Source organism: Dendrobates tinctorius, unplaced genomic scaffold, assembly GCF_039654945.1.
Source record: "Dendrobates tinctorius isolate UK_male_01 unplaced genomic scaffold, ASM3965494v1 ptg000167l, whole genome shotgun sequence".
Taxonomy (NCBI): Eukaryota; Metazoa; Chordata; class Amphibia; order Anura; family Dendrobatidae; genus Dendrobates; species Dendrobates tinctorius.
The window spans coordinates 1958449-2467491 of NW_027361834.1; the positions used below are offsets into that span (position 1 = coordinate 1958449).

The window sequence follows — 509043 nt, forward strand, 5'->3', positions numbered from 1 at the left end:
TCAATATAGACTAGATTTATCCTCTTCCGAGGATTTGGCCTTTGGTAGATCTGTCCTTAACACGGTGGGCCCTCCCAAGTGATTATCTCTGAAATTCTCTCAATGGGTGCTGTCTTGGTGAAGAGAAAAAAACGGATTACTTACTGGTAATACTCTTTTATAGAGTCCACGACAGCACCCGCTCCCTTCCCTCCCTTAATCTCTGGTGGTGGAGAGTAGAGTTATAAGTTATTATGTAAATATGTGTAGCAAGCTTATAAGATGTGTAGATTTGAGTCACTTGCTATTGACTAAAGCCTGCATGGCGGTTCCTCTTGTTCTCAGCAATCCAACTGAGGGAGCGAGGGGGACCGCCCCTTTTATCTCTCTGTAGGTTTCCTGTTCCTAGGGGCGGATCCCCTCTTTCAGTGGGTGCTGTCGTGGACTCTATAAAAGAGTATTACCGGTAAGTAATTCGTTTTTATTTTTACAGGAAAACCCCTGTAAGTGCATCTCTACCGCTGTGTACAAAGTATTTAATCTCTAATGGAAATAAAGAATCTTCTCCTAATTAGCATGAGAGAGAACAAATGATCGCCACACACAACACAATCCCCTGTACCAAGACCAATACCACCACATTCAGAAAGAAATACCAAAACACCATGACCAGACCACAGTGACCGAATAATACTACATACAAGGGACAAATACTGCCACACCATAGCCAGACCACATATTACCACCACATAGTGACCAAATAATATTACATATTACCAGCATATAGGGACCAAATAATGCCACACACAAGGAGAAGCACTGCCACACCGTGACCAGACCACAAATTACCACCACATAGTGACTGAATACTACAATACTGATCATGAATACAAACCACAATACTAACAACACTGTTATTACCACCAATGACATTATACACAGTACCTCTGTATATAGTGTCAGGATACAGGTGATACAATGATCACCAGTGACATTATACACAGGAGGTCTGTATATAGTGTCAGTGTACCAGTAATAGAGTTCACTGGTGACATTATAAACAGGAGCTCTGTATATAGTGTCAATGTACAGGTAATACAGTGATTACCGGTGGCATTATACACAGGGAGCACTGTACACAGTATATAGTGTGTGTGTACATGTAATACACTGACTCACCAGTGGCATCTGTAGTTGAAGTCCATCATCTTCGCTTTACTTCTTCAATAATCACAGACTGCCATAACTTCTTCCAGCCAGGACTTGTTTATAATAACTGATTGCTTCCAGAGCACTTTCCCCACTTTTTCCCTGACTTCTACACTAAGTCATATGAAGAAAAAAAGCGACGTAGTGCCACCCTGCACAATAACAGGACCTCCCTTTTGTTCCCTCCATGGAAAACAATTTTTTAAAAAGTAAATTATTTTACAGTAGTAATAATGCCCGAAATTGGACCCTAAAGAAATTATGTTCCCCACTTGTCACCATAATCTAATATAGCATGTTCCTCATTCTGGCCCCCAAATAGTAATTAATTCCCTCATCCTGGTCCCCTTTATTTAATCTCACCCAGCCTGGCACCCTTTATTTGATATGTCCCCAAATATCCCTCCTGCCCCTCCAGCTATACATACTGGCCCACATATGTCCCTTGTCCTGCCTCCCCATATATCTCTCCAGGACCACCATATATCCTTCATGGTCACATTTCCTGGCTCCCCCATATACAGTTGTGGCCAAAAGTATTGACACCCCTGCAATTTTGTCAGATAATGCTCAGTTTCTTCCTGAAAATGATTGCAAACAAATTCTTTGTTATTATTATCTTCATTTAATTTGTCTTAAATGAAAAAACACAAAAAGAATAGTCCTAAAGCCAAATTGGATATAATTCCACACCAAACATAAAAAAGAGGGTGGACAAAAGTATTGGCACTGTTCGCAAAATCATGTGATGCTTCTCTAATTTGTGTAATTAACAGCACCTGTAACTTACCTGTGCCACCTAACAGGTGTTGGCAATAACTAAATCACACTTGCAGCCAGTTGACATGGATTAACGTTGACTCAACCTCTGTCCTCTGTCCTTGTCTGTACCACATTGAGCATGGAGAAAAGAAAGAAGACCAAAGAACTGTCTGAGGACTTGAGAAACCAAATTGTGAGGAAGCATGAGCAATCTCAAGGCTACAAGTCCATCTCCAAAGACCTGAATGTTCCTGTGTCTACCGTGCGCAGTGTCATCAAGGAGTTTAAAGCCCATGGCACTGTAGCTAACCTCCCTAGATGTGGACGGAAAAGAAAAATTGACAAGAGATTTCAACGCAAGATTGTGCGGATATTGGATAAAGAACCTCGACTAACATCCAAACAAGTTCAAGCTGCCCTGCAGTCCGAGGGTACAACAGTGTCAACCCGTACTATCTGTCGGCATCTGAATAAAACGGGACTGTATGGTAGGAGACCCAGGAAGACCCCACTTCTTACCCCGAGACATAAAAAAGCCAGGCTGGAGTTTGCCAAAACTTACCTGAAAAAGTCTAAAACATTTTGGAAGAATGTTCTCTGGTCAGATGAGACAAAAGTAGAGCTTTTTGGGCAAAGGCATCAACATAGAGTTTACAGGAGAAAAAAAGAAGCATTAAAAGAAAAGAACACGGTACCTACAGTCAAACATGGCGGAGGTTCCCTGATGTTTTGGGGTTGCTTTGCTGCCTCTGGCACTGGACTGCTTGACCGTGTGCATGGCATTATGAAGTCTGAAGACTACCAACAAATTTTGCAGCATAATGTAGGGCCCAGTGTGAGAAAGCTGGGTCTCCCTCAGAGGCCATGGGTCTTCCAGCAGGACAATGACCCAAAACACACTTCAAAAAGCACTAGAAAATGGTTTGAGAGAAAGCACTGGAGACTTCTAAGGTGGTCAGCAATGAGTCCAGACCTGAATCCCATAGAACACCTGTGGAGAGATCTAAAAATGGCAGTTTGGAGAAGGCACCCTTCAAATATCAGGGACCTGGAGCAGTTTTCCATAGAAGAATGGTCTAAAATTACAGCAGAGCATTGTAAGTAACTCATTGATGGCTACCGGAAGCGGTTGGTCGCAGTTATTTTGGCTAAAGGTTGTGCAACCAAGTATTAGGCTGAGGGTGCCAATACTTTTGTCTGACCCATTTTTGGAGTTTTGTGTGAAATGATCAATGTTTTGCTTTTTGCTTCATTCTCTTTTGTGTTTTTTCATTTAAGACAAATTAAATGAAGATAATAATACCAAAGAATTTGTGATTGCAATCATTTTCAGGAAGAAACTGAGTATTATCTGACAAAATTGCAGGGGTGTCAATACTTTTGGCCACAACTGTATCCATCCTGCTGAGATATATATATATATATATATATATATATATATATATATATATATATATATATAAAATGTGTATGTATACTTCCTGGTCTCTTGTCCTGCCCCCCCCACATATCCATCCTGGCCCCCCATATATGTATCCTGGATCCCCCATATATGCATACTGGTCCCTTGTCCTGATCTACCCCACCTAATAAATCCATCCTGGTCCCTGGTCCTGGATCCCCCATATATATGCTTCCTGGTCCCTTGTCCTGCCCCCCACCGTAAATCCATCCTGGCCCCCCATATATATGCATCTTGGCTCCCCCATATTATATATATATATATATATATATATATATGCGCATCGTGGACCGTCATTTATCCATCCTGGCCCGCTTAATGCACACAGAGAGAGAGAAAAAAAAAAAAAAAAGATTCCTCTTACCTTCCGGCGCTCCCAGCGCTGGGCAGCGTTCTTCTCTGCATGTCCGTCGTGCTCATAGTAAGATGGCCGCTGACATAGCAGAGGCCGGTGGTGAATGTGTGCACCCGTCGCATGACATTGACATCATATGCCGGTGACAACGGGCTCACACTTTTCAAGGTATGTATGTATAGGTGGGCACCACAACATGTAGCATATAAATGATAGCTGGGTGCAGCACAGTGCTGAAAGTACCAAGAAAGACACAAGAAAAAGCACAGAATGGAGCGCACTCACAGCTGAATATCACTATGCAAAAAGACTTTTATTGTTCATACAATGCCAAGAAAACCAAGTGCATAATAAAAACAGTTAAAAAACACCAAGAAAAACAATGTAGGCAAGTGGATGTGAGCATACATATACATGCAAAGTATACATGATGAACACCCTTTAGTGGAAACCTGAACTCTTTATGCCATAAGAAGGTTCCACACAATGGTACATTTAAAAAAATCTTTATTTATAAACAATACAGTTTAACAATCATAAAAAAGAAGGTGCTAGACCAGTATGAGAGACAAAAAAATCCATAGGAGCTCCACACCACAAAACATTAGTTTATAAGAAAATAAGGTCTCATATGTTAAGTATCACTAGAAGGGGTTAACAGGGTTTGCTTCTTCCATGCTCATAAACTGACTATCCTCAGACATATCCAGCAACATGGGGACATATATATCCTCCAATATTCCCCCAGTTAAATCCCCATACTTAGCCCTACATAAACCTAGTGACGCATAATAAACACATGTGTGAGCACTATAACATACCATGAACTGGTGGCGCTTCCTGGAAGGTCCCTCATGCCCCGACGTGCGTTTCGCTATGCTTCATCAAGGAGGAATATTGGAGGATATATATGTCCCCATGTTGCTGGATATGGGGACTCCTATGGATTTTTTTGTCTCTCATACTGGTCTAGCACCTTTTTAATGATTGTTAAACTGTATTGTTTATAAAGATTTTTTTAAATGTACCATTGTGTGGAACCTTCTTATGGCATAAAGAGTTCAGGTTTCCACTAAAGGGTGTTCATTGTTGTTTTGTGGTACATTTCCCAGTAAGGGGATGCTGTAAATTTATTGGGCAATTTGGTGAATAAAGTATACATGATATAGCAATCACATATATTCAAATAGCATAAATTTGCAGCAATGCTCTTTTTCTCCCAATAGATAATAACAATAAATGTATATTAAATTTCTATATGTGATTTATTGGGTATCTCTTGTCTCTTGCACTATAAATAATGAATTTGTATCAATTGTGCATACATCCTCAAAAAAGGCTTGTGCCTCATGCAAATGAACAGGTAAAAAGAGCAATGCTATTTCACATAATGGTAAAATACCCCTGACGAAGCTGTAGGCAGCAGCGACACGCGTTGGGTGTCTGTGAGCTGAGTGGTCTCCCTTGGTAATTATTATGTGATTTAACCTTTCTCCCTTTTTTTTCCCCATATGCATGGGATGGTATCTGAGATCTGCATGGCTTTCCTTGGGTATTTTACCATTATGTGAACTAGCATTGCTTTTTTCACTTGTTCATCTGCATGAGGAACAAGCCTTTTTGAGGATGCATGCACAATCAGGGGCTGGCTGGCATTTTTCAGCCTGGGGGGCAATCACAAGGCAGTGGCCCTCCAGTCGTGGTGCTTTTGCCCTGCTTATCTCTGGCCGCTGCATTAAAGAAGCAGCGATAACAGGCTTTAAAAAAAAGGATGGTACATAGATATGGGAACAGAACAAAGCTAGTTGCATATATATGGAAGCAGAACCAAGTTTGCTGCCTACATAGATACTGTAACAGAAGCAAGCTGACTACATAGACACGAGACTGGAACCAAGATTGCTACGTAGATAAGGAAACTAACTGGAGCTTACTACAGAGATATGGGAGCCGAACCAAGCTTACTACAGATATATGGGGGCAGAACCGAGCTTACTACAGAGATATAGGAGCTGAACCAAGCTTACTACAGAGATATGGGGGCAGAACTGAGCTTACTACAGAAATATGGGAGCAGAACCGAGCTTACTAGAGATATGGGAGCAGAACCAAGATTACTATAGAGATATGGGAGCAGAACCGAGCTTCCTACAGAGATATGGGAGCAGAACCGAGCTTACTACAAAGATATGGAAGCAGAACTGAGCTTACTACAGAGATATGGGAGCAGAACACAGCTTACTACAAAGATATGGCAGCAGAAAAGAGCTTACTACAGAGATATAGGAGCAGAACCGAGCTTACTACAAAGATATGGGAGTAGAACCAAGCTTACTACAGAAGTATAAGAGCAGAACGGAGCTTGCTACAGAGATATGGGAATAGAACGGAGCTTACTATAGAGCTATGGGAGCAGAACGGAGCTTACTACAGATATATGGGTGCAAAACAGAGCTTACTACAGATATATGGGTGCAAAACAGAGCTTACTACTGAGATATAAGAGCAGAACCGAGCTTACTGCAGCAGTATGGGAGCAGAACCGAGCTTACTACAAAGATAAGGGAGCAGAACCGAGCTTCCTACAGAGATTTGGAGCAGAACCAAGCTTACTACAGACATATGGGAGCAGAACCAAGCTTACTACAGAGATATGGGAGAACCAAGCTTACTACAGAGATATGGGAGCAGAACCTAGTTTACTACAGAGGTATGGGAGCAGAACCAAGATTACTGGAGAAATATGGGAGCAGAACCGAGCTTACTACAGAAATATAGGAGCAAAATGGAGCTTACTACAGAGATATGGGAGCAGAATGAAGCTTATTATAGAGATATGGGAGCAGAACAGAGCTTACTACAGAAATATAGGAGCAAAACGGAGCTTACTACAAAAGTATAGGAGCAGAGCGGAGCTTACTACAAAGATATGGGAACAGAACGGAGCTTACTACAGAGATATCGGAGCAGATCCAAGCTTACTACAGAAGTATAGGAGCAGAATGGAGCTTACTACAGAGATATGGGAGGAGAGCCAAGCTTACTAGAGATATGGGAGCAGAACCAAGCCCTAAGAAAAAAATAATGGAACCTGAGTGCCCCTATCAAAACTACTGTGCCCATTTATAACAAATTATGTCCTCTGAGTGCCCACCTAGCTCTGAATATACATAATAATGGCCCTACATACCACAAAACACAATATGATGGTCCCCCTTTATTATACATTGAGGACTCCAGAACTCCTTATATATAGTAAAATGGCTACTTAGCCCCTATATAAAATAAGATGCTCCCATTGCCCCTAAATATAGTATGATGGTCCCCAATGACCCTATATACAACATGAAGGTCCCCCTGCCCCCTATATATAGTATGAAGGTCCCCACTGCTCCCTTTATATAGTATGAAATCCCCACTGCCCCCTATGTGTATACAGTTGAAACCAAAAGTTTAAATCCACTATATACTGTATAAAAACACAAATCTGCATGTTTTTCTCTATCTGACATGAAATTAGAATAAACATTTCCTGTTTTAGGTCACATATGTCTTTTTATATAGGGTATGGAAACTTCTGGTTTCAACTGTATAGTATGATGCCCCACTGCCCTGTATATATAGTTTAAAGGTCCCCACTGCACCAAATAAATAGTTTGGTGGCCGCAGTTGCCCCCATGTATATAGTAGGATGGTCCCAGTTCCCCCCCATATATATATACATACATATATATATATATATATATATATATATATATATATATATATATATATATATATATATATATATATATAGTATGATTACCCCAGTTCCCTCTTATATAGAGTATGATGGTCCCACAGTCTATATATATATATATATATATATATATATATATATATATATATATATATATATATATAGTAGAATGGCTCCAGTTCCCCCATGTATATAAAAGGTGCCCCTAGTTCTCCCATATATATAGTATGATGACTCCAGTTCCCCCCATATATACAGTAGGATGGCCCCAATCCCATATATACAGTATGATGGCACAACCTTTAGGTTGTTTGGTTCTCAGTTCTGTTTGGTTGCCATTTGGCGCTTTTTAAATGTTTCATTTTTTTTAATATGTTGTCTATCATGTTCCAATAAAACATTCTATCTTGGTGATCCCTGCTTTTACATACTTCTTTTCTGTTGGTTTACTGCATTGCGTCAGGTTGATCCCTTTTATCTGGGTGGTGTCCACTATACCAATTTCTCCTAAAAATAAGGTTGTGGCACAATGTAACACAAGTAATATTTATACTTGGAGACATTCACAACTCAGGACAAAAACAAAATGCTCAAATAACCTGCAGTCGGTAAATAGTAATAGTTCATGTAAACAACACAGGGTACTTAGTTGTCACTGTTACTGTGCAACATTGAAAACTGCCTTAATCCTCAGGTGGGAAACAGCAGTCTTTCACTCCAAAGAGGATAGGTAAACTGAAAGATTTAGGCAACTTGGAGGAACCTGAGGAAATGTGATTATGGTAACCAATCTAATGTTAAATAGGTACACTACCACATTTCAGAAAGCCATTGGATGCATGTGGGTTGAGTTTTGCTCCTGGATAGCAGTTTAAGGGTACGTACCCATTTGCGAGAAAAACAGAAGAATGCAATCCGATGAAAAATCGGATTGCACTCGGACCAATGTTATTCAATGGATTACATCTCATCTGCGATTTTTTTTCTTAGCTCAAATCGGACTGAAAAAAAAAATTGCAACATGCTGCGATTTGCAGTGTGTCTCGGACGAAACTTGCCAATAAAAATCAATGGATGAGAGAAAGAGAGAAGGGGGGGGGGGGGGGGAGAAATAATAAAAAAAAAAAAAAAAAAAAAAAAAAAAAAAATCGCACAGCACTTGCACCAGGAGAGTGCTGTCAGATTTTTACACACCGGTGACCTTAGAAAAGCCGGCAATTCATGTGTGTTGTACGGTAAAATCACACTGACAGGTTAGAATAGATAGAATAGATATACAGCTCTGGCAAAAATTAAGAGACCACTTCCAAATGTTCAGTTAGTCTGATTTTTCTCTTTGTAGGTATATTTTTGAGTAATATGTAAATTGTTCTTTTAGTCTATAAACTTGACTTAATTTTTTTTTTTTTGAAAGAGAAATGGTCAAAAATAAAAAAACAAACAAACAAGAAAACACGTTCATAATCATTTAGATACAACAATACTAACGTTTTAACTCAGGAAGAGTTCTGAAATCAATATTTTGTGGAATAACCATGACTTTTAATCACAGCTTTCATGCGTCTTGTCATGTTTGCCACCAATCTTTCACACTGCTTCTGGTGCAAAAATGTAAGCAGTTCTTCTATGTTTGATGGCTTGTGACTATCCATCATCCTCTTGATTACATTCCAGAGGTTTTCAATGGGGTTCAGGTCTGGAAAATGGGCTGTACATGACAGGGTTTTGATGTGGTGGTCTCTTAATTTTTGCCAGAGCTGTATATGTGTGTGTGTATATATATATATATATATATATATATATATATATATATATATACACACACACATACACACACAGTGGTCCAAAAGTAGGTGGACAGAAAATAACATTTATTTTGATTTATATATAAAATTATAATTACTAACACAAGCATAACATTGAGAATTACATTTTATTCTGAACAAGAATACAAAAGCCCATAAATTTTATCAAAGCAGGTGCTCAAACTGTTTTCCATCACAATTTGCACAGCTTTGAAGTCTACCTCTTACGCTTCGACAAACATTTTTGCACAGGTCTCTTTGTGTCTCAACTTCTCTTATTTAATCTTTCTTATCACAGACACCTTTTGGTTTTGACTTTAAACTTTGTCCTTGGGGTCAAGTCTGATGAACGTGTCGGCCAATCAAGTGGGCCTCTTCGGCCAACGAATTTATTAGGAAATGTTTCATCAAGAAACTCGCGGACTACTCTTGAATAATGTGGAGGGGCCCCAGCTTGTTGGAAATAAAGGTCATTTGAACTAGGCTGTTGCTGTAACTGGGGAACAACTTGATTAATCTGAGTTTCGAGATAATTATCTCCTGGGACGGTTCCATAAAAAAAAAAAAAAAAATGGTCCAAAAACACCAAAACTTGAAATACCACCCCAAACATTGACACCAGGCTCATTTATTTGTTGCTCTAATGTTAAATGCATGCTCTCATTATACCAGAAAATACAATTATGTCTGTTAATATGGCAAGATAATTTGAAAGGAGCTTCATCACTCCACTTAATGTTATCTAAAATTACTGGATTTTCGTTAAGCATAATCTCACTAAATTGCAGCCGCCTGTCTGGATCATCCTCCAATAAACCATACTGTCCACCTACTTTTGGACCACCCAGTGTGTATATATCTCACACACACATATATATAAATAATCTATTTTTTATATAGTGCTAACATATTCCGCCGCGCTTTACAGTTTTGCACACATTATCATTGCTGTCTCCAATGGGGCTCACAATCTAGATTCCCTATCAGTATGTCTTTGTAATGTGGGGGGAAACCGGAGTACCCGGAGGAAACCCACGCAAACGTGGGGAGAACATACAAACTCCTTGCAGATATCCATCATCCTCTTGATTACATTCCAGAGGTTTTCAGTTGATACTACCTTTGAGGTCTTTCCTTAAGGGAATTGATAAGCAGGATTTCACACACCAAACTATTTATACACATATGTAGCTCTTTGAAAGACAAGTCCAGCAATATCTTTACATGACCAGTCCGTTCTTCCATTGCTGAGAAATCAGCATTTGAGTTGATATGGAAAAGGCTAGTGTAGGTCTAAAGGCTCTGTCACTCCAGCTCTATTACCCACACAGTGCCGCTTTCTCCTACCGGATTGGCAGCCACTAAGGTGGGTGACTTCATCCAAAAGAGCAGTCAGCCAAGCAAGAGGAGGCTGTGCTGGACGGGGATTAGAGCTGGAGTGGCAAAGGTTTCAGACCTACCATAGTTCTTTAGCCTTATTTGCATATTAATTCAAACACTGATTTTTCAGTAATGGAGAAACACACTGGCCATGTAAAGAGCTACAAGTGCACATAAGTAGTTTGTGGTGTGAATGCCTGCTCAGATTTTAAGCTTATGGCCTAAATCCCTGATATCCATTTTAAGGACCCTTCCACCTACTGCCACTGGTGCAAAGGGAAACCATGACCACTGGGTCATCACCATCGACTCCCAATAATCTATCAACACAAAGCTTTTGTGTGTTTCTAATGTAGTGTTTTATTGTGATTTTTTTATACTTGAAGTGAAATTATCATTTTGGTGAGCACCCATTATTTAGTATATGTCTGGTATGTATAGTTACAGTAAGTCACGATTTCGTATACAAGTGTAGAACCTACTGTAATTTCTATACTGTTGCCGGTTCCCCTTTTTCATTTGTTGTCCGTGCTTTCAGAGATGTTTTGGATTTATTTGGAGTTACCTAGGTTCAATAAGGCTCCTAGATTTTGGAAACCTTTAGTCACTGTGGGTAAAGTTTATTTGCAATTTACTATCATTAGTATTCTGTTTGGAAATTCTGCTTCGTGCAACTGATGAGCCTACATTGATGAGTACATTAGGATTTGATCAATTAAAAAGTTAAATGGGTGGATGGCATTTTGGATCATGAAACTTCCTAGAACATAGGGTAATTGCGCATGATGCTTTCTCGGTGGGGTGTGCACGAACTGTGGGATTTGGCAGTCATTTTCCATGTGGAGGTGTTCTTACGAGGGCTGACTTTCTGTTTAGATTATGAGATCCACACAGGGTAGATCTGTTTGCCAAATACCATTTAGATAATCATGATGTGTGCACGAAGCCACTGAGTCATTCTTTTTATATGTGGATCAGATGTTAGTCAAATAACACAAGTTACTTTTTTTTTTATTTTGCCTTAATAGCAGAATTACTTAAAAAACAAACTTGTGAAGTTTTGTTAACCTCTTAAAGACAAGCCCACTTCATTAATATTATTACAGTGACAGTTACTATGCCTCAGCTAAAGAATGATGCAACAAAGAAAGTGGTCAGGAAGTCCTGGAACCCTTCAGTGGAACTTTAGCTGTTTGCCCATGCAAGATAACAGGATTTTGGTTGCTTGCCATAAAATCTGTTTCTCAGTCTTCTTTGGGGGACACAGGAACCTTGGGTGTGTGCTGCTGTCACTAAGAGGTTGACACTATGCATGAAAAAAATGTTAACTCCGCATCCGCAGTATACACCCCTCCGACTGGCTGTAGGACAATCAGTTAGTGAAAAAGCAGTAGGAGGAGACATTATCATGTTAGTCATCATATATTCATTACACGTAATAAAATCATGGGAGGGCGCTGTGTCCCCAATGAAGACTGAGAAACAGATTTTTACGGTAAGCAACCAAAATCCTGTTTTCTCCTTCATCTCATTGGGGGACACAGGAACCGTGGGACATCCAAAAGCAGTCCCTGGGGTGGGAAGAGACATAAACTTCCTTCAGGTCGGAGAACTCACCACTGCCGCCTGCAAGATTCTTCTGCCTAGGCTGGCATCCGCTGAAGCATAGGTATGGACCTTATAGAACCTTGAAAAGGTATGCATGGACAACCATGTGGCAGCCTTGCACAACTGCATGGCTGATGCCCTGTTGTGTACCGGCCAGGAGGCGCCCACCGCCCGGGTTGAATGGGCCTTGACCCCAGCAGGGGACACCCTGTCCTTTACCCGGTAGGCTTCCAGAACTGCCATTCGGATCCAGCGGGCAATTGTTGCCTTAGAGGCCAGCAAGCCTCTTCTCACCCCATTGGGGATAACAAAGAGCGAGTCCGCCTTCCTGAAAGGAGCGGTCCTGGTCAGATAGATCCTTATCGCCCTGACCAGGTCTAGCTTATTCAAAGAACGCTCCAGAGGATGGGTTGGAGTGAGACAAAATGACGGAAGGATTATATCCTCGTTCAGGTGGAAGGCCGATACCACCTTGGGAAGAAAGTTAGGAGGAGGCCGCAAAACAACCTTGTCCTGGTGCATAATTAGGAATGGAGGACGACAGGACAATGCCGCTAATTTTGAAACCCGCCTAATAAAGGTGATGGCTACGAGAAATACCACCTTCCAGGACAACAAAGACATGGGAGCTTCCTGTAGGGGTTCAAAGGGTGAACCTGTCAAGGCTTCCAACACCAAGTTAAGATCCCATGGAGCCACAGGGGATCTGTAAGGAGTGGCCGCATGTGCCACTCCTTGCAGAAAGGTCTTATCTTGTAAGCGGGAGGCCAAATTCTTTTGAAAAAGAATAGATACCTGGCCCTTCAAGGAACTTAGGGCCAGACCGCCATCTAACCCTGCCTGGAGAAAAGCTAGGACAGATGGCAGGGAGCAGGGCATAGGTGTGACGTGATTAGACTCACACCAGCCAAAATAGGCCTTCCAGGCTCGTTAATAGACCCTGGAAGAGGAAGGCTTCCTAGCCTGGATCCTTTTATTAATAGCTCGGTCCGAAAAACCCGCTGCTCTTAGTATTGTGGTTTCAACGGCCATGCCGTCAAACTGAGCAACCGAGAATTCGGGTGGTAAAAAGGCCCCTGAGCCAGGAGATCTGGTCTGTCGGGGATTCTCCAGGGGGTGCCTGTGAGAAGATGGATAATTTCTGCGAACCGGGCCCTCCTGTGCCAGTACGGGGCGATCAATATGACCAGCACCCCTTCCGCCTTGATCTTCTTTAGCAGCATGAGCAGGAGAGGAAGGGGAGGGAACAGATAAGGGAGTCTGAACTGTGTCCAGGGAATAACCAGCGCGTCGACCCCTATTGCTAGAGGATCGCGGTATCTTGAGACAAACTGTTGGACCCTTCTGTTCTGTCGCGACGCCAGGAGGTCCACATCTGGAGTCCCCCACACCTGGCATATCTTACGGAACACTTCTTGGTGTAAGGACCATTCTCCTGCCGCGAGCCCCTCCCGACTGAGGAAGTCGGCGGCCGTGTTGTCTGTGCCGGGAATGTAAACTGCCGAAATTGCCGGAATTGCGGTTTCTGCCCAGTTGAAGATTCTGGATACCTCGGCCAGTGCCCGGGGACTTCTGGTTCCCCCTTGGTGATTGATGTGTGCCACCGACGTGGCGTTGTCCGTTTGAATCCGGACTGGCTGGTTGTTGAGGTATCTTTCCCAATGTAGAAGTGCTAGAAAGACCGCCCTCAGTTCTAGAATGTTGATTAATAGTGAGGATTCTTGCCTCGACCATCATCTCTGGACAGTCAGGTGGCGGAATACCGCTCCCCAGCCCAGGAGACTGGCATCTGTAGTTACTACCTGCCAGTGGACAGGGGGAAAAGGCCATCCTAGATGAACAAGGGGGAGGTCAGCCACCACTTGAGGGACTCCCTGGTCTGAATGGGAGGAAGGGGCGATCCAGCGAAGAGATGGACCTGTCCCACTGAAGGAGGATGTTCCTCTGCAGTATCCTGGAACGGAACAGGGCAAAGAGTATTGCCTCTGAAGCTGCCACCATTCTTCCCAGGACTCTCACAGCAGCAAGAAAGGATAGATGCCGGAATTTCAACAGAGCGAATTCCCTGCTGGAGGGTAATCCACTTTCTTTCTGGGAGAAAGACCCTTGAGCGGCGGGTGTCGATTACCATTCCTAAGAATTCTAGGCCTTGTGTTGGCGTTAGGTGGGATTTCTCCCTGTTTATGATCCAACCAAACCGGGAGAGGGTGTTTAAAACTACCGCTAGATTTTCCTGGGCCTGAGCGAAGGAGGGCGCCTTGACGAGAATATCATCGAGATATGGTACCAATATTATGCCTCTGACCCTTAATATAGCTACCATCGCTGCCATATTTGTAAAAATTCTGGGGGCTGTTGCCAGCCCAAATGGCAGGGCCACAAACTGGAAATGCTGCTTTTGGACAGTAAAACGCAGAAACCTCTGATGTCCCTGAAAAATGGGGACGTGTAGGTAGGCGTCCCGGATATCTATGGAACATAGGAATTCCTGATCCTCCATAGACGTAATTACCGACCAAATCGATTCCATCCTGAAATGGCGTAAGCGCACCCATCTGTTTAGCCTTTTGAGGTCTAGAATGGGACAAACTGAGCCATCCTTTTTTGGTATCACAAACAGGTTTGAGTAAAAGCCGGTAAAACGTTCCTGCTCGGGAACGGGGACGATTACTCCTGTGTTGAGGAGAGAGTCGATTGCCGCAAAAAAACCTAGAGTCATAGCAGCGTCTTTAGGTGGCTGCGATAGAAAGAAGCTATCTCGCGGAAGTGCGTTGAAGTCTATCTTGCATCCTGTTGATACTGCCTCCTTTACCCAGATATCCTCTACTGAATTCTGCCAGACATCTCTGAAGAGGAGAAGACTGGCTCCTAGTCTGGGAGAGGTACTGGGAAGGGAGTTGGACTCCCTGCTGGCATCAGGCTAAAGTGGCTCTGCTCGGCCCTGACCTGGTAGCTCTGCTGTTGGAACTGCGGGAATGCCATGACGGGGTGGCCCGAAATACCTTCCTCCTATCTCTCAGTGCTTGCGACCTCTGCTGGCCCCTATGCATAAGTGCCTGTCATTGGGGTACGGCGAAAGGGCTGAGCCCTACGTTTGAAAACATATCGACGAGGTTTGGCCTGAGGGAGAAGGGGGCTTGTACCCCCCCGTTGCATCCTTAATTATTTGATCTAACATTGACCCAAAGAGCCGGGTGCCCTGAAACGGCAGATTGGTCAGTGATTTCTTTGAGGACAAATCAGCCTACCAAGCCTTTAGCCAGACCGTCCGCCGGACGGCTACCATGTTACTGGATGCTTGAGCTGCGCAAGACGCAGCATCCAGGGCTGCTGATACCATATACCTCCCAGCATGAGATTTGATCTGCAAACTCCGCCAGTTCCGCTGGTGGTGCCCCGGCCAATATACCCTGTCTAAGCTGTTTGTTACAGAATGGGCCAGACTTCGCTACCCAGGCTGAGGCGAAGGCTGGACACAATGTAGCAGCTGCTGCCTCAAAGGCGGATTTTGCCAGGGATTCTATCCTCCTATCATTGGGATCTTTTAGGGCTGCCTCACTGGTGAGTGGGAGGACTGTATTGATAGCGAGTCTGGACACTGGTGGGTCCACCAAAGGGGAGGCGGTCCAGTTGGCGGTGAGATCTGGAGGGAAGGGATATAGAATCCCAAAACGATTCCCTCTCAAACCGCCTGGTTGGGTTTTCCCTTTCCCTGGCCAACACTTCCTCAAAGTCCTTGTGGGAGGCAAAGACCCTAGAGGGAGACTTATGACGCTTAAATGAAAAAACCTGATCATTAGGTTTTGATGTGTCCCCGATGTTAAAAGTCATTGACTGCGGCAATGAGGCCCTGAACCATATCCTTGACCTGGGACTGTTCTGGCCCGTACTCAGAACCATCCTCTGAGTGTCTCTGATAATGCCTCGCCTGATTTCGGGGATGAGGACCGGGAGGAGGCAGACGGCCAGAGGAATTCTGGTGGTGAGATGGAGAGAGAAGGGGACCTGGGTTGGTGGTCCTGTCTAAACCTTTTACGGCCTCTAGAAGGCCCAAAAGGAGGCTCTTTTGGTGCTCCTGTGTCCACTGGTCTGAAGTGGCAATCTGTTAAGCACCGTTACCAAGGTCTGTGATACCTTGGTAAGGTCGGCCATGGACTTAAGATAAGGAAGAGTCCCATCCTGGACACTCGCTGTCTCCCGTGGCGATGGATGGCCCCTGGGCGGTAGGCAAGGTGGCTTCCTCTTGCTCCAGGGGTAATGTGGGAGCTTTGACAGGCAAAGCGGGGGGGCTACACCTGCTCTCTAGCGTAGGTAACACCGTAGGTCTGCTGCAATCTGAGCAGAATGGTGAGGGCTGACCTGAAGGAAGCCGGACATTGCATTTGGTACATACAAAATATTTGACCAAGGTCACTGAAGCAGATGAGCGGGACTGCTCTCTTGGGCATACCGACAGGTTTTACCTGGTGCCGACCGTCGGGTGCAGAGCGGAGTGAGGGAGCAACCTGTAGTGCAGTACTCACATACCCACTAACTGTGTCCCCGCCGCAGCTGCCGCCCGAAGGCTGAGAGCGAGGTGAACAGCCCTACGGCTGCCTAGAAGCCTTATGAAATCCTCGCTCGGAAGTGGTGGGCGGGGCCCTGCTCTGTCCTCCTGGAGCACCAAGATGGCGCTGGTACAGGAAGAGGAAGCCGGGGGCGAAGCCTGCCGGGAGCCGGAATCTGGCGTCGGCTTAGCTGGGCTCCTCCTGGAGCCCAGGGCCATAACGCTGCCACGGGAGGAGGCTGGAACCGCGCTGCACCGCATGCTTGAAAGTGTTGACTCTTAAACTAAGTATAGAGCCATGGGTTGTAAGCCCGAGTGCTGATTACAGCGGTTACATTCAGCCAGAGCGGCTGGTGAGCAGATCATACAACGCTGCAGCCTCTTACCTCCAGTTCATCCCGTAACAGGGGTCTGTTTACCTGCATGAAAAGATTCCTGTCCCAAACCTTTTCTGCAGGGCATCTCTCTCAATCATCAGGCTCTGGTGGGCGAGTGATGGGAGACGAAGGTCAGGACCAGGAGCTGCCACCTGAACACGAGTGCTGTTTTAGGGGATAGGTTCCTGCCCGTGGGATTCATGAGGATACGGGGTGGCAGTACACGCCGTACTTATAATCCCGGTGTGGGAATACAGATGTAGCATATCTACTCTGTATCCCTCCATGGTTACCTGAAAAGGAACGACACACATTGATGTAGGCATGGGTCTGCGAGAGACCTCTGTCCCCCTCCTGCTGACACTAAGCAAAACTGATTGTCCTACAGCCTGTCGGAGGGATGTATACTGCGGAGGTGGAGTTAACATTTTTTTTCATGCATAGTGTCAACCTCCTAGTGACAGCAGCACACACCCACAGTTCCTGTGTGCCCCCATGAGACGAAGGAGAAATAGCCTCAGACTGTCACAGGGTAACCAAATTAAAGGAGCCCCCTTATCTAAGAAAAGATTTGGCAGTAGATCTAATTTCCTATGCCATCTATTTCCATTCAAATCCTTTACTACAGTAAGTACAATACTATTGTCAGAGAACAAGTCTACCTCTAGACCAAAGTGCCTAGTGCATATGATGCTACCTGTAAGAAAAAGAATCTTTCTGCTTTTGGTGGTACTTTTTTATTCTCCATAAATGCAAAATTATGGTTCTGCTGAAAATACAGGATCGAGCTGCAATACCACAAATAACTGGGGACAAGACAGGAAAAAAGCAATGCTTTTCGACTCCTTTAATGCCCATAGGCATCACCTCATAGGGTGGTCTATCCTGGCTGACAGATGCAAAGTTTCTTTCAAAAATCCAACAAATCTAAAAAACAAAAACCCTTCTATACCAATAGGGAATGAACGCTATGTCCATAGTTGACCTGAGGACTCTCTGTATATGAAGAGGAATGATTGTCTACATTAGACTTTTCCAGGGTGGCAAGAAATCATTTAAAAGCTTAAAGGGCATCTGCCATGTAGAGCAAGAACTTTTGAGCTTCTCATTATTCCTGATGAATGTGAGCTCGCCTGCAAAGAATGTCTGTCGAATAGGTTTTCGGACAGGTTATTCGCGGCCATTATGTAGACTGTAGACCTGTCCACAAAATTCTTCATGGCCCAGTCCAAAACTAGTTCTGGCAGAGTAGAGAGAAAAATTCCATCACGTAGGGCCAAACTCATTGTTCTCAAGACCCTCAGGCTGGAGGACAGGCTTTTTCCTTACACCAATTTTCCCTGAATCCACCTCATCCGAAGAAAGATATTCCTCTGGAATAATGGTCTTCTCAGCCACCACTTCACCACTAATTAGGAACTAAAACTTGACAGCCTAGATGGAGAAGATATCTTCTATCCACAGGTGGAAAGCTTGGAGTGGCCAAGGATCGACTTTGACCTATATACGCACATCTATAAGAGGAAGTTAGGCAACCCACAATCATCATCAGAAACCTGCATAAAAGCAACATGGTTTTAGAAAAGTGGAGTAATAGCTGATACTATAGCCAAGTCTTCTTTAGTAGATTTTTCTCTAACTTTAGGTTAACGAAGATAGTAGACTATCACACAAAACAAAGCAACACACTAAGGTTAGATTCATTAAGTCTCACTTTCGCCACTGTTAATGATGGGTGTGAAAGAATAAGAAGTGCTGAATTCTTTAAGGGGTGCACACCACTTAATGAATTCTGTGAATCTTATCATTGGTGTGTGATTGTTAGAAATGTTACTCCAGGCAAAAACTGGAGTAACATTTCTGGTGTAAGAAACTCCGCCATCATCCATGAAATTGTTGGGCAGGTGCAACCAATGCCCTGTCCCCCCCTCCACAGCTCCACCCATTTTCATAGGCCAAAAACTAGCATGAAAAACACCCAAAAGTTGTTAAATTTGTTACTTTTCAAAGTGTTTTATACCAGTTATTTGGCATAATAACCTTACTGTTGGACCATAAAATATTGACTCAGATTTCACACTCTGGGTTTAAAAACGCTTTCAAATAAAATTTAAATCCATAAAAATAGAAAACAGATCACCATGGAATCAAACTTTAATTAAACATAACTCACATTTTATTATACTCCATAAAATATACAGGAATTTCAATGTACTGAAAGAGTGCAGGTAAATACAGTATCCAAGCAGTCACTATTTCTATGTACATGCCGATGTCTTCAAGTGGGGGGAGTTTGGGGACCAAGGAGAAAAGAAAAAAAACCCTTCACTAAATTTTCAAAAGGTCAAAATACTATCACATTCTGTTCATAAAACCAGCAGATAATTTACAATGTAAAAGTGTTCCAGTTTAAGATCACAGAAAAAGAAAAAAAATATTTTTTTTTTTGCTTATAGAGGGATTGGAAAAAACTTTACAAGAAATTGAAAAACTAAAATGCATTTAGTTCACAAAGGCATTAAATCTACTTTCAGTAACGTGATTTCAATTTGTAGGTAATAAATTCTGTGTTAAAATTTTGCAATAAATGGCAAAATCAAACGCTTTGCATATTTACAATTTTTATTTAAATTCAATTTTAGTTTAGAAATACAAATAAATACACAATAAATAAAGTAATAATGATTGTGATGAAGTGAACTACTTTTGTTGCCTTTACTCCACATTTTTGTATCCAGTTCCAGATGTCCTACAAAATATCACTATATAATGCTGGAGATTAAAAAGACAAAACAAAAAAACCCCAAACTCACCCATTTTAGATCTAAGTATTGTTCTTAGAAATGTATTCCTAAGCAACTAATCAATGCTGGTTTAAGTATGTGGCCTAAATTAATGTCATAGTTAGCTTTGATGTGGCAGATACGCCTATAACACCAAAAAGCATCTCTCCCCACGGAACAAAATAGCTTCACACAAGGTCAAGGATGCCGAGATATGAGGATAACAAGGTTCTGTTGGTGAGCCGCCAATTACCAATGATCCCTCATCTCTATAAAATAAATCTTGAGCTGCAGGCCTACACGGTAAGGCGCCACTTTACTGTTGACCCTGCAGTTGGTCAATTTTGCTAGTCACATAGAAAGTGACCCTGAGAAATCGTTCCTTTGCAAATCTCAGCTTCCTACCTTTATGTAAGTGCGACACGGGGAATAAAGTGCTTGCTCAAAAACAGTATTTTAGAACAGAGAGTACAGGGAGGCCATAGAAGTCTGGTTGGTGTGGGAGTATGTGGTGATCACGGAGACTCCTGAAGATTAGCTAAACTTTGTTCATTGTTTCATAGCTAGCAGGCCCATGACTTGCCTGCAGATCGATAGGAGTCCAGGTCCCGATTGCTCCTCTCCGGGCCCGCACATTGCCTTGAGTATGGTTACAACAGAAAGTATTGGCTTTGCCATCTGTTGAACCCATACTCCAGGCTGTGTTACACGTCGAGGCAGGAGATGTTCACTTCGGGCTGCTGAGCAGCGTACTTTCCCGGGGCCTCCAGGACTCAGATCCCCATCGATCTGCAGGTAATTCAAGTTCCTGTTAGCTATAGAAAAAGTAATCATGAACAAAGTTTAGCTATTCTGTAACAATTCTTGTAAATGAGGTAATTTTCTGGCTTTTTTCTGTACCACCCTTGGGCTCGTCTTGGGCACAATCTAGATTTAAGGGGCATTAGGTCACTCAGAGTTGTCCAGAAATTAGCAGCTATGGTTACTGGCCTACAAGATACGAAATTTCAGCTTGTGTCTTAAATCTGTCCACAAATTTTCTTCCACGTTTAACGAATATTCACCATCAATGGTCTGAGTGTATTATTCATTTCATCCCACCTTAGCTAAATCTATACATTTCCTCCACTTTGTTATAGTAATCCAGTCCAGTCCGTGTATTCATGTGTATGTAAACAGGTCGCCAGCCAGTGACTTCCTGTGAATTTATAGGATGACATCACATAACAAATCTCTTGGGGCTGCTCTCACATATCTTGGTGTAAAGGAAATATGACTGGATATCGTTAAAGGGAATCTCTCAGCAGGTTTGTGCTATGGAATCTGACAGCAGCATAATGTAGAGGCAGAGCCCCAGATTCCAGTCATGTGTCACTTGCGCAGCCGCTTGTGGTAATGTTAATAAAATCACTGTTTTAATCAGCAGATTATCACTAGAGGACTCGTTGTCTCTTACCATGTAGTAGTCCTCCTGCTCTGTGTATCCCCGCCCCCTCCTATGATCGACAGCTTCCTGTGTATGCTGTACGTTGGTAGATAGCTGCCAATCAGTGATGTGGGCGGGGTTATACACAGCTCAGGATTTAGAGAACTGCTGGATCTACAGCAGACAAAATGGTTATTTTATCAAAACTGCAGCAAGCTGCCCTGTAAGTAAAAAATTGCTGGAACATGTCAGATTGATTTTGAAACACGCTGACAACAAAGCACTTTATCCCTCATATCTCGATTCTTATATCGTTTTTGAAAAATCAGCGCAGGGGAAATTCACCTCCCTCGGTACTCCTTACACATTATGCTGATGTTAGATCATATAGCAAGAAAACCTAGTGACCGCTTCCCTTTATAAACACCAGTTTGTGACTGTCATGGTCTGGAATGCTATGCACCAATAGTCTGCACAGGTCAGCTTTCACAGCACCTATATAATGCTGAAATAAATCCAAACTCATTCCTGCAATGGTGATTACTAAACAGAACATGACACATGTTGTAGACAATTTCAAATGTAGAAGACAGTCACAGAAATGTCTGCAAAAAACCTCCCATGTATGAACATATCTCACAGATGGACCTCAGTCCGACTCAGACAGTATTCCAGGTGGCACACAAGAGGTTTGCAAGTCATATTTCACATATCCCTGATGAAAAGCAACGAGGCCTCAAAATATACATAAGTTCTTAAAGTCCCTGAAAAAGTTAAGCAAGTGCAATTTTGACCTATTGTTTAGTATTGATAGTTCTACTGAAAAGAAAAACCATGTACAAGAATGTACTATGCCTGGAAGTCTGCAAGGTCTACCAGGATACCTTGGATCTAAGGTCACTTTCACAAGCCAGTCATTTTTTCAGTATTTTGTATCAGTATTTGTAAGCCAAAACCAGGAGAGAATGGATACAGAACATGCAAATCTTTCCACTATACTTTGGTTCATTCTCTGGGTTTAGACTGGCAAATACTGATGCAAAATAACGACCAAAATACTGTTGTGTGAAATGGATTACCACCACCATAAGAAGGTCACACTTTATTACCGCTATTGCATCTGCAAGGCCTAAACCGAGATCGGACCTTGTGGCAGGGGAGGTTAGAATATAGTGACAAAGTAAAGAGTATTAGAAAATCATAAAAACCTAAACCATTTATAATATAAAAAAAAACAAAAAAAACAGACCATTAACATTGTCTGACAATGTAATCTAGACCAAGTGAGCCATCCAATGCACACGGCATTATGCTGGTTTGCAGTGGTTACTGACCATCAAAAATAACTTCACATTGCAATAAAATCAAAGCCCGGTTGTCTGAGCAATGACATATCTATTTTACATAGCCAAGTCATCATTTATTTATTTTTTTTGTAGATTTTATTTTAACTTAAGACCAAATGAACATGAGGAATCCAGCCACATATGTTCATTTATGGGTACGTACTACTAGTTCCACTTAAAAGCAATAGCAGAAAAACATGACAACTATTGATTCCCCAGACAACATTGCCCAATGCCAGAAAAGTGAACATAAGCAAAGAGCTAACAAATCATCCTGTATGCTACAAAAAAAAAAAAAAAAAAAAAAAAAAAAAAGAAAAATCAATCCATTGCTGGACATTTTCTCGGCATGGACAAAAAGAAACATGACCTAGAAGTAAAGATTAGATGTACAGTTTTAGATTAACGGATTTCCAGTCATTACACATCCAAAAACCATTTGTAGAAAGGAAAAAAAAAAAGAAAAAAAAAAAAAAAAGTTATTTGGTCCTTTGGCAAACCGATGTACACACAATGCCAGATGTACCAAATTAATTTATTGCCATCAAAATTGTTTCATTTTATTTATACATTGTTTATTATAATGTTTCCTGTACAATAATAATAATAATAATAGGAGTCTGCTGACTGGACTGCTATGCCCCGCATTATAAAAGATTCTCTCGACACAGACAATAAAAGTTTAAATAAAACAGTAGCAACTGCTTGAAAGTCCTCAGATCCTCTGTTCCCACTTCCCCCTGGTTCTAATGACCGGTTCCAAACTTTGTTATTTATTCAGATGTAGAAAGAATTCTTAACCAACAAAATGGGTCAGATTAAAACATTTCCAAAGTTATTCATCAAATCAGTGTATATTTTTTAAAAAGGGAAAAAAAAAAAAAAAAAAGAATTTAGCCCCTAAATTTCTGGCCATTGTGGCAGAACAAGGAAGAAAACTCTTTCAGGTTGCACAAATGAAAGAACTTAAAAAAAAAAAAAAATCTGGGCTCCTGCAGCACCTCAGTAGGTCTCAGAGTCAGAGTCATTGAGCTCGTCTTCTTCTGTGTATGGATATCCATCCTCCCTGCCGATATTGTTGAAACTGCAGTAAGAGCTGTGCTCACTTCTCACGATAGGCAAAGAGTCAAATGTGACAGTCTTTGAGGGATTGGTATAGTGGTTTAAAGTTAGAGATGGCATTGTGCTGCATGATGAGACCGGCATCATGGTGGCCAAGATGAGAGCCAGACAGTCAGCAACATCCTTATTTGGAGCACAAGCCAATGCTGGTGTGTAGCCTGTATTATCAGAGACATAGAAATTAATGAGGCATAAAACAAAGATACATACAGTGGCATGTAAATGTTTGGGCATCCCCTGGTCAAAATTATGTGCACCCTTGGAGATTTCTATGCTCAGATAACTTTGACCAAGGTTTCAAACCTTAATTAGCCTGTTAGGGTAATGACTTGTTCACCATCATCGTTAGGAAAGGCCAAGGGATGCAAATTTCACAACTTTATAAAAACCAGACTCCTCTAACCTTCTGCCAAAAACCGTCAGCCATGGGTTCTTCTAAGAATCTGACTAGCACTCTGAAAATGAAAATGGTGGATGCCTCCAAAGCAGGAGAAGGCTATAAGATAGAAAAACGTTTATAAGTTGCCCTTTCTTCAGTTCGAAATGTAATTAAGAAATGGTAGTTAACAGGAACACTGGAGGTCAAGATAAGGTCTGGAAGACCAAGCAAAATTTCAGTGAGAGCTGCTCGTAGGATTGTAGCGAGGCAACTCAGAACCCCGCTTGACTGCAAAAGACCTTCAGAAAGATTTAGCAGACTATGAAGTTGTGGTACATTGTTTTACTCTTTAAAGACACCTGCATAAATATGGCCTTCAAGAAAGTCATCAGAAGAAAACTTTTCCTGTGTCCTCACCATAAAATTCAGCAGCAGAAGTATGCAAAAGAACGTCCAAACAAGCCTGATGCATTTTAGAAACAAGCCCTGTGAACTGATGACTTTAAATTAAAACTCTTTGGTCATAATGATCATAGGTATGTGTGAAGAAAAAATGGGCACAATTTCCAGAAAAGAAAATCTCGCCAACTATTATGCATGGGGGTGGATCAACCATGCTTTGGTTGTGTTGCAGCCAATGGCACGGGGGACATTTCACAGGTACAGGGAAGAATGGATTCAATGAAATTTCAACATTTTTGATGCAAACATAACACCTTATGTAAAAAAGCTGAAGTTGAAAAGAGGATGGCTTCTACAAATAGTTAATGATCCTAAACACAAAATCCACAATAGACTACCACAGAAGTGGCAAGCTGAAGGTTTATATATTTGGCTAAAATACAAAAGAAATGGGTCATCTTTAACTTAAAGATTACATGATCTCTAAAAAGCCTATCTTAATTTTTCATAACAGTAATTTTGACCAGAGGTGCCCAAACTTTTACAAGCCACTGTATATACACATATGTATGAATATATTATGTAAACAGGCATAATATATATATATACACACACACACACAAACATACAGAAAGTGAAATAAGTGTTGACTGTTACTAATTTTCTAAGTAAAACTATTTCTAAAGGTGCTATTGACATAAAATTCTCACCAGATGTCCATAACAACCCATCCAATCCACACATACAAAGAAACCAAACCAAACTTTTTCTCTGTGTCATTTCTCATTATTACACTTAATATAATTTGTGGACAGCTAGTCCACAAATTAAATTAAGTGCATTAATGAGAAATGACACAGAGAAAAAGTATTCAACACCCTTACTGAAGCTTAATACTTTGTACACACAAGCCTTTGTTGGTGATAACAGTGGTATCATGCCTCCTGTATGGAGAAACTAGTCGCATGCATTGCGCAGATGCAATTTTGGCCCATTCTTCCACACAAACACTATTCAAATCCTGAGCTTCAGTTTCTTTCATAATTTTTCTATTGGATGCAGGTCAGGTTATAGGCTGGGCCATTCTAGCAACTTTCCAATTTCAGAATATGGCCCCAACAGTGCTCGCTGGACCCTTCAGTGGTTTAGACATTTTTCTGTAACCAGTAACATCAGGTGGCGAAGGTCTTGAGACAGCTCAGTGGTTTTACCCATCATAAGATGTTTCGTGTATGACATATTGGTAATGAGACACCTTTTGATAGGCCATCAGTTGAATCAGCTGAAAATTTTCACTATGTGGCAAGATTGCTTTCTAATTACTGATAGATTTCAGCTGGTGTCACGAATTTCCACGGCTTCTTGCACCTCTCTTTCTTCATGTGTTTAATACATCTATGGTTTATTTTCCTGTGTGGATTGGATGTTTTGTTACAGACATCTGGTGAGAACTTCATGCTAATCGCACCTTTAGAGATATTTTTTCTTAGAAAACTGGTGACATGTTGCATACTTATTTCATCCGTGTGTGTCTAATATATATACTAGCATGCGGTATTGTGCAAAGATTTTAGGCAGGTGTGGAAAACAAAAACGCTGAAATATGAGAACTCTTTTAGAAATAGAAGTATCCATTGATAAAAAATTAACTTAAGATGCAAAGTGAATGAACAAAAGAGAAATCTAAATCACATCACTATTTTGTGTGACAACTAGGGATGAGTGGACTCATGGAAGTTCGGGTTGAGCCTAACTTTAGTTTAAAGTTTGGTTCAGGTAGCAGAACTTGACCCCGAACCTGAATCCCATATACAGTGGGGCAAAAAAGTATTTAGTCAGTCAGCAATAGTGCAAGTTCCACCACTTAAAAAGATGAGAGGCGTCTGTAATTTACATCATAGGTAGACCTCAACTATGGGAGACAAACTGAGAAAAAAAAATCCAGAAAATCACATTGTCTGTTTTTTTTTTCATTTTATTTGCATATTATGGTGGAAAATAAGTATTTGGTCAGAAACAAGCAATCAAGATTTCTGGCTCTCACAGACCTGTAACTTCTTCTTTAAGAGTCTCCTCTTTCCTCCACTCATTACCTGTAGTAATGGCACCTGTTTAAACTTGTTATCAATATAAAAAGACACCTGTGCACACCCTCAAACAGTCTGACTCCAAACTCCACTATGGTGAAGACCAAAGAGCTGTCAAAGGACACCAGAAACAAAATTGTAGCCCTGCACCAGGCTGGGAAGACTGAATCTGCAATAGCCAACCAGCTTGGAGTGAAGAAATCAACTGTGGGAGCAATAATTAGAAAATGGAAGACATACAAGACCACTGATAATCTCCCTCGATCTGGTGCTCCACGCAAAATCCCACCCCGTGGGGTCAGAATGATCACAAGAACGGTGAGCAAAAATCCCAGAACCACGCGGGGAGACCTAGTGAATGAACTGCAGAGAGCTGGGACCAATGTAACAAGGCCTACCATAAGTAACACACTACGCCACCATGGACTCAGATCCTGCAGTGCCAGACGTGTCCCACTGCTTAAGCCTGTACATGTCCGGGCCCGTCTGAAGTTTGCTAGAGAGCATTTGGATGATCCAGGGGAGTTTTGGGAGAATGTCCTATGGTCTGATGAAACCAAACTGGAACTGTTTGGTAGAAACACAACTTGTCGTGTTTGGAGGAAAAAGAATACTGAGTTGCATCCATCAAACACCATACCTACTGTAAAGCATGGTGGTGGAAACATCATGCTTTGGGGCTGTTTCTCTGCAAAGGGGCCAGGACGACTGATCCGGGTACATGAAAGAATGAATGGGGCCATGTATCGTGAGATTTTGAGTGCAAACCTCCTTCCATCAGCAAGGGCATTGATGATGAAACGTGGCTGGGTCTTTCAACATGACAATGATCCAAAGCACACCGCCAGGGCAACGAAGGAGTGGCTTCGTAAGAAGCATTTCAAGGTCCTGGAGTGGCCTAGCCAGTCTCCAGATCTCAACCCTATAGAAAACCTTTGGAGGGAGTTGAGAGTCCGTGTTGCCAAGCGAAAAGCCAAAAACATCACTGCTCTAGAGGAGATCTGCATGGAGGAATGGGCCAACATACCAACAACAGTGTGTGGCAACCTTGTGAAGACTTACAGAAAACGTTTGACCTCTGTCATTGCCAACAAAGGATATATCACAAAGTATTGAGATGAAATTTAGTTTCTGACCAAATACTTATTTTCCACCATAATATGCAAATAAAATGAAAAAAAAAAACCAGACAATGTGATTTTCTGGATTTTTTTTTCTCAGTTTGTCTCCCATAGTTGAGGTCTACCTATGATGTAAATTACAGACGCCTCTCATCTTTTTAAGTGGTGGAACTTGCACTATTGCTGACTGACTAAATACTTTTTTGCCCCACTGTAAATCCCATATAAGTCAATGGGGACCCGAACTTTGGTGCTGTAAAATGGTCGCAGTAAGGGCTACGGTGCTGCAAAAGGAAGCAAAATGGGGGCAAGGGCAGGACAATTGTCCTGCAAACAAATGTGGATTGGGAAATTTTAAATAAGATAGAATTAAAAATAATAATAATCTTTATTCAGGAGGTGGAAGTCCAAGTGGAGGAGTGGAGCAGTGCCTTAAGTGTAAGTTTACTGTACTTGTTAATAAATGAAAACAACAACTGCAGCCTTTCAATAAACTTTACTTGGCACCCAACCCAAACAGTAAAAAATCCGTGTTCGGAGCTTGGTACTGGTGACTGTTTCATCCCTGGTGACAACCCTTTGCCTTTAAAACAGCATCACTTCTTCTAGGTACATTTGCACACAGCTTTTCAATTAACTCAGCAGTGAGATTGTGACCAAACATCTTGGAGAACTAACTACAGATCTTCTGTGGATCTAGGCTTACACAAATCATCTCTTCATGTAATTTTCTGCACCCCAGTTCCTATGTTTTTGTGCACAATTGAGTCCCTTCACCTTGTTTCCATGTCAAAAGGTATAGGCTTTTTGGCAGCAATTGTTCCAAGATGACCACTTCTGGGCAGACTTCTCCGAACAGTAGATAGGTGTATCTGGGTCACTGACTGCTGCAACTTCTGAGCTGATGCAATGCTAGATATCTTGCTAATTCAAAGGGAAGTATGACGTGTCTATCAAGTGATGCACTAAGCTTCCTTGGCCAATCACTGTGTCTACAGTCCTCAAAATTGCCTATTTCTTGGTACTTCAAAAAAGCTTTAACGGCACATCTTGAAATCCCAGTCTGCTCTGAAATCTATTCCTCTGAGTGACCTTAGTGATGTAGTATAACTACCTCGCTTCTGTGTTCAGTTTTGCTGTGGTGTATGACCTATGCAATGAAACAAAGTCTTCCACAACCTCAATTGTATAGCAGAGCTTGGCTGTTCCTCACCCAGTTTTAAGCCCCTAAGGCTAGTTTCACAATAGCGCTTTTGAGCGCAGCGACGGCCTGCGCACGGCCGCCGCTAAGCCCCGCCCCCTGCCGCGGCTCCGCCTACCGGCGCATGACGCTGCATGCGTCCCCTATCTTTATCACTGGGAGCGCAAGCCGTGCGCACTATGCGTTTGGCGGCGCATGCGCCCTTTTGACGGTGCGCCGACCTGCGCCAAACGCAACCTGCTGCAGTTTGGTTGCGCTCGGCGCACCGTCAAAAAGGCGCATGCGCCGCCAAACGCATACTGTGCGCGGCCTGCGCCCCCAGTGATAAAGATAAGGGACGCAGGACGCATGCAGCGTCATGCGCCGGTAGGCGGAGCAACCGGCAGAGGCGCGGCAGGTGCGGGGCTTAGCGGCGGCCGTGCGCAGGCCGTCGCTGCGCTCAAAAGCGCTAGTGTGAAACTAGCCTTACACAGCAGTTTGTTTTGGTTAATGACTGTTTCAACCTACATATGAAAATGATCATTATCACCTGTTCAGTATAATACACCTAGCTACACTGCTACAAACCCCCCAGCTTTGTTCAAGTGTATCTAGAAGAATTGGTGTAATTTAGAAAACAATAGCTGGTCACACCACATACTGATTTTTGATTTAGACTTCTCTTGAGCCATTCTTACTTGGCAGCACTTTTTTCCCTCCAAACCTAGACAAAATTTAGCACAGTATGTACACAAACACAGACGATCGACCAGACTGTATAATACAGACATGCACACACATAAGTGAAGGAAGGCCGCCACCAGAGATCATGACCATGCTCAAGACAGATTGCATGTGAGAGCAAGGCAACCCAAAATACAGGGGGCGAATTTACAAATTCTGATATTTCGATAATGTAACTTAGAATATATGGTCTAATCAAACTCCGCCATGCCCACATGTTGAGTGAGGCACAAGATGTTTTTTTTTTTGTTTTCAATGGGTTTTTTTTTTGCGCATGTCATCATGTACCATTTTCATCGACTGCCAAAACGCTTGCACCTTTCCCCAGAAGCTCCTGGACAACAACTGTTAAACCATTCCGGGCAGCTACGTGCAGAGGTCTGCAAAACAGAATACACAAAATATAGATCTGCATCTCCAGACTACATTGTATCCACAAAACCATAAAGATTTACATATATAAAAATCAAGGATTGTTTAGGTTTGAATTTCATAGAATCCTTATTTTTGCGCACACTAATAATATATACTTATGTAGTATCAAAAATTACTTACGTTTGCAAAGCTGCATTTGTTGCATTGATGAGGTTTCGGTCAGTAATTTGCTCCAATATTAACAAGGCACTAGTTTCATGACCCTACAAGTGGAGACAAAATAAAAAGCTCTGTAATATCCCATCAAACTAAAGAAAATTGCAAAGTTCTGGACGCGAAAAGCTCTGAATGTACTTCATTACTGTGGTACCCAAGAAGTATCATTTTTCCTTGCGGAGAATGACATGCTAAGCATGTCGAGATGAGGAGACAAAGCCGCAATGCTCCTCTGTGAAATATGCAAATTATGCAAATTGTCTCCTCAGAGAGGAAGAGGACTAGAACTCTAGCACTAGAGTTCTAGTCCTCTTCCTCTCTGAAGAGACAATTTGCATAATTTGCATATTTCACAGAGGAGCATTGCGGCTTTAAGTCTCCTCATCTCGACATGCTTAGCATGTCATTCTCCGCAAAGAGAAATTATACTTCTTGGATATCGGTCAGACGCCTCTCACAGCCAAACCCGATCTCACACTTTGCACTGACGAGGGGCAGTACCCCGAAACACAGTGTCTGCAAATTGAGATTCTGGTTTGGCTTTTAACCTAAGTCATGTAACAAGGCTCGTTAAAGGGTCGACATTGACTTTTAGGATTGCTACTTCCAATAGGTGGCACTAGAGTTCTAGTCCTCTTCCTCTCTGAAGAGACAATTTGCATCATTACTGCGGTGTAATAGTATTACCAATTTCAAATGATTAAACATACATTTCAAGCAATTAGAGCAAGAGTTACAAATGTTTTTCAGTATAGTCTATCCAGGTTAAAAATAATCTGTTAGCAGGATTTCACATTGCAAAACAATTTATATGGGCATGTAGCCTTACAAAGACAAGTCCAGCAATACCATTTCATTACTGAGAAATCAGCGTTTGAATTGATATGAAAATGAGGCTGAAGGACTATTGCAGATCTGAAACCTCTGCGACGCCAGCTCTATTCCCCGCCCAGTATTGTCAGCTTCTGCTTGATTGATGGCTCATTTGCCTGAAATCGCACAGCGTAGAAGCTGTCAAATAATGCAGAAGGTGGTGATGTGCAGGGAATAGAGCTGGAGAGATGGAGGCTTCAGAAGTACCATAGCTCTTTAGCTTCATTTGCATATAAATTCAAATGCTGATTTCTCAGTAATGGAGAAACGGATTGGCCATGCAAAGATATTGCTGGACTTGTCTTTGAAAGAACTACATGCAAATATAAGTTTGGGGAGGAAAATCCTGACAAGACTCCAAACTCTAAAAAAGGCTTACATGTAAAAATCTTGAGAGTTTGAACCATATACACTCAGAGGAGCCATTGACAGGTGACCTGGCAAAATGGGGATTGGTACTCTGTATTCGGCCCCCTTGAACGTTTCAACCTTTTCCCACATATCATGCCCCAAACATAAAAAGATACCAAATATAAATTTTTGGTGAAGAATCAACAACAAGTGGGACACAATAGTGAAATTGAACGAAATTTAAAGGTTATTTTACATTTTTGTGGAAATTTAAAAACTGAAAAGTGGGGCCTGCATTATTATTCTGCCGCTTTAACTTAATACTTTGTTGCGCCACCTTTTGCTGCGATTACAGCTGCAAGTCACTTGGGGTATGTCTCTATCAGTGTTGTACATCAAGAGACTGAAATTCTTGCCCATTCTTCCTCGGCAAACAGCTCGAGCTCAGTGAAGTTTGATGGAGATCGTTTGTGAACAGCAGTTTTCAACTCTTTCCACAGATTCTCGATAGGATTCAGGTCTGGACTTTGACTTGGCCATTCTAACACCTGGATAAGTTTATTTGTGAACCATTCCATTGTAGATTTTGCTTTATGTTTGGGATCATTGTCTTGTTGGAAGACAAATCTCCGTCCCAGTCTCAGGTCTTTTGCAGACTCCAACAGGTTTTCTTCAAGAATGGTCCTGTATTTGGTTCCCTCCATCTTCCCTGTCCCTGCTGAAGAAAAGCAGGCCCAAACCATGATGCTGCCACCACCATGTTTGACAGTGGGGATGGTGTGTTCAGGGTGATGAGCTGTGTTGCCTTTACGCCAAACATATCGTTTGGCATTGTTGACAAAAAGTTCGATTTTGGTTTCATCTGACCAGAGCACCTTCTTCCACATGTTTGGTGTGTCTCCCAGGTGGCTTGTTGCAAACTTTAAACACTTTTTATGGATATCTTTGAGAAATGGCTTTCTGCTTGCCACTCTTCCATAAAGGCCAGATTTGTGCAGTGTACGACTGATTGTTGTCCTATGGACAGACTGTCCCACCTCAGCTGTAGGTCTATGCAGTTCATCCAGAGTGATCATGGGCCTCTTGGCTGCATCTCTGATCAGTCTTCTCCTTGTCTGAGATGAAAATTTAGAGGGACGGTCGGGTCTTGGTAGATCTGCAGTAGTATCATACTCCTTCCATTTCAATATGATCGCTTGCATAGTTCTCCTTGGGATGCTTAAAGTTTTGGAAATCATTTTGTATCCAAATCCAGCTTTAAACTTCTCCACAACAGTATCACAAACCTGCCTGTTGTGTTCCTTGGTCTTCATGATGCTCTCTCTGCATCAAACAGAACCCTGAGACTATCACGAGCAGGTGCATTTATACGGAGACTTGATTACACACAGGTGGATTATATTTATCATCATTAGTGATTTAGGACAACACTGGATCATTCAGAGATCCACAATGAACTTCTGGAGTGCGTTTGCTGCACTGAGTGTAAAGGGGTCGAATAATATTGCACGCCACACTTTTCAGTTTTTGACATTCCACAAAAATTTAAAATAACCAATAAATTTCGTTCAACTTCACAATTGTGTGCGACTTGTTGTTGATTCTTCACCAACAATTTACATTTGGTATCTTTATGTTTGAAGCATGATATGTAGGAAAAGGTTGAAAAGTTCCAGGGGGCCGAATACTTTCGCAAGGCACTGTATATATTAAAGATAATACAAGAAAGAAGAGCGCTGCAAACATGTGGGAATGGCTGCTCAGGCAATTCAAGGGTTGAGAATGATTGGGTTGAGACCAGCCTGTGCAGCTCCAGCGTGGCCAAACTCTGTTCACTCGGTTTGGCCAATGGCGGCACGATTTTGTGTTGTAATCAGCCATTGGCCACTATGGGCGAGTCGCATTTTGGCAAAACAGCCAGCTGCACAGTCTGGTTTTATTTTAAGATTTATCCCCTTTATAATTACGTTTTTCCCATTGTACCTTACTACATGCCAAATGTAACGCAGTATTCTTATTGTTATCTTGCAGCGTTAGATCCGCTTTTGCACTGCTGACCAACACTTCTGAAAGAGAAAATAAAAAACATACGCTAAAAAAAATAAAACAAAAAAATTACAGCATTCATCATGTCTGAAATTTTCACCCAATATCTGCACGCTCCAATGTTCCCACAATCTAAACCTCAGCTCAGCGGCTTACAACACTAAAATAAATGAAGCCCCATGTCTCCTCCGATCAGCTCTGCCCCGGGGGCAATTACGGAGCCTGGAGAAGCAGGGGGTTGTGGGAAATGTAGTTTACAATGCTAAGCCAAGAACAGAGACAATGGTGGAGGGGTTGGAGTGTGAAAATGATGTAACCAATCAGCCTACATGAAAGGGGACATCACTAGAGCGTCTGGGATAGCCCTTTAAAGGCCACATTCACAGAAACGTTTGTTGCGCTTTCAGGAGTGTTTTTTCACTTTCTCATTGCTTTCTATGGGTGAAAAAAAACCATTACAAGGACACAAAGACCTGACGCTGAAGATTTCAAAGACGCTGCAGCTCGCAAATTCAGTCAGGACAAAAAAAAATAAAAAAATAAAACAGGTGTGTACCCGAGATTTCTGAAATCTCAGCTTTTTTTGTTACTGTAAAAACCAGCTTTCAATTAAAAAAAAAAAAAGACTGCAAAAAATGCAGCAAAAATGTAACGTGTGCACAAAGCCCACCAGTGTAATGGGAACTTACACCTGGTCTCAGAAATCTCCACATTACTGGGACAGAGCTGCAGATACACTAGCGACACCTAGTGACGGAATATGGTGCTACAATGCAGGGTTTTGTATGCATTTAACCTCTTAACGACCAAGCCATTTTGTAGGTTAAAGACCATGCCTTAATTTTGAAATCGGACCACTGTCACTTTATGAGGTTATAACTCTGGAACGCTTCAACGGATACCGACGATTCTGACAATGTTTTTTCATGACATATTGTACTTCATGTTAGTGGTAAAATTTCTTCGATATGACTTGCGCTTATTTATGAAAAAAATGAAGATATGGCAAAAATTTTTAAAATTTTGCAATTTTCAAACTTTTTATTTTTATGCCCTTAAACCAGAGAGACATGTCACAAAAAATAGTTAATAAATAACATTTCCCACATGTCTACTTTACATCAGCACAATTTTGGAACCAAATTTTTTTTTCTTAGGAAGTTATAAGGGTTAGAAGTTGACCAGCAATTTCTGATTTTTCCAACAAAATTTACAAAACCATTTTTTTTAGGGACCACCTCACATTTGAAGTGAGTTTGGGGGTCAATATAACAGAAAATACTCAAAAGTGACACCATTCTAAAAACTGCACCCCTCAAGGTGTTCAAAACCACATTCATGAAGTTTATTAACCGTTTAGGTACTTCACAAGAATTGAAGCAATGCGGAAGGAAAAAATGAACATTTAACTTTTTTTCCCCAAAATTTTTGTTTGGACACAATTTTTTTTTATTTTGTCAAGGGTTTCAGGAGAAAATGAACCACAAAATTTGTTGTGCAATTTCTCCTGAGTACACGGATACCCCATGTGTGGAGGAAGACCAATCTTTAGGCACACGGCAGTGCTCAGAAGGGAAGGAGCATCATTTGAGATTTTGAATGTCAAATTGGCTGGAATCGACAGCGGACGCCATGTCGTGTTTGGAGAGCCCCTGATGTACCTAAACAATGGAAACCCCCCATAAATGAAAACTAGACCCCCCAAGGAACTTATCTAAATGTGTGTTGAGCACTTTGAACCCCCAAGGGCTTCACAGACGGTTATACCGTAGAGCCGTAAAATTAAAAAATCATATTTTTTCCACAAAAATGATCTTTTCACCCCCAATTTTTATTTTCCCCAAGGATAACAGGACCCCTAAAGTTATTGTGCAATTTGTCCTGAGTACGCTGATACCCCATATGTGGGTGTAAATTACTATTTGGGTGCATGGCAGAGCTCGGAAGGGAACGATCGCCATTTGACTTGGACTCCATGTCGCATTTGGAGAGCCCCTGATGTGCCTAAACAGTGGAAACCCCCCACAAGTGACACCATTTTGGAAACTAGACCCCCCCCCCCCCCCCAAGGAGTTTATTTAGATGTGTGGTGGGCACTTTGAACTCCCAAGTGCGTTACAGAAGTTTATAACGAAGAGCCGTGAAAATAAAAAAAATCGTTTTTTTCCACAAAAATGATTTTTCCCTAAAATTTTTATTTTCACAAGGGTAACAGGAGAAATAGGACCCCAACAGTTGTGGTGCAATTTATCCTGAGTACGTTGATACCCCATATGTGGGGTGAATCCACTGTTTGGGCGCATGGCAGAGCTCAAAAGGGCAGGAGCACCGTTTTGGAATGCAGAATTTGACGGAATGTTCTGCGGGTGTCATGTTGCGTTTGCAGAGCCCCTGATGTGCCAAAACAGTAGAAACCCCCCACAAGTGACCACATTTTGGAAACCAGACCCCCTAAGGAACTTATCTAGATGTGTGGTGAGCACTTTGAACCCCCAAGTGCTTCACAGAAGATTATAACGCCCGGGCGTGAAAATAAAAAATCATTTTTTTCCACAAAAATGATGTTTCATGAGGTATAATTTTTCCAATATTTCGGCCGACAGAGTCATGTGCATGCTTGATTTTTGCAGGAAGAGCTGACGGCTTTATTGGTACCATTTTCGGGCACATAACGTTTTTTGATCGCTTTCTATTCAGATTTTTCTGTTCATTTTTTGAATGAACAAAAACCAGCAATTTAGCAATGCTTTTTTTCCCCCTTTTTTCCGCGTGTGGTAAAATTAGTATGGCAGCTTTATTCTTCGGGTCACTACGATTACAGCGATACCTCATTTATATCTTTTTTTTATGTTTTAGTGTTTTTTACACAATAAAAACTTTTATAGAAAAAATAATTATTTTTGCATCACTTTATTCTGTGAACTATAACTTTTTTATTTTTTCGCTGATGATGCTGTATGGCAGCTCGTTTTTTGCGGGACAAGATGACGGTTTCAGCGGTACCATGTTTATTTATATCCGTCTTTTTGATTGCGTTATTGCACTTTTTCCAAGCGGTATGATGATACCGCTTAAAAAAGAATAATTTACCACTTTTTTGTGTTTTTTTTTTACGGCGTTCACTGAAGGGGTTAACTAGGGTGACACTTATTGATGGGATGTTTACGGATGTGGTGATACCAAACGTGTATTTTTTTTGTTTATTTTATTTTTTTTACATAAAAATGTGTAATTTTGAGGGGATTTTTTAAAGGGAATTTTATTATATTTGAATACTTTTTATTTTACATATTTTTAAAAAAAAGGTTTTGTTTTTTTACCTTGTCCCTTCATGGGACTTTGACTTTCACATTAGGTATAATACATTGCAATGCTCCATCATTGTAATGCATTATACCAATGCTGAAAGCTGGTGTCACCATGCTATGAGCATGTTCTCACCAGCTCTCCATAGGTAAATGACCCGGAGGTTGTCATGACACCTCCGGGTCATCATGGCACAGGTCGGGTCCCGCGATTACATCAACCTAACATCTTTTAGCAAAATATTAATATATGACCAGAACACAAAGCTATACAAAAGATGCAACAAGGGTTGAAAAAAAAACAACAAAAAAAACAACAACCCCAAACTAAAATAAAAAAAAATAAAAAAACATAGGTTTTTAATCAATCCTCCCCAGTCAGATTGTGTGTGTGGGGGGGGGGGGGGGGGAGGGGGAGTATACCAATATCCCATATAAGGTTGAAAACTGCTGCTTTTGAGGCATAGTGGAAAGCTCAGAAGGTAAGGAGCACCATATTGGAGTTCATATTTAGCTGGAATAGGGGGCAATTGGTGAGATTAAATTTACCATCTCCCTTTTACAAGACATCTAAGCTCAAAAGCTGTACTTAAAGGGGTTGTCTGGCCTTAAAGTGACTGCAGACATGTGAATCCTCACACTACGCTCTGTGAACATTCTGTGTCGGGAGGTCACGTGACCATAAGTATGTGGTTTTCATACTTACGGCCACATTCCAACTAGACTGTGTCCGACCTCGCTCAATACACATGTATGGAGTGACACTGCGCTCATCTAGATGGCACGTGACCGTATGTACGCAAATCACACACCTGCAGTCACCGCCGGCACCGGAGAGCCTTCAGAGTGCTCGCGATGTGAGGTTTCACAAGTCTGCAGTGAGAGAGACTAACCGCAGACTTGTACTCTAAAGCTGGACGTTGTAGAGCACAGAACATGGAATAGTGCTGTACCAATATGGGGGAGAGTTATGGAACGGTCTAAGAAAACCGGGCTTAAGTGCGCGGAGCGAGCAATCAAAGGATTTCTTATAGTGCTGAAAAAAAAAAGTGAAAGCTGCGGGGAGGCATGGTTGCTTAAGAGAGCAAGTTTTTGTAATTACTTCCAATTATGTGGTCTTTTCACTTGCAAAAAAAAATTCCATTTTTTAAGATGCACAAATGTAACCCACCATAGCATGTCCGGAGCAAGACAATGATGACTGATGTGGTCAAGCGCGCACTTACCTACTGCATTTGTTTGCCCATTTTCGGCAGCCATCATTAGTGGAGTCTTTCCAGAAGAATCCACAGCGTTTACTTGAGCATTATGGCTGAGCAAAAGCTGCAAACATTCAACGTGGTCTGTAAAGGCTGCAGCATGAAGGGGCGTCCTGCAGAGAAATAATAGAAAAAAAAAATCTATGAGGAGAGACGTGGGAAGCAGGAGCTGGAGGGGAACAGGCTAGCACTCTACTTGGCTGCCTCAGACTTTCAAAGGAGCTATGTGATGTACGTGCGACCAGCGCCGCATCCAAACTGCACCTTCACTGCAGTTATGAAGGAGTAGAAACAGGGGGCTTGGCACCTCCATTCCAATAACCTAAGGTGCCCCCTGAGATTCTCATGTTTAGGTGATAAATATCTATTATAGAAAACGCTTCACAGTACCTAGCCTAGACAGACACTATACCACTATGAGTGGTTGTAACCATGGATCCCTAAGCGACTACATCACTAATCAGAAGAACTATACAACATTTCTAATTGGAGGTATTTGCTAATAGTACTACACCCTAAACTACATATTGGGCTAGGAACTTGGAGATGGGAATACCCCATAAACGAAAACTTAATTTAACCGTGATGGAATTATCAATACATTTAAGAGCCCAAGAACTGGCCTACATGTATCGGCAGGTTCTGCCTAATTCGTGGCCTACCATTATTTTTTACCAAAATGCAATAAATGTTAAATTATATGTGATTGTCTTTACATTGCTGGACTCTTTCTGGGTTTTGGAACTGAAACGTATGTGGACCCAAGCAGTTGTCAGTGCAAGCGGTGATTCCTCACCAGACTGACAGGGAGCTGCTTTTTGGTACATGTTCATTTAAACAATAGGTCATTTTCTAATGACACATTCCCTATAAGGGTTTATTCACACGTGGTTTTCTAACAGCTATTGCACTTAATGTAACTCGCAGCAAAAAATCGTAACAAGACTTTGCCGTGTGAATAAACCCCATTATGGAGACCATCTATTTTGCGCTTCTTGTACGCACCTTCCTTTGGAGTCCACTGCGTTCACAATGCTTGTACCTAATGTGTCTATTAACATTTCTGCAGCACTTTCATTGTCATTGATCCTGAAAGCAAGAGGAAAATAAAATGTTAGAAAGGCAATGTGAGCGGCCAGCTAGTCGGGTCCTTACTACTTGTGGATCCTCTTACACTGCACAATGCAGGGGACTAAATGAATTTCCTTCCATTCTCTGAAATACTTCTTGTTCCAGCAGTAGTTCTACACACGAATCATGGCCTGTAGGGAGACAGAAGACAGAATTCACTTCAATTTTACATTTGTAATTCAACATTTTAGGGGAAAATGACAATTAAGTTCTAACAAGACCAATAGTAAAAATGGCAAAGATATTTACGTTGATTTATGACAAAAATATTCTGAAAATTCAAAAGTTTTTCTACTCACTAAAATTGTAATGTTTTACTATAGTAACCATTTGCACTTTCAACCCTTTTTCCCTTTATGATATGACACAGTTTTCTGATCCCCGCTTTCTAAAAACCTTAACATTTTCTCATTGCATTGACGTAACTTAATGAACGATTGTTGCATCAAGAGTCATATTAAAATTTAAAGCAAAAACATTCTGCAATATTTATTTTTTGCTCATTCACTGTGCCGTACAAAGTACACATTTTTCTGCGTTAGCTTTCTGTAAAGCACTTACTTCGTTAATAGAAAAAAAAAAGGGGAAGAATTGCTAAATAATTTTACTAAAGTTGTGTAAAATAGGGATTTTTGTGTACTCACTGTAAAATCCTTTTCTCCGAGCCAATCATTCGGGGACACAGACAGTGGGGTGTTATGCGGCTTGCCACTAGGAGGACACTAAGTAAACCAGAAAAAAAGTTAAACTCCTCCCCTGCAGTATACACCCTCTCGCTGGATGAGACTTCTCCAGTTCTTGTTTAGTATACTGCAGGGGAGTTGTTAACATTTTTCTGGTTTACTTACTCCTTGTGGCAAGCAGCATAACACCTCACTGTCTGTGTCCCCCAATGAGGAGTAGGAGAAAGTGGATTTGTAACCCTAGCCAAACCCTCATAGTGACACCATTCAATTTGCAACTTTATAAAAATATGCCAGTAGCCCAAACCCTAGGAGGTTTCCCAATATTTATTGTAAATATAAACTAGTGCCCAGGGGATAGGGAGAAAGAAAATCAAAGAGCTGCGGCCAAAGTCATAGGTCCTGTGTGGTGGCCCGAAATTGGAAAGGAGTATAAAAGAAACTGTGCAGCAGTTAACAGTGCGCTCAGCGGAATCAATACTCCGCACGCCTTACCAGGATCCCATGGTTTGAATCAAGAACTACTTGTACTAAACTGTATGTTTCTAATAAGCATCACACTTTGATCTTTCCTGATTATGAACTAACTGGTAATGCATCTAACATCCCCCTGACAGGAATAGTCCAGCTAATGGGCCTCTGATGAACATCGAGGAATATTCCTTTGCACTCTAGTCATTAAGCATGCCTATTACAAACCACTTGTCTCTATAGGAAGTATTGCATTATTTATTGAATCCACATTTTTATGAAAGCCATTCCATGCAGATCAACACTACAGTTATATCTATTTTCAATAATGTGTGCCTTCTTGTCTTGCCTTCTTTGCCCCCTCCAATCTGTAAGTGCGACAGCAACATTTGTTTATTCATTATACTTGTTTTCCAGTATTGTCACAGTGCACAGCCACATGAATCTACACAAGTGTCTATAAAGCCATGAGTTTCTTAAAGGGGTCATCCAGTTTTTTAGTTATTTATTTTTTACTATGAACCTAAAAACTAACAGGCAACTACCTGGCGTTGGCTCAGGGATGTCACTAACTGCTCGTGCCAGCGATTCAGCTGCTCCTCGTCAACAAAGCAGCTCTTCCTCTTCCGGGCTTATCTGTTGACAGGGCATGACTGCTGACATCATAGTGGACTGATAGTCGATTGCCTGCAGTTAGACATGACGTTGGCAGTGAAGCCCCATCAACAGCTCAGTGAAAGACAAGCCACTGCCTAGTAGATGTGATGCTATCAGTAGCCACAGATTTGCCAGCAGGATCGATCTGTGACTGCTCTATGCCAGCACAGATATGTGCCAAGCTAACAGGCAGGTAGTTGCTAATTACCTGCCTGTTGTGCCCTAGCAACTACCTGCCTGTTAGCGCTTAGGCTTGTAGTAAGAAAAATAGTCCCAGATAACCCCTTTAACAACCTCACCTCCCGCTTCAACGGATCCCAGCAATTCCACATTTTTTTTGCAACAGATTGTACTTCATGTTAGTGATACATTTAGGAAGATATTTTCACAAGTAAATGCAGAATTTTGAAGAAAATTTAGCAATTTTCAAACTTAATTTTTATGCCCTTAAAGTGAACATGTCACCAGGTTTGGCCGACAAGTTACAGCCACTGCCTTTCAGGGCTTATCTACAGCATTCTATAATAAGCCCCCGATCCGACTTGCAAAAGAAGAAAAATAACTTATTGTACTCACCCGGGGGCGGTCTGGTCCGATGGGTGTCGCAGGTCCTGGTCCGGTGCCTCCCATCTTCTTGCGATGCTGCCCTCCTGCTTGCATCACAGGCTCCACGGAATTGCGCGCCTGCACAGGCGTACTTATCTGCCCTGTTGAGGGCAAAGCAATTTCCTACAGTGTGCAGGAGCTGGGCCTCTCTGATCTTTCCCAGCACCTGCGCACTGGGCATTTAAGTACACCTGTGCAGGAGAGTGGCATCGCAATAAGATGGGACCAGGACCTGCAACACCCATCGGACCGGACAGACCAGCAGGTGAGTATAAGGCTGAGTTCACATGTCGCGTTTTTTTTGCGGCGGTTTTAAACGCGCGATTTTGCTGTGAAAGCGCGAATAAGCATCCCATGCAATCTTATGGGATTCCGCAATGCTGTGCTAATACTGCAATTTTTTTTTGCTGCAGATTTGGTGCAGTGTATGTGCGAAGCTCCACCAAACTCCCAGCAAGTTCCAGTGACCAGCACCACCCACTGCCCACTCATTGGCTGGCAGTAAACTGCACCAGCACTCATCTTTATTATTCCAGCATTGGAAAGAACACAGCAGTGATCCTGTATTTGTGAAAGCAGCACAATACATACATACACCCCCCCAACACTTCACACTGTTACAGCTGCTGATTGGACAGGCTGCTCCCATCAGTATTTGTGTTATTAGAGACACAGTGCTCACACATACACTGCACCAAATCTGCTGCTGTGTGAAGGCCTCAGTGACACAGAGCTGTCTCATTCACACAGCAGAGGCTTTGTCACAGAACAGATTACATCAGTGACTGCCATACCCTGTGCAGATTAGAAGCTGCAGACCCCCATCACTGGCCATCACACAGTCTATTCTCACTGCTGCCAGCAGCCTGGGACAGTGAGGGAAGGAATTACTGATAATGAGTTATGTATTGTAATCATGGAGTGGCCCAGAATACTGGACGATTTTCACTCCTCACTAGTTTCACTTTGCATAGATCACTGTTCAGTGTGTGTCTCGGGGAGGAGCAGCTCTCTGCAGTGAGGCTGCTGGAGGGGAAGAATTAATTACTGTGTGATGAGGGCTGCTTCATGTGGACGGGGAGGGCCTGTAGCTATGGAGGGTGGGGTTGTTGCTATAGAGGGCATGTTTGGAGTAGAGTAGGAGGTTACGACCAGTTCTCATCTCAATGCCATAACACCCCCTCCCTTGGACGTTCTGTTCAGAATATCTAGAAAACCGTGCAAACTAGTGACAGAAAGTAAATTATTTATTGTCATAATTCTGCAGCCCAGATATGTACTCAGATTATGTGAAAAGCCCGGACAACCCCTTTAACGTTGGAACCCCCTATATTTCTGTTAACAGATGACAGACCTGAGTGGGGACTTGTTTTTTTGTGGATTGAGTTGAAGTTTTTGTTGGGAACATTTTACATTTTGGACATTGGGAACACATTTATCCGGCACTCTACACTGAGCACTTACATCGGGATTTCCATGTAAATCTCAGAATGACGTGATTCAGATGAAACCCTCAAGGGTTCCATTCACTATAAAAAGGCAGCAGAGTTACTCTGGACTCCATCTGACCTCTGTTCAGTGGTGTCTTTCTTTTCAGACCTGCACAAAACTGTGGCTGATCGTGCTTTTATGCACGCCTGAAAAGGCAGGCACCGCTGGATCACAGGCTAGGCAACGTCACACAGCGCCTCCATCTGCCTCATTTTAGGGAATAATCCGTCGGGTTCCGTCTGAATCACGTTTTTCAGAGATCTACATGGAAATCGTGGTTTAAGCACTCAGCGCAGCATAAATGTGAGCCGAGTCTTACTGCGATTTTTGGGAGACAGAACGAAAAAAAATCAACAGCAGATGATAGATTGGTTTTATTTTTTACGCCATTCCTCATGCGGTATAAGTAATTAGGCGACTTTATTCTTTGGGTCGGTGCGATTACAGCCATACCAGATTTACATCGGATTTTTATATATATATTTTTTTGAGGGACGAGTTGACTTTTGTTTAAAATTAGTAAACTTATCGGGCACAATTTTTTTTTTTTTTTGTCACTTTCTATTCCGAATTTTGGGAGGTGCAATGAAGAACCAGCAATTCATGATTTTATTTAAAGCTGTTTCACGTGGTAATATTGATAAGGCAGCTTAGGGCTATGTTCACATGCTGCATTTTTGCTGCGTTTTCCTCTGCAGACAAAACCTGCTCTCTTGGCAGCAAAGAAGTTGCTTAGAAAAAACAGGTTTTGCTGCGTTTTTCAGGATCCCGAAGTTCAGCTTTGCTTCCACCACAGAAGCATGAACAAAGCAAGGTGTTAGGTCACCAATGCCAGAAATAAGTGAAAACCTAAAACCATTTTGGAAAAAAGGGCAATTTGAGCAAATTTAGGGGAAAAATATTTTATGCCTGTAAAAACAGTGACTGTGCTGAACAAAAAAGTTCACATATGAGTTCATGAAAAAATACACAACTGCAAATGTAACAGCAGAGGGTGTTGAATTGGTCAGGAATAGTTTACCTAAGACATTGGCAGAGCATTGAGTTTGTAGGACACTTTACCTTTTACACTTTGGTCGGCCCTTGATTTTATCAGGTATTGCTCAATTTCACACCTTGGTCAGCCAATGGTTACTTTATATATACCACTAATTTAATTAAATTGAACTAATCCTAACTGCCATTCTTAGGTGAGGAGACATTAAGGTTTAGCTTGGGAAAAATCACAACAATAAGGCTAAGTTCACACGTAGCGGAATTCCCGCGGAAGCTACCGCGAGAATTCCGGAATTCTATTCCGCGGGAAAAATAGCATTTTAAATTCCTGCGGAAAAACTAGCGTTTTGCAAGCGTAATTAGCTTGCAGAATGCTAGCGTTTTCCAAGCGATCTGTAGCATCGCTTGGAGAACTGAATGACAGGTTGGTCACACTCGTCACACAGTGTTTGACGAGTGTGACCAACTTTTTACTATTGAGGCTGCCTATGCAGCCTCAATAGTAAAAGATAGAAAGTTAAAAATAATAATAATAATAATAAAAAAAAAAAAAATAAAAAAAAAAAAAATAAATCGGGTTATATTCCCCCTCCGACATCCTGCGCAGCATCCCCAGGCCTCCGCGATGCTGCGGCAGGTCCCGTTCCCAGTAATGCATTGCGATAACCTTTGATGACGTCGCGGTCTCGCGAGACCACTACAGCATCGCGAGACGAGACGTCAGCAAAGGTCATCGCAATGCATTACTGGGAACGAGACCTGCCGCGTGTATCGCTGAAGCCTGGTGACGCTGCGCGGGACGTCGGAAGGTGAATATAACCCGATTTTTTAATTTTAACCCCTTTCTGCCATGAGACGTACTATCCCGTCCATGTGCCCTGGGACTTAATTCCCAGGGACGGGATAGTACGTCATAGCTGATTATCACAGCTGACACCTGGCACAATGTGTCAGGGGCGGTCACGGACCGCCCCCGACACGTTAACCCCTTGCACACCGCAATCAAACACGATTGCGGTGTACCGGGGGGCTAAAGGGAAGCATCGGCAGGGAGGGGGCTCCCTCCGTGCTTTTCTGAGCCCCCCATGGCAGCGCAATGTGCAGCGCTGCTGCGGGGGGCTCCTTCCCTGCAGGCCCCCGAATCCAAGATGGCGACGGGGACCTGCAGGGAGCCGGCTTCCTCAGTGCCTGCAAAGCGCAGGCATGAGGAAGTCTGCAGCAGTGCCTGTGACAGATCGCTGATCTGTCAAAGTGATCTGTGAAGTGACAGATCAGCGATCCGTCACAGGACAGTGATGTCCCACCTGGGACTATGTAATAAAGTAAAAAAAAAAATAAATAAATAAAATAATTAAAAAAAAAAAAAAAAACGCCAAAAAAAATTAGAAAAAAAAATTCCCCCCAAAAATCCATTTCTTGGAAATAAAAAAATAAAAGTACACATATTAGGTATCGCCGCGTCCGTAACGACCTGCCCTATAAAACGGTCCCATTAGTTAACCCCTTTAGCGAACCCCTTAAAAAATAAAAAACGAAGCAAAAAATAATTATTTATTATCATACCGCCAAACAAAAAGTGCAATAACGCGTGATCAAAGAGGCGCATATAAATATCCATGGTACCGCTGTAAACGTCATCTTGTCCCGCAAAAACCGAGCTGCCACACAGCATCATCAGCGAAAAAATTAAAAAGTTATAGCTCGCAAAATAAAGCGATGCAAAAATAATTATTTTTTATATAAAATAGTTTTCATTGCATAAAACCGACAAAACATAAAAAAACGACCTAAATGAGGTATCGCTGTAACCGTACTGACCCGAAGAATAAAGCCGCTTTATCAATTTTATCGCACGCGGAACGGTGTAAACGCACCCCCCCAAAATAAATTCATGAAACGCTGGTTTTTGTTCATTCTGTGTCCCAAAAATCGGAATAAAAAGCGATCAAAAAAAGGTCACGTGCCCGAAAATGGTACCAATAAAAAAGTCAACTCGTCCCGCAAAAAATAAGACCTCACATGACTCGGTGGGTCAAAATACGGAAAAATTATAGCTCTCAATATGTGGTGATGCAAAAACTATTTTTACAATTAAAAGCGTCTTTTAGCGTGCGACAGCTGCCAAACATAAAAACCGCCATAAATAGTAAATCAAACCCCCCGTTATCACCCCCTTAGTTAGGGAAAAATAATAAAATTAAAAGAAAATGTATTTATTTCCATTTTCCCATTAGGGTTAGGGCTGAGATTAGGGTTAGGGGTGTGTTGGGGTTAGGGTTGGAGTTAGAATTGGGGGTTTCCACTGTTTGGGCACATCAGATGCTCTCCAAGTGCAACATGGCGTCTGATCTCAATTCCAGCCAATTCTGAGTTGAAAAAGTCAAATGGTGGTCCTTCCCTTCCAAGCTCTGCCATGCGCCCAAACAGTGTTATACCCCCACATATGGGGCATCAGCTTACTCAGGACAAATTGCAAAACAACTTTTGGGGTCCAATTTCTCCTGTTACCCTTGGGAAAATAAAAAAAAATGGGGACTAAAAGATAATGCTTGTGGAAAAAATACGATTTTTTTATTTTCACGCCCGGTCGTTATAAACTTCTGTGAAGCATTGGGGGGTTCAAAGTGCTCACCACACAACTAGATAAGTTCCTTAGGGGGTCTAGTTTCCAAAATGGGGTCACTTGTGGGGGGTTTCCACTGTTTAGGTACATCAGGGGCTCTCCAAACATGACATGGCGTCCAATCAGAATTCCAGCCAATTTTGCATTGAAAAAGTTAAACGGCGCTCCTTCCCTTCTGAGCTCAGCCATGCGCCGAAACAGTGGTTCCCCCCACATATCAGGTATCAGCGTACTCAGGACAAATTGCACAATAAATTTTGCAGTCCAATTTCTCCTGTTACCCTTGGTAAAGTACAAAAAATTGAACCTGAAGTATTTTTTTTGTGAAAAAAAGTTTAATGTTCATTTTTTTTTAAATATTCAAAAAATTCCTGTGACGCACCTAAAGGGTTAATAAACTTTTTGAATGTGGTTTTGAACACCTTAAGGGGTGCAGTTTTTAGAATGGTGTCACTTTTGGGTATTTTCTATCATATAGATCCCTCAAAGTGGCTTCAAATGTGATGTGATCCGTAAAAATAAAATGGTGTTGCAAAAATGAGAAATCGCTGGTCAATTTTTAACCCTTATAACTTCCTAACAAAAAAAAAAAATTTTGGTTCCAAAATTGTGCCGATGTAAAGAAAACATGTGGGAAATGTTACTTATCAAGTTTTTTTATGTGCCGTAGCTCTGTGATTTAAGGGCATAAAAATTCAAGGTTGGAAAATTGCGAAATTTTCAAAATTTTCGCCAAATTTCCGTTTTTTTCACAAATAAACGCAAGTTATTTGAATGAAATGTTACCACTATCATGAAGTACAATATGTCACGAGAAAAGAATGTCAGAATCACCGGGATCCATGGAAGCGTTTCAGAGTTATTACCTCATAAAGGGACAGTGGTCAGAAGTGTAAAAAATGGCCAGGTCATTAACGTGCAAACCACCCTTGAGGCTTAAGGGGTTTATTCTATTTTTTACAGGGATATAGTACCAAGAGCCCGGAGACCAGTCTCCTCCTCTCTGGACCGTGGGTACCATCCGCAAATATTCTACTTACTTTTCGCATGGTGGGCACAGCCACATGTGGAAAGTAAGCAGAACAATGCATTCCTATGTGGGTGGAATCGCCGCGATTTGGCAAATAAGGCTACTTTCACACATCAGTTTTTTGCCGTCAGGCAGGATCCGGCTATTTTTAGAAAAAACGGATCCGGCATAAATTTTGGAGAACTGTAGAAACAGATCCTTTTTTTGCTGGATCCGTCTAGCAGGTTATATCTGTTCCTGGGGGCTGGCCAATTGGATCTGAGCATGCGCAGACTTAAAAAAAACGGATCCGGTGGCTGGATCCGTCTTTTTCTGGATCCGGCGCCCATAGACTTTCATTGTAGCAAAAAGCTGGAAGCGCCGGATCCGGCGCTTCCGGCTTTTTCGCCGGAGACAAAAAACGTTACAGTAGCCGTTTTTTCCAGACGCCGGAATGAGACAAGTTGCCGGATCCGGCAAAAAACGGATGAAACGCAATGCCATCCGGCACGATCCGGCGCTAATGCAAGTCAATGGGGAAAAACTGGATCCGGCATTGCATTTTGCCGGATCCGGTTTTACAAAAAAAAGCCGGATCGCGCCTGAAGGCAAAAAACTGATGTGTTTAAGAGGCCTTAGTGAGCATGCTGCGGATTTTTCCGCGATGTGATTCCGCCGCGGGAAAATCCGCAACATTAGCACAGCATTGCGGAATCCCATAGCATTGCATGGGATGCTGGTTTTTTTTTTGCATTTTCGCGGCAAAATCGCAGCGAAAATGCGAAAAAACACGCTACGTGTGAACGCAGCCTAAATGTGTTTCACATTCTGCTGTACATGCTCTCACTAAAAACACAGCAAAAAGCAATACCTTTTGCACTTATTCATTGCTTTCTGTGGGTGAAAAACGCTACTAAAAGGCTAAAAGAAGTGACATGCTACAGTTTTTAAATAAGGAGCAGTTTTCCAGTTCAGTCAGGAAAAAAAAAGTGGGAATGAGATTTCTGAAATCTGGTCCCTTTTGATGGTACTGTAAAATGCAGCCTTAGAATTTGCATAAATAAACAGACAACACCAAGGTTACTTACCGGTAGCTGGTTTTTCCGGAGCCCATGACGGCACACGAGGGGATCCGCCCAGCCAGGACAGGAACCCTACTGAAGATAAAAGGGGCGGTACCTCTCCCTCGCTTCAGTTGGTTTACAGAGCATGAGAGGGCCCCCGGGTTAGTACACATGGTAAAACTACCACCACATTATATCTAACTAAAAAAACACCCAAACTATAGTGCACACCAAAAAGAGTGATAAGGGGGGGAATATACAGGTGCCGTCATGGGCTCCGGAAAAAACGGCTGCCGGTAAGTAACCTTGGTGTTTTCCAGTCTCCCATGACGGCACACATGAGAGACTTTTGTAGAATAAGACACCGAATAAGACACCTTAGGGAGGGACCACCGCTTGCAGCACCCTTCTACCAAAGGTTAGGTCAGTAGAGGAAGATAGATCAAGTCGGTAGTGCTTAAAAAAAAAAAAAAAAATAATTAAAAAAGAAAAAAAAAATTCGAAGGTGAGGACCAAGTAGCGGCTTTACAAATCTGTTCAATCAATTCCTCAGCCTTCTCTGCCCAGGAGGTAGCCACGGCTCTGGTGGAGTGAGCCTTGATGCCTTCTGGAACCGGAGCGCCACTTGCAGAGTAGGATAACATAATGGCCTCCCTGATTCATCTGGCAAAGGTACTCTTAGATACCCCGTGCCCTTTTCTACTACCCTGAAAGGCTACAAAAAGGGACTGATCTTTCCTCCACTGACTAGTTATTGACATATACTGTAATATGGCTCTCCTTACATCCAATGTATGTAACTTTTGCTCCCCAGGGTTTCTAGGATTATTACAGAAAGATGGCAAGGAGATCTCCTGAGTCCTATGAAACTTTTGGACCACCCTGGGGAGGTACGCCGGGTCTGGTCTTAGAACCACTCGGTCATCCAAGATCTGCGTATACGGAGGGCATATAGATAGAGCTTGTTGGTCGTTCACCCTACAGGCCGATGTTAAGGCTACCAGTAATAGAGTTTTAAGTGTGAGTAGTTTTGGTGACAGCTCTTGTAATGGTTCAAAGGGATCTTTGGTTAAAGCTTCTAAGACTAGATTCAGGTCACAGGGTGGTATCTTTGGGATAATGACCAGCCTCGATCTGCCACAGGACTTTATGAACCGGGACAACCACCTATTGGCTGCTAGGTTGCAGTTATATAGGGCCCCCAGAGCTGAGACTTGGACTTTGAGGGCTTTAGTGGCTAACCCAAGTTGCAGCCCCAACTGTAGGAATTCTAGGATAGGTCCCACTGGAGCTACATCCCCTAAAGGTTCCCCCATGAAGTCTGGGAACTTTTTCCACGTTCTACCGTAGATTTGGGATGTTATAGGTTTCCTACTCTTCAACAGGGTGGAGACTAACCCTGAAGAGATTCACTGGCGACTCAGTAGCGCCCTCTCAAATTCCAGGCTGCGAGATGGAAGCCCTTCACCTGAGAGTGGACCACTGGTCCCTGGGAAAGCAGGTCTGGAACCTCCGGTAAGATCCATGGATCGGTCACTGACATGAGTCTCAGAAGGGAGAACCATGGCCTCCTCGGCCAAAACGGAGATATAAGAATTATTCTCGCTCAATCCTCCCTGATTTTCCGGACCACTACTGGGATCATTGTTATCGGGGGGAATACATAGGCCAGGATGAACATCCAGGGTATTTGTAGGGCATCTACTGCGAAGGGGTTTTCTCTTGGATTCAGTGAGCAGAACTTCCTGACCTTTCTGTTGCGTGCGGTGGTGAACAGGTCTATTTCCGGTTTGCCCCAGGCTTGCACTATTTGTTGGAAAACTTGGGGGTTTAGGGACCATTCCCTCTGTCCTAGGTGCCTGCGACTCAGGAAGTCTGCTTGTGTATTTTCTACCCCCTTTATATGCAGTGCTATGATGGATAACAGATGTTGTTCTGCTAAATGGAAAAGTAGATCTGATATTTCCATGAGGCCCCGAGATCTCGTTCCCCCCTGGTGGTTGATGTAGGCTACCACTGCCCGATTGTCCGTCATGACTCGAGTGTGGCGGCCCAAAGCAAGGGGAGAAAATGTTTCACGGCTTTTTCTACTGCCTATAGTTCTTTTACATTTGAACCGTGATCCTTTTCTAGCGAGGACCAGGTTCCCTGTATTGAGTGGGGTCTCATGTGTGCTCCCCATCCTGTGGCACTCGCGTCGGTTGTAATGTCCTCGACTGGTTTTTGCCACGGGACACCGGCTGTTAGATGCTTTTCTACAGTCCACCAGAGTAGGGAATCTCTTACAGCCATGGAGAGACATAGTATGCCCTCTAAATGCCCTTTCAATTGCTTTTGTGCTGACAGAACTTCCCACTGTAGTTGTTTTAAGTGGTACTGTGCCCACGCTACCGCAGGTATGCATAATGTCAACGAGCCTAAAAGGGACATTGCGTTCCTCAGTGTCATAGCTGGCCTTTGTATTGCTGTGCGAGCTAGGCCCCTTATCTTGGTCACTTCGTTCTCTGGAAGGAGGCAGCGTTGTCGCTCGGAGTCCAGTATTAACCCTAGGAAGGATTGCACTTTTACTGGTGTTAATCTTGACTTGGGGATGTTTACTATCTATCCTAGTCCTATTAAAGTTGATATCACTTCCTTCACTTGGTGTGTGCAGTGGGTCTCCGACCTCCCTACGACAAGAAAGTCGTCCAGGTATGGGACGATCACTATGTCTCGGGAACGAAGAAAAGACATTACTTCGGCCATCACTTTGGTGAAAACTCTGGGGGCTGTAGACAGGCCGAACGGAAGGGCTGCGTATTGGTAGTGTTTTACCTGACCTTGGACGTAGAGCGCTACTCTCAAGTCTTTTTGATACTCCCGATGGATTGGGATGTGATAGTAGGCATCTTAAGTCTATCACTGCCATGAGGCAGTGCTGGAACAGGATTTTTGTGGCTGTATTGATTGATTCCATTTTAAAGGAGCAATTGTCTACCCACTGATTGAGTCTCCTCAGGTTGACTATGGTTCTCCAAGAGCCGTCTGATTTTTGTATTAAAAAGAGGGGGGAGTAAAACCCCCTTCCTTCTTCTTGCACTGGGACTTCTTGTAGGACTTGTTTTTGCACTATGTAAGAACAAAACCGTTGGCACAACCCTGAGAATTGTGGGTGGTGCCCAAGTAGGATCCCAATCCGTAAACTAAATATATATAAACTTGGCACACACCAAAGGTTTCTGATGCAGAAAGGTGATTTTTAATTATACAACAGTACATACATACACAGACGTTTCGGTCTAGGACCTTCATCAATGTACGATATATTGTACTGTGAGATTCTTAGTGACTGGGCTTTGTGAGATAGACCAATCCTGTGAGGAGGCACATGAAGCCGTCCCACTGCGTAGTGGTTTGTGGAGTGTGGACGCAGTATCCACCGCGAATCCCAAGTGCACTTGGGATTCGCGGTGGATACTGCGTCCACACTCCACAAACCACTACGCAGTGGGACGGCTTCATGTGCCTCCTCACAGGATTGGTCTATCTCACAAAGCCCAGTCACTAAGAATCTCACAGTACAATATATCGTACATTGATGAAGGTCCTAGACCGAAACGTCTGTGTATGTATGTACTGTTGTATAATTAAAAATCACCTTTCTGCATCAGAAACCTTTGGTGTGTGCCAAGTTTATATATATTTTGTTTTTGCACTAGTCCCAAGACTTCCGTCTCCAGGGCCAGCTGTTGCTCTTGGGCTCTCCTTCGGGGTGCCATTATAAAGGTATGCCTGGGCAGACGGTTGAATTTTATTTTTAAACCGTCCTTGATTATGTTTAGGACCCATGGAGATTTTTTGGAGGAAGTAGAGGGCCCTTTAAACATATAGCCCGATCCTTTCCTTTCTTTAAAGTCCCAATTTTTCCTATCTCCCGGGGGACGACCCCTGTTAAGTCTACTCCTCCGAAAGGGCTGCTTTTTGGGTTCTCCCAGAAATCGGGGAAAGCCTTTCTTCCTATCCCCGCATGTTCCAAAATTTCATCTAGTTTTTTCCCGAAGAGGAATTGGCCATCACATGGAATGGAACATAATCATGTTTCGATGGCAAATCTCCTGGACACCCTTTAAGCCACAGGGTTCGTCTTGCCGCATTTGACAGGCTTGCTGCTCTAGCTGTCAACCTTGCGGAATCTGCAGAGGAATCTGATAGGAAAGTCGCTGCTCCGTGTACCAGTGTCAGATTAGACAGTATTTCGTCCCTAGGAACTCTATCCTTGTTCTGGTCCTCTATTTGTTGTAGCCAGACCACGAGGGCACGAGCGGTACTAGTACCAGCAATCGCTGGTTTTAATCCACCTGCCGAAGCTTCTCAGATATGCTTCAGGAAACCATCTGCTTTTTTTATCAAGCGGATCTTTCAGCACGCCAGAGTCCCCTAATGGTAGAGATACCTTTTTTGAGGATTTAGCTACGGCACCATCAATTTTTGGGACTTTTTCCCAGGTTTCTGAATCCTTTTGCTCAAATGGGTACCTCCTTTTTGATGTAGAAGGTAAGCCCCCTGACCTCTCAGGTTTTTTCCATTGCCCGTCAATTAAGGTCTTTATCTTATCGTTTACAGGGAAGGTGCATTTTTTCCTTTCCTCCAGCCCTCCAATCATAACATCCTCCAATGATTTAGGAGTCTTTTCCTCCTAAAGGCCCATTGTAGACCTGACAGCTTTGACCAGCTTTTCCACGTCCTCTGTTGGGAAAACACGGACGGCCCCCTATATCGCTGTCCGAGGAGGTTTCTGAGGACTGAGTACAGGAAGAGGAGGTGGACAGGGATCTTTCCCGACCTTTCTGCACTAGCGAGGCCTCGGAATCAGAATCCCTTCTACTTCTTTTATCCTTCTTTTTAAGGGCTGCCTTTAGGGTGCCTTTCAACTCCTCTTGTATTATAGCCCTAAGGCTAGTCACCAAATCAGGGGTTTCATCCTGTATGGTTTTGTTTATACAGTCAGCGCAGAGATCTTTCTGCCACTGATCTGCCAGCGGGTGTCTGCATAGGGTGCATTCTCTATTCTTTGTTTTGCCGCTAGACTTCCTCGACCCCTAGTGATCAAACAGAAAAAATGGAAGGGTGACATTCACGTAGATCACTCACGACCGCTGTCAATCAGGGGTACCGATCTTGGAGGCTCCTCAGATGCACTCGTGACGTTTCTTCTGGACGTCTCAGTCATGCCGTTCGACGTTTACGACTGCCGCTCCCACCACTCTAGTGGCTGCTCCTGGTATGCTGGCGGCTCGGCCTGGCATCTGGCGAGAGCTCTTGCTGCTGCTGTCACTGCTGCTCTTCTTGCCCCACTTCCATTGTGAAGTTTTAGGCATGAGTGCGTCTTCTGTGGTCATCCCCCTTATAAGGGATCCACTGCACTCTCCGCCTCCTCCGGTTACCCCCACAGCCCCTCCCCCGTCACGCGGCCGGGATCTTCTTTTGCCGGCCGGTGTTTTTCCGATGGGAGCCATCTTGGATTCCGGCGCCGCCTCACAACGTCACGCCCCTTTCCCAGCGTGCCCTGCGTGTGACGTCAGAGGGGTGCGACCCGGAATCGGCCGCCCCTTCCTGACCTGGATAGATGCGGCACAGGGGGGAGGACGGCGCGGCAGCCACGGCAGAGCCCCACGCCGTGCTGCATCTACGCCCGCTCAGACGCTGAGCCCCCAAGGGACCCGCGGACGGCGCTTCCCCCTCCCGAAGCACAGTGCCCAGGACCCCGCCTGTTCTTCCACGCCGACACGGGAGAGGGGCAGGTACGTGGGACGCCGTCTTCAGCACACGGGTCCCTGTCAGGACAGGAAACCCAACTGAAGCGAGGGAGAGGTACCGCCCCTTTTATCTTCAGTAGGGTTCCTGTCCTGGCTGGGCAGATCCCCTCTCTCGTGTGCAGTCATGGGAGACGGGAAAATAAAAAAGCATCACAAAACGCAACTTGTGAACATGGCCTTATTCTTTGGGTCTGTACAATTACAGTGATACCACCTTTATATCTTTTTTTATGTTTTGCCACTTTTACACAATAAAAAAACCAAAATAATAGTTTTTTCTGTATTTTGAGAGCTATAACTTATTTTTCCACTGATGGAGATGGCAGCTTCATTTTTGAGAGTCAAAATGATTTCAGAGATACCATTTTTATTTACATTCGTCTTCTCCACGTTTGTTTGTCGGTATGATGAAAAAGTATAGTTTTTTGCTTCCTGTTTAATTTATTTTTTAACGGTCTTCACTGAAGGGGTTAACTATAATTGGTTACGGCAGTTCTATAGATCACGCCGTTCCAGACAGGGCAATACCCAATGTACATTTTTTTTTGTTTATTTTTACATAAAAATATGTATATATGGGTATAACTATATTTTTAAAAAACTATTTTTACACTGACAGAACGCCTTTTACACCATGCTCTTGGCAAGGTCTAAACCGTAGCTGGCAGCCACGTTGTCATGATGACAACACTCGACAGCCAGTGACGTTGGGGGTGTTGATCACGTGGGAGGGGGAGCCTCCCCTAGACTAACAAATGCTGCCATAGATATTGATAGCGACATTTAGGGTTTAAACAGCTGGAGTGGTGCCTGCACCGCTTCTGGCTGTGACAGCCGGGGCTCACCCATTATATGTAAGCCAAGCTGCCGGCGGTAATCCGGTGGGCCCAGCTCCTGTGCCGCTCACAATCGCCAACTGAACTGTATGTCATGGGTTAGGAACCCCTTTCCAACTATGACGTGTAGGTACGTCAAAGGTCGTGAAGGGATTTAAAGGTGTTGTCTGACAAAACAGGATTTTTGGGTTGCTTACCGTAAAATCTGTTTCTCGGAGCCTTCATTGGGGGACACAGAGACCATGGGTGTACGCTGCTGCCACTAGGAGGCTGACACTATGCACAAAAAAAGGGTTAGCTCCTCCACCGCAGTGTACACCCCACCGACCGGCAGGAAATTCCTCAGTTAGTGAGAAAGCAGTAGGAGAAGTAACAGAATAGATTGAAAAACAGGACAACTCAACTGTAAATAACCAACAAACATAAGAACAGGAGTTGCAGAACATGGGAGGGTGCTGTGTCCCCCAATGAAGGCTCCGAGAAACAGATTTTACGGTAAGCAACCCAAAAATCCTGTTTTCTCGTTCGCCTTATTGGGGGACACAGAGACCATGGGACGTCCCAAAGCAGTCCCTGGGGCGGGAAAGCATACTTCCATCAGGCCTGCGGACTCACCACCGCTGCCTGCAGAATCCTTCCACCTAGGCTGGCATCCACCGAAGCGTAGGTGTGGACCTTGTAGAATTTCACAAATGTGTGAACCGATGACCAGGTTGCAGCTTTACAAGCTGCAGCGCGGAAGCTCTGTGGCGCACCGTCCAGGAGGTACCCACTGCCCGGGTAGAGTGAGCTCTAATTCCCGGAGGGGTCAATCGATGTATGACCCGGTAGGCCTCCAAAATTGCCGATCTGATCCAGCGAGCAATAGTAGCTTTGGAGGCCGGCTGACCTCTCTGCACCCCATCTGGAAGGATGAAGAGAGAGTCTGTCTTCCGCAAAGAAGTCGTCCTAGCTAGGTAGACCTTCATCGCCCTGACCAAGTCCAGCTTGTTCAAGGAGCGGTCCCGAGGACGAGCTGGACCCGGACAAAAGGACGGGAGAACAGTATCCTCATTCAGGTGGAAAGTGGACAGCACTTTAAGAAGGAAAGCGGGCGGAGGCCGCAGAACTACCTTGTCCTAGAGGAGTACCAAGAAAGGAGAGCGGCAAGAGAGGGCCGCCAATTCCGACACGCGCCGGATGGAGGCGATGGCCACTAGGAAGGCTACTTTCCATGAAAGGAGGGATAGGGGAAAGTTCCCTGAGAGGTTCAAAGGGAGGACCTTGCAGAGCCTCAAGAACCAGATTAAGATCCCAAGGATCTACGGGCGCTCGGTATGGAGGAGTCGTATGAGCCACTCCTTGAAGGAAGGTTTTGACCTGAGGACGGGAGGCCAACGTCTTCTGAAATAAAATGGACAGCGCCGAAACTTGACCTTTTAAAGAGCTGAGGGCAAGGCCTGCATCACGCCCTGCCTGAAGAAACGCCAGGACAGAAGGGAGCGAAAAATGTATGGGCAGAATGTCGGTGGACTCGCACCAAGTGAAATAGGCCTTCCAGGTACGGTAATAAACTTTGGAAGACGATGGCTTTCTGGCCCGGATCATAGTATGAATAACTGGATCCGAAAAGCCTGATCGTTTCAAAACCTCGGTTTCAACAGCCACGCCGTTAAATTGAGTGGCCGAGAATTGGAGTGGCAAATCGGACCTTGAGACAGCAGATCTGCCCTGTCTGGAAGCTTCCAGGGGGCGTCCGCGAGAAGGTTGACGATGTCCGTGAACCAAGCCCTTCTGGGCCAATTCGGGGCGATGAGTGACTGGAATTCCTTCCGCCTTGATTTTCTTCAACAGCCTGGGAAGAAGAGGCAGAGGAGGGAATAGGTAGGGGAGCTTGAACTGCGACCAAGGAATGGCCAGAGCGCTGGCGCCCACTGCTAGAGGATCTCGAGCCCTGGATACAAACTTTCCTGTTGAGGCGAGAATCTAGCAGGTCTACGTCCGGGGTTCCCCAACGACTGCATAGCTGAAGAAATACCTCCGGACGTAGGGACCACTCTCCCGCCACTAGACCCTCGCGGCTGAGAAAATCGGCGGCCCAGTTGTCCACGCCAGGAATGTGCACCGCGGATATTGCCGGGACTGAAAGCTCTGCCCAATGAAGAATCTTGGACACTTCTGCCAGGGCTGAGACACTCCGTGTCCCCCCTGGCGGTTGACATATGCCACCGCTGTGGTATTGTCTGTCTGAATCCGGATAGGCAGGCCCTTGAGAAGCCTCTCCCAGTGAACAAGAGACAGATAAACCGCTCGTATCTCGAGGACGTTGATCGGCAGAGCTGACTCCTGAATCGACCATCGACCCTGAACAGTGTGACTGCGGAACACTGCCCCCGGCCGAGGAGGCTGGCATCCGTTGTCACAATCTGCCAGTGAATGGGAAGGAATGGCCGTCCTAGGGAGATGAGAGGAGACATCAGCCACCAATTGAGGGACTGCTTGACCCGGTATGAAAGACGAAATGGGCGGTCCAGGGAAAGAACAGACCTGTTCCACCGAGACAGTATGGCGTGTTGGAGGGGTCTGGAGTGAAATTGGGCAAAGGGAACCGCCTCTGTCGCTGCCACCATCTTTCCCAGGACTTTCATGGTTGTCTGGAGAGATGGAAGTCGTAAGATATGCAGCACTCGCACATCCCGCTGCAGGGAGCAAGTCTTTTCTTGTGGGAGAAAACCTTCGATAGACGATTGCCGAACAATAGACCCAGAAACACAAGACGTTGTGTCGGAAAAAGGCAGGACTTCCTTTTGATGATGAGCCACCCGAAATTGGACAGGGTGTCGGGGACGATGGTAAGACTTTGGCGAGCTTGATGAAAGGATGGAGCTTCGATCAGAATGTCGTCGAGGTACGGAAAAAGAACGAGACCTTTGATTCTCAACAAGGCCATCAACGCTGCCATGATCTTCGTAAATACTCTGGGTGCGGTGGCGAGATCGAACGGCAGTGCAACGAATTGGTAATGTTCCTGGCGAATCGCAGGAATTTCTGATGGCCGGAGAATATGGGAACATGTAGATAGGCATCTTGAATGTCTATTTAACACATGAACTCCTGCGTCTCTATGGAAGCGATTACCGACCAGAGACTCCATTCGGAAATGACGCAGTCGGACTGTCTTGTTGAGTAACTTGAGGTCCAAGATGGGGCGAACTGTACCGCCTTTTTTCGGTACCACAAACAGGTTTGAGTAAAACCCTGTGAACCGTTCTGACTCGGGGATGGGCACGATCACTCCAGAAGTGAGGAGAGAGGCGATGGACGCAAAGAACCCCGGAACTAAGGCAGGATCTTTTGGAGGTTGGGACTCGAAGAAACGATCCCGGGGACGAGAAATGAACTCTATCTTGTATCCTGATGATACCACCTCCCTGACCCAAGCGTCCTCTACTGAGGCAAGCCAGCCGTCTCTGAAGAAAAGACGTCGACCTCCCAATTGGGAAGGACTCTCGGGGGTTCGTTGATAGTCATGCTGATGTGGACTGTCCAGATCTGGATCCGGAGGTTCTGCCCTGGGAGGAGTGAGATCGCCTGGAGGGAGTGGGTCTGAAAGACGCCTTTTTTCTATCGTGGCGTACCTGCGTTTTCTGTTGGTTAGAGAAGTTGTCTGCCGTATTGAAACGGTGGAATGTCCGAAACTGACGTTTTAGCGGAGGTCTGCGAGGCTTGGACTGAGGGAGGAGGGAACTCGTGTCTCCAGTGGCGTCCTTAATAATCTGATCCATCTGGGATCCGAAGAGACGCGCTCCCTGAAAAGGCAGATTGGTAAGAGACTTATCTGAATTCAAATCCGCCTGCCAAGCCTTGAGCCAAATTGTACGTCGGATTGCCACAACGCTGCTTGACGCCTGAACTGCGCAAGACGCGACATCCAAGGAGGCAGAGAGCAGATAATCCCCTGCATGGGAGATCTGGTTGGCCAGTTCGGACAATTGCTCTGGTTGGGCCTTACCTAGGATGCCCTTGCAGAGATCCTCTGCCCAAGTGGCTATGGCCTTCGCTACCCAAGAGGAAGCGAAGGCTGGGCTTAGCACCGCTGCAGCCGCATCGTATGCTTTGCTAAGGATTCTATAATCCTATCATTCGAATCCTTTAGTGACGCCACACCTGAAATCGGGAGGACCGTGCTGTTAGACAGTCTGGACACGGGTGCGTCTACCGAGGGGGAAGCAGACCAGTTGTTGGTGAGCTCCTTGGCAAACGGGTACAGCACGCCGAGGCGCTTCCCTCTTTGAAGGCGCCTGGTCGTATTTTCTCTTTCCCTGGTAAGGATCTTGCCAAACTCAGAGTGGGAGGCGAAGACCCTGGAAGGTGTTTCTGCCCGTCTGAACGAAACCTCCTGTTCTGAGGATTTCGCAGGGGAGTCTGAGATTTCGAAGGTGTGGTTAATCGCAGCAATGAGGTTCTGTACCGTAACCTTCATGTCCGCGTCCAGCTCTAAGATCCCTTCGGATGACACATCCGAGAACGCTTCACCTGACTCGGGTCAGGAGGCACGGGAGGGCGACTGCTGGGAAGGACTATGTGGGGATGTGAGGCCAGGAGGGGATCCCGGCCGGTGATCCTGTCTGGGCCTTTGCGGCTTCTGCTGGCTGGCTCAGATGGAGCTTCATGTGACCTGCTGGACCCTGCAGAAGTGTCCAGGGGCAACTTATCAAGGACGGCTACTATGGACTGAGACACCCTGGTGAGGCCGGCCACAGATTGTGAAAGAGACGAGGCCCAACCAGGAATGGGGGGTTCGCTTTCACGTGGCGCAATAGGTGGCTCCTGGACAGAGTCATGCTGAATGGGATTGCTGCAGTCCAGGCAGAGGGGTGGGGGCAGGCGGACGGCCACGCTCAGCCTTAGAGATAGGATAATGAAGGAGAAAAGAAGAAACCTGCGGAAATGCTGGAAGGTTGGGGGACAGAAGGCAGAGAAGGGTGTCAGTCTGCAGTTGCGAGCTACTCACGATGCGGTGTCCCCAAAGGTGCTGATACACGGCTCGTCTGAAGATGCAGGGCCCCAGCAGAGGAGAACGTGGAATCCCTCTGTGTCCGGCTGACATGGTGATAAAATGGCGGCAGCCTGAGGGAACCAGGATAAACGCGCGCCTTCAAACGAAGAAGATGGGCGGAGCTAGCTGCTGAGGCAAAGAGGGTACCGCCCGCTGCCCACCGCAGGCTCTGAGAGGCGGTGGGTGGTCCTAGAACGGGCGGGAGAGAAGCCCGCCTATGAGAGAGAGAGCGGGGGGGCGTGGCCGCGATGTCAGAGAAGGCCCGAAATGAAGCCGGGTACTAAATTAATGGCGACGGCCGCCTGTCAGCGCGGGGCGGCGCGGAGGTCTCGCAGCGTCGCCGCGGCCACCTCCCTACCTATCACCTGGATCCCCTGCCGAACGCCGAAGAAAGAAGGAGGTGGAGAAGCATAGAACAAGGCCCGCGCAACAGCCGGGGCCCGTACGAATGCGGCGGCCGCCGGGAGGCGCGGGCGGCGCAGAGACTCCACAGTACTCCCTCGGCGACCGCTCCCAAGAATCCTGAAACCGCCAGGGGGCTGCGTCTTGGACTGCATACTCACCTCCGTTTGCAATAAAGGTACCTGATATATCCCACGCTGTCTGCGTCTTTGTGGTATCCGCGTCTCATCCGACCGACAGGCTCTGGTAGGCGAGTGGGTGGGAGGCGGGGGGCGAGGACTCTCCTGATCGCTGGCACGCACCCGTGCTAAGCTGTGGTCCCGCCACTGAGAGCTATGAGGATACGGGGTGGCAGTACACGCCGTACTCATAGTCTCTTGTGGGAGTACAGTAGTGACCATTCACACTGTATCCCTCCGGAAACCTGAAAAGGAACGACGCACATCGAGGTAGATATGGGTCTAATGAAAGACCCGTGTCCACCTCCTACTGACACCAAGCTAAACTGAGGAATTTCCTTCCGGTCGGTGGGGTGTACACTGCGGAGGAGGAGCTAACCCTTTTTTTGTGCATAGTGTCAGCCTCCTAGTGGCAGCAGCGTACACCCATGGTCTCTGTGTCCCCCAATAAGGCGAACGAGAAATTTTTTTTCATTATCACGGATTTATTCAAAACAAAAAACTCAGGCCTACGCCCCTTGCCGGGCACCAGCTGATGCCGTGCAGGCCCCTCCGGAGGTCTTTGTTGCCGGTTGTCCTGTTTGGAAGTCCCAGCAGCGCTGCAGCCTATAATTGGCTGCAACAGTCAAATGACTAGAAAAGAGGGTCAACAGATGTTAGGACTTCCGAAAGCGGAAAACACAGCTTCTCAAGATGGCGGAGACAACTAGAGCACATTGTGCTGGATCACCAGGAGCACTAGAAGAGGAATATACCTCCATATATTATTTTTAATCAATCTTCACAAACATTTTTTTTTTTTTAACAGTCGGATAACCCCTTTACTGTAGTGTAATGGGACTGTCAGCATATAAAAACCTGCACTGTTAATTACATATTAGGTATAGGATAACGCGAATGCATTTCAGTGTCTGAACCCCATATTAACACCTCCATATGATAGGAATGAAGCATACCATTATAACAGGCCCAGTGAAGGGATGTGTATCCGTGATTGTCTGCTATTGCTGGAACCACATCAACAGATACGGCGGTCTGGAGGAGAGCCCCCAGGACACCTATATGACCGCATGCTGCTGCCAGATGAATAGGGGTGCGACCTCTGCAGTCCCGCAACAAGAAATTAGCGCTGTGCTGGAGCAACGCCTCCACACACTCCTCGTGTCCGGTCACTGCCTAGAAGAGGGCAAACAGCTGAAGTCACATTTCACAGAACACAATATTCTATGATAAACTACAGATATATCACATTCACAATACACTACAGTTTTCTGGTCAGCCATATTCTGTATGTGTTGGGCCTAAGAAGCAAAGCAGAAACTATAATTCTTCTATAGGAATGATACAGATCTGTGTTTGGGTAGGAGTAAAGTCTATAAGGAAACCAAGGTCAATTCTGTGTTATTATAATGAATGCTGCATGATTATAAATGTACACCTATAAATTAGACAGGGAAGATCTACTACAGAAATCACTAAAAAGCTGTAGGAACATGTTGGTGTTTTGCCTCCTAAAATTACTATGTCATTTTATGAAGCAAGTGTCACAAATACAATAAAAGATTACTATTTTTAATAAACTCTAAAATAATTAAAACGTCAGAGATGGGAATATTCCCAATACTGCAGCTATTAGCAGCCCGGCACAAAGCCCATACTCCGCTGCTGCAGCAGAGGCACTCCCTTTACAACATGCATCCAGAACAGGAACACATACCCCTCGGTGCAGCGCTGTCCGCCCCCATTTGTCTTTGGCATCCACATTGGCTCCTTTGTTCAGCAATGAATACACACACTCCGTATGTCCGTTCAGTACAGACAGCATCAATGGAGTCCTAAGTAATACAAGGAACAAATCCGAAAGAAAGCAAGCTTTACCGGAAAATGCATCAGTCGGTAGAACTATCCCCCTGTGGCGGACATCCAGATATGCACTTAACCAGGGAACAGAGGTATAAAGCAAACTCCAGCAGAATATAAAGCCAGATAGGTCAAGGAAGTGGGAGGAAAAGTGCCGGAGATGAAAGGCTGATGACTACTGAGGACAATTGTTATTGCATATCTGCAAACGTATAGAAGACTTTATATAGGTAGACAACATCAGCAAGCAGGGGGCTTGGCAGTACTGGCTTGCTGCTAGCAACCGATGCATTTTTTTAAATTTTATTTTAGCTGAATTTGTTTTTAGCTTGTCCATCTAGACTTTGCACATCAACATGGCAGCGTTTCTGTTTTTGTGACATTTAGGCCAGGACTATACAGTGTCCTGTGACAAGATATCCTCAACAAGTTGTGCAAGCAACTTCCGTGCAGTGTGACTGCAAATTACAATTGTGCAGCTATTTTAGAGCTGTAAATTATTGCCCTCCCTCCGAAAATAAACAAAAAGCCCCCCGCAAAGTTGCAGTCAAATGCGAGTTACATTAAGGTCTAGGGTAACGTGGGGGCTCACCCTGTATACAGGAGGCTACGTGGGGGCTCACCCTGTATACAGGAGGCTACGTGGGGGCTCACCCTGTATTCAGGAGGCTACGTGCGGGCTCACACTGTATTCAGGAGGCTACGTGCGGGCTCACACTGTATTCAGGAGGCTACGTGGGGGCTCACACTGTATTCAGGAGGCTACGTGGGAGCTCACACTGTATTCAGGAGGCTACGTGGGGGCTCACACTGTATACAGGAGGCTACGTGGGAGCTCACACTGTATACAGGAGGCTACGTGGGAGCTCACACTGTATACAGGAGGCTACGTGGGAGCTCACACTGTATACAGGAGGCTACGTGGGGGCTCACACTGTATTCAGGAGGCTACGTGGGGGCTCACACTGTATTCAGGAGGCTACGTGGGGGCTCACACTGTATACAGGAGGCTACGTGGGAGCTCACACTGTATACAGGAGGCTACGTGGGAGCTCACACTGTATACAGGAGGCTACGTGGGAGCTCACACTGTATACAGGAGGCTACGTGGGAGCTCACACTGTATACAGGAGGCTACGTGGGAGCTCACACTGTATACAGGAGGCTACGTGGGAGCTCACACTGTATACAGGAGGCTACGTGGGAGCTCACACTGTATACAGGAGGCTACGTGGGAGCTCACACTGTATACAGGAGGCTACGTGGGAGCTCACACTGTATACAGGAGGCTACGTGGGAGCTCACACTGTATACAGGAGGCTACGTGGGAGCTCACTCTGTATACAGGAGGCTACGTGGGAGCTCACACTGTATACAGGAGGCTACGTGGGAGCTCACACTGTATACAGGAGGCTACGTGGGAGCTCACACTGTATACAGGAGGCTACGTGGGAGCTCACACTGTATACAGGAGGCTACGTGGGAGCTCACACTGTATACAGGAGGCTACGTGGGAGCTCACACTGTATACAGGAGGCTACGTGGGAGCTCACACTGTATGCAGGAGGCTACGTGGGAGCTCACACTGTATGCAGGAGGCTACGTGGGAGCTCACACTGTATGCAGGAGGCTACGTGGGAGCTCACACTGTATGCAGGAGGCTACGTGGGAGCTCACACTGTATGCAGGAGGCTACGTGGGAGCTCACACTGTATGCAGGAGGCTACGTGGGAGCTCACACTGTATGCAGGAGGCTACGTGGGAGCTCACACTGTATGCAGGAGGCTACGTGGGAGCTCACACTGTATACAGGAGGCTACGTGGGAGCTCACACTGTATACAGGAGGCTACGTGGGAGCTCACACTGTATACAGGAGGCTACGTGGGAGCTCACACTGTATACAGGAGGCTACGTGGGAGCTCACACTGTATACAGGAGGCTACGTGGGAGCTCACACTGTATACAGGAGGCTACGTGGGAGCTCACACTGTATACAGGAGGCTACGTGGGAGCTCACACTGTATACAGGAGGCTACGTGGGAGCTCACACTGTATACAGGAGGCTACGTGGGAGCTCACACTGTATACAGGAGGCTACGTGGGAGCTCACACTGTATACAGGAGGCTACGTGGGAGCTCACTGTATACAGGAGGCTACGTGGGAGCTCACACTGTATACAGGAGGCTACGTGGGAGCTCACACTGTATACAGGAGGCTACGTGGGAGCTCACACTGTATACAGGAGGCTACGTGGGAGCTCACACTGTATACAGGAGGCTACGTGGGAGCTCACACTGTATACAGGAGGCTACGTGGGAGCTCACACTGTATACAGGAGGCTACGTGGGAGCTCACACTGTATACAGGAGGCTACGTGGGAGCTCACACTGTATACAGGAGGCTACGTGGGAGCTCACACTGTATACAGGAGGCTACGTGGGAGCTCACACTGTATACAGGAGGCTACGTGGGAGCTCACACTGTATACAGGAGGCTACGTGGGAGCTCACACTGTATACAGGAGGCTACGTGGGAGCTCACACTGTATACAGGAGGCTACGTGGGAGGGAGCTCACACTGTATACAGGAGGCTACGTGGGAGGGAGCTCACACTGTATACAGGAGGCTACGTGGGAGGGAGCTCACACTGTATACAGGAGGCTACGTGGGAGGGAGCTCACACTGTATACAGGAGGCTACGTGGGAGGGAGCTCACACTGTATACAGGAGGCTACGTGGGGGCTCACTACATATAAGTGGATGTGTGCAGGCTCAAATGGTATATAGGGGGGGTGTCACCATATTTAATTTTGCTCAATATTGATATTGAGCAGAATTAATTTTAGTGTATTGGTTCGTCCCTCCAAAACAGTCACAGTCGCTCATGTGGTCCCTTGAGAAAATTAATTGCACACCCTGTGCTACACAATTATTGCCATCAAAAGTGACAGAAACTTTAACAAAACCCATGACAGATGCTTACAATGCAGATGTGACCATAGCCTGAGATTTTTAGTTCTATGGCACTATCACCTTAATAGGCTGGGTGCGTTACGGGCATAGCAAAGTGTCACACATGCAAACAAAATGAGAACAGCTGAGCTATGGGAATAGCACAAAGTGCCAACGTATATACGACACAATCAATATAGTGCTGCAGCCTATATGTTGGCAGCTGCTACAAATGTAATTGACTTAAAGGTTTGTACTTACTGTCCATTCCCATCATGAATATCCACTGCCGTCTGAATGTCAGCATTTCCTATGAGGAGTCTCAAACACTCTGAATGTCCGTTAATAGCTAATAAAAATAATTAAAATTGTTCATTAAGTCAACCAAAATAACATGAGAAATAAAATCTAGCCCATTATTTTTTTGTATGCCATACCTGCTGAATGAATGGGGGTCCTTTTGACAACATAGTCTTTAACTAATATTGATGCCCCTTGATTGATGAGAACATCTACACATTCAACGTGTCCTTTGAAAGCAGCAAGATCCAGAGGAGTCCTGCCGGTGCCGTTTCGTACATCAAGGTCAAGTAAAGACTGCACTAAAACCTCCAGGGCTTGGTGGTGCCCATGGAAGGCCTAGAAAAAAAATGCACAAGATTTTTTTTCTTTTTGCAAGGTAAGCAGATGCTATGGTGCATGCTTTATATTTCTTATTATTCTTATACATTTATATAGTGCCATTTATTCCATGACGCTTTACATGTGAAAAGGGGCAAATATAGACAAGTACAATAAACATGAGCAATACAAGACACACACAAGTACGGAAGGAGAGAGGACCATGCCCGCAAGGGCTCACAGTGGTGAGGTGTGATCTTGATAGGAGGGTGGAGAAGTTGGCTTTGGAGGAACAGGGCTAAGCAGCTAGGAGGGGCATTGGGGGCTGTGGGCCAAAGCTTTCTCTGATCGTAGCTATCTTCTGCTTAAAGAAGGAGGCAAAGTCTTCAGCGGTAATGAGAGGAGGAGGAGATGATGCTGGGGAACAGAGTAGAGAATTGAAAGTGTTGAAAAGCTGTTTAGGGTTGTGAGACAGGGAGGATATGGGAAATAAGTTTGTTTTGCAGCAGTGAGCGTGGACTCGAAGCTGGTGAGGGACTGCTTGTATGCAGTTAAGTGCTCGGCACAGCGGGATTTCTTCCATCCCCGCTCAGCAACCCTGGAAGCCCGTCTTAGTTCTTTGGTGAGGTTGGTCAGCCAGGGCTGCCTGTTGATTGTACGAGTTTTGCTATGTGCTAGATGTTTGTACTTCCGCACTTCATAAACGCTGGATATCTTTTGGAAGGTTTTGGTACTTTTTGGGTCTTTTTTGGGCAGATAACCTGTCTTATTTGTAAAGCTATAGTAAGCAATAACGCATGTCTTCCTACAGGAGAGCTTGGCATTTGGCTGTGTACTTGCCTATGGGATGTATCATATGTAAGGATGATATTGAAAAGGAGCATGTTAGCCAATTACACCTGATGCTTTGCGCCATAAAGATGCCAACGCAGTGGCCAATCACAGTGAGGGCAATGAGCAGCTCAGTATTTTATGCTGTCTCAAAAAACTGTATGTGACTGAAATCCCCTTTACATCTGATTATTTGACCAAAACAAGCAAAGCAAGTTTTGTGAGATGTTTATTTTGCCTCAGAAGCCAGTTTCCAACATGTAAAATCTAGATCTGAAATGATCATTTTTTCTGGGTACAGAAACAGTGATTGAAGAGACGCAGATCTTTAGGTTAGAAACATTATAGTAGATCCTTAAAGAGGTTGTCCACTACTTTTCCATTGATGACCTATCCTAAGGATAGATCATCAATGTCTAATCAGCCGGGGTCCGACACCCATGCCGATCAACTGTTAACGGTGTCGGCGACCCCCAGTACTCACTTGCTGAGCAGCTTTGAATAGGAGGCTGATGCGTAGTACACTGAGGCGAGCCATACAAGTAGATGGAGCAGCTCGGCAAGTGAGTACTTCCGGCTAGCGGCCGCCGACACCGATAAGAGATCAGTTAGGACTCTGAATCCCGGCCGATCAGACATTGATGACCTATCCAAAGGATAGGTCATCAATGTAAAAGTAGTGGACAACCTCTTTAATCTCTCCTGAGATTGTACAGAGCATTACTATAGAATTGGAATTTTACTATTATACATAAATATTAGCTGCATTAAACATGGTAATCTATCATACATGGAACATTAATATGAAATTGAAAATATTTCACTTTTTTGCTAATTTAAAAAATAACTAATTTAGCGCTATCATGGATATTTAAGGTAAAACTCTGCTCATATTACACGAAATTTTAATGGTACTGTCAGCACAAAATTACTGTTTAAACCAAGTACAGACGCTCTGTGACCCCTTGGTGTGGTCAAACATTTATATACACCTTCCCACCTGCTCGTTTTCTATCCATCTCCGCCCTTCTCTGGCTCTATAAAGTCAGAGCTGTCAAAGAAGAGGAGGGTGGAGATAGAGGGAAACAAGGAGGTGGGAAGGTGATTATAAATGCTTGGCCACGACAATGGTGCACCGTGCGCCTGTACATGGTTATCACACTCATTCTGTACTGACGGAGGCCCCTTAAGACAAACCATCGATGGATGTGTGTGGCATATTTAATACACTTTAATGTTTTGGCCACTTTTTCAATCTTTCTGAAGAGATCCTCCATGGTCATAGTCCCTTTTAGTAAGGGAAATCTTGTACAGAATGTCTGTAGGTATATTTCGGGGGTTGAGGAACCTCCTGTACTCTCTATTAGGACATGTTGGGGGTTGTAGTTGGCATTCCCTGGAGAGCCCCAGGTTGCTGAACCCTGATCTAGATGTTGCATATTGCAGTTTCTGCTATTTATAAGTAATACACATAGCTAGTTTACTCCCTATTTTTCAGGACTACCAAGGCATCTAGACGCTCAACATACCCATCACCGGTCTGGGGCTGCATTCTTATTTTTGAACAGTGGGTTGCCCCAGACTGGCGATTTTTCTAAATATAATCTAGTAACCATAAACCTTTCAAATGTATCCCTAATGTCCTCTGAAAGAAAATGACTTTGGAGCAAAACACTGTTACGAATGTCTGGGATTTGGTTCCCAGAAATGCAAATGGTATCCCACAACCACTTCCGATGTGAAAGTGTGAGATCTTGCCATTACGACTAGTCTAATATGTGTACTATGCCATTACCGATCAGTAATATCTTTTACAAGCTGTTATTGAGTGATACCCGCTGTAAAGCATCGGCAGCTTCGGCTAGATGGAAAGAGCGAGATTTTGCAATATCTCACTCTTTCAAAGCAAGACCGACTGAGATCCGGCTTTGAATGCTGTGATCTCACATCCCAGATCTTTTGTGGGACATTAGGGATACTTCTCAAAAGTTTTGTTGCTAGACAATATTTAGATAAATCACCAGTCTGGGGACGCACACCACTGTTTTATGAAATATAAAGGGCAGCTCCAGCTTGGGGATAGGAACACCTTAAAGTGATCTGGTCTCCATTAAAACATTTTAACATGCAATCCAAATTGACCTTTAAGAACTTACAGCTAAGTGCAAAGGACTGATTGGTGCACGGGTATCTGCCTCATTCAGCATGTCCGTACCTGACGTTTCCATAAGCTGAAAGAAAATGGTAAAGTACATTAACAATCTGTACATTTACAGTATGAAAACAAGAAGCACTCAGATACTCAACACATAGTAAATTATTGCATCATACAAGAAAACTTCTAAAGTGAAGGGCAGAACATTAAACTGCTGAAGATTAGAGATGAGCAAATTTGCTTGGGTCTCTGCTTATTCGGCAAGCTCTAGCACTTACCGAATAAGCTGCAGTGGGAACCCGGCTTCCTGGATCGTGCAGTCTCATCAGCTGATCGGCACCACAGCTGCATGTGTCGCAGCTGTGTCACAGCAAATGCATGGAGAGCCCTACAAATAGGCTCTCCATACGTGTGTGGTGACTGTCACACAGCCGCGACACATGCAGCTGATCAGCCGGAGCGATCCAGGTATCCGGGTTCCCTCTGCAGCTTATTTGGTAAGTGCTATAGCTTGCCGAATAAGCAGGGACCCGAGCAAATCCGCTCAATTCTACTGAATATTTAGTTTATTGCATATTATCTCAGCAATTTCTAAGGTGCGGTTTCACAAAGAAAACCCCTTATAGAAGGTGGGGGGTCCATGTATTAGCCAATTATACTGAAAGGGGAAAAATGCCATAAAACAACAAAATAATCATTTCTTACATGGCATACTACTCTGCTCTGATAATCCAAGTTTGTCTTTGATTACTGTGCCACAGTGATGCCAGTCTACTCACGTGACCGCTGCAGTCAGTCAATGGCCTCAGTGGTCTTGTGCCATACACTGCAAAGGCCAATGAATGGTGGCAGCTGTCAAATGGGTAGATGGGCACATCATCACTGGGCTGTAAGCACAGAGTAGAAGAAAGCACTGTAATGTGGAACTGGATTTATCAGGCAAATTAGTTTGTACTCTGATGTAATGTCGTCTTTTGTGAAATTTTTCACATCTCAGAAAACCTCCAAATCATTTCAAAGTTTATTAAGAAAAAGGATTTACTTACAACATCTAGGGGAGTTTCTCGGGCAATCTGCAAAAATTAATAAGATGAGGTAACGCTCACAACAACTTTTGTAGAACTGCCTGTCTACCTTATACGTGAACTTATTTGATCTTATTACAAAGCTTTGAGCCAAAATACAGACATTTTTTAATTATTGCACTTTTTTTTAATTTATTTAAAGACCCTCACTGCATAGCTATAGATCAAAAAGTCACGAGAAAGATATTTCGGTTTTACATATCAGGGCATAATAAAATATCTGGTCCATGGAAGGTCCTAAAATTAGGAAAATACAAACTCAACTCCACATGACAAACCACAGGGTGTCATTCATTTACCTAAAAACTAGGCCAAATGTTGAAGGTGTGTGAAAAAGTAATTACACCCCAGGAGTCAGCAGATTGTAAAACTTCCTTTAGCTGCAATAACGAAGTAATAATTTTCTGTCTGATTTTATTAGTCTCTCACGTTATTCTGGAGGAATTTTGTGCGACTTTTTATAACATTACTTAAGTTCATTTAGATTTGCGGGCATTCATTTATGCACAGCTCTTTTAAATGGGTTGTGTCATCGCTCATCTTCAGGACACACCTCTCCCCTGACTCCTGGCTTCTTACAGGCTGGGGCGTTACACGCTCCTTAAGGTTGACAGGTCGGACCAGGTAGCACGACTGCAGCACTGGTCCCAACGGTGCACTCTCACCATGCTGATATCAGAGGGAGTATTGCATCTGCACCTGAGGAGAGAAAGGGACTGAAGGCACTAGATCCAGACCAGCTTCAGAGAAAAGTATGCAAGCCCTAAAAAGTAAGTGCTTGTAAAAGTGTGCTGTGTGCCAAGGAAACCAGCCACCTCTGAAAGACTGTAGCGGTCACTGGTGTGCTAATAAACAAGCAATAAACTAGAACTCTTTGATGTATAGCGCAGTTCATGGTCAACTCAACCACTGCAAGGAGCCCAGATCCTGTTGCTGCAAAACAAGCTCAAATTATTATAACTCCCCCACTGTCCTTAGTAGTTCATTTGAGGTGTTTGTGCCGATACGCTGTATTTGGTTTCTACCAGTTATGGTGCAGACTATTATGGCCAAAGGCAATTGTTCCAGGGATCTTGTGGTTTGTTAATATGCAACTGTGCAAACTTTAGCAGTGCTGCCATGTTCTCTTTGGAAAGAAGAGGCTTTTTCCTGGCAACCTTTTCAAATGAAGGCATACTTGTTCAGTCTTTCTAATTGTACTGTCAGGACCTTGAAGATTTAACAAGCTGAGGCCTTTAGTGTCTGAGCTGCATGCTTTGGCGTTTTTGTAAAATGCATGAGCATTGCATGATCTGACTTTGGGGCGAGTTTTCTCGGAAGCCCATTCATTGGGAGATTGTCATCAGTCTTGAATATTTTCCACTGGTTTCTAATCTTCCTGGCTATAGAAAGATGGACTCCAAGTTGTTTGGAAATGGTCGTCTTCTAACCCTTCTCAGACTGCTTCTCTAAAGGCCCTGTTACATTTAGCGATGCACCAGCGATCCCGACCACGATATGACCCGGTCAGGATCGCTGGTGCATCGCTAAATGGTCGCTACTGAGCTGCCAAACAGGCAGATCTCACCAGCGACATCGCAGCGATGCTCGGCAGTCGTTACTCACCTGTCAGACGCAGCGATGATGACAGTCTTCCGCCCGCGTCCATGGCTCGCTCGTCGGCGCCAGCAGGAAGCCGACGAGAAATGGACCAGGACAATCTCGCGCGATCAGCGATAGCCAGCAGGGGACCAGTCGGAGTGTAAAAGGCCCTTAAGATCATTGCTGATGTCTGTCCTAGTTGGCATAGTTTTAACACGTCTAAAGGCTCCAGACCAGCAAAATTACATAACTTCTTCATTTATAGGAGTGGTCACGCTTGCTAAAGAGCAATTACTCAAGGATCATTTGATTAGCAGCACATGACTGCTACTTACCATCTTAATTCCTAAGAAAGCAATGAGGGTGTGCATATTTTTTTGCACACAACTTCTGCATTTTGGATTAGCTTTTCTTGACTATTAAACGGTGTCATTTGTCAGGTTTTGTTGCTAATCTGAAGTTCTATTCACTAAATTTTAGGATCAGAATTTTTTTTTTAATTTGGTCCTGATAAGCAAAACCATGAAATTCAAAAGAGGGTGTACTTAGTTATTCTCATGACTGTATGTCCCCATGTCAAACGATTACCACTATCAAGTCCAGCTTTCTGACTATACACATGAAATAGATCTGAATTAGGGTTAAGGATAAAGGTGGGATGAGAAAGGGATGATTAATGTCCAACATTAAATATAACCCCCACCCTAACAGTCTGGCAAGCCATGTCCTCACACCAAACACTTACCAATTCTAGACATAAACGATGGCCATAGGCAGCTGCGTAATGAACTGCATTGTACCCATGCTTGTCCCTGATTCCTGGGTTTGCATCGTTTCGCAATAAGTATTCCAGGCACCTAAATTAATGGAAAGTAACCTTGTAGGAATTACAAATTATTTGCTTGATCCATTCTCTTACTATTATGCACCAATCCATAACATTCATGTAAAATAAAATGCAACGCAAAAAGAGTCACCAAAAATTCCAAAAAATACTGTCACGTGAGAAGTCAGATTAGCAGACTCTTCAGCTTTAGCTCACTGTATGAGTGCATTCACATCTTTGCCACTAGGTGGCAGAAACGAGCTGATAGAATTCATAAAGAATAAATTGCTATTGGTGTCACGTTCCTGCACCTGCAGGTCTTTTACAAGGTTAATAAAGTGCAGATCACATCATCCATGTGCATGCTGGATTTTACGGTTTACTAGGCTCACAGAATTAACAGCAAATAATAAAACCGTACCAATATCCTTGTTGCGCAAAATATCCCTAATCCGTGTTTCGTTTTCAAGGATCAATTAGAAAAGACAATAGAATAGTGGGAATGAACAACAATAAGTTACTTTACAATATAAGCAAACCATTTCAGAAGAAATCCATCAAATGAATATCGATATCCATACGGTCTGAGCCTGAAACCCAGCCTGGCCCTACGGGCAAGTGCTTCTTCACTGTAGTGCTAACGCTACAAGGCGGAAAAAACCCCACACAAAAGGCAAATTGTAGAAATGTACCACTTTTTTATGAAATACGAAAATCAAAGAATTTCCTTCATATTGCTGAGATTTCTTCTGAACAAAAAGGGCTAAGAAGCTAAACAAGTGGGTCTTTGTGAATGTGGCAAGCTGCATGACCGTCAGATTTAACCTAGAGAAGAAGCCAAGAACACCCCCTGTCTTACAAGGCTACATTCTCTGCGATCAACAGAAAGGCACAAATGTGATGAAGTTCCCATACTCTTGGCGTCCTGATCAGTTCGCTTACTACGATGACGCGGAAGGCAAAAATCATATAGCGACATGAACACGACTTACTTGCCGTCTGTGTCGGATGTGGCTGCATAGTGCAGGGGGGAACAGCCCCGCTCGTCGAGATCATTCACACTGGCTCCGGATCCCACAAGTGCAAACAGGCACTGATAATTACAATTGGCAGCGGCGTAGTGAAGTGGAGTCCTTCATTCAATGAGAAGTGAACACAATTATTTCTATAGACAACAGTAAACATCTGGCACCTCCGCTCCAGACCTCCTGCAGCAGCATTTACCGCAGAGAATATCCTTACAAATAAAGGCACGAGAGCTGCACATACATTGACGTCCACAGGATAAATTGACAAGCATTGGATTTCATATCCATCCAATTGGTCCAATGATAACATTGATATTTCTCATAGCGTCATGTGATTTCTTAAAAACTCATACAAAAAGCTGGTATTGGAAAATGCTGTGGATTTTCCAGAAGAGTAGAAATGGAAATAACTCGTGCTTTTTCAAGCGTGAACGAACCCTTAAAGGACTCCTCCGTCCATCAAAATTTTTATTCTCATAATATATTTCAACCATATTATACGACACTGAGTCCTTACAATTGCTCATTTTGCCTACCAGATAATTCTTCTCTTTTCCATTAGGTCTAAGACTTCACATGATTTCAAACTGACTAACTGAATCCTTTTAAGCTCTATGTAGAAACAGGAGGTCAATTTTCTCTGCACAAGTCATGATTCACTGCAAAAGTCCCTGGCAAGGGGAGGAGGGAACAGCTGGGTCAGGAGTTTAAGAGGGAATGATAAAATGCAGGGACAAGACACTTCCTGTTTTCACATAGAGCAAAGAAAAGAGAAGAATTAGCTGGGTAGAAATGCAAATTGCTTAGTTACTCACCGATAACGGTGTTTCTCGGAACCCATGACAGCACCACGGAGAGAGGGGATCCGCCCTTCAGGGACAGGAACCTACAGATAAAAAGGGCGGTACCTCTCCTCCGCCTTCAGTTGGTTACAGAGCATCAGAGGGTCTCCAGGTTAGTTAAACAGAAATATATACACAGCATTATAATATTGATTATTTATCAGAAACACCGTGCCTAAACAGAAACACTCTGCAAACAGTAAAACGTGCTCACCACACTCGTGAAGGGGAGGGGAATAAGCGGGTGCTGTCATGGGTTCCGAGAAACACAGTTATCGGTGAGTAACTAAGCTATTCTCACTCACCCATGACAGCACCACGGAGAGAATTACAGAGATTGGTAGCTTAGGGAGGGACCATCGCCTGAAGGACCCTTCTCCCGAAGGTCAGGTCAGACGTAGAGGCTAGATCTAATCTATAGTGCCTGAAAAAGGTCGAAGGTGATGACCGGTTGGCCACCTTACAGATTTGTTCTATTGATACCTCCAATCTTTCAGCCCATGAGGTCGCCATTGCTCTTGTGGAATGGGCTTTCAACCCTTCTGGGATGGTATTTCCACTGGATGAATATGCCAGGGCAATCACATCCCTTATCCACCTTGCCAGGGTACTCTTAGATGCTTTGAGTCCTTTCCGAGGTCCCTGGAAACATACAAAGAGATAGCCTTCCTTCCTATATTTTTTGGTGGTCTCTAGATATTGTACTAAGCATCTTCTCACATCTAAGGTGTGAAATTTTTCTTCCCCTTTATTTTTAGGATTTGGGCAGAAGGTAGGAAGGACTACCTCTTGGGACCTATGAAAACGTGATGACACTTTTGGTAGATAGAGTCATTTTAAAACCTGACCCGGCCTATCTTCTAGAATTTTTGTGAAAGGTGGCCCTGCTGATAACGCCCGAATATCGCTTACCCTGCGAGTTGATGTTAGTGCAACCAGAAGTACCGTTTTAAATGAGAGGGTTCTAAGGGATGCCGAGTGAATGGGTTCGAACGGAGGGCCTGTCAGTGTGGACAGTACAAGATTCAGATCCCATGACGGAATCCTTTGGCTAGCTATTGGCCTGGATCTGGTTGCGGCCTTAATAAACCGTGTCACCCAGGGGTTACCCGCCACATTGTGGTTATAAAGAGCACCTAAAGCCTATACTTGAACCATTAATGTATTGACCGCCAGACCCTGTTCTAGGCCCCTCTGTAGAAATTCTAGGATCTTATCGATCTGAACCCCGTCCTGAACCTTTACCCCAGAAGTGGATAAGAATTTTTTCCATGTTCTTCCGTATGCTCTCATCGTAACCGGTTTTCTACTTTTTTGTTATGTAGTTATCAGGTTCTCTGAAAATCCTCTGTCCCTCATCAGCACCCTCTCAAATTCCATGCCGTTAAATGGAGGTTCGTTGCTTGAGGGTGCAACACTGGGCCCTGCGATAGCAGGTCCGGAAGATCCGGTAGGATCCATGGGTCGGTTACCGAGAGCATTCTTAGCCAGGAGAACCAGGTTCTTTTGGGACAGAAGGGGGCTATTAATATCATTCTTGCCCTGACCTCCCTGACTTTTCTCAGCACCGCCGGGATAAGCATGATCGGGGGAAAAGCGTATGTTAGACTCTGGTTCCATGGGATCATAAATGCATCCAGAGCTATAGGATTCCCCCTGGGGTCTAAGGAGCAGAACGTTTCCACTTTTTTGTTTCCGAAGTCGGCAAACAGATTATGTCCGGGGCCCCCCCACCTTTTTACAATCTGCCGAAAGACGGACCGCTTTAGAACCCATTCCCCCTGCCGTAGTTGGGTGCGGCTCAGGAAGTCTGCCCTTTGATTCTCCGTGCCTCGGATGTGTAGTGCTGACTGGGATAGCATGTTTGTCTCTGCTAGTTTGAGGACTCTGGAGGATGTGTCCATTAGGGCACGTGACCTGGTTCCCCCCTGATGATTTATATAGGCCACCGTGACTTGATTGTCCGAAAATATGCGAACATGGTGATTCTGGAGCAGGGGTAGGAAGTGTGTTAACGCGTAACCCACTGCTAAGAGTTCTTTCTGGTTTGAGGAGGCTTCTAGTTCTTGGCCTCCCCACACCCCCCGAGCCACCTCGTTGTTCATGTGTGCTCCCCATCCCGTGGGATTGGCGTCCGTGGTAACTATGTGTGTTATTTTTGTTAACCAGGGGATCCCTTTGGAAAGATTGTCTTGGTTTCTCCACCAGGCTAGGGAATGAATAGTTTTTGAAAGTAGGGTAATACGACCCTCTAGGTGTCCCCCTACAGCTGATTGGTTGGCTAATATGTCCCACTGAAGTTCTCTTGTGTGTAACTGAGCCCATTGGACTGCTGGCAGGCAGGCGGATAAGGAACCAAGTAGTGACATAGCTTTCCTTAATGTCATGGAGGGATTTTGGGTTGCTCTTATCATTTGAGCGATTTTCTCTTTCTTTCGGTCTGGGAGGCGACAGTCTTGAATATTTGAGTCCAGTGTCAGACCCAAGAATTCCTGTACTCTGCTGGGCTCCAATCTTGATTTTTTCAGATTTAAGAGCCAGCCTAGGCCTTGTAGAGTGTCCATCACCCTGTCCCTCTGTTCCCTGCATTTTCGGGCCGAGCTGCTTGCTATTAAAAAATCATCCAGATACAGAACTATTATGTCTTGCTCTCTTATATGGGCCATCATTTCCGCTACTATTTTGGTAAACACCCATGGGGCTACCGATATTCCGAACGGCAAGGCTCTGTACTGGAATTCTTTTACCTTGCCCTTTATTGAGATGGCTAACCTGAGATATTTTCTGGAGTTTTTGTGGATGGGGACGTGATAATAGGCATCGCTAAAGTCTAATACCGTCATGAAGCAGTTCGGGAACAGGATTTTGGTGGTGGACCTGATCGACTCCATTTTGAAGCTTTGATTCCTGACGTATCTGTTTAATTTTTTCAAATTTATGATCGTCCGAAAAGTGCCGTCTGGTTTGGTCACCAGGAAAAGAGGGGAGTAGAACCCTCTGCCCATTTCCTGCAGGGGAACCTCCTGGAGGACTCCTTTTTTTTTTACCAGGTTTAGGACCTCGTTTTCTAGGGCTTCCTGCTCCTGCGTACTGGATCTTAGCGGAGTTATTAAGTACTTTTGAGGTGGGAGAGAGAGGAAGTCTATTTTTAGGCCGTCCTGGATTAGGTTTATTATACACGGGTTGTTTGAAATTTTCTTCCAGGCTGGAAGGAAACGGTTTAGCCTTCCCCCCACCCTGTCTGAACTGTCACTTAGAGGGCTTTTTGTCTCGGGACGAGTTACCAAAGAACCCCCCTCTATCTTTCCTTCTGTCGTCCCATTTTGTTCTCTCAGTGGTCTCCTCTGAAAAAACTTTCTATTCCGAAAGGGCCTCTTAAATGCTGCAGGCCCCTAATTCGGGAACCCTTTCTTCTTGTCCCCTGCTTTCTGTAGGATGCCATCTAATGTCTCTCCAAAAAGGAATTTCCCTTCACAGGGGATTGCACACAATTTCATTTTTGAAAGGAAAGAGACCGCACTCCATGAGCAGGTGTGAATAAAGCTTGATTTATTGGCGCATGCGGTACATGTCGGCCGGGGGAGTGATATCAGGAGAGGAAAAACAGCTGACAACGGCCGTTTCGCGCTATCAAAGCGCTTCGACGGGTCATTTTGTGGAAGGAAGTGACGGATTTATGAAGCAATCACGTCATTCAAAACCTCCTACTTCCACAGCTGTTGTTTAAACAGTGTGAATACATGTATCAATTAAAAACAATTGTCATTACATCAAAATACACAGACAAGCACAAATCCAAGAAAAACAAATGAACATCTAACGAAAATAGATAAAGAGACCTGCAGAAAAATATTACAATCATTTGGTCATCATAACAATTTTAGATCATCATAGCATAATTTTTTAACTGTCATATGGACTATAACAGTGAATGACAAATACGATCAATAAATGGATCTCGTTGCTATCATCATCTCTGATCCTTTGAGCAGAAACGAATCAAATATTGCACAATACACCTGCTAAAATATGTGACAACCAGCTACTAATGTCTCATTAAATTATGTACCTACACTAGAATATTAGATAACTGGAAAATAACAATGACTGCAATTCATATAGGTAATTTAGAGAAAATGAGGAAATATTTTTTGCATAATAATTTGGAACACAGTGTATTGCACAATACACCTGCTAAAATGTGACAACCAGCTACTAACGTCTCATTAAATTATGTACCTACACTGGTAACATTTACCCATGTGATCAAATATTGTGGTAAATTAATTCTGTGTTCCTACGTCACCATCAAAAGCAGGTGTAAATATGTACTATGAAAAACCTCAAGGGGACATCAGACAAAAGGGATAGTGAATGGCGTATATAGTAACAAAACCTGAAACACAGGAAATGATGAAAGAGAAGGATACATACATTAAAAATCCCTATACAGCCTGATATAAAATACAATTCAAAGACAGACACATCATGTTACTATTCACGTGGTCTGGCGCTCGGGCTTCTGGTCCTCCTGACTGCGCATGCGCCGCAACCACACCGGAATTGCTGATATCGGCGCCATTATTTTGAATATAAACCTTCATACTTGTAATGTAGCCAACCCCTGATGAAGGATTAATTCCGAAACGTGCGTCGGGGAGCACAATTGTGGGACGTGCTGGACCTTAAAGGTATATTAATTTTTGGCATTCTTATTCAAGCATTCATTTATTCCTAGCGGTTTATTTGCACAGCAATGTAGTGAAGTCTTTTTTGCACACTGCACTTCAGCAAGCAGTGGTCTTATCTAAACTCCATATTGGTGCATGGCACTTCACATATTATACCACGTTTAGTTTTGAACAGCAATTTGTTGCAAACCTCCCCCCCTTTTTTTGCACAGGCACACTGCACTTTAGTAAGCAGTGTTTCTAGAAGCTGATTCACGTTGCACTATTTCACTGTTTATGAGATTATTATTTGTTACACATTTCCACTGTATTATTTTATTTTTAAACACAAAACTTTTTCACAGTATTATACATTTTTTATTAAAAGGAATTTATTATTTATTTTTTTTTAATTTTATTATTTATTATATAAAAAATTTTTTTAGGAATATTAAAATATATATTTTTGTATGAATGCATATGTAAATACCATATAATTGGTCCAAGCAATATAATAATTTTTTACTATTGTGTAAAATTGTCCCACTTGTGCTTAGTGTTTTTTATATTAATTTTATGGTATTTTATACCAACACTGATTTATTATTAATAAAGGTATCTATTGAAGATTATATCTTGTCTGGTTTTCTCTTGTTCATGGGTCCTCTTCGGTATTTTCTTGTTTGGCTCTTCTAGGGGAAAACAGTGACGCCCCCCCCCTTTTCCTCGTCTGAGGATGAGGAGCCGGATTCCAAAGTTTTAGAAGTGATTTCTCCCGACGTCGAAGAGTCCGACTGGGAGGTCACTATCGTATCTCTTTTTTTTTGGTTTTGTCCCTGTGCATAAGGGATATAAGGGCGCTCTGCACCTCCAATGTGATCGCAGCTCTTAGGTCAGAGGCGAAATCCGGGGTTTCCTGACATAGAACTTCTTTCGTACAAGATTCACAGAGTTTTTTCTCCCAAGATATAGGTAGGGGTCTAGAACAAGTGGGACATTCCCTGTTCTTTTTCCCCTTCTTCTTTCCCTAATAAGGGAAAGGGAATCCTATTAAAATGGTGAACATTCACGGAGATCACTCACCCAGAAGTATGCGGCTGCAGGTACCGATTCGGGAGACGGAGTAAGGTCTTGTACAGGCTGATCTCCCCGTGGCGTTTTGCTCCTTGCAGCTGACGTGCTGCACTGCGTGGAGTGACTGCTGGAACGGCCATTGCTCCTCCGTTCCTTTTGGTGATGATGATGGTGGTGCTGCTGTTTAGCCTGGCTTGCTGCTCCTGTTGCTGGTCGCTATCCTCCATTGCCTCAGGATGCTTCCAGGCAGGAGTGTATGCAGCCCCACCTTTTTAAAATTTCCCCGCGCTATGAGGTCACCGCTCCCATCCTGCACCGCGTCTGCCGGGAAGCGCGCTCCTGCGCATGCGCCGGTTCGCAGGAGCCGGTTTCTGTTTCTGGGGCAGCGGTCATTTTGGTACACCTCTGTACCATTGCACCGCCTGCAAGATTTCCGGGTCCCCCGATCTCCTTTTCGGAGTGGCGGCTCCGACTTCTCCCCCCCGCTCACCTGGCAGCCCGCATCGGCCCCATCGGTGGCGGCTTCGGCCACCGCACCCGCCGTGACAGGGGCCTCCCCGCTGCCATCCCTCGGACAGGTCGGCCCCGGATCCGGACTCCTTCCAAGAACGCGCAGGTACTGCCGTCCTGCGGGTCCCCTGTCAGGGACAGGAACCCAACTGGAGGCGGAAGAGAGGTACCGCCCATTTAATCTGTAGGTTCCTGTCCTTGAAGGGCGGATCCCATCTCTCCATGGTGCTGTCATGGGTGAGAGAGAATTTAGCAATTGTAAGTACACAGTTCAATATGATGAGTCCAATATATTAAGAGGATAAAAACCTGATGGGAGGAGTGGTTAGGTCCAGAATATGCACAATACACATGGATGGAGTTTTCTAAATCCCATCTTAGTGCAGTGGAAAATCTGTGTCGAATTGACTGCATAATAAACATTTCAAAATCCTTCCCAATAGGTTCTAAAAATGTGAGGCTATTCATCTCAGACGTCATATGTGGTAATGCAAAATGAATTAATTTAAAAACATTCACATTTTGCTGCAGATTCTTTTATATAGCATTAGCCCCAATGTAACAACAGTTCCAATTCCCAGCTGGATGGTGCACCCGCTCATCAAAAGGACAAAGATATATTGCATATATATGAACAGGGGTTGTACAATAAGACACCACCACTACCTCCCAGGAGTCTCTGCAACTGAGTAATATGAGCGTTGAGCCCCAAATCAGTCATTGGTGGGTGAAGGATGGAGTTTGTCAGGACGCCTCTTCTAATTATTAGGTGAATATAAATGACTGCTGCTACGTAAGCTCTACAGTGCATGGTAACTCACTGACTGGACAAAGGAACAGCATCAAGTCTGGCTAGGAGTATGAAAAAAAAAAAAAAAAAAAAAAAATCATAAAAAGTTGCCAAAAAGGTAACAAAAACCCCCAGAACCCAAGGAGTTTGGAAGAAAAACACTTACCTCCCAAACTTGTCTTTTTTGTTGAAATCTGCACCTGTGTTTAACAACAAGTTCAGACACTCCAGGTTCCTGAAAAGGAATTATACATTCTTAATTCTGAAGGAATCAATTCCATACTTTTACCTGTCAATCTGTAGCCTGCAAGTTTTTCAGAAAAAAAAGTGGTGTGGCAGAATACATAAAGGCCAATAATCAGATGTATATCTACGTGTAATAAAGTATTCTTCCAAAAAAAAAAAAAAAAATCATCAAAACTGATGAATACATACAAGTAGCACAAGTTCAGTTTGTATGCCCAAAACATGGTGCTGTTTTTGGAGGTGGGCAGCAGTGTCTTTCTGCTACTTTACACTTTCTCATTGTGGACACATTTTTTTCTTGCACTTTAGTTTTTTCCAGTTCTGTCCTCCAAGAGCTATAACTGAGGCTTATAAAAGGGAACCTGCTGAATGTGTTACTCTATCTCTACATGTCCCCTCTGAATTGTTAAGTGCTGTGGAATAGGTCGGTGCGATACAAGTCAAAAAATTTATTATAAAAGGTTTGTTCCTGTGGGATAAGTTGTACATTTTTCATTGGCACCATATTAGGATTCATTAAACTCTGACTGCATTTATTCTTTTAGGAAAATGGAGCAGGCGTGCGGCACCACTCCAGAATATCTGACCACGGGGGAGAACAAGTTTGTAGGGACACTTTATAGACATAAAAGGAAGCACAACATACCCTCCAGCCGCTGCAGCATGCAGACAGGTCCTGCCAAAGTCATCTGCAGTATCTATATCAAAACCTAGAACACAAAATGCAAAGCTAACTGCAAACTCCACATACCAACACACCTTCTATTCCAAACCTCGTCATGTTATATTTTGGTTTTCCTCTAGTGATCTGTATTTTCAAGGAGGTTGTATGTGGTTTACTTACAGAACCCATTAGCTTTTATTGTAATTATTTTATTTATATGTAAAACTGCCAGTAAAAACACACTGAGCTGCGACGGGAAAAAAAAGGGGATATCATCGCTAGAAGATGGGAGGTGCCGGACCCGGACCACGACACCCATCGGACCTGGACCGGACCGCCCCTTTGTGAGTATAATATAACTCGTTTTTCTTATCGTTCAGGTTATATCGGGGGCTTATTTACAACATTACAGAATGCTGTAGATAAGCCCCTGATGGCGGTGGCTGCATCTTATATGCAAAAAAATAGGTGACAGATTCCCTTTAAGTGTCGTCTTTGGCATCTTATCTTGTCGTTCTAATGAATTTAACCTGTAAATTGCAAGTGGCTTACAGATGTAGGAATGGACAGGTTACCTCTATTAGCTATTTTTCAGCTTTCAAAGCCTGAAACAGATAGGCTGTGTTCACACACAGCGTTTTCTTAGCGTTTTTTACCGCAGTTTTCACTATAAAACCGCTAAAAATAAGCTTCCCAGTCATTTCTATGCATTTTGCACTTTTTGTGCACATTGATGAGGTTTTTTACCGCGAAAAAACCGCATCGCGGTAAAAACTGCAGCATGCTCATTAATTTTACAGATTTTTCCGCAGTTTTGGCTTCTTCCATGCGGTTTGAAACCGCTGCGGAAAAAAACGCATCAAAACCGCTGCGGAAAAATAGGTGCGGTTTCTGGGAAGGGATTCAGGTTTTTGAGCAGAAATTTTCTGCAACGTGTGCACTTAGCCTTAAAGGGAATCTGTCAGTAAGTTTTTGCTATGTAATCTGACAGCAGCAAGATGTAGAGATAGAGACCCTGATTCCAACTATGAATCACTTAGTTTACTTGTTGCATAGAAAACTACTGTCCTGTAGTGATAATCCCCTGCTGATGAAACACTGACTGTATTAAAAACAAAAACCACAGCCCAGTTAGTGACATCACTGGAATTTGTCTCTCTGCCCTTAATTCATGGTACTCTCAGATTACATAGCTAAAACCTGCTGACAGATTAAATTTAAAAGAAGCTCCAAAAGACTGCACACATGCACAAGCAAGTCGATTTGACATTGCTGTGCTCATATGCACATGTTCATTCTTTGTAATGTATTTCAGCACTTTTTCAAGCAGGTTCCAGACAGAATTCGCCTGATGAAGACATTGTGTGCACATACTCAGAGCGTAAATTTATGAGAAAACCACATTCCATCCAAGTACATTTCTAAGTGTCAGAAATATTGGGTTCCAAGCCAGAAAACCAACCTGAAGAAAGGAGCTTCCTGCAGCAATCCGAGAAACCACTCAGTGCAGCCAGATGGAGAGGAAACATTCCATGGATGCCTCGCCTAGAGGAGTCAGGGGTTCACATAAATATCAGAGTACCAAGCAAGATGCCAACATTTTACCAGGTTTTGATAAGGGTTCTTCCAATAAGGGCTCTCAGTGATGTTTTCTATTAACTAAGGCTAGTTTCACATTTGTGTTTGGAGGCGCAGCGGACGCTCGCTGTGAAGCTCCGCCCCCCTCCAGTCAGCTCCGCCTATGGGTGCATGCCGCTGCAATCGCACCAAAATGCAACACCATCAAAAGGACTAGATACAAAAAGAAGCCCAATACTTGACACAAAAATGAAGGCGGCAACCCAAACAAATAAACCGCCATAATAGTAAATGGTTCCACTCCATAAGCATATAGAGACAGGAGAAAAAAGGGGGAGTAATTGGATCCAAACGATGTATTATAAAAAAAATTACAATTAGTATATCATGCACAGACAATATATAAATATATAGCAAAATTGTAATGACAATTCAACGCCAAACATAGACAGGGAAAGGGATATAAAATGAACCAAAGGCACCGATAATCACAGCCAGGATGGTATGTAACATGCACTGACGTCACCATCAGCCAATATAAATGCCCATATTGATTTCAGAATAATGCCTAAATTGGCTTAAAAATACTCCCTAAGGGCAAATAGGCCGATATAAAGTGAGGCAATAGTGGCTGGAGTGGTAAGCTATACCCATGAAAGGTTCAGATAGCGTCATATAAGACGCAAAGTTGTGAAGGGGAGACACTTGCCGAGGTGGTGCACAGGTACCCAGGACCGTGGAGAGACCCCCGACGCGCGTTTCGCGCTCAAAACCGGGCGCTTTCTCAAGGGGATGAAGGCTGAATTGGGCTGAAGGACCTTTTGTATCCATAGTAACGGTCACGTGTTAGATCATGTGACGTGTGTGAACCAATCACAGCGGCCGTAGCGGTACACGCGTCGCTTCACCGCCAGGTCCTCAAACATGAAGACAGGTGTCAGGCAATAGAGCGCACGCGCGGGGAAAGAGCCCCGTGCCTGCGTCCAAGGCAGCAAAGACACCAGCTCCATGGAGAGGGCAACTGGGGGGACGCAGACCGCATGCGCACAGCCAAGGGATAACATCATACGGCCGTTTAGCTTAAAGCATTGTTTTACAGATGACAGAATTTAAAAGATCTCCTTGTCAGGAGCCATTATGTTTCAACATCTTCCAACTCTTTCGGTTCTAGGGGCCCAATAGTGGGATGTTTCCCTTGCAGCCACTGTCTTGCCTGCTCGAATGTCCTGCGGTGCTCTAAGTTCCACACCTCGGATGGATCCAAAGAGTTCCAGATTACCCAGCATATATCATTTGGCAGCACCAATGTCATATTATGCTACATGTGGATGCCCAATGATATACGTTGGTTTAACATCAAGAGAATTACGGGTTAGGGTGCGTGAGCATGTGCGGGACATTCGTGCGGCCAAGACGGTGGCCGATCACTCTACCATCAAAACTATCCCCCGCCATTTTAGGATGTCCCACAATTGTGACCCACAGACTTTTATGGTGAGGGGAATCGATTGCATTCATTTGGGGGTTAGAGCAGGGAATTACAAGAAAATCCTGGCCCAAAGAGAAACGAAGTGGATTGTCACTCTGGACACGGCGACCCCTAAGGGTCTTGATGAGTCCCTGAGCTTTGCCTCCTTTTTATAAGCTGTTTTGCCTCTCTTGCATCCATTGCTGTATATATCTTTCCCACTTCCGTGGTTATTTTATTTGTTTTTAACTTTGTGTCTGTTTTTCATTATTTGTAGTTTATCCTCTTGTTCATTTGTTGGCTGTCCTGGATAAAAGGGACCCTTCGGGACCTTTGCTGTCACCATTTGTTCCAGTGATCCACCTGTGCCTCTATGTGTCGTCTCTAATGTATCATCTGGAATTAAGACTAACCATCATGCCTTTTGTTCGACTCATGGAAATTTTCTGACGAATTGGAATAAGATATATACAATGTTTTTTTAACAAGTGATTATTATCTTTATTGGCTCTATATGTCTATTATCATATTCTATGGTCTCAGCTCTGTGCCCGATATGTATCTGATGTATCTATTATTATTATTATTATTATTCTGCTTTGCAATATTATGTCCTTGTATTTTGTCATCTGTAAAACAATGCTTTAAGCTAAACGGCCGTATGATGTTATCCCATGGCTGTGCGCATGCGGTCTGCGTCCCCCAGTTGCCCTCTCCATGGAGCTGGTGTCTTTGCTCCCTTGGACGCAGGCGCGGGGCTCTTCCCCGCGTGTGCACTCTAATGCCTGACGCCTGTCTTCATGTTTGAGGACCTGCCGGTGACGCAGCGCATGCGCCGCTACGGCCGCTGTGGTTGTTTCACACACGTCACATGATCTAACACGTGACCGTTACTATGGATACAAAAGGTCCTTCAGCCCAATTCAGCCTTCATCCCCTTGAGAAAGCGCCCGGTTTTGAGCGCGAAACGCGCATCGGGGATCTCTCCACGGTCCTGGGTACCTGTGCACCACCTTGTTAAGCGTCTCCCCTTCACAACTTTGCGTCTTATATGACGCTATCTGCACGTTTCATGGGTATAGCGTACCGCTCCAGCCACTATTGCCTCACTTTATATCGGCCTATTTGCCCTTAGGAAGTATTTTTAAGCCAATTTAGGCATTATTCTGAAATCAATATGGGCTTTTATATTGGCCGATAGGGACGTCAGTGCATGTTACATACCATCCTGGCTGTGATTATCGGTGCCTTTGGTTTATTTTATATCCCTTTCCCTGTCTTATCTATGTTTGCCGTTGAATTGTCATTGCAATTTTGCTATATATTTATATATCGTCTGTGCATGATATACTAATAAAGATTGTTATTTTTTTTTACAATACATCGTTTGGATCCAATTACTCCTTTTTTCTCCTGTTTCTATACCGTTAAAAGGACTCATGTGGCGGCAAAAGCATACCTGCGCACGGCCTGCGTACCCAATGCTAAACATGGGGTACGTAGGCCGCATGCAGCAGCATGCGACCTGAGGAGGTGCGGCAGGGGGCGGAGCTTCACGGCAGGCGTCCGCTGCGCCTCAAACGCAAATGTGAAACCAGCCTTAGTGGTGAGTATGTTTTGGTTTTTTTTTTAGATTATATTATTAAACCGACAAAACTGCCAAACCATATAGTTACTGGTCACTTTGATCTTAGTAGAATACCTTCTCTCACAATTTAGTAAAATTAGTAATAAAGAAAAAAAATTATACAAGGCAAAAGAGGTAACTTATTTACTAACCATATAAGATAGTAGAAATGGGAGTGTTGAGCAACCACTCAAATGCACATGTTAGCATGCAGGCTACAATAGCTAAATGAAAGGACAAAAATCATATCTGCCCTGTAATACCCTCTGCAGTGGCCACTTACTTTGAGGTATCTGCACCATTGGTGATTAAAGTGTTAATGAGGAGCTCATGGCCATATCTGGCTGCTATGTGCAGTGGAGTGTTTCCATTCTTGTCTTCGCAGTCTATCTCCGCTCCTATAACATAGCACAGTGGACAGTACTTGGTTTTAGTAAAATTTATTAAGCCTTAAGGTTTTTTTTATCAACATTAAAAATGATCTTTCCAAAGAATAAGTGATAATTTGTCAAGCACTGCCCCCCCAAATCCCAAAAAAGGGGTGCTGAAATTCCCCATCATAATGGAGCTGGTGCCATTCATTCTCTAAGTGACCGTCGGAGATTGACAGCCAAACACTGTACCTGTTTAAAAGTCCAGAAGAGAAGAAATTGAGACCAGACTTAGTTCTAAAGTGCATTTCAGAACCCCGTTCTAGGGATTGCAGGGGAGCCATCGGATGGGTGATAGTTATTTACTAGAAGTAAAAGTTAAGTCAGAAAATGCTGCAAATTTTGACACAAATCTATCCCTGGTTATAGAAATATTTGATGACTACACCAATGTCCAAAACGTGCCAAACTTATTCAGAGACATGGATGGGTCTTTTAACAAATTTGGTGCAGTCACTCCAATAATCTTATTTTAGATTGGATTTCACAAGCCAGTCTTTATAAACCTGCCCCACTGTCTCTTTAATACATGCGTCAAAATCAGTCAAAAGAAAAAAAAAAAAGTAGGGACATGCCCATGCTGTCATTTATTTTTCTGATAAGCCTTATCAATTATTTCCAGGAGGTCAGTAGTGAAAGGCAAAGCGGAGTTATTTATGTCATACCCAGAGCACAGACTGAAGGAGGAACAGAAGCTGGTAAAGAAGAGAAGGCCAAAGCAATAAATAAGGCAAGATCTGAGCTTGTGCGCTCATAAAACCTACAATCACAGGCAGCTAACATAACGGGCAATTTTGTTAAAGAAATGCCAAAGAAAAAAAACTACAAACTTAAGCCAGCAGGAATTGCTCTTTAAAGACGTTTTCCCAGAATAGCATTTGTCTTCACATGAGCCAGTGCTTGATTAGAATAATATAAAGAGCTGTTGCTCATCATCCCCGGCTCTAGCACTGCCTCGCCGCCGCTGCAGTGATTTTTTACAGGCTGCAGGATTGATCACATGGATACAGCACACATCAACGCTGCAGCAAATCATTGAGCTCTGCCGATGAACAGTCTCACAAGCTGCTGAGCTGTTTGATTGCGCCTGAAGCCATTATGTGACCTGCAGCCATGTCAAGGCTACAGCTTGTAAATAATGACCAGCGCAGCAGCTGGGATCACCATGATCATTACAAACAGGAGCTCTGAACATAGAAGGTCCACCAGCAATAAAACATTATCAATCCTCTAGCAAAAATATCAGTCCAATAAACGTTAAACATTTTACAAGGTCACACTTCACATGACTTCGCTCAACACAGGCACTAGAATGGAATCAAATATATTGAGGATTACCAACCTATAAATAGTACTGGATAGTCACCAAATAAACTGATCATACAGGGTTAAATCCGTATAGTAAAGCATATGAGCAAAAAAAAATTACAACTAAAATGCTTAGCGCTGTATGTCAAGAATATTTAAGTATTATAGGCAGATATTGGTGCAAAATAGATGTTGTATACAAGTAATAGCCGCATATATGGCCAAGGTTTTACCTAAATGAAGGCACTGGAGACAAAGTGTCAGCTGGGTCCCTCACCCCGACGCGCTTTTCACCCATGTTCTTCCCGGGGCGTATTATCTATCCTCTGAATCAAAGTTTCTTATGGGATAGCTTTTTTTTGGTTTGCAACCCAGCAGTGTGTACAATATGTATCAATATATATATATTTGTGAACTTGAGTCCCTGACATCAGGGGGTCTTCAAATCTCATGCTAAGGGGAAGCAACATCTCTCTTCAAGTGTAGGCAAAAAGTTAAGACCGCTAACTAGCTGCAGAGGTGATGGGAAATTACTTGATGGATGTTGATGGCAGGAAAGTGGTGGGGAACACAGTACAGAGTGTGGAGAAACACTGCAGGTCTGGGAGGAGAGTACGGGTTTTTTACTATTTTGTGCACCTCCCTAGACCCATGAAGTTTAACTTTTAACGTAGGGCACAACCCTTTCACCACTAGCAGCCAAGTGTGTCTATTCCATGTACAAAATGTATGGAAGTAACAAAGCATTATAATCCTTTTCAATTGAATTTTTTTATTTACATAATTTTGAAAATTGGAAAACAGCAATATATGTGTTATTCACTACTACTTTCCCTTCAAGTTTTATATATTTTAGCCATTTGTGATTTATCTGGTGTGGAAAATGTTCATTTAAAAAAAATTGCCAAATTACTTTGGCCCTAGTGGCGCCTTAGTTTAGCCTGAAAGCTTTTTTTTTTTTTTTTAATTATTATTATTATTATTTACAATATCAAACGAACAGCAAAAAAACAAAAACGGGAGAACCAATAAATAAAAGTTATTTAGCCAATTTAAAAAAACATAAGTGTTTACAGAAGGACTTTGCACATGAGTAAAGAATGTTTGCATATAATAAGTGAAATTTAAGGGTCATTTACACTACAGGACCATCGTGAATGAGCGATGTTAACCACTTAATGACCACCGATACGCCTTTTAACGGCAGCAGTTAATGGTACTTATGCCTCAGCACCGCTTTTTAACGGCGCAGTGAAGCGTATAGCGCCCTCCAGATTCAGAATTTCTCTGGGGTTTTGGCTACTTGGGGTAGCTGAGAACCAAGAGAACATGACTGGGGTTGGTTTTTACCGACCCCAGCGTTGCGATCGCCGTTAACGGAATAACAGGGACTGCAAAAAAAAAAAAAGTCCGATTTCCCATTTAATTTCTCACTCCTCTGATGTGATCGCACATCAGAGGAGAGAGAAATGGGGTCCCCACAATTTCCCCCTGGTACCTCCAGCATCCCTCCGGCCGCCGGCGTCTTCTTCTGGGAAGAAAATGGCATGTGCATGCGCAGTGCGCCCGCCAAGATCTACCGGCAACAAAAGGAATTTTTTCCTGTGGGTTCATTTTGATCACTGTGATAGACCACAGTGTTCAAAATAAAAAAGGGGTGTGTTGGGGTTAGGGATAGAGTAAGGCTGGTTTCACGTTTGCGTTAAAACAACGCTGCGCCCTGCGTCGTTAAGCCCCGCCCTGAGCCGGCTCCCTGCCCGCCCCATCCGGGATCACCGCCTACTTTCGCATTTGCACGCATGCGATCGGCGCACCCTATCTTTAGCATAGGGTGCGCAGATCATGCGCTGCCAGTGTGAAAGTAGCGTGCTGCGCACTTTTGACGGTGCACCGTGCGCGCCGAAATGCAACATGCTGCATTTCGGCACGCACGGCGCACCGTCAAAAGTGCGCAGCACGCTACTTTCACACTGGCAGAGCATGATCTGCGCACCCTATGCTAAAGATAGGGTGCGCCGATCGTATGCGTGCAAGTGCGAAAGTAGGCGGTGATCCCGGATGGGGCGGGCAGGGAGCCGGCTCAGGGCGGGGCTTAACGACGCAGGGCGCAGCGTTGTTTTAACGCAAATGTGAAACCAGCCTTAGAATTGGGAGGTTCCACTGTTTATGTACATCAGGGGGTCTACAAAACACGACATGGCACCACCATTGACTCCAGCCAATTTTGAGGGTCAATAAGTCAAATGGTTCTTCCTCCCTTCTGCCATGCACCCAAACAGTGGCTTTCCCCCACATACGGGGTATTGGCGTACTCAGGAGAAATTGCACAACATATTTTGAGGTCGATTTTCTCCTGATACCCTTGTGAAAATAAGAAATTTAGTTCCAAAGTAAACTTTTTGTAAAAAAGTATAACATTCATTTTTCCTTCCACATTGCTTTAGTTCTCGTGAAGCACCCGAAGGGTTAATAAACCTCTTGAATGTGGTTTTGCGCACCTTGAGGGGTGCAGTTTTTAGAATAGTGTCACTTTTGAGTATTTTCTGTTATACTGACCCCTCAAATTCACTGCAAATGTGAGGTGGTCCCTAAAAAAAATGGTTTAGTAAATTTGGTTGGAAAAATGATAAATTGCTGGTCAACTTTTAACCCTTATAACTTCCTGACAAAAAAAATGTTTCCAAAATTGTGCTGATATTAAATTGACAAGTGGGAAATGTTATTTATTAACCATTGTGTGACAAATTTAAAGTTTTAAAATTGCTAAATTTTTGCCAAATTTTCATTTTTTTTTCATAAATAAACACAACTTATATTTAAGAAATTTTACCACCAACATGAAGTACAATATGTCACGAAAAAAATCTCAGAATCAGTGTGATCCACTGAAGTGTTCCAGAGCTATGACCTCCAAGTGACAGTGATCAGAATTTTAAAAATTGGCTTGGTCACTGAGTGCCAATTTGGCTCTGTCACCAAGGGGTTAAAAACGTTTGATCATTATTTTGTTGTGTAAATAGGCTGCCAAACACCTGATTAACGAACAAAACGCTAGTTCACCAGGTGCAGCAGCACAAAAGATCATCACTCTCAGGCTATGTGCACACGTAGTTGGAAGTGCTGTGGATTTTTCCGTGCGGATTTTGAAAAATCCGCAGGGCAAAATACCTGCGGTTTACCTGTGGATTAGCCTGCGGTTTCACACCTCACATCCGCAGCAGAATCCGCACCGTGTGCACATAGCCTTAGCGGTGCATTGTCCAGTGTAAAACGAGACTCACACTGCCAAGGACCATGGCAGCCTATGAGCACTGAAGGATCTCAACTAGATGGCTCACTGTTTGCTGTGGTCTGCATGAGTAAGTAGGCATTGAAAGGTTTACCACTCGGAGGTTGTATTGTGTGCGTAAAGTAGAGATGGGTGGACACCTGGATGTTTGGGTCCGGCTGAACAGTTACAAGAAGTTCGGGTTCAGGTATCAGAACAGTACCCGTACCTGAACTTCAGTCACTTGAATGGGAGGGCCCGAGCATCCAGTGTTTTCCACACCGATACGTGCATAACAGCGCAGCAAACATCGCTTCTGATCGGCAGTAAAATCACCACTGCCGGTCAGACAGCCGCGGTTCTGACACGGTCAGCCCGCAGCTATGATCGGTCACTGGTGTCCCATCAGCTGACACCAGTGACCAGAGGTAAACTTTAAATCTCATATCACAGCTGCGGGCTCACGCTGTCTTTTGACAGTGTGGGAACCTCGGCTATCTGTCCGGTGGTGATAATTTTACCGCCAATCAGAAGCGGTGTTTACTGCATTATCATGCAAAGGACAGCGTGACAAACACCCGATGTTCAAACAGTAACGCAGACTTCCTGGAAAAGGTGTCCGGATATGGATGCCGAACTGTTCGGGTTTGCCCATCCCTAAGTAAAAGGAACTTCAGAGCCAACTCTTTTACACACTGAAAGGAATAACAAAACAGCATGCAGAATGCTCCCCATAATGGAGGCTGCCAGAATTTGATAATTTTAGGTCTATGGAGAGGGTCAAGTGGGTTGTAAAAAAACAAAAACAAAACACATTACCATTTTGGATTATTGTTTGTGACCTGGAAAAGCGACCGTGAATAGCCGTCATATGTAGAGGTGTTTTCCCATCTTTACTCTGAAAAACAGAAGCAACAAAAAAACTGTAGCCAACACATGAAATATCAGGGGCTATTGGTATGAATACCCCCTTTCCCTCAAACATTCCCTTAGCTGTTGTATTGTAAGGCTGTGTGCACACGATGCAGATTTGCAGCGTTTCCGCAGCGGATTTTACCGCGCAGAAACGTTGCATATCCGCATTGTGATGTACAGTACCTTTAAAATGAATGGAAAAAAAAAAACGCTGTGCAGACGCTGCGGATTTTTCCACGCGGTTTTCCTGCGGTACAAAATCCGCAGCATGTTACTTCTTTTGTGCGGTTTTCTATCTCCCCTGTCACCAAATCCGCAGGGGGAAACCCGCAATGGAAAACCGCACAAAAACCGTGTGAAAAATGGAAGAAATCCGCAGGAAAAATGCAGGTCATTTGACCTGCCGTTTTCTTCCATTCTGCACGGAAAAATCCGCAGGGCTCAAAACTCCGTCTGCACTCAGCCTAAAAGTGAATTTTACTTACAAATACTACCTATTTTACTACATAACCATGTAACATCTCCCGTGCGGACCTCCTACAGTGATATCAGCAACATTTATAAGCTGTGGACATGCCTGTGAAGAAGAGGGGAGGCCGTACAATCCACCCCTCTAGTTGCAAAAGGTGAAAATCGCACCTACATCCACAGCGTAAATCTTAAACCTGCAACACTCCTGTCAGTTTATGCGTTGGAAATATTTTGCATCATGTGTATGAGATTAACCTCTTCCTGACAGAAGCAACTTTCCATTTTTTTCCTACTCTTCTTTCAAGAGTCATACCTTTTATTTTTGCATCAACATATGAGGGTTTGCCTTTTGCGAGACAAGTTTTTTTTTTTATGGGGGTTCATAGTTCGGTAAAAATTTACTGGAAACATGATTCTTCAGGTCAGTATGATTGCAACAGTACCAAACTTTATAGTTTTTTTTCAATATAGTTTGCTCTATATTAGACACAAATAAGGAACCCCCTGTACAAATGACAGAAGTGGTGTCATTCTAGAAGGAGCGCCAGCCCATACCTGACAGAATTAGTGGCAGGGGCTGAGAACAGAGCCTACAACGTGAATAAAGCCAATTATACGAAGCATACGACTCCTTCAACGCACCTTCTCATAATATTTCACTGAAGGCACATTGCCTTACTGAATGTGGTATTTGATGCTCAGTCATATTTTATACCCGACTAACAATTTATTCAGGGAAAACAAATCTGTTCTTTTAAATGGTAATTCTCTTCATTTTATCATTTGACGAGTCATTCTGTGGTGATCAAACGTTAAACTTTTAGACTTGTTTTCCAAGACAAAATGTGTTCAGTGAAGGATTCCTCAGATGTGGAGCGGCTCCTTTGATGTTGTATGAAGAGAGAACCTCATAAGCGTTTCCAGACTATCAAGGCAGCTTGTTCAACCATAATAGATGTGCTGTATGCTTAACAGTCTCCAAATGCATGCTCAAGTCGGTCAGCCATGCAGCGTGTCAAGAAACTAGGTCAACTTTGGCCTAATCAGCTTCCTCGGAAAAGCACTTAAGACTGAAACCTGCGCCGTTAGCCAAGAACACACTCCATTCAACGGAGTCCATTCAATTTCAGGTTCATAGACCAACAATACCGCAACGCAGCTGATAAATACCCCAGGATGACAAAAGAGGATGGCATTATATAATTCTTTTATAGCGGGAAAAGTTTAGGACTAAAATAAAACAAAGTGGTGCACCTAGTGTGAAGTAAGGTACAATAAGTGCATCATATTAACACACAAAATACTAAAATCCAAACAGACAATTAAAGAGTCCAACTTGATTAAAGTTGCTAACAGGACAAAGATATTCCAGAAAACTATACATGATGAGATAACATCTGCTTGGTTTCCCTCTAGCGAATATAATGGCTGTGAAGGAATGTTAAAACATTTTGGTATTGCTGATAAATGCAATTAGCTACATGTAAAAGAACTCGAAGAGTCGAAGTTGTAACTAAGTATAGTAAAAACCAAATTCCATAGGGAAAACATTAGTTTCCACATAACCACTTTCCCAGAGTATAAGAAAAAAAACAAATCTGCTTTATTCTATCAACAATTAGAAAACAGATTCTCATTAAAATGAAATTGATTAAAGTGAGTTTTCCAGTTTCAGCAAATTTGCCCCTATATACAGTATAGGCTCCCACTCATCCCCCTATATACACACTATAAGCCCCCACACAGCCCCCCTATATACATTATGTGCCCCCACACAGCCCCCCTATATACAGTATGAGCCCCCACACGCCCCCCTATATACATTATGAGCCCCCACACAGCCCCCTCTATACAGTATGAGCCCCCACACAGCCCCCCATATACAGTATGAGTCCCCACACGCCCCCTATATACAGTATGAGCCCCCACACGCCCCCCTATATACAGTATGAGCCCCCACACGCCCCCCTATATACAGTATGAGCGCCCACACAGCCACCTATATACAGTATGAGCCCCCACACGCCCCCCCTATATACAGTATGAGCCCCCACACGCCCCCCCTATATACAGTATGAGCCCCCACACGCCCCCCCTATATACAGTATGAGCCCCCACACGCCCCCCTATATACAGTATGAGCCCCCACACGCCCCCCCTATATACAGTATGAGCCCCCACACGCCCCCTATATACAGTATGAGCCCCCACACGCCCCCTATATACAGTTTGAGCCCCCACACAGCCACATGTATAGTATGAGCCCCCACACAGCCCCCCTATATACAGTATGAGCCCCCACACAGCCCCCTTCATACAGTATGAGCCAAAACACATAGCCCCTATATACAGTATGAGGTCCCAGAAAGCCCCCTTACAGTATGATGCACACACAGCCCCCTTATATACAGTATGATGCACACACAGCCCCCTTATATACAGTATGATGCACACACAGCCCCCTTATATACAGTATGATGCACACACAGCCCCTTATATACAGTATGGTGCACACACAGCCCCTTATATACAGTATGATGCACACACAGCCCCCTTATATACAGTATGATGCACACACAGCCCCCTTATATACAGTATGATGCACACACAGCCCCCTTATATACAGTATGATGCACACACAGCCCCCTTATATACAGTATGATGCACACACAGCCCCCTTATATACAGTATGATGCACACAGCCCCTTATATACAGTATGATGCACACACAGCCCCCTTATATACAGTATGATGCACACACAGCCCCCTTATATACAGTATGATGCACACACAGCCCCCTTATATACAGTATGATGCACACACAGCCCCCTTATATACAGTATGATGCACACACAGCCCCCTTATATACAGTATGATGCACACACAGCCCCCTTATATACAGTATGATGCACACACAGCCCCCTTATATACAGTATGATGCACACACAGCCCCCTTATATACAGTATGATGCACACACAGCCCCCTTATATACAGTATGATGCACACACAGCCCCCTTATATAGAGTATGAGCCCACATATGTAAAACTAAACACTCCTCTTGCTCCTGTTTCCCTGATGCGCTGCTCTATTCTTTGCTGTGAGCACTGAGGCTCTGCAGAGCAGACGTGATGTAGTGATGCCATCGCATCTGCTGTCTCAGTCCCACATCCTCCTCCACCATCAGCATTATTATTCTCCACTATCTGCATTTTAAGAATCTACATTTTGAGCAAAATCGGCACCGTCCATCAGAGCGGACCGTGCTGTATGAGGGGATTCTATAAGGTATTTTTTGGCAGGGCAGAGGTGGTTGGGCGTTGATATGCAAGTTGGGAGACTACTGTAAAAGAGGAGTTAAAGTTGGTGGGTTTATATTGGGAAAACATGGTGACAGGTTTGCTTAAACTATAATTACATAGAAATTTGAAAAAAATGTATAAGAATATTCACAGTGATACAATGTCTACTATAGGGGATTCCCTAGAATTTGCCTAGTTGGAGGCAAAGTGATGGCACTAAGTAACCATAGCTCACTTTTCTAATCCCCCGATTTCTGTCGCTTTAGGGCTTGCAGCCGGTCACATCCTAAACAGCCTTCGTGTGACCACTGCAGTCAGTGGAAACTGAAGTCACGAGGATTATGGGGATGTTAGATGGACGGACGTAAAGGAGGCCAGGTAGTGAAGTGGCCAATAAAGGTGGTGGTATGGCCTGGTGGCCAGCATGGGACAGGCATGTGAAGTTATAGGGAGGATAGATGCAAGCAGAGTGCAACAATATAGAGGTGCCACAAGGAAGGCTGTGAGTGTCAGCAATGTTTGGTAGGTCTAGTAAAGATAGACTGCAAGAAATTAACCAGTTATATGTAGGAAATTTTGTTGGGAGACAAAAATTGTATTCACTATTGAAAAAGGGTCTGGGAAACCAAGAATTAGGGAAAATAGATTATATTTAAAAGGATTACAAGAATTTGTGGTATTTAATTGGTGATGGAAAAATTTCTAGTAAGTTTGTGAATTAGAGTGTAAGTAACTGGGTCCTTTCTGGTACAATGTAGACTAATATTAATGAATCATATAGAAGACTATATTCAAAGTAGAGATGAAAACAAATTCCAGCCGTGCCACATGGCTCATTAGTTATGTCAAACTCTATGAAAAAACAAACAAAACTTGACCGTTACAAACAGGCAATTGGTGAGAAGCAGGGATCAGCGATGAATAATAAAGGCTTTTTTTTTTTCTCGCTTTAATGAAACTCGGACTTGGAAAATACACTCGCATATATTTTTGTGTCCTCTATTCAGCAAAATGCTTTAAATGGTCAAAGTGAATGTAACCCATAGATAGATACCGTGTAAGCCTACCCTAAAGGGGAGCAAAGTGAAAAATGGCATCCATTCATCAGAACACAAGAGCAGCTGTCAGTGTTCTCAGCCACCAGACTTCTACGTCTAGAGGCCTATTAATACTTGCCATCATACAGATAAAAATGTGAAATGCAAATATAATGTGATTAATGCTCCTCACCTTAATATTTACATCTGCACCATTGCAAACCAAGAGTTCCAGGCACAGGGCTCCATGGGTCGATGCAGCAGCAAAATGTAAAGGAGAAAATCCGCGCTCATTTACTTGGTTCACATTAGCACCACAATCTAGAAGTTCGTTCACCACCACGTCTTGCCCGTTGTAGCAGGCCACATGAAGAGGGGTGTTACCATAAGCATTCGATTCATTCATCTAATTAGGGTGAGAAAATGAGAGGGTGTGAAACGTCTGTTTTTCTACAAGCAGATACAACAACAACAAAAAAAAAAAAAGGAGTGCCGCACTGCAGCCTACACGTTGCTTTACACAAGCCAAGGAGAGTACACAACCGCACACTTTTTACCATCTTCTCTTTTATTACATGTGTTACATTCCCCATCTTTACATATGAAAAAAAAAAAAATGTACTAAAAAACTAGGGATAAAAAAGGGAAACATGCAGATGTCAAGTCCAGACAAGTGACGGCTGGCAGGCCTGTAGGCTGGGGAAATAAAAGGAGAGTTCAAAGAAGAGCTTGAACTTACATCCACTCCTAAGTCTAACAGATACTTGACTACACTGATCATCCCGCTGGAGGCTGCGGCATGCAGCGGTGTGTAGGATTTCTTGTCTTTACACATTACTTCTGCTCCATGAGTCACAAGCAATTTGACAACTTCAATGTGACCTAGGATAAAAAAATAAATAAAATGACGGCATGACTGACAAGTATGTGATTTAAATGGGATTGACAAAATACAGAGATGATCAGGTTAAAAAGGAGTGTCATCACGAAACGACTGTCCAAACCAAGTACAGGAGGCCAAGTGCATCCTTGGTGTGGCCAAACACTTCTGTCCAATTTCCCACTTATTTGTTTTCCCATCTAGTACCATCCTCCTCTTGCCGGATTGACAGCTCTGGCTTTACAGAAGGGCAATGATCGATGAGAAACAATTAGGTGTTAAACTGAAGTGTTTGACCACACCAAGGATGCACGGAGCACCTGGGCTTGGTTTGAACACTCATTTTGTGCTGACAGACACCCATTAACGTACATTGTTTGTTATTGGGCACTAAGGTCCGTTTGAAACATGCTCAGGAGTTTAGCCTGCTTCCCAACAAGCACATACTGACTGTGTTACAGCCGGCATCTGCAGCAACCAGATGATGCTCTGATTGCTGCCGTTTGACAATTTAGATACTGAACCAGATGAGATTGCGGGGTCATGATAGGTCACCACAGCAGCCAGGACTCATTGCAGGCCCCCATAATTGCCATCTTAGCCCTCCTGTAAAGCTCAGCCACAGGCTGGGCTTCACAGCAAAACTAAAATTTCAATATATACTCTAGAATAGCAACATATAGTATAAGCAATCAAACCACTGCAGGTTTAGGGAGTCTAAAAAAACGCAGTAGACATTTGTAAAAAATGTTTACATCACCATACACATATAAAAATACTGACTGCTCTCCTGCTCAGTACACTACCATTGCCTGATGGGGTCAGGTGAGGGAGCTCACAAGAGGTGAGAAGGTTGTTCCAGGTCCACACTGGCCAATTCGAAGGCTCGGTGCGGAGTGGGCGAGAGCAATGAATAAAGAGAATTCTTACAGGAATGCCAAGATGCAGAGGCGCAAGGAACGGATCGTTAGGATCCTAAATAGGAAGGACAAAGTGCTGGCAACAATTTAATAACTGGAAAACTGATGACTCTTTAGGCTAGGGCAACCTGGCGACATGTGACACAAAGCAACACTGGATATAATGATCTCCTATGGTCCTATGGTGTCGTGTTGCAACCTGCGATATACTGCGACACAGAGTGGCGTATGTTTCCAAAAGTGTAGAATTTTCGGTCATTGGTCAAGAGTCTCAAAGGACACATTTGCCATAGACTTCAATGCAAGTAGGTGAAATGTGACTATTGTGACGTTTTATTTACAGTAAAATTACAGCTCAGTCGCAGGACAGTAAGTCACAGAGAAGTTGCACAAATATTTCTGACTGCGCAACTTATAAGAGAATTGATGTTGTGTAGCCCCCGCCGTAATATGATGAGCTGCAAACTCCAACTTCACTAACTGAAATTTCAGCTTTTCTTTAACTCTAGCTATGATCTACCATAGAGCCATATGTCTGACACAGTGTGATGAGATATAACACCCAGAAGATAATAAACGTACCCATATAGGCCGCCCAATGTATGGCCCGCCTGTCTTTCTTGTCAAATGCGTTAATATTGGCACCTCGTGATAAAAGTAAACTGACCATCTGCAACACAGAAAGGCTGATCAGGAGGAGAAAAACATTATGAAAAGCTGACACACATTGTTTAGCAACTTGTTACTCAAAGCAAATTATCTCAATCGAGTGTCTGCAGAATAAGTGACTAGTGCATAAGAAAAAACATGGCTAACACTAGTTGTGATAAAAGTAATATAAACAAAATAATCATAATATATTGTCACGTGTCCAGACAAAACTATGAAACCTACAAATAAGACATGAAACGAAGATTATCAAAGGCAATAATAAGCTTATTAAATACGAAATATTTAAAAATTAAAAAGGGGATAAAACACAACAGTAGGTTAAAAAAAAAACATACATCCATATGGGGAGAGGAAAAAAGTCAGTATAGTGGGTAAAGAGACCCTATCTCAATATCATGCACTGACTTAATGTAAATACAACTAATGTAAAAAAAAAAAAAAAAAGTTAATTTCAATTTAAGTAACTATGCCACAAATACAAAAAAAAAAAAAAAAATCAAAAACATGCAAAAATGCCAAATACATAAGCAAATATCAAAAGGGTATCAAAAGGTGTCAGGAGGACTACTACACAAGAAAATTAGTAAATACGTATACGTGACAAAACGGGTGAAGCTAGAAGATTATTATGTTCATGTCAGAGGAAAAAGGCGGCAGTATAATATCGATCCTCAAAGCGCTATACAGTAAACACACCCAGAAGTGGTACATATATACATATAGACAGCACAAAGAGGACACTATATACAGCATATGCAATAGTACAGACTAGTGAGGAGCGAATATCCTCAGATAACATCTTATCCAAGCACACTCGGGTGTTATCAGAGCATCTGGGAGCGCTCCTATATTATGACCGAGTCCCTGCCGCTGCATGATCTGCGGCTGTTAGACAGCCTCAACACATGTGGGGATTGCCTGTTTGTTAGGGCAGGGTTCCCCAACTCCAGTCCTCAAGGCCCACCAACAGATCATGTTTTCAGGATTTCCTTACTATTGGCTCAGGTAATAATTGCATCACCTGTGCAATACAAAGGAAATCCTGAAAACATGAGCTGTTGGTGGGCCTTGAGGACTGGAGTTGGGGAACCCTGTGTTAGGGAATCCTCACATGTTCAGGCTGTTTAACAGCCACAAAGACTAGAACATAATATACAAGCACGCTCAGATGCTCTGAAAACTGGCGCGTGCTCGGATACGACGTTATCCAAGCACGTTCGCTCATCCCTGGTGCTGACGTCACACCACAGGCACAGTCACGACGTGCGTTTCGCCGGTGCCTTTCTCAAGGAGATTTCTCTCTCTACAGAAACCCCTGATAACCAGCTATTACTCTGTAGCAAACAGTGGACAGACGTTGGCTTAACTGGTAGAGGGGGACCCTAGTCTTAAATTTCTGCTACTGCTGTCTATTCTCTCCAAAAAGGTAAATGGAAAGTACTGGTCTCCACAACTTTATTAGTCTCCTTTAAACATGTTTGAACCTTTCAAAAACAAAGCTCTAAATAAACCTGTTTACACAGTAGCAGTTAAGGGCCTGTCACACTAAGATATCGCTAGCAATATCGCTATAACTAGTGACGTGCTAGCGATATCGCTGTGTGTGATACTTACCTACAACCCGCTCCCCCGCTGGTTATCGCTGATCGCGCAAGAACGTCCTGGACTGTTTCTCGTCGTCAGCTTCCTGCTGTGACGACGAGCGACGCGTGGAGCCGGGCGGGAGGACGCAGGATCGCCTGGTGTGACAGGTAAGTAGCGACCCCCATCCCCAGCGATGTCGCTAGTGAGATCTGCCTGTGTGGCAGATCACTAGCAACCACTTAGCGATGCACCAGCAATCCTGACCGCGTCATATCGCTGGTCGGGATCGCTGGTACATCGCTAAGTGTGACAGTACCTTAATACTGAAAAGACTGATGCTAATTTGAATAATATGTGCAAAAAAATCACAAACTTTAGAAACACAAGCGGTTAAGACAAATTAAGAGCAAGTCTCTCAATGCGAGTTATTTCTATAATTTCATAGGAAATATAGGCTTAAAATATCTTTAGCGACGCACACAGGGCAGGATGCAGACCTTGGAAAGAAGGCACAAAAGCAGAATTCTTGAATTCAATTCAGTACCATGGGGAACTTGCCACTTACAGCAAACCTAGACGACAAGGCGGGGGGGAACTGAATAGACCGGGTACATTCAAGCAGCGCTTCTAAAATTGGACAGCAGATGTCTCTAAAGAATATTGCTGTGCCGGAATATGATTGCCGCGTCGAGGTATCGGCCTCCCAGCAGCCTGACAAAATAATTGCTCAAAGCCCAAGTCCTACAGCTAAAGCACGAGCACTGAACACCGCATATAAGGTGACACTTGTACAGAGGACAAAAGACATAAGCTTCGGTACCGTACCTCCACATGACCGCTGAAGGCTGCATGGTGTAATGCTGTTCTTCCTGCCCTGTCTGATACATTGACATTGCTAAGGAGAGGCACCAGTGCTTCCGCACACGACACAGCCTTGTTTGCTGCGGCTATGTGTAGAGGGGTCTGCCAATTCTTGTCGCGAGCGTTGACATCAGCTGAATGTTTTAACAGCACCTTAACGGCATCCTGGGGATAAAAAAATAGGATGATTTGCATGATTACACAGTGAGCCACGCCACCTGGTAAAGACCATAAGAATTTACACTAAATAAAAAGGCCCATATATAGTCAGAAATGTATGGCGGATTTTAAACCTTAACACACACACACAAAAAAAAAAAACAACGAATACTCAGGGTAGCGGCAGGAATAAAATCAGAGCAAAAAACAGCCACTTTTCATCTGGTGACAGATTTTAATTAAAAAGGTTCAGTGCAGTGTTTTATAGGATAGGTCACCGATATAAGATCAGTGGGGGTGCGATCCACACCTATTCATTTATAGGCCAACGGGTCTGTGGAGCTCCGCAACTGATCACGTGCAGCCGCAGCTGACACCGAGAACAGCTGATCGGTGAGAGTGCCCGATACCAATCTGATATTGATGACCAATCCATAGGGTGCAGTCAGACGGCCTCATAAATCAGACCAAGATCGGAATGCAGTGCACGGACCGGCCAGCGGCTCACTGCGTGAACTGCATTCCGATCTTGATCCGACATGGGTTGTCTGACTGCACCTTATGGATAGGGTGTTGAAATAAAGTACTGGACAACCTGTTAAATCTGGTTTATATATGCTCAAATTTAGGTTTTGTTTTTTTTTTAAATTTACTAAACAAGTAAAAAGATAAGTTACAATGCTAACAATCCCCTGTGCCTCAGGCCTCATGTTGGCTTACTGACATGAAGATTTATAGCATTTGGATAGCAGACATTTCTAGCCACCCAAGTTCTTGAAAGGATATGCATGTAGACAGAAGTGACATGTATGAACTCAGCACATCTTGTGCTTCTATTTTAAGGTGGTGGGGTTACTCTCAGGCTCTGCTAGGGTCAGTGTGAAGAATATTGGAAATATAATTTCATGACAATTATTTTTATCCTATTTGGCATGGGATTATAAATCCCCCTTTCTTTTGCACAGCAGAGTCTGACTGATTAATTGAGTCTGTGGACAGCAGTCTTTTATAAAGGTGACTATGTAAGACAGCTGTCTATAATGCAGGTAACGAGTTGATTAGGAGCGCCTAACTGGTAGGTAGGAGCCAGATCTCTTAATGGTTGGTAGGGGATCAAATACTTATTTCTCACTGCAAAATGCAATTACATTTATACAATGCGATTTTCTGGATTTTTGATATTCTATCTCTTAACGTTAAAGTTAACCTACCATTAAAATTATAGACTGTTCATGTCTTTGTCAGTGGGCAAACTTACAAAATCAGCAAGGGATCAAATTATTTTCTTCACTGTATATACATATACACACCTATATAAATATGGCTAGATATACATACATATATATTTTGCACATACACACCTCGAGATTGTGAGGAGTTTTGTATGCAAAGTTCGGCATCTACCGTATTTTTTGGACTATAAGACACTTTATTCCCTCCAAAAATGTGGAGCAAAATGGGGGGTGCCTCTTCAAGTCCGATGCACCAGCTTTGGTGGGGAGGTGGGGGAGCGGCATCGGCGGAGCAGCGGGTCACAGAGGCAGGAGCCGGATGCTGCCGTCAACTCCTGTGCCCGCTGCAAAAGAAAAATGAATATTCACTGCATTCCATTCCCATTGGCGTGGAGGGCAATGAATATTCATTTCTCTTTCATTGCATCTCGGTATGATTGGCCCCCACCCCGGTCCTGGTATGCATGGCCCCATCAGAAAACATAACCCCCCCCACAAAACATTACACTTACATGCTAGGGCAAGTTAGGATAGGATATGGGTTGAATGTGGAGCAAAATGGGGGGTGCCTCTTCTTTAAGTCTTCCTTCAACCTTAATTACTATGCTACCTTCCCGGCGCTCCCTCGCAGCATCTTCTTCCACTGCCAGCAGCTGCTTTATGCTTGTAAGCAGCGCATGGCAGGGCCGTCATGCGCTGCATGCAAGCCGAAGGGCAGCTGCCAGAATACTCACTGCTCTGCACGCCAGGACTGTATGTGGGGAGAGCTGTGAGTATTCATTACTCTTCAGCAGCGCACAGTGTCATCCGGAGCCTGTGGTCAAGTACAGAATTGACCACATTTTTTGCTTAAATTTTTTTTCCTAACTTCCTCCTCTAAAACCTAGGTGTGTCTTACAGTCCGGTGTGTCTTATAGTCCGAAAACGAACTCTTCACACTTACCTCACTACAGGGTGCAACAGCTCTATGTAGAGGCGTTAACCATTTGCTGTCTTTGGCATTAACTCTGGCTCCTGTAAAACAGTAGCACAAGTTACACTTATTAACAATTACATCAAACAATTACAGAATTGCAGCAGATTGTTAGAAAAAAACTGCAAAAGGCATAACTCAAACTACCGTACTTCAATTTCAAGTATTTTCCTCTTTTTTTTCCCCTCATAAAATTACCATTTTTGCAATAATTTGATTATCTCTGCTCAGACATCATTCATTTAAAGAAAAGCAAAAACAGCAAAGTGATACAGGCAACCTGAAATAATCACACATCTACATTAAAAAGGGGCGCTGTCTATCCTCAAAGAAATGCACCAGATGGCAGAGGTGGCTAAAATATAACAAAATCGGAAATATGTCCTTGGATCCAGAGCAGTTCACTCTGCTGGCCTGTGCAGAGACCGTAAGCAATGATGTCCCCATTCATTAGTTATCTGACTGCTCAGGAAGTGGTTTGCTTTTGCTACAGCGGTTAGGCGATGGGAACAGAGAGTCATCAAACATGGATCTTTAATGCACCTGACTGCTGCAGACAATCACAGGCCAGGATGTGTGATGGGTATATGGGCATGGGACTATGGGATGGAGGATGTGGGATGGGTATATGGGCACTCGACTATGGGATGGAGGATGTGTGATGGGTATATGGGCATGGGACTATGGGATGGAGGATGTGTGATGGGTATATGGGCACTCGACTATGGGATGGCGAATATGTATGATGGGTATATGGGCACAGGACTATGGGATGGACGATATGTATGACGGGTATATGGGCACGGGACTATGGGATGGCAGATATGTATGATGGGTATATGGGCACGGGACTATGGGATGGACGATGTGTATGATGGGTATATGGGCACGGGACTATGAGATGAAGGATGTGTGAAGGGTATATGGGCACGGGACTATGGGATGTCGGATATGTATATGGGCACGGGACTATGGGATGGCGAATATGTATGATGGGTATATGGGCACGGGACTATGGGATGGAGAATATGTATGATGGGTATATGGGCACGGGACTATGGGATGGAGGATATGTATGATGGGTATATGGGCACGGGCCTATGGGATGGTGGATATGTATGATGGGTATATGGGCACGGGCCTATGGGATGGTGGATATGTATGATGGGTATATGGGCATGGGACTATGGGTTGAAGAATATGTATGATGGGTATATGGGCACGGGCCTATGGGATGGTGGATATGTATGATGGGTATATGGGCACGGGACTATGGGATGGAGGATAATTATAATTTGTTATAACTAACCACAGTTAGTTGCTATGCCCGGGCAGCGCCGGGCTCTTCAGTTAGTTTTTATATATAGCGCTAACATATTCCGCAGAGCTTTACAGTTTGCACACATTTTCACATCACTGCTTTTATTCCCAGAGCAGGCCACAACAGCAACTTGCAATGGATCCACAGGGGTGACAGCAAGCGAGTAGACCCAATTTTGTTATCTTTATGACATCCATGCAGACTGGTAAGTTTTTCTTGAGGATAGACTACTCCATTAAGTACCAAAATCTGGTTTGTTAAAATAATTGATAATTCGGGCAAGAAAAATAAGAAATTGGGTTACAAACAATAAGGATTTAGTAATACCTAGGAAGTATTAGCTTATAATAATAATAATAATAATAATAATAATGATTATCAAAAGCAATGAATAATTTTAAAAAGCAAAGTTAAAGGCTTTAGTATTTATGAAAGGTCGCATTGATAGACAGCGAGCTGTATAGGAATCTGCTACAGAAAGGTCACAGCGTAGAGCTGTGCGCCAGTACAGGGTCTCAATGCTCGGCAGCTTTCTGGAATTTCATCTGCATAAAAAGTCACTGGAATAGGAGGCAAATAATGACTCACGGCAGAAACTGTAAGAACATGTAACCACAGCAACAGGCGCTGACATTAAACAGACCGAATTAGAAAAAAAGACCACAACGCTAAGGAAAGCAAATCAGGAAGTTGTGACAATCTTCCGCCAGGTTACTCAGCGTGGTCGGGTCTGGCTCGCCAACACTTCCTTTCTCACCATGAGCGTAGTTCGTTTTCTTAATGACCAGGAACTTGTAGAACTAGTTAATGTGGCTATATAAAAGCAGGGAATCATTCTTTCCGTGTCTTCTAGTAGTGAGATCGACCTAACAGAGCAGAGGACATAGCTGCACCAGGCTTATACTATGGCGAGATTGCCATCAGACATTTCCTTCTGTGAGATCATACTTATCCAATACATGAAAGTCATGAGACCATGTGCCATCATTAAGAACAACTTGAACATAATAAAGGATGGCACTTTATAAAAATGAAAACGCCAAACTGCATCTCTCTGAAGAGGTCGTTACCAGCCTTCTCAAACTTCACATCTCTAAGCCTGAAGAGTTTTTTTCTTTTTTCAAAAGGGTACAACAAAATAAAAAAAAACAAAACACAATTCTGACAGTTTTCAGGGTTTTGTGGCTACAGAGTTCATTATCTGTTAAATATTACCTGGCAACATGATTCCCCAGGTCAGTACTATTATGGTCATACTATTTTTTTTTTTCTTAAGTGGGGAAAGCAAATTTGGAAATTTTGCTTTTGTCGCCTTTTTTATTTAGGCCCATAATGTTTTCCACTTTTGGTAGATGTGGCTGTATGAGCGCTCGCTTTTTTATGTTTTTATTGATAGCCTTTCGGTTTAAATGCAATGTTTTGATTGCCTCTTACAGGATATTTTGTAGGGCATTGCGACTGCCAAGAAACCACAATTCTGGTGCCTAAATTTTTCTCTTATCAAATTCTTGAGAACACTGGTGGTTTGGCAATTTAAAATGTGGGGTGATTAAAGTCTATGTCACATATGCTTTCAGCCTGACAGATTTAATGTGGAACTTGCGAGTAATAGTGCGCTATGGTTAAGGACTAGTGATGAGAATGTGCTTGGATGAGGTGTTGTCCGAGCATGCTTGGGTGCTTACAGAGTGTCTTCAGCATGCTCAAATAATATGTTCGAGTGCCCGTGGCAGCGTGTCTTGTGGCTGTTCGACAGCAGCAACACATGCATGGATTGCCTAACAAACAGGAAATCCCTGCATGTGTTGATGTCGAACAGCCGCGAAACATGCAGGCGCGGGAACACCAACATATTATTTGAGCACACCAAAGACACTTGGTTAGCATCCGAGCAGGTTCGCTTATCATTATTAATGGCGCATCTATGCAAGTTTTATGGTTTATCTTTAGTGCGGTGGGTTCTATGTAGGAGACAACTGATACAGAATATTTTATTTCTGGTATTTTGTTTTTATTGTGAAGCATGCACCGAATGGTTGAGGGCGGCTTTTGGCCCCCATCACTTACTAGTAAGGGTAGGTTCATACTGTTTAAAGGAGGGAAGGGGGGTGCTTAGTATCTGGGGTGTGAGAGCCTATCTGCTGCTCAAACATGCTGAAGTCTGGATTATATGGAGGGTACAACATCTGGAATGGGTGACATGGACTACGATAGTTGCATTTATTCACTTAGTAAATGGATGTAACAGTTAATTTTATATCTTGGAATATTAGAAGTAATTTGAGGGACAATTCCAAAAAACCAACAATATTTTGGCAATAATAGGGCTACAGGAGACTCATGTGACAAAAGATCTTATTAATTTAATGCGCAGGTTCTGGATGGGGTTTCGCCTGCACTCTTCTATTCAAAGTAATCTCGGGGAGTCACTGTTACAATGCATAAGTGTTCCTGTTAAATGCATAAGCACCTTCAAAGATGATGAAGGGAGACTTGTAGTTGTTCGTAGCTTAGTGTCTCATTATGAACGTGACATTTTGGTTGTTTTTATGTTCCCCCTTCTTACCTCTAACATTTCACTCAAAATAATTCTTAAGTAACTGGCAGACTGGCCAGATATCCCTTTAATAATTATGGGAGACTAACATTTTTAATCCATCTAGAAAAATTTCCTGCAGGAGGCAATTCTCTGTCCCCCTTATTAAGGAGGTGTGCCTGGTCAATATCTGGAGAAAGAGGTTTTCTAACTCAAAGGTCCACTCTTGTGCCTCATTGACATATCAATCCTTTTCAAGAATTGATTTGGTACTATGCAATTCTTCTATGATTCCAGGGCTCGTTAACATAGAATATTCTCCTAGGTCGTTATCAGATCACTCTCCCCTACGGTTACAGGTGGATCCGATGAGGTCTAGGTTCTCTCAGGGGTGGTGGCTTAATCTATTTTGTCGTAAAATTATTGACTATAACAATGTGGACAACTACCGGAATTCTTTTCCACTAATTTGAGGTCGAAACACATAAGCATGGCATGGGATGAAATTAAGGCCTTCCTGTGGGGCATGATAAGAGATATAAAGTCTTAAGGATAACACACAATAGCGGGGTAGACCTGGGAAAACCGTCCGGAATACCGAATTGCGGCTTATTAAAAATAATAGCCCTGAAAATCTATCACAGTGGAAGGAATCACAAAAACAGATGTGGACATTCCTACTAGAACAGGCTGATAATAAATGTATGTTTTTAAATCAGCAATTCTATGAGGAGGGAGAGACCATGGGTCGGTTACTTGTAAAGATGGCTCAACACCAATAGGGAAATGCTTTTACATATCAAATTGAGGGATGCAGAGGGAAATATGGCCATCAGGACCCCGGATATACTAAAGGTCTTATATTGTTTCTCTTCTAATCTTTATTCACCTAAACTCAAACTCGCAAGATGATTTGTCAGATTATCTCTCAAGAATACAGTGCCTTGCGAAAGTATTTGGCCCCCTGGAACTTTTCAACCTTTTCCCACATATCATGCTTCAAACATAAAGATACCAAATGTAAATTTTTAGTGAAGAATCAACAAGTAGGACAATTGTGAAGTTGAATGAAATGTAATGGTTATTTTAAATTTTTGTGGAAATTCAAAAACTGAAAAGTGGGGAGTGCAATATTATTCGGCGGCTTTACTTTCAGTGCAGCAAACTCACTCCAGTAGTTCATTGTGGATCTCTGAATGATCCAATGTTGTCCTAAATGACTAATGATGACAAATATAATCCACCTGTGTGTAATCAAGTCTCCGTATAAATGTACCTGCTCTGTGATAGTCTCAGGGTTCTGTTTGAAGCACAGAGAGCATCATGAAAACCAAAGAACACAACAGGCAGGTCCGTGATACTGTTGTGGTGAAGTTTAAAGCCGGATTTTGATACAAAATTATTTCCAAAACTTTAAACATCCCAAGGAGCACTGTGCAAGCAATCATATTGAAATGGAAGGAGTATCATACCACTGCAAATCTACCAAGACCCGGCCATCCCTCTAAACTTTGATCTCGGACAAGGAGAAGAATGATCAGAGATGCAGCCAAGAGGTCCATGATCACTCTGGATGAATTCCAGAGATCTACAGCTGAGGTGGTACAGTCTGTCCATAGGACAAAAATCAATCGTATACTGTACAAATCTGGCCTTTAAGGAAGAGTGGCAAGAAGAATGCCATTTCTCAAAGATATCCATAAAAAGTGTCGTTTAAAGTTTGCAACAAGCCACCTGGGAGACACACCAAACATGTAGAAGAAGGTGCTCTGGTCAGACGAAACCAAAATCGAACTTTTTGGCAATAATGCCAAATGATATGTTTGGAGTAAAGGCAACACAGCTCATCACCCTGAACATACCATCCCAACTGTCAAACATGGTGGTGGCAGCATCATGGTTTGGGCCTGGTTTTCTTCAGCAGGGACAGGGAATATGGATAAAATTGATGGGAAGATGGATGGAGCCAAATACAGGACCATTCTGAAGAAAACCTGTTGGAGTCTGCAAAAGACCTGAGACTGGGACGGAGATTTGTCTTCCAACAAGACAATGATCCCAAACAAAGCAAAATCTACAATGGAATGGTTGACAAATAAACGTATCCAGGTGTTAGAATGACCAAGTCAAAGTCCAGATCTGATTCCAATTGAGAATCTGTGGAAACAAGAGCTGAAAACTGCTGTTCACAAACAATCTCCATCAAACCTCACTGACCTCAAGCTGTTTGCCAAGGAAGAATGGGCAAGAATTTCAGTCTCTCGATGTACAACACTGATAGAGACATACCCCAAGCGACTTGCAGCTGCAATCGCAGCAAAAGGTGGCGCAACAAAGTATTAGGTTAAAGGGGCAGAATAATATTGCACGCTCCACTTTTCAGTTTTTGAATTTCAACAAAAATTTCAAATAACCAATAAATTTCGTTCAACTTCACAATTGTGTCCCACTTGTTGATTCTTCACCAAAAATTTACATTTGGTATCTTTATGTTTGAAGCATGATATGTGGGAAAAGGTTGAAAAGTTCCAGGGGGCCCAAATACTTTCGCAAGGCACTGTAACTCTGCCATGCCTGGAGGATAAAGATAGGGGTTTTTGTTTAGCTCAACAAATTTCCTTGTAAGAAGTTAGTCAGGTTGTTGGGAATATGGCTAATGATAAGGCCCCTGGATTGGATGTCCTTCAGAAAGAAATCTATAAACATTTTGAGGAAGAGATATTACAGAGCTACCTGGAAATGATTAATAATGCAGTTTTATCAGGGGTGTTACTCGTTATATGAGGTAGTAATAGTAGTTCTGCACAAAGATGGAAAAGATAAAGAAACACAACTTACAGGCCTCTCTCGTTGCTCAGAACGGATGTTAAGATATTGGCTAAAATCCTGGGCTTCGGGGTCAGTAAGGATACGGAATCAGTAATTCATCCAGATCAGGTTGGCTTTATGCCATAAACCTACGTAGGTTTTTTTTTTAAATTTGCAAGCGGCACAGGTGGATGGATCCTAGTTGGAAGGGAGTCTTATGCTTAGATGCCACCAAAGCATTCGATAGGGTTATATTTGGGCTGTGTTTAAAAAAAAAAAAAAAGAAAGACGGATCTTATCAAAATGTACCTAATACCTTGCATTCTTTATGTACTGCATGATTATTCAGTTTGGATTCCAAAATATTGATTTAGGAAGATGTATAACAATTTTAGGGGCTTTGTTAGAAAAATAAAAAAAGGGGAACACCCAGAATAAATTTTGAAAACTACAGCTGCCAAAAAATAGGGAGATTTTGGCCCCGCTGCATACTTGGTGTTATTTTCTAGCCTCTCACCTTAACATTTTGGAGGATGGGCTTTGGAACAGGTGCAGGGGTCAGGCTCCCCAGTGCTCCGGTTTGCGAAGTCCCCTTTCCCTGCGGTGGTCTCCCGATTTCTCAACCTGCGCATGTGCTGCCGGAGGCGGTCATTTTTCCAAAAGCCCATCACAGGGAAATCTATTGTAAAGGAGACTCCGCTGACGAGTGCCGACATCTTCTGAAAGCCCAGGGTCCACAGCATTGCACCACTCCTGCTGCAGCTAGCCTATTGAAGCAACGACCCTGCCTCCTCTGACCCCTCTCCACCGCAGCTGCGCCCCCTGGTAAGATAGCTTCGGATGATAAGACCCACAACCCCGTTTTTCCTCCCACATTTGGGGAGAAAAAGTGAGAGTCTTAGAGTCAGAAAGAGACAGTAAGTTAGTAGAACTCCTAGAGTCATGCAGAATTAGGTCCAAGCCCAGATATAGATGCCTCTCCATTAGTAATCCATGGGCCTGATGTCACTGGATAATACAAAGATGACATCAACCCCACAAATATGAGCAGTAGTCCCATCAGCTGACAGCAGTGACCGGAGGTAAAACTTTATACTTCCGATCACAGCTGCGGGCTCACCCTATCATTTGACATCGTGAGAACCGCAGCTGTGACTGGCGGTGATGATTTTACTGTCGATCAGAAGCAGTGTTTGCCACACTTTCATGTGTATGGCAGCACAACAAACTCCCGGTGTTGGGGGGCTGAAACTGAACAGTAACACGGACTTCATGGTGAAGTCTGTGTTCAGTGTCCGTGCTCAAACAGTAGATGTGTGGTACGGACGCCAAGCTTTAATGTTCGGGTTCGCCAATCTCTATTCTCGAGGTCTTCAAAATGTAAGTACCGGTATCTCTCAGCCCTAAAGTGTCTGTTCGGATATGTGGTAGATGCTGAAAATTCATCTACACTACAACTGACTATAATCAAAATACTGTATCAAACCAGAACGACTATAGCTGAACACTGGTTGGCATGAATTGCTCTGTCAGTGGAAGAGGTTGGGAGCTGCTTAAATACAACCATTCTGATGGGAAAAAAGGGTTACAACAAAAAGGGGACCATTGCAAAATTTTGTAAACAGTGGGGTGTATGGATTAAATGTCCAGTGGTGGTGTTGGAGGTAATGGCAAGACATGTCATTCAACTTTACCTGTAAAGAGAGACCTAATATTTCGGATATGAAAACACCTTACTGTATGGTTCTCATGTTTAAATTGTAGTCTAGATATTGTACTCGGTATAATCTTAAAATGTGAGTTCAGATAGGTGAGAGGGAAGGTTGGGAGGGAGGGGAAGATTGTTAATGACTATAATACCATGCCCAATGAATTAAACAAAATTGTACTCTATTTTTGGGATTGTATAATATAATTATTTTTATCAACCATTTTGTAAGATGTAAAAGTTGGCTCAATTAAAATGATTTTGATTAAAAGAAAAACAAACAAAACAAAAAAAGGGTAGAGGATAGGGAATAACGTTCCAACCACTAGACAACAGACCGCAGTTGCTACGGCCTATCCCAAGAATAGTGGCTCAGCCCCAGCTCAATGGAGAAGAGGTCAATCACAAGTACTACCGCTCCAATCATTTTTAATGGGAGCTCTGTGCTTGTAAAGCAAAGAATTTCTTGTAAAAAAATTGACATACAAAAGATTCACCAAAAAAAAAAAAAAAAAAAAAATCAGAATACAGCAATAGGTGAAATTAAAACGTAACTTTTACTCTGTTAGATAAAAAGCCTGAAAAGTGTGTGTCACCCAAAAATACGTTAAAATTGTCGATTAAGTGAAGGGTCCCTAATGAAATAGGAGAAAACCCAACCTCGACACACCAAAAAGGATATAAATTGTCACCTAAATGGAAATAGATAACAATATAACACCAGGCTACAGCAATTGGAAATTCAACTTCAACTTTGTGGTGAGACTGTTCCAATTTTCTTTGTCTCATCTTTTTATACATGTGTGCAGCCGTTATATTGGCTTTCATCATTTGTATATATCATATATGTGCAATTTGGGCTATGGCATATACATGCTGGACTGTGAATTTCCAATTGCTGTATCCTGGTGTTATACTGTTATCTATTTCCATTTAGGTGACAATTTATATCCTTTTTGGTGTGTCGAGGTTGGGTTTTCTCCTATTTCATTAGGGACCCTTCACTTAATCGACAATTTTAATGTATTTTTGGGCGACACACACTTTTCAGGCTTTTTATCTAACGGAGTAAAAGTTACGTTTTAATTTCACCTATTGCTCTATTCTGAGCTCTGTGCTTGGTTGATCTTTGGTGCTCCGATATAAAATGAATGGAGAGGCAGTGTGCATGATCAACCTCCGCTCCAATCAGCTTGGGCTCTTCAGAGCCCTTGGGATCGGTGGGGCCACACGGACGGAGACTCAGTGATCAGAAAGTGATCACCTATCCATTGGATAAGAGCCAACTTTCAAACTTGAGAACACCTAAGGGGACTAGTCTTAATATGGACCATAATGTCCACACATCGATTTTTTTCATCTTTGAATATCAAGCAACATTTTTTTTTTTTTTTTTTTTTTTTTTACTTGTTTTGTCGACGCAGATATATAAGGGCTTGTTTCTCGTGGACTCAGTAATATATGTCAGTGACAGCACTTTGGGGCATAATCTAATAAATATAATACAGTAAGTAAACCATGATTAAAAATGTATGTAGAGTTCCAAAAGTCTAAGTGGATAGTTTTTTCCACATCAAAATTGATTTTAACGATTTGTTAATAAAGAAGTGAATTATTTTTAACTATAGATCGATTTGGACAGATACTTGCCTTTACCATTATACAACCGAATACCTAACCTATTAACTCTTTAGGGAACAAAATAGAAAAAAAAAACAGTAATCCTTCTGTTTAACAATTGATGATTTTTTTCCCCATCCAAAGAGCTGTACGAGGGCTTATTTATGACTGACGAGATGTAGTCTTAATTCAATCCATTTTGGGATATTTAGGACTTTGTTGATTACACTTTTTCGTTGGTTTAATAAACAAAAAAATACCCTGTAGTTATGAACTGATTTTTTTAACACTATTTGCTATTCCCAATAGTTTAACTGCTATTTTTTTTATCAGCAGGTTCACAAGAATGACAATACCAAATGTACGTAATGTACTTTTTTAGGGTTTTCAGGAAAACTAGTAAAATACAAAGATACTTTTTAAAAATTGAATTTTTTTAATCATTTTCTGAGACTCAGACTTTTTATTTCAATTATTTGCAGAATGGATAAACAAACAATAGCAAACACTGGGGCAGTTCATGGTATGTATATATATATATATATATATTTTTTTTTTTTTCCTTGCAACATTCACTGTGTGTAATAAATCCTCCCATAGTATAGGTGGTCCTGGACGTGTTACAGATGCGGAGATTGATAAAGGATGTCTTTTTTGGGGGTTAAAATAAGATTTTATTAAAAAAAAAATGAATGTATATTTCTCAATTTTCACAATTGGCAACTAACCGCTGCAACAATTTTTTCATGTTTATTTTAGCCTTGTATTGGCGACATTTGAATAAAAATCGGACAGGTCTCAGTGAATTTTTGCAGACCACTCAGTGTGCAAAACTATCCAGACAAAGGACTTGCCCCATAGACTATACTAGGTACAAGTTCTATCCATGAACAACATGGATAAACTTGCATGCGAAAAATGGATGTCTGAATGAGTTTTTCAACAGCAGAAGCATCGGGATCATAACCCCAGGGTGAACATGGACTGCCTTTTCCGGACCTTATGTAAACTGTCATTTTCCATAATACGTAAAAATACAGTGTTGGCACAGGAATGCCGGGACCAATCCTGCGGAGTCTGTACTGTCTCTCACAGCGATTGCGCAGCAGTGTGATGAACCCTGCAGCCAATCAGCGGCCACTTCACTCTACCCGCCATCACACAAATCGCTATCATCCGATGGAAGAGATCACTGCTGTTCTCTTTCTTCCTCTGAAAGTATGTGATTCATCCGAAGGCGAGGAGAGTGAAGCGCCACTGACTGGCCGCGGGGATCGCCTGACATCATACTAGTACACGACTGCTGTGAGACAGTGCCGGCACCTGAGGAGAGCATAAGAGTTAGGGGGAAATATATACGGATTGTGAAGGGGTTGTACCGAGTAGTGGACAACCCCTTTAACTAGAAATCATCACTTTAAACCTACAAATATTGGCAGCAAGAGAGAAGGCTGTGTAAACAATAGGCCCGGTTGCAGTCACAAGAAACATTCAAATAGAGAACCTAAAGATATGACAGAACGTGTGTTTTAAAATAAAAAATATCCTTTATTAGTCACAATATAATGTATACAAGATAAAAACGTCAGAAGAACTCGGAAATTAATGTCCAAATAGATAAGGCAATGAATATAGTGACATTGAATTGGAAGGTTTAGCCATAACTCCCAAGCGGCACGCTCGCTGTCTTGGGGTCATATTTGACACACAACTGTTGTTAATTCCATATTTCGAATCACTCGCTCAAGCTACCTGCATCCTAAAAATAACTACAGAATCTGACCTTTTCTCGCCTTTTCAACTGCAAAAAAACTGTCACTCTCATTCATTCTCATCTGGACTACTGCAACTCTCAACTGATCGGTCTCCTTCTAACTAAACTTTCTCCTCTACAATAATTTGTGAATGAGACAGCCAGGGTTGCGTTTCTGTCCAGCCGTTTCAATGATGCCTCCACCTTGTTCCAGTCATAGCACTGGTTGTCCATTTGCTAGCGAATACAAATTTCTCTCTCACCCACAAAGCTCTCCACAGTTCTGGACCACCCTATATTTCCTCTCATCTCTGTCCATCACCCATCCTGTGCTCTCTGCTCCACAACCGATCTAAGACCAACATCCTCCATAATGCAAACCTCCCAATTCTATCTCAAAGACTTCTCTCACGCTGCGCCAGTTTTCAGGAATGTACCATCACAGATGATTCAACTAATACCTAGCCAGTACGATTTTAAGCATGCTTTAAAAACACATCTCTTTAGACAGAGCGATCAGCTCAATTCATTAATCTAATTCTTCTCTGTTCCTTCTTTCTAAAAACTTTACTCAGAATCTGGTCCCTCCTAGTCATCCATCTCCATATCCTCCTTGCGCCCGATAGGATTTGGCAACTGTGCTTAGACAGATCCTGGCTGATGACCGGATCATACAGCTTATTTGAAATGCCGTATCTCTATATATAAAAGTGAATGTGTGTGTGTGTGTGTGTATCACCAATCACAAAGCATCTTTCATTTCACCAGAGCTATTCAAAAGAAGCTGAGCTGTGATTGGTTGCTATGAGCAACAGTTTTCCTTGCAACCAATCACTAAGCATCTCATTTTACCAGAGCTGGTTAAAAGTAGCTGAGCTGTGATTGGTTGCTATGAGCAAGTTTTCCCACTTGACAACACCTCAGCAGACACTGACATGGAGAAATCTAGCATCCCCAGGGAACATAAGCTCCCAGCCATTGTCTGCCCCCAGAAAGGAGCAGAGAGCACATAATTAATATTATTTATTTTTATAAAGCGCTAACATATTCCGCAGCACTTTACAGTTTGCACACATTATCATCGCTGTCCATGATGGGGCTCACAATCTAAATTCCCTATCAGTATGTCTTTGGAACATGACAGAAATGAATCCCCCCCTCTCGTGCCTATATCCCCATCACACATCCTCCATCCCTTAGGCACATCGTCCCTCTTAAAGGGATCATTGATATGGAAGTCAGCACAAATCCATCCAGGGCTTTGGTTCTGACCCCAGGGTCTGTTAAAGGGATCCCCGGTATGGAAGTTAGGGCAAATCCACTCTGCGCTTTGGTACTGACCCCAGGCCTTTCTTAAAGGGATCTCCGGTATGAAGTCAGAGCAAATCCATCCAGTGCTTTGGTTCTGACCCCAGGCTCTCTTAAAGGGATCTCCTATATGGAAGTTAGGGCAAATCCCTTAACGCTCTGATTCTGACCCCAGGGTTCTATTAAAGGGATCATTGGTATGCAAGTCACGGCAAATCCACTCAGCGCTTTGGTTCTGATCCCAGTCTCTCTTAAAGGGATCCCCGGTATGGAAGTGAGGGCAAATCCACTCAGCGCTTTGTAACTAACCCCAGGCCTCTCTTAAAGGGATCTCCGGTATGGAAGTTGGGGTAAATCCATCAGCACTCTGAATCTCACCTCAGGCTTCTATTTAAGGGATCATTGGTTTGGAAGTCCGGACAAATCCACTCAGCGCTCTGGTTCTGACACCAGGCCTTTCCTAAAGGGATCCCCGGTATGGAAATTAGGACCGTTCTACTCAGCGCTATGGTACTGACCCCAAGCTGACGGGATAATGTGGGATATTAGGGGTAGTAGTCCGGTGGCTGTGACTGACGGGATGATGTGGGATATTAGGGGTAGTAGTCCGGTAGCTCTGGCTGACGGGATGATGTGGGATATTATAGTGAATGTAGCTATGCGGAATGGGCGGGGCCCTACACTCAGAGAGATAATATATATATATATATATATATATATATATATATATATATATATATATATATATATATATATATATATATATATATATATTTTCATTATAATTTGTTATAACTAACCGTAGTTAGTTACTATGCCCGGGCAGCACCGGGCTCTTCAGCTAGTTCATTATAATGCTGGCTGAACCATATATAACAAGCACATTGTACATATTGTACCCCCCTATTTCCTTATTGATTGTACGCTCACAAGCGGGACCCTCACTCCTCCTGTAACTGGTGAATGTGTTTACTTTGTGATGTCTAGTGTTTGTTCATGTCTCCGTTTAATTGTAAAGTGCTGTGGAATATGTTGGCACTAAATAAATAAAATTACTACCTACAGTAATACACCAGCTTTTATGTATTACTGTAGGTAATCTCACTATATATTGCCTCACCTATTCATTAAAGGGGTTGTCCCAAAAACAAAGTTGCTTTTAAGCAATAAATCTTGGAATAATAACTTCTACAAATCAATTTGTTTAAAGAAAAATGTTCCTGTGCTGAGATAATCTGATAAATGTGCCCCTGCTGTGTACTGTGTTATGGCTGTGTGTGATCATGCAGGGATATGGTCTGATCATACCACAGCTCCTGGGTAGGAGAGGACGCAGAAGAGAGTATACAGACATGACAGCATGGGATCACTGATGATTCTTTTTGTGAGATTAATCATTTCCCTGCCTGTTATTATTTGTGATCTCAGCTGTAGTGTCTGTATATTCCTCTCCTCATAGCAACGGGGGAAAATGTGCATTACCGAAAAGGCCTGCAAGATCACAATCATCCTGCTCTTTCATGTACAGGAAGTGAAAGACACGAAAGGGGATGTCCACTTTTTTTGGAACAAATGTGTTGGGGGGACACTATTTTGTGGCCCTTCTTGAAATATAGGCATTACAGGTTCTCCTCCTGCACTGGTTAGTGCAGCCTTCCTCATAGCTCTGCTCGAGAGAAAATGACTGCTGAAATAAAGCGTTCAACCCTTTTAGAAGGGCTGTCCAAGACTAGAAAAATATGGCAGCTTTATTCCAGAAAGAGCACCATCTCTGACCACGTACACGACCCATGGTCAGGGTTCCACTGTCCATAAAAGACTGAAGCCATGTTTGTCTAATCATGAACAACCCCCGTTAACCCTAACCTTCACACTTTGTGGGATAACAATTTTAACCCCTTCACAACTTTCGCCATACATGTACAGCACTGCGAAAGGTGCGTTACTACAAACCGTCATACATGACCATCACGCAAGCTCACTCCGAGTGCAGATGAGATTGAAAGTGGGTGTCAGTGCTATAGGACAGCTGAAACCCTGCAGCAACACCCATGATTGGCGCTAGCGCCGATCTCGGGTGTTTAACCCTTCTGAAGCTGATGTCAATAGTGACAGACATCAAAGTGCATGGCAAAGGGAGGGAGAGATCCCTCGCTGCTCCAACCAGCGCAAAGCCATTGTGATCACGTTGTTCTGATGGTCTCCATGATGACCCCGGGCCAAAAGAAGGCCACAGGGTCACCCAGGTACGGTGGCCTGCAAGCTTCAGCTCAAAGCAGGAGCTGACACGCCTCCTCCCTGTGAGAGATGCTGATCTAATGCCCTGCAATGCAAACGCATCAGGACATTGAAAGTTGATGTCCCATTGACACAGTTAAAAAATAAATAAATTGCAAAAATATATATATTTATCAAATAAATACATATATTTATGTAAAAACAAAAATAAAAAAACATTGTGACACCAAAAATGGTACCAATAAAAAAGCCAACTCATCCCTCAAAAAACAAGCCCTAACATGACTGTTGGCACAAATAAAGAAGAATTATAGCTCTTAAAAATATGGTGATGCAAAAACTTTGCAAACAAAAAAACAAACAAAAAAAAAAAAAAACATCTTTTAGTGTGTGACAGCAGCCAAACAGAACAAACAATATAAATCTGGTATTGCTGTAATCGCACCGACCCGAAGAATAAAGTGGTTTTATCACTTGTACCACATGAGGAACAAATTTTGGTGCCATTTTTACCCATTATCCCGTGTGGGGCTAAAACAAACTTTTTGTGGCAAAAATGTATTTATTCTGTCTTCAACACATTATTGGTATAAATATCTGTGAGGCACATGTGATGTCAACATGCTCACTGCACCCCTAGATGAATTTGTTGGGGGGTATAGTTTGTAAAATGAGGTGTCACACACATATACACTCACTGGCCACTTTATTAGGTACACCATGCTAGTAAGGGGTTGGACCCCCTTTTGCCTTCAGAACTGCCTCAATTCTTCGTGGCAGAGATTCAACAAGGTGCTGGAAGCATTCCTCAGAGATTTTGGACCATATTGACATGATGGCATCACACAGTTGGCGCAGATTTGTCGGCTGCACATCCCTGATGCGAATCTCCCGTTCCACCACATCCCAAAGATGCTCTATTGGATTGAGATCTGGTGACTGAGGAGGCCATTTGAGTACAGTAAACTCATTGTCATGTTCAAGAAACCAATCTGAGATGATTCGAGCTTTATGACATGGCGCATTATCCTGCGGAAAGTAGCCATCAGATGTTGGGTACATTGTGGTCATAAAGGGATGGACATGGTCAGCAACAATACTCAGGTAGGCTGTGGCGTTGCAACGATGCTCAATTGGTACCAAGGGGCCCAAAGAGTGCCCAGAAAAAATTCCCCACACCATGACACCACCACCACCAGCCTGAACCGTTGATACAAGGCAGGATGGATCCATGCTTTCATGTTGTTTACGCCAAATTCTGACCCTACCATCCGAATGTCGCAGCAGAAATCGAGACTCATCAGACCAGGCAACGTTTTTCCAATCTTCTACTGTCCAATTTCGATGAGCTTGTGCAAATTGTAGCCTCAGTTTCCTGTTCTTAGCTGAGAGGAGTGGTACCCAGTGTGGTCTTCTGCTGCTGTAGCCCATCTGCCTCAAAGTTCGACGCACTGTGCGTTCACAGATGCTCTTCTGCCTACCTTGGTTGTAACGGGTGGCAATTTGAGTCACTGTTGCCTTTCTATCAGCTCGAACCAGTCTGCCCATTCTCCTCTGACCTCTGGCATCAACATGGCATTTCCGGCCACAGAACTGCCGCTCACTGGATTTTTTTTCTTTTTCGGACCATTCTCTTTAAACCCTACAGATGGTTGTGCTTGAAAATTCCCAGTAGATCAGCAGTTTCTGAAATTCTCAGACCAGCCCTTCTGGCACCAACAATCATGCCACGTTCAAAGGCACTCAAATCACCTTTCTTCCCCATACTGATGCTCGGTTTGAACTGCAGGAGATTGTCTTGACCATGTCTACACGCCTAAATGCACTGAGTTGCCGCCATGTGATTGGCTGATTAGAAATTAAGTCTTAACACACAGTTGGACAGGTGTACCTAATAAAGTGGCCAGTGAGTGTATATATATATATATATATATATATATATATATATATATATATATATATATATATATATATATATATATATATTTTTTTTTTTTTTTTTTTTCTTCCAAAAATGCTGATGTAAAGTAGACATATGGAAAAAGTAATTTCTAAATTATTATTTTTTTTTTACAGCATTATGAAATGGTTTAGGGATATAAAAATTGAAAGTTTGAAAATTGCAAAATTCTGATATTTTTAAAAACGCAACAAAATGTACCACTAACAAGGTACAATGTGTAGAATTTCAGCAGCTACAATCCATCATTAAATCCCAAAGACAACAGAGGCAATGCACAAGCAGCCGTAATTTTGCAAGCTATCACTTTCTATGGCATCAGAACATGAGACTGTCTGGGCGAGATATGGGAATGCTACATGCTAGGTCTCTCTCTCGGGATACAGGCGTTGGACAAATGCACAATCCAGCGTGTCTAGTTCAAGCATCAACTGGCTAGATACAAATGGTATATAGGGGACTGTACAATATGTACTCTCGTGCAGAAACTACAGCACATACCAGATAAAATAAGGAGCTCTATTATTTCAGCATCTCCTAGGTAGGCAGCTGCGTGGAGAGGTGTTCTTTTTTCATTATCCTAAAGGAAAAAAAGTGAGACATAATTAACATAAAATGCAAAAAAAAAAAAAATATGTTATTAAACTGTATATACATAAAAGCTTGTGCAAATTCACTCTGGAATATTTCATTCATTTGGGGAACGTTTTAGGAAGTACAATCATGACACTAGTAGGAGATGAAAAATAAGCAAACAAGTAGTCTTGATAAAATAAGATTTATGGAAGGGGGATTGTCGCTTCTGCTGCAAATTGAGACATGAGTGTCTCAGGATCTGGCATCCATCCTGGTGGTGACTATAGAGCCTGCATAATGACCACGGACAAGCTAAAGATCCCCAACTCACATCAGGACTACAAGATCCCAGGTACTTTCAGCTGCATCACATCTAATGTGGTGTACTTAATTATTTGTACTAAATGTACTACTGGGGGTCTGTATGTGGGGGAGACCGGGCAAAAACTGAGAACAAGGATGAATTCTCATCATCAAACAATAGGAGAAAAAAGAATGGATCTACCTGTGGCAAAACATTTTTGTATCCCTGCCATAGCATGATGGACATTAAATTACTTGTATTAAAAGGTAACTTCAAGTCTCAGAGAGACAGAAGAATCTCTGAGTACAAATTTATGAAAACTTTCAATACATTCAGTGCAAGTATAAATGTGTCGCATGGATTTATGCCTTTTTACATCAATTAAGGAATTTGCTCCTCAGACCTTTTGGGGTCATCACAACACAGAACCAGACCAGCAGTCAGTCAGAGGGCAAAAAAACCTTCACACTGCTTATCTATGAACTGCTCCAATATTTATGCTTATCCCTCTCCCATAATGACTATTCCGCTTCACATCACTTGTCTTATCTATTGAGTTATTTCTGTGCTGTCTTGTGTATAAATATGTGATTCTTCAGATTTTGTATTGGTCTAGCCTGATGAAGAGACCTGCGTAGCCTCGAAAGCTTGCAATATGTTACCATCTTTTCAGTTAGCCATTAAAAAGTTATCAACCACTGAGGACTCTCGATTCTGAATATTCTTCTATAGAGCCTGCTGCATATTTAAGAGGCACTGTTTGGGATCGGTCAAGATGTGCAAGGAACCCTCCCCTCTTAGGTCATAAATGTCAGATTGGTTGTGGTGGGACCCCCGGCACCTGCACCGATGCCAGCAGGATGTGATCAGTCGCGGAGCTCTGTCAATTGTATAGTGGCTGCGGCCAGGTACTGCACACCAGCCACCTATCTGAATGACTTGCAGTGGTCTTCCGTACTTATACAGTTGTTGGCGTTGTGCTGTTCTGCTCCACAACTGATAAGTTTTGTCTACCACCCTGATCTGGTAACAGTTGACCCATGTGAGTGCCAGGAGTTGCATCCCCACAATCTGTTATTGATGAGTTATATTAACAATTCACCATAACTACAGGGCAGCACGGTGGCTCAGTGGCTAGCATTGCAGCACTGGCGTCCTGGGTACAAATCCCACCAAGGAGAACATCTGCAAGGAGTTTGTATGTTCTCCCCATGTTTGCGTGGGTTTCCTCCAGGTTCTCCGATTTCCTCACACATTCCAAAGACATACTGATAGGGATTCAAGATTGTGAGCCCCGATGGGGACAGTGACGATAATGTCCAAAGGACTGTGGAATTAATGGCGCTATATAAGCGAGGAAAATGAATAAACAAAAATAAATAAATATAAAGAGTAGTGGACAACTTCTTTAAAGACTGTTTCTGATATATTATGTGTAGTTAAGGCCTCTTTCACACATGAGTTTTTTGCCTTCAGGCGCGATCCGGCTTTTTTTGGAAAAAACGGATCCGGCAAAATGCAATGCCGGATCCGGTTTTTCCCCATTGACTTGCATTAGCGCCGGATCGCGCCGGATGGCATTGCGTTTCATCCGTTTTTTGACGGATCCGGCAACTTGTCTCATTCCGGCGTCTTGAAAAAACGTCTACTGTAACGTTTTTTGTCTCCGGCGAAAAAGCCGGAAGTGCCGGATCCGGCGCTTCCAGCTTTTTGCTACAATGAAAGTCTATGGGCGCCGGAATGCGCCGGATCCAGAAAAAGACGGATCCAGCAACCGGATCCGTTTTTTTTAAGTCTGCGCATGCTCAGATCCAATTGGCCAGCCGCCAGGAACAGAGACGGATCCAGCAAAAAAACGGATCCGTTTCTACAGTTCTCCAAAATTTATGCCGGATCCGTTTTTTCTAAAAAAAAGCCGGATCCTGCCTGACGGCAAAAAACTGATGTGTGAAAGTAGCCTAATACTCGTTGTCAGGTATAAATGGTAAATAGTGACTCTAGGGAGGAATGTAACTCAATATGCTTAGAATTGTTTTACCAATTGTCAGTGGTTTGCTACTAGATATCTAACCTTTCATCTAGCATTTCATCTTTTTCTTGATAAACCGTTCCCTTAAAACAAAGTATAGCCACATAGCAGTGCGCGGTGAGGATTTGGGCACAAACGTACTAAATACAAATATATCAGACTTATTCACACTCCTGCATGAAAACGTGAATCAGGTACAGACAAAACAGAATTTTCTGCTCCATCTTAATCCATTTTAGCAACTTTTGGAATGTCAAATATCTCACTGACTCTCAGGGTCAATTTTATTGCAAATCTATGTCAGTTTATGCTGCAGATATTGTGGCACTGGATAAGTTTTTGGATGCAAAGTTTTTTCAACCACAAACCATCATGTAGAAACGTAATTGTATTTTGCTAAATTTTTCAACAAAAATAAATAATGATTCAAAGTCCTTAGGCAGAATTTACGCAATGCTGATATGTTGTGAAAAAAAAACACAAAAAAAAAACAAAAAAAACCCAGAAAACATCTGCAGTACGATCACGGTATGTGAGTTCAGCCATTGTGCCTTAGGCCACTTTAGCGTAATATGTGATATGATGTTCTGTGTTTGGGTTATTAGACAAGTGGTGAGGTCGGGCCCTGAGGCTGCAATACAGGATCACAAGCTGCACTACGCCTGTGCAAAACTGGCTCCAAGTTAGGAGTGCAATAATGAAAGACAGATGAGTCAAGAAGACGGAGTCAGCAGCTGATGCTTATCTGGATCAGCTATAAGGACGTGTTCACACAGACTGCCTGTGCACGCAGTGTGGAGGACTACCCAAACATCCAGCCGGGGCAGACCAGCCAGCCACACACACCTCATACGGGACACAATGAGATTCACCACTTGATGTTATGGATGGTCTGGGCCTGACAATGACAACAGGACATGGTTGGTGCTTCTTGGAGTAAGAAAAGACATGAGCTCGGAGTACGAGTAAACTGATCGCTGTATTAATAGGACGCAGAGGGCCGAGCTCGCTGTATTAATAGGACGCAGAGGGCCGAGCTCGCTGTATTAATAGGACGCAGAGGGCCGAGCTCGCTGTATTAATAGGACGCAGAGGGCCGAGCTCGCTGTATTAATAGGACGCAGAGGGCCGAGCTCGCTGTATTAATAGGACGCAGAGGGCCGAGCTCGCTGTATTAATAGGACGCAGAGGGCCGAGCTCGCTGTATTAATAGGACGCAGAGGGCCGAGCTCGCTGTATTAATAGGATGCAGAGGGCCGAGCTCGCTGTATTAATAGGATGCAGAGGGCCGAGCTCGCTGTATTAATAGGAGGCAGAGGGCTGAGCTCGCTGTATTAATAGGATGCACGGGCCGAGCGCGCTATATTAATAGTATTAGCCTGGCGTAAAGCGCAGATATGTCCGATCCATCCGGATGCACGTTTATCAGTAATGAAGGAGGATGTCCAACAACCCCTTACTAAGCAGGGCAAACATAAGCAATAAAAAAAAAAAAAAAAAAAAAAAAAAAGGTTACACAGTTACACACTAAGGAATAACATTTTCTCTTACTACTAGCAGGATCCCAAAGACAACAACAAACATTAAAATCTACTATAGACACAATTCCCAAATAATGGCGGAGGTGAGGGTATTTTAAAGTGAATCAATGTTCAGCAATGTCCACAGAGAGTAAAGGCCTGCTTATACTGACTGATCGGGGGCACTAAATGACCACCGACTGAAAATATACCAGTCAGTAGATATTTAGTAGCCGATTTAAACAGGTGGACTTGCTCTTCGGATGAGCGCTGAATGATCTGTAATAGATCTTGCTGCACAAAAGTCCATCATTCTCGGCAGCACATTGTGCTTTGTAAACATGACTCGCACTGCCGAGAACCTGACAAACAAGAATTTTCTTGCTTGACTAATCGGCGCCATATTTACGGTACATTGAAAGTTTATGGTAACATGATTGCTCTTCACTACACTTGTGCATGATAAGTCGGCACCAAGGACGTCCATTACAGATCCACCTCCTCACCTTGAGGGCTGTGCGCTGAATACCAGCGGCACTGACGTATGGTGTGATGCCGCAGGGGAAGCCCAAGCTGAATTGTTAATAGACTGTACACAGTCATAGGCCATGTTCACACATGCCAAAATAGTGGGGGTATTTTGCGCAGGTCAAAATGTACAATAATGCATTCACAATTTTATATGCATTTTTTAAAGCCACCCCTACAAAAGTTTATGAAAAAAAAATGCTCAAAAAAAAACTGCAAAAGGTTGCCCAGCATCTTTTAATTACAGTGAGGCCTGAGTTTTCATGAAATCACATACACTTTTTTCTCAAACTGTTAAAGGCAGTAGAGTTTCACATGAAAAAAATGCAGCAGGAAAAACATGCATTATGTTATGCTACGTGAGAACAAGGCCAAATACTTCCTCAAACTGTGCCAAGCAGCTTCCCAATTAAGGTATTAGCGTCACCTGTTGGAAGCAGGTACCCCCTCGATAAAGCAGGTATGCGAAATGCGCATCAGGGACCGCAAGGGGGGCTACTAGCAGTCCAGACTTATTATAGGTAAGCAGAAGTGATCTCTTATGGCAGCTTGTACTGCTGGTGCACATGGTGCATGCTATAACTAGGTGTACTTCTAGTTACTTGGTGCTGTCTATATATAGGTCTTAGGCTACTTTCACACATCAGTTTTTTGCCGTCAGGCAGGATCCGGCTTTTTTTAGAAAAAACGGATCCGGCATAAATTTTGGAAAACTGTAGAAACGGATCCGTTTTTTTGCTGGATCCGTCTCTGTTCCTGGCGGCTGGCCAATTGGATCTGAGCATGCGCAGACTTAAAAAAACCGGATCCGGTTGCTGGATCCGTCTTTTTCTGGATCCGGCGCATTCCGGCGCCCATAGACTTTCATTGTAGCAAAAAGCTGGAAGCGCCGGATCCGGCGCTTCCGGCTTTTTCGCCGGAGACAAAAAACGTTACAGTAGACGTTTTTTCAAGACGCCGGAATGAGACAAGTTGCCGGATCCGGCAAAAAACGGATGAAACGCAATGCCATCCGGCGCGATCCGGCGCTAATGCAAGTCAATGGGGAAAAACCGGATCCGGCATTGCATTTTGCCGGATCCGTTTTTTCCAAAAAAAAAGCCGGATCGCGCCTGAAGGCAAAAAACTGATGTGTGAAAGAGGCCTTAGTGACTTTTTGGTTCTGCCTTCCCATGTCTTATTGGACCTCTACCCTCTCCTTGCCTAACCTCCATGTCTCCTCCACAGTTTTTTAATTGTTGTCATGCACTTTTTGTTTAGTATGGTTTTAATGTAACATTCTAATTAAACTTGTCTTATTTATACTACTTTTTGGTGGTTTATGGCTTACTCCATCCCCTTTACAGTATCAGAATAGTACAGGTGTTAAGTTTTTCTTGGATAAAATGCATCTAGTAGTAACAAAATATATATATATATATATATATATATATATATATATATATATATATATATATATATATATATATATATAGTGTTGCTCTTTTGATTTGTATGGGTGGCATACGGTAAACATGCCACTATCTGTAGGAAAACAAGCAAACGTACTCTATGGGTCCCATAAGTGAGCTCATGGCATCAAGGTTAACAGTAAAACAATTACCTCACTACTTTGAGGTTAGAGATCTTTTAAGACTGATTGCCATTCTTTATTTTAGTTCCCGCATTTCTAAGTGTGAAGATTCTGCCTCATCCAGAGCGCCTCTAGTGAAAAATACAGCTGGGCGAACAAAGGTGCTCATCCACGGGATAAACCTCTGCCGGGATGATAAATGGGAACCAACTCAATGACTTCATTAAAACCATGGCTAGAATCAGTTCATGAATCGTGACTACATCAACAAGTGAAACAAATATTTACCGGCGCCCCCGTGGGCCTTTGTTCAGTACGATACAGAGAAACCAAGTCTTTATTTAGAAAGCACTTGTGCGCTGCTGAAACAAAAAAGCTGAAGCAGCAGGTAGATTATTATTTCCAGCACAATCTGCTTTAGCTCAGAAATACAGTCCCGCAACAAAGGCGGCTTGTGTTCCAGAACTTTTCAGGATTTTGTTTTCTCTTTAATGACAAGAATCATAGCGATTGCAAAGAGCAAGAACTCCGCAGAACTCCCTCACACTTCAGTGTTCTATGTAAAACGGTAGTGCTAACGTTTTGTGTAGAATGCCAGTACATCTGCATCACAGTTTATTAGTATTAATTTTTTTATTTTACTTTATTTTTTTAATTTTCCCATTAAATATTTCTGATACGCTTTCTTTATTTTCCCCTGCTTTGAAAGGAGCAAATAAAAGAGCAGACCTCATCCCAACCTGGTGGACCTTGCCTGAAATAAAATAAGCACAAGCCAGCAAAGATATTTGTTCGACTTTCCCTAGAGATGTGCTGATTATAAAGGGATTGTCTCAGGTATAATCTTCAAGAGCACACCGCTCCTCAGCCTCATGGCTCACTGCTTGCTGGCAGTGCAGGGGTCAATGTGAACTGTGCACCCTCCACAATGCTGCAAGCTAAGGACGCTGTGGTTCTGCAGCATTGGGGGGGGGGGGGGGGAGCACAGGGGCACTAAGATCAAGCAATCCAGGCAGATTAAGAGAAGAACTTATATGTTTTCTCCTAAAGAGCTTGCAAGTTCTTAACTCCTTTTGTCTACAATACCGGCCACTAACGACAAGACTGCAGCAGTGGCTGGTAACCTAGGCAAGTAGTAAACTATAAGGCCACCTTCACACAATCAGTATTTGTAAACCCAAACCAGAAGTGGTGACTTGTTTCTATTATACTTTTCCCACCGATTGTTTCTCTCCCCCCCCCCCCCCCCCCCCATGTAGCCTGAAAGAAAGGAAAAAGGAGTTAGACTATACTCCCAGCGGGCGGTCTTGGTCCGATGGGTGTTGCGGTCCGGCTCCTCCCTTCTTCTATTGGTGACAGCCTCTTCTTTGCTGCCTGTTGTGGCTACTGCGCAGGCGCACTGCTCTGCTCTGTTGAGGGCAGAGCAGAATACTGCAGTGCGCTGGCGCCGGACCTCTCCCGACGCCTGAGCACTGCAGGACTCTGCTCTGCCCTCAACATGGCAGAGCAATGCGCCTGCGCAGGAGCCACGACAGGCAGCAAAGAAGAGGCCGTCACTGTTAGAAGATGGGAGGCGCCGGACCGCAACACCCATCGGACCAAGACCGGATGCCAGGGTGAGTATAATCTAACTTTTTTCTTATCTTTCAGGTTACACTGGGGGCTTATCTACAGCATTACAGAAAGCTGTAGATAAGCCCCTGATGGCGGTGCCGGCAGCTGATAGGCAAAAAAAAAGGGGTTACAGATTCCCTTTAAGGGGGTAAAAGCTGCAGACAGGGTCCCTTTAAGTTTTACCTGTAAATGCTTTTTCAGGTTACAGTAATTACAATTCATGTTGACTGAATTGCTGCAGAAGAATAGGCTTTCAAGTGTGGAAAACAGAACACACCGAGCTGCAAAAATACATTTTCACACCAACAGATTTGTTCTACAATTGCACCCAGAGAGTGTTGAGACAAGTATGGAAAGCACAGAAGCTGCAAAAACGCCTTGACGGGAAGACCACCCTCAGATGTCTGACCTTTAAGCCACAGTTCAGGCAACTGGATATTGAAACAACTTGAACACATTAGAGATTGCAAAGCATTATTCCAGAAACCGCAGTGAATTCCTTCCTGACATTGTTGTAGTTTGTATTCCTCAAACATTACTAGCAGAGCGCGGCGCGTTCAATGAAATCTCTACCAAGCTTATGTCTAGCAGAGACAGGAAAAGACTATGGCCCCGATTCATCACAGCAATGTTGCCACAGTTCTGTCGAAAAAATTTTAAGCAACTTGTAAGTTGAGCCAAAATGTTGTGACTTTCGGAGTTTTTACACCAGTTTCTCCAAGCTCCGTCAAAATGGGTGAAGATGTACGGGGAGTGCGACGTCACAGCTCCTCTAATGCTTGATGAGTTGTAGTGTTCCTTAACGCCAGAAATCTTACTACAGTCCCTGACTGGAGTAAGTTTTCTGGAATGACGCACGGTGGTGCATATCACTTGTCAGATACTCCTAACAGGCATATCTTAATGAATCAGGAGCATCTGACTCCAAGACGCCCACTCATCAACACCGGCAATTATCTTGTCGGTGTTGATGAATCGGGGCCCATGACATGAGCTGATGAACGCTAAAATGGAGTGTCATTTTAATGAAATGTCAACCTTTCTAATTGCGTTTGTCCAATGTGCTTTGTTTTCTACTGGGGAAATGACTGTTCTCATTACCCATTGTCAATGGTGGATTAGGCATAATTTGCATCCAGCTTTATTACACGATTACAGATAACACCTTTTACTGTGACAATTACATGACTACTGAAAAGTGATCTCTACAGAACAGGAAGTCAGGTCCGTCTCATTGGTCATGTAAAAAACGGCAACATCTGAGGAACATGTTTGAAAGTTGGTCCTTGGTGCAATGATTTATGCAGAGACCACAAATGGTCACTCATGTTTTGTTGACCAGCGCAGCTCTCCTTTGCCTCCGCACTTCCTGGGTGTCGCGAGGGGGAAGTTCGCTCCTGAGGATTGACAGTATGAAGCAGCGACATGATCGTGTCGCTGGCCTCATTGCCTCTGCAACATTGGGAGAGTGTAGGGGGACTGATGCGGCTGGATCCAGGTTTAGTGCAGCGCTTGGAGTGCACATTCCTTACCTAGGAGACCGGCCATCTCGGATGCATCGGAAAGCTGCAAAACTATAAAACTGAAGTGAATTATGATAAGAATTAGGCAGTAAATTGCAAATTTGCCTATTATTTAGAGCCACAATGCAATTTACACATTTAACAAGATAAGACCCAACACCTTTAAGGGTTATTCCAATCTCAGTCTTTCATGATGGAGACTGGGATAATGTCGCCCAGACTACGACAACTAGAGACTGAGCGGCTCGGCCGTTCACCTTTCATTCCAATGTAAGTTACAGAAACCGCATACTCCACTTTCCATAGCTTTACATCTAATGGTGGAGAATGGACAGAGTGAACCCCGTCTCAGCCAGGAAATGCTGAAATGGCAATAATTCTATGCGCATCCCTGGTGTACAGATATTATCATTTTGTTGTATGGGTTGTTAACGCACTTTGAACCTCCAGATATTATTGGGCTGCCTGTACCCTATAGGGAGCGTTCATTACATTGCTTTACCCCCTTGTTTACTTATTTCTTTACCATCATTGTTTATCACGGGGGGGGGGGACCCCCTCTGTCTTAGTATTTTTATGGGGCCAAATCGGTTGGATTTGGTCTATACATGGTCTCCTCAGGTGGGGTATTAGACATCAACATGTACAATTGATTGTCTACACTATCAATGGTCTGGATTATGTGGGCTTGAAGCTTTTTTTTGCCTTGTTTTACTGCGTTTATTTCAAACATAATTTACTCAATTGGTTGCGGTGACTTGGATGTACACTACACCAGGGATAGAAGGAGTTGGACAGGGTTGATTGCCCCATTATGGGCCTATTTTTGCGTGGGTTTCTGGTTTTAATATTATATTATGTAGGTCAATAAAGAGTAACAATTTTATATATCCTTTTGAGTGATCATTATGACATTTTATGCCTTTTCTCTGTGGGTTTCTGAATTAAAATTGGGCATAACACAGGCGATCCTCCTCAATTGCGGTGGTGCCCTCCTTTTTCAACATTTCTTTAATTTCTGCACAATGTCCAAAAAGAACATCAGATTAATAACTACGGTAATGGACAACTGAAAAAGTTGATTTTTCGTCAGGCCCTACTTACAATAATTCAATTACATGACAGACAGGGATTTCTGTTGAGAGAGCAGCCTGTTTGTACATCATGTCCATTCAACACATACAGTGCTGAGATGCTAATCATCCAAAATTAGAACTGCATGCTTTCACCCCACCCAGCAAAACAACACATGATCAATGGCAGAGTCAGAGCTGTCCAGCTACAGGGGCATCACAATACAGAGGATTCAACACCACATCCACCAATAGCTACAGGGGGAATCTCAATACAGAGGATTCATCCACACATCCACCCAGAGCTACAGGGGGCACCACAATACAGAGGATTCATCCACACATCCACCAATAGCTACAGGGGGCATCACAATACAGAGGATTCAACAGCACATCCATCAAGAGCTACAGGGGGCATCACAATACAGAGGATTCATCCACATATCCACCAAGAGCTACAGGGGGCATCACAATACAGAGGATTCATCCACACATCCACCAAGAGCTACAGGGGGCATCACAATACAGAGGATTCATCCACACATCCACCAAGAGCTACAGGGGGCATCACAATACAGAGGATTCATCCACACATCCAATAAGAGCTACAGGGGGCATCACAATACAGAGGATTCATCCACACATCCACCAATAGCTACAGGGGGCATCACAACACAGAGGATTCATCCACACATCCACCAAGAGCTACAGGGGGGCATCACAATACAGAGAATTCACCAACACATTCACCAAGAGCTACAGGGGGCATCACAATACAGAGGATTCATCCACACATCCAAAAAGAGCTACAGGGGGGGCATCACAATACAGAGAATTAATCCACACATCCACCAAGAGCTACAGGGGGCATCACAATACAGAGGATTCATGCACACATCCATCAAGAGCTACAGGGGGCATCACAATACAGAGAATTCACCAACACATTCACCAAGAGCTACAGGGGGCATCACAATACAGAGGATTCATCCACACATCCAAAAAGAGCTACAGGGGGCATCACAATACAGAGAATTAATCCACACATCCACCAAGAGCTACAGGGGGCATCACAATACAGAGGATTCATGCACACATCCATCAAGAGCTACAGGGGGCATCACAATACAGAGAATTCATCCACACATCCAACAAGAGCTACAGGGGTCATCACAATACAGAGGATTCATCCACACATCCAATAAGAGCTACAGGGGGCATCACAATACAGAGGATTCATCCACACATCCACCAATAGCTACAGGGGGCATCACAACACAGAGGATTCATCCACACATCCACCAAGAGCTACAGGGGGGCATCACAATACAGAGAATTCACCAACACATTCACCAAGAGCTACAGGGGGCATCACAATACAGAGGATTCATCCACACATCCAAAAAGAGCTACAGGGGGGGCATCACAATACAGAGAATTAATCCACACATCCACCAAGAGCTACAGGGGGCATCACAATACAGAGGATTCATGCACACATCCATCAAGAGCTACAGGGGGCATCACAATACAGAGAATTCACCAACACATTCACCAAGAGCTACAGGGGGCATCACAATACAGAGGATTCATCCACACATCCAAAAAGAGCTACAGGGGGCATCACAATACAGAGAATTAATCCACACATCCACCAAGAGCTACAGGGGGCATCACAATACAGAGGATTCATGCACACATCCATCAAGAGCTACAGGGGGCATCACAATACAGAGAATTCATCCACACATCCAACAAGAGCTACAGGGGTCATCACAATACAGAGGATTCATCCACACATCCACCAAGAGCTACAGGGGTCATCACAATACAGAGAATTCATCCACACATCCACCAAGAGCTACAGGGGTCATCACAATACAGAGAATTCATCCACACATCCAAGAGCTACAGGGGGCATCACAATACAGAGAATTCATCCACACATCCACCAAGAGCTACAGGGGGCATCACAACACAGAGAATTCATCCACACATCCAGCAAGAGCTACAGGGGGCATCACAATACAGAGGATTCATCCACACATCCACCAAGAGCTACAGGGGGCATCACAATACAAAGGATTAATCCACACATCCACCAAGAGCTACAGGGGGCATCACAATACAGAAAATTCATCCACACATCCACCAAGAGCTACAGGGGGCATCACAATAGAGAGAATTCATCCACACATCCAGCAAGAGCTACAGGGGACATCACAATACAGAGGATTCATCCACACATCCAAAAAGAACTACAGGGGGCATCAGAATAGAGAGAATTCATCCACACATCCAGCAAGAGCTACAGGGGACATCACAATACAGAGGATTCAACAGCACATGCACCAAGAGCTACAGGGGGCATCACAATACAGAGGATTCATCCACACATTCACCAAGTGCTACAGGGGGCATCACAATACAGAGGATTCAACCACACATCCACCAAGAGCTATAGGGGGCATCACAATACAGAAAATTCATCCACACATCCACCAAGAGCTACAGGGGGCATCACAATACAGAGGATTCAACAGCACATCCACCAAGAGCTACAGGGGGCATCACAATAGAGGATTCAACAGCACATCCACCAAGAGCTACAGGGGCATCACAATACAGAGGATTCATCCACACATCCACCAAGAGCTACAGGGGGCATCACAATACAGAGGATTCAACAGCACATCCACCAAGAGCTACAGGGGGCATCCCAATACAGAGAATTCATCCACACATCCAGCAAGAGCTACAGGGGGCATCCCAATACAGAGAATTCATCCACACATCCAGCAAGAGCTACAGGGGGCATCACAATACAGAGAATTCATCCACACATCCATCAAGAGCTACAGGGGGCATCACAATACAGAGGATTCATCCACACATCCAACAAGAGCTACAGGGGGCATCACAATACAGAGGATTCATCCACACATCCATCAAGAGCTACAGGGGGCATCACAATACAGAGAATTCATCCACACTTCCACCAAGAGCTACAGGGGCCATCACAAAGTGGATTCAACAGCACATCCACCAAGAGCTACAGAGGGCATCACAATACAGAGGACTCAACAGCACATCCACGAAGAGCTACAGGGGGCATCACAATACAGAGAATTTAACAGCACATCCACGAAGAGCTTTAGGGGGGCATCACAATACAGAGGATTCAACAGCACATCCACCAAGAGCTACAGGGGGCATCACAATACAGAGGATTCAACAGCACATCCACCAAGAGCTACAGGGGGCATCACAATACAGAGAATTCATCCACACTTCCACCAAGAGCTACAGGGGGCATCACAAAGTGGATTCAACAGCACATCCACCAAGAGCTACAGGGGGCATCACAATACAGAGGATTCAACAGCACATCCATCAAGAGCTACAGGGGGCATCACAATACAGAGGATTCATCCACACATCCACCAAGAGCTACAGGGGGGCATCAAAATACAGAGAATTCAACACATTCACCAAGAGCTACAGGGGGAATCACAATACAGAGGATTCATCCAAACATCCAAAAAGAGCTACAGGGGACATCACAATACAGAGAATTCATCCACACATCCAAAAAGAGCTACAGGGGGCATCACAATAGAGAGAATTCATCCTCACATCCAGCAAGAGCTACAGGGGGCATCACAATACAGAGAATTCATCCACACATCCAGCAAGAGCTACAGGGGACATCAAAATACAGAAGATTCAACAGCACATCCACCAAGAGCTACAGGGGGCATCACAATACAGAGGATTCATCCACACATCCATCAAGAGCTACAGGGGGCATCACAATACAGAGAATTCATCCACACATCCATCAAGAGCTACAGGGGTCATCACAATACAGAGAATTCATCCACACATCCAAGAGCTACAGGGGGCATCACAATACAGAGAATTCATCCACACATCCACTAAGAGCTACAGGGGGCATCACAATACAGAGAATTCAACAACACATCCACCAAGATCTACAGGGGGCATCACAATACAGAGGATTCATCCACACATCCACCAAGATCTACAGGGGGGGCATCACAATACAGAGAATTCATCCACACATCCACCAAGGGCTACAGGGGGGGCATCACAATACAGAGGATTCATCCACCAAGAGCTACAGGGGGCATCACAATACAGAGGATTCATCCACACATCCAACAAGAGCTACAGGGGGGCATCACAATACAGAGAATTCATCCACACATCCACCAAGAGCTACAGGGGGCATCACAATACAGAGAATTCATCCACACTTCCACCAAGAGCTACAGGGGCCATCACAAAGTGGATTCAACAGCACATCCACCAAGAGCTACAGAGGGCATCACAATACAGAGGACTCAACAGCACATACACCAAGAGCTACAGGGGACATCACAATACAGAGAATTTAACAGCACATCCACGAAGAGCTTTAGGGGGGCATCACAATACAGAGGATTCAACAGCACATCCACCAAGAGCTACAGGGGGCATCACAATACAGAGAATTCATCCACACATCCATCAAGAGCTAAAGGGGTCATCACAATACAGAGAATTCATCCACACATCCACCAAGAGCTACAGGGGGCATCACAATACAGAGAATTCAACAACACATCCACCAAGATCTACAGGGGGCATCACAATACAGAGGATTCATCCACCAAGAGCTACAGGGGGCATCACAATACAGAGGATTCATCCACACATCCACCAAGGGCTACAGGGGGGGCATCACAATACAGAGGATTCATCCACCAAGAGCTACAGGGGGCATCACAATACAGAGGATTCATCCACACATCCAACAAGAGCTACAGGGGGGAATCACAATACAGAGAATTCATCCACACATCCACCAAGAGCTACAGGGGGCATCACAAAGTGGATTCAACAGCACATCCACCAAGAGCTACAGAGGGCATCACAATACAGAGGACTCAACAGCACATACACCAAGAGCTACAGGGGACATCACAATACAGAGAATTTAACAGCACATCCACGAAGAGCTTTAGGGGGGCATCACAATACAGAGGATTCAACAGCACATCCACCAAGAGCTACAGGGGGCATCACAATACAGAGGATTCAACAGCACATCCACCAAGAGCTACAGGGGGCATCACAATACAGAGGATTCAACAGCACATCCACCAAGAGCTACAGAGGGCATCACAAAGTGGATTCAACAGCAAATCCACCAAGAGCTACAGGGGGCATCACAATACAGAGAATTCATCCACACATCCACCAAGAGCTACAGGGGGGCATCACAATACAGAGAATTCAACAACACATAACACATTCACCAAGAGCTACAGGGGGCATCACAATACAGAGGATTCATCCACACATCCAAAAAGAGCTACAGGGGGCATCACAATAGAGAGAATTCATCCACACATCCAGCAAGAGCTACATGGGGCATCACAATACAGAGAATTCATCCACACATCCAGCAAGAGCTACAGGGGACATCACAATACAGAGGATTCATCCACACATCCAAAAAGAGCTACAGGGGGCATCACAATAGAGAGAATTCATCCACACATCCAGCAAGAGCTACAGTGGACATCACAATACAGAGGATTCAAAAGCACATCCACCAAGAGCTACAGGGGGCATCACAATACAGAGGATTCATCCACACATCCACCAAGAGCTACAGGGGGCATCACAATACAGAGGATTCATCTACACATCCAGCAAGAGCTACAGGGGGCATCACAATACAGAAAATTCATCCACACATCCACCAAGAGCTACAGGGGGCATCACAATACAGAGGATTCAACAGCACATCCACCAAGAGCTACAGGGGGCATCACAATACAGAGGATTCATCCACACATCCATCAAGAGCTACAGGGGGCATCACAATACAGAGGATTCATCCACACATCCACCAAGAGCTACAGGGGGCATCACAATACAGAGAATTCATCCACACATCCAAGAGCTACAGGGGCATCACAAAGAGGATTCAACAGCACATCCACCAAGAGCTACAGGGGGCATCACAATAAAGAGAATTCAACAGCACATCCACCAAGAGCTACAGGGGGCATCACAATACAGAGAATTCATCCACACATCCAGCAAGAGCTACAGGGGGCATCACAATACAGAGGATTCATCCACACATCCACCAAGAGCTACAGGGGGCATCACAATACAGAGGATTCATCCACACATCCACCAAGGGCTACAGGGGGGCATCACAATACAGAGGATTCATCCAGACATCCATCAAGAGCTACAGGGGGCATCACAATACAGAGAATTCATCCACACATCCATCAAGAGCTACAGGGGGCATCACAATACAGAGAATTCATCCACACATCCATCAAGAGCTACAGGGGGCATCACAATACAGAGGATTCATCCACACATCCATCAAGAGCTACAGGGGGCATCACAATACAGAGAATTCATCCACACATCCATCAAGAGCTACAGGGGGCATCACAATACAGAGGATTCATCCACACATCCAACAAGAGCTACAGGGGGCATCACAATACAGAGGATTCATCCACACATCCATCAAGAGCTACAGGGGGCATCACAATACAGAGAATTCATCCACACTTCCACCAAGAGCTACAGGGGCCATCACAAAGTGGATTCAACAGCACATCCACCAAGAGCTACAGAGGGCATCACAATACAGAGGACTCAACAGCACATCCACGAAGAGCTACAGGGGGCATCACAATACAGAGAATTTAACAGCACATCCACGAAGAGCTTTAGGGGGGCATCACAATACAGAGGATTCAACAGCACATCCACCAAGAGCTACAGGGGGCATCACAATACAGAGGATTCAACAGCACATCCACCAAGAGCTACAGGGGGCATCACAATACAGAGAATTCATCCACACTTCCACCAAGAGCTACAGGGGGCATCACAAAGTGGATTCAACAGCACATCCACCAAGAGCTACAGGGGGCATCACAATACAGAGGATTCAACAGCACATCCATCAAGAGCTACAGGGGGCATCACAATACAGAGGATTCATCCACACATCCACCAAGAGCTACAGGGGGGCATCAAAATACAGAGAATTCAACACATTCACCAAGAGCTACAGGGGGCATCACAATACAGAGGATTCATCCAAACATCCAAAAAGAGCTACAGGGGACATCACAATACAGAGAATTCATCCACACATCCAAAAAGAGCTACAGGGGGCATCACAATAGAGAGAATTCATCCTCACATCCAGCAAGAGCTACAGGGGGCATCACAATAGAGAGAATTCATCCACACATCCAGCAAGAGCTACAGGGGACATCACAATACAGAGGATTCATCCACACATCCAAAAAGAGCTACAGGGGGCATCACAATAGAGAGAATTCATCCACACATCCAGCAAGAGCTACAGGGGGCATCACAATACAGAGGATTCAACAGCACATCCACCAAGAGATACAGGGGGCATCACAATACAGAGAATTCATCCACACTTCCACCAAGAGCTACAGGGGGCATCACAAAGTGGATTCAACAGCACATCCACCAAGAGCTACAGGGGGCATCACAATACAGAGGATTCAACAGCACATCCACCAAGAGCTACAGAGGGCATCACAAAGTGGATTCAACAGCAAATCCACCAAGAGCTACAGGGGGCATCACAATACAGAGAATTCATCCACACATCCACCAATAGCTACAGGGGGCATCACAACACAGAGGATTCATCCACACATCCACCAAGAGCTACAGGGGGGCATCAAAATACAGAGAATTCAACACATTCACCAAGAGCTACAGGGGGCATCACAATACAGAGGATTCATCCACACACCCAAAAAGAGCTACAGGGGACATCACAATACAGAGAATTCATCCACACATCCAAAAAGAGCTACAGGGGGCATCACAATAGAGAGAATTCATCCTCACATCCAGCAAGAGCTACAGGGGGCATCACAATAGAGAGAATTCATCCACACATCCAGCAAGAGCCACAGGGGACATCACAATACAGAGGATTCATCCACACATCCAAAAAGAGCTACAGGGGGCATCACAATAGAGAGAATTCATCCACACATTCAGCAAGAGCTACAGGGGGCATCACAATACAGAGGATTCATCCACACATCCACCAAGAGCTACAGGGGGCATCACAATACAGAGGATTCATCCACACATCCACCAAGAGCTACAGGGGGCATCACAATACAGAAAATTCATCCACACATCCACCAAGAGCTACAGGGGGCATCACAATACAGAAAATTCATCCACACATCCACCAAGAGCTACAGGGGGCATCACAATACAGAGGATTCAACAGCACATCCACCAAGAGCTACAGGGGGCATCACAATACAGAGGATTCATCCACACATCCATCAAGAGCTACAGGGGGCATCACAATACAGAGGATTCATCCACACATCCACCAAGAGCTACAGGGGGCATCACAACACAGAGAATTCATCCACACATCCAAGAGCTACAGGGGCATCACAAAGAGGATTCAACAGCACATCCACCAAGAGCTACAGGGGACATCACAATACAGAGAATTCAACAGCACATCCACCAAGAGCTACAGGGGGCATCACAATACAGAGAATTCATCCACACATCCAGCAAGAGCTACAGGGGGCATCACAATACAGAGGATTCATCCACACATCCATCAAGAGCTACAGGGGGCATCACAATACAGAGAATTCATCCACACATCCACCAAGAGCTACAGGGGTCATGACAATACAGAGAATTCATCCACACATCCACCAAGAGCTACAGGGGGCATCACAATACAGAGAATTCATCCACACATCCACCAAGAGCTACAGGGGGCATCACAATACAGAGAATTCAACAACACATCCACCAAGATCTACAGGGGGCATCACAATACAGAGGATTCATCCACACATCCACCCAGAGCTACAGGGGGCATCACAATACAGAGAATTCATCCACACATCCACCAAGAGCTACAGGGGACATCACAATACAGAGAATTCATCCACACATCCACCAAGGGCTACAGGGGGGCATCACAATACAGAGGATTCATCCACACATCCACCAAGAGCTACAGGGGGCATCACAATACAGAGGATTCATCCACACATCCAACAAGAGCTACAGGGGGGCATCACAATACAGAGAATTCATCCACCAAGAGCTACAGGGGGCATCACATTACAGAGGATTCAACAGCACATCCACCAAGAGCTACAGGGGGCATCACAATACAGAGAATTCATCCACACTTCCACCAAGAGCTACAGGGGGCATCACAAAGTGGATTCAACAGCACATCCACCAAGAGCTACAGGGGGCATCACAATACAGAGAATTCAACAGTACATCCATCAAGAGCTACAGGGGGCATCACATTACAGAGGATTCAACAGCACATCCACCAAGAGCTACAGGGGGCATCACAATACAGAGAATTCATCCACACTTCCACCAAGAGCTACAGGGGGCATCACAAAGTGGATTCAACAGCACATCCACCAAGAGCTACAGGGGGCATCACAATACAGAGGATTCAACAGTACATCCATCAAGAGCTACAGTGGGCATCACAATACAGAGGATTCAACAGCACATCCAAAAAGAGCTACAGAGGGCATTACAAAGTGGATTCAACAGCAAATCCACCAAGAGCTACAGGGGGCATCACAATACAGAGAATTCATCCACACATCCACCAATAGCTACAGGGGGCATCACAACACAGAGGATTCATCCACACATCCACCAAGAGCTACAGGGGGGCATCAAAATACAGAGAATTCAACACATTCACCAAGAGCTACAGGGGGCATCACAATACAGAGGATTCATCCACACAACCAAAAAGAGCTACAGGGGGCATCACAATAGAGAGAATTCATCCACACATCCAGCAAGAGCTACAGGGGGCATCACAATAGAGAGAATTCATCGGGACATCACAATACAGAGGATTCATCCACACATCCAAAAAGAGCTACAGGGGGCATCACAATAGAGAGAATTCATCCACACATCCAGCAAGAGCTACAGGGGACATCACAATACAGAGGATTCAACAGCAGATCCATCAAGAGCTACAGGGGGCATCACAATACAGAGGATTCATCCACACATCCACCAAGAGCTACAGGGGGCATCACAATACAGAGGATTCATCCACACATCCACCAAGAGCTACAGGGGGCATCACAATACAGAAAATTCATCCACACATCCACCAAGAGCTACAGGGGGCATCACAATACAGAGGATTCAACAGCACATCCACCAAGAGCTACAGGGGGCATCACAACACAGAGAATTCATCCACACATCCACCAAGAGCTACAGGGGGCATCACAATACAGAGGATTCATCCACACATCCATCAAGAGCTACAGGGGGCATCACAATACAGAGGATTCATCCACACATCCATCAAGAGCTACAGGGGGCATCACAATACAGAGGATTCATCCACACATCCACCAAGAGCTACAGGGGGCATCACAACACAGAGAATTCATCCACACATCCAAGAGCTACAGGGGCATCACAAAGAGGATTCAACAGCACGTCCACCAAGAGCTACAGGGGACATCACAATACAGAGAATTCAACAGCACATCCACCAAGAGCTACAGGGGGCATCACAATACAGAGAATTCATCCACACATCCAGCAAGAGCTACAGGGGGCATCACAATACAGAGGATTCATCCACACATCCATCAAGAGCTACAGGGGGCATCACAATACAGAGGATTCATCCACACATCCAACAAGAGCTACAGGGGGCATCACAATACAGAGGATTCATCCACACATCCAACAAGAGCTACAGGGGGCATCACAATACAGAGGATTCATCCACACATCCATCAAGAGCTACAGGGGGCATCACAATACAGAGAATTCATCCACACATCCACCAAGAGCTACAGGGGTCATCACAATACAGAGAATTCATCCACACATCCAAGAGCTACAGGGGGCATCACAATACAGAGAATTCATCCACACATCCACCAAGAGCTACAGGGGACATCACAATACAGAGGATTCATCCACACATCCACCCAGAGCTACAGGGGGCATCACAATACAGAGAATTCATCCACACATCCACCAAGAGCTACAGGGGACATCACAATACAGAGAATTCATCCACACATCCACCAAGGGCTACAGGGGGGCATCACAATACAGATGATTCATCCACACATCCACCAAGAGCTACAGGGGGCATCACAATACAGAGGATTCATCCACACATCCAACAAGAGCTACAGGGGGGCATCACAATACAGAGAATTCATCCACACATCCACCAAGAGCTACAGGGGGCATCACATTACAGAGGATTCATCCACACTTCCACCAAGAGCTACAGGGGCCATCACAAAGTGGATTCAACAGCACATCCACCAAGAGCTACAGAGGGCATCACAATACAGAGGACTCAACAGCACATACACCAAGAGCTACAGGGGACATCACAATACAGAGAATTTAACAGCACATCCACGAAGAGCTTTAGGGGGGCATCACAATACAGAGGATTCAACAGCACATCCACCAAGAGCTACAAGGGGCATCACAATACAGAGAATTCATCCACACTTCCACCAAGAGCTACAGAGGGCATCACAAAGTGGATTCAACAGCACATCCACCAAGAGCTAAAGGGGGCATCACAATTCAGAGGATTGAACAGCACATCCATCAAGAGCTACAGGGGGCATCACAATACAGAGGATTCAACAGCACATCCACCAAGAGCTACAGAGGGCATCACAAAGTGGATTCAACAGCAAATCCACCAAGAGCTACAGGGGGCATCACAATACAGAGGATTCAACAGCACATCCACCAAGAGCTACAGGGGGCATCACAATACAGAGAATTCATCCACACTTCCACCAAGAGCTACAGAGGGCATCACAAAGTGGATTCAACAGCAAATCCACCAAGAGCTACAGGGGGCATCACAATACAGAGGATTCATCCACACATCCACCAAGAGCTACAGGGGGCATCACAATACAGAGAATTCATCCACACATCCACCAAGAGCTACAGGGGCATCACAATACAGAGAATTCTTCATTCAAGATCATGACCAAAAAATGTGTTCCCTGATGAATAGAAATCAGTTATTGGTAAAGGCACATTTTGCACACAAATATGCAGCAAGAGAGCCTCCAAGTATGAGCCGCAATTGACAATTTCTAAGGCCAAGTCATAGTCTTTACACTGTACGATGAATATATGTGTCATTTAGTTTTTGTACGGGGCCCACAGTACAGCTTCACATCAGTAGATAAGTTAAACACTGGCTTGAATAGATCTATATAATCTCATGTATGGAATAATATGAGGTTTACTTGTATAGATGTTTTTCAGATCATACAGTTTGAGCTTTATCTTGGTCAAAAGTTGGGTTATAGTTTAGTTTTTGTCAGTATACAGCAACCCAAGTTTATATACAAAGTAAAAGGACAAACAAATATACAACTGCTGCTCAAAAACTTAAGTGGACACTAGTACAGTACAATATAACCCCAAGATAATTAAATGTAAGGGATATCAATCTGACAAGTAGTGTCACATCAGCAACTGAATTCATCTTCTCTGCTTTGGAGCATATGAAAGTGACGCTACAGAGGCAACAAGACCACCCACAAAAATAGCAATGATTCTGCAGTTGGTGACCACAATTATGTTGTCCTTTTTCTTATTCACGGATTCTTCAAGTTTTACATTTTGCTAATATACTGATCAATAGCAACTACCTGTCAGTTCTTTGCACCATAAAAAAGCCCTGGATAACCCTTTAACTTGACTACTTCATTCACAGAGATCCAATGTGTGATTTACATGTTCCCTTCATTATGCTGAGCAGTACATATATAGTGTGAGGGGTTTTATAATTACAGGGTTTTGTAGCTCACAGGATAATGCATTGAGAATGCCTAAAACCTGCATTTACAATTCACAGCTATATTTAGGCCTGAGCGCTCCTGGAATACCCCTACTAATTAAATTATTTTTAACTCAATTTGTCATTATGCCTGTGTGTCCTGGGAGAAAAGCCACAATAATTCTATTTCTGATCCAAGATTACAGACAGCGCATTTCCAGGTAAGAGTAAACCTAGCTACATGCAGAATAAGCTTTGACGCTGGACATTCCAGTACATAGGCTGGAACATCCAACTTATGTATGACTTGTACTTACGAAAAGAGGCACTTACTGTACAGTTGGGGTTCCGAGGCCGCAGCATATGAAGTGAGCCAGTAGTTGTAAGCCTACCGTGCTTGTGTTGAATAGGGGTGCAATATTTTTGGGGTCTGGTACTGTACAGTACAGGAAGATGGCTCTTGTTTGGCTGTAGTCAGACTTACAAATATGCACCCGGTCTACCTTACACACACATATGTGCCTGGTCTACCCAACATACACATATGTACCAGTTCTACCTTACATACACATATGTACCAGTTCTACCTTACATACACATATGTACCAGTTCTACCTTACATACACATATGTACCAGTTCTACCTTACATACACATATGTACCAGTTCTACCTTACATACACATATGTACCAGTTCTACCTTACATACACATATGTACCAGTTCTACCTTACATACACATATGTACCAGTTCTACCTTACATACACATATGTACCAGTTCTACCTTACATACACATATGTACCAGTTCTACCTTACATACACATATGTACCAGTTCTACCTTACATACACATATGTACCAGTTCTACCTTACATACACATATGTACCAAGTCTACCTTACATACAAATCTGGACCCGTTATACTTTACACATAAATTCAACTACAGAACAGTTCTTTTTCTTAACCTGGTGACTACCTGTATTAGAAACTGCAACTGAATGCTGAAGGTGAGCACTCATTCTGTCTCAGCCAATACATTATACAGTGTGTAAAGTCATGGTGCACTTTAGACTTTTACTTTTGGGGTTATGTGAAGCAACATGTGTACATTGAACTTATCAACGACATTAATTACTTAAAACAGAGAATCACAGACATTATTCACTCTGTTACACCAGACGTCCTTACCCGTGTGTGGCAAGAGCTTCACTATCGTTTGGATGTGTGTAGGGCAACAAACGGAGCCCACATCAAACTGCACTGAATAGGTATAAAACTGGGAGAGTTTTTCTTTCATTTGGAGCAGATTTCACATTTCTACTGTTTTTTATTGCTTTCCAGTGCCTGGTCAAAAGTGTACCATGACTTTACGGACGCACTGTATTTTGACAGTACCTGCCTAAAACGATTATTTTGTTACTTACTGTTACACCCGGTCCCTGTCCTGGCGCGGCGCCCAGGTCTGCCACTGTTACACCTGGTCTCCATCCTGGCGCTGCGTCCAGGCCTGCCGCTGCTCTCAGTTCTGGGCACTCACCTCGAGCCTCACATAGGCAGCAGCCGGCCTCCTCTGGAACTCATGCTGCTGCTCAGCATTCTGGCCTCCCTCCTGCCTCCACCTCCTGGCATCCTGTGCGGAGATCTGTAGCTAAGGCTAATAGGGCACGCACGCCTGCTCTCTTGCCTTCTTAAAGGGGCGGCGTGCATTATTCAAAAAGTGATAATTAACCAATGGCAGCGCACTGGCTGCAATTTCTGGCCTCTCCTCCATAGGGAGAGCGCCGGAGCAACGAGTATCTATCATTGCTACATCCGGTTTTCATGCTAACCTATCTGCGCTGCGTCTGCAGTCTCTGTGCATTGTCTAATGCTCTCTGTCTCCACAGCATATCAGTATCCTGTGCTTCCTGGTTATATCTGCAACCATCTGTGCCTAAGCCATCCCGTTCCGCTAACAGCTATCCGTATCTGAGGACTGTGTGAAGGTCACTGGAACCGACTCCTTACCATCTACCCGGATCCAGGACCCAGCTCATTACGGACTCTGCTGTAACTACTGTTATCCCTTTTGGTTCCACTGGGACAGATGCCACGTGTTCGGGGTCTAACTGGAGGTTGCACCTGTGTCCTCCGGGTATTCCATTCTGGCCCTGTCTGAGGGGCTTTACTACGGGTACCGGGGGCTCACTAGTCACACCCCCTTCGGAGCCCCCCCGGACCGTGGTCCCGAGGTTCCACTTAAAAAAATAAAAACAAATGTGAACTTCACCATCTCTGCCTCCGCTTCCATTCGTTACACTTACTAAACAGATCACATAGCTGTAATAGAGACAGGCCTCCATACCAGCACAGACCACGAGCACACATTTCAGGGCAGGTTTTGAACCCTTCATTTGCGATGCAGTTGCACTTTTTTACCGCCCCTTCTGTGAAGTCCATGTGATAAATACCAATACATTACTATAATCAATAATAATCCCATACAGGACAACATTCACTTTCATACTGACAAAGTTGCCAAGAAGCAAAATGCCAGAAGAGATTAGCATCGCTGAAACGTCTTCTCACACCAACAGCCAATTTAGAGAACGCTTCAGGCATTGGCGACATAGAACAGAATTACAAGATCTCAATCTTAAGAATGGTATGTGACTATGCATCTGTACATTACAATTATACGACTCAGCGCAAAAATGACAGAAGAGACAAAATAGATTTTTTTGGGGTGCGGGGAGGGTTAGAAAAATAATGCATGTATAACTTAAAAAATACATCATCATTTTAGCTCTAGGGTTATAACAGATGCAGCAAGAGCAATTTGGTTAATTCATTTTTTTTTTACATAATAAAGCTTTTTTAAAGTGAAAATGTGCCAGGGAATCACAGTGACAGAGGGAGTCACCGTCTAGCCAGCAGAAAGCACAGCCAGCTTTGGCCAACAAACAGGCTCTCCATGCATGTGTTGTGACTGACACAGCCGCGACACATGCAGCTGCGGAGCCCAACAGCTGATCAGTCGGCGCCGATCCAGGAAGCCGGGTTCCGTCTGCAGCTTATTCGGCAAGTGCTATAGCTTGCCGAATAAGCCCTGACCAGATCAAATTCGCTTATCTCTAGCCAAAAGCCACAAATGATGTCATTGGCAAAAGCTCATGAGCCCAGAGCATCATTAAGAACTGATATGTCACTTTGCTTGAACGGTCTAATCCCCATCATGCAATGATGTGATAGGAAGGTGCTACACAACGCACACTCCTCCACACCAGGATGGACATTGTGGCCATCATTTATAACAGATGTGAACGTAGCCTTAACACTACGCCAGGTAAACTCAGCTCATTTGTTAACAATAATGGCACATCCCATTTATAAAAGTCAATGTGTGATCATTGGTGGTCTTACCACTGGAACCTCCAGCTGTAATGTCCAGCTCAAAGAAAGGGAGGTTTTGTGTAATGGTCAGTGTGAACATGCTCCTATTTTGCATACTTACCATCTGATACGCACTCATTTTTTTCGGTTAAGTTTCAGGTTTCTCTTTTAGTGCAAGTAAGTGTGCTGCCTTCCATCCTTTGTGATGGACATTATATTTATATAGCTTCCCATTTGCTGTGTGTCCATGTTCGGGATCAGGTCCTCCTGCTCAGCCCTTAGTCAGTGATGTCACTATGACATAGTATGCTTTTAATACTAGAGGTTAGGACCATCCCAAATTTGGGTACACCTTAGCGCTGGTGGGATGGCTTGTACAAAATGGTGTTTACCAAGTACCCTACTTTATATGCACTATTGCTTTTATTTATTTACTTACAGCAGGGTAAATGTTCACTTTGTTTCTGTGTTAGGTTTTGTCTGTTTCATGGCCAATGTAAACATGCTTCTATTTTGCATGCATACCAACTTATACTCCAGTTCATTTTTTTCAGTTCAATTTCAAGAGGACCTGAAAACAGAGATAAACCTACCGGTAATGTTATTTCCAGGAGTCCATCCTGACAGCACCATGGGGTTGTCCTTCCTTCATCACAGGGACAGGAAATGCACAAGAGGTTAGAAGGTCCCCTCCCACTCTCAGACTCCAGTGATTTTCCAAGTACCACACCAATATGGATGCAATTATTATTTATTTAGATTTAGTACAAGCATAGTATTACCAATACAAATCATCGGGAGGGACCTACCAGTGCTGTCAGGATGGACTCCTTGAAATAACATTACCGGTAGGTCTAATCTCTGTTTTCCAAGACGTCCTATCCTGACAGCACCATGGGGAATACCAAAGTAGGAATTCGCTTAGGGTGGGACTACTGCTTTTAGCATCTTACGACCGACCAAAGGTCGTCTGGCTAGCTGCTAGCGTGTCCAATTTGTAGTGTCTACAGAAAGTGTCTAGTGTAGACTAAGTGGCGGCCCAGTATATTTGCTCTACTGAGGCTTCCGCCTTCTCTGCCCATGACGTTGCTATCACCCTAGTGGAATGAGCTCTAAGCTCCCTGGTAGGTAATCCCTCAGTGTCGTATGCTGAGGAGATAATTGACTTATCCACCCTGCCAGGGTGTGCGTAGATGCGCCTTTATTTTATTCTTCCATTGTATTGGATAAACAATTCTGCGTCCTGTCGCCACTCCTGAGTGGCCTCCAAGTAGCATGTGACCGCTTGTCTGACGACAAATGAGTGAAAGAATCTTACTCCGTTTTCCGTGGATGGCAGAATGAGGGTAGGACTATCTCCTGGTTTAAATTCTGGGGAGATACTACCTTAGGGAGGAATTCTGGGTTCAGTTTTAGCATTATGCAATCATTGAATAGTTGAATGTAGGAGTTCTGGACTGACAGGGCCTGGCTTTTACCCAGCCGCTTGGCTGAGGAGATCTCTACCAAAAGGTTTTTTTTTGTGTGTAAGTCTTGTGACATTTATCTCTGATATTGGCTCATATGAGGGTCTGCGTAGAGCGGTAAGTAACAGATTTAGGTCCTCCAGAGCACTGTGGGTCTTAATCTCTGTATGGCCTTTGTAAAACGAGCCATCCCTGGATGAGAGGCCAAGGTGAATTAAAGTACTCCAAGCTGCTCTCTGAACTTCCAATGTGCTTTGAACTCAGACCTTTATTAAAATCCTACCTGGGGATAGTCAAGGATTTGAGAGATATCTGGGCGAGACCGATCTATGAGGATACTACCACCTTCTGAGCAGAACTTCTCCCAGATTTATGATAGATTGTCCTCATAACGGGCTTACAGCTGGTCTGCACCGTTGAAATCACTTTGTCGGAGAGACCTCTGGATCTTAAGATCCCTCTCTCAGGATCCATGCTGCCGACTGTAGGTTCCCCAGATTTGGGTGCCGAACTGGGCCTTGGGAAAGTAGATCTTCTGGCGTTGGTAGATGGAGCGGTCCTTCCTGAGCCGTCTTCTTCCGGAGGTGGAACCAACTTCGCCTGGGCCCGAAGAGTATTACTAGCGTCACTCGCCTTTTCCCTAGATCTTTCTGAGGCCTCTCGGTATTATAGGAATAGGGGGAAACTATATAGCAGTCCCCCTCTCCATCGCCGATTCAAGGAGTCGACCCCTTTTTAGGATAGTCTGCTGGACCGAGGGAGAAGAATCTCTGTAGCTTGGTTTTCTTCCTTGTCGCCAAGAAGTTTAGCTGAGGGTTTCCCCACCGATGGCGTAAGCCTATGAATGTCTCCTCATTCACTTCCCACTCGGTGGCTCAGACTTCTTGTCTGTTCAAATAGACGGCTATGTTGTTCCTGGGCCCTGCAGGTGTATCACTGATATGGAGCGAACCCTGTTCTCTGCCCAGGTGAAGATGTGGGCTGCCAGGTCCTGAAGCTTTCCCCCTGGTGGCGTAGGAAAGATACTGTGGTTACAATGTTTGACCTGGCTTTCCTAAGTTGGCCCTGTGGACTCGACCGGCTTCGGTTTAGAGTCTCCCAACTGCTCGTATCTCTCTGTAGTTTGAGGACTGTGAACTGGTGCTTCCCGGCCATGTCCTTGAAAGTATCTTCCAAATGGGCCCCCCTTTTCTGCTGGCGTCCGTGATGATAGTCTTGTATGGTGATAGGATCAGAGGTCCCCCTGGGCTGATGGATCTTGTGACCGCTTCCCTGTCTCGGAGATGATTTTAGGGCTGGGGACGGTCGAGTCTCTTTGTTCAGAGCTGTCTGCTGTCTGTCCTACTTGACTGAATTTCCATGTAGACTCCTGTGTGAGCCTGGTTCCACTTTACGCAGAGTATGCCTGCTGTCAGGGTCTCTAGCACCTTTAGTGTAGTCTTTTGGATATTTGATCTAGCCATGGCTGTCGAACCCTGTTCCTGATGGCCTCCTTTCCTTCTTCCGATAAACGAGATTCTTGTTTTGAGATCTAACGAGACTCTCAGGAATTTTTCCCGGGTACCGGGCTGCATCGTTCAGGATCCAATCCTAGGTTTCCGGGTGTGGAGATTACACCGTCGAGTTGTTTTCTTAGCTCTGATGCTGAGAAAGTCCTACAGGTGTGGCACGTTGGTTATGCTGCCTCTTAAGTGTGCCCTGATCTTGGCGATCGGCTTCGTAAACCCCGGGTGCTGAAGCTAGGTCAAAAGGCAGAGCCTGAAACTAAAATGGTAGTATCCGCTTCCCATTTCCAGTGCGAACTGCAGGAACCTCTGAGGGTGAGGGTGGATGGGAACGTGATAGTATGCGCTTCTGGATCTATTGTACCTGTTGTGGCGATCTAATCTATTCGGGAAATGGTGGTTTTCGGGACTCCATTCGAAACTTTGTATCGGATCCCTTGGTTTAGTGGTTCTAAATTTATAATGGTCCGACTCTCCACCGGAGGTGTTCCTAGAACCGGGACCATTACTTCGGATCTTAGTAGATATATTACGCCTGCCCATATAGGGTCTATAAGGGTTCTGGGCCAGGATTCGTAACTACAAACCGTGCTGGGGGGTTATAAATTCACGGGTATAGCACTGGGAACCTGTATTCAGGATCCGCTGGTTCTGGGGAATGAGCCCTTGGTTCCGGGAAGTGTTTTAAAGGCACCCCCCAACCAGTATGGTGTCACTGCCTGCTGAGTTACTTTGTCCTGAGCGAGAAGGGGGATCCTACTCTTCCCCCCTTCTGGTGATACCAGCAAGTCGATTTACCCTCTTTTTATATTCCTGCCTTTGGAAAGGACGGGACCTCTGAAGGGAAAACCTTTGCTTTCCCACGGGACAGTTTTTTAATGTCAGTGGCATTCTTCCGTGTTGTATCCAAGACCGGTCCAACTACCTTCCTGTCTGAAAAGGTATGGCACCTAACTTATTTTTCAGCTGGTAAACCCCTGACCAGATCGTCATCCATAAGGCCTGGCGAGCAGTTTTGGGTAAAGAATCATTCCTAGCCGCAAAACACACCGGTACTGCCGAAGCGTCCAACAGGAATCTAGCTGCAACTCTCCCAGGGAAAGGTCCTCTTAAGAAATTACTTCTAGGGGTTTCCCCTGTAACTTGGTGCTCCAACTGGTTGATCCTAGATACAGTGGGGCAAAAAAGTATTTAGTCAGTCAGCAATAGTGCAAGTTCCACCACTTAAAAAGATGAGAGGCGTCTGTAATTTGCATCATAGGTAGACCTCAACTATGGGAGACAAACTGAGAAAAAAAAATCCAGAAAATCACAGTCTGTTTTTTTTTTCATTTTATTTGCATATTATGGTGGAAAATAAGTATTTGGTCAGAAACAAAATTTCATCTCAATACTTTGTGAAATATCATTTGCTGGCAATGACAGAGGTCAAACGTTTTCTGTAAGTCTTCACAAGGTTGCCACACACTGTTGTTGGTATGTTGGCCCATTCCTCCATGCAGATCTCCTCTAGAGCAGTGATGTTTTTGGCTTTTCGCTTGGCAACACGGACTTTCAACTCCCTCCAAAGGTTTTCTATAGGGTTGAGATCTGGAGACTGGCTAGGCCACTCCAGGACCTTGAAATGCTTCTTACGAAGCCACTCCTTCGTTGCCCTGGCGGTGTGCTTTGGATCATTGTCATGTTGAAAGACCCAGCCACGTTTCATATTCAATGCCCTTGCTGATGGAAGGAGGTTTGCACTCAAAATCTCACGATACATGGCCCCATTCATACTTTCATGTACCCGGATCAGTCGTCCTGGCCCCTTTGCAGAGAAACAGCCCCAAAGCATGTTTCCACCACCATGCTTTACAGTAGGTATGGTGTTTGATGGATGCAACTCAGTATTCTTTTTCCTCCAAACACGACAAGTTGTGTTTCTACCAAACAGTTCCAGTTTGGTTTCATCAGACCATAGGACATTCTCCCAAAACTCCTCTGGATCATCCAAATGCTCTCTAGCAAACTTCAGACGGGCCCGGACATGTACAGGCTTAAGCAGTGGGACACGTCTGGCACTGCAGGATCTGAGTCCATGGTGGCGTAGTGTGTTACTTATGGTAGGCCTTGTTACATTGGTCCCAGCTCTCTGCAGTTCATTCACTAGGTCCCCCCGCGTGGTTCTGGGATTTTTGCTCACCGTTCTTGTGATCATTCTGACCCCACGGGGTGGGATTTTGCGTGGAGCACCAGATCGAGGGAGATTATCAGTGGTCTTATATGTCTTCTATTTTCTAATTATTGCTCCCACAGTTGATTTATTCACTCCAAGCTGGTTGGCTATTGCAGATTCAGTCTTCCCAGCCTGGTGCAGGGCTACAATTTTGTTTCTGGTGTCCTTTGACAGCTCTTTGGTCTTCACCATAGTGGAGTTTGGAGTCAGACTGTTTGAGGGTGTGCACAGGTGTCTTTTTATACTGATAACAAGTTTAAACAGGTGCCATTACTACAGGTAATGAGTGGAGGAAAGAGGAGACTCTTAAAGAAGAAGTTACAGGTCTGTGAGAGCCAGAAATCTTGATTGCTTGTTTCTGACCAAATACTTATTTTCCACCATAATATGCAAATAAAATGAAAAAAAAACAGACAATGTGATTTTCTGGATTTTTTTTTCTCAGTTTGTCTCCCATAGTTGAGGTCTACCTATGATGTAAATTACAGACGCCTCTCATCTTTTTAAGTGGTGGAACTTGCACTATTGCTGACTGACTAAATACTTTTTTGCCCCACTGTACGTGGATCTGGCGACAGATGTGCCCTATCTGCTACTGCAGACCCAAGCCCTCTTTAGGAGCCTGTTGGTCTCTTGTCCCTGGGTCTTTTGGGGCTAGAGGAATCTTCGAAGGGAATTGAAGTGTTCCTTGACACCCCCTGGGTTGTTGATCCTAGGAACTCCATCCCAAGTGTTAACCTGGTTGACGGTAGGAGAGCCTGAAGTCTCAGGAGACAACGAGCCGCTTCTCAGCGTCCTCCCATTCCTCTAGAATGATTTATACTCGTCCGATGATCGACCGGACTCTCATCCTGGCCGCCTAACGGCTGACACCTGACTAGCGCTGGCTGTTCAGCCTAACACCTCTTAGTGTGGGGTGGAAGACTGAGAAGGTAGCCGTCCTGGGACGGAAGTGTGGACCTCCTATCTGACCTCTATGCGCATCTCAGCTCCGTGCGACCTGCGATTGCGGACTTGTCTGCACGAGGGATAGATGTATTAGGCGTCGTTTCCCCCACTGCACAGGGGGAATCTCAAGCTCTGTCCTCTGCGGTCTTCCATCCTTTGCAGCCGCAGAGGTTCCTACCCAGCAGAGACGTCAGTCCAGGTGATTTGCCCAGCTAACGCTAGGCGTCTTGACAAATGCAGTCATGCTGGCACGGACGGGTATTAGATCTGCCTGGTTTCCTGGAGGTTGAAGCTGCAGGAGTCGGTGCTGTCTTTTGCTATCATAAAGTACAGGAGCTTTTTGGTTAAAGCTCCTGTCTTAAGTATGTCCATCCTGTCCGCTACAGACAGACATTGGTGGTTCAGGGTGATCGCTGGGTTTCCACAGCGCCTTCCATGGCGGTGTCCCGTGCAGCTGACCCACCCCATCGTCCTACCTTGTCTTGAGTGGGTTGATTGATCCTCACGCCGTCTGCCACTTCAGTCGTCGCTGCCCCAATCGCGTCGCTGCTTCAGCCGCGTCGCTGCTCTGTTCCCACGCTGGGACGCCACCGGAAGCTGTCATCTGGGGCCCGGAAGTGATGTGGCCCTGGGGATGATGCAGCATGTGACGGCAGGAGCCGAGAGTCCCGATGAGGGGAAGTGGCTCCGAGTCCCGGAGCAGTGCTCCACGGGATGCCTGGTGGAGAACCCCCCTTAGGGGGGTGCCGCCTCGGACCATCTGGCGGGGAGAGCTGGTGTCTGGACCCCAAACCCCCTGGCCCGTCGGTAAGCTTGTCTTGGATGCCGCGGCTATCTTCCTCCGCGGCGCTCTCGTGTCTGTGCCTACAGGGACAGGAAAAACACTGGAGTCTGAGAGTGGGAGGGGACCTTTTAACATCTCGTGCATTTCCTGTCCCTGTGATGAAGGAAGGACAACCCCATGGTGCTGTCAGGATAGGACGTCCTGGAAAACCATTACGCTAAAGTGAAGTCTTTTGAGGACCAGACAACCCTGATATCCGTGTTCTGTCCTCCATTCACCTGCTTGATTTCTACTTACTAGTCGCTGTGCAAGGTATTGCAGTGTATTGATGTTGATGGCTCATCCGTGTTATGATTTTGGAAAACCCCTTTAAACGTACATGATAATGCTTAAAGGAAATCTGTCACCCACTGGGACGTATATGACCTATTAATGTGGGCATGCAGTTAATAGACATGTGACACTAGTCCTACCTGTAGGATTCATATTAATGGTCTTGTTGCTAAGAAATGTTATATTCTTTATGTTAATTATTTCTTCCAGGCTCCAGGGTGTGCCTGTACCTGGAAGAAATCCCTGCCTCCTGTCTTCATTGTAATATTTACCTCCTCATCAGCGTAATTTACGACCTCCAAATCCTGCACCTGCACTCCCTCAGAAATACATACCTCATCCTCTCTTCTATGGGCGCTGCACCGGCAAGTCACTGTGACCGCCGGTGTGCGCCCCGATAATATGTTCTCCCCTCTTCCTCCCTGCACAGTCATCGCTAGGAACCATGTGTATATGGCGAAGACTATGCAGGGAGGAAGTGGGGAGAGCATCTTAGCGCGCACACCAGAAGTCACTGGAGCAGAAGTCGCCGGCGCAGAAGATCCCTGTATGCAGCGCCCACAGAAGGGAGGATGAGGTATGTATTTCTGAGGAGGTGCAGGGCGCAGGCGTGGGATTGCAGGGTCGTAACTGATGATTGTAATACCCCCTCCCATCAGCAAGACAGGAGGCCGGCATCTCTTCCAGTGACTGAGCGCCCCGGAGCCTGGAAGAAATCATTAACAAAGAGAATATAACATTTCTCAGCACCACGACCATTAATATGAGGCATACAGATAGGACTAGGGTAACATTTCTATTACCTGTATGCCCATATTAATAGGTCATATACAGCCCAAGGGAGAGGGTGTGTGACAGAATCCCTTTAAGCTATATACACATAAGGTTTCTACTCCACATCCTAGTTATCTGCGCTATTGGGACCGGCTAAAAAGATGAACACCATCAAAAGAAGAAAAAGGAAAAAAAAAAGTCCAAATGGAGTCCAAGATTGAAGACTCTGGATTCCATTTTTCTCATTCTTACTGACTTTGCCAGAGGTTCCAGCAGGATTATGGTTTTCGGGGAATCAGACACACTCCTGCAAGAGTCATGGATGTTAGGGTACCGTTACACCTAGCGACTCACCAGCGATCCCGACCAGCGATATGACGCGGTCAGGATCGCTGGTGCATCGCTAGGTGGTCGCTAGTGAGCTGCCACACAGGCAGATCTCACCAGCGACATCGCTGGGGACAGGGATCGCTACTTACCTGTCAGACGCGGCGATCCTGCGTCCTCCCGCCCGCGTCCACGCGTCGCTCATTGTCACAGCAGGAAGCACCGCAGGAAGTGACCGACGAGGAATGATCCAGGAGCTTCTCGCGCGATCAGCGATAACCAGCAGGGGAGCCGGTCGGAGGCAAGTATCACATGCAGCGATATCGCTAGCAATATCGCTGCAACGTCACAAAATCGGTGACTTTACAACGATATTGCTAGCGATATCGCAGTGTATAACGGGGGCTTTAAGTAGAAACCTCATTTGAGCATAGCATAAAACTCAGAGACCCCCCCCTGGGGTTAGGCTGTGGTCACTAAAGAAATCCCCTTTTAAAAGAAATGACCTTTCACAGAAGCTTTGGGCCAATCTCATACTTGTCTCCTGTATTCGTGAAACAATCCAGCACCAAGTTATGAGCCAGAAGTGTCAGCAGTGATGTACTCACAGACATCTCATAACACAATGCTCTGTAATAACCTAGAAATCACAGATCCTCTCAAGAAACTTTTAATTTGTGCAGACTACAGTTACAGAAGTTTTCCAGTGAAATAAAATATCCATCACGAATCCCACTCTCTGCCTACTACTTACTGTCAGTCTCATACAGAAACATTTCGTTTTACAAATGACTTTTTTTCTGCTCTGTTCAGTTATAAAATGAATCATACTCCACGATTCGTCACCGGTCGTCTGCTGAGTACACGGTTTCCTTCTGCTTCCCAACTTTCCTTCATGGCCCACCCAGATTTTGCCCAAAAAAGTATATAGTCTCCGATGACCAAGCAAGGTTAAACCAGGAGAAAATAAGTTGGTAGATACTTTACTAACGGGATAGAGGTACATTTGCCAAGCAGCAATATCTCACATCATGACTTTGTTGTCTCACTCTGGAAGATGTGGAATTCAGTGGGAAGTGAAACCATGCCAATACCAAGCTTTAACAATACCCCCACAGGACATGCTTCAACAGGATGGTGAGCATGCAGAACAGGTGACACTGGTGACCTTATAGGAGTTATAGTGCAGTTCCCTCACACTCTCTTTCTAAAATAGCAGAAATTCTACCAAGGTTACACAAGCCTGCAAGGGAAAATCTCACTGTGCAAAACAAACCTTTGTATGGGCTTACCGTCACTACATTTACTTCTCAGGTGTCAAAAATCGGAATTGGCGCTACATTGAACTTTCAATGTAGCCCTGTGATGCCTCTTCTCTGCCCTATGCAGAGGTTTGCAGTTTGGGGCATTTTGGGGATTACATTCATTCTTGGCTCTGAAATGCCCCACTAGAACTTCCCAGGCGCAGTCCCCGCTCAGTCAATTCTCTGTGGAACCACCAGTGGTAGTAGACTACAGCTCTCTGCCTCTTCCCTTTCCTGGCAGCACCATAAACTATCAATGGAAATGGTGCAGCACATGCACATCCCCATGGGAGTATTTCAGAGCCCTATTCTCCAGATCGATGGAGGCATTAGTGGTCAAACCGCCATTGATTTGCAAGTTATCCTGTGGATATGTGATTTTATAAGTTGAAATAACGACTGGAAGAGGACCTGTCGCCAGGTCAAAAGTGGACAGTTTTTCTGTTACTTTATTCCTACTGCTCCTGCAAATACTCAGCTTTTCTCCTTTATATAATCGGTCATACCATTCCAGAGATATGGGCCTCTTAAATTAGGGCTAAATTTCAAAGTCTTTACCAATGGGGGGGGGGGGGGGGGGGGGGGGGGGGAGTTTATATGACACACTGGTAGTGAGACTTTAGGCTTCTTTGCTTGAGTACCCAATGGGGAGCGCCCTCTTGGGAATGACCGTACATATTTGCATATTGTACTTACTAAATATCCCTGCACTCTGGAGCTGTACAGGGGAATTTAAAGAGAAAATAGTATTCAGGAAAGCAGCGGGAATAAAAGAGCAAAAACTGGCTACTTTCTACCTGGTCCTCTTCAAGTAGAAAATATTCTTAAGTTCTCTAGAAGAAATATACTAACACCTACAGAAACCACTTACCTGAAAGTTAACATCTTCCTTTTTAAATATTAGCGCCTGGACTTCATTCGGATCTCCATTAAAAATTGCTTGAACCAGGGGAGGCTGTAAGACATTAAAAAAAACAAAGAAAATATAACAAATGGTTGTAAAATACATAACTTATTAATTATTGGGAACTTCAGAGGTATTTTATCAGGTCGTTAAGACTGAGACCAGTTCCTCGAGACTGTGCTACCATGGAAAGAAGTGAGTAAAATAGATGCTGCAAATACCAGTTACCAGGGTCAATTCTACCTTTCTAATTATGACGGAAAGGGAATTTTACAAGCTGGTCACCAAGGATATGGGTTTGGCAAATATTCGCGCTGCCACTGAAAATGCTCATATTTAGATGCAAACTGGGAAAGCAAACCAATTTTGGAAAAGGGGTTTTTAACATGATCACTTGTTACAATCCAGAGGAGAGAATTGGCTGCTAGAGGAGTTATCCAATGTTACAGAAAGAAGTGGTTTACTGCTATGCTCCCATTTCTTCTGCAGGAGAAAATGGGCAAAATATCCCGTCATGTTGAATGGCTCATTTTAAGAGTCAGACACTGACTTAGAGTAGAGTAGGTGAGATTAGGCCGTCCATAATCTGCGGCCATAGGAAGGGAGCCTTGGGAACAGTCTCCTACCTCACGGCATCAGTGGCTGTTGCTTCAATTGGCTGGCCTGGTGCGAATACGACGAGTTATGCCACAATGATTACATCCATCTAGGTTGGCTACTCAATAGACGTGCCACGGATGTGAAATAAGGAGGAGGCTGTTCGCAGGGCTCCTGTCCAACAGCCACAGACTACTGACCTTGTCAGTGGACTGGGTCCTGCTAATCGACTCACACCAACTCAACTTATGGGGCAACTTCCACCAATTTAGGTAGTATTCGCCAGATAGATTTTTTTTTCTGGAGGCAAGAGCCAATTTGCATGCTCATCTCCACGTGGAAAACACCAGCACTCTTGACAAAGCGAGAATCATCTATGGGAATGTAGGGAAAGATAGCCAACAACTAAACAAGTGTTCAAACAACCCTCTAAGGTGTATGGTCACCAATTAACATAGGAGAATGCAAATACTAGTGCCATAAATCTCATGCTATAAATCTCATACCTTCCTACAGGGAATGTACCTTACCACCTGACATCAGAGCTAAAAAAAAATAAATAAATAGTAATTTGCTATGAAAAAAGTTCAGAATGTCTTCTGCAGGGGAGTGGAGTAAGATGCCAAAGGTTGTGGGTGGAAAGGCTCCAATAATAATAATCTTTATTTTTATATAGCGCTAACATATTCCGCAGCGCTTTACAATTTGCACATATTGTCATCACTGTCCCCGATGGGGTACACAATCTAAATTCCATATCAGTATGTCTTTAGAATAATATAATAACACCAGCACTAATCTTGATGGGTGTCATTGGTGAACATGAAAGCTCTACAACCTCAATATCAACTACAACCTCTCTCATTACAAACTTTGTGGCCACAGGAAAAATTCCAATAAAGTATAGGTTTGAAATATATGAGAATGCAAGCAACAATGTATCTATAGAAACCAAGTAACAACATGCAAATATTTACTATAGAAGAGTCAATATAGAGTTAAGATAAACAATGTATAACTATAAGTAAACAAAACTTTTCATAAGCAAGAAAACCCCCCCCACTTATTTTGTGGTTTGCCATGAAGCTCAAAAGCCTCATGGAAAAATTCTTTCCACCCCAGAACACAGGATTTAGCAGAAAAAAATCAGAAGTGTGACAAGGTTTCCATGGCTATAAATGTCAAACAGGCTTCTATCCAGATTTCTTCTTAGAAAAGTATGGTAAAAGCATCAATTAGTGGTAGGCAGTACAGTAAAATAAAATAGACATCTACACACACTATATATACATACACAATATATATATATATATATATATATATATATATATATATATATATATATATATATACACACACATACACACACACATTATAATTCTCTCTCTCTATAAATATATACATACACAATGAGACAGGAAAAAAAAAATCAGCGCAAAAGGTATTAAAACAAGTTGATGTTTTATACAACTTTTGCACCTTGCATTTTTTTGACTAGTAGATACAGGGTGAGTTACCCAGCTTTTCTAGGGTCCTTAATGGTAAACTGATCTAGTTGTGAATGCAAGGACGTGACGTCACCACCTATGTGAGCTGACATACTGATTATACACAGCATCAAGATTTCCTGGAAACTGGTAACACTAAGAAGTTTCAGAATAACGATTTCACCAATTAAGTACGGTACTTTACAGGTGATTTCCTCTCAATTTTTAAAGAAAAGTTATTTTGCATGATTGGCACATAAAGATTCAGAATCTTAGCCTGAAAGTAATCTGGAACACAGCCACACAGTAACAAGAGATGAAAGTCTTACCGACACAGCTTTCGGAGCTGGATGACGATAGGGATTTCCATAATTTGCTAACTTGGAGGGAAAATGAGGGGACTCGTCCTCCCCCTCCTCAAGTACCACAATACAAACGCGGCTCATTCGATCTTGCTTGGAGCCAAGGCTCTTTATCATGTGCTACTGGAACTGTAAAATAATGGCACAATGCCCACTCATGTCTTCACTCTATTCTACCACTGATCTAAGCCTCATATCATCTTAGAAAAAACAAAAAAACTCAGAAATCTCGTGTGACATTTCAGAAGGTATAGAAAAATCAATGCAGGCAAAAAACAGCAGCTCCACTAACAAAAACAGGTAACATCCACTGTATCATCTTGTAGACCGCTGCAATGCCACAAATCCGTAAAGCGAATCGCAGGGAGATTTGAGATTCTCTCTTGCCCTGTTTACTAGAGATAATTATCTAAGAACCAATTCAATGAGCAGCTATAAAAGTCCTCTTTACTTATTTACCAGGAGAAGGTAAAAAGAGCCAGTGCTCCATGCAAGGTCAGTGGCTAAAACTCACTAGTCAGCTGTTTCATGGCCGTACACAATTGCATCCTGCTAAATCAATGCTGGTTTTCTCAGATCATCCAAAAAGGATTTTCATTCATTGCACGGCTTTCCCGAGTTCTAATCCAGCAATGACATTCAACGTAAAATCTAGAGGAAAAACAAACAAAAAACCCAAAATCTACAAAACTAGAACCAATGAAGCTTAAAGTAAAACGCTCATTCACTCACAATGACTCAGACCACAAGGGAGCTGGGTACTCGGAGAAATGCTGCCGGCTAAATCCCAAAAGTCCCACATGACAAAGATAGAGGATGTGATTACTCCATTATGCCAGCTACAAGCGATTAATATCCAGGAGCAAAAAGACCAAAAGCTCTGCCACCATCTTATAAACACACGGCTTCTTGTGGAACTTAGATTCAGGAAAGGTGATTGCAGCACTTCATCCACAAGTTAGCAAAGTAGCACCCAAAAGGCAATGGCATCCTTTGTAATCCTCAGCCAGAGCGGGCATCCCTTAACCTTGCAAATATCTTAATTCCTAATGTGCCAGGCTTGACATTCCCCATGAGCATCGCACGCTATTTAATAGGCTTCCTTTTCACCATCTCAGAATAACTCCTTTGTTGAAGAGATGCTTCTCAGATCTGCAGAGCCCCAGGCTGAGAGGTGCGTTGTAAGAGAGCAGACCGCGCGCACTCCCCCAGCAGAAGCAGCAATTCTCCCCAGCTGTGGTGGAACGAGGCGCACACTGCAGAGCTGCAGAATGAAATGCTCACACGGTACCTAGCGCTGGAGCTACTGCACTGGGTAAACCAGAAACTTCCTGTGACGAGGAGGAGCTCCAGGCCCCAGTCCTGGCTTACAACATTGGTGGTTTTGGGACTGATCTGCAGAAGGAGGGGGCACAATTTGCAATTGAAATTTCCAGGAGAATAATGACACATTTGGTCTTATAACCAGGACCAGCTTCAGCTAGAATTCTTTTACTGCCACATATGAAAGCAGATACACAAGCCGGGCATGCCGTTCACAGAGGATACACTAGACTATTATCTCCTCAACAACAAGCCAAAATTCGCCCAAGAACAGAAAACTAAGTCCAAGCAGGGATTAAATGTTGCTGAACGGGACGGCGGTCACATATGCTCAACAAAAGACCCAGTCCTCGTGGTATTACCAGCGGAGGGGGCTACAGGGGGCTCCATTCAGGAGGGGCCCCCACCGCCTGTAATACATTTTCTGTCTGGATTTAAACAGATGCTGGAATTTATCCCCTTCTTTTTACTTCAGAATGGCACATGGCCCCGTCATGCAGGGATACAATCTATGAAGCACCGCTGAAAAGCTGGCCGAATTAGCTAGTACTCGCTCATTCTCCCCAGGTCCAGCACTGCACCTCGGCTCCGCTGATTTTGTACAGGCCGCAGCAATGACGTCACAACAACAGCGCTGCAGCCAATCACTGGGCTCAATGGAAGAGAGCACGTATCGCTGAGTCCAGTGACTGGCTGCAGTGCTGATATGTCACCGCTGCGGCAAGAACACAATCAGCGGAGAAGCGCTGATAAAAAGAAAGATGGACTAGCAGCTGATTTTATTATTTATCACTGCCATGATAAATTTGGAGAAAAGTTGAAAGGAGAAACCACCTAACCACCTTTAAATGGAATCAGTCACCAATATTTTGCTACCATATCTGAGAGCAATGGATTGCAATAGATCATAGAGCAGTATGATGCAGGAAAAGAGACCCTGATTCCAACAATGTATCACTTCATTTACTAGGTGCAGAAGTTGCAACACAGAATTATTAAATGAAGCAGAGTGGAGAAAGCTGCCCCGCCAACAGCACAGCTGTCTCTGTACACGGTCTATTCACAGTTAGCTGCTTATCACAGAAAGGGGCGAAGTCTGACTAACAGGCCTGTGAGCACCAGACAATGCAGTGTTCATGTCCTGGTGTTAAACAGCACACAGCTTAATAAATGACAATTACAATTTAGGGTTCCAGCCTCTACCTCCTGCTGTCTTGACATTACATAGCGAAATCCTGATGGACTGATGGAGATACCCTTTATTTTAATGGTTTTCCCACAAAGTCAATTTTAAAGTTGATTTTAATCAATAGATTCTGGAATAATTTCCATAATTTGATGTGTTTAAAAAATAAAATGTTCCTGTGCTGAGATAATCTTATAAATGTGCCCCTGCTGTGTAATGGCTGTGTCTGACTGTACAGGGACATGGTCTGATCACACCACAGCTACTGGGAGGAAGCAAAAGGGAGTATACAGACAGGACAGACAGGGAGCGCAGATTATTCTTTTTCTGAGGCAAAACATTTTACTGCCCGTTTTTAAAAAAATGTTTTACCTCAAAGAAGGAATCAGCTGTGATCCCGTGTTGTCTTGTCTGTACACTCTTGCTTCCCCCACAGCCCAGGGGCTGTGCTATGATCAGACCATGTCCCTGTACGGTCAGACACAGCCATTACACAGAAGGAGCACATTTATCAGATTCTCTCAAAACAGGAATAGGTTTTTTTTAACCCATTCACGACATATGGCACATGTCATGTCTCCCCCTTTGATGCGGCTCTGACTCTTTCTCATGCTTGCGATGACATCAGTGAGGTGAAAGGAGCTCAATGGATATGAACCCAGCTCAACTTTACCACATCACCGCGAGGCACTGAGCTGATGAAGTACACGCAGTTCAGTGTCTCTGCTGGTTGGCAGGCTGGATAGTCACATTATGCAACAATGCAGCCTGCAATCTAGATGTAGCAGAGCTAGACGTGTCACGGTACAATTGGATTATCTTCTCATAGGACATGTAAGGAATATGGTTATTATGTTAATTCTTTTACAGGGGACATTGGCTTCAGCGGATTGGGCGCTGAAATGAGTATAGTTGGTTTGTTTTAATTTAAATTCATTAAATTCATTAAAAGGAGTCTGTGTCATTATTTCAATTAAAGGACTTAATTCTGGGTGTGTGCTCTCTCATACAATATCTCTATGGGGTTAGTAATGGGGGCGCCTTATAAACACCTCTCCATTACTAACTTCTCGGCTTGAGGTCACCTGACAATACAAAGGCGACATCAACCCTCAACTATCACCACACCAGAGCAAGTTGGAAGAGTGAAGACAAGTGTAAAAATTGAGGCATCTTCTAGACTGAGGTTTTTAGTCTGGGACAAGGCCAATATCCATGGCCCCATCCTAGGCTAATTAGTACGTCATTTTTTGGGTGGTCCCCCATTTTGATGACCAGAAAAGGCCAAGTATGCAGCTGTGAGCGGATATTAATAGCCTGGGAAGCTCCATGGATATTACCCCCTTTCCAGGCTATTAACATCATTTCCCAGAGCTCTGTCACTTTCCCTCTGCTGGTTAATAAAATGTCAGGGGATCCCACTCCATTACTTATGTAAAAAAATAATTTAGCAAGTAAAAAAATACATGTACAGTAAGCTATACAAGCACTGCACTAATTATATTAGGTAAATGACATCTTTATCTATTGTATGTGCATATATCTATTTTATCAGGTCATGCTGTGATTTTACTGTACACAGCAGATGAGCTGCTGGCTTTTAAAAGGGTATGGGTGTGTAAAAAAAAAATTAAAAAAAAAAAAAAAAATTGCACAGCACTCGCATGGTCCAAGTGCTGTGCGATTATTTTTTTATAACATCCATTGACTTGCATTGGCAAGTCTCCTCCGAGATACTACGATTTTTTTTTCTCATCCCGATCTGAGCAGAGAAAAAAAGAAAAATCACATGTTAATATTGGTGCAATTCTATTTTTCATTGGATTGCACTCAGCCATTTTTCTCGCAGATGAGTATGAGCCCTAAAGGTTGTAAAGCGCTGTGGAATATATTGGCGCTATATAAAGACTATTATTAAAGGTTTAGGTCTGACATCAGCAATTAGTCAAGTAGATAGTAGACTCGTGGTGTGAGCCTGAGATCAGAAACCGGGAACCTTTTATCAGTGCCAAACAGTAAAATAATCGGGATAAAGGGATAAGTTTAGTAGACAAAAAAGTACTCAATACACGACATAACTTTCCTATTGCTACCTTTCCCAGAAACAAAAAAACATTGATTAGTATTGTCTACACCAGACCTGGACAAAGTGTGGACCTATGTCTGAGGCAACCGAGAAGCTGAAAACAGTGGCCCTGGCCCACACCACTCCCTTCCCCAGCCTGTCTACAGCCACCCGTGGGATGCAGGCAGTGGTGAATTCATTGGTGGAGAAGAGGCCGCCGGTTCCTTATTCCACCAATCAGCATGTAAGGCCGGTTTCGCATTGGCGTTTCACAGACCTGCGTTGGTCTGCGCACGGCCGCCACTAAGCTCCGCCCCTGCTGTGCCTCCTCTGCTTAGCTCCACCTATGGGCGCAGGACGCTGCATGCGACCTGCGTCCCCTATCTTTAGCATTGGGGACGCAGGCCGTGCGCGGGTATGCGTTTGGCGGCGCATGCGTCCTTTTGACGGTGCGCCGAGCGCACCAAAATGCAACAGGTTGCATTTGGCGCACTGTCAAAAGGAAGCATGCACCGCCAAACGCATACCTGCGCATGGCCTGTGTCCCCAATGCTAAAGATAGGGGACGGAGCATAGGCGGAGCTAACCGGAGGAAGCGCGGCAGGGGAAGGAGCTTAGCGGCGGCCTTGGGCAGACCGACGCAGGTCTGTGAAACCAGCCTAACACAGCTTAGGGGATTATGTAATTTTATCGCATCAGCTGTGCACTGCGGTGAGTCGGTGCATCGGAGAGGGCAGAGGCAAAATGGGAGCAAGGCGAGCATGTTGGTTTTTTTCATGTGTATGGGATGTTTGGCTGATCATGGGGAAGCCACGTGGGGTCTTCATGCTGATCATGGGGAGGCCACGTGGGGTCTTCATGCTGATCATGGGGAGGCCATGTGGGGTCTCTTAATGGTATAGGGAGCTGTGTGGGGGCTCTTACGGCATTATAAGAGCTGTGTGTGCTCATATGATGTATAGAAGGGGTTGTGAGAGGGCTCAAATGGTAAATAGGAGGATGTGAGCATTCTTAATTCTGCTCAGTATTAAGTGATATGTTAATATTAATAATGATCAGAATTAATTTCAGCCTATTGGTTGGGCCCTCCACAACAGTCATTGTGTCTCATGTGGCCCCTCAGGAAAATTAATTGCCCACCCCTGGTCTACACCTGTAAATATAGGTCACAATGAAACAGCAGCCCAAAAGTGTTGCTTTAGTTACATAAAGTAAAACTGTTGGGGAAAAAAGGCATATGTCCATAAAGTGTCCATTACTCAGGGATTGCAGGGTATGGGCACAGGACGTTCCGCTCCAAAAATTCATCCGAAGCCCTAAATGTTCATTCTACTGATTATTTCTGAGCTGTTAGGGTGTGTGCACATGTTTCGGATTCTGCTGCAGAATTTTCCGCACGGATTTGTCTAAATCCTATCTGCGGATTTGTCTGCGGTTTGACACCGGTCATGGAGCAGGTGCCAAACCGCTGCGGAATCCGCACAAAGAAGTGACATGCTGCGGATTTAAAACCGCAGCAAATCCGTGCTGAAAAATCCGCACTGCGGTTTTCATTTTCCATTGCTTTTAATGGTACTGTACACCGCAGCAGAAACTGCTGCAGATGCGCAGGACCAAATCCCTTAGAGTATCTTTTTACAGCTTCTAATTTCAAAATACGCCAAGTGGATAAAAGACGTGAGTGACCATTCTTCAGTAGTCCTCCACTCTGGACAATACTAGACTTTATAATAGAAGTCAATTAAGACAGAAAAGATGCCAGGAATAGATTGGGCACTTTTTGGCACTCTGATAGCATTTTTGCTTGAAAAAGATATTAGTTTCTTCGCTGTAGACAAAAAAAATCTGGAAACATGACACAACCGCTGGAAAAGTGGTCAAGAAACTGTGTAATGTAAAAAAAAAAAAAGGCAAGAATCACGCATTCAGCTTTTTTGACCCCGAATAAGGGCCATGAACCCCACAAGTGAAGGATAGGGAATCAAGTCCTGATAACACTTTCTAAAATTAAGCTATTCAGCCTTCTTCCAGGGACTCCCTGTGTACAGAAATACGCTGCGCTGGAAGAAATGTTTCTAGAGAATAGAGCTGGGAAAGCACAATTTGTTTTTGTTGGCTATGTATGAAACCCAACAGAGAAGCCCTCTGTATCAAATCAGGGGCACTTGTAGGTTCACTAGAGGGCTCATGCACTTCACTGAAAGCTGTACTACAGCACAGGACCATGATACTGCCTGTGTCCATAAGGCCTAACATGGCTCAGTGCTCACAGTGTCACATTCTGCCTGCATCCATAAGTCCCAACGTGGCTCAGTGCTCACAGTGTCATATTCTGCCTGCATCCATAAGGCCCAATGTGGCTCAGTGCTCACAGTGTCACTTTCTGCCTGCATCCATAAGGCCCAACGTGGCTCAGTGCTCACATTCTACCTGCATCCATAAGGCCCAACATGGCTCAGTGCTCAGTGTCATATTCTGCCTGCATCCATAAGGCCCAACGTGGCTCAGTGCTCACGGTGTCACAGTCTACCTGCATCCATAAGACCTAACGTGGCTCAGTGTCACATTCTGCCTGCATCCATAAGGCCCAACGTGGCTCAGTGCTCACAGTGTTACATTCTGCCTGCATCCATAAGACCTAAAGTGGCTCAATGCTCATGGTCACATTCTACCTGCATCCATAAGGCCCAACATGGCTCAGTGCTCAGTGTCATATTCTGCATGCATCCATAAGGCCCAATGTGGCTCAGTGCTCACGGTGTCACATTCTACCTGCATCCATAAGACCTAACGTGGCTCAGTGCTCACGGTCACATTCTACCTGCATCCATAAGGCCCAACGTGGCTCAGTGCTCACAGTGTCACATTCTGCCTGCATCCATAAGGCCCAACGTGGCTCAGTGTCACATTCTGCCTGCATCCATAAGGCCCAACGTGAGTCAGTGCTCACAGTGTCACATTCTGCCTGCATCTATAAGGCCCAACTTGGCTCAGTGCTCACAGTGTCACATTCTACCTGCATCCATAAGACCTAACGTGGCTCAGTGCTCACAGTGTCACATTCTACCTGCATCCATAAGGCCCAACATGGCTCAGTGCTCAGTGTCACATGTCAATGGCAAATAGAAAGGTAACATCAAGCTGCCAATTTATTCATACATTTCCAAGGGGAACGTCAAAGAAATAAATCAAAGAAAAACCGACGCATTGTTATTTTGTGGTAAATTTAAGTATGGTAGTTAGTATAACAAATATGTCAGGAGAGCTAAAGAATGACTGTTCAAACCAAGTACAGGCGCTCATTGATCCCTTGGCGTGGCCATTCAGTTCAGTGCACCTTCCCACCTATCTCTGGTTCTATAAGGCCCAAACTGTCAAGGAAGAGGAAAGATGGAGATAGAGGGAAAACACATTTGGTGATATTAATGGTGCACCAAATGCTTGTCCTTGGTTTGACTAGTCATTATGTACTGACAGACTCGCCCACACACATTTAATGACTGCTGGCCATATGCTGGTTCAGTCTACAGCCATCTTGGCCTGACTCTCCTATACAGTGGAGCGTTCATTCAGCCAAGTGCTGCTGCATGCTCTATGAGAGAGCAGTCACCAGAGAGGTCTGGCTACAGTTTTTTCCAGGAGAAAATACAAATCGGCAGACCGAAATCAGACATGTCGGATCAATATTATCCCTGAGGCTCCCCATACACATTAGACTGTAGGTCAAACTCATTGATATTGGCTGCTTAGGCTAAAATTAGTCTAAAGTTTGCTAATAAAAAGAGAGCTCTTGTTAGGGAACAACACACACTGCATCAACCATCGGTATAAAATGACTGTTCAAACTAAGCACAGGTGTTTCGTGCACCCTTGTCATAGAAAAGCAGTTCAGTGCATGTTCCTCCACCTATTTGTTTTACATCTATCTCCGGCTATTGTAAGGCTGTGTTCACACACAGCGTTTTTTTAGCGGTTTTTACCGCGGTTTTCACTATAAAACCGCTAAAAATAAGGTGCACAGTCATTTCTATGCATTTTGCACTTTTTGTGCACATTGATGCGTTTACCGCGAAAAAACCGCATCGCGGTAAAAACCGCAGCATGCTCATTAATTTTGCGTTATTTTCCGCGGTTTAGGCTTCTCCCATGCTTTTAGAAACCGCTGCGGTAAAAAACGCATCAAAAACGCATCAAAACCGCGCAAAAAACGCACAAAAACCGCCGCGGAAAAATAGGTGCGGTTTCTGGGAAGGGATTCAGGTTTTTGTGCAGAAATTTTCTGCAACGTGTGCACTTAGCCTAAACTCACAGCTGTCAACAAGTAGGTGGGAAGGTGGCCACACCAAGGGTGCACCAAGTGCCTGTGCTTGGTGTGAACAATCGTTTTATGCTGGTGGGCTCCCTTTAAACTCAGCGCACTCCTTTCTACTACCAATGTGCATGTTCACTTAGAATATGTACCTGATGACATTCAGATTACGGCAGTTTCTCCGGGTTAGTTACAACATAACTGACAGATCATTTTAACACCACTAGTTCAGTCTTTATCCGCTTATCCTTTACAACCAGTCGCAAAGCAACAGTATTTATGGAGTAAAAGACATGGGCAGGAAGGGTTTTATAGCTGCACTGAGGCTCTACGCGGGGAAACATTTCTCGGCATTCCCTTTATGTGTTTGACGTCTAGATCTAGACCATGTGCGAGCTCCTGACGTAACAGGACAACACAGATGCCTCGCTTCCCTCCATCACATTCTTGGGCTTCAGCTGTCACACGGGATTAGCCACAATCCCGCTGCAGAAGGCTCGGGCTGCAGCCGCCACTCTGGGAGGACATCCGAGTTAGGAGATTAGCACAGCAGAAGATTAAAAACTTTTGCCCAAAGAGATTTCAACAGCTGCTCACATGAAGAATTTACATAACAGATTATAGGAAAATCTGAATCTAAATTCCGCTCCCTGATCTCAACAAATGAGCAAAATGAGGACTAAAAGGGGATCTTGTACTTTGTACAAAGGAGTAAAATAAAGCACATGGAGCGTTCTCATTTATAGGACAGAAAAGCACATTACAAAAGGGAAAGATTTTACTTTAACTGCATAAAAACTGTAAAACGGAGCAAGACTTATTTGGCCACGTATTCCACATGGGCAGTGTAGTGCTGTCATTGTCTCATGCAGATTTGACAGAAGAAAATCACTGCATGCAGCAAGTGGCTACAATATTCTGATCATGCACAACCATGTAAGCCGGGCAGCAAGTCGAGGGGGCGCCCGAGCCGGGCAGCGATCTAGGCCTATTTGTTTTTTTTTTAGTTTTTTTTAGAAAGCTGCTGCACCAGTAAAGCCGGCTACATTTACCTGCAGGTAAATAGAGTTTCTAGCGGCAACAGAATTTCCTTGCAAACAGCACTGCAATATGAATTCATCCTGCAGCCGCCTTTCACCACTACCTGAAGATTGCTCTAAGTATGTAACACAGCTGTATGTAATGCAGAACACAAACCTGAATTTGTGTAATGTCAAACTGGATAAAGTAGAGAACACCATGGGATTTGCAGATGCACAAATAGAGAAGTGGCGGCATATTCTAGGTTGCTGTATGAATCAGTGTAATATAATCTACGACCATGAGCAACACTACTCCACCCAATGCTCAAATCTAGACTCCACCCAATAGCATCTAAAATGTAGAAAGAAACGGTCTATTGTAACAGAAGCATCCGACCAAATTAAGGAATGGAAATTTGTGTAGTTTCCAAGGATTCCCATGTGAGCGGCTCAGCGCAGAAGGCTCACTTTGAAAATGGAGGGGGAAGAGGGGAAAGGTTTACACAAGACTCCGTCTGGGAAACCCCATAGCAATATGATTCACATTTTGGGTCTGCAGAAGGGTGGTGACAGACAGTGGAGGCCGCTAGAAGAGTCCAGAGTGATGACTCACAAGAACACAGGGCTTCCTGACCACATCACATGCAGTTATTCACAGCAGGAATGGAAAAATTATTCATCTTATGCTTCCATGTGACTGGAGGAGAAGGAAAAAAACGAAATAAAAATTGGAGGGAACAGAGAAAACCGTTGATGACGCAGGCAAAACTAAACGATCATATCTGTCCATCTACTCAAAGACAAACGAGATCAGTAAGCCTGCAGAGGTTTGCAGACCCTTCATAACTATACTTATGAGGCTGACCTTACAAATAAACTGACCCATAAAAAAAAAAAAAAAAAAAAAAAAAAAAAAAGGGAAATGTTATAACAGAAATAAAAATACAAAAACAGTTCTTGCCTTTAAAAAACTAGTACCTGATGTAGGGGCGCACCAGGTGATAGCTGGAGTGGATTCATTTTAAAGGGGGAACAACTTTATTCTAACAAATGTGTTGGGGAGCTGATTTTGTGGCACTGCTATATACAGTAAGTATTACAGGTCCCTGCTCCTGGCGTCTTCCTCACAGACTGCACAGCGCTCCGGTTCTCATAATAGCCGCTGATGGAGGAGCAATGACCGTGCTGCTTTTCAAGATGCCACCAAGATAAAACAATGCACATGACAAAGATGCTCTTCCACTGGAGGAGGCTGATGGACAGGACACAAATCCAGGCCCTCAACACATTTACTGTACTAAAATAACAATGAAAGAGTAACTGACTGTATATTAAACTGTGTCTTATTCTAGAGAAATCCACATTTACTAAGTAAACAAGCTGTTAAGATCTACGGGCCGGACATAGCTCTCCCAGAGAATCTGCCTCCAGAGCTCATTTTAAATATAAGGGGGCATTACTAGTGTGAGACATGTAATGACTGACAGTCTGTTTCCTGATCCACATGTCTCACACTGGTTACTCCTCCTTTCATATAAAATAAGCTTTGGCGGCAGATTCTCAAGATCCATGTCCGGCCCATAAATCTTAACAGCTCATTTACAAATTAATATTAAAGTGGATTTCTCTGGAGTAAGACATTGGATCACAGATATCAAGATATCATTTTATTCAGCTTTCTATGACCTACATGCCCATATAGACAGCATAGGAGGGTTGATTCTAATGAGAGATTCCTTAAAGGGAAATGCCAGCAACACCCACCTAAGCTATCATTATGTCTCTAGTTCATCCAATTTCTACATTCAAACATGCTCTTTCTTATGCCTTAGTGCAGAGGTTCCCCAAACTTTCTGACCTTGAGAGTCACATTCAGAGCCTGCCCCACTCACAGTTATAACATCCAGAGCCCCCACTACCAGTGCAATGACAGCGAAAGCTTTTCCACTGAAATCACACTAAGGCAGTATGCCGAGCGCCAGTGTTTCCTAACTTACCCCCATTCAGGTCTGCTCTTCTGTGCACGGCTACACACAAGAGTCACCATCTAGAGGATCTACTCAATAGTGATTTGCTACACCTGGTGCTAGTCCATCACGCTGGCAGACATTCGCGAGCCACAGACTGGAGACCACTGCCTTAGTGATTGCTATATAAGTGAAAAATCAAGTCTATGCACATCTGTGAGGACTAGTCCAGTGGGGCATTGACGACCATAGAGTAAAATAGTCCATCCCATCTTGTGAGGAAGTCCCCGAGGAGTAACCAGCATGATTTGCAAGTCACCTTCAGCTAGAGTCTTGCTAAAAGACACAGTCAGCACTTTGCAAATCTTGCGCATGTGCGCAACATTCTGCCTCCCTGGGCAGTGCGCAGATGAAGCCAGGAAGCATATTGAACATCCCCTGGAAGATAGAACGCTGTGCATGAGCAAAACCTGCCAAGTTCCGCCAGAGATGACGCTCTTGCAAAAAAAAAAAAAAAAAAATAATAATAATGGTAAATCATGCTCTTGGAAGGGAAAGTTATGGGTGATTGAGGTAAAGCAGCTAATAGGTTCCCTTTGAAAAACAGATTTGTCCAGGCGAGAACGCGTGATGTTTTGCTGCAGAAAATCTAATGTTAAACAAGAACTTTCTTATAATCTGATTCTGACATACAGGAAATGAAGGCATGACTCAGATTTGATTTCTGTGTACTAGCAATGCTTTTAGATTGTGCTACAAGAAACAAACGTCCACTTCAGCAGAGTCCTGGCACACTTAAAACATTCCATTTTAGCTAAAAAGCAAGGTATTTAGCCACAAGACATGCTACATTTTCCATTTATTTTGAATTCAAATGATAAATTCCCAATATCCACAGAAGTGCATAAACATGCAAACTATTAGCAAAATGTGGAGCTAATCGGGGCGTAAGAACTAACCATAGCAAAACTTGTAATGTGCCGTACTCCACCATGACGCACGTCAGCAGCACGTTCAGGACATGAAAAGATTATGGTTATTGACGGCGTCAGGACGATGTGTACAGCGGCATCTGTTTATTTTTATTAATTTAAAATGGGAGTAAGGGTATGTGCCCACCAGGGCTGTGGAGTGGGTAAGCCACAACCTCCGACGTCTCAATTTCCCTGACTCCCGTTCCCACAGCACTGGTCACTACTGAGCATGTGCATAAAGTGCAGCACAGATTCATCTCATCTATGACCCCATAGCACTGGTCACTACTGAGCATGCACATAAAGTGCAGCACAGATTCATCTCATCTACGACTCCATAGCACTGGTCACTACTGAGCATGCACATAAAGTGCAGCACAGATTCATCTCAGCTCTGACCCCACATCACTGATCACTACTGAGCATGCACATAAAGTGCAGCACAGATTCATCTCATCTACGACTCCATAGCACTGGTCACTACTGAGCATGCACATAAAGTGCAGCAGAGATTCATCTCAGCTCTGACCCCACATCACTGATCACTACTGAGCATGTACATAAAGTGCAGCACAGATTCATCTCATCTCTGACCCCACAGCATTGGTCACTACTGAGTATGTACATAAAGTGCAGCACAGATTCATCTCATCTCTTACCCCACAGCACTGGTCACTACTGAGCATGTACATAAAGTGCAACACAGATTCATCTCATCTAGGACTCCCCAGCACTGGTCACTACTGAGCATGTACATAAAGCGCAGCACAGATTTATCTCATCTATGACTCCACAGCATCGGTCACTACTGAGCATGTGCATAAAGTGCAGCACAGATTCATCTCAACTAAGAGCCTAGATCCATAGATCAGGAGCAGAACAGACATTTATGGGCCATTTCGTAACCTTCCCAAATTCTTATGAAAACATTTACAGCACATCCTGCATTGTACTATTGATCCCAATATATTATAGGACTCAAGTCTATTTTATACCAACTCCGACTTCACCAAAATCGACACAGACTGATTCCACGGGCCTTTTACCTACGATCCGGAACAGCAGCATTTTGGAAGCAGCTCATCTGCGCTGCGTCCAAAACGCTGCGTTCTAGGTTACAGACACCGTGAATATTATTTACCGGTATAGAAATCCCGCGCCCACTGTGCTTTTGACACTGTGTAAACTCCCACGTGCTGCGTGTTAACGATCCGCAGCACGTCAATTATCTGCAGCGGAGACTCTAGTCTCCGCTGCTTATCTCACCCATAGCCATTCACTAGATGTGATAAATGCGCACAGTGCAATGAATACATGCAGATTTAACCTGCGTGATGAGAACGAAGATACGCTGCACCCAAAACACTGCGATATCCTTATTTTGAGCACATAGCTTAAGAGCAAGAGCTTAATCCACTGGCGCTCCAGTACCAGACCGTCCTGCAGCAATGACATCAGGTAGCATCATGCACATGACCGCAGCAGTCAATCACTGGCCTCAAGTCCCAGAAAGATCTAGGAGCCAGGGATTTCTTGCAGCGGACCCAATATTAACGGCCAGGACGTTATCGCTGCAGCCAGCATACTGGTGGTGCTGGAATACCAACTTGGATTGAATTTATTTTACACCATTTAAAACCCTTAGCCAGTAGGGCAGCCCATGGAGGACAAGAATGACTAATGCAAGGGATAAGAAATTATAAAAATAAATGTACATTCTTACGTAGACGTCAGCTTTAAGCTGGAAAAAGAACGAAAGCTGCTGACAGAGGGGGTTAATCTCCAGAAGGAAAAATGGATCATCTATGTTAACCATATGAACTTTTTATTTGCTCAACTTCTGCTACAAGAGGTCCAGCTGTATGAAATACGTACCACCAGGAAAAACAGAATGTGCGTCCATGAACACTAGGTTGATTTCTGAAGTGTAAATAGGTCGGTCGATTTCCTAATATCTTTATGTATGAAAGTGGCACAGCGCCAAACATTGTGTGGTGGCCGTAAATGGTACTGCAAGCACTCTGCCACACATCTGAATAGAGCGTTTTCAGCACCATTCATAGCAGCTACACATTGTACAGAGCTGTGCCACTTGACAGGCCACAGTGCCTTTAATGGACTGATCTACAAGGTTGCTAGGAATCAGAGTCCCACTCTATTCTTATAGTGAGGGTCCGCGGATGGGTCTGGAAAGGCCATAGGATAGAGGTGGGTATATTTTCACATCCAATAGCACAACTAAGGGAGAGGTTGGCCAACCGGGCACCACATGCTGCAGAGCGTTATAAGCAGGGCTGTGGGGTCGGAGCTCATTTTGGTGGAGTCGGTATAAAATGGAAAGACTCCGACTCCTAAAATATACAATAAATTGGGTACAGTAGTTCAATGCAGAATGTGCTGAATATTTTTTCATAGGAATTTGGGAAAGAAATGTCCTATAAATGGCTGTTCTATTCCTGATCTAAGGCTGCATTCAGACACAGCGTTTTTGCTGCGTTTTTTGAGGATACGGTTTTCAGCTGCAAAAGCAGATCAGCTTTTTAAAAAACCGCATCACCTGAAAGGTTTTGAGCTCATAGAAAATGTTTTCAATAGCAAAAGCAGATTAGAAATCTGCTGTATCTATCCATTGGTGTTTCTCTGGAAAGGAAAAGTATTAGAAAATTAGTGATTGAAGAAGCCCTTAAACAAAAGGAAGATCTTAAAAAGACTCAAAAGACGCTTCATGTTTCTTAAAACGGATGCCTGCACATGTCAGAGTGAACTATTTTGCCATCAATGTTCGATATGTTTGTGACAACAAAGAAATGGTTACCAACACGCTGGCAGTAAAAGATACTAAAGCTCATCACAGCAGCCAGTTTCTCCAGGCCTTAGTGGAAAAAGTCCTGCAAGATTACGAACTCAAGAAAGAACAGGTTCTTGCTATTGTAACGGACAATGCTTCAAACATAAGTACAATTACACTGATGAATGAGAGTAATGAACAACAGCTAGAAGAACATTTAGGATTCAGTGTGTTTGAGATGGAAGGCCACAGTGCTGTTCATGTAACTGAGGAACAACAGATATTACAACAGAACAGCAAAATTATACTGTAGAAATAGATCTTGTTGAAGCTTCTTCAAAACACTTTCATATTCATCACATGCGCTGTGTTGTGCACACGCTGCAGCTGACAATAAGATAGTCTGCAAGAGGGACATGCTGGAAATCTGATTGGAAAAGTGAGGAAATTGGTTATTGCCGCCAGAACCCCTAAAATTGATTTAATCTTGAAGAGACGTGCTCGGAAAGGGGCAATTGTTGATCAAGCCACTCGGTGGGGCAGCACTTATTTAACAATCAAGCGTTTGCTTGAAGTAAAACCGTTTCTTATAGATATGGCGAACCCTCAGGTAACCCTAAATGAAGGTCAATGGACACAGGTGGCTGAATTGAAGGAATTGCTTCATCACCCATTTACCGTGACTAAAAAATTACAAGCTGAGGATTTAACTCCTGGCATTTTCATAAGGGAGTGGAAGAACTTGCTATTTTGCCTGTCCCAAAGAGAAGGTTTAATCGCAGATGGCATTTCTGCTTCAATGAAACGGAGAGAGACACAGCTATTGGAAAATAAAATTTTTCTGGCAGCTGTTTATGTGGACCCAAGTCATTGTATACTGCATGATGATCAACAGCTTACTAAAGGAAAAGAAGCTCTGACTGAGGTAGCAGTTAGGATGAGTGGCCTAGAGGACTTGGGTCCTGACAGTGCTACTGCTGTCATATCTTCATCCTCTTCAGATGAGGAGTTTGACTTTGACAAGTATTTGGATGACATGGAGCAGGCAAAGCGTTGCCGCAAGGAAAAAGATTTCACTCCGTCTCCTATAGCAAGCACATTGACCATATTTCAGCAAAATGTTTCACTTGCTCTCAAAGAAATAGAAAAATTAAACCGTTCATCAAAACTGACTGCATGAGGCAATTCCTTTATACCTGGAAATTGTTAGAGATGTTGCCCATGTTGTTACAGCTTTGCCTCCAACCCAAGTTAGTGTAGAGGGGTTGTTCTCCGGCCTTAAAATTATTAGGTCAGATTAGAGGTCATCTATGAAGGAGGATCTGATGGAGGCAATTCTATTTCTTAGAACAAATTCATAGACTGCACAAATGTTATTTAGTATGTTTTTGTTGAAAACTGTTTTTTGTCACTTACATAGTTTATTACATTGTGTGTGTGTGTATATATATATATATATATAAAATCGATATTACATAGTGTATTACATATTTACAATTTATTACAGTTTTTTGTGTTCTAAAGTTGTATTCCAATAAATATATATTATGTTCTATCTAAATATCTTGATTATTGTATCATAAAAATGATTATATGTCTGATGTTCACATTGTACTACAATAAATTTTTCACTTAAATATAAGCAATATATGTGGGAGTCGTGGAGTCGGTGTAAGGAAAATTGAGGAGTCGGAGTCGCAGGTTTGGCTTACTGACTCAACAGCCCTGGTTATAAGGCTGCGAAGCCCAGGAACTCCTGCAAGTTTCATGTGGATAAATTCAGCCTATGCTTCTATATTAGACCTTTACAGTTCCCACTAATTTATGGTTTTCTGCCTGTGGACACACTTCACATGGGGAAATGAACTTACAGGATGAGATTTCCAGTGCATTCCTCTAAGCTGCATTCCCCAGGATTCAGAAGACCCCACTGCGATCAACACTGTACCCGGCAGCAGCTCTTCATTATGCCACAGACGCTACATGGGCGAGAGGCAAACCAGACTCTCGAATGGAAACACCTCTAGAGCCAAAGATTATAAGCAAGAGGAACCCAAATAATGAGGGGGCTGCCGTTGCTTTAGTAACATCACAAAACCCTGCAAGGCTGTAATGCTGCTAGAGAGAGCAACTCTAACCCTACAAGGTATATCTAACTCAATGCCACAGAGTGGATGGGTCCTATTCAGACTGTATACACAGCATATCCTACATGTGACGTGTATGCAGCACGCTCAATATGACCACAGAGGTGGTATGGCTACAGAAGTCACCCCAGCAATGGCGAAAAATACGCCAACAGCAGCCTCAACTAAAACTTTCAGTTTTTATTTAATGCCCATCATTCACATTCTTAAATGACCCATTGCATTCACTTGTAGCTGAAGTTTAGGGAGAAGTCGGAGTTTTCCCATCACCGGACTAGAACACATAGGAAAGCACCATTCAGTTTTTCAGGTTTTGCTGCCACCTTGTGGAAGAAAGGTATAGTGCTAATCATTGCGGGGATAAGGACAATGGGATAAACCTGCCCATAATTACTACACAAAAAGTGTGCAAAAATGTCCATTTATTCCACAGGATTAATGCGATATTGGGCTGATCCTCCTTACTCATGCTGTGGAGCAGGGGTGATGTTTTGCTATTACAGCAGAGCCCAATAAATACCATCATGAGAAAATGTCCGTCACAGTCAAGCCCCTTATTCAGCGGCTCCGGATGCGGTGCATTATTTCTTCACAATGTACACGTGTTGCCAAAATGTTACACAAGAGAGAAATACAACAGAGGAGCAGGAAGGTTTATTGCCTAAACAAAGTGCCAGTCCAAGGAGAGTTCACAGCCCCTTTGCTACACTTTATTTACTATGTATACAAGGTATTAGAAGATGGACACAAAAGAACCCAAAATACCCTGCTTTCATGGAATGGAACCAGCTACCTTCCAGGAGGAAGACTTTGCCAGGCAATCACTTAATGGGTTACGGTGACATCTGGTCATTGTCCTTTCCTGTTGAAAATCTATATGTTTACTTCTATTTATTGCCCAGGAGCTGAGCCGCAGTACCCAGGAGCTGGCACCGGGGAGTATACAGACGCTGGAGGGTGCTGCTCTATACACAGTTTACAGCCCACTACTTTCAGACCTGGTGAACGCTGCTCACTGGGGATGTGGAGGGTTAAATCCGCACAAATATAAAATTCATGACCTATTATCAAAAGTAGTGGACAACCCCTGTGGATTGTGTTGCTGAAATGTTGTGGATTTGATAAGCAGTGAAAAAGTGTAATTTTGTGCTTGCATTTCATAAAATGTGGAAAACCTATAAAAAATGCACATATGACAGGTGAAAAAGTAAAACCTGGGCCTTTACAACAATTGTAAACCTACAATTCCCAGGACTGCAAATACTGGGGTATAAGAGGAGTTAGAGCAGTTGTCCCCAACCTTTCTGACCTTGAGAGCAACATTCAGCTTAGAGAGAGGGTCACAAGCCACATCCAGCTCCCACCCCCTTCAAAGTAGTGTCAACCAAAGCCCCATTACAGGTATAATCATAACCAATGGTTTTCCACAGAAATCACTCCAAAAGCAGTACACTGAGATCCAGGGGTTCCCACAATACCTACATTCACTATTCTCCCATCAAGGACTCCCAACACACTGTCACATCCAGCTTTGAGCACCTCCTCTAACAGGTAGTATCATCCTCCAGCGTACCGTACCTAAAACATCTCTAAACTCCTAAGACCAGTATATGTCCATCCAGATCTGCTCTTCTGTGCAGGGCTACTCACAAAATTCACCATTTTGAGATGAGCTCTTCATAGCCGTTTGCTAGACCTGGACCTAATGCACCAAGCTAGCAGGCAGTCGCGAGCCACAGGTTGAGGATCCCTGAGTTAGAGTATCACAACATGTGAAAGGCAGAGGATGAAGACTTTCTATTCCCTAAGGACTTATCAAATCGTCAATGCCCAGTGCCCACAGGAAAAGCTGAGCACTTTACTTAGCTTCCTTCGTAGTCCCATGGACTCTGAATAGAGAGGCTTTGTCTCTGTACAACCACGACACCAAACAGGGGGCACGGGCCCAAGTTCCCCGATCGACTGGAGCCCCAGCAGCAGGAGCGTCCTTGGTCAGACACTAATCGCTATACTGTAGATCACGATGGTTCTGGGATCACACTTGTAATCGGCTACAGCTGCAGATGAGGTCAGTGCTTATCACGTGTCCGGACAGGAGCTAAATATGGTCAGGAAATCATTATCTTCTCCGAGAAGCAATAAAATTAAAGAAAACCCATCACCAGTTGAAAAGTCCTGCCACAGCTTCTGGAAAAGGGAGAAAGCAAAAGAGAGCATGCAATCATCCAGAAAGAGAGTCTCCCAAGTACATCCTTAATGATAGAGAGGCACTTCTTGCTAATTGAATGTCTCATTACCAAAATCTGGTATTTTTCAATATTCAAAAGCTGATAAACTAAGCTTCTCTACCCCCTCTTCCCTACCAGCTACTGATTGACTGTTTTCTATGCACAGTAATGGCAAAACTGAAGAAATGTACACTTACTATAACTATTTACTGCAGGTAGTGATGAGCAAACGTGCTCGGATAAGGTTATCTGAGCATGCTCGAGTGCTAATGGAGTTTCTTCGGCGTGCTCAAATACTATGTTCGAGTCCCCATGGCTGAATGTCTCGTGGCTGTTAAACAGGGGATCCCTGCATGTGCTGCGGTTGTTGGTTAGGCAATCTCTGCATGTATTGCGACTGTCAAACAGCAGCGAGATATGCAGCTACGGCGACTCGAACACAGTATTGGAGCACGCCGTAGACACTCCATTCGCACTCGAGCATGCTCAAATAACACCTTATCCAAGCATGCTCGCTCATCAATAACCATGGTATTTGCTCATTGTTTTTATCTTAGATTTTATGCACAATAGGTAAAAGTTCTGGCAATCAGCAGGGGCAGGGCTCAGATACCAAGGACTCCTCCATCACAGTGTAGTGAGTACAAATCCCACACCGCACACATAAGTAAAGCTGACAACAGTATCTTCCACTACTTTATTCCGTCCTCAGAGGGGCCACCATAAAAGGTGGTCACATTCCCTTTAATTTTGTAATGACCTGGCGTGTCCTGACCCTGTCACACTGAGAATTATTTAATTGAATCCACAAATAAATCAGGATGTCACTGCAACGATGACTATAGACAACGACTCCTCGTGTCACCAGCTTAGCTTTATTATATATATAACTGAGGGAAAGCTAAGAATATGGATGAGTCAGGGCCCATAAAAAGAAAACCTTGAAACTCCCTCTTGTGACTAAATTACTGAGAGAACTTTGCATGTCATTATAGAATCACTGGAATGGCTGCTACAGCTCTACTTCACGAGAAAGTAAACGCTCTTCGTGATTAACGGTGTTACAGATAAAATACTGGACCAAATGTACGTATGTAATGGTCCCTCCAGACTGGCCGACGATATACGAAGAAGGCGCTTGTTCATACAGGTCACCGAGCAGTGATGGGACAAACACTGCTAATATGACTATGCAGTCCAAATATACAGCTCATGTATAAAGCACATGATCCGCACGCAAGAGCGATGTGCTGCCAAGAAGGAGCTGAAATCGGCACAAACGACCCGACTCCATGACAGATGAGAATTTTGCTCATTCGCCGGCATATTGCTGGCATCCTTACACCAGCTGATATTTGGCAACAAGCACTCCTATGAGCGATTATCTACAGTACTTATTAACAAGCTCGCGTAAAAAGATGATCAATTAAAAGGGTCTGCCAAGTCTGTCACTATGTTGGGATTCCATTACAGAACCCAGAAAGACCAAAGCAAGTGAGAAACTGGAAAGCAGAGCAGTAAGGAACTGGTCAGATGTTAATTATTAAACTCTTAATCAAATTAAAAAAAATAAATAGAAAACATTACCTATAGGCAGGACAAGCCATTTATGATATTGGGTTATGGATCTACAAGCAATAAAGATCTGATATCAGCATTGATTCCTACGAACCATTTTTACTTTCTCTGCTGAATGGAGGCACAATGTGAATAGTCACAAAGCTCGATATAAGAGAAAGGCAAACGCCATAGATCAATGTACAAATTATTACAATCTTCTGAAAAAACAGTGCCCACAAAACGTGCCAATAGACAAACAATGGCAAGTACGCTGCTAACAAACTCTCACTCGGTGGGAAATGTCAGAGGAAAAGAAGATTGGGCGTGACTCATTTCGACAGGCCCAATCCTTGGCTCCCACTGGAAATAAACCAGGGGTTTTGTCAGAGCCGTACATGTCAAAGAGACTAGAGAATGGTTATTTAGTAGACAGCTATAGAAAGGGCATTGGAAACTTAATGGCATTTTCCATACAAACTCAAAACAATGTTTATCTGGTATGCTACATGACTGACCAATAACTCCTTTTACCCCCGATGCACAGATCTGCTTGCCACTCACGGCTCCTCTCATCCGATACGTTTCTTGCCCTGTTCTGGACAGTTTCCTTCATCAGCCAGTTACCAGAGCAATATGTGAAGGGTGGAGAGAGGGGAATAAGCCGATTTCTCATTTAGAAGCTCAGCCACTTCCTCTTCTCTGCCTTTCTCATGGTGAGACCCTAAGTTGTGCGGAGCCCGAACATGGTTGCTCCTGCCTCTTCAGCCAGCAGATACATAGAACTGAGGCTACTATTTGTGTGATGTTCCTGCAGCTTTATGCGATAGCAACACCATATCCTCACAAACCAGAGAGCAGCTTTGGGATTCCTTTTATATTTGTAGAAGCGGGTACACAAAAAATGGAGATTTTCTGTAGGCAAATGGGTTGGCAACTCTGTCCTCTCCTGCTAGGTATGGTTACTAGATACTCTCCCTGCTCAGTTGGCCAATTGGTATTTATGAGAATCCATCACATCAGACACTGATTGTTTGCTTAAGCCTCTCCCAAAGCTGTGACCATTTTGTAACAGCAAACTTTGAGAAATGCACCAATATCGAATTCTGCTTCCTGTTAAATGACCAGATGGAGAACCATCAGAACGTGTCAGATACTGAAAGAACAGGCACCAACTGACCTTGGTTTTTTGTCAAAAGTCATCATGGGGAGTGGTAGAACCTTGGTGTTAAGCCTATGATCCTGAAACAAAACAGCGGGCCAGCTAGAGGAAGGCAGCTTCATAACCCAGACCAAAAAAAGCACAGCAAGTGAAATCAAATATGAAGTCCATAATGGTTTTTCAACATCAGTGGAGTTGTTCATGTTGAATTTGTTCTTCAGGCCACCACAGCGAACCAACATTACTACCTGCGATTGCGTGGGGCAGAGAGAAGGGGGAAAGAAAAGAAAAAAAAAAAAACACCTGAATTGTGATGATCGGAGGACCGGCTGCTGCTTCACCATGACAATGCGCATGTCCACACAGCGCTGAAAATAAACCTGTTTTTGGTGAAAAACGGCATGAGAACGGTTTCTCACCCCCTTTACTTGCCCAACCTAGCACCCTGCTACTTATTATTAGTCCCAAGAATTAAGAAAAACCTAAAGCAAAGAGTTTTCAGGATGTAGACGAGGTTAAGAATAAATAGCTGGAGGCACTTATCAGCAATAGTTCAGAAGAATATAAAGAATCTTTCTAACAGTGGAAAAACTGTTGGGACAAGTGCAGATCATTTAATGGACAGGGTTTTGAAGGTGATCAATGTTTTCAAAATGTTACTCTTGAATAAAAAATGTAAATAATTCTCATTTTTTTTGGGATACCCCCTCATATGAAGCCGAAATGTTAAAAGCACTTAAAAGAGAACTTGTCGGCACGATTATGCAATGTAAGGACATGGCAGTAATGCTGATTACATTGATACCTTCGATGGAGAAATCCGATTCATGGTTCTTAGGGACCTTTGGAGCTCAGATGTCAATCTGCACATATGTCGCTTCAGGTACACATGCCAACAATATGGAGCAGATTTCTCAAAAAAAAGTATCGATGTGATCAGTATTACAGCGCCATTATGACCAGGTCTTCATTTTACATTGCCAAATTGTGCTGTCTGGTTCTCTAATCCATCGTACACACTCGTTTCACTTCATTATTTCACAAGTCCAGCAGTTTGCTTTCCACCATTAAATAGGAAATAAAATGCACCATTGTATTTAAGAGGTTCGAGACATGATCAAAAGCCAGGTACTGATTCTGAAAATCAAGTGTTTTTGTAACAGTTTCAGATAAAGACTAAATATTGATGTAAACGGCCCCACAGAATGACATTTTTAAAAAGGATCGTACTGTACTCATCACTTGTATTGAAGGGGATGAAATAAATAACTAAGAGAAGATCTTGGAAATGAAGGAGGGGAAACAAGCTTAACATATGAAACGGCTTACAACAGAACGAACTGGGAGCGCAGGTGGTCTTCTCTTCCATCCTCCCAGTGGATGGCCATGGAACAAGGAGGTGGAATAAGATTCTGCAGGTGAACAACTGGCTACGTCGATGGTGCCGTCAGCAACGATTTGGATTTATGGATCACGGAATGAATTACCTTTACGATGGACTACTTCCTAGAGATGGGGTGCACCTTACGAAGACTGGAAAGCATGTATTTGGAAGTCGCCTTGCTACACTTGTAAGGAGAGCTTTAAACTAGAACAACATGGGAAGGGAAGCAAAAGACCAGAAAAAGCCATACACCTGACAAATGCTATTGAGAACTCTGCTATTAAAAGTGGAAAGGAAGAACAAAGACAAAAGAATCTAATTAATAAAAAAATTGGAGAAAGAGAAACCAAACTAAAATGTTTCTATACTAATGCACAAAGCATGGGCAACAAACAAGGAGAATTGGAACTACTAACACAGGAAAAGAAATATGATGTCATTGGAATCACTGAAACTTGGTGGGACGATACATATGATTGAAATACAAGACTAGAAGGATACAACTTATTTGCAAGAAACAGACTTGATAAACGAGGAGGAGGTGTTGCATTGTATGTTAGAAACGCGTATATCTGCACAGAGATTGAAGCTTCAGAGACTGGGAGTTCTGTGGAAACTGTTTGGGTAAGAATACAAGGACAGAACAATGGAAAGGACACCATTGTAGGCATTTACTACAGGCCGCCTGTGCAAGCTGAAGATATGGATGAACTCTTTATGCATCAAATGGCCAAGTTCTCCAAAACATATGACATAGTTGTCATGGGAGATTTCAACTATCCAGACATTTGTTGGGAATCTCTCTCAGGCAACACTAACAGGTCAAGGAAATTCTTATCCTCTCTTGCTGACAACTTTATCTTCCAAAAGGTAGGGGAGAAAACAAGGGGAACTGCTACCTTGGATCTAATCCTTATAAACAGGGAGGAAATGGTTGAGGAGGTAAAAGTGGCTGGGACCCTAGGAGGTAGCGACCATGCTATTTTAGAATTTTGGATAACTAGAGGAGGAAGACCTGTGAAGACTCAGACGTCAAGGTTAGATTTCAGAAAGGCAGATTTTAAGGGATTCAGAAAGAGAATTGGAGGGATCCAATGGCTGGATATCCTTAAAGACAAAAATGTCCAGGAAGGATGGGAAATCTTGAAAAGTGAAATTCTCAAAGCACAATTGTTAACAATTCCGAAAAGAGGGAAGAATAGCAAGCATTTAAGGAAACCAGGATGGATGAACACAGAACTTAAGCACATGCTAAAAAGGAAGAAAAAAATGTTTATAAAATGGAAAGAGGGAGTCATATCTAAAGAAGAATATAATGCTGTCTGCAGAACCTGCAGGGCACAAATCAGATTATCTAAAGCTGAAAATGAATTGAGGCTTGCAAGAGATGTCAAAAGCAATAATAAAGGATTTTGGGGATATGTCAAAAGTAAAAGAAAAGTCAAAGATGCTATAGGATTTTTACAGGATGAAAATGATGAAACGGTAAGACAGGATGTTGAGAAGGCCGAACTTTTAAATTCCTATTTTGCATCTGTTTTCTCTCAGAAAGGAAATGTAACATCAACTGTTCTTCACTGTCCTATTAAGGGAATAGAAGAATCCAGGATATCTATAAACAGAAAGATAGTGAGGAAACACTTAGCTAACCTAAATGAATTCAAGTCTCCAGGTCCAGATGAATTACACCCCAGAGTACTGAAGGAGATAACAGAAGAAATTTTTGAACCCCTCTCCATAATCTTTGAAAATTCTTGGAGAACAGGAGAAGTCCCAGAAGACTGGAGAAGAGCAAATGTTGTTCCTATCTTCAAAAAGGGGAAGAAGGTGGACCCAGGCAACTATAGGCCGGTGAGTCTGACTTCTATACCAGGAAAGATCTTTGAACAAATTATTAAACAACATGTATGTCAGTACCTGGATAAGAATGAAGTGATTAAACAGAGTCAGCATGGGTTTGTAACTAATAAGTCATGTCAAACTAACTTAATTTCCTTCTATGACAGAATCACTGATTGGGTGGATCAAGGAAATGCTGTAGATATAGTATATCTTGACTTCAGCAAAGCATTTGACAAAGTATCTCATACAATCCTTATTGAAAAAATGACTAAGTATGGAATGGACAAGGCAACTGTTAGGTGGATTCATAACTGGCTTAGTGATCGGACCCAAAGAGTGGTCGTAAATGGCTGCACATCCAGTTGGAAGAATGTGTCAAGTGGGGTACCACAGGGCTCTGTCCTGGGCCCTGTATTGTTCAACATCTTTATCAATGATTTAGATGAAGGAATTGAGGGTAAACTGATTAAATTTGCTGATGACACAAAGCTAGGAGGGATAGCTAATACTAGAGAAGAGAGAGAGAGGATTCAAAAAGATATAAATAAACTGGAGAAGTGGGCAGCAACTAACAGAATGGTTTTTAACAGGGAAAAATGCAAAGTACTACATCTGGGCAATAAAAATGAAAAAAGCATATACAGAATGAGAGGAATAGGGCTAAGCAACAGCACATGTGAAAAAGACTTGGGTATACTAATAGATCACAGACTGAATATGAGTCAACAGTGTGATGCAGCAGCAAAAAAGGCAAATGCAATTCTAGGATGTATTAACAGAAGCATACAGTCTAGATCACGTGAAGTCATTATTTCCCTCTACTCCTCTTTGGTCAGACCTCATCTGGAATATTGTGTCCAGTTTTGGGCACCACATTTTAAAAAAAGACATCAACAAACTGGAGCAAGTTCAGAAAAGAGCGACCAGAATGGTGACCGGTCTGCAAACCCTGTCTTATGAGGAAAGGTTGCAGGATTTGGGAATGTTTAGTTTGAAAAAGAGAAGACTGAGAGGAGACTTAATAGCTGTCTACAAATATCTAAAGGGCTGTCACATTGTAGAAGGATCAACTTTATTCTCATTTGCACAAGGAAAGACTAGAAGCAATGGGATGAAACTGAATGGGAGGAGACACAGATTAGATATTAGAAAAAGCTTTTTGACAGTTAGAGTGATCAATGAGTGGAACAAGCTGCCACAAGAAGTGGTGAGTTCTCCTTCAATGGAAGTCTTCAAACAGAGGCTGGACAGACATCGGACTGGGATGATTTAGCGAATCCTGCTTTGAGCAGGGGGTTGGACCAGATGGCCCAGGAGGTCCTTTCCAACTCTACGATTCTATGAGAACGTCAGCAAAATATCAAAAATACAATAAGAGTCAAAGACCATGAGGAAAAGGATATGTCACAGCTACAAGCCGAACAGGAAGTATTTCTTAAGTGGACTTCAAGACATCATACAGAAAAGATCAGCAAGGAAGACCACCCGTCACCAGCATTACTACAAAACACACCATTATCATTTCTGCTTAACCAAACATCCCTTGCAAATACATCCTCTGCACAAACACTAAGCTGTCACGTATCAACGGCAACTAAGCAAAACTAATACGAAATGATACATACCTATTACAGAGCTACAGAAGAAAAAAAAATCCTGGAACAAAAAGATGACATTTCCTTTGTGCTTTATTTATAAAATTTATTTATTTTAATAGATTACAAAAAGGAAAATGGGCCGATGCAAAAGTTCAGGTACCATTTGAGAATTGTGTGCTCCGATAACTGACCAAGGTTTCAGACCCTAATTATCCTGTTAGGGTTATGGATTTTTCACCATCATCGCTAGGAAAGGACAGGTGATGCAAATTTCCCAGCTCTATAAAAACCTGAATCCTCTAACCTTGTACCAAAAAGCAACATCCATGGGTTCTTCGAAGCAGCTGCCTTGGGACTCTTTAAATAATGGAGGCTCACAAATCAGGAGAAGACTATAAGAACATAGTAAAGCATTTTCAAGTGGCCTTTCCACAATTTGAAATGTAATTAAAGAAATGACAGTTAACAAGAACAGTGGAGGTGAAGATAATGTCTGAAAGACCAAGCAAAATTTCAGTGAGAGCTGCTCGTAGAAAGGCAAATCAGAATCCCCGCTTTACTGCAAAGACCTTCAGAAAGATTTAGCAGACTCTGCAGTTCTGGTACATTGTCCTACTCTTCAGAGGCACCTGCACAAAAATGGACTTCATGGAAGAGTCATCAGAAAAAACCTCTCCTGTATCCTCTCCATAAAATTCAGCATCAGAAGTATGCAAAAAAAAAAAAAAAAAAATCATCTAAACAAGCCTGATGCCTTTTGGAAAACAGTCCTCTGGACCGATGAGGTTGTAATAGAATTCTTTGGCCACACACCCACCCAATGTGGGTGGGTGTGTGAGTGTGGGTGGTTGTATAAGTGAGTGTGTGCATGCAGGTGTATGTGTACGTGCTTGTGGATGCATGAATATATGTTGCATGACGATCTCTGTGGGTGAGCCGCGTGCATCTGTGTCCACATAGTGGACATGAGATTTCTTGATTTCGCATCCACTATGCTGTAACATCTGGACGCTGCGTCCAACCCGCAGCATTTACTGACCGTGCAAACCTACCCTTAAAGAGGGCCTTTAATAAAATTTTACATGTTGAACAGCCCACAGGCTATAATATTGGTAACACAGGCTGCAGAGCAGAATTTATTGATTTTAATTTTGCATCTCTCTACTCAGCACATAATTAGTTAAATTTAAAAAAAGAAGTTAAGTGGGTATTAGACAGTTTTGACTGGGGGCCTGTACTTCTCCCTGTATGATGGCGACGAAATCATAAGCAGGCCGCAAGGCTCAAAGGACAGAAGGAGAGAAGGAGCATTCTGCCTTCCTTAAAAGTTACAAAGCATTTTGTTTCACGTTAGAAATCTCTTTAAGAATCAATTGTTGTGGGGTTGAATTGCAAATCGAAACCATTCACCCAGAATTTTTTTTCACTTATTATTGGTCTGACATGGATACTTCCTATTGTTCTGAACAAGGGAAATTTGAATGACTGCCATAATAGTTGCTAAAGGAAAATTAAACAATAGCACATGCCTAAAATGTTGGTCTTGGCAGGCGAAGTCAGAAAGGCTGACTTCTAACAGTAAATCACCACTACTGTATTACAAAACTATACAACAGACCGTACATACTGGTAGAGTATAATGAGTCTGGCATTCTAATACTGAAATACTAGCTTGGCCCATGCAAAATTTTCACATAATGGTCGTCGGGGGTGCAGGCATTTTCAGCAAAAGCAAGCTGGTCAAACGTAAATGTATTTCATGAGCGGATGAACACAAACAGGTATTTAAATATGTAGATTGGTCATACAGTAAATTGTTTTGTTAAGTAGAGGCCAAAAAATGTTTCCCGGTTGAGGTGCCACCTGCAGGTCATTGTGTCTTTCTGCAGGTTTATGAAAATGAATGTTTAAACTGTATTTAGTGATAAAATTGTGAATGTGTGGTTTGACTGTGTTCTTGCTGAAGGGAGCAAGTTTACCTTTCAAATGGTGTATCATGTGTGTGTGTGTGTGTGTGTGTGTGTGTGTGTGTGTGTGTGTGTGTGTGTGTGTGGTGAAGTAATGAGCAAAAAAGCAGTACATGTTTACAAATGTGCTGGTAGTGTGCTTTGGGGTACTGTGGTGCCACCTGCAGGTCATTTTTCCTTACTGCAGGTTTATGAAAATTAATGTTTAAACTGTATTTTGAGATCAAATCATGTGGATGTGTGGTTTGTTTGGCTATTTTCTTGCTGAAGGGGGCAAGTTTACCTTTCAAATGGTGTATCATTTGTGTGTGTGGGTGCAGTATGAACGGGGATACAAAAGGAATCAACGAAAAACTGTTTAGAAATAATAGAATAGATGCTCAACTTAATCAATGTGACTGTAGACTTGTGAATCCTCCCAGTGGAGTATCGCGAGTATTCACTGTAGTCACTTATATTGATCGAGGCTAGACCCACTAGATGGGTTCTTCCTGGGAGTATGCATTTCATATACGCGACCACCGTTCCGGGCAGACAATAGCGAATGCTCACAGCAGGTGCATTGGCAGGAGTCACAAGTCTGCAGTCACACAGTTACTGCTGACTATTCATTTTAGACCAGCAGCCCCTTTAATGTTCTCAGAGAAAAAAAAAATACAATAGCAGGAACAAACAAAATATTTTATAAGAAAATGTTTGCAGTGGCAATGGTCTGCACCCAACACCCTTTACAAAATGTGGTCAAGATCCAAAGATTACCCACTGGATTTACAGTTCCAATCAAAATTATTCAACTTGGGTTTAGTAGTAAAATTTTCAAAAATGTATAAAACATCATGTAATTTTGAATAAACCAAAAAAAACCATGAACAATTAAAATAGTTCAAGATAACTAAGGGTACGTGCCCACGATCAGGAATAGAAGCGTTTTGGATGCAGCTCACCTGCGCTACGTCCAATGACGTTACGTTCGACAATACAAGCACAGTAGATGGGACTTCTAGAAATCAGATGTCCACGGTGCTTCAAATTTGACCCTACATAAACTCACATGCGGTGCGGGTTTACGAGCCACAGCCTGTCACAATAGAATTTACTGGAAGCGGTAAATCCATAGCGTCCAAAGTGCTATTCCCTGATCGTGGTCACGTACCTCAACAAATGGTTTCTCCAGATTGCTACTTTTAATTATTACTGCAGTTTCAGAAGTATTCAATCTTCTTTAGTTCTTAGTTGAGCCCCTTTGGCTGTATGACCTGCTGCAAACCTGATTCATAGCCATTCACCAGCTTCTGGCAGCATTCCTGAGAATTTGAGTGCATTCCTCCCAGGCAATGGCTTCCAGTTCACAAATACTGCTGGGTTCACGAGCTGCAGCCTCCTTCCTCAGAACCTCACAAATTCTATGGGTCTCAAGTCAGGTGAGTGATGGCCAACCCACAATCTTCCAAGACTACTTCATAAATCAACCCTTGGTAGACTTTGACGTATACACTTGGGATCATTGACCTGTTTGACGGCCAATGGTGCAAAGTTTCAGCTTCCACAAAGAAAGATTTCTCATAGTATTCTTGATATTTGATTAAATCTATCTTGTCCTCCACACGCTGCAGGTTTCCAGAGCCAAAGGGAGCAAAGTAACCACAGATTATCACTGAAAACCACCATGCTCCACCGTATTCAGGTTCTCTTCAGCATGTACATAATTTTTCCTACTCCAAAAATATTGCTGATCCATAAACCTGCAACATTTCAATTTTATTTCGTTGCTCCACAGAATATGGAATCCATGTTCTCCTGCTTTTGGGTCAGTAGAGGTGTTTGTCTCAGAGCTTGGGCACAGAGAACTTCAGCCTTTAGCATTCACCAAATCTTGCCGCAGGTCTTTTGCCTGTCTATCGAGGGTCTTTTGCTTAGTTAGGAATCTGGTGGCAGCTGGTGATGGCTTGCCGTTTCTGCTATGTCCAGGTAGGGTAGTCAGCGTGCCTTTTTTATCTTGCAAATTATTTTCCAACTGTATCTCTAGGCACATTCAATGCCTTTGCCATATTTTTGTAACATGTTACTTGTTAGCACAAGACAATCATCTCATCTTTTTGAACCACTCACTTAACCCAAGAATATTAGTGAACTGGAGGCCATTGCCCAAGAAGAATTCTCTCAGCAGGATTAAACTTATTGTAATATATAATGTCAGGACTATAAGCATTCATCCTTGCAACCACTCGTTTAAAACCTGCTTTTTTCCTGCCAACATGTTTGTAACCCATTCATCTATATACCTTGGCTCTTTCACGTTTCGGCTGTGTGCACACGCTGCGTAATCTGCTGCGGATTGATCCAAGCGGATTTTGAAAAAAATCAGCAGGTCAAAAGACCTGCGGTTTATCTGCGGATTAGCCTGCGGTTTTGCATCTCCACACTGGAGGAGATGGTAAACCGCTGCGGAATCTGCAGAAAGAATTGACATGCAATTCTTTCTGCGGATTAGAAACCGCAGGCAAAACCGCGCGGAAAAATCCGCAGCATCTGCACTGCGGTTTCCATTTCCCATAGGGAATAATGGTACTGTACAACGCAGCAGAAACTGCTGCGGATCCGCAGCAGAATCCGCGTGTGCACACACCCTTAGTCTTGCCCCAATGTGCCATTACAGAATAATACTCTGGCAATGGTTTTACGTCTGCCTGAACTGTTCTCAACATTGAAATTGAGACACCAAGAAGGAAAAGATAATCACAGGATTAACAAACATGTTAATGATATACAAACAAGAAAAAAAAAAAATCCTCTAACTTGGCTGCTATTATTGAGTTTATTAATAGTTGTCTGAGGAACGTTCAGCCATGCTGAATGAACTTGGACAAATCATAAAGATCCGATGCTGGCAGCTCCTTTGTAATTGCCGACCAATGACATCCAATAGATGTGCTCAAAATGTTCAAGTCCTGAAAGCCTGCAGGCCTTGGTAGCACGTTTAGGCCAAGCAGGCTGTGCACAGTAGCATCATCAATATGCAGCTTGGCACTGTGATGAAAAATGGCTCCTGGGAAACTTTTACAATCCATTGAGAAGGCAACTTCAATGAGCTGTCCACATATTCTACTTCCATATCTCTGGCCATCAGTGTCCAAGATAAAAAACAAGACTCATCGATTATGAAAAGAATCCTTCATTGCTGTCTGGCTCTGCAACATGAAAGAGGTGGCGTGAGGTCAATGGAACAGCTGTACCCGGATGTCTGGCTCATGGCCCAATGTTCTACAAAAACCTTCTGATGGTTTCTGTAGACACTGTTTGATGACTGAGGTTTGGTATGAAAGGTCAATTTCACTTGCAATACAGAATGGATCATTCACTACATGTCATTCTGCTAAACTGATGAGACCAGCGAGGAAACTGATGAAAAGGCCTTTAACGAGCTAATGTCACACTGGCGCTACTCCTAATAATAAATTTTATTTCTATAGCGTCGACATATTCCGCAGCACTTTACATTTCGGAGGGGATTTGTACAGACAATAGACATTACAGCATAACAATAATCACATAGATTTTAACAAATACCAAGAGGAATGAGGGCCCTACTCGCAAGCTTACAATCTATGAGGAAAGAGGTAGACACGAAAGGTGGATGGTAACAGTTGCCCTGATTGTATGGACCAGCCATAATGTTAAGTGTGTAACAGTACAGACAGAGGGCTAATGGATGCATAAAGCATGTGGGAACATAATGCGGGGAACCTGGTTATGGTAAAACTTTTGGCTGTGCCACACAGGGATAGATTAGGTTAATGTGTTGAGGCGGTAGGCCAGTCTGAATAAATGCGTTTTCAGGGCACACTTTAAATTGTGGGGATTGAGGACTAATCGTATTGACCTGGGAAGTGCATTCCAAAGAATTGGCACAGCACGTGTGAAGTCTTGGAGACGGGAGTGGGAGGTTCTGATTATTGAGGATACTAACCTCAGGTCATCAGCAGAACAGAGGGCGCGGGTAGGGTGGTATACTGAAACAAAGGAGGAGATGTAAGGTGGTGCTGAGCCATGGAGGGCTTTGTGGGTGAGGGTAATAAGTTTATACTGAATTCTGGAGTGGATGGTTAGCCAGTGTAATGACTGGCACAAGGTAGAGACATCGGTGTAACGATTGGTGAGGAATATGATCCTGGCTGCAGCATTCAAGACAGATTGGAGAGGGGAGAGTTTGGTAAGAGGGAGACCAATTAGAAGAGAGTTACAAATAGTCGAGACGAGATTAAGAGAAACAGTAAGAGTTTTTGCAGAGTCAAAAGTAAGAAAAGGTCGAATTCTAGAAATGTTTTTGAAGGTGCAGATGACAAGAGCGAGCCAGTGATCGAATGTGGGGGGCAAAGGAAAGCTCGGAATCAAGTATGACCCCAAGACAGCGGGCATGTTGCTGGGGAGTAATAGTGGAGCCACACACAAAAATGGCAATGTCGGGTATAGGTACATTAGTAGAGGGAGGAAACACAAGGAGTTCAGTCTTTGACAGGTTCAGTTTCAGATATAGTGAGGACATGATGTTAGACAGCGTTTAGACAATCGCCGGTGTTTTCTAGAAAGGCTGGTGTGATGTCAGGAGGAGAAGCGTATAATTGGGTGTCATCAGTATAGAGATGGTACTGGAAACTAAATCTACTGATTGTTTGACCAATAGGGGCAGTGTACAAGGAGAAGAGGAGGGGGCCTAGAACCGATCCTTGAGGAACCCCAACAGTAAGGGGAAGGTGAGAGGAGGAACCGGCAAAAGATACAGTAAAGGAGCGGTCAGAAAGATAGGAGGAGAACCAGGAGAGAACGGTGTCCTTGAGGCCAATGGAACGGAGCATAGTGAGGAGGAGCTGATGATCCACAGTGTCGAATGCTGCAGAGAGATCCAAGAGAATTAGCATGGAGTAAAGACCATTTGATTTAGCTGTTAGTAGATCATTAGAGTCTTTAGTGAGGGCAGTTTCAGTAGAGTGTAAGGAGCCGAAACCGGAATGGAGAGGGTCGAGAAGAGAGTTATCATAGAGATAGCGGATAACAGGTGTGGACCTGGCATTCCAGGAGTTTAGAGATGAAGGGAAGATTAGAGACAGGTCTATAGTTAGCAGCACAGTTTTGGTCGAGGGATGTTTTTTTAAGTAGTGGATGTATGTTGGCATGCTTAAATGAGAAGGGAAAGATACCAGAAAAGAGAGGTTAAATATTTTAGTTAGGTGAGGGGTGACAGCAGGGGGAAAGGGACTGGAGATGTGACGGAAATGGGTCACTGATGCAAGTGGTTGGACGAGAAGATGCAAGGAGCCTGCTTACTTCTTCTGTGACTGGTTCAAAATCAGAGAGTGAGCTAGATGCAGTGGGGGAGGGAGGACAGTGCATGGTATGAGGTGAGGTGATTGGGAGATAATTTCCTGTCGAATCTGGTCAAATTTTTCTTTGAAGTAATTGGCCAGATAGTCAGCTCTGAGCTCCGTGGTTGGGGCCTGTACTCTTGGGTTGAGTAGAGAATGAAAAGTGTCAAAGAGACGTTTCGGGTTATTGGACAGTGAGGTGATGAGGGTGTTGAAATAGGTTTGTTTGGAGAGGTGAAGGGCAGTGTTGTATGTTCTAAGCATAAACTTATAATGGATGAAATCTTTGTGTAGATTGGATTTTCTCCACAGACGTTCGGCGCACCTGGAGCACCGCTGCAGGAAACGTGTTTGCAGGGTGTGCCAGGGTTGTCGCCGTCTGTGTTGTGGTGTTCTATTTATAGCGGGTGCAAATTCGTCCAGGGCACTTTGTAGTGTTTCATTGTAATGCTTCAGTGCAAAATCAGGACATGAGAGGGAGGACATAGGGGCCAATGAAGACTGCAAGTTCTTCATAAGTTTCCGGGTGTTAATGGCCTGTATGTTTCTATAAGTATGGACAGTGGGGGTGACCTGAGCAGCCTGGCAGTTCTTAATAGAGAATGAAAAAAAGATTGTGGTCAGAGAGCGGGAGAGGGGAGTTTTCAAAATCATCCACTGCACAAAGCCGAAAGAAGACCAAGTCGAGGGAATTTCCGTCTTCATGCGTTGGAGAATTAGTAAGCTGCAAAAGGCCAAACGAGGAGGTTAGAGATAAAAGGTGAGTAGCAGATGGGGAGAGGGGAAGAGCAATGGGGATGTTGAAATCTCCCATGAGGAGGGTAGGGATGTCACAGGAGAGAAAATGTGGAAGCCAAGTGGCAAAATGATCCAGGAAATGATGGGTGGGGCCGGGAGGACGATATACCACCGCCACTCGCATGGAGAAGGGGGTGAAGAGTCTGACGGCATGGACCTCAAAAAGAAGGGAAGACTAGTGAGGGTAGTTGAGGGATAACCTGAAAGGTACATTTTGGTGATAGGAGCAGACCAACGCCTCCACCTGCTCTATTGTCTGATCTTGGGGTATGAGAGAAGTGTAGTCCCTCGTATGAAAGAGCAGCAGCAGCGGTAGTGTCTGACTGCTGGATCCAGGTTTCAGTAAGAGCCAGGAGGTAAGAGAATTAGAAAGGAAAAAGTCATGAATGAAGGAGAGTTTGTTACACACTGAGCGAGAATTCCAAAGGGCACAATTGAGACAGATGGCATTACTAAGATTAGAGGGGTTTCTGAGTGTAGCAGTTGGGGTTTTTTGACTTTCTATAACATGTGGGACCAGGGTTGGGAGCAATGTCTCCTGCGACTAGGAGGAGGATAGAAAGAGTGAGCAGATGGTTAAGTGATTTGTGAGAGCGTCTCTGATGTTGAATGGTGGGACTGACTGGATCTGTGCAATTTAACAATGTGAAAAGAGCGTGAGTGCTATACATAGGAGAGGAAAGAAGCGAGGGGCCGATATGGATGGAGTGTAGAGAGTTAATGCCAGGGCGGTAGATGTGTGTGAATGCAGCAGCCAGAATATAAATTACACAAATGCATATGGTATATATTTGTTGTATTCCAAATGTACAGGGAGTAGATGTATATAAATGTCTTACCTGTCTCCTGCCCTGTCTAACTGCCATGTTATAAAGGCCAGTACTATGATACATGTACTTTGATTACATGTGCATAAATACCCCTGCATAAATGCCTTCCCCAAGCTATGTCTGAATATATAGGAGGCTAAGGATTGGTTTGTTTATTATTTTTTGTGCTGTCTCTCTTCTCGTTAATCTATCAAACTAAATTGAGACAGCAGGACCCAATAAAATGTTGTAGTCAGATAAACAGATGTCCAGCACTACATGGATCATAAAGCACTTTGAAAAGTTTCTTGACCTCACAAAATAAGGAGACAAGCAGAGCAAGTTGAAATAACTATATACCAGATATAAGCTTGCATAGTTGAAAACACATATATAGCATTCAGGATTAACTGCTTGCTGACACTGAATGGAGTGGAGAAACAGGAGTTGATTCAGAGCAGAGATTGAAAGAGCTGGTTACCAGATATAAGCTTGCATAGTTGAAAACACATAGATAGCATTCAGAATTAACTGCTTGCTGACATTGAATGGAGTAGTAGGATTATGGTGGCGAGTGGTATAATTTATGGTAGCTGGACACATTTAGTCTTCATTCCAGGTATATTAACAGCTCAGCATTACATTAATTTGATCGTGGAACCAGTGCTACTGCCATTTGTTCAGTTTACTAGAAGCCATTTTTCCACTTGACAGCATGAGGCCACATGTTGCTCGTACTACTGTGGCCTAAATGTACTACCATGACCTGCAGCGTCTCCAAAACGGTCTCTCATCAAGCATATCTGGGACATCATTGGTGGGCAATTGCTATAGGAGCGGCCAAGAGTGGATGTTTAAGATTTACATCCCTAGGTGTTTTCAGCATGGCAGAACATTCCTCAGAGAACCATTAGTAGCCTCATCGATAGAAGGCCAAGGTGCGCAAGTTCTGAGATTTCTGCACATGGTATTCATACGCAAAGCTGAAAAAACTGATGTTTTGAAAATGTTCTTCCATCATTTTCAGATTAACTTTCTTAACTCAATGTTTCTTTCTAGACTCACCCCCTATAATTTGGTCTCTCCAAAGTTTATACATGTAGGTACTGGCCAGCAATACATCAAGAAAAACAGGATTAGGCCTATTTCACACCTCTGTTTTTTGACGTCAGTCAAAATCGAATTTTCGAAAAAAACCCCGACCCGCTAAAAAAGGGGCGGATCCGTTTTCCCCCCCATAGACTTACATTAGCGGCAGATCTTGACTGACGGTCGTCCGTCCCACCAGTTTGCTAATTTCTATTGCGCATGCCTGACAGATTTGCTGGAGCAGGGCCTCTGCATGGCGTTCCAGAACAGAAAAAAAATTTCTCTGTCTCTCTCTCTTCCAAGCCGCGGTTCCTTTAAATTTCCCCTCCAGCGGATCCGTACACAACACGGATCCTGTAGCTTCCGTTTAGCCCATGACGGAGGCGGATCCATTTTTAACCGCTCTGGCGGATTTGCCTCCCGTCAAAATAACGGAAATGTGAAACAGGCCTAAGTCAACTTGGCACTTCTAAAATAAGTTAAAACTTGGTTTTCTTTATTGCAACTCCATTAAAATGTTACATGCCTTGCGACCTTAGAACCTCTGATTAATTTTTCATCTATACCATAAAGGGTGTGGAACAAAGTCGGAACCGCGTCATAGGTTCTAAGTGAGCAATGCGTGTAACATTTTAATGGAGTTGCAATAAAGAAAACCAAGTTTCAACTTATTTCGGAAGTGCTATATTTCCTTATCCCATTTTTCATTAACATTTCTATTTTTCCTGATTTTTAAAATTCGATTGTGACTTTCAGTTTTATGACTTCTTGGTTTTGCAACTGAAATGTTGAGAAGGTATGCGAGCTGTAAATTAGCAAAAGCTGTTACTGTCCCGAGCTTACAGAGGTGATTCTCCACACTTAAGTAGGTCGAAAGTCTAGGGTTTTGGTTTTTTTTTTATAATGCACACACACTGATAAGAATGGGCGGTGTAAAACTTACCAATAAGCCTGGTATGGCACTTGCATTTCTCTTCATATTGCTTTGACACTTCAGGGCTGAGCAATCACCCCACGCCAGTCAGGTCACCATGGAGACTGGAGAATGTGTCCCGATGACCGGATTTCGCTCTCTTACCGTCATGTACTCTGGAGCTGGGTACTTCCACTCGATGCTCATCATGTGAAGTTGGATGCGGTTACATCTGATCTCTACGCAGAGTAAAGCCCAAACACCCAATGACAAATGATGCCATGCAATGTACGCTCAGCCAGTGTGGATCAGGGTGTGAACCTCGCCAAATAAAGTGGAAATGAAGTTGCTCATCAGGATCTACACAGCCTAAATAACAAGGCCAACAGGTTACAAAGAACAACTCCTCCAACAATTATTGTAACCTGCTGGTGGAAGGATAAAGACTTGACAAGTTAAGACGATAAGTCCACGCTGACTGGGTTTACACTAAATGTCATTTATGTATTTACCTTTGGGCTATAAATTCTGCATCCAACAAAAACACAATAGACCCGACCAGGAAACAAGACATTTGGCTAAGTAATAATAAGGAAACACGGACCCCGAGGACAGGGAAGATGCACTACTCTGACACCGCAGAGGAGATTCAATGTTCTCCCAGAACAAACAGCTGTTTGCCAGGGGCAGCTCGTATTAAAGGGAAATTAGTTAAAAAAAAAAAAAAATATAGAAAGCAAGATTTACCTGCAGACACACTGGTAAACTGCAGGTAAATTAGATGTCAGACATTTGGCAGCATAACTGGAAGGGAGGAAATTATGTCATCACTGCACTGCTCTCTGACAGAAGCCTGCTCCCTGCGCCGCCCCGATGACCGAAAGACAGTGGCTGCAGGGAGAATATAACTTTATTTTCCTCCTATACCTGCTCTTCCAGTTAACCTGCTGAGCAATATTACAGCAGTATTTACCTGCAGATTTCCACTGTGTCTGTAGGTATACGTTTTTTGTAGAGGACAGGTTCCTGCATAAAAGAGACTGTGTCTTAAAACAAGAGGAAAAAACAAAAAGTGTTTATGGCAGTCATGAAAGTTATCTTTCTACTAGAAGGTGGGTGGGGTGTGAGAGTCCAACAGTCCTTCTCAGCATATGTTTCTTCAAATCAGCTTGTATGGGTTTAAAAATGCAAATTAAAAGCTGTTTTTACAGTAGCAGAAGCAGCCAGGAGACTCCAGAAATCTCATGCACACTGTTTTCCTAACAGAATTGGAAAATTGTTTTTTTTTTTGTTTTTTTTTTAAATCTACAGGATGTCAACTCTTTCAGCGTTTTTGCAGCATTTTTTTCATCCATAAAAAGCAATGAGAAAGTGAAAAAAAGGTGCAAAAAATTCACTGCTTTTTCGCTGCATTTCTAGAGCATTTCTGGTGACTAAAACTGACTTTATTAAAACATGTACTGTATACGAAGCACACAACATGTAATGCAGACCCTCAAAAAACAAGTCAAAAACACTGAAAAATTAGCATTTTGAATAGTTCTTGTTACTGCTAAGAGGGAGGGTTTTAGCTGCAGAAAAAAAAGCAGCAAACACAAGAGTGTGAACACAGCCTTAAAGGTGGTGGTGGTAAAATCCTTAGTTTTTCTCTTAATTCTTTATTTAGGAGTACACTGCTCCCCTGCTTTGAGCTTTCTATGGATGGGGGCGGTGCGCTCCTGATGTTTAATAGTTCAAACAAGCGGCATGACTGACCCACTAAGACAATCTGTGCACTCTCCCTTGCTGCAAGCTTTGTCTTGTTTTTGCAAGTTCTACAGCACGCATGGCAAACTCTGGCCCGTGGGCCAAATGTGGAGCAAATTTCCTGAGCTTCTGGATTCCCGGACACAGCACTTAATTGGCCGCCCTGGTGTGACGTCACCCCTGCTCATTGTGCAGCGCACATGTGACATCTTGCCAATCATGAAATGAAACTCCTGTTGACCAAACTACTGGCACATGAATCATTTAAATGCAAATTAAAGCATATGTTCACATTCAGCAAAAACCTCTCTTTTTGCAGTCAAAACCTGCCCTCTCAGCGATAAAGAAAAACATCCTCAACTGTAGACGTTTATAATAAATATCAAGGTTGGCCAGCGACATTGTCCAAGTTTTTAGCCCTCTGTGTATTTGAGCTTGACACCCCTGCTCTATAGCACAAGAGCTTGAAAACGCTGAGCTACTTTGCCTGGGAGACTGGCTAGTGGCTACTGCTGACAGACTGCAGAGCAGGGCTGTGGAGTCGGTAAGCCAAACCTGCGACTCCGACTCCTCAATTTCCCTTACACCGACTCCGACTCCACGACTCCGACTCCACGACTCCGACTCCCACACATATTGCTTATATTTAAGTGAAAAATTTATTGTAGTACAATGTGAACCTCAGACATTTAATCATTTTTATGATCCCATAATCAAGATATTTAGACAGAACAGAATATATCTTGGTGTACTACCCGGTTTTCATTCTTTTTGGTACAGATACGATATGGATAGACAGATATGGATAAATGGATAGATAGAGCAGATTTCTAATCTGCTTTTGCTATTGAAAACATTATCTATGAGCTCAAAAACCTTTCAGGTGATGCGGTTTTTTCAAAAGATGATCAGCTTTTGCAGCTGAAAAAAGTATCCTCAAAAAACACAGGAAAAACGCTGTGTGTGAATGTAGCCTTAGATCAGGAATAGAACAGCCATTTATAGGACATTTCATAACTTTCCCAAATTCCTATGAAAAAATATTCAGCACATTCTGCATTGAATTACTGTACCCAATTTATTATATATTTTAGGAGTCGGAGTCGGTCCATTTTATACCGACTCCAACTCCGACTCCACCAAAATGAGCACCGACTCCGACTCCACGACTCCGACTCCACAGCCCTGCTGCAGAGGTAGCCGATAACCTACGAAACTAGCTAGAAATTATGAAGGTAAAAATTACTATTTAAAAAAAAAACAAAACTAAGAATTTTTAATAACTGATTGCAAAGTTACTTGCTTTTACAAGCAATTTGCAATTTTTCCCAATTATGCAGATGAAAAACCTCTTTACCTATCTGACATAATATTGCTGTGATCATAAAGTTCTGAATTGAAGGAAATCATAACACTCGGATTTAAAGGAATTCAGGACCAAACAAAACAAAAAAAAATAAACAAAAACATACATTTAATGGACTATACTCCCATAATACACCGTCATTCGTCTATGTTGTGTCTACCACCCAATGTCACAGGTATTCCTCAAAACAAAACTAAAAAATCTAGAATTATTCATTAGTAGATCGGTCAATTCTTTAAAAAGAATGGAGTGTCGTCGTCTGTTATAATATCCTGATATTTCTGAAATAACTTTTTTGTACAGTAACTGGATATAAAAAACGAGTACACAGCTTTCCACCATCTACATGACTTTAGACATTAAAAATGTGCAGATATGAAAAACATTGCTATTTTAAGGACAGATCGCACTCCAAATCTTAAAAAGTAAGTGAAGTTCATGCATAGGCCACAACTGTCTTCCAAATATAACAAGTAAAGATTTGCAGTGCAAGAAAGTCTATTCCCAAATGGCGTAAACGGTTAACGAAACCACTTCAGCAATACTTTCTCCAGAGAGGCAGTTACCTCTTGTGCCAAATTTTTTCCATGAATCCCATGTTACCCATTAACTATCCTAGCTTACAAAAATGTAAGGTTGTTCAATAAAAAAAAACAAAAAAAAACAGTTTGTAAAAAAGTCAGAATATAAGCAAACATAGCAATGTTAAAAAAAAACAAAAAAAAACAAAAAACTTATAACAAGTCCACTGCAAGTAAGGTGGTTACCTTTGTAATTGATCCCATGTTTAGCAGTCTTTTTTAAAGACAAATTTAAGTCTGGGAGGAAAAAAAAAAAAAAAAAAAAAAAGAAAAAGAAAAAAAAAAGACCCCTTTAAACAGTTTATAGGGGTATGCTTTTCAGGCAAACCACAGTTCGATCTGAGGTATGTTCAACCAAAAGTAATTGTATTGAATCACAAAATTAAGATGGTCACAGTTCCAACAATTTAACAATTTTGCATAAATCAATAGTCAAAGCAAATCAAAGAAACTTTGCAATATCTTAAGAGAAGTATTATTCTTTTACCTCCCAGCAGCCTCCTAAATTAATGATTAAGTAATTGTCCACGACTTCTCTACTGATGGCTATCCTTAGGAGAGGTCATCAATATCTGATTGGTGGGACAGCAGGCGGCCTTCGCCGATCAGCAATTCCTGGTGCCAGCGGCAGGTGAATAAGCCCCGCCCATCCAACCAGACCGTGGCAGTTTACATACATCTGAACCGACATAAATAAGGTATTTATGCATGAAAGGGGCGGGGTCAGGGGGAAGCAGAAGTACTAAGAGAAACCTTATGTGACACACAATTGAATGATATCACTATATGATATCTCAAAAAAGGGGTGACAGATTCCCTTTAACTATAAAGCAATCACAGCAGATCTGGCAGTGGGCATATCTCAGCTTTATTACAGAGATAGAGTTGGTGCAAATCAATATGAACGACCCATTACATCGGTCACGGTAGTTGTCTGTGGTCACTGCAGGGGATCAGGAGTACCGCATTTTATCCAACAAAATAGGAGAGAGGAGGGGGCGCTCCTGGTGGGATACTCGGCGGTCAAATAGAGTAGGTTAGGAACAGAGTACACTAACCTGCTGTGGTTACGCTGCCAGCATAACCACGTTTGCTGAGCCTGCAGTGCTTATCGTGCACCATTCATCATCATGGCTTCCAGGTTTCAAGGTTAGCCAGTCACAAGGAGCGTCACGTGATGCTGATGTCAACACAGGTCCTCCGTCTTCCAGGTCTTGCAGGATGGTTGGAAGCCTGCTGGGTCCGTGCTGCACCAAGCCGCTCACCCAAGAAGGGTGTAAAATACAAGGAAAGAGAAGTACGGCTGACTAGGGTGCTCAGACCAAGACAGATACTTGTTTTGGATGGAAAAGAAACTTCTTTACTTGCTCATTTGGGAAGGGGTTAAATGTCCAAATGAGATCATTGATTAGCTCCCTTTAAATACCCCTTGTTTGTTACACTGGTCATACCTGATGAAGGCGCATTCACCGCCGAAAAGCTTTGTGAGGACATAATGACCAAGTAAAGAAGTTTCTTTTCCATCCAAAACAAGTGTCTGTCTTGGTCTGAGCGCCCTAGTAAGCCGTACTTCTCTTTACTTGCATTTTACCCAACGGCATCTGTGGCTGCTCTGATTGAGCCAGCCTGGTACAACGTCACATCATTGTTGCAGTGTGACGCAAGTCAGGGCAGGCTGACTAACCAAAAGCAGAGTTGTGGATGTAGGAAGGTAAGAGGCGGTACTCCCACTCCCGTGCAGGAAACACAGACCACTGTCGAGTCCAACTAAGCGGGACGCGAGAATAAATTCACACCAAGCCTAGTCATTACCATGTAACTAATATTTAGACCTGTTAGACAGTAACCTAGTTTATACGACACAAATACCTAGAGTGCTTTCCAATTTTTACATTCCTTTATCTGACTCTTATTTTCAGTACTAACAATAAAGCCAGTATTGCAAAAGTTCAGTGTTTGTATTGTGATAAGGAAAATGTGAAGTATTATTTCTTGGGTTTGAAGGTGGCCATTGTCAAATAACGGGGGTGGGAACATGTTATATTGAAGAAGCCTTATGTGGCAAAGAGTAACTTCTCACCGATACATGCCATCAGTTACCATACTGGTTTCACAGGAACAGAGATCCAGCAGTGACCGCAGGGATTGCATCAAAACTGCACCAAGCAGTCCAGCAAGAACCAGGGTCTTTACACCTACATCACACTACTAGCAGATTTTACATAGCAAAAACCTGCTGACATATCGCCTTTAACGTTGCCGGGAAAACAATTGTTAACTTTTTGAATTACAAAAATCAAAATACATTAAAAAGTCAAGTATGGCATTGTCTTATACATCATATATAGCGGCTACAACACAAATATTTAAAGCATCAATATTCATACTACTGTAATTTAAAGAAAACATATGCAAAGTGTAAAGATAACATTTCACATACACTAATGTCTAGATAATGTGCCAAGTGGGCGATTCACAAGTTACAAGGTCTTACCCACGAAAAACCAATACAAAGCTCTGGCCATTAGATGTCCCCCTACTGTACGACCTGCCCGCGGCTGCCTGAAAAGTGTAAAGCCACATTCACACTTGAGCTTTAGACAGGACTTGCTTGGGGCAGCGTGATTGCATCCCTGCATGTTTTTCAAACATTCTAAATGAAGCAGGCAACTCCTTTAATACAAAGTTCTGAGGAAATATCAAAGGCAGACGTTAAACTGATGCTGGCACAATAATACAGAACTATGACTAACAGTACAAGCCCAGAACTTCCTCAGCATAATACTGTATGAACTGTAGGAGTCTTCAGCCATGAGGATTCCCAAAACCCTTTACACTGCATATATGGCGGTGCTTGAAAGTTCGTGAACCTTTCAGAACTTTTTATATTTTTGCATAAACTTGATCAAAAAGGACAGACTTACGTAAACACAAGTCTTAAAAGTAAATAAAAGAAACCAAATAAAAACAAGAATTCCAAAATATAAGAGTCTTTTTTTAACCCCTTTCTCACCTTAGACTTGATAGTACGTCCAAGGTCAGATCCCCCGCTTGATGAGGGCTCCAGCGGTGAGCCCGCATCAAAGCCGGGGCATGCCAGCAATATGTGCCGGCAATAGGCGCAGGTGGAATTGCGATCCGCCCGCGCCAATTAACTAGTTAAATCCCACTGTCAAACGCCGACAGCGGGATTTAACCTGCGCTTCCGGCCACCGGGCACGTGATCGGGGGTCAGCAATGCGTTGCCATAACAACCCGAGGTGTCAGAGACCTCTATGGTTGTTGACGAGGCAGTGCTATGAGCGCCACCCGGTGGTCGGCGCTCACAGCAATGCTGTAATTCTGCTACATATAGGCGAACTGCTCATGGAGGCTATTGAAGCAAGCCAAAATGTAAAAAAAAAATAAATAAAAGTTTAAATCACCCCCCTTTCGCCCCATTCAAAATAAAACAATTAAAAAAAAAAATTTAAAAAAAATCACATACACACATTAGGTATCGCCGTGTTCAGAATCGCCCGATCAATAAAAAAAGAAAGGATTAACCCGATCGCTAAACGGCTTAGCGGGGAAAAAAAAAAAAAATCTAAAAGCTAGAATTACAGTTTTTTGGTTGCCGCGACATTGCATTAAAATGCAGTAACAGGCGATCAAAAGATTGTATCTGCACATAAGTGGTACCCTTAAAAACATCAGCTCGGCGCGCAAAAAATAAGCCCTCACCCAACCCCAGGTCACGAGAAATGGAGACGCTACAGGTATAGGAAAATGGCCCAACATTTTTGGGGGGGAATTTTGTTTTCACCACTTAGATAAAAAGGAACCTATACATGTTTGGTGTTTATGAACTCATAATGACCTAAAGAATCATAATGGCAGGTCATTTTTAGCATTTAGTGAACCTAGCAAAAAAAGCCAAACAAAAAACAAGTGTGGGATTGCACTCTTTTCGCAATTTCACCGCACTTGGAATTTTTTTCCCCATTTTCGAAGACACGACATAGTAAAACCAATGGTGTCATTGAAAAGTACAACTCGTTCCGCAAAAAATAAGCCCTCACATGGCCATATTGACGGAAAAATAAAAAATTTATGGCTCTGGGAACAAGGGGAGCGAAAACGGAAAAAAGCTGGGGTCATTAAGGGGTTAAATGAGGAAAATAATCACAAGTCTGAGTGGCAGAAGTATGTGAACCTTTAGAACCAGCAGATAATTGGAAGAGGAGTAACATCATAGTTTGGGCATGATTTGCTGCATCTGAGCCAGGACAGTTTTTCAACATTGTTGCAATAATATATTCTGAATTATACCAGTAAGTTGTAAGGAAATGTCAGGATATTTGTCCATAAGCTGAATTTCAAGAAAACGTGGGACATTAAGCAAGACAACGAACCCAAGCACACAAGTCATGCTACAAAAAAAAAGTTTGAAAATGTTAACATTTTGGAATGTCAAAAGTGAAAATACTGACCCCTTAAGAACAGGTGAAGACGAGCGTATAGTCTCTCAACAGAAAGAATCGGATCAGTAAAGCTAAACAGTGTGATCAGAGTCTCTCAGATGAGAAGATGGGAGAAAAAAAAACAATTCTCCGTCTTCTCCATTGTGCCAGTATGTGGAAATCAGACTGCACTCAGATGTGATCAGTGACTTGCATTGGTGAGGGCAATCCAAATATCAGATCAAACTCAGGCATGCTGTGATTTTTTTTTTCCTTGGACAGACTCTGCACTATACCCCAACATAGGTCTGAGTGCGATTCCATGTTTTGTCGGATTGCACCTGGACTGAAAGTACTCTCGTCTGAACCTGCACTAATGAGGACCTATCACCAGGTCAAAAGCATCCAGTTTGTGTTCTTGTTTTATTCCTATTTTTTTTTTTTTTTTTTTTTATAGTCTTTACAAGGGGGCATGGCTAACAGGATTATTTGGGGGAGGCAGGGTTGTCTTTAGACTCATCTGCATTATTATTTGCCTCCAAGCCAGATTCTCTGCACCTATTAGCTAAACTAGGTTACTTTCATTTTTTCCAAGTTGGTGACCTCAGTTTTAGTGTATGGTTAAAAATGTCAAATAAAATTTACACCAGATTTACATCATATTACTCTATTCTCAATGCAGATATTTTTGTAGAAGGATGATGAAGCCTTCAATGAAAATAAAATGCATAGTTTGTAACAGTCTGGACAGTCTGGAATACAGATGGCCACAATGTGTATTCAGGAAGTAAGTTTAGTAATATTTGCCCTCACTCCCACAGTGAATTTTTATAAACTTAAGATAAGAAGATTTGAGTTGCATTCATTTTGATAGGCTTCTCCATTTTACCTTCATGTTTTGAAAACAAAAAGAGAAGACACTTAAAACGAGTTATCAAAGAATAGTCTTTTGTTTTTTTTCTGGCAATATGGCTAGGAACTTACAGGCTGGTAATTGCTAACTACCTGACTGATCTGACCGATCTCTCCATGCCCAAAGAGGTCATGTATGGCTCCTGCCATCCATTCGCCCATTTCTGGTAACGTCACGTCTACAGAACAGCTTCTTCTCTTTGACCCTGCTGGTGAAGAGTCACTGCTGGTGAAGAGTCACTGCCGATAGCATGCCAACTGATAGCAGGCAAACTGCTGGGTTACACTGAGCCGACTGTTGATCAAAAAGACGTCAGTAGTGATACGCTGTCCACAGAGCAGACTAGAAGTGAAATAGCTGCTCTGTTGACACAAGATTAAATTAAGCTGGAGAAGCTCTGCCAGAGCTGGAAGAGATCGTCAAAGGCTAGAAGAGGTAGGCAACTGGCAACCACCTGCTGGTAATTTCTTGGGCTGGTCGTTAGAAACAAAAGTCATAGATAACCCCTTTAATACATTATTTCCCACAAAAAAAAAAAAAAAAAAAAAAAAAAGTCAAGTCTTCCACTATCCACAGGATAAATCCAAGTGATCCGAAGAACAGGGCGCTGCAGCCCCATCCTGATTAGAGCAGGGGTGCACATGCTCGACCACCACTTCATTCTTGGTCTATGGGACCGACTGAAATAGCCAAGTACTCTGCGTGACAATCCCGTAGACATGGAGTAGAAGGCCAGCATGCAAACAACCCCCTATTCAAGATGGGGCAGCAAAGCTTTATTCTTCAGGATTAAGAGCCCCATTCTCAGGATCAATTGGGATCCCAGCAGTCGGACCCCCTCTAGGGGGATAATTTTTCAGGAATATCAATTTAATGATTGCAGTTAGAATGAACCTGAGGAAAATGTCAGGATTCGAACCCAACAGCTCTTGTGCACCAGGCAGCAGCTCTTCCCTGTGCTATTCAGCTCGCTGAACAGTTCCTTGCTAAATCAGATACGTCTCCACCCCAAGTTCCTGATTGGCTCACCCTGTGATCTCCTGACTCAACACCCTACTTAAACCTGGTACTGCACTTCCTTCATTGTGAGATTATTGAGCTCCTAGCCTTAGTCTTGCTTCTTCCCACCTGCTGCTTATCTTCAAGATCCTACTGCTGCTCCGTGTACAGACTTTTGGCAATATTCTGACGATTCCTGCTTATCCTTCAACACCGCTACCTACCAGTGCTGCACCTAGTGGTTGCAATATCACTACTCAAACTCAGGTTAGTCCTTAGCAGAAAGCTTTAAAAAGGTAACACCAAAGATTATTACATGACGGCGACAACCCTGGCATACACTGCAAACACGTTTCCTGCAGCGGTGCTCCAGGTGTGCCGAACATCTGTGGAGAAAATCCCATCTGGCTGAAGCTTTCAACCATTATAAGTTTATGCTTAAAACATATAACACTGCTCTTCACCTCTCCAAACATACTTCAACACCGTCATCACCTCACTATCCAACAATCCTAAATGTCTCTGACATGTTTCATTCCCTCCTCAATCCAACACTGCAGGCCTCAAGCACAGATCTCCGTGCTGACGATCTGGCCAATTTTTTCAAAGAAAAAATTGACCAGAGCCAACAGGAAATTTTCTCCCAATCTCCTCATACCATGCACTGTCCTCCCTTCCCCACTGCATCTAGCTCACACTGTCTTTGAGCCAGTCATGGAAGAACTGATCAGGCTCCCTGAATCTTCTCACCCTACTACTTTCACCAGTGACCTTATTCCCTCACATTTCCTCCAGTCCATCTCCCCAGCTGTCACCACTCAACTAAAAAAATATTTAAACTCTCTTCCAATATCTTTCCCTCCTCATTTAAACATTACTTAAAAAAACATCCCCCAAACAAAACAGTTCAAGACTTCAGGCAGTCATTGCCAACAAAGGGTTTTCAACCAAGTACTAGAAATGAACATTTTATTTACAATTATTTAATCTGTCCAATTACTTTTGGTCCCTTTAAAAACAGGGTGGCACATGTTAAGGAGCTGAAAATCCTATACCCTTCATCCAATTTTAATGTGGATACCTGTTGTGAATTCGCTTTCTGGCCTCCCTGGTTATTACTGAAGGTAGTGGAGCTGGTCAGATTGACAGAAGGGTTGCGAGTTCTCTTTCTGGGCCCCCTCTGGTGGTTACTGGAGGTAATGGAGCTGATCTGATTAACAGAAGCTTGCCACCTGATAATGAGGACGACGAATGGAGATCTGGGGTTTCAGATTGGGATTTAAGACAGCCGACTCCCTCTATCCCTGCTGGTGATTTTCTTCTTGCCTCCTGAGGTCTGATGTTTCCAGCTCAGCTCCTGCATGTTCAGCTAAGTGCTCATTTGCTAGTCTGTTTGCATTTGATCTGGTTTTATCTATCTCAGTTTTGTGTGGGCCAGCCAGCTCCGGCTGGGGCTGTGCTGAATCACCGTCCATATGTTACTGCTTGTGCCAGTTTGTTTTTGTCCCTTATTAGGCTACTTTCACACATCAGTTTTTTGCCGTCAGGCAGGATCCGGCTATTTTTAGAAAAAACGGATCCGGCATAAATTTTGGAGAACTGTAGAAACGGATTCGTTTTTTTGCTGGATCCGTCTAGCAGGTTATATCTGTTTCCTGGGGGCTGGCCGATTGGATCTGAGCATGCGCAGACTTAAAAAAACGGATCCGGTGGCTGGATCCGTCTTTTTCTGGATCCGGCGCATTCCGGCGCCCATAGACTTTCATTGTAGCAAAAAGCTGGAAGCGCCGGATCCGGCGCTTCCGGCTTTTTCGCCGGAGACAAAAAACGTTACAGTAGCCGTTTTTTCCAGATGCCGGAATGAGACAAGTAGCCGGATCCGGCAAAAAACGGATGAAACGCAGTGCGATCCGGCGCTAATGCAAGTCAATGGGGAAAAACTAGATCCGGCATTGCATTTTGCCGGATCCGGTTTTACAAAAAAAAGCCGGATCGCGCCTGACGGCAAAAAACTGATGTGTGAAAGAGGCCTTAGATTGGCCTCTTTTTGCTCTGCTTTCAGAATATACCAGAGTGCTGATATAGTGGGCGAAGTCGTGCAACTTCAGTGTTTTTTTTGCATCAGACGTGTTGGACTTTTTGCAGGGTTTTTTGCGTGATTGCAGACAGCGTCTTTTGTTATGAATGGGTCACCAAGGAGAAAAAAGCAAAATAAGCTAAGTCACAGAAAACCAGAGAGGTTGGTAACTATGCAGATTCCTGATCCTACCACACAACTAGCAGCAGCCGTGGAGCGCACCTATGATGTTCCTAGATGCTTCGTCATAGCCGGAGGACTAAATAAGCCTGAAGCATGAAAAGGGGAAAACTAACTGCCCCAGAGCAGACCCCAAAGGAATAGATAGCCCCCACACATGTATTGACGGTGAAACAAGATGAAAGCACAAACACAGGCAGGAAAATAGGCTGAGCAAACGATGGGGCCCAAACTAACTAGAAAGGAAAGGGAAAGACACTGTCTGCAATCTGCCAAAAACCCTACAAAAATAATATCAAACACTTCTGATAGCAAAATTAACCCTGAAGTCACTAGACTTCTCCCACTATATCAGCACTCTGAAATATTCTGAGACAGAGCAAAAAGAGGCCAAACTAGTAAGGGACAAAAAGCAAATTGGCAAAATACTGATAAATAAGAGTGAAAATTCAGCACAGCCCCCAGCCGGGGCTGGCTGACCACACAAAAAACTGAATAGACCAACAAAATCAAATATGAACATTAGCAGAAAAACTTAGCTTTAGATGACTGGAACAGAGCTGAAAACCAAGAGCAGACAAGCCAGAAGGAATCACCAGCAACTGAATAGGGCATCGGCTGTCTTAAATCCAATCTGAGACTCCTGAGGTCCAATCGTCATCCACATTCTCAGGTGGCAGATCTCCACCGATGAAATTAGCCTCACTACCTCCTGTTACCACCAGAGGGAGTCTAGAAGGTGAACTCACAACTGGTGAACCAGAGAATGAACTCACAACAGTCTTTCCTGTCTAATCAGTGTGGGCCCCATCATTTGCTCAGTCTATTTTCCTGCCTGCGTTTGTGTTTTCATCTTGTCTCACCGACAATATATGTTTGGGGGCTATCTATTCCTTTGGGGTCTGCTCTGGGGCAGTTTAGATTTCACCTTTCTTGCTTTAGGCTTAGTTAGCTCTCCGGCTGTGCTGAGGCGTCTAGGATCATCGTAGGTACGCTCCACGGCTACTGCTAGTTGTGTGGATAGGATCAAGGGTCTGCAATCCGCTTAGTTACCAACCTCTCTGGTTTTCTGTGGCTTAGTTTGGGTCACAGAGGAGGAGAGCAAGCCCAATCATAACAGATACCCTCAAATGAAAGCTGAAAGTCTGAACTACAACTGTATCTGAATTGTTTTGTTTAAAATTCATTGTGGTAATGTCTAGAACCAAAATTAGAAAAATGTCTGTCCAAATATACATGGACCTAACTGTATAAACTGTGTTCAAATTATGCAAAAAGAGTTTAGGAGTGATAAGGTTAGAATTTTTTTGTTTGTCATTTAAACTCATTGATGGTGATGTGTATCAGGGCTCTTTATATCACTGAAAGCAATTGCAGATACCTGTGCAAATTAGTTTGGCAGGTGTGTCCAAATAAAGGCAAGACTACTTAAGAAGGCTGTTCCACATTATTAAGCAGCCTACATTTATTGCCAAAATGGGAAAGAAAAAGGATGTGTCGGCTGCTGAGAAGCAACAAATTGTGGAGTATTTAGGTCAAGGCATGACTACAATCAACATTGCCAAGACACTTCATCGTGATCATCGCACAATCAAGAAGTATGTAGCTGATTCCCAGCACACACATGTGCGTGCTGATAAGGAAAAATTGAGGACTCGCGTCAGGTTAAAAGAGCAGCTGCAAAAATGCCTTGTCATAGCAGCAGACAAGTTTTTGAAGCTGTTGGTGCCTCCAACGTTCCCCGAACAACAAGATGTAGGGTCCTTCTGAGGTTTGCAGCTGTGCTTAAGCCATCCTGTCGACCACCTCTATCCACTGCACACAAGTAGAAACGGCTCCAGTGGGCCAAACGATACATGAAGACTGACTTCCAAACCGTTTTGTTCACCGATGAGTGCCGTGCAACGCTCGATGGTCCAGATGGATGGAGTGGAAGATGGCTGGTTGATGGACACCCCATGAAAACACGGCTAAGGCGCCAACAAGGAGGAGGTGGAGTAATGTTTTGGGCTGGAATCATGGGGAGAGAGATTGTGGGCCCCTTTAGGATCCCTGAAGGGGTTAAGATGAACTCCATAATCTATGTGGAGTTTCTAAAACAGGACTTCCTGCCATGGTTCAAGAGGAAGAACCGTGCTTTCCGCAGCAAGATCATTTTCATGCATGATAACGTCTCATGCTGCAAATGACACATCTGCATCTCTGGCTGCTATGGGCATAAAAGAGGACAAACTTATTGTGTGGCCACCATCTTCCCCTGACCTCAACCCCATTGAGAACCTCTGGAGCATCATCAAAAGGAGTGTCTATGATGGCGGGAGGCAGTTCACATCTAAGCAACAGCTCTGGGAGGGTATTCTGTCCACATGCAAAACAATTGAAGCACAAACCATCCAAAAACTGACAAATTCAATGGACGAGAGAGTTCAGAAGCTTCTTTCGAACAAGGGGTCCTATGTGCAAATGTAACATCACCTAGAATAAAGTTTTGACTTGAAAACGGTTTGATTTCATTTTGTAATAAGCTGATAATGCTTATTTCACAATTGACCATTTTTTTGTTCAAAATAAAAAGGTTGAAAACTCTGCTGTGCATAATAATTTGGAACATGCATTTTGAGTGTTTCTTACTTTTAAAAATATACTGTTTTCATAGGCAGTTTGTTCAAAAACATTGCAATTATACTAGAATATTAGATGACTGGAAAATAATGACTGCAATTCATATAGGTAATTTAGAGAAAATATGAGGAAATATTTTTTGCATAATAATTTGGAACACAGTGTACACCTCTACTCCTGACATCATGCCTGCATTATTACACCAGTGATCATCTTACCGCTGTCTCCAACATTACATCCTCCCTCTATCTGAAACTGAACCTGTGAAAAACTGAACTTGTGTAGATTGTAAGCTTGCTAGCAGGGCCCTCACTCCTCTTGGTATCCGTTGATTTTTGTGATTGTTATTCTGTAATGTCTTTATTGTCTGTACAAGACCCCTCTAAAATGTAAAATGCTGCGGAATATGTTGGCGCTATAGAAATAAAACTACACTACTACTACCACCACCACATGCCTGGGTAGAGTAGAAATTGCCCAGGTTCACACAACTTTCCAGGTCATTAACAGATATTCGATTGCTGGGACCGCGGGCGGGCACACCGCCAGCGGACAGAGGGCGGGTACACCGCCCATGCACCAATCATCTGTATTATTACGCACTCAGCGCTATCTCTCTGTTCTTGATTGACATCAGATCAGTGTTGTTGATAGTGGTGAAATAATGGCACGAAGGAAAAATGAATCTAGAATGAGTGGTGCTAGGCATGGTGTAATGCCACTGGCAGATGCACTAGCAGAGAACTGGCCTCCCCTGGGTGCACTTCTAACCTCATATGCCTAAGATTCAAACGTATTTTTGTTCGTGATTTTACATGACCGTTTCACCTTCATATGCAGTTGAACAGTGCGAGTCATGTAAATTAGGGAAGGTAGCTAGGCAGGAAACGTCGATTGCAAAATGAACGGAAACGAACATTCAGGTCTACAGAAAAAAAAAAACGAAAGACTGGGGTCACGAGACTTCAAATCTGAGAAATTGGGACTACAAAAAAGGGGTAAACTACAGAGTATAAGAAAATAGGAAAAAAATGTCCCATTTATGCTAATTTTACATTCATTTTTTGAAATAACAGGTGTTTTCTACAAGAGTTTAGTTTGACCCAGGGACCAGCTAAGCAACTGGTAAGAGCCTCAGAATATACAGCACTTTTGCAGGAACATACTTGTATTTGGAAACAATCTTTTCACACTTGATTGTAGTTGAGGATTCACTTTAAGCAAAAAGTTAGCGGATAGCTATTTTATAATCAACAACAGTGAAATCATTTCCATTCATCGCCCTCCCATTTTAATTATAGAATCTTAGGATTGTAATTTAATTGTGGTTGTGTGTCATTTCAGTGAAGTGATCACAGTGTGGCGGCCATGTGTCACATATGGCCTCCATTACCAGTGGAACGCCACTGAGACATCCCAGTTAAAGGGAAAGCACTAAACCATGTCCGGAAAACATGGAATTTTCATTCATGCACCAGGTTGTACAGTCATATGTTAAAGTTTGGGCACCCCTATTAATGTTAGCCTTTTTCTTTATAACAATTTTTGTTTTTTGCAACAGCTATTTCAGTTTCATATATCTAATAACTGATGGACTCAGTTATATTTCTGGATTCAAATGAGGTTTATTGCACTAACTGAAAATGTGCAATCAGCATTTTAACAAAATTTGACCGATGCAAAAGTATGGGCACCGCAACATAAAAGTGACATTAATATTTTGTAGATCCTCCTTTTGCAAAAATAACAGCCTCTAGTCGCTTCCTGTAGCTATTAATGAGTTCCTGGATGAAGCCATTTGTGACCATTCCTGTTTACAAAACAATTCCAGTTCAGTTAAGTTTGATGTTCGCCGAGCATGGACAGTCGGCTTCAAATCATCCCACAGATGTTCAATGATATTCAGGTCTGGGGACTGGGGATGGCCATTCCAGAACATTGTAATTGTTCCTCTGCATGAATGCCTGAGTAGATTTGGAGCGGTGTTTTGGATCATTGTCTTGCTGAAATATCCATCCCCTGCGTAACTTCAACTTCGTCACTGATTCTTGCACATTATTGTCAAGAATCTGCCGATACTGAGTTGAATCCATGCGACCCTCAACTTTAACAAGATTCCCGGTGCCGGCATTGGCCACACAGTCCCAAAAGCATGATGGAACCTCCACCAAATTTTACTGTGGGTAGCAAGTGTTTTTCTTGGAATGCTGTGTTTTTTAGCCTCCATGCATAACGCCTTTTTGTATGACCAAACAACTCAATCTTTGTTTCATCAGTCCACAGGACCTTCTTCCAAAATTTAACTGGCTTGTCCAAATGGGCTTTTGCATACCTCAGGCGACTGTTTGTGGCGTGCTTGCAGAAACGGCTTCTTTCGCATCACTCTCTCATACAGCTTCTCCTTGTGCAAAGTGCGCTGTATTGTTGACCGATGCACAGTGACACCATCTGCAGCAAGATGATGCTGCAGGTCTTTGGAGGTGGTCTGTGGATTGTCCTTGACTGTTCTCACCATTCTTCTTCTCTGCCTTTCTGATATTTTTCTTGGCCTGCCACTTCTGGGCTTAACAAGAACTGTACCTGTGTTCTTCCATTTCCTATGTTCCTCACAGTGGAAACTGACAGGTTAAATCTCTGAGACAACTTTTTGTATCCTTCCCCTGAAAAGCTATGTTGAATAATCTTTGTTTTCAGATCATTTGAGAGTTGTTTTGAGGAGCCCATGATGCCACTCTTCATAGGAGAATCAAATAGGAGAACTACTTGCAAGTGGCCACCTTAAATACCTTTTTTCATGATTTGATACACCTGGCTATAAAGTTCAAAGCACAATGAGGTTACAAAACCAATTTAGTGCTTCAGGAAGTCAGTAAAAAGTAGTTTGGAGTGTTCAAATCAAAAAAATGATAAGGGTGCCCATACTTTTGCACCGGTCAAATTTTGTTTAAATGTAGATTGCACATTTTCTGTTAATACAATAAACCTCATTTGAATCCAGAAATATAACGGAGTCCATCAGTTTTTAGATATATGAAACTGAAATAGCTGTTGCAAAAACCAAAATTGTTATAAAGAAAAAAGGTTAACATTAATAGGGGTGCCCAAACTTTAACATATGACTGTACTTGTCACAGGAATGCACAGAAAGGACATGGCTTGGCATGGCTTTCATACAGAAAACTGAACAGTATACGTTTCAGCATAAGTTTCGATTAACACCATAAACTTCCATCAAATACACATAAAGCATCCAATACATTCACATGCGGCAGACCTGTTTGCAGAATTTTCTATACAGCTGCTAAAGAATACATTCCCCTAAATGCAAAAGATGCCGCATGCAAATATTTCTTAAAAGGGAATATAAACTAAAGCCATCACCTTTAACTGGTCTATTTCCATAGTCCCTTAACATCCCCCTGCATACCCCAAGTCTTTCCAAGCTACGTAAAAGAGAATTTGGCTCATGCTTTAAAGGGGTTTCCACCAACATACTTCTGACGTCCGGTACTAAAACCAGAGAGTACTCGCCGTGCCTGGGCCCAGCTATCCATTGCTGCTCCAGTCTCTGCGCACTGGCTGCAGCCATGATGTCACAGCTGCAGCCAATAGAGCATAGTGGTGCCAGGGTGTCGGGCCCCCACTGATCTAATACTGATGAGCTATCAAGTGGATAGATCATGCATTGAAGAATGGCTTATAAGTATCTGTGGGCCCCGACTCATCTGACAAGAGATCAAAAGTGTGATTTTATTTTTTTAAAACATGGGAACGTATGGATTGAGGCAACACTGTACATTGGCATCCTCAGACGGACACTGCAAATCCAATGCGAAAGTGGCAGTGCTTGGCTGGCAAAAATATTGGACTAATATGTGAAAAAAATTCTGAAAATTCACAGCAGGCAATAAACCTCCTAATTTGACAACTATTTTAATGCAAGATCCCTTTAAATAATCCCAGCCTTAAAGCCATTGGACAATGCCCCTTCAAAAAAAGATGACATGGCACTTCCATGTCAATGACAGGGCTGAAGGACTGATGGGTGTAGATGAGAACACAAAAAGATCGAAGTCCCTTAGGCTACTTTCACACATCAGGTTTTTTCCAACAGGCAGGATCCGGCTATTTGTTAAAAAACGGATCTGGCGAAAGCTGCCGCCGGATTCTGTTTTCTCTCATTGAATTGTATTAGCGCCGGATCTTGCCGCATGGCCTTCCGTTTCTTCTGGTTTTTGCCGGATCCGGCTAAATGTTTCATTCCGGCGTCTGGAAAAAACGTCTCTAGTAACGTTTTTTTGTCTGCGTAGAAAAACTGGACAGCGTCAGATCTGGCGCTTCCAGCTTTTTGCTACAATGCAAGTCTATGGGAGCCGGAACGTGCAGGATCCAGAAAAAGACGGATCCAGTTTTTTAAGTCTGAGCATGCTCAGATCGAGTTGGCCAGCCCCCAAGAAACAGATATAAACAATGCCAGTGAGGCTAGACGGATCCAGCATAAAAACGGATCCGTTTCATCAGTTTTCCACAATCTACGCCGGATCCGGTTTTTCTAAAAATAGCAGGATTCTGCCTGTCGGAAAAAACCTGATGTGTGAAAGTAGCCTTAGGCTGTGTTCATACACAGTGTTTTTTTAGCTGTATTTTTTTTTAGCAGTTTTGCCTATAAAACCGCTAAAAGAAAGCTTCCCATTAATTTCTATGCATTTTGCACTTTGTGCATATTGATGCATTTTTTTACCGCGAAAAAAACGTATCACGGTAAAAAACACAGCATGCTCATTAATTTCGGATTTTTCCGCATTTCTGGCTAGTTCAATGCGTTTTGAAAACGCGCCGGAAAAGACGCATCAAAACGCACAAAAACCGTGACAAAAACGCGCGGAAAACGCGAAGACAAAAAAGGCGCGGTTTCTGGGAAGGGAGTTAGGTTTTTGAGCAGAAATTTTCTGCTACGTGTGCACTTAGCCTTAGGGTACCGTTACAATTAGCGATGCACCAGCGATCCCGACAAAGATATGACCTGGTCAGAATCGCTGGTGCATCGCTAAGTGGTCGCTAGTGAGCTGCCAAACAGGCAGATCTCACCAGCGATATAGCAGCAGTCGGGGGTCGCTACTTACCTGTCAGACGAGGCGATGAAGACGTCCTCCCGCCAGCATCCACGCATCACTCGTCGCCACAGCAGGAAGCTGACGACGAGAAACAGTCCAGGACGTTCTCGTGCAATCAGCGATAACCAGCGGGGGAACCGGTCGGAGGTAAGGATCAGACATAGCGATATCGCTAGCAATATCGCTGCTACGTCACAAAAACAGTGACGATATAGCGATATTGCTAGCGATCTCACTTAGTGTAACGGGCCCTTTAGGCCAGGGCTACACAACTTCTGCCGCACATCTATGCTTGGCAGAAACTATATGGCATACATGGAGATGAATATAGAATAGAATAAGCTTACTGTCCATACAGCCGGGCTGCAATTATACTCCAGTGGGGTCTGAAGCTGTCACAACAGAGCGGAGACCTTGTCACTGACGTGAACAAATTGCATTACGGCTGGACCATCCTAATGTCCTATATCAGTGGGCACTGCTCAGAGCAAGTCAAATACTCAGGTCTGGGATTTCAGGACAGAGAAAACTGTATTGCAAACGCAAGAAAAACAAAAAATAAAACCACCATATGAATTACATAAAAAGGGTGTACAGAAAACACTCCACCGAATGCCCCCACTACAGAAACACTAGATGGCAGGAAGCTCAACATAACCCAGTGCAATGTACAGAGGGCAGGATGGTAAATAATGGAGGAGAATGCGGCCAGGCAGGTGAGGGATTGGCATGGCACTCATGCGTACATCCAGGGGATTAGTCTCAGAGGAAATGCACCTGTCACCCTGCAGGCATCAACCCAAATAAAAACTATCGCAGTCATTTCAGAAAATCCAAGAACCAGACGATCTGGATAACCACATAGAGCATGTACAGGTTACGACACACGACTGCTGTACAGAGAAGCAGTGACGTCACAGCAGCGTGCTCCTGGATATACAGCAGCAGTCTTGGCTAATTCTGTCCTCTCACTTTGGCCTAAAATAAACGTGAGATTGTTTCACTTGTCATATGAGGCTGCGTCAAGACTGAGAGTGGATACACTATATATAATCAGCGACACCCTCACTGTCAGCAGGTAGAGGCCTAAAAGTAGCAGGGCACCCCATTATGGTGGTTCCCAAGCATAAAAAAAACAACAAATAGTCAAGGTGCCAGAATCCTCTGGTAGATTCACTCTTGATTGACGGTGTTAGTGAAGGAGGCTGGTGGATTGCCCATTAAAATAGCTAAACCAGTCCCTTTCCTTGTCTGTACAGAGAAGGAGGATGGCCTAAACTACTGGCTGCAGCCAGGCCCCTTCACACGCTGCTTTAGGCACGGTCTTGTGTGGAGCACAGGACCCAAATCCAAAGAGCAGGGACCCGGGATGGAGTGGCTATTGGCCGACAGGGCAGGAAACCCCCATTTAAATCTTAGGATTAGGTCCAATCGGTGTCAGACTGGGCTGCCAAGGGTCCACCGGTAACCAACTCCAGGGCTCCACTTTTCAGCTAAATGCAAATGTGACATGATCCTCAATCACAAATTCATATAACAATGAACGGGGTAGATTGTTAAAAGAATACGATGCCCTTTTGTCTATATATAGTGATTCAAGTATATAGTGCCATGCACTGCTCATATAAGAGGGTGGTGGCCCACCGGAGGGTTCGCCTGTTGGCCAGTCCAAGCCTGGGTCCAGCAATAACACTGAGGTCCTGCTTTCTAATCCCACCACATCTGCCGGGAGTTTGTGTGGGTTCCTCCTACGGATGGGGTCTAGACTGTGGGGACTGCAATGATGGCGCCATATAATAAACCCTGGCGTCATGCACCTTGATGGAGGCGCGATTATGGCGCAATGTTTACTACCTATGTAATGACAGGACTTGTTACCTTGTCACATGTCAGGTAGATGCCGTTCCCCGTGCACAGGAGGCCTGATGGGCAGCGGGCACATTCTGGGACCAGCACTGATGACATTTCCTATATGCAGAACTTTTCTTATGGAAGAGCTGATGACAAGGAGCCCACTCCTGACTGGTGACCCCGGGCACACACCTGTGGGGCCCGGGGACAGGTCACTGGAGCCCCGCATGCCCCTGCCCACCTCACACGCACGGGATGCAGCGAGTGACAGCTCCGCACACAGCGGCGGGGCCCGGCCGCCTCTCACCTGCTCCCGCAGCTTCAGGAACACCATGGTGCGCAGCGCGGTGCTGGGTGTCAGGCGTCCTCCTCCTCCCCCCGCATACAGCGCCTCCAATCTAGGGGGAGGTGACCGTGTCCGGCCTGCACCCTCGGGTCACGCTCCACACCGGGAGGGTGGGCAGCGGCGGCTGGAAGGAGCGGGCGTACACTCCTCCTCCTCCTGCTGCTCGTTGTGCCGTGCGGGCTCCTTCCTTGAAATTCAGCCACACAGCGCAGCGCCCCGGACACCTCCTCTCTCAGCGTAACCGCCAAACCTCGTGTGAGCGCTGCGCTGATTGGCTGCGGCTAGGGGGCGTGGCTAATGACAGTCACACGTCGTTGCGACAAGACATTTTCAGAGGAAGCTGTTAGGCGCGCCGGTTCCCGCCTGGGGGCGCCCGCTATGTCGTGTGCACTTGCACGGACAGTCTGGCGCTGGCTGCGGTCTCTTTCGTGTGTTGTTCGCGTTGTCGCAGGGAATGAAATGAAAACAACGGTCCCTATCACGTAACAGTTAGGCGACAGTGGGCGGAGCGTGAGGGGCAACGATAAATGACGTGTGATGACCCGTTAGTGGGCGGGGCTGTGCAGGTGCGCGCGCTCTCTCAGGTAACATGGCTGTGTGGTGACAGCGCAGCCATTAACTCTTTGTTCTATCTGCGTCTGGAGTGCTACTGGAAACTATCCCCTCCCATACAGGGCAGTGTCATGCCGCTGGCATATCTCCCGCCAGCGACGTAGATCGTGGACAATGTCTCTGGCTCTGTTATGGAGGAAATAATAATATTTTTTTTATTTAACACAGCACTTGACAGTTTTGCACACATTATCATCACTGTCCCCAATGGGGCTCACACAGCTAAAATAACAAAGGTGTGGCTGCGGAACAACCACTTAGCTCAAAACATCAAGATTAGTGTGGGGTCCGTGGAACAAATCCAAGACCATCTTCACATGCATAAGGTATCCTTTTGCTGGGTTCCCTAGCTGCTCACACCTTTGCAGAAGCAGGTACGAGTTGAATGCTCTCAGGCTCTATTGACGTTGTGCTATGGAAGCTAGGAGGACTTTTTCAACTGATTGATCACACAGGATGAAAGCTGGGTCCATCACTATGATCCTGAGACTAAAGTCCAGTTGACGTAATGGAAGCATCAAGACTCACCGCCTCCAAAGAAGGCACGCACCCAAACCTCAGCAGGCAAGGTCATGCACACAATATTTTGGGACCAGCAAGGAGTAGTATTGATGGATTTCCTAGCAAAGGGTACCATGATCACTGGGGCATACTATGCCTCAATACTGTGGAAATTTTGGGAGACCATCAAAGCCAAGAGACATGGCAAGCGCACTAAAGGTGCACCAGTTCACAACTCACGTGTTGCCCAAATGGAAGCATGCTCTTGTGGCTTTCAAATTCTACCGCATCCCCTTATTCACATGACCTCGCACCATCAGACTTCCACCTCTTTCCAACAATGAAGTTACTTTTGATGGTCAAGCATTTTCCAGATGATGAGACTCAGATTTCCAAAGTCACAACGTGGCTTTTGGAGCAACCTGTCGACTTCTACAAGCGAGGTGTTTACAGTTGCTTAAAGAGATGGGAGAAGTGTGTGTCCGTAGCTGGCACCTATGTAGAGAAGGAATAACTAACAAGTTTCATTGCTCTCCATCCACAGGAAGTGAGTCAGGGGAACTCTTTAATGAACGCCCCTTGTATAAACAACTTAGCAGGGTTGGTCCTGACAGATTCCGTTTTAAGCATGCAAATAAACGAAATTCTCACTGCAAAATCAGTAACAATCCCGAAAAAAGGAAGCATTTAAAGAGACCAGGATGGATGAATTTGGAACTTAATTGCTAAAAAAGAAAAAAGAAACGTATCAAATGGAAAGGGGGGGTCATATCTAAAGAAGAATATAACGTTGTCTGCAGGGTAAGCAGTAGAATCGCTAAAGCCAGTAATGAAATGAGGCTCGCAATGGAGACCAAAATCAATAAAGAATTTTAGGGGGTTTGTCAAAAGCAAAAGAAAAGTCAAAGATGCTATAGGATATAGGATTGTTACAGGATGAAAAGAGTGAAGTGGTAAAAAATGTTGAAGGTCAAACTTTTAAATTCCTATTCTGCATCTGCGTTCTCTAAGAAAGCAAATGGTAACATCTACTGATCTTCACATTACTATTGAAGGAATTAAATAATTCACGTTATCTATAAATAGATGATGAGGGAACACTTGGCTAATAAAAAAAATCTTCTGGTCCAGCTGACTTACATCCTAGAGTACTGAAAGAGATGGCAGAGGAAATTACAGAACCGCTAGCCAGAATCTATGAAAATTCATGGAGAACGGAAGTCCCAGAAGATAGGGAAAACATTTGTCCCTCTCCAATCTTAGTAAAAATGAAAGAAGACGGAGCCAGGAAATTAAAGGCCAGTGAGCCTTAAGGCCCCGTCACACACAGCGATCTCGCTAGCAAGATCGCTGATTTTGTGACGCCACAGCGAGATCGCTGTGTGTGTGACGGGGATCAGCGAGAGCCGCCCAAAGCCGGGTATCGCTGATTATGCAGCATCGTCCTGGGCCATTTTTTCATCGTTGCTCTCCCGCTGGCCAGCACGCATCGCTGCGTGTGGCAGCGGGAGCCAACGATCAGCGAGGCGCTGGGAGCTGGTCTCTAAGGTAAATATCAGGTTACTAAGCGGCGCGCGTCACTTAGTTACCCAACGTGTACCTGGGAAACCTGCGTGCTGACAGCTCCCGACGCGAGAATGCAGGTTTCTCAGGTACACGTCTGGTAACTAAGTGACGCGCGCCGCTTAGTAACCCGATATTTACCTTTAGAGACCAGCGTCCTCGCTGGGGCTGATCGCTGGTGAAGTTGCCTGTTTGGCAGCTCACCAGCGATCCTGACAAGATCGTATCGTTGTCGGGATCGCTGGTGCATCTTTGTGTGACGGGGCCTTTACTTCTATACTAGGAAAGAAATTTGAAGAAACCATTAAACAGCATGTATGTAAGTACTTGGATAAGAATACAGTAACCAAGTAAACTAATCAAATTGGCAGATAATTCAAAGTTAAGGGGGTTTTACACATAGCGATATCGCTAAAGCATCACCGATTTGTTGACGCAGCAGCGATATCGCTATGTGTGATACCTCCGACCGGCTCCCTCACTGTCCATCGCTGATCGCGCAGCTCCATTTTTCGTCGGGCGCTTCCTGCTGGCGCCGACGCGCGGACGGAGAACGTCAGGATCGCCGCGTCTGAAAGGTAAGTATCGTCCGCTGTATCGCTGCTTCATCGCTGTGAGATCATCCTGTGTGGCAGCTCTCTAGCGATCACTTAGCGATGCACCAGCGATCCTGACCAGGTCATATCGCTGGTCGGGATCGCTGGTGCATCGCTAAATGTAAAGGAGCCTTTAGGAGGGATAGCTAACACTAGAGAAGACAAAGGATTCAAAGTGATCTAGATAAGATTGTACAATGGGCAGTGACTAATAGAATGGTATTTAACAGAGAAATACAAGATTCTACATCAGGGCAAGAAAAACAAAAATGGCATCTACAGAATGGGATGAATAGAACTAAGCAACAGCGCGTGTCAAAAACCTGAGTATACTAATAGATCACAAGCTGCACATGAGACAACAGTGTGATGCAGCAGCAAAAAAAAGCAAACAGTTCTAGGATGTATTAAGAGATGCATATAGTCTAGATCATGTGAAGTAATTATCCCCCTCTACTCCTCCTTGGTCAGGCCTCATCTGGAATACTGTGTCCAGTCCTGGGCACCACATTTAAAAAAAACAAAAAACTGGAGCAAGTTCAGAGAAGAACTACCAGTATGGTGAGCAGACTTCAAAGTATGCCCTACGAAGAGGAGGTACTATGTAAGGATACAGAAATGTTTAGCTTGCAAAAAAGAAGGCTAAGAGGAGTCTTAATAGCTGTCTACAAATATCTGAAGGGATGTTACAGTGTAGAGGGATCATCAATATTCTCATTTGCACATGGAAATACGAGCAGCAATGGAATGAAACTGATAGGGAGAAGATTAGATATTATAAAAACTTTTTGACAGGGTGAGCAATGAGGGGAACAGGCTGCCACGAGAAGTGGTGAGTTTTCCTTCAATGGAAGTCTTCAACCAAAAACTGGATAGACATCTGTCTGAGATGGTTTAGTTCACTATCCTGCATTGGGCATGATGTCCCTGGAGGTCCTTTCCACCTCCTAGCAATCTATGAACCCTATATCGAAAACACTTAACCATTAGGCCACGTGCACTCTGAGTATTTGTTATTTTTTGCACTCCTGGTTTTGACTTACAATCAGGAAAAGTATAATAGAAACACGTCACCACTTTTGTATTTTTTTTACTGCGCCTGGTTTTAGGTTAAAAATACTGATATAAAAACTCACTAAATACTCAGTGTGAACCTGGCCTTGGTGTATGTAGGGCTGTTAAGATGTGCGCTATTTGCATAAGGGTTCGAAAAATAAAAAATGGAGACCTGTTTGATTATGATCCTATACCATCAAAAAAATGTCCGTAAGAAAGATCAATAAAAAAGCTAATGGCACTTCAACTCAGATATTAAACACAATTCCTTTCTTATAATAGAGAAAAAAAACCTGAAGAGATCCATAAAATCATGTTATTTATTTAAATCTCATATTAAAACCACAAAATATATAAATAAGCAGAATGCCTCAAAGCAAGGACTGGGCAACTCATACAACAATCAATGATACATAGTAATATAGTGCAGAGATACATGCTGCATTTATATTCCAAAACCTCAAATGCTAACATGAAATAAGCGTATCACAATATACCGTGAATAATGCACATTTAGTAACAAAGAGGAATGTAAAGCACAGTCTCTACTAATTATACCAAACCATAATGAATCAACGATAAAGATCAGCCACTATGGCTAGAAAGTGTGTGAACACCATAAAGGGCTGAATAAGTGAATGCTAAATGATCCCAGAATATGATAAAGCGTCAATAAAGGAAGGTTTAGACCATAAATAAGAGAGCGATTCACCTGGTGCAGAGTTGTAATCCCCGTCCTGATGCCCCCGCGTTTCACCGCTCCGCTTCTTCCTGGGGGCATGGCTAAGTGAGGGGCAGTAAGCTATTTATACGAAGTGCGGCCAATGAAAGAGTGGAAATGCGAGTCATGTCCCGGGTAAGTGACGCGTGCAGCTGATGCCACGCCCATGGCACAACGTAACTTACCAGGAAGCGCTCGGTGGCATCAGGACGGGGATTACAACTCTGCACCAAGTGAATCGCTCTCATTTATGGTCTAAACCTTCCTTCATTGACTCTTTATCATATGCTGGGATCATTTAGCGTTCACTTATTCAGCCCTTTATGGTGTTCATATCAGATTTAAATAAATATCATGATTTTATGGATCTCTTCAGTTTTTTTTCTTTATTATAAGAAAGGAATTGTATGTAATATCGATTATGATCCTAGTCTCAGATCAAAACCAGACGTGCAAGTCTATGAGTCAGAGAGACTCGGAGACAGCATCCCAATTGCATCTTCGTGTTTTCTTGGCGGGGGGGGGGGGTTACTGACTGATTCTTTAGAAAGCTCCATCAGTGGTTTTATTTCGAAACTAGAAAAACTGCTGAAAGTGATCGTAAAAACTGAAATACTGATTAACCCCTTCATGACAGCCAATACGTATATTTACTGACCTGACATATAAGGGAATATCATCCCCATACAGGTGATAATCCAGCAGCTGTCGGCTGTACACTATATCTGACAACTTGCTGTATCACAAATGATCGGTGTTGGAAACTCCATGTCTGTTTAACCCCTTAGTTGCTGCTGTCAAAAGTGACTACATCAAATAAATGATTAATAGATTGTGGGGGCTTGCACTTTAATCTAATTGGCACACTGAGATCATGATTGTGTGGTCCTGATGTTTGCCATAGCAGTTCATGGCCAAATAGCGGCCTTAAGGGGGTTTTACACATAGCGATATCGCTAGAACGTCACCAATTTTGTGACGTTATAGCGATATCGCTATGTGTGATACTTACCTCCGACCGGCTCCCCCGCTGTCCATCGCTGATCGCGAGAGAATGTCCGGCTCCATTTCTTGTCGGGCGCTTCCTGCTGGGGCTTCCTGCTGGCGCCAACAAGCGACGCGTGGAGGCGGGCGGGAGGACGTCAGGATCGCTGTGTGTGAAAGGTGAGTATCGTGCGCTGCGTCGCTGCTGCGTCGCTGTAAGGTCTGCCTGTGTGACAGCTCACTAGCGATCATTTAGCGATGCACCAGCGATCCTGACCGGGTCAGATCGCTGGTGCATCGCTAAATGTAAAGGGGCCTTTACAGTCTCCCGGCTCTAGCGGTCAGTTCAGAAGTTAGTGACATTTAGGTGGTAAACAAACACTTTTTCATTCCGACTATACCACTTTGCATTAATTCCTGAAAATCACCTGAAGGGTTAATAAACTACCTGACAGCAGTTTTCAATATGTCAGGGGGTGCAGTTTTTAAAATGGTGTAACGTTTTGGAATTTCCAATATATAGCACCCCTAAAGTCACTTCAAACTAGGATAGGTCCCTCAAAAAAATTTTTTTTGTAAATTTCCTTGAAAAAATGAAAAATTATTGCTACATTTTTAAACCTCCTAAAAGGCTAACAAAATAAATTAGCATTTTACAAATGGTGCTGATGTAAAGCAGACATGTGGGAAATGTTATTTATTCAAGTTTTTCTGTGGTATGACTATCTGGATTAAAGTGATAATCATTCAAAGTTTGAAAATTGCAATTTTTATTTTTTTTTTTTTTTACATTTTTGTCAAGTTTCTGATATATTTTTTATAAATACAAAATATATCAATCTAAATTTACCACTATCATAAATTATAATGTGCCACGAAAAAAGTCTCAATCACTGGGATTTGTTGAAGCATTCCAGAGTTATGACCACATAAAGTAAGATTTGGTCAGAATTTAAAAAATTGGCCCGGTTATGAAGGGGTTAAATCTGTTTTTCACGTGCATGAAAAAATTGTACATAGCCAGGCATTACTAACAGTAGTGTCTGATTTCTACCAAGCTCAAAAGGTTGTTTGACTTAATCTTGATTCTACTGGAGAAAGCTAAGATTTCACTGTGTAGATGACATCTCTCTGAAGTAAGACTTGAGGAAGTGCCTTATCCGTTACTTAGCTGCTTCCTCAGAATGAAGTAAGGATGAAAACTTATCAGCAATGTTGTAAGCGATACGAAGCAACCTAAGGCATTGCCAGTTTGATTAAACCTGCTATTTATTTGGTTGTATCATTCATTAGATCTTTTTATGAATTCTGGTGTCCATTATAGCAAGTCTACAGCCACTTCCTGGACTAAGAGATCAGATGCTTCTCACGCCAAGTTTGTAATGCAGCTACATGGAGCTCTTCCTAAACCTTTTCCAAATAGTGTTGATTGTAGCCCCACTTTTATTCTGATCTTGCTTTGCAGAGAAGTGTACTGTAGGCTTTAGTATGGGTGCTGTCATGGCCTTTGGGAATATCAGAAATATTCTTACCAGTTATTGTTTTTCTGGATCTCCTGACAACCCAAAAATGCAACTTTAGTCCAGCGACATGGATAAAGCATAAAATCTTTAGTGAATGTTCGGTAAAAACATGTAACAGAGTTACCTCCTAAAATGAGGCATGCCGTGATAAAGAGCAGGTTAACTGCTTGACCTATTCTTTGCTGGTGTGGCAGGGGTGGTGGCTTTATCTGCTAGTGGATCTATGCCCCAGAAGTGTGTCCTGCATGTGAAGACTTCCGGGGCATAGACCGCGCTGAAAAATACCGATTATATGCTTTGCCCACAGTTGGGCAAAGCATACTGCGCAAGCGTCGGAGGCCTTTTCAATGCGCAAGCGCGGAAAACTACGGCATCTGTGATATTCACAGATGAAGATTGCGTTCAGCAAGCCAAGGAGGGGGGGGGAGACTAATAAGCCCTGCCCATGGGACTGTGGCAATTTCCATACATCTCCACCAAGATAAAAAGGGTATTTATGCATCAAAGGTGCGGGGTCAGGGGGAATCAAAAGTCCTAATAGAATCCTTATCGGACGCACAATTGGGTGATATCATGTAAAGATATCACTAAAAATGGGTGACAAATTCCCTTTAACCCCTTTACCCCCAAGGGTGGTTTGCACGTTCATGACCGGGCCAATTTTTACAATTCTGACCACTGTCCTTTTATGAGGTAATAACTCTGAAACGCTTCCATGGATCCCGGTGATTCTGACATCTTCTCGTGACATATTGTACTTCATGTTAGTGGTAAAATTTAATTGATATAACTTGCGTTTATTTGTGAAAAAAACGGAAATTTGGCGAAAATTTTGAAAATTTCGCAATTTTCCAACTTTGAATTTTTAGGCCCTTAAATCACAGATATATGGCACACAAAAAAACTTAAGTAACATTTCACATATGTTTACTTTACATCAACACAATTTTGGAACCAACATTTTTTTTTTGTTAGGAAGTTATAAGGGTTAAAAGTTGACCAGCAATTTCTCATTTTTACAAAACCATTTTATTTTTACGGACCACATCACATTTGAAGTCACTTTGAGGAGTCTATATGATAGAAAATACCCAAAAGTGACAGCATTCTAAAAACTGCACCCCTCAAGGTGCTCAAAACCACAATCAAGAAGTTTATTAACCCTTCAGGAGCTTCAAAGGAATTTTTTGAATGTTTAAAAAAAATTGAACATTTAACTTTTTTCACAAAAATATTACTTCAGGTCCAATTTTTTTTTTTAATTTTACCAAGGGTAACAGGACAAATTGGACTGCAAAAGTTATTGTGCAATTTGTCCTGAGTACGCTGATACCTGATATGTGGGGGGAACCACTGTTTCAGCGCATGGCAGAGCTCAGAAGGGAAGGAGCGCCTTTTGACTTTTTCAATGCAAAATTGGCTGGAATGCAGATTGGACGCCATGTCACGTTTGGAGAGCCCCTGATGTGCCTAAACAGTGGAAACCCCCCACAAGTGACCCCATTTTGGAAACTAGACCCCCCAAGGAACTTATCTAGATATGTGGTGAGCACTTTGAACCCCCAAGGGCTTCACAGAAGTTTATAACGCCCAGGCGTGAAAATAAAAAATTTTTTTTTCCACAAACATGATCATTTAGTCCCCAATTTTTTTATTTTCCCAAGGGTAACAGGAGAAATTGGACCCTAAAAGTTTGTCCAATTTGTCCTGAGTACGTTGATACCCTATATATGGGAGAAAACTACTGAAGGGGCACACGTCGGGGCTCGGAAGGGAAGTAGAGACGTTTTGGAATGCAGACTTTCATGGAACCGTCTGCGGATGTCATGTTGCCTTTGGAGAGCCCCTGATGTACCTAAACTGTGGAAACCCCCCACAAGTGACCCCATTTTGGAAACTAGACCCCCCCAAGGAACTTATCTAGATGTGTGGTGAGCACTTTGAACCCCCCAGTGCTTCACAGAAGTTTATAATGCCCGGGCGTGAAAATAAAAAAAATCATATTTTTTTTCCACAAAAATGATATTTTTGCCCCAATTTTTTATTTTCCTAAGGGTAACAGGAGAAATTGGACCCCAAAAGTTGTTTTGCAATTTGTCCTGAGTAGGCTGATACCCGATATATGGGGGTAAAACACTGTTTGGGCGCATGGCAGAGCTTGGAAGGAAAGGAGCACCATTTGACTTTTTCAACGCAGAATTGGCTGGAATTGAGATCAGATGCCATGTTGCGTTTGGAGAGCACCTGATGTGCCCAAACAGTGGAAACCCCCAATTCTAACTCCAACCCTAACCCTAATCTCAGCCCTAGCCCTAATGGGAAAATGGAAATACTTTTTTTTTTTTTAATTATTATTTTTCCCTAACTGAGGGTGTGATAAAGGGGGGTTTGATTTACTATTTATGGCGGGTTTTTATGTTTGGCAGCTGTCGCACGCTGAGGCTAATTTGCCCACGTAGCGTTTAAAACTGGACACTAAAACCAGCTCCTTCCCAGAAAACGCGCATTTTTTTTGGTGGTTATTTTCGCGTTTTTGCTGCGATTTTCGCCTGCGGAATTCAAGCGCTTTCCAAGCGATTTGAAGCATCGCTTGGAAAGTGATCGACAGGTTGGTCACGCTCGTCAAACATAGTGTTTGACAAGTGTGACCAACTTTTTACTATTGAGGCTGCCTATGCGGCTTCAATAGTAAAAGAGAGAATGTTAAAAATAATTAAAAAAAATAAATAAAAAATCGGGTTATATTCACCTTCCGGCGTCCCGCGCAGCCTTCTCGGGCCTCAGCGATGCTTCTGTTCCCAGTAATGCCTTGCGGTAGCGGCAAGGACCTGTGATGACGTGATGCCCACCATGCGCAAAGTGAGCGTCTCATGTGCGGATGGTACCCACGGTGTGGAGGAGAGGAGACTGTCCTCCAGGCCCTGTGTACCATATCCCTGTAAAAAAAGAATAAAAATTAAAAAAAAAAAAAATCGGGTTATATTCACCTTCCGGCGTCCCGCGCAGTCTTCCCGGGCCACAGCTATTCTTCCGTTCCCAGTAATGCCTTGCGGCAGCGGCAAAGGCCTGTGATGACGTGAAGTAAGCGAAACCGCTACAGTATCGCGAGACCTTTGATGACGAGGTCTCGCAATACTGTAGCGGTCTCGCGTGACTCACGTCGTCACAGGCCTTTGCCGCTACCGCAAGGCATTACTGGGAACGGAAGCATCGCTGAGGCCCGGGAAGGCTGCGCAGGATGCCGGAAGGTGAATATAACCCAATTTTTTTGTGTTTTTACAGGGATATAGTACCCACGGCCTGGAGGACAGTCTCCTCTCCTCCACACCGTGGGTACCATCCGCACATGAGACGCTCACTTTGCGCATGGTGGGCATAGCCACATGTGAGAAGTAAGCCGATCTCATGCATTCCTATGGGTGCAGAATCGTGGCGATTCTTTGTAGAATCGCGGCGATTCCGCAAAAAGAATGAGCATGCTGCGTTTTTTTCGCGTTTCCACCGCTGAAAAAAACGCAGCATTAGCACAGCATGTGTGGAATGCATGGGGTGCGTTCAGTATGAGTTTAAGCGTTTTTGCGCCGAAAATCGCAGCAAAAACGCTTAAACTCAATGTGGGCATACAGCCTAAAAGACGCTTTTTATTGTAAGGCTATGTGCTCACGTTAGCGTTTAAAACATGTCAAAAAACCGGACTCCTTCCCAGAAAACGCGAGTTTTATTTCTGCGCGTTTTGGCTTAAAAACTGCGCATCTTCTGGACTAATAGGAAATAGCTAAAAACGCGGACTTATGCAGAAAATGATGAACATGCTGCGTTTTTAGCCGCTAAGCGTTTCCTATGTGGGAAAAAAATGCATCAATTGGCACAAAAAGGCCAACATGCATTAAAATGAATAGGATGCTTATTTTAAGCGTTTCTGAAGCGTCTGATCCGGCACAAACGCTTCAAAAACAAAACGCTTAAAAAAACGCAACGTGGGCACACAGCCTAAAAATAGTTTTTGCATCACCACATTTTGAGAGCTATAATTTTTCCATATTTTGACCCACCGAGGCATGTGAGGTTTTATTTTTTGCGGGACGAGTTGACGTTTTTATTGGTACCATTTATGGGTACGTGACTTTTTTTTATCACTTTTTATTCCGATTTTTGGGACGTAGAATGAACAAAAACCAGCATTTCAAGAATTTTTTTTGGGGGGGGTGCGTTTGCACCGTTCCGCCTGCGGTAAAATTGATAAAGCGGTCTTATTCTTCGGGTCAGTACGATTACAGCGATGCCTCATTTGTGTCTTTTTTTTTTTTTTTTTAATGTTTTGGCGCTTTTATGCAATGAAAACCATTTTATTTAAAAAAAATTATTTTTGCATCACTTTATTCTGCGAGCTATAACTTTTTTTTTTTATTTTTTCGCTGATGACGCTGTATGGCGGCTCGTTTTTTGCGGGACAAGATGACGGTTTCAGCGGTACCATGGATTTTTATATGCGTCTTTTTGATCGTGCGTTGTTGCACTTTTTGTTCAGCAGTATGATAATCATTATTTTTTGCTTTGTTTTTTTATTTTTTAAGGGGTTTGCTAAAGGGGTTAACTAATGGGACAGTTTTATAGGGCGGGTCGTTACGGACGCGGCAATACTAAATATGTGTACTTAAATTCATTTTTTGGAAATAAAAAATAATATATTAGGGAATATTTTTTTTTTTTTTTATTTAGTGATCTTTTTATAAATTATTTTTGTACTTGTTTTTAACTTTATTACATTGTCTCAGGGGGGGACATCACTGTTGTGTCAGATCGCTGATCTGACACATCACACAGCGCTGTGACAGATCAGCGATCTGACACAGGCACTGCAGCAGGCTTCCTCATGCCTGCGCTCTGCAGGCAGTGAGGAAGCCGCCTCCCTTCTGGCCCCTGAAGGTCCCCACTGCCATATTGGATCCGGGGACCTGCAGGGAAGGAGGCCTCCGCAGCAGCGCAGCACATCGCGCTGCTGCGGGGGTCTCAGGGAAGCACGGAGGGAGCCCCCTAAACCCCGGGTACACTGCGATCGTGTTTGATCGCTGTGTGTCAGGGGTTAACATGCCGGGGGCGGTCCGTGTCCGTGTGATAATCAGCTGACACCTGGCCGCGATCAGTGGCGCTCCCCCCCCCTCCCCCTGTGAGCGCCGCTGATCGCTATGACGTACTATCCCGTCCATGGGCATAGGGGCCCGGGTCCCATGAACGGGATAGTACGTCAGATATCAGGAAGGGGGTTAATATTTGGTACACAGGCCTTTGTTTACAGATGTCAGACATTTCCTATAGTTCTTGACCAGGTTTGTACACACTGCAGCAGAGATTTTGGCCCACTCCTCCATACAGATCTACTCCAGATCTTTCAGTTTTCAGGGCTGTCACTGAGTTTCAGCTCCCACCAAACATTTTCTATTGGGTTCAGGGCTGGAGACTAGCTAGGCCACTCTAGGACCTTGAAATACTTCTTACGAAACCACTCCTTAGTTGCCCTGGCTGTGTGTTTCAGCTCCTTGTCATGCTAGAAGACTCAGCCACAACCCATCTTCAAGGCTCTTAATGAGGGAAGGAGGTTGTTGGCCATCTCACGATGCATGACTCCATCCATCCTCCCATCAATACGATGCAGTCGTCCTGTCCCCTTTGCAGAAAAGCACTCCTAAAGTATGATGTTTTCCCCGCCATGCTTTATGGTTGGGACGGTATTCTTGGGGTTGTACTCATCCTTCTTTTTCCTCCAAACATGGCGAGTGAAGTTGATACCAAAAAGTTCTATTTTGGTCTCATCTGACCACATTACCTTCTCCCATACCTCCTCTGGATCATTGAGATGGTCATTGGCAAAATACAAACAGGCCTGGACATGTGCTGGCATGAGAAGGGGGACCTTAATTGTGAAAAATGTAAAGGGGTCTGAATACTTTCCGTACCCACTGCAATCTGAACTGTGAGGTTTAGGCCACACTCAGTGTTCGGTATCAGTACTCGTAAGCCAAAACCAGGAGTGGGTGAAAAATACAGAAGTGGTGACGTGTTTCTATTGTACTTTTCGGCTGATTGTTTCATTCCTGATTTTGACTTGCAAATACTGATGTAAGTAAAATACTGACCAAATACTCAATGTGTGAACATGGCCATATGAGGATACCGGCTGCTCTGCTACAGATGTTCTACTGAACAGACTATTCAGAAGTTAAAAACCCTTTTCACCTTATCTCTCATTTTTCTAGGTGGTGAGCCTTCTTTTAATCATTCTCTACCCAATGTTGTAGCGCAGTGTTTGTGCTTTTTCACATGTCTATTATCTAAGGTTGAAGGACTGATCATTAATAACATTAACTTCCCCTAAAAAAGCTTTGTTTATTAAATATGTATTTAAAAAAAACACATATTACACACACAACAAATAATCAACTGAGATTAAAACACATTAAGTATGATTCCCCAAAGTAGGGATTAAATCAGAAGGATGGTCATAAGTATCAAAGAGATGAGTATAAAAAAAAAAAAGAGTGAGTAAATGAAATTTACTCATATGAAGTGTAACTATATACAGTAACTAAATAGTAAGAAATGTGAATCTGAATACGTTGGGGCAACCCCATATATCCAGAGTATATGTAAAAGGAAAGAAAAGTGAATTATATAATAAAGAAAGAAGAACCGAGAAAATGTAATAATGGAAGAAAAAGTAATGATGGTAAAATTTGAAAAATATATACAAAAAAACAAACACCTGGGAAGACAAATGAGCATTTGCATAACATGTATGCACGCAGATACCTATATTAACATACAGATCAGTACATACACCTTGTGTTGCTATAAAATACATTTTTCATTAATGAGTTGGATAATTGTTGTTGTTAATATGCAATAAACCCATATCATTTACAAGACCGACACAATGGTTATAGGTCAGTGTCATTATCTCTGTGGAAAGTTGGCAACTCCCTGCATAATGGGGGCCTACAAAAAATGGAGCATTGAGCCGTAAGAAAAAAAATAGTACTGTAGTACTCTGCATACTGATATAAAAGTATACATTTTATTGGTTCATAATTAGAAAGTAGACAAATATTCAGAAAGTATGTGGTAAGGACATAAAAAATAACTTGAATGTCACCATCCAAAATGCAATATCAAATATGCACCCTTATTGCAAAAAAACACGACAAGTCACAAATAGCCTGATATAACAAAATATAGAACTGCTGCTCATACACAGGAAAAATTTATTATAGTAATATCATGTGCCCTAAAAAATTTTTCTATGCAACTTGATAGAGCAGAGTTAGCATGAAAGAGAACCAAATATATGCACTCAAAATATAGGGCAAAAAGACCGGCTAAAGGAGAGAGAAGGTATGGACAAAGACACAAAGTGTACAGATAGTGCTTACCCATGTGTGCTAGGTAAGCATTCAGGAATCGCCCCAACGCACGTTTTGCTTATTGGGCTTCTTCGGGTATCTGTGTGGGGTTGTGTGTACAGTCTCTGTATTTATATCTCTTGCCCAGGTGTATGTAATGGCCCACCGCAGTCTGTTGAGCATATGGGGGGTGGGTCCCCGGCCGCATGCGCGTCTCTTCTGATCATAGATGACTGTGTGGGTAAAGGAAAAATTTCCTGTAACGTCTGTGACCCACACCAAATCATCTTAATGCCTTCAGCGGAGCGGGGATCTGACGCACATGCGCACACCATAGCGGCCATTTTGGAGAAGGGGATATAATGTGGGCAACAGTTCACAAATACTGGATGTGTGTTAGAGCCGGAAGTTTCTACTGTGAAGGTAGGGAGACAACAAAAGGGGAGAGGAGGGAGGGAAGAAAAGAAAAAACCTAAGGGGGGAAAAACGATGAAAAATTCTAATGGAAAGTAAGGATTCTACCCTAAAGATTGGCGCAATAAACAATAATGTATAGATACAGAGAATAATCATATATAAGGCCATAATGGTAGATAGTAGTCTCTTCATGAGGGTCTCACTGGTACAGTCTCCCAACAATGATACAGGCAATGCTCCTTCCTTTTTTCAAGTGGGAAAAGATATGTTTCTCACTTTTATATATCCCTTCATAATCAAGCAGGGGAGGTAAAAAGTATTAAATGTGGATCCAGATGGCTACTAGAATAAAAAATAAAAAATCAATAAAAAAAATACACAAAGGGAATCTGTCACCTATTTTTTGGTATATAAGATGCGGCCACCGCCATCAGGGGCTTATCTACAGCATTACAGAATGTTGTAGATAAACCCCGATGTAACCTGAAAGATAAGAAAAACGAATTATATTATACTCACCCAGGGGCGGTTCGGGTTCTGTTCTGGTCCGGAGGGTGTCACGGTCTGGTACAGCACCTCCCATCTTCTAGCGATGACGTCTTCTTTGCTTCCCATCGTGGCTCCAGTGCAGGCGCACTGCTCTGCCTTGTTGAGAGCAGAGTACTGCAGTGTGCAGGCGCTAGACCTCTTCCGGCGCCTGCGCAGGAGCCGCGACGGGAAGCAAAGAAGAGGACGTCATCACTAGAAGATGGGAGAGACCGGACCGCGACACCCTCTGGACCCGGACCGCCCCTGGGTGAGTATAATATAACTTGTTTTTCTTCTCTTTCAGGTTACATCAGGGGGCTTATCTACAGCATTCTGTAATGCTGTCGATAAGCCCCTGGTGGCGGTGGCTGCATGTTATATACCAAAAAATAGGTGACATTCCTTTTAAAATCCAGAGAGAAGGCAAGTAATTATACAAAACCCTTACAAGAAGCAAGTGGAGGAAGGTTTCTCATTCAATCCATAGGGAGAAATGGTTCCAAAGGTGACGATCCACCGACATTCAAGCTGGCCAAGGCTCGTTTTTGGTCGCCACCCCTGATGCCGCAGCGTACTCTATCAATTCCCTTGAATTTCAGATCAGCAAAGGTTGTAATTGTGGTACAGCTTGAAAAGTCCAGGGATAGTTTTTAGAGTTTGGAATCCTTGATCTCCCTCCCTTGTTCCCTAACCATGATGCAGAATTCACGTGACGTCAAGCCCACATAACTCAAATTACGGGAACAAATGGTATAATAAATTATATCGCTGGTACTGCAAGAGATGTAATTAGTAATTTGGTAGTCCCCGCTTCCATCTGCTGAGATGAATGTTGTGGCCCGTATTATATTTCTGCATGCCATACATGATCCACAAGGATAGTATCTCCCTATCTGCACACCAGTCCGACCGTGAGGTATGAAAAAGAATCCTTCAGACTATTGAGAGATTGGGGAGCTTATATCCCTCTCTCATAAAATCCAATGAATACCTTTTCCTGTGCCCTCCTCGAAATTCTTGAGAAAGCCCTGACCCAGGGCATTATACCTAAAAGGTTTATGACAGCTTAATGGTTAAGAATCCGGTAGTCACTACTTTCTACCTCTTGCCCAAGGTCCACAAGGATCCCTTGGGACCCCCTTGAATTGGTTTGTCCATTCTCAGTTAATTTTTTCTTCGGTTATAAAAGTTATTACCATTCGAAGATTCACTATCTTCATCTCTTGATGAAAAACATTTTAGATCTTGTAGCTAAATACTCTCTATTTTGATTAGACTGTGCTACTGATAAAATCTTGAAGGTCCTTTTGAGAGTTTTTTGTCTGTGTCCTTAAGCTCCTTTTCCTATATCTGGAACTGGGTGTCTACATCTTTATTTAATACCTCCATCTCTGGAGCAGATAACACCTCTAGTTGTCTCCATGTCCATATCAAGTTTGCCCAAACTTTTTTTCGTTATTGCCTATTAACAATTCAATGAGAGCCCTAGAGCATATGTTGTATGTTTCTTCCCACCTAGTTCTGAAGGTAATGTCCTCCACCGGGAAGGATGGCATGATCTTTACTCTCAGGCCTCTCGGAATTAAACCTTTCCCTAGGTAACTCTGTAGAGAAGCCTTGTTCCACCATGTCCTCGTTCGCTTTTTTGAGCATATATTTCATTGAATTTTACAATTCAAATCGTTACAATTTCTGCCTACTATCAGTAGATCCACTTAGCATTGTTTCCCCATTAAAAACAGTATCAGCACATGATAGCCAGGTAAGATCCCTGACTTTAATATCCATTTTGGCCAAAAAAGTGTAAATACAGAGAAATTCAATAAACCAAAAGATAAAGGCCTAATAAAGAATTAATAAAGTATTACAGGCACTTCCAAACAATACAAACAACCTATGAAGAAGAGAAGCTTAAGTCCAATCATATTATTCAAAAATATTCTTTATTAATCTCAAAAAGGCGTGAAGTATAAAAACACATACAAGAATAGGGAAACTACATATGCAAAGACTGCTACAGAACTCGGAGAAGTAAAAAAACAGCCCTTCCAACAGGCCTAACCACAATGGGGAAGTGCCTGAGGAAACCAAATATGGTCTATTTATCAAAAATAGAGGAGGACAGGGTCCTAAAAAATATGCATATACAGTACATACATTGGCTTATAATATAGGACCAAGTATGAACCTTTAATGGGAAAACTGGGCTGTTAGAATCATGAAGTACTAAGTAGACAATGCTCCCATGTTGAGTAAAGTACAGGAAATAAGAAGAAAATAATTCTTTCAGAACAATTGTTACAGGTAAATATTAAGGTGCTATAGTACAAATCCAAATATAAAGTGCAGTGCAAAGAAAGGTGCCATTACACAATGCAAATAAGCAGTGTATACTAAGGTACTGTCACACTAAGCGATATCGCTAGCAATATCGCTATAACTTGTGACGTTATAGCGATATTGCTAGCGATATCGCTGTGTCTGATACTTACCTACAACCCGCTCCCCCGCTGGTTATCGCTGATCGCGCAAGAACGTCCTCGACTGTTTCTCGTCGTCAGCTTCCTGCGGCGCTTCCTGTGGAGAGACGAGCGTGGAGCCGGGCGGGAGGACGCAGGATCTCCTAGTGTGACAGGTAAGTAGTGATCCCCGTCCCCAGTGATGTCGCTGGTGAGATCTGCCTGTGTGACAGCTCACTAGCGACCACTTAGCGATGTACCAGCGATCCTGACCGCGTCATATCGTTGTCAGGATCGCTGGTACATCGCTAAGTGTGACAGTATCTTAACAATGGCATGATAGTCAAGCTCAATTTTGCTAGAGTAAAGTATAACCATGCTGCATGTAGGAAAGTTTGACTACGACCTGAGTAGTAGCACAGGCCCCAACACGCGTTTGCGTCTAGCTTCTTGGGTGATTAGTTTAGTGGAGGGACAGGGATATGGTCTTTTTATACTTACAATATAACAGTAGTGGCAGCGGTTTGAAAGCATTCCCACCGGCCATACCGGAAGTCAGAAACGCTCAGGTCAGCATCACACACTGCAAGTCCATGTATGCCAGCGAGCCATGCCTGAGACAGACAGAAAGATACACAGATGGAGAAAGAGACACTCTGCTGCTGTGGCGGGGGTCGCTGACACACTGCTGCTGTGGCGGGGGTCGCTGACACACTGTGCTGCTGTGGCGGGGGTCGCTGACACACTGTGCTGCTGTGGCGGGGGTCGCTGACACACTGTGCTGCTGTGGCGGGGGTCGCTGACACTCTGTGCTGCTGTGGCAAGGGTCGCTGACACACTCTGTGCTGCTGTGGCAAGGGTCGCTGACACACTCTGTGCTGCTGTGGCAAGGGTCGCTGACACACTCTGTGCTGCTGTGGCAAGGGTCGCTGACACACTCTGTGCTGCTGTGGCAAGGGTCGCTGACACACTCTGTGCTGCTGTGGCAAGGGTCGCTGACACACTCTGTGCTGCTGTGGCAAGGGTCGCTGACACACTCTGTGCTGCTGTGGCAAGGGTCGCTGACACACTCTGTGCTGCTGTGGCAAGGGTCGCTGACACACTCTGTGCTGCTGTGGCAAGGGTCGCTGACACACTCTGTGCTGCTGTGGCAAGGGTCGCTGACACACTCTGTGCTGCTGTGGCAAGGGTCGCTGACACACTCTGTGCTGCTGTGGCAAGGGTCGCTGACACACTCTGTGCTGCTGTGGCAAGGGTCGCTGACACACTCTGTGCTGCTGTGGCAAGGGTCGCTGACACACTCTGTGCTGCTGTGGCAAGGGTCGCTGACACACTCTGTGCTGCTGTGGCAAGGGTCGCTGACACACTCTGTGCTGCTGTGGCAAGGGTCGCTGACACACTCTGTGCTGCTGTGGCAAGGGTCGCTGACACACTCTGTGCTGCTGTGGCAAGGGTCGCTGACACACTCTGTGCTGCTGTGGCAAGGGTCGCTGACACACTCTGTGCTGCTGTGGCAAGGGTCGCTGACACACTCTGTGCTGCTGTGGCAAGGGTCGCTGACACACTCTGTGCTGCTGTGGCAAGGGTCGCTGACACACTCTGTGCTGCTGTGGCAAGGGTCGCTGACACACTCTGTGCTGCTGTGGCAAGGGTCGCTGACACACTCTGTGCTGCTGTGGCAAGGGTCGCTGACACACTCTGTGCTGCTGTGGCAAGGGTCGCTGACACACTCTGTGCTGCTGTGGCAAGGGTCGCTGACACACTCTGTGCTGCTGTGGCAAGGGTCGCTGACACACTCTGTGCTGCTGTGGCAAGGGTCGCTGACACACTCTGTGCTGCTGTGGCAAGGGTCGCTGACACACTCTGTGCTGCTGTGGCAAGGGTCGCTGACACACTCTGTGCTGCTGTGGCAAGGGTCGCTGACACACTCTGTGCTGCTGTGGCAAGGGTCGCTGACACACTCTGTGCTGCTGTGGCAAGGGTCGCTGACACACTCTGTGCTGCTGTGGCAAGGGTCGCTGACACACTCTGTGCTGCTGTGGCAAGGGTCGCTGACACACTCTGTGCTGCTGTGGCAAGGGTCGCTGACACACTCTGTGCTGCTGTGGCAAGGGTCGCTGACACACTCTGTGCTGTTGTGGCAAGGGTCGCTGACACACTGTGCTGCTGTGGCGGGGTCGCTGACACACTGCTGCAGTAGTGGAGATCGCTGACATACTCTGTGCTGCTGTGACAGGGTCTCTGGAGGGGGCTGTGTAAGTATGAGTGGATGATGTATAAGAGAGAGAGACAATCTGTGTCTATGATGATGAACATGTTTGTGCTTCGGGGCAGCCTTGGTTTCTCTGACTCAGAGCAGGAAGACTCTGCCTACAGTCCCGCCCCGGTTAACGGGCAGATCATTAACTGATAACTTCTAACACGGATTATGATAGAACCACAAGATGGATTTCTTCACCCAGGAATCATTTTAATCAGTATAACAGCGTCAACATGACAGTGTCTGTAGTTTACTTAGCAAAATCCTGGTGACAGGTTTGCTTTAATAAAGAAAGCTTTTTTATGGGAATTTATATTATTAGTCTCTGATGTCCTCTTTATAGACCAATACTGTTAGATATTTACTGAAGGACTGATCCCCGAATCACAGCAGCTCCATTGGCAGCTCTGTCAGGATTGATGCAATAGCACAATTTCCCTGTTTGTATGATTATCTGGGTCCTCGTCCTGATGGCTTGTACGAATGTTCACCTCTTATTCCGTTCTCTTATTATCGTGACAATTTTGCCTACAGGACTGACGAGATTTTAGGTCAGTTTGAACACTATCCTTCGTAAACGCTAGAGGACATGTATGAAATCTTTCGAAAGTTAGTTACAAAGGTCCCACTTCTTGAATTGTTCTTAAACAGTGCGTTTCTGCAGTATTTCTAAGGCTGGGGTCACAGTGACGTATAACACGGCCACGTACCATCCAATGTTTTATCGGTTAGCAATTGGCCCAATGTTCTACTATGGGAAGAGAAGATCAGCAATTATTTTCTCATGCCGATTCAGCATGAGCAAACAATGGCAGAATGCTGCGACTGGCAGCGAGACTCAGCTCACTCGCACCCGTACAAATCTAAGGGAGAGTGTGAAACATCGGACTGCACTCGGATGTTATCCCAGTACGCCGAGATATACGCCGAGACAGGCAATGGAGGAGATGGAGAAATTACCAACACTCGGATCACACTCGCAGCAGAGCAGGAGCCGAGAGTCATTACCGAATCATAACCCATGCTCTCACGTCGGATGCCATACGCCGCTGTGATTGAAGCCTAACAGTTGCAATAGCAAGCAGATTTACCTATTAAATTAACCACCAAGATTAAAGCGGTTATGGAGCATATTAAGAATTCCAGCAATCCCAATACTCTTAGCCTAACTGTAATTAAAATGCAGCAGTGAAAGCAAAATCATAGAATCAAGAAATCTATTCCGTAAGGCAAAATACTCCATAAATCACTTTGTCAGATACAATGTATTCACTCCTTTACACACTCTGCCATCTCAGGGCTTCTAATGTGTTATACTTTCTCTAGCAGACATTTTCTTCTGTAAAACCAAGGGTGTTGCTTTGTACTGACCCATGTAGCTGCCACCGTCCAGCCAAGGTGTTTCCTACAATAGGTGGTAAAATTTTCTATATTACCACCACTGGTTCGTGGCAGATCCGCTTAAAAATCCACATTAAACAGTGTTTGAATGCGCTTCCATGTCAATTTTGTAGCAGATCCACTGCAAAATCAACTAAACAATAATATAAATAATAATAATAAAATAAAAATTCTGTGTGTATCTAGTCTAAAGCTGATTGGCACAGTTTATTAATTTGTCCAAGCACTGTGATCAGAAAAAAAGTTTTTGTTTTTTTTCTTCTTAAATGCATTTTTATGGGATATAAATGACTTTTTTCAGCTTGGGTTCATTAAAAGTTTTGCAGCGTTTTCTTTCTATAGTCTTTGTGTTGCACTGGGTATTGCTGGCTGCTGAACGAGTTCGCCGAGAATCTATCAGAGTTCGTGTAGAAGGTCAGACCATCGGGATCTCTTTTATCCCTCATTTTCTCAGCTCCTCCAAGTTGTTTTATAACCACAGACCACATCAAAGTGGAATGCGCAGGGAATCAAATAGCTTGTTCTAGCCAAACAGATTAAACTTTTTAATGAAGCTCAGTTGCAAAAATTATAGTTACTGTGGCTCAAAATCATAACAAATTGCTTTCTTTTATGATTGGTTCAGCTTTAGAGAACTGACAGGACCATAATTCAAGGAAACTTAAGAGCTGATACATTTGTAAAGGAGATGGACATATTGCCCATGGTCCCCCTTAAAGGACAAGTGTAATGTTATACAGTGTAATGTGAAATGTTTTAATAGCGTTGGTATTGTGTGTTGCCCAACGGTAGGGAGACAGAGTTAATGTTTGGGACTAGGCCAGAGTGGGAGAGGCTAAGCTGAAGGGACAGAAACTGTTCTGCCCTCTTAATAGGGCAAAGTGTTTTTTTATTGCTGGGTTAATTATAGCACCATCTAGTGGTGGCTGAATTTATAGCAGTGTCTTCAATAGCATTATAAAGCCTGTGACTTTAACAGAAGCAATGCACTATGGGATTAAAGCAGTGCTTTGTGGGAAGGAAGCAATGTATTCTGGGATGAAGAAGGGCCATTTTGCTTCTGTGGATCTCATAGGATGCACATGTTATTTTGTCCTCCTGTGTAACCTTTGTTTTTCCTGCAACTTCTCTACTGGAGTCACTACCCGGCTTAAAGCATATCTGGTAAGCTCAATCTTTCTTGCAATGCAGTGATTCAGAGACGAGTTATTTACTGTCTAGCAGCCAGGAGATGTCATTAACCCTTTAGTTGCCAGTTCTCAGTAAATGTAATCATAAACTAATGTATTCCTATGTAATGTTTGCATCTCAATGTACACTTCTGTGATTGTGTTAGCTATGATCATCTGCCCAATGCTTATGCATGTTATTTGTATTCCTTGTACTGCGCATGTTCTATACTCTTCACAAATAAACAAGTTAGACTACAGAGAACAATCTGCTTATTTTGGAAGACAGAGCTGTGGTTTATACTGTATGCTGGATTGCACATCGTGTCAGCGTGCCTGAAGGCAGAATAGAAACAGTTTTGCGTCAGAATGCCAGACTAAAAAGTGGACCTTAGGTCTGATGTGAACAGTCCTGCATGATGTGGGTGTCCATAGCATGAGAGGAGACCAAGACAGGATAGGGAGATCCTAGCGGAAAGTAGGAGAGATGTGACTGATGGGCAGAGTGGTTGATTGGAGATGAATCCAGGGAGAGGACGCCCAGCAGTATGACCCAGAGTTTATAACTCTAAGAGGTAATGGACCAAGACCAAATAGAGTTCGTGAGCTGAAGAGAGTACCCCGGGCAGATGTTCCAAAGTGTCAGCGCCCCCCCCCCCAAACACACACTGACTGACTGCAGGATCAGCATTAGGGACGGCTGTCAGTCAGTGCCAGGGGAGCGGTTACAGCCACTTCAATGTATGCATAGGGTGGTGACTGAACCCACGCTGGCACTGCCCCTGTGATTGAAACTTTAACACTAATGGGACGAATAAAGTTAACTTTCTCCCAGCAGCGCAGCTCTAAGTGCTGGCACTGGGCAGGTTCATAATGTTATTATCCTGCAGATTAACCCTGTATCTTAAGGTATAGTGTTTTTTTAATATGACAAGTTCCCTTTAAAGTATGTTTTTCTCTGAAACGTCACTGCCTTTCAGAGTCAAAGCTAGCTGCTGAAATCATACAGCCAGTGCACGGTACAAACTTCTCATAGATCAGGTACCATGTATCAGCTGTCGGTTCCCTTTAATTTCAGACAGGTTTTGCTATTGTTTTTCGGTTGGAATATAAAGGCCCAGTCACACATAGCGAGATCGCTGCTGAGTCACAAGTTTTGTGACACAACAGCGATCTCACCCGCGAGATCGCTGTGTGTGACAGCGATCAGCGACCGGCCCCCCTGCCGGTATCGCTGATCGCTGCAGGAAAGCCCAGGACATTTCTTTGGTCGCTGGGCTCCCGCTGGCCAGCACGCATCACTGCGTGTGACCGGCGGGAGCCCAGCGATCAGCTGGTAACTAATGTATGCATCGGGTATCCAAGGGACGTGCGTCCCTTGGATACCCGATGTGTACATTAGTTACCAAGCGCGCTGATGCAGGCCTGGCGGGCAGGCTGTGACTTCTGCTCCCTCGGGTGTATAGCACCAGCCTGTGCTATACACCCCCACCCCCGGGAATGGACGCCTGCACCGCGCCACGCGGCTGGCCCCTGGGGGCCCCGGTTGTGCTGGTAGTTGCCATGGTACCAGGCGCAGCGACGCAAACGGGCCTCTTAATTTCCCCGGGATCTTCTGGTTACTCCCCCTTCAGTGCGCGGAGGATTGTGGGAGGATCGTTCCGTTAGTTACCAAGCGCGCTGATGCAGGTACCTGGTAACTAACATACACATCGGGTATCCAAGGGACGCACGTCCCTTGGATACCCGATGTTTAAGTTAGTTACCAGGCACCTGCATCAGCGCGCTTGGTAACTAACAGAACACAGCGATGCCGCGCGCTCGTCGTCGCTGTGCTGATTGCTGGTGAAGCTGTCTGTTTGACAGCTCACCATGGATCACATAGCGACTTACCAGCGATCCTGACGTTGATATCGTTGTCGGGATCACTGGTAAATCGTCATGTGTGACGGGGCCTTAAGTCCTGGTTGGATTGGGATGTCAGAGTTAGTTGAGGTAAACCAGACCAGACACAGAACTGATAACTGTGGGATCTCAGCAGTGTAAAATCCATAGCTAGTCAGCTGCAAAAACTGCAGCAAACCTGGAGGTACAAATTTGTAATACAGTGCTCAGTATTTGGCATACAAAGCTTTTTTTTCTTAGGAGTTCCTCAAGAATCTATTAGAAAAAAATTGTACTACGCTGTCACATTTTTCCATAATCAGCACATGATCAATAGAAGACACAACGTTTTGTACGTCTTTGTCATCTTTATTTCGAACAGAATAATATTTCAAGTCTTGCGGATACCAAGAAAAAGCTGCAAATCAAGATGTTTGTCTGACATCACAGGCCTCATTAGTAAGCACATGTAAAGGAAACGGGAAGAAGAAAAAAAGTAAACTGATAGAATCCACAAAAGCATCTTCACGCAGTATGTCCGCCAGGCCAAACATAGGGAACAATACAACTAGCATTCTTTGTATGTGTCCTTCCCTTGCGGCATAATTGTTGAAGATGTTCAATGTGGAATTCACAGTACATTGCAGTGCAAAAAAAACAATACTGACGTGTTTTTTTTGGGAATGATTTTTACAGTGTGCATTTTGTGGTAAAAATCACCCTACATTATGATTCTGCTCATCAGTACGATTACGGCAATACCAAACTTGTCCAATTTTTTTTATTTTTTTTTTTTGTGAAAAAAAGTTTGTAAATATAAATTTGGAGTTGTGTTGCCATTTTCCGAGAACCATAACGTTTTTATTTTTCAGTTGATGGAGCTCTGTGATGTTTTATTTTTTCGGGAAGAGACAAAGTTGTTATTGAAACCATTTGGGGAAAAATGTGACATTTTGATAGCTTCTTACAACAATTTTTGTGGAATTTCAGCGACCAAAAAGACCTAATTTTTGCTTTTCTGTGGTTTTTTTTTTTTTTTTTTTTTTTCGTTTATTGTGTTTACCGATCGGATTAATTTTATATTTTGATAAATTGGACTATTCTGAAAACGGCGATGTCACTGATGAGATTCTGTGCAGACGTAGACGGGAGTAGGCAAGAGCTAGAGACAAAGATCAATTTTGCCAGAGAAAGAAGCAGATCTCTCTGATAAGATATATTACAAAGTTGCTTATTTTCATTTGTACTATTAATTTATGTACCATATATACTCATGTATAAGCAGAGATTTTCAGCACATTTTGTTTGTGCTGACAACGCCCCCTCGGCTTATACAAGAGTCATTATCCAGAAAACCGGCAGGGGAGGGGGAGCGGCGGAGCCGGCGGCTTTGGCACAGTGACAGCTGCAGCCGCCGGCATCCAGAAGACATCATTCTCGCCCTCGCTGCATCTATGTCCCGGCATCGGCAGCTATTCCTGTGCTGAGCGGTCACGTGGTACCATTCATTAAGGTAATGAATATTCACACGTCTCCACTCCTATAGGCATGGACTGCATATTTATTACCTTGATGAGCAGTACCACGTGACCGATCAGCACAGGAGCGCTGCCACGTGGGACAACGGAGATGTAACGAGGATATTTGACACTCCAGCCATGCCAGCACCTGCAATCAAGCAGAAAAAGGCGCAGCAAAAAAAAAAAAAAATGTTCAGCCTACTCGGCTATATCTGGCCAACTTGACCACAAGGGTGTAGATCAGGAACAGTCACTCCTCCAAAGTTTTTCTTGGCAAAAACTCACACAGGACCTCTGGCCACAAGGCAAAAAACACAAACAGTCCCTCTAACAAAGGCACTTCATCCTTCAACTATACTCCATCTTCTTTCCTGAGACACTACTGGTCTATAGCCATTTTGTAAGAGGGTACTCCGGAACTTGATCGCACCCTTTTTTCTTTAAACGTGACCTAACGGCCAACACAGGAACCAGTTTGTGTGGAAGAGCACTTCTGCCAAAGCACTTACACTGCTTACAGCCTTCCAGAGGGTTTTTTTATTAGCTACATACAGATTCTCATATCTGGTGGGGGGGAGGTGGTCTTATCCACTTCCAGGGCTGGTCTGAATACCTCATCTGCGCTGTGTCTTGAGTTGGACCAAAGAGGTTTACCATGGAAGGCCCACTCTGGTTTTGATGACCAGCCCACTCTGTGTCAAAATTGGTTTACTTCCCATAGCTCCTTTTGACCATCCAGATGGGGTGTTTGCCACATCCAGGGTACATTGACGCTGCTGTGGAGGGTCACTGTTTTTCTCCTCCGGAGTTACTTCGTCCCTGCCAGGGGACCCCTACTGATCTCGACAATACCTTAGCTCTTATGGCTAAACATGCCCATACCTCCACATCGGCTGCTGTAGCTGGTCGGGTTACTCCAGCTGCGCACCAACGCTTCTGGCACTACATCTGCAAGAAGGATACCATTTCTCCCATGCAGGTTATGGAGACGAGGAGGTAGGTACTTCTTCACTACACTTCAGCTGATATATACCTCATCTTCGGTCCCAAACTCCTCAAGGAAGCCGAACCCCCAGGCCACATAAAACTAAGCCATGCGGTCCCTGAAGCATTGCTCCTCTTAAACCTTTGGTCTTACACCATATTCTGCTGCCAATACTCTGCCCATCCTTCAAAGATATGCAAGTACTTCCCATGCAGCAGCTGGGGCGAGGACATTCTGTACAGGTTGACTTCTTCCTCTGACGGACGCTGTTTAGGAGGGTTCATCTTCCTTGTCGCTCCACTTACACCCTTTTTTTGGACATGTTTCCCTTCTCTTGTAGTTCCAGGAGGTCGGCCTCAGAGGTTTGTGGGGTGGTGGTGGTCTTTGCAGCTAAATAAGGGTAACACATACAGTAAAACTACAGGTTACATTAACTTTACAGTGAGAGGTCTTCAGAGAGGGTGTTCTGACTTCATCTCCACCTTTACACATCCACTAGCCAAGCATGCTCCACACCGCATTATTACTTTCCCATGAAACTGCCAAATATAGATGTTTTCGCCAGTTCCCTAAAGAATGAATGGAGGGATGGTGCCATGACCAACCACCACTTCACCACTTTGAGCAGGGGGTCCTGCTTTGAGCAGGGGGTTGGACCAGATGGCCCAGGAGGTCCCTTCCAACTCTACGATTCTATGATTCATCAAGTTCAGTCATTATCTTAAGCTAGTGATTCTGAAGGAAAAAAAAAGTTTGGGAAGCCCTGGTTAAGGGAGTACAAAAAATGAATTAGGAATGTGTTTACTGGAGTTTTCCAGATGGAATTTGTAAAGGTGACTTTTATAAATAGATAAAAAATACAAGTGCATTATGTCTGTACGGTTTTATTTTTTTTGGTTGCTTTAATATTTTGTCATCTTGACGAAGAGAGAATAGTTCAGCCAGCACTGGATGTGAAATATTCACATTTTATTTGGTGAGTGATTGGGAGAAGGTGCTGTGGTCAGATGAGACAAAAATTGATCTCTTTGGCATTAATTCAACTCGCCGTGTTTGGAGAAAGAGAAATGTTGCCTATGACCTAAAGAACTCCGTCCCCACTGTCAAGCATGGAGGTGGAAACATTATGTTTTGGGGGTGTTTCTCTGCTAAAGGCACAGGACTACTTCACCGCATCAAGGGGAGAATGGATGGAGCCATGTACCTTAAAATCCTGAGTGACAACATCCTTCCCTCCGACAGGACATTAAAAATGGGCCGTGGTGGTCTTCCAGCAAGACAATGACCCAAAACATACAACCAAAGCAACAAAGGAGTGGCTCAAAAAGAAGCGCATTGAGGTCATGGAGTGTCCTAGCTAGTTTCCAGACCTTAATCCCATAGAAAACTTATGAAGGGAGTTGAAGACCCGAGTTGCCAAGCGACAGCCTCAAAATCTTAATGATTTAGAGATGATCTGCAAAGAGGAGTGGACCAAAATCCTCCTGACATGTGCGCAAGCCTCATTATCAACTACAAAAAACGTCTGCTGTGCTTGCCAACAACAGTTTTGCCACGAAACATTAAGTCTTGTTTGCCAGAGGGATCAAATACTTATTTCTCACTGCAAAATGCAAATAAATTTATATAATTTATACAATGTGATTTTCTAGATTTTACTTTTGATATTCTATCGCTCAATGTTAAAATTAATCTACCCATAAAATTATAAGACCGTTCATGCTTTTGTCAGTGGGCAAACTTACAAAATCAGCAAGGGATCAAATAATTATTTCCTTCACTGTATATATTAATAAGTATACACAATAAAATCAGGAAGAGCACCACTAACACATTTCAAATGTGGAATCATTTTTTATTCAAAAGACAAAATACGATGTTTTTCATCCATGTGACAATTCTATTATTTCCCTTGCATTTTGAGTTCATATTTTTACTGTCTAATGTCATCTTTTTTTTTCCTTCTGTGAAAAATAACTTGCATAAAGGTTTACACAGCCTCAACTGGTCTCTCAAAAACAGACAACTCATGGATGCCATCTGCATGCTGTTCATCAGAGTTCTGTCTGCAAAATGGGCCAGAGTAGGACACGTCTCAATTTTTTATGTAATCATGTGAATGTCACCATAGAGAATAAAACGTACAAGCAAAAAAAAAAAAAAAAAAACGGTCAATAGATGACATATACTGCTGTCTGAAAAAGCCTTTACAGAAAGATGAGCACATTGCAGAAAATAACTTGGGCTAGTTTCACACTAGCGTTTTTTTTCGCGCTGCGCCTCATGCGCATACCAAACGCATGCAAAAAACCGCATCATGCGTTTTGCATGCATTTGCTGTTTTTTGCACATGCGATTTAACCAGTTTGTCACCATCTTAACTCAAAAACCGCATGCGATTTAGACTGTAATGCTGTTTTTTTGCGCATTCCGTGCTCTAACGTGTGCATGCGTGTTTTTTTTTTTTTTTTAGACAGGTCAGACGGCCCAAAAATGCAACAGGCTGCGTCCGGCGCACCTAGGCGCACACTACAAAAAACGCATGTGCACGAAAACGCATACGAACGCGTGCATGCGCTAGACCATGCACACCCATGTTAAAGATAGGGGAGCAATGCGCATGCGCACGAGGGCGCTGCGCTAAAAAACGCAAGTGTGAAACCAGCCTTATCTGGGCAAAAGTGGCACTAGCGTGAATAGCAATGTGTTGCTTTTCTGTGAACTGCTGGTGGAAATTTCAACTAAATAAACAATATTTTGCCAGCATTATATTTTAAGATAATGAAAATAAAAATTACCCTGTTCTCTACATTGAAAGAAGACCACAGTAATTTGGAAATCACATGTTCTAAGAATGGCTGTAAAGAATTACACATCTGTCAATGCTAAGGATTTCATAATTTTTTTTTTTTTTTCTAAAGTTTTCACAAAATTGCTGCAACAAAACTGGGAGATGTGGGACACTGTTAGGGTATGTCTCCACGGTCAGTATTTGCAAATCTTTGGACACAGCTCCGTCCAAAGCTCTGCCGGTGTTTGTACTCCCGGTGATTCCGCGTGTGTTAATTGAACCATGCGGAATCGCATCGTTTTATTCATAGACTGTGATATTTATCTTGCGGAGACTGAGCGTCTCCGCAAGAAAAATAGAGATCCTGCGGTCTGAAAAGATGCGCCGCATGTGCGTGTATGCAGGGATGCCGGAGGCGTCCCTGCACGCATAGTGGAGATGGGATTTCATAAAATCCCCTCCACTATGCTGTAACATCTGGCCACTGCGGGTTGGACGCTGCGGCTGTACACAGCGTCCAATCCGCAGCAAATACCATGGAAACATACCCTTATGCTTTAAAATAATATATACAGTCATATGTTAAAGTTTGGGCACCTCTATTAATTTTAACCTTTTTTCTTTATAACAATTTTGGTTTTTGCAACAGCTATTTCAGTTTCATATATCTAATAACTGATGGACTCAGTTATATTTCTGGATACAAATGAGGTTTATTGTACTAACAGAAATTGTGCAATCTGCATTTAAACAAAATTTGACTGGTGCAAAAGTATGGGCACCCTTATCATTTTCTTGATTTGTACACTCCTAACCACTTTTTACTGACTTCCTGAAGCACTAAATTGGTTTCGTAACCTCACTTAGCTTTGAACTTCATAGCCAGGTGTATCAAATCGTGAGAAAAGGTATTTAAGGTGGCCACTTGCAAGTAGCTCTCCTATTTGATTCTCCTATGAAGAGTGGCATCATGGGCTCCTCAAAACAACTCTCAAATGATCTGAAAACAAAGATTATTCAACATAGCTTTTCAGGGGAAGGATACAAAAAGTTGTCTCAGAGCTTTAACCTGTCAGTTTTCACTGTGAGGAACATAGTAAGGCAATGGAAGAACACAGGTACAGTTCTTGTTAAGCCCAGAAGTGGCAGGCCAAGAAAAATATCAGAAAGGCAGAGAAGAAGAATGGTGAGAACAGTCAAGGACAATCCACAGACCACCTCCAAAGACCTGCAGCATCATCCTGCTGCAGATGGGGTCACTGTGCATCGGTCAACAATACAGCGCACTTTGCACAAGGAGAAGCTGTATGGGAGAGTGATGCGAAAGAAGCTGTTTCTGCAAGCACGCCACAAACAGAGTCGCCTGAGGTCTGCAAAAGCACATAGGGACAAGCCAGTTACATTGTGGAAGAAGGTCCTGTGGACTGATGAAACAAAGATTGAGTTGTTCGGTCATACAAAAAGGCGTTATGCATGGAGGCTAAAAAACACAGCATTCCAAGAATAACACTTGCTACCCACAGTAAAATTTGGTGGAGGTTCCATCATGCTTTGGGGCTGTGTGGCCAATGCCGGCATCGGGAATCTTATTAAAGTTGAGGGTCGCATGGATTCAACTCAGTATCAGCAGATTCTTGACAATAATGTGCAAGAATCAGTGACGAAGTTGAAGTTACGCAGGGGATGGATATTTCAGCAAGACAATGATCCAAAACACCGCTCCAAATCTACTCCGGCATTCATGCAAAGGAACAATTACAATGTTCTGGAATGGCCATCCCAGTCCCCAGACCTGAATATCATTGAACATCTGTGGGATGATTTGAAGCGGGCTGTCCATGCTCGGCGACCATCAAACTTAACTGAACTGGAATTGTTTTGTAAACAGGAATGGTCACAAATACCTTCATCCAGGAACTTATTAATAGCTACAGGAAGCGACTAGAGGCTGTTATTTTTGCAAAAGGAGGATCTACGAAATATTAATGTCACTTTTATGTTGAGGTGCCCATACTTTTGCACTGGTCAAATTTTGTTTAAATGCAGATTGCACATTTTCTGTTAGTACAATAAACCTCATTTGAATCCAGAAATATAACTGAGACCATCAGTTATTAGATATATGAAACTGAAATAGCTGTTGCAAAAACCAAAATTGTTATAAAGAAAAAAGGTTAACATTAATAGGGGTGCCCAAACTTTAACATATGACTGTAAATGTATAAAAATACATAATACTATACATTTGAGTGCTATACAAATGTATTTCTGCTTACAATCTCTGACTTAAACCATAAAACCACTAATTACACATTTCTCAAATGGTGCTATACAGTCCGAGACTCAGTTATTTACTTGTTCTAGGCACAAATAATGAAAGATTAATTTTAATTAGAGATTTCGCAGAATTTTCAATAGTGAAACAATAGAAACATTAATCACTGTTATTAATTATACTAATCATGTGCTCTGATATATTCCATTTTATTCATTTTTTCTTTCAAATTCTCTTTGGAAAGTTTTTAGTTTAGGCATAAAACTGGGTCATGTGCACATTACCAGATCCATCACAGAATAACGTCACTACTGCCGTTACTTATAATGCTCCTGGCAAAGACACTCAGATCATCTGAAGGTGGAGAAATAATGAAGATGTTCTGTGAAAGTTTGTGAATAAACTGCTCCAGTGTAATCACGTTTAAAATTAATTATGGTACCACAAAGCCATCTTATGCTGTTTAGTGGCTCTCCATATTCCCTGACAGTTGTGCGCTTTCAGAACATGGGTAGTCATAGACACTGCAAATATATAGTTTAAAAAAGAATTATTCAACCCCAGTTGTAAATTTGGTTTATTAGCAAAATTGACTTTTTTTGCTGTTTTCAGTTTCAGCTTATTCTTCGCAATCAACGGCTTCCATTTTACAAGTTTTCTTTGGCTTGCGAGTTGCATCCGTTTTCTTCAAATCCCACAAAAAATTCTCTATATCATTCAGGGCAGTCAACTGTGATGGCACTCCAGAATCTTTCAGGACTACTTATGATAGCAAAACTTGGTAGACTTTGAGATATGTCATTGTTCTGTTGGCACTGAAGATTTATCATCCACAAAGAAGACATGATGTTTTCTCTTAGGTTTTCCAGATACTTGATTGAATCCATCTTGCCTTCCACATGCTGCAAGCCTTTGGTACAGGAGCAAACAAAGCAGTCAAAGAGCATGACTTAGCTATTGCCATGCTTGTTTTCAGCTTATGCTTCTTATTTTCTTCTTAGAGACAAACTGCTCATCCATAAACCCCAAAAGTTCCAGTTTCATTTCATTTCATTGGTTAAAATAACAGGATTCCAAAACTTATGTTGCTGATTTATATGGTTTTGAGCATATTCCTTGTTTTTGGGTATCAATAGAGGTATACGCTTTGACTGTGGGCATGGAGATCTTCAGCGGTTTCCAAGAAGGGACTGTCACGGTTCCACCCCTCAGTGTGTCTGGGATGCAGTTACTGACAGCTTGGCCATTCAGTCTGGTACAGGGGTGTGCTGAGCTGTCAGTGTGTTGATTGACATCTCAACTCTCCAATCTGAGACTGAGGCGTCAGCTATCTCCAAGTGTTCATTATTCCAAGTAAATGCCATGTTTCTTAGCTGCTGATTTCGGAATAAATTCTTGGACTTCTGTGCGCTAACAGATAAAATCACTAATCCAGTATTTTGAGGAAAGATTAATCCATTTATTTCCCAACGCGTTTCGAAATGTATACCATTTCTTCTTCAGGGGATGACATATATCAGATATAGATATGTCATCCCCTGAAGAAGAAATGGTATACATTTCGAAACGCGTTGGGAAATAAATGGATTAATCTTTCCTCAAAATACTGGATTAGTGATTTTATCTGTTAGCGCACAGAAGTCCAAGAATTTATTCCGAAATCAGATGTTGAAGCGGCCACAGAGTTGACCTTTGGACGTGCAGCAAGCAGATTACTGATCCTACATGCCTTAATCTCTCCTAAAAAGGGTGAGTAAAATTTAATTTACTTTTTCTACAATAACCCGGATAAGACCCTATTGCGCTTTTTCTGTTCCTTCAGCTATATCACATGTTTCTTAGCTGAGCAGTGTCTCCCAGAACTCTGCCAGGCGTGCATTCAGCTTGTGAGGTTTGTTCTCCTGTGCATTGAGCTCTGCATGCTTGATCTGTTGCCTGACCTTGGACTTCATTCTGACCATCCGTTTGTGTAACCCCTTCAGCTCGGATCCATTATCCTCCTGGTACTCTGAGCCCGGAACGTTACCTGACTGCTTTTGTTTCTTCCTTGTGTTTATGACGTACCCTCCTTTCTTCTGACTGTCAGGAACACCGCACTGCACTTGCTCACTGAGCCAGTGCGCGAGTCCTGAGTAAGGCCGGTTTCACATTTGTGCTTTATAGCGCAGCGACGGCCTGCGCACGGCCGCTGCTATGCCCCGCTCCCTGCCCGCCTCTTCCGGTCATCGCCGCCTTCTAGCGCACATGAGCGCTTGCGATCTGCGCACCCTATCTTTAGCATAGGGTGCGCTGGCCGTGCGCTAGTCGGATTTTGAAGGTGTGCCCGTGTGCGCCGAATGCAGCATGTTGCATTTCGGCGCGCACGGCGCACCTTCAAAAGTGCGCAGCGCACAGCAAAATCCTGCTAGCGCACGGCCAGCACACGATCTGCGCACCCTATGCTAAAGATAGGGTGCGCAGATTGCAAGCACCCATGTGCGCTAGAAGGCGGCGATGACCGGAAGGGGCGGGCGGGGCTTAGCAGCGGCCGTGCGCAGGCCGTCGCTGCGCTATAAAGCGCAAATGTGAAACCGGCCTAAGACAAACTGTGCTCTAAGATACATGTGGAGCGGGCAGCAACAGTGAAGATGCGTGCTTCAGACTCACAGGACCTGAAGCACGTGACTGCTATGGGCGTGGCCTAAACTCCAGAGAGCTAGGAGCTGCAGGGAAACTAGAACGGTAGCTACGGGACAAAGTTACCAAGGGGCATAGACAGGGACGTAAACCAGATCAGGCCGGGGTCAAAGCATGAGATAGCATGACAATACCAAAGGATTTAGACAGAACGGATAGTCAGGACGTAGCCAAGAAGTCAGAAACCAGAGAAACAGATATACAGTACAGAATCAACAGGCAAACTCACAACGGGGGCCAGAACCTGGTCAGAACCATAAAAGCAAGCTCCAAGACCACGAACAAGCACAGGCACACAGGGGTCAACACACTCTGCCAAAGGCAAAAGTATAACTGACGGATTGGAGTTTCCCAGGGCTATAAGAAGCTCTCCCTGAATCAAAGAGAGGCCACAATGATTAACCCCAGGCGTGCAGGGCAAAGCCTGCACTGAGCTCAAGACATTAACCCCTGACGTGCAGGTCAAAACCTGCACTGGGATCATGACACTGACCTTGGACTCCTTGACCACTTGGCTGTGAGAAATGACTAGCATCATAGGGAACTTTAACTTAATGTTCCTCGACGACAACCACGCCAAATCACCAACACACACCAAACGTCTCTGATGAGCCACACTTTTATATTTGAACCCCATCTTCTTCATATTATTAAGAAGCCCATGCCAAACAGACGTAATAGATGAAGAAAAACATTCCTCTTCAGGTATTCCCAAGGAACTATTCCTTAAAAGAGCTGAATTAAGGATGAAAAACGTAGGCCCAAAAGAATGAGTGACTTACCAGTAAACTCATGACAACAGATGTTCACTGTGAATTCAGGTAGAGGTGAGTAACCCAATCCTCCTGATTCTCAGACACAAAACACCCAAGATAAAGCTCAAGATTCTAGTTAACACATTCAGTTTGCCCATTACGCTGTGGATGAAGGGCTGAGGAAAAACTAGAGATGGATCCCCAATCGAGCGCAAAATACTTTCCAAAATTTGTAAATAAATTGCACCACTTCCCCGGTCAGAAAGATTATAATTAGAAATCCCATGTAATTTTATGATTTTTTTTTTTTTTTTTTTTTTTATGAAAATTTGTGCCGAGGTCTTGGCGTTGGGTAAGGCGGATAGTACAATGAAATGAGATATCTTGCTGAACCTGTCAACTAGCAATAACTACCCCTTTCTCTATAGTATAGATATATAGTATATACTATAGATATATAGTATAGGATCCTGTTCACAATTATCTCCACCCCCCCATGAAGACAACGGGATAAGGCATCCGCCTTACCATTCTTATTCCCCGGAATATAAGTCACAAAAAAGTTGAATCTGGTGAAGAACAAAGACCATCTTTCCTGTCTTAGCGTTAGACGCTTAGCAGATTCTCAGCACCTGACGCTTATATACAGTGCCTACAAGTAGTATTCAACCCCCTGTAGATTTAGCAGGTGTACACATTCGGAATTAACTTGGCATTGTGACATTTGGACTGTAGATCAGCCTGGAAGTGTGAAATGCACTGCAGCAAAAAAGAATGTTATTTCTTTGTTTAATTTTTTTTTAAATTGTGAAAAGTTTATTCAGAGGGTCATTTATTATTCAACCCCTCAAACCACCAGAATTCTGTTTGGTTCCCCTAAAGAATTAAGAAGTATTTCAGGCACAAAGAACAATGAGCTTCACATGTTTGGATTAATTATCTTTTTCATGCCTTTTCTGACTATTTAAGACCCTCCCCAAACTTGTGAACAGCACTCATACATGGTCAACATGGGAAAGAAAAGGAGCATTCCAAGGCCATTAGAGACAAGATCGTGGAGGGTCACAAGGCTGGCAAGGGGTACAAAACCCTTTCCAAGGAGTTGGGCCTACCTGTCTCCACTGTTGGGAGCATCATCCGGAAGTGGAAGGCTTATGGAACTACTGTTAGCCTTCCACGGCCTGGACAGCCTTTGAAAGTTTCCTCCCGTGCCGAGGCCAGGCTTGTCCGAAGAGTCAAGGCTAACCCAAGGACAACAAGGAAGGAGCTCCGGGAAGATCTCATGGCAGCGGGGACATTGGTTTCAGTCAATACCATAAGTAACGTACTCCACCGCAATGGTCTCTGTTCCAGACGAGCCCGTAAGGTACCTTTACTTTCAAAGCGTCATGTCAAGGCTCGTCTACAGTTTGCTCATGATCACTTGGAGGACTCTGAGACAGACTGGTTCAAGGTTCTCTGGTCTGATGAGACCAAGATCGAGATCTTTGGTGCCAACCACACACGTGACATTTGGAGACTGGATGGCACTGCATACGACCCCAAGAATACCATCCCTACAGTCAAGCAGGGTGGTGGCAGCATCATGCTGTGGGGCTGTTTCTCAGCCAAGGGGCCTGGCCATCTGGTCCGCATCCATGGGAAGATGGATAGCACGGCCTACCTGGAGATTTTGGCCAAGAACCTCCGCTCCTCCATCAAGGATCTTAAGATGGGTCGTCATTTCATCTTCCAACAAGACAACGACCCAAAGCACACAGCCAAGGAAACCAAGGCCTGGTTCAAGAGGCAAAAAATCAAGGTGTTGGAGTGGCCTAGTCAGTCTCCTGACCTTAACCCAATTGAAAACTTGTGGAAGGAGCTCAAGATTAAAGTCCACATGAGACACCCAAAGAACCTAGATAACTTGGAGAAGATCTGCAAGGAGGAGTGGGCCAAGATAACTCCAGAGACCTGTGCCGGCCTGATCAGGTCTTATAAAAGACGATTATTAGCTGTAATTGCAAACAAGGGTTATTCCACAAAATATTAAACCTAGGGGTTGAATAATAATTGACCCACACTTGTATGTTTAAAATTTATTAAAATTTAACTGAGCAACATAACTTTTTGGTTTGTAAGATTTATGCATCTGTTAATAAATCCTGCTCTTGTGTGAAGTTTGAAGGCTCTAACTTATTTGCATCTTATCAAACCTGCTAAATCTGCAGGGGGTTGAATACTACTTGTAGGCACTGTATATCTTATAGAAGAGTTTTATGGTCAGTGATTACCATGACCGGATGAACTGCCCCTTCTAGAAAATGATGTCACTCTTCAAAAGCCTACTTAATTGTCAAGAGTTCCCTGTTACCAATGTCATAGTTTTTCTCAGCGGACGATAGTTTCTTAGAAAAATAAGCACACGGATGCCATTTGCTAGGAGATGCACCCTGCGATAATACAGCCCCCACTTCACATTAGTTGTATCAACTTCTACTATAAATGGCTGAGAGACATCATGTTGTATAAGGATTGGCACAGTTGCAAAACATCTTTTCAAGGTGTCAAAAGCCTCTGAAGCCGGACTGAACCATTGGGAAAAGACTGTCATGGTCACGCGTGGCTGGACACAGCGCCTCCAGCAGGGTGGATTTAGATGACACGTGTGACCCTGGATACACCGCCTCCAGTTGGGTGAATTTAAATAATAAGACGTGGAGCTAGATATGCCACCTCCAACAGGCGAATTTTGGAAATGCACGTATGTCTGGAAACCCCGTCTCCAGTAAGGCGAATTTAAACAATAAAAGGGAAAACCTGGGTAACAATAACAATGGTGGCCCTGCGATGGGGAACGGGGAAGTGGAGACCTCCTGCACTCCCCTGAGTCAGTGTCTCTACACTCCTAACGTTCCCTAGGCCGCTTCCGCACCAGCGCCGATCAGGAACCTGAAAAGCCTGACTCGCCCTGCACCTAAACCCTCACTAGTGAAGTGGACGGTGCAGAAACTAATCCCACCACTGCACTAAAACACACATAAGGAAGAGACACAATTCAGGGAAACACCACTTAGCTTTGCTCTGTTGCTTACGCTCCCTGCAACAGAGCCCACCACCTGCGTGCATCTTTTCCTCCGACCGGATCCAACACCATAGTGCAGCCTTGGAGCAAACAGAGTCCACCACCTGCGTGCAGCTTTCCAGCAAAAGAGTCCAGCATCTTGAGTCTAGCTTTCCAGCATCATGAGTGCAGCTCTGTTATGAATGGGTCACCGAGGAGGAAAAAACACAGCAAGCTAAGTCCCAGAAAAAACAGAGAGGTTGGTAACTATGCAGATTGCAGATCCCTGATCCTAACCACACAACTAGCAGCAGCCGTGGAGCGTACCTACGATGATCCTAGATGCCTCATCACCGCCGGAGGACTAAATAAGCCTAAAGCAAGAAAGGGGAAAACTAACTGCAGCAGAGCAGACCCCCAAGGAAAGACAGTCCCCACACATGTATTGACGGTGAAACAAGATGAAAACACAAGCAGGAAAATAGGCTGAGCAAACGATGGGGCCCAAATTAACTAGAAAGGACAGGAAAGGAAAGAACCTGTCTGCAATCTGTCAAAAATCCTACAAAAATAATGTCCCAACACTTCTGATAACAAAACCCTGAAGTCACTAGACTTCTCCTACTATATCAGCACTCTGAAATATTCTGAGAGAGCAAAAAGAGGCCAATCTAATAGTGTTGCGAGTTCATTTTCCCCTTCACCATTGAGGTCTGATGAACTCCCTCTTCTGGTGAAGGAAGGTAGTGAGGCTGATTACCAAGCACCTGGGCAGGATGATGATGACTGGGTGACGGCAATTGCTGACTGGATATAAGGCAGCCGACGCCCTTCTGCCTTGCTGGTGATCTCTCTGCGGGATTCTAGGAGACCAGTCTGATTCCTGCTCCTCAAAAGCTAAGTTCTCTGCTCTACTTTTAGCATTTGTGTTTTGGTTTTGTTTTGCCTTGTTTTTTTTGGATTTCTGCCATTCCCTGCTGAGGTGAGCTGAATTCCTTTTTGCTCTGTCTTCAGAAAATACCTGAGTACTGATATAGTCTTTTTGAAGCCTAGCGTCTTCAGGGCTTTTTTCCTTATCAGCTGTTGGCTCTTGTTTTGATAGGGTTTTTGGCGGATTGCAGACAGCAGCTTTTCTATCCTGTCCTATTTAGTTAGCTTGGGCCCCATCATTTGCTCAGCCTATCTTTCTATCTGTGTGAGTGTTTTTTCATCTTGCTTCACCGTCGTTATATGTTGGGGGCTGCCTATTGCTTTGGGGTCTGCTCTGGGGCAGTTTAGATTTCCCTTTCTGTCTTTAGGCTATGTAGTTCTCCGGCTGTGATCGAGGGGTCTAGGGCACCGTAGGAACCCCCCACGGCTACTGCTAGTTGTTGTTGAAAGGTTCAGAGGTCTGCAATCCGATAGCTGCCAGGTTTTCTGGACTTAGCTAGTATTTCTGTTTTTGCCTCCTACGGTGACTCATTCATAATAGAGGACAAAAAGCAAATTGGCAAATACAGATAAATAAGAGTGGAAATTCAGCACAGCCCCAGCCGTGGCTGGCTGACCACACAAAAAACTGAATAGCCCAACAAAATCAAGTGTGAATAATAGCAGAAAAACTTATCTTGCGCCGACTGGAACAGAGCTGAGAACTAAGACCTGACAAGCCAGAAGGAATCACCAGCACCAGAATAGGGCGTCGGCTGACTTAAATCCAGTCTGAAATTCCTGAGGTCCCATCGTCATCCTCATTATCAGGTGGCAGATCTCTACTGATTAAATCAGCCTCCCTACCTCCTGTTACCACCAGAGGGAGCCTGGAAGGAGAACTTACAACTGGTAGACCAGAAAATGAACTCACAACAGTACCCCCCCCTTGAGGAGGGGTCACTGAACCCTCAACCACGCCGATCAGGATGGGCCCGGTGAAAAGCACGATCCAATCTATTGGCATGAATATCAGAGGCAGAGACCCAAGAATTATCCTCCTGGCCATAACCCTTCCATTTGACTAAATACTGGAGTCTCCGTCTAACCAAACGAGAATCCAATATTTTCTCTACCTCATATTCCACATTGCCTTCAACCAACACAGGGTCAGGAGGTGCTGCCATAGGAACCACTGCCTCAACAAACCTCTTCAACAGAGATTTGTGAAATACATTATGGATCTTGAATGTAACTGGAAGAGCCAATCGAAAAGAAACAGGATTAAGAATCTCCAAAATCTTATAAGGTCCAATAAATCTTGGCTTAAATTTTGGAGATGCAACCTTCATAGGAATATTCTTAGATGACAACCAAACCATATCACCCACTTTAAACCGGGGACCAATGGTCCTATGCCAGTTGGAAAATCGCTGGGCCTTTTCCTGGGAGAGTGACAACTTATCCACCACTTGGTCCTATATCTGCTGCATTCCCTCAACCACAGTATCCACACATGGGCAGGACGAAGACTCCACTTGCCCTGAAGAGAATCGAGGATGAAACCCAAAATTACAGAAAAAGGGTGACATCAAAGTGGCAGAACTAGCTCTATTGTTCAACGCGAATTCAGCCAAGGGCAAAAATGAGACCCAATCATCCTGATCAGCAGATATAAAACATCTTAAATAAGACTCCAAGGTCTGGTTTGTTCTCTCAGTCTGTCCATTGGTCTGTGGATGAAACGCGGAGGAGAAGGATAACTGAATTCCCAGATTGGAACAAAAGGCTTTCCAGTATCTGGAAACAAACTGGACTCCTCTGTCGGACACAATGTTCTCAGGAATCCCATGTAACCGAACCACCTGTTGTAAAAACAAGGGCACCAACTCAGCGGAAGATGGCAATTTTGGGAGTGGTACAAAATGGACCTTCTTCGAAAATCTATCACAAATCACCCAGATAAGTCATTCTCTGAGAGACAGGAAGATCAGAAATAAAATCCATTGAGATATGGGTCCATGGCCTCTTGGGCACCGGCAGGGGCATCAGCAACCCACTAGAACAAGAACAGGGTTTAGACCGAGAACAAGTCCCACAGGACAGTACAAAATTCCTGACATCACGAGATAAGGCAGGCCACCAAAAAGACCGACTCACCAAATCTCTGGTACCAAAAATACCTGGATGACCAGCCAATGCGGAGCAATGAATTTCAGACATCACTCTCTTTCTCCACTGGTCAGGAACATACAATTTTCCCATAGGGCAACGCTCAGGTTTATGCTCCTGAAATTCCTCCAGGGGGCGTCTCAAATCGGGCGAAATGGCAGAAAGAACTACCCCCTCACCTAGGATGGTAGTAGGCTCGGTCACACTAAGAGAATGGGCAAAGAAACTCCTAGAAAGGGCGTCTGCCTTAACATTCTTAGTGCCCGGAAGAAAAGAGACCACAAAATTAAAACACGTGAAAAACAAGGCCCATCTAGCCTATCTAGGATTCAAGCATTTGGCCAACTCCAGATAAATCAAATTTTTGTGATCGGTGAGGACCACAACATGATGTCTAGCTCCCTCCAACCAATGTCTCCACTCCTCAAATGCCAACAATTCCCGATTCCCCACGTTATAGTTGCGTTCAGATGTGGAGAACTTTCGAGAAAAGAAGGCACAGGGATTCATCTTAGAAGTCACGGGGTCCTTTTGGGACAAAACAGCTCCTGCACCAATCTCAGAAGCTTCTACCTCCACCTGAAATGGAAGTGAGACATCAGGGTGCCGTAAAACTGGAGCTGAAGTAAATCTCCGCTTAAGCTCCTGAAATGCTGATACAGCCTCAGGAGACCAATTCAGCACATCAGCGCCCTTCTTGGTCAGATCAGTCAGTGGTTTTACAATACCAGAAAAATTCCCTATAAATTTACGATAGAAATTAGCAAAACCCAAAAACTTCTTGAGGGCCTTCAAAGAAGTAGGCTGAACCCAATCATAGAGGGCCTGTACCTTGGCCGGGTCCATTTCAATAGTCGACGGAGACAAGATAAATCCCAAAAATGAAATCCTCTGTACACCAAAGAGGCATTTCGATCCCTTAACAAACAGGGAATTCTCCCTCAAAATCCTTAACACAGTCCGGACGTGTTCCACATGAGAATCCCAATCACTAGAAAAGATCAAAATATCATCCAGATAGATGATGAAAAACTTATCCACAAAATCACGGAAAATATCATTCATCAAGGACTGGAAGACAGAAGGGGCATTAGTGAGCCCAAAAGGCATCACCAGGTACTCAAAATGTCCCTCCGGAGTATTAAACGCCATCTTCCATTCATCCCCGTGCTTAATGCGAATAAGATTATACGCCCCCCTGAGGTCAAGCTTAGTAAACCAGCAGGCACTCAACTCTGGACAATAAATTAGACATCAGAGGTAACAGGTACTGATATTTAACCGTCATCTTGTTAAGGTAACGATAATCAATACACGATCTTAACCATCTTTCTTGGCCACAAAAAAAACCCAGCACCTAAAGGTGATGAGGATGGTCTAATATGACCCTTCTCCAATGACTCCTTAATATAGGATCGCATAGCATCATGTTCGGGTACTGATAAGTTGAAAAGCCGACCCTTGGGAAATTTACACCCAGGCATCAACTCAATTGCACAGTCATAACTCCTATGAGGAGGCAAAGATGCAGACTTACTCTCACTAAATACATCAGAAAAATCGGCCAGATAATCAGGAATATCATGAGACTGAGGAGAGGTGGAGAAAACAGGAGTGTCCGTAAGAACACACTGACAACCCCAACTCACCACAGACCCAGATTTCCAATCCAAAACTGGATTTTGAGTTTGCAACCAGGGAAAACCCAGAATAGTATCATGCAAATTATGCAGCACCAAAAATTTACAATTTTCTTGGTGGTCTGGGGTAAATCGCATAATCACCTGGGTCCAAAACTGGGGTTTATTCTCCGCCAAAGGAGTAGCATCAATACCCCTCAAAGGAATAGGCGTCCGCAGAGGCGTCATCAAAAAACCACAACGTTTAGCAAAGTCTAAATCCATCAGATTCAACGCTGTTCCTGAATTCACAAAAGCCTTAGTGGAAAATGTGGATAAGGAGCAGATCAGAGTAATTGCCAAAAGGAACTTGGGTTGTACACTGCCCACAGCAAATGTGTGTGCAAAACATTTCTCTCATTTAGGGCAGACAGAAATAGTATGAGAGGCGTCTCCACAGAAAAGACACAGCTTATTACGCCTTTTAAACTCATGACGTTGCGCCCTAGACAAAACCCCATCACATTGCATAGGTTCAGACGTTTGTTCAAAAGGTGGCAGTGCCTCCCGTGTAGTTTTACGTTCACGTAAGTGCCGATCAACTTGAATGGCTAATGGCATAGAGTCATCCAGACCAGAGGGAACAGGAAATCCATAACATTTTTTTACGGTCTCTGATAAACCCTTCCGAAAGAGAGCTGGCAATGCACTATCATTCCATGTAGTAAGGACCGCCCACTTCCGGAATTTTTGACAGTATAACGCTGCAGAATCCTGACCCTGGTTTAATGCCAACAGTGTTTTCTCAGCTTGATCAACAGCATTAGGTTCATCATACAACAATCTCAAGGCTTGAAAAAATGCATCCACATTAGTCAGAATAGGATTTTCAGGTGTCAGAGAAGAAGCCCAATCCTGGGGATCGCCGCACAGCAAGGAGATGACAATTTTAACCTACTGTGCAGAGCTCCCCGATAAGTTAGGCTTCAAGGCAAGAAATAATTTACAATTCTTAAAATTCAGAAATTTAGACCGGTCCCCAGAAAACACATCAGGAGTAGGGATCTTAGGTCCATCAGTATGTGACTGAATGAGGTAGGTGGAAATTCCCTGCACTTCAGCAGCAAGCTGCTCCACATGATCAGACAATTGCTTAACCCCTTCACCCCCAAGGGTGGTTTGCACGTTCATGACCGGGCCAATTTTTACAATTCTGACCACTATACCTTTATGAGGTCATAACTCTGGAACGCTTCCATGGATCCCGGTGATTCTGACAGTGTTTTCTCGTGACATATTGTACTTCATGATAGTGGTAAAATTTCATTCAAATAACTTGCGTTTATTTGTGAGAAAAACGGAAAATTTTGAAAATTTTCCAACTTTGAATTTTTATGCCCTTAAATCACAGAGATATGGCACACAAAAAACTTGATGACTAACATTTCCCACATGTTTACTTTACATCAGCACAATTTTGGAACCAATATTTTTTTTTGCTAGGAAGTTATAAGGGTTAAAAGTTGCCCAGCGATCTCATTTTTACAACACCATTTTATTTTTACGGACCACATCACATTTGAAGCCACTTTGAGGGGCCTATATGATAGAAAATACCCAAAAGTGACACCATTCTAAAAACTGCACCCCTTAAGGTGCTCAAAACCACATTCAAGAAGTTTATTAACCCTTTAGGTGCATCACAGGAATTTTTTTGAATATTTAAAAAAAAAAAAATGAACATCTAACTTTTTTTCACAAAAAAAATACTTCAGGTTCAATTTTTTTAATTTTACCAAGGGTAACAGGAGAAATTGGACTGCAAAAGTTATTGTGCAATTTGTCCTTAGTAGCCGATACCTGATATGTGGGGGGGGGGGGACGACTGTTTCGGCGCATGGCAGAGCTCAGAATGGAAGGAGCGCCGTTTGGCTTTTTCAATGCAAAATTGGCTGGAATTCAGATCGGACGCCATGTCTCGTTTGGAGAGTCCCTGATGTACCTAAACAGTGGAAACCCCCACAAGTGACCCCATTTTGGAAACTAGACCCCCCAAGGAACTTATCTAGATATGTGGTGAGAACTTTGAACCCACAAGGGCTTTACAGAAGTTTATAACGTACAGCGGTACAATTAAAAAATCATATTTTTTCCACAAAAATGATCTTTTCACCCCCAATTTTTATTTTCCCAAGGGTAACAGGACCCTAAAAGTTATTGTGCATATTTGTCCTGAGTACGCTGATACCCCACATGTGGGGGTAAACCACTATTTGGGCGCATGGCAGAGCTCGGAAGGGAAGCAGCGGCATTTGACGTTTTTGGCTGGAATTGAGATCGGACATCATGTCGCGATTGGAAAACCCCTGATGTACCAAAACAGTGGAAACCCCCCACAAATGACACCATTTTGGAAACTAGACCCCCTAAGGAACTTATCTAGATGTGTGGTGAGCACTTTACACCCCCCAGTGCTTCTCAGAAGTTTATAACGCCCGGGCGTGAAAATAAAAAATTCGTATTTTTTCCACAAACATGATCTTTTAGTCACCAATTTTTTTATTTTCCCAAGGGTAACAGGAGAAATTGAACCCCAAAAGTTGTTGTCCAATTTGTCATGAGTACGCTGACACCCCATATGTGGGAGAAAACTACTGTATGGACACACGTCGGGGCTCGGAAGGGAAGTAGTGACGTTTTGGAATGCAGACTTTGATGGAATGGTCTGCGGGTGTCATGTGCATTTGGAGAGCCCCTGATGTTCCTAAACTATTGAAACTCCCCACAAGTGACCCCATTTTGGACACTAGACCCCCCATGGAACTTATCTAGATGTGTGGTGAGCACTTTGAACCCCCAAGTGCTTCACAGAAGTTTATAACGCTCGGACGTGAAAATAAAAAAATCATTTTCCACAAAAATGATATTTTTGCCCTCAATTTTTTATTTTCCTAAGGGTAACAGGAGAAATTGGACCCCAAAAATTGTTTTGCAATTTGTCCTGAGTAGGCTGATACCCTACATGTGGGGGTAAAACAATGTTTGGGCGCATGGCAGAGCTTGGAAGGGAAGGAGCACCATTTGACTTTTTCAACTCCGAATTGGCTGGAATTTAGATCAGACGCCATGTTGCATTTGGAGAGCCCCTGATGTGCCCAAACAGTGGAAACCCCCAATTCTAACTCCAACCCGAACCCCAACACACCCCTAACCCTAATCTCAGCCCTAACCCTAGCCCTAACCCTGGACCTAACCCTAATGGGAAAATGGAAATAAATACATTTTTTTTAATTATTTTTCCCTAACTAAGGGGGTGATAACGGGGGGTTTGATTTACTATTTATGGCTTTTTTTATGTTTGGCAGCTGTCGCACGCTAAAAGACGCTTTTTATTGTAAAAATAGTTTTTGCATCACAACATATTGAGAGCTATAATTTTTCCGTATTTTGACCCACCGAGTCATGTGAGGTCTTATTTTTTGCAGGACGAGTTGACGTTTTTATTGGTACGATTTTCGGGCATGTGACATTTTTTGATCGCTTTTTATTCTGATTTTTGGGACACAATGAACAAAAACCAGCGTTTCATGAATTTCTTTTGGGGGGGGTGCGTTTACACCGTTCCGCGTGCGGTAAAATTGATAAAGCGGTTTTATTCTTCGGGTCAGTACGGTTACAGCGATACCTCATTTAGGTCTTTTTTTATGTTTTGTCGGTTTTATGCAATGAAAACTATTTTATATAAAAAATAATTATTTTTGCATCGCTTTATTCTGCGAGCTATAACTTTTTAATTTTTTCGCTGATGATGCTGTATGGCGGCTCGTTTTTTGCGGGGCAAGATGACGTTTTCAGCGGTACCATGGATATTCATATGCGTCTTTTTGATCGCGCGTTATTACACTTTTTGTTTGGCGGTATGATAAATCATTATTTTTTGCTTCGTTTTTTATTTTTTAAGGGGTTCGCTAAAGGGGTTAACTAATGGGACAGTTTTATAGGGCGGGTCATTACGGACGCGGCGATACCTAGTATATGTACTTTTATTGTTTGTTTTTTTTTTATTTACAAAAAATGGATTTATTGGGGTAATTTTTTTTTTTTTTCTAATTTGGCTTTTTTTTTTTTTAAATTATTTTAACACTTTTAACTTTATTACGTAGTCCCAGGTGGGACATCACTGTCCTGTGACAGATCGCTGATCTGTCACATCACAGATCACTGTGACAAATCAGCGATCTGTCACAGGCAGTGCAGAAGGATTCCTCATGCCTGCGCTTTGCAGGCACTGAGGAAGCCAGCTTCCTGCAGGCCCCCGAAGGCCCCCGTCGCCATCTTGGATTCGGGGGCCTGCAGGAAAGGAGCCCCCCGCAGCAGCGCTGCACATCGCGCTGCTGTGGGGGGCTCAGGGAAGCACGGAGGGAGCCCCCTGCCTCCCTGCCGATGCTTCCCTTTAACCCCCGGTACACCGCGATCATGTTTGATCACGGTGTGCAAGGGGTTAGCGTGTCGGGGGCGGTCCGTGACCGCCCCTGACACATTGTGCCGGGTGTCAGCTGTGATAATCAGCTGACACCCGGCTGCTATCAGCGGCGCTCACCACGTGGGCGCCGCTGATCGTGGTAGACGTACTATCCCGTCCATGGGCATAGGGGCCCGGGTCCCATGGACGGGATAGTACGTCGGATGTCAGGAAGGGGTTAATCTCCATTAGGGAAAAAAAATCCTCCTACGGCCCCAGAGAAAAAGAGGAAAAAATACATTAAAAAAAAAAATTCTGACCTTTTCCTGCTTTTGAGTACCCTAGAATCTGCGGTATGGCTGGTGATTCTGTTATGAATGGGTCACCGAGGAGGAAAAAACAAAGCAAGCTAAGTCCCAGAAAAAACAGAGAGGTTGGTAACTATGCAGATTGCAGATCCCTGATCCTAACCACACAACTAGCAGCAGCCGTGGAGCGTACCTACGATGATCCTAGACGCCTCGCCACCGCCAGAGGGCTAAATAAGCCTAAAGCAAGAAAGGGGAAAACTAACAGCCCCAGAGCAGACCCCAAAGGAAAGACAGCCCCCACACATGTATTGACGGTGAAACAAGATGAAAACACAAACACAGGCAGGAAAATAGGCTGAGCAAACGATGGGGCCCAAATTAACTAGAAAGGACAGGAAAGGAAAGACACTGTCTGCAATCTGCCAAAAACCCTACAAAAATAATGTCCAACACTTCTGATAACAAAATTAACCCTGAAGTCACTAGACTTCTCCCACTATATTAGCACTCTGAAATATTCTGAGACAGAGCAAAAAGAGGCAAAGCTAATAGGGGACAAAAAGCAAATTGGCAAATAGATAAATAAGAGTGGAAATTCAGCACAGCCCCAGCCGGGGCTGGCTGACCACACAAAAAACTGAATAGCCCAACAAAATCAAGTGTGAACAATAGCAGAAAAACTTAGCTTGAGCTGACTGGAACAGAGCTGAGAACCAAGCCCTGACAAGCCAGAAGGAATCACCAGACCAGAATAGGGCGTCGGCTGACTTAAATCCAGTCTGAAATTCCTGAGGTCCAGTCGGCATCCTCATTATCAGGTGGCAGATATCTACTGATTAAATCAGCCTCACTACCTCCTGTTACCACCAGAGGGAGCCTGGAAGGAGAACTCACAACTGGTAGACCAGAAAATGAACTCGCAACACAGCTCTACACCATAGCTGCCACTCCACCAAGCCATGCAAGAACTCCTTGCTGACACCATAGCTGCAACTCACCAAGCCATGCCAGCCCTCCTCGCAGACACCATAGCTGCCACTCCAGGACTCTCACTGAGCTGCCCGGGACTCTCCTTCAGCTCCATCCTTCACCCAGGCTTGCTTGTAACTGAGGACTATCACCAACTGTGATTACCACACCTGACACTCTATTATAGAGCAATCACACCTGTTTTATAATCATGTGCACTAAACTAAAGAAACAGAGTGCAATGACACTCACCACCACTGGGGGGCAAATTTAGAACAAAAGACACCACAGTGCAATAATCCTAATGGCCACCGGTGGCAAAAACAAAACCTAAGCACAGAGAAAAAAAGGTTACCTGTGCTTTATCTCTGTCATATCCAACCTGGATCATGACAAAGACTATCCCTTTCCTGTCATATCTGTCAGGGATTTGGCCACTAGCGAAAAGTTTTTGATGAACTTTCGGTGGTAGTTGGCAAAACCACCAAACCTTTGTAAGGCCTTTAGGTCCTCAGGACGACACCAATCCAGTACAGCCTGGACTTTCACCAGATCAATGCGAAAACCTGTGGACAATAAAAAATAATCCAGAAAAGGGATCTCCTGAACCGAAAACATGCTTTTCTCTGGTTTAACAAATAATTTATTGTCCCTGAATATCTAAAGGAGTTGCCTTACATGTACCTGATGTGACTCGAGGTCACGCGAATAAATTAAAATGTCATCAAGGTAGATCACAACAAACCTACCTTTCAGGTGACTAAAAATGTAATTAAATAAGTTTTAAAAGACAGTGGGAACTTTAGTCAACCCAAATGGCATCACAAGGTTTTCATGGTGTCCCTCAGGCGAATTGTAGGCTATCTCCACCCTGGAGGCAAATAAGATTATAAGCCCCCCTGAGGTCAAGGTTACAGAACCATTTGGCTCCTACAATCTGATTAAAGTGGTCCGGGATAAGGGGGAGAGGGTATGGATCCTGGACTGTGATCCGATTGAGTTTGTGAAAGTCTAGGAAAGGGCAACCCCACCTGTCTTTTTTTCTTGACAGAGAAAAACCCTAAGGCAACAGGAGATGGCCTTTTGCTAGACTTTCAGCGATATAGTTCTTCATGGCCTGCCTCTACGAACATACGAACAGCTTGAATAAAATACCCCTGGCTCAAGGATGCCAAGTCAATAGCGATAATGGATATTGATCTAGACAATATTTGTGGTCTGAAGCCATGAGCCTAGACAGACCTAGTGTTGATCAAATTAAACCCCGCCCCACTGCCCTGAAAGGCAAAAAATGTCCACCTTACTTTTGCCAAGATAGATTTTAGTCGGTAGAAAAAATTGAGATCTAACAATGGAGGAAAAAAAGTACATCTGGGTTGCCAACCTACCTGCAACTGCTGTTTATGGTGGGATATGGAAGGACAAGCACAGAAAAAATTACCCTTTCCACCACAGAAGAAACAAACCCCTTTATGCCAAACTACAGATGGTCCAACAGAACGTGCTGCCCCATCCTACTGCATGGGCTTCTTGGTTGATTTAGGCCAAGGTTCCCTTGACACCAGCCCCCCGCAAATTGAAGTGCCTCCTTATGTTTCTAACGAAGACAGTCGTCTACACGGATGACCAGAGATATGACTGCCTCAAGGGAAACCGAAATCTCATACAAGGCAAGGGCATCTTTCACCCCTACAGATAACCCTTGATAGAACTGACTACGGAGTGAGCAGTCATTCCATTTAGAATAGGTGGACCACCTCCTCCGCCAGCCGGTCTCCCTGCCAAAGCTGATGTAGCATAGACTCGACATAGGAGACGTGGTCGAGGTCATCGTATGTGACCCAGCACCTGAAAAAATTCCTCAACCGATAAAAGTGACAGAGTCTGCCGGGAGATAGAATGCCCAGGCTTGAGGGTCACCCTGAAGGAGCGAAATTATGATCCCCACTCGTTGCTTCTCAGTTCCTAAGGAGTGAGGATGTAACTTAAAGTATAGCTTACAGGCCTCCCTAAAAACAATATGCAAAACACAAGCCGCGGAGACGCCATCACATGTTTCTCAACCCAAGCAATGACTAGCCAGGTCTTTCCCCGGGAAGGAACAACCACGGGAAGGGCAGTCTCCAATGAAGGAAACCACCTATGGCAAAACATGGTATCCATCCACAGATAGCTGTTTTGGGGTATTGCCCCTCATCAGTGTGGAGTAGGAAACTGGCCAGTAGGAGCAATGCCTAGTAGAAGACTGTGAAAAATGAGGATGAATTAACTCATGGAGATCAACATCCAACACTGCGGAGACACCATCACATGTTTCTCAACGTAGTGATTCCAGAACAATGCCCCCATCCCTTATGGGAAATATGTAAAAATATGCAAAACACAAGCCGCGGAGACACCATCACATGTTTCTCAACGCAAGCAATGACTAGCCAGGTCTTTCCCCGGGAAGGAACAACCACGGGAAGGGCAGTCTCCAATGAAGGAAACCACCTATGCCAAAACATGGTATCCATCCACAGACAGCTGTTTCGGGGTATTGCCCCTCTTCAGTGTGGAGTAGGAAACTGGCCAGTAGGACCAATGCTTAGTAGAAGACTGTGAAAAATAAGGATGAATGAACTCATGGAGATCAACATCGAACACTGCGGAGACACCGTCACATTTCTCAACGCTGAGGATGGATACCATGTTTTGGCATAGGTGGTTTCCTTCATTGGAGACTGCCCTTCCCATGGTTATTCCTTCCCGGGGAAAGACCTGGCTAGTCATTGCTTGCGTTGAGAAACATGTGATGGTGTCTCCGCGGCTTGTGTTTTGCATATTTTTACATATTTCCCATAAGGGATGGGGGCATTGTTCTAGAATCTCTGCATTGAGAAACATGTGATGGTGTCTCCGCAGTTTTGGATTTTGATCTCCATGAGTTCATTGATCCTCATTTTTCCCTAAAATCAACAAACTTGACGCACTCCCCAGACAGCCTTTCAGGCAAAGCGATTTGGACTCCACCTGGGGTTGCCAGGAGGAAGCGGCCCCCAGACCAACCATGCTTGAGTGCTGTGTAACGACAGAGCACAGATCTTCCACCTACAGGCTGAGCTGCTGCAGTTGCCCAGCCAGAACAGTATTAGGATCCATAATGGACCAAAGAATAGTTTGAGCCAGTGTTAACATCACAACTCTGTTATCGGATATCTTTCCTATCCCTAGTGCTAGGGGTGCCCTAGCTATCCCTGCTCCCCAGATTACTTCTAATGGTGTAAATGCTGGGGCCATGTACCATGCTGAGCTCCTGAATCCACCCTTAATCTGTTCCCTCCCCAGTCAGAAAAATTGGTAGCAGTAGTGTATGAAAATACACAAACAAGACTAACAAGGGAATGCGTACAGGGATAAAGGAAAATGGCAATCATGCTAATATGCATTTAGAAACACTGAGACATAAGAAAGTTAGACTGCAGTTTGCCAAAATGTACGTTAGTAAGCTATAATCGTTCTGGTAAAGCATCTTGTGGACAGATGAGACCAAGATAGAGCTGTTTGGAAAAGCACATCATTCTACTGTTTACCAAAATAGAATGAGACCTACAAAGAAAAGAGCACAGGACCTACAATCAAATGTGGTGGAGGTTTTGGGGTTTGGGGTTGCTGCCTTTGGCACTGGGTGCCTTGGCTGTGTGCAATGCATCATGAAATCTGAAAATTATCAAGGGATTTTGGGTTGTAATGTACTGCCCAGTATCAAAAAGCTGGGTTTGCGTCCTAGGTCATGGGTCTTCCAGCAGGACAATGACCCAGAACATATTTCAACAACCATCCAAAAATGGATGGAAAAAATATTGTTGGAAAGTTCTGAAGCGGCCATCAATCAGTCCAGATCTAAATCCCATTCAACACCTGTGGAGAGATCTTAAAATAGCTGTTGGCAGAAGGCAGCCTTCAAATATGAAAGACCTGGAGCAGTTTGCAAAAGAAGAGTGGTGCAAAATTCTAGTTGAGAAGCTTGTTGATGTTTATAGGAATGTGATTCATTGCGGTTTTTCATTCCAAATGGTGTGCAACCAAATATTAAGATGAGGGTGCCAAAAAATTTGATCAGCCCTTTCTTGGGGTTTGTATGAAATTGTGTTCAGTTTGCTTTTTTTTTTTTTTTCTCTTTTTCGTGTTGTTCACAAAGGAAATAAACGTGTATAACAAAACGTGTAATTGCAACAATTTTCTTGGAGAAATACTTACTGTAATTTTCTGGAACAATTTCAAGGGTGCCAAGATTTTTGTCAATGGCTGTAGGTGCATAGGTGCATTATGGGTTTGTAAGCAAGCATTCTTTCATATGTGTTACTTATATTAATGTAATAATTTCTTCCCTGGAAGGGATGTTGGAGTACTGTCATCACTTTGTCTCGGGGTGGGATTTTGTTAATGTTCAAGAAGAGTAACTCTAGAGATGGGGAAAGGTGGAATTGAAGTCTGGAGGACTCATTAGACCAAAAAATAAAAGAATCTCCACAAGTCTTTCAACTTTGAACAGGACCAGAGAATATACTGTATATGAATCTTCCATTAATTTCACAAACCCTCCAGAATAAGGATGATGTGCCAGGATAGATAATGCTAAGTTTTTCAGGTGTGTGGTACTATCTGGGAATAGTGTTTATTGCTGATTGCTATATATAGAGCAGTGGAAGGTTTTGTGGATGAATTATACAGAAGTGACCCAAGTACTGTCAAGGAAGAGGTGCCTGGATTCTTCTACCAGGACAAGAAAGGTATACATTTAGTAAACCACTCCTCTTTTTCAATACAGCACAGGAATTGGCATTTGCTTGCTTCCGATCTCCTTCCCTCTATCACGGGTATATTCCATCAACTGACCCATACCAGCCCATGGCGACCAGTTGATGCCCTTTTATCATCTTTGACATTGACTGACTCCTTAATAGTGTAGGGTCATTTTTCCATGCTTTGTGCTGGGGCACACACATAATAATGATTTTTATAGATAGAGGCCCAACAAATTCCTCAGCACTTTACAATTCAGTGGGGTACGCGTACAAACAAGATAAGACATTACAGAGTAACACATAGTTCAACACATACCAAGAGGTGTGAGGGCCCTGCTCGCAAGTCTACAATCTAAGGCCGGTTTCACATTAGCGCTTTTTAAGCGCACGCACGGCCGGGGGTAGCTCCGCCCCCGAGCCGGCTCTCTGCCCGGCGTGCCCGCCCCTTGCTTGTATCGCCGCCTACTAGCGGACAGCGGCGCCTGCGATCGGCGCACCCTATCTTTAGCATAGGGTGCGCAGATCGTGCGCAGGCCGTGCACTAGTTGCGCTTTGACCTGCGCTGCGCACTTTTGACGGTGCGCCGTGCGCGCCAAAATCAAACTTTTCGGATTTTGGCGCGCACGGCGCACCGTCAAAAGTGCGCAGCGCAGGTCAAAGCGCAACTAGCGCACGGCCTGCGCACGATCTGCGCACCCTATGCTAAAGATAGGGTGCGCCGATCGCAGGCGCCGCTGTCCGCTAGTAGGCGGCGATACAAGCAAGGGGCGGGCACGCCGGGCAGAGAGCCGGCTCGGGGGCGGAGCTACCCCCGGCCGTGCGTGCGCTTAAAAAGCGCTAATGTGAAACCGGCCTTAGAGGACACGGGGAAGCAAAAGATAGAAAAAAAAGTGCTTAACTTGTACGATCCAGACACCAATATAATAAATATGGGCATTCAAGTAAAGCTGCATGATTTTGACTGTTATTTAATGCACTTGCTTTTTTACTTATTTATTTTCATTAGGGTATATACACACATTGTTTTTTCCTTGGGTTTTGCTTGCTTTTATGGCCAGTGTGAACATGCTTTTACATCATGCTTGTCATTCAAGTCTACTCCAGTTTAGTTTTTTTTTGGCTTTTCTTCAGCATTTTTGTATTGCGTACAAATAGGGCGTGGCCTCCTTTCTACTGAGCTGTGTAGTTCACTTATAGTTCCTCTGAAGCTGGGTGTCCGTTTGGGCCCCTGAGACTCTTCCACTATTCACACTAGGTAGGTTTTAACCGTTAGTGTAGTTACTGTCTCAAATGGGTAGAAATTGCCGTGGTGGGACAGCTTTATACTTTTTTGATCAAAACAGTGTTTACCAAGTATCCTATGTTATTTAATGCACTTGCTTTTTTAGTTATTTATTTTCATTAGGGTATATACACACATTGTTTTTTCCTTTGGTTCTGCTTGCATTGATCAGCTGAATATGGCTGTAGTTCTCATTGACAGGGTTGTGCAGCCATTTAAAATGTACAGCCAAGTGTAGTTATTGATATTTTAACATTAGATGACATACAGTATTTGGTTAGTTTTGTAGAACAGTTTAATCTTGTTTGTAAAGTTCTTTGCCGATGGCGACTGAACTGATTTAGAAATCTAGATTAAATTAAAAGTGTTAGCAAATAGCTTCAAGGTTTTAAATTATTTTAGCACAGAGAACCAGTGTGTACAAATTTGTTACAAGTCATAAGGTGTCATGTGCATTAGCATCAGGAAAGCACAAGAAGCCACTGTTATGAATACAGAAGTAGTAGGCTACCGAGTTACTAGAACATAGGAGCAAATTTTGGGAGTGGGCTTTCATCATCTGTGTTTTTTTTTTTTTTTTTTTAATCATTTTTAGATTATTGCTTGAGTGTAACACTAACGCCTTTGAGCCTAATTTATAAATTCAGAAAGGATTTCTGATACAATTTCCACAAGGAATAACATGAACTTGGTTTCTATAGCATTGAGTCAGAGTATGCTAATTCTCTTAGATCATCTCATCCCTGGAGAACAGTTGCAAAAAAACCCTGACTTTTTCATATATGCCGTATGTGTTTAAATTGGGGTCCATTAATAAGAAATGCCCATTTTTCTCTCCAGTTCTACAAACTGATGTGAATAGTGCAAATGGTAATAAATATTAGACATTAATTTGATTTGTGCAAATAGTGAAGACCAGAAGAACTCCCCCCCCCCCCCCGATACAAAAATACAAAAATTATGATTTTTGTTACGTTCTAGCCATTTTACCATTACACTAGTCATTGTGACCCCTTTAAGTTATCTCTTGTTCACTTTAATTGGAATGACTTTGGTATCTATGCAGAGCTTCATTTTCAGAATTTACTAGGTTTCCAGTATTAATGTATAAATCCATTGAGCCTGAATTGCCTGGACAACAGTTCTTTGTAATTCATTCTTATGGGTCAAAGCTACTGTCTGGTTAATTGGATGTCCTAGTTCTGAATCAGTCTTATGTTCTGATGATCCTTTTATGCCTGTAGCTCTGATCTCATACTGTTCACTTTTGACCTTCACTTGTTCTAACTATGGACCTATCTTTGCCTTTTTTCTTTGAACGGAGTTGTCAATCTCTTTAGTTCCTCAAAGTGCAGTCGAGCAAAATTATGCTGTTTTCTCCATGATCTCCAATCCAGGTTGTTCTCGGTCTAAATCTGCTTCCACATGGTTGTGACTAGTATGATACAAATTATATTATCATTGTTGTCATTATTATGATGAGATTTTATAATAGGTGCAAATGTGATAGAATTAGAGACCGTATATAAGAATTGTTCACACGAGTGTATAAAAAATTGTTAGGCATCCAATTTTTTGTAACGTATTGTACTACTCACTTTGGATTGATGTGAGGTATTACGGGAACAATTTCTATTTAAAGTCCTGCTGTTTTATTGTAGTCCTCATAAATGATATCACAGGAAACTAAAATAAAGCTCTTTTCCTGCTCAACGTACAGCCAAAAGCACAAATACTTCTGGTAAGCCCACCTGGCTCAGAGTCCAGCTTCATAAGGCCCCGTCACACACAGCGAGATCACCAGCGAGATTGCTGATTTTGTGACGCCACAGCGATCTCGCCAGCGATCTCGCTGTGTGTGACGGGGATCAGTGACTGGCCCCCCTGCCGGGTATCGCTGATCGTGCAGGATCGTCCTGGGCCGTTTTTTAATTGTTGGTCTCCCGCTGGCCAGCATGCATCGCTGCATGTGGCAGCGGTAGAGCAATGATCAGCGACACTGCACGCTGGTTTCCAATGTAAACAGCGGGTACCTAGGAGCCGTGCGGCTCTTAGATACCCGCTGTTTACATTGGAAACCAGCTTGCTTGCTGGTCCTGATCACTGGTGCGGCTGTCTAACTATGTCCCAGCAATCCCACCCACGTCGGATCGTTGGTGGGATCGCTGGGACATTGCTACGTGTAACAGGGCCCTATGTCCTTTAGCAAAGGTGTTCAATCCAGGAGATCTGCACACCTCCATACACACAGGCATGTGTGAGACAAATAGCTCTCAATTTACAAAGTGAACCACACCCAGGGGTTGAGATATGGTGCGCAGCAGTCTCTCCCATCTCATCAGCTGCTCACAATCAATCTGTTATGGCCGATTAACTCCCTTTAGTTTCATATGTACTAAAGCATTACTTCAAGTTTATCGCCCAACCACTAGGTATCCGACAGCCACCTTACAGTACCCATAGACTTGAATGGGTGAGTCTCATCCAATATATGGTTGAAACTAGTGCCATTTTTTTCAGACCAAATATACAGCCTTGTGAACAAGCCCTAAAGCTGGGCTCACAATGCTTTTTTGCTGACTTAAAGGGTTCGTTTATACGACCGTATTTTTGGTCTGAGTGCTGTCTATGAAAAAATTGAACTGGTCTCAGACCAGTGTTGTTCTATGTGCATGGAAAACATCTGACTCCGATTTCCGCGGAATCACAGAAGGGAGAAAATGGAGAAATTTTGCTCTCACTCTTCTCACAGTGTGCTACGATTCTATCATCTGAGAGAATCGGCTCACACTTTGCTGAAACTTGGATCAAACTCTGAGTTTGAGCCGAGTGTCATTAGCAAATGCGGATGAGAGAATCGATGGCTGCCTGACCATAGCCTAAACATTAGTTACTTACAATAGTTAGCACAACACTCCCTAATGTCCACAATTTTTTAGCAAAAGTCGGGCCTGAAATTCCGGTTGTTGGATCTCGACATGCAGAAGTGTGTCTTATTACCCTTCACAGCCCATCACACAATGGAAGCTCGAGATCTCGCTCTATACACTAACCCATTCCTCTGCATCGTTTTCTAAACAGTGACCGAACATCCTTAGAGCAGTTACCAATCGGTCACCTTTTGGGGGACATTTCTGAGTACTCTGCGCACTTTTTGCAAGTACACTGTAACTTATACTTTGAATAATCAAAGTCTGAGGCTTCCCACTCCTTTTTTAAATAAAAAGGGCAGCCCCAGGCTGGGGCCAGGTATTCTTTTAAAGAAATCTGTCACTAGCTTAATATTGTCCTACCTAACGGAGTCAGACACCTTTAATAAAGTCATGTGGAGTAGATATAATTGCCCCAAATTTGCAGCATGCAAACATATTCTTACATCACTCAGATCTAAATACTAACTTACCTGTGGTTTATACACCAACTCCCACTCCACTCTTTGTAAGGCTGGTTTCACATTTGCGTTTTTTAGCGCTGGAAAAAAACGCTAACCTGCGCATGCGTTTTTTCCCCTATCTTTAACATGGGTGCGCATACTTGCGCGCTTGTAAGCGCATGTATGCGATTTTCATGCGCTGCGTTTTTTTGGGGTGTGCGATTGGATTTTCCAGATGCATCATGTTGCATTTTTTGGCCCTGCAAAAAAGCGCATGCGCACATATGCGCACGTTTTGCGCTAAAAAGGGCCATTATAGCCTATGGATGCGCATATGTGCGCACTGGCATGCTCATGTAAGCGTTTTTTTGCATATGCGTTTTTTTTTTTTAACCATGGAATTTAGGGGTTTGAGTTAGAGTTAGGGTTAGTTAAGGGGGTTTAGGGTTAGGGTTAGGGTCAGGGTCAGGGTTAGGGTTGGGTTTTGGGTCAGGGTTAGGGTTTAGTATGGTTTGGTTAAGGGTTAGGGTCAGGGTTAGGGTCAGGATTAGGGTTAAGTATGGTTTTGTTAAGGGTTAGGGTCAGGGTTAGGGTTAGGGTCAGGGTTAGGGTTAGGGTCAGGGTTAGGGTTAAGTATGGTTTTGTTAAGGATTAGGGTCAGGGTTAGGGTCAGGATTAGGGTTAAGTATGGTTTTGTTAAGGGTCAGGGTTAGGGTTAGGGTCAGGGTTAGGGTTAGGGTCAGGGTTAGGGTTAGGGTCAGGGTTAGGGTTAAGTATGGTTTTGTTAAGGATTAGGGTCAGGGTTAGGGTCAGGATTAGGGTTAAGTATGGTTTTGTTAAGGGTTAGGGTTAGGGTTAGGGTTAGGGTTAGGGTCAGGGTTAGGGTTAGGGTTAGGGTCAGGGTTAGGGTTAAGTATGGTTTTGTTAAGGGTTAGGGTCAGGGTTAGGGTTAGGGTTAGGGTTAGGGTCAGGGTTAGGGTTAGGGTCAGGGTTAGGGTTAGGGTTAGTTAGGGTTTAGGGTTTGGGTTAGGGTTAAGTATGATTTGGTTAAGGGTTAGGGTCAGGGTTAGGGTTAGGGTCAGGGTTAGGGTTAGTAAAGTCATGGTTTGGGTAGTGTGAGGGGCCACCTAAAAATGTTGGAAAAAAACGCAAACGCGGTAAAAACGCGCTAAAAACGCATACAAACGCATAAAAACGCTGCGTTTTTTTCATGCATGCTCATAAAAATGCTTGAAAAAAACGCAGCAGTTGTATGCTTATGTATGCGTTTTTTTGCGGGAAAAACGCGCTGCAAAAAAAAGCAAGTGTGAAACTAGCCTTAGTAACATAAGCAAAGATTTATGCTTCTCTTTGTAAACCCTTGTGAAAAGGACAGGTGTATTGCATATTACATATATTTTTGTACTTAAAAGGGAATCTGTCACCCATATTTAGTGATAGCATGTAAAGATATCACTAAATTGTGCATCCCATAAGGATTCTAGTCGGGCTTTTGACTCCCCCCGACCCCGCACCTTTGAGGCATAAATACCTTTTTTAGTTTGTTGGGGATGCATGCAAATCGCCGCGGTCCGGTCTGATGGGCGTGGCTTAGTCCCCCCCCCTCCTCGGCTTGCTTCACGTAATCTTCGTCTGCGAATACCACAGACGCCGTTGGTTTCAGTGCTTGCGCAATGTAAAGGCCTCCGGCGCCTGCGCAGTATGCTTTGTCCAACTGTGGGCGAAGCATAAAATCGCTACTGCGCAAGCGCCGGTATTTTCCAGCGCGGTCTATGCCCCGGAAGTCTTCACATGCAGGACACACTTCCAGGGCATAGACCGCGCCGGAAAATACAGGCGCTTGCGCAGTAGCCATTATATGCTTCGCCCACAGTTGGGCAAAGCATACTGCGCAGGCGCCGGGGGCCTTTACATTGCGCAAGCGCGGAAGCCAACGGCGTCTGTGGTATTCACAGACAAAGATTACGTGAAGCAAGCCGAGGAGGTGGGAGAAGACCACTAAGCCGCGACCATCAGACCGGACCGCGGCGATTTGCATGCATCCCCAACAAGCTAAAAAGGTATTTATGCCTCAAAGGTGCGGGGTCAGGGGGGGGGGGGGGGAGTCAAAAGCCCGACTAGAATCCTTATGGGATGCACAATTTAGTGATATCTTTACATGATATCACTAAAATATTGGTGACAGATTCCCTTTAAAAGTAATATATTTTACATTACCAACCTTTGACCTTTATCTAGTAACAAGTCCAGACTATAGACATATTTGACCATAACCATATAAGCTCTAAAAACAGTGATAAACTGAATCCCCCATCCAATAAACAGTGCCATATCCATAATGCATAGTACACTGTGAATTGTAGTGCAGAGAGCCAGGGTAGGAATATATGAGCAGCCTGTTCTGCTGTCCCACACATGCATTTAGACTTCTGATTACTTATGGTGAATCTTCCTTTATAGGGTTATTCCCATCTCTAATATCCTATCCCAATATGTAGTATGTATAATAATAATAATAATATTAGCAAATACCTCTAATTAGAAATTTAGTGTATTTCTTCTGATTAGCTATGTTACCTAATCCATGTGCAGGGCATTGCAGTAGCGTAGGTATCCATGGTTATGACCACTATACTAACTCTATATGAGTGGTCGTAACCATGGATATCTAAGTTACTGCAATGCCCTGCACTTGGAGTAAATAACATAGCTAATCAGAAGAACTATACTACATTTCTAATTGGAGGTATGCTAATATTATTTATTATTATTACACCTGCTACATATTGGAATATGATATTGGAAATGGGAATACCCCTTTAAATTTTAGAGCACTGCATTTATAGAAAATACCACAGATTGTGGGGTATTCTTATTATTTTAAACCAGCACCATACTATGTGTTTTAGAAACCTCCCACAGGACTGCTGTAGATTTCAACCAAATTTATTACAATAGGTAAAATCACTCTATTCATAAGACTGACCCTAAAAAGGCCCTATTTTGCGACACTGATCGGCGGGGGTGCCAGGTGTTGCACGCCCACCAGACATTGATGATCTGTCTTAATGATAGGCGATCAATGTTAAAGTCCCGAACAACCCTTTTAAAGAAGTGACCTCCGACTGGCCCAGAAAATACTGGAGTAATCCAGCAGGTCACAAACTGCAGAAGATGCCCGGAGCGGCGCCGAGAACAGAAGAAGTCTACAGCTGGTGAGTATAATACTGGGGGGCAGGGGAACGCACATTAATGAAACCACTCCAGCATGGAAATGAAATAAAACGCCAGAGTGGTGCTTTATGTATCAAATCAGTGTCTGCCTCGCGCGTGTTATATAGTGGTTTCTTTGCCCGGATATGACCGCGCTCCGCTTCTGAACGCTTCCTATTGCCTATCCCATTTAGATTTGCCTGCTGTAGCGTGTCTATCGGATACCAACCCTAGAACCTACAGTTCTTCTCTAGTAGCTCCATCTGACCATGTACTGTAGGTGTCCTACTCCTGCAATGTCTGCCACCAACCGGCCACTAATCTGGGTACTGAACCTGTTTAGTCTATGTCGGACTGCTTGCAGACAAAAAGAATCATCTCAAAGTCGTGTCCTCTGTGGCATTTCGGGAAAAAAAAACATTTTTTTCATTTCACATTAAAGACAGACACATAAGGAGATAGAAACAGACCATACAATATTTAGCAATATTCATAGCACAGTCTTCATGTGTTTGGATACACTATCAGCGCAGTTTGGATCCTGCCAAAATGCAGCATGGGACGTCAGGAGATTTTTGGTCTCCATACCTCAAATGATTTAGTACACGCTTGACATAAACCCAGTCTGACAGCGTAAAGTAAATTATTGATACACTTTCTTCTCATCTGTGTTCATTGATTGAGATGGAGCATTTTTTGCTCCCCTTGTTCTAATAAATTCTGTTTCATGGATGTTATACTGTGCACTATACAAAAGGAATTGAAAATGCTCTGAATAACAAGGATCCTTTTAGAGGATCAAGTCACTTTTTCTAGCCTATGCCTAACCACAACATGAAAAAATGGCCCAATTTATACAAAACGCTATCAAGAAAATGTGCATAAATAAGTCATGAAGTTGCCTGCAGCAGCTAATTAGACTACATCTATCATTATCCCTAATTAAAATTAGAAAATCATCCCTGCGATCTACTATAGGTAATGCCTCGGCTTTGAACCTATAATTATTACTATTGTTATTACTATGTGTCACCGGTTAGGCTTTGAATTAGGGTGACCAGATAAATACTGTTTTTCCAGAATGTCTAGTCTTCTGTTTTGATCTGCGTGCTATAGTCATATTTGTTTTTTTTGTTTTGTTTTTTTTTAAATCTTCTTGTTTTCTTTCATTTTAACTCTTTCATGAATAGTAGTCAGTACAATAAATTAGCTTTTTTTCATTTAGTTGTAGAGTTTAAGATTTTGTTGGTCAGGGAGTAGTCATAGCATAGGTGTACTATGTATACAGCATTTATATGCTATATACTGTAGTATACAATGTATATATATCTTACTGTGCAAAAGTGTTAGGCGGGTGTGGAGAAAATGTTGCAAAGTAAGAAAGTCTTCAAAAATAGAAGTGTTAGGCTAAGTTCACACGTAGCGGAACTCTCGCGGAAATTACCGAGAGTGTTTCGGAATTCCGTTCCGCGGGAAAATCGCATTTTAAATTCCCGCAATTTTCCTGCGGAAAAACTAGCATTTTGCAAGCGTAATTAGCTTGCAAAATGCTAGCGTTTTCCAAGCGATCTGTAGCATCGCTTGGAGAACCGATTGACAGGTTGGTCACACTTGTCAAACATAGTGTTTGACAAGTGTGACCAACTTTTTACTACTGAGGCCGCCTATGCAGCATCAGTAGTAAAAGATAAAATGTAAAAAATAAAAAATGGTGTTATTCTTACCTTCCGACGTCCCGCGCTGCCTTCCCGCCTCTCTCCACACTCTCGTTCCCAGTAATCCTTTGCGAAAATGCCCACGATGACATACGTTCTCGCGGGATCGCGACGTCTCGCGGTAATTCGCGTTGACCGCGAGACTTCACGATCCCGCGAGAACGGACGTCATCGCGGGCATTTTTGCAAAGGATTACTGGGAACGGGAGCGTGGAGAGAGGCGGGAAGGCTGCGCGGGACGTCGGAAGGTGAGAATAACAATATTTTTTATTTTAAATTCTATTTTTTACAGGGATATGGTACCCAAAGCCCGGAGGACAGTCTCCTCTCCTCCGGACCATGTACCATCCGCAATTGTTCTGCTTACTTTTCGCATGGTGTGCACAGCCACATGCGGAAAGTAAGCAGAACAATACATTCCTATGGGTGCGGGATCGCCGCGATTCCGCAAAATTAATGAGCATGCTGTGTTTTTTACCGCAAAGCGATTCCGCCGCGGTAAAAACCGTAGCATTAGCACAGCATTGCGGAATCCCATAGGAATGCATGGGATGCTTATCTTTCGCGGTTAAAACCGCCGCGGAAACGTGAAAAAAACGCCACGTGTGAACTCAGCCTTAACGGAAATCTGACAGCTGATACATGATGTGTGATGCATTGGCAGAATGAATCAGGCACCGGTTGTATGATTTCAGCCAAGTGTGGTAAACTATGGAATGCTGCAGCATTTAAAAAAAACAAAAAAAAAAAAAACTTTAAAATCCACTGAGAACCAAGTCACAGAGATGGACACACAGCAGGTCACCGGCGGCTTCTCACTACCCACTGCCCTAGATTAACAGGTCTAGCACTGCATGCATATATAAGAGAGAGTCCTGTCACTCCAGTTGAGTAGGCGGGGACCAAGCCGCATGGGAGACTAGTCGGACAGCATCATTGTCTGTTGTTCTGCTAACAGAGGTGTATCTAGGCTTTCTGGCACCCGTGGCAAGAATTCGGTTCGGTGCCTCCCACAGCACACATGCAATTTGCACACTTAGTCATGTACCAACGAGCTGCTCTCCCTAATACGCTCAATGTTCAGTGAAAAACTGAGAGAAGCAGGAAGAGAAGCTCGTTGTCACAGGACCATAAGTATGAAAATCGCATATGAGTGAAGTGTCCATGTGATGACTACTGGAACCTGCAGAGCTGAATCCTGACATTGCAGGCTTCTGAATTCTCACAACGAATGCACTGCACACTTTTAGGATTCTTCCTTACCAGTGGCAAGAGTACACTGTCATGTAAGCACAAGCATGTGATTTATATACTTCTGGCCACATTCCAACTAGACGTGCCCGACCTCGCTCCATTCATTTTCATTGAGTGAGGCCACACGTCTAGTCAGCATGTGACCACATGTATGAAAATTATCGGCATGAGAGAATTCTAACAGCGTGCATTGAGCACTGTGAGAATTCAGAAGTCTGCAGTCACATACAGTAGAATGACTGCAGACTCATCACAAACCTAGACAACCCCTTTAATGCTCCTAACAAATAAAAACATGAGAATTAGTCAGTATCACAAATAATATTTACATCCAAGTACCTTATAGATGACGTCGTCTCTGGAGTCGTTCTCCTTCTTTTCTTGTTGTCCAGACCACATGATGAGTTTTCTCATCCACATCTCGTCTCTGCAGACTTCTATCTTCTCCGGTCTTCTGCAGCAAATCTCCACACAATGCCGTTAAAGATAGAAGTGTCATTACAATGCTCCTCCTGAATAAAAATATCTCCAATATACTGTCGACTCACACGATTCCCCTCGCTCCTCATACTGTCTCCTATAACATCCCACCTGTTCACCATAGTGTCTCCTCATATATTTACCCCCTCACTCTCTCTACTGTCTGCTCGCACATACCCCTGACTCCTCATACTCTGACTGCATACATCCCATCACTCTTACTCCCCATACTGTGTCCACATACGTTTTTCCCATCGCTACTCATACTGTGTCCACATACATTTACCCGTTCGCTCCTCATACAGTCTGCACCCATCCCCCACTCACCATACTGTGTCTGCACCCATCCCCATACTGTTTCCTCATACATGCCCTCATACATACTCTTCATTTTGTGTCCTCAAATCTCCCCACACACATTAAATCCCCCCATCCCCACGCCAAATCTCCCCACATACATTAAATAACCCCCATCCGCACTCCAAATCCCTCCACACTCATTAAATAACCCCCCATCCCCACTCCAAATTCCTCCACACACATTAAATAACCCCCCATCCGCACTCCAAATCCCCCCACACATAAAGTAATCCCCCCACACATTATGCTTCCCTCCTTAATCTTCGGTGGTTTCTTCAGCTCCACAGTGGAGCACACTTACCAACAGTGTTCCCCCTTCTTGGTGCCGGCGAGTTACGTCCGCAGCGTGATCACATGACATGATCATACTGCTGGCGTCGCTCTGACTCGGCGGTCAGAGCTTCAATTGTACTGGTGTCTGTATAGACGCCAGTACAATTGTTCCCTGGGAGCCGGCGCACGGCAGCTTCTCTGAGCCGGCTGTCAGCTTGACAGCCGACACAGAATGGCCGACTCCCAGTCCAGGGGCGGCAGAATGCAGCCGCCAGGGGAGACACTGCGGACCACTGCATTAGGCGGCCCGACTGCGCCCCCCTGCCGTTTGTGCCCGGGGAACATGCCCCGGCTTCCCTGCCCAGATATGCCTCTGACTGCTAACATATATGCCTGCCCTGAGGAAGGCATCAGTCAGATGTTGAAACGTGTGGCCCTATATTCCGTTATTTAATTCTTATGTAGATATTGCCTACATGTCTGTCATACCAAGCAGCGCCTATATCACCCCCTTTTTATTTTAATTTGTAAACTATTTTGGTAAAACTGGTTGCACAGACCTGACTGGAATCCTACAAAATCCATTTCTTTGTTCACTTGTACCTTGAAGAGTTGATGCTTTGATACTGTTTTGAAGGCAAAAATAGGTCACACCAAATATTGATTTGAAATAATTTGTCATGCCAGTAACTCGCATGCCTCCTCAGCGCCATCCTACTGATTGCATGGACCACTCTGCTCCTCCCAGTATAGGACCATGTTGCCGACCTGCCATTGCAAGCTCTTCCAGTACTGCTACATCTCCTGTTGCAGGAGAGCCTCCACCTGGCTATAGGGAGGCATGGCCAGACTCTGCAAGAATTTATGACAACTGTGTTCTGCAGATTTTGGCCTCCCTGGCCTATTCCCTACTAGCAGTGCATGTGTCAGGCAGCTCCTCCCTCCATTCCTTGCCTGAGCTTTGGTTCTAGTTAGGCCTGTTTCACACTTCTGTTTTTGACCGTCAAAATCCGCCATTTTTGCAGAAAAACGGATCCGCCATTTTTTTTTTGGCAGATCTGTTTTTTCCCCCCATTGACTTGCATTACCGGCGGATCTTGACGGATGGCCATCCGTTGGATCCTTTTTTTGCGGATCCGTCAATTTGCCTCTAGTTCTGTTTTACTCTCCTGTTAACGACCTTGCTTGTCTACCCTTCTGTCTTATCTCTCTGCTCCTGACCCCAACTATGTCTTCTGAACCTGTGCTGCCTGCCCTGACCTTGGACTGTCTCACCATGGCTCTGCCTTCACCCTCTGTGCCTCATATTTCTGGTTTGACCCATTGGTCACCTGATGCAGGTCCGGGTACTGTCCTAGAGTGGCACCTAGTGACTACCTTACGGTCCAAGCCTATTCTTACCATCATAGGCTCTAGTGAAGACCAGGTAATCACTTAGTCACACCCCTCCAGGCAGGGCTGGACTGGCAATCTGGCATTTCTGACAAATGAACAACAAGTCCTTACTTATAATAAAGGGGACCAAAATGAATAGATCCATAAAAAAAATCAATTTTATTTAAACTCAAATAATAAAACCAGACATAAAAAAACAAGCATAATGTCATATAAACAGGACAGCACTAAAATATAAGTCCTCATAATACAAGTATATAACTATTGCTTAAAAAAGATAATGCCTTCTAAGAAAAATCATTGCCATATCATCAGAATTTATACATATCCAAATAATAAATTATAAAGTGCATAGTGCAAAAATAACCTTAAAGGATATACCTATAGGCAGATGAACAAAGTAGGCGCAATAGAGCTCAGTTAATGGGGCACTTCAGTAAGTGGAGTGCAAAAAGCTGCAACAGACTGAAATAGTGATTACAGGCCACGAACATAATAATGCATGCCCCAAGGAAGAAGCCTAGCGTCAGGATACCAGGACGGGAATCTCTGCTGCACTTAAGGTGAATCGCCCTCCTATTTTTTAGGTTTATTTTCAGGTTTATGTCTGGTTTTATTATTTAAGTTTAACCCCTTAACGACCGGGGTTATTTTCGTTTTTGTATTTGTGTTTTTCGCTCCCTTTCTTCCCAGAGCCATAACTTTTTTATTTTTCTGTCAATATGGCCATGTGATGACTTATTTTTTGCGGGACGAGTTTTACTTTTGAACAACACCATTGATTTTACCATGTCATGTACTACAAAACGGGAAAATAATTCCAAGTGCGGTGAAATTGCAAAAAAAGTGCAATCCCACACTTGCTTTTTGCTTGGCTTTTTTGCTAGGTTCACTAAATGCTAAAACTGACCCACCGTTATGATTTTCCAGGTCATTACGAGTTCATAGACACCAAAAATGTCTAGGTTCTTTTTTATCTAAGTGGTGAAAAAAAATTCCAAAGTTTGCTAAAAAAAAACCCCAAAAAAACCCAACACCATTTTCCGAGACCCATAGCGTCTCCATTTCTCGTGACCTGGGGTTGGGTGAGGGCTTATTTTTTGCGTGCCGAGCTGATGTTTTTAATGATACCACTTTTATGCAGACATGTTCTTTTGATAGCCAGTTATTGCATTTTAATGCATTGTCACAGAGATCAAAAAAAGTAATTCTGGGGTTTTGACTTTTTTTTTCTCGCTACGCCGTTTAGCAATCGGTTTAATGCTTTTTTTTATTGATCGGGTGATTCTGAACGCGGCGATATCTAATGTGTATGTGGGATTTTTTTTTTACTGTTTTATTTTGATTGGGGCGAAAGGGGGGTGATTTGAACTTTTAGGTTTTTTTTTTATTTTTAAACTTTTTTTTTTTTTTTACTTTTGGCATGCTTCAATAGCCTCCATAGGAGGCTTGAAGCATGCACAACTCGATTGGCTCTGCTACATATGGGCGATGTGCAGATCGCCCATATGTAGCAGATTTACTCCTGTGCTTTCATCAGACTGGAACAACCATAGAGGTCTCTATGAGACCTCTGGTTGTCCAGGCAACATGACGCTGACCCCCGATCATGTGACGGGGTCGGCAACGAGCTCACTTCCGGCCCGGCGGCCGGAAGTGCTATTTAAATGCCCGCTGTCAGCTTTGACAGTGGGATTTAACTAGTTAATAGGCGCGGGTGGATGGCGATTCCGCTCGCGCCTATTGCGGGCACATGTCAGCTGTTCAAAACAGCTGACATGTCCCGGCTTTGATGAAGGCTCAGCGCCGGAGCCCTCATCAAAGCAGGGGAGATGTCTGATGACGGACTGTGTCAGTCATTGGACATTAGGGGGTTAAATAAAATTGATTTTTTTTTTTTTTTTTTTTAATGGATCTCTTCATTTTGGTCCCCTTTATTAAAAGTAAGGAATTGTTGTTTATTCTGAGTTGAAGTGCCATTTGAATATACTGATTTTTGGACACTTGATTGATGGTATTTCTGACAAATGCCCCTGTAGTGGCAGAGATGAGGATAGATCGTGCCTCTATATCAGGCTCACGGAGATGTACGGGAGACACCGCTCCCTCCTTCCTATAATCAAATGTATTTGCGTCTTTCAGGACTGGCGCAGAGAAGCACTAGTCAGCCCCACCCCGATGTGCAGCAGCCTGATGAGATCAGCATGCTGTTGACACCATCACCCTGCTCTTGGTGCCACAGAGACTCTTTTGGCATCAGTAAGCGCTCCATTAAGGAGACGAAGATTAAATGTTTTATCAATGTGGATGAGTGGGAGATGGTGTTAGGGCACATAATGGGAGAACAAATGTGAAAAGGGGTACAGTTTTGCGCATGTGTATGTGTGTGTGAGGGGGATATTTTGCAGACGGGCAGTGTGGGGGGGATTTTGGAGAGGGGCAGCTTAGTGTAGCTTGCACTTTGAAAAAGAGCAGCGAAACGCGCATCAGTGGCGGGGGGCTTTGGTCCAGTGTATACATATTATGGGTAAGCACTTAGCGCATATTTTGAGTATTATTTGATTTATGCCAGCCTATAGTTGGGCGCACGTGCATATGAGTAAGCAGACATATTTATTACTATATTCCCATAATTGTATATATAATGTTGGCACTTTAGCACTTTATATGATTTCTGACTAGTGACCATAGCCATCACTATCTGATCCTTCATTTATTTATATGTGGTGTAGGGATTTGCTCTGGTAGGCAATGGCATGGACGCAGTAATGAGGCAACACACAGGTTTAGCTTCCAACTTCAGTGGTTTAATGTCACTTTAAGACAGCAGGTTAACAGAAAGTAATAGAAAAACACAAATATACTCCAGCTTGGAGAACCACTGGTCCCAGACTCGCCCTTGCATGGGACAGGCTTAACTAAGCGGCTGCCAGGTCAGCGACATCCGCCACGTGCCATTCCCAGGGTTGTTTGGGGTCTTGCTGCTATCGGTTAAATCTCTTTTGCTCTGTCTTCAGAATATATCGGAGTGCTGATATAGGGATTTTGAAGTCTAGTGACTTCAGGGCCGTTTTTCTTATCAGACGTGTCAGGTGCCATTCCCAGAGTTGTTTGGAGTCTTGCTGTTATAGCTCTGCAGCACGTGCAGTCCAGCAAACAGATTCAGGCTAACTCCAGCTAAGTTCCTGTATCTTCCACACACACTCACCATGTGCCAAATACCAACCTCCATTACATAGCCCATAACCCCTCCCACAAGAGAGGTAGACATCACATGGGCTGATCACGTAACCCTGACATCATCGCAGGTCCTTGTCTTTAGGGAAAATCCCGGCCAAACATTAACTTGCTGGGATAAACATATCTCCCATCCAGTAAAACACCCTTTGCTGTACCACATACCTCCCTCCTATGTTCAACCCTAGGGGGGTGGACACATGACATACAGTGAACTCTGGACAGGGCATCTGCATTCCCCTGCAGTCTGCCTGCCCGAGGTTCTACTGAAAATTTAAAATTTTGCAGGGACAGGAACCAACTGGTGACTCATGCATTCCTCTCTTTAGCTTGACTCATCCACGTAAGAGGGGATTGATCAGTTACCAAACGAAACGTTCTCCACAGCAAAGAATAGCGCAATGACTCAAGTGGCCACTTAATGGCCAGGCACTCTCTCTCCACAATACTGTACCTGGTTTCAGCTGGGGTAAGCTTCCGGCTTAGGAAACTAACGGGATGCTCTTCCCCGTTAACCTCCTGAGACAACATGGCACCGAGCCCTATCTCAGAGGCATCAGTCTGCACAATGAACTCTCTTTTGAAATCGGGTGTGATCAGAACTGGTGTACCACACAGTACCAATTTTAACTTTACATAGGCCTCCTGTTAGGCGTCGGGTTCCTGCAGCAGTTCAACAGGAATCCAGAGCGTCACATTCTGCAGCCTCCCATTGTCTTTCGACCGAAGAGGCGATTGCTCACCAATCCCGGCTTCCCAGACGCTCTGCCCAGACCTGCTCTGTGGGGCTCGCTATTGCTGCCACCTTTGGGTCAGCAATGGCAATGCAGGCTGCTCAGCAGCAAATTGCTCCAGAGGCTAAGTCCTTCTGTCGCTCCACTGAGCATGCTCACGAGACGATCTCCCATTGGAGATCAGGAGCCACATGTCCAGGTCCTTCTCCAGATCTGATTGGTCCATCTCATGGATCTGGAAGCTTCCGGAAGGTCCTGGCTTTAAAAGGTTCGCATGGCCGCTCGGCCATGCGCTAGTATAGTTTCTAGTTGCTACTGTGTGAATGGTGATGGATGCATGAACCTGCGAATGACTCATTAAGATCCCCTCCCTCCGATATTATGAGTGTGTATAGGGACTTAGCTATAGAGTCAGCGCCAGCCAGTGGCAAGCTACAAGCCACTACAGCATCCTCCACAGTGCTAGCGTCCGACAGTGCGCCTGCTTCCGGGCATTGTCGACTAGCGGCAGTGTCTGTCACCGCGCTGCAGTCTGCAGCTCCTCTTGGCACCCGCAGTTGCGACGCCGCACGAAAGGTAGGTCTAGATGGACGCAGACCCTCTGCCTAGGGCCCAGCTCCTGTGACCATATACCATGCGTGCACTTCTCTGAGACCTGCGATGCTAACAGGCTCAGCCTTTTTGTGTTTTTCACTTAAGGCATCTCTGTGAGTAAACAGAGATCGCTCAGCGCACCAGGGTGACGTTCAGCCCACGTGCATAATACCGCCATATTGTACGTCCGCCATTAGCTAGCAGCAGTGTTAACACCTTCTGCACGGTGGACCCCGGGCGGCGAATGCACTTTACGTTATTTTATATTTAGTGCATTCCGCCGTCCCTAAAATTATACTAGCGCCAGAGTCTGGTGACTCTCGAGAGTTCCGCCTCAGCGTTACTGAGGCTGCTGCGCAGGCAGTCGCAGAGGCTCTCTCGCGTGTGTCCACGCCTTTTCTGACAGTATCCCGCCTCCCGTTTCCCGATAGATTTTCTGGTGACGTTTCCTGTAGGGGTTTCATGACCCATTGCTCTATCTAGCTTGAGTTACTGGCCACGCGATTCCCACTTTACGTTATTTTATATTTAGTGCATTCCGCCGTCCCTAACACCTCCTATCTGATCTTTTCAGCGGACCATCACAGACTTCCTCCCCTTTAAGCAGTCTGTTAAAGGCGAGGACAGGGTTGCAAAGTTGGAAATAAACCACCTGTAATATCCCACTAAACCTTTAAAAGGCTTTTACCTGTTTGGCTGTGAGGGGACGGGGCCAGTTTTGGATTGCCTCCACTTTGTTTACTTGGGGTTTGAGGACTCCTCTCCCAATGACGTAACCCATGTACCGAGCTTCCTCTAATCCTATGAAACACTTCTTTGGGTTGGCAGTTAGCCCTGCTTGTCGCAGAGAATCTATCACTGCCTGTACTTTTGGTAAGAGACTTTCTCAGTCCGTACTGTACACCACAATATCATCTAGATAGGCTGAGGCATAGCGGCGATGGGGACGGAGAACAATATCCATTAACCGCTGGAATGTCGCTGGCGCGCCATGCAACCCAAAGGGTAACACCTTATACTGGAACAGACCCTCGGGTGTTAGAAAAGTCATTTTTTCCCCTCGCCTCCTCTGTTAGGGGCACCTGCCAATATCCTTTTGTGAGGTCCAGAGTTGGAAAATACCGCTCCATCAACCTGGGGCATGGGGTAGGCGTCAAATTTTGAAATTTCATTGTTTTCTAAAATCATTACAGAACCTTAGAGTCCCATCAGGCTTGGGTATTAGGACTACTGGGTTGGCCCACTCACTTTGGGACTCTTCAATGACCCCTAACTGTAGCATAGTTTTTACCTCTTCCGAGATGGCTTGTCGCCAGGCCTCAGGCACCCGATATGGCTTTAGTCGGACTTTGGCCTGTGGCTCCGTGACAATGTCATGTTGGATTAGGGAGGTGCATCCAGGGAGCTCCGAAAAAACATCTGTATTTCGGCTAACAAACTCCCGGACCTCCTGAACCTGTCTAGGAGGCAAAGTATCTGCTATTTTGACTACGGAGTGGGTTTCTCCTGACTCGCCCAGAGGTAATGGAGCCTTCTCCATCTGAAATGCTGGCAGCGGACTATCCCCTCCAAGGTGGTCTCTATCTTTCCATGGTTTAAGCAAATTAACATGGTAAACCTGTTTTGGCTTACTCCGTCCTGGTTGGTGTACCTTGTAATCTACTGGTCCCACCTTCTCCATGATCTCGTAGGGTCCCTGCCACCTTGCAAGAAATTTGCTATCTACGGGAGGCAGAAGTACCAACACCCGATCCCCAGGGCTAAAGGTTCTTAACAGAGCCTCCCGGTTATAGACCTACTCTGTGACTGTTGTGCTGCCTCCATATGTTCCCGGACTAATGGTAGAACTGTCTCCATTCTTTCTTACATTTTTGCAACATGTTCTATCACACTTTTGTGGGGGGTAGGTAGGTTCTCACAGGCCTCTTTGGCTATATCGAGTCTGTCGTACAATAGTTCAAAGGGCGAGAACCCAGTAGATGCCTGGGGCACCTCCCGCACTGCAAACAACAAATATGGCAATAAGAGATCCCAGTCCTTCCCATCTTTGGAAACTGATTTTTTTTTTTAACATGCTCTTCAGCGTCTTATTGAACATTTCTACAAGACCATCTGTTTGGGGATGTTAGACCGATGTGCGCAATTGTTTAACATTTAACAAGCGGCAGAGTTCAGTCATAATTTTTGACATAAAGAGGGTTCCCTGGTCAGTTAAAATCTCCTGAGGAATTCCCACTCGCGAAAACAAACCCACGAGTTCCTTTGCTATAAGCTTAGCTGATGTGTGGCGCTGTGGAATGGCCTCAGGATACCAGGTAGCATAATCTAGAACTACGAGGATGTGTTGGTCTCCCCTTGCTGACTTATTGACAGGCCCAACCAGATCCATTGCCACTCTTTCGAAAGGTACCTCTATAATTGGTAAAGGCACCAAAGGACTCCGAAAGTGAGGCTGATGACTTGTTACCTTGCACACTGGACAGGAATTATAGTACCGTTTAACTTCTTCATGGACGCCTAGCCAGTAAAACCGCTGCAGAATTCAGTCTAGGGTTTTCTTTTGGCCCAAATGCCCACCAAGTACATGTGCATGCGCTAAGTCCATTACCAGCCTACGATATGCCTGAGGTACCAGCAATTGTGCTACCAGTTCCCCCCGTATTTTCTCGACTCGATACAACAAATCTTGGTTTAGCTCAAAGCGTGGCAACACTGTAGCTGCCCCAGGTTGTTGGGTTTCCCCATTGACAAATAGTACATCTTCCCTGGCTCGTGCCAAAGTAGCGTCTCAGAATTTCGCCGTACCAAAATTGTCCCCTGATACATTTAAGTCAGACAATTCAGGTCCCAGCGGCAAGTCTTCCACCTCTCCAGCCAATACTTCTATGGGAGAATTCTTCCCCTCCTCCACCAAAGGGAAGGTTACCTGTTGTGAGCTCGTTTTCTCATTCACCTTTGATGTCCGATGAACTCCCTCTGCTGGTGAAAGGAGGTGGTGAAACTGATTTGGATGGGAGAAACCTGTCATCTGATCAGGTGGATTGCGATTGGACATCCGGAATCTCTGCGTGGATATAAGGCTGCCGACGCCCTGTAAGGTTGCTGGTGACTTCTCTGCTCTGAGCTCTGGCCTCCAGTTCAGTTCCTGTCTTCTGAAAGCTAAGTTTTGCTCTGTTATTGTTCCATGAGATTTTGTCTGATTTGCTTAGTTTTGTGTTCAGCCAGCCTCGGCTGGGGCTTTGCTGAATTTCGGTTAAATTTCGGTTAAATCTCTTTTGCTCTGTCTTCAGAATATATCGGAGTGCTGATATAGGGATTTTGAAGTCTAGTGACTTCAGGGCCGTTTTTCTTATCAGACGTGTCAGGTGCCATTCCCAGAGTTGTTTGGAGTCTTGCTGTTATAGCTCTGCAGTCCAGCAAACAGATTCAGGCTAACTCCAGCTAAGTTCCTGTATCTTCCACACACACTCACCATGTGCCAAATACCAACCTCCATTACATAGCCCATAACCTCTCCCACAAGTGAGGTAGACATCACATGGGCTGATCACGTGACCCTGACATCACAGGTCCTTGTCTTTAGGGAAAATCCCAGCCAAACATTAACCTGCTGGGAGAAATGTATCTCCCATCCAGTAAAACACCCTTTGCTATACCACAGTGTACTGTTACTTGTTTTGGTATAAATGTTCAATAAATTTATATTTTTATAGTATTATGGACTGTAAATACTTTGTGATTCTCTTGGTCCTCAGGTAATGAGCTAAAATGATCTCCAATGCTTTAAAATGGAAAGCCAAACCAGAGAGACGTGGAAGAAATGGAAGACTACCATTCAAAATGGATGAAAGAATAGCCAAAATGGTAAAGGCTCAGCCAATGATGATCAAAGACAGTCTCCAGTTACCAGTGAGTACTGTGACGGTTAGATGACACCTACGTGAAACTAATCTCTTAGCAAGAAGTCCCTGCAAAGTCCCACTGTTAAAAAAGATGTATTGATGCAATTTGCCAAAGAACACATCAACTGGTTTAAAGAGAAATGGAGAAACATTTTGTGGACTGATGAAAGTAACATTTTTCGTTTTGGGTCCTAGGGCCGGAGACAATTCATCAGACGACCCCCAAACTCTGCATTCAAGCCACAGTATACGCTGACAGTGAAGCATGGTGGTGCAAGCATCATGATATGGGCATGTTTCTCTTACTATGGTGCCGGACCTGATTACCGCATACCAGGGATCATGGACCAGTTTTCAGATATTAATATACTTGAAGAGGTCATGTTGCCTTACGCTAAAGAGGTTATGGCCTTGAAATAGGTGTTTCAAGACAATGACTTTAAAGACACCAGTAAGCGAGCAAAATCTTGGTTCCAGTCAAACAAAATTGAGGTTATGGAGTGGCCAGCCCAATCCCCAGACCTTAATCCGATAGAATATTTGTGGGATGACATCAAAAGTTCAGTTTCTGTGGCAAAGCCAACAAATGCCAAAAGATTGTGGGATGTAGTCAAAGCATCCGGGTGCACACGGTCAGTAATTGTCAGTGCTTTGAATACAGCACATGTCCGCTGCGTCCAAAGCGCTGCCGGCTTTTGAACGCAGGTGATTCCGCATGTGGTCTTTGAACCGTGTGGATTCACTGCGTCCAAAACATTGTATGGGTGAGATTTATCTTGTGGAAATGTGCGTCTCCGCAAGATAAATTTCATGTTGTGGTCTGGAAAGATGTGCGGCATGTCCGTCTCTACGAGTGATCTGCGGGCGTTGGTACACGCATAGTGGACATGGGAGTTGTTGAAATCTCATCCACTATGCTGTAACATCTGAACGCTGCGAGTTGGACGCTGTGGATGTACGGAGCATTCAACCCGCAGCGTTTACTGACCGTGTGAACATATCCTTACAGTTGACAGGTGTCAGAAGTTGGTTGACCCTATATAACAGATGTGAAGCAGTTCTAGAAAACTGTGGTTGTACAACTAAATATTACATTAGTGATTCACAGAATGCTAAATCCTCAAAAATAAAGTATATATTGTGAGTTTGTAAAAACAAATATAGGCACTGTTATTTTTTTGAACATCCCAATGTTCATTTTTTGTTATTTTCTGTAAAGTAGTTAAACAAACATTCTATACATTTCTCTTCATGTTTCGAATTAAAAAACAATGTGCAATGTTCCCAATGCTGGAAATAAAAACTAGTATAAAGATTTTGTGATTAGCCGGTTTTGAACACACTGCTAGTATTTTGAACACTAATGTATAAGAAGACGTGCAGCTCTATGGAGAGCGCAGCATCCTCTTCATTATCTACGAGAGCCAGCTATGTACGTGAGATAGCAGCTTTGCCCGGTCCTGCAACTAAGAGCAATAAATAAGACTGAACTGTAATCCTGGACGCAGCTCTCTGTGTTATATAGTCGAGTTACTCTCACCTCACGTCTTGTAACATACAAGTGCACAAAGATATTACACATTCACCAAGCGACAAGTCGGCCTCTGTACCCTCAAATGCCAGGGTTTACTATAAAGTGACTCAAAAAGGATGGTGAAAAGTATATTAACAAAAAAAGACACTATCCAAATTTTAAAGGGATCCCATCAAGCAAAAAAAACGCTATTAATCTTCAAATATCCGCAGTTTAATACCATTCTGAACCTGCCTGATGCCGGCACTTAAACCCCTGCTGCTGGGAGGAAATGAATGTTATTCCTACCTGTAGTGTTCTGGTTTCAGTCATGGTGGCGGAGCCAGCATGGGTTCAGTCACCGCTCTATGTACAGAGAGCTGCGGCTGTAACTGCGTCCCTGGCACTGACTGACATCCGGCCCTAATGATAAGCTGTACTGACGAAGTCTAGTTCTGTCCAGACGCAGAGATGGACTCCATTATTTCAGTGATGTGTTGCCTCAGATTATTCAGATCCTGTGATTGGGGGGCAGCACATACACTTGGTCCGTTATGAAGCCCCACAGAAAGGAGTTGCTCAGTGTTAGATCTGGTGATCTTGGAAACCAGCGCAACAAATGTGAATTGACCCGAGACAGTGCATCACCGAAACAATGGCTTCGTTATCCGAGGGTGTGGTGGCATGGGTCTAGACAGAACTGAACTACCGCCTAGATATCTGCCGTGTTACCAATGGAGATCACTTTGAACCTTTGTAGTATGTAGATAAAACTTGTATAGATAGTGTGTCTTTTCATGGTAACACATGAGTGTTATGTCCTGTCTGTTATACTGTAAATACCGAGGTTATATTTTTTTAAATAATTTTGTGCTATTCTTTTTGAATGACTCTGTATATATGGACACACAATTGGAATACTCAATCAAGTCAAGAGTAAAGGGATCGCTGATTTTGTGACGCCACAGCTATCTCGCCAGCGAGATTGGTGTGTGTGATGGGGATCAGTGACCGTCGCCCCCGCCGGGTATCGCTGATCGCGCTCCATCGTCCTGGGCTGTTTTTTGATCGTTTGTCTCCCGCTGGCCAGCGCGCATCGCTGCATGTGGCAGCGAGAGACCAGCGATCAGCGACGCTGGATGCTGGTTTCCAATGTAAACAGTGGGTATTCAAGAGCCACGCAGCTCTTAGTTACCCGCTGTTTACCTTGGAAACCAGCTTTCTCACTGGTCCTGATCGCTGGAGGGGCTGTCTATGTGGCAGCTCACCAGCGATCAGCCTAGCAATGTCTCAGCGATCCCATCCATGTCGGATCATTGGTGGGATCACTGGGACATCGTTGTGTGTAATGGGGCCTTAAAGGTGAATGTCAATCTGCAATTTACATAGACTATGCTGCCAAACTGTACATATAACTTATGCCATCACATACTTATGTAAGGTCAGCCAGGGTGGCCCAATTAAAATCACCAAAACAGTGTCACAGTTAGTACTAGTTAGAATTAGTTGTAAGGAAAGAGTTAATGATGGCTGCTTGGGGCTTGATCTATGGTAGTGTAGGCATCTAATCTCTTAGTGTGTAATGAGAGGTTCTCATGGTTATACCACTAATAATTAGTAACGTATTCCATCCTCTGCTGGCGTATAGTGTATTAACTTGGTACAAAACTTTTAATTGAATGTGCAATGCAGAATGTATTAGTGCTATAATAATAAATGTTAGTCTTCAACAGTTCTGAAATGCTATTATTTAGGTGATAAAATATAGCTAGATGTGTATTTCCTGAAGGAAGTACAGGTAGTGCTTTGAAATGGTGCCCGGGCTGCCCCTTTAATAATAATAATAATAATAATAATAATAATAATCTTTATATAGCGCCAACATATTCCGCAGCGCTTTACAGTTTAACAGTTTCAAAACACAAGTCATAAGTAACAACGCTAACAATACAATAATTAAAGCAAAATAAGACGACCCTGCTCGTGAGAGCGTACAATCTACAATGAGGTGAGGGAGATACAGAGTACAGGTGTGTATTTACAATGGTGTATTTACAATGAAGGTCCAGCCATCTTGCAGGAGTGAAGGATGGATGGAGATAGTGAATGGGCTACGCACGCACACTTACACAGAGAATGACTTTGATTAGTGAATGTGATAGGCCGCTCTGAACAGGTGTGTTTTGAGGGAGCGCCTAAAACTATGAAAATTGTGGATAGTCCTGATTTCTTGGGGTAGAGCATTCCAGAGGATAGGAGCAGCACGGGAGAAGTCTTGGAGTCGGGAGTGGGAGGTACGGATTAGTGCAGAGGTTAGTCGAAAGTCGTTTGCAGAGCGCAGCGATCGGCTAGGCCGATAGACAGAAATGAGAGAAGAGATGTAAGGGGGTGCCGCACTGTGGAGAGCTTTGTGGGTGAGAACAAGTACTTTGAATTGGATCCTATAATGAATGGGCAGCCAATGTAAGGACTGGCGAAGAGCGGACGCGTCCGAGTACCGATTACCCAGATGGACGATCCTGGCTGCTGCATTGAGTATGGACTGGAGAGGGGATAGTCGAGTGACGGGGAGGCCAATTAATAGAGCGTTGCAGTAATCCAGGCGAGAGTGGATCAATGCAACAGTGAGGGTTTTTGTTGTTTCCATAGTGAGAAAAGGGCGGATTCTAGAGATGTTCTTTAGGTGTAAGCGGCAAGAGCGGGCAAGGGATTGTATATGGGATGTAAAGGAGAGATTGGTGTCAAACATAACACCCAGACAGCGCACCTGCTGCCGGGGTGTTATTGTGGTACCACCCACGGAGAAGGAAATGTCAGATTTAGGGAGGTTAGTAGATGGCGGGAGCAGAAGAAGTTCAGTTTTGGAGAGGTTGAGTTTCAAATAGAGAGCAGACATGATATTGGAGACTGCGGACAGACAGTCACTGGCGTTCTGTAGTACAGCGGGGGTAAGGTCGGGGGAAGACGTGTATAGTTGTGTGTCATCAGCATAAAGATGGTACTGAAAGCCAAATCTGCTGATGGTCTGTCCAATTGGGGCCGTGTAGAGAGAGAAAAGAAGGGGGCCAAGGACTGAGCCCTGAGGTACCCCGACAGCAAGAGGAAGAGATGACGTGGAGCCAGAGAACAAAACACTGAAGGAGCGGTCAGAGAGATAGGAAGAGAACCAGGAGAGTGCAGTGTCCTTAATGCCTAGTGACTGAAGCCTAGAGAGTAGGAGATGGTGGTCAACAGTATCGAAAGCTGCAGATAGGTCAAGAAGAATGAGCAGAGAGTGGTCACCGTTACGTTTTGCTGTCAGAAGGTCATTGGTCACTTTGATGAGTGCAGTTTCAGTCGAATGTAGGGGGCGGAAGCCGGACTGTGAAGGGTCTAGAAGGGAGTGAGTGGAGAGGTAACGGGTAAGGCGGGAGTAAACTAGGCGTTCCAAAAGTTTAGAGATGAAGGGGAGATTGGAGACTGGTCTGTAGTTGTTTGTGCAGGATGGGTCGAGAGCAGGTTTCTTTAGTAGTGGAGTAACGATGGCGTGTTTGAAGGAGGATGGGAAAATGCCCGAGGAGAGGGAGAGATTAAAGATTGTAGTTAGGTGGGTTGTGACGACTGGAGAGAGAGACTGGAGGAGATGTGAGGGAATGGGGTCGGTAGTGCATGTAGTCGGACGAGAAGAATAGAGGAGTCTGGAGACTTCTTCTTCTGTTATGGGATCAAATGTGGAGAGTGAGCCAGGGGAGATGTAGGAAGGGATGGGAGTCACAGCACTTGGTGGTTGGGAGCAGATTTCTTGACGGATATTATCTATTTTTTCTGTAAAGTGGGAGGCCAGGTCATCAGCACAAATGTCTGTGATAGGGGCTTGTGCTTTTGGCCTGAGGAGGGAGTGAAAAGTGTCAAAAAGTTTCTTGGGGTTGTTGGCTAGTGAGGAGATCAGGGTGGTGAAGTAGGTCTGTTTGGCAAGGTGAAGGGCAGCGTTATAGGTTCTTAACATAAATTTGAAGTGGATGAAGTCTTCTGGTGTGCGGGTTTTTCTCCATAGGCGTTCAGCACTCCTGGAGCATCGCTGGAGAAGTTGAGTTTGCGATGTGAGCCAGGGCTCTTTTACTCTGTGTTTGGAGGTTCTGAGGGTGAGGGGAGCTACTTGGTCAAGGGTGCTTCTAAGAGTGTCATTGTAGTGATGAACAGCCAGATTAGGACAGGAAAGAGAGGAGATTGGGGACAGAGATGAGTGTAGGGAATCTGAAAGTGTCTGAGGGTTAATAGCTTGTAGATTTCTGACTGTGTGGTAGGTAGGAATGAGCTGGGGTGGGCGAGGATTTGTGAGGGTGAAGGAGAGAATGTTGTGGTCAGAGAGTGGAAGCGGTGAGTTGTTTAGGTGGGAGATTGAACAGAGCCGGCAGAAGACCAGATCAAGGGTGTTACCGTCCTTATGTGTCTCAGAGGTTGAAAGCTGTGAGAGGCCTAGAGAGGTGGTTAGTGATAGAAGCTGGGATGCAGATGTGGAATTAGGGCTGTTAATGGGGATGTTGAAGTCTCCCAGGATGAGGGTTGGTAGTTCGGAGGACATGAAGTGTGGCAGCCAGGCTGAAAAGTGGTCAAGGAAGAGGGTGGGTGAGCCTGGGGGCCGGTATATGACCGCTACCCTGAGGGAGAGGGGACGGAAGAGCCTGATGGTGTGGACCTCAAAAGAAGGGAATAAGAGTGATGGGACTGGGGGGATGACCTGGAAAGTGCATTGTGGGGACAGGAGTATGCCAACTCCACCACCAGGTCTGTTTGTGGGTCTCGGGGAGTGAGAGAATTGTAAGCCACCGTAGGAAATGGCAGCAGGAGAGACAGTGTCAGAATCCTGAATCCAGGTTTCAGTGAGGGCCAACAGATTAAGAGAGTTGTTCAGAAAGTAGTTGTGTAGGAAAGGAAGCTTGTTACAAGCAGACCGTGGGATTCCAGAGGGCACAATTAAAAGATTGAGATGAGGGAGTGCAAGTAATGTTAATCAGATTATTGTGGTTTCGATATGAGGTAGGGTAGGGGTCGAGGTTGGGGGATGGTGGACCAGGGTTGGGGGAGATGTCCCCTGAAATCAGTAGGAGAAGGAAGATAAAGAGCCAATAGTTGTTGGAATTGTAAGTAGTTTTTTTTCTGCGATGTGTTTGGGCAAGATGGGCTGAGGTTTCTCAGGAAGGTGAGGAGTGTGTGGGAGCTGTACATGGGAGAGGGAAGTATAGAGGGGCTGATGTGTATGAGTCGTGATGGAGGGGGGATAGGGTGATGAATGTGGATGGCAAGGGAACACAGGAGGATAAAAATAAAGCACATGGTTAAAGGGGAAGGCAAGGTGTGGGTTACCTGACTCCTGCCCTGACTAACTGCCATGTATAACTGCCGTTTTGCTGGATGCTTATCTTCTGTGATGCTTTGCTTATGGGATGCTTGCGTGCTGTACCCCACACTGCGTGCTTCCCCTTAGCAACTACTACATATATAGGCCACACTACAGGGTCAGGAGAGAGGGATTGTGGGAGATAGTTGGGTATAATTTGGCAGCTGGGGCCAGCACACCAGGGGATGGTTAGATGATCAAAGGCACTAGACCAAGATGTGGCAAAATGCTATAGCACCTTCCACCTGATAAGATCTAGAAAGGCCCCAGTCACAGATCTAAAGCAGTAAGTATTACATACAGTGCAACAAATGAATTATACCAAAGCTTTAGCAAGCACATTTAAATATGCAGCAAAATGGTCAAGCAGCAGAAGTATGGAGTTGTACCATTTGGATATATTACAGCAGAGAAATAGAGGCAGCAGAGGTGGGAAGTTGTATCATTCAGGCTGCTTGCTGGCAGTGAATGGAGTAAATACATGCAGGGTGGCTCAGTTGATTACCATTTGGATATATTACAGCAGAGAAATAGAGGCAGCAGAGGTGGGAAGTTGTATCATTCAGGCTGCTTGCTGGCAGTGAATGGAGTAAATACATGCAGGGTGGCTCAGTTGATTACCATTTGGATATATTACAGCAGAGAAATAGAGGCAGCAGAGGTGGGAAGTTGTATCATTCAGGCTGCTTGCTGGCAGTGAATGGAGTAAATACATGCAGGGTGGCTCAGTTGATTACCATTTGGATATATTACAGCAGAGAAATAGAGGCAGCAGAGGTGGGAAGTTGTATCATTCAGGCTGCTTGCTGGCAGTGAATGGAGTAAATACATGCAGGGTGGCTCAGTTGATTACCATTTGGATATATTACAGCAGAGAAATAGAGGCAGCAGAGGTGGGAAGTTGTATCATTCAGGCTGCTTGCTGGCAGTGAATGGAGTAAATACATGCAGGGTGGCTCAGTTGATTACCATTTGGATATATTACAGCAGAGAAATAGAGGCAGCAGAGGTGGGAAGTTGTATCATTCAGGCTGCTTGCTGGCAGTGAATGGAGTAAATACATGCAGGGTGGCTCAGTTGATTACCATTTGGATATATTACAGCAGAGAAATAGAGGCAGCAGAGGTGGGAAGTTGTATCATTCAGGCTGCTTGCTGGCAGTGAATGGAGTAAATACATGCAGGGTGGCTCAGTTGATTACCATTTGGATATATTACAGCAGAGAAATAGAGGCAGCAGAGGTGGGAAGTTGTATCATTCAGGCTGCTTGCTGGCAGTGAATGGAGTAAATACATGCAGGGTGGCTCAGTTGATTACCTGTGTGAAGAGAGAAGATGAATGTTAATTCCATGCCATGTATAACTGCCGTTTTGCTGGATGCTTATCTTCTGTGATGCTTTGCTTATGGGATGCTTGCGTGCTGTACCCCACACTGCGTGAAGAGAGACTTGCCTGCTGCCCCAGCAAGACTTTCAACTCCGGATCCGTTTTAACTGTAGTTGCCTCTCAGGGGTCACTTTGGCCTGTGGGGCCCCTTAGGGCCCGAATTTGTGGCCGGGACCCCTCAGGGTCCGATTTGGTGGGCGGGGCCCCTCAGAGTCCGATTTTGTGGGAGGGGCCCCTCAGGGTCAGATTTGGTGGGCGGGGCCCCTCAGGGTCAGATTCGGTGGACAAGGCCCATCTGGCTTAGATTCGGTGGGCAGGGCCACTCGGCCCAATTTGGTGGGCAGGGCCACTCTGGGCCCAATTTGGTGGGCGGGGCCACTCTGGGCCCAATTTGGTGGGTGGGGTCAATCAGCCTCCGATTTGGAGCCTGGGGTCACTCTGCTTTCGATTTGGTGCGCCGGCCCTTTAAGACTCATTTTGGTGCGTCGGCCCTTTAAGAATCACTTTGGCGCGTCGGCCCTTTAAGAGCCAGTTTGGCACACTGGGCTTCTAAATCCACTTTGGCGCACATTCTCTCTCAGGGGCATGCGTCATGTGATGAAGCTACATTTGCATTTGTGCTGTGGATTTCGCTTTAAGAGCTGAAATTATCTGCCAGAATCTGTGTCCTGGGGGGGTCATGTGAAGTTCTTTGGCGTTGGCATTGTAACTGGGTCTGCCTGCGCATATCAATGAGCTTAACTGCCATTTGAATCGCCTCAGGGCATGTTTTGTCTGTGGCAACATTTCCCCATTGAAAAGCATTGAGACAATGCATTCCAATGACGGGAATTTTTTTTTTTCTAACGCAAATTGCGCAAAAACTACAAATCCGATCGACACAAAAAATTCTTAGCACACCACTCGTGGACGCTGGCTTCGAAACGACACCTCAACGGAGTCTGTACGTGTAGCAGTTCGGGCCGCATTATATGCGGAAATCAACTGAATAATAAAAATAAGTTAGCAGCGTTCGGATTACAATATAGTGGTTTTTCAAGCACTATAATAAGCCATTTAGTTGCTGATATTACATCTACCACTAGAGGGTGCTAGAACTCCATCTTTGCAAATTACATAAAAAGTGTGTTGCAAATAGGTGATTTTTTTAAGAAGCCACTTTCTCCAGCAAGGAATTAAAGTATGAGCAATTTTATCTTTTACATTTTTAATCTAATTTTTAAGTAGCGAATCTGTCAATGTAGCACAATAACTTCCTACAGACATCATTTATACACCTATGGTTTTATGGGAGAGGTGTTAAATGGCAATACACGGCAATACAGAAGTTATGGCATGTATTGTACAATTTATCAAATGATCACAGGTTCAAGATTTTCAATGTAAAGAAAATAGTTACATTTTTTAAAGAAATATTAAAAAACAAAAAAATTAAATCTGCATGTTTATTTTTTTTAAAAATCTAAACAATAGAAAAAAAAGTATTATGTTGAGTATTGCTGTATTCAAAAATGACAAAACTAATAAAATATTATTATTTGTCCAGTAAGGTGAATAACGCAAAGAAAAAAACTCAAAATGCCAGAATTGCTGTTTTTGTGTCCAGATATATAAAGCAACCATACGGGGGGGGGGGGGGGGGGTCAGTCAGCGGAGGGCACAACACACCAACAACGGGATGGAAAAAGGGGGAAGGAAGGCCCTACCCAATAGGGAAATGAAGGAAGGGACACCAACCTTAGCCTACACTCCCCTAATGTCCTAAATGGGTCCTTCCCCCCCCCACCGGTATCAGGAAACCTCGTCCCTCGCTGTCACCTAACACTGCCCTGACTAGTGCACTGGCCGGCGAGGGGAACTAGCCTCACCACTGCAGATATTACCACAAAGGGGACAGTGACAAACGCTAAACGGACAGGGAAATAACAAATTAGTTAGGTCCATATATATTTGGACAGAGCCAACATTTTTCTAATTTTGGTTCTAGACATTACCACAATGAATTTTAAACAAAACAATTCAGATGCAGTTGAAGTTCAGACTTTCAGCTTTCATTTGAGTTTCAGCTCGTTAACACGTCCCACCCTGTTTTTAAGGGACCAAAAGTAATTGGACAATTGACTCCATGGCTATTTCATGGACAGGTGTGGGCAATCCCTTCGTTATGTCATTCTCAATTAAGCAGATAAAAGGCCTGGAGTTGATTTGAGGTGTGGTGCTTGCATTTGGAAGGTTTTGCTGTGAAGGAAACATGCGGTCAAAGGAGGTCTCCATGCAGGTGAAACAAGCCATCCTTAAGCTGCAAAAACAGAAAAAACCCATCCGAGAAATTGCTACAATATTAGGAGTGGCAAAATCTACAGTTTGGTACATCCTGAGAAAGAAAGAAAGCACTGGTGAACTCAATGCAAAAAGACCTGGGCGACCACGGAAGACAACAGTGGGGGATGATCGCAGAATAATCTCCGTGGTGAAGAGAAACCCCTTCACAACAGCCAACCAAGTGAATAACATTCTCCAGGAGGTAGGCGTATCAATATCCAAATCTACCATAAAGTGAAGACTGCATGAAAGTAAATACAGAGAGTTCACTGCACGGTGCAAGCCACTCATAAGCATCAAGAATCAAAAGACTAGACTGGACTTTGCTAAAAAAACGATCTAAAAAAGCCAGCACAGTTCTGAAAGAACATTCTTTGGACAGATGAAACCAAGATCAACCTCTACCAGAATGATGGAAAGAGAAAAGTATGGCGAAGGCGTGGTACAGCTCATGATCCAAAGCATACCACATCATCGGTAAAACACGGCGGAGGCAGTGTGATGGCTTGGGCATGCATGGCTGCCAGTGGCACCGGGTCACTAGTGTTTATTGATGATGTGACACAGCACAGAAGCAGCCAAATGAATTCTGAGGTATTCAGAGCCATACTGTGTGCTCAGATCCAGCCAAATGCAGCCAAACTGATTGGTCGTCGTTTCATACTACAGATGGACAATGACCCAAAACATAAAGCCAAAGCAACCCAGGAGTTTATTAAAGCAAAGAAGTGGAATATTCTTGAATGGCCAAGTCAGTCACCTGATCTCAACCCAATTGAGCATGCATTTCACTTGTTAAAGACTAAACTTCAGACAGAAAGGCCCACAAACAAACAGCAACTGAAAACCACCGCAGTGAAGGCCTGGCAGAGCATCAAAAAGGAGGAAACACAGCGTCTGGTGATGTCCATGAGTTCAAGACTTCAGGCAGTCAATGCCAACAAAGGTTTTTCAACCAAGCACTAGAAATGAACATTTTATTTGCAATTATTTAATTTGTCCAATTACTTTTGGTCCCTTTAAAAACAGGGTGGCACATGTTAAGGAGCTGAAACTCCTAAACCCTTTTAACCCCTTCATGACCCAGCCTATTTTGACCTTAATGACCTGGCCATTTTTGGCAATATTGACCAGTGTCCCTTTATGAGGTAATAACTCAGGAACGCTTCAACGGATCCTAGCGATTCTGAGATTGTTTTATCGTGACATATTTGGCTTCATGTTAGTGGTAAACTTAGGTCAATAATGTTTGCATTTATTTGTGAAAAAAATGGAAATTTGGCGAAAAATTTGAAAATTTCGCAATTTTCACATTTTGAATTTTTATTCCGTTAAACCAGAGAGTTATGTAACACAAAATAGTTAATAAATAACATTTCCCACATGTCTACTTTACATCAGCACAATTTTGGAAACAAAATTTTTTTTTGTTGGGAAGTTATAGGGGTTAAAAGTTGACAAGCGATTTCTCATTTTTACAACAAAATTTACAAAACCATTTTTTTTAGGGACCACCTCACATTTGAAGTCACTTTGAGGGGTCTATATGGCAGAAAATACCCAAAAGTGACACCATTCTAAAAACTGCACCCCTCAAGCTACTCAAAACTACATTCAAGAAGATTATTAACCCTTCAGGTGCTTCACAGCAACTAAAGCAATGTGGAAGGAAAAAATGAACATTTAAATTTTTCCAATAAAAATTTTCTTTTAGCATCAATTTTTTCATTTTCACATGGGCAACAGGATAAAATGGATCCTAAAATTTGTTGGGCAATTTCTCCTGAGTACACCGATACCTCATATGTGGTCATAAACCACTGTTTGGGCGCACGGCAGGGCTCAGAAGGGAAGGAGCGCCATTTGACTTTTTGAATGGAAAATATGCTGGAATATTTAGCGGTTGCCATGTCGCGTTTGGAGAGTCCCTGTGCGCCTAAACATTGGAGCTCCCCCACAAGTGACCCCGTTTTGGAAACTAGACCCTCCAAGGAACTTATCTAGATGCATAATGAGCACTTTGAACCCCCAGGTGCTTCACAAATTGATCCGTAGAAAAAAAAGTACTTTTTTTTTTCACAAAAATTTTCTTTTAGCCTCAGTTTTTTCATTTTCACATGGGTAATGGGATAAAATGGATCCTAAAATTTGTTGGGCAATTTCTCCTGAGTGCACCGATACCTCATATGTGGTCATAAACCACTGTTTGGCCACATGGCAGGTTCCCGAAGGGAAGGAGCACCATTTGACTTTTTGAATGGAAAATTAGCTCCAATCGTTAGTGGACACCATGTCGTGTTTGGAGAGCCCCTGTGTGCCTAAACATTGGAGCTCCCCCACAAGTGACCCCATTTTGGAAACTAGACCACCCAAGGAACTTATCTAGATGTGTGGTGAGGACTTTGAACCCCCAAGTGCTTCACAGAAGTTTATGACGCAGAGCAGTGAAAATAAAAAAAAAAAAAAATTTTATTTTCACAAGGCTAACATGAGAAATTAGACCATAAAAGTTGTTGTGTAATTTGTCCTGAGTACACCGATACCCCATATGTCAGGGGAAACCACTGTTTGGGCGCATGGGAGAGCTCAGAAGGGAAGGAGCGCGATTTTGGAATGCAGACTGATGGGATGTTCTGCGTGCATCATGTTGCGTTTGCAGAGCCCCTGATGTGCCTAAACAGTAGAAACCCCCGACAAGTGACCCCATTTTGGAAACTAGACCCCTCAAGGAGCTTATCTAGATGTGTAGTGAGCACTTTGAACCCCCAAGTGCTTCACAGAAGTTTATAAACGCAGAGCCATGAAAATAAAAAATCATTTTTTTCCTCAAAAATGATTTTTTAGCCCGCTATTTTTTATTTTCACAAGGGTAACAGGATAAATTGGACCCCTAAAGTTGCTGTTCAGTTTGTCCTGAGTACGCTGGCACCCCATATGTGGGGGGAACCACTGTTTGGGCGCACGGCAGGGCTCAGAAGGGAAGGAGCGCCATTTGACTTTTTGAATGGAAAATTAGCTCCAATCGTTAGCGGACACCATGTCGTGTTTGGAGAGGCCCTGTCTGCCTACACTTTGGAGCTCCCCCACATATCACCCCATTTTGGAAACTAGACCCCCTAAGGAAGTTATCTAGATGCATAGTGAGCACTTTGAACCCCCAGGTGCTTTACAGAAGTGTATAACGCAGAGCTGTGAAAATAAAAATATTTTTTTTCCTCAAAAAATGATTTTTTTAGCCCGCTATTTTTTATTTTCACAATAGTAACAGGAGAAATTGGACCCCAAAAGTTGTTGTCCAGTTTGTCCTGAGTACGCTGGTACACAATATGTGGGGAGGGACCACTGTTTGGGCACACGTCGGGGCTCGGAAGGGAAGTAGTGACGTTTTGAAATACCGACTTAATGGAATGGTCTGCGGGCGTCATGTTACGTTTGCAGAGCCTCTGATGTGCCTAAACAGTGGAAACCCCCCACAAGTGACCCCATTTTGGAAACTAGACCACCCAAGGAACTTATATAGATGTGTGGTGAGCACTTTGAACCCCCAAGTGCTTCACAGAAGTTTATAATGCAGAACCGTGAAAATAAAAAATCTTTCCTCAAAAAATGATTTTTTAGCCCACAATTTTTTATTTTCACAAGGTTAACAGGATAAATTCGACCCCAAAAGTTGTTGTCCAGTTTGTCCTGAGTACGCTGGTACCCCATATGTGGGGGGGGACCACTGTTTGGGCACACATCGAGGCTCGGAAGGGAAGTAGTGACGTTTTGAAATACCGACTTGATGGATTGGTCTGCGGGCGTCATGTTACGTTTGCAGAGCCCCTGATGTGCCTAAACAGTGGAAACCCCCCACAAGTGACCCCATTTTGGAAACTAGACCCCCCAAGGAACTTATCTAGATGTGTGATGAGCACTTTGAACCCCCAAGTGCTTCACCGAAGTTTATAACTCAGAGCCGTGAAAACAAAAAAAATCTTTTTTTTTTCACAAAAATCATTTTTTTAGCCCCCAATTTTTTTTTCCCAAGGGTAACAGGAGAAATTAGACTCCCAAAGTTGTTGTGCAATTTTTCCTGAGTACGCTGATACCCCATATGTGGGGGTAAACCACTGTTTGGGCACACGTCTGGGCTCGGAATGGAGAGAGTGCTGTTTGACATTTTGAACGCAAAATTAGCTGGAATAAATCGTGGCGCCATGTCGCGTTCGGAGACCCCGTGATGTGCCTAAACAGTGGAAACCCCTCAATTCTAACTCCAACTCTAACCCCAACACACCCCTAACCCTAACCCAACCCTAATAATAACCCTAACCACAACCCTAACGCCAACACACCCCTAACCCTAATCCCAACTCTAACCCTAACTAACAAGCCTAACCCTAATCCCAACCCACCCCTAACCCTAATTCCAGCCCTAACCCTAATTCCAGCCCTAACCCTAATTCCAACCCTAACCCTAATTCTAGCCCTAACCCTAATTCCAACCCTAACCTTAGCCCTAACCCTAATTTTAACCCTAACCCTAATTCCAACCCTAACCCTAATTCTAGCCTTAACCCTATTTCTAACCCTATCTGTAACCCTAATTCCAACCCTAACCCTAGTTCGAACCCTAAATGGAAAAAAAAATATTTTTTTTATTTTATTATTTGCGCATGGCTATGGGGTAATAAAAGGGGGGTGTATTTACTTTTTTTTTTTTTCATTTTAATCACTGTGAGAGTGTATCACAGTGATCAAAATGAAAAATGAACGGGCAACCGGCAAATTCATGGGCACCGCCATCTTGGACAATGGCAGGCGCACTGCGCATGCGCCCGCCATTTTGCAAGATGGCAGCGCCCATTATCCTGACGCCGGGAGCCACGGCGGGACACCGGGAGCACGATCGGAGGTCCCGGGGGGATCGGAAGGGGGGAGGGAGCGATAGGAAGGGGAGGGGGAGCAGATGATGACGGCGGCGACCGATCGCCGCCGTCCATCGGTGGCGGCGGCCGATCGGCCCCCACCAGTCGGTGTGGGGGGGGGTCGGGTGTCGGGTGTCGGTGTCCAGCCATGTCCGATGCTATTGCAGCATCGGCCATGGCTGGATTGTAATATTTCACCAAATTTCATTGGTGAAATATTACAAATCGCTCTGATTGGCTGTTTCACTTTTAACAGCCAATCAGAGGGATCATAGGCACGTGGGGGCTAAGCCACGACCCCAGGGATTAACTGTAGAGTGTCCTCTATGTGCGGATCAGGTGACCTTTCAGTGACCCCGGTCACCCGACCCGCAGGGGGGCTATTTATAGCATGACGCCTACGTAGGCGTCATAGGTCATTTGGGCACGACTTTTCATGACGCCTATGTAGGCGTCATGGGTCGTGAAGGGGTTAATGTGGATACCCTCAAATGAAAGCTGAAAGTCCGAACTTCAACTGCATCTGATTTGTTTTGATTAAAATTCATCGTGGTAATGTCTAGAACCAAAATTAGAAAAATGTTGTTTCTGTCCAAATATATATGGACCTAACTGTAGCTTTTTAGCTTCCTCTGCTGCAAAGCACCGCACAGCAGAATAAAGGCACCAGGATAATGAACCCAGCAGAAGCAACACTGCACCCAGAGAGCTCCTTACTCAGGCTTGGTCACTGCAGATTGCGCTATCACCCACAGTCAGCTGATGCATCAGGAGACCATTTAAAGGATGTTGGGAGTGGCCACCACCTACATCAGCTGACCTAGCCCCACTGCAGTCAGTTACAGCTCATTGCCAGCAGAGGGAAAACTGACATTAACCCCCGCTGGTCCTGAAAAGAAAAAAAAGTTATATTAGGCCGGGGTCACACTTGTGAGAAACTCGCACAAGTCTCACGTCTCAATACCCGGCACTGGCGCCCGCACTCGGGACCGGAGTGTGTGTGGCTGCAGGTATTTCTATGCAGCTGAGCGCTCTGGTCCGAGTGCCGGCGGCAGTGCCGGGTATTGACCCCGGCCTTAAAGACAGAGTGGAACCAGAGCTGCCACGAATCCAAACATGGATCGTGGCATTTTGGTTACATTGTCTCTCTCCAAAAAATGGAATAAACGAAAAAGCAATCAGAAAGCCATATATTCCCCAGACTGGTGGCAATACAAATTACTGTTCAGTCTGGAAAAAAAAACACTTAACGGTAAAATAATAATACTTTTCTTTCAATGATAAAACATAATGAAAATGTGATTTGCAATTGCCATATCTGTGCCACATCGATTCTTTGGATTTTCAATGTGTGCTATAAATAAATAACATTCATCATTTCCATGTTATTCTCTATTTACAACGAACACAGTGGTTCAGAAAAACAAATTTGACATTTTGTCTGAAAAGTTAAGAAAATACACCAGCATTACTTTTGCGGTCAGAGTATAATTCCCAGAAATCCTTGGATGTGATGCTCACGGATCTCTGCCTACAGCATGGGCTTTACTGTCTGCTTCCCTTCCCGAAACCCCAAATTATAACGCTAATGTGTTTTAATAGTTCTGAGCCCAAGATTAAAAACATTGTTATCGGATGTGTCTGAAACTCCAGCATTTCCTGCCATTAATCTATTTTTTAACTATGAAATGTTTTTGGGGAAGAAATTGTGATGCTGATTTATAAAACTAGTGCAAATATTTACATGGAAACATGTCAGAAGCATTTTTTTATTATTACTATTATCTTTATTTTGAATGGGGAGAAGTGCTAAGATTTTAACTTATAATTTTTTTTGTATTATTTTTTTCATTTTTTTAACTTGTGACTATATTTTTTAGTCCCCTTAGGTGACTTGTATCTGCAGTCATCTGTTTGCTTTTGCTATATACAGAAATAGCACAGTTTTGCTGCATATAGTAAAAATCATGGACTCCTTTGAAACCTTTGCCAAGTGCGTTTGTGACCCTTCCTCCTGCACCGTGCACAGTCCTGTGGCTTCTCAGCAGTTTACTCGACCTCTGCATCAAATGATGATCAAGTGATGATCGATCAAGTATGCTGTTTCCGCTGTAGGAGGCAGTGAGGGGAACAACGGAGGACCCAAGCAGCTGTAAAAAGGGGTGTCAGGGAATTTGGGCAGTAGCCAGGTGCAGCAAAAGGGTATTGGTCGGTAAAAACAGTGGCACAGTGGTCAGCACTGTCCCTTGCAGCGCTGGAGTCCTGGGTTCGAATCCCACCAAGGACAACATCTGAAGGAGTTTGTATGTTCTCCCTGTGTTTGCGTGGGTTTCCTTCCACACTCCAAAGACATTCTGATAGGGAATGTAGATTATGAGCCCCATTGGAGACAGAGATGATAATGTCTGTAAAGGGCTGCAGAATGATGGTGCTATGTAAGCAAAACATAATAAATGAATTATATAATGCCTGGGGGGGGGACTGATGCCGTTCGTAGCTTGCCCCAGAAGCACTGATAGCAACAGCACCAAGTGGGGGCACAAGGAAGCAGAAATAATTAACATGGCTTGCTTTTATTATAGATATGTATTTTTATGGACAATGACAAATAAAGCTACAAAGTTGGAATTAAAGTCGGTCTGTAAAGTAATGTGTCTGCATTTGTTCTACTTTCCCAAAACAAAACCAGCCATTATGTGACAATAATTGATGAATGTCTAAACCTGATACCGCCATAATATATCAATTCTGTATAGTTGTTACAGGGAAACAAGATACACCTCCACTTGTCTTCCTAGTTGAACGTCTACTTCTGGGATGTGTTAAAAGTGTAAAAAGATATATCCTGATTTATGGCTTGGTCTAACATTTCTCCAGTGAAATGATATGTTTTCTTCTGGCTTTCTGAGACCTGTAAAAATACTGATCTGCAGGATTTGGCGACAACAAGTGGAAAATTCGCAAAGTCCAGTTTTCATGAATACAAGAAAATTTGTAATAAAACCTTACAAAATGCTACAGTATTCTTTCGCTTACCCTTCTGATAATATTAGTCATACTGGACACTTGCAGTTCATGCAAACCAAAATATCAGATACAATGCAACATAATTAAAACCACTAGACTCAACAGTATATCATACTGAATTTTATTTAGAAGTGGCATTCCTGAAAACAGAAATCATATCTAAATAGTCCATGTTTAAAAGGATCCTGTCAGCAGGATTGTGCTCAGTAACCTACAGACAGTGTCAGGTCGGTGCTTCTTCCCAATAGTTTATTATTATTATTTATTTATATAGCACCATTGATTCCATGGTGCTGTACATGAGAAGGGGTTACATACAAATTACAGATATCACTTACAGTAAACAAACTGATGACAGACTGATACAGAGTGGAGAGAGGACCCTGCCCTTTCGGACTTACGTTCTACAGGATGGTGGGGAAGGAGACAGTAGGTTGGGGGCTTGCAGCTGCTCCGGTGTTGGTGAAGTGGTAGCTCCAGTAGTGGTGGGGAGGCAGCGGGGATCATTGCAGGCTGTAGGCTTTCCTGAAGAGATGGGTTTTCAGGTTCTGCCTGAAGGATCCGAATGTGGTGGCTAGTCGGACATGTTGGGGCAAAGAATTCCAGAGGATGGGGGATAGTCAGGAGAAGTCTTGGAGGCAGTTGGGTGATGAGCGAATTAGTGTGGAGGAGAGAAGGAGATCTTGGGAAGTATCGGAGATTACGTGAGGGAAGATATCGGGAGATTAGTTCAGAGACATATAGAGCAGACAGGTTATAGATGGTCTTGTAGGTCAGTATTAGTAATTTGAGCTGGATACGCTGAGGGAATGGGAGTCAGTGAAGAGATTTGCAAAGGGGAGAAGCGGAGGAGTAGCGAGAAGAGATGAATTAGTCAGGCAACAGAGTTAAGGATGGACTGGAGAGGTGTGAGGGTGTTAGCAGGGAGGCCACAGAAAAGGATGTTGCAGTTGTCGAGGTGGGAGATGAGGGCATGCACAAGCATTTTAGTAGATTGAGAGTTCAGGAAAGAACGGATTCTGGAAATATTTTTGAGCTGGAGGCGACAGGAGATGAAAAGAGCTTGGATGTACGGTTCGAAGGACAGGGCAGAATCAAGCGTTACTCCGAGGCAGCGGACTTCTGGTATCATTAATTATAATAGATAGGTCAGGTAGGGAAGATCTGTGAGATGGGGGAAAGATGATGAGTTCAGATTTGTCCACATTGAGGCTGAGGAAGCGAGAGGAGAAGGAGGATATGGCTGATAGACACTCCGGGATTCTGGACAGCAGAGAGGTGATGTCTGGGCCACAAAGGTAGATCTGAGTGTCATTAGCATAAAGGTGGTACTGGAATCCATGGGACTTTATGATTTGCCCCAGGCCAAGTGTATAGATTGAGAAGAGTAGGGGTCCTAGAACAGAGCCTTGGGGGTCTCCAACAGAGAGAGGGTGGGATAATAATCTTTATTTTTATATAGCACTAACATATTCCGCAGCGCTTTACAGTTTGCACACATTATCATCTCTGTCCCCGATGGGGCTCACAATCTAGATTCCCTATCAGTATGTTTTTGGAGTGTGGGAGGAAACCGGAGTACCCGGAGGAAACCCACACAAACACGGGGAGAACATACAAACTCCTTCAGTTGTTGTCCTTGGTGGGATTTGAACCCAGGACCCCAGCACCGCAAGGCTGTAGTGCTATCCACCGAGCTGCCGTGCTGGATGAGGAGGCAGGGTTGGAAAAGTATGAGGAGATCCAGGATAGGGCGAGGTCTTTGATGTCAAAGGAGGAGAGGATCTGTAGTAGGAAACTGGTCAACTGTCAAAAGCAGAGGACAGGTCTAGAAGGAGGAGTATAGAGTATTGTCCATTAGCTTTGGCTGTAAGTAGGTCGTTAGTAATTTTGGTCAGGGCCGTCTCAGTGGAGTGATGGGGGCGGAAACCAGATTGTAGATTGTCAAAGAGCAAGTTAGATGAGAGGTGGGAGGAAAGTTCAGTGTGGACGTGCTGCTCCAGGAGTTTGGAAGCGAATAGGAGCAGATATTGGGCGATGGCTGGACATAGCGGTTGGGTCGAGGGTTGGCTTTTTAAGGATAGATGTGATTGTGGCATGTTTGAAAGCAGAAGGGAAGGTACCAGAAGTTAGTGATAAGTTGAAGAGGGCGGTTAGGAATGGGATAAGAGTGGTGGTGAGGTTGGGGAGGAGGTTGGATGGGATGGGGTTGAGTGCACAGGTTGTGAAGTGCGATTTGGAGAGGAGACAAGCTCCCCTTCAGTGATGGGTACAAATATGAAAAAAAAAAAAAAAAAAAAAATAGTCAGCTCACCTCTGTATGGGAATTTCCTAATCTGTTCCTGCATGGATGAAGTTTGAGCAGCAGTTTTTCCCCTTCAGTGATGTTAGCTAGTGAGGTTATGGGGTTTGGGTATTGGTCTGATATAAAAAGGGGTTGTGGTGGTTGAACAATGAAGACTTGCCTTATTTGGTCGATCTTATTTTTGAAGTGTGTTGCAAAGTCCTCAGCAGAGATGATGGAGGTTGGAGGGTGCAGTGGTGGGCGGAGGAGGGAGTTAAAAGTTTTGAATAAATGTTTGGGGTTGTAGGATAGGGAAGATACGAGGATTGTGAAGTAGGCCTGTTTAGCAGAGGTGATGGCATATTTGAAAACAAGTGTTACCTGTTTGAATGCAGTGAGGTCGTCTAGCGAATTTGTTTTCTTCCAACGCCGCTCTGCAATCATGGACACTTGCCGGAGGTTTTTAGTGGTGTTATTGTGCCAGGGTTGTCTGATACGTCGCACTCTGCCATGAATGAGAGGGGCAACCGCGTCAAGAGCTGATGCAAGAGTGGCATTGTAGAAAGCAGTGGCACTGTGTGTCGTGGAGTGAGGATATGGAAGCCAGTGGTAGAATAGAGTCTGAGAGCGTGTGGGTGTCTAGGTTTGCGAGGTTTCTGCGGGGGTGTGCATGTTGCTGGACATGGGAGACAGAAGAGGAGGACAGGGATGAGAAAGTGAGTAGATGGTGGTCAGACAGAGGGAGAGGGGAGGTGGTGAAGTTAGATTGAGAGCAGAGGTGGGTGAAGACCAAGTCTAATGTATGTCCATCTGTGTGAGTGGCTGAGGAGGAGCACTGAGCAAGTCCAAAGGATGAAGTAAGGGACAGGAGTTTGGAGGCTGATGACTGAAGGGTATCAGTGGGGATGTTGAAGTCACCCATGATGATAGTGGGGATGTCAGTGGAAAGAAAGTGAAAAAAACAGGTAGAGAGTTAGAGGAAAAAAAAAAGTTGTCGGATCACAAGGCTGAATAATAAAAAAGGCTGGGTCAGAGGCAACTTCACTCCTGAGTGTTACCAGTAGTCGCCATTCTGGCCAATACTTAGGACTTTTATATTCCTTAAATTAAGACCCTCCTCAACTCCCCTGTGCAAGAAAAATATATGGGCCCTTCACAGTCTCATGGCACACCATAATGCATAATTCCACCTGCTTTGGAGGTTGTAGTTTCCCCCTCACCTTGTGGGTCCCTGTGTGGCAGCACAGGCTGTACCAATGGTATGTCTGCCCCTGATCCTCACCATATTGTGTCTCCTAACATACCAAGCTCTATTACTTTGCTGGGCTTGGTTTTGGGTCACCAGGCTGATTACTCAACTCTGCTAAGTCTTTGATCTCTGCTTTATCCATAAACTCTGCTGGTTATCTCCAATTGAGCTATCTTACATACCGAGCGCTGCTCCATTGCTGGGCTCTGCTAAATTGCTCAATTCTGCTGATTATCTCTATATTAAGCCTCTTGGCATACACAGATCTGCCGCTTGGCTCTGCCATAGTGTTTACTTATTCCACATAGCACTCCATGGTATGCTCTGCTTTACCTCTTTGCCTAGTTTCCTTTGACGCTATCTTAACTCTGTTTCATCAGCCTTGCCATGCTGAGTCTATGACTTTCTAGTAGACTACTACTCTAATGCAGTTGCTGTTCCATCTCTACAGTTTCCATTGTCCCTACTGAACCCCCTTGCTGCACCAAAGTTACCTGTCCGTGCTGTACAAAAACTGTTCATCCAGGCTGAGGATTTCAAGCATCCATCTCGCCAGGTGAGCTGTAACAGATAACAGTGCACTGTCACCCTAATTTGTCTAGCCTTAGGGTACAAATCTGCAATCAGTCTAGAGTGGCTTACAAAAGTATTCACCCTCTTTGCTTTTCACCTATTTTGTTACATTACAGCCTATATTAAGATATTTTTGTAATCCGATTTGTGTGTGTCATACATCAGCACTAAATAGTCTAAGTTGGTGAAGTGAGAAAAATATAGGCATAGATTAAATTTATGGGATCATATAACTAAAAAAAATGGCATGTGCATATGTAGTCACCCCTTTTGCTATTAAGTCACTAAAAATTTCTGGTGCAAATAAGTCAAGTAGAGGAAGTCCACCTGTGTGCAATCTAAGTGTCACATGGGCTGTTAGTATATGCCCTGTTGAGGGCAGAGCAGAGTACTGCAGTGCGCAGGCACCGGGAAAGGTCAGAGTGGTCCTCAACAGGGCAAAGTACGGCTGCGCAGGAGCCGCGGCAGAAGTAAGAAGGACGAAGTCATCGCTAGGAGATGGGAGGCGCCGGACCAGACCGCGACACCCATCAGACCGGACCCCCGGGTGAGTATAATCTAACTCATTTTTATTATCTTTCAGGTTACATTGGGGGCTTATCTGCAGCATTATAGAATGCTGTAGCTAAGCCCCTGATGGCCGCATCTTATACGTCAAAAATGAGGTGACAGATTCCCTTTAAAGCCCAGACCTCAATCCAATTGAGAAGACTGCTTTTCATCAGCGGAAACCATCTAACTTGAAGGAGCTGGAACAATTTTGCCTTGAGGAATGGGCAAAAATCCCAGTGGTAAGATGTGGAAAGCTCTTAGAGACTTATCCAAAGCAATCTGCTAAAATTGTGGCAAAAGGAGCTTTATACAGTACTGACTTTTGGGAGTGAATAGTTATACACACTGGAGTTTTCAGTAATTTTATCCTATTTGTTGTTTACTTCACAATAAAAAGAAAACCAAATGATCACAGTTATATGCCTGTTCTTTTCATGAACTGATACAAACCCTCAAACAAAACAGTAGAATTCAAGATTGTGAGGTAGCAAAACACAAAAAGTGCCTGTGGCGAGGGCTGAATACTTTAGCAAGTCACTGTATATCACTGCAGATTTGTGAATCCTCAAAGCGCGCACACAGCGATCTGTGAAGATTCCACGGTACCGGATATGGCCTGCAAGTATATAATTTGTGTACTTCTGGTCACATTGCGTTTAGAAGTGCGTGGCCTCGCTCAATACAGGCCGTGCATGTCTAGTTGGCATATAAGCAGGTTGCGGGATGCAGTGACGCAAAGCAGACAGAGCAAGGGTTAACAATTTAATTAACAGAGAGTTAAAGTAATCGCCTCACAGGGAGTTAATAGGCAGTAGCAAAGAACTATTGGAACAACAAGGGTTAAATGGAATAAGCAAAACAAGTGCGAGAGTCTATGTTTCAAACAACACTTATTGTAGCTCTTGGTGGGGTCCTTAGTCCACAGTCCGATGGGAGTAGTAGTACCAGCAACGGCCAATGTAGGGTCCTCAGCTGTAGTACAAAGTTAACAATTAGTCTTCTGACGGTAGCAGGCAGTCTCCGGTTTTACCCGCTGGGCCCTTAGTCCAAACAAAGCGGGAAAAGCTGCGGAGCAAAATAGTAAAGCTCTCCGCAAGGTTCCTCATGGCACGTTTTGTCTCTGAGCAGCTGCCATCAAATGAATGGCTGCTCTGCACGGCATATGCTCCTCTAGATGCCAGACGGCACCCAGACGCCCGCGCTGTAATGCTCTGCTTGGCACACACTGCTCTGCTCGTCCTTCGACACCAGAAAGTCTCTCATGCAGTAAGTATGTCACAAAGCCGTCCCGGATCTGTGCTCTGCGACCTTTATCTCTGCTGCGCGGCCTGTCACTGCTCGCAGCTCAGGTTCTCATTCATCACTGTCCCACCCGAGCGCTCAGGAGATCTCGGCCATAGTCCGTCTCCACTCTGTCAGCCTGCGGAGCGTGCCGCACACCTGCTTCTGCTTGCGCTGCCGGCGGGAAACCCTCGATTTCTTCTTGCGCTTTCTCCTCACTGCCTGGCTTAGTCATGCCCCCTCTTCCTGGGTAATGGGGGCTGTCCTGTCCCCTGTTGTTTCCCGGGGTAACATGTGACACAGCCTCAGCAGTTCCGGACCCAGCAAGCTACAAGAACCTGCAGACTACAAGTATGTAAATGGCATATTTGCTGTCATGTGTGAGGATTCACAAGTCTGCACTCATATATAGTGACTGTTAACTTGTACTCTAAGGCCGGACAGCCCTTTTAAGGTGTTTATATAATTTGTACAGATGTTTTTTTAATATGGTCATTATTTTAATGAATTTTTGGTTTAATATGGTTTTATTTCTAAGCAGTCACAATTGGCTGTAGAGCACCACATAAGAATCTACAAGGTGTGAGGACTTCAAAATGTTGATAACACTTATTGCCAAAAATATTTTTATGCAGCTTACATACCCATATAATTTACAAACACTAATAGGCGCCACTAAGGGTATGTTTCCATGTTCTGGATTGCTGGCGCTTTGGACGCTACGGAAACCACGCTCCACCCAAAGCGTCGCCCCTTTCTACGCGCCGTCATACCGCATGTATTCAGTGAAATATTTTGGCCAAAACAAAAGCTGCTGGCTGTATGTGTGATTTGATGATGGGAACTGTTAATGTGTGATAGGTGAGAAGTGGAGTTTTTCCAAGAGAGAGCTGTGGGACTATGGACAGTTCGAGGGGTGGAGGTGGGGTTGGGGTGGAGCCTGGGCGGAGTCTCAAGAGGTCCCGAAAATGTTCCCAGTATGGGGCCCCAAAATTCCTAGTGGCAGCCCAGTGCCTAATTCATGTTTTCCCATGAATATGCTATTAGGGAACATTCAGGTGGCCTCCTTACACATGACATTGTTGGCTTTTCTCGCAGACAACTTTTAATTGAAGTGATCTGCCTCTTGCACATCATAACTTGGAGATCCACTCCATGAGGGGCATCACTAGAATCCTACGGAAAGCATTTAGAACCCTTTAAATTTTTCACTCTTTGTTTTTGAAGTCATTTGGTAAATTCAAAAAAAAGTTCTTTTTTTTTCTCATTAGTGTACACTCTGCACCCCATCTTGATGGAAACAGAGATGTAGAAATGTTTGCCAATTTATTAAAAAAGATAAAACGAAGTACCACATAGTAATAAGTACCGTATTTTCCGGCATATAAGACGACCTTTTAACTCCTGAAAATCTTCTTAAAAGTTGGGGGTCGTCTTATACGCCGAGTCCAGACCAATCTGCATATGGTCGGGGAGTGGTCCCGATGACGAAGGGAGGTGGTGTCTCACAGGGAAGGTGTAAGTGGAGTTATTCCCCTTTTACCTCATTGGTGGCAGCGGTGCTATCTGCGGGTCTCTATGCTGGGGGCGGCAGCTGCTCCTCTTTGTGCAGCATGGGGTGGGCTCCAGCGGCCATTTTCCTGGAGGCCACCGCATCGCAGCAATGGAGCTGCCTGGGCCTCCGGGCTTTGGGAAAATGCCGGCGGAGCCCCGACGCTGGCAAAGAGCCGCCGCAGCCGCCCCCCCAGCACAGAGCCCCCACGCTGCTCAAAGAGGGGCTGCAGCCGACCCCCAGCACAGAGCCGCTACACTGCTGAAGGAGGAGCCGCCGGCCCCCCAGTACAGAGACCCACAGATAGCACCACTGCCACCAATGAGGTAAAAGGGGATGATAACTCCACTTACACCTTCCCTGTGAGATGCCCCCTCCCTTCGTCATTGGGATCACTCCCCCACCATATGCAGATTGCTCTTCACCTAGCGTATTAGAAGACCCCCGTCTTTTAAGACGATTTTATATTTTAACTGGAAAAGTTGGAAGGTTGTCTTATATGCCTAGTCATCTTACAGTCATGGCCAAAAGTATTGACACCCCTGCAATTCTGTCAGATAATATTCAGTTTCTTCCTGAAAATGATTGCAAACACAAATTCTTTGGTATTATTATCTTCATTTAATTTGTTTTAAATGAAAAAACACAAAAGAGAATGAAGCAAAAAGCAAAACATTGATCATTTCACACAAAACTCCAAAAATGGGCCGGACAAAAGTATTGGCACCCTCAGCCTAATACTTGGTTGGACAACCTTTAGCCAAAATAACTGCGACCAACCGCTTCCGGTAACCATCAATGAGATTCTTACAATGCTCTGCTGGAATTTTAGATCATTCTTCTTTGGCAAACTACTCCAGGTCCCTGATATTTGAAGGGTGCCTTCTCCAAACTGCCATTTTTAGATCTCTCCACAGGTGTTCTATGGGATTCAGGTCTGGACTCATTGCTGGCCACCTTAGAAGTCTCCAGTGCTTTCTCTCAAACCATTTTCTAGTGCTTTTTGAAGTGTGTTTTGGGTTATTGTCCTGCTGGAAGACCCATGACCTCTGAGGTAGACCCAGCTTTCTCACACTGTGCCCTAAATTATGCTGCAAAATTTGTTGGTAGTCTTCTGACTTCATAATGCCATGCATACGGTCAAGCAGTCCAGTGCCAGAGGCAGCAAAGCAACCCCAAAACATCAGGGAACCTCCGCCATGTTTGACTGTAGGGACCATGTACTTTTCTTTGAATGCCTCTTTTTTCTCCTGTAAACTCTATGTTGATGCTTTTGCCCTAAAAGTTCTACTTTTGTCTCATCTGACTAAAGAACATTCTTCCAAAATGTTTTAGGCTTTTTCAGGTAAGTTTTGGCAAACTCCAGCCTGGCTTTTTTATGTCTCGGGGTAAGAAGTGGAGTCTTCCTGGGTCTCCTACCATACAGTCCCTTTTCATTCAGATGCCGACGGATAGTACGGGTTGACACCGTTGTACCCTCGGACTGCAGGGCAGCTTGAACTTGTTTGGATGTTAGTGGAGGTTCTTTATCCAACATCCGCACAATCTTGCGTTGAAATCTCTTGTCAATTTTTCTTTTCCGGCCACATCTAGGGAGGTTAGCCACAGTGCCATGGGCTTTAAACTTCTTGATGACACTGCGCACGGTAGACACAGGAACATTCAGGTCTTTGGAGATGGACTTGTAGCCTTGAGATTGCTCATGCTTCCTCACAATTTGGTTTCTCAAGTCCTCAGACAGTTCTTTGGTCTTCTTTCTTTTCTCCATGCTCAATGTGGTACACACAAGGACACAGGACAGAGGTTGAGTCAACTTTAATCCATGTCAACTGGCTGCAAGTGTGATTTAGTTATTGCCAACACCTGTTAGGTGCCACTGGTAAGTTATAGGTGCTGTTAATTACACAAATTAGAGAAGCATCACATGATTTTTCGAAAGGTGCCAATACTTTTGTCCACCCTCTTTGTTATGTTTGGTGTGGAATTATATCCAATTTGGCTTTAGGACAATTCTTTTTGTGTTTTTTCATTTAAGACAAATTAAATGAAGATAATAATACCAAAGAATTTGTGTTTGCAATCATTTTCAGGAAGAAACTGAGTATTATCTGACAGAATTGCAGGGGTGTCAATACTTTTGGCCATGACTGTATATGCCGGAAAATATGGTATTCAGACTGTCCGTTTCCTTGTGATCCTCCTTGAGATGGTTCTAAGCCTTCATTGGCGTCCAGCTGTGTTTAATTAAACTGATAGGACTTGATTTGGAAAGGCACACACCTGTCTATATAAGATCTCACAGCGCATGTCAGACTAAACGAGAATCATGAGGTCAAATGAATTGGCCAAGGAGCTCAAAGACAGAATTGTGGCAAGACACAGATCTGGCCAAGGTTACAAAATAATTTCTGCAGTACTCAAGGTTCCTAAGAGCACAGTGGCCTCCATAATCCTTAAATGGAAGTTGGGGACCACCAGAAGTCTTCCTAGACCTGGCTGTCCAGCCAAACTGAGCAATTGTGGGAGAAGAGCCTTGGTGAGAGAGGTAAAGAAGAACCTCAAGATCACTGTGGCTGAGCTCCACAGATGCAGTAGGGAGATGGGAGAAAGTTCCACAATGTCAACTATCGCTGCAGCCCTCCATCAGTCGGGCCTTTATGGCAGAGTGGCCAGACGGAAGCCTCTCCTCAGTGCAAGACACGAAAGCCCACAGAGTTTGCTAAAAAACACATGAAGGACTCCCATACTATGAGAAATAAGATTCTCTGGTCTGATGAGACAAAGCTAGACCTTTTTGGTGATAATTCTAAGCAGTATGTGTGGAGAAAACCAGGCACTGTTCATCACCTGCCCAATACAATCCCATCAGTGAAACATGGTGGTGGCAACATCATGCTATGGGGGTGTTTTTCAGCTGCAGGCACAGGATGACTGGTTGCCATTGAAGGAAACGAATGCGGCCAAGTACAGAGATATCCTGGATGAAAACCTCTTCCACAGTGCTCTGGACCTCAGACTTGGCCGAAGGTTCACCTCCCAATAAGACAATGACCCTAATCACACAGCTAAAATAAAGGAGTGGCTTCAGAACAACTCTGTGACCATTCTTGACTGGCCCAGCCAGGGCTTTGACCTAAACCCATTTGCGCATCTCTGGAGAGACCTGAAAATGGCTGTCCACCAACGTTCACCATCCAGCCTGACGGAACTGGAGAGAATCTGCAAGGAAGAATGGCAGAGGATCCCCAAATCCAGGTGTGAAATACTTGTTGCAGCATTCCCAAGAAGACTCATGGCTGTACTAGGTCAAAAGGGTGCTTCTACTCAATACTGATCAAAGGGTCTGAATACTTACGACCATGTGATATTTCAGTTTTTCTTTTTTAATAAATTTGCAAAAATTTCTACATTTATGGTATTTTTCAGTCAAGATGGAGTGCAGAGTTTACATTAATGAGAAAAAAATGAACTTTTTTGAATTTACCAAATGGCTGCAATGAAACAAAGAGTGAAAAATGTAAAGGAGTCTGAATACTTTCTGTAACCACTGATAAGTACCAGCTTTAATTTAGAGCCCAATGCAGTTGCTTAAGTTTACAATGGTATATGTTCACACCTCCTGAACAAAAAAAAAAGCCTCACACAAACATACATACAAATACAGCTCTGGCAAAAATTAAGACACCACTTTCAAATGTTCAGTTTGTCTGATTTTTCTCTTTGTAGGTATATTTTTGAGTAAAATGTAAATTGTTCTTTTAGTCTACAAACTTCTGATAACATGTCTCCGAATTTCCAAGCACTAAATTTTGTTTATTTTTCGGAAAAGGAGAAATGGTCAAAATGTAAAAAAAATAGCCCAGTGCTTTCAGACCTCATTTATAAAAAACAATACTAATGTTTTAACTCAGGAAGAGTTCAGAAATCCAAATTTTGTGGAATAACCATGATTTTTTTAAAAAAAAAAGCTTTCATGCGTCTTGGCATACTTGCCACCAGTCTTTCACACTGCTTCTGGCACAAAAATGTAAGCAGTTCTTCTTTGTTTGATGGCTTGTGACTATCCATCATCCTCTTGATTACATTCCAGAGGTTTTCAATGGGGTTCAGGTCTGGAGAATGGGCTGCCCATGACAGGGTTTTGATGTGGTGGTCTCTTAATTTTTGCCAGAGCTGTAAATGAACAACAAAACCACACAATTGTCTCCATACTCACTAAAAAAAAAGCTAAAACACAAATATATGTGTACAAATATGTGAAGAACAGGACTACAAAACACTTAAACTTTTCAAAACTGTTCGAGAAGTTGAAAAACAACTAAAAAATACTCAAAGAAGGAGTTTCCTGAATCAGTTTCCACTAGAAAACTCATCGTTTTTGATCTAAAAAGAATCTCTGTGTACATCCCCTAATAGGTAAAAGACCTCAGGTTAAGGGCATTGACTGCTGAGTATATTCCAGGAGTTGGGGGGATCAGTTTATTCATCTGAATGTGAAGCCACCGGATATGTTTCACATAAAATGAGTAAAAAGTCAGACTGCACCAACATCTGTAGTTCTGCTAATATACTTCTTACACAGTTTTGTGGCAAGTTACCGTAATTTATCATGTGTATATTTTTCCTCCAAGAGTATGCAAAAGAGAAGACTGAGAGGAGACTTAATAGCTGTCTATAAATATCTAAAGGGCTGTCACATTGTAGAAGGATCAACTTTATTCTCATTTGCACAAGGAAAGACTAGAAGCAATGGGATGAAACTGAATGGGATTAGATATTAGAAAAAACTTTTTGACAGTTAGAGTTATCAATGAGTGGAACAAGCTGCCACGAGAAGTGGTGAGTTCTCCTTCAATGGAAGTCTTCAAACAAAGGCTGGACAGACATCTGACTGGGATGATTTAGCGAATCCTGCTTTGAGCAGGGGGTTGGACCAGATGGCCCAGGAGGTCCCTTCCAACTCTACGATTCTATGATATGTTCACATTGATTTTTTTCCCGTAGGTTTTTGTAGCAGAAACGCTCCAACTCTTCAGTCTAAACATAAAGCTTTTTAACTCCTTGGTTTTTGGGGAATTTCTGCTTGAAAAATCCCTGAAAAAAAAAAAAAAATCTCAGTGTGAACATACCCTTAGGCTCCCACGGTAAGTGTCTGCTGTGGACCTCCATCAGTGGAAATCTCGCAGTGATACCACTATGAATATCATTGAAAAAATAAGTTTGGGGAAGTCGCATATTTCATCCTTAGCAAAGATTTGAATACACAGCTACATCCGCAGCATAAACTGACGTGCAGCGGATCTTTAACCCACAGTTTACGTTGTATTTACAGCAACGTGCATCAGATTTCTTACAATCTCATACAATTTGGTGGCTGTTCTGCCCTCTTATATAGGGCAGTCTGTTATGTATTATGTGCTGGGTTAATTATAGCACCATCTAGTGGTGGCTGAATTTATAGCAGTGTGTTCAATAGCATTATAAAGCCTGTGACTTTAACAGAAGCAATGCACATGGGATTGAAACAGTGCTTAGTGGGAAGGAAGCAATGTATTCTGGGATGAAGGGCAATTTTGCTTCTGTGTATTTCATAGGATGCACGTGTTTACCTGTCCTCCATCCCAATTCTCCAACTTGAATTCGTTATCCGGTTAATGCATATCTGGTAAGCTTAATCTTTCTTACAATGCAGTGTGTGCAGAGAGTTTATTAGCTGCATAGTAGTCAGTGCTCAGTAGACGTAATTGGACACCTGTGTTTTCTTTTTATGTAAATTGCATCACACTAAATGCTTCCTGTATCTGTGTTAACTGTGTGATCATCTGCCCAATACTTATGCATGTTATTTGTATTCCTTGTAGTTTTACTGCGCATGTTTTATACTCTTCACAAATAAAAAAGTTAGACTACAGAGAACAGTCTGCTTATTTTGGAAGGCAGAGCTGTAGTTTATACTGTATGCTGGATTGCACATTGTGTCAGCGTGCTGGAAGGCAGAATAGTAAAACAGATGCTAGACGCCTGTGATAGTGAATTCACACTGTAAGGAACAGCTATCACCCAGACTGCTCCGCATGTGGGTACTACAGCAGCCGCCATACAGCCACAGGAGACAAGCCCAGGGCTCAGTAAAGGACCGCTGGTCGCACGTGGTGATTGCATAGACTGTACGGGACCGCTAACACCCACTTCTCTGCATACAGGTATCACAGCAGCCGCCATACAGCCGCAGAACGCCACTGCAGCCCACCAAGAAGTGCTACATCTTTCCCACCACGTGGAAGTCCGCAATACACAGACTGTTTCCCTCCAATATACTCAGCCAAACACACAATGTCTCACAAAAGCACATCCTCACTCAAAACGAGGTCATGAGCAAGCTCCAGCAGATCGTCATTAGCAGAGATAGCTGCTGTTGCTCGCACCGAGGCTGAGGCAGCCAAAGCAAGATCTTCCTTTGCCGAACGAGAGATGCATCTAAAGCTGAGACAAGCAGAGCACGAGGCAGAGAGAGGCTGAAACCGTATGTTTGTGGGCAGAGAGAGAAGTGGAAACTGCACGTTTGCAAGCAGAGCTAGAGAAACTTGCGGCAAACAAAGAGACAGCCGCTGCAATAGCTAAAGCAGAGTATTTGGAAGCCATGAAAGATCCTGATTCTGAGAGACACAGGAGCATTCTCGGACCAGATCTAGAGCAGCAAGATCCAGCGCAACGTGTCGCAGAGTACGTCCGTCAACATTCCAGCGTAGATGACAGCCCTGGCGCATCATATCGATCAGCCCATGCCGATTACCAACGATCCAACCCCGAGCTTCACTACCATAGGCGAGGAGACATCCAGCACAGAGATGTCGACTACAGCTACCATTCCACTGAAAGGAAGGTACAGCTCCCATCCCGCCTTAAAGAGACACCTTCACCAACAAGGTACTGCACAGGCTATCCGGGGTCACAAGCATCTTACAGGTATGGTGATGCACCACACACTAGACATGACTATTACACACCGGCTCGTGCCAGCACTGACGGAGCCATCAAAGACCTTGCAAAGTTCCTTGCCCACCAAGAACTGGTTACAAAGGGACTTGCAAAGTTCACTGACAAACCCGAGAACTATCGATCATGGCGAGCCTCATTCCGGAACGCCATTCATGGTCTGGACCTTTCTTGTGGTGAGGAGTTAGATCTCCTGGTAAAGTGGCTCGGAAGTGAGTCAGTCAAGCATGCCAAAAGACTGAGAGACATTAATGTAACACATCCTCGCACAGCCCTACATAAAGTCTGGGAAAGACTTGATGAATGCTATGGGTCAGTAGAAGTCATAGAGAATGCTTTATATAAAAGAATTGAGGATTTTCCTAAGATAGGACCTAAAGGTTATCTAAAGCTTAGAGAACTGAGAGATTTATTGAATGAGTTGCAGGTTGCTCAGCAGGAAGGAGACTTGCCCGGATTGGCATTCTTAGATACCGCTAGGGGTGTCAATCTGATAGTACAGAAACTTCCTTACAACCTACAAGAAAAGTGGATTACATGTGGTTCAGAGTATAAACACAATCATAATGTATCACTTCCTCCTTTCAATGTATTTGTTGATTTTGTCACCAAACAATCTAGGATTAGAAATGACCCTAGTTTTGATTTTACTCTGTCGTGTTCCACTGCCACTTGTGTCAAACCCAGTAAGACACCCGTGGCAGTCCACAAAACTAACATTGATTCCACAGGCCCTCCTCACAAGGTGAATAAACCCTCCAGATGAGAGAAAACCTCAGGATGTCAGTAAATATTGTCCTACACAAGAAACCACATCCTCTACTAAAATGCAGAGCCTTCAGGGAGAAGTCTTTAGAGGATCGCAAAGGTTTCCTCAAGGAGAACAACATCTGCTTCAAATGTTGTGCCGCAACCTCTCACTTCGCCAGGAACTGTGAAGCTAGCGTGAAATGTGCAGAATGCAGCAGCACGGATCACAATACAGCTTTGCACCCTGGATCACCTCCACGAGTGTTATCGCAAGCAGAGGAGCACGATGGGAAGCAGAAGGACACTGACGAAGACACCCCTGAGGTCAGCTCTAAATGTACTGAGATCTGTAGAGGACTCACAGGAGGAAGGTCCTGTTCAAAAATCGGCCTTGTCTGAGTCTATCCTGCAGGCCACAAGGACAAAACCTTTAAGATTTATGCAATCCTGGATGACCAAAGTAACAGGTCTCTAGCCAGGTCCATCTTCTTTGACAACTTCAGCATCGTAAGCCCTGGTTCTCCCTACACCCTGAGGATGTGTTCAGGTACCGTTGAGACGGCAGGGAGAAAAGCAACCGGATACAAAGTGGAGTCCATAGATGGCCAGACCTGCCTATCATTACCGACCATCCTGGAGAGCAACCAGATTCCTGACAACAGGTCAGAAATACCTTCACGGGAGGTGGCGACATATCACCCCCATCTAAAGCGTATAGCCCACCTGATACCTGAACTAGATCCAGGAACCCCAATAGCTCTACTTCTGGGGAGAGATATTCTACAAGTCCACAAGGCTAGAGAATGTATAAGTGGCTCCAGGAACGTTCCGTACGCACAGAGGCGCGACCTTGGATGGGTCATCATAGGAGACGTCTGCCTAGGAGGAGCAAACAAGCCAGCCTTAGTCAACAGCATGCTCACCAATACTCTTGAAAATGGACGTCCGTCTCTCTTCCAGCCATGTAAGAGTAGCTTCCTGGTAAAAGAGTTGCCACACAATGCTCCTCTACCTTGTCCATTAGCTGATCCTTCCTGTGAAGACCACTCATGTGACGGAGACCAAGATTACATAGGGTGCACAGTTTTCCACAGAACAAGAGAGGACAACAAGGTAGCAATGTCCATAGAAGACAGACTGTTTTTGGACATCATGGATCGAGAGATGGTAAAAGATGAGTCAAAGAGTTGGATGGCCCCTCTACCATTTAAACCCCAGAGGCAACGCTTACCCAACAACAGGGAACCTGTCTACGGTCGATTTGTCTCCCTCAAATGCAAATTTCAGAAGGAACCTGAAATGAGAGAGCATTTCTTTGCCTTCATGGAGAAAATACTTCAGAATGGCCATGCAGAAATTGCACCTGTACTTCAAGATTCCGAGGAATGTTGGTATCTACCCATTTTTGGCGTGTATCATCCTAAGAAACCTGGTCAGATAAGAGTAGTATTTGACTCAAGCGCCAGATATGAAGGTGTCTCGCTAAACAATGTCTTTTTGTCTTGCCCAGACCCTCAACAGACTTCTAGGAGTACTTCTTCGCTTCCGCAAAGATGCAGTGGCATTCTAAGAAAATAAAGATTTACAAAAACATTCCGATATTGTATTTCTTTGTGAAGAACATTCTACACTGTAAGATGTTTGTGAGATGGTGAATACAACCCTTAAGACCAAGCAGCAAGGGAATGAACATTGAGAGAAAAGCAGTGGCTCCACACAGAAGGAACAGTTCAATAAGTGAACCTTGCTGCAGGAGGCACAAGCTTGAACACTACAACAATATGTACAATAGTTTGGCAAAGTACTTCCAAAGTCTCTCAACTCTTTCTTTCTGATGCACATATACATTCAATACCTCTATTGGCTCGGTGCCTCACAACCCACTCAGACTCACAATGGCCACCTTTCCCCTCTGCTTTCAGCTGGGTCATAGATTCTCCCCCTCTGTCTTAGGCCGGTTTCACATGTCAGTGTCTCTGGTACGTGTAGTGACAGTTTTCTCACGTACCGGAGACACTGACACGCGTAGACCCATTCAAATGAATGGGTCTATGTACATGTCAGCGTGTTTTCATGGACCATGTGTCCATGTTCAAAACACGCTGACATGTCCGTTTCTTACCCGCAGCACGGTCCGCAAAACGTGCACACGGAGAACAGTGCACACTGTCCTCCATGTGTATGGACGACTACCGGGGAAGAAGCGGCTACTGTAAGCACTGTTCCCCGGCGGCTGGTGCTGAAACCGGCTGTTGTTCGAGCAGAGGTGAATGATGAGTGGTATATTAAATACAGCATAAAGACAGCCGACAGCACAGCAAGGACAATAGGACGCTTGCTCCAAGTTCAAGGACCCAGTTGAACATAAATATCCATAGAAGAAAAAGAGAGCAGCATCCCTTCCAGGTGAAAAATGCTTCCAAAAATTCTTTATTCTGCCATTATAAATTACAACGTTTCGGCCATGTTGCGGACTTTTTCAAGTACCGAGTGGTATATTAAAGTCTGAACGACAGCAGGTGGGGGCTTTTGGGACTGTTACCCCCATCATCCGACACCTGCTGTCGTTCGGACTTTAATATACCGCTCATCGTTCTCCTCTGCTCGAATGACAGCTGGCTTCAGCACCAGACACCGGGGAACAGAGCTTACAAGTAGCAGCTTCTTCCCCGGCAGCCGTCCGTGTGTCTGTGTGGTCCTGATGCAGCACACAGTTACCACACGTGTGCCGCATGTAGGACACATGGATATCTCTGGTACCGTTTTTTCCGGTACCGGAAATATCTGGATGTGTGAAACCAGCCTTATATAGAGGCTGTGATCTACATGTCATAAGTTAAATATATCACATCTAATAAACACTTAGGATGGTATGGCTCAATATTAACAATGCCAATATGGCAAATGCAGAAAACTGTCATGAAAACTGCAGCTGCAGACGCAGCCCAGCCCGCAAACTCCCCCATGCTGACCGACCGCGACGGCGTGGAGCAGGCATCCCCTGGGGACACAAAATGGACCCTCTATACCGTAGAGGGAGACCTGGATGTACCCGAACTAGTGAAGGGCAGCGACTTGGATTCTGTGGCAGCTCAGCATGTGGACAAGGTGTAGACACATAGGACTTGATTACACCGCACAACTTCAGGTATAGCGAACGTAAAGTTTACTAAAGCAAAGTCACACAGTACATACACCAAACATGACTATGCAAGGCTCCTGATTCCACACCTCCCAGAAGGGTACCACCCAGTGAACCCCAAGGCACCAACGGATCACCGAGGCACACATAGGCGGGACATCAGGATACACGAGGTCATCAGGACGAAGGCAGGACAACAGGGTCACCTGTTATGATTGAGTCACCGTAGGAGGCAAAAACAGAAATGCTAGCTAAGTCCAGAAAACCAGAGAAGTTGGCAGCTATCGGATTGCAGACCCCTGAACCTATCAACACAACTAGCAGTAGCCGTGGGGGGTTCCTACGATGCCCTAGACCCCTCGATCACAGCTGGAGAATTAAATAGGTCTAAAGAAAGAAAGGGGAAATCTAAACTGCCCCAGAGAAGACCCCAAAGCAATAGGCAGCCCCCAACATATAATGACGGTGAACTAAGATGAAAATACTAACACAGACAGAAAGATGGACTGAGCAAAGACCGGGCCCAAGCTAACAAAACCGGGGCGGAGGTAAATCTTCGCTCCAGCTCCTGAAAGGAAGCAACAGCCTCAGGAGACCAATTCAACACATCAGCACCCTTCTTAGTCAGATCAGTCAATGGCTTGGCAATACTAGAAAATTTTGCTATAAATTTCCGATAAAAATTAGCAAAACCCAAAAACTTCTGGAGGGCCTTCAAAGAAGTGGGCTGAACCCAATCATAAATGGCCTGTACCTTGGCCGGGTCCATTTCAATAGTTGACAGAGACAAAATAAATCCCAAAAAAGAAATCCTCTGTACTCCAAAAAGGCATTTTGATCCTTTGACATACAGGGAATTCTCCCTCAAGATCCGGAACATAGTCCGAATATGTTCCACATGAGAATCCCAATCCTTGGAGAAGATCAAAATATCATCCAGATAGATAATCAAAAATTTATCGACAAAGTCTCGGAAAATATCGTTCATGAAGCACTGGAAGACAGAAGGGGCATTATTGAGCCCAAAAGGCATCACCAGGTACTCAAAATGTCCCTCCGAAGTATTAAACGCCGTCTTCCATTCATCCCCCTGCTTAATGCGGATAAGATTATACGCCCCCCTGGGGTCAAGCTTGGTAAACCAGCAAGCACCTCTAACTCTAGAGAATAGATCCGAAATCAGGGGTAACGGATACTGATATTTAATAGTAATTTTATTGAGGGCACGATAATCAATACAAGGCCTTAAAGAACCATCCTTTTTGGCCACAAAAAAAAACCCGGCACCTAAGGGTGAAGAGGATGGTCTAATATGACCCTTCTCCAACGCCTCCTTAATATAGGACCGCATAGCCTCGTGCTCGGGTACAGATAAATTGAAGAGCCGACCCTTGGGAAATTTACACCCCGGGCTTAGTTCAATTGCACAGTCATAACTCCTATGAGGAGGCAAGGACGCAGACTCATTTTCACTAAATACATCATAAAAGTCCGCCAAATAGTCAGGAGCATCATGCGACTGAGGAGAGGTGGAAAAAACCGGAGCCTCACTAAAAGGCACACCGACAACCCCAACTCACCACAGACACAGATTTCCAATCCAAAACTGGATTATGAATTTGCAACCAGGGAAACCCCAGAACAACGGCATCATGCAGACCATGCAATACCAAAAATCTGCAATTTTCTTGATGGTCTGGGGCGACCCGCATGACCACCTGGGTCCAAAACTGAGGTTTATTTTTATCCAAAGGAGTAGCATCAATCCCCCTCAAAGGGATAGGCGTCTGCAGAGGTGTCATCGGAAATCCACAACGTTTAGCAAAATCCAAGTCCATTAGGTTTAGCGCTGCTCCCGAATCCACAAAAGCCTTGGCGGAAAATGTGGACAGGGAGCAGATCAGAGTAATTGCCAGAAGAAACTTAGGTTGAACACCACCAACAGAAAACGTGTGTGCAAAGAGTTTCTCTCGTTTAGGACAAACAGAAATAATATGCGAGGCATCTCCACAGAAAAAACACAGCTTATTACGCCTTCTGAACTCCTGACGTTGCGCCTTAGACAAAACTCTATCACATTGCATAGGTTCAGACGTCTGTTCAACTGGTGGCAACACCTCTCGTGCAATCCTACATTCACGTAAACGCCGATCAACCTGAATGGCTAATGACATAGAATCGTCCAGACCAGAGGGAACAGGAAATCCCACCATAGTATCTTTTACGGCTTCTGACAAACCCTTCCGAAAGAGAGCAGCCAAGGCATTATCATTCCAGGTAGTAAGGACCGCCCACTTTCAGAACCTTTGACAGTACAACTCTGCAGAATCTCGATCCTGGTTCAATGCCAACAGGGTCTTTTCAGCCTGATCAATAGCATTAGGTTCGTCATACAACAACCCCAAAGCTTGAAAGAATGCGTTCACATCAGTCAGAATAGGATCATCTGGTTTCAAAGAAAATGCCCAATCCTGGGGATCGCCACGCAGCAAAGAGATGACAATTTTAACCTGCTGCGCGGAGCTCCCCGACGAGCTAGGCTTCAAGGCAAAAAATAATTTACAATTATTTTTGAAACTCAAAAATTTAGATCGATCCCCAAAAAATACATCAGGTGTAGGGATCTTTGGTTCAACAGCATGCGAACGAGCAAGGTAGGCGGAAATTCCCCGCACTTCCGCAGCGAGCTGCTCCACACGATCAGACAATTACTTTATCTCCATTGAGAGAGAAAAAAAAAAAAAAAATTCCCCCTACGGCCTCAGAGATATAGAGGAAAGAATATAGAGGCAAAAACAGAAATGTTAGCTAAGTCCAGAAAACCAGAGAAGTTGGCAGCTATCGGATTGCAGACCCCTGAACCTATCAACACAACTAGCAGTAGCTGTGGGGGGTTCCTACGATGCCCTAGACCCCTCGATCACAGCCGGAGAATTAAATAGGCCTAAAGAAAGAAAGGGGAAATCTAAACTACCCCAGAGCAGACCCCAAAGCAATAGGCAGCCCCCAACATATAATGACGGTGAAGTAAGATGAAAATACTAACACAGACAGAAAGATAGACTGAGCAAAGACGGGGCCCAAGCTAACTAGATAGAAAAGGACAGGAAGGCTGCTGTCTGCAATCCGTGAAAACCCCTATGAAAATAAGAGCCAACAGACTGACAGTGAAAAAGGCCCTGAAGACGCTAGGCTTCAAAAAAGCTATGTCAGTACTCAGGAATATTCTGAAGACAGAGCTACAGGCAAAAGGAGATTCAGCTCACCCCAGCAGGGAATGGCAGAATACAGAAAAGCAAGGAAAACAAAAAACAAAACAAAAATGCTAACAGGCAAAACAGAAAACTTAGCTTTAGAGGAGTAGGAATCAGACTGGTGTCCTAGAAGTCCGCAGAGAAATCACCCGCGGGGCAGAAGGGCGTCGGCAGCCTTATATCCAGTCCGTGACTCCACTCAGCCAGTCATCCTCATTAGGCTCTGGTGCCTGATAATCAGGCTCGTTACCTTCCTTTACCAGAATAGGGAGTTCACCAGACCTCAGTGACGAAGGGGAAAATGAACTCACAACAGTCACCCACGTGACATCAGAGTCACCCACAGGATATCAGACAGGAGTTGTTCGGTTCCGGACATCCATCACGACCTACAGGCACCACTATGATCATCCGGCTCCAAGCTCCAGGCAGCGGTCATCAGGTTCCAGACTGCGGTCGTCAGGCTCTGGGCATCAGACCTAGGAAAGAACTCAAGCGTGATGATGCTAGAACCGCAGGATTGCTGGTCCTGCATGGAGCTAGCACCAAATGGTAGTCAGAGCACAGGGTAGTAGATGCTCAGCAGAAACTCTGTTTACAAGAGACTCAGAGTCTCTGGGTGCGAGGCTCCATACACAAAGGGATTCCAGGAACACAACATAGCAGGCACAGTTCAGACAGGGTCAGGTACAGGACAGGTACAGGATCAAGGATTCAGGCCTGGATATACTGCCTCTAGGACAGGCTCAGGAACAGGAATCAAGGCAAGGACTTTGGTACCAAAACATAGATAGGAGAAGTCCAGTAACACAAAACACACATGGCAAAGTTCTGGAGCTTTGTGAGTAGCTCTGGCCCCGCCCATAGGGCAGGGGAACTTTATATAGGAGTTGCCCCTCAGCAATTGGCTGGGGACAGCATTTTGAGTACACGCACTAACCCTGATGAAAGCAGGGGAGGTGTGGCCGCGCACGCCCTAAGCTCAAACAGAAACCATTACAACACAGTCAGTGCAGGAACTGAGGCTCAGGGCATTTGGCAGCAGCTGCATGCCCAGACACATGTGGAAAGTCATGCACCAGCTGCAAATGACCTCACAACCCACGGACAGCTTCCACAGCGGCAACCAGGGACCGCACCTGCGGATGGTCATGCAGCAGAGCAAAGACCTAACAACACATGTACTGCTATGCAGCAGAGCAGGGAACTGAGCAGGCTCCATACTGGTAACAATCAACAGTATCCCAGCTCAATTAGGGTGAAAGGAGCAAAGGGTTAAAGCAAAGACATGCATTGTCACGCTGACAACCAGGTACAGACAGAACGGCATGACAAAAACATTTAGTAACTCTGGAACAGTGCAGTAAAATGGGGTAAGATGTCTCTCGTAAGAGGTTTTTGCAACAGTTCATTTCAACCTTTTTCCAACTCCTATCTAGATCAGTTTTTCTGCAATGTCGCAATATTGATTGATCATCTGACAGAGATTGTACTGTATTTTTACGCCAAAATAAATTTAATTGATTTTCAAATTAGTGAACAAAAAGAAATCAGAATTCACATTTGCAATACAAACTAATACAAACATAAATGTCATACTAACCTATGAAGCACAATAACCATCAGCACTAAAAGCCATGTTCACACTTTCAGGATTGTCCTGATGAAGAGACTGGTACAATCTTGAATTTTACTAAGGCCCTACACATGAAGGTCAAAAGATGTTTTATTGTACAATTGTATGGAGCGAGGCCACGCCCTCTATTTGGACGTGCCCACTGGCAGTCCATGTCACTAGATGGGTCGTGGCCTAACTTCATGCAAGTGTACAGAGCAAGGCCACTCCCACTGGCCGGGACTATGTATAAGGCTGGGATCACACATGCGAGAAACTCGGACGAGTCTCACATCTTAATACCCAGCACTACTGCCAGCACTCGGGAGAGGAGCGTGTGGCTGCATGTATTTCTATGCAGCCACACGCTCCGCTCCCGAATGCCAGCGGCAGTGCCGGGTATTAAGATGTGACACTCATCCAAGCTTCTTGCATGTGTGATCCTGGCCTAACTCATACATATCCGCCACTCCAGATCTGAAACTGGAGAATTCCCACAGAGGACAGAGTGTGCGCTGGGGGGGGGGTTTCATAAGTCTGCAGTCACACAGAGTGACTTCACTCTTATCATATTTGACTGGACAACCCCTTTAACCAAAAATAAGCCCTTATACAGCTCTGAAGTTAAAAAAATGAAAACATTAGTGCTCTCACGATATGACACCAACAAAAGAAGATTCTTTTGTCAAAGATTTTGTTGTGTAAAAGTAGTAAAATATTAAATATATATATTGTAAACCAGCGGCATCCACGCTGTGCAGAGATGAGGCAGTGACCCAGCAAGTTCACACAAAAAAAATGTGTTTAATGTCCACAGAAAAAACCCACTCACAGTGCCCAACACGCTGTATCCTCAGGATCGCAGCCGGGAAGCAACAAAACAGTCCATGGCCAGTTGCCGTGAGCGACCACGTTGCCCAGGTATGAAAGGGGTGTCAGTCCTTGGCTCAGCTTGGCCCTGTGTTACCTCACACAGGGATCTCTGCAGACCACTGCTCTCTCTCTGAGCAAGCCAGAACTGACACACCCAATCCCTTTCTGCAGGGTTTTTTTTTCCTTTCTCCAATCTGTGGCCATAGGCCACTTATAAGACCTGGGCTGGGGGAAACGGACCGGACCCCACTACCTTCCTGCAGTCCGTTTCAAAAATAAAAGCCCATACCGGGTTTTCCTGAATAAACTCCTTGGTCCAAATAACTTGACCAGGCTCAAACTCACTTTTATTCTGCCCTGTGAGTCACAGGCACACTGCTGCGACGACAGGGCACTCCAGCGGATCTAATACGCTTCTGAGCGCATTCTGGGGGACACATGGCGACCGTCACATATGACTCCGGTCGCTGCCTCACTATATATATATATATATCTATACAGTATATAAACCGTATATACATTGGTTAATCATACCTGCAGAATAAAGTAACATGTCAATTATACTGCACAGAGAACTCCATAAATAAATAAGAGAAACTATTTCAGATTTGTTCACGCCTCCTAACAAAGAGTGATCAAAAAGATATACCGGTAACCCTACTGTTCATGGGGCATGCGTCTTCCTACCTACTTAGGATTAATTAATGGTGAGTGTCTGGCACCGATGGGTCTTCCTCTTTCCATCCTTATGCACTTTACCTTTTTTTCTATTATTATCTTTTGAATCTTATTACTAATTATATGTTGTTACTAATAAATATTTCATTTTTAAACAATTATACTCCTATTTTAGTCTCCTTGGTAATTCATCTATATGGAGTTGGTTATTTCCTTCGTTTGGGGTCTTTGCGACACTATTTAGTGCTATTTTCATGATATTATCATGTTACCTGGTGTAGTTCTCTTTGTATAAAAGTTTGTATAAGTTATAGGGACAGTAAGTTATAAGGTATAAAAAGTTATATGTAGCACAGAATGACTCTACTAACAAATACAAATCATCCTGAAAAAAACAATCCCTTTATACAGCTGCCTTACCCAAATAACAAAAAAAAACTACGGTTCCTGAAATGTAACAATAAAAAAGTGAATAAAAAAATAGTCTGTCATAAAGGCCAAAAATGGCTGTGAAGCGAAGGAGATAAGTAATGGACTATGCAAGAGTAAATATACGCGTATAGTCGGATCCGGGGCAACCCTTGATTGAAATGTAACTTTTTAATCTTGTGTCGAAATAGTAATATGAATTCTTCATAATCTAAAAGCAAGTTTTCCACTTCCACTTTAATATGAGAATAAAATAGATATTTCATCAGATGTTTTAGTATATACTGAAAGTCAAGTTATATTTGCACTGAATTTCTTTACATGAATATATTAATGTGAAAGACGTCCCTGAGCGTCTGAATGGACTAGTGAGTTTTAATATATTTTTTCTCTGAAATAACACGGCTGGAATTCCATGATTTAATGACTTCAATCTTTGAAGTGCTCGGCAATTTTCCTTCTAAAGAAGTGAGCAGTTTGACAGTTTTGTTCCAAACTTCGTATCCCATCATGCAGACATGAGAACATTTTCCTGGACCCAGCTATCGTTGTCTTTTTGGACCAACTTCAGAAAAAATAAATGAAAAATACAGTCCTGGCAGTTGGCTCGCTATCTCAGGAAGTCATATTCATATTTTTCAGCACAGATCGATTTTGCTTTGTGTAGAAGTCTAACGGGTCATTGTGAACTAATGCAAAGTAAATTATGTTATTATTAATATTTTTCTCTTTCAAATCCTGCCGATACTGGTGCCTGCTCAAATCACGATGTGCCATTCCACTTGCATTTTACCAGCATTACATCTTTACAAAGGTTTGTGATCTACGAATGTATATAGCACAGTAAAAAGTAGAAGGAAATTTTACTTAAAGGGGTTACACGGGACTTTTATGAGCCTAAGAACTAAAAGGCAGTTGCTAACTACCTGCCTGTTCTGCCCCACACAGATCTCTGCTTGCATAGAGCAGTCACAGACCGCTCCTGCTTGTGATTCTGAGGCCTTCAGTGACGTCACGTCCACAGAGCAGCTGCTTCTCTTCCGCTCTGCTCAGTTGACAGGACGTGACTGTAAATGCTGTTCTGATTGACAGCCGGCTCCTCGCTGCCTAACTGCAGGTAGTTTCTAACTGCCTGCCTGTTATGCCAGATGCCAATCTCTACTGGCTCAAAACTGTCACAGACTGCTCCTGCTGGTGATTCTGTGGCTTTCGGTGATGTCACGTCACTCTTCCGCTCTGCTGTTCATTTGGCATGACTGCTGATGTTGTGCTGATTGACAGCCGGCTCCCTGCTGCCCAACTACGGAGAGCCGACTATCAATCAGCATCATGTTGGCAGTAACACTCAATTGACAGAGCAGCCCAGAAGAAGAAGATATGCTTTGTTGATATGAGGTCAAATGAAGCAGCAGAATTGCCAGCGTGAGTGGTCCGCTACCACTCTGAGCCAGCTACAAGCAGAACAGTTAGCAACTACCTGTCTGTCAGTCTTTATGACAAAAATATAAAATAGTCCTAAATAACCCCTGTAGTGATGCGGTGTCCACTCTATGCAGCAATGAGGCAGTGACCCAGGAAAGTTCAAAGTGAAACGTAGCTTTAATGTCCAAACATACAAGCAAAACACAACGGTGTCCTCCGAATTGCAGCCGGGAAATAGGACATGTTAGGCGTCGGATTCCTGGCACTGCACAGCGGGAATCCAGATCCAGACATCCTGCGGTCTCTCATTCTCATCCGACCGCTCAGACTCCTGCTCAGCAATCACAGCGAGCTAGGTATTTCACTCAGACTCGTTCTGTGAGTCTGGATATTGCTGCCACCTCTGGTGCAGCAATGGTAGCGCAACCTGCTTTGCAGGGAACTGCTCCAGAGGCTAAGTCCTCGTGCCGTGCTACTGGGCATGCCCGCAACTTGTCCTCTCAGTGGAGAGCAGGGGTCACATGTGCAGGTCCTATGTCGGATCTGATTGGTCCTTCCCAAAGTACTGGAAGGTCCCGGAAGCGCATGGCTATAAAAAGCCAGCATGGCGGCTCGGCCATGCGCTAGTGTAGCATATTATTCTGTGTGTGTATGGTGGTGGATGCATGGACTGGTGTCTGACTCATTATGAAACCCCTACCCTCTGATTTTACGAGTGGTGACTGAGTGTGTGTAGTCAGCTCCAGGGTTGTTGCAAGCTACAAGCCACTTGCTCCACGCCTACACTAGCGTCCGTCGGCGCCCGGTCCTTGGCGCCGACGCTTGCGGCTTTCTCTGCCGCTGCGCTGTAGTAACAGCAGCTATTGGTGTTCGCGGCTGTGACGCCACACGCAGGCCTCTGTGACGCTAACAGGGCCCGCGCCTTTGCTTTAGTGTTCGCCAAGCGACTCTGTGTTTTTACGGAGCCGCTCTTAGTGTTCGGGTGACGTTAACCCGAGCGCAGTACCGCACCTACTAGGTGCATCTGCCATTGTCCAGCAGCGGTCTTATCACCTACCGCACGGTGGACCCCGGGCGGCGAACGCACCTACTATTATTTATATTTGGTGCGTTCCGCCGTCCATAACATTACACTAGCGCCAGGTTCTGGCTGGCAATGGCAGACGTGCAGCAGCTGCAGCGCTACATTCGGCAGCTGGAGAGCAGGTTGGCGGCTATTGAGAGCACCAACTCAGCTGCGAATGCTGCGCTCGCTGCTGCTCAGACAGTCGCTGAGGCTGTCTCACGTGTGCCCACACTTTTGCCCTTGCCGACAATGTCTCGCCTCCCGCTCCCCGATAAGTTTTCAGGTGATAGTGCCTCCTGTAGGGGATTCGTTAGTCAGTGCTCCATTCAGCTGGAGTTGCTGGCTGCACGGTTTCCTACAGAGCAGGCTAAGGTGGGATTTATTGTCTCCCTGTTGTCTGTCCGGGCATTACAGTGGGCCACGCCATTGTGGGAACGTGATGATCCCGTGGTACAGGGAGCTGCTCAGTTCCTCGCGGCTCTGAAGCAAGTCTTCTTGGGACCACGGGTCACACACGATACGGCCCTCCAACTGTTATCCTTAACACAAGGGTCACTTTCGGTTAGCCATCATGCTGTCCGGTTTCGGACACTGGCTTCCGAGTTTGAGTGGCCGGACAAAGTGTTGGTCCTGGTGTTTTGGAGAGGCCTGGCTGAGCACGTAAAAGATGCTCTAGCTACTAGGGAAATTCCCACAAGTCTGGAGGAGTTAATCGCCGTTTCCACCCGCATTGATCTCCGCTTCACGGAGCGCGGGCTGGAACGAGCGTAATCCAGATGTAGGGTTAATTTGGCTCCCACCTTTACTGAGCCGCTGATATATCCCGCACAGGAGCTCCCTTCCTCTGAGCCTATGGAGGTGTCTCGCACCGGCACTAAGTCGTGTCCGATGCGAAGCTCTGTGCGCTGCTATCAGTGCCGACAGTTTGGCCACTTGGCTGGCACATGCCCTCAGCAGCCGAAAAGGCGACCAGGTTCAGTGGCCGTAGGTGGTGGTCAATCAAAGGTGGAACCCTTTTCACCCAAACCGGTGTTCCGGGGTACTTTAGATAGTGGGTCCTCCACCTGGGAGGCAGAGGTCACCATGGATTCTGGGGCCGAGGGGAACTTTATGTCCTCGACCTTTGCCCAGAGACACGCTATCCCTCTGGTGTTACTCTCCCAAGCTCTGACCATTAGGGTGGTAAATGGGGCACCGTTACCGTCTCAGGTGACCCATCAGACAGCCCCTCTCGGACTCTCTATTTCACCCTCACATCAGGAGACTCTGTCCCTGCTTATTATGCCCAATGGCATCGATCAGGTGCTCCTCGGAGTTCCCTGGCTTCGTTGCCACTCCCCTCATATTGACTGAGCTTCGGGGAGGATACTGGGCTGGGGCAAGGACTGTGAGGGAAGGTGCCTGAGGGGCAGCGTTCAGGTTGTTCCACTGAAGTGCCTGCGGATCTCTCCGCGCTCCCCAAACCCTACCACCAGTATGCGGACGTCTTCTCTAAGTAGTCTGCGGAGACGCTCCCGCCGCACCGTTCCTATGATTGCCCGATTGATCTCCTGCCAGGCACAGAGCCTCCCCGAGGCTGTGTTTACCCGTTATCACTCCCTGAGACGGAGGCTATGTCCCAATATATCCGGGAGAACCTGGCTAGGGGTTTCATCAGAAAATCTGTGTCACCGGCTGGTGCAGGGTTCTTCTTCGTACAGAAGAAGAACGGAGAGTTACGCCCCTGCATTGACAACCGAGGTCTCAATGCTATCACGGTTAAAAACAAATACCCCCTACTGTTGATCTCGAAGTTATTTGACAGGTTGCTGGGGGCCTGGATCTTTACTAAATTAGATCTGCGGGGTGCATACAACCTGATCCGCATTCGCGAAGGAGACGAATGGAAGACAGCTTTTAATACCAGGGATGGCCATTATGAATACCTGGTTATGCCCTTTGGCCTTTGTAATGCGCCAGCTGTCTTCCAAGATTTTGTCAACGACGTCTTCCGCGACATGCTCTCTACCTCGGTGGTGGTCTATCTGGATGACATACTCATCTTTTCGCCAGATTTGACCACCCACCGGAGAGACGTCTGCAGGGTCTTCGACCGTCTGCGGGCGAACTCACTATTTGCCAAGCTGGAGAAGTGCCAGTTTGAGCAGGAGTCCTTGCCGTTCCTGGGCTATATCATCTCGGCCCAGGGACTGGCCATGGATCCTGCCAAACTACAAGTGGTAATGGACTGGCAGGAACCCCATTCCCTCAAAGCGGTGCAGCGCTTTTTGGGGTTCGTGAATTACTACCGCCAGTTCATACCACACTTTTCCACACTGGTGGCTCCTTTGGTTGCTCTCACCAAGAAAGGAGCTAACCCCAATGCTTGGTCAGAACAGGTCTCCATGGCCTTCTCGGCTATAAAATCACATTTTGCTGGCGCTCCCATATTACATCGTCCCGATGTGGATAAGCCGTTTATCCTTGAGGTAGACGCTTCTTCCATCAGTGCAGGAGCAGTCCTTTATCAAAAGGATGCTCAAGGTCGGAAGCATCCCTGCTTCTTCTATTCCAAGACCTTCTCACCGGCGGAGAAAAATTACTCCATCGGCGACAGGGAGCTGCTAGCCATGAAGTTGGCTTTTTCTGAGTGGAGACATCTCCTGGAGGGAGCCCAGTTTCCCTTTCAGGTATATACGGACCATATAAACCTGGTCTATCTACAGACGGCCCAACGCCTGAATTCCCGTCAGGCCAGGTGGTCGCTCTTCTTTTCCCGATTCCGCTTCACCCTCCACTACCTCTCTGGAGAGAACGTCCGTGCGGATGCTCTCTCACGTTCAGTGGTCTCAGCGGAGGAAGGAGAAGCTGAGCCTCGGTTAATTCTCCCGCCGGAGAGTTTTACGACCGTGGCTCCAGTTGCTCTCGAGTCGGTACCACCGGGCAAGACCTTGGTGCCTCCTCAGCTACGGCCGGAGGTCCTCGCCTGGGCACATGCCTCCAGGGTGGGTGGCCATTTTGGTATTAAACGGACCACCGAATTCCTGGCAAGGTCATATTGGTGGCCACATATGGCTCGAGATGTCAAGGAATACGTGCAAGCATGTGTTTCGTGTGCTCGGAACAGACCCTCTAGACAGAGGTCGGCGGGGCTGTTGTTTCCCCTGCCAGTGGCGGATAGACCTTGGGAGATGGTTGGCATGGATTTCATAGTTGGCCTGCCCAAGTCTGGTGGCAGTACGGTCATCTGGGTGGTCACCGACCATTTTTACAAAATGGTGCATCTGGTGCCACTCGCACGCCTGCCTTCCGCTCGAGGTCTGGCCACCTTGTTCATTAAGCACGTATTCCGTCTACATGGCATGCCGGACAAAATCGTGAGTGACCGCTGTCCCCAGTTTGCGTCTCGGTTTTGGAGGGAGCTCTGCAGTTTACTTAGCATCGAGCTAAATCTATCCTCCGCTTACCACCCCGAGACGAATGGCTTGGTCGAGAGAGCCAATCAGACCTTGGTCTCCTATTTACGGCATTTTGTCTCTGCCAGGCAGGATGACTAGGCATCCTTGCTACCTTGGGCCGAATTTGCCCTAAACAACGCGGTGGCTGATTCCACTGGTCAGACGCCCTTTCTCCTAAACTATGGTCAACATCCACGCGTCCCTGTCCCGATGCCAGTGTCCTCCACCGACTCCAGGGTGGCAGACTGGGCAGTGGAGGCCCGGGACATTTGGGATCGCACTCAGGATGCTATCCGAGCATCTAAAGAAAGGATGAGGGCGTCCGCCGACACGCATCGGCGGCCCGCGCCAAGCTTCTCCCCTGGCGACATGGTATGGCTCTCCACCCGAAACATTAAACTGCGGGTCGAGTCTCCCAAGTTCGCACCGCGATACATTGGACCATTCAAGGTCCTCGAGCGACTTAGCTCGGTGGTCTACCGCCTGGCTCTTCCTCCACATTTGGCCATTTCGGACATGTTCCATGTGTCCCTCCTCAAACCAGTTCACATGGTCCGGTTTTCTGAGTCATCTGCTGGGTCATCAGACTTATCGTCTGATGAGTTTGAGGTTAACGCCATCGTGGGGCGCAGGTTTGTCCGTGGCAAAAAATTTTATTTGGTGGACTGGAAGGGTCATGGGCCCGAGGCTCGGACCTGGGAGCCGGTGGAAAACATTCATGCACCGCTCCTGATCGCGGCGATGCTCAGAGGGGGGGGCCCTAGGGGGGGGTAATGTTAGGCGTCAGATTCCTGGCACTGCACAGCGGGAATCCAGAGCCAGACATCCTGTGGTCTCTCATTCTCCTCCGACCGCTCAGACTCCTGCTCAGCAATCACGGCGAGCCAGGAATTTCACTCAGACTCGTTCTGTGAGCCTGGATGTTGCTGCCACCTCTGGTGCAGCAATGGTAGCACAACCTGCTTTGCAGGGAACTGCTCCAGAGGCTAAGTCCTCGTGCCGTGCTACTGGGCATGCCCGCAACTTGTCCTCTCAGTGGAGAGCAGGGGTCACATGTGCAGGTCCTATGTCGGATCTGATTGGTCCTTCCCAAAGTACTGGAAGGTCCCGGAAGCGCATGGCTATAAAAAGCCCGCATGGCGGCTCGGCCATGCGCTAGTGTAGCATATTATTCTATGTGTGTATGGTGGTGGATGCATGGACTGGTGTCTGACTCATTATGAAACCCTTACCCTCTGATATTACGAGTGGTGACTGAGTGTGTGTAGTCAGCTCCAGGGTTGTGGCAAGCTACAAGCCACTTGCTCCACGCCTACACTAGCGTCCGTCGGCGCCCGGTCCTCGGCGCCGACGCTTGCGGCTTTCTCTGCCGCTGCGCTGTAGTAACAGCAGCTATTGGTGTTCGCGGCTGTGACACCACACGCAGGCCTCTGTGACGCTAACAGGGCCCGCGCCTTTGCTTTAGTGTTCGCCAAGCGACTCTGTGTTTTTACGGAGCCGCTCTTAGCATTCGGGTGACGTTAACCCGAGCGCAGTACCGCACCTACTAGGTGCATCTGCCATTGTCCAGCAGCGGTCTTGTCACCTACCGCATGGTGGACCCCGGGCGGCGAACGCACCTACTATTATTTATATTTGGTGCGTTCCGCCGTCCATAACAGGACAGTCCTTAAATACGTTGCTGAGGGTGACTGCACCACCGTATCACACTCCAGGGTGCCAGGAGTTCGCTCTGCTTGGCTCTGTGTTCCCTCACACAGGCTGAGCTTTCGCAGAGCCGACTGCTCCGCTTGCTACAAACTCCACACTGACACCCAAACCCTTCCTGCAGGGTTTTTCTCTAAACTGGAATCTGTGGCCATGGGCCACTTGTAAGATCTGGCCTATAGGAAAAGGACCCACCCCACTACCTTCCTGCAGTCCGTTTAAAAAATAAAAGCCAATACCGAATTTTCATTAACAAATGCCTTGGCCAAATAACTTGACCAGGTTCATGCTTACTTTTATCTTGCCTTGTGACTCACAGGCGTCCTGCTGTGACCACAAGGCACTAGAGGGGGTCTAATATGCTTCTGAGACCCTCACAAACAACACCAGTCGCTGCTACAAACCCCTTTAATTATTGCTCTAACATAGGCAGTGTAGTCAGTAATTGCAAAATGTAGCATCTTGTAATGTGAAAATATTGTCTTTTAGCTGTTCATATTTATTCTTCATCTGATTTTATCTGGGAAAAATGCCACTATAATCACTTTAGATGTATTTTGCATCTTCACCTACGGTCTGAATGTCAAATGATTTCTTCTTTATTTGAGGTATTATGTTAAAGATGTAGTAGAGCTTTTAACATTTATCACCTACAGTATGTCTAGAATTGGCGAGAATTGTGAGATTGTAGCCCATCTACAGGGAGTGACGGCCAAGTAGTGAGGGTAGTGGGATGTGTTCTTCTCACTCACAGAGTTTTATGAAGCACCAAGGGATCTGATTGTACACTTCCCAACAGCCGTGTGTTGGGGCCCCTTATTCTGGCGGTTGTGGTGGTCTCTGTCTAAACCTTATTTTCCTAGCCTATGGTTATGTGACAAATGTTAATAGCAGAAATACCCTTTTACACAAAGTGCCCACAATTGATCATAGTGGAACCATAAAAATGTTCTGAAAAAATAGTAGGTTCGGAAATAATGTGGTAATAGCCTCACTTTTCTGCCCATGGTGGTTAGGGATCAACTCTATATCTTGTGCTTCTTATCTAAAGACCCCTAAGTGTATTGTAGAGAAATCATCCAAACAGGACTGCCACTAGGAATTTCAGGGTCGCATACTGGCAAAATTTACGGGGCCCCTTGAGACCCCACCCAGGCTCCACCCCAGTTCCGCCTCCACCCCTTGAACCTTCCACAGTCCCACCGCCCACTCTTGGAAAAATTCAACTTCTGCACCACGTCCTCACTAATCAGACATTAACAGTTCCCATCGAATACCAGATCACATACATAGCCAGCAGCTTTTGTTCTAGCCAAATGATTTTTTTGAGTAAAAAGAAGCTGGCACTCCAATATTCGATGCTGAAATAATATATTTATTGCACATAGAAAAAAGCAGGAAGGATCCACTAAGGCAGTTGACGTTTCGGCCTAAAATGGCCTTCCTCAGAACTAAAATATAACAGATAAACAAATAGAATTACACAATTGTATAAATCGTTATACATCACTCCATAATACAAAAAGAGAAGAAAAGGAAAGGCTCTCATATAGGATATATAAGAAAACTAAGTAATAAAATAAAAGGAACTGAGAAATAAATAGTTAATACATCATAATGGAGTAGCAAGCAGATAGAGCATGAGCTTGACTTGATCATTTAATAAAGTAAATATCACAGAGGTAAGTATAATTGAAATAGAGTAAAGATCCAAAGATAACAACAATTGTGTAAAGTAAAAAGACAACTTTACCAGATGGTGAATCAAATATGAATAATAATTACTGTAAAGGCTGAAAAAAAAATTACTGCTATAAGTCATATGTCCCAGATAACTTAAATAAAATAAAGACCTGACACAGAATCAGTGGACGAAAACATAACTGGAACCTAATAGTGAATCAGCAGACAGAACACTCACTGGTGAAGCCTTTAGTGAAGATAAGATAGACCGAGATGCAGGGAAAAGCACAACCGAGCTTGTGGAAGACACTGAATAATGTGCTCCATGGCTGCTTTAAATGGAGACTCGCGCTGAATTAGGTAATGATGCGCTTATCGTCTATTCTACTCTAACCTATTAAAAATTTCTTAAAATATCCAATACTCTTTTTAGGTATATTTTTATTTATTTTTCTTTAACGGAATGAGTCACATACATGTTTTTTTAAATGACCATTAGTAACACATACAAGGGACAAATACCGTCACACCATGACCAGACCACATATTACCATCACATAGTGACCGAATACTACCACATACAAGGGGTGAAATACAGCCACTCCATGACCAGATCACATATTACCTCCACATAGTGATCGAATAATACCACATACCAGGAACAAATACCACCACACCATGATCAGACCACATATTACCATCACATTGTGACCGAATAATACTGCATACCAGGAACAAATACCACCACACCATAACTAGACCACATATTATCATCACATAGTGACCGAATACTACAATACTGATCATTAATAAAAATGACACAATACTAAGTGGCATTATACACAGGAGCTTTGTATTTACTGTCAGTGTACAGGTAATACAGTGATCACCAGTGACATTATACACAGGAGCTCTGTATATAGTGTCAGTGTACAGGTAATACAGGGATCACCAGTGACATTATACAAAGGAGCTCTGCATATAGTGTCAGTGTACTGATAATACAGTGATCACCAGTGACATTATACACAAGAGCTCTGTATATGGAGTCAGTGTACAGGTAATAGAGTGATAAACAGTGACACTATACACAGGGCTCTCTATATAGTTTCAGTGTACAGGTAATACTGTGATCACCAAAGACATTGTACACAGGAGCTCTGTATATAGTGCATAGTGTACAGATAATGATGTGATCACTAGTGATATTATACACAGGAGCCCTGTACATAGTATACAGTGTCAGTGTACAGGCAACACACTGACTCACCAGTAACTTCTTTCTCTGAAGTCCTTCATCTTTGCTTTTCTTTTTCATGCAGCACAGATCGCCATCACTTCTTCCAGCCAGGACTCGTCTCTGCATAAAACAATACATAGTTACCTAGAGCACATTCCCCATTTTTTCCTTTCTTCTACACTACACATCTGAATACAGACGTGCACCCACCATTAATATATAATTGGTTATTATGCAACCCACTATTCCAAATATAAATTATAATCCACCACTATGCCCCCACTAATTATACATAGCCACTTTCTCCACCTAATATATAAAATAATTATCACCTGTACTCTTTCACCCAATTCATTACCAATCATTGCATGCTTAACGCACTCCACTCTCTACCTATCAATCCACCAATTCATTATATTTACATGCCCGTTCCGCCCTATTTCATTGTCATGTCTTCTCTCCCGCCCCCCACCCTCTGTTTATTATCAACTGCTCTCCCCTACTTTCAGTACATCATTTACACCCCTCACCCTTAAAATTCATCACTATTTGCCCTCACCCCAGGTCATCATTTGCTCTCACTACCTCCCACCATCATTTCATTATTTTCTCTCTCCACCCCCACCTTCAATTCAATTGCTGTCCCATATCCCTCACCCTCTATTCATGATTTGCAGTACCCCATTCTCCCATCACTTCATCATTTGCAGTCCCCCATCCCCCTTCACTTCATCATTTGCAGTCCCCCATTCATCTCTCACTTTATCATTTGCCATACCCTCACTTCATCATTTGCTGCCCCTCTCCCCCCTCACTTTATCATTTTCAGTCCTCTTCCCCCTCACTTTATCATTTACAACCCCCCTCACTTCATCATTTGCAGTCCCTCATTCTCCCCTCACTTCATCATTTGCATTCCCCCTCCCCACTAGCTTCATCTTTTATGGTCCCCTTCTCCTTACTTCATCATAAGCAGTCCTCTCCCCCTCACTTCATAATTTGCTGTTCCCCTCACACCTCACATTATCATTTGTAGTCCCCTCTCCCCTCACTTTATCATTTACAGCCCCCTCACTTCATCATTTGAGGTCCCTTATCCTCCCTTCACTTCATCATTTGCAGTTCCCCTTCCCACTAACTTCATCATTTACAGTCCCGCCTTCCCCACACTTCATCATTTGCAGTCCCCCTTCACTTCATCATTTGCAGTCCCCCTCACATCATCACTTGTCATCCTCCCTCACTTCATCGTTTTCAGTCCCCTCCCCCTCACTTCATTATTTGCAGCCCCCTCCCCACTAACTTCATCATTTACAGTCCCCCCTTCCCCACACTTCATCATTTGCAGTCCCCCTCACCCTCACTTCATCATTTGTCATCCCCATCACTTCATCATTTGCAGTCCCCTGTTCTCCTCTCACTTTATCATTTACCATCCCCCTCATTTCATCATTTGCTGTCCCCCTCCCATCTCACTTTATCATTTGCAGTCCCGCATTCTCCCCCTCACTTCATCATTTACAGTCCCCTTCCCCCCTCACTTCATCATATGCAGTCCCCTACCCCTCACTTCATCATTTGCAGTCCCCCTCCCCACTAACTTCATCATTTACTGTCAACCCTTCCCCACACTTCATTGGAAAGCCCATGCCAGGCAGCGGCTGCCAAGGCAAACAGGATCATGGGGTGCATTAAAAGAGTTCTGGATACACATAATGAGAGCAATACACTGTCTCTGTACAATCCCTGGTTAGACCGCACATGGGGTACTGTGTACAGTTTTGGGCACCGGTGCTCAGGAAGGATATAATGGAACTAGAGCGAGTACATAGGAGGGAAACTAAATTAATAAAGGGAATGGGGGATCTACAATGCCCAGAGAAATTAGCAAAATAAGGATTATTTAGTCTAGATAAAAAGACGACTGAGGGGTGATCTAATAACCATGTATAAGTATATGAGGGAACAATACAAATATCTCTCCGAGGATCTGTTTATACCAAGGAAGGTGACGGTCACAAGGGGGTATTCTCTGCGTCTGGAGGAGAGAAGGTTTTTCCACCAACATAGAAGAGGATTCTTTACTGTTAGGGCAGTGAGAATCTGGAATTCCCTGCCTGAGGAGATGATGATGGCGAACTCAGTTGAGGGGTTCAAGAGAGGCCTGGATGTCTTCCTGGAGCGTAACAATATTGTATCTTACAGTTATTAGGTTCTTTAGAAGGACATAGATCTGGGGATTTATTCTGACAGACTATAGGCTGAACTGGATGAACAAATGTCTTTTTTCGGCCTTGCTAACTATGTTATCATTCGCAGTCCTCACTTCATCATTTGCAGTCCCCCTCACTTCATCATTTGCAGTCCCCCTCACTTCATCATTTGCAGTCCACCCTCCCCCACACTTCATCATTTGCAGTCCAACCTCCCCCCACACTTCATCATTTGCAGTCCCCCCTCCCCCACACTTCATCATTTGCAGTTCCCCTCCCCCATCATTTTATCATTTGTCATCCCCTTCACTTCATCATTTGCAGTCCCCTTCCCCTTCAATTCATCATATGTAGTCCCCTCCCCCTCATTTCATCATTTGTCATCCCCCTCACTTCATCATTTGCAGTCCCATCCCCCCACTTCATCATTTGCAGCCCCCTCCCCCTCACTTCATCATTTGCAGTCCCCCATCCCTCACACTTCATCATTTGCAGCCCTCTTCACTTCATCATTTGCCATCCCCCTCATTTCATCATTTGCCATCCCCCTCACTTCTTCATTTGCAGTGTCTTTCCCTCCCTCACCCATTTAATTCATTTTCTAATTAAAAAAAAAGGTTTTAATACTTACCTCACTGGCGATCCCCTGCTTCTGGCATCCTTGTACATGTCGATGCGTACAAGTCATCACCTGACCGGAAGTCCAGGGAAGGCGGAGGGAGCAGGAGCTGCTCAGCCGTCAAGGTTAGATGGCCGTGGAGCTCCGAGAAAGCTCCCAGGCCCCAACACCAAAGCGTGCTCCACAGCGCACACCACTTAAATGCACGATGGGACCTTGTGAACATAAGGTGGGGTCTGGGCCCCCCTCTGTACTGCTGTTTACCGAACCCCATACAACAGTAAGGCTGGTTTCACATTTGCGTTTTTTAGCGCTGGAAAAAAACGCACACCTGCGCATGCGTTTTTTCCCCTATATTTAACATGGGTGCGCATACCTGCGCGCTGGTAAGCGCATGTATGCGATTTTCATGCGCTGCGTTTTTTTGGGGTGTGCGTTGGGATTTTCCAGACGCAGCATGTTGCATTTTTTGGCCCTGCAAAAAAGCGCATGCGCACATATGCGCACGTTTTGCGCTAAAAATGGCCATTATAGCCTATGGATGCGCATATGTGCGCACTGGCATGCTCATGTATGCGTTTTTTTGCATATGCGTTTTTTTTTTTAAACCATGGAATTTAGGGGTTTGGGTTAGAGTTAGGGTTAGTTAAGGGGGTTTAGGGTTAGGGTTATGGTCAGGGTCAGGGTTAGGGTTGGGGTTTGGGTCAGGGTTAGGGTTAAGTATGGTTTTGTTAAGAATTAGGGTCATGGTTAGGGTCAGGATTAGGGTTAAGTATGGTTTTGTTAAGGGTTAGGGTCAGGGTTAGGGTTAGGGTTAGGGTTAGGGTCAGGGTTAGGGTTAGGGTCAGGGTTAGGGTCAGGATTAGGGTTAAGTATGGTTTTGTTAAGGATTAGGGTCAGGGTTAGGGTCAGGATTAGGGTTAAGTATGGTTTTGTTAAGGGTTAGGGTCAGGGTTAGGGTTAGGGTTAGGGTCAGGGTTAGGGTTAGGGTCAGGGTTAGGGTTAAGTATGGTTTTGTTAAGGATTAGGGTCAGGGTTAGGGTCAGGATTAGGGTTAAGTATGGTTTTGTTAAGGGTTAGGGTCAGGGTTAGGGTTAGGGTCAGGGTTAGGGTCAGGATTAGGGTTAAGTATGGTTTGGTTAAGGGTTAGGGTCAGGGTTAGGGTTAGGGTTAGGGTCAGGGTTAGGGTTAAGTATGGTTTTGTTAAGGGTTAGGGTCAGGGTTAGGGTTAGGGTCAGGGTTAGGGTTAGGGTTAGGGTCAGGGTTAGGGTTAGGGTTAGGGTCAGGGTTAGGGTTAGGGTTAGTTAGGGTTTAGGGTTTGGGTTAGTTAGGGTTTAGGGTTTGGGTTAGGGTTAAGTATGATTTGGTTAAGGGTTAGGGTCAGGGTTAGGGTTAGGGTCAGGGTTAGGGTTAGGGTTAGGGTCAGGGTTAGGGTTAGTAAAGTCATGGTTTGGGTAGTGTGAGGGGCCACCTAAAAATGTTGGAAAAAAACGCAAACGCGGTAAAAACGCGCTAAAAACGCATACAAACGCATAAAAACGCTGCGTTTTTTTCATGCATGCTCATAAAAATGCTTGAAAAAAACGCAGCAGTTGTATGCTTATGTATGCGTTTTTTCAATGCGTTTTTTTGCGGGAAAAACGCGCTGCAAAAAAAAGCAAGTGTGAAACTAGCCTAAGACAGTAATTCCCTGATGGCAGCCCTGCATCCAAACCTTTAGGTTTTAGCAAGACCATCCAATGACTGTGTCCATTGTGACTATATTTTATAAATTAGCCTATCATATTGTGCAAAATATTAATTTATATTATTTCAGATGGATTCAGCAGGCACATGTGAGAACAGTCTGTCTCTGGTTATCCGGTGACATTGTAGACTTGGAGAACATTTCACAGCCATCCGGCTATTGCTTTGTGTGTGGTAGAAGTTGTGTGTGTTCTTGAACTATTTCTATGACGTGTCAAATGAATTAATACTACTATTCAGGCATTTCGCCTCTATCCTGCCTGTGTAATGATATGATATTTCATGAAGGTGGTCTACACGTTATTACTCCATCTGTAGTTTAGTTCCAGAAGTGATGGAAATATTGGCTGTGAAGTGGAAAGAATGATATGTTTACAAGAGAAAGAATCAGCTGAAACCACATTTATCTGTGCTGGAAATATTTTAAACAGCCACAATTTAAACAATATAACTGTATGGTTAACCCCTTTCTCAGTTCCAAAACCTATAGAAAACTATTGCTGTATCCTGTTTTTTAAAGGGATAAAATATAGAGCCCATATGTTATGTTTAACAGTTCGACAATTAATAAAATTTTAAGTACCAGTGCAAAATGAGAGGCAAAATAATATACACGCTAATAAAAATGCAGAATCTTGTTAATAAAAGTATCTGGATGTCTCTCATTTAAAATCGAATTTATTAGCCACGATGGAGGAAAGCATTTTTTTCGCAATGCAGAGTTGCACAAAAAAAATCTGCAACTTTTGTCTATTTCTCTCTACTTTGGAATATTTCCACCAAAATGGGTTGAGCTGGGGCAGAGTCGGGGTGGGTCGGAGCATGGTCATGTTTGCCCCTAACCAATTTGTGAAAAGTTGCTGTGTTTTTTTATGGCAAAAATGCTATTGCAGTCCATGACTGGAGTAGCATGTTTGGCGCTGTGCACAGAGGGGCAGTCCACTCAGAAGAGGCGCCATATTTATAAAGTGGCTTGCATCTCCTAATGTATTTACATTTGTATTTGTGGCCAAAACTATTGACACCCCTGCAATTCTGTCAGATAATACTCAGTTTCTTCCTGAAAATGATTGCAAACACAAATTCTTTGGTATTATTATCTTCATTTAATTTGTCTTAAATGAAAAAAACACAAAAAGAATTGTCCTAAAGCCAAATTGGATATAATTCCACACCAAACACAAAAAAGAGGGTGGACAAAAGTATTGGCACTGTTTGAAAAATCATGTGATGCTTCTCTAATTTGTGCAATTAACAGCACCTGTAACTTACCTGTGGCACCTAACAGGTGTTGGCAATAACTAAATCACACTTGCAGCCAGTTGACATGGATTAAAGTTGACTCAACCTCTGTCCTGTGTCCTTGGGTGTACCACATTGAGCATGGAGAAAAGAAAGAAGACCAAAGAACTGTCTGAGGACTTGAGAAACCAAATTGTGAGGAAGCATGAGCAATCTCAAGGCTACAAGTCCATCTCCAAAGACCTGAATGTTCCTGTGTCTACCGTGCGCAGTGTCATCAAGGAGTTTAAAGCCCATGGCACTGTGGCTAACCTCCCTAGATGAGGACGGAAAAGAAAAATTGACAAGAGATTTCAACGCAAGATTGTGCGGATGTTAGAAAAAGAACCACGACTAACATCCAAACAAGTTCAAGCTGCCCTGCAGTCCGAGGGTACAACAGTGTCAACCCGTACTATCCGTCGGCATCTGAATGAAAAAGGACTGTATGGTAGGAGACCCAGGAAGACCCCACTTCTTACCCCGAGACATAAAAAAGCCAGGCTGGAGTTTGCCAAAACTTACCTGAAAAAGCCTAAAACGTTTTGGAAGAATGTTCTCTGGTCAGATGAGACAAAAATAGAGCTTTTTGGGCAAAGGCATCAACATAGAGTTTACAGGAGAAAAAAAGAGGCATTCAAAGAAAAGAACACGGTCCCTACAGTCAAACATGGCGGAGGTTCCCTGATGTTTTGGGGTTGCTTTGCTGCCTCTGGCACTGGACTGCTTGACCGTGTGCATGGCATTATGAAGTCTGAAGACTACCAACAAATTTTGCAGCATAATGTAGGGCCCAGTGTGAGAAAGCTGGGTCTCCCTCAGAGGTCATGGGTCTTCCAGCGGGACAATGACCCAAAACACACTTCAAAAAGCACTAGAAAATGGTTTGAGAGAAAGCACTGGAGACTTCTAAGGTGACCAGCAATGAGTCCAGACCTGAATCCCATAGAACACCTGTGGAGAGATCTAAAAATGGCAGTTTGGAGAAGGCACCCTTCAAATATCAGGGCCCTGGAGCAGTTTGCCAAAGAAGAATGGTCTAAAATTCCAGCAGAGCATTGTAAGAAACTCATTGATGGTTACCGGAAGCGGTTGGTCGCAGTTATTTTGGCTAAAGGTTGTGCAATCAAGTATTAGGCTGAGGGTGCCAATACTTTTGTCTGGCCCATTTTTGGAGTTTTGTGTGAAATGATCAATGTTTTGCTTTTTGCTTCATTCTCTTTTGTGTTTTTTCATTTAAGACAAATTAAATGAAGATAATAATACCAAAGAATTTGTGTTTGCAATCATTTTCAGGAAGAAACTGAGTATTATCTGACAAAATTGCAGGGGTGTCAATACTTTTGGCCACAACTGTAGCTCCTCTCAACTCCATCAAGTTTAAGTGCATTCTATGCGAACACTTTGGATTCCTCCCATGCTATTTGACCTTGTATGAAAGCAAACACAATGTGCGTGTGTTTATGTGCATCTAAAATGTGAAATGTAGATTGTGAGCCCCATAGGATATTGGACAGATGTGAACGTTCACAATCACTGTACAGTGCTGCAGAATACATTCAATTAGGAACAGGTAATAAATTAAGAAATATTACATGAAAAGGATTTTTAAGGTAGACAACTCCTGGAGAAGTGTCTATTATTAGTTGTAAAAGTCAGAAGATATAGAATAAGGACATGGCTTAACCTGTCACGATTGTGGTTTGTGGATCCACTGTGCCACGAACCGCAGAGAGCCTGGAGGGGCGTGACTAAGCAATCACCTGACTATTTACTAGAGCCTCTGATGGTGAGGTTAGACTTGGCTCCCGATGAACGCCAGGTACCACTCCAGGGCAGACCAACAGTCGCGCAGCAGCTGGACCTGAAGGAAAGACTGGATGGAGCAGCAGGCAGAGCTTGCATCAGAGTGCAGCTGACCAAGTTTGTATCAGAGTGCAGCAGACAGTTTGTGTCAGAGACCGAGTTTGTGTCAGAGTGCAGCAAGCAAGATCTGCTTCAGAGTGCAGCAGGCAGAATTTGCTTCAGAGTGCAGCAAGCTGGATTTGATTCCGAGTGCAGCAAGCAGGATTTGATTCCGAGTGCAGCAAACAGGATTTGCTTCAGAGTGCAGCAAGCGGGATTTGCTCTTAGAGTACCGCAGGCATGATTTGTACTTGGAGTACAACAGGCAGGATTTGTACTTGGAGTACAACAGGCAGGATTTGTACTTGGAGTACAGCAAGCAGAACTTGCACTGGTATGCAACCTTACACAACATAGACTGAAACAGGAAGGTTGCTCAGGCACCTCCCCAGTGGAGAGGAAGCAATATATACATAATGCCTCAAAACCATTAGCTGGGGAGGAAATAGCAAGTGCACGCCCTGGCCCTTTAAGAGGGCAGGAGTACGTGCACGTGCCCTTAGAACATGGCCAGAGACATGGGTGGAAGTGCTGCTGGGAACATGCGGAGCAAGAGGAAGAGAGGAACCATCTGCAGCGCGGGTGAGTGAACTTACACGCCGGGAACCCGGCCTGGTGCCAACATAACCATGGCGGTGTGAAGAAGTACTTTCCTAGAAGACGCTCCATGGTCTTCATTAACTTTGCAGTTCGAACTTTGACAGTATTGACTTTAGATAATACTTGTTGTTTTATTATTACAAAGCCAGTATTGAACCATAGTAGGTGTCCATGGGAAGTTTGTAGAAAGTGGTAAATTTGAAATGCCCCCTCCCCTTCACTTTTTCCAGATGTCAATTTGGTCCAAAGGAAGCTAGAATGAAACTGATCATTAGCAGCCACTGATTGACTGCAGGACTCATGTGACATACCAATGTAAGGTTCTAGCAAGAACGCAGGATGCAGTGACGAGCAGGAGGCAGAGCAAGAGTTAACGGGTTGTTTATAAAGCGTTATTATAACAGTGAATACTCCACGCAGGAAGAGGGAGGATAATGGAATATGGGAGAACAAAGCGTATACTCTTAGGGTACCGTTACACATAGCGATGCACCAGCGATCCCGACAACAATATGGATCGCTGGTGCATCGCTAAGTGGTCGCTAGTGAGCTGCCACACAGGTAGACCTCACAGCGACATCGCTGGGGTCGGGGGTCGCTACTTACCTGTCAGACGCGGCGATCCTGACGTCCTCCCGCCCTCATCCACGCGTCGCTCGTCGTCACAGCAGGAAGCGCCCGACGAGAAATGATCCAGGACCTTCTCGCGCCACCAGCGATAACCAGCGGGGGAGTCGGTCGGAGGTAAGTATCACATGTAGCAATATCGCTGCTACGTCACAAAATCGGTGACTTTACAGCGATATTGCTAGCGATATCGCAGTGTGTAACGGGGGCTTTACACTGTGTTCCCAATTATTATGCAAAAAATATTTCCTAATATTTTCTCTAAATTACCTATATGAATTACCGTCATTGTTATTTTCCAGTCATCTAATATTCTAGTATAATTGCAATGTTTTTGAACAAACTGCCTATGAAAACAGTATATTTTTAAAAATAAGAAACACTCAAAATGCATGTTCCAAATTATTATGCACAGCAGAGTTTTCAACCATTTTATTTTTATTTTGAACAAAAACATTGGTCAATTGTGAAATTATAAGCATTATCAGCTTATTACAAAATGAAATCAAACCGTTTTCAAGTCAAAACTTTATTCTAGGTGATGTTACATTTGCACATAGGACCCCTTGTTCGAAAGAAGCTTCTGAACTCTCTCGTCCATTGAATTTGTCAGTTTTTGGATGGTTTGTGCTTCAATTGTTTTGCATGTGGACAGAATACCCTCCCAGAGCTGTTGCTTAGATGTGAACTGCCTCCCGCCATCATAGACACTCCTTTTGATGATGCTCCAGAGGTTCTCAATGGGGTTGAGGTCAGGGGAAGATGGTGGCCACACCATAAGTTTGTCCTCTTTTATGCCCATAGCAGCCAGAGATGCAGATGTGTTATTTGCAGCATGAGACGGTGCATTATCATGCATGAAAATGATCTTGCTGCAGAAAGCACGGTTCTTCCTCTTGAACCATGGCAGGAAGTGCTGTTTTAGAAACTCCACATAGATTATGGAGTTCATCTTTACCCCTTCAGGGATCCTAAAGGGGCCGACAATCTCTCTCCCCATGATTCCAGATTAAAACATTTCTCCACCTCCTCCTTGTTGGCTCCTTAGCCGTGTTTTCATGGGGTGTCCATCAACCAGCCATCTTCCACTCCATCCATCTGGACCATTGTGCGTTGCATGGCACTCATCGGTGAACAAAACAGTTTGGAAGTCAGTCTTCATGTATCGTTTGGCCCCCTGGAGCAGTTTCTGCTTGTGTGCAGTGGAATAGAGGTGGTCGACAGGATGGCTTACGCACAGCTGCAAACCTCTGAAGGACCCTGCATCTTGTTGTTCGGGGGATGTTGGAGGCACCAGCAGCTTCAAAAACGTGTCTGCTGCTATGACAAGGCATTTTTGCAGCTGCTCTTTTAACCTGACGCAATTGCCTGTTGGAAAGAGTCCTCAATTTTTCCTTAACAGCACGCACACGTTTGTGCTGGGAATCAGCTACATACTTCTTGATTGTGCGATGATCACGATAAAGTGTCTTGGCAATGTTGATTGTAGTCATGCCTTGACCTAAATACTCCACAATCTGTTGCTTCTCAGCAGCCGACACATTCCTTTTTCTTTCCCATTTTGGCAAAAAATGTAGGCTGCTTAATAATGTGGAACAGCCTTCTTAAGTAGTCTTGCCTTTATTTGGACACACCTGCCAAACTAATTTGCACAGGTATCTGCAATTGCTTTCAGTGATATAAAGAGCCCTGACACACATCACCATCAATGAGTTTAAATGGCAAACAAAAAAATTCTAACCTTATCACTCCTAAACTCTTTTTGCAGAATAATTTGGAACACAGTTGTATAGAACAATAGTATGGGTTCAAATAACAGGTAAACTTATCAGTCTGTGGTTCCCGGACGGAGGTGGCTGGAAAATCCCACGATGGCACCATAGTTGATGCGTGAAGCTCCCAAACTGGTCCTGGAGAAAGGTGAAACACTGTCTGTTAACTAAGGCGACGTATCCTGGTCTTCCCACGCGTAGTCTTTAGGTCTTGAACAGGGTACTGCTCGAGTGGGTATCTGCGGCACAGCAATTGGTGAATGAAGTCCCGGAAGGGAGGCTGCAATCACGCTACCTGCTTCAGCGTGCACTGTTTGGTGAGCACTGTGTCGCGGCCTGGTAGTAGTCAGCGGTAGAGAATGGTTTGACCAAGTCATGCCAGGAACGACAGGTGTAATGGTCTCTGATGGAACACAGTCCGTCTGCACGGGGATGAGAGCATGCAAGAGGTGCCTGATAGTTAGCGTCGGTCTGAAGAGAGGGAGTCAACCTTCTCCTGTAACATACGCTGTCTTCCCGCCAAATGCCCCATTCTGGCGTGCTCAGTCCCTTTTATCCCATACCCGCCCCCTACAGTCAGGTGCAAAGGTCTCTTCCAGTCAGAAAGTCCTTCCCCCGTCAACAATGGTGACAGTCCCGACAGTTCTGGCCCTGACACAAGAGAGATACCGTTAGGCTGGTCCATCTCCCTATAACATCACGCGAGTCCCCGGAGATCCATTGCCGACGTTGCTGGAATGGCACAGCCATGAAGGCATGTACAAGCTGTTATTTTCCGTGGGGGAAATATTTAATTCAAAAGGTGTGGCCTGAGTAGTTGACAACCCCTTTAAGGAAACAAACAAAATGAGATGTGCTTTTATTTTTTATATGGCAGGTCCAAATATCTAGCTGGAGGACTGGACAATCCCTTTAATAAATTCTTGCATGTTTTAAAGTTATTCTCATAAATGTTTTTTTGTTCCAATGGAACTTTCATACTCTTACGCCATGACTCATATAATCAGGGAACCTAAATCAATTCCGTGAATGTCACATCCTGGTCATAACTGAGCCCATACCACAATGTTGCATAGTGTACATTCTAATCCCAAAAGAAATACAAAACCAGCCAGTTTTCTAGATTCAGATGTAAACAGTATATTGTAGAACCTAACAGAATCGTTTTGTTGGTAAACATCAACGGTAAATGTTTTTAGAAGTTAAAACTCAACTTTCTCATTAGAATACCGAGATTTGAGAGATATCATTTCCAAGGAATGCAAAGCTAACTCTTCACATTCTTCTCTTTCCTTTCAAGCATTCCAGCACTATGACTTCAGTTTCCAGTAAGGTACTGGTGAATAAGTCAGAGGGAATGGAAATCGTCCAATAAAAGGTGAAAATCTTTGACACACAATCACATCTTCACCCTGAGCAAAACAGGAGCGGAAGCAGCAATATATACATAAAACTACATAGTGCTACGGCTCTTCTCTGGCAGAAAAGTACACATGCATATTGAATTTTTAAGAACAGTTTATGTTAGCATACTTTATGTTACTCAGATACACTTTCAAATAATGGAAAGTAAGTGGAAAGGAATATTGAAAGAAAACATATAATTATGGAAAAGTTGAAATGCCTTTTGTGTTTTATTTTTCAGTGATTAGTTTTTTATATAGAACTTATGTGCCAGTAGACATTAGACTTTGGTTGATGAAAAACACATTATTTCCTTTCCTGGTAAACCTTAAGTAGAAATGATTGTTTTAGCTGACCGATCACAAATACCATCAGACTGGATTGATTTATTCATTTGGTAGTGGGATGAAATGATCGTTCTTTAAAAAATATTAATTCAAAGATTGTTTCACTGTCCGGAGTAATTCAAAGTTTATGGACAGACTGTATGACTGTAATGTCCAATATGGACTAAAGTATGCATGTTAGCATCAGTGTACAGATTATTTACTATATAATTATTTGTCCTATTGTTGCTCAAACATCATCCTACTTTTATGTAATTACTACCTACAGAAATTATCATTTCTATTGTTAGAATAATTACTGAAATTAAATAATTATTTCTATTTATGAATTCTTACTTCTCAGCATTTTTCCAAACCTGCCTAGATCTTTTGCATACAACTTTTGTGAATAGGCAACTTTAAGTCTGGTTGTATCCTAACTCCTGGTAGTATTTTGAATCTTTCACAAGCCAAGTATGACTGTTTTAATGTGCAGTAAATAAACTGCTTTTTCAATAAAGATAGTGGTTCAATTATACTAGAAAAGGAGTTAGGATACAAGCGAAAAGAAAACTAAGTCAAATCAATATTTGGTGCTATCACCCTTTGCCTTCAAAACAGCATCAATTCTTCAAGGTACCCATGCAAAGATTAGAGATTTTTTAGGATTAGGGACAGGTGTATGACTAGCCAAATAAACCAAATAGATGATAATGATTATTTTTATATCAAGATTGAAACACAGTCATTAACTGAAACAGCTGTGTAGGAAACTTAGGCTGAGTTCACACGTAGCGCTTTTTTTGCGTTTTTAAACGCGCAATTTTGCCACGAAAATGCGAAAAATAAGCATCCCATGCATTCCTATGGGATTCCGCAATGCTGTGCTAATGCTGCGTTTTTTTCCGCGGTGGAATCGCTTTGCGGTAAAAAACGCAGCATGCTTATTAATTTAGCGGAATCGCGGCGATCCCGCACCCATAGGAATGCATTGTTCTGCTTACTTTCCGCATGTGGCTGTGCACACCATGCGAAAAGTAAGCAGAACATTTGCGGATGGTACCCACGGTCCGGAGGAGAGGAGACTGTCCTCCGGGCTCTGGGCACCATATCCCTGTAAAAAATAGAATTTAAAATAAAAAATATTGTTATTCTTACCTTCCGGCGTCCCGCGCAGCCTTCCCGCCTCTCTCCACGCTCCCGATCTCAGTAATCCTTTGCGAGAATGATCGCAATGGCGTCCGTTCTCGCAGGGTCGCGACGTCTCGATCCCGCGAGAACGGACGTCATCGCGGTCATTCTCGCAAAGGATTACTGGGACCGGGAGCGTGGAGAGAGGCGGGAAGGCTGCACGGGACGCCGGAAGGTAAGCATAGCAATATATATTTTTTTTTTTATTATTTTTTACATCCTATCTTGACGAGTGTGACCAACCTGTCAATCAGTTCTCCAAGAGATGCTCCAGATCGCTTGGAAAACGCTAGCATTCTTCAAGCTGATTTCGCTTGCAAAATGCTAGTTTTTCCGCAGGAAAATCGCGGGAATTTAAAATGCGATTTTCCCGCGGAATGGAATCCGGAATTCTAGCGGTAATTTCTGCGAGAGTTCCGCTACGTGTGAACGTAGTCTTAAAAACTGGGCATGGTACATGGAGACAGGTGCTGGCAGGCATGACTGATATACAGGCAGGCAGGGACTGGCAGGCATGGCTTGAATACAGGAAGAAACAGCAAATACAGGAAGACAGGTACAGGCAGGAACAGGCAGGTACAGACAGGTAATGGGGACCTGAAAACTAGCAAACATGCAACAAAGTAGAATGAAAACTCTAGTGGAGGTGCCTTACATAGTAAGTGTCTCCCAGCAAAGGGCTGGGGCTACTTTAGAATGGAGCACCCTGTCCCTTTAAGAAGGAGGGAGCATGCGCCCTATGTACAGTGCCCAGGAATCTGTGAGCCATGCGCAGACCCCGGGCAGCTGGAGGAGGAGGAGGAAGTGGAGGATGGGGACACAGCGGTGAGTTCCTGCCAGGGGAGGAGGGCAGCGTGCAGGGACACCAGCGCTACAGTACCCCCCTTTATGCCCCCTTTTCTTCAAGTCCACAAGAAATTTCTCCAGGAGGAGAGGGGCATGGATGTTCTCACTGGGCACCCACGATCTCTCCTCAAGGCTGAACCCCTTCCAATCCACAAGAAAAAAGGTTTTTCCTCTTACCCTTTGTGTGGCAAGAATATTCTCTACCTCAAAAATGTCCTCAGAGCTGTCTGGAGCAGAAGTGGTACCTGGATTCTTGAAGAAGGGACTGAGGAAAATAGACTTGAGGAGAGATACATGAAATTAATTGGGGATCTGTAAATTGGCTGGGAGTTTGAGCTTTTAAGCTACAGCATTAATCTGTTTGAGAACCTTGAATAGACTGAGGGCCCAACTTATACAATGGTAGCTTGAGGCAGACATACTTAAAAGAAAGCCAAACCTTATCCCCAGGATGAAACAGAGGTGGGTCCAGATGTCTCTTGTCCGCGTGTCTCTTCATCTGTTTGGAAGATTTTGTTAATGTAGTCTTGGCTTCCTCCCAGATTTAGACAAGCCCCTGATGAGGGTTTTAGCAGCAGGAATGTTGCAGTGGTAGTAGATACAGGGAACGGAATATTGGTGTGTTGACTGTACTCAACAAAAAACAGTGATTTATCTGAGGATTCACTCACATGGTTGTTATATGAGAATTCAGCCCTAAGCAGAAGTTTGACCCAATCACTGTGATGAGCATTGACTAAGTGCTGCAGGAAATTGTGCAGGATCTGATTGTCCCACTCTACCTGGATTGTGGATAAGTAAGCTGAAGAGAAGTCTAAGGCCGGGGTCAGACTTGCGAGAAACTCGGATGAGTCTTGCATGTCAATACCCGGCACTGCCGCCGGCACTCAGATCGAAGCGTTCAGCTGCATGCATTTCTATGCAGCCGCACACACCAGTCCGAGTGCCAGCAGCTGTTTCAGGTATTGATGTGCGAGACTCGTCTGAGTTTCTCGCAAGACTGACCCCGGCCTAAGGTGACATTTATTAGTTTACAGGTAGCCCTTCAGAAGCGAGAAGTAAATTAGATGCCTCTAGCAGAGACTATATGAAGAGGTAACCCATGGAGGGGGAAAATATGTTGGATAAATTTCTCGACAACCACAAGAGCAGACTATAGACCAGATAGTGGAGTAAAATGAGTCATCTTAGAGAAGAGATCAACAACTCCCCAGACGACGGTACATCCAGCCGATACTGGAAGATTGGTACTGAAGTCCATTGAAATGTGCTGCCAGGGAGCTGATGGTACAGGGACAGGGAGAGGAAGTAACCAACAAGTTGGAAACTGTTTTTGAGTTTTATTCTAGGCACAAGAGGGACAGGCTGAAACAAAATCTGCAATATCCTTGCTCAGTGAAGGCCACCAATAATGCCATGATATGAAAAGAGCTGTTTTCTTCTGTCCAGCATGACCAGCCAATTTAGATTAGTGGCTCCACTGAAGGACTCACTTCCTATCAGGTTCAGCGACAAAGGTCTTTAAGGATGGAATCCGGGAAAGATTCACCGGAGAGACAGTAACCATCTTCGAGGACTCAATGATGTTTTAAGACTCTTCCTCCTGGTCAGAAGACAAAAAGGACCTACAAAGTGTTTCTGCCTTGATGTTCTTGTCCGCTGGCCAGAAATTAAGAATAAAATAAAAAGAGGCAAAGAACAGAAACCACCTGGCTTGATGCGGATTTTGCCGCTGTGCAGAATGCGGATAGGCTAAGGCTAATTTCACACTAGCATTCTCGGGCGCAGCGCAGGGCCGCCGCTAAGCCCCGCCCCGGCCACGTCCCCTCCGTTCAGTTCTCTGATCGCATGCCGCTGCATGGGTACGCTGACCGTGCGCTGGTCGTGCGCTGGTATGATTTTGCTGGCGCTGCGCCCAGCGCACAAAAACATGCTGTGTTGCATTTTTGTGCCCACTTTAAGCAAAAAGCGCCACTCCTCCATAGCTAGTTTAATTGCCAACAGTTCTTGATTGTCTATCAAGTAGTTGTGTTCTGGAGACGAGAAGCCTTTGGAGAAGAAATCGCAGGTCACCATACGGCCAGAAGGAGACTTTTGAGTGAGCATGGCTCTGGCCCCAGTAGAAGATGCATCCACCTGCAAAAAAAATTGCTTATTGTTGTCAGGTTGGTGCAGCACTGGAGCAGAGGAGAAGGCCTGTTTTAAGGAGACAAAGGCACTTTCATCCTCCGAAGTCCACACCCTGGGTTAGTTCCCTTGCGGGTCAGGGCAGAGATTGGGTCAGTCCGAGAAGAGAAATGCAGAATGAACTGGAGGTAATAATTAGTGAATCCGAGAAACCGCTGGATTAGCCTGTCAGGACAAGGTCACTTCAGGACGGTGGACACCTTCTCGAGATCCATCCTCTGTCCAGTCTCCAAGATAGTGTACCCAAGGAATGGAAGAGATGTCTGCTCGAGATGCACTTTTCAAACTTGAGAGATCGTGAGAGAGCATCAATATGTTGTCCAGATAAACCACAAGACACGTGTAGCAGGTCCCGGAAGATATCGTTCACCAGTTCTTGGAATACTGCTGGGGCATTCCAGAGCCCAAATGGCATTACGCAATACTCATAATAACCATTCCGGGGTGTTGAAGGCAGTCTTCCACTTGTCCCCCTGGAAAATTTGGATCAGGCTATACGCCCCCCGCAGGTCAGGTTTAGAAAAACTCTGGAACCCTTGAGACTAACAAATAGCAATGATATGAGGGGTAGAGGATATCTATTTTTGATTGGTATATGTTTGAGACCCCTATAGTCAATACAGGGACAAAGAGAGCAGTCCTTTTTCTTTACAAACAAGAGTTCCGCTCCCGCCGGGAAGGATGACTTCTGGATTAATCCTGTAGCTTGGTTTTCTTTTATATATTCAGACATGGCTCGGGTCTCAGCCTGTGACAGTGATTAGATTTGGCCTTGTGGATGAGAAGAGAAAGGAAGGAGATTTATAGGGCAATTGTATGCTCTGTGTGGTAGTAGATTCTCTGCCTCCTTTTTATCAAAGACATCCGTGTAACTCCAATAAGCGGTAGGCAAGTCAAGTAAATTTGATGGCGTAGCCGGAGGTCATGCAGGAAGAATGGGGAAAAGACATCTCTTATGACAAGCTTGGCCCCAATGAAACACTTCTCCAGATCTCCAATCCAAGAGAGGCTCATGTTTCCGTAACTATGGCAGGCCCACGATGGGACAGGCTTGATGGTACTTAAAGATGGATATTGGTTGGTGATCTGATACCAGTCCACAACGGTCTGTTGAATACATTTTCCTGTGGAACCTGAGTCCAGATAGGTCGATTCAACTAAATGGATGTTGTCACAGGTAACAGATACTGACAAAATCAGTGAAAGAGAGGAGTAGTGCTTGCCCAGAGTCGCCTCTCCAACAGACCCTAGGCTATGGAGATCCTGCTTTTTCAGGGCAGGAGTGAATTAAATGGTCGGGACTGCCACAATAGAGACACCATCCCTTGGCATGACGGACCTCCTAATGATGCTTGGCGAGCTTCATCTATCGATTTGCATGGATTCAGATGATGGTGTCAAAGCTGAGATCTGCAACATAATCGGCCTTTGGAAGGAAGGAGCCAAGAGCATAGATCTTTTCTCGCTGGTCACCTCCTTGAAGAGTTCCTGAAACTTGCTGTTGATCTGGGTAGGCAAGGACACCAGGTTATCCAACGAGGTAGGAATATCATGACCGGCTAGCTACTCCTTAGTTCTCCCAGCAGGACCCTCAGAGAACGTGGCCACCATTGCCTTGTTGTTCCAGGTGAGTTTGGTGGACAGGGTATGGAATTGGACAGTGTACTGGCACACTGTGCGGCCAGGCTCATCAAAGAACTTGCGGAAGGCTTCTAAGAAAGTCTGGAGTTGGAGACAAAAGGATCCCCTCTCTCCCATAGGTGATGGAGCCATGCCAGAGTTTCGCTGGTAAGATCATTCATGATAAATGCAATTTGGCCCGGTCTAAAGCGAACTAATGTGCCAAGAGTTCAAAGTGCAGCATGCATTTATTGATGAACCCACGGCAAAGAGTAGGATCACCGTCATAAAGAGGTGGAGCTGACTTATGGGGTCCTGAACCAGGAACATAGCTGGTAGATTGGTGAGTCATGGCTGAGGTTGCCACAGCTTGAACAGGAGCGGATGCGGCCGCAAATGACATGCCAGTGGTCACTGTCCACAGTTATGAGAAGATTTTGTCCTGTTGGCCTTTCTGGCTGGAGACTTCCTGGTACAGATAGGAGATAGAGGAAGATTGAAAGCTAGCAAATTCCATGGCCTGAGCAAATTGTAACAGAAGTGGTGGAACCACTGTGCTGGCTGTGGCTGGGAACACTTTAGGACGGCACGTGCAGTCCCTTTAAGGAGGGAATGAATGTGCCCTAAGCACATTGACCGAGAATCAGCGAGCCATGCTCAGACCACAGGTGTCACGATATGTGACGGGCCCTGTGTTACGCGACCCGATGACCGGTCGGTCACCAAACAACAAGAGCAACAAGGGGACACCGGGGACACAATTACAACGGTGGGCCCTGCTATAGGGAGCGGGGAAAGGGACACCTCCTGCACTCTGCTGCGGCTGAGTCCTGGACTAACCTGACGTCCCTATACAGGTTCTTTCAACCTGTCGCCGAGCAGGATACCTTAGCCTTCACTTGCCCTGCACCTATCCCTCAATAGGGAATTGGTAAGTGTGGACACTGGTCCCACTGCTGCACTAATATAACACTTAGGAAAGATAACAGACAAGGTAAGTGTGACGACTCCTGGAGTGGACCCTCTGGGTTGTTACACCAACCCTCCCAGGGCGAGCTGACCTAGTGAAGACCACTCCCTATACAGGGAGTGTCAGGGGCAAGCCCCAGGGGGTGAGGTACCACAACTGCTGGCACCAGGCGGCCGGCTCACAGGAGACACGAGTGAGTGTGTCTGCAGGAACGTGTAAAACGTGGGCACGGGAACACGTGGTATACAGGAAGGTACTGGGTGTACTCGGGAACATAAGGTGTGTACACGAGAGCACGTATGGCGTGCAGCGACTTAGTACGTCCGGGTGTGAGCAAAACAGGATGCGTGCAAAAGGAGCACGTCAGAGCACTGAGTCAGGCAGCAGGTGTGCCAGGAGGTATAACAGAGTGCAGGAGTAGGGTGTGTGCCAGAGGGCACAACTGAGCATAAGACAGAGTACAGGATTGGAACGTGTGCCAGGAGGCACCACTGAGTAAGAGACAGAGTACGGGATCAGAGCGTGTGCCAGGAGGCACAACTGAGTATAAGACAAGGAACAGGGTCCGAGTGTGTGCCAGGAGGCACAACTGAGTATAAGACAGCACAGGATCAGAGTGTGTGCCAGGAGGCACAACTGAGCATAAGACAGAGCACAGGATTAGAGTGTATGCCAGGAGGCACAACTGAGTATAAGATGGAGCACAGGATCAGAGTATGTGCCAGGAGGCACAGCTGAGTGTAAAACAGAGCACATGATCAGAGTGTGTGCCAGGAGGCACAACTGAGTATAAGACAGAGCACAGGATCGGAGTATGTGCCAGGAGGCACAGCTGAGTGTAAGACAGAGGACCCGAATACAGCGCACAGCCAGGCAGGGACACAGCAGACCAAGCCAGGAAGCACAACAATAATCAGGCACCTCCCCTAGGAAGAGGTAGCCTGATACAGCACATGATCGCTTGGGCTTCCGGGTCAAGTCCTCCAGGACCATAGAGAGGATGTACCTGGAGGCCGAACTGAGAGGAGAGCGCAAGCGCACACATAACATGGGCGGGACCCCCGGAGTGACCGCGGCTCCGGGAGCGATGACGTCCCCAGGTGAGCGCGGCGTGACAGTAAGACAAACAACACTTAGCTTTCTCTGCCGCCAACGCACCGTGCAGCAGAGTAAGGCTCCAGATCAGCATACAGCTGAAGCACCACTGCACTCAGCCAGCTCCTGTCTTCACCACGGTTGGTATCCAAAAGGAAGTATATCACCAACCCCAGCTGTTGCCTCAGGTGACCTTATATAGGAAGGTGGAAGTGGTCACCACCAGCAGACTAACTAAACCTCTAATAACACCAGAAAAACTGACATTAACCCCTGATGGCCAGAAAGGAAAAAAGTTTAAATGTGAGCAGCCCAAACTGACACAGATCCAAAAATGGATTGTGACAGTACCCCCCTTACAATGAGAGGCCTCTGGACCCTCAACACCGCACCTCATCAGAAAACCACCTACAGTGAGGATGCCTAGATCCATCAGAGTTCACCTCAGCAACCACCTGACTCTCAGGTTCATGGCAAACGTCGGCTGATGGAGGTGACAACGTATGCTCCGGAGGCACCACAAATCTCTAGAGTGCTGACCTGGGGAATGAGTTGAGTATGGGCATTACTGGGGGTAACTTCAGCTGGTAAGTCCCCGGGCTGAGGATGGCCGACACGGCACGAACACCCGAGAACTCCAGACCAGAGAACTCCAGACCCCAGCAGCACACTTCCACTGGATGTTTTTGGTGGACACCCATACATACTCGTTCACACACAGGTCCGGACCTGAACATTTATTGCCATGCACACATTTTCCACAAGATGGTGAACTCTTTAAGGAACTGACAAAAGAGGCGTCCCCCTGTGTCACAGCACTCACACCCCCACAATTCAGAGACGGACCCACCACCCTCCTCCTACGAGGACTCCGCCTCTCAGGGTTGGCTAATGGTGAGGGTTGAGACTTGCCCCTACTCCATGGCAGCACCTCTGCTGCCCCCACTGGAGAAGAAGGGGATGGTTGTAGAATGACAGCAGAGACAGTAGCCCCTGGGCAGCAGCCCTCACATGATCGCAGCTGACTACTTCCCTAGACCGCCAATCTATGACCGGGTTGTGTCTTTTCAACCAAGGGAGGCCTAAAACGATAGATGATGGCATTCCCCCCAAGACATAGCATGACAGGGACTCATCATGATGAGTCCCTATACGCAGATGTATATTATCCACGACTTGTGTCAACCTCCCCTGGATCAGTGGGACAGCGTCAATGGCCTGGACGCTTAGGGGTTTTGCTAGCGTCCTACACCTCAGGCCATGGGTCTGGACAAAGTGAGCATCCACCAGATTGACTCCAGCTCCACTGTCCGCAAGTACCGGTATACCCTCAGTTACCCCGCCAATCACCACTTCTGCTGACAAGGTACATTGAGGGGAAAAAATGGAGGAAATATACACTCCCTGGTGGCCTCCCTCCACATGACCAGGGGGACGCGGCTTCTTAGGTGGTAGAGATGTTTTGGTGCGAGCTGGGCAGACCCCGATAAAATGACCAGTCTGACCACAGTAAAAACATGCCCCCACACCACGACGAACCGCAGGTGACACCGTTTGGGAACTAGCTCCTCCCACCTGCATGGGTTCGTCCGTCAGCACTGGTGTGTCCTCCTCCCTAGCAAGGACTACAGGGGGCACATTTGGTGTATGCCTCTCCCTGAGGCGTCTATCCATCCGGATGGCAAGGGACATGGTGGCCTCCAACGACCTGGGGGCGGCGTACTGCACCAGAGTATCCTGCAACTTTGGGGGCAGACCCTGCACAAAATGATTCCTAAGGGCAGGGTCATTACACTGTGTATCAGTGGCTCACCTCCTAAACTCTGAGCAGTACTCCTCAGCAGGCCGGCCTCCCAGCTTGATCTCACGGAGTCGGGTTTCCGCCAGGGAGACGCCATCAGGATCTCCATACACCAGCGCCAATGCCGCAAAAACTCGTCCACTGATCGTGGAGATGGTGAATCGACAGGCAGGGAGAAGGCCCAGGATTGGGGATCACCCTTAAGAAGGGACATAATGATTCCCACCCGTTGTTCCTCACTCCCTGATGATTGAGGACGGAGCCTGAAGTATAACTTGCAGGCCTCCTGAAAAACCAAAAATGTATCTCTCCCTCCAGAAAACCTGTCAGGGAGAGATATCTTGGGTTCTGGTTGAGCCTGCACCTGAACCAAGGCCCCAAACCCCACCAACTGCTGCAGCTGCTGCACCACCTCACCACGCAGCACCCTAAGCTCATCAGTGAGGGTCTGAAGCAGTTGGGCAAAGGCCTGCATTTGGGCCATGGCTCCCCAGACAAAATGGGATGGTTGGTGATAATATCATGATATGTGATTGGCCCTGTGTGACGCGACCCAACGACCGGTCGGTCACTAAACAGCAAGACAAACAAGGGGACACTGGGGACACAATTACAATGGTGGGCCCTGCTATAGGGAGTGGGAAAGGGACACCTCCTGCACTCTGCTGCGGCTGAGTCCTGGACTAACCTGACGTCCCAATACAGGTTCTTTCAACCTGTCGCCGAGCAGGATACCTTAGCCCTCACTTGCCCTGCACCTATCGCTCAATAAGCAATTGGTAAGTGCAGACACTGGTCCCACCACTGCACTAATATAACACCTAGGAAAGATAACAGACAAGGTAAGATACACAACACTTAGCTTTCTCTGCTGGCAATGCACCGTGCAGCAGAGTAAGGCTCCAGATCAGCATACAGCTGAAGCACCTCTGCAGTCAGCCAGCTCCTGTCTTCACCACGGTTGGTATCCAAAAGGAAGTGTATCACCAACCCCAGCTGATGCCTCAGGTGACCTTATATAGGAAGGTGGAAGTGGTCACCACCAGCAGACTAACTAAACATCTAGTAACACCAGCGGCCACCGGGGAAAAAACTGACATTAACCCCCGATGGCCAGAAAGGAAAAAAGTTTAAATGTGAGCAGCCCAAACTGACACAGATCCAAAAATGGATCGTGACAACGGGCAGCAGCAGGAGGAGGAAGTGCGGGATGGGGGCCACGGTGGCGAGAGAGTTGTGGTCCCTGCCGGGGAGGAAGAAAGCATGCAGGGATGCCAGTGCTAGAAACTGGGTGATTGGATAGCATTTTGACACCATTTTTATGTATACTGTATGTGAATAGGCAATTTTGTGTCTGGTAGTATTTTAAGTCTGTCAAAAGAAGATCTTATTTGAGATATATATATATATATATATATATATATACAGTTGTGGCCAAAAGTATTGACACCCCTGCAATTCTGTCAGATAATACTCAGTTTCTTCCTGAAAATGATTGCAAACACAAATTCTTTGTTATGATTATCTTCATTTAATTTGTCCTAAATGAAAAAACACAAAAAGAATTGTCCTAAAGCCAAATTGGATATAATTCCACACCAAACATAAAAAAGAGGGTGGACAAAAGTATTGGCACTGTTCGAAAAATCATGTGATGCTTCTCTAATTTGTGTAATTAACAGCACCTGTAACTTACCTGTGGCACCTAACAGATGTTAGCAATAACTAAATCACACTTGCAGCCAGTTGACATGGATTAAAATTGACTCAACCTCTGTCCTGTGTCCTTGTGTGTACCACATTGAGCATGGAGAAAAGAAAGAAGACCAAAGAACTGTCTGAGGACTTGAGAAACCAAATTGTGAGGAAGCATGAGCAATCTCAAGGCTACAAGTCCATCTCCAAAGACCTGAATGTTCCTGTGTCTACCGTGCGCAGTGTCATCAAGAAGTTTAAAGCCCATGGCACTGTGGCTAACCTCCGTAGATACTTAATCCCCATATCTCCCTGAACTAGCGGCACCAAAAGTCCCAGAAATTAAACAGGACCAATGCTGTTATGCAAAAACTGCAACAAAGTGCAGTGCCAACTAGCTGCTGAAGCAGGAACAGAAGTGACAGGACCCAGCACAGATGATACGGAACCGAGCCTTTCCATAGAGTGCACTGTGACTATTGGTATAATACTGTCATTTAATAGTATATGATCATCTTTAGGCTGCAATGACACAGCTGAGCCATGTACATGAAGCCTGCATGGAAGCACTAAAGATTTGTATTGTTCAAATGTAGGCACTTTGGTTGCCAGGTAGGAGGAGGAGTCCCTGCTGTGTATCTGGGCCGGAACCAAGGGGGCCGTCACCAAGGTTCCTAGGGAGACTGTTTCTGGGGGACACAATTGGGGGTGGACCGCAGAGAATTCTAGAAAGGTTGGGGGAGGAGCTACTATAAAAGGGGCTGAGGACGCCAGCAGGAGTCAGTCGACGCAGCAGGAGAGGAGAAGGGAGGAAGCTAGAGGGCACCAGAGAGCCAGAGCGAGAGCCAGAACCAGAGCAAGGAGAGCAGAGCAGCGACGGGAGAGACAGAAGGGAGACTCACCACTAACAGAAGGGAGACAGCACCAAGCTATCCAACGAAGAGACACCGTCCGGCTCCGCCCCGCGGGTGTGGTCTCTCTGCTGCCGGGAGGTGTGACGCAGAGGAACTCTTCAGGGGCCTGCTGTGCCCCCACATCGCCGGGGCGTAGGAACGCCCGAAGTCTCCACCAAATCCTCGTCGGCTGGGCCCAGCGGCTGATACGCCCAAGCATCATTGACCATCGCTCTGCCGGACGTCGGAGAGGATAAGTGACACGTTGTAGTTAACATTCTGGACCCGTTGTCGGCCATACTGCGGCCCTATAGTGACCGGTCTTTGCCGGGTTAGTCGTGTTTGTGTCACCAGTGTATTCTTGTTTTGATCCCTGCTAGGATAACTGCTGTTAGCTTGTTTGGTTGCTCGAGATAGCCCCTATAGTCATCTATATTTATATAAAAGTTACATCTTAAAGTTCTTCCGATCTCCCGTCTCATCACTGCATCCCGCGTACCTGCGATTACTACAGCCACTAAAGGGTACTTAAAAAAAACAGTATTATGGAGGTATTGTGACTAGAAGCAAAATCTTTTTTAAAAATTCCATATATATCTGACAAAAACAACTTCAACATAGCTCTGGATTAAATAAAAAGCAAATGTAGATCCAATATGATGCTTTAGTGTTCTATGTTTGACACAGGATAACTGTTTGTGTTAGGTTTTAAACTAAATATATTTCTAAAGTTGTTGGGAACTAATATTCATAGATAAATCACAATAAGTCAGATTTCATATTTAGTAACTGTTAGGAATACTTGCCATTGACGCACTCTTCCTCCTCCAGTTTCCAGACTGCTCTGCTGGTCTGTTCACACTTTGGGGGCGGAACTACCGCGCACTTGAGTGATGCGACTGCACACTGTGGTGCCTCATGTGTGGATGAGGAGATCCATGAGGGAACACGGGAAGCAGCGCTTCACCCTTGTTTTGCGGCCCAGGAGATATGGGACACTGTGTCTACCGGTTGCCAGAAATCGCAGGACGTTGCCATGCCTGGCTTCATTCTGGTTGCTTCTCAGTAGCTGTTAACAGTCATTATTGATTCTTCTTTTTAGTTATTATCCTGTGGTTTGGTTTTCATTTGGTTTTTATGCTGTTAGATTTGGATTTACTCATGTACCCGACTCCACATGGTCCGCGTCACCAGACGCCAGCTACCCTACAACAGCAGTCTAAGAAGGGATCTATAAAGACCTTCTTCCCTTCTTCCTTCAGGGAGTGGGTGAAGGGTATCCTGGTCCATAAAAACTTGTGTAGCAGTGGTGGCTTCCGCAAAGTGCGTCTGTGACTGTGCTTTTACTGGTACAATGTGAGCTGCTACAGAGTCGTTGTTCCTGCGCATAACAGTAACTATTGGCTGTGTTTTGCATAAATCTGATGCCAAAGAAATGGATTATCTCATGAAGACAACCTCTTTACATAAGGGTGTCATAAAGGGAGATCCTGTGTTATATTGGGCAGAAAGTTGCCAACAACATGGGTTTGCCATTTGTGTTATATTGGGCAGAAAGTTGCCAACAACATGGGTTTGCCATTTATTTCCCTGGCATCAATGTTGTGGGTTAATTAAAAAAATACAACCCCTTTATATAACGAGCTTAAGAGGTTTGTGCAGTGATACAGAAGGAATTGTTTGGAAAATTACTCAGTTTGGCCTGATCATTATTCACACATTCACAATGTTTTTTCTAGTCACATATTTCTTTAAATTAAACCCAGACCAATTCTTTAATAGGTTTCTTATGAGTAACAAGTTTGCATATGAAAACTACAACATTGACAAACAACTCAATAAAGTTCTAATTAAATCTCAAGTAAACACTAACTGAAATGCTTAAAACAAGGAAGACCACAACAGGCAAACAATGTGGTTCAATAGGTCACGCAATGAGCCTCAAGTCACTTTTCAGTGCAAAACAAAAATCAGTCTCTACTTAACACCATCAATATTACCAAAACAGGACAACTCTTCTGACGTATTTTTTGGTACAAACTTGTATTTCCCAAAAAATAACAATTCTAAATCACATTTGCTCTGTATGCTGGACACATGCACGACGCATTAGACATGCGACACACATGAATCACTAATGCGTCACATACCATGTGCCGTTCACTTACACATAGGACATGTGCCACAAAAGCTTTAATTAAATGTTGGCAACATGTTATCACAAACATAGGACGTATTGTCATGCACAGTGTAGGACAGACGAAGTGCAACACAAAGGGATAAGGGGAAGGGGGGCCCAGCACTAGGGAAGTGGGGAGTGGAGCCCTCTAGGCAGATCTAAAGGTACTGTCACACTTAGCAATGCACCAGCAATCCCGACCAGCGATATGACGTGGTCAGGATCGCTGGTGCATCGCTATGTGGTCACTAACGAGCTGCCCCACACAGGCTGATCTCACAGCGACATAGCAGCGGTCGGGGGTTGCTACTTACCTGTCAGACGAGGCGATCCTGACGTCCTCCCGCCCGCGTCCAAGCGTCGCTCTTCGGTGCCACTGGAAGCCCAGCAGGAAGCGCCCGACGAGAAACGGTCCAGGACGTTCTCGCGCAATCAGCGATAATCAGCGGGGGAGCCGGTCGGAGGTAAGTATCAGACATAGCGATATCGCTAGCGATATCGCTGCTACGTCACAAAACCAGTGACGTTACAGCGATATTGCTAGCGATATCGCTAAGTGTGACAGGCCCTTAACATCACCCTGTCTTCCCTAAGAGACCCTAAATAGGTTCCGCACCTATCGCCGAGCAGGATACCTATTCCCTGCCAGACCCTAGCGGTAAACCCTGCTTTGGGAAGGAAGGGGTGAACGCTGGACAAACCCCACTAACAGTAAAGACAACTAGTATAGACGAAACAAGGGAGACACTTAGCTTGAGTAGACTCAGAGAGGAACACTGACACCCTCCAAACTCCAAAGAGGACGCTAGTCGACTACTACGGCTCCAAGCCTCAACAGAGAAGTGCAAATAGAAAATATCACCCGCAACTCCCAACGGCAAGTTGGTAGTTATAAACACCCAGATCCAGGTGTGACCATTAGAGCTGGGGGAGGTGGCCACTGGTTCCTAGCGTCAGAAGGACCAGGGAGAAGTGTCTAAAGCAAACTGCTGAGACCTTCTGCAGACAGATGCAGTGCATTGGTCTGCAGCCTCTGGCACATTTGTGACATGTATAGTGCCCATGCGCTGGTAAAGCCCCATTCACACTCAAGACAGAAGATCCACACCTAACTAATACACTGGACACAAGCCTCACATGCAACACTGACACATATGACACCTCCTTGCAATGACAACAACTTGCAATGCCACTCACATGGAGGACACATGTTCCACAGGTGACATGTCACATTACACAACTGTAGCTTACACTTATCTGTCATTTGCCACTTGCTGATTGAGACATTCTTCCAGCTGATTTTAAGCCATGCCCGCTATAGATGAAGAAAGGAGATATTCAACCTACCATGGTTTGACATCTAGTTCAGTCTTCAGTTCTGCACCGGGATTAAGGCACACAGCGCACGGTTTCTCACTTAAACAGTCTTATTCGGTTTACTTAAAGAGCATAAACCGCTGTGGGTCATATTACACATCACAGACCTCACATAGTCCATAGTACTCCATAATACACTGCTTTACATCACAGTCGCTAAAATCACGCCGGACTTCCAACTGTTCAGTTACCATGGGTGACCGAACGCCGAACAGTGCATTAACGTACACAGAACATAATAGGCACTAACAGTCTGTTCCAATAGCAGTTACTTGTCTGCCGTTACCATAACCCCCTTGTCTGGAGTTGCCTTACAGGAGCTCCTGCTCCACACACTGACTCCTTGTCAGTCCTTTCTCCCAGGGAAGATGCCTTACTGGGATCACAGTCCTTGCGACCAGTGTATTCCCGACAGTTCCAGACCCTCAGAAGGTCGGTAGCTTCTCCAACGCAGTGCCGTCACAGACTCTGCACACACATGGTCTCACCCTGTGCTCTTCATGAATCCAGTCCCCTCGTGGGACCTTCCCATACACAGGCTATCCAGGTACACGGCCTCACCATGTTCTCTTCAGGAAGTCCGTGTACACATAGGACCTTCCAACACACAGGCCTGACCTCATACAGGACCCTACAACCTAGACGATGTGAACCAAACCATGGTCACATTATGTAGCTTTAAACACCCCAATAGGTGGGAGGTGTGTGTGGTTAGCCAGTCTTGCCCAGCTCTCCAGCTTACCCTGTAAGCCCCCCTAGTATAAACAAAAACAAAGCTTGTGGAACTACAGGTCCCACAGCAACATTTCAGGCTTACTGTGCAGAGGATCTCCTCCTCTGCGACACATGTCGGTCATTTACAACAATGCCGGTCACTGTCTCACACCGGCCTTTGCCTTCAGATCAGCATCACTTCTTGTAGGTACAATTATACACAGTTTATGAAGGAACTTAGTAGAGATGTTGTTCCAAACATCTAAAGCTGGAGTCACACATAGCGACTTACCAGCGATCCCGACAACGATATCAACGTGTCAGGATCGCTGGTAAGTCGCTATGTGATCACTGGTGAGCTGTCACACAGACAGCTTCACCAGCGATCAGCACAGCGACGCCCAGCGCGCGGCGTCGCTGTGTTCGTTAGTTACCGGCGCGCTGATGCAGGGAGCTGGTAACTAATGTACACATCGGGTATCCAAGGGACGTGCGTCCCATATAGATACCCGATGTGTACATTAGTTACCAGCTGATCGCTGGTCTCCCGCCTGTCACACGCAGCGATGCGTGCTGGCCAGCGGGAGATCAGCGACGAAAGAAATGTCCAGAGGTTTCTTGCAGCGATCAGCGATACTGGCAGGGGGGCTGATCGCTGTCACACACAGCGATCTCGCTGGTGAGATCGCTGTTGTGTCACAAAACTTGTGACTCAGCAGCGATCTCGCTAGCGAGATTGCTATGTGTGACGGGGCCCTAAGAGATTGGAGCAGGAAATAAAAATGCCCTTGAGGACACAAGCATAGGATCAAATAGGTAAGATTGCAATCTGATTTTTAATTTGATTGCATTTGTCTGATGTTATCGCAAGTGGGAGCGAGACTATATTCTGTGTATGTAGATTTATGCAAATCCTTCTGTTTCTTCATATAGTCCCAGACAGACTAGATGAAGTTGAGATCAAGATTCATTGGAGGCCACATAATCACTTCCAGGACTCCTTGTTCTTCTTTGAGCTGAAGATAGTTATTAATGACATTGGCTTTGTTTGGTATTAACATGCTGCAGAATACATTTATTTGGAGCCATTCAGATGCCTGTATAATGGTATTGCATGATGGACTAATAAAACTCTAAGGCTGAGTTCACACGTGGCGTTTTTTTCGCGTTTCCGCGGCGGTTTTAACCGCGCGATTTTGCCGCGAAAACGCGAAAAATAAGCATCCCATGCATTCCTATGGGATTCCGCAATGCTGTGCTAATGCTGCGGTTTTTACCGCGGCGGAATCGCTTCGCGGTAAAAACCGCAGCATGCTCATTAATTTGCGGAATCGCGGCGATCCCGCACCCATAGGCATGCATTGTTCCGCTTCCTTCCCGCATGTGGCTGTGCCCACCATGCGGAAAGTAAGCAGAACAATTGCGGATGGTACCCACGGTCCGGAGGAGAGGAGACTGTCCTCCGGGCTTTGGGTACCATATCCCTGTAAAAAATAGAATTTAAAAATAAAAAATATTGTATTCTCACCCTCCGACGTCCCGCGCAGTCTTCCCGCTTCTCTTCACGCTTTCGTTCCCAGTAATCCTTTGCGAAAATGCCCGCGATGGCATCCGTTCTCGCGGGATCGCGGAGTCTCGCGGTCATTCGCGCGACGTCATAGCGAATTACCGCGAGACGTCGCAATCCCGCGAGAACTGACGTCATCGCGGGCATTTTCGCAAAGGATTACTGGGAACGGATGCACGGGACGTCGGAGGGTAAGAATAACACCATTTTTTATTTTTTTTTACATTCTATCTTTTACTACTGAGGCTGCATAGGCGGCCTCAGTAGTAAAAAGTTGGTCACACTCATCAAACACTATGTTTGACGAGTGTGACCAACCTGTCAATCAGTTCTCCAAGCGATGCTACAGATCGCTTGGAGAACGCTAGCATTCTGCAAGCTAAATACGCTTGCAAAATGCTAGTTTTTCCGCGGGAAAATCGCGGGAATTTAAAATGCGATTTTCCCGCGGAATGGAATTCCGGAATTCTCGCGGGAATTTCCGCGAGAGTTCCGGTACGTGTGCACTTAGCCTAAATTTTCTAATGTTTCAGCCATCCTAATGATGACCTAATAGTACCCTAATTGCCTAAATACATTTATTTGTTTACCAATGAGGCTGGATTTAAATTGATATTTTTTTAACTCCGAGATCTTCTACCCTATGCACTGGTGGCCTTTTTAATTGACTATGAGATGTGCATCCATTTTTTGATCCAGGTTAGTACTGATTTAATATTAATTGTAACATTGATGAATAGCTTTTTATCCATAGCTATTGTAAGGCTGGTTTCACACTAGCGTTCGGCAGAGCTGCGGAGGGCTGCGTACTTTCTCCATGAAGCTCCGCCCACTGCCGCACCTTCTCTATTCAGCTCCACCTACACCTGCATGCGGCCTGCGTACCTAACTTTAACATTGGGTACGCAGGCCATGTGGATGTATGTGGATGCATGCGTTGCTTTGACGCTGCGGGGGAACCGCAACAAAATGCAACATGTTGTGTTTGACACAGGTCGCCGCAGCATCAAAATGACGCATGCGGACGCATCCACATACATCCGCATGGCCTGTGTACCCAATGTTAAAGATAGGTACACAGGCCGCATGCAGACTTCGGCGGAGCTGAACGGAGGAGATTCAGCAGTGGGCGGAGATTCACGGAGGAACTACTTAGCCCTCCGCAGCTCTGACATCTGCAAATGTGAAACCAGCCTAAGAAAGCAGGATGGTAAGGTCCTGGATGCCAGATGTGTGTCAAAAAGGTGGCTGGCCTCGGTGATGTAAGTCTCTGGAGAGAGTGCACCAATACCAGTAACAATAGGTTACTGAGATGGTTTTTATTTAGACTTGATTTTGGGTTCAGGATTTAGAATCGACAAAAAGACCCTATGTGGGAAAGGTTGCTCCAGTCCAGGTCTTACAAGCCTCATAACAGTCAGCTGGTTTAGCTCAACAGTGTCTATTGTGCTGGGACTGAGAGACAATTCATTGTGGAGAGTCAATTTCAAAGACTCAGAAGTGCTTGGGGCAGCAAGTTGGTGAGACCGTTTGATTTGTTTTGTCTTACCCAAAAAGAATGGACTGTTTTTGCTATTAATTTGTTCTGAAGAAAGCTATTTTTCTTTTTGGAGCTAAAAAGTTTATGGAGAAGAATAAACATTACTTTGTTTTGATAGTAAACCCTTTGCCTGTGTTTATCCAAGCGGCCGAAACCCCACACTATATAGTTATGAATCTAATGTAATCATAAGTAAGTGCAAACTTGGATGCAGGATTACAAACATATTATCCATTTTCTTTCTCCTTTTTTGAATAATGTATTTTTGAAATTAATAAAAACTGGACGCTGTATGCTGCTTATATGCATATACTGTTATATAGGAGCACATTGTTCTGTGCACCACTTGGCTCAGGGGCCCATTGGGGGATTCATTACCTTGTCCTAGGTTCAGTCTAAGCCTAGTCCTTGTCATATGTTTTATAAGAGACATTTATCATCTCAGAACTGTTTTTTACTTTGAAGTAGAAAAACAGATGATAAAAAGAGGTTTTCACCAGGAGACATACTAAGTGCTGAAAAATATGGAATACATTAGTCAGTAAAATGAAGTATCAAATATTATCCTGGGAAGAAATCGCCCACACCTAATAAAAGCTGATAGCCCTAGTGTTTCCAGTCCAATAAATGAGTCATGGATACTTTTACTAATTAGCAGGAAAAAAGACAATTTAGCAGCAGCAGCCCCTAAACTTTGCAGCATACAGATTATGGATGACACATCTAGTCTTCTCTCGAAAATCATAGAAGAGAAAATTACCGTATATTTTCTATCTCCCAATATTTTTTATATACTTTTTGGGGGCAGGAAACAACATTGCCATTTGTGCCAGTATGCATCTAAGTTAGGATTGCTGAATACTGGAAATATATACAAGTGAGTAGTTTTTTTTCAATAGACAAAAAAAAGATCAAAAAATTAGATTAGTTGAAAAAAAAAAAATAATGGTAGCATAGACATATTATTTAGTAATGAAAGCAGTACTGATGAGTTTTTTTTATTAGCTTCCAGAAATAAAAAAATACATATATTTTGTATATTAATTTTTTTTCCCAGTTCAGTGTTTTTCTCAGTAGGTATGCAAAAAGTTTAGTACAAAGGTGGTATAAAATTCTCACTACATTTCATAGTGGCAGACTGTGACACAACTTACTAATAGTAAAGCAACAATAGAGTAACCTAGGAGGAGCATAAATTGAAGAAAGTCCCGCAAAGCCTTTTAATAAATTAATAGGATCACATCAAGCAGTGAATGACTATTTTGCATTCCTAGGATAGTGAGAAAAGCTAATCCATGGCTGCCAGATTTTGTAAAAACTTTTCATGGTGTTAGTATGTGCAGTGTATAATTAATGATTTTAATGATCCTAGCTTTTATACTGGTAATTTTTATTTTGATTTCATATTAGCTAACAATGTAGATAGACTGGGATAATTTGTTGTTTTGATAAGCCTCACGGAGGTATGGATTAAATACCACTTTAGGCCTCCTTCACACGCCCTGATATTTCCAGTACTGGAAAAACCAGTACCGGAGATATCTGTGTTAGTGTGTACGTGTGTTACATACGCGAGGCATACATGTGGCAACCGTGTGCCACATCAGTATCACACGTACCGGCACCTAAGAAAAGCCTGCGCAGTTTGCGCTGTTCTCAGGCGCCAGGTGTTGAACACAGCTTACATTATTGTCCCCTGCTCTCCCTGTGATCAGCAAGAGCAGAGGATAATGTTGAGATTTGTATTCACCCCCCCCCACTGTCTACATCAAGGGTAAAATTAAGAATAAAATATAAAAAAAATCACGTTATACCCACATCAACACCTATTCCCCTGAAGTAATTGTCCCCTGTAATTTTACACTCGATGTAGACATTGGGGGTGTCAGAACTCTATTGTCGGGTGTACTGAGACCAGGGGCTCCTTCCCTGTCCCTAGCACTAAGGGTGCCCTAGCTCACCCTGTTCCCCGGATTACTTCTGATGGTGAAGACGCCGGGGGCCACGTACCTTGCCGTAGCTCCTGAATCCGTCTTCAGTCTGTACCCTTCCACCACCTAGGGAAGATGAGAGAACAATACTAATCATACACACATAAACAACAGAAGTAAACACCGGGGAGTGGAGGATGGGGTGAAACCAAAGTAGGAGAAGACAGGGAATTATCACACACTCAAAATCTAGCAACAGTCACAGATAAATCCGCCAAACGCCTTCTCCAATAATAACCACCAACAACCTCCAGCCATGCAGCATAAATTACCTCTGACAAGGAGTGCTAGCCAGGACCCAGTTTATATAGGAGATGGGAGTGGCTAACAGTGCACAGCAGAGCTTTAATGCAGGAAAGCTTCCAGGAGCTCTTAACTGAGCAGATTAACCTCTGTACTACTAAAAGAAACTTACACAATTTAATATGAAGAGGAAATGCTTCCAAACACATGACATGATCATATGGGCAGTCCAGAATTGTTTAACCTCTTCACGACCGCCCACAGTAGATAAACGTTGGCGCTTGCTGGGCTTTGTGCAGCGCCGACGTTTATCTACTGTCGGCGGTTTTGTGCCCCCCGGGACCCCCACATACCTTCCAACGCGGGGATCCCGGTGCGCAATGCATGCTGGGACCCCCGACGTCATCGAGACCTGATTGGTTCAGGTCCCGATGACGTCAGCGTCACAGCAGCCAATGGGAGCGATCGCTGGGAAAGCTGCTTGTTTCCTGGCGATCTCCCTCATTGTAACGCGGCTTCTCCCTCTGATCTAACACTGACAGCTGATCAGAGGTGAAGCAGCGTTATTGTGTGACTAGATCGCTGCCTGGCACAGCTGATCGCTGCCTGGCACAGCTGTGCCAGGCAGCGATCTTGTCACACAGTAACGCTGCTTCACCTCTGATCATCTGTCATTGTGAGATCAGAGGAGAAGTCGAGTTATTATGTGCCAGGCAGCGATCTTGTCACATAGTAATGCTGCTTCTCCTCTGATCTCACACTGACAGATGATCAGAGGTGAAGTGGCGTTACTATGAGTCAGATCGCAGGGCAGCGATCTTGTGACAAAAATAAAAAAAAAAGTAAAAAAAAAAAATGCAGGGGCTAGGGCTAGGGTTAGGGTTAGGGCTAGGGTTAGGGTTAGGGTTAGGGTTAGGGCTAGGGCTAGGGTTAGGGCTAGGGCTAGGGTTAGGGCTAGGGTTAGGGCGAGGGCTAGGGTTAGGGCTAGGGCTAAGGCTGGGATTAAGGTTATGGGTGTGTTGGTGTTAGGTTTGTGCTTAGGGTTATGGTAAGGGCTGAGATTAGGGTTAGGGGTGTGTTGGGGTTAGGGTTAGAATTAGAATTGGGGGTTTCCACTGTTTAGGTACATCAGGGGCTCTGTAAATGCAATATGACGCCCGCAGACCATTCCATCAAAGTCTGCATTTCAGAACGTCACTACTTCCTTTCCGAGCCCCACCGTGTGCCCAAACAGTAGTTTTCTCCCACATATGGGGTACCAGCGTACTCAGGACTCAGGACAAATTGGACAACAACTCTTAGGGTCCAATTTCTCCCGTTACCCTTGTGAAAATAAAAATTGGGGGCTAAAAGATCATTTTTGTGGAAAAAAAAATGATTTTTTTATTTTCACGCCTCTACATTATAAACTTTACTGAAACACTTGGGGGTTTAAAGTGCTCACCACACATCTAGATAAGTTCCTTGGGGGGTCTAGTTTCCAAAATGGGGTCACTTGTGTGGGGTTTCCACTGTTTAGGTACATCAGGGGCTCTGCAAACGCGACATGACACCCACAGACCATTCCATCAAAGTCTGCATTTCAGAACGTCACTACTTCCCTTCCGAGCCCCACCGTGTGCCCAAACAGTAGTTTTCTCCAACATATGGCATACCAGCATACTCAGGACAAATTGGACAACAACTCTTAGGGTCCAATTTCTCCTGTTACCCTTGTGAAAATAAAAATTGGGGGCTAAAAGATCATTTTTGTGGAAAAAAAATGATTTTTTTATTTTCACGCCTCTACATTATAAACTTTACTGAAACACTTGGGGGTTCAAAGTGCTCACCACACATCTATATAAGTTCCTTGGGGGGTCTAGTTTCCAAAATGGGGTCACTTGTGGGGGGTTGCCACTGTTTAGGTACATCAGGGGCTCTGCAAACGCGACATGACACCCGCAGACCATTCCATCAAAGTCTGCATTTCAGAACGTCACTACTTCCCTTCCGAGCCCCACCGTGTGCCCAAACAGTAGTTTTCTCCAACATATGGCGTACCAGCGTACTCAGGACAAATTGGACAACAACTCTTCGGGTCCAATTTCTCCTGTTACCCTTGTGAAAATAAAAATTGGGGGCTAAAAGATCATTTTTGTGGAAAAAAAATGATTTTTTTTTATTTTCACGGCTCTACATTATAAACTTTAGTGAAACACTTGGGGGTTCAAAGTGCTCACCACACATCTAGATAAGTCCCTGGGGGGGTCTAATTTCCAAAATGGGGTCACTTGTGGGGGGTTTCCACTGTTTAGGTACAGCAGGGGCTCTCCAAATGCGACATGGCATCCGATCTCAATTCCAGCCAATTCTGCATTGAAAAAGTCAAACTGCACTCCTTCCGTTCTGAGCTCTGCCGTGTGCTCAAACAGTGGTTTAGCCCCACATACGGGGTATTGGCGTATTCGGGAGAAATTGCACAAAAAATTTAGTGGTTCATTTTCTCTTTTTACACTTGTGAAAATAAAAAAAAATGGTTTTGAAGTAAAATGTTTGTGAAAAAAAGTTAAATGTTTATTTTTTCCTTCCATATTCCATTCATTCATGTGAAGCACCTGAAGGGTTAATAAACTTCTTGAATGTGGTTTTGAGTACACTGAGAGGTGCAGTTTTTAGAATGGTGTCAATTTTGGGTATTTTCTGTCATATTGACCCCCCAAACTCACTTCAAATGTGAGGTGGTCCCTAAAAAAAATGGTGTTGCAAATTTTGTTGTAAAAATGAGAAATCGCTGGTCAACTTTTAACCCTTATAACTTCCTAAAAAAAAAAAATTATGTTTCCAAAATTGTGCAGATGTAAAGTAGACATGTGGGAAATGTTATTTATTAACTATTTTGTGCGATATCACTCTCTGATTTAAGGGCATAAAAATTAAAAGTTTGAAAATTGCAAAATTTTCTAAATTTTTGCCAAATTTTGATTTTTTTAACAAATAAGTGCAGATCATATCTAAAAATTTTTACCACCATCATGAAGTACAATATGTCATGAGAAAACAGTGTCAGAATCAGTAGGATCCGTTGAAGGGTTCTAGAGTTATGACCTCATAAAGTGACACTGGTCAGAATTGAAAAAATTGGCCCGGTCACGAAGGCAAAAACAGGCTCGGGTGCGAAGGGGTTAAAGGCATACTAATCTTAGTGTATGCTAACTTTTGACTGTGCAGTAAGTAATACAAAATGCCTTAAAACATTCTCTCTTTCTCATTATTCTGGCATTTGGCAAATGTTAATAATTATGATAATCCTAATTGACCTAAAACCGGAAAGGTTTATTCTGATTTCATGTCAGATATTGAGAAAAACATGCAAATGTATCTTTTTATATAGTGTGTGAAAACTAGTTTCAACTGTATGTTCATTTTATTTGTATCTTAGGTTTTAACAATGTAGATAGACTGGGATAAATTGTGGATTTGATATGACACATCACAGCGGTTTTAATTAAATACCACATCAACAACCGAGTAAGTCAAGAATCCTCATGAATACTCCGCCTTTGTGACTTTTGCTGTGTCAGTATGTGCTATATCCAATAACATTGCTATCCTCCTGGCCTGCTGTGTCCTGTAGTTCCATTAGAAATTTTTCACCTTAAAGAAAAATCAACCATAGCGCAACCCAGCTGGACAGTTTTATCTATCTATTTAATTGTACTCACTAGATTTCAAATTCTAGCACACCACCTAAGACCAACCCTGGGTTTCGATTAGGAGCTATTTCCAGGGAACTGACCTCAGATTTTATAGAATTTAATACAGACTATTAATACAGTATAGTGACAAAAATAATCAATCCATATATATATATATATATATATATATATATATATATATAAACAACGACAGAGCAAAGTCCAGCAATAATGTGAGCAATCCAGGATGCTGTTAAAAAATTTTTTGTCTTTCTTTTTATTCACAAATCCATTAAAATACAATGGTCCAAGCTGTTCAAAACAGCAATAACGCAGGAAAGTAGCGCAGATAGGACTACGCGTTTCAGCGGTAAAACCCGCCTTCTTCACGGTCCAGATATATATATACAGTCATATGTAAAAGTTTGGGCACCCCTATTAATGTTGACCTTTTTTCTTTATAACAATTTTCTTTTTTGCAACAGCTATTTCAGTTTCATATATCTAATAACTGATGGACTCAGTTATATTTCTGGATTCAAATGAGGTTTATTGTACTAACAGAAAATGTGCAATCTGCATTTAAACAAAATTTGACCGGTGCAAAAGTATGGGCACCTCAACATAAAAGTGACATTAATATTTCGTAGACCCTCCTTTTGCAAAAATAACAGCCTCTAGTCGCTTCCTGTAGCTATTAATGAGTTCCTGGATCCTGGATGAAGGTATTTGTGACCATTCCTGTTTACAAAACAATTCCAGTTCAGTTAAGTTTGATGGTCGCCGAGCATGGACAGCCCGCTTCAAATCATCCCACACTTGTTCAATGATATTCAGGTCTGGGGACTGGGATGGCCATTCCAGTACATTGTAATTGTTCCTCTGCATGAATGCCTGAGTAGATTTGGAGCGGTGCTTTGGATCATTGTCTTGCTGAAATATCCATCCCCTGCGTAACTTCAACTTCGTCACTGATTCTTGCACATTACTGTCAAGAATCTGCTGATACTGAGTTGAATCCTTGCGACCCTCAACTTTAACAAGATTCCCGGTGCCGGCATTGGCCACACAGCCCCAAAGCATGATGGAACCTCCACCAAATTTTACTGTGGGTAGCAAGTGTTTTTCATGGAATGCTGTGTTTTTAGCCTCCATGCATAACGCCTTTTTGTATGACCAAACAACTCAATCTTTGTTTCATCAGTCCACAGGACCTTCTTCCAAAATGTAACTGGCTTGTCCAAATGTGCTTTTGCATACCTTAGGCAACTCTGTTTGTGGTGTGCTAGCAGAAACGTCTTCTTTCGCATCACTCTCCCATACAGCTTCTCCTTGTGCAAAGTGCGCTGTATTGTTGACCGATGCACAGTGACACCATCTGCAGCAAGATGATGCTGCAGGTCTTTGGAGGTGGTCTGTGGATTGTCCTTGACTGTTCTCACCATTCTTCTTCTCTGCCTTTCTGATATTTTTCTTGGCCTGCCACTTCTAGGCTTAACAAGAACTGTACCTGTGTTCTTCCATTTCCTTACTATGTTCCTCACAGTGGAAACTGACAGGTTAAATCTCTGAGACAACTTTTTGTATCCTTCCCCTGAAAAGCTATGTTGAATAATCTTTGTTTTCAGATCATTTGAGAGTTGTTTTGAGGAGCCCATGATGCCACTCTTCATAGGAGAATCACATAGGAGAACTACTTGCAAGTGGCCACCTTAAATACCTTTTCTCATGATTTGATACACCTGGCTATGAAGTTCAAAGCTCAATGAGGTTACAAAACCAGTTTAGTGCTTCAGGAAGTCAGTAGAAAGTAGTTAGGAGTGTTCAAATCAAGAAAATGATAAGGGTGCCCATACTTTTGCACCGGTCAAATTTTGTTTAAATGCAGATTGCACATTTTCTGTTAGTACAATAAACCTCATTTGAATCCAGGAACATAACTGAGTCCATCAGTTATTAGATATATGAAACTGAAATAGCTGTTGCAAAAACCAAAATTGTTATAAAGAAAAAAGGTTAACATTAATAGGGGTGTCCAAACTTTTACATATGACTGTATATATATATATATATCATGCAGTATAATATTGGAATACAAGTATAAAAAAGGCTTAATCAGTCCGTATCTAAAATAAAGGTAGTATAGAGCTTACCTATATTGAGATGAATAGTCCCCACATACAGCCTCTTCACCTCAATATGGGTAAGCTCTGTACTACCTTTATATTACATATGGACTGATTAAGGCTGGGTTCACATTGCGTTAAAGGGGTGTGTTTAACGCATCCGTTACATAGCGGCATTAACGCTATGTAACGGATGCGTTAACGCACCCATAGACTGCTATAGACAAGTGCATCGCTAACGCATGTCATAATCGGCATGTGTTAGCGATGTGCCGTCGTTCTGTGATGGACCCTCGGACGCTGTCTGCAGCATCCGAGGGTCCGTCACTGCTAGCGTAGATGAAGTATCTGCCCTAGCGGGATCGCATAACACGATCGCAGTAGGGAACAGCGTTAACGCAGTCTGCCAACGCTATGCGTTGAACGGACTGCATTAACGCTATGTGAAACTAGCCTAAGCCTTTTTTTATACTTGTCTTCCAATATTATATTGCATGATATATATATATATATATATATATATATATATATATATATATATATAGACGGACTGATTATTTTTATCACTATACTGTCAGTCTGTACTATGATTTACGGTATCATGCGTTACATGCAAATTCTTACTTGAATCATGGAAGTTCATTATTATTCGATGCTTTGCCTAATATAGACTACCTTGCTACTCTTTACTTTTTGTGAAAACCCCCTCCCACCTTTATGTACTTGATTTTATCCTCTTCTGAATCCTCTTCCATGTCCCATTAACTCTCTGGTTCATGTCTTTTTTTATATTTAATCCTTAATAAAATTGTTACATTTTATACTTTTTTGAGTGGTGTTTTTCTAGGTATTTTGTACCCTGACTTTGGTTGTATATGTCAGTAGAACCCACCAGTTATTAATCTTTATATGCTGGAAAAATCCCTATAACCATATTTATATGTAATTTTGAATATTTTTATGGTCAGACTTCTATGTAATATAATACACCCAATAGTCCTTCATATAGTATAATGCACTCCCCAAAATCCTCAAAATAATATAATGCGTGGCCGATAGTCTTCCATATAGGATACTGGACCCCATAGTCCTCCATTTAGTATAATGCACTATCCATAGACCTCCATATAGTATAATGCACCTCATAGTTATCCATACAATATAATGCACCCCCCATAGTTCTTAATAAAGTATAATGCACTCCTCATAGACTTCCCATACAGTATAATGCACTCCTTATAGTCCTCTATACAATGTCATGCACTTCCCATAGTCCTCCATGCAGGATAATTCACTCCCCATAGCCCTACATATTGTATAATGCACTCCTCGTAGTGCTCTTTACAGTATAATGCATTCCCCATAGCCCTCCATATAGTATAATGCACTCTCCGTAGTGCTCTATACAGTATAATGAACTTCCCATAGTCCTCCATACATTACAATGCACTCCTCATAGTCCTCCATACAGTATAATGCACTCCCCATAGCCCTCTATATAGTATAACTAGCTGAAGAGCCCGGCGCTGCCCGAGCATAGTAACTAACTGTGGTTAGTTATAACAAATTATAATTATCCTCCATCCCATAGTCCCGTGCCCATATACCCATATTACATATTCTCATCCCATAGTCCTGTGCCCATATACCCATGATACATATCCTCCATCCCATAGTCGAGTGCCCATATACCCATCATACATATCCTCCATCCCATAGTCCCTTGCCCATATACCCATCATACATATGCACTACCCGGGCATAGTAACTAACTGTGGTTAGTTATAGCAAATTATAATTATCCTCCATCCCATAGTCCCATGCCCATATACCCATCATACATATCCACGATCCCATAGGCCCGTGCCCATATACCCATCATACATATCCTCCATCCCAGAGTTGAGTGCCCATATACCCCTCACACATCCTCCATCCCATAGTCCCATGCCCATATACCCATCATACATATTCGCCATCCCATAGTCGAGTGCCCATATACCCATCACACATCCTTCATCTCATAGTCCCATGCCCATATACCCATCATACATATCCTCCATCCCATCGTCCCGTGCCCATATAGCCGTCATACATATCCGCCATCCCATAGTTCCGTGCCCATATACCCATCATACATAACCTTCATCCCATAGTCCAGTGCCCATATACCCATCACACATCCTCCATCCCATAGAGCCGTGCCCATATACATATCCTCCATCCCATAGTCCAGTGCCCATATACCCATCACACATCCTCCATCCCATAGTCAACCATTATGACATCATAATGAGGGGCGGTGCTTGATATACACACTTGTTTCCCATTATGTAGATAGGGGCAAAATTTTTTGGTGAATTGGAATGCGTGGGGTTAAATTTTCACCTCACAACATAGCCCAGGACGCTCTCGGGGTCCAGACGTGTGACTGTGCCAAATTTTGTGGCTGTAGCTGCGACGGTGCGGATGCCAATCCCGGACATACACACACACATACATACATACACACACTTGAGCTTTATATATTAGACTAGCTGAAGAGCCCGGCGCTGCCCGGGCATAGTAACTAACTGTGGTTAGTTATAGCAAGTTATAATTATCCTCCATCCCATAGTCCCGTGCCCATATACCCATCATACATATCCTCCATCCCATAGTCGAGTGCCCATATACCCATCACACATCCTTCATCTCATAGTCCTATGCCCATATACCCATCATACATATTCGCCATCCCATAGTCTAGTGCCCATATACCCATCACACATCCTTCATCTCATAGTCCCATGCCCATATACCCATCATACATATCCTCCATCCCATAGTACCGTGCCCATATACCCATCATACATATCCTCCATCCCATAGTCCAGTGCCCACATACCCATCACACATCCTCCATCCCATAGTCCCGTGCCCATATACGTGTCATACATATCCTCCATCCCATAGTCCAGTGCCCATATACCCGTCACACATCCTCCATCCCATAGTCAACCATTATGACATCATAATGAGCGGCGGAGCTTGCAACCTATGATGACATCAGCGTCGCTATGGCAACCATTATGACATCATAATGAGAGGCGGGGCTTGATACACACACACACTTTTTCCCCATTATGTAGATAGGGACAAAATTGTTTGGTGAATTGGAACGCGTGGGGTTAAAATTTTGCCTCACAACATAGCTTAGGACACTCTCGGGGTCCAGACGTGTGGCTGTAGCTGCGATGGTGCGGATGCCAATCCCGGACATACACACACACATACATACATACACACACTTGAGCTTTATATATTAGATTTACTGCCCATAGTCTTCCATACAGTATATTGCGCTCCCCATAGTCTTCCATACAGTATAATTTACTCCACATAGCCCTCTATAAAGTATAATGCACTCACCATAGTCCTCCATATAGTATACTGCAGTCCCCATAGGCCTATATACAGTATAATGCACTCCCCATAGTCTTCCATACAGTATAATGCACTCCCGAGAGTAATTAATACAGTATAATGCACTCCCCAGACTCCTCCATAGAGTATAATGCATGGCCCATAGTCCTCCATACAGTATAATGCACTCCCCATAGTCCTCTGTAAAGTATAATGCACTCACCATAGCCCACCATATAGTATAATGCAGTCCCCATAGGCCTATAAACAGTATAATGCACTCCCCATAGTCTTCCATACAGTATAATGCACTCCCGAGAGTAATTAATACAGTATAATGCACTCCCCAGAGTCCTCCATAGAGTATAATGCATGGCCCATAGTCCTCCATACAGTATAATGCACTCCCCATAGTCCTCCATACAGTATAATGCACTCCCCATAGCCCTCTATATAGTATAACTAGCTGAAGAGCCCGGCGCTGCCCGAGCATAGTAACTAACTGTGGTTAGTTATAACAAATTATAATTATCCTCCATCCCATAGTCCCGTGCCCATATACCCATAATACATATTCTCATCCCATAGTCCTGTGCCCATATACCCATGATACATATCCTCCATCCCATAGTCGAGTGCCCATATACCCATCATACATATCCTCCATCCCATAGTCCCTTGCCCATATACCCATCATACATATGCACTACCCGGGCATAGTAACTAACTGTGGTTAGTTATAGCAAATTATAATTATCCTCCATCCCATAGTCCCATGCCCATATACCCATCATACATATCCACGATCCCATAGGCCCGTGCCCATATACCCATCATACATATCCTCCATCCCAGAGTTGAGTGCCCATATACCCCTCACACATCCTCCATCCCATAGTCCCATGCCCATATACCCATCATACATATTCGCCATCCCATAGTCGAGTGCCCATATACCCATAACACATCCTTCATCTCATAGTCCCATGCCCATATACCCATCATACATATCCTCCATCCCATCGTCCCGTGCCCATATAGCCGTCATACATATCCGCCATCCCATAGTTCCGTGCCCATATACCCGTCATACATAACCTTCATCCCATAGTCCAGTGCCCATATACCCATCACACATCCTCCATCCCATAGAGCCGTGCCCATATACATATCCTCCATCCCATAGTCCAGTGCCCATATACCCATCACACATCCTCCATCCCATAGTCAACCATTATGACATCATAATGAGGGGCGGGGCTTGATATACACACTTGTTTCCCATTATGTAGATAGGGGCAAAATTTTTTGGTGAATTGGAATGCGCGGGGTTAAATTTTCACCTCACAACATAGCCCAGGATGCTCTCGGGTTCCAGACGTGTGACTGCCAAATTTTATGGCTGTAGCTGCGACGGTACGGATGCCAATCCCGGACATACACACACACACATACATACATACACACACTTGAGCTTTATATATTAGACTAGCTGAAGAGCCCGGCGCTGCCCGGGCATAGTAACTAACTGTGGTTAGTTATAGCAAGTTATAATTATCCTCCATCCCATAGTCCCGTGCCCATATACCCATCATACATATCCTCCATCCCATAGTCGAGTGCCCATATTCCCATCACACATCCTTCATCTCATAGTCCTATGCCCATATACCCATCATACATATTCGCCATCCCATAGTCTAGTGCCCATATACCCATCACACATCCTTCATCTCATAGTCCCATGCCCATATACCCATCATACATATCCTCCATCCCATAGTCCCGTGCCCATATACCCATCATACATATCCTCCATCCCATAGTCCAGTGCCCACATACCCATCACACATCCTCCATCCCATAGTCCCGTGCCCATATACGTGTCATACATATCCTCCATCCCATAGTCCAGTGCCCATATACCCGTCACACATCCTCCATCCCATAGTCAACCATTATGACATCATAATGAGCGGCGGAGCTTGCAACCTATGATGACATCAGCGTCGCTATGGCAACCATTATGACATCATAATGAGGGGTGGGGCTTGATACACACACACACTTTTTCCCCATTATGTAGGTAGGGACAAAATTGTTTGGTGAATTGGAACGCGTGGGGTTAAAATTTTGCCTCACAACATAGCTTAGGACACTCTCGGGGTCCAGACGTGTGGCTGTAGCTGCGATGGTGCGGATGCCAATCCCGGACATACACACACACATACATACATACACACACTTGAGCTTTATATATTAGATTTACTGCCCATAGTCTTCCATACAGTATATTGCGCTCCCCATAGTCTTCCATACAGTATAATTTACTCCACATAGTCCTCTATAAAGTATAATGCACTCACCATAGTCCTCCATATAGTATAATGCAGTCCCCATAGGCCTATATACAGTATAATGCACTCCCCATAGTCTTCCATACAGTATAATGCACTCCCGAGAGTAATTAATATAGTATAATGCACTCCCCAGACTCCTCCATAGAGTATAATGCATGGCCCATAGTCCTCCATACAGTATAATGCACTCCCCATAGTCCTCTGTAAAGTATAATGCACTCACCATAGCCCACCATATAGTATAATGCAGTCCCCATAGGCCTATATACAGTATAATGCACTCCCCATAGTCTTCCATACAGTATAATGCACTCCCGAGAGTAATTAATACAATATAATGCACTCCCCAGAGTCCTCCATAGAGTATAATGCATGGCCCATAGTCCTCCATACAGTATAATGCACTCCCCATAGTCCTCCATACAGTATCATGCACTCCCCATAGTCCCATATATAGTATAATGCACTCCCCATAGTCCTCTATAAAGTATAATTGTTATGAATGAGTCACCGTAGGAGGCAAAAGCAGAAATACAAGCTAAGTCCAGAAAACCAGAGAAGTTGGCAACTATCAGATTGCAGACCCCTGAACCTATCAACACAACTAGCAGTAGCTGTGGGGGGGTTCCTACGATGCCCTAGACCCCTCGATCACAGCCGGAGAATTACATAGGCCTAAAGAAAGAAAGGGGAAATCTAAACTGCCCCAGAGCAGACCCCAAAGCAATAGGCAGCCCCCAACATATAATGACGGTGAAGCAAGATGAAAATACTAACAGACAGAAAGATAGACTGAGCAAAGTCGGGGCCCAAAACTACCTAGATAGGAAAGGACAGGAAGGCTGCTGTCTGCAATCTGCCAAAACCCTATCAAAGACATAAGCCAACAAGCTGATATGAAAAAGGCCCTGAAGCAGCTAGGCTTCAAAAACTAAATCAGCACTCAGGTATTTTCAGAAGACAGAGCTAAATGAATTCAGTTCAGCACACCCCAGCAGGGAATGGCAGAAATCCAGAAAAACAAAGCAAAACAAAGTCAAAGCACAAAGCAAAAGGCCGAGCAGCAAACTTAGCTTTAGAGGAGCAGGAATTCAGACTGGTCTCCAAGGATCCCACAGAGAAATCACCCGTAGGGCAGAAGGGCATCGGCAGCCTTATATCCAGTCAGTAACTCCACTCAGCCAGTCATCATCATCAGCCTCAGGTGTTTGATAATCAGGCTCACTACCTTTCTTTACCAGAAGAGGGAGTTCCTCGGGCCTCAGTAATGAAGGGGAAAATGAACTCACAACATATAATACACTTCCCATAGCCCTCCATATGATATAATCCATACAGCATAATGCAATCCACATAGTCCTCTATACAGAATTATGCACTCCCCATAGTCCTATATATAGTATAATGCACTCCCCATAGTCCTCCATATAGGGTAATGCAGTCCCCATTTGCCTATATACAGTATAATGCACTCCCCATAATTCTCCTTACAGTATAATGCACTCCCCATAGTCCTCTATAAAGTATAATGCACTCCCCATAGCCCTCCATATAGTATAATGCACTTCCCATAGTCCTCTGTTGTGAATTCACTTTCTGGCCTACCTCTGGTTACTACTGAAGGTAGTGGAGCTGGTCAAATTGACAGAGGGGTTGCAAGTTCTCTTTCTGGGCTCCCTCTGGTGGTTACTGGAGGTAATGGAGCTGATCTGATTAACAGAGGCTTGCCACCTGATAATGAGGACGACGATTGGAGATCTGGGGTTTCAGACTGGGATTTAAGACAGTCGACTCCCTCTATCCCTGCTGGTGATTTTCTTCCTGCCTCCTGAGATCTTAGTTTCCAGCTCAGTCCCTGCATGTTCAGCTAAGTGTTCATTTGCTATTTTGTTTACATTTGATCTGGTTTTGTCTATTTCAGTTTTGTGTGGGTCAGCCAGCTCCGGCTGGGGCTGTGCTGAATCAACATCCATATGTTACTGCTTGTGCCAGTTTGTTTTTGTCCCTTATTAGATTGGCCTCTTTTTGCTCTGCTTTCAGAATATACCAGAGTGCTGATATAGTGGGCGAAGTCGTGCGACTTCAGCATTTTTTGCATCAGATGTGTTGGACTTTTTTGCAGGGTTTTTTTGCGTGATTGCAGACAATGTCTTTCCTTTCCTGTCTAGTCAGTGTGGGCCCCATCATTTGCTCAGTCTATTTTCTTACCTGCGTTTGTGTTTTCATCTTGTCTCACCGACAATATATGTTTGGGGGCTATCTATTCCTTTGGGGTCTGCTCTGGGGCAGTTTAGATTTCCCCTTTCTTGCTTTAGGCTTAGTTAGCTCTCCGGCTGTGCCGAGGCATCTAGGATCATCGTAGGCACGCTCCACAGCTACTGCTAATTGCGTGGATAGGATCAGGGGTCTGCAATCCGCTTAGTTACCAACCTCTCTGGTTTTCTGTGGCTTAGCTTGGCTTTCTCTCCTCCTTGGTGACACAATCACAACAGTCCTCTATACAGTATAATGCACTCCCCATAGCCCTCCATATAGTTTAGTGCACTCCCCATAGTCATCCATATAGTATAATGCACTCCCCATAGTCCGCTATACAGTATAACGCACTTCCCATAGCCCTACATCTAATATGTAAAGCTGAGTGTGTCTATGTATGTATGTATGTGTGTGTGTGTGTGTGTGTGTATGTCTGGGATTGGTATCCGCACAGTCGCAGCTACAGCCACAAAATTTGGCACAGTCACACATCTGGACCCCGAGAGCGTCATAGGCTATGTTGTGAGGCAAAATTTTAACCCCCCCAATTCACCAAACAATTTTGCCCCTGTCTACATAATGGGGAAAAAGTGTGTGTGTATCAAGCCCCGTCCCTCATTATGATGTCATAATGGTTGACATGGCAATGCTGATGTCATCATAGGTTGCAAGCCCCGCCGCCGCTCATTATGATGTCATAATGGTTGACTATGGGATGGGGGATGTGTGATGGGTATATGGGCACTGGACTATGGGATGGAGGATATGTATGACGGGTATATGGGCACGGAACTATGGGATGGCGGATATGTATGATGGGTATATGGGCAGTGCATTGTACTGTATAGAGGACTATGGGCAGTGCATTATACTATATAGAGGCCTATGGGGAGCGCATTATACTGTATGGAAGACTATGGTGTGTACATTATACAGTATATAGGGCTATGGAGAGTGCATTATACTGTATGGAGAACTATCGGGAGTGATTATAATGCATAGAGGGCTATGGGGAGTGCACTATATTGTCTAGATCGACTATGGGAAGTGTATTATACTATACTATCTGAAGGGCCCGGCGCTGCCCGGGCATAGTAACTAACTGTGGTTAGTTATTACAAATTATAATTATCCTCCATCCCATAATCCCGTGCCCATATAACCGTCATACATATCCACCATCCCATAGGCCCGTGCCCATATACCCATAATACATATCCTCCATCCCATAGTCCCGTGCCCATATACCCATCATACATATCCACCATCCCATAGGCCCGTGCCCATATACCCATCATACATATCCTCCATCCCATAGTTGAGTGCCCATATACCCATCACACATCCTCCATCCCATAGTCCCGTGCCCATATACCCATCATACATATGCGCTGCCTGGGCATAGTAACTAACTGTGGTTAGTTATAACAAATTATAATTATCCTCCATCCCATAGTCCCGTGCCCATATACCCATCATACATATCCTCCATCCCATAGTCCCATGCCCATATACCCATCATACATATCCACCATCCCATAGGCCCATGCCCATATACCCATCATACATATCCTCCTGCCCATATACCCATCACACATCCTCCATCCCATAGTTCCATGCCCATATACCCATCATACATATCCTCCATCCCATAGTCCCGTGCCCATATACCATCATACATATCCGCCATCCCATAGTCCCGTGCCCATATACCCGTCATACATATCCTCCATCCCATAGTCCAGTGCCCATATACCCATCACACATCCTCCATCCCATAGTCAACCATTATGACATCATAATGAGGGGCGGGGCTTGATACACACACACTTTTTCCCCATTATGTAGACAGGGGCAAAATTGTTTGGTGAATTGGAACGCGCGGGGTTAAAATTTTGCCTCACAACATAGCCTATGACGCTCTCGGGGTCCAGAAGTGTGACTGTGCCAAATTTTGTGGCTGTAGCTGTGATGGTGCGGATGCCAATCCCAGACATACACACACACACATACATACATACACACATTCAGCTTTATATATTCGATAATGTACTCCCCATGGTCCTCCATATAGTATAATGCACACCCCATAGTCCTCCATATAATGCACTCGCCATTGTCCTCCATATAGTATAATGTACTCCCCATAGTCCTCCATACAGTATTATGCATTCCCCATAGACCTCTATACAGTATAATGCACTTCCCATAATCCTCTATACAGTATTATGGCCATGACAATGTTCTCAAATACAATACTCACCTGTCGTCCTCGTTCCCCACTGCTCCAATCTCTGCAGCGAGTGTTCTAAAATGCCTGCACATCTCAGGGCAGCGGGCACTATTTAGTGACGACATTGCACCCGCTGAGCTGAGATGTTAGACGCCGAGGAAAAATTATGGCGGAGGGAGCATCAGCTTACGCTTACTCTTTCGTCTTTGTTTTCAACTGTATCGGCATCCAGGATGCTGATACAGTTGAACTTGCGGCAATGATGAGCAAGCAACCAGGTGCCAGCACGCCCTGGCACATGGTCCCAATAGCGGCCGCATGACCTGAAGCAGTGCAGGGCGATCGTGTCTCCCTGCCCTGCTGCAGAGTTTAACTTTATTGGTGTGCTGTGAATGCCAATACAGATAAGAGTAGCATAGCTCCAGGTGGGCCCCTTAGAGCACGAGGGCCAGGGTGACCGCACCCTATGCACCCACTGTAGCTACAATACTCACGAACAGTAGTTGGCACAATGCACTTAATTCGCTATTTACAGAGAAAGACTTTTTAATCTTTTAAAAACTACCATTTTGTTATTGTGAATAAGGGTATATTAATATTTGCATGTAAGGGACAGATTTTTCTCTTTTGATGAGTTTGGCACAGTGCGGCTGTAGGAGGGAGAGTTCCCACTGTATAACCGGACCGGAACCAAGGGGACTGTCACCAAGGTTCCTAGGGAAACTGTTTCCGGGGGACATAATTAGAGGACGGACCAGGGTTAGTTCTAGAAGGCGTGGGGGCGGAGCAATTATAAAAGGAACTGAGAACGCCAGCAGGGGGCACTCGACCCAGCGGGAGAGAAGGAGCAGGAAGCCTAGGTGGTGCCAGAGAGCCAGAGAGAGAAGGAGTGAGAGGGACTCACCAGGGCCATGGAGGAGACAGCCCTGATCAGCCCAGCAGAGGGATGCCGACCGAACGACCCCACTCCTGCTCCCGTCACTTCAGCCCGCGGTTGCAGCCTGCCCACTGCCACCCGCGGCCGCCACTGCCCGAGTCCAGCCCGCGGTTGCGGCCTGCCCGCTGCCACCCGCGGTCGCCGCTGCCCTAGTCCAGCCTGTGGTTGCAGCCTGCCTGTTGCCACCCGCGGCCGCCACTGCCTGAGTCCAACCCACGGCTGTGGCCTGCTCACTGCCACCCGCGGCCGTCACTGCCCGACTTCAGCCCTCGGTTGCGGCCTGCCTGCCTCCACCCGCAGCCGCCGCTGCCCGACTTCAGCCCGCAGTTGTGGCCTGCCTGCCACCACCCGTGGCTGCCGCTGCCCGACTCCAGCCTGCGGCTGCAGCCTAGATGCCCCGGGCCCCAGCCACCGCCATCCTGCCTCCGCCGGGAGGCACAACGCAGAAGAACTCTTCAGGGACCTGTTGTGCCTCGCTCCACCTGGGCGTAGGAACGCCAGAAGCTTACGTCAGCTCCTCGTCGGTTGGGCCCATCGGCTGAGACGCCGAATAGACACCAACCACTACTCTGCCGGACGTCAGAGGAGGATAAGTGACACGTTGTAGTTGATCAATCGTAGTTCTTGGACCTGTAGTCGGCCATACCGCGGCCTCATAGCTACCCGTTCCGACCGGGAAGTTATTATCGTGTTACCTGTGTATTATTGTTTTGATCCCTGCGAGGATAACTGTTGTTAGCTTGCTAGTTACTCGAGATAGTCCATATATATATATATATATATATATATATATATATATATATATAAAGGTTGCATTCTAAGCTCACTCCGGCTCCCGTCTCATCACTGCATCCCGCGTACCTGCAATTACTACACGGTTTTCAGCACTCCACTTGTCTACCTACGGCTTTCCAGTTGCTCTGCAAAAAAGCAAAAAAAAAAGAGAAAAAAACTCACCGACACCTTTCAAATTTGCATGCTTTGGTGCAATTTCGTGGAACTGATTGCAGTCTGTTTGCTTCTGCTCCACCCAGAGAAAACAAAGTCTTGATAGAATCAAGAGAATAGATGAAAGGGTGGCACAGCCTGGACGCGAAACGGCCATCGTCCTTATGGTGACCCGTTCCCCTGCATCCATGTTTTAACTTTTTTCAATAAAGAAGACTTTTTTCGGGATTCAAGAGTGCCAACCTTTCTTCTGTATTCTTGGTCTACTTTCCAGTCCCTCTACTCACCAATGCTCATGGACTATATGACTTCCTGGACCTTGAGCTTAGGGAATCCACCTCAACCAGTGAGCCTCTTGAACTTTTCGTAACAGGTGAGTTGCTGTTGACTGGGACAAAAGGGTCTGAAAATTACCGTCACTTCAGAGCCTGAAGTCATGATATAGCTGTGACTGGAGCTGAGTGCATCCAGTTGGGCAGTAGGCTCAGCAAAAACCTTTTGATTTTCGTCACATGGACATAAGAATACTCAGCAGAAAACAATTCAATGGCTTCACAGGAGAGTTCTGTGAACATGAACTGAGACCTTTGTAGAGGTTACTATGTTAAAAGGGCGGATAGGAGTTTTGCCCATCGTCTATTGTCTTCAGCTGAACCCACGTTATCTGACACCATCTTTATAATATAATGTTAGCTTTAAATTCTCCTGTGGTGATAATGTGGGAACTGTTGAAAAGTGATGAGATAACTAAAAGACAGATATTTTTTATGTAGACTGTGACATGGGAAAGAAACATTTAGCACATATGTCAAACGTAACATTATAACAATACGTTATTTTCTGGTTCTACGTGCTTTGAAAATAAAAGAACCAAAAAGAAACGAAAAACAAAACAAAATATTATGGTTCACAGTCCAAATCTTTTACAGCTCGCTCGAAATACTCTGTAAGCTTTAATACCCTTAACTGAGTTACAGTCTTGATTCAATGTAACCAGATTTCCTGCCTCTCTAAATCCATTAAATAAGTTTTCAATACTGAAGTATGTTCTCATGCACCCAAGGCAACTGCCTATTCACAGTCCCGCTTCCACCATAAAACATTTCCATTCTGTACCTGCAGTGATATAAATACAAGTAGCAGTGCCAACTTTCTGAATCAAAACAATGAGCCAATGTAAAATGCAGTGGTTTCTAGTTTTATTGTGGCTTGCAATAAAATTAGAATGAAACACATCACTTGATCAGCACAGCACAAAGCAAATGGTCCGAAAATGTTTGTGGAACCCATAGTAAATCTTCTAGGGCATGAGCAAGGCTTCAAGCAGTTCTGGCATTTACAGCGCAGTATTTGTACTTAATTGTTCCAGCTGGTTCCTGCTCCAACAAGCAAATGATGAAAGCAGATTCAGATGTTTTAAAAGTCAAATGAGAAAACTTAAAGATCAAATGGGGTCTTGTTTTAATAAATGAGGCAGAATCCAAGTACTGGCAATTCTGTGAATAGCGCTTTAACTTTTTAAAATTTGCTCTATTTTTCCAATTTGAATGGCTGTTTGTTTTGTTTCCATAGCATTCTTACTTCAGGTTTACACCAATGACATCATCAATTTGCCTTTATAATAAGGCACATAAACGAAAAGCAGGTGCTGCTAGTTAGCAGAGGTAAACGTATGGCACACTAATCATACACTGGAAAAGGTAGTCCAGAGTCACAGCTCAACAGTAAGAGAAAATAAATTTTCTCACTTCTACAATGTATTGAAATATAAAGTATTAAATTATTAAAATATAACATTCTTGCTTGACAGTATGAATTTTTTGGGTCAGGACCGGCATCTGCACCAGGTGCACCCGAGCAAGTGCCAGGGCCCTGAGCAGGTGGGGGCCCACTCGCTGTCAGGGACACCGGCGAGCTATGGAAGCCCAGTGCCTGTGCCCACGAGTGGGGCCCCAGTGCATGCAATATTTACCTCTCCCTGTTCCTCTGCAACGGCATCTTCTGACTCTGTGACATTTCAGGTCAGAGGGTGCGATGGCATGACTGGTGTGCACCCTCTACCAGAACAGTCACAGTGCAGAGAGTCGGAAGATGGCGACGCTAAGGAGACTGGAGCAGAGCAGCAGCCAGCAATGAGAGGTAAGTATGTCATTTTTTTAAATGTTTTGAGCAATATATGGGATTCATCATATATTGGAGCATTATATGGGGCCCACCATATTCTGGAGCTTTATATGGAGGACATCATATACTGGAGCATTATATGGGGAACAGCATATACTAGAGCATTATATGTGGCACAGCATATACTGTAGCATTATATGGGACCCATCATATACTTAAGCATTATATGGGGCTCATCATATACTGAAGCATTATATGGGGCTCTTCATATACTGAAGCATTATATGGGGCCCAGCATATACTGTAGCATTATATGAGGCCCATCATATACTGAAGCATTATATGGGGCTCATCATATACTGAAGAATTATATGGCACCCAGCATATACTGGAGCATTATATGGGGAACATTATATACATTACTGGAACATTATATGGGGCCCATTATATATTTATTTATTTATTTTACTCACCTATATAGCGTAATTAATTCCACAGCGCTGTACATACATTATTGGCACTTCCCCCATTGGGGCTCACAATCTAAATTCCCTATCAGTATGTCTTTGGAATGTGGAAGGAAACCGGAGTACCAGGAGGAAACTCTCGTAAACACGGAGAGAACATACAAACTCCTTGCAGATGCTATGGAGCAATCATATACTGTATGGAGCATTATATGTATCCCATTATATACTGTAAGGAGCATTATATGGGGCCCATTATATATGGAGCAATATATGGGGCTCTTCATATACTGTATGGAGCATTATACTGTATGGGGCCCATTATGTATGGATCATTATATGGGGCCCATTATATACTGTGTGGAGCATTATATGGGGCCCATTATGTATGGAGCAATATATTGGGCTCATCATATATAGTGTGTTGCATTATATGGGGCCCATTGTGTGTGGAGCATTATTCTGTATCGACCAACATATGAGGCTCATTATACCGTATGGAGCAATATATGGGACTCATTATACTGTGTGGAGTACTATGTGGTGCTCATAATACTGTACGGAGGACTATACTGTCCGTTTTCTGAGCTATTGTAGAATTTACAATAAATATCACTCATGTAATGCAGAAGTGAAATCTTTTACATTGTACTATACCTATATTTCTCTATCATATCAGTGCATGATGAATCGTGGTATGTGTTAAAGGGGCCCATTGGGACTCTTTAGTCTGGGGCCCACAAAAACCTGGAGCTGGCCCTATATTTAATAACCGCTCACAAATGAAAATTATAACACGGAGGACCGTGAAATTGCATAAAGAAGAAAAATAATGAATTTATATTATATTTCTATCATGATTTTGTATTATGGGATATTTCCCTTATGGAGAAGGATTTAATGTGAGAAATTAGTAATATTTGGAATACCTATGTATTGCATGAGATGTATTTTTTCAAATTTATCCCCTCCTTAGAAAGTGATTTAATATCTTTATTATAATCTTTTATTGTGGATTAGTTTCCTCATGGAGGAGGATCAAATGTGAGAAACCAGCAATGTCCAAGGATCTATGGATGCTCTTTAATGTATAAATATTCATTTTTACAAAAAGGAAAAATATTTTTCTCCAGAAGCATATTCCTGTACTTGTATTTTCCATGTGCTTTGTGAGAGATACAGATTATTATTTGTTGCCAGGTTGTATACTTATGTGTAAAATTACATTCTGCTCTATTCACTGAATACAAGTATTTTTCACCCAGAGGCTGTGTGTTTTATTGTCATTTTCAGTATGGTTTGCCGATTCTGTTTTATTCCATGCTATATGTCAAAATAAAAATTTAATTTTTTATCCTAATTGGAGGACCTTTCTCCTTTTTCTTCATTTGGCCCTATATTTAGTTATGTATAGAAATACTGTTCAGAATAATATCATAGAGCAAACCACAGCAAAGTGCAGCCTGGCAGCAAATGGCAGTGAATATAATGGTGGAGTGGGAAGCCAACTGCTCCTTCTTCCATCATTCGGTGTGTGCGACTGAGACAGCAGATTATGTCACATTGCGTCTGCTGTGCGGAGCGTCAGTGCACACAGCAAAGACCGGAGCACAGCGTCGGGAGATCAGGAGCATTGTGAGTATGTGTTTTTTTTTATATATATGTGTGAATGTGTGTGGTATGTGTGTCTGTATATAGAAGTATAGAAGGGCTAGGGGGCTCATACTGGATATACAGTGGCTTGTGAAAGTATTCACCCCCTTGGCTTTTTACCTATTTTGCTGCATTAGAACCTGTGTTTATTTTTGTAATCTGATTTGTGTATAATGCATCAGCACTAAATATTCTAAGTTGGTGAAGTGAGCTGAGAAAACTGTAGGCATAAATTAAATTTATGTGATCAAATGACTAAAAATTGGCATGTGCATATGTATTAAACCCTTTTGCTATGAAACTCCTAAGGCTGGAGTCACAGACAACGTATAAAAAAAATCGGTCAGTTTTTCAAGGACCAGAATCGCACAAATGTTTCATGAACAGTGATCCATATATCATCCGATTGTCATGCGAGGATGCGATTTTCTCTTTTTTCTAAGCATCCATGTGACATCCGCATGGCATCCGTATGACGAAATTTTCTCACCAACTTGCAAAATGGACATATAATTAACATCTGGGTACGATGGTCTAGATTCTTCTTGGACCCTACTTTGTCCGGCCCCGGATCCAACATGAAAAAATTTTGGGCATCGGTGCAGATGCTTTCCTCCTCTGGATTCTGTGATTCTTTGCAGGAGACCTCTGATGTCCATGGAATAGAATGTGTGAACAGCTCGGCAGAATGGCCCATCTGTGGTTCCCCACAGTCAGTTGGACATTTTTAAATTTTTGAAGTGGGGGGAAACAAGGGTGATTGGGGTGCCACCTCTGAGAATTGTACTGTGTGTGTGTCACGCTGGCACCTTGGCAGGTTGGCGCAAGCGAGGTGCTTGTGGCCCCACTGTGCCACAAACCAGACTACCCAGAAAGGGGCGTGACTAGGATAGCTACCTCGGTCTTCGCTGGAGCCTCTGATGGTGAGGTCAGGCTTGTGCGACAGGTAGCTGCCAGGTGCCACTCCAGGGTGGTGTCTGACTGTGGCTGCTAATCCCACTGGGGAACAGGATGCTAGGACAGGTGCGACTGACAGACAAGCAGGTGAGCACAGCAGGCACGTCTAGTACTCTGGCAGGGGGGCACGACTGAGACACAAACAGGCAGGCACGGCTTAGACACAGGCAGGTGGGCACGGGTAAGACATAGGCAGGCGGAGCACAAGCAGAACCGCAAGAGTATGTAGCATGCAGAGCCTCTGCCAGTGCGGAGCACAGGCAGAGCTGCAAGAGTATGGAGCAGGCAGAGCTGCAAGAGTGTGGAGCACAGGCAGAGCCACCAGAGTGCGGAGCACAGACAGAGCTGCAAGAGTGCGGAGCACCGGCAGAGCTGCAAAAGTGCGGAGCACAAGCAGAGCCGCAAGAGTGCGGAAGCACAGGCAGAGCCCCAAGAGTGTGGAGCAAAAGCAGAGAGGACACAGTAGGGAAACGAGCCACAGACAAGGAGACTGACAGACAGAGGTAGGGCAGAGTTCAGACAAGGTAACGGTGCAAGACAAGGTACTGGAAACAAAGACACAGAGAGCCAGATATACTGCCTCCTGGAGGGCAGAACAGGACAGGTACAAGGCAAGGCTAGGAACAAGGACACATAGACCAGGATATTCTGACTCCTGGAGGTCGGCAAGATAGGCACAGACTCAGGACTAGAATCAAGCATCCAGAGAAGGCGATACACAGGACAGGACCTGGCAAATCAGCAGAAAGGCACTAACTGAGTTAATACATTGCTCAGGCAGCTACCACCGGGTGGAGCTGCCCTAAATACTAGCGGTCTCTTGGTGATTGGCCAGGGACACATTAGAAAGGTGCACCCTGATTCCATAAGAACCAGAGAGTTCCGGCACCGCTCCCTATGAACACAGCCAAATAAAAAACGGAAATATGGCGAAAATTTTGGAAATTTTGCAATTTCCAAACTTTTAATTTTTGTACCCTTAACTCAGAGAGTGATGTCACACAAAATAGTTAATAAATAAGATTTTCCACATGTCAAACTTTACATCAGCACACATTTGGAAACATAATGTTTTTTGGTAGGAAGTTATAAGGGTTAAAATTGACCAGCTATTTCTCATTTTTCCAACAAAATTTACAAAACTATTTTTTAAGGACCACCTCACATTTGAAGTGAGTTTGGGGGGTCAATATAACAGAAAATACCCAAAAGTGACACCATTCTGAAAACTGCATCCCTCAAGGTGCGCAAAACTACATTCAAGAAGTTTATTAACCCTTTAGGAACTTCACAAGAATTGAAGCAATGTGGAAGGAAAAAATGAACATTTAACTTTTCTTCCCCAAAATTTTTCTTCGGACACAATTTTTTTTATTTTGTCAAGGGTATCAGGAGAAAATGAACCACAATATTTGTTGTCCAATTTCTCCTGAGTACACCGATACCCCATGTATGGAGGAAAACCAATCTTTAGGTGCACGGCAGTGCTCAGAAGTGAAGGACCATCATTTGAGATTTTGAAGGTTAAATTGGCTGGAATCGAGAGCAGACGCCATGTCATGTTTAGAGAGCCCCTGATGTACCTAAACAGCGGAAACCCCCCATAAGTGACCCCATTTTGGAAACTAAATGTTGAGCACTTTGAACCCCCAAGGGCTTCACAGAAGTTTATAATGTAGAGCCGTAAAAATTAAAAAATCATATTTTTCCCACAAAAATGATCTTTTCACCCCCAATTTTTATTTTCTCTAGGGTAACAGGACCACAAAAGTTATTGAGCAATTTGTCCTGAGTATGCTGATACCCCATATGTGGGGGTAAACCACTGTTTGAGCACATGGCAGAGCTCAGAAGGGAAGGAGCGCCATTTGACTTTTTTGGCTGGAATTGAGATCGGACGCCATGTCGCGTTTGGAGAGCCCTTGATGTACCTAAACAGTGGAAACCCCCCACAAGTGACTCCATTTTGGAAACTAGAACCCCCAAGGAACTTTTCTAGATGTGTGGTGAGAACACCCAAGGGCTTCACAGAAGTTTATAACATAGAGCCGTAAAATTAAAAAATCATATTTTTTACAAAAAATGATCTTTTCAACCCCAAATTTTATTTTCCCAAGGGTAACAGTGTAGGGAAGGTGACCTGACAGACGGACAGACTTGTCAGAATAGAGAAAGGAAGGTTTGCGCAGTTTAGACAGGTGTCAGTTATTACAGTGGGGAAACAGCTGAGAAAGTGTAGTGGACGTGCAGTACCTTGGGTTGACCATTAGTGGGCAGGGAGGAGTGTGAGCAAAGGACTTGACATCAGCTTAGGGCTTAGGAAACCGTTGGTCATGGGGGGTGGAGTTACAGTGAACCGGGAATGATATAAATTTGACAGGAGGGTTCCAGAAAGTTCTAGTCCCCAGGGGGAGCTCCAGTGACAGGAGGACTATGACAGTTTGTGCACTGTGAGGAAAACTAAACCAGGGGAACTGAAGAGAGAGAAAGTCAGGGGGGTGGTCCTGACACAAAAGTACCGCAGTATAGATGAGGCACTGAAAGAGAGAGACGACTGATCAGGAAATCTAATGTTAGTTTACGGGCCTAAGGCAGCCACAGTGATGGATCTGACAGGAGCGTCGAAGAGTGAAGAGGGGACGGTGCATATATGTACGTCCCCGGTGTAAAGTACGGTGTGCGTGAAGCGGCCCTGGAAACAGAGGGCCGACAAGTGAAGTGAATTGAAGTGCGGTGTACTTCGGAGGCCGTCAGGCGGATGGCAAGAGAATAAACTTGGACCTGTTGTACCCAACACTTGCCTCCATCGTGTCTCTGTTACGTCTCTGCACAGTAAGAGAGGGACCACCCCCCAGTCCGGCCCACCAACCCTACACTTGGCGTAGTCGGCAGGATCAACGCCGCTAATACAAGATCTTCTGCGGCAGGCCTGCCCTAAAGAATGGAGAAAGACTTGGACTACCCTGCTTGGATTACAAACACCTGTGGATTACAAATCACCCACCTGTGGAGTACAAATTGGAAACGCTGTGGCGGATCTGCGCTGCCAGCAGAGGATCCGGGGCTGTACCAGGTGCTGTGCAGTATGGCTTCAGCGCAGAGGAGATGTCCAGGTGTTTGCAGTTGTTCTGAATTGACTGGGACCACCTCCAACGTACCCCAGGGGGAAGCGGTATGTACCCAGAGGCTGACGCTCCCATATACTGGACCCTAGCAGATGGGTGGAGAGGCTTGCCATTGCCCCACCCAGCAGAGGGAGTGGAACAGAGGAAAAGTCTGGCTGCGGCTGCTTGGCACCATTCGACTGCTGCCCAACGGACGGTATGAGACGCTGCGGGTGTTGAGGCATTGGGCGCCTGGAGTGGCGATGGCGGCGGGAGGTCGAGCTTCGACAGAAAGCGTCCCCCTCAGAGCCACTGGCAGGCAGCTGGTTGTTGATTGGAGAAGCGGATCCTGTGCGGAACCAGTGGGAACGGCCGCCGAAGTTACCAGCGGAGAGCCTCCCTGTGGAGCCCCTGAGCCTGGAGGCTAGCCCCGCCGGATGGCGGGGTGAAGAGCAGAGACTGCGGGAAGAGCTGCGTGATGATGTGACGGAGGCCACGGCGCCGGGGAAGGTGAGTGTTCCCCCGGCCCCGGCAGTGGCTCCGCAAGCGGCCCCCACCATTCAGCCACAGCACGCGGCATCCTATGTCCCCAAGAGCCCGGCCTAGGAGAGCCCTACCATATACGCAGAACTGAGCAGGGCCTCCACTCCTGGTCCCGAACCACTCCACCCGGTGGCGCCACGCCCAGTGTCGCCGGTGCAGAGTCTGACCATAGAAGACGCTGTTGCATCCCCTCTGCCGCTAGCGACCGCATCGTCAAAGGCGGCCGCTGCCCCGGCTCCGGATGAAATTGCAGGTGCGACCTACCCTGCGGCCGCGGCTGCTATGCCAGCACTGGAATCGACTGCGGCCCTGTGGCCCCATCTCCTAAGAACATGGCCACTCCCATCCACCACCCGGTCCCAGCGGCTGCTGGGCCACTGACATCATCGGCCGTCTCTGCCCCGATCTCTTCTTCGGTGAAGCCCCGCCCACCGGACTCCAGAGCCTGAGCTGTACCCTCCGTCTGGGTCGCGGAGGTTATTAAGAAAAAGAAGGCCCGGGAGCAGGAGATATGGAGCTTGCTCCATGAAAAGGGATAGGCAGGTATGGCGGCTAAGCGATCTATGGGACGTCTGGTGCATACCAACATCGCCAAAGGATGCGGCTTTATTCGGGATGAGACTGGCCAGAAAGTTTATGTAAACGTGACTTCCATTCGTCACGGTCGGGCTTTGGAAGAAGGAGACTTAGTGTCGTATTACAAAGAGTACTGCCCCCGCAGTTATTATGCGGTGTGTTGTGAGTTCATTTTCTGGTCTACCAGTCAGGCTCCCTCTGGTGGTAACATGAGGTAGTGAGACTGATTTAATCAGTAGAGATCTGCCACCTGATAATGAGGATGACAATTGGACCTCAGGAATCTCAGATTGGATTTAAGACAGCCGACGCCCTACTCTGTTGCTGGTGATTCCTTCTGCTTGTCAGGTCTTGGTTCTCAGCTCTGTTCCAGTCAGCTCAAGCTAAGTTTCTCTGCTAATGTTCACACTTGATTTTGTTGTTCTATTCAGTTTTTTGTGTGGTCAGCCAGCCCCGGCTTGGGCTGTGCTGAATTTCCACTCTTATTTATCTGTATTTGCCAATTTGCTTTTTGTCCCTTATTAGATTGGCCTCTTTTTGCTCTGTCTCAGAATATTTCAGAATGCTGATATAGTGGGAGAAGTCTAGTGACTTCAGGGTTAATTTTGTTATCAGAAGTGTTGGACTTTATTTTGTAGGGTTTTGAGCAGATTGCAGACAGTGTCTTTCCTTTCCTCTCCTTTCTAGTTAGTTTGGGCCCCATCGTTTGCTCAGCCTATTTTCCTACCTGTGTTTGTGTTTTCATCTTGTTTCACCGTCAATACATGTGTGGGGCTGTCTATTCCTTTGGGGTCTGCTCTGGGGCAGTTAGTTTTCCCTTTTCTTGCTTTAGGCTTATTTAGTCCTCCGGCCGTGACGAGGCGTCTAGGTTCATCTTAGGCACGCTCCACAGCTGCTGCTAGTTGTGTGGTAGGATCAGGGCTCTGCAATCTGCATAGTTACCAACCTCTCTGGTTTTTCTGGGCTTAACATGTTTAGGTTTTTTCTTCCTCGGTGACCCATTCATAACAGCGGTGGCTGTACTTGCAGAGCCCGAAGGATGTGAACCCCCGGAAAGAGGACTTGTGTGGACACCCTCGGTATCCCAGGAGCTCCACGGCTGTGGAGCCCCTCACTTCTGACCACTAAAAGTGGGCTGAACTGTCAGGAGTTCGTAGCACCGTTGTGCTGGTTATAAGGACAGTTGTATGTAGAGGAAATTTTCTTTTGTTGTTCATCTGTTGTTTTTATTTTCTCTTTCTTTCCTTCTCCGTTCTGTGTACCTTTTCTAGGAAAGTATACGTAGATATGTTTACCTGACAGAGCGGGGATACAAAGAAACGAGGGAGTGTCCATGTCCAAGGAAGGGGGGGAGGAGATATGCAATGTTATGTTGTTATATGTTGGTTTTAAAAGCAAAGGAAAATGAAAAAAATATATATAAAAAATGGGGTACTTGTGATATTGTAAAGTTATTTTGTTGTATAATATGCACAAGTAAATACAACTGGTCCGACAACAGAGTGTAGGTGAAGCTTCAGAACGACGAAGGCAGGGTTTACGATTGTCGAGGATGACAATAGACAAAGGAAGGGGGAGTGTAGGGAAGGTGACCTGACGGACTGACAGACTTGTCAGAATAGAGAAAGTAAGGTTTGCACAGTTTAGACAGGTGTCAGTTACTACAGTGGGGAAACAGCTGAGAAAGTGTAGTGGATGTGCAGTACCTTGGGTTGACCATTAGAGGGCAGGGAGGAGTGTCAGCAAAGGAATTGACATCAGCTTAGGGCTTAGGAAACCACTGGTCATGGGGGGCGGATTTACAGGGAATGATATAAATTTGACAGGAGGGTTCCAGAAAGTTCCAGTCCCCAGGGGGAGCTCCAGTGACAGGAGGACTACGACAGTTTGTGCACTGTGAGGAAAACTAAACCGGGGGACTGAGGAGAGAGAAAGTCAGGGGGGTGGTCCTGAAACAAAAGTACCGCAGTATAGACGAGGCACTGAGGTAAAGCATACCATATTGAGAGAGAGACGACTGATCAGGAAAAGTACTGTTGGTTTACGGGCCTAAGGCGGCCACAGTGACGGATCTAACAGGAGCTTTGAAGAGTGAAGAGGGGACGGTGCGTATATGTACGTCCCCGGTGTAAAGTACGGTGTGCGTGATGGCCCTGGAAACAGAGGGCCGATAAGTGAATTGAAGTGCGGTGTACTTCGGAGGCCGTCAGGCGGACGGCAAGAGAATAAACTTGGACCTGTTGTACCCGACACTTGCCTCCATCGTGTCTCTGTTACGTCTCTGCGCGGTAAGAGAGGGACCACCCCCCAGTCCGGCCCACCGACCCTACAACAGGACCTCAAAAGTTATTGTGAAATTTGTCCTGAGTACGCTGATACCCCATATGTGGGGGTAAATCACTGTGTGGGTGCATGGCAGAGCTCGGAAGAGGAGTGCCATTTGACTTTTTCAATGCAAAATTGGCTGGAATTGAGATCAGACGCCATGTTGCGTTTGGAGAGCCCCTGTGTGCCTAAACAGTGAAAACCCCCCACAAGTGACCCCATTTTGGAAAACAGACCCCCCCCAAGGAGTTTAGCGAGATGTGTGGTAAGCACTTTGAAAACCCCCAAGTGCTTCACAGAAGGTTATAACTTAGAGCCGTGAAAATAGAAAAAATCATATTTTTTTCTACAAAAATTATCTTTTTGCCCCCAAATTTTTATTTTCACAAGGGTAACAGGAGAAATAGGACCCCAAAAGTTGTTTTGCATTTTGCCTTACTGCGATCTTTGGGAGGCAGAATGAACAAATCCACAAAAGGTGAAGAATTGGTTTTATTTTTTATGCCATTCCTCGTGCGGTATTATTGATAAGGTATTTTATTCTTCGGGTCGGTGCGATTGCAGCAATACCAGGTTTATATCCTTTTTTCATGTTTAGCTTCTGTCACACACTAAAACATGCTTTTTTTTGGATGAATATTTTGGAAGAAATTTTTGCATCACCGTATTTTGAGAGCTATAATTTTAACATATTTTGGCCCACAGAGTCATGTGTGGGCTTGATTTTTGCGAGACAAGCTGAAGTTTTTATTGGTACCATTTTTGGACACATAACATTTTTTGATCGCTTTCTATTCCAATTTTTGTGGAGGCAGAATGAACAAAAACCAGCAATTCAGGAACTGTTTTTTTCCCATCCGTTTCGCATGTGGTAAAATTGATAAGGCAGCTTTATTCTTCGGGTCACTGCGATTACAGCAATACCTCATTTACATCTTTTTTTATGTTTTGGCGTTTTTTACACAATAAAAACTTTTATAGAAAAAATAATTATTTTTGCATCACTTTATTCTGAGGGCTATAACTTTTTTATTTTTCCGCTGACGGAGCTGTATGGCAGCTTGTTTTTTGTGGGACAAGATAACGCTTTCAGTGATACTATATTTATTACCATTCTTTTTTTATCGCGTTTTATTACACTTTCTCCAAGCGGTATGATGATACCGCTTGGAAAAAGTATAATTTGCTACTTTTTTGTGTTTTATTTTTAGGGTGTTCACTGAAGGGGTTAACTAGGGTGACACTTTCATAGATGGGATTTTTACGGACGCGGCGATACCAAACGTGTTTTTTTTGTTTATTTTATTTTTTTACATAAAAATGTGTATTTTTTAGGGGAAATGTGTATTTTTATGGGACTTTCTCTTTCACTTTGATTTGCAGGTATAATACATTGCAATGCTTCAGCAGGTCATCATGGCAGAGATCGGGCCCCATGATTACATCTCGGGGACGCTGATCTGAGGTAGAGGGAGCCCCCGACCTTCTGCCTCCCCCCCTGAACGCTGCAATCTCAGCAATCAGGGGTTTAACAGCCAGGGCGGCATGGACACCGCTCCTGGCTGTAAGTGCAGGAAGCTCAGCCACTGGTAGCGTTGAGCTCCTACACTTACTGGGCAGGAGATGCTGAAATTTTAGCATCTCCTGCCCGCTCATGCTGTGATTGGTCAGTCAGATTGACTGATCGATTGCAGCGTTCTGGGTGCGGGCACCAACGGCAAGGGTCCCTGCACCCCTTGCCTTGCCTATCAGCTGTCATAGACAGCTGTCGGCACTGAACTACCACTGCGTGTAAACATAGCCTGTCATGACGCAGGAACTGACATCCTGCCATGACGGGCTATGCCCGTCAATGGACGTTAAGGGGTTAAACCTAAAACTGTAATTATCTAAAGATAAATATTTACATCATTCATTGTCGACCTTGACACATTGCAAACTTCATCTAAAACAGTAGCGGGAAACTTTTTCTGTGTAGTTCCGCTCTTTTAGGGCTCATACTTGCTAGAAAGATGGACGAGTGCAATCCGATAAAAAATCAGATTACACTCTGGCCAATGTTATTCAATGGGTGACATCTCATTTGCGATTATTTTATTTATTTATTTTTTTACTCAGCTGAAATCGGACTGAGAAAATAATCGCAGCATTTTGCGTATTGCTGTGTATCTCTGAAGAGACTCACCAATGCAAGTCAATGGGTGTGGGGAAAAAAAAAAAAAATCGCACAGCAGTCACACCATGAGAGTCCTGTTTGACTTTTATGCACCAGTGTCCTTCGAAAAGCCGGCAATTCATGTCCGGCGTACAGTAAAATCACACTGACATGTTAAGAATAGAAAAGATAAAAAAGATAGATATATATATATATATATACAGTATATATATGTATTCTGTCAGTGACATACATATCTATATATGTATTTATATTACACAGGAAGATAGAAGAAAAGCTGGTACTTCATTTGCTGGCTTCTGTAAAATTAATGTAGGAGCCGACAGGATAGGAGACTTGGTTTACATACATTAAACCCATGCAGAACAGTTAGATTTATAGATGTCAGTGACTAATACTGTTAGTGGTGTGCGTGTGTGTAAAATTTGGGACCTGTATGTATGTAATAAAAGAATGTTTTCACAGAAAAAAATGGCGTGGGCTCCCGCACAATTTTCTGTGCCGGAGAGGGAAAGCCAGTGACTGAGGGCAGATATTAATAGCCTAGAAAGGGACCATGGTTATTGCCCCACCACTTGGCTACAAACATCTGCCCCCAGCCACCCCAGAAAAGGCGCATATGTAAGATGTGCCAATTCCAGCACTTAGCCTCTCTCTTTCCACTGCCCTGAAGAGGTGGCATATGGGGTAATAAGGGGTTAATGTCACGCTTGTATTGTAGGATGACATTAAGCCTGGCTTGGTAATGGAGAGGTGTCAATAAGACACCTATCCATTATTAATCCTAAAGTTTGTAAACAGCTAAATAAACACACACACTGGCAGAAAAAAGTAGTCTAATGAAATGAAAGACCACACAGTTTTGCCATCTTTATTGTTCTGTTAATCCAAACAATGAATGAATGAGAAGCTGCCAGCGGCAGCATCAGTAACATCAGTGCAGCCTCATAGCGATGAACTCGGCAGCGTGGGAAAATGAACTGTCATTTTCCCAAACTCAAGAGTTCACCGACATCTATAAATCTAACTGTTCTGCATGGATTAGATGTAAACCATGTCTCCTATCCTGTCGGCTTCTGCAATGATTTTACAGAAGCAAACAAATGAATTATCAGCTATTCTGCTATCTATCTCTCTATGAAATATATATATATATATATATATATATATATATATATATATAGCAGGGATTTGCTCTGGTAGGCAATGGCAGGTCCACAGTAACGAGGCAACACACAGGCTTAATGTCCAACTTTGAAAAAAGCAGGATAACAGGAAGTAATGGAAAACATAAACATGCTCCAGCTTGGAGAACCACTGGTCCCAGACTCACCCTTGCATGGTATGAGCTTAACTAAATGGCTGCCAGGTCAGCGGCATCCGCCAGGTGCCATTCCCAGGGTTGTTTGGAATCTTGCTGCTATAGCTCTGCAGCACGGGTAATCCTGCTAACAAATTCAGGCTAAGTCCCTGTATCTTCCACACACTCACCATGTGCCAAATACAAACCTCCAATATATAGCCCCACCCACAGGTGGAGTCCACATCACATGGGCTGATCACGTGACCGTGATATCATTGCAGGTCCTTGTCTTTAGGGAACATCCCGTCCAAACTTTAACCTGCTGGGAGAAATGTATCTCCCATCCAGAGAAACACCCTTTGTTGTACCACATACCTCCCTCCTTTGTTCAACCCTAGGGGTGTGGACACATGACATACAGTGAACTCTGGACAGGGCATCTGCATTCCCCTGCAGTCTGCCTGCCCAATGTTCTACTGAAAAACTAAAATTTTGCAGGGACAGAAACTACCTGGTGACTTTTGCATTTCTCTCCTTAGCTTGACTCATCCATGCAAGAGGGGAATGATCTGTCACCAAACGAAACAATATCCCCAGCAAATTATAGCACAATGACTGAAGTGCCCACTTAATGGCCAGGCACTCTCTTTCCACAATACTGTACCTGGTTTCAGCGGGGGTAAGCTTCCGGCTTAGGAAACTAATGAGATGCTCTTCCCCGTAAAACTCCTGAGACAGCACGGCACCGAGCCCTATCTCAGAGGCATCAGTCTGCACAATGAACTCTCTTTTGAAATCAGGTGTAATCAGAACTGGTGTACCACATAGTACCAATTTTAGCTTTACAAAGGCCTCCTGTATCTGATCATTCCAGTGGATCATCACAGACTTCATCCCTTTCAAGCAGTCTGTTAAAGGCGCGGACAGGGTTGCAAAGTTGGGAATAAACTGCCTGTAATATCCCACTAAACCTAAAAAGGCTTTTACCTGTTTTGTTGTGAGGGGACGGGGCCAGTTCTGGATTGCCTCCACTTTGTTTACTTGGGGTTTGAGGACTCCTCTCCCAATGACGTAACCCAAGTACCGAGCTTCCTCCAACCCTATGGAACACTTCTTTGGGTTGGCAGTTAGCCCTGCATGTCTCAAGGAATCTATCACCGCCTGTACTTTTGGTAAGTGACTTTCCCAGTCTGTACTGTACACAACAATATCATCTAGATAGGCTGAGGCATAACGGCGATGGGGACGAGGAACAATATCACTTAGCCGCTGGAATGTCGCTGGTGCGTCATGTAACCCAAATGGTAATACTTTATATTGAAACAGCCCCTCGGGTGTTACAAATGCTGTTTTTTCTCCTCGTCACCTCTGTTAGGGGTACCTGCCAATAACCTTTTGTGAGGTCAAGGGTTGAAAAATACCGTGCCTGCCCAAACCGCTCTATCAACTCATCGACCCGGGGCATTTGGTAGGCGTCAAATTTTGAAATTTCATTAAGTTTCATTACAGAACCTTAGCGTCCCATCAGGCTTGGGTATTAAGACTATTGGGCTGGCAACCTCACTTTGGGACTCTTCAGTGACCCCTAACTGCAGCATAGTTTTTACCTCTTCCGCGATGGCTTGTCGCTCAACCTCAAGCTGAACAGTAAATTTATAAGGAATCTAGTATAGACTGTAGGTGGTGCTAGTAACTTTAGAAAAGGGAGAGGAACACTTGCTGCAAATTAGGAGCACACACCACCAATGTGATCAATGAAATATATATAAATATTTAAAACTAGCTGAAGAGACCGGCGCTGCCCAGGCATAGTAACTAACTGTGGTTAGTTATAATAAATTATAATTATCCTCCATCCCATAGTCCCGTGCCCATATACCCATCATACATATCCACCATCCCATAGGCCCGTGCCCATATACCCATCATACATATCCTCCATCCCATAGTCGAGTGCCCATATACCCATCACACATCCTCCATCCCATAGTCCCATGCCCATATACCTATCATACATATTCGCCATCCCATAGTCGAGTGCCCATATACACATCACACATCCTTCATCTCATAGTCCCATGCCCATATACCCATCATACATATCCTCCATCCCATAGTCCTGTGCCCATATACCCATCATACATTTCCGCCATCCCATAGTCCCGTGCCCATATACCCGTCATACATATCCTCCATCCCATAGTCCAGTGCCCATATGCTCATCACACATCCTCCATCCCATAGTCCTGTGCCCATATACCCATCATACATATCCTCCATCCCATAGTCCTGTGCCTATATACCCGTCATACATATCCTCCATCCCATAGTCCTGTGCCCATATACCCGTCATACATATCCTCCATCCCATAGTCCAGTGCCCATATGCCCATCACACATCCTCCATCCCATAGTCCCGTGCCCATATACCCATCACACATCCTTCATCTCATAGTCCCATGCCCATATACCCATCATACATATCCTCCATCCCATAGTCCCGTGCCCATATACCCATCATACATATCCACCATCTCATAGTCCCGTGCCCATATACCCGTCATACATATCCTCCATCCCATAGTCCAGTGCCCATATACCCATCACACATCCTCCATCCCATAGTCCCGTGCCCATATACATATCCACCATCCCATAGTCCCGTGCCCATATACCCGTCATACATATCCTCCATCCCATAGTCCAGTGCCCATATACCCATCACACATCCTCCATCCCATAGTCAACCATTATGACATCATAATGAGTGGCGGCGGGGCTTGCAACCTATGATGATGTCAGTGTCGCCATGGCAACCATTGTTACATCATAATGAGGGGTGGGGCTTGATACGCACACACTTTTTCCCCAGTATGCAAATAGGGGCATTATGACATCATAATGAGGGGCGGGGCTTGACACACACACACTTTTTCCCCAGTATGTAGATAGGGGCAAAATTGTTTGGTGAATTGGAACGCGTGGAGTTAAAATTTCGCCTCACAACATAGCTTAGGACGCTCTTGGGGCCCAGACGTGTGACTGAGCCAAATTTTGTGGCTGTAGCTGCGACGGTGTGGATGCCTATCCCGGACATACAAACATACACACACATGTAGGGAAGGTGACCTGATGGACGGACGGGCTAGTCAGAGTGAAGAAGGAAAGGGTTGCACAGTGTAGGTAGGTGTCAGTTATTACAGTGGGGAAACAGCTAGGAAAGTTTAGTGGACGTGCAGTACCTTGGGTTGACCATTAGATGGCAGGGAGGAGTGAGAGCAAAGGACTTGACAACAGCTTAGGGCTTTAGAAACCGTTGGTCATGGGGGGCGGAGTGACAGTTTCAAGGAACCGGGTGAGCTATAAATACTGAGGGAGGGTTCCAGAAGGTTCCAGTCCCCAGGGGGAGCTCCAGTTACAGGAGGACTGCTACAGTCTGTGCGCTGTGAGGTGAATCCAGACCAGGGGGACTGAGGAGAGAGAACGTCAGGGGGGTGGTCCTGACAGGAAAGTACCGCAAAAAGGACGAGACAGAGGCGAAACATACCGTGTGGAAGAAGACGTCTCACCAGTAAAATTACTGTTGGTGTACGGGCCTAAGGCGGCCACAGTGACGGACTTGTCAGCAGTGTCATCAAGTGAAGTAGGGACGGTACGTGCATGTACGTCCCTGGTCCTAAGGTACGGTGTGTAAAGCGGGCCTAGAAACGGAGGCCCAGGAAAGTGAAGTGAATTGAAGTGAAGTGCGGTGTACTTCAGAGGCCGTCAGGCGGACGGCAAGCGAATAAACCTGGACCTGTTGTACCCGAATGTTGCCTGCAATTGTCTCTGTACATCTCTGCGCGGTAAGAAGAAGGACCACCCCCCCACGGCCCACCGACCCTACATTTGGCGTAGTCGGCAGGATCGCCGCCGCTAATACATCATATTCTGCGGCAGGCCTGCCTTAAAGAATGGAAAAGGACTTGGACTGTGCTGCTTGGATTATAAATACTTGTGGATTACAATTGGCTTACCTGTGGATTACAAATTGGGAGCGCTGTGGTGACTCCGTGGTGCTGACCGAAGATCCGGGGCGGTATCAGGAGCTGCGCAAGATGGCGGCATTACTACAGCGCAGGGGAGAGGTCCGGGTGTTTGCAGTTGTTCAGAATGGACTGGAACCCCCTCCAACGTACCCCAAAAGGAAGCATCCAGATCAGTAATTAGATTAAAAATTTTTTTATTCCTTTATTCCAAAATTTAAAAAAATCATAAGATTCTCCATCATGATAAGAGACGCATCAGCTATAAAATCTCACTCCTAATATTCATACCCGTTGGAACTCTGCTTTGTAACAATAACATCCATTTTGCCTCTCGCCGTATTTCCGAGCACGTTTATGACGTAGGTCACACTACCACACGCAGTTTGTCTGCTGCTTCTCGACATTTTTTGCATATACATAAAGGAGATCTCAGCAAATTTAGGGTTAATGCCATAGAGAAGGTGCAGACAAAAAGGGTTGGTTGAAATTTTAATGATTTATTATTACGCCGAGAGGCAAAATGGATGTTATTGTTACAAAGCAGAGTTCCAACGGGTATGAATATTAGGAGTGAGATTTTGAGTGTTTTGTAAGTGTGATTTTGACTTACTACCTCCTATTAATCAGCTGGCTATGTTTAGTCTTGATTGTTCCTTGACTTCCTTTGTTTCCCTTTATAAGCATGTGTTCAGATGTATTATGTGTTGTCTTAGAATAAGGACTGGTTTTTTGTCCGAAACGCGTCCAACTACACGTCCTGATGCGTCTCTTATCATGATGGAGAATCTTATGATTTTTTTAAATTTTGGAATAAAGGAATAAAAAATGTTTTAATCTAATTACTGATCTGGATGCTGGAATTTTTTTCCATATTACGCTTTGCTGCAGAGGGATCCTGTTTCCACATTCCGTGCACCGATCAGACTTATAGCTGTCTTCTTTGGGGTGAGCTGAAAAAATTTTCTTTTTTTACCTTACTGTTTGGATTCCCTATTTTTCGTGCTCCCCTTAATTTGATTTTGACATATCCATTATTATTCATAAATATGAATTTGGAGATAGCTACCAATATTTCTGATGATATTATCAGTGATGATTTTTTCAATGTGAACAGTCGGCAACGACTAGACAAGGCTGCCAACATTTTTTCTACTATCCATGCCTTTACACCTGAGGATGGAAAGGATTTGAAACCACTTATGTGGGAACTTGAAAAACTTATGTCATCACGACTCAGGGTGTGGTGGGACCACAAAACCTTACAGGCTTATATAAGCAGCAATATGATTCCAAGAGGTTTGCGCATCAAGAAGCGCCCTACTACGGAATATGAACCTGAATTTGTAAAAGAATGGGACAATATTCTTAGTGACTGTTCTACTAAGCTGATGAATTTGATTGTGAAGAGAGAGGAAGCCAAGATGTTAACTTTGGAGGAATCTATTAAAATGATTGAAAGTGATTTGGTGAAATATAAAGATTCTTCTTCTTTTATAATGGCTAGAGATAAAATTAATGACAATCTGAGCAAAATGGAGGACTCTATTACAGTGATAAAGGAAAAGAAATTCAGAAGAGATAAAACTGATTACCAGAATAATCATATTTATGACTGGCATGATTATAGAAGAAAACGTAAGAACATTCACCCTTCCATTCTCAAACGCAGAGATAATAGGGTAAGCTTTTCCTCAACGGATATGGATAATACGGATGTTAATACTGACACTTCTGATACTGAGAATTTACCATCTAACAGTTCCATGTGTGCACGGGATGTGGGGCAGCGGATTTCACAAAGCAGTAGTTTTTCAAAAAACTGTTCAGGAAAAAGAAACGTCAGAGGAGATCAGGGAGGAAACACTCCCATCATAAGAGAATTCAGGAGATCAGCGCGGAACAAGCATGCTTAGATACAACTGATAATTTTACAGTCCTGAACCTTTCTTCATCGATTTTATCGAATGATCAAATTAATATCCTTGAAAGGGGTCTTAATTTTGTGCCTACAGCGAAAATGGACTTATTCAACACTATGCTTGATGTTAATCACTTTATGAGAAGATTGACTCTTAGGAGACATTTTTTTTGCAGAAGATGTGGAACGTGAAAAAACTTCCAATATCAATGATGAATATGTTGATAAAGTTCCTGAGGAATTTATGCCTACTTCTTTCCAGGAGCAAGTTACCCTAAAGAATTTGAGGGACTTGACTAAATCTGGTTCTAAGTTAATGTATTTAACTGATGTTAATTTTTCCTCTAGAGTCCCTAATCCTAGATATTATCCTGAGCAGTCAAAATTGCAAGTTATGGATGATTTTCAATTTCTTGTTGAGGATGAACTTATGGAAATCTATAATGCTAATCAGAATGGTCGTTCTAACATTTCTCGTACTGAGAAACAGGCACTTGATTTGTTATCTGCTAATGTCAATATCGTGGTAAGAAATTCTGACAAGGGGGGATCTGTGACCATATTAGATACTGGGCTGTATGAAAGAGAGGTGAGGGCTATGCTTTTTAATAGTGAGGTATACAAGGGAATTAATTATAACCCTACAGATAACATCAGAATGGAATTACAGGAATTGTTACATAGGGGTTTTAGTTTGGGAATTATTAATCAAAAACAATGTGAATTTTTCTGTCCTTTATATCCCAGAGTTCCTTTGTTACATGCACTTCCAAAAGTTCATAAGGAGGTTTTTCCACCTTTGTTTCGTCCTATCATATCGGGCATAGGATCTCTCAATGAAAATTTGTCAGAATGGTTGGATGCAAGATTAAAACCTCTAGCCACTATTTCACCTAGCTATGTGCAGGATTCCAAGCATGTTCTTAGTATTTTTTCTCAGGTGGAATGGCGAAGTTCCTTTTGTTGGCTCACTTGTGATGTACAAAGTTTGTACACTTCCATCCCACACGATTTGGCTATTTTGGCTCTTACTACTTATTTACAGAAATACAGTAATTCTTCAGAAGATTTACAGATGTATTTGATTGAAGTGACCTATTTTTTGTTAAAAAACAATTTTTTTTTCTTTTTTGGATGATCTTTATTTACAAGTGCAAGGCTGTTCCATGGGTTCCAAGTTTTCACCGTCTCTTGCTAATATTTTTATGGCCTGGTGGGAGGAGGAGTATATTTTTTCTGAAAAAAATCCTTTTTCTTCTGATATTTTTCTTTTTTTGAGATTTATTGATGATGTTATAATTGTGTGGGATGGTGATGTATTTAATATTGAGAATTTCATGTTCTATATTAATAATAATCCATGCAATATACGTTTCACACATCAATTTGATGCCAAGACAATTTCGTTTTTGGATATTCTTTTGTCGGCAAATTTGGAAGAAAAAAAGATTGATTGTGATATTTTTAGAAAACCTACGGCAGGTAATTCACTGTTACACGCATCTAGCTGCCATCCACAGCATGTTATAGCCAATATACCTACAGGGGAGTTTGTAAGAGCAAAAAGAACATGTACCACGCCTAATCTATACGATAAACAATGTGAGATCATTGGTAAACGTTTTATAAAGAGGGGTTATACTAAGGTAGACATTCAGAATGCTAAGCATAGAACGGATGAAAAAAGTAGAGAGGATTATTAGCAGAAGGAAAGCAGAAAAACACCAAATTCTGTGGAGGGTCGGTCACCTATTGTTTTTTTCAACTAATTTTAGTACTGACTACTACAGGATTGTTCATATTATTAAAAAATTCCTCCCTATTTTGTATGTTGATGATACATTGAAGAATATACTGAAGGATGGGATTAGATTTGTTTCAAGGAGGAATAAAACTATTGCTAATAAGGTATCTCCAAGTGATCATACTAGTGTCAATAGACATGCTAATAAATTTTTTTCAGACAGTTCAGCAAGTATAACTAATTGGTTACCCACTTGTGGATCTTTTAAATATGCTCAGAAAAACTGTGGGCTATGTAGGTTTATGTGGAACACAGAAAAAATAGTATCTTCTGTTAATGGAAAGGAATTTAAAATAAAATCTTTTTTGAACTGTGGTTCTACTGGTGTGATCTATGTCATAACATGCGTGGATTGTAATATTCAGTATGTGGGAAATACTTCACGCACCTTGAGACGTCGTATTTCCGAGCACGTTTATGACGTAAGTCACACTACCACACGCAGTTTGTCTGCTGCTTCTCGACATTTTTTGCATATACATAAAGGAGATCTCAGCAACTTTAGGGTTAATGCCATAGAGAAGGTGCAGACAAAAAGGGTAGGTGGAAATTTAAATGATTTATTATTACGCCGAGAGGCAAAATGGATGTTATTGTTACAAAGCAGAGTTCCAACGGGTATGAATATTAGGAGTGAGATTTTGAGTGTTTTGTAAGTGTGATTTTGACTTACTACCTCCTATTAATCAGCTGGCTATGTTTAGTCTTGATTGTTCCTTGACTTCCTTTGTTTCCCTTTATAAGCATGTGTTCAGATGTATTATGTGTTGTCTTAGAATAAGGACTGGTTTTTTGTCCGAAACGCGTCCAACTACACGTCCTGATGGGTCTCTTATCATGATGGAGAATCTTATGATTTTTTTAAATTTTGGAATAAAGGAATAAAAATTTTTTTAATCTAATTACTGATCTGGATGCTGGAATTTTTTTCCATATTACGCTTTGCTGCAGAGGGATCCTGTTTCCACATTCCGTGCACCGATCGGACTTATAGCTGTCTTCTTTGGGGTGAGCTGAAAAAATTTTCTTTTTTTACCCAAAAGGAAGCAGTATGTGCCTGGAGATCGACGCTTCCTTATATTGGACCCTGACAGGAGGGTGGAGAGGCCTGCCGACACCTCACCTCACAGAGGGAGTGGCACAGAAGAAAAACTTGGCTGCGGCTGTCTGATGCCATTCGAGTGCTGCCCAATGGATGGTATGATACTCTGCAGGTGTCGGGGCATCGGCCGCCTAGAGTGGCAGTGGCGGCAGGGGATGGAGTTGTGCCAGAAGTCACCCTCAGAGCTACGGGAGAGCAGCGGGATGCTGAGCTGGGGAGCGGAGCCTGAGCGGAGTCAGCGAGAACGGCCGCCACCAATACCAGCAGAGGACTTCTCAGCGGAGCCCCCGAGTTTGGGGGAAAGACCCGCGGGACAGTGGAGCGAGGGACGGAGGCTGCGGGTGAAACCGCGTATTGATGTGATGGAGGCCGCAGCGCCAGGGAAGGTGAGAGTACCCCCGGCACCACCAGTGCCTCCGCCAGCGGCCCTCATCATTCCGCCGCAGCACGCTGCCCCCTGCACACCGGAAGGCCTTGGTACATCGGGCCCGGTGGTGTATGCAGAGTTGAGCGAGGCCCCTGCTCAAGTCCCTGAGGTACCCCACCTGGAGCCGCCAGTGTGGAAGTCATCCAAAGAAGACGCTGCTGCGTTCCCCCTGCTGATAGCGGCTGCGTCGTTGGGACCGGCCGTTACTCCGGCTCCATTGGAAGTAGTGGATGCGGCCTGTCCTGAGGCCGCGGTTATGCCGCTGCTGGAGTCGGCTGTGACTGACTTAGCGGGCCCTGTGATTCCAGCCCCCGAGGACCCGGTTGTCCCCATTTGCCACCTGACCCCAGCGGATGCTGGGCCACAGAAATCTTCGGCCGTTTCTGTCTTGCCGTCTTTTTCAGTGGAGTCCCGCCCACCGGACTCCAGGGCCCGTGCTGTTCCCTCCGTGTGGGTAGCGGAGGTGATCAGGAAGAAGAAGGCCCGGGAGCAGGAAGTGTGGAACCTGCTCCACACTCAAGGAGAGGCCGTCATGGAAAAGAAGAGGACTTGAATGGACACCCTCAGTATCCCCGGGGGCTCCACGGCTGTGGGGTCCCTCACTACTAGCCACTGCGTAGTGGAGTAGACTGTCAAGAGTTTGGTGCACTGTAGTGCAGGTTCTGGAGAACAGTTCTAGTTTAAAAAAAAAATGTTTTATGTGCTGAGTTTGTTTTTAGTATGTTCCTCTTACAGGATGTTATTTACTGATTTAAAACTTGACAGAACGGGGATACGGAGAAGTGGAGGAGTGTTCAGGTCCAAGGAAGGGGGGAGAAAGAAGACATGCAATGTTATGTTGTTATATGTTGGTTTTAAAATGAGCAAAAGAAAACGAAAAAAAAAAATATAAAATGGGTACTTGTGCTATTATAAAGTTGTTTAATGTATAATATGCTAAAGTAAAATGCAACAGGTCCGGGTAAGGGAAGGTCTGCGGGACCAAAGGAAAGTGTGAGATCCGGTAGGGATCTAAGAGTTGAGGAGGTCTGGGAGACCGGGACGCCGACCATGACATGTAATTGAAAGAAAGGAAAATGAGTTGGAAGACGTGAGAGAGACAGCCGTCCTAGGTCAGGTCTCCAACACCATGGACACCCCTGAAGGAAGAAGGCGGGCGCTGGTAATGATCTGGAAGGTAAGAGACCTCGATCATGGCGTACCAAATAGTGGAAGGTGACAGTAGGGGAGAGTAGGGGAAGGTACACGCCATAGAGAGAATATGGGTGTACCTAGCCCAATTTGAAAGACGTTGTCATGTGGCGTGCGCGCTGGTGAGTAGCAGTAGGCTGCTCAGAGCATAGTGCTCCCAGTAAGGTTCGGCCCCCGCAGATAGTGGGTTTGGCTCAACAGCTGGTCCGACAACAGAATGTAGGTGTAGCTTCAGAACGACGAAGGCAGGGATGACGATTGTCGAGGACGACAATGGACAAAGGAAGGGGGAGTGTAGGGAAGGTGACCTGACGGACGGACGGGCTAGTCAGAGTGAAGAAGGAAAGGTTTGCACAGTGTAGGTAGGTGTCAGTTATTACAGTGGGAAAACAGCTAGGAAAGTGTAGTGGACGTGCAGTACCTTGGGTTGACCATTAGATGGCTGGGAGGAGTGGGAGCAAAGGACTTGACAACAGCTTAGGGCTTTAGAAACCGTTGGTCATGGGGGGCGGAGTGACAGTTTCAAGGAACCGGGTGAGCTATAAATACTGAGGGAGGGTTCCAGAAGGTTCCAGTCCCCAGGGGGAGCTCCAGTGACAGGAGGACTGCTACAGTCTGTGCGCTGTGAGGTGAATCCAGACCAGGGGGACTGAGGAGAGAGAACATCAGGGGGGTGGTCCTGACAGGAAAGTACCGCAAAAAGGACGAGACAGAGGCGAAACATACCGTGTGGAAGAAGACGTCTGACCAGTAAAATTACTGTTGGTGTACGGGCCTAAGGCGGCCACAGTGACGGACTTGTCAGCAGCGTCATCAAGTGAAGTAGGGACGGTACGTGCATGTACATCCCTGGTCCTAAGGTACGGTGTGTAAAGCAGGCCTAGAAACGGAGGCCCAGGAAAGTGAAGTGAATTGAAGTGAAGTGCGGTGTACTTCAGAGGCCATCAGGCGGACGGCAAGCGAATAAACCTGGACCTGTTGTACCCGAATGTTGCCTCCAATTGTCTCTGTACGTCTCTGAGCGGTAAGAAGAGGGACCACCCCCCCGGCCCACCGACCCTACACACACATACATACACACACACATACATACACACTTTGAGCTTTATATATTAGATTTGCGCTTAATAATGAACCCCTTTAGCTTGTAGTAACCTAAAAAATACACACAAATGAATTCATATGAAGAAATAACTCCACAGATACATTTTAAATATGCAACATAAAAATCTCAAAATATTGCCTCATAAGGTGTTGTGATAAAACACTCCGGGATCGCCTTTGCTGGGGTCAAAGGTCACGTGCGTTCAGCGGGAAACTCAGGCGCAGAGCTGGGAGTCGGGTATAACTGACACTGGGTCAGGTTTATTAAAGGTGAAAGCAATGCAAAAGGAAATAAAACATAAAACAAATCCTTGCCTGTCCGGCACTAACTAAACAATGGACAACCTAACTACCAACTGGCGGGCTTCTCCCGTCCAGCCAAACCACAGTTGCAGTGGGCACTGCTTTCACTCACGTGTGTGTCTCTCACACAGACAGGCCCCCTGTGTTCCCAGGCTGAGACACTCACACAACCACCTGGCATCCTTTTATATCCACCTCCCATTATTCATTAGCAAGCAGGTGCGATACTGACCAGACTAGGCCACATAGGAAAGGAATCTGGGCGAGATATACCTGCCCTCATCCACTATTCCCACATGATTCTCACATATCCCCCCCCTCTGCTCAGACCACTCCGGTCGAGCAATGACACCCGCCAAACAGTGCACTCGGGACAGGGCATCTGCATTTCCCATCTGTACCCCTGGGCGGTGCTCCACCGTAAAAGTGTAGGCCTGCAGGGCAAGGAACCACCGGGTCACCCGGCTATTCCGTTCCTTGTTCAAGTGCATCCACTTGAGAGGGGCATGGTCAGTGATCAGCCTGAACTTTCGGCCCACCAGGTAATATTTGAGGGCCTCTAGAGCCCACTTAATGGCGAGGCACTCTTTTTCTACGACTGCAAACTTTTGCTCGTGTTTATTCAGCTTCCTGCTGAGATAGAGGACTGGGTGTTCCACTCCGTCCCTCACTTGTGAGAGTACGGCCCCGATACCGGTATCAGAGGCATCCGTTTGTACCACAAACTCGCTGCGGAAGTCCGGAGTCACCAGTACGGAATGAGAGCAAAGTGCCCGTTTTAGGCTATGGAAGGCTTCTTCAGCCGCTAAACTCCATTTAATCATGACGGAGTCTTTCCCTTTTGTAAGATCCGTCAGGGGGGTAGCGATGGCTGCAAAATTGGGTATGAACCGGCGATAATAGCCGGCGATCCCCAGGAAGGCTTGCACCTGCTGAATCTTATCAACCTGGGGTTTAACAACACCCCTCCCAATTACATACCCCAAATACCGGGCTTCTTCTAGCCCAATGTGATATTTCTTGGGGTTCGCGGTTAGACCTGCCTCCCACAGGTCGTCAATCACAGCTTGTACTTTCTGGAGATGAGTCTCCCAATCCAAGCTGTAAATGACAATGTCGTCCAAATAGGCCGAAGCGTACTGCCTATGTGGCCTCAGGACTCGATCCATCAGTCTCTGGAAGGTCGCCGGTGCTCCGTGCAGTCCAAACGGCATATACACATACTGAAATAGACCTTCCGGCGTAGCAAATGCCGTCTTTTCTCTGGCAGCCTCCGCCAGAGGGATCTGCCAATACCCCTTTGTTAGGTCTAGGGTCGTAATATACCGGGCTTTTCCTAACCGATCTATTAACTCGTCGACCCGGGGCATAGGGTAGGCATCAAATTTTGAGACCGCATTCAGTTTCCTGAAGTCATTGCAGAACCGGATGGTGCCGTCCGGTTTAGGAATTAGCACAATCGGGCTGGACCAAGCACTGTGCGATTCCTCAATGACACCTAACTCTAACATTGCCTTCACTTCTCGGGAAACGGCTTCACAGCGCGCTTCCGGGATTCGGTAGGGCTTTACGTGAACTGTGACACCAGGTTCCGTTACGATGTCATGTTTCATTAGCGTAGTCTGCCCGGGTTTTTCTGAGAAAAACTTTTGGTTGTGAAGTAGAAACTGCCTGACCTCAGTCTTTTGCCGCTCCGAGAGAGTCTCTGCAACCCGTACCTCCGGTACGGTAAGCGAGCAGACGGGACGGGCCAGCTCCGCTGACAAGGCAGACCGATCTTTCCAGGGTTTTATCAGATTTACATGATAAATCTGTTCAGGTTTCCGTTTACCTGCCTGGTATACTTTGTAGTTTACTTCACCAACTCTTTCCTTAATCTCAAAGGGGCCCTGCCACTTTGCCAGGAACTTACTGTCCACCGTGGGGACCAGGATCAACACCCTATCTCCGGGTGCAAACGTACGGATCTTGGCGCCCCTATCATAGATTCTTTTTTGGGCTCCTTGAGCCTGTATCATGTGTTCTTTGACGATAGGCATAACAGCCGCAATACGGTCCTGCATTTGTGTGACGTGACCTATCACTGTTTTAAACGGAGTGACCTGACCCTCCCAGGTTTCTTTTGCAATGTCTAACAGTCCGCGAGGACGTCGGGCGTACAATAACTCGAAAGGCGAGAATCCCGTGGAAGACTGGGGTACTTCCCTGATGGCAAAAAGCAAATACGGAAGTAAATAGTCCCAGTTCTTCCCATCCTTGTCTATCACCTTTCTCAGCATCTGCTTCAGAGTTTTATTGAACCGTTCGACCAACCCGTCTGTTTGAGGGTGATACACGGATGTGCGTAACGGTTCGATTTGTAACAATCGGCAGAGCTCCTTCATTACCCTGGACATAAAGGGGGTCCCCTGGTCGGTGAGTATCTGTTTTGGTATACCGACCCGACTAAACACATGCACCAGTTCCTTGGCAATCGTCTTGGTGGCCGTGTTACGCAAAGGGATGGCCTCCGGGTAACGAGTGGCATAATCCAAGATGACCAGGATATGTTGGTGTCCACGTGCAGACCGTGGAAGGGGCCCAACTAAATCCATCCCAATCCTCTCAAACGGGACTTCAATAATAGGTAGGGGTACCAAAGGGCTACAGAACCGGGGCTTAGGTGCAGAGGCTTGGCAGTCAGGACAAGACTCACAATATACACAAATATCGTGATGCATGCCTGGCCAAACAAAACAGTGTAATATCCTTTCGATGGTTTTCTGGACTCCCAGGTGACCTCCCATCACATGTCCGTGGGTCAGGTCCAGCACCTGCCGCCGGTAGGGTTTTGGCACGACTAATAGTTGCACCGTATCTTCCCCCTTTTTCTCTATCTGATAGAGTAAATCATTCTCCAGAACCATGTAAGGATATGCCAGCCTAGAGCCAGGTTCTACGGGTACCCCATTTATCACTTTTACATTTGTCCTAGCCTGAGAAAGGGTAGGATCCTTTATTTGCTCGCTTTGGAAGTCATCTTTCTGAACTTCTAAATCCGGCAAACGGGGAGGTGGACGGCTGTCGGCCTCCTCCTCTTCCCCAGTCTCCTCCGTATCACCCGCCATGACTGAAAACGGGAACTGCAGGTCATTTCCCGCAGACTCTTCCCCCGAGTCTTCCGGGGAGACCTCTTCCAGGGGTTCGGGACCCACACGCGCCCTGGGAGAAGAACCATGTACACTATTACCCGAGGGCATCAACTGATTCTCCCACAATTGCCAGAAGTGGGGAAAATCCCGGCCCAGGATAACATCATGCAATAACGCCGGGACGAGTCCCACTTTATGTTGCACAGACCCATAGGAAGTAGTAATGCATATGACCGTGGAGAGGTACGAACAGGTGTCTCCATGCACACACATTACAGAAAATTTGTCTGATGGTCCAGTCGGGGCTGACACCAGACTGGCCTTCACCAGAGTCACCACACTTCCCGAGTCTAACAATGCCACCACATTTTTGCCATCAACAGTTAAATCACACAAGTGTTTTTCCACATCCTTTTGACCGGCATTCACACTCACTACCCGTGCAACCATAGACATGCGGTTTTTAGAGTCTGTGACGTCGCACTGCATGGGTTCAGTAGTGACCGGACAGTTCGCAGCAATATGTCCCATCTCTTGGCAGCGGAAACACCTAACGGGCCCCTTGCTTAGACCATAGTTCGTTACTCTCGGCCTCGCAGTGCGGGCAGTCCCGTTTTCCTCCCCCACTGTCTTAGGGATTTTTCCATCTCCCCTTCTCCCTGGAACAGTCTTACCGGAAGAACGAGGTGGGGTAGCGTCGTCTCGGAGTCCTTCCGCCACGGAGTAACGTTCAACCAGATCCACAAGTTGATCTGCCGTCGTAGGATTTCCATGGCTTACCCACTTCCTCAGGGCTGGCGGTAGAGCTCTCAGATACTTGTCCATGACGACTCTCTGGATTATCTCTGGCGCTGTCAACACCTCGGGTTGTAGCCACTTCTTCGTCATGTGGATCAGGTCGAACATCTGTGACCGCGGTGGTTTATCCGGCTGATAAGTCTATTGATGCACTCTCTGCACGGACAGCGGTCGTCACTCCCAGCCGGGCCAAGATCTCGGCTTTCAATTTGTCAAAGTCCTGCGCGGCTTCAGGCTCTAAGTCATAATATGCCTTTTGGGCCTCACCGGAAAGAAACGGGGCAATCAGGCCGGCCCATCGTGCCTTCGGCCATTTATCTCGCACCGCCGTCCGTTCAAACGTGGTCAGGTATGCCTCGACGTCATCTTCGGTCGTCATCTTCTGCCAGTACCGACTCACGTGAATCACTCTCGACTCAGCTTCCAGGTTAAGCTCAGGTAAGCTTGCCAAGCGCTGCGCCACCTGCTGGAGAAGCGAACGATCGGTAACTGTCATGTCCACCAACTCCTTCAGCTGGGCCATCATCACCCGATTAGCTTCTTGCTGGACGGCGGTGGACTGTACCAGCGCTTTCACCACGTCCTCCATGCTCATGCTTACAACGTGATGCCCGCGTTCTCCACCACAATGTGATAAAACACTCCGGGATCGCCTTTGCTGGGGTCAAAGGTCACGTGCGTTCAGCGGGAAACTCAGGCGCAGAGCTGGGAGTCGGGTATAACTGACACTGGGTCAGGTTTATTAAAGGTGAAAGCAATGCAAAAGGAAATAAAACAAATCCTTGCCTGTCCGGCACTAACTAAACAATGGACAACCTAACTACCAACTGGCGGGCTTCTCCCGTCCAGCCAAACCACAGTTGCAGTGGGCACTGCTTTCACTCACGTGTGTCTCTCACACAGACAGGCTCTCTGTGTTCCCAGGCTGAGACACTCACACAACCACCTGGCATCCTTTTATATCCACCTCCCATTATTCATTAGCAAGCAGGTGCGATACTGACCAGACTAGGCCACAAATCTGGGCGAGATATACCTGCCCTCATCCACTATTCCCACATGATTCTCACAGTGTCCATAGCGGCGACTCACATTAACATGAGAAAAACTGGAGAAAACAAGAGTCCAAAAACTATATATGTAAATATTATTTATTAATATATTAGAAGACACATAAGTGAGATACAGGACATGTATATTTTTGGTCAGATGGTCAAAAAATCAATTAATTAGCCTGAAACAGAAAAAAAGAACCAGACCAGCGAATAAACCAAATGTACTGCCAAAATGGAACAATAATAGTAGGTAGGTATAACACTGAGTCTATCATATACAAACAGTCTATCATATACAAAAAGTAAGGGTAATGAAGATCATATAAATAAGATTTGAATGTGTCTTAGTTAGTCATTGTATATTGCACTCTGCCCTTAATAGTAAACTGCTGACACAATAGTGGTGGGGGCCCCCCCGAGGAAGCGGTATCTACACCGTGAAACGCGCATTGGGGTCTCCTGATCAGTGGTCTGTCCTGTGACATGATGGGTACGTTTTGACACACCGCATTTGTATGGGTTTGTGCAATATATTTCTGTATGTGATTACTATAATATATAACTCTCTTGGCACCTTGCGGCGTCTTCTGCATTGCTGCAATTTTTGACCAATTTTGGTGGTGACTGCGCCAACAGTGGATATTATTATGGGCCACTATGACTAATATTGTAGCAATCACAGTTATATTATAACTGCTGCGATTATACTATGTCTACTGTGACGGCACCCCCCACCATTGTGTCAGCAGTTTACTATTAAGGGCAGAGTGCAATATACAATGACTAACTAAGACGTATTTGAATCTTATTTATATGATCTTCATTACCCTTACTTTTTGTATATGATAGACTGTTATATGTCATACGGTAGGACTGTCTCCATTCTTTCTTGCATTTTTGCAACATGTTCTATCACACTTTTATGGGGGTGGGTTGATTCTCCCATGCTTCTTTGGCTATATCGAGTAAGCCCCGTGGATGTCTGCCATACAATAGTTCAAAGGGTGAGAACCCCGTAGATGCCTGCAGTACCTCCCGCACTGCAAACAACAAATATGGCCGTAAGAGATCCCCATCCTTCCCATCTTTGGAAACGGCTTTTTTAACATGCTCTTCAGCATCTTATTGAATATTTCTACCAGACCATCTGTTTGGGGATGGTAGTCCGACATGCGCAATTGTTTAACATTTAACAAGTAGCAGAGTTCCTTCATGATTTTTGACATAAAGGGGGTTCCGTGGTCTGTTAAAATCTCTTGAGGAATTCACACCCGCGAAAACATACCCATGAGTTCTTTTGCTATGGGCTTAGCTGACGTGTGGCGCAGTGGAATGGCCTCAGGATACCAGGTAGCATAATCTAAAACTACAAGGATGTGTTGGTGTCCCCTTGCTGACTTATTGACAGGCCCTACCAGATCCATTGCCACTCTTTCGAAAGGTACCTCTATAATTGGTAAAGGCACCAAAAGACTCCGGAAGTGAGGCTGGGGACTGGTTACCTGGCCTACTGGACAGGAATTACAGTACCGTTTCACTTCTTCATGGACCCCTAGCCAATAAAACTGCAGCAGAATTTGGTCTAGGGTTTTCTTTTGGCCCTAATGCCCACCGAGTACATGCGCAAGCACTAAGTCCATTACCAGCCTACGATATGCCTGAGGTACCAGTAATTGTTCTACCATTTCCCCACGTATTTTCTCGACTTGATACAACAAGTCTCGGTTCAGCTCAAAGCGTGGCAACACTGTAACCGCCTCAGGGTTTTGGGGTACCCCATTGACAAACTGTACATTCTCCCTGGCTCTAGCCAATGTAGGGTCTCTGAGTTGTGCCGTACCAAAATTGTCACCTGAAACATTTAAGTCTGACAATTCAGGTCCCGGCAGCAAATCTTCCACCTCTCCAGCCAACAGTTCTTTGGGAGAATTCTTCCCCTCCTCCACCGAAGGAAAGGTTAGCCCTACCACCAGCACTTCTTCCTCTGGGCCACCAGGTTCATGCCCTACTTCTGGAGAACGCAACCTGGTGCCACTGGTTCCGGCAGCTGTTCAGGGAGTGGGACAACACTTGGCCACAGCACAGAAAACAAAGGAAAGTCTCTTCCAATTATCACTTCATAATGCAAATTAATCACAACCCCCACCTCATGGCACTGCCTCCCCGCTGGCATGTTTATCACCACTAATGCGGTAGGATAGTCTTTCAGGTCCCCATGTATGCACAACACCCCCATGTATACACAACACCCCAATGTTCTGACCAGAATACTCACTGGTTTGTACCAGGGTGGCTCGTACCAGGGTTACGAGACCCCCTTAGTCCAGTAAGGCCACAGCTGGGGTGCCCTCCATTTCAACCTTACACAATTGTTCAATATTGGGACCCTTCGGGGTGTCCATTGCACACATCGGTTCGGCATAGTGGGACTGGCCGTACCCAAAGTTTGTGTCCATGGGGTCAGTCAGGTGGGGGCAATCAGCTCTCACATGACCTGGTTCCTGGCACCGCCAGCAAATTATGGGGCTCCTTTCTTCCCCAGATAAGTCCTGAGCAGCCTTCCTGGGCTCTGCTCGCCTAGCCAGGGGTGGAGACTTAGGGAACCTTCCTGTTACCTTCCGGGAAGTCCCTCCCTGTAGTTCTTTGGTAGCCCCATATCTCTCTATGAGGTCTATCATCTGAAGGGCATTAGTAGGGGAGGCCTGTCTGACCCATGTTTGGAGGGAGTGGGGCAAAGCCCTCCAGAATTTATCAGTCACTATGCGGTCCAGCATGGCCGTGGGAGACAATACCTCAGGCTGCAACCACTTTTGTAACAGGTGCACCAGGTCATAATACTGGGACCGAGACAGCTTGGAGGGGTTAAACTCCCACTAGTGTACCCGTTCTGCCCGGACTAACACATTTACCCCAAGACGTGCCAGTATCTCACCCTTGACGATCATGTAGTCCGCCCTTTGCTCAGTGGGTAAGTCCATATAGGCTTTCTGCGGTCCTGGGGCCAGAAAGGGAGAGATGATTTCTGCCCACTGGTCCCGGGGTAATTTCTCCCTCTCAGCCACTTCTTCAAACATCTCCAGGTACGTCTCAACATCGTCAGACTTCTCCATTTTGGGAACCGCTGTACGAACCGCTTTCCGGACATCATGGATTGCCCGGGTAATTAGAATCATAGAATCGTAGAGTTGGAAGGGACCTCCTGGGCCATCTGGTCCAACCCCCTGCTCAAAGCAGGATTCGCTAAATCATCCCAGACAGATGTCTCTCCAGCCTCAGTTTGAAGACTTCTATTGAAGGAGAACTCACCACCTCTCGTGGCAGCCTGTGCCACTCGTTGATCACTCTAACTGTCAAAAAGTTTTTTCTAATATCTAATCTGTGTCTCCTCCCATTCAGTTTCATCCCATTGCTTCTAGTCTTTCCTTGTGAAAATGAGAATAAAGATGATCCTTCTACAATGTGACAGCCCTTAAGATATTTGTAGACAGCTATTAAATCTCCTCTCAGTCTTGTTGTTTGTGCCATCGTGACGTGCTCTATCAACAGCCAGTTTGTTTCCTGTTGCTGCTGTGTAGCCTGCTGCTGCTGTAGCATGGCCTCCAAAAACATTTTTACTGTTGTCTCCATTTCTGGAAAGTTCCCCACCTGGGTCTGCAGCACTCTTTTTACCCAGGACATAAGCTGGAGTGCAGAGCAAAATATTAGCAAAAGCAGCCTCACTGCGTATGCCCGCATTCAAGCCACCAATTGTAGGGATTTGCTCTGGTAGGCAATGACAGGGCCGCAGTAACGAGGCAACACACAGGCTTAACGTCCAACTTCAGTGGTCACTTTGAAAAACAGCAGGATAACAGGAAGTAACGGAAAACATAAACATGCTCCAGCTTGGAGAACCACTGGTCCCAGACTCACGCTTGCATGGGACGGGCTTAACTAAGCCGCTGCCAGGTCAGCGGCATCCGCCAGGTGCCATTCCCAGGGTTGTTTGGAGTCTTGCTGCTATAGCTCTGCAGCACAGGTAATCCTGCTAACAAATTCAGGCTAACTCCAGCCAAGTTCCTGTATCTTCAACACACACTCACCATGTGCCAAATACCAACCTCCATTATATAGCCCATAGCCTCACCCACAGGTGAGGTTGACAATCACATGGGCTGATCACGTGACCATGACATCATTGCAGGTCCTTGTCTTTAGGGAAAATCCCGGCCAAACTTTAACCTGCTCGGAGCAATGTATCTCCCATCCAGCAAAACACCCTTTGCTGTACCACAATATACACCTATTCTATGTGTATATATCTATTCTAACCCATTCAATTCTATACTGTATGCAGCATCTTCTGGCTTTTAATCAATCTATCTATCTATCTATCTATCTATCTATCTATCTATCTATCTATGTTTGGAAGATTATTTGATTTTAAAACAATGTGTACAGTTGTGTATTACAATGCGATTTTAACATGAGATTTTACATACTGAGAACTGCTGTATGTAAAGCCTCATGTTAAAATCGCATTGCATACGCATGTCATACGCATGTTCCGTGGAAAAATCGCATGGAAATCGCATTACACTGACAAGACACTCGCATGACACTCGCATAGCACTCGTCCATTTTTTCGATCCGGAAATCAGACCTTTTTTTTTCTCACATATGGGTTTGAGCCCTTAATATGGAAAAGTAAGAGTAAGACAATTTGGATATGTATTGAATTAGCACTCTACGGCTGTTTTTTTAAAAAATGCTTTTAAATGCCAATACTTGTAGACATGGAGAAAAATACTTCTGTCTGGGGATATCTTTAAAGTGGTTCTGATTTAATCTGTTTAAGCGGCAATAAACTGACACCCTAGCAGAAGTGCTGCCCGTGTGTCATACAGTGCTGTATAAATAATCTAACATGAATATGTGATTTATTTTATCCACGGTGACCCTTCACCGTTGGGTGTGTATGAAATTACTAATCCAACATAAATATAGCAAAAGTTCTTGAGAATCTGAGCCACGTTATGTAAGACTGGATGTGGCCTTGTTGCTTTCAACTACGTTCTGTTATCTAGCATGTTACCCAAAGAGACCTTAAAAAAATTATTACATTCAAGAGTACTGTCTACATGTACAAAAGGGGAATCAGTCATAGAAGTAAAATTCCCCAAAATATAATTCAATACATTATTAGAAGAGTAATCTGCCAGTAATAAGTGTACAAATACTGTCTGCACTAGTTAAAGATTTATTCACAATTTTATCATTTATTACTTATTTTTTATTAGTTGTAGAAATTATTTACTTTTCTCATAGAGCTAAATGTTCTACTTCCCCGGACGATCACATCACAACCATTCTGTTGCTTTCCAGTCGCATGCCTTTCTCCATACCCAATATGACTAGGGATTTGCTGTGGTGGACAGTAGTGATTAGCTCTCCGCTGCTTGATACTCTGTTGCACTAGTTACTCACGGGTGCTTGAGAGCCATGCTCAAGTCCCCACCTCAGATGTTTTGTGGTTGTTAGGGTTACATTCCCACGATCAGTGTTTGTTCGGGCTTTAAAGCAACTGGATTTCCATATGAATCCCGCACCTCAGCTCACTTGTGTTTTACCTTGCATTTTTGTATGTGTTTTTTGCCTCGTCTTTGAATCATGCGTTTTTGCGTCTTTTGTATGTTATTAGGGCAGTCAGGGAAGAGCCGGGCAAAGCGCCAGAATTGGCGCATCTAATGTGATGCGTCAATTCTGGGGTGGCTGCAGGCTAGATTTTTTAGGCTGGGTAGGGCCCAATAACCAGGGACCTTCCCAATGTGATATTGTAAGCCCACAGCTGTCTGCTTTATCTGGGCTAGTTATTAAAAATAGGAGGACCCCACGTGATTTTTTTTGATTATTTATTTGTTAAAACCAGGCTAAAAATACCTGCATAAACCCACCTACAATGCATGTGCTTTTTTTTTTTGTTACTGTGGATATACCGCATCCAATGCAAGTCTATGAGCTAATTTTGCACAGAAGACTGAGAATTTCCTGCCAGAGAAATTGACATGCTGCAGCTCAGAAACATGCACCACAGATGAGTTTATGCAGTGTAAAAAGAAGCACAGTGGGCATGGGATTTCTATTAACCCCATCCACTGTGTTTGTACTGGACAACACAGTAAGGACAGTTTCACACGTCAGTGTCTCTGGTACGTGTAGTGACAGTTTTCTCATGTACCGGAGACACTGACACATGTAGTGGACACCGTGTGTCCATGTGCAAAACACGCTGACATGTCCGTTTTTGTGCAACAGAACGGATCACACGGACCCATACAAGTCAATGGGTCCGTGTAAACACGTACCACACACAGATGCTGTCCGTGTGCTGTCTGTGTGCGATCCGTGTGTGTGGCGCCCCTGAGGCTCAGTCGCCACAGAGGTACTGCACCTTCTCCTAAGGTTGAAACACAAAATGACAAATTTGCAAAAAATACATTAGATAGGGACTGCTTCGTGAAGGGTTACCGTGACGTGGTGAAGCGGCTTGGTATATATATTTTTTGCAAAAAACGTATCGACTAAATACCCTGTATTTGTTATACAGCACTTGCTGATTACTGTCATGTTTTTTACTGCAGAGTATTTTTTGCAAATTTGTCATTTTGTGTTTTCTTGTTGTGTTTCAGCCATTGGGTGGTGTGAGCATTGTCTTACCGACTTGTTCACACTTGTGCATGTCACATATGTTTTTAACCTTCTCCTAAGGTGTAGTGCCCCACCATCCAGGTAAGGTGGGAACTCCTTTCCACGCTCCAACACTCGAACCCCACACAACAGGGTAGTTCTGCACAACCCCATTGCGGTTCAGTGCTTAGAGAGTAGCAGAGCACCTCTGGTGGTTCCCTGCATGGAACACTGGATGTGCTGGGAGGTGGGTGGAGTTTAGATATATAAAAGAGTGGGAAAGTGTAGGATGAGAGGTTCAGTCTGGGGGTTCAGTCTGGCAGAAGGTCAGGTGGGTAAGAAGTCACTCAGACAGGAGTGAGGATCCCTGGACGAAGGGATGGTGGAGGAAAGAGTGCTGCAGCTGCCTCAGTGATCTGAGCCAGCCGGCACGGGAAAGGAACAGAAGGAGAAAGACATAGAACTGCAACCTAAGCTTCCATAAGAGAGAGAAGGTTCAGTACGGAACGAAGGAGTAGGAGAACAGAGAGGAGACGTGGGTTGGAAGAGGAACCCTGCCTATAGGTTCTCAGCGCAAGGCCGGGGCCTGGTCCCCGAGGTTGTATGGACACTTATGGTTCTGCAGCAGACACAGGTGGAGTAGTTGGCTGTAAATGCACTACTCCCAACAAAGACTTGGGGCACAACAGCAACTGAATAGAGAGCCAGAACTCCCGAGAAAGGAGTCCCACAGAGAGGCTACAGCTGTCTGCCATACGAGTAGAATTGTTAGGAACATCTGACAGGAGGAACTTCAGAGTACCACGGTACTGGAGATCTTCACACCTTAAGGCGCAATAGAGGAGTCGTTCAGGAAAGGTACATGTTGGCAGAGTGTTGGAGAGGAGCTTTCCATCTGGCCTGGAGGTTGGCTGAGTCTCTGACCCGGAGGACACGGCCCGGAGGCAGGCACCCTTGTGTACCGCAGACTGTGAGTAAAGCTTTGGAACTGCAAGCCTCGGTGTCCTCCATTCATTCCTGCGCCAACCTGCTCAGCACCGCTACATCTGGGTACCATTCTTTACACTACCTGCGCCTTTCCTCAACCATTACAACTACACTGCCCTGGGACATCAGCCCTGCCTGTGGCGGGCTATACCACCACTGCTGCATCCTGCCATCTGTCCCAGAGGATCTGTCTGCAGCGTCAGCTTAACACCTCCCTTGCCGAGCACCACAGGTGGCGTCACAAACTATTTCATTCCATTAACTACATATACATTCCGCCATTGACTTGGGCGCCCAGGGCCACGGTCCGGGTCACCGCTGCTGTGACACATCCCCCTGACACCGGCCGGTACCGAGTACCCCGCAGCCCTGGGAGGGCGACCCATGTGCGTTTTTAAAAGTCAAAGGGTTAACATTGATAATAATTTTTCAAGGACACGGACACACGGTCAGCATACGGACAGCACACGGACAGCACACGGATGTCACACGGATGGCATACGTATGCACACGGACACGGATAGCTCCTGTACCGGTTTTTCCGGTACCGGAATTATCTGGACGTGTGAAACTGCCCTAAGGCCGGAGTCACACTAGCGATAAAATCGGACGAGTGCAATGCGATAAAAAATCGCATTGCATTTGTCCCAATGTTATTCAATGGTGCTGCTCCCATCATGCCTTTTTTTATCGGATCCGTTCCTCGGACCAAGACAATCGCAGCATGCTGCAATTGTCACCGATTTTCAGATCGGATTCGACAATGCAAGTCTACGGATGCGATTAAAAACGCATTGAAAACGCACCACACGTGTGAATTGCGATTAAATCGCAAGACTTCTCCTGGTCACAGCAAAGAGCATCAGGCATTGGATGTCAATTTGATGCTTTGAAGCGAATAAAATCGGTTCATCGCCGGAAAATGGGATGACAGACGGATCCCTGGACAAGAAATCTTTGTGCGATTTCGTACCGTTAAAATGGGACCGATTTTTTTTATTCATTGTGTGTGACTCCAGCCTAAGACAAATTCCAGCTCACCCGTCAGTGCATCCTGATCTTGAGAGCACGGACCCGCTGTGTCAGGGCATGAAACATCCAAAGAAAAAAGCGTCCAGCTCGACCAACTTAATGAAATGGCAAATTTATTCACCATACTTCATGGTTAAGGGAGCTTAATCTCCAGAAATGCGTCAATACTATCACTTGTCTGCCACTGTAACGAAGATTTTTATCCTCCATGTATGAAGTCTGGTGAATAAATTTGCCATTTCAACACAGCATTTTGAAATCAGCGAGAACACACTGTCCAAAACGCCAGCGTTGGCAATCGTGTGCACACAGCCTTACCAGTGATTACCGGTGGGTATAGCATTATTTTCCTCTCTACTATGTCATCTACTGTAGTCATAGGCGATGGGGAAATGCAGTGAAAGATGGTTACTAAGGGGTGCAGGAGGTTTTTTTTTAATATTTTTAATTAGGCCTTATATACAAGTCAGTATACAGGAAAGAAAGTTTTCTAACTTTGTTCCTGTAAAATCCATTTTATCTTCGGTTTTGTATGTTTTAGTGTCAGTCTGTAAAAGTGCAGTAATACTCTGACAACATTGTTCACAGCAGCAGAATGGGAGTCAGAGATGCATCCAGATGTCTTCTCCTTGCTGTTCCCTTTCCATTTGAGCTCTGTTTCCATTCATTTCAGTGATTTTCCTGCCTGCCCAGCCCTTAGGGTCTTCTGGAAAAATGCTCAAGTTTCCCATTGACTTCCATTATACTCTGTACTCGAGTTGAGTGTGCCCGAGCATCTGACCTGCTCGATTCAAGTACCAAGCACTTAAGCATTTTAGTGCTCAATCATCACTAGTGGTCAGATGTCTGTGCCGGGACATCATAGCTGGAGCAGAAAGTCTAAACACTTGCAAGGGAGAGGGTAGTGTTAGAATGGGAGTGGCTGGGGACAATACGCCATTCTTAACCACTTTTACAAAATAGTTTACATAGTTGGATAATGCCTCTAAGACTACGTGCACACGCTGCGGAATGCTCTGCGGATTTGGCCGTGTGGATTTTGTAAAATCCACAGGTAAATCTGCAGGTCAAAAGACCTGCGGTTTTACCTGCGGATTGCTCTGCGGTTTGGCCCTGCGGTTTTTCATCTCCTCAATGGAGGAGATGGCAAACTGCAGCGGAATCCGCAGAAAGAATTGACATGTCAATTCTTTGCGGTTTTGAAACCGCAGCAAATCCGCAAGGAAAACTCCGCAGCGTCTGCACAGCGTTTTTTTTTTTTTCCATGGGTTTGAATGTTACTGTACACCACAACAAAAACTGCTGTGGATCCGCAGCGGCCAAATCCACTGTGGATCCGCAGCAGAATCCGCAGCGTGAGCACACACCCTAAGGGCTCACTCACACCACCGAATTTTCCATCAGAGTGCGATCTGACAAAACATTGAATCGCACTGGGACCAATGTTATTCTATGGGGACGCACACTTCTCATTTTTTCCTTATATCAAACAGGTCTGAAGAGAAAAATAGCAGCATGTCCAAGTTTGATCATATATTCAGATTGCACTCGGCCATGCAAGTCAATGAGTGCGTGGGAATGATCGCACTGCACTCGGATGACATTTGAGTGCAGTCCAATTTCCGCACACAAACAGTGGAGACATTTTATTCTCCATCTTTTCCTCACAGTGTGCTCTGATTCTGTCATCTGAGAGAATCAGATCACACTATGTTGACACTCTGATTAAATTCTGGTCATAGTTTGATCAGAGTGTCATTTGCATAATCGGCCCAATTATCTCGGGTGCGAAAATTGACGTGAGTATCTGCGCTTAGGGAGATAACTGTTTTGTTAAAGCGTTTTCCACTTAAAGAAATGTCAAACTCAAATCCTTTTATAGATTTAACATAAAAAACAGAGCGGGTAGTCATCCTCCATGGGTACAGCACGGGCTTTCCTCTGCTTTTTTGGTCTCTGCGTTTTGGCTGCAGGGGTGAAGTTACTTCAACAGCTCATATCCAATCACTGATGTAGATGGCAGGAGCTAATCACTAAGCTCGAGGGTTTATGCCATCTGCATCAGCTGAGCACAGTGATTGACTGCAGCAGTGACGTGCGCTGTCAATATGACATTACAGATGCAGCCAAAATATTGAGACTAGTGCAGCAGCGGAGAGCTGTGGTCGACCCGGGGAAAGTAAGCAGGTATCAGATATACTTGATAATAAATTGTAACAATTGATTAAAAGAAAAAAACAAATGTGTAAAAAAAAAAAAAAAAATCCTAAAAGAGGTACGGTAAATTCCGAATAATATGTTTCATCTGTTGTGATTAGCTCTGGTGTACTTCCAGTCTTCTCCCACTGGAGTTATCTGATAATACATGTTTTTCCTCTTCTTCATGAAAAGTTAGAAACAACACTTTTAGGGCAGTTTCACGGTACCGGAAAAACCGATACCGGAGCTATCCGTGTCCGTGTGCATACGTATGCCATCTGTGTGACATCCGTGTGCTATCCGTATGTCCATGTGTACCATCCGTGTGCTGTCCGTGTGCTGTCCGTATGCTGTCCGTGTCCGTGTTTTTGAAAAATTATTTTCAATGTTAACCCTTTGACTTTTACAAACGCACACGGATCGCACACAGACAGCACACGGACAGCATCCATGTGCGGTACGTGTTTACACGGACCCATTGACTTGTATGGGTCCGTGTGATCTGTGCTGTTGCACAAAAACGGATATGTCAGCGTGTTTTGCACATGGACACACGGTCCGTGAAAACACGCTGACATCTGCATAGACACATTCATTACAATGTGTCTACGTGTGTCAGTGTCTCCGGTACATGAGAAAACTGTCACTACACGTACCGGAGACACTGACATGTGAAACTGCCCTAACAGCGTGGGAAACACTGGTGTGGTGGTTCTTGTCAGCGGTAATGCTACCGCCGGTAAGACCGTCGGTCAGAACGCTGCGGGGTTGTGCTGTCAGATGTCAGTGTGACCCCACAGAGATACTGTAATCTGCAGCTGTAACCTGCGGTAAAAAGCTTACTGCAGGTCAGCAGGCATGGGCTGATGAGACTACTCCTCCCATCAGGCTATGTCTGCTGTCACTGATAACAGTGATAGCAGGAGCCTCTGATGGGAGAGATAGTCTCGTCAGCCAGGTCCTGTGCTCACACTTAAAAAGAAAAAAAACATATAAAATCATTACATACGTATTCAAATAAAAAAAATTATACTCACCTAACACCAAATCCCCGATGCCCATGTCTCCTAGAAAAAAATCAAAAATAATAAACCACCATATACTCACCTGTCCACCGTACTCCACGTAATCCCGAGTGTCCCACAGCGATCTCACGTGTAGAACTGTCACATTGAGAGATGTGACTGTTCTACCCGGCCTCCGACGATACACTGGCAGGAGGTAATCGCTCCCTCAGTGTATCACTGAGCTGCCATTGAGAGAATTCACCGGAGTTCATCAGTTGATCAAATCCGGTGCTCTCACTTACAGCACCACCACTGCATGAGAACTTTCTCAAGCAGCAGTGGTGTCGTAAGGGAGATCACTGAAGCTGATCAGCTGATGAACTCCGGTGAACTCTCTCATGGCAACTCAGTGCTATACACTGCTGGAGCGATTACCTTGTGTCAGTATATCTCTGGCTATCTTTGAGAGCAATTACATCAGTGACTGCTCTCAAAGTCATCAGGATCGTCGTGGGACATTATGCATTATCTTCTCTATGGACAGGTGAGGAATATTGTGGTTTATTATTTTATTTTTGTTGCAGGAGACATTGGCTTTGGTGGATTAGGCATTCGGTGAGAATGGTTTAATTTACATTCAATAAAGGAGTCTGTTATTATTTCAAATAAAGAACTTTATTCTGTGTGTGTGTGTGTGTTTTTATAATATCACTATGAGGTCAGTAATGAGGGCATCTTATAGATGCCTCTCCATTACTAACCTGTGGGCTTGATGTCACCTAACAATACAAAGGTGACATCAACCCCCCCAACCATTACCCCACTTGCCACTGCTACATAGCAAGTGGAAAGAGTGTCATTAGTGCTAAGCACCAGATTTGGTGCATCTTATAGATGAGCCTTTTCTGGGGCGGCTGAGAGCTGGTGTTTTTAGTCTGGGAGGGGGCCAATATCCATGGCTCCTTCGTTGGTTAGATTTTATAGGGGGACCCTATGACAATTTTTTTCTGGGGTCCCCCTGTAAATTAGCCAGTAAAGTCTAAGTTGGCAGCTGTGAGCTGATATTAATAGCCTGGGAACCTTTATGGCTATTGGCTCCTTCCCAAAATAGTAACATCAGCCCTCACCTGTCATCTTTCCCTCTGCTGGTTATGAAAAATAAGGGAGCCCACACAATTTTTTTTTCTTTTTTTTTTTTTTTCAATTTTTTAAAATATCTTTATTTAGCTGTAAAATCCTTCATTGCCGTACAGAAACATATGCAAAAAATGAATACAAAAACGCACCAAAAATCGTGGCAAAACGAATGTTTTTTGCCACAGCATTTTTGCTGCCAAAAGATGCAGAAACCTTCAGAAACTTCTGCAAGCAAATACCCATTGTGCGCACATAGCCTAAAGAGTGCTGCCTGTATTGAATCCTCAGCTGTGCACACACTGACACTGCAGAAGCCGAGGGCTAATACATTATCAGTGTGAGTGCCCAATCATCCTCCTCTCCTGTCTGCAGCAGCAGCTTGATGTAAATAGGATCAAATAGCAGTGGGCACCCGATGTTGGCAGGAGGGGGAGATGTGAGAGCATTATGGAACTGCAGGACCCAAGCACCCACAGTTTAAGATTTTAAAAAGGGGCTAAGGCCTCTATATCACGGTCCATAATGGTTAAATTTCAGTTTTGGGTGACAGACTCTCTGTAACTGTTGTTAAATCCTTTTAGCTATGAACTGTTCTGTCAAGTAATACAGACAATGCAGACATTGAACACAGATGTACAAAGGTCTAATGGGTCATGTTGGAAAAATAGATACACTACATATTTTAGTACATATAAATTTTATGTTTTCTACAATAAACAGCCAGAGCCCGGATCCAAGAGGTTTAAATCAATGGGGTGAATACTTCTGCAAGGTGTTATTTTCTGTTTTGTTGCATAATAACCTGGAGTTTGGGGGATTTGTACTATGTCATGTACTCAACATAGCTACTTCTTGTAAGGGTGTGTGCACACGCTGTGGATTCTGCTGCGGATCAGCAGCGGTTTTGGCCCTGCAGATCCACAGTAGTTTTTGCTGCGGTGTACATGACCTTTAAATTCTATGGAAAATAAAAACCGCAGTGCACACGGTGCGGATTTTTCCACGTGGATTTGCTGCAGTTTCAAAACCTCAGGATGTCACTTCTTTGTGCTGATTCCGCAGCGGTTTTACACCTGCTCCATTGTCCAGGTGTCAAACCACAGGGGAAAACCGCAGGCTAATCCGCAGATAAACCGCAGGTTTTTTGACCTGCGGATTTTGCAAAATCCGTGGGGAAAAATCCTCAGCGTGTGCACACACCCTAAAGCTGCACAATAATTGATTCTGTGAAACAAACAATAAGGCAAACAGAACACAGAGTTTAAATGTGCATAAGTATTCAAACCACAGACATTCAATACTGCGTGGAGCCACCTTTCACTGTAATTACAGATGGAAGTCTCCAGGAGTATGTCGCTGTTAGCTAAAAACATCAAGACATTGGAATTCTTCTCCCAGGCAAAACTGCTCCAAATCCTTGATGTTAAATGTGTTGCATTAGTGGGGAGCAGGCTTCAGCTCATGACACAAATTCTCAACTGATTTGAGGTCTGGGCTTTAAATCATTTCAAGACAACTTAAGCGTTTCCCCTTAAATCCCTCCAGCAGAGCTTTAGCAGTACGTTTATGCTCATTGTCGTGCTAGAAGCTGTACTTCCATCCCAGTTTCACATCTCAAGCAAGCGGAGTCAGGCTTTCCTCCAGAATTTCTTTGTATTTGCTGCTATCCATATTTCCTGCAATCTTGACCAGTTTTCTTGTCCCTACTTATGAAAAGCATCCTCCCAGCATGATGCTGTCACCGCCATGCTTCACTAAATGCTATTCTTGTGCTGTGAGGAAATGTTGGGTTTGCCTGATACGTAGCCTCTCCTATGACCATCAAAATGTTCAAATAAGCAGAAAATAACTATATCGATATATGGGTGTAAGAGCAGTCCCTTTTTCACGCGTCTGGATTAGAACCCTTGATTCTGTGTATTGCAGTCGACGTCTCTGTCGCTGAGGAACAACTGACAAACCTTCATGTCTTTTGGTGTTTTAGTTCTGTTATCTTTGTTTCTGTTGGTTTTGGGTAACAGTTGTTTTTCATTTACTCTGTTTGTCTGTCCCATCACCTTTAGTGTGCAACTTTAAATACCTTCCTCTACTGTTGTTTCATGCTGGTGATAGACTTTGTTTTATTCATTCACTGTGCTGTAGTTTGTGTTGGCTGCAGTTGCTTTTGTCTAATTCCTTTATTCCTTAGGGAACTGCTACTCTAGCGATCCTAGTGTCACAGTTTTACCGCCACAGAGAGGAGCCAGAAGACCTCGGGATCTGATTTCTCCTACACCTGCACTGATTAGAAGCACTTCACCTTCTAATTAAACGGTGTAAATTTCTTTTGGCAGTGCAGGGGTTAATCTGCTCTGTTGAGCACTCCTGGATCCTTTAAGCTCTCAGCTGTGCACTGTTAGCCACTCCCATCTCCTATATAAACTAGGCCCTGGCTAGCACTCATTATCAGATATGCTTATGCTGCATGGCTAGAGGTTGTTGTTGATTTATAGGAGAAGGCTTTTATTGGATTTATCTGTGACTGTTGCTAGGTTTAGAGCGTGTGATAATTCCCTTTCTTTTCCTACTTTAGTTTAACCTCATCCTCCGCTCCTCGTTGCATTAATCTGTTATGTATTAGAATATATTTGTATTTTTGCTTTCTTTTGTTACCCCTGTTCGTATAACCTTGTTAGTCTGGTTGGTGTATTACGGTACACTACTACTCCCCACCTCCCTGGGTGGGGGAAGGACGTAGACTGAGGGCGGATTCAGGACATGGCCCCGACATCTTCACCATCAGAAGTAATCTGGGGAACAGGGCAAGCTAGGGCGCCCCTAGCCTTAGAAAGAGGGAAGGAGTCCCTGGTCTCGGGACACCCGACAACAGAGTCATGACAACAAGGAGCTGCTAAGCACATTCAAAGTAAGCCGCCATCAAATGGGGGCACCGTTGCGTTACTTTAGGTTGTCAACCTCCGCAGTCAGACAGAGACAGACCAGGATCAGAGAAGGGCTTTTCCTAGTCTGAACAAAGACCTGTTGGGTTCAGGTATTTGTCTTCCTAGCTTGCACGTTACCAGAGTGAATGTGCTTTTGCAGTCACAACATCCTTTAGGCCCATATTCTGTAATAAAGCAATATCACAAGGCGCTGTTCAAACAATTTGCTATAAATTAAATCCAACAAATACATACTATGCAATACTATAAGAAGAGGAGAAAACAGGAGTATACCGGTGAAAAATTTTATATTTTATTAGCAACACATGATAAAATGTAAAAAAGTACAAACATGCGAAATTATGCAGTATACTGTATATTAAAAATCTAAATACATAAAAAAAGGGAAACATTTTTTTTCTTTTTTATCAAAATATAACTCACTAATCCACTTCAATTTTGCAGTAGTTTTGTAAAAATGGCAGATTTTAAGCAATCAGTATTTTTTAACCCCTTCCTCACATCCACTGTATATGTCACGAGTCAGGTGCGGGTGTATGAAGCATGCTTTCATAGTCCACATCGATGCCATACTAATCACCATTGTTGTTGCAGATGGCAGGGTGTTATACAGTTGTCACCTACTTGTAACAGCAGCAATAGGATCTGAACGCCAATCGCTCCTATTAAAACCTTAAGGTGCACAGTTACTAGTCTCTGAAAATAGCAACCCCCAAATTTTTTTGCTTTACAAGTTTCGGAATTTATTTTCACTGCTATTTAACCCCTTTTCCCCCAAGGGTGGTTTGCATGTTAATGACCAGGCCAATTTTACAGTTCTGACCACTGTCCCTTTATGAGGTAATAACTCTGGAACGCTTCCATGGATCCTGGTGATTCTGACAGTATTTTCTAGTGACATATTGTACTTCATGCTAGTGGTAAAATTTCTTTGATATGACTTGCATTTTTTGTGAAAAAGATGGAAATTTGGCGAAAATTTTGAAAATTTTGCAATTCTCCAACTTTGAATTTTCATGTCCATAAAACAGAGAAATGTGTCACACAAAATAGTTAATAAATAACATTTCCCACGTGTCTACTTTACATCAGCACAACTTTGGAATCAAAATTTTTGTTTTCTAGGAAGTTATAAGGGTTAAAAGTTGACCAACGATTTCTCCTTTTTACAACACCATTTTTTTTAGGGACCACATCACATTTGAAGCCACTTTGAGGGGTCTGTATGATAGAAAATACCCAAATTGACACCATTCTAAAAACTGCACCCCTGAAGGTGCTCAAAACCACATTTAAGAAGTTTATTAACCCTTTAGGTGCTTCACAGAAATTTTTGGAATGTTTAAAGAAAAATGAACATTTAACTTTTTTTCACAAAAAATTTACTTCAGATCCAATTTGCTTTATTTTACCAAGGGTATCTGGAGAAATTGGACGCCATAAGCTGTTGTACAATTTTTCCTGAGTAAGCTGATACCCCATATATGCAGGTAAACCACTGGGCACATGGCAGAGCGCGGAATGGAAGGCGCGCCGTTTGACTTTTCAAAGCAAAATTGGCTGGAATTGAGATCGGACGAGCCCCTGATGTGCGTAAACAGTGGAAACCCTCACAAGTGACACCATTTTGGAAAGTAGACCCCTAAGGAACTTATCTAGATGTGTGGTGAGCACTTTGAACCCCCAAGTGCTTCACAGATGTTTATAATGTAGAGCCGTAAAAATAAAAAATCGTATTTTTTTTTTAAATTATCTTTTCGACCCCAATTTCTAATTTTCTCAAGGGTAACAAGAGAAATTGGACACCAAATGTTGTTGTGCAATTTGTCCTGAGTATGGTGATACCCCATATGTGGGGGTAAACCACTGTTTGGGCGCATGGCAGAGTTCGGAAGGGAAGGAGCGCCGTTTGACTTTTTCAACTCAGAATTGACTGGAATTGAGATCAGATGCATGTCGCGTTTGGAGAGCCCCTGATGTGCCTAAACAGTGGAAACCCCCAATTGTAACTCCAACCCTAGCCCCAAAACACCCCTAATCCCAACCCTAACTAACACACCCATAACCCTAATCCCTAACTTTAGCCCCCAATCCTAACCCTAACTTTAACCCCAACCCTAACCCTAATGGGAAAACGGAAATAAATACATTTTTTTATTTTATTATTTTTCCCTAACTAAGGGGGTGATAAATGGGGGTTTGATTTACTATTTATGGTAGGTTTTTATGTTTGGCAGCTGTCACACGCTAAAAGACGCTTTTTATTGCAAAAAATAGTTTTTGCATCACCATATTTTGAGAGCTATAATTTTTCCATATTTTGGCCCACAGAGTCATATGAGGTCTTGTTTTTTGCGGGACGAGTTGACGTCTTTATTAGTACCATTTTCGGGCACATGACATTTTTTGATCGCATTTTATTCTGATTTTTGTGAGGCAAAATGAACAAAAACCACCAATTCATGAATTTCTTTTGGGGGGTGCGTTTATACTATTCCGCATGTGGTGAGATTGATAAAGCAGTTTTATTCTTCAGGTCAGTACGATGACAGTGATACCTCATTTATATATTTTTTTATGTTTTGTCGGTTTTATACAATAAAAACTATTTTATAGAAAAAATAATTATTTTTGCATCGCTTTATTCTGAGAACTATAACTTTTCTATTTTTCCGGTGATGGAGCTGAATGGTGGCTTGTTTTTTTGTGGGACAAGATGACGTTTCCAGCGGTACCACGTTTATTTATATCTGTCATTTTGATCAAATGCTATTCTACTTTTTGTTCGGCGGTATGATAAAGCATTGTTTTTTTGCCTTTTTCTAATGGTGTTCACTAAAGTGGTTAACTAGTGAGACAGTTTTATAGGTCGGGTCGTTACAGACACTGCGATACTAAATATGTGTCCTTTTATTGTTTAGATTACTTTATTCAAATATTGATTTAATGATAGAATAAACATTGATTTTATTATTTTTTATTATTTTATTTAATATTTTACAATATATATTTTTTTTACTTCATTCTTACTTTTACACTGTTTCCCACTATGGGACATTCATTTTGTGCAGGCTGATCGCTTTTATAGCATGCAGATCTGCATTCCATATAAGCTGTCAGCACTGCATTCTGTGCACACTGTCCTCAGAGACTTCCTGACATGCACTGCGCATGACAGGAAATCTCTGAGCTCTGCTAACCCGGATGTCATCATTACGAGATCGGGTTACCATGGGAGCGATCGGGACCCCGCGTCATGACGTGGGGTCTCCTATCCAAGGTCAGAGGGACTGTCAGCCCCTTTGCCGGCTCCAGAATGCTGCGATCATGCTTGATTGCAGTGTTCCGGGGGTTAAACTGCCGGGAGCAGTCCGAGACCTCTCCTGGCACTTAGTTCTGGGTGTCAGCTGTGAAAATCACCTTACACCCAGCCACGCTCCCCCCGTGAGCGCAGCTGATCGCGTATGACGTACTATTCCATCCATGGGCATTAAGTCCCAGGGCACATGGACGGAATAGTACATCCAATGTCACAAAGGGGTTTAAAAAAAAAACAAGCAAAAAAACTATACAAGTTTGGTTTTGCGTAAATGTACTCATCTGAAGGCTCAAGTTGCCAGTTCATTTTTATCATGCAATGAATGGTGTAAAAACTAAACCCAGAAAACAATGGTAGAGTTATGGTTCTGTTTTGCAATTTCACCGCACTTTGTTTTCCGTTTCGCAATACAGTATATGGTAAAAGGAATGGTATAATTCAAAATTAGAATGTATGCCATAAAAAAGCACTTTCATGACTATGTCAATTGAAGAAAAATATGTACTAAAAGAAAGCAAAAATGAAAATAGGCTGTGTTGGGAAGGAGTTAAAACCTATCACAGCATGTGTTGTATCATATGCTGGTGAAGAGGTTTCAACTGGATCCTTATTCAAATGGGAGCATTTAGTTACTATAAGGATGCCAGATATATTAATACAGTTTTAGTCTGGCTTTTATTGGAAAGGCTCTATTTGCTTTTTTATTTGAATGGGCCAATTTTCCATACTTAATGCCAATTTTTAGGCCATATAATGGCTTCTAATTGATTATTCCAATATTACCATTTCACTTCATGGTTGTGTTAAATATTACTATAATCCTATTTTCGGATAGCAGAATTAGTATGACATTGTGATTGGTTAGCTATGAAAACCTTTTATTAATATGGATTAGAGAAGCCATCTGGGCGGCATGGCACAACCTACAGAACCTATAAAATGAAACTTAACTGTACCTTCAAGCATTTAAAAAGATCATAAAAAGTCAGAAAAAAAGGTCCATTGCCTCGGAATTGAGATGAGATTTTTAAAACTACTGAAAAATTCTCACCACAAAGTATTCATGGAAATGTTTTCTTGGCTACACTTACTACTTGGGGAGCAGTTACGGATACTTCTCAATTCAACACTGCTTTCCCTCTTCACTTTTCCAATATGCATCCGGTCAGTGCAAATTGTCACAACCAGTGTTCTTCCAGACATTCTCAGGCGTGATTAAAAACACATAAGTGTAATGGAGGACATCAAAAGTCCTCTATGTATATCTACCCACCGACGTCTCACTGCCAAAAAAATTGTTCTGTATAGATGCAGTAAATCTATATATATAAAATTGAATGTATGTGTGTATCACCAACCAATCACAAAGCATCTTTCATTTCACCAGAGCTGTTTAAAAGAAGCTGAGCTGTGATGGGTTGCTATGAGCAACAGTTTTCGCACTCCAGAACACCTCTGCAGACACTGACCGGCTGGGAGAAATCTAGCATCCCCGGGAACATAAGCTCCCAGCCATTGTCTGCCCCCCCAGAAAGGAGCAGAGAGCACATGACAGAAATGACTCCCCCCCCTCCCTGCCCATATACCCATCACACATCCTCCATCCCATAGGCACATCTTCCCTCTTAAAGGGATCTCTGGTATGGAAGTTAGGGAAAATCCCTCAGCACTCTGATTCTGACCCCAGGCTTCTATTAAAGGGATCATTGGTATGGAAGTCAGGGTAAATCCATCTAGCACTTTGATTTTGACCCCCAGGCCTCTCTTAAAGGGATCCCTGGTATGGAAGTTAGGACTGTTCCACTCAGCGCTGTGGTTCTGACCCCAGGGTCTCTTAAAGGGATCATTGGTATGGAAGTTAGGGCAATTCCACTAAGTGCTCTGATTCTCACCCCAGGCTTCCATTAAAGGGATCTTTGGTATGGAAGTCAGGGCAAATCCAGTCAGCGCTCTGGTTCTGATGCCAGGCCTCTCTTAAAGGTATCCCCAGTATGGAAGTTAGGACCGTTCCACTCAGCGCTCTGGTTCTGACCCCAGGCTGACGGGATGATGTGGGATATTAGGGGTAGTAGTCCGGTGGCTCTGGCTGACGGGATGATGTGGGATATTAGGGGGAGTATTCTGGTGGCTCTGGCTGACAGGATGATGTTGGATATTAGGGGGAGTACTCCGGTGGCTCTGGCTGATGGGATGATGTGGGATATTAGGGGTAGTAGTCCGGTGCCTCTGACGGGATGATGTGGGATATTAGGGTTAGTAGTCCGGTGGCTCTGGCTGACGGGATGATGTGGGATAATAGGGGTAGTAGTCCGGTGTCTCTGATGGAATGATGTGGGATATTAAGGGTAGTAGTCTGAAGGGATGATGTGGGATATTAGTGGTAGTAGTCATGCTGCTGTGACGGGATGATGTGGGATATTAGTGGTAGTTGACCGGTGGCTCTGGCTGACGGGATGATGTGGGATATTAGGGGTAGTTGTCTGGTGGCTTTGACGGAATGATGTGGGATATTAGGGGTAATAGTCCAGTGGCTCTGACGGGATGATGTGGGATATTAGGGGTAATAGTCCAGTGGCTCTGGCTGACGGGATGATGTGGGATATGATAGTGAATGTGGCTATGTGGAGTGGGCGGAGCTATACACTCAGCTTTATATATATAGATATAATCATTATAATTTGTTATAACTAACTGCAGATAGTTACTATGCCCGGGCAACATCAGGCTCTTCAGCTAGTGATAAATAAGTTTAGTTTCCCTTACAAAAGACTGTATATTATCAGAAAAATAAAACAAAAGGTGAAATCTTATATATAATCAGTATCGCTGCAGCTATCACCAGTTATAACAATAAAATAATTGTCCTTCATGGTAAACACAGGGAAAAAAAGAAAATTCATCTGTAAGTATGTACTATGAAATGGATTGCCTAAACTTCTACTTCTCCAAATGTAAGATTAAAAACAAGTCTTGTTGGGTCGCCCTCCCAGGGCTGTGGGGTACTCGGTACCGGGCCGGTGTCAAGGCGGGAATGTGTCACAGCAGCGGTGACCCAGTCCGTGGCCCTGGGCGCCCAATATCAATGGCGGTGATGTTAATGGTGTTAAAGTTTATTGGGTAGTTCGTGACGCCACCCGTGGTGTTTGGCAAGTAAGATGTTGAGCCAACGCTGCATGCAGATCCGCTGGGACTGATGGTGTGGTGCAGCAGAGATGGTATAGCTCCCCACAGGTGGAGCTGTAGTCCCAGGGCAGTGTAGGTGCAATGGATGAGGAGAGGCGCAGAATGGTATAGATGTTGTTACCCAGGTGTAGCGGTGTTGGAATAACTGGAGGACACCAGAGTATGCGGTTCCAAAGCTTTACTCACTGTTTGCAGTTCACACAACTGCCTGCCTCCGTACTGTGTTCTCCAGGTCAGGGCTCCAGCCAACCTCCAGGCAGGATAGGATTCTCCCTTCCACACTCCGCCAACATGTACCTTACTGAACGACTCCTCCAATGCGCCTTTAGGTGCGAAGCACTCCAGTACTTAGTTACCCTGGAATGCCTCTCTCTAGGTGTTCCTAGTCTTTACTTGTATGACAGACAGCTGTAGCCTGCTTCTGGGACTCCTCACTGCGTCCCGGCTCTCTCTTCAGTTGCTGTTGTGTCCCAAGTCTATGATGGGAGCAAGGCGTTAGCGGCTCACTACTTCTCCGGTGTCTGTTGCCGGACATAAAGATCCAATCAACCTCGGGGATCGAGCCCCGGCCTTTGCGCTCTCTGGACTGAAAGGGTTCTCTCTCTTTCTCAACCTGCTTCCCACCGTCCTTCTATTCTCCTTCGTTCCGATCTGTTCTCTCTCTCTTATGGAAGGTTAGGTTATCAGTCTTATCAGTCTCTTTCTCTGGTCTTTCTCGTGCCAGCAGCCCAGATCACTGGGACCTGCTGCAGCACGTCCCTCAGACACCCATCTTCTCTCTTCTTCTCCGCAGCAGCACTAACCACTAACTTTCACTCTTCCCACTCTTTTGTATCATCTCACTCCACCCGCCTCCAAGCACATCTCGTGTTGCAAAGCAGGGTTCCACGAGGGGTGCTCTGCTAACCCCCAGCCTGAAGCTGTTAGGTGGCCCCACTGAACTATCCTGTGTGTGGAATGCAGGTGTGGAGCGTGGTCAGGAGTTCCCACCTTACCTGGATGGTGGGGCACTACACCTTAGGAGAAGGTGCAGTACCTCTGTGGCGACTGAAGCCTCAGGGGCGCCACATTGTCACATGAGCAAAACTGCAGTAGAAAGATGAAGCTCTGCTGTAAAATATATAGGAATAAGTGTGTATAATATATATATATATATATATTATGATATATTCATAAGTATAAGTATGAAGCTGCTAATAAGTACAGTATAAAGTATATTCACATACACATTTAGATGCTGAATCCTATGAAATAAATTCGGTAAATACAGTATAATTCTAAAACTGTTGACCTATTGCTAGGAGTGGCTGTAGGCTATAAAGGGCAACTAGGGTCTTTTTCTAACCCATTATAATAAATACATAAATGAGCTATCAGATTTCAAGAGCCTTACTATGCAGTTTACGTATCAAGTTACTAAAGAATATGTTATTAAAGGGATATTTCATTTGTTAGTTATTTTGAGGGTGGCTACAAAGAGGACCATTATATGAACAACCCACGACTTTCAATGTGTACTCAATGTATAAAGAATAAATACTGATGTGGTCTTCATTATTGGCTTGAAATAATATTAAAGGTGTCGTCAACTACCCGACAACCCAACCCAAGCTTAATCAATTGAGGACCCAAATTGAAATAAAAGCCATGTACACTCACCTTCTGCATTGGCATAATTCCCACAATGTCGGCACCGCTGTTCTCAATGGTGATGTGACATTGTTGTGTTGTGTGCTGGTTCCAAGTAATGAGCGGCCGCTCGTCAGCAACCGCTCATCAATATTCTGTCAGGGTGGATGTCCGCTCTGATAAAATAGTCAAGGAAGCAACTGATGAGTGTCTGTCCACTGGCTGCAGCTGGCACGTGACACAACCATGTCAGGTCACTGTAGGGAACAGCGGTGCCGACACTGCCGAATTGACACGTGTACAGTCACCTCCTGCAGCAGGAGGTGACTGTACACGTTTTTTATTTTAATTTGTGTTCTGCATCGATTAAGCTGGGGTTGTCCGGTATGATAAAGAAAAGCAACGTACAGAAAAATAACAAATGTGGCAAAGAAACTGCACAAGATCTAAAGAACTTCGGGCAGAGCTGGAGACTGCGATGGTTTCAACCAGCACCATCAGCAGCACACTGAACAAAACAAGGCTCTATGGCCATGAACAACCCCACTGCTTACAGAAAGGCATTTAAAAGAGTGATTGAACTCTGCTAAAAGTTACATTGGCAGACCACAATCCTTCTGGGAAAAACTTCTATGGAGGGATTAAATCAAACTACGGCTCTGTTTTGCTGCCTATGGGACTGGAGACCTTTAACATGCTACGGGAACAATTAAATCAGAGGATTATCAGAGTATTTAGAATGAATACGTGCTCCCAAGTGTAAAAAAAACAGGTTTGAGTTGAGCAAAATGGGTCCTACAGCGGGATAATGATCCAAAGCACACATCCAAAAGTGTACAAGAATGGCGAAGAAGAAAAATGTACTTTTTAAACTGCTCAGTAATGAGACCAACTGAAAATGTTTGGAGATCAAATCTGCTATCAGGAAAAGAAACCCAGCGTATATTCATAAGCTTAAAAGAAATGCAATGAAAGAGCAGAAGAACCTACCAGGAGAGAGATGTAAGAAGCTCAGAGATGACTACAATAACTGGAGGCTTTCATTGTTGCCAAAGATTGTGCAACCAAGTATTAAAATTAATTTTTTTACATGTCATACTCATACTTCTTATTTCTTTCTTCAAATAACTTCATATATGCAGACAGTTAATCTTTTTTGCTGAATGAATTTGGACATGCTGGTAAAATATTCTAATGATACAAGAGAAGTACTTATTGGCCACAACTGTACTTAAAAATAGAGGGTGGGCCATTTATACAGATGAAAAACTGTGCGTCTTTATTTCACATAAATTCCATCAAAAGTGTGGACATGCAGGACGTTAGAGGAATGCTAGGGGAGGGAGGTGCCGGACAACGGCCGTTTCGCGATTACTCGCTTCTACGGGTCCAGGTGAGGGGTTTAGCTAAAGGTCATTCCCTTTATAGGATCACAGACCTTACTAATTAACATACATAACAAGTTGTGAAACAAACATTTACAAAAAAATACAGTTATTCAATATACAGAGTGCAAGATACTAGTAAAGAATAAATCTTTCCATATCGATTTACAAGATGATCTATATTTTTACAATATCATAGAAAGATTATAATCTAAATAACTTTACATACAATTTTTTATATAACATTTTTTATAAAAATACTGATAGATCGATCCGGTCATTTAGTCCTAAAGGACCTTGTGTGTTCGCTTTCAGGATCCATTTTGCTTCTTGTTGCAATAAAGCTTTGTCATGGTTACCTCCTTGAGGTGGAAAATTGACCTTTTCAATCCCTGCAAAACTCAAAATTTCTGGGTTAGCTTTATGCACATCTTGAATATGCTTAATTAATCGCAGTGAGCCCTTTCCTGATGTAATAGATCTATAGTGTTCACCAAAACGTATCGTAAGTGGTCTTATAGTTTTTCCAATATAAAAATAACCACATGGGCAAAAAATAATATAAACGAGATCTTAAGCCGCGCATGCGCCGTCCCCGGACCGGCGGCCATCTTCCCGGCGTCCATGCTCCCGGAGGCCACCGCAACATGGGCTGTGCGAGGGCCTCCGGGCTGCCAAGAAATGCCGGCGGAGCCGCCGCCCCTGCACCGGAGCACAGCCCGCTGCCACCACCGCATCACAGAGCGCCGCCCGCTGCCACCAGCGCAGAGCCCACCTGCCCCAGCACAGCTGCCCCAGCACAGCTGCACCTACCCCAGCACAGCTGCCCCTGCCCCAGCACAGCTGCACCTACCCCAGCACAGCTGCCCCAGCTGCACCTACCCCAGCACAGCTGCCCCTACCCCAGGACAGCTGTCACAGCCCCAGCACAGCTGCACCTACCCCAGCACAGCTGCCCCAGCACAACCAACCTGCCCCAGCACAGAGCCGCCACCGCACGAGCCTGGACCACTGAGTGACCCCTGTGACTACTTCTCCACCTGTGCCGGATCCCTTCCCAGGTAAGCTGAATTCGGACTGTAAGACGGACCCCCATTTGACACATTATTTTTTTCCCCCTATTTTCCTTCTGAAAATTGGGTTGCATCTTATGGTCCAGTGCGTCTTATAGTCCGAAAAATACGGTATTTCTTTTTTCGCTTCACATTGAAATATTCACGTTTTTTCATGCAAGCACCTCCATTTTTTGACTGAATCATATGCCGCAATACTTCAGATAAATAGCTTCGTCTGGTAATGTGGTGATTTGTGTGCCCTAGTATGCCGTTCATCTGTTTGCTCTTTGCTGGGATCATTTATACGGATACAGCTAAATAAAATGGGAATGGTTGGTGATATCAACGTCCTGTTTGTGGCACATTAGTATATGGGAGGGGGGAAACTTTCAAGATGGGGTGGTGACCATGGTGGCCATTTTGAAGTCGGCCATTTTGGATTAATCTTTATTTTTTTCTGTGGGAAGAGGGTCATATGACACATCAAACTTATTGAGAATTTCACAAGAAAAACAATGGTGTGCTTGGTTTTAACGTAACTTTATTCTTTCATGAGTTATTTACAAGTTTATGACCACTTATAAAATGTGTTCGAAGTGCTGCTCATTGTGTTGGATTGTCAATGCAACCCTCTTCTCCCACTCTTGATACACTGATAGCAACACTGCAGAATTGCATCTAGCCTCAGTAATATTTTTAGGGGACTCTACCTGGAAATGGACCATGTCAGAGATCATCTCACGCACACCAACCAACCCCTCCGCATTTATCCAACTGGGCCTCCGCTTACTCACTTCAAGAGGTGTGGAGACTTCAGCACCCACATGATGTACTGTATTCTTGTCATTCTCATACACATAAGACATTTTCCCATATTGATTATGTTTTGGATCTGCAGAATGCCTTCCTTTAGTAAATTATACATCTTCCCAGAGGAATACTAATCCTCTCTCCCTTCCAAGTAGGTTCTAGACTTATTCAATTCAATTCAGAGCTGTCCCTCTTGTAGATTTAGTACCCTCTGGTTAGAAAGGATATACGGTAAGTGCAAAATCATATGATTAAGGAGACTAAAATATATTGGGTTGTTAATGTTGACTCATCTCCTGAGAGGGATGTATGGGAAGCTTATAATAGCCTTTAGAAGGGGGTCCTTCTTCTTTGTACAGGAAATCATTACACAGAACTAGATTGGCCTTGGATGATCAACTGTCTCAAGCTGAGACTACTTATGTGTAACACCCCTTACCAAATAACCACTTTCAATCTGAACCACCAAAAAAAAAATATTTAAAATCTTGTTAACTGATTATACTTAAAGAAAACATATATACCTGGTATCATATCTCTGATCAAGAAGACAAAAAAGGGCACTTATTCTTTGTTTAGCAAAAAGGGAGAATGCTGAACCGCCTGTTGTAGCAGTTCAGGATATGAATGGTATCATGGCTACTGAACTTTGAAACTAAAATCGGCATTTGCAGAGTTTACAAGTCTAGGTTGGCCCAATCAAATGACAAATTTGTATATGATCTCCTTTGGAGTGCTCTTGTAAAGGGAAGAAGTTCGTTGAATGCAGTGGAGAGCCGGAGACAGAGAAGGGGTTAACAGAATTTACTGTACAGGCAGTTAAACAAGGAATACTCCATGCAGGGAGGCAAGACTAATAACAGCAACTACGGAAATTGATATAAACCAAAAAGCCAAAGAGACATATACAAAAGCAGGGATTACCTTACAAAAATAACAATTTTATTTCATGGGACATACACAACACCACAAAAGTTTAAAAACATTTAAAATATGCACATAATTACCTAGTGGTAACCTATGTAAATGGGAGCAGCGAATAACCCTGTACCATATAGAAAAGATGTACAGCTATCTAGATGGATATCAAATCAATATGTAAACATGTCCATATAAATAAGCTTACAAAATATGAATATACAGCTCTATATATAAGGAATATACAGTATAAGGTGTCTGTTGTGAATTCCCTTGCTCCGACTCCTGAGCCGAAGCCCCCTCTGCTCCCTCTGGTGGTTACTGGGAGTAGTGGACCTGGCCAGGTTGATGGGAGTTTGCCACCTGATGATGATAATTGGGAAGCTGGGATTACTGGCTGGGAGCATATAATTGAGCAGGCTTCCCTGTTAGGAACGGCGGAACGCACTAAATAAAAATATAAATAAAGTGCGTTCGCCACTCGGGGTCCACCGTGCAGTAGGTGAAATAACCGCTGCTAAGTGGTGGCAGGAGCAATATGGCGGAATTGCACACAGGGTTAAACTCCACCCAGGTGCGCAGAACAATCTCAGTTAAACTCTTGGAGATGCCAAAAGTACAAACACAAATAACTGAGCCTGTTGTAGTCACAATACTCAGTAAAAAACGCACACATGGTATACGGTCACAGGAGTAGTCCAAGGCGGCACTACCTCCATCTAGACCTACCGTGTGCGCGGTGTTGCAACTGCGAACGCAAAGGAGGCTGCTACTGCAGCGCGGCGTGGACACTGCCGACAAAGGCAAGGCGCAATCGCAATGTCGGACGCTAGCAGCTGTGCAAGTTGAAGTAGAGGAGCGCTGGTGCTGAAACTAACTCAGTCCCTATTCACATGCGTAATATCAGAGGGAAGGGGTTTCAAATGAGTCAGTCACCAGAATCATGCATCAGTCGTCATACACACAGCAGCAAGTATAACTATACTTGCGCATGGCGGAAAAGCCAGGCGTGCCTTTTATAGCAGCCGGGACCTTCTGCACGCTTCCAGATCTCTGAGATGGACCAATGAGAACTGGAGTGGGACCTGAGCACATGACTCCCGATCTCCAATGGGAAATCATGAGCATGCCCAGTAAGAGGACAGAAGGGCTTAGCCTCAGGAGAGATTTGCTGCAAGGCAATCTCCTCTGAAATCTCCTCTGCAGTGGAAAAATAGGAGGAGAGTGCAGAATGTGAGGATCTGGATCCCTGCTGAGTAAACGCAGGAATCCGACTTCTAACATTCCCTTGGTGGTTGCTGGTGATTTCCTCCTTGTGCATTTGGAGTTCTTTTGTCTCCTGCCTGATCTGCATGGTTCAGTTAAGTGATTCTTTTGCAAATCCTTTGCATCTAATCTGGTTATACCTTTTTTTTGCTTTCTGCTTTGTTGCTAGGGTTCAGCGTACTCCCTGCTGGGGGCAGCGCTGGCCCCGCTCATATGTTACAGCTTGTGTCAGTTTGCTCAGTCCCCTGTTATGTTAGTATCTTTTGCTTTGCTTCCAGTTCATACTAGAGTGCTGATCTAGCGGGGGAGAGGTTGTGTGACCTCAGGTTTTTTGTATATCAGATGTGTTGGATTTTTAGGGTTTTTGCGTGATTGCAGACAGTATCTTTTCTGTCCTGCCCTGACTAGACAGCTTGGGCCCCACCGTTTGCTCAGTCTGTTTTCTGCCTGTGTTTGTGTCTCATCTTGTCTCACAGACAATATATGTTTGGGGGCTGTCTATTCCTTTGGGGATCTGTTCCGGGGCAGTTTAGATTTCACCTTTCTGGCTTTAGGCTTAGTTAGTTCTCCGGCTATGCCGAGGCGTCTAGGGCATCATAGGAACGCTCCACGGCTACTACTAGTTGTGTTGATAGGATCAGGGGTCTGCAATCTGCTTAGTTACCAACCTCTCTGGTTTTCTGGTGGCTTAGCCTGTTCCTGCCATCCTCCTCACTGACCCATTCATAACAGGTGTCCATATAAATAAGCTTACAAAATATGAATATACAGCTCTATATATAAGGAATATAATAATAATAATACATTTTATTTCTATAGCGCTGACATATTCCGCAGCTCTTTACAATCCAGAGGGGACATGTACAGACAATAGATATTACAGCATAACAATAATCACATAGATCATAACAGATACCAAGAGGAATGAGGGCCCTGCTTGCAAGCTTACAATCTATGAGGAAAAAGGTAGATACGAAAGGTGGGTGGTAACAGTTGCCCTAATTGTATGGACCACCCATAATGTTAAGTGTGTAACAGTTCAGACACAGAGGGCTAATGGATGCATAAAGCATGTGGGAACTTGATGCGGGGAACCTGGTTATGGTAAAACTTTTTGCTGGGCCAAGCAGGGATAGATTAGGTTAATGTGTTGAGGCGGTAGGCCAGTCTGAATAAATGCGTTTTCAGGGCACGCTTAAAATTGTGGGGATTGGGGACTAATTGTATTGACCTGGGAAGTGCATTCCAAAGAATTGGCGCAGCACGTGTAAAGTCTTGGAGACGGGAGTGGGAGGTTCTGATTATTGAGGATGCTAACCTCAGATCATCAGCAGAACGGAGAGCATGGGTAGGGTGGTATACTGAAACAAGGGAGGAGATGTAGGGTGGTGCTGAGCCATGGAGAGCTTTGTGGGTGAGGGTAATAAGTTTGTACTGGATTCTGGAGTGGATGGGTAGCCAGTGTAATGACTTGCACAAGGTAGAGGCAGTATATACAGTATATACAGTATAAAGTCCATAGTAAAGACGATAATAAGCCAGAATATGATAAGGATTGGCACCAAATATCAGTCTAAGGGTTTAGTAATAGACAAACCAGTCCCCAAAATCGCATGATATTTCAAATCTGCATAAAGGCATACATATTAGCGATAGAGTTTTTTACACATTTTTGTTTTCCTCTATCTGAAACTGAACCTGTCAAAGACTGAACTCCTTGTGCTTCCTCCCTCTACTAATGTACCTATACCCGACATTGCCATTTCCGTGTGTCGTTCCACTATTACTCCCCAGCAACATGCCCGCTGTCTTGGGGTCATACTTGACTCCGAGCTTTCCTTCGCCCCCCCACATTCGATCACTGGCTCGCTCTTGTCATCTGCACCTCAAAAACATCTCTAGAAAAGCAAGGTAGGGTTTTTTTTGTCAGATATCCACAGATGTGTGTACACCCCTATCATACTTTACCAACCTAAGCTGCAATTAGACCAGACATGCTCACAAAACATGTGTACTCATAATAGATTCATGAATGTTAAGGTACAAGTTCTGGCTCCCATAACCCGACGCGTATCGTCACTGTCGTGACTTCATCAGGGGTGGAAAGGCATGGTGATGCTTGTGAGTCCCCTTAATTTATATACACAAAAGGTAATTACTGATTCTCAACAGTTGTTTAAGCTTACCGCATGGAGGACGCGTACTGTGTCAGGGTGTTACCGCTAGACCGGAAATCGCGCAAGAGCAGAGACGGTGTCATAGTAACAAGAGACGCTAAGTATCGCGTCTCCGCATTGAAGTTGCAGGCCCTGTCCCTATCATCTGTGTAAACAGTGCGTCTGCGCAGTATGTCACATGATCTAAAGAAGGTACTTGTGGCCACATTGCAATTTACTACGCATCATATAGACATTCCCTTCTTAATATGGCCTCACATGGCGGCACCCTGGATTTCTCCTGCAGGCACTAAGCGCTGTATCTGTTTGCAGAGCCTGCACTCCTAGCGCTGTTAACCCATTCCTGTTAACCCATTCCTGTAGCCCTGCTTTATCCAGTCACATTTATCTAATTCCAACCAGATAGACTCGTGCTCCAGCCTCTATATAATACCAGTTATATCTCTTTCAGATAAACATTTATGTCACTGTAGGCATCTCTCTCGTACTGATGAACACTCCGGGAGCACATAGCTTCAAATATGACACAGATCAATTTTGAGAGCTTCTTCTACACTGCTGGAATGAATTTCTGCAGTCACCATCCTTCACGTTAGTTTATTCTTCTGACGTTTGACCCTTTTAAATGCAATTGTAATAGAAACATACACTCACTGGCCACTTTATTAGGTACACCTGTCCAACTGTGTGTTAAGACTTAATTTCTAATCAGCCAATCACATGGCGGCAACTCAGTGCATTTAGGCATGTAGACATGGTCAAGACAATCTCCTGCAGTTCAAACCGAGCATCAGTATGGGGAAGAAAGGTGATTTGAGTGCCTTTGAACGTGGCATGATTGTTGGTGCCAGAAGGGCTGGTCTGAGAATTTCAGAAACTGCTGATCTACTGGGATTTTCACGCACAACCATCTCTAGGGTTTACAGAGAATGGTCCGAAAAAGAAAAAAAATCCAGTGAGCGGCAGTTCTGTGGCCGGAAATGCCATGTTGATGCCAGAGGTCAGAGGAGAATGGGCAGACTGGTTCGAGCTGATAGAAAGGCAACAGTGACTCAAATTGCCACCCGTTACAACCAAGGTAGGCAGAAGAGCATCTCTGAACGCACAGTGCGTCGAACTTTGAGGCAGATGGGCTACAGCAGCAGAAGACCACACTGGGTACCACTCCTCTCAGCTAAGAACAGGAAACTGAGGCTACAATTTGCACAAGCTCATCGAAATTGGACAGTAGAAGATTGGAAAAACGTTGCCTGGTCTGATGAGTCTCGATTTCTGCTGCGACATTCGGATGGTAGGGTCAGAATTTGGCGTAAACAACATGAAAGCATGGATCCATCCTGCCTTGTATCAACGGTTCAGGCTGGTGGTGGTGGTGTCATGGTGTGGGGAATTTTTTCTGGGCACTCTTTGGGCCCCTTGGTACCAATTGAGCATCGTTGCAACGCCACAGCCTACCTGAGTATTGTTGCTGACCATGTCCATCCCTTTATGACCACAATGTACCCAACATCTGATGGCTACTTTCAGCAGGATAATGCGCCATGTCATAAAGCTCGAATCATCTCAGATTGGTTTCTTGAACATGACAATGAGTTTACTCTACTCAAATGGCCTCCTCAGTCACCAGATCTCAATCCAATAGAGCATCTTTGGGATGTGGTGGAACGGGAGATTCGCATCAGGGATGTGCAGCCGACAAATCTGCGCCAACTGTGTGATGCCATCATGTCAATATGGTCCAAAATCTCTGAGGAATGCTTCCAGCACCTTGTTGAATCTCTGCCACGAAGAATTGAGGCAGTTCTGAAGGCAAAAGGGGGTCCAACCCCTTACTAGCATGGTGTACCTAATAAAGTGGCCAGTGAGTGTATGTTCGTTGCAGTTTCTGACAAAAAAATTTTTTTGTTTTGTTCTCTTGTTTACTCTGTCTGTAAATTATAGTTTTCTACAAAAAGAAACCAAAAAACCTTTCTGATGAAGGTCCGTTGTTGGACCGAAAACGTTCATACGATATGAGTCTATTTTTGTCTGGATGCTAAATAAAGAATATACTGCTTCTTCATTTTTGAGTGCCAAGTATTTTTGTACATATTTATGGGTTGGAAACCTTACTTGAGCACCGAACAACCTTCCTTTTTCTCTGGAGTGCCTTGTTTTTTTTGCCTACATAAACTAAAATCCAACGCAGCATATAGACAATCCACATTTAGAGTGTCTGTTTATCACTATATCATTAGATATCAATATAATGGCACTTAAAGGTTTTTTGTCACTACGGAAATTGAGCACAAACACAATGCACAAGAGAAAGATATGCAAAAACAAAGTAACTAATCTCTTGCAGTTCTTGCAGGGGAAAGGCTGAAAAATCTCCATAAGGCGTCGCAAATCGTGGACAAAGTCTCTGGCTCTATTACGGAGGAAGGAGAAGCACTGTCTCCCGATGATGCTGATGGATCCGTCATGTTTGGCTTGAGTGCGCTGGAATGTAGAAACAGTCCTTTGTGTAGATTCCTCAGGGATGGTGCTCAACACGAGCCTTGTGCACGCTCACAGACCACGGTATCAGGCGGTCCTCTGGAGTAGTCTCTAGGAACAGAGCAAGTCAACTTATCTGTTACCACAGGCAGGACTGGGCTGTCCAAAAGAACAGGGTCAGACGATAACTTAATAGCGTCAAAGTCAATCTTAGGGTCAGCCGGAGCAATGGAGATGGAGTCAACCTTCTCCTGTCGCTTTCCCGCCAAGTCTGACCCATTCCCGTGCTCAGTCTTCCTTATATTCCCCGTGCCCCCTGCTGTCCAGTGTGAAGGCCCTTCCCTCCCACAGGAAACCTCCCCTGGTAACAGTGATGACAGTCCTGATAGTGCAGGCCCTAAAGTGCACTGGAAACCGGTGACTCTCTTGGCTCATCTTCTTACACTCTCCCCAGACAGTGCAGCCTAACTGAAAAGCAGTTGATGGATACCATCATGTCCTTTACCAGAAAAAAATCCTTAGGGACTGATGGTTTTCCTATTGAGTTGTACAAACATAAAGCAGATTTTTTCGTCCCCCAAATTGCTTAAGCTGTATAATTCTATCCTACAAACTGGATTGTTTCTGGATCATTTACAAGAGTCCCTAAGTCTGGTAAAGACCCCATTGATTCTGAATCTTATTGACTCATTTTGCTCCTAAATAAAGAAGTAGAACCCCCATTCTTAGTTGTTCTTTAGGCACTATTAAGAATAGGGTACAGTGATTTGTTTAAAACATTAAAAAAGTTTGACGTATTAATATATGAATGTAAAGGAATAATAATAAGTCATTAGTGATTATCCTGTGAAAGGTAAAGTATGAGGTTTTGTAGCACTCTACTTATGGTGACAGCTGCAAATTATTTGAAGACATATCACTGCTTAATGTTTGAGGGAATAAATCACAGCATATAATAAAAATCATGAGTTGTGCACATGTTAAGAAGAGTAATACTTTTGAGTGTGAAGTCTACAGGTTTATTGGGTGGGATGTTTGGTGTACATTTAAGAGAAAGTAATTGAAATGAGAATACACTTGTCCTTATTCAGGACCATGGACAGTGAGTATATTGACCACAACTGTCGCAGGAAAATAACCAGTACATAACTAGTTAAAAGCTAGCATGTAAATGCTCTAGCCATGGTCATGATCTAGTAGTGCAGTGACCTTGACATTTAGTGAAGTGTCTCTGTAAGTTAAAAAAATTGTGACATTCAGAAATTTTAAATATTTTGCAGCAGCACCTATAGAATCACATTACCCTCTTTTAGTCATCAGGTCGGAACCTTATACTGGAATAGTTCCAGCCACAGATTCTGCAACCCCACAATCCGGGCATGATTAATGTCTTCCACACAAAACAGATGGGACAGACTGTTTCAGTTTGGAGGACATCAATCATGCCCAGGGGTTGGATTACAGCGGCTACTTCTGAACTGCTCCTGGAAAAGCCAGGATAACTGGAAGAGGGTAACTGGCATGGGGCTCACGACCCCAATAAAGCTAAACCTGACAGAGTTACTAGAAATTATCGAAATACTGAAAAATGGCAAAATTGTCAAGGGGTTACCGCGACAGAGTGGATCCAGAAGACCTCAGCGTCCGATTGCTCCCAATACAGCGCTGATAAGAAGCACTTCTCCATCATATTAAATGTGTTTATTTTTTCTGGCAGAACAGGGGTTAATCGGCCATGGTTAGCCACTCCTTTTCCTATCTGGGCTCTACTACTAATTTTTGTCAGAGCTAGCTTTATGCTACATGGCTAACGGAGGGAAAGTAGTTGGTATGAAAAGGAGTGCTGGAGGAGTTATTAGCAATTGTTGTGTGGTTTGTACATGTGGTAATTTCTTAAAAAAAAAAAAAGGAAAATAAAGTTATCTGGTCACTTTATCTATAGTTAAATTCAGGCCTTCAGGGGCAAGTGTGCCAAGCTTGAATATCCAAAAGCTTTCTTTATTGATTAAACTGTTGAAGCGATCAGCCACGGTATCAGGTATGTGGTCAATAATCGTTAGTTTCAAAGTTTTTGGATTTTTTTGATGCACAGTTAAAAAATGTTTGGAAAGGCTGTGCAGGAGAAAGCCATTTCGGATATTCTGCCTTTTTAGCATCAGTGCGTTTTACCTAGATGCTATTGTTTACATGCTTTTATTATTAATATGGGTTCTCGCTTTTTTATTGGTCTTTTTACTGGTCTACTAACCTGTTAATAATTTTATTCATTTTTATCTATATTATTTTATTGCTCCTTTTTGCACATTTTATACATTTAAAACTTGTTTACCTCATGCTGTTTTATCTCACGTTTTATGTAAGTCGTTTCTATTTCCTTTTTTTTTTTTATAATATATGATGTCATCTTGTCGTAACATGTGACTATCATAACATGTGACTGTTTTGACTGTTGTGATTGGCTGCCTCCCATTTAAATACCCCATCCCCTATGTCATTAATAAACTTCCACCTGATGAAGACGGATCCTCCGTCAAAACGCGTTGTGGTTTAAGCCCATCTCTTGTCTGAGTCTCTTTCCTGCACTCCTAAGACCGTTTCCATTTTCTCATTCCTCTAGATATAGGCTCAAGCCCCCACACAGTATGTACCCAGTATATATTGCTTCCCTGTGCCATCCCCCTGGATTTAGAGGTCTTCTCCCCCACCCCCCTAGACATAGGGGTCCCTTCCCCCTTAGGATACAGGGTTCCTGCCCCTCGTGTATATAGGGGTCACTTCCCCTAACCCTGGATATAGGGGTCTCTGTCCCCCACCCCTGGATATAGCCCCCCAACTGGAAAAATGGAACTATGCCCCCCTACCCCTAGATATAGGAGTATCTGCCCCCCCACCTTGGAAATAGGGGTCTGCGGGCCCCACCCCTGGATATAGAAGTATCTGCCCCCACCCCTGAATATAGGGTTCACTCCCCCCACCCCTGGATATAGGGGACTCTGCCCTCCCACCCCTCCCTGGAAATAGGGGTCTGCGGGCCCCACCCCTGGATATAGGAGTATCTGCCCCCACCCCTGAATATAGGGTTCTCTCCCCCCACCCCTGGATATAGTGGTCTCTGCCCTCCCAACCCTCCCCGGAAATAGGGGTCTGTGGCCCCCACCCCTGGATATAGGAGTATCTACCCCCACCCCTAGATATAGGGGTCTCTGCCCCCCCTCCCATGGGTATAGGGGTCTCTACCCCTTAGGATAAAGTGTTCCTGCCTCCCTGCCTGATATAGGGGTTCCTTCCACCCCCTGCTAGATATACAGCCTTTGCCCCCTCAGGATATAGCAGGATATAGGGGTCACAGCTGTCTATCTTAGGACAAGGGTCTCTTTTGTGCCCTTCGGGTATGGGGTCTCTCCCAGGACATGGGGGTCCCTGATAAGAGTAACCAGTGGCTTTCCTTCCTTAGACTTGGTACAATGGCTTCTGCACCGTCTGATAGGGCATCCTGACTTCTGGTCCCGGATTGTGGGCTCGGAGCAGTAAACATTGAAGAGGAGGCATAGACCAGCGATGCCAGCGCTGTGGGTGGAGATGCCCGCGGAGGAGAATATGGAGGGCTGGGCACAGCCAGCAAGTGGCGTTTGACAACAGGGTGACTGGTTTGTGGATCGCGGTGAGGATGGTTCCAGGATCCGTGCAGTGGGCAGTATAATGTGAAGACCTACAGACTGTGGATGACCGGGCATGCTGGGACTTGTAGTATTCCGGCGGCTTCAAAGCCACAAGCTGAGTATCACTGACCTAGAGGATGACCGCACATAGGGTTAAAGCATTCCCCCGCAGAGAGAGACACTAACAGACTACTTACCTTACCCTGCTGCCGTCCACGTCCACCGTCTTCTGCGAGTCCGACTGCAGCCTCCCACTGCCTCCCAATCCCACATGGCACACTGCAGCATGCTGCTCTCTCTGCTCCGGAATGAGGAAGTGGAGCAGAGCAGCATGTAACGTCACATGAGGGGGCGGCGCTGAGGATGGACTATTGTGCATGGGGGGATTGCGGCTGAACCATGGCGCGGGCGGGTCTGCCCGGGGCCCGGGGGGGCCCGACATGCGCTGGGCTTTCATTTAGTGTAAGCTGGAGAAGCCTGAATAAAATGTAGGGGGGCCCTAGCGCAGACCGGGCTGCCAGCATGGTCGGGCCCCCTAATCACCGGACCCCATACACTTGTTAGGGCTGTCATGCCCTGATGGCAGCCCTGCGGGTTGGTGTACTGCAGTGCAATGTAGGGCCCCCTCTTCCCTGGGTGGGGGAAGGGAACAGATGGAAGGCTAACTTAGGAGATAAGGTTTGGGCGGAGGCCCCAGCATCTTCACCATCTGAAGTATTCTGGGGAACAGGGCAAGCTAGGGCACCCCCTAGTGTTAGGGCCAGGAAAGGTGCCCCTGACCCCGAGTCACCCGACAGCTGTGTCATGACAATAATTGTGGCATGGTATTGGTTTAGGTAGCCTAATAAATAGGACAGGTTCACTTTAAGTGTTGCTTGTGGATACATACAGTGGGGGAAATACGTACTTGATCCCTGATTTTGTAAGTTTGCCCACTGGACATGAACAGTCTATAATTTTAAGGGTAGGTTAATTTTAACATTGAGAGATAGAATATCAAAAATAAAATCCAGAAAATCACATTGTATAAAATTATATAAATTTATTTGCATTTTGCAGTGAAAAATAAGTATTTGATCCCTCTGGCAAACAAGACTTAATACTTGGTGGCAAAACCATTGTTGGCAAGCACAGCAGTCAGACGTTTTTTGCAGCTGATGATGAGGTTTGCGCACATGTCAGGAGGAATTTTTGTCTACTCCTTTTTGCAGATCATCTCTAAATCAGTAAGATTTTGGGGCTGTCACTTGTCACCTCTGAGCGTCAGCAACCTCCATAAGTTTTCTATGGGATTAAGGTCTGGAGACTGGCTAGGCCACTCCATGACCTTATTGTGCTTCTTTTTGAGCCACTCCTTTGTTGCCTTGGCTGCATGTTTTGGGTCATTGTCTTACTGGAAGAACCAGCCACAACCCATTTTTAATGTCCTGGTGGAGGGAAGGAGGTTGTCACTCAGGATTTTACGGTACATGGCTCCATCCATTCTCCCATTGATGCGGTGAAGTAGTCCTGTGCCCTTAGCAGAGAAACACCCCCAAAACATAATGTTTCCACCTCCATACTTGACATACTTGGTCTTTGGGTCTTTGGGTCATAGGCAGCATTTCTCTTCCTCCAAACACGGCGAGTTAAGTTAATGCCAAAGACCTCAATCTTTGTCTCATCTGACCACAACACCTTCTCTCAATCACTCACAGAATCATCCAGGTGTTCATTGGCAAACTTCAGACGGACCTGCACATGTGCCTTCTTGAGCAGGGGGACCTTGCAGGAACTGTAGGATTTTAGACCTTTACAGTGTAATGTGTTATCAATGGTTTTCTTGGAGACTGTGCTCCCAGCTGCCTTGAGATGATTAACAAGTTTCCCCCGTGTAGTTTTAGGCTGATCTTTCACCTTCCTCATGATTAAGGATACCCCACGAGGTGAGATTTTGCATGGTGCCCCAGATCGATGTCGATTGACAGTCATTTTGTAATTCTTCCATTTTCTTACTTTTGCACCAACAGTTGTCTCCTTCTCACCCAGCATCTTACTTATGGTTTTGTAGCCCATTCCAGATTTGTGCAAGTCTATGATCTTGTCCCTGACATCCTTAGAAAGCACTTTGGTCTTGCCAGTATTGTAGAGGTTAGAGACTGACTGATTAATTGAGTCTGTGGACAGGAGTCTTTTATAATGGTAACTATGACTAAGACAGCTGCCTTTAATTTGCAGGTAACGAGTTGATTAGGAGCGTCTAACTGGTCTGTAGCAGTCAGAACTCTTAGGGTATGTGCACACGCTGCGGATTCTGGTGCCTTTTTTTTCACCAATAAACTGCAGCTGGCAAAAAACGCATGTGCGGTTTTTCTGCGGTTTTTCAACAGTTTTCAGTGCGGTTTTTGATGCAGTTTTGTCAGTGTTTTTAACAGCAAAAACATACATAAAGTTAAGTCAACTTGAATGAGGAAAAAAAAAAGGAAGGTGATGTCATTTCCTTGTCCAACCCCCAATCTCCATTTTGCTATCCAAAAGCAAGTATGAGTAGCACAAATATCCAGCATTGGAGCGCCCAGCATATTGCCCCGCGGCCCAAGAACCAGATCACACAGCGATGCCTGCTCCGCAGGCCATGTAGAATCCTTTTGATGTGGTTTATGCTGCAAAACATTAATCGCCACAGAGAGGAGGTAAGGCTGGTTTCACATTACGTTTTATCGCGCAGCACATCCTGCGCTATAGGTCGCATGTGCAATGGTACCCTATCTTTAACATGGCGGCCGCAGGGTATAGCGCTTGAATGCGTTCATCAGCGGTTTTGTGCCCTGTGCATTTGACAGGTGTGCGCCCTGACACTATAGACACTACATTTTAATTTTCCGCACAACCTGTTTAAAAAAATGCCTCCTATGCACTCCTATAGTGGCAAAATATGCAGCATCATAATTTTTGGAGGGGAATGGTGGCGATAACGTTGCTATAGGAGTGCACTGAAACGATCATATAATGCATGCGGCTATGGCCACCATACGTAAATTTAGTGCTTGATGTGCGGATGGTACCCAGGGTCTGGAGTAGTGTATACTGTGTTCCAGGCCAGGCTAAAATAATCTGGTAAACAATATATAAAAAAAAAATACAATAGGGATATACTCACCCTCCGGCAGCCAACGGAGTCCTTTCCTTTCACCACGCTCCCGGCATCTTCCATTCCGTTGCCATAATGGTATGTGCAAATTAGGTCTCATGACATCGCGTTCTGGCAACCGTCGCGTTCTGGCAACCGTCACGTCACCTAACATCACTTTTTTAAAAAGAATTGGGAGCCGAACATGCCCTGAGCACCGCTGAGTCTATTGGGGGACATTAGTTTTGTTTTTTTGGAACATGCTGTCTTTTAGGACAGATGCAGAATAGGCGGCGGTGTGAGATTATTTAATTGCGGTGAACTTTGCCCAGCTATTACGCTACGTGTGCACATCGCCTCTTTTTTTTATCAGTAACATTTATTTATATTTTAGTTGCAGGAGCGACGAAGGAGGAAGTGAAACAGAAGAATGTGGGTGCACCCGCTTGTAGCTGAGCGACAGGAGAAGGGACATTTTTATGTCCTTTACCAAGATTTGAGGCGGTAAGTTCAAAATATCTTTAATCCGTCTATTAAAATATTATCAACAGCAAATAACCATTTTTTTCATCATTTAATTTCAGATTTCTGGACAAATTCATCTTGTTCTGCCGGCTGTCCATCCCGGCTTTCGACCGATTGTTAGATATATTAGCACCGCATCTGACCTTTGCCGATACCATAATGAGGAAGGCGATCACTGCTGAGGAAAGGCTGCTCATCACCTTGCGGTAAGTATATAGTTTTTTGTTTGTATGTGATTGAGGCTCTTTCACACGTCAGTGTGTCAGGTCCATTTGCGGAAACTTTTCACATGTACCTGAGACACTGACACACGTACACCCACTCCAATTGATGGGTTGAGGCACATGTCAGCGTGTTTTTGTGGCCCGTGTGTCCGTGTGTCCAAAACGCTGACATGTCTGATTTAGAACAGTTGCACGGTTCTCAAAGTGTCACGAACACGTGGACACAGACAACACACATTGATGTCCTCTGTGTGACACGCATTGCACAGGTGAAGAAGCGCTGCATAAAGCGCTGTTCCCTGGCATCAGGTGATGAAGATGCTGCCATCATTCTCCCCTTCTTTGCTGTATTTCATTGCCATCAGGGAATAATGGGCTTTTTCTTCGCTACCTGATACCGTGTCTTTGCTTCCTGTTGCACTTCTTCCCTGGCAGCCATCCGTGTGGGAATGATACACTGCATGGGCAGCAGACGGTTGACATATATCTGCCGCACACACACTGACACATAGATGGACGTGGATATCTTTTGTACATTTTTTCATGGTGACTCTTAGATTGGGATATGTAAAACACGTTTAATTACATGTTTTTGTCACATTTCTAATATTTTTTTTCTTTTTCTTTGCGGGTTTTTGGCCACAGGAGAGAGCTATACATCCCTACACCTCCAATTTAGAGTTGGTAAATCCACCATCTCTCAAATTGTGAGGTGCACATGTAACGTGATCTGGCAGAAATTGCAGCCCATGGTGATGCCTTCCCCAACCAAGGAGACTTGGCTGCAGGTTGCAGCAGGCTTTCGGTCTGTGGCCAATATCCCAAGCTGCATAGGTGCAGTTGATGGTAAACATGTAAGGGTTCAGCAGCCACCGCGATCAGGATCACGCTTCTTTAATTATAAGAAGTATTTTTCGGTGGTCCTGATGGCGGTGGCTGATGCACATTACAAATTTGCCATCGACGTTGGTGCCTATGGCAGTACTGGGGACTCTCGGGTGTTGCGAACATCACAGATTGGTCAGCAAATTCTTCAAAATTGCGGAACGCTCCCAGCCCCAAGACCTTTGCCGGGTTCCACAGATCCAGTGCCCTTTGTGATGGTATCGGATGAGGCGTTTCCCTTAATGACAACCCTGCTGCGCCCATACCCACGAAGGGGACTGGATGACCGGCGGAGGATTTTAAATTATCTGCTGAGTCGTGCACGCAGATATGTGGAATGCACCTTCAGGATCATGACTAGTCAGTGGAGGATCTTTCACACTGCCATCCAGTTGGATACAGACACCGTTGGCGCTGTGATTAAGGCATGCTGTGTACTCCGTAACTATGCTCGGGAGTACAGCTCAGAGGTAGATTTGGAGTACCAGCGGTCACAATGTAATCCTCTGCGCAACGTGAGTCTGGGAAGACCATCCAACTCTGGTGTGCGTGTGAGAGAAACCTTTACTATTTTATGAGTCCCGAAGGTGCCGTGCATTGACCAATACTCCTGTGCTGGTGTTGGGCAGCCTGACCAGCAGTGAAAGATGGAAGAACAGAGTGTCACAAAGGACCACTCAAGTAATATGTAAATGTTATGAATATTTTTTCAAAAAAATTTCTAAAAAAATTATGTTGTGTTAATCAATAAAAAAAGTGTGATTCTTATTGCCGGTGAGTGATTGATTTCTTGTAACAAATTTTCATCCTTGCAATTTTCATTCTTCCAAGCCTTCACACTGCACAGTGGCTAGAAATCCTACAATTCCTGCTCCATCTACATTCACTTTGATCCTCCATCCTATAGTCCTGTGATACTCGACCCATGACAGTCAGAGATCAATGGATTTTGTAACAGACTTACATTAATGTCTACCCAAAAAAACAAGCACACTGTAGCGCCATAACATGCAAATATTAAAATAGAAAAATGAATTGCATTGCTGCATTAGAAATATGAAAAAGTGAGAAATTTTAGTACATAAAATGGCCAAGCTATGTGTACCTGGAAGCCCTGTTACGGCATTTCTCGTTTTCCAGGTCCCTGTCTATGCCAATCCTCACTAGACTGAAGTCTCCATCTGAATGGGAACCTATGAAAAATCCTCCGTTTAGACTGAAGTCTATATCTCTGTGGAGGGAAGTGGCCCTGGTTTTATTAAAAACGCCATAACTTGGCCATTTTATGTTCTAAACTTTCTCAATTTTTCATATTTCTAATGCAGCAATGCAATTCATTTTTCTATTTTCATATTTGCATGTTATGCTGCTACAGTGTGCTTCCTTTTTTCCTTGAATGTATATGACTTGGTGACTCTAGGTTAAGCACCTGTTCACGCTATGCTTATGCTTGGATGTGACGGTCAGTTTTTGAAATTTGGACTCAAAAAAAAACCAAATTGTAAATAAATGTTTTTTTTATTTAGAAAAAAATAGATAAATTCAAGGTCATTGTTGGCATATCCAAACAGAAATACACCGAAATATAATTTTATTGTATCAACAACAAACCAGACATTTTGAGGCAACAAGAACTTTTTTGGGATTATTTTGTGGAAGCGGCCATGGTGTTATAAACAGACACCATGTCTAGTAAATGTAAACAATATTATGGTGACCATTGCAAAATTATGGCAGATACTGGTACTCAGGAGTATAGGGATAGTTTGCCTGGGAGCTGCCTGAGTCAGACTGGTTATAGTAATTTTGGTGGTTAATTGGTGGCCTGTACTCGACTGGTCGCTGCTGTTGTGTGGGTGGTGTTGGGCGGAACAGGCCAAAAATGGCCATTAAGATATTGTTATAGGAAGCTATGGGAGCAGGGTCCTGAAAAGCAGTGAGTGACATCTGCACCATGGTCATTAGGATAGACTGCCTCTCCGGTGTCAGTGCTCGAGTTTTACTGGCTATTGTCATCCCAAAGAAATCAAACTCGTCCTCAGTGGTCGTTTTTTGAATCAAATCCAGTGTTTCAGATGTTGCCTTCAAGGTGGTGTCCAGGTGTTTTTTTTTTTGTTTGTTTTTTTGGTTGGCTCTCCAGACACCGGCAAGGCAGGATTTTTGGGTACACTAGCTTCTGAGGAACCCGATGGTTCATCAGCTGCAGAAACAGATGTTCCTGCAGCTGATGAAGATGGGTCTCCATCAGAAGGGGTGTCAGTACATGGTGCAAAGATGTCACCTGCTTCACCGGACCCTGCTGCATCTTCTGAATCATCGACTTGTGGAAGTACAGTATGTTCCCTTGAGTGCTGTTGAGAGAAAAAAGTAAAAAATTATTAATCAAATTTAAAATGCTTTGTATGAGCAACTCTTTGGCCAACTACAAAAAATATTTTTGCACACTGCGGTGCCCCATTTTGCATAGCATGATGATAGCGCATGTTTGTATTGTACAAATTTGTAATCAACGCATGCTATCAATACACTGTGCGACTTATCATTGCTGACAATCAGCGGCAACGAATGCCAGATAAATAAACATGCAGTATTGTGATAAGCTGCGCCGCATGTCTGAATTTTTGGTTGCTTCACAAGCGCTTTATTACACATAATGAAGATGTACATTACAGACCAAAAGTTGGCCCACATCTTCTTATTCAAAGAGATTTATGTATTTTCATCAGAACGAAAATTGTAGAATCACTATGAAGGCCTAAAAAGTATAAAATTACAAAGGTGAACGGATGGACTTGACATGCTTGGTTTACACCGTGTAGCATGGAGGAGGAGGTGTGATGGTGTGGGGGTGCTTTGCTGTTGACACTGTTGGTGATTTTTTCAAAATTGATGGCATACTGAACCAGCATGGCTACCACAGCATCTTGCAGCAGCATGCTATTCCATCCGGTTTGCGTTTAGTTGGACCATCATTTATTTTTCAACAGGACAATGACCACAAACACACCTCCAGGCTGTGTAAGGGCTATTTGACCTAGAAGGGGAGTGATGGGGTGCTACGCCACATGACCTGGCCTCCTCAGTCACCAGACCTAAACCCTATGGAGATGGTTTGGGGTGAGGTGGACCCGCAGAGTGAAGGCAAAAGGCCCAACGAGTGCTAAGCATCTCTGTGAACTCTTTCAAGACTGTTGGAAGACCATTTCCAAGGACTAAGTAAAACCAGGAGTGTGCAAAGCATTAATAAAAGTAAAAGATGGCTACTTTGAAGAACCTAGAAGTAGTGTAAATAAAGAAAACTGTTTGAATGAGAAGGTATGTAGAATTTTTTTTTTTTTTTGGTGAACTTACCTCCGCAATGTCCGGCTGGATATCATAAATTGAAACTCTGCAAAGTAGGGGAATGTTCAGCTGGTTGGGGATGCTCCACTTTTTTGGCAACTTGCAAAGAATTTGTTGAATCGGTCCCGAACAAAACGCCAGCGTTGTTTCACATCATTGTCTAAAAAATAAAGTCAACACACAATTTGTACAATCTTTATTGCTTTATTAACACGTGATACAAAAAATGATCCAGAAAAACTTAGTTACCAATTTTAGACTGGGTTGCTTTTGGCAAGGCATGCCAGTCAGGGTACATATCACAGAAAATTTTACACCAGCATCGATCCCAGTGGCCACGGTCTTTGTACAGACTGTCTGTGGGGTCCCAAAGTGCTGGGAAATCACGCACCTACAAACAAACGGAAAATGGAATTAGGTACTATATCATTTACAGTAATAAAAACCCCAAAACATACATTTCCATATAAGCCCTACCATTGGCCTAACCATAAATCACATCTCTAACCCAAGTTAAACCTAATCCCCACACATGATGTGTTAAAATCATGTTATTTTTTTCGGTAAATGGCAACATTTTTTTTTTTTAGCCAAACTAAAATGTTAAACAAATAATTTAGGTAGTGAGCCCCAATATTGTATGGCTATAAAGACTAGCCAGACCGCAGGGGCTTGATATTTTTAGAATGTGAAGTGGTTAATACCCATGTCCTTTTCCTAGTCTATGAATATCAGCCCGCAGTTGTCTGCGGATCCTTTCTGCCTCGAAACTTGAGTGTAGCCGCAACGTCCCCCCTATATTTTAGGGGCAGAAAGGCTAAGCAGACAGCTACGGCCTAATATCCCTAGCCTGGGAAAGGGGACATGGATATTAACCCCTTCCCAGGTTGTACATATCAGGCCGCAGATTTCTGTGTAGCTTATCTGGCTGTAAAAAAAGGGGCCAAAAAATAAAATAAGGAAGTGGTTGTCCCCCCAATATTTTAGGGCCAGAAAGCCTACACAGACAGCTGCGGCCTGATATGTACAACCTGTTAAGGAGTAATTAATATCCAGGTCCCCTTTCCCAGGTGGTAGATATCAGGCCGCAGCTGTCTGCATAGGCTTTGTGGCCCTAAAATTAGGGGGGACCCCCACGACATTATTTGTTTTTTTGAGGCCCTTTTTTATAGCCAGAAAAGTTACGCAGACAGCTGCGGCCTGATATGTACCACCTGGGAAGGGGTTAATATCCAGGTCCCCTTTCCCATAGCTTATCTGGCTCTAAAAAAGGGCCTCAAAAAAAAAATTATGACGTGGGGGGCCCCCCATATTGTAAGGCCAGAAAGGCTAAGCAGACAACTGCGAGATGATATTTCCAACCTGGGAAGGGGTTAATATCCTTCTCCCCTTTCCCAGGCTATGAATATCAGCCCACAGCTGTCTGCATAGCCTTTCTGGATCTAAAAAAAAAAGGGGGACCCCCCCCCCAAAAAATGACGTGGGGATCCCCCATATTTTGGGGCCAGAAATGCTAAGCAGACAACTGCGAGCTGATATTTCCAACCTGGGAAGGGGTTAATATCCATGTCCCCTTTCCCAGGCTATGAATATCAGCCCGCAGCTGTCTGTGTAGCCTTTCTGGCTCTAAAAAAAAGGGGGACCCCGCAAAAAAATGACGTGGGGATCCCCCATATTTTGGGGCCAGAAATGCTAAGCAGACAACTGCGAGCTGATATTTCCAACCTGGGAAGGGGTTAATATCCATGTCCCCTTTCCAAGGCTATGAATATCAGCCCGCAGCTGTCTGCGTAGCCTTTCTGGCTCTAAAAAAAAAGGGCGACCCCCCAAAAAAATTACGTGGGGGTCCCCATATTTTAGGGCCAGAAAGGCTACGCAGACAGCTGCGGGCTGATATTCATAGCCTAAGAAGAGGCCATGGATATTGCCCCCCCCGGCTACAAATATCAGCCCACAGCCGCCCCAGAAATGGCGCATCAATAAGATGTGCCAATTCCGGCACTTAGCCCCTCTCTTCCCACTCCCGCACACCTTTGATCGATGACATTAAGCCCGGTTAATAATGGAGAGGCGTCAATAAAACGCTGATCCATTATTAATCCAATGTTACAATGTGAAAAAAAACACAGACACATTAAAAACATTTTTTAATGAAATAAAAAGTGTTTTTGACAATATTTTATTAAACACTTAATCCAATGCGACGCCCTCGATCACCTAGAGAAAAATTAAAAAAACAAACCAATTATATACCTACCGTTCCGTCGCAGTCCATTAAACGAGTATCCCACGACGATCTGCCATGGAGAACAGTCACATCAGCAGATGTGACCATTCTCCATGGCTGCACAAACACACTGACAGGAGCTAAGCTCCTGCAGTGTGTACTGCGCATGTGAGACGCTATTTTTTGGCCTATTTTCGACGGACAGTATTTTTTTTTTTTGGAAATGTTTTTTTTTGTTCTTTATTAACCACCGAGGGGAGCGAGGGCTTCGGGGAACAATATGGCTGGGCCTGTATGGTGAGTATATAGAATATGTTTGGTGTTGTATGTCATGTCTGTTACATGTATGTAATGTATGTTAAATGTATGATATGTGTTTTGTTACATGTTTAGCACTGTACAATTGTGCTCGGTGGCCGAAGGGCCTTCTCTCCCATCCCATAGCCGGATGGGAGCAGCAGGCCCATGCGGCGATTGAGCACAATTGTCGCACTACCGTCGCATGGAGACACACACAGACACACATATACATACCAAGTCTATCAAATGTCCCACGTCCATCTCCATGCGACGGTAGCCCTCCATCTTCCAGGAAATATGGTGACTGCACACTATACTCCGCCCACACACTACACTTCCTCCCACATGACATCATTTCCCCCCATTCTGCAGCAGTTTTTACACCCAATCCACACGAAAAACCGCAGATCTTTTTATATCTGCGGCTTTTCTGCGGATTTTCCACAATCAATGAAAGTCAATAGGTGCGGAACCGCTGCAGAACCGCACAAAGAATTGACATGCTGTGGGAAAAAAAACCGCAGCATTTCCGCGCGCTTTTTTCCGCAGCATGTGCACAGCGGTTTTTAATTCTCATAGACTACAATGGTACTGTACACCGCAGCAGAAACTGCAGCGTGTGCCCACACCCTTAAATTTATATAATATAATTTATACAATGTGATTTTATGGATTTTATTTTTGATATTCTATCTCTCAATGTTAAAATTAACCAACCCTTAAAATTATAGACTGTTCATGTCTTTTCAGAGGGCAACCTTACAAAATCAGCAAGGGATCAATTACTTATTTCCCCCACTGTAGCTGACAGTCACAAATTTTTTGGAGTGTTTCTCCTTTTGCTGCCACAATTTAGGAAGTCCTTAGGGTGTGTCCATAAGTTTTGCTATTTCCAGAAGTGCTGTTTCCAACTGCACCAATATACGCAGATCCCCAAAGCAGACTTCAAGATTTCAACCTGGAAGAGCATTTTGCAGCATGACACACAAACAGCATAGTAATGGATGAAGGAGGCAGCACTCAAAGTTTGGCGCATATATGTGTATTAGGCCTCATACTCACTGGCGATAAAATCGGATTAGACTCTGACCCATGTTAGTGAATGGGTGACATCTCACTTGCGATTTTTTTCTCAGCCAAAATAGGTCTGAGAAAAAAAATCGCAGCATGCTGCGATTTGCAGCGATTTTCGCCAATAGAAGTCAATGGGTGCGATTAAAAAAAGGACCAAAAACGGACCATCCGTTTTTAACGGATACATTACCATTCTGTGGTATAGAACACTGTAAATGGTCCTGTAAATGACTGTAGATAAAGATTGGCTGGGAAAAAAAACGGATGGAAAACGGATGGAAAAATAAAAAAACGCATAGAAATCGCATGACACTGGCATAACACGCCACCCTTTTTTCCAGTCCAGAAATCGGACCGTTTTTTATTCGCCAGTGAGTATGAGGCCTTAGTCCAACATTCAACGTTTTGATTGCAACATTAGCCATTCTCAAGCATGACAGACAACAAGTGAACTTACAGTATATTTACCAAATAATGACATCATGACCCCTAAAATGTGACCTCATCCAAAAAACAACCATGGACAGTAAATACATAAGATTTTAAACAAAGAATGCCGTCATCACATTATCAAGTGTGGATATACATGCTCCTCAACACTAAAATGACAACACTAAGGCTGGAGTCACACTAACCTGCGCAAATTACGGTCAGTATTTTACATGCGTAATACGGATCAATGACCACTAAATAGTGGTCCGTAGGTCATCCGTAAGCAAGGTGAGGTCGCGTATTTTGCGCATGTGTGTCTCCGTATGTAATCCGTATGCAATCCGTATGGTGAGATTTTCTCGCAGCCTTGCAAAATGGACATTTAACGGTTTTGAGGCCTGCAAACAATTTAAATCATTAGCCTGCACCCTATTTAGACACTCAGAAACAGGTGGCTGCCTACATTCTGTACATTTCTCACCTTGCTTTCACGAGGTGTGTTGGTGTTCTTTGTGCAGCATGGCAGAGGGTCTGACATTCAATACAACCGAGCAGGTTCTCTTTACCTGGCTTTTGTCACGGCGCTTTGGGCAACCATATCCTGTGATAGTGGATCCGCGGAGGAGGAGACGCATGTGGGTACATCCACTTTTGAGGCAACGACTCACAAGAGGGCATTTTCACCGCCTCTATTCGTCTCTGCGGGAGCATCCGGACAAATTTTACCAGTACTGTCGAATGAGCATTTCCACATTTGATCGCCTCTTGGAGACAGTGCGCCCAGGGATCACCTTTCAGGACACTAGGATGCGCAAAGCCATATCTGCAGAGGAGCGACTTCTACTCACAATACGGTATGTACTCCACAACCACATTCTCTATGTTCATAATGTGTGTGTTAATTTATGTTTTTTGGCCTTCTTGGACAATGTTTAATACCCTCATCTTACTCAAAATATGTTTCACCTGACACAGCAGAATGTTACATCTAATATGTCCTGCATATCACTTAGTCATTGTGCCACCAAATATGTGTGTGTTGTTATCTCTCATTTCCTACCAAGTTTGGTCGGCATGTATGATTTTTTTTTACTTTAGCCATTCTAACCTGTACTATTTCTGTTGTTCTACAGCTTCCTGTCCACTGGCCTGTCTTATGCCGCCCTCCACCATGAGTTTCTCATTGGAAAGTCCACCATTTCAGGCATAGTGAGGTCTACATGTGCAGAAATCTGGACAAGACTCCATCAGGTGGTCCTACCCGAGCCCAGGATGGAAGACTGGTTAAGGATTTCAAGGGACTTTGAGGAGGACTGCCAGTTTCCAAATTGTATTGGGGCCCTGGATGGCAAACATATCAGGGTGCGTAAGCCGCCGAACTCAGGGTCCCAATTCTTCAATTATAAGCAATACTTTTCTGTTGTATTGTTGACTCTGGTAGACCCTCAATACAAGTTTATAATTGTTGACATTGGGGCCTATGGAAGGACGGGAGACTCTAGAGTCTTCAATACTTCCATAATGGGTCGGCGGCTACGCACCAACCAGTTGGATCTACCACCACCACGCCAGCTACCAGGCTCCCCTGAACAATCAGTCCCTTATGTCCTTGTGGCAGATGAGGCCTTTCAGTTATCACGTAATGTCATGAGGCCATATCCCCGGCGCAACCTTGACCACAGGCGCAGAATTTTTAACTTGCGTCTATCACGTGCTAGGCGACTGGTGGAGTGTTCCTTTGGGATTCTTTGTGCCAAATGGCGGGTACTCCAGTCTGCCATTCAGTTGAGTGAGCAAAATGTGAATGAAGTTGTGAAAGCCTGTGTTGTTCTGCATAACTTCACCAGGATCCATGATTGTTCCTCCTCTGATGGTGTTGTGCGTAGGCCGGACAATGTGCGCAGGGTGAGACCACCTATCATCCCTCAACGTAGACCGCTCTCTGGCCTCAAAGTGCGTGATATATTCACGAATTACTTTATCTCACCTGAGGGGGCAACGTCTTGGCAAGAGAATGCTGTGTCTATGTTATAATTTTTTTTTCAAAGTGTGTCTAAATATATATTACTCAAGCCTTTTTATGATTCTATGAGTGTTTCTTTGCATTGGTTGGTGTCTGTAAGTATGTTGTGATGGATAGTGAGAAATCATACAGAGACGTTAACTAGAGTAGACAAATTTTTAGTTTTGCCTTTTTTTTTTTTGTTTTGCTTAAAGGCAAACATAATTTTGCCAGAACACAAATTTGGCAATGGCCAAAATGACCCTTTGGGCCTTCTTTAACTTGGTGTAACAATAACATTACCGAAAAAAAATGCACCAAACATTATGCAATAACAACATTGCTGCATGCCTACATTAACCTTGATTAGGCAACAAAGGGTGAGCTCCATCACCAAAATAAAGTGAATAAGATAACACTCACATTTCCTCATAATGTTTTCCAATCATAGAAAGATTCCACCATGACAGGCAAGGCTACCTAACATCTTTCAGACAGATATTACCTGTCTATAGAACAGACAATATTTAAGCATGCTATACTGGAAAGGATGACAATACAAAACTCACTTGTTAAGACATAGAGAGAGCGTGATATTGTGAATGCTGGTCGCCTCAAATTGGTTTACTAGAGAATGCTAATAACAAAGTTGACTACTTAACTAAAGTCAAGCACGCCTTTCCTATGCATTAGCAAGTGATTACTGTATTTTCATCCTTTCATGTCACAGTATAGCGCATTTAAATATTCTCTTTTATACACACATGTAATATCTGTGTGAAAGGCGTGAGGTAGCGTTGCCTGTCATGATGGATTGTTTCATATGTTTGGAAAACATTGTTTAAAAATGTGAGTGTGAAATTATGTTAGAAATGTTGGTGAAGGAGAACACCTGTTTTTTCGTCTAGATTAGAAGCACCAGTTCCATGTAACTGGACAACTCCAAATTTTAGAGTCATAAATCCTCATATGTAGGGGAAGGGGAACGGGGAGGAACAGCCTGTGGGTGCTGCTGGACATTGTGGGCAACATCGCCCTGTGTGGGGCCATACTGTTGCCCATGATGCTGTTGTTGTCCAGCCTCCTGGGCCTGTTGGTGATACTGGCCAGAATAATGATGATGGTGAGGGGCTTCTTGTTGGCTCTGGTAGGCCCGTGGATCATACCCACCAAGATAGCCAGATCGTCCCCAACCAGGTTGGGACCAGCCTCCAACACTGGGTGGGTACAAGTGGCCATATTGGTGGGGTTGGCTTGATGAAGACATTTGGGGCTGCGGAATAGAAGGATGGGTAGGGGGAGGAAGGGCTTGAGGTGTTGGCCCACGTATTAGGGGCTGTTCAGACCCTGCTTGAGCAAGCATCTGTGTGGATGGTCTCATGCGCATTAAATTTCTTGGTGAGAGCTGCCACCTCTCCAGAAATTCAAACACCTCATATGGGGTATTGGGGGGTGCTTGCATCAAGCAGGATCTGAATACACCCCCTAATACGGAGCCTGACCTCACGGGTAAGGGCACGGAGATAAAGGGTGAGGCTACGTGCATAGGCCTCCTCACCATCATCTGTAGTGACTCTGGACAAGTAATTCAGCACCCCAGTGTCCACATGGGTCCGGCTCTCTTGAATGGCGACCTGGCGCCTTCTTCTTATTCGCCGTGATGCAAGAGCAGCCTGTGGGGAGGGCCTGATCTGGGCAGTTGGGCTGCTGCTCAAGTTGCCCATCTCTTCCAGGATGGGTGAGGTTGCAGCTGCAGACCGTCCTGGTGGTGTGTTGTGTCGGGCAGCCATTGTGTGTTCTGGTGATGCCTCCTCTTCAGCCATCCTTCTTGTAGGGGGAGAAGATGGGCCAGCCACCTCATCCCCTACAGGATCAATAATGGGCTCTGCCTCTGAGGCCGTTCCTCGATCCGTAAGGTTAGATTGAGTTCTGTTATGAAATAGAACAGAGGCAAAAATACATCAATATTTTTGTCCCTGTAAAGTATTTGTGTAATGTTTTTGTGTCATGTGGTGTGAGGTATGTACTTACGGTCTCAGAGCCAGAATTGGGGCGAGGAAGTTCAGCCGGTCCTAGTAGATGTATTTGCGCTTGACATGGCCAGCATCCCCACTCCTGGACCGCTGCTGGCGTTCCCGGCGCTACTGGTCCCGGATGCTTCTCCACCGTTTCATCACATCTTCCACTTCAATGTGACAGGAAAGATTGTCAAAATCACATATTTGAGAGGTCACATTTTCAAACTGTAGTCTAGGCATGGGGCCTTATGGGGGTGTGCGTTCTACCCATGGTGGCATATGTAATTGGGCCGATACCCATTAGCTCCCCTGAAACTAATTTTAGTGGCTAGGAGGATGAGGAGCCTGTGGCCTAACCCCTAATTATGGCTGTGTGAAGCCACGTGTCACATCCTAATGTAACGGCCTCATGAGGCTAATAAAAGTACATGCACAGGAAGGGGGGGGGCTGATTGTAGAGTCATTTTATAGCGCGCGCTAACGTTAATTATATTTTTATGGTTGCACTTACGAATTTTATGTGCTCATCACGTGGTCTGTCACCAAAGTCATGGTACATCTGGCGACAGATGCGCCTCCATGACGCCTCCTTTCTTGTGCGGTTCGCATAGTTTGCGTCGCGTGGGTCCCATATTTCTGGACGCTCCTGCACCAGCACAATTAGCATCTCTACATTAATATATGTGGACGCCATGCTGCTGCTCCGTGGAGGCGTACTTCCTGGATGTCTGGAGCGCTTTTTGAGCTCATTTGCATGTCTAGGCTTCCTGATGATGGATTGGCCCATTTCCTGTTCACCAGCCAAAAGACCTGCGTATTGCTCGCAGGTCACACGTGTGTTCAGTGTGTAATCCGTATTTTTTGCGCACCCATAGACTTGCATTGGCGTACTACGGGCGTAGTACGCTGACAATCGCAGCATGCTGCGAGTGGCACGGAGCGGAGGATACGGAGGAGAAATATACGCCTCGTGCGAGTGACCCCATAGAGAATCATTTGTCTGTGTCTAATGTGTGCTTTTAGCGCCTCTCACTCTCCCGTATTCCTCGCCAGTGTGACTCCGGCCTAAGAAGGAAAAGCCATGGAATTATGGAAATCACAGGATGGATAAATCACATATTAGTAACATGCAATTGTAGAAAAAATGTAAACAACATTTTCTAAACATCTCGATTCAGACAACATTAAGTATGAGCAACACATACAAAATATACACATTTACTCGCCTCGGCATGCTGTAAATGGGGTTATTAACCCCTTCCTGACCTTCGCCGTAATAGTTCAGCTCTGCAGGAAGTGCATTTCCGCCCGCAGCAGTACTAGTATGGCAGCATGATCACCGCGGCCTCATGCTGAGCGCCGCGGTGATCGGGTTCGGGTGTCAGCTGTATGTGACAACTGACACCCCGCAGCAACGTCCACAATCGGTGCTAGCACCGATCGAGGGCATTTAACCCCTCTGATGACACTGTCAGTACTGTGAGCGGCATAAAGATCAATTGCGCAGAGAGGGGGTTCCCTGCGCTCTCCCACCGGATCAACGTGATGCGATCATGTTATTCCTGTGGTCTCCATGGAGACCCCCGGCTCCAAGATGGCCACGGGGTCCTTCCGGGTCCTTCAGCTTGAGAGCAGGCACCGGCAAGCCTCTTACACTGCCTGTCAGATTGCTGATCTGACACAATGCTGTGCAAAGTGTCAGATCAGTGATCTGGCTTTATATAGTAATGTCCCATCCTTGGACATGTAATAATGTAATAAAGTAAAAAAAATATTATAGTGTGTAAAAATATATTAAAAAAATCTCCAAACAAAGAAAATAAATAAATATTTTCCCAAAATATACATTTATGTAAATTAAAAAAAAACAATAAAAGTACACATATTTGGTATCGCCGCGTCCGTAATGATCCGACCTATAAAACTGTCCCACTATTTAACCTCTTTAGTGAACACCATTAAAAAAAAACAAGGCAAGAAAACAATGCTTTATCATTATATCACCGAACAAAAAGTGGAATATCATGCAATCAAAAAGACAGATATAAATAAACGTGGTACTACTGCAAAACGTCATCTTGTCCCGCAAAAAGCAAGCCTCCATATAGCTCCATCACCGAAAAAATAAAAAAAGTTATAGCTCTCAGAATAAAACGATGCAAAAATAATTATTTTTTCTATAAAATAGTTTTTATTGTATAAAAGCGCCAAAACATAAAAAAATGACATAAATAAGGTATGGCTGTATTCATACTGACCCGAAGAATAAAACCGCCTTATCAATTTTACCACACGCGGAACGGTATAAACGCCCCCCCCCAAAAGAAATTCATGAATTGCAGGTTTTTGTTCATTCTGCCTCCCAAAAATCGGAATAAAAAGCGATCAAAAAATGTCATGTGCCCGAAAATGATACCAATAAAAACGTCAACTCGTCCTGCAAAAAACAAGACCTCATATGACTCTGTGGCCAAAGTATGGAAAAATTATAGCTCTCAAAATGTGGTGATGGAAAAACTATTTTTTGCAATAAAAAGCGTCTTTTAGTGTGTGACAGCTGCCAAACATAAAAACCCGCTATAAAAACCCACTATAAATAGTAAATCAAACCCCTTCACCACCCCCCTTGTTAGAGAAAAATAATAAAATTAAAAAAAATGTATTTATTTCCATTTTCCCATTAGGGTTGGACAGTGGCGTAACTACAAAGTTATGGGCCCCGGTGTAAACTTTCAAATGGGCCCCTACACGCACACACGGCTCCGCTCACCTCGTACACACACGACTCCGCTCCATACACATCGGATTCACACGGCTTCGCTCCGTACGCCTCGTACACACATGGCTGCGCTCCATACACTTCGTACACATGGCTCCTGTCAATACACTTCGTACACATATGGCTCCCCACACTTCATACACACACGGCTCTGCTACATCCACCCTGTAAACCCCTCACCCCCACACATAAACTTACCCTCATCCAGCAGAGAACCATGACAACCAGCAGAGCAGAGTCCTGCATACACTGAGGGCTGTGCCCACAGGACCTGTGATGAGGTCACAGGAGGGGAGGAGTTAGGTGGTCACATGATCAGGGGCCTCAGACAGAGGCCCCTGATCATGTGATCCCTGACTCCTTCCCTCCTGTGACATCATCACAGGTCCTGTGCGCACAGAGCAGCCAGTTGCAGCCAATCAAAGGACGGGGCTGCACAGTCAATGAGCGGCTGCAGCTCCGCGATCAGGCCCCTGAGGACTCCGAGCCCTATCGCAGCTGCGACCACGGTAGTCCTGCCCCTGGGGTTGGGGTTAGGGTTGGGGCTAAGTTAGGGTTAGGTTTGGGATTAGGGTTAGGGTTAGGATTTGAGTTAGGGGTGTGCTAGGGTTAGGTTTGTGGTTAGGGATATGGTTAGGGTTGGGATTAGGGTTAGGGGTGTGTTGGGGTTATGGTTGGAGTAAGAATTGGGGTTTTTTCACTGTTTAGGACATCAGGGGCTCTCCAAATGTGACATGGCGTCTGATCTCAATTCCAGTCAATTTTGCATTGAAAAGTCAAACGGCGCTTCTTCCCTTCCGATCTCTGCCTTGCGCCCAAACAATGGTTTACCCCCACATATGGGTATCAGCATACTCAGAAAAAATTCCACAACATTTGGGGTCCAATTTCTCCTGTTACTCTGAGAAAAAAAATTGGAGGCGAAAAGATCATTTTTGTGAAAAAATAAGATTTTTTATTTTTACGGCTCTATATTATAAACTTCTGTGAAGCACTGGGGGGTTCAACGTGCTCACCACGCATCTAGATAAGTTCCTTAGGGGTCTACTTTCCAAAATGGTGTCACTTGTGGGGGGTTTCCACAGATTAGGCACATCAGGGGCTCTCCAAACGTGACATGGCATCCGATCTCAATTCCAGCCAATTTGGTATTGTAAAAGTCAAACGGCACTCCTTCCCTTCCGAACTCTGCCGTGCGCACAAACAGTGGTTTACCTGCATATATGGGGTATCAGCGTACTCAGGACAAATTGTACAACAACTTTTGGGGTACAATTTCTCCTGTTACCCTTGGTAAAATAAAACAAATTGGATCTGAAGTAAATTTTTTGTGAAAAAAGTTAAATGTTCTTTTTTTAAACATTCCAAAAATTCCTGTGAAGCACCTGAAGTGTTAATAAACTTCTTGAATATTGTTTTGAGTGCCTTGAGGGGTGCAGTTTTTAGAATGGTGTCACTTTTGGTTATTTTCTATCAAATAGACCCCTCAATGTCACTTCAAATGTGATGTGGTCTCTAAAAAAGTGGCTCTGTAAAATTTGTTGAAAAAATTAGAAATTGCTAGTCAAACTTTAACCCTTATAACTTCCTAAGAAAAAAAAATTTTGGTTCCAAAATTGTGCTGATATAAAGTAGACACGTGGGAAATGTTAGTTATTAACTATATTGTGCAATATGACTCTCTGATTTAAGGGCATAAAAATTAAAAGTTGGAAAATTATGAAATTTTCAAAATTTTCACCAAATTTCCGTTTTTTTCACGAAAACGCAAGTTATATAGAAGAAATATTACTGCTATCATAAGGTACAATATGTCATGAGAAAACAGTCTCTGAATCAGTGGGATCCATTGAAGCGTTCCAGAGTTACCTCATAAAGGGACAGTGGTCAGAATTGTAAAAATTGGCCGGGTCAGAAAGGTGAAATCAGGCTGAGACGCGAAGGGGTTAATGTCTGGGGAATGTTCTGCCCAGTTGTCCAATCTAGTGCAGGGGCGTGCTGAGCTGTCAGGATTTTAATAGACAGCTCCGCTGACCAAGCTGTCAGTCTCATATCTCTGCCAGTTGTAGCATTCGCTTGGTGGTGGATGTTTGCGTTATATACAGTATCAGTCCTCTGTTTGTTGATCTATTGCTGCCTGACCTTGAGCCTTGCTCTGACCTTCCATTTACAAAACACCTTTGCTTTGATCCACTATCTTTTGACCTATCTATTCTGACCTTGGACTGTGACCTAACTATGCCTCTGTCTTTCCCATTTAGTTTACAACATGATCTCTTGGTAACTGACCCCGGAACTTTTGACTACCCAGCCTCACGGTTTATCCGTGAGTCATGACTAGCATTAAAATGCATTTGTGTCTCTGAATCATAATGATCTACTGCTGGCAGATCCATTTGGAATGACTGACCAATGATGTCTCAGACGTGCTCTCCGGGAGACAAGTTCAGAGACAATACAGACCATGATATTGTCATGGTGTGGATGGGATTCTTGCCCTGCACTCACAGGGTTAAGTGTATGTGGCCTCTTTCTGGATCTGGGAGGGGTATTTATACTCACTCTTTACCAGGGTTCTCTGTCAGCTATACTTTTGCCCTTGGCTTAGTTTAAGTGACCCCTGTGCGTTGGTGCCTTGTGCAGTGTGCATGCTTCTGTGTTTGATATCTTGGCTTCTGACCCGGTCTTTCCCTGTTGTGCACCTGCCTGCAGTTTCTGTACCGTCTATTGCCCAATCTGGTTTACTGATCTCTTGCTATGTCCTGACTATCCGTTCTGTCTGCTCATTCGGTACAGTGTGTCTATTTTCCTGGTTTCTGACTTCACTACGTCTCTGGTGATTCTCCTGTCTATGCCCCTGGTACTTCTGCTGTCCGTACGGTTGTGACCCTTAGCCTGTCCCAGACATCCCTACTGTCTAGCGGTTATCGGCGCTTCTGTTTGTGCTATACCTGCTGGTAGGATCCTTATTTCTGGCCAGCATTTCTCTCTGCTCCTGCTCCCTCTGGGAGACCTGCAGCTGGCTCTGCCCCTTGGCAGTCACGTGCTTCAGGTCCTGTTTGCCTGAAGCATGCATCCCCACTGCTGATGCCCAGCTCCACTGGTAGTTTGGCATAGTTTGTTCTACTCAAGACACGCACACTGGCTCAGTGAGCAAGTGTAGTGCGGTGTTCCTGACAGATTTCATGTTTAGGCTACACAGGCAGTTCGCAGTAGCACAAGCCTGGTGTTGTTGTGTGGCACTCATACTCAAAACTGAATAAATTGAGTTGTTTTCAACATTTTGTTGCCATTACCTCTAATCACCCTCCATGACAGTGACTCGCCCCTAGAGGACATGGGGTACTCCGTGCCGGGCCCATTGCTTTCAATGGGAGATGTCACAGTGGCAGTGACCCGGTCTGTGGCCACAGGCGGTCAATGTAAAAAGGGGTAGAGTAATGGGGATAAAGTTATTGAGATGATTTATGATGCCACCTGTGGTTTCTGGTCAGTTTGACCAGTGCTGCAGGGTTGCTTCTCTGGGACAGATGGTGTGGTACAGCAACGATGTTGTAGCCCTCAACAGGTAGGGCTGTAGTCCCAGGGCAGAGTAGATGAGGTTGGCAAATGAGTAGATAGTGAGGAGAAGTAGATGGTGCAGTGTTAGGCACAGAGTTGTAGCAGTGCTGAGTGGGTTGGCACAGGAAGAAGGCAATGAGACAGATGAATGCAGTTCCAGTTCTTTTACTCACGTTCTTGGCACAGACAGGTGCCCGCTTAGATGCTGCGGTCTCCAGATCAGGGGCTCAGCCAACTCCCAGGCAGATGGAATTAACCTTTCCAGCTCTCCCCTTCATGTGCCTGTTCTGAACGTCTCCTCACTAGCGCTTATACTGAAGTACTTGTAGTTGTGTGTTAAACCCAAGTTCCTCCTCTCAGATGTTCCTTAGAACTCTACTCGCATGACAAGTGACTGTAGCCTGCTTCGGGGACTCCATCCATCATGTCCCGGCTCACACATAGGTTGCCACCGTGTCTTCGAGTCTTTTGTGGGAATAGAGTGGTCACAGCTCCTATTCATCCGGTGTCTGCTGCGGGAACATTAGTTTCACAAACAGCCTCGGGGACTGGACTACGGCCGTGTGCTTCAAACCTCAAGAAGGGTTCTGCTCTGACCCTAGTCCTTAGTTCTCTTCTTCTCCTTACGTTCTGTACTAAACTTTCTTTCTTCTGAAGAATCAGGCTTTCTATTTCTCTTCCCCGTGCCAGCAGCTCCAGGTCACTGAAGTCTGCTGCAGCATTTCCTTCACTCCATCCCTCTCTCGGAATCTTCTCTCGCAGACTAACCTTTTCCTAATATTCTCCCGTTCTCTTGTGCAGTCTAAGCTCCACCCACCTCCCAGCACTCTGTGTTTCAAACAGGGAGCCATGAAGGTTGCTCTGCTACACTACTGTGTTTGTGTGGGATGCAGGTGTTGGAGGCTGGTCATGTGTTACCATCTCACCTGGAGAATGGGATACTACACCTCAGGAGGAGGTGCAGTACCTCTGTGGTGACTGAACCCTCAGGGGTGCCACATAAGCACCCCTGAAAAATGACTCACCACCCTAATGGGGACAAGAAACACAAAGTTGTCAAATAGTCCCATTCACACCCTCTCTCCAGTGTTTTTTCCTGTCCCTATGGGGCATCAGGAGGTCATTCTGTGGTGTTCTGTGGTCGGCAGCAGAGCCTTCTGTATATCTGATATTCGGGCTAGTCAGAGAATGACGATCGCTGCACTTTCCTCCTCGCTTGCTGCTCCTGTCTCCTTCAGACACATGACAGGCAGTTCCCCCTGCGCCTTCAGGTAAACTAGAATGGCTACAGACTGGGGGCCTCCCTGAGCTCCCCAGCTTTACTCCTTTTTTATCCAGTGCGTGCGATTACCGGACGTGACATCAGACGCCGAGTTATCTTACCACAGGACTGGCGTATAGCAAATGTGGTGCCAATATTCAAAAAGGGGACAAAAACTGAACTTGGAAATTATAGGCCAGTGAGTTTAATTTCAACTGTGGGTAAAATCCTGGAGGGTTCTCTGAGAGATACTATGCTGGAGTATCTGGATAAGAATAAACTTATGACCCAATATCAACATGGGTTTACAAGGGACCGTTCCTGTCAGACTAATCTGATAAGCTTTTATGAAGAGGTAAGTTCCGGACTGAACCAAGGGAATACAGTGGACGTGGTGTACATGGACTTTTCAAAAGCTTTTGATACGGTGCCACACAAAAGGGTGATACATAAAATGAGAACAATGGGGATAGGGGAAAATATGTGTAGGTGGGTTAAGAGCTGGCTCAGGGATAGGAAACAAAGGGTGGTTATTAATGGAGCACACTCGGACTGGGTCACGGTTAGCAGTGGGGTACCACAGGGGTCAGTTTTGGGCCCGCTTCTTTTTAACATATTTATTAACCTTGTAAGGGGCATAGAGAGTAGAATTTCAATATTTGCAGATGACACTAAACTCTGCAGGGTAATCAATACAAAGGAGGACAATTTTATATTACAGGAGGATTTATGTAAACTAGAAGCTTGGGCTGATAAATGGCAAATGAGCTTTAATGGGGATAAATGTGTCACGGGGGCTTAGTTCAACTAAGGCTGAAATACCCGGGGCCCCTGTGGTGTCCCTTTACTAGGGGAAACCCTGTCTGACCCTCAACCCAGGGTTTTTGCTGAAGGTGCAAATGCCTGAGCCTCCGACCTTTCCTTATCTCCTGCTCAGCCCTGCACTTAACCCTCCACCCTCCACCCAGTGAGAAGTCACCACCAAAGCTCCCACACAAATAATGACAGACAGGGAGAACTTAAACTGCACTGCGCCGCACACACACAGGAATAAACAGTAATGTGAACAGGGCACAACTAAACACAAATATGGGAAGGAGAAAGGATAACGACGGATCATACGACACCAGATATGAATCTCTCTCTCTTGAACACCTCCACTCCAGACCGGAACCACTTGGTATGAAACACAAGCTATAATCGGCGACGCCCATAGGCCAGCATGACTATTTAAAGACCGTGGGCGTGACTAACCATCCAACCTGGTCTCCAGCAGGATTAACCCCCAAGAGCCTGAAGATCAGGCCGGCGCCACTGAGGCTATAGTGGCTGGAGGTGGAACTACCTCTGCCTGCCGGATGCTGTGGTGTGAACAGCGTCCGACATGACAGTACCCCGTCTTCTACGAGGGACCCCAGGGCCCTCAAGACTCATAGGACCCGGCTTGTCCGGATGACGATGGTGAAAAGAACTGACCAGCCGATCCGCATGTATGTCTGAGGCTGGAACCCAAGACCTCTCCTCTGGACCATACCCCCGCCAGTGCACCAAATACTGAAGAGTACGGCGTACTACTCGAGAGTCCACTACCTTGGCGACCTCGAACTCTAACTCGCCATCCACCATGACTGGAGGTGGCATCGGCGTCGTGTCCACCAAGCCTACCACCTTTTTCAATAAAGCCCTGTGAAACACGTTGTGTATCTTGTACACCGCGGGAAGTTCCAAGCGATAAGCTACTGGGTTAATGATGGCAGAAATCCTAAAAGGCCCAATAAACCTTGGACCCAGTTTTAAAGAAGGGATTTTGAGTTTTATGTTCTTCGTAGCTAACCACACCCATTCACCCACACACAGGTCCGGACCTGGCACGCGTCTACTGTCAGCCACCCGTTTGTACCTGGCACTCATGCTCAACAAACGCTGTTTCACCCGCCTCCAGACTGATGACAATTGGGCTCCTAGCTGATCCTCCTCCGGGACACCCCCGGAGTCACCCTGACGTAAGGTACAAAACTGAGGATGTTGACCGTACACACAAAAGAATGGAGACTCTCCTGATGACTCTTGGCGGTGATTATTTAATGCGAATTCGGCCAGAGGAAGGAAAGTAGACCACTCCTCCTGGTTGTCGGACACAAAGCATCGTAAATACTGTTCTAGATTTTGGTTCATGCGCTCAGTTTGTCCATTAGACTGTGGATGAAACGCCGATGAATGTGACAACTTGATCCCCAACCTTGAGCAAAAAGCTTTCCAAAACCTCGCCACAAATTGCGTACCCCTATCAGATACTATGTCAGACGGTACTCCGTGGAGTCTGACCACCTCCTTCACAAATACCTGAGCCAACGTCTTAGCATTGGGCAAAGAGGACAACGCCACAAAATGCGCCATCTTTGAAAAACGGTCAACCACCACCAGGATGACCGTGTTCCCTGCTGAGGCTGGCAAGTCAGTGATAAAATCCATGGAGATTTCTGTCCATGGCCTATTGGGTACCCCCAGAGGCTGTAGCGTGCCAGCAGGACGGGTTCGGGGTGACTTAGCCCTAGCGCACGTGATGCAAGCTGCCACGTACGAGACCACGTCCTGCCGGATTTTGGGCCACCAGAAACGACGCGATACCAGCTCTAAGGTGCCCTTCACCCCTGGGTGACCAGCCAGTACCGAATCGTGGTGTTCCTTCAACACCTTAGGCCGAAGATGCAGGGGTACAAATGATTTGTTGGCGGGAAGTCCTGGTGGTACCTCCTCTTGGGCCTCGGCAATCTCCGCCTCTACCTCAGTCGTGAGAGCCGAGACCACTACCCCTATCTGGAGGATGGGTACCGGCTCTTCCCGAGGTTCTCCCCCCGGAAAACACCTAGACAAAGCATCCGCCTTGGTGTTTTTAGCCCCGGGACGGTACGTCACAAGAAAATTGAAACGAGTAAAAAACAATGCCCAGCGAGCCTGCCTAGGAGACAGACGCTTGGCCGACTCCAGGTAGAGCAGATTCTTATGGTCGGTGATAACTGTGACCTGGTGAGCCGCCCCCTCCAAGAAGTGTCGCCATTCCTCAAAAGCCAGCTTGATGGCCAACAACTCCCTGTTGCCGATATCATAATTCCGTTCGGCCGGCGACAACTTCTTGGAGAAGTAGGCGCAAGGATGCATCTCGCTCAAGGACGAGCCTTGAGACAGTACTGCCCCCACTCCCACCTCCGACGCATCAACCTCTACCACAAAAGGTTTAGACACGTCTGGTTGCACCAGAATGGGGGCTGAAGCAAAACTATTCTTCAGACGCTCAAATGCACGTATAGCCACCTCAGGCCAGTTCGCCAGATCGGCACCCTTTTTTGTCATGTCCGTGAGCGGTTTGGCGACAGTCGAAAAGTGTTTTATAAATTTCCTATAATAATTCGCAAACCCAAGGAACCGCTGGAGTGCTTTCAGACTCTCCGGCCTCTCCCATTGCAACACCGCTTGCACCTTAGCGGTGTCCATTTTAAAACCAGCTGCGGACACAATATATCCCAAAAAGGGCAACTCCTGGACAAAAAATAAACATTTTTCCAGCTTAGCATAGAGCTGGTTCTCCCGGAGCAACTGTAACACCTGCCTAACATGCTGCAAATGAGTGTCCCGATCGCTAGAATAAATGAGGATATCATCCAGGTATACAATCACAAATCTCCCCAGGACATGAGCAAAGACATCATTAATAAAATGTTGGAAAACGGCAGGCGCGGTGGTCAACCCAAACGGCATAACCAGACTCTCAAAATGACCCTCAGGAGTGTTAAACGCCGTCTTCCACTCATCCCCCTGACGGACCCTTATGAGGTTATACGCCCCCCTGAGGTCCAGCTTGGAAAACCATTTTGCCCCCGCTACCTGGTTGAACAAATCCGGGATCAACGGCATTGGGTAGGGATCACGGATAGTAATCTGGTTTAACTCTCGGAAATCCAGACACGGGCGTAACCCCCCATCTTTCTTCTTAATGAAGAAAAACCCCGCGGCTACAGGCGAGGACGAAGGCCGGATGTGACCTTTGCTCAGACTCTCCGCGATGTAGTCTTTCAGAGCTTGTCTCTCAGGACCAGAAATATTAAACATCCTGGCCTTAGGTAATTTGGCCTCGGGTTTTAACCTAATAGCACAGTCATAGGCTCTATGTGGAGGCAGTTCTGAGCAACCCTTCTCAGAGAAAACATCCGCGAAATCCTGCAAAGCCTCCGGCAGGCTGGGCGTCACGGCGGACACACATGTGGCCAAGCAATTGTCTTGGCAGAAACCACTCCATTGTACTATGTCCTGAGTTTTCCAATCAATTACCGGGTTGTGCCTGGACAGCCATGGAAAACCCAGGACCATTTGAGCTGGGAGATTACGGAGGACCCTACATGTAACCGACTCAGAATGTAGGACCCCAATGTGGAGTTTCACCTCTGCCACAAACTCAGTAATCTCCCCTTGAGGGAGGGGAACAGCATTAATGGTCACCACCTGTATGGGGTGAGGAAGTTTTTCAATCTTAAACCCGGCGGTGTGTGCAAACTCCTCGTCTATGAGATTAGTGGCGGAACCGCTATCCACAAACACTGATATAGGTAGCTCTCTGCCGGCGACAATAACCTTGGCAGGGAGCATACATTGAGATACCATCATGGAGGATATGCATACGCTCAGTTGGGTCTCCTCCATACCCTCTGAGCTTAACAGTTTTCCGCCGGTGTGACCCTCTTAGGTAGTACCGGGCAAACGTTAACATAATGACCTCCTTTACCACAGTAGAAACATGCTCCGGGCTTCCGGAATCCCGGAGCGCGAGGCTGAACCTGTGCCACGCCAGCAATCTGCATAGGTTCAGGGGACTCATCTACTTCAACCACACCTGCACCTCTGTTTTCCCCCAGAGGTAGCGTCTCCTGTGCCCCCTGACGAAAACGGCGATCAATACGTATCACCAAACTCATGGCAGACTCCAATGATGCCGGAGTCTCATACATCAGGAGGGCTTGTTTCACCCTCCCTGATACCCCATGAATAAACTGGCTCCGCAGTGCTGGGTCATTCCACTGTGTGTCTACAGCCCAGCGGCGAAATTCCGAACAATAGTCTTCTGCCAAGCGCTCCCCCTGGCGGAGGGCGCGGATTTTAGATTCCGCTAGAGCCAGTCGGTCAGGGTCATCGTAAATGAGCCCGAGGGCAGAAAAAACATTATCGACCGAATGAAATGTAGCAGAGTCAGGTGGTAAGGAAAATGCCCATGCTTGGGGGTCACCACTCAGTAATGACAACACCAGCCCTACTCGCTGGGCCTCATTACCTGAGGATATTGGCCGCATGCGGAAGTATAATTTGCAGGCCTCCCGAAATACGACAAATTTGCTGCGATCGCCTGAAAATCGTTCTGGCAGCGGAAACTTCGGCTCTGCACCGATACCTGCAGATGCCGTTTGCACCTTTGCTACTACCAGGCCCTGCTGCTGAACTGCCCCATTCAACTCGGAGACCTGTATGGACAGCGCCGCCAACTGGCGGGTTATGGAATCTAATGGATCCATGGACTCCTGAAAAAATGTGGGCCGATTATAATGTCACGGGGGCTTAGTTCAACTAAGGCTGAAATACCCGGGGCCCCTGTGGTGTCCCTTTACTAGGGGAAACCCTGTCTGACCCTCAACCCAGGGTTTTTGCTGAAGGTGCAAATGCCTGAGCCTCCGACCTTTCCTTATCTCCTGCTCAGCCCTGCACTTAACCCTCCACCCTCCACCCAGTGAGAAGTCACCACCAAAGCTCCCACACAAATAATGACAGACAGGGAGAACTTAAACTGCACTGCGCCGCACACACACAGGAATAAACAGTAATGTGAACAGGGCACAACTAAACACAAATATGGGAAGGAGAAAGGATAACGACGGATCATACGACACCAGATATGAATCTCTCTCTCTTGAACACCTCCACTCCAGACCGGAACCACTTGGTATGAAACACAAGCTATAATCGGCGACGCCCATAGGCCAGCATGACTATTTAAAGACCGTGGGCGTGACTAACCATCCAACCTGGTCTCCAGCAGGATTAACCCCCAAGAGCCTGAAGATCAGGCCGGCGCCACTGAGGCTATAGTGGCTGGAGGTGGAACTACCTCTGCCTGCCGGATGCTGTGGTGTGAACAGCGTCCGACATGACAAAATGTAAGGTCATGCACTTGGGTAGAACGAACAAGATGTATAATTATGTGCTTAATTTTAAAACACTGGGCAAAACTGTCACTGAAAAAGACCTGGGTGTATGGGTGGACGACAAACTCACATTTAGTGGCCAGTGTCAGGCAGCTGCTGCAAAGGCAAATAAAATAATGGGATGCATTAAAAGAGGCATAGATGCTCAGGAGGAGAACATAATTTTACCTCTATATAAGTCACTAGTGCGACCACACTTAGAATACTGTGTACAGTTCTGGTCTCCGGTGTATAAGAAAGACATAGCTGAACTGGAGCGGGTGCAGAGAAGAGCGACCAAGGTTATTAGGGAACTGGGGGGTCTGCAATACCAAGACAGGTTATTACACTTGGGGTTATTTAGTTTGGAGAATCGAAGGCTTAGGGGTGATCTTATTACAATGTATAAATATATGCGGGGACAATACCAAGACCTTTCTAATGATCTTTTTATTCTTAGACCTGTGACGGGGACAAGGGGGCATCCTCTACGTCTGGAGGAAAGAAGGTTTAAGCATAATAACAGACGCGGATTCTTTACTGTACGAGCAGTGAGACTATGGAACTCTCTGCCATATGATGTTGTAATGAGTGATTCCCTACTAAAATTTAAGAGGGGACTGGATGCCTTTCTTGAAAAGTAAAATATTACAGGGTATATACACTAGTTTCCTTAGTGTTGTGTTGATCCAGGGAGCTAGTCTGATTGCCGTATGTGGAGTCGGGAAATAATTTTTTTCCCCCAATGTGAAGCTTACTGTTTGCCACATGGGTTTTTTTTGCCTTCCTCTGGATCAACATGTTAGGGCAAGTTAGGATAGGATATGGGTTGAACTAGATGGACTTAAAGTCTCCCTTCAACCTTAATTACTATGTTACTATGTTACTATCTCATATGGCATCACTTCCAGTTGCGTTCCATGGTGAAATGCATGTTTTTTATGTTACAGCTATGTTGGAGGGGATTCAGTGGACAGGCTCTCCGATTGTGATTACAAGAGATCCTTCCTTGTTTTTACCTTCGGACCAGAGGGAGGAGTCTCTGCCGGTGAGATTAGGTTGCGCTGGGTCCAGTCACTTAGATATAAGTGACCACGACAAAAGACTCCCTAAGGTAGGACCTATCCTTTTGGCTTCTGGAGGGTTTATGTTCTTCCCACTCTGCATTTGCTGAGCCCAATGCTAAACCAATCCCAGTAAGTTTTATGGCATTGGTAAGTCTTTCTCTTTGGTGCAGGTTGTATTTCTTTATCCTTATCGTCTTCCTTCTCCCCTCACTTTCAGGGGGGACAAGGATCCTGCACCAAAAAGTAAAGTTGCAGGCAAGTCGTAAATTTTCATAGTTTTGAAACCACTATGCCAGGGATGCACAGACAAGGCTGTTAAAGAGGAACAGCCTTCCTTAATGTAAGAAATTAAGGGGATGGTTCAAGAAGAGATTCAATCTTCTCTGGCCTCCTTTTCCCGATCCACATCCTTTGCTCCTTTAGGGGCTAAGAAGAGAAAAATTAGTCTAGAAGAGGAGTCAGACTCAGACTCTCAGAGAGATTGTATGTCTGTTTCCGAAGAATTGATGAAAGAGGGAGAATTAACCTCGACCCCGGACTTGGCCCTGAAGGACAAGAAATATTATTTCTCATCCGAATATATGGAGGAACTCTTTACAGCAGTAAGGAATACTGTGAAAGTGGAAGAAGCGGTCCAGATCAAAAAAGAAGGTTGTGTTTCCTATACACGAAAATGTTCAATGTGTGATCTTGGATGAGTGGGAATTCCTGAGAAACAATTGGGTATTCCTGGTGAACTAAAAGACAGATTCCAGGTAGAAGAGGAGATATCCAGATGTTGGTCTGAGGTACCAAAAGTCAACATCCAGGTGGCAACAGTTGCTAAAAAGATGACCTTGCTGTTTGAAGATAATTATCCGCTTAAGGACCTGTTGGATCAGAAAATGGATAAACTGTTGAGAAAATCCTGGGAAACTTTTTCAGCTTTACTGAAAATGAATGTCGTTTCTACATGTGTGGTGAGAATTATGATCCAGTGGCTGAGTCAATTAGAAGATCATTGTCACGTCGGCGGTGGTAGCTGCCGCCGTCCCAGCAACAGCGGGGCCCGCCGCCTTTACTTACCCGCGCTCGCCGCACCGCTCTGTGCCCCCCTCCTCTTCCTTCTCCTCCGTCCGGCATGTGCCTGCTTCCTGCGGGCGCCTTAGGCCGCGGGCGCGCGCTCTGCAGATCCTTTAACCCTGCAGCGCCCGCCCAGAGGTCTGAGCGCCCAACCAGCCGACTGCAACAGGGTATATCAGGCGTCTCCATCATGGTGGAGACGCCTGATTATCGTGTGGATTTCCCTTACGGTATCCTGGCCTGGGTGTTTAGGGGTTTCTCCCCTTCTCACTCCTTGTACTCCTGTGCCCAGTCCTGTACTCCGCTGCCCAGCCCGGTACTCCATGTCTCGGTCCTGTACTCCTGTGCCCATTCCTTTACCCCACTGCCCAGTCCTGTACTCCGGGTCTCCCTCCTGTACTCCTTGCCTCCGTCCTGTGCTCCAGTGCCCAGTCCTATGCTCCAGTACCCAGTCCTACACTCCACTGCCCAGTCCTGTACTCCGTGTCTCCGTCCTGTACTCTGTGTCTCCGTCCTGTA

At 44.4% G+C, this 509043-nt stretch overlaps 1 protein-coding gene and 1 long non-coding RNA gene across 3 annotated transcripts; one reads left to right on the top strand and one right to left on the bottom strand.

Moving 5' to 3' along the window:
- Positions 1–23293: 23293 nt before the first annotated feature.
- ANKRD28 (ankyrin repeat domain 28) lies at positions 23294–224074 on the bottom strand. 2 transcript variants are annotated; one of them, XM_073550723.1, is made up of 28 exons: positions 223637–224074; positions 160472–160555; positions 123394–123472; positions 105611–105681; positions 103241–103441; positions 100742–100829; positions 99099–99241; positions 98553–98765; positions 93455–93533; positions 87912–88026; positions 84418–84500; positions 82938–83001; positions 82212–82280; positions 74124–74264; positions 73051–73162; positions 70686–70712; positions 69641–69715; positions 66470–66671; positions 66294–66381; positions 62936–63053; positions 62175–62394; positions 39412–39499; positions 39243–39326; positions 38205–38350; positions 33611–33693; positions 30368–30450; positions 30101–30192; positions 23294–24057 (listed from the first exon to the last, which is right to left on the bottom strand). In XM_073550723.1, exons 1-28 carry the CDS (start codon positions 223661–223663, stop codon positions 23780–23782), a joined length of 3153 nt encoding a protein of 1050 aa, XP_073406824.1. In that variant the 5' UTR covers positions 223664–224074; the 3' UTR covers positions 23294–23779. The 2 variants fall into 2 exon arrangements, with proteins under 2 accessions (XP_073406824.1, XP_073406823.1); XM_073550722.1 differs by lacking the exon at positions 223637–224074 and adding an exon at positions 162918–163053.
- Positions 224075–224168: 94 nt separating this feature from the next.
- LOC141053691 (uncharacterized) lies at positions 224169–301148 on the top strand. Its single transcript, XR_012221255.1, has 3 exons — positions 224169–224259; positions 299686–299839; positions 300028–301148. It is a non-coding gene; the product is annotated as an uncharacterized lncRNA (long non-coding RNA).
- Positions 301149–509043: the final 207895 nt, after the last annotated feature.

Excerpts from the sequence above, each read along its gene's own strand:
- ANKRD28 (XM_073550722.1), bottom strand. The coding sequence starts at position 163,034 with ATGAGCCGCGTTTGTATTGTGGTACTTGAGGAGGGGGAGGACGAGTCC. Across the intron at positions 74,265-82,211 it reads AAAAAAGACAAGTTTGGGAG|GACTCCACTTCACTACGCCG; the intron begins GTAAGTGTTTTT and ends CATTGAATGAAG. Across the intron at positions 38,351-39,242 it reads GCAGTGGACTCCAAAGGAAG|GACGCCCCTTCATGCTGCAG; the intron begins GTGCGTACAAGA and ends ATTTCTCTGCAG.